Raw genomic sequence first — 543541 nt, forward strand, 5'->3', positions numbered from 1 at the left:
GCCCACTCCTCCCGATGGGGCTGCTCCGGGCACATGGAGGGCTGGTCCCGAGGGACCCCGGCCCCACTGTACACCGGACCCCGCTGTCCTGGGGTCCCCGGCCCGGCAGGCACTGTCCGGCTGCACTTGTTTGTGATGTCCGCCTCCGGGCGCTGCCCCGCCGGTGGCCGGTGCCACCTCCGCTCGCAGCGTCGGGGGCGGTGGCAGCGCCCGGCGTCACTCCCCGGGGACCGAGCTGCTCCGGGGACGGGGGAAGCTCCGCACCGCGTTGGGGGACACGAGCGTGGCGGGTTCGGGGGCAGCGCCCGGTGAGCCCCGGTCTGGGGCGGCAGTGCAGGCGGGCACCTCCCGAGCGGCTCCGTTCGGGACAGCAGCGGCATCTCCAGAGCCGGCGCCTTCCCCGAGCTCCCCTCGATCTCCAGCATTGCCGCGGTCGCTCGGCGCCTCGGCGGGCGCGGGAGCTCCGGTGTCCCGAGCCCCGCGGGGGCGCGCCTCCTTAAGCGGGCGCGGGCGGCCGGGGCGCGCGGGGCCGAGCGGCCGCTCCCCCCCGCACCGGGGCCGCCTCAGCCCCGCCCCGGCCCCGGAACGAGACCCCGGGAGCGCCGCTCGGCCAAACCCCGGCTCCCCGCCGAGCCCCGGCACGCCCGGGGGAGCGGGAGCGGCAGCAGCGCCCCGGGAGCGGCGGGGCCGGGAGCCCTCAGGATGTTCCCTCAGGGACGGCACCCGGTAAGTGCCGCGGGGGCGGCGGGGCCGGGCCGGGCCGCGGGGCCGAGCCGCAGCCTCCACAGCCGAGCTGTCTCTCCTCTACAGCCCGGGCAGCCCTTCAAGTTCTCGGTGCTGGAAATCTGCGAGCGAATCAAGGAGGAGTTTCAGTTCCTGCAGGCGCAGTACCACAGGTGGGACCAGGGCCGGTGGGACCGGGATGGGCTGGGCTGAGTGCGGGGGGATAACGGGGGAAGGAGGAGGAGGAGAGCTCCTTCAGGAGCGCAGTGTGGTCTTTAAGGACGGAGTGAAGCCATCAGAGTTGTCACAGGAGCAGCTTTGGGGCCAGGCGCTCCCCAGAGCTGCTGCTCTGCTGGTGGCATCCAGCCTTGAGTCCTAAATGGATCAGATTTGGGAGCAGGCTCTGGAGGGGTGGATGGTGGGGACAGAGCCTCGTCTGTGCAGAAGGAGCAAGGTGAGAGGGGTTTGGGCTGGGGGACAGCGTGAAAGTGAGAGCTGGGGAGCCCGTCTTGAGTGGGGGTCCCAAGGGGATGATCAGCCAAATTTCCTCTGGCTGAGCTGGGTGTAGGGGCAGGGAGGGCACAGAGCTCTGGGTGGGTGCTACAGGTGTGTGACAGCCCTGCAGGTGCCCCGGGCAGGGTGGGTGTAAGACACCCCTGCAGCACGCAGGGACAGGCAGGAGATGTGCTGGGCTTGCCCCAGGGATGGGGCAGGAGCTGCTGCAGGTCCATGAATGGAAGCCCTGGCTCCTCTTTGCAGCCTGAAGCTGGAGTGTGAGAAGCTGGTGAGCGAGAAGACAGAGATGCAGAGGCATTATGTCATGGTGAGCTGTCCCCTGCCGTGTCCTCTGAAGGGCTGTCCCCACTTCTGCTGCCCTCACACACATCTGGCTGCTGAGGCTCCTCTCAGCACTGCCCAGTGCTCACCTTGAGGCTGGGGAGATGTGGGGCAGGAAGGAGTTAATCACCATTTCTCTTGGTGCTCAGTGCTGCTTGAGCCCGGGAATCCTGCCATAGGTTTTGTTTCTCTTTTTTTTTTTTTTTTTTTTAACCTTTTTCTATCTGGCCTTGTAAGAGAGCTCCCAGCTCTTCCCTCTCTTTCTCCCAAGGGGTGGATATTTAAGAACTGATGTTCCAAAGCTCGTGGTTTGGGTGGAAGGGGAAGGAGCAGTTGCCAATGAAGGGTTAAAAGGCCCCAGGACAGACTGACCATCACTCGGAGCCTGCCAGGAGCTGCTGGGAGGAAGAGGATGGGGGGACAGTACAGCAGCTCCTTTTCCTTCATCACCTGACCTTACTGGCCCCTCTGGGGAAAGGGGGGACCCAAGTTGCACCATCCAAGAGGCAAAAAGATGGGAATTTGGGCAAAGAATATCCCAGGGGTGAGCACAGCCCTGCCTGTGAGGCTGGGTGTTGATATTGCAGGGCATGTTCCTCTCACCCCTCAGCTGGGATCCCTCCCCACATCCCTGAGGCTCACAGGGATTTCCAGAAGTGCTTTCCTGCCTTTGGAACAGGTTTTGCTGGAGGACAGCAGATCCTCTGGTGTCCTTTTCTGCCCAGGTGTGGGGATTGGGGTCAGAGTCATGGTGGCTGCTGAATGGTGAAATCTGGAACAGATTCCAAGAGCCAGGACAGGATCTGGGGGGCAGCAGAACTGGTTTCCCGTGGCTTACACAAATTGCAGGTGTAAATAAACAGCCTGTGCCTGCTCCCTGCCTTATCCCAGGCTCCTGGCACAGTGTCCCAGCCATTCCTCAGGGCTGGAGGCAGCCAAACCCCGGGCTGGTCCTGGGCCAGCTGCTCTGGACAGCTCCTAACCAGGCTGTGCTGTGCTTTTTGCTTTTCCTCTCAGTACTACGAGATGTCCTACGGCCTCAACATTGAAATGCACAAGCAGGTAAGTGCAGGGGGGCTGGGAGGGTGGCTAGAGGCTGAGGTTGGAGACTTTGTTGGAAAATGATCTCCCTTGAGCCCTGTAGCTCTAATGGCTCTAAGTGACACAGGGACTGCCTTGCAGAGGGATGCAGCAGTTGTCAGGATGTGTTATTGAGTTCCCCGTCCCAAAGAGAAGCACTCAGAGCCCTGCTGTGAGCCCTGGTGCCTCCCTGCAGTGCTTCCCTGGGGCCCCACTTGAAGGAGGGATGTGGAGGAAACAGCAGGAGCTAGAGCCCAGAGGCAAATGGATTGTCTTTCTTTTATTTTTTTTTTTCCTTAATCCCCTTTTCCTTTCCCAAAGCCAGAGGAGTGTTTTCACCCTTCCCTGGTTCCCCTTTTGTTCCAGCCTTAATTTGCTTTCCCTCTTCAGATTTATCAATCTAGTCATCATGGGCTCTCTGCCAGGGAAATTAGTTTGGACCAATGCCTGACAAAGTGGCAAGTCAACTGCCATATCCCTCCAGCTGGCTCAGCCCCTCCGAGTTTGCTCCTTTTGTTAGCAGGGAGCCTGCTGGGGCCCACATTCCTGCCACCCTTACACACCCCAAAATCCAGTGGGAATTTGAGCCAGGGGTGGCCAAAGCCAGGTGGGGATGAGGGTTCTGCCCATGAGGTGGTGGCCAAGGGGTCGAGGAGTGGGAGCCTGGGCAGGAGGGGGTCTCAGGATCTGTGGGCACAGTGGGAGAGCAGCTGGGAGCTGCGGGTGAGCACAGGGTGCTGCTGGCTCTGGGGCACGGCAGGGAAATGTTCCCTTTGTTCTCCCTTGGCTCCCAGCCTGCTTTGACCTCTGCAGCACCGGCGGGGATTGTCAGAAACCTGAGCTGATAAAACCCTTCAGAGCAGCCAGCCTCGGGCTGCATTTACAGTTTTCCCCAGGAAATGTGGGGTTTTCTCTTGGAGTCACAGCCCCTTTCCTCAGAAGTGCTGCTTGCCCTGCTGTGGGTTTGTCTGCAACCACAGAGCCTCTCCTCGGAGGATGCACCGGGTTTTCTGCATTCCCCCGTGGGCAGGGGCAGCTCTGGGGGTGTTTTGTGCCTCTGAAGGAGCAGAGGGAGCTGTCCCAGGGTTTGGTGAGGCTGGGAGTGGAGTCCTGCTCCAGATCAGGGCAGGCACAACCAGAGAGCCATGAGGGATTTACTGGTACCGTTCCAAGAGGGCTGAATCTGTGCAGCTCTGCATCCTGCTTGCTCTGCCTGGCTTGGAGCTGGATGTTTGGGAAGGGAAGGCACAGGCAGGGCTCCCTGCCAGCTCCTGTGGCTCGGCTCCCCTCTGTCCCTGCCCGCAAAGCCAGGATGGGTTTGGGCTGAGCAAAGGCAGCTGGGCTGCAGGGACTGACAGCTTGGAGCTTGCCTTGTCCTGGGGCCACGCAGGGCTTGAGGCCTGGGGTCCCTCCCCTGTGCCTGGCAGCAGTTTGGGAAATCCCACAGGGATGCAGAGGCAGCAGGAGAATTTCCCTGGGTGGGGAGAGTTTCATCCTCTGCAGAGCTTGTGTTTGCAGGAGGGGGGACAGGATGGGGATCAGAGCCCTCCATCCATGGTGATACCTGCTGATTCCTGCTGTCCTCCTTCAGGCAGAGATTGTCAAGAGGCTGAGTGCCATTTGTGCCCAGATCATTCCCTTCCTGACACAGGAGGTAAGGAGGATGCAGCAGATTGATTTGCCCATTCCCAAGAAGCCAGAGCCAACTCCTGCCTGAACCACGGGAGGTTTTGGGGAGGAAAACTTCAAGCCTGGGCTGGAGGGGAGGGAGAAGGGGCTGTGCAGGGAAGGGTGGGGCAGTGTGGAGCTCCCTGGGGCAGGAGCAGGGTGTGACCACCCTGTGCTCTTCTGCCCAGCACCAGCAGCAGGTCCTGCAGGCAGTGGAACGGGCCAAGCAGGTGACCATGGGCGAGCTCAACAGCATCGTCGGGGTGAGTTGCACTGCCTGCCTGGGGGCAAAAACTCTTCCCTGCCTGGGGTTTGGGATTTGCAGTGATGGGGGAAATTTTTAATCTTTTAATGCATCCATTTTTTTACTAGTTTGATACACCCATTTTTTACTATTTAAGGGTTTTTACCAGTTTGACACACCCATTTGTTACTATTTAAGGGTTTTTACTAGTTGACACACCCATTATTTACTATTTAAGGGCTTTTACTATTTTGACACACCCATTTTTTACTATTTAAGGGCTTTTACTATTTTGATACACCCATTTTCCATTTTTTACTATTGAAGGGTTTTCACTATTTTGACACACCCATTTTTTACTATTTAAGGGTTTTTACTAGTTGACACACCCATTATTTACTATTTAAGGGGTTTTACTATTTTAATATGCCCATTTTTTACTATTTAAGGGCTTTTACTATTTTGATACACCCATTTTCCATTTTTTACTATTTAAGGGTTTTTACTATTTTAGTACACTTATTTTTTACTATTTAAGGGTTTTTACTATTTGACACACCCATTTTTTATTGTTTAAGGGTTTATACTATTTTAATACGCCCATTTTTTACTATTTAAGGGTTTTTACTATTTTAATACGCCCATTTTCCATTTTTTACTATTTAAGGGGTTTTTACTATTTTGACACACCCATTTTTTACTATTTAAGGGTTTTTACTAGTTGACACACCCATTATTTACTATTTAAGGGGTTTTACTATTTTGACACGCCCATTTTTTACTATTTAAGGACTTTTACTATTTTGATACACCCATTTTCCATTTTTTACTATTTAAGGGTTTTTACTATTTTAGTACACTTATTTTTTACTATTTAAGGGTTTTTACTATTTGACACACCCATTATTTACTATTTAACGGTTTTTACTATTTTGAAACACCCATTTTTTTATTGTTTAAGGGTTTTTACTATTTTAATATGCCCATTTTTTACTATTGAAGGGTTTTTACTATTTTAATACGCCCATTTTCCATTTTTTACTATTTAAGGGTTTTCACTATTTTGACACACCCATTTTTTACTATTTAAGGGCTTTTACTATTTTGATACACCCATTATTTACTATTTAAGGGTTTTTACTATTTGACACACCCATTTTTTATTGTTTAAGGGTTTTTACTATTTTAATACGCCCATTTTCCATTTTTTACTATTTAAGGGGTTTTCACTATTTTGACACACCCATTTTTTACTATTTAAAGGGTTTTACTATTTTAGTACATCCATTTTTACTTTTTAAGGGTTTTTACTATTTTGAAACACCCATTTTTTTACTGTTTTGAGGGTTTTTACTATTTTAATACACCCATTGAGGAGAAGGGATTATCCACAGTGTCCTGAAGGTGTTGGGTGCCCTGTGGCACAGCCATGGCCTGGGGTCGTGTCTGCAGGGAGAGACTCAAGGGTGGAAGGGGAACAGGAGGAAAACAAAGTCCAGAGGGGGAATAAAAGAGGCTGTGCTGAGCCTGCAGAGCCCAGACAGCCCCGGGGGAAGGGGCAGGGGTCTGACCCAGCCTGTGCAGCCCCCAGAGCTCCGCTGCCCCCTCCCCATTGCCATCCCTGTCTCATCCCATGAGCTTTGCACCCTGCAGGGAGGGGAGGGGAGGGCCGGGCCGTGGCTGCCTCCTCCACATCCACATCCAGCACCGTTTGCTCTTTCTCTTTCAGCAGCAGCAGCTCCAGCAGCTCTCCCAGCACGCAGCCCCCCTCCCGCTGGTTCCCCACCCATCCAGCACTCAGCCCCCCAGCCTGAGCACGGGCAGCTCGGGGCTCCTGGCCCTCTCCGGGGCGCTGATGGCTCAGGTTCAGCTGGCCAAGGAGCACAGAGTGGCCCAGCCTGGGGAGAGCAGAGGTAAGGGGAAGAAGCACAGCTGGGTTAACCCTTGAAAGGCTGGGATGCTGTTTTGCCTCTTTGCCGAGGCTCCTGGCTGCTGCATCCCCCGGGGATGGCAAATTCATGGAATGGAATGCCTGCAGCCCCAGGAGGCTGGCTGTGTTTGTGGCTGCTCTGCAGTGATGCTGTGTGTGCAGCCCTGGGCAAGTGTTTGTGCCCACACACAGCTCTCCCTGCTCCCCTGGGTATTTCCAGTGCATGAGATCCCCACCACAAAGAAATCCTCTCTTTTTACACCAAGATCTGATACTTAAAGATGAGACTTTTAAGGAAAATTCTGTTGCAAGCCCTTGGTAGAAACTGTGACAGCCACAAGCCTGGGGCAAGGAATTCAGAGAGCAGAGCCTCATTGGGTGTGTTGTGCCCTGTAAATTACACTAATTCCTAGTCCAGATGGGTGCCTCCTCCTGTCAGGATCAGCGAGTGCCTTCCAAACATCATCAATATTTAATCATCATTAAATCAGTGCTCTGAATGCTACTGGCAGGCCTGGGCCAAATGAGTAACTGTGCCCAGCTCTCCTCCTGGCCTGTTGCACAAAGGAGGAGCTGCTCTGAGCTCAAATCACCTTTTCAGAGCACAGTGGTTGTGCTGAGAGAGGCTGGGACAAGGAGAGAGGCTCTGTGGGCTGGGAACAGGCAGCCAGATTTAGCAGGAGTGATATTTCCCTGCACATTTCCCTGCACACTCCCCTGGGGAAGGTGCTGACTGAAATGCACTTGGGTCAGGACCCCAGAGCAGCAGCAAAGCCAGGCATGGGTGGGGTTTGCTGCAGGTTCTCATGGTCTGGCTTGGCCTGCAGGATTTCAAGGTGGTGAAAAGAGCAGCAGGAAGCTGTTGGTGGCAGCTCTGCCCCCCCTCTCTGCACACAGCTGTCTGCAGCTCAAATCCTGCCCGTGTTTCTTTAAGGATGGCTTCCACAAAGGAGGAAAACAAAGTCCAGAGAGAGAGAGAGAGAATAAAAGCAGGCTGTGCTGTGCTGAGCCTGCTTAACCCTCAGAGCCCAGGCAGCCAGAACTTCTCTCAGCCTGGGTGTCTGGCTGTGGTGAGGGCCATTCCTTATTAAAAAAAAAAAAAAAAAAAAAAAAGGAAAACACTGAAATGCTCCATCTGTCTGGGGTTAATCCTCAGTGCTCTGCCATAGAGCTGGTGTGAGTCAAGCTGAGCCAGGGGTGCACAGGGTTGATGGCAGGCATCTGGTCCCACTCCAGACCATGGCCTTGGAGCAGTGCCTACAGGAATCCCTTAGCTTCCCATCCCTGCCTGCTTCTCCTTGCCAGCAGAGACCTGGACTCATTCTCTCTAAATGCTGGTGGATCTTTAGGAGCAAAAATCAGCCAGGGAAGGTTGCTGAAGGCCAGCCCACAGCCCTGTGCTTGGGTCTGCAGTAAATGTGTTCCCTGGGCTTGGATTTGCAGTAAATGCCTGGCACTCCTTCCCTGGGCTCAGGGAAGTGGACTTGCTTTGCTGTTCATGTCCAAAAAGCCTCAGAGAGTTTCCAAGCAGGGCTTTTAGGCATGGCTTCCTAAGGAAATGGGATGGGTGTGATTCAGGGGATCTCAGCTGGCCAGCTCTCCCCTCCTGGGGCCTTTGGATATGTTTTCATGTCTGGGGAAGGGATTTCAGAGCTCTTGGAAGGAGGTGGGTGGGTAGAGATTCCCCTGCTTCCCTGAGGAGCAACAAAGTGCTGACCTCCCTTTAGACAGCACAAAATCCACATTTCAGGTGGGCAAATTGGGAAATCAGTTGTGATTTTTTTTGTTTGTTTGTTTTCTAAACATCTGTCCTGCTGTTTCCTGATTTGCCCTGCTGTGCCCCTCTGTCCTTCCTGCCTGGGTATGAGTGGCACAGGCTTGGCATTAACAACCTCTCCCTGTCCTCCCCTCTGCCCTGACATGGACCTGGGATGTTCTCCCTGCTGCTGCCTGCATCCAGAGCTCACCCCAAGCAGGGTAAGTTGTGGCAGGCCAGTGGCCTCAGCTGGCCCTGGTGGCATCTCCAGTGTGCTCCAAGCTGGCCACTGGCTCCTGGGAAGGGATGGGGCTGCTGGGTGAGCTTTGCTGGCCTGGGTGGGCTGTGTTTGCATCAGGGTTTTGTAACTGCAGCTTCTGGGCCACCTCAATTCAGTCTTTGCTGATGCAAGGAGCTAAAGATCAAGGGCTGCTCCCAAAATAACCAGCTCTGTCCTTTTCAAGGAGTTTCTAGTTTAGGAATCATTCTGAGCAGGGCTCAGAGCTCTCAGCCCCTCTGCAGTCCTTGGCTGCCCCCTCCCTTTTAGGAGGATCCTTTTAGGATCCCCCCAGTCCCAGAGCTGTGATTCTGTGAGTCCCTTCCCAAGCTCCACAGCAGCTCTGCACAATCCAGGGTCCAGGCAGGGGAAGGAAGGGTTAATGATCTCTGCTGGGGAATTGCAGGCATCGATCTGAAGGAGAGGAGGAAGGAGAGGAGGTGTTTGTGATGCCATCAGTGCCCAGGCACACCCAGGAGCAGTCAGCTGCAGGGAGCCCTGCCATGGGGCATCTCTGTCACCTCTGGCTGCATTGTCACCAGTGTGGGGATGCCAGGGCACGTGTGACACCCCTGCAGCTGCCAGCAGCACCTGGGGAGGGCTCTTCTTCCTGCTCAGCCCCATTCTGCTTCCAAAACCTCCTGGCAGGGTTGAGGTGAAGCCAACACAGCTCCAGTGGGAATTTTCTGCTTGTTGTCTCTGCAGGGCTGGATCTCCCTCACTCAGCTTGGGGTTCTGGGGTCCTTCCCAGCAGCCTGGGGGATGCTTTTACAGGATGGAGGTGGTAGTGGGGCAGGGTCTGGCCCCACTGAGAGCTGAGGGGTGGCTGCCTGCCCTCACAGTGGCTCTCTCACCTTTTTCCCCTCTGCCTCAGAGCGTTTCATCTTCCCCTGCCGAGAGCCTGCCCGACGAGCAGCGCACGGGGCTGAAGAGGAAGAGGGAGGAGAAGGAGCTGCCTGGGCATTCTGTGAGTGCCCCAAGGGCTGAGGCTGGGCTGGGGAGGGGGCTGGGCAGCCCTGTGCCCACCCTGCTGCTCAGGGAGCAAGAACAAAGCAAACGAGGAGCCCCAGGGAGGCCCCTCAGCCCAAGGCTGGGTCACTGCCAGCAGAACTGGCTGGTGTTGGTCCAGGGAGGGATGTACAGGAGAAAATGGGTCCTGGGAGTGATGTACAGGAGAAAATGGATCACTCTGGGGCAGAACAGAGCCTGCTCCAGCATCTCCCTGTGCTGACTGAGCCCTTCTGGGTTTCTCCCTCCTCGCAGGACAGCGGTGGGGACAAGAGTGACGACAACCTGGTGGTGGATGAGGTGAGCCCTCAGAGCCTGGCAAGGCATCCTCCTCTAGCTGCAGGGATTGGGTTTAGGGCTCTGGTTGCCCAGCTTTGGGGTTCTTTAGGCTGCAGCTCGTTGTGGCCAGCCAGGACACGTGCCAGCCCTGCTCCAGTGCGTTGTGCCAGCCAAGACTGATTCCACTCCCACTGCTCTGGGAGGGCTGTGCCAGCCAGGGCTCAGCTTTGCCAGCCACAGGCTTGGCTCTGCTTCACAATCCCCTGTCAGCCCCTTTGCTGCAGCATCCCATATGGGGAGGCTGATAAGCTGGGATGAGAGCTCCATGGAGCTGGGCTCACTGCTGGCAGCTCCTGTGGGTGGAGGTGGCAGGAGCCTCATGGCACACCCTGGCACTGCCAGCCCCAGGCCTTGAGCCCCTTCCTGCCCTGCCTGGCCCTTGAGCAGCCTCAACTTTAACTCACCTCACTGAATTCCAGTCTTCTGCCATGGAACTGCCACATTCTGCTTCTGATACAACCTTTCCTGACTGAGGCACACCTTGATCTTGATCCCAGCCACCACCACTGTTCTTGGTAGAAAAGATGTTTTTGGGGATGTGGTTATTCCCTTTTCAGAAGACAGAGGGGAGAGAAAGATATAAGGTCTTTTTGTGCCACTTCCTAAGGAAATACAAGCCCTGAAAGGAAGATCAGGAGGAATTTCTGCAGCAAATGAGGCTTATGAAATCTGCTCATTGTGCTGATAAAATGTCACAGACCTGGTTGAACGGCAGTGCAAGAGCTGAGGGGTGGCCTTGCCTCTGAAATGGCAGCCCTGTCTCAGCTCCTCGTGTGTGCTGATCCCCATCCCTCCTTGTGAAAGCATCCCTGGCCACCAGTGTCCTCTGAACCTGCTGTCACCTCTCATTTTATCCAAAGAGCAAAACCGAGGCCGTTTCTCATCCAGGGGAGCAGAACGCAGCGCGGATGCTCCTCATCAGACCGAGGGCACTGATGGGGTGGTGCTGGCTCCCCAGGGACCCTGCCCTCCTACCCAGGGCTGTTCCTGCTTCCCACAGCGCTGTTCTCCCCCCAGGACCCGCCCTCGGAGCCCGGCAGCCCCCGGAGCCGCCCCCCGAGCCCCGCGTCCGTCGGGGGTTCCAGCGGGGAGCACCGGGAGCAGAGCCCGGTGAGCAGCCCCGGGGCTGGGGTGGGAATTTCTCATTATGGCCAGTCTGGAATGCCATATACAGCCGGATAGGAATGCTGGGTTTGTGCCCATTGGGAACAGATCCGTGCCCTCGGGGCAGGGGGAGCACTGCTGGGCACAGCACAGCTCTGCAGTGCTCTCCACCCATCTGCCTGCAGGATTCTCCCCAGAGCTGCTCACAGCAATTGATTTTTCCTCCTTTTTTTTTTTTTTTGCTGCTTCTGTGTGGTTTTTTTTTTTTTTTTTTTTTTTTTTTTTTTTTTTTTTTTTTTTTTTTTTTCCCTTTTCCTTGCCAAGCACCAGTCCAGCGCTCAGATTGAAACATCAGCATGTGGGAAGGGGGAGGGAGGGATGTTTCTGCCACTCCTTGGCCTCCCAGCCACCGCAGGGACCGAGTGATCTGTCCCCCCATCTGGGGTCAGGAGCCAGCTGGGGGCTGTGGGCAGCAGCGAGCAGCAGCTCCCCAGCACAATCGGATTAGAGCAGACAAAGCGCCCTGAGCAATCTGCCAGCACAGCACGGAGCTTTTCTCTGTTATTAATTTTTTTTTTTTTTTTTCTCTCCTTTGCTGGTGTCGACAAAATCCCCAGACAGAAAAAAAAGCAGAAGAAATAGGAGAGGCAGGCAGGGAAAAAAAAAAAAAAAAAAAAAGCAAGGAGTGAAATAGCTGTGGGGATTGGAGAGGCCAGTTCATGCCAGGCATCCTCTTGGTGCCAGGGGAAATTTGCTTGAGGGGGCAGCAGATGTGCCCAGTGCAGGGTTGGGGCAGTTTGGGGTGATTCAAAGCTTGGATGGGGCATTTGCAGCTGTGGGGAGAGCAGGGACATGTGAGGGGCAAAGGAGAGGGGACCTGGATGGGCAATCCTTGTCCAGCTCCATCCAGGAGCTCCTTCTACCCTCCAAGGTGTGGAAGATCCTGGCCCAGGCTCTGCTCCCACAGCTGAAGCTGCTCTTCTTCCCTCTGCTGCACAGACCCACTCAGCGGCCAGCGCTGCCACCTCCAAGCCCTCCTCTTCCTCACCAGCCCGTGACTCCCTCACGCCAGGCCCCGGACCCAGCTCGGCCATCGCGCTCCGGCCACCCCCGGGCAAGGCAGCGGGCACCGACAGCGCCAGTGAGTGACAGGGACAGCATGGGGGGGTCACTGAGTGACAGGGACAGCATGGGGGGGTCACTGGGTGTCCAGGGGGGTCACTGAGTGTCCAGGGGGGTCACTGAGTGACAGGGACAGCATGGGGGGGGGGGTCAGTGTGTCCAGGGGTGTCGCTGACTGTCCAGAGGTGTCAGTTAGTGTCCAGGAGAGCACAGGGGTTGTCACTGAATGTCAGGGGTAGCATGGGGGTGTCACTGAGTGTCCAGGAGTGTCACTGAGTGTCCAGGACAGCATTGGGGGTTTCAGTGTGTCCAGGGGGGTCACTGAGTGTCCAGGACAGCACAGGGCCTGCTCTGCTCTGCTCTGGTGGGATGGGATGGGATGGAGGATTCAGGACCTGTCTGCCACCAGCAGAGCTGGCAGGGCCATTTTGCTCCACAAGATCAGAGCTATGAACCATGGCCAAGAGGAGCCCCTCTGCCATTTCCACACACCTGCTGGGCTTGTATGGTGGTTGGGGTACAGCAGGGGTTTAATCTCTTTTTCTCTGCTCAATTGTCATTTCGGTGGGGCTGCTCGAAGCTGGCTGCTTCAGGGCTTGGCTGTGGGGTCGCAGGGGGTGTCTGTGCAGTCACCAGGTGTCCCCCCCTCTCCCCCGGGTGCCGCCAGGGCCAAGCCGTGGCTCTCTCCTCGTGCAGCTCTCTGCAGCCCCCTGAGCTCCTCCAGCCCCTTCACGTCCTCCCTGGCCATGGTGCCCCACGCCAGCCCCAGCCTCTGCACGGGCACCCAGCTGTCAGTGCCCCAGGCCAGCAGCACGCTGCTCCACGGCCGCTCACCCCTGGTGAGTCACTGAGGAGGGGTCTGGGTGTGCTGGCTCTGCTGCCTGTGCCCTGGGCACCAGCTGGGCTTGCAGCCATAGGAAAGGCTCCCTTGCACAGCTTGGTGGGATGTGGGGCTGGTGGAATCTTGAGAGAAGTCTCTACTCCTTCCACTGGTGTTTGTGGGGACACATTTTGGTCTTTGTCACTCTGTGTGAGGAGGGGGCTTGCACAGAGCCAGGCTGGTCCCAGGGTGTGCAGGGAAAGGCCAGAGCACAGCTTTGGTGTCCTGTGCTCTGCTCCTCATGTGTCCTTTGTTTTGTGCAGGTGGCATTTGAGTCTCACCCTCACCTGAGGGCCTCCACCCTCTCCTCTTCACTCCCCACCGTCCCTGGAGGGAAAACGTAAGTGGTTGCAGGGAGGGTGGGGACAAGGGGCTGAGGTGGGAGTTGGGAGCATCTCCCTCGCAAGGGCTCACCTGAGGGAGAGCTGCTCTCCAATCCTGAATCCAGCTCTGCCATTTCATTCCTGGCAGCTGGAGCTGGGTAATTAAACCTTTAATTAGCCAGGGCATAATGGGCACCTTCCACCTTTTGGCTTGGGCACTCTCCACCTTTTGGCTTTGGCACCTTCCACATTGCCTTGGGCACATTCCACCTTGCCTTGAGTGTGGCTAACAGAGAGATCACCTCCTGCCCTTGGCATCACACAGGGCTTGTTCAGGCCTCTCTTCTGCTCCCTTCTAGTGCCTTCTCCTTCCATGGCTCTGACTCCAAACGGGGCTGGATGGGGGCTGTGCTGGGAGAGGAGGGGATGTGGAGGCTTCTGGGGGGGAATTTGGGCTCTGTGGACAAGCTGGGGGCAGCAGGGAGCAGAGCCTGAGGGAAAGCTGGGCTGTGGTTGTTGTGTGCCCAGCTGGCATCTGCTCATGGCTATGCCTCCAAACTGTGCTGCCTGTGTTGGACCTGCATGGCACCTGCCCACTCAGGATTCTGCTGTTTCTCACCATTCTGCTTTCTTCCAGTGCCTTCTCCTTCCATGTCCTCTGCCTCCAGACTGTGCTGCCTGTTTTGGACCTGTGTGGCACCTGTTCATGCAGGATCCTGCTCTGCTCCCTTCTAGTGCCTTCTCCTTCCATGTGCTCTGACTCCAAAACATGCTGCTGTTTGTGCCACGTGCCCATGGTGCCTGTTGGAACCACATGGCACCAGCCCCTGTCTACACAGGATTCTGCTCTGCTTCTCACTGCTCTGCTCCCATCTAGTACCTTCTCCTTCCATGCCCTCTGCGTCCAGACCATCCTGGCTGTGTTAGACCTGTGTGGCACCTGCCCATGCACGATCCTGTTTTATTTCTCACTGCTCTGTTCCTCACTAATCTGTTTCTCACTGCTCTGCTCCCTTCCAGTGCCTTCTCCTTCCATGCCCTCTGCCTCCAGACCATGCTGCCTGTGTTAGACCTGCATGGCACCTGCCCACGCAGGATCCTGCTGCGTTCCTCACTGCTGTGCTCCCTTGCAGTGCCTACTCCTTCCACGTCAGTGCAGACGGGCAGATGCAGCCGGTGCCTTTCCCCCCCGACGCCCTGCTGGGCTCCGGCATCCCCCGGCACGCGCGGCAGCTGCACACGCTGAGCCACGGCGAGGTGGTCTGTGCTGTCACCATCAGCAACTCCACCAGACACGTCTACACCGGGGGCAAGGGCTGCGTCAAGGTCTGGGACGTGGGGCAGCCGGGCACCAAGACGGCCGTGGCTCAGCTGGACTGCCTGGTGAGGAGGAGGAGGAGGAGGAGGATGAGCAGCAATGCCTTTGGGCTGGGGCTGGCAAGGGGAATGTGCCCCTGCTGCAGTGCAGGGGACAGAGGGGCCTTTCCCAGCTGCAGGGGGAGAAGGAGAAGTGTCTCCTGCCAGGCCCCGCGTGCTCACCATGTGCTCCTTGCCTTGCCCTGCTGCCTGTGCCCCCCGTGCAGAACCGTGACAACTACATCCGCTCCTGCAAGCTGCTCCCCGACGGGCGCAGCCTGATCGTGGGGGGGGAGGCCAGCACCCTGTCCATCTGGGACCTGGCAGCCCCCACGCCCCGCATCAAGGCTGAGCTCACCTCCTCTGCCCCCGCCTGCTACGCCCTGGCCATCAGCCCTGACGCCAAAGTCTGCTTCTCCTGCTGCAGCGACGGCAACATTGTGGTGTGGGACCTGCAGAACCAGACCCTGGTCAGGTGAGTTTGGGCCAGGGGCTGCAGGGCAGCACTGCTGGGGACTCCTCGGCCCAGGATCCCCTCATTTTTCCCTGCAGCATGTCCCTGCCTGTCCCTGTGTGTGAGCCTGGCCGTGGCACAGTGCCTGTCCTTGCACTCCTCACTGCTGCCCTGCCCTCGCTCCGTGCTGCAGGTGCTGCCTGCCCTGCCAGCTGTGCCCTCTCCCTCTCCATCCCCCTCTTTCCCAGGCAGTTTCAAGGCCACACAGACGGTGCCAGCTGCATTGACATCTCTAACTATGGCACCAAGCTGTGGACAGGGGGTCTGGACAACACCGTGCGCTGCTGGGACCTGCGGGAGGGCCGGCAGCTGCAGCAGCACGACTTCAGCTCCCAGGTAGGGCTGGAGCCATCTGGAGCACCCTGGGCCAGCTGGCACCTGCTGCTGGGCCACCCTGTGAGCCTGTGTGTCCCCTCAGATCTTTTCCCTGGGCTACTGTCCCATGGGAGAGTGGCTGGCCGTGGGCATGGAGAGCAGCAACGTGGAGATCCTGCACGTCACCAAACCCGACAAGTACCAGCTGCACCTCCACGAGAGCTGTGTCCTCTCTCTCAAATTCGCCTCCTGTGGTAGGCAAGGGCCCTTTTTTCTGCCTGGGCTGTGGATAGCCTCAGATTTATCCCTGTGGTTTAGCCCCTGAATGGTGTCCCAGCTGCTGACACCCACTCTGTCTCCTGTCCCAGGGAGGTGGTTTGTGAGCACGGGGAAGGACAACCTGCTCAACGCCTGGAGGGCGCCCTATGGAGCCAGCATTTTCCAGGTGGGCTCAAGAATCTCTGCAGGGGCATTGTGGTGGCTCCAGGCAGCTGCCCTGCTCTCACCTCCTGCCCTCTCACTCAGTCTAAGGAGTCTTCGTCAGTCCTGAGCTGTGACATCTCTGTCAACGACAAATTCATCGTGACGGGCTCTGGTGACAAGAAGGCCACAGTGTATGAGGTGGTTTACTGACTGCTGTCACCATCAGCAATGGGGACACACCTTGCCCAAAGCCACCATGGCTCAGAGAGGCCTCCAGTGCTGGACCTGCCCTCCTGCAGCTCTACTTTCCCTCCTCCTCAACTGCTTTCTGCACCAAACCAAGGCTCCAGCTCCATCTCCTGCCCTGGTTCCTGCAGGAGCTGAGGGCTGGGTGCAGCCTGGCATCCCCTGAGGCTGGGCAAGGGCTGGACTGGACAGCCTGGGTTCTGTCTGTCCTACAGGGAGCTGGCCAAAGCCTGAGCGCCTGTGTCTCCTGAGTTACTGCTACTGACTTAACAGCACCCATTTTCTGCTGCACTAACAGCTGTAAATTATCAGCAAAGAAATGTATTTAACTATGTTTTCAATCTCTTACTAATAAAAATGAACAAAAGAAGGGCTGGGCTCGTTCTGAGCAGGGACCTTTGCCAGCCAGTGCTGCCAGCTGTGCCAAGGGCTGGGCTCTGACGGGTGTCCTGGGGGGCTGATTTTGGCCAGGAACAGAGGAGAGGACACTCCCAGCATGGCAGAGGTGCGGCTGCTGGCCTGCAGCGCTCTGTGGTGCCTGTGGTGAGCTGTGGCTGGGGCAGGAGCCCAGAGCAGCTGCCACACCGCAGCCCTTGGCAGCCCCGGGCTCCTGGGAGCAGCCCGGCTCGCCCACGGCAGTGCTGGCAGGCGGCCAGACCGATAAGGCAGGCGCTGAGTGCTCACATCTCATTTCCTTCACAAACCACTTCCTCCAGGGCTGGCCTCGCCTCTCCCCCGCACCCACAGAGCCCCAGGCTGTTCTACTGGGGCACGGCAGAGCCAGCACCACGCTGTGCCCACACTGCTGCTCCAGCAGGGCCGGGGATGGGCTCTGCCCGCTGAGGAGCCCCCTCAGCACAGCAAAGGATCAGCAAGTTGTGACCAAAAGGGACAAAGTTCCTGCTGTGGTGTCACCCCTTCCCACCTGGCTCCATCCCACCCACGCAGAGCATCGAGGGTACTGCCCAGGACAAGGCACAGCTGCCTTTTTTTTTTTTTTTTTTTTTCTTTTTTTTTTTTTTTTTTTTGTTTTTATTATTAAATACACCCTGGGAGGCACAGAGGGAAGGAAACCCAGAGCCCATCCACCCTGGCAAGCCCAGAGCCTTAAACAAATAAAAACCCCACAACAAAAAGTTTAAAAACCAAAAATAAAAAAAAAAGCACCCAAACAAAACTCCCTAACAATGCCAGACCTCCCCCCCTCATCTCCAACTCCCACAGTCTAGATTTAGAAAGAAACCCACAAAGAACAAAACAAGGAGAAAGTCCCCAGGAAATCCACCCCGAGCAGCAGCCTGCACCATGCCTGGCCACGGTGCCAGGGCCACCTCCACCCCTCTCTCCTCCAGCTGGGATGCCACAGCCATGGCTGCACGTTCTTTGGGAAGTCAGCAGCAGGGCAGGTAGAGTCCACCTGTCCATCCCCATGGACAGCTGCCTGTCCTGCAGTTGGCACCTCTGGGGCTCAGTAAATGATCTCATAAACTGTGGCTTTCTTGTCCCCTGAGCCCGTCACGATGAACTGGTCGTCCGTGGAGATGTCACAGCTGAGGACTGAGGAGGTTTCCTTGGACTGCAGAGAACAGGGGGAAGCACAAACAGCAGCCTCAGAGCAAGGTCCCAACCCTCCCATTCCTTGGGGAGGCTGCAGGGGTGGGTTTATGGGGCTGGCACATAATTAGAGCTGGGTTGTGCTGGGCAGCCTGAGCCCAGGAGCCCCCAGCCCTCACCTGGAAGATGCTGGCGCCGTAGGGCGTCCTCCAGGCGTTGAGCAGGTTGTCCTTGCCCGTGCTCACAAACCACTTCCCTGTGCAGGGACAAAACAGCCTCGTGTCACCTCACCAGAGCCAGCAGCAGATCCAACAAACAGAGAGGCAGCCAAGGAAACACACAGAGGAGTTTGGCTCTGGCTGCCATCACTGTTCCAAAAGGGATGGATGGACACCCCTTCTCTGACCATCACCACCAGGACAGGGCTGGCTACCACTGGCTTGTCCCCAGTGCAACGAGCCCTGTGAGACACAGACAGAAGTAGAGGTGGCATCTATGAAGCTGCAGAGCAAGGGGGAGCCAGGAGAGGTTTGCCTACCACAGGAGGCGAATTTGAGAGAGAGGACACAGCTCTCGTGGAGGTGCAGCTGGTACTTGTCGGGTTTGGTGACGTGCAGGATCTCCACGTTGCTGCTCTCCATGCCCACGGCCAGCCACTCTCCCATGGGGCAGTAGCCCAGGGAGAAGATCTGAGGGGACACACAGGCTCACAGGGTGGCCCAGCAGCAGGTGCCAGCTGGCCCAGGGTGCTCCAGATGGCTCCAGCCCTACCTGGGAGCTGAAGTCGTGCTGCTGCAGCTGCCGGCCCTCCCGCAGGTCCCAGCAGCGCACGGTGTTGTCCAGACCCCCTGTCCACAGCTTGGTGCCATCGTTGGAGATGTCAATGCAGCTGGCACCGTCTGTGTGGCCTTGAAACTGCCTGGGAAAGAGGGGGATGGAGAGGGAGAGGGCACAGCTGGCAGGGCAGGCAGCACCTGCAGCACGGAGCGAGGGCAGGGCAGCAGTGAGGAGTGCAAGGACAGGCACTGTGCCACGGCCAGGCTCACACACAGGGACAGGCAGGGACATGCTGCAGGGAAAAATGAGGGGATCCTGGGCCGAGGAGTCCCCAGCAGTGCTGCCCTGCAGCCCCTGGCCCAAACTCACCTGACCAGGGTCTGGTTCTGCAGGTCCCACACCACGATGTTGCCGTCGCTGCAGCAGGAGAAGCAGACTTTGGCGTCAGGGCTGATGGCCAGGGCGTAGCAGGCGGGGGCAGAGGAGGTGAGCTCAGCCTTGATGCGGGGCGTGGGGGCTGCCAGGTCCCAGATGGACAGGGTGCTGGCCTCCCCCCCCACGATCAGGCTGCGCCCGTCGGGGAGCAGCTTGCAGGAGCGGATGTAGTTGTCACGGTTCTGCACGGGGGGCACAGGCAGCAGGGCAAGGCAAGGAGCACATGGTGAGCACGCGGGGCCTGGCAGGAGACACTTCTCCTTCTCCCCCTGCAGCTGGGAAAGGCCCCTCTGTCCCCTGCACTGCAGCAGGGGCACATTCCCCTTGCCAGCCCCAGCCCAAAGGCATTGCTGCTCATCCTCCTCCTCCTCCTCCTCCTCACCAGGCAGTCCAGCTGAGCCACGGCCGTCTTGGTGCCCGGCTGCCCCACGTCCCAGACCTTGACGCAGCCCTTGCCCCCGGTGTAGACGTGTCTGGTGGAGTTGCTGATGGTGACAGCACAGACCACCTCGCCGTGGCTCAGCGTGTGCAGCTGCCGCGCGTGCCGGGGGATGCCGGAGCCCAGCAGGGCGTCGGGGGGGAAAGGCACCGGCTGCATCTGCCCGTCTGCACTGACGTGGAAGGAGTAGGCACTGCAAGGGAGCACAGCAGTGAGGAACGCAGCAGGATCCTGCGTGGGCAGGTGCCATGCAGGTCTAACACAGGCAGCATGGTCTGGAGGCAGAGGGCATGGAAGGAGAAGGCACTGGAAGGGAGCAGAGCAGTGAGAAACAGATTAGTGAGGAACAGAGCAGTGAGAAATAAAACAGGATCGTGCATGGGCAGGTGCCACACAGGTCTAACACAGCCAGGATGGTCTGGACGCAGAGGGCATGGAAGGAGAAGGTACTGGACGGGAGCAGAGCAGTGAGAAGGAGTAGGGAAGAAGAGCAAAGGGAAGCAGAGCAGAATCCTGTGTAGACAGGGGCTGGTGCCATGTGGTTCCAACAGGCACCATGGGCACGTGGCACAAACAGCAGCATGTTTTGGAGTTAGAGGTCATGGAAGGAGAAGGCATTGGAAGGGAGCAGAGCAATGAGAAGCAGAGCAGTGAGAAGCAGAGCAACAAGAACCAGAGCAGATTCCTCCATGGGCAGGTGCCATGCAGGTCAACCAGAGGTCTGGAGGCAGAGGGCATGGAAGGAAAAGGCACTGGAAGGGAGCAGAGCACTGAGAAGCAGAGCAGAATCCTGCATGGACAGGGGCTGGTGCCACGCAGGTCCAACAGGCACCACGGGCACATGGCACCAACAAACCGCACGGTTTGGAGTCAGGACATGGAAGGAGAAAGCACTGGAAGGGAGCAGAGCAGTGAGAAGCAGAGCAGTGAGGAGCAGAGCAGGATCCTGCATGGACAGGGCCTGGTGCCACACAGGTCCAACACAGGCAGCACAGTTTGGAGTCAGAGTCATGAGCAGAACACACCCAGCGATGCCAGCTGGGCACACAACAACCACAGCCCAGCTTTCCCCCAGGCTCTGTTCCCTGCTGCCCCTAGCTTGTCCACAGAGCCCAAATTCACCCCCAGAAGCCTCCACATCCCCTCCTCCCCCAGCCCATCCCCTCCATCCCATCCCCACTTACGGCTTGCCCGAGCTCCCCACTTGCATTCCGGCCACCAGCCCCGGGACGCGCATGTGGGGGTGCGGGTCGTAGCCCACCTGCAGGGGACAGTGGGGTGAGGGTGGCTGTCACTCTGTGACCCCACAGCCCCTCGGGGACGGGGTCACTCACCAGGGGTGAGCGCCCGTAGCCCCCGGCGGCCGCGGCGCCGTTGAGCTGCGGGGACATGAGGTGCAGGCTGGCGTAGGCGCCGCTCCCGGCCACGTCCCCGTTGACAGCAGGGTGGGCCAAGCCAAAGGCAGCAGAGTAGGGGCTCTGCACTCCCAGAGGATTCCTCAGGCCCAGGGCTGCTGGGGGAGAGGCAAAGTGAAGGGATGGGGTCCTGCAGACAGAGCTTGGACACCCACCCAGGCCTCAGTGGGGCCAAGCTCACCCAGAGGATCCACGGGGACTTTGGCAGCCGTGGGGCGAAACTGGGCACTGCTGGAGCCTGGCAGGGTGTCACCCTGAGAGGTTGGCGTGCTGGACTTCAGGCTGGGGGTTCCTGCCTTCTCCACCTGCCAGGAACAGAATGGGGAGGTGGCAACTGCACCACGTCCCTGCCAGGGAGTCCCTCTCAATGACAGCCAAGCCCAGGCAATGCTGAAGGGTCTGTGGGATCTTCCTCCCCCTCCAGCACTTTGCCACATGGGTTTGGAGGCAGGGGGACCCATGGGTTTGGTGGTGGGGGGATCCATGGGTTTGGAGGTGGGGGGACCCATGGGTTTGGTGGTGGGGGGGACCCATGGGTTTGGAGGTGGGGGACCCGTGGCCACTCTGTGACTGAGCCCAGCAAGGACACAAGCACAGCCCCAAGTGGGTCACACATACCGTGGGTGCATCCTTGCTCCGAGATGGGGACGTGCTGCTGGAGGAGGCCATGGAGGTGGGGCTGAGGGGCACGGCCTCCTTCCTGCCCAGCGGGGCCTTCTCCACCCCGTTCTCCCGGGACGAGTAGGAGTGGACGCTGTGCGGGGAGGAGGGGTCCTGGGGAGGGAGGGAAATCAGCAGGGAGCAGAGCAGGCTGGAGAGCAGGGATGTACCAGATTATTGTGGCTCAAGCAAGGGCCAGGCTGCCAGCCTGGATCCTGGGGCTCACTGCTGCCATTGGCACCTCCCTGTGATGCCACCTCTGCCTGGAGCAGCTTGTAAGTGCCACCCTCGGGGATGGACAGCCCAAACTGACCCCAGACCCCTCCCAGTGCCCCAGCACACTGACCACAGACCCCTCCCAGTGTCCCAGCACACTCACCTCATCCACCACCAGGTTGTCCTCACTTTTGTCAGCATCGCTGCCCTGAAATGCAGAGAGCACAGCTGGAGCCAGAGTAGCTGCAGCCACCCCACTCCTGCCTGCCAGGCAGCTCCATTCCTCACCCCACAGGGCAGGACGGGGTCACCCCAAGCCCCCCAGCCCTGGGCTCACATAATCTGTAACAAAATCCTTCTCCTCCACTTTCCTCTTCTTGCTGCTGCTGCTCAGGTACTCGGCGATGGCTCGCGCGCGCTCCCCGTTCGACAGCGCCAGGGAGCTCTGGGTGAGGACAGTGCCAGTGGCTGGGATGCTCTGCCCAGCTCCTGGCACTGGCAGGGCTGCCTCCAGGAGCATGGAGTGCCCCAGCCCAGCCCTGTGTCCTGGGCACAGCTGGTGCCACCACAGAATGGTGCAAGAGAAGAGAAATGCACTTACGGGGCCGGGGTCTCGGTCTGACGCTGTGGCAACGCAGAGGAGCAGCAGGAGGAGGAGGAGGAGGGAAAGGAGAACACTGTGTCACCACCAAGAGCCCCCCAGGAATGCCACCCACTTCACCCATGGCTGCTGGGGTGTTCAGAGCAGGGCCAGACCAGCACAACAGCAGCAGGGTGGTCCCAGACCCTTCCCCACCAGCCCACCTCACCCCCTCCCACGAGGGTGCTGCTCACTGGAGGATGTTCCCATCCAAGCCCCCTGCCCCTCCAGCCCAGCTGGCAGCCCTGAGGCATGGCCAGGTACCCCCAGCCCAGGGAAGTGCCCAGGGAAGAAGGGCACAGGGAGCAGAGGGAGCCCCAAGTCAGCACCATCTGTTCCCAGGTTCACTCAGATCCCCTCAGCCACCCCAAACTCTGGCTCCCTGCCATGGTATCCATGTCCACACCAGGTGCCAACATTCAAATCTCAGCATTAATTGGTTTGACCACCAAACTCCCAAAAAACTCACTTTTCAAACCAGGACACTGCCCCACACTCACCCCTGGGCTCTGTGTCATGGACTCCTCTGTCATCCTTGGCGAGGAGCTGGGCCTGGGCCCCCAGTGCCCCCGAGAGTGCCAGCAGCCCCGAGGCACTGCTGATGCCAGCCAGGCCAGCAGGCTGCATCCCAGAGGGGTGTGGGGTCAGCGGGATGGGGGGAGCGTGGTGGGAGAGGTGCTGGGTCTGCAGCTGGTGCTGGGGAGGAGAGGGGAGGGCAGAGTCAAAGGGCTGTGCCAGGACAGCTGCTGGGCAAGTGAGGGGCAGGAGGCAGCCCTGGCACAGTCAGTAATGGGGTCTGCGTTTGGGGGAGCAGGGCATGCACTCAGGGTGTCCCCAATAATGTCCTGGGGGCCACCCCATCCATCCCACCCTGGGCTGGATGTGGGACCTGCTGCAGTCTCCAGGGAATATTGAGTGGGGATGGTGGTGCCCCCCTCCACCCAGGGTGTCAGGACACAGTGACACACCCAAGCCACCACCCCCACCCCAAATTTGCACCCCAAATCCTGCTGGCACCCCCAAACCAGCGTGGTTTGCCTCTCTCCTCCTCTCATTCAGCTGCACCAGGGGCAGGGATGGCAGGAGCCTGGGAGGTGCCAGCATGCCAGGGTGGCCCTGGAAGGCGGGCAGAGGGTTCACGTACCCCGATGGCCGCGTTCAGGTCGGTCATAGTCACCTGCTTCGCTCGCTCCACAGCCTGGACCACCTGCTGCTGGTGCTGTGGGGACAGAACAGGGGCTGGGGCAGCCTGGGACAGCCTGGTCCCTTCCCCTGGGCCCCACAGGAGCTCTGCACACCTGGCTGGGCCCCAGGGCTCACCCACCTCCTGAGACAGGAACGGGATGAGCTGGGCGCAGATCACGTTGAGCCGCTTGGCGATCTCCGTCTGCCAGGGGAGCAGAGAGACACAGAGAGCCCATCAGGGCCACCCTGAGGGACCCCCGTGCTGCCAGCAGAGCCCCCTCATTATGGGGGTGAGGGCAACCTCAGGGTGCTGACACCCAGCCCAAGGGCTGCTCCATTGCCCTAGAGACAGAAGTGAGCCCTGGATGTCCCTGCCAGGACCTTGGGCACACACAGGGACAGAAGTGAGCCCTGGATTTCCCTGTGAGGACCTTGGGCACACACAGGGACAGAAGTGAGCCCTGGATTTCCCTGTGAGGACCTTGGGCACACCTCAGAGACAGAACTGAGTGACAATTCCTGTTCACAACAACACCTCCTTCAAACCCAGCACACTCCATCCCCACCCTGAGAGCTCTGGGGTGGCTCCAGCTCCTCCCTGGCAGGGACACAAAGCCCCCCAGGCCCATGGCACCGAGGCCAGCCCTGAGCAAGCCCTCAGCCCAGCAGCCCCGGCCCCAGCAGGCTCCCCCTGCCCTCCTGTGGCACCACACCCGCCCCTTGCCGCCCTCCCAGCCCGGAGGAAGCCCTGCAGAGCTGCTCTCCTTCCTTCCAGCTGCTGTTTTCCTGCAGCACTCGAGTGCCACTGGCAATCAAGAGCTCAGAGCGTGGGGAGGGAGAGCAGAGTTGTGCTGTGCTGTGCCATGTTCCTGTGGCATCCCTCTGCCAGCTTCTAGGGGCACCATGGCACCCCCCTGCCATCTTCCAGAGCCCCATCTTCCCATGGCATCCCCTGCCAGAGACAGAACTGACCCCTGCATTTCCCTGCCAGGACCTCGGGCACACCTCAGGGACAGAACTGAGCCCTGGATTTCCCTGCCAGGACCTTGGGCACATCTCCTATGCCCCAGGGACAGAACTGACCCTAGATTTCCCTGCCAGGACTTTGGGCACACCTCAGGGACAGAACTGACCCCTGGATTTCCCTGTGAGCACATCTCCCACACCCTAGAGACAGAACTGACCCTGGATTTCCCTGCCAGGACTTTGGGCACACCTCAGGGACAGAACTGACCCCTGGATTTCCCTGTGAGCACATCTCCCACACCCTAGAGACAGAACTGACCCCTGGATTTCCCTGCCAGGACTTTGGGCACATCTGCCATGCCCAGGTGAGTGCCAGGGTGAGGGGGCACGGCCGGGGTGGGCACACCCACCCAGGGTCACTCCCTGCTGCCCTCCAGAGCAGCTGCTCTGCTCCCGCCAGCCCCAAAGCACAGAAACAAATCTGGCACCTGCCCTCACTTCCCCTTCTGAGGAGGGGAGGGAAAAAAGGAGAAAGAAAAGAAAGGAAGAGGAGGAGGAGGAGGGGGGAGCGAGGAGATTTGGCAGCCGGCAGTTCTGGGAAGGATTTAGCTGTCTCCCGGGGCCGGCAGTGATGGATTCTCTTCCCTAATGCACTGATGGGCAGCAGCTCCTTGGGGAGAGCTGCCTCCAATTCACTCGCACTCGTTAATGTGCAATTTACTGGCACTTTAACGCTCTCAGCATGAAAAACGATCGCGCTGTTTGCAGCCCCCCCCCAGCCACCAGCACCGGCGTCGCCTCCCCTCCGGCTCTCGGTGAGCGAGTCCAAGGCCAGGCACATTCGGGGAGGTGCTTTTAGAGAGAGATACAGGCCCCTTTCCACGCCAAAAACAAAGCAACAATAATAAAAAAATATAAATTAACGTCTCCTGCTCCTTCTTGTTTTGATCCTCTCCTGCCAAGGCTGGGGCTGCTTGCAGAGCTGCAGCAGCACTGCCAGACCCCAGCCCCATTTCCCCCAGAGAAAACCCCAAATCCTGGCTTTGGTGATGAGCACCTGGGGACATGGGGCACAGCAAGGACAGCCAGTCCCAAGCCCCATTTCCCCCCCAAAAAATCCAGAGAAAACCCCACATCTTGGTCCTTGGTGATGAGCACCTGGGGACACTGAGCATAGCAAGGTCAGAGGCACAGCACAGCCAGCCCCCAGCCCCATTTCCCCCCAAAAAACCCCACACCTCAGCCCCATTTCCACCCAAACAAAACCAGAGAAAACCCCAAACCTTGGCTCTCGGTGATGAGCCCCTGGGGAGCCCCTGGGGACACAGGGCACAACAAGGACAAAGCCAGCCCCCAGCCCCATTTCTCCCTAAAAGAACCCAGACCAAATCCCCAAACCTCAGCCCCATTTCACCCCCAAAAAACCCATAACAAAACCCCACACCAAAGCCCCATTTCCCAATGGAGCCTCAGCCCCATTTCCCCCCAGACAAACCCAGAACAAAACCCCACATCTTGGCCCTGGGTGATGAGCACCTGTGGACATGGGACACAGCAAGGACAGCCAGTCCCAAGACCCATTTCCCCCCCAAAAAATCCAGAGAAAACCCCACATCTTGGCCCTTGGTGATGAGCACCTGGGGACAGGGTACACAGCAAGGACAGAGGTACAGCAGAGCCAGCCCCCAGCCCCATTTTCCCCCCAAAAAACCCCACACCAAAGCCCCATTTCCCTCCATACAAACCCAGAGCAAACCCCACACCTCAGCCCCATTTCCACCCAAACAAAACCCAGAGCAAACCCCCACATTTGGCCCTTGGTGCTGAGCAGCTGGGGACAGGGGGCACAGCAAGGACAGAGGCACAGCACAGCCAGCCCCCAGCCCCATTTCCCCCCAAAAGAACCCAGACCAAATCCCCAAACCTCAGCCCCATTTCACCCCCAAAAAACCCATAACAAAACCCCACACCAAAGCCCCATTTCCCAATGGAGCCTCAGCCCCATTTCCCCCCAAACAAACCCAGAACAAAACCCCACATCTTGGCCCTGGGTGATGAGCACCTGTGGACATGGGACACAGCAAGGACAGCCAGTCCCAAGACCAATTTCCCCCCCAAAAAATCCAGAGAAAACCCCACATCTTGGCCCTTGGTGATGAGCACCTGGGGACACTGAGCATAGAGGCAGAGCACAGCATGGCCCCCAGACCAAAACCCCACACCTCAGCCCCATTTCCCCCAGAGCAAAACCCCACATCTTGGCCCTGGGTGATGAGCACCTGGGGACAGGGTACACAGCAAGGACAGAGGTACAGCAGAGCCAGTCCCCAGTCCCATTTCCCCCCCAAAAAACCCCACACCAAAGCCCCATTTCCCAATGGAGCCTCAGCCCCATTTCCCCCCAAACAAACCCAGAACAAAACCCCACATCTTGGCCCTGGGTGATGAGCACCTGTGGACATGGGACACAGCAAGGTCAGAGGCACAGCACAGCCAGCCCCCAACCCCATTTCCCCCCAGAAAAACCCCACACCTCAGCCCCATTTCCCAATGAGGTTTCAGCCCCATTTCCCCCAGAACAAAGCAGAGCAAAACCCCACACTTGGCTCTTGCTGATGAGCACCTGGGGACACTGAGCATAGCAAGGACAGAGGCCAAACCACAGCATGGCCTCAGCCCATGGCCATGGGGGCTCTGGGGCAGGCAGGACCCGCCTGTGCCCGTGAGCAGGGCAGGATTTGGGGCATGGGGAGGAGGGACAGAGCCGATCCCCCCCAGGGCAGCGCTGAGCCCGTTCTGCTCTCACACAATGGCCGCTGGCTGTCAGAGCAGACTCAGGGCCCTTGTTAAAAGTGCCGACAGCTCCCTGGCCGGCGGCCAGCGGCACCTGGGGCTGGCAGCAAACACAGCCCGAGAGCGCGGGGAGGGAACAGCAGCCAGAGGAGAGCAGCTCGCAGCTCTGCAGGGCTGGGCAGACCCTGGGCAGGCTGCCCCAAGACCCACGATGGAAACACCACGGAGCCAGCACAGGGCTGAGAGGTGGGGGTTGAACCCAGACCCCCTTATCAGCCTCCATAGGAGACCAAAGCTGAAGGGTCTCAGGGAGAGAAATGACCCCAGAACTGTCCCAGGGACAGAACCGAATACAGAGAGACAGAACCGACCCCAGAACTGTCCCAGAGACAGAAATGACCCCAGAACTGTCCCAGAGACTCCCAGAACTGTCCCAGGGACAGAAATGACCCCAGAACTGTCCCAGGGACCCCCAGAACTGTCCCAGGGACAGAAATTACCCCAGAACTGTCCCAGAGACAGAACCAACCCCAGAACTGTCCCAGAGACCCCCAGAACTGTCCCAGGGACAGAACCGACCCCAGAACTGCCCTCACAAAAGCAGCACCAGCAGGGATGCCAGGGCAAGGAGGGCATCCCAGAGGGGCAGGACACCCTCCCAGCGGGCACAGAGCTGGCAGGGGTGGCTGACATCCCGCCCTGGCATGGGGACAGGGCCAGCTCTGCCCTCCCGTGCAACAGTTGGCGTCGGCGGGCGCGGGGCGGGCAGGAAGGCGGTGGCGCCTCCTCGCCAGGCTCCTCCGCAGCCTCTTTAAAAATAGATGAGGAGAAACCTTCTGTCTCAGAGCAGCTGGTGTGACCCGGAGCTCGGCTCAGGGGAGGAAGGGAGGGAGGGAGGGAGCTGAGGAAGGGAGGGAGGGGAAGCAGCGAGGGAGGATGCACAGCGTTGAGCCCCTGGAGAGCCCACCCTGCACCCAGCCCCAAAACAAACCCTCCTTTCTCCTCAGAATGCTCCTCAGTCCTGGCCCCTGGGCCAGTGGGCAGCAGACACTTGGAAAGGTGTTAATGCAGAGCCCCTCAGCCCCTCAGTTCTGACCCTGCAGTCTCCCTTGTCCTGAGGAATAAACCAATATCTCCTTCACAACACTCACAATCGGTGTGAGCAGCCATGCAAACACAAATCCTCCACCACCCCTCCCTGCCTGACACAACAACAGCACCACACTCCAGGCAGGGCACCCTGAGCCCAAAACCAGAGCACAGAGCTGTGTGGGGACCTAAGGAGGCACCACAGCCCAGGCAAGGCCACTCTGAGCCCAAAACCAGAGCACAGAGCTGTGTGGGGACCTACAGAAGCAGCCAAGGCCACGGCACAGGGATGAGGACACATCCCCCACAAACACTGAGCTCCCTGGGCTGCAGCAGGGAGCAGCTTCACTGTGGGGACAGCCCTGAAGAGCCCAGGTGGCAAAATGGGGCTGGGGAGCTGGGAAAAAGGAGGTGGAGAGAGCTCCAAACCCAGGCACACTCACCTGTTTGTGCATCTCGATGTTCAGGCCATAGGACATCTCGTAGTACTGTGAGGGAGAGAAACCAACACCAGCTCAGCTCTGGAGACCAGGGGAGCTCCCAAAGCAGAAAATCCTCTGTTCTGCTGGCACAGCAGCTCAGCCTGGCCACAAACAGGTGTGGTGTGGCCAGGCCATGGGGACAGCAGGGTCCCTAGATCCTTTCCCAGGAGCAGAGGGGTCTGTGGCACAGCAGAGGTGGCCCTTACACAGCAGAGGGGTCTGTGGCACAGCACAGGTGGCTCTGGCACTCAGCTGCACCCACAGGATGGACACAGCCCCCCAGGACACCTCCAGAAATTGGGACAACCCACCCAGGAGCAGATTTGCCACCACAAGCTGAGGCAGAACTGCTCCAACACCACGGATCTTTTTGGGGGAAAACCAGACAGGAACAGCCACAAAACCAAATCTCAGGGCCTGGCCACACAACCCAAAAGCAAAGGGAAGGCAAAGCATCCCTGCACGCCCTTTGATGGTTCAGAGGAGATCCCACACCACCCTTCTCCTTTCAGGTGGAGCTCACTAACCATGACATAATGACGCTGGATTTCTGTTTTTTCTGTTGCCAGCTTTTCACATTCTAACTTCAAGCTGTGAAAATAAAGAGGAGAGAGAGGGGGAGAAGGAGCAAATCCCCCCTTGGTCCTCCCAAGTGAGAGGATGGACAGAGCGGGAGCCCTCTCAGTGTTTCAGCCTCCTCTCAGCTCCAATCCCAAATCCCAGCACAAGGCAAGATAAAACCATCTGAAAGAGGGCAGGAAGGGGCTGATGAAGAGGAGGTGGACACCAAAGGGATCTGGGCATCAGGGAGCAATTTGCACGGACTGCTCACCCCCTCCCCAGCATCTGCTTCCCAAATGGAGCGAGCTGCAAAGCTCAGCTGCATTTAAACCTGCACAGTGTGGGGAAGGGGAGGTGATCCTGGACAGCCTCAGGGATCAGAGGGAAAAGGGAAAAGGGAATGGGGAGGTGATCCTGGGCAGAGACCTCACAGATCAGAGGGACTCCAGGTCTCAGAGACGGCTCTGGCTCAGCCCAGGAGCTGGCTGCTGGAAGCCAGCACCTCCTTTTGGAGCTTTTGGCAGGCAAAGGTTGAGTTTCCCCCTCTCATTTCAAGCTACCAAGGTGATGCTTGGCACAGCCATGCTCTGGAGAGACCAGTCCACCCTGGATGGTGCTGCCCAGTGCCAGGAGGAGCCTGCTGCTGGCTGAAGTGCCCAGCTCACACAGGTGAGCCCTGGCAGCCTCTCACCTGTGGTATTGGTTCTGCAGGAACTGGAATTCCTCCTTGATGCGATCCAAGGTCTCTGGGTAAGTCAGCTTGAGGGACTGGGGGGTGCTGGGGATGGCACTGGCAGCAACAGCGGCTCCTGAGGCAGCAGAGGGTGCCTGGAGATGGGCCTGGACAGAGATGGCACCTCCAGGGTCACCTCCTGCTGCTGCCCAGCAAGGCTGGCACATCCCCAGGGCATCCCTGCACCCCAGGGCACATCCCACATGCAGGAGGGTGCACAGGGAGTTGCTGGAGAGGAAACTGCTCCCAACCAGGCACCAAGGGCTTCACCAGCACTGGTGTGACACGGAGCCAAAAGGGATTAATGACCACGGGTGGCACCGGGCATGGCACAGAGCTGGCGGCCACCACACACGGAGCTCCGTGCCTGCCCATCCCCGTCCCACCATCCATCACAGCCCGGTGAATCCCGCTACGGGCACCCCACAAACCCAGACCGGCTTGGGGAAGAGCCCCGGCACCGCTCCGAGCATCACCCGCGGTACCGAGCATGACTCCGGCGGTACCGGCACTGGCTCCGAGCATGACCCGCGGTACCGGCACTGGCTCCGAGCATGACCCGCGGTACCGGCACTGGGCTGTGGGTCAGCACCGAGCATCACCGGCGGTACCGGCACCGCTCCGAGCATCACCCGTGCTACCGGGACTGGCACCGAGCATGACCCGCGGTACCGGCACCGCTCTGAGCAGCACCCGCGGTACCGGCACCGGGCTGCGGGTCAGCACCGAGCATCACCGGGCTCGGGGGCGCAGGGCTGTGCTGGCACAGCTGAGAGGGAACGGGGCTCACCGGGGGCCTGTTCTGCGGGAACATCCTCGGCACCGGACAGGCCCGGCACCCTCCGGCCGCGCGGGCCCCGCCGCAGGCGCGGGACAGGCCCGGGACACCGCTCCCAGCTCCGGATCAGGCCCTGCAGAAGAACCGGGGGTCACCGCCCGCCCGCAGCCCCCCCCCCCCCGTTCCCGCGGGCACCGAGGGCCCCGGGGCTCCCCCCGGGCTCGGCGGAGCCGCCCAGCCCCGGCCCCCCGCGCCGCGCAGACAATGGCCCCGCGCCGCCCGCCGCAGGTACGGCCGCGGGGCGGCACCGGCCTGGCCGCACACCCAGCCCCGAGCGCGGCCGGACCGCGGCCGGCGGACACCGAGCCGAGCCGAACTGAGCCGAACCGGGACAGCACGGGACAGGACGGGACTCACCGCGCTGAGGGTCCCAGACCCGGCCCCGGCCCCAGGCGCGCACCCCTGAGGCGGGGCGGGCCGGGCCGGGCCGAGTCCAGCCGAGCAGAGCCGAACCGAGCCGAGGCGGGCCGGACAGAGCCGAGTCCAGCCGAGCTCAGCCGAGCCGGGCCGAGCCCCCGCCCCGCCCCGCCCCGCCCCGCCCGCGCGGCCGCCTCTCTGCGGAGCGCGATCAATGAACGGGCGCGAGCGCCAGCTCCACGTGGGGCCTGGCCCGTGCGGGCAGGCGCCCCCGCCGCCAGCCAATGGGAGCGCGCCCAGCCCGGCCGTCCCCACGTGGGGCGCGCCGAGCTGTCTTCCTATTGGTCAGCACAAACCCGGCCGGCGCGCGAGTGTCAATCAAGGGAGGCCGAGCGGAGAACGAGGGGGCGGAGCCGCGGTTTAACCCTTGCGGGACCGGAGGGGACCGAGAAGGGATCGGAATCGGGGTCGGGCCGCTCCCGCCGCCCCACGCGGGATCCCCGGCACTGCACGGACCCTCCAGCCCCGCACTCCGCGCGGCGGCTTTGCCCGCTAAACGGAACCGGGAGGTTGCACCGGAGCAGCAGTTCCCGCCGTCCCGGGCAGCTTTTCGGTAGTAAACACAAGAAATCTTCATGTCTCGTTCCGTGACCTCCCCCCCCCGCCGCCGCCTCTTTGTTGTTTTTTATTAATTAAGAAAATAAAGGAACCCGACGCCACCCACGCAGCCCTGCCCGGGCCGCAGGTCCCGCCCGCCTCACCGGGAATTCCCTGCACCGGGTGATGGCGGGAGCGAGCGGCAGCGTCCCTGTGCCCGGCAGAGCTCTGGGAAAGGCTCAGAGCCGGGGCAGTTCCTGGGCTCTGACAGCCCCCGGCTCCCTGCCATCACCCCGTGTTCCCTGCGATGGGCAGACACCCGGAATGGGAAAGGGACACTCGTGTCCCCGTCCCAGCGCTGTCACCTCCTCCCAGGGCTCCCCAACCCACTCTGGGTTTCCTCGTGGATTTTCTGCTGCTTTGACTCCTTTCAGGGCGATCGGTGCTTGCTCGGCTCGGTTCGGCTCTGCTCGGCTGGACTCGGCTCTGTCCGGCCCGCCTCGGCTCGGCTCGGCTCTGCTCGGCTCGACTCGGCCCGGCCCGGCCCGCCCCGCCTCAGGGGTGCGAGCCTGGGGCCGGGGCCGGGTCTGGGACCCTCAGCGCGGTGAGTCCCGTCCTGTCCCGTGCTGTCCCGTGCTGTCCCGTCCTGTCCCGTCCTGTCCCGTGCTGTCCCGTCCTGTCCCGTCCTGTCCCGTGCTGTCCCGTCCTGTCCCGTGCTGTCCCGTCCTGTCCCGTCCTGTCCCGTGCTGTCCCGTCCTGTCCCGTCCTGTCCCGTGCTGTCCCGGTTCGGGACATTCTCTGCTGCTGCTGCTGCTGCGGGTCAATCCAGGCTTACACCGAGCAGGAGATAAAACATCGGAGGAGCAGCAGCTGCGAGGAGCCTCTCCCCCTGTTTAACCTCAGTCCAGGAGGAGGCCAGCAGCGCTTTCCAGCTCCCCACAGCTCCGTCCCCTCACAGCACAGACCGTGGCCAGCAGAGCCCCTCCTCAGAGACAGGAACTCGCCTCCAGCCCCTGGAAGAGAAAAACAACAACAATCACAACCTCGGCAAACCCTCTGAGATAGAGCAGGACGGTGCAAGGGCCGCCCTGAGCCTGCCCCAAGCAGTGCTGGGTGTGATGGGCCGTGCTGGATTTTCCAGCTTCCTCCAGGTCCTGCTGCCTTTACTGAGTCAGGGACTGCCCTCAAGGAATCCCAGCTCGTTTAGCCCCATTTTGCCCAATCTGTTCCCTGGCAGCCCCAGGATTTTCTGAGAAAAGGCAGGGAGAGATTGCCCCACTCTGGATCTAATGTTGCCCCTGTTCTCACTGCCCCACACCTGCAGCCAGTGGGGTTTGTGCTCTGGGGAGAGCAGCAGCAGCAGAAGAGCAGTCTCCCAAGCCTTATTATATTTTAAAATGTAATAGCAGCACAAGATGTCTATTTTGGTAGACAGAACAGATCATTTCTGGAAGAGGCCCATAAATCTCAAGCAGAGGGGAAATAATTTGCCCAAGGTCGTGTTAAGGCAAAATATTAAAATAGAAAAAATAAATTTAAAAGAAGAAAAAAAAAAAAAGCAGTTTAGAGCAGGACTGAGGCACCATCTCTGCTCTAAACCTCTCTCCCAGCCTGGGAATCCTGTCCCCCCTGCCCTGCTGTGAAAATAAAGAGGAGAGAGAGCACTACAGCATTACAGCATGGGGCTGAGAGACACGTCAGGGCCTGGCTGAGTGGAGAGACCAAGGCAGAAGAGAGCAGGGACCCCAGCAAGGGCCCTGGCAGGATCCTGCTGATCTCTCTGCCCCAGCTTCAGCCCCCTGCAGCAGCTGGGGAGGCCTCAGGCACTCAGAATACGGGATTAGGGACAGGCTGGGCTGTACCGATGTTGGCAGGGGTGGGGACACACCATTGCAGCACTGATGAGGAAAATCCTGTCACTTCCTCACCAGCAGCTCCTCCATCCCATTGCACCATCAGCAGGGCTGTGCATCCCAGCACGGGCACAGGGGTAGGGAGAGGCTCAGCTTTGGCACAACCTGGCTCCCACCAAGGTGTGTACCCAGCTTTGGCAGGACCTGGCTCCTAGCAGGATGTGTGCCCAGCTTTGGCACTCCTGTGGCACTCAGGACATGGGATTAGGACAGGCTAGGCCATCCCCAGGAGTGGGGAAACACCATTCTAGCACTGATGAGGAAAATCCTGTCACTTCCTCACCAGCAGCTCCTCCATCCCATTGTACCATCAGCAGGGCTGTGCATCCCAGCACGGGCACAGAGGACAGGGAGAGGCTCAGATTTGGCAGGATCTGGCCCTGAGCACAGTGTGTGCCAGCTTTGGCACCACCTGGCTCCCACACAGCATGGTGTGTGCCCAGCTTTGGCACTCCCGTGGCACTCAGGATATGGGATTGGGGACAGGCTGGGCTGTCCCGATGTTGGCAGGAGTGGGGACTCACCATTCTAGCACTGATGAGGAAAATCCTGTCACTGTCCTCACCAGCAGCTCCTGCATCCCATCCCTGGCAGTGCCATCCATCCCCAGAGCTGTGCATCCAGGCATGGGCACAGGGATGGGGAGAGACTCAGATTTGGCACGACGTGGCCCTGAGCAGGGTGTGTGCCCAGCTTTGGCACCACCCGGCTCCCAGCACGGGCAGCAGCTCCCGGTGGCACCGGGGCAATCCCCGCCATCACCGGAGCCACCGGCAGCCCGGTTCGGTAGAAACACCATGATAAAAGCGCATCATTAAAGGACTCGGAGCCTCCCCTCACCCCTCGGAGCTGCCCCAGGGCCGGTGGGACGAGCCAGGCACCCGCAGGGCCGGGGCTCGGCTGCCAAGCGAGGCGTCCCTGGCAGCTCTGAGCGCCCCTGGCAAAGGGAACACAACAAAACTGCTGCTCGTAGCCTCTGGCTGCTTCCCCGGGCTCGCCTGCCAGCTCCCCGCATGCCAGCGGTGCCAACCCAAGCCCTGCCCTGCCCAGGGGCATCCCCACAGGTGACCCGGGCCAGGCACGGGCCGGGCACGGTTCTTTCTTGCTCTGGTGAGAAGGAGGCGGCATTGAGCAGCCTCCCCCGAGAGTGCTTTCCTCTCCCCTTTCCTCCTCCTGCGCAGATTTAATTTCTTCTATCGCTCCCTTCTTCCCTCAGCGAGATCAAAGGAATCCGCGGAACCGGCGCAGTTCGGCGGAAACGGCGATTAAAGGAGAGGGGGGGGAGGGAGAGGATGAGGAGGAGGAGAGGAAGAGAGGCTGGAGGAGCTGCTGGCTCCGGGCAGTGTCCCGGCAGCGCGGGCGGCACCGGGGGCTCCTCCGGTACCGGGGCACCGGGGGCTCCTTCTGCCGGGGAACCGGGGCACCGGGGGCTCCTCCCATCGGGGCACCGGGGCTCCAGGACACCGGCGGCTCCTCCAGCCGGGGCATCGGGGATTCCTTCAGCCGGGGCACCGGGGGTTTCTCCGGCAGAGGCATCGAGGGTTCCTCCACCCGGGGCACCGGGGGCTCCTCCAGCCGGAGCACCGGAGCTCCTATGGCACCGGGGGCTTCTTCTGCCGGGACCGGGGCCTCCTCCGGCACCGGAGCACCGCGGGCTCCTCCGGCCCGGCCACCGGGGGCTCCTCCGGCACCGGGGCACCGGGAGCTCCTCCAGCCGGGGCACCGGGGGCTTCTTCTACCGGGGGTACCGGGGGTTCCTCCGCCCGGGTCACCGGGGCTCCGCTCGCCGCTCCGCCGGGCTCCTGCTGCCCCCTGCCGCCCCGGCGGGACGGGACCGTGCCCGCTCCTGGCCGGTGACCGCTCCGAGACCCCAGCCCGGGTTCTTCCATCCCTGATGTCCCCATCGCTCCGAGCCCCCCAGACGCCACGGGCCAGCGCTGCCACCTCCGCATGTCCTGGTCCGGTACCCCCCACATCCCGGGGGGGAAAAGGGGCTGCCCGATCCCACCCGAGGCCGCGATGGCATCGCTGCCCCCCAGCACATCCCCGAGCCGGGGCCACCTCAGGCTCATGTGGCCGCAGCATCGCCCGTGGCCGCCGGCCAGGGCAGGGGATGTTTGGGGGATGTTTGGGGGATGAGTAACATCCTTCCTGGCAGCGCCGCTGCCCGCTCCTGGAGGCTGCTGCAGGCACAGAGCGGCTCAGCCCCTTCGCCCGCCTCTCTCAGCCGCGGGAAGGAGCCAAAAAAGCGAGGAGGAACTCGTGTGCCAGGGAGAAGGGAGGGAGGGAGGGAGGGAGGGAGGGAGGATGCTGAGGATGCTGCGTGGCACGGTGGGAAGCAGCCAGGAGGCGCAGGTTGGGGGAGGCAGCTCCAGGCCCCCTCCAGAGCAGGGCTGCGAGCCAGATCCCGGCTGTGTGCTGCCAGAAGCGGCTTATTTTGGAAGGGAGGCGCGCTGGCAGAGCGCTGGGTGTGCGTGTGGAGCTGCTGACGCTGCCGGGGAACAGGGACGGCTCTCATCGGGTCCCTGCCGTGCCTTCAGCCCGCGGCAGAATCTGCAGGGATTCCTTCCCGGCTGCATCCCCAGCTCCTGAGTCATGCCCCGAGCAGGGTGGACGCTCAGCACATTGCCCAGGGCTCACCCCGAACACCAGAGGGGCTTCCTGGGACTCGCCAAACAGGATGGACGGAGCTCCCGACAGCTCTGAGCCATCCAGCGAGGGTCAAACTGGACAAACTGGAGCCTTGAAGCAGGAAAGAGGCACACAGGGCCCATCCCAGCCCTGGACTCTGCTTCCCTTCCCCTCAGCTCCTCAGGAGCCCAACCCAGCCTCTCCAGGAGCTCAGACCCTCCAGGGAAGGGAAGGAAGTGGCAGCAGCGCTGAGCAGGTCTAGGATGGATCCCAAATTTCACAGCACACAAGGGACCTGCTCTGCCTTCCCAGGAGCTCTGGGGCTGAGGAGCCAGCACAGGCTCCTTGCCAGCACCCCTGTCCCTGCAGAGACAGGCCAGGGAGCACACCTGGAGCAGGCATCTTCTATGGAAAATCCTTTCCTTAGGATTTTTCCTCCTGAGAAGCTGAGAGACCTCAGGAACAAAATGTAAACATTGATTTTCTGCTGCTGTGGAATCCAACAGGTGGGTCTGTGATTGGTGTGATGTGATTGTTTCTGATTAATGGCCAATCACAGAGAGTCCGAGCCACAAGCCTTTGTTATGATTCTTCTTCTTTCCTTTTCTATTCTTAGCCAGCCTTTCTTCTATTCTTTTAGTATAGTTTTAATATCATATATATAATAAAATAATAAATCAAGCCTTCTGAAACATGGAGTCACATCCTCATCTCTTCCCTCATCCTGGGACCCCTGTGAGCACCACTACAAGTGGTGACCCTGAGTGAGGAACATTCCTTTTCCCTTTTCCCTAGTTCGGCTGTCTCGGACTCTCTGGTCAGTCACAAGATTTTATTATCATTCCATTTCTTTCTATTCCTTGCTAGCCTTCTGATGAAATCCTTTCTTCTATTCTTTTAGTATAGTTTGAATGTAATATATATCATAAAATAATAAATAAGCCTCCTGAAACGTGGAGTCAGATCCTCATCGCTTCTCCCATCCCTGTGAACACCATCACACACACCTGGAGCGGGCAGCCGTGCCTGGACAGGGTTTGGGAGCTCCTGCAGCTCTCGCATGTGGCTTGGCGTGCCACGAGTTTGGTCAGGTCTCAGCCCATCCCCGAGCAGGGCACAGCTGCGAGCTGGGGATGCAGAGCCAGCCCTGCCCTTGGGAGCACCACACGCTGCAGCATTGTGGCCTGGCTGGTTTTTCCAGAGCTGCATCCAAGGGGCGCAATCAGGAGCAGGCACGCTCCTGGCTGGGCACGGGAGCTGTCGAGGCAGTGCCAGGAACTGGGGCAGTTGCTGGGCACCGTAATAAACCAAAGGAAAATCAAGCAGGCAGCTCCCAAACCTGGGTTGTGCCTCCAGGAGCTGCTGAGCCTCTGCAGGGCTTTGTTTGCAAACCCTGGCACTTCCTCCAGCTTTATTTCACACCAACAGACATTAAAGAACCAGCCTGGAGGGCTGGGATGGGGGAAGGACCCTGGGAAGTGGTGGTGGTGGGAAGAAAGCTCTGGAGGAAAATAGAGAAGCAGTGTCAGGGAAAGGGAGTTCCCTGCACGCAGGGAGGTTGTTTTTGATCAGGGCTTGTCTAGACTGGAGTCACCCACACTGCACAAGCACAGCAACAGCACGCAGCCAGCCCGGGGCTCCCTCTGATCCCAGCAGGACAGAGGAGCTGCACTCAGCATGGGCAAGAGCTGACCCTGGCACTGCCCATCCCACCCCAAAGGGACTGGGGGCACCCTCAGGCTTCCAGGTGCTGCCTCTCTGCCCCTCATGCCTTCCCTGTGCCCCCAGGACCCCCCAGCCTGGCCCTGTCACCTGTCCCAGCCCCTGGGCAGCAGAGGGACACAGGGCAGCTGCTCCAAGCTCCCAAATCCCTCCCTGCCTCCCCCAGCCAAGGAGCTGCAGGCACACACAGCGTCACTTTTTCCAGGAGCCTCTCCCTGCTTTCCCTTCCCTCCTCCCTCGCAGGGCTGGGGAGTGCAGGAGGCTCCTGGATCAGGGCAGCACTGTCAGGACTCAGCGCATCCCTCTGGGTGCCCAGAACCCTGCTGGGGGGCTCAGAGACCCTGGCACACAGCCCAGAGCACCCGGGGATTTGATTTTGACCCCTGGAGCAAGCTGCCAACTCTGCATGAGGACCTGAAAGTAACAGAAGTTTGAATAGTATAATAATAAAATTATCACAGGGTGAAAAGGTAGATTTTAGGATTTTTGGTATGGGGGTCATGGGGACAAGATGGAGGAATCTGGGCATGTCTACCCTTTCTCCTTCTTCTTGTTCTCCATTTTCTGCAGTGATGGTGGCACTTTGGGATTGGTTTGGAGTACAAGTGCACTGTCTAACATAGGTGATAGATATTGGGAATTAAGGGCAAATATGTTATACATAGTTTGTGGTATAAAAGGACAACACAGAGAGTGCCTGTGGCTGCCCTGCTGAGCAGACCTCGGCTGGGCAGAAAGAAAATATTATAGGATAAGAATTAATAAACAACCTCAAGACCAAAAAGTGAAGAGTCCAGACTCGTTCTTCAGTTGCACGAGCTGAAGCAGAGACACAGCACCAGGATGGATCTGGCTGGTTCATCCAGGAACCCCTGTGAACACCATCACACCCACCTACATCTGAGGGGCTTCAGACACCTTTCTGTAGGAAATAAAAACCCCAAACACTTAAACCCATCCACTCCAAGGCCAGGAGCATCCATGAAAAGAAAGACAACAAGCCTGACACAGACATTCTTTAAGGATGATCTAATTTAAAAACAACATCATAATGAAAATGCACGTACTTTAAAAAGAGACCCACAGCACTGCAGTGCTGGAGGCAGCCACGTGTCAGTGATGGGACTGCTCTGTACCCATTGCCCCTGCTTTCCCAGGACATTTGGACAGCTCCACATCCCCATTTTTATTTTCCTTTACCACAGAAAATGTCTCCCCTAGCCCCGCCACACACTCTAAAGCATCAGCTGAAGCTGCAGGAGGGACAAAGGCTGGAGCAGCAGCTCCTTGCCCAAGCCAGGCGTGAAGCAGGCAGGGGGCAAACAGCTCTGGCTCCCAGCACTGCAGAATTGGGCACAGCCAGAGAAGAGCCTGCCCAGGCACCCTCTGCTCTCAGCAGCTGCTGGCGGGCAGGGCTGCTCTTAAAGATAATCAATGGAGCAGAGAAGAGCTCTGGATTGCTTTAATCCTCTCCAAAACACTACAGCTAGCCCTCCTGCTCCCTCTGTGCCCGTGAGGATTTGTACTTGTGTACGGCTGGATCATTTGACAGGGACAACACACACTGGGCCCAGGCAAGCTCAGCCTTCCCACCCCAGGAGTTTGCTGTTGTGCTCCGCCAGCCCAATAAACCCAAAATCCACCCCCACGTGCCACCCTCCCCTCCCTCCCTCCCTCCTCACAGAGGGCTGGGACAGCAGCCTTGGGGTGTGACTCAGGTGCACAGATGGGGAGGACATCCCCTCCCCATGGGCAGGGTGCTGGCAGCGCCATGGGCACGTGGGAGCGGGCAGGGCTGTCCCACCCGTGTCAGTGACAGCCAGAGGCACCGGAGCCGTGGGGCCAATGGTGAAGGCAGAGCCAGCTGTGCCCAGAGCCAGCTGTGCCCAGAGCCAGGAGCACGGCAAGGGGCAGGGCTGGCTCACGGGGCTCCCCTGTAGCTGTAGTGATTGTGGTCAGGGTCAGTCAGGGTCAGGGGCAGGCTGGGTTTGCGCTCCGGGTCCTTCTCCTCGCACTGCCGGGGCGGACGCTGCTTGAAGAAGTCAGAGACGTAGTGAACCTGAAAAAAAAATGGTTTGGGGACACTTGGTCAGGCCAGGCAGGAGCTTATGAGCTCGTTGTAGTGTGTTTTTATCCTTTGTAATAGTTTTGTTTTTGTATCCCCATATTTTTCCCAAATGTACCCCCTCCCTCTACCTGTGTGATCCCTTTCCTTTGCCGAGATCACCCCCAAATCCCACCCTGGCTCTCTCCCTGACTCAGCATCCCATCCCCTCCATCTAGAACTTTCCTCCAGGACATCAAATGATTACCCAGAGGCCAGGGGTCAGCCCCCTAAGTGTTACCCCATACACTGACCTAAATGTCCATTTCCCATTATCCATACCTTAATTTTTCTTATTGGTCAGTAAACGTTATCTACTTTAGATTTCCACCTCCTTTTAAATGCAACCTTGGCACCTCTCTGGAGGCTCTCAGCAGGAGCCCCCCGAGGTGTGGGAGCTCCAAATAAAACCTTGGATTAACCCCTGCTAAGAGTCAGCCCTTTTATCCTCTCCTGATGTCTCTGGTGTCTCTTCTGACCAGCCTGGCTGCTCCCAGCACCCTCGGGGCACAGAGTGTCCCCCGCTGTCTGCCGGGGTTCCTGAGGGGCTCCCAGAGGCAGGAGGGACAGGAGGCTGCAGAGGGACACTCACAATGAGGACGGCAATGAGAGCCCCCTGCAGCAGCCCCACCAGCACGTCGCTCCAGTGGTGTTTGTAGTCGGACACCCGCGTGTAGCCCACGTAGATGGCGAAGGCGATGAGGAGGAACTGGATGGTGGGACGAAGCAGCCGGGCCCATTTCCCCACCAGGCGGGCCTGCACGTACAGCTGGGGGGCAGAGAAGGGAGGATTCAGCCAGGGCAGGGTCAGCAGCCCCCCAGGGATGGGGGATTTGGGGTGTGGGAGATGCAGGGGCTCCATGGCACAGCACTCACCGCCAGGAACACCATGCAGTACATCCCAAAGGAGGAGTGTCCTGAGTAGAAGGACAATCTGTGGGGCAAAAAGGGATGGGTCAGGCCATGAGTGAGTGTAGCCATGATATTTGCTGAAAAGTCCTTTCCTTAGGATTTTTTCTCCTGAGAAGCTGGGAGGCCTCAGGAACAAAATGTAAACAATGATTATCTGCTGCTGTGAAATGCAACAGGTGCATCTGTGATTGGTCTCATGTGGCTGTTTCTAATTAATGGCCAATCACAGTCCAGCTGTCCAGACTGTCTCAATCAGTCACAAGCCTTTGTTATTAATTCCTATTCTATTCTTAGCTAGCCTTCTGATGAAATCCTTTCTTCTATTCTTTTAGTATAGTTTTAATATAATATAGTGTATATAATATAGTATATATTATATATAGTATATATCATTATATATGTATATATAATATATAAATATCTATATATTATATATAATATATAAATATATATCTATTACATATATAATATATACATATATAATATTAATATATATATGTATATATTAAATTATATATATAATATAGTTTTAGTATAGTTTTAATATCATATATATAATAAAATAAAATCAAAATAAACAATAAAATAAATAAAATAAAAATCAAGCCTTCTGAAACATGGAGTCAACATTCTCATCTCTTCCCTCATCCTGTGAACAAGCGAGCCCCCAGCTGGTCCCCACAAGACTCCTGCCCTGGGGCTGCCACTGTGAGCAGGTGGCAGAGACCCATCCTGTGTCACCCTGGCTCACCTGGACTCGGTGACATTCCTGCTCTCCCCCTGGCACACATTCTCCAGCTGCACATAGATGGAGCAGTTCACCTTGGACCAGTCAGGGTTGCACACAGCCAGGAAGTTTGGCCTCAGACGGCCGATCATGTACTTGGCCAGGTCAGTCAGGGACTGGCTGATGGCTCCCCCGAAGAGAAAGGTGCCAACCACCTTGTAGAGGGCAGCCAGGTAATTGTTGTACTCTGATTTGGAGTAGAGACGCTCGGTGTAGACCAGGTATGCCTCCCCTGATGAGATCTGCAGAGAGCAGGGGGAGAGGTGAGGGCTGGGGGCTGTGAGCTGTCACAGACATCTTTAATGAAAAATCCTTTCCTTAGGATTTTTCCTCCTGAGAAGCCTCAAGAACAAAATGTAAACATTGATTATCCGCTGCTGTGGAATGCAACAGATGGATCTTTGATTAGCCCATGTTGGATGTTTCTAATTAATGGCCAATCACAGTCAGCTGGCTTGGACAGAGTCTGAGCCACAAACCTTTGTTATGATTCTTCTTTCTTTTTCTATTCTTAGCTAGCCTTCTGATGAAATCCTTTCTTCTATTCTTTTAGTATAGTTTTAATGTAATATATACCATAAAATACTAAATCAAACCTTCTAAACCATAAAGTCAGATCCTCATCTCTTCCCTCAACCTGAGACCCCTGTGAACACAGTCACAACGAGCAGCTCCCAGGGGTGCAGACGTGAGGGCTGGGGGCTATTGAGCAGCTCCCCAGGGGTGCAGGATGCTTTGGGTTTGTGGCAGAGCATCCACCCTGGCATCCACCTGCACAGGAGCCCACAGACCCTCTCTCCATCCCATGGGATGCGTCTCTCCCCACTCCAAAGCAGAGCAGGGCTCAGCTGAGGGTGTTGCTGCCCATTCAGAGCTCTGGAGGTGGCTCTGCTGAGCCCCCAGATACAACCTGACCCTGTCCTGGAGGGAAGGGGTGGCAGTTCCTTACGATGATGACAGTGCAGCTGATGGTGACCCCGGCCATGAGGCCGTGGGTGATGGTGTCAGCCTTGTAGGGGTAACGGATGGAGTCATCGTTGCAGTAGAAGCCTCGCTTGTAGGGGGAGTTCACCAGAGTGAGGATGATGAAGGGCAGAGACGCTGCAAGGCACACAGAGGTGAGGGCTGGGGACAGCAGCCAGCACGCATCTCTCACCCCTAAGTCTCTGCTCCTCGATGCCAGGGAGGGATCCCCCCAAAGAATGAATTCCTGAGCCACCTGTACCCAGGGCAGCAGGACCTGAACCCACCAGCGCACTGCCCTGAGAGCGATAGGGCCCTATCAGAGCTCCCAGATGCCTGCAGCACCCAGATACCACAGGGGACAGCCACAAACGGGCACCCACGGAGCCCCCAGGGCTGCCCCGCTCCTCCCCAGGCACAGCAGGGGCAAGAACCGAGCCTGTGCCCTCTCCTCACACTGCCCAGCCTGGGGGGACAGAGCTGATAAAATTAACGAGCACAGGCATCTTGTAAACGTGTTTTATGGCAGGGAAGGGCCCCCAGATGGTCCCACAGCAGCTCCAGGAGAGGCAGCACTGGGAGATGCTGAACATGACCCAACCCAGGCACAACAGGACTTCACTGCACTTGGCTTGCTCCCCTCATCCTCCTGTCAGCCTCTCCTCTCCCCCAGCTCCTGCGGGCTCTGCAGAGAGGCTGTGCTGGCTGGGTCAGCCTGGACAAGGAGGATTTTCCACACAGCACGCTGGGGCAGCTGTGAGCTCACCCAGGACGGAAGTACCCCCAGATCCAGAGGGGTTTTGGGGTCTCTGTGTGGCATATCAGTCGTGCCAGCCCCTGCTCCATCCCTGCTCAGGGACAGCCAAGGACGAGCCCAGGACGCTCCCCAGGGAAGCGCCCCCCCCCTCCCCGGAGGCCACCTTAGGCCGGGCTCCTCTCCCAGTTCCGCCTTTCCCGGTGGTTTCCGCCTCCCCTTGTTCCTCCGTCTCCCGGGAGCCCGCACCTTTGTCCCCGCCCGTCCCCGCTCCCACCGAGCGAACGGGAGGGACCGCGGGGGATGAAGCACCGGGGGCTGCCCCGCCACCCCCGCCGGGGGCACGGAACCGGCCCCAGTCCCTCCTCCCTCCTCGCACACCTCAGACGTCCATTTTCAGCTCAAATTAGACACCAATTTTCCTCCCGGATAATTTCATACTCCAGAAAAAGCTCCCCTAAAAATATAAAGCACCGGCCGGCCCACGGGAGGGGAAACCGGGACCCGGCCTGTGCCGCCGCCCCGCAGCCGGGGAAGCTCCAGCCGCGATCCCAAGCCGGGCCTTTATTTTTAGTCCGTCTTAATTCGTTACTTCCTTGCACGGCACTTTTAGAAACATTTACCGGCACTGGAAGGAGCAGGGGGGTCCTAAAGGGGCGCTCCGAACCCACCGGCCCCGCGGAGCGCCGCGCTCGGCGGCGGGCAGGCGGCCAGGGCGGCGGCGGAGCCGTCTCGGTGCCGCCCGAGCCGAGGGATCGTCCCGGACAGCGACAGACCGGGCTCCCACCCTCCCTTGGGACCGTTCCCGGAAAAGGGAACAGCCCCGAGAACCGGGAGGGTCCCGGTTGGGGTAGGGCGGGAGGCGCCAGCGCCGCCGGTGGGTCCCGGTGGAGGCCCGGAGCACCGGACCCCGCCGGACAGGTGGCGGACACCGGGCAGAGCGCGGCGGGATCGCGGAGCCCCGGTACCTCCGGCGGACCTGGCCCCAGCCCAGCCCCACCGGAGCCGCTCCGGAGCCGCCCGCGGCGGGCAGAGCACCGGCACGGAGCCCTCACCGACCGCCAGGCACAGCACGTCGAGCGCCACGAAGACCTTCCTGCGCTCCATCCCGCAGCCGCTGCGGCCCCGCGGCCCGGCCCCGCGCCTCACATGGCCCGGAACGGCGCGGGCCCGGCCGGGAGGTAAAGTCCGGGCGGGGCGGGGCCCGGTGCCCCCGCCCAGGGCCGGGGCGGGGCGGCAGCGGCGGGCCCGGGGCAGGTGTGGGGCTCGGTGGGGCCGGGACCCCTCTGGAGCCAAACCCCGCTCGCTCCCCGCCGTTTCCTCCGGCCCCGTTCCGGTGTTCGGCCCTCCGGAGCCCCCCGGTGCCCACCCCGCCTGGCCCGGCTCCCTACCGAGGGGAAGGGGGAGAAGAAAGCGAGCGAGGCCGCTTCGGGAGCCGCTCGAGTCCCACCCGCCTCGGGGCTATGTCCCGAGGAGAAAAAGAGGGAGAAAAAGGAAAATTCTGCCACTGAAATGCGCTGGGTGCGCTGGCGGGGGTTTGTACAGACGGGACAGTCTTGGACAAAGCGGCTTGGCTCGGTCCGAGATGGGTTCCTGAGGGGAAGCAGGGATGTCCAGGAGCCTGTGGATGATCACACACCGGGGTGAGCACACAGGGCGAGCTGATTTAGCCGCTGAGATATTTGGCTGTATTTTCTGAGCCTCCGACGTCCTGGGGGCTCCCGGTGCTTCCCGGTGGGTTTGGGGACGTGCTGAAACCCAGAATGGGGACAGGAGCAAGGGCTGGAGCGCAGCAATTCCCCGCTGGGAGCAGGGACTGTCGCATCCCGGCTGTTTGCTCCAGGCCGGATGTCGGGAAGGAAACAAATAACACAGAAACCACCCATGGCTGATAATGCGGGCGATTGAAGCGCGGCTGAGCGGCCTGCGCGGAATGTCAAGGCTGTTTGTGGGAAGCCGAGAGAGCTGGGAATACTCTCGAGTTCCAGGAGGGGGAACAGAACCACGGAGCGGCTCTGTCACAGCTTTCCCCTGCCCTGATGTGCCCCGGTGCCGCGGGGTTCCTGGCACACGGCTGGGGCAGGATTTGCCCCACACACGCTGCCTGCAGACCCCAAGCAAACTGAGAGCCCCGAGGAAGGAGAGCTGGGTGGATGCCCAGGCTGTGTCGAAGATGTGAAGATTAAACGCCCCGGGCCGGGCCACCGTGGGGACACAGATGTGACAGCGGAGCGGGACCGGGCCGGTCCCGGGGGTGTCGCGGGGCCCGGGCGGCTCCGGTGGCTCCGGGCGGGTCCCGCGGGGAGCGGGCGGGCCCGGGCGTGGCGCGGTGTCGCCCTCTGCTGTCCGAGTGCCGCCGCTGCAGCCGGGCCCGGGGAAACCGGCCCGGATCTGCCCCGGATCCCGGGGGCGGCAGAACCGGCCCGGAGCCTGTCCCGGATCCCGGAGGGCTTCGGAATCCAGCCCGAACCCGGCCCCGGAGCTGCGGAATCCAGCCCGGACCCTGGGGAACTGCGGAATCCGGCCAGGACCCTGTCCCGGGGTCTTTAATGTCCTGGAGATCCGGTCCTGCTGCTCTCACCGCCTCGGGTCACGCAGGGCTGAAACCAGCGTTTGGTGTCCAAGGATGCCAAGGAGGGATCGCGGTCCCAGCCGAACTCCAACCCGAGGTTCCCGCTGCTCATCGGGGCCTTAAAGAAGGGAGGAACCCGCTCCTGTCCCTCCTGCCCTGGGCTGTGCCCACCCTCGTACCCACCTGGTACTCTGCCTCGTGTCTGGGCAGAGCTGGAGCCCTCAGGGCAGCCTCAGGACAGGCAGAAGCAAGAGAAGAGAATTTAAGGAGTCTGTGATGGAACAGAGGGACTGTGGTGGGAAAACACAACGCAGTTGCAGCAGGAACACTCCACTTGCCTCTAGGAGCTTGTTCTGGTTGAAGTTTGGAGGCACCCCTGCATTTCAACACCCCAGCCCTGGCACCGGCATTTGGGGGACCTGTGAGAGGAACAAACAGCTCCCTCCAGCTCCAGCACAGGGAGGGAAAACTTTGGGCCTCCTCCCAGGCTGGGATGGCACCCCTGGCACAGGGAATCCTGCCCTGCCTGGAGGAGAGCGCTTGTGGAGGGCAGGAGAGGATCAGACAGCAGAGGCAGGGACCTCTGTTCTTGCTTTGTCATCATTGTACGCTGGACTGCTGCATCTTGGCCTCTAAAAAGAAGACAGACTTCTGACTCACTTTCAAATTAGGTTTTTAATTAAATAAATAATGGCGAGGGGTCTTCAAGGCAGTGTCACTTCACAGTGTAGGGCTGGGGGGCAAGGGAGAAAAGAGTCCAGCATTGGGAGCGGCTCAAAGTGAATGTGCTTTGTAAGAAGGAAAAAAGAAAACCCCAACCAAAAAAAAAAAAAAAAAAACAACCAACCAGAACCAAACCCCCTCCCTGTCCCAGCCTTTCTCACCCCTCTCCCTCAAAGTTATGTGGAAAAAGCGCTGCACTCATGTTGAAAGACCCCATGCAAATCTGTAAACAACACTGAAGGACATCGAGAGATTTCTGCCTCAGCCAGCTCCCCTCTCCTTTCACTAGGGCTTGAAATAAACCAAAAGAAAAAATGGTTTCAGGAAAAGTAAGAATGTTCTCAGCCTATGGAGGAGATGCCAAGGCCTGGCCCTCCCTGGGAGGGCTGCCTGAGCTCTCACCCTGCCTCCTCTTCTCCCTGCAGCCAAGGAGCCTCCTCTCACCCCCAGGAAAGGGGAATCACAGCCTGGGCAGTTCCACTGTGGAGCAGGCACTCGTGTTTGCTCTCTGTTCCCAGCAGAGGACAGGGGGAGGCCCCTGCTCAGCACCTCTGGCCATGCCTGGGGCTCAGCACAGAGCTGGGCACCAAAGCAAACCCCTGCCAAAGCACACAGACCACATCTGGGCCTTAGGAGGTGAGACAAGCTCCAATCCTGACATCCCATTGATGCTGTCTTCCTGCTCCTGCTGCAGGGCTGGGCACAACTTCCCAGAGCCAGGTAAAGGAAGGTGCAGCCTCCTGGGTTTAGGTACCTGCCAAATGTACCGAAATCACAGCCCCAAATTCACCAAAACCCTCAACCCAAGCCCCTTCCCAGCTGCAGAGGACAGCTGGAGGAAACACAGCTCTTGTGGGAGCTTTGCCCAGCAGGTGAGCACAGAGAATTCCCTGCATGGGAAAAAGGGAATGGGAACAACTGAGCCATGGCCAACCCCACACCTGCAACACACCTGGGAACTGAAGCAGCTTTGGACTCCAGCACAGCCAAGGACAGGCTCCTGGGGCTCTGCACAGCACCTGGCACCTTCCATGGCAAGAGAAGACACACCTTCCTCTCAGCACAGCCTGTTTTGTGGCACAGGGATGCTGTGGGACTGTGCTAACACCCACATCCCAGACACCCTGGGAGCTGAGCAACCTCCTCCCTCTGCTGACAAACTGCTGGAACAAACTGGGAAGTTACAGATGTTTTCACCTGCATTCTACCCTCTGGCACTTCAGCCCAGACAAGATCAGGTCATCCCCTGCCAGCAGCAGCAGCAGCTCTTGGCCAGCAGCACTCTGAGTCCACAACCTCCTGCTCCTCCCCACAGAAATTCTCCCTGGCCCAGCACTGCACAGGGAGGTGAGAAGGACTCGAGTGCACACGATGCTGCTGCACACACAGCATCTCCTTCCAACCCCTGACATTTCTGCCCAAGGGCTGGGCCAGGCCATGTCCCACCAGGTGGAGAGTCAGAACACGTGGCTGCTGCCACCCCCTTCCAAAACCTGACATTTCTGCCCAAGGGCTGGGCCAGGCCATGTCCCACTTGCAGCTGGTGGAGAGTCAGAACACGTGGCTGCTGCCAGAGCTCCTGGCATGACAGCCCAGCTGCTGTCATGGTCCTTAATGCCCAGCTTGTCCCATTCCTCTCTCTAAAGCCTGGGATAGTGTCCCAGGCAGGACTCAAGGTGACACTGCCAGCCAGGCCACCCCTTCCCTGAGCCTGCTGTGGTCCCAGGGGCTGTGCACAGGTGATGGGAGATGTCCTAGATTATTTTCCCCCCTCCAGCATATCCAAAGCACTTGTCAGCAGCATGACCCCCTTACTCACTGCTCACAGCAGTGTTTCCATCCATCAGCAGCTGTGTGTCTGTCCTGTCCATGGCTGCTGGGAGGAGGACAGGGTGAGTGGCTCCTTCTGCAGCACGCTGCCCATGGAGGAGGGATCAGCCTCCCTTGGCATCACCGTGCCCATCTCTGCAGGAAACTGCCCTGCAGCCCTCCCAGGCTCTCAGACCCCCAGCCTGCACCCTCACCATGATGGTGACACATCTCTCTTCTCAAAGCACCTCAGACTGTCCCTCTGGGGCCAAGGGACACGTCCCCATCCCGAGGCAGGGACTGTCTGAGCAAACTGGCATCACCCAGGGTGACACACGGCCAGCACAGGAGGGGGGTGAGGGACCTCCCTACTCAGGAAAGCCAGCCACCACTTTGCACAACTGTGTCAGGATACACTGGAGCAGAAAGGTGTTTGGTTTCACTGTAGCCTTGGATCAAGGAGGATGGAAAGACGGATTCCGACCGACAGCTCCAAACTGTCCCTACAGGACAGTGGAAGTTCCAGAATTTCACTCAGTCAGGTCAAAGTCCTTGCTGGGTCTGTGACAAATTTGTGACTGGAGACTTTCACTGTGACAGAGGCTCTGAGTGAGCCACAGGTGCTGGGCAAGCCTGATGAGCAGTCAGGAAAGTATTTACATCTCCAATGCCAATGAGACCGAAATCTGTGACCGATAAGGACACTTGAGCAGGGGCCACCACTGCCTCAGGGTCTCTGTCCAAATCCACAGCTCCAGCAATTAAAGGCAACTCCTCATTAATGTCTGCAGGGAGAGTGAAGTCCATGGTTATTGTCTCACCAGAGTTCTGCAACGTTTCCTGCTTCTCTGCCAGTCCTGGTGCCGCGGGTGGCAAAGCGAAGAGCTCGGGCTCGGAGGGGGTGACAGAGTGACGTGGGCAGGGCACAGGGACAGCCCCTGAGGGTGTCTCCTCCGAGGGGTCAAAGGAGCAGTTTGTCTCCGAGGGGGTGCTGCATTCATAGCCCTGCCCTGACTCACTGATGCTGCCCAGGCTGCAGGCTGTGCTCTCCACGCTCAGGGGCTCTGCTCAGGTGGGGACAGAGAGAAGAACAAGAAAGTCAAATTCAAAGTGAGTCCACAATGCCCAAGATGGTATTTGTTAGGTGGCACAAGTGTTTCTTTGTTACAGCAACCAAGATTCCCCCATCAGCCCCCACCGAGGGAAGGCAAGATGCCCACAGCAGATGGGAGGCCATCAGTGTTTCTATGGAAATTAAAGGAAACCTCACAGACACACTACAAGATAAGCCAAACCCTAAATCCTATCCCCTCGTGCCAACAACCCCTGGGAGCTGCCAACATAAAGCTTTCATCTGCAGGAGGACAGTGAGGGAATGAACCCATGTGGGGCTCCCTGGAGATCTTCTCACAGCCAGCTCTGTGTGAAAGCAGCTTGCACCTCACTTCTGGGGCCTTAACCCAGCCTCTGGAGGAGCTGTCTGTGTCAGAGCTTTGGCAGCAGCTCATTCAGGTGATCCTTTTGTTTGGGGAATGATTTAGGCCACCCCTCCTAGCCCAGAACTGTTTTACAGTCACCCCTGGTCAGTGCAGAGACAAACAAGACTCCTGCTGACACCAAAACCCCATAGCAGACAGACAAAAAGGAATTACCTGTGCTCTCAATTGCTATCTGATCCTGCCCAAAGTGAGCATCCAGGCAGCCAGCTGCAGAGGGAATTGGTGGGGAGCTCCGAGAACGATTTGTGTTTTCCACTTCAACCCCATCCAGGTCATTGTCAGTGAAATCCCTGTGGGGAAACAGAGAGAGCCTTGCCACCAGGTGCTGAGCAGGCAGGAGAAAGGTGACTGGGACTAAAACCCATCAACAAATAGAGCAATGGCACTGTAGAGACATCACTGGAATGAATGTCCATCCCTCCCTGCTCTCAGAGCCCTGAGGAGGTGATCTCAGGTAACAGCATGGCCAAGACCAGCCCATGATAAACCAAAATGAACTCTCCAGCTTCCTAAAGAGCTTTGCCCCCAATTCTGTGAGCTTCAGCCTGTTCCAAAGGGAAATAAATCCATGAACAAACACCCAGTTTGGGTGAGAACACCCAGTTTCATGCAATGACTGCGGTGGGTCCTCAGTGTGCCAGCAAAGAGCAAGTGATGAGAAATATATTTTTCCACCCTGGGAAGATTTAAGATTTCAGGTATTTTCCTGTGTTGCATCAGAATTAAAAAAAAAAATAATTCTAAGCCTTCATCTGATATTTTTAATTGATTCAGCTTCAATATTTCATTTTGATCTATTAAGAGATTTCCGTTTCAACTTTTTTGAAAAGGTGTATTTTGAAAAGTACTTTCGGTAATTAGCATACATTTCAAAGGGAAGAATTTGCCTCAAAGGGAAATTAATTCAGGTTCCAAACCACCAGAAATAAATACATTTTGGAATTTAAAAAGCTCCCTTCCCAAAACCTCATCAAGCAGAATTCTTTCTAAGTCAGCTCTGAATCCCTGTCCCCAGCCTTTTGTGGATGTGCTTGGAACAAAACTACTTTTGACACACAGAAAAGGATGAGAAAGTTCAGAGTTCTTTTATCTTCCCTCCCCACACCAAGTGAGTGTTTGTGCTCTGAGAACTCCCCGTGCATCCCTCCATCCTCCCACCCCAGAAACCTTCTGGAGAAGAAAGCGCAGTCTGTTAAGCGGAGGTGCTTTGCAGCAGGAATCTTCATGGGGAGGTTAACATTACTAATTTTAGTGTGAGAATATTCCACGCACGTGGCTCCAGGGTGGAGGACGTACTTCTTCCTTCCTAGACGAGTCTGCTGAGTGAAGTAGTCATAACGTTCTGATTTTTTCCACATGTAATAATACTCCACGCACTCACCCACCGACCGCGTGCGGACCTGAGGAGAAACACCCCAGTCAGGACAGCCCACCCTCATCCTTTGCATCTCCTGGAGCAAGGAGCTAAATTCCCATTTAACCAGCACAGAAAGTTAGAAGTGCATTACAGGTGATTTACATTGCTATGGACACATTGCTGCAGAACAGAAGCACGTACTGAGGTTTCCGAGGTGGCCAAGAGAAAGGAACTCCCCACAGCACACAGCTGCTGGCACAGACCCCTGTGGGCCACACACACTCGTGCAGGACTTTCCTGTGCTTCCAGCAGCAGCACACTTAGCAGAGAGAGCAAACCTGCATCCATTGGCACTGGCCAGCGTCAACATGCCTACAATTAACCAGTGGTAGAACTGGACTCTCTGGTTCTGCCAACTCCCAGCACAGCAGCATGTCCCGGGGCCCAGCTCTCCCTACAACAGCATCTGCCATTCTAGAGGACCCCAGGGGACTTTACGAAACATCCACATGCTCAACTCACTCATTCACAGAAGTACTGCAAGGGCTGAGAGTTTGGAAAGAACTTTTGAGACTCCAGAAAGGGCTAATCAGTAATTAACTGACATCACTCATGCAGGTCAGTGGTGTTTGTGACTTCTCCCACCTGGAAAATAAGGCAGAGCAGGGCAGTGAACAGCCCATCACCTGCTGGCATGAGTCAACACAAAGCCTGGGATTGGAACTCGGCCATCCTGAACTCCCTGTGTCAGCCCAGGCCCAAAACACACCTGTGGTGCCCAAGCACCTTCCTCCTTCCCCTGCTCCTCACCTGGGGGGAGCAGCCTTACCTTGTTGGCTTGGATAAGGTGAAAGTTTTTCCCATGGACCCTAAAGCCATGCTCAAAATTTCTACATTCTTCCTCGCTCCAGGCACAAAGCTCATCTGCAACAGAAAGAAAGAGTTGGGGGAGATGGAAAGAAAGAGTTGGGGGAGATGGAAAGAAAGAAGGAGTTGGGGGAGATGGAAAGAAAGAAAGAAAGAGTTGGGGGAGATGGAAAGAAAGAAAGAAAGAGTTGGGGGAGAAGCAAAGAAAGAGAGTTGGGGGAGAAGCAAAGAAAGAGAGTTGGGGGAGAAGCAAAGAAAGAGAGTTGGGGGAGATGGAAACAAAGAGTTGGGGGAGATGTGCAGAATCTAGAAGGAGTTTTAGGTGCCATGATGAACCCAAAAAAGGGGGTCCTTACCTCTGATAACCTTCACGTTGAACCGTAACCTCCTCAGCGCCTCTTCTGCATTGAAGTTGCATTTCACCAGCTCATACAAAGCCTGGGGAACAGAAGGAAATCACTCCCAGCACCTTCCTGAGCAACACACCACAAACCAGCCCGCTCATGACTCACATTTGTCTTGTAAAATTTCCATTTCCCAGGAGCCACCTTGCTGCTAACCCCACCTTGACCATCAGCAGAGATTACCCCACTTTTTAAGGCATTGGGTAACAAACCCTGGCACTCAACAGATGCAATCCCACCAGAATCTAACCTGGCTAGCTTGAAGTAAACACAGCTGCTCTGAAATGGTTGATCTGCTGACTTTCCCAGTCCACCCAATGGGAGAGTAACCAACCTCCCCAGAGCACAGCTGGGCACACACCCTTACAGGAATGTGCCCCTCGTTGATGGAGTGACAAAACTATCCTTTGTCCCCTTAAAAAGGAAAAAAGCTCAGAAGTTTTTCTCCTCAATTAGGTGGAAAGACATCTTATAGGACTTGGGGGACTTCACTTCAACTGGACAGAAGCCAAAACGTACCACCTAACTTACTAGAAAAAGAAGAGAACAAAGAAACTAATGGCTTTTGTGAGGAGTTTTACCAGCAGCAAGAACCTCTTGCCCTGACTTGGTTTTTCTCTGTAAAGAGCTTTGCTATTTTGGCTTTTATTACAACCTTTTTGTTTCCAACATTACCACAGAAGCCATCCTGCTGATTTTATGCCTTCTAAAGTAGCTGAGCTATCTTGGGTGTGAAATAAATCTCAAAAAGGTTATGAGATTTGGGTAGAGGGGACCCGTATTTCACACCCTCACTTAGGATCACTGGAGTTTGACCTTATTCTGCCCTCTGTAGGGAACATGACACTGTTGGGCCAGCACCTGCTGGGTCTGTGTGGGCTGCAGGAAGCCCTGGGCTCACCTGCTCGTTGTCTTTGACCACCTCTCCCTCAGGCAGGCTGCTGCCAGCCAGCTCGTCCCACTGGCGCTTCACAGCTCGGTACAGGAACTCTTCCACCTCCCTCTCAGGGAGGATGTTTGGGTCCCAAAGCAGCTGATCTTCATTCTCATAGGCTAACAGAAAAAGCACTGAAATAAGATAATCAAACAGAGAATTCTGCTGCTTTTTGAGAAGTGGTCTGCACGGGCATGCATGGGGAAGACAGAGGAGGGAGGAAATCTTTGCTTGGTTGCTCCAATTTGGCACCAGAGATGACAAACATCTCTCAAGGCACTGCCTGTTCCCTCCTGATTTTGGAGGCAGATAAGCTCTTTATATCTCTTTTAGGGCCTTTGGCACAGGCTCAGCCTGCTTCCATTGTTTCAGAAAGGTTGGCTGACAAAAGTTTTTGTTATCATATTCTCAAAGATTGCTGTTTTGATTAATTAATCCTGGCAAATAAAAACTGTTTAGCTTTCTTGTCCAGAAGCTCAACAAGCTGGCACTCATACTGCACTCATTATTGGACACAATCTGCAAATCAAGGCACCTCTGTCTGCTCTGCAGACATCCCAAAATCAGAAACAGATCATCTCCAGGGAGCACTGGAGGTGCTCACTACTTAAGGAAGATGTCAGAATAAATCAGAGCATCCCCAGATGAGTGTTCCTTCTCTTTGGCAACAGCTGAGACCCCCTCCTGCAAACCTGTCACACCAACCCAGATCTCAGGGAGGTTCACTAATTCTGTCCCTGTGCTCCCATCCCTATTAACTCAGCCAGTAAATCTGAATGTGAGCATTGAAAGCTGCCCAGCCTGGAGATCCAGAGCCCATCAGAACCCCCTGCCAGCAGCCCTACCCCAGCCCAGGCACAAAGAAGAGGCTGCCTTACCTTTCTGCCTGTGCCTGTTCAAACGGAGGATGGGAACAGTGGCCTGGTACTGAGGTCCAACCATGATCTCCTGAAATCCCACAAGAGAGAGGTGAGAAAATTGAAATGGGAAATGCTCCATGCAGGCTGTACTTCATGATTTAGGGGCTACACCACTACAAGGCTGATTTATTTACTGGGAGCCCCCTCTGTCACTGTTGTTTCTGGTGAACCCTGACTATTTGATAGGGTAACTAAGAAGATTTATTATCAACCAGATAATACTGTGGGGACCTTCAGCATTTACATAGTTTTAATGGAAAGGATCTATGGCAAGCAGCTAAGGGTGGAAATAAAGCAATGCAGAGGTTCTCCTGCAACCTTCACAGCCAAGATGAATTTGGAAACCTGCTCCTCTCTTTAGAAAGGTGGTTCCCCCTCAGTAAATCTTGCTGGGAATACTGCACAGCATTTCACCTTTATAGGGTTGCAGATTTAATTTACCAAGGCACAACAGACTTCCCTTATCAGAAGATAATTTCAAGATTGTATTAAAAACCCCTCTTGTTACCCACATCTGCCACTGCTCCCCACAAAATGCAAGCCAATTGGGGAAATAACACAGTGCTTTGGTGTCATGCATTTTTCCAACTCAAGAGTCCCCCTTCCCAATGCACTCAGGTCATTTACCTTCTTACACTCATTGGATGGGATGGAATCCACCTCTGAGTCCTCAGCCATGGAGGAAGCACATGGTGATGAACATGGCTCTTTGTCTTCATCAGCAAGGAAGTTGTTTGCTTTGTGGGAAAGGAAAAGATCTGTAGTTAGGATTTTTTTATTCTATTCCTTTACATTCCCTCTCCTTCCCTTCATTTTCTGTCCTAAAGTCCCTTTCAGCATGGTCTACAATGACGACTTACCTATATTTTAATTTTCTCACTTTAGGTAAAAGAATTTGGACATTTGCCACATGGATGGCCAACTTGGGGAAGCTCAGACTCCTTATTATTGCAAGACAGCAGAAGAAATAACATCACTTCATGCAGAGTCCCTGCCACGTGCTTTGGCTTCCCACATATTCCAACATTTAGGAACTGCCACAACACATCACTCCATTACTACTACTGAATTTATTCACTTGTAGAGGTGTCAGATGAGGTACTGATCTTTCAGACTGCAATTACAGCAGGCAGCAAAACAATTCCCACTCTCTCTCTGAGTATTCTGAGCAAATTCTCCCCTCATCCCACTGCTCATCAACGCTCTGTCCTGTCCTACCCAAAGCCCAGTAACGCCTCTGCCATGCAGACAGTCCCTAGGAGGAAAAGTGGAAAATCTGATGTCAGGAGACTGACAAAATTAAGAGAAGCATTCTCACCCTCCCCTGCACATCATATGTAAAAGTGAACAGCAGCTACTTAGGAACTAGTGACACATACAGCCAGGCTGGTTTGGGAATAAGTCCGAAGCATCGTGGGACGTGACGGATGGAGTCAGATCATCAGCTGAGGATTGTGTCTCCTCCTCTTCTTCCCCTGAAAGCAAATCCTTCGCTATTTGTTCCTTTTAACAACAACAAGAAAGTGAAAAATATTTTTAAATTAAAAAAAAAAATATAAGAGAGGGAGTGAGGACTAGAGTAAAAGCATTTTTTGGCCAGCATTGGTCACATCCACAGAGCTCTTCACCCTCCCACAGCTTGTCCAAAGACAGATTCTCTCTCACACTCCTACCACACCCAGACTATTTTCCCTAGAAGCACTTTAACAAGTGTCATCAGTGGCTTCCTATGGAAGGCAGACAGTATGAGCAAGCATCCCCTTCTGTAGAGCTGCACTCACAGCAAACAACTCAAAAATCCTGAAGGAGGAAGAAAGAAAAAAAACCCCAACCCTCTCCAAAAAACCCCACTTTCTATAGACTTGAGCTAGAACAAGAGGATACAGACTTTCCCTGGCTCTTGACACACCCCCATCAATGTACAAATACTTGTAACCAAAGCTCCATACAGTTTCTACATTTTGAAACAGATATCCTTTGTCCCTTCTTCTCTAAACACTTCACACTCTTATTTCTGCACCTGGTGCTCCCCAGAACATGGCAGGCCCCTTCCAAGCCCTCTGAAATGGGGGAAACCTCAACCCCATGTGCAGCCACCAGGCAGAGAGCTGCTCTCACCTTATCCAGAGTCATGTCAGGGAGGTTGGGAGCGATGTCATTGCTCTCACTGTCCTGCTCCGAGATGGGATCTGATGCCTCATAGCCATACAGTGCAAGCAGCTCCTCAAATGGCATTTCACTGCTCTGAGCAAGAGGAGGACAAAGCTGCATCAGGAAGAGAACAACCACAAGGGCAGCACAGCAGCTGGGACACAGACAGGGCAGCTCAGCTCCTCTGGGGGCTCTGAGCAAGTCTCAGGTGACACTGCTGGGACCCACTGTAACCTGTGCCTCTCAAAGGCATGGAAAAGCCAGGAACTTTCACTGTAACAGATATATTTTTATGAAAAATCCTTTCCTTAGGATTTTTTCCTCCTGCCTGAGAAGCTGAAAGGCCTCAGGAACAAAATGTAAACATTGATTATCTGCTGCTGTGGAATGCAACAGGTGGATCTGTGATTGGTCTCATGTGGATGTTTGTAATTATTGGCAAATCAGCCCAGCTGGCTCAGACTCTCTGTCCAAGCCACAAACCTTTGTTATCATTCCCTTCTATTCTTAGTTTAGCCAGCCTTCTGATGAGAACCTTTTCTTCCATTCTTTTAGTACAGTTTTAATGTAATATATATCATAAAATAATAAATCAAGCCTTCTGAAACGCGGAGTCAGATCCTCATCTCTTCCTTCAACATAAGACCCCTGTGAACATGGTCACATTTCACTCCAATGCATTTTTAAAAATATCTTTATCTTTTATTCTAGATTTCAAACAAGTGCCAGACAGCACAAGGGTATTTAAGCAGAGGAAGGGGAGCAGCAAATCCCCTGTACCTGGCCTGAAGAGACACTCCCTGTCACCAAGAACAGTTTGTGTTCCACTCAGGTCTCCCTGGGACCACCCACAGCTTCACACAGCAAACAACCAAATCCTCCAGGTAATTTCCCTTCCCCTCCCCTGTTGCCTTTACCTGAGAGGCACTGAAACTCTTCTCCAGCTCTTCTAAAGATTTCTGCTTCTCCTGAGCATCATCTTCCTCCCTTTCTTCCCTCACACCATAGTTCTGGGAAAGGATCTCTGCCAGGTTCAGTCGATGATCAGCTGAGCCCATTGACACAACTGCAGGGATCAGAAGGAGTTGGACACTTGGAACACATCTTGAGATGCAACAACAAAGCCAGGGATGATCCCTTCTTGTGTGTGTGCAGGCATGATAAGCCAGAGGAAGAGATTAGGCAGAACAGAGATCACAACTGGTAGCACTCACTTCATCAGCACAAAGGTTCTGTGCACATTTGAGTCCCACAGCTGACTGGAAGCTGAATTTGAAGCTTTTCTGAGTATTTGTGTGTCAGTCCTCACTGGATTCTCACAATATGTGTGCACACATTGCAGCCTCTCCTTCACCTAGAGGCATTTTTAGGGTAATCACCCCTTAATTTAAAATGGCCAAATGGACACCTGTAGGAGCTTTGGCATCACCCCTTACTCAAGAATGGCCAAATATTCCTTTTTATCCCCTACTTTTATGGATTTCCCTCTCTCCCTTCTCCCTCCTTGCAGCCCCATGAGATGCTTTTCTGGGATTGCTGCCACTGCCATTGCACCTTGGCCAGGGTCTTACGTGCCATGACATTTGAGGATAAATCCTGTGAAATCTGGGAAGGGGTCTTGGGATACATCAATAAAAGGGAGGAAAAATGGGGGGAAAAGGTAATCACCCCTTAGTTAAGAAGAAGAGTGGCCAAATGGACACCTGTAGGAGCTTTGGCATCACTCCTTACTCAAGAATGTCCAAATATTCCTTTTTTTCTCCTACTTTCATGGATTTCCCTTTCTCCCTTCTCTGTCCTTGCAGCCCCATGAGATGCTTTTCTGCCATACCTGCCATGACCACACCTGAGGATAAATCCTGTGAAATCTGGGAAGGGGTCTTGGGATACATGAATAAAAGTGAGGAAAAATTGGGGGGGAAAGGGTAATCACCCCTTACTCAAGGTAATCTCCCCTTACTCAAGGTAATCACCCCTTACTCAAGAAGAAGAATGGCCAAATGGACACCTGTAGGATCTTTGGCATCTTTAACACTTTCCTCCTCTGTCAAACGGCGTGGGAATCAACCAACAGGCTGGGGAGATGTTGCAAGGAGAAGGGAAATTATCACAGAAACTTTGTTTCCTCTGGAAAGCAGAGCAGGAGGCAGAGGGAGGTGGGGCTGGAGGTACCTGCAGCGCTCTGAAGGGAGGGCTCTCCAGGACATAGACCACGGGCTGGGTATGGAACCACCCTGGGGCTCTGCCGGCCAACAGAGGCCTTCAGGAAAAGAGAAAAACATGGTTGAGACAGCTCTCCTTAAAACACACCACCTTTCCACACACCTCACCCCACCAGCAAATTCAATTTAAGTTCAAAACAAAAGTTACCAGAAGCCCCAGAGGGCAGTGTCAGAAACTGCTGCTCAAAAGAGCTCAGCAGGTACTGAACAGTTTTTCCTGGCCTCCTCTCAATCCATGTGTTTCCATTCCATCTATTTTACCTCCAGCACTCTGTTCATTTCTTATCCCCCCACCAGTTTGAGATCTCAGACCTTTGTGGTTTATATCTTCAATTAAATAAAGGACCTGAAGCCTTAGCCGTTATTTTAAACACACACACTGTGTCTGAGCATTTTTAGGGACTGATCCTTCAGGGAGCCACAACATCCTGGCTTCTCCCTGATGTTTCACTGCACCCAGGAGCAAAGAAACAGCAGAGCAGGCAGAGAAGTCTGGAAGGATCAGGAATACTCTGTTCACTTCTTATCCCCCCACCAGTTTGAGATCTCAGACCTTTGTGGTTTACAGCTTCACTTAAAAGGAGGATCCAGACCCTCAGCTGTTATTTTAAACACACACACTGTGTCTGACAGCATTTTTAGGGACTGACCCTTCAGGGAGCAGCCAGCCACATCTCCCTGATGCTTCACTGCACCCAGGAGCAAAGAGACAGCAGAGAAGGAGCCTGGAAGGACCAGAAATACTCTGCTCACTTCTTACCCCCACACCAGTTTGAGATCTCACAGCTTTGTGGTTTACAGCTTCACTTAAACTAAGGACCTGGACCCTCAGCTGTCATTTTAAACACACACACTGTGTCTGAGCACAGCATTTTTAGGGTCTGACCCTTCAGGCAACCACAACACCCTGGCTTCTCCCTGATGCTTCACTGCACCCAGCAGCAAAGAGACAGCAGAGAAGGAGCCTGGTGGGACCAGAAGTGGCACAGGTGAGGTGGGAGAGGCACAACCCCAGCACAGGCACCTGCAGGTGGCATTTGGTGCCAGGTCACAAGTTCAGGCAGCAGCAGGGGCTGAGGAAAACAACCCAGACAGAACATCTGCTGTGCCTGGAAATGCTGCTGATCAAGTTCAGCCTAGCAGGGAGCAAACAGGTAAACAAGCAAAGCTTTGGGGTGAGTGACAGCACCTGAGTGCAGAAGAAAATCCCAGAGTCAGTCCCCAGTGACATCTCTGTGGGATACTCAGCCATCAACAAGCTCAGCTGTGCACCACCACTCCTCACTTATTCAGCTGGAACCAGGGCATTCACAGCCTTCCACAGGAGCCGCTCACAATTTAAAATTAAACTTCACATTAAAATCTATCCTCTAACAACAAAGCAAAGTATTCACCACAAAAAGCCAGCACAGACTGTGAGTTCTCAGTGAGTTCCTTCAGACACCAACACACAGACTGGAAATTCCATAATAACCAAGAAGATGCCTCCAGTCCACCATCCCCCAAGTTAATTCCCCCAAACAGAGCCCTGCAACCATGCCCACAAAAAGAGAAGGGAGAAGTTATGGGATGATGAAAGGAGAAGGGGACAGGCTCCATTTTGAGGATGGTCATACCAGGAAATGTCTCTGTAAGTCAGGAAAGTGTCAATGTGCCTTTGTTGGGCTTTGCTGGAATGTGACCAAGCACAAAACCCTCTTGGATAAATCCTTCCAAGCAAACAAACACGGTTTCTTGGAAGGGGTGTGGTGTGCCCTGACTCCCTCCAGGTCTTGGAGAAGCTGCAGAACTCAGATTTGTTCAGGCAATGATCAATGGCACCTCCTTGCCTGGGGGTCAATAAAGATTCTGAAAACAAAGATTGAAGCTGTTGGTATGGATGGGCTGGCTTGAAAAGGTCTCAGAAATACCTCAGGAACAATGAGACCTCCTGTTAATAACCAGGTGCTGAAAGGAGGAGGTTTGGCCACTACAGCAGAGTGACAATTCCATAAATAATCAAGAATTAATGCTCCAAAGCAGTAACAGAGCACCAGAGCAATGGAATCACCATGGAATAACCAGCACTGCTCTGCTGGGCTGAGGGAACAAGAAACAAGTGACAGACAAAGAAAATAGCCCATTCCATGCCTAAATTTGAACACACATGGAACACAACAATCCCTCAGATTACTCACAAATCCATAAGATCACAGAAACAAGAGCCAAAGGAATAGAAGAGAAAGGCAGGCCTGGCTTATAAATGCAAGTGACGACAGATTATTTTGATTGCCCATTCCATGCCCAAACCTGAACACACATGGAACAGAAAAATCCCTCAGATTACTCAAAACCCAGAAGAAACAAGAACCAGAGGAATAGAAGAGAAAGGAAGGCTTGGGTTAAAAATGCAGCTGATGTCAGAATATTTCTGATTGCCCTGATTAGCAATGCCATGGGATGTGGAGTTACTTGGGCTGAAGATGAGGTAGGTGCAGCCTGACACTTCAAATCAAACATCAGACCAAGCAAATGGCCCATTCCATGCCTAAATTTGAACACACATGGAACACAACAATCCCTCAGATTACTCACAAATCCATAAGATCACAGAAACAAGAGCCAAAGGAATAGAAGAGAAAGGCAGGCCTGGCTTATAAATGCAAGTGACGACAGATTATTTTGATTGCCCATTCCATGCCCAAACCTGAACACACATGGAACAGAAAAATCCCTCAGATTACTCAAAACCCAGAAGAAACAAGAACCAGAGGAATAGAAGAGAAAGGAAGGCTTGGGTTAAAAATGCAGCTGATGTCAGAATATTTCTGATTGCCCTGATTAGCAATGCCATGGGATGTGGAGTTACTTGGGCTGAAGATGAGGTAGGTGCAGCCTGACACTTCAAATCAAACATCAGACCAAGCAAATGGCCCATTCCATGCCTAAATTTGAACACACATGGAACACAACAATCCCTCAGATTACTCACAAATCCATAAGATCACAGAAACAAGAGCCAAAGGAATAGAAGAGAAAGGCAGGCCTGGCTTATAAATGCAAGTGACGACAGATTATTTTGATTGCCCATTCCATGCCCAAACCTGAACACACATGGAACAGAAAAATCCCTCAGATTACTCAAAACCCAGAAGAAACAAGAACCAAAGGAATAGAAGAGAAAGGAAGGCTTGGCTTAAAAATGCAGCTGATATTTCTGATTGCCCTGATTAGCAATGCCATGGGAAGTGGAGTTACTCTTGGTCTGAAGGTGAGGCAGGTGCAGCCCAACACTTCTGCCTCCTGTGTGATGTTTGGGTTTGAAATGCAAGAGCCTGGCATGCACCAGAAACACAGAGAACAGTTCTAGACCACAGTGTCACTGCTCTTGCTGCTGGTGAGAGATTCCATGGGTTATTCTCCAGTTATTCTCCCACTGCACTGTGATCAGGGAAATTTGCTCCTGTGCCCATGGGACATTGAATCTTGGGGGGGGAAAAAAGGAGATTAAATTCCTTTAATTTCACTTTCCCATCCCCAGCACTGCTTTCCTCCTGCCAGCTTCTGCTGCTCGGGCACAGGAGTAACTTTCCTCTCAGAGGTTACACTGAGGTTGTAACTACTCACTCTCATGTTTGTATTTCTGGGTGACTCCTGCACTCCTTCCTGAGGTGTGGACTCAAGGCTTTGAGCACATGGAATGAAGCTCAGCCATCATTTAGGACACACAGAGGCAGAGCCTGAGCTTTAGCCCTGACAAAGCTGTTTCCCAGTGTGAGGCCAATTGTGCCTACCTTGAGAAAACCTTCCAGACTGAAATCACTCTTGCAAAAAAGTGAGGAAAAACCAAAATTCCCCTTTTCAGTGCCACCCTTCAATAACTAACATAGTTTCCTGAGCCAGTCTAAATCTGAATATTTCAGATTCAGTGAGAAACCTTCCTGCTTTGTACACACTCCTTGGCCATGGGGCCATTTCCACAAACCCCAGATGTAGCCAGGGAAGGAAACAGATTTGTCCTGCAAGTTCTGTCTCTGAAAAACCAAAGAACGAACAGATGACACCACACACAACCCACCTTGTGCACTGCCAAGAAGATCAGGGCCCCACCACACCTGTACCAAACCTCACCCAAGAGACAATGACAGCTCCTGGGTGTCCCCTGAGCTCTGTGAGCTGGGCAGGGTGCTGAGGCACCACTTGGACCCAAAAACGTGCCCAAACAACACTCTGGCACAAGTGAATGCAACAAGCTTGGTGTTCCACCAAAGGCCAAAGCATGGTGGGTGGGCAAACAGACCGTCCTCATGTAGAACACTGAAATATCCTGGAAGAGAAGCCCTCCTGCAGAATGCTGAAATATCCTGGAAGAGAAGCCCTGCCCTGGGACAAGATGTAGTCACAGAGTACCTCAAAGTCTTCCCCTTGGAAGCCTTGTTCCATGTTGTGGCCACCACGAGGGTCATGCCACAGAAATGAAGCGTGCATGTGTCACAACAACCATCACAACAGGTCAAGGATGTTTGAGGGACATGGCACAGCTCGATGGGCATCACCAGCTCAAAGAGCAATAGAGCAAAAACATTTCAGCACAAGACACCAAGGCAAACACAACATGGCAACGGTGGAGGCAACGGGGAGTCCCCACCTGGTCCCTCTTTGCCTTCTGGCCCCTGGGCAAGGTGGTGAGAACCATCCCGGCCACCCAAACCAACATTTCCTCACACCATCCCCACCCTCTGCCATTCCCAGCATCCCGACCTCGCTGCTCAGGCCGCCTCTCACCTCAGAGCCCCCTCCATCAGCTCCGCACCCCCGAGCCCGGCTCCAGCCACCCCAAACCGGGTCCTGCCGGGCCGCAGCCCCGGTGCTCCCGCTCCGCTCTGCCCCCGAGGCCTTTCCCGCAGCCCCCGGCCCCTCACGCCCCTCTCCGCCGCCCTCAGGCCGCGGGGTCCCCGCGCCGGCGCCGCCCGTTCCCGCCCAGGAGCCTCTTCCCGTGCCCGGCCCCGCCGCCCCCGCCCCTCGGCCCGCTGCCGCCCAGGGCCTCAGCGTCCCCCGGCCCAAGGGCCCCCGCCCCGGTAGCCCACACCGGCCCATCACCGCGCTGGCTGCCGCAGGACGGCGGCCCCGGGCGGGCGCGGCTCGGCGCTCCCGGTGTTCCCGCCCGCCCGGCCGGGAGCGGCCCCGGGCCCGGCGCGACCCCGGCGGCGGCTCCGCGCTCACCTCCGCCATGGCCGAGCGCGAGCGGCAGGGGGCGCGGGCCCCGGATGCGGCGGCGGCCGCTGATTGGCTGGGACCGCGGGGGGCGGGGCCAGGGCAGGGGCGGGCTGAGGGGCTCCGGTTGGGGGCCCGCAGTCGGCGCCGGGCCGGGCTCGGTGCGGGTTCGGTTGTGTTGTCTCTCCTTGTTTTTTCTTGTCTGTCCCTCTGGAGCGGCACGGAGGGAAGGGAGTGGAGGCTGCACGCTGCCGGTGCCCCCAGTAATGCTCCCTGAGTACCGGCCGGGCCGTGTGGTCGCTGCCGGGACCGCCGCTGTGAGGCCCCGCGGGGCCGGTCCCGCTCCCCTGGGCCGGCTCCCACAGGCGGTTCAAGGGCCCAGGGACGCAGCGGGGACCGCATAGGTCAAAGGAAAACCGAGCTCACAACCCCCGGCCTTCCGATATAACGAAGTTTGTACCTCTAGGAAACACTCTGAGGGATCCTCACCGATCACTCCTGTGAAAAACGCCAGTCACTTGTTTTTAAATTTTTAAAAGTTTAATAGTAATAAAATGGTCATAAAAATAGTAATACAATTAGAGTAATAGTAATTTGGACAGTTTGGATTAGGACAATATGAGACAATAGAGACAAAGAGTTATGGACTGTCCAGGTACCTTTTTCTGGGCAAAATAAGCCTGAAAAAGGACACAGTTAAGAGAGGATTAACCCTTGAAAATAACAGCCTGTTGTATATTCATACACTTCATACACGATGCATAAATTCCATTCAAACACAGGATTCTGTCTGGTCATCGTCAACGTCTTCCTCTGAATCTTAACAGCCTTCAACGTGGGAAGAAGTTCGTTTCCCCTGATAATGGGGCAATAAATTCTCTTTCTCTGAAAGATTCAGGTGTCCTGTGGCTGCTATCTCACTGCGAGTCCTTTCTTAAAAAAAGTATGCTACACAGCATAGTTTCTATTTTAACATTATGTTAGAACCTAAAACTACATTTACCACACTACTTAAGAAAATTAATACAGCACAACTTTCTAACGCAACACATATAATATTAATTGTAATATTTGTGAAAAGTTAATAGTATAAATGTGCATTTTTCACACAGCACAGGGAAGGAACACATCTCCAGGAATTCCTGAAGTGAATGGAGCTCCCCTCCATCCCCACAGCCCCTCAGGGACTCCTGGCTGAGCCCTGTGGTGCTGTTTGAGGGTCTCCAGGACGAGGAAAGAGATGAGAATCTTGACTCCATGTTTCAGAAGGCTGATTTATTATTCTATGGTATATTGAAAGAAAATTATATACTACAACTATACTAAAGAAAGAGAGAAATTAATGATAATAAAATCTTGTGACTGACCAGAGTCCCAACACAGCTGGACCTGTGATTGGACATCAAGTAGAAACAACCACATGAGACCAATCACAGATGCACCTGTTGCATTCCACAGCAGCAGACAATTATTGTTTATATTTTGTTCCTGAGGCCTCTCAGCTTTTCGGGAGGAAAAAATCCCGGCAAAAGGATTTTTCATAAAATATATAAAAAACATATTTTATGAAAAATCCTCGGGGTGTGCAGTGACTTGGTTTACAGGGACATTTGTCACCTTTTGATGGGTCCCGTGGGGCATCACCCAGCTCGTGCCAATGCCTGTGCCCAGATCTGCCTCTGGCTGTGCCCACAGCAGCCTCAGGCTCTGGAGCAGCCTCTCCAGCCCGGATTTTTTCTCTCCAGGCTGGATTTTTCTCTCCACCCTGGCAGCTGGCTCCATGCTGGGTTTTTGCTCACGCTCCTGACCTCGGGAAGCAAAGTGTTATCAAGTGCTTCTCAAGTGGTGGTGGCCCTCGAGCTGAGAACCAAAGCACTTCAGCAGCCCTTTGTTGCCTTGCTTGGAGCTGTCTGGCTCTTCTCAAAGGACTGACAGTTTGCAGATGCTGTTTGTTCAATAAAAAAAAGAGTAACCTCGTCTCCAGCTTCACAAAAACTGCTGATTTCTCCTTGCTCTCAGAATCTGGGTGTTCTGTCACCACAAAAACAGAGAGGTTGAGGGTTTGAAAAACAGAGGGGTTGAGGCTTGGGGTTTGGCTCAAGGCTTGGGGTTTTGGGTTAAGATTTGGGGAGATCCCCACTCGTTGTAATCCCTGTTTCCGCTTCTCCATTTAGTGCTTGCACTGACAGCTCCAGGCTGAGTCTCCTCGAGCAGCTGCAATTCCCTGAGGGAGCAGTGAAGCACCTGGCAGGAGACACCTCCATTGCCCAGGACATCGATTTTTGTCCTCAGAATGACCAGGTAACACATCCTGCAGCCCCCCAGGCTCTGAGGCAGCACATCACCCACCCCTGGTGCTGAAGGCATCATCCTAAATCAGAGATTTTTAGTGCCTGACATTCAGTATTCTGAGATTTTCCAAAAGCCTGAAGGGCGGTGGAATTCCAGGCGGTTCAGGCTCTGCAGGTGTTTGGCAGTGATCTGTCAGGACACTCCCACAGCAGCTCTCGGACAATTGCTGCTCTGTGGACAGAGACAACAAATCCCACATGGGTGAAGTGGCTTTGGCTGAATCTGGGGTTGATTTAGCCCTAAATCCTGCCCTCCTTTTTCTCCTCCACCTGTGTCCTGCCTGGTAAGCAATTCTCCTTCTTGGAAAAGCTTTGCAGCCCTGAGACAAAGGGCAAATTCTTTTTTTTTTTTTTTTTTTTTTTTGGATGCATCTCAGCCACAACAGATTGTAGATTTTAAAAGTTTCCATGGGTTAAAAAGCAGTGTTGCTAGGAGGTGTCAGTACTGCTAAAGGACTGATTCTGCCTGGGAAATGGGAGTGAAAAATGTGTATTTTATGATTTGCTTTTCACAAATATTAAAATGAATATTATATGTGTTGTGTTAGAAAGTGATGCTGTATTAATTCTTTTAAGTAGTGTGGTAAGTCTACTTTTAGGTTATAACAAAATGTTAAAATAGAAACTGTGCTGTGTAGGATACTTTTTTTTCTAAAGAAAGGACTCTCATGGAGATGGCAGCCACAGGACACCTGAATCTTTCAGAGAAAGAGAATTTATTGCCCCATTATCAGAAGAAATGAACTTCTTCCCACCTTGCTTGGGCAGGATGACGCTGTTATGATTAAGAGGAAGAAGTTGACACTGACCAGGCAGAATTCTGTGTTTAAATGAAATTTATGCACCATGTATGAAGTGTATGAATATGCAACAGGCTATTGCTTTTAAAGGTTAATCATCTGTTAATGTGTGTCCTTTTTTGGGCTTATTTTGCCCAGAAAAAGGTACCTGGACAGTCCATAACTCTTTGTCTCTATTGTCTCATATTGTCCTAATCCAAATTGTCCAAATTATTATTACTCTAATTGTATTACTATTTTTACGACCATTTTATTACTATTAAACTTTTAAAATTTTAAAAACAATTGATTGGGCGTTTTTCACAGTGGAGCTGTGTCCTGCAGGGTGGGAGGGCACAGACAAGCTCAGACTCTAAAAAACTCTAAAAACCTCAGTGTTTCTGGTGGTTTGAGGCTGCTGACAGACAGACAGACAGAACAGCTCCAAGGCTCAACAAAGCAGCTGTGAATTAAGGCTTGGGTGAAGCATCAGTTCTCACCAATGCTAGATGGAGCTCTGCTACTCCAAACCCCACACCCGTGCAGGCTTTCAGAGGAGTGTTCACACTTCTGAGCTGGTGTTTCAGGATCCACCGTGCCTGTCACTGCCCAACGCAGCTTCCAGGGCTCTTTTCCAGGTTCTCTGAGCCCGGGATGGCTGGGTCAAGGTGAGCATCATGGCTACAGAGTTCCTTTCTCATCCTGTTCTCCTCCCTCCCTTCCTCTTTCCATTCAAATCATCACAACGCACAAATGTAATTTATTTACAATCAAAATACTTCATGTCACAATCTCTGCAGGGCTCACAAAAATGGGTGTGATAGCCACACTGCAGGATTGGGCTGGCACACTCTGGATGAATCCTGCAGGTCAGACAATGCCCAGGCTGCCACCCCATGTGCTGAAATCCCAGCTGGCACCACAGGGCACAGGTAGGAAAATGTGTTTTGACAGCAGTTCAAGGAGGCCTTGCAGTTTCACAGCTTTTCTGCTGCCAAATAAACCCCCCCTTGGGATGGCCAATCCTTTTCAGGGTGTCACCATTCCAAAAAAGCCAGCACAGAGAGGACAGGAATGTCTTTTCCCTCCATGCTCTGCTGTGTGGTGACAGCCAAAGGGACACCCAGGGGACAGCAAAGCCACACAAAGCCTCTGCTGCTGAGGGACACAACACAAAGGCTGCTGGTGGCAGTGTCCCCCTGTCCTGCTGCTGCCCCACAGCTCCTTGGCTTCCATGGGGTCAATCCTGGAGGTGGTGAAGCTCCTGCATTTGGCAGATGTGCTGTGGTTTTGCTGGTGTCAGTAATTAATAGCAGATGAGAGGAAATAATTAATAGCCCTGATGAGGGGTGTGTGGAGGCCAGCCATGCCCAGGTCCCCATGCCCCTTTGCCAGGGCAGTTTCTCCATGTCCCCATGGCTCAGGGCATCCCAGGAACCCTTCCCCACCTGGATGGGCACCTTAAACCCCTCCAGGCCTTGGCAGGGCACGCAGGTGTGTTTGTTCACCTGTGTCCTGCACTCTCAGCCCTGCAAACAACGCCCTCCCCATTCCCTCTGTGCTTGCTGGGGGTGTAACCCCGAGGAAGGGAGCTAAATGAGGGAGTGCTGATGAGGAACTCGTTAATTCTGGTGCCTGTCAGCCTCACGGGGTGATGATGATAAAATGCTGCATCCTTCTGGAGCAGCAGGAGGTGGCGGCAGGACCAGGAGGGAGCAGCCTGGCCGTGGAGCTGAATCCAGCCCCAAATCCTGCACCTTCTGTCTGACATGGAGCTGCATCCAGCCCCAAATCCTGCACCTTCTGTCTGACATGGAGCTGCATTCAGCCCCAAATCCTGCACCTTCTGTCTGACATGGAGCTGCATCCAGCCCCAAATCCTGCACCTTCTGTCTGACATGGAGCTGCATCCAGTCCCAAATCCTGCACCTTCTGTCTGACATGGAGCTGCATCCAGTCCCAAATCCTGCACCTTCTGTCTGACACAGAACTGAATCCAGCCCCAAATCCTGCACCTTCTGTCTGACATGGAGCTGAATCCAGTCCCAAATCCTGCACCTTCTGTCTGACACGGAGCTGAATCCAGCCCCAAATCCTGCACCCCTGGGTCCTGACATACAGCCCCCCTCTTCCCCTGGATCACCCAGGAGGGGTGGGAGTGTTGTGGTGTGGGTAAAGCTGGGATTGTGCAGGCACTGTGTCCACCACAGCTGCAATCCTGTAGCAGCAGGGTTTGGAAGGGTTGGGTGGCACCTGGAACGGGGATGATGCCCTCCTTTCCAGTCCCTGGAATGGGGGTAATGCCTTTTTCCAACCTCAGGAACAGGGATGATGCTCTCCTTTCCAACCCCTGGAATGGGGATAATTCCCTTCTTTCCATCCCCAGGAACAGGGATGATTTCTTTCTTTCCATCCCCAGGAACAGGGTTGATTCCTTTCTTTCCAGACCCTGGAATGGGGGCAATGCCTTTTTCCAGCCCCAGGAATGGGGATGATGCTCTCCTTTTCAGCTCCAGGAACAGGGATGATTCTCTCCTTTCCAACCCCTGGAATGGGGATGATTCCCTCCTTTCCAGCCCCAGAAACAGGGATGATACCCATATTTCCAACCGCTGGAATGGGAATGATTCCCTCCTTTCCAACCTCTGGAACAGGGATGATTCCTTCCTTTCCAACCCCTGGAATGGGGATGATTCCTTCCTTTCCAACCCCTGGAATGGGAATGATTCCCTCCTTTCCAACCTCTGGAACAGGGATGATTCCTTCCTTTCCAACCCCTGGAATGGGGATGATTCCTTCCTTTCCAACCCCTGGAACGGGGATGATTCCCTCCTTTCCAACCCCTGGAATGGGGATGATTCCCTCCTTTCCACCCCCAGGAACAGGGATGATACCAATATTTCCAGCCCCAGGAACAGGATGATTCCCTCTTTTCCAAACCCTGGAACAGGGATGGTGCTCACCTTTCCAACCCCAGCAACAGGGATGATGCTCTCCTTTCCAGCCCCATGAAAGGGGATTGATGCTCTCCTTTCCAGCACCTGGAATGGGGATGATGCCCATCTTTCCAGCCCCTGGAACAGGGATGATTATCTCCTTTCCAGCACCTGGAATGGGGATGATTCCCTCCTTTCCAACCCCAGGAACAGAAACGATTCCCTCCTTTCCACCCCCAGCACACACAGCTCCTTTGGCATGGCCAGCACATGGTGTGTCACTGCACAGGGTGGCACCTTCAGAGGCCACCAGCCTGTGCTGCTCTGCCTGTCTGGCCTCTGCCAGCCCTCCTAACGAATTCAGTGCTGCCCTTCACATCAAACAGCCACAGGAGAAGGCATTTCTCGTCCCCATCTTTATTCAATGTGCCAAACACGGGCCTCACACAACATATTGTTCACAGCTGCAGCTTCAAAAGAACCAGCGGGGAGCTTGTGTGGGAGGCACTGAGCGTGCTGGGGCTGCTTGTGGTCACCAAGTCCCATCAGGGAGGAGCTGAGAGCCCCTGGACACCACTCCAATCATCCTGCAAGGCTGTGGGAGATGCTTCAAAGCAGGTTTGGGGTGGTGGAGAAGAAGGGCAGGAGGTGGATGGAGGGTGAGGGGGCTCTCGGAGCTGCCTCTGCCCCCTCCTGCTCCTCCCTGCTCCACTCTGAGCCCGTCCCCATCCATCTCTCAGGGCTGAAACCCAATTAGGGTGCCGGGGAGGGGGTGGTGCAGCGGCACAGATGTCCATTAGCCCCGGGGATGGAGATGGAGCGATAGGAGCTCTAATGGCCTCGCCGGGGCTCTGATGACAGCCTGGCTGCCCCAGCTGCGCTGGGGTGACACCAGAGCGGTTTGCAGAGCTTCTCGATGCAGATTTGGAGCTCTGTGCATGCACACGTGTGCCTGGAGTGTGCTTGCACGATTTAAAGGCAATCCAACACCCCCAGGAGCTGCCCAGAGCTGCTCCCTCCTCACCCTCAGTCCCACTGCAAGAAGGATATTTGGCAGCGGAGCCTGCTGTGCTATGAAGTTTAATTAACCCCATCTCCCCCCTGAACAGGCTTCCCTTCCTCTGCTCAAATGCCACAAATGATCCTTTGCAGATGCTAATCTGCAGAAGGAGGAAAAAAAATTTAAAAAAAAGACTCCACATTTAAGATTCCACATTTAAGATTCCACATTTAAGATTCCACATTTAATTGCAGAACATAAAGATATTACAGGGTCATTAAAACGCCATGAATATGGAAATGAAATCCACAGGCATCCATGCAGATAATGGCAGGGAAACGGGAGCTGCAGGTGAAGCTGGAAAGGTGGGAAGGTGGAAAGGTCAGCTCCATGTGGATGCATCATTAACCCTGCTCCAGGCAATCTCCAGCGGCCAGGGGGGGTCTCGGGGGTCTCGGGGAGGGGGTGGGCAGGGGGAGGGCGGTGCTGGCCTGGGCAGAGGCCAAGTGCTGAGGGTTAACCCTTGCTCTGGGGGTTTTGGGGATCAGCCCCTGCCCGCAGCTGCAGGAGCCTCCAAAGATGCCTCAAATCCCCACCAAACCTGGTCTGTGCCTCCGACCATGAGCCCAGGGGTGATGCTGAGATGGTTTTGCTCTTCAGGGACCCCTCCCCAGCCAGGCTCAGCCCCCTGTGTGCCTCATTACTGGGCTGATCCCAGCTCCCTGTCTCTCTCCCCTCCACCCCGGCTCCCTCCCGCTGCCGGCTTGACACTGACGTGAGCTGCTAAGTGGAAAAAATTAATGGGGGCCTCGCTAATTGGAGCTGAGACACCAGGAAAGAGAGAGAGAGACACAGGCCAGGATGGCTCTGCAGGCGGTGATGGGTGCTGTGGTGTGGCAGGGGCCACAGCCACTTGGATTTAGGGGCTTTTTGCTGCTGTGCCTCTGTCCTTGCAGCTTTTGGGATGTCCCCAAGGAGCTGCAGCCCCTGGAATTCCATGGGATGTCCCCAAGGAGCTGCAGCCCCTGGCATTCCATGGGATGTCCCCAAGGAGCTGCAGCCCCTGGCAGGGGACACAGCCACCTGGATTTAGGGGCTTTTTGCCATGCCCAGGGTGCTGCTTTACCTCTGTCCTTGCAGCTTTAGGGATGTCCCCAAGGAGCTGCACCCCTGGCATGGGACACAGCCACCAGGGTTTGGGAGCTTTTTGCTGTGCCCAGGGTGCTGCTGTACCTGTGTCCTTGCACCTTTGGGATGTCCCCAAGGAGCTGCACCCCTGGCATGGGACACAGCCACCAGTGTTTGGGGACTTTTTGTGTGCCCAGAGTGCTGCTTTACCTCTGTCCTTGCACCTTTGGGATGTCCCCAAGGAGCTGCAGACCCTGGCAGGGGCCACAGCCACCTGGATTTGGGGGCTTTTTGCCATGCCCAGGGTGTGCTGTACCTCTGTCCTTGCAGCTTTTGGGATGTCCCCAAGGATCTGCAACCCCTGGAATTCGTGTCCTGATGGGAGGGCATGGCTGAGGAGGCCGTGGTGATGCTGGGACACCTCTGGATCCTCTGGACCATCCAGACCCCTTTGTGCCGAGGTTCCAGAGTCCCCCCCTGCTCTCCCAGCAGTGGTTTTTTTTTGCCTCCAGGGAGAGCGTGAGGAGGAGAAAAGCAGATTAGAGTTATCTGAGCCGAGAGCTAAATGTCAGCTCACATCTGACACCGCTCCGAGGGGGAGGCAAGGAGTCCCGGTGCCCCCCTCATCTCAGGGGGCACCTCTGGGGGCATGGGCGGCTGGGATGCCACCAGAGGGGGGGATGGCTGCCCCGGGGTCCCGCTGCCTCGCCTGGCTGGCACAATCCCACCCGCAGCCCCAGAAACTTTCCTCCTGCTGTTCCCATGGAAACCGGGGATTTGCTTCTCCCCAAAGTTGAGCTGCGCGCCTGAGCTCTGTGCCCGAGTGGAGCCCCTTCCTCGGAGGCCCACGGGACGGTGGTTTGGGGGGAGCTGCTGGTCTGGTTGGCGCCGTGCCTCGGTGTTTGTGGAGCCAGAGCAGCTCAGGCACCGTGCCCGGGCTGTTCCGTGCCAGACCGGGATGTCCTGAGTGGGGCAGAGCTGAGGAGGAGGAGGAGGAGGATTGTCACCTTCTTGGCACTCTGTCATCTCCACAGCCCAGGCAGACAAAATGAGCAGCCTGCTGAAAAAATGGCCCGGCAGAGTGACCAGAGAGCCCTTGGTCCATCGTGAGACCCAGCCAGTGATGGGCACACAGCAGGAACCAGCCCTGCTGCGGGATCCAGCTGGGAAAGACACTCAGGGAGTGATTTGAGATCTTCCCTGGACAATCAGAGGGGGGAAGGACATTTGGGGAATGATTTGAGACCCTCCTGTGCAATCATGGGGGAAAGGACACTTGGGGAGGGATTTGAGACCTTCCCTGGGCAATCAAAGAAGGGAAGGACATTTGGGGAGTGATTTGAGACATTCCCTGGACAATCAGAGGGGAGAAAGACATCTGGGGGTTGATTTGAGACCCTCCTGGGCAATCAAAGAGGGGAAGGACATTTGGGGACCGATTTGAGATCTTGCCTGGGCAATCAAAGAAGGGAAGGACACTGGGGGAGTGATTTGAGGCGGTCCATGGGCAATCATAGGGGGAAGGACATTTGGGGAGTGATTTGAGACCCTCCCATGGCAATCAGAGTGGGGAAGGACATTTGGGGAGTGATTTGAGACCTTCCCTGGACAATCATGGGGGAAGGACATTTGGGGACTGATTTGAGATCTTGCCTGGGCAATCAGAGTGGGGGAAGGACATTTGGGGAGTGATTTGAGACCCTCCTGGGCAATCAGAGTGGGGAAGGACATTTGGGGAGTGATTTGAGACCCTCCCATGGCAATCAGAGGGTTTCAGGGCTCAGCTCACCTCCAGCAGGAAGGGGATGGCCTGATGCTGCTCTGCTGGAAGGAAAATCTTTCCCCATCCATCACTCCCTGCCGTGGGCTGGCAGGAGCTGGCACCGGGCACCAGCCCTGGGGGCACTGAAACCCTGAGGGCTGAGCTGCGGGAGCCTTTCCGTGGGATAAGTGTGGAGGAGTCAGATTTAGACAACAATGACTAAAACTGAGCTTCAGTAAAAATTAACTCTCCAAAGAGGGGAATGTTCCAGGCGCTGCCATTTGCTGTCGGTAAAAATAAACCCGCAGGTTCAACACAGCCTTTTTCCTTCTGGCTGCTCACGTGCCACATCAGGGCAGCTTCCTCCTGCTGAAATGGTTAAAAATTATAAAATCACACAGGATCAGCTCTGCCCTGCCCTGCTGAGCATCATCCCCATGGCTGAAATGGGGACCCCAAGGCTGAAATGGGGTCCCCAAGGCCTCTCAGTACTCAGGGGTGCATCAGGGCTGGGGTGAATATTTTAGCACAGATTTTGGGGGGCAGCCAGCACCTGCTCCACATCCCAGAGCTGGAAGGAGCTGGAAACACCAGGTGGTGTTTGAGGCTCGCTGGACACCTGGCAGGGCCCATCCCTGCAGCACACAGCCCCCCTGCCAGGGCTGCCTCCTTCCCTCCACCCTGCCACCCTCACTGGGGTTTTAATTAGTGCTCCTCTGTATATTCAGCAGGCAGGAGCCCGGAATGGAAATGTACAGGTGTCCCCTTGATCCAGTTTCCATGGTTGCCGCATCGAGGTGGGGGCTACATCCTATTTTTTTTTTTATTATTTTTTTATATTTAATAATTTTATTACAGTGGCTTCAATCCACTGGCGAAGAAGGGAAGGGGGGGAGAACGTGGGGGAATAAAAAATGCTGGATGAAAAGGGCATGTTCCCGTGGCTGGGCTTATTTGCTGTCATTCTTTTTCTCTTATTAGCCAGCGCTGTTTTCCAACATGCTCAAAGTCCAGGAGCTCACTAACGAGATCCCAGCTCTGTCTGCTGTGGGGGAACAGCCCAGGCAGCCGTGCTGGAGCCACACAAATGTCTGTGGGGCCAAGGTGGGCATGGGGAACACCACAGAGCTGTGCTGACATCCTCATCCCCATGTCCCATGCTGTGGGATTGGCCCTGCCATCCCTCACTGTAGGAACATTAATTTTCACTAGTACAAATACAAATCCTATAGCATTTCCACACAGCTTATATGAATCATTACATTACCATGGTGTGTTACATTTTAAACCCTAAAAACTCCTCTTTGGGCCCCTTCTGCCAAGCTGTAGGGTCTGCTCTGACCCTTGGGCCTGTCTGCAAGCAGAGGGTGTTGTTCCATCAAAAAGAGATTACCACACCATTGTTTTCCAGTCGTTCAGTAATTAAAGTATCTCAGACCTTGCTTTCATTTCAGTCTCACTCATAGTTTCCATATTCTCAAAATCTTCTGCCAGGCAATCATATTTATAAGGCTTTCCTGTTTCATCTTCCCCAGCACAGCAAAGCCACAAAGGGACCTCAGCCACCCCCGAGCAGCTCTTGGGGACACTGGGTTGGTGCACAAGGAAAACCCAGGGAGTGCCAGGCAGAGTCCCCAGAGCCCTGCCAGGGAAATGGGCTCGAGCTCAGGGATGCCAGCACCAGGATCTGTCTGTCCTGTGCCATCCTCACACAGAGTGGTGGCACTTTGGGAGGGTGGTGGCACTTGGGGAGGGTGGTGGCACTTGGAGGATGGTGGCACTTGGAGGGTGGTGGCATTTGATGAGGATGGTGGCATTTGGTGAGGGTGGTGGCACTTAGAGGGTGGTGGCACTTGGAGGGTGGTGGCATTTGGTAAGGGTGGTGGCACTTGGGGAGAGTGGTGGCACTTGGAGGGTGGTGGCATTTGGTAAGGGTGGTGGCACTTGGGGAGGGTGGTGGCACTTGGAGGGTGGTGGCACTTGGGGAGGGTGATGGCATTTGATGAGGATGGTGGCACTTGGAGGGTGGTGGCACTTGGGGAGGGTGGTGACATTTGGGGAGGGTGGTGGCATTTGGAGGGTGGTGGCATTGGAGGAGGATGGTGGCATTTGGAGGGTGGTGGCATTTGGTAAGGGTGGTGGCACTCGGTGAGGGTGGTGGCACTCAGGGAGGGAGGTGACACATGGGAAGGGTGGTGGCATTTGGGGAGGGTGGTGGCACTTGGTTATGGCAGTGGCACTCAGTGAGGGTGGTGTCACTCAGGGAGGTTGGTGGCACTTGGAGAGTGGTGGCACTCGGAGAGTGGTGGCATTTGGGGAGGGTGGTGGCACTTTGGGAGGCTGGTGGCCCTTGGAGGGTGGTGGCTGCTCCGGGTGCCAGCACCATGAACTCTCCTCCTTTCCTCTCACCAGCCTCAATCTCCTCTGCTGTGACCAGCGCAGTGTGTGAACGTCCCCATCTGCCACCACAGGATTGTTTAGCCCAAACCCTGCCGTGAAAACAGCCAAAATCTTCTCTGTTTAGCTCAGGATGTGTTTCAGCTTTTGTGCAACGGGCGTTAAAAATATCCCAGAAACGGCATGGGCCGAGAAAAATCCTCTTTGCTCGCCCTGCATTGCTCAGCTGGGCTTGCCAAGAAGGAAGAAATCCCCTCTGCTCCTGGCACCGTCCCGCGCTGTGGCAGGCAAACACACACAACCGAGCCACAGACCTATTAGTCACCAGAAAATGTTCTTTTCCTCTCCTGATTTGTTTCCCTTGAAGCTTGATGTTTTCCTCTCCTGCTGCCCGGGCCTCGCTAGGCTGCAATTAAAGCCAGGAATCAAAGCGGCGTGGTGCAATTAAAGGGATGCGGGATGCCCCGGGGCTCATGCACATCCCTGCCTGTCCCGGGGAGCTGTGACAGTGCCAGGGGGCAGGACAGGCTCAACTGTGAAGATTTTCCATCGTTTACAGCGTCATCAGCAGCTCTGGCACCTGGAGGATGAGCTGAGATGCATTCGCTCCCCAAAGGAGATGAATTTTCCTGGCTGTGAGAGTGGTAAACACACGGAGCAGCTCACGGTGGGGAGGAGACGCTGAGATTGAATCTCCATCGTGCCAGGGGAGGCTGTGCCCATCCCTGCACTGAGTGATGCTCACTGTGCCCTTCCCTGGGGTTTTCCTTGGGGACAGCCCTGAGGATGCAGATCCCACACCCAGAACCCAGACCCATCCTGCTGGTTCTTGTCCCGGTGCCAGCTCAGTGGACAGCCAGGCCATTGCTGTCCTGCCCCTGGCCAGGGAATAACAAACCAGTCCTGCCCCTGGCCAGGGAATAACAAACCATGAGATGTAACATAAACTGTTCAGTGCAATATAAAATCTACCCAGTGCAAATCTCTAATCACCCAGTGCAAAACAATAATTAATAAACAATTTAGTGCAATACAGCACTGCTCCTGGCTGGGATGAGTGGGCTGGATGGAGGCCAGGATGCGAGCTCTGGGCAGTGCCTGGGCAGGAGCATTGTCAGTGCCCAGTGAGCTGTGACAGCACCCAGTGGGCAGTGCCTGGGCACAGCATGGCATGGGTGATGTGGGAGGGTCACACCACCAGAGTGCTGGGCCCAGGGCAGGGCAGGGAGCAGCTCCAGCAGCAACAAATCCACTGGCACAACAGGACAGGACCAGGTGGTTCCACCAGCACCAGCACCAAATCCATCACCATAGCAGCTGGGGCAGGACCAGCTCATTCCACCAGCATCAAATCCACTGCCAGATCAGCTGGGGAAGGATCAAGTGTCTCCACCAGCACCAAATCCACTAGCACAGCAGCTGGGGCAGGGCAGGACCAGCTGATTCCATCAACACCAAATCCACTGAGACAGCAGCTAGGCCAGGACCAGGTGGCTCCGCCAACACCAAATCCACTGCCACAGCTGATTCCACCAGCACCAAATTTACTGCCAGAGCAGCTGGGGCAGGACCAGCTGGTTCCATCAGCACCAAATCCACTGCCACAATAGCTGGGGAAGGACCAGACAGTTCCATCAGCAGCAAATCCACTGCCACAGCAGGACAAGACCAGAGCTGGCTCCACCAGCAACAAATCCACTGGCACAGCAACTGGGCCAGGGCAGGACAAATCAGCTCGACCAGCCCCAAATCCACTGCCACAGCTGATTCCACCAGCCCCAAATCCACTGCCATAGCAGCTGAGGAAGGACCCAGTGGTTCCACCAGCCCCAAATCCACTGCCAGAGCAGCTGGGGTAGGACAGGACCAGAGCTGGTGCCCATGTGGGAAGCGCTGGGGAGCAGGAGTTGCCCCCAGAGCAGGGTTGAGCCCACCAGAGACAAACCCCCTGCCCTCCCCTGTGCCATAAACACCAGCACCCCATCGCAGCTCATCTCCCCACTGCTGGCAGCGCCGCCCCACGCAGAGGCTGCCCCAGCTCTGGAAAAATAGATAGCAACAAGTGAGCGCGGGCAGCAGAAGTGGCAAAGCATATGGTAGGTGCTGGAGTTTATTCCTGTCGGCGAGTGTCAGCAGCGACAGACGGCTGGGGGCGGCGGAGAGAGAGCAGAGGGATCGGGAGGCACCCGTGCCACACCACGCCAGGGACACGGCGAGGGTTGGGACCCTGCCACCACCCCTGCCACCCCCTGACGGTGCCACCCGCGCTGCGATGCTCGCCTGGGCTGTCTGAGCCCCCTGCTGCCCCCCAAACCCGTGATGCATCCATACAAACCTGGGAGCCCCATCTGAATGTCACCTGCCTGGTGTGGGGTGTGGAAAATATTTTATGGTTGGCTTTTTGCAAACATTCAAATGAATATTGTATGTGTTGTGTTACTAAGTGATGCTGTGTTAATTCCCGTAAGTAGTGTGGTAAATGTACTTCTAGGTTATATCTTTTTAAAGAAAGGACTTGCAGCCACAGGACACCTGAATCTTTCGGAGAAAGGGAATTTATTGCTCCATTATCAGAAGAAATGAACTTCTTCCCACCTGGAAGGTGCTGTCAGGATTCAGAGGAAGAAGCTGACGCTGACCAGACAGAATCCTGTGTTTGAATGGAATTTATGCATCATGTATGAGCTGTATGACTATGCAAGAGGTTATTGCTTTTAAGGGCTAATCCTCTGTTAACTGTGTCCTTTTTTGGGTTTATTTTGTCCAGAAAAAGGCAGCCAGACTGTCTGTAACTCTTTGTTTTTATTGTCTCATATTGTCCTAATTCAAATTGTCCAAAAAATATTACTCTAATTGTATTGCTATTTTTCTAACCATTTTATTACTATTAAATTTTTTAAATTTTAAAAACAACTGATTGGCATTTTTAACATGCATCATATATGAGCTGTATGAATATGCAACGGGCTGTTGTTCTTAAGGGTTAATCCTCTGTTAACTGTGTCCTTTTTCGAGCTTATTTTGCCCAGAAAAATGTACCTGGATTGTCTGTAACTCTTTGTTTTTATTGTCTCATATTGTCCTAATGAAAATTGTCGAAATCATTATTACTCTAACTATATTTTATATATTTGATATATTTGATATATAAAATATATTTTATATATTTTATATATTATATCTAACCATTTTATTACTATTAAATTTTTACAGTTTTCAAAACAAGTGGTTGGCGTTGTTCACATGGGGGAACACCTGGGGAACACCTGCCTGCTCTCTGCTCCCGGGCTCTGCCAGCTGTGCCCCTTCAGCCCAACCTGGCCCTGTGACACTTGGGGACATCCATGGAATTGTCCTGGTGGCCAGAGCCACTCTCTCCACGGCCGCCTCTTCCGGGAGTGGGGCGGGCAGGGAGCCAGCAGCAGTGGGAGGGAACAGATTGCCCGCAAAAAAGCGCCTCGGCTCCCAAACGGCGCGGAGCAGGATCTCCCCAGGGTTTGTGCCTTGTTTGTCTGAGCCCCCTCAGAGGCTCTGGGGCTGTTTAGGGATTTTTCATTATGATGTGGGGCTGGGAAAGGTGAGGGCACCTTGAGGATCCCATCCTGCCCAGGATGGGCAGGGAACAGCCCTGGCAAGCACTGCAGGCATTGTGCATCCTGCCCTGGCACAAGTGAGGCAAACGCTAGCCCAGCAGCAGCTCACCTTTGGCTGATTGCAGTGTTCTCACCTTGATAAGATTAGCAATTAGCAATTACAGAAACCTCCTGCCACAATTGGTCTGGGTCAGGAGCCGTGAGAGGGAAATTGGACACGGAAGCGCAAATGGGGATTAATTATAACCTGGCAATGGACAGCTTGGAGAGTTTAAATCTGTGTTTTTATGGATTTCTCAGTGCAACCTCTGGGTGTGAAGGGTGCCAAGGGCTTCACCTCAGCAAAGATGTGCTCAGTGCTGTCCAGGCCATACAGAGGTGGGACAGGGATGTCACAGTGGTCCAGATTGCATTGCAAGATGTTTTCTATTACCATCTGTAGGGCAGATTATCTTTTGTCAGGTGGGCAGTTTGCTTTATCTCTCTCTTTTTGAGTGACCAGAATCACTCCTCCCTCGGGAGGGGACATCTGCTGATAACAGCTATTGAATGTCATTGCATGACTGATAAGAACTACAGCATCCCATTGGGAGATGTGAGCCCAGAGGGAGGAGCCAAGCATTCCTGCCTGGATATAATCTGGAGATTCTGGAACACCAGCCAAGCATTCCTGCCTGGATATAATCTGGAGATTCTGGAACACCAACCAAGCATTCCTGCCTGGATATAATCTGGAGATTCTGGAACACCAGCCAAGCATTACTGCCTGGATATAATCTGGAGATTCTGGAACACCAACCAAGCATTCCTGCCTGGGTATAATCTGGAGATTCTGGAACACCAACCAAGCATTCCTGCCTGGGTATAATCTGGAGATTCTGGAACACCAGCACGGCTTCTCCACTGGATTCCCCAGAGGAAAAGCAGCTGTCTCTTCTTCCACTGGATCTTCAGAGGAAGAATACACCTTTCTCCAGGATCCCTGCTCCAGCAGAACCAGCCCTGACACTGCAGGAGGGCTGCAGCCACAATTCCAGTGGGACTGCTGCCAACACCCTGACCCACAGGGTGTCAGGTTGTGTTCTGACTCTGTCAGTGTTGTTCTAGTTTACTGCATTGTTTATTTTATCCTCTTTTTTTTAATTTTTCCTGTTAAAGAACTGTTATTTCCTGCTCCCATATTTTTGCCTGAGAACCCCTTAATTTAAAATTTACAGCAATTCAGAGGGGCAGGGAGGGTTTACATTCTCCATTTCAGGGGAGGCTCCTGCCTTCCTTAGCAGACTCCTGTCTTTCCAAACCAAGACACAGAGGACAGGCCTGAGCTGGATCCCAGTGCGAGGCATGGGTGAGTGTTGCTGGAGATCCCTGCCCTCTCTGCTCCCGCCTGGCAGCCGCCGTTGTTATCTCATTGCCATGGCAATGCCAGCCCAGTTATCACTGCATGGACACAGTGCTTCTGCCAGGCAGGAGCGGTGCCAGGCCAGGCTGGAGCCCCCTCCCACCACAGCCCCCCCCCACAGCATGGGGAGCAGGGTTAACACACCCCCAAATCTCTGGGGATGCGCAGATGGACATGTCCCCTTACCCCAGAGGTGAGATCGGGGTGGGAAGCACAGAGAGGAGATTCTGCACCTGGAGCATCTCCCAGCCCTGCCCTGCTGTGTCCAGCCAGGTGCCTCCCACCTCATCAGGACCTCTGTCACAGACATCCTTTATGGAAAATCCTTTCCTTAGGATTTGTCCTCCTGAGAAGCTGAAAGGCCTCAGGAACAAAATGTAAACAATGGTTATCTGCTGCTGTGGAATGCAACAGGTGCATCTGTGATTGTCCCATGTTTGTTTCTAATTAATGGCCAATCACAGTCAGCTGGCTTGGGCTCTCCTTTGTTATCATTCCTTTCTATTCTTAGCTAGCATTCTGATGAAATCCTTTCTTCTATTCTTTTAGTATAGTTTTAATGTAATATCTATCATAAAATAATAAATCAAGCCTTCTGAAACACAGAGTCAGATCCTCATATCTTCCTCAATCTGAAAACCCCTGTGAACACCGTCACAGCCCCTCTGTGCCCCACAGCCCCTCTGTGCCCCACAGCCCCCCTGGGCTGGCACCAGCCCCTGGCCCCCAAAGCCACCTAGATCAGCACCCGGCTGCACTGATATTGAAGTGTTTGCCAGCAGCTGCTGGTGTTTAACAAATCCTCCTGTCCAGTTATTTATGCTGTTTTTTCTCCCTCCCACCTGGGCTTTCTTGGTGCTTTGGCAATTTTGCAAATATTTTAAAGGCAGAATTTCAGAGTCCACCAGGCAGCTAGCGAGGAGCAGGTCACCAGAGAGGGTGAGGAGAGGCAGGGAAGATCTGTTGTATTGCACTAAATACACAGATTCTTGCAAAGATCCTCCACTCTGCTGCTCTCACCCTCATCCATCCCTGCACGCTCCCTGCACTCTCCCACTGCAGCTCCTCATGTTCTGTACACCCACCTTACCCCATCCCCAATTCAAAGCTGGATCCAGGGGCTTGAATTAATGATGAGGGGGAGACCAAAGTGCCATTTCCCATCCTCTGGTTGCCTTTTCTTGGTTATGAAGGCACAATCTGGGCCCAGATCCCTGTTGGATTGGCAGCCTCAAAGCAGGAGAGCAAAGTGCAGATGGAAAAGCAGAATAGAGGGAGCATGAGCTGGGGTTTCACCTGGCTGCTCTTTACCTGGGCACCCCTGACCCCAGGGGCTGCGTCGTGCAGTGGGGATGTGTCACCCTCTTCCTCAGAGGGTGCCTTGTCTTTTTCCTCCCAGCTCAGGAGCTTCTCTCTCAAAGCAGGAGAGCAAAGTGCAGATGGAAAAGCAGCACAGAGGGAGCATTGCTGGGGCTGACAGTGCTGGGCAGCTGCTGCCACCGAGCTGCATTTCAGCACAGAGCCAAGTGCCTCGGGGCTCACAAGGAGCTGGGGGACATCTCAGCTCCCGGTGGGCTCTGGGGACCCCAGCCCTGGGGTTTCTGTGTCCCCTGGAGGAGCAGCACAGGCTGCTGGGTGCCGGGGGTAACTCAGAGGTGTCACTCTCCACTGAAGAGACTTCTGCTCTCCCCCTCATCCATCCCTGCACGCTCCCACTGCAGCTCCTCGTGTTCTGTACACCCACCCTGACCCCATCCCCAAACCAAGGCTGGATCCAGGGGCTTGAATTAACAGTGAGGGGGAGACCAAAGTGCCATTTCCGATCCTCTGGTTGCCTCTTCCTCCCCAGATCCCTGTTGGATTGGCAGCCTCAAGGCAGGAGAGCAAAGTGCAGATGGAAAAGCAGCGCAGAGGGAGCATTGCTGGGGCTGACAGTGCTGGGCAGCTGCTGCCACCGAGCTGCATTTCAGCACAGAGCCAAGTGCCTCAGGGCTCACAAGGACCTGGAGGGCATCTCAACCCCCGGTGGGCTCTGGGGAGGTTTGTGTGTCCCCTGGAGGAGCAGCACAGGCTGCTGGGTGCCGGGGGTAATTCAGAAGCGTCACTCTCCACTGAAGAGACTGCGAGATTCGATTAAGTTCTGTTTTCCTCCCAGTAACAGTGGGAGTCTCTGCTCTCCCCTCTCAGGCAGACAAGCTGCCATGGAAGACAAATGCTCTCAATAAAGCGCTGCAGCCGGGGGGAGGCCGGTGCTCCATCCCGGCACCCGCACCGCTCCCGCCGCTTCCCCGCCCCGGTCCCGGTGTCCAGAACCGTGTGGCGGAGTCACCACCGGTACCGAGCTGGCTCCGACCTCAGGACCACCCCCATCCCCGCCTGGAGCCCCCCCCGCCACCGGCCGAGCGTTGCCAAGCAACGGGAAGATGCTTTTCTGACCGAAACGGGAAATCGGCAGCGGAGTCGGGGGTTGGGGGAGGGAAAGGGCTGGGCTGGAGCACGCCAGGCTCCCCCAGCCTCGACAGCACCCAAAAAACCCCCAGAGGAGAAGGCAAAACGGCTCAGCCAAAACTGATCCCCGCACACCTCGGCATTGGGAGCCCCAGAGTGTCCCCAGTGGGACCAGGGTGTCCCCAGCAGGGCCAGGGTGTCCCCAGCAGTGACAATCTCGCTGATCTCCTCGCTGCAGAGCCCTCCTGGCAGCCTCGGCCCTGCAGAACACCCTGGATGAAATTGAACCCCTAATTTGCCCTCCCTCGCTCGCTCGCCAGCCATCACGCCACGGCTAAATGAGCTCCAGGCAATTTTCTCAGAAGTTGAGTCCTCGGCGCTGAGGGAACACAGGGCTAAAAATAGCCGTGGCCTGTGTGTGCCCCTCACCCAGGTGGGGCTCAGTGCCTCTCTCGGGAGATCAGGGCTCCTCCTCGTCCAGCTCTGCCTCAGTTTCCCCGCACAGATTGGGTCACGCATTCCTCAGGACCCCTGTGCAGGGGAAATCTCCCAGGGCTCAGACATCACTTGGTGTGCAGAGCTTCAATTTCACCTGGCTGCTCTTTACCTGGGCACCCCCTGACCCCAGGGGCTGCGTTGTGCAGTGGGGATGTGTCAGACTCTTCCTCACAGGATTCCTCATCCTCTTCCTCCCAGCTCTCAGCATGACCAAGCCCTCCCAGGTCCACCGAGGCACGCACATTTCCTTCCCACGGTGTCTCAATTACAAATTCAGAGTTAAATCTTCCCCCACAAGATGCCCCTCTCTCCACCCCTCTGGCTGCTTCAAGTGTTGGACACTTTCCAGGGATTTTCGTGTGCTCAGGCTGACCCCATCCACTCTGGTTCAGACTAACTTAATCAGCCTCGGTTTTGTTACTGACTGCTGCAGCTTTGGACCTCTAGAAAAAGCATGACTTAAATTATTAGCACCCACCAAGCTGCTTTCAGCAACCCTGTGGGGGCCAGAGGTGAGAAAACAGATCTGTTCCCACCCAGCCTCTGTAGCTACCAAAAAATGACAAATTATCAGAATTGTGGAAATTAGAAAAATGGTATTTAGGTAACAGGCAAACACTCCTCTTTTTCTTCAGCAGCATCTGGCTAGGAACAGATTTGGAAGTGGCAGGTGGGGGAGAAAAGAAAGCAACCTGAATGCTGTCAGCTGGGCAGGGGGAGTGGCAAGAACAAAACCATCACCATTTTCTTCATCTCCAGCGCTGAGGAGGGCTGCAGGGGTCAGGAGGAGGAGGAAGGACACCCACAGAGTGTCACAGCCCTGGCTGTGAGCTGGCAATGCCGTGGTTCAGCACAGCCCTGAGTCCAACCTCAAGCAGGAGCAGCACCTTTCCCCATCTCCCCTCTCACCTCACCCCATGGGGAAGGGTTTCAGAAGCTCCTTGAGCCCCTGGAAAGCTGCTTGGAAAGGGGAGCACACAGGGAGCCATGAAGAATAATGCCAGGAAATATCTTTGGGGAAAGCAGGAGCCAGGACCACACCTGCGTCTGTTTTAGAAACGACTTTATTGCACTAAAAAGAGGAAATCATCTGTAAACAAACATTCCATTCAGGTATTAATATATGGGGGTTTTTTTCACTCCAAAAAAATACATTGTTAAATCCAGCCACAGAAATATCAAAGCAGGGACAACAGAAAACAGCTCCAGCAGCAGAGAGAGACCCATCTGAGCAACAGCCCTGGCTGCCACACCACCAGCCCAGCTCAGAGCAGTGAATGCCAGGGCTCCATGCATGGTCACACACCCAAATCCAGCCCTGGGACAGGCTGGGCTGGGGCAGGACGAGGGTCCCCAACCCCTTGGGTGTCCCTTTGGGGTCAGCCTGGGCTCCTGCTCTCAGCACCCTCCTCCCCAAACCCAAAGGCACACGGTTCTTCTGAGGGGATGTCAGCCCTCACACCTCTCAGAGCACCACAGCCTTCATCCCAGCTCCCACTCCTCCTCTCCCTGCGGCCTTTTCCTCCATCCCAGCAGCTCCAGGGTACCCCCAGCACCCCAGGGAGCACAGGGTGAGGTGTGTGGGGGCTGCCAGCGGGGCAGGGTCCCCTTCCTGCCCCAGAGCTCCTCAGGGGCACAATGGTCACCCCAGAGCCTGCTTGTGACCCCTCTCCCTGTCCCCAGAGCCCTCATCCCAGGGCGTTTTGGGGCTGGGGAACCATCGCTGGTGCTGGGGTGCAGGGAAACCTCAAGTGGGAAACTCCCGGTGAAGGATGGACATGTCAGCTCCTCATGTCCTGCTCCTTTTCAGCCACAAGCTCAGCGAACAGCCACGGTCACCCTGGATCCCCCCACCCCGCCCCGCCATGCAAACAACGGCTCTGCCTCTGTTACCTGGAACGTATTTACAGACAAAATAAAACGCTGCGAAAAAGATCAGCCTCGGGTATAAATAGTCAACACTGAGATCTGCCATCTGCTGCAAAAGGACAAGGAAGGAACACGGACTGTTAACACAGAGGGGACACACACGTGTGTGTGTGTGTGTGTGTGTGTGTGTGTGTGTGTGTGTCCGCGGGAGCGCTGCAAGCCCTGCTCCCCGCACAGAAACATGCAGAGCCCGACACAAAGGGTGACACCACACCGAACAACGACGCAGAGTGTTTGATCCGCCAGCAGGAATGCCCCGGCTGGGCCCTCCCCGCCCTCATTGTCCCCAGGCACTCTGGAGGGTGACACGGTGGCACGGGGAGGGTCGGGAGCACCGAGCTCCAAAGGGAAGCTAAAAGCCAGGCCAGTGCTTTGGGATGGCAGATCCTGCTGGGCACAGGGGCTTGGTGGTCCCACAGGACACATCTCTGCTGCCACTTGGAAGATCCTTTCATAGACAAGGGGGGATGGAGGGTTTTGGAGCCTCACCTGCACTCAGGTGGGGCCGCTCCTGTCACCTCAGCTTTTGTCAGCAGGTACATCTGCTGGGACACTGCCTGTGCCCAGGGCAGGGGTGCCAGCCCCTGGCATCTCCCTCCTGTGGGAAAGGCACAGGCAGCCTCCTGGATTTGGGCAAAACAAACCCCCCAGGCTCCATGAGTAGTTTTCCAGTGGGGTCAGCAGTGGGGACAGTGCTGGGGTGGGCAGGGAGGGCAGCCCAGGAGGCTGCAGGGCTCAGACCAAGCCAACCTTGCAGCCTCACAGGGCTGGGCCGAGCCCAGGAAAGGCTCAAAAGCCACGACCCTGACTCATCCCCCAGGCTGACCGCCCTGGGCCCACTCTCAGGTCACCTCTGCAGTATTTTCTTTGCAGTTTCCAAGAGCAGAAACTTGTCTTTTAAATTAAAGCTGTCACCAAACTACAGGTGCTGGGGCTTTCAGAGGTGGCCCTAAGTGTGCTGCAGAGATTCACCCACCTCCAACCTGCTTGGTGGCAGCTGGAGACCACAGGGAGGGAAGGCTCCAACAGGTGCTTCCATCCTCCCTGGCGGTGGGGAATGGGCTGGAGGCTCCCCATTTTCTGCTGCATCCGGGGCAGGAGCAGGGAGGGAGCAGGGGCAGAGAGGCTGTGGCTGCCGGCTGGAGTTGGCAGAGCCCCATTCCTGGGGACCCCCACACTCTGCACCATTCCTGGGGACCCCCACACTCTGCCACGACCCCGGCCCTCCTCAGGGGGCCCTTCCAAAACCTCCTGCAGCGGGGCTGGGGGACGGTGCCGGCGCCACAGGCGGGAGGGCTCCCTCGGGGCTGGCAGCAGGTACCTACAGGCAGGAGAGCAGGGCGGTGAGCGGCAGCTCCTTCTCCCCCAGCAGCGTGTCCCGCTTAAGGCTGCTGCCCTTGTTGACCACCTTGAGCTTCAGGGACATCTTCCTGGCGTGCCCGGGGCCCAGCCCATCGAAGAAGAAGTCCTCGTTGAAGACGGGGTTGCGGCTGTTCTTGACGATGGTGCTGCGCTGCTTCTGCAGCTTGCCGGGGTTGAGGCACAGCGAGACGCAGCAGTTGATGCTGCGCAGGTCGACCAGGGCATCGTAGAGGTCCTCGGCGGACACGAGGCGCACTCGCAGCCGGGCATTGGAGGGGTCGTACTCAGCGGCCAGGCGGAGGCTCCCGCCCCGGCTCAGCCGCAGGCTGTGCTCCCGGTCCCGGTCCCGGCCCGCGGGCAGCTCCAGGGGCAGCACGGCGGTCGGCGGCTGCTGCGTCCCGGCCGGGGCGCTCCGGGCGCGGCGCTGGGCGCTGGGGCTGGTGTCGGCGGAGCTGTCGTCGGTGCTCAGCGAGCTGTTGCGGGCCACCGAGTGCTTCAGCTTGATCACCTTGGACTGGCTCTCCTGGCTGAAGAGCTTCAGCAGGGACACGGAGCGCGACAGCAGCGGCGAGCCGAAGGGTGAGGACTCGGCCGAGGAGCACGTGTCGCTCTCTCCGCCGCTGAAATACCGGCCCGGATGCATCAGGGCGGCGCCGAGATCCGCCGGTGTCCGGCGGCCGCTGTCGCCGTTGAGCTTGGCTTTGCGCTGGGCGCCGGGCGAGGTGACGGGCGAGGGGCACAGGCTGCTGTGCTCGCTGTGGAACAGGGACTCCTTGCGCCGGGTGTGCGGGCTCTCCATCAGCGTGGCGAAGCCGTACGAGGTCTGAGCCTTGGGCACGTAGGGCAGCGACATGGCCGTCTGTGCCTGCGGGTCCACGTTGGTGCCGCCCTCGGTCCAGTCCTCGGCGGTCTCGATCTGGATGATGTGCCGCCCGCGGGTGCGGGACCGGGAGCGGCCGGACGGGCGCGGGCTGCGCGGGGCTTTGCGCTTGGCCAGGTCCTGCTCCGACACCGAGGCGCCCAGAGCGGCCCCCGCGGGCGCCTCGGAGCCCTCGGCCTCGGCGGGAGCCGCGCTCAGCTTGGGCGGGATGAAGAAGTCGGGGATCTTGTCGGGGGTGAGGACGTTGCTGTAGCGGGATCCCCGCGAGGACTCGTCCGTCCCCGCGCCCCGGGAGCCGCCGTTCTCCGCCACCCCGCGCAGCCGCTCCAGCAGCCACATGTTGCTGCGAGATGTGGGGCTGGAAGAGACCCGAGGGGCACCGCTGTCACCGGGGGCCGGGCACCGGCGGAGGCGGGACGAAGCCGGAAGCACCGGGAGCGACCGGCGGCACCGAGAGACGCGGACCGGGCTGGCGGGTGGGACGGGACAAGCACCGGAGGGACCGGGGGACGCGCCAGCCCGGGGAAGAGCGCGAAGGAAGCGGCCGCGGGGAGCGGGGACCCGGGGGACGGGGATGCGATGGGACGGGGCAGACGCGACGCGACGCCGGGACCGACGGAAGGACCGACCGACCGAGAGGCGCCGCCGCGAGCGGGACGTTGCCGGGAGCCGCCGCACCTGGAGCGGAGCCGCCGCCGCTGCAGCCCGGGCGGGGCGGGAGCGGACGCGCTTTTATACGGCGGCGGTGGCGGCGGCGGCTCCGCTCCCCGTCCGCGCCGTAATCCTCCGAGTGCGGCGCCCCCTCATTTCTGCCCGAGCGGGGCTGGAAACGGGACCGGGACCGGGCAACCGGGACCGGGACTGGGACCCCGACCGAGCGGCACCGGGACCGCAACCAGGGCTGGAAACGGGAACGGGACCGGGACCCGGACCGAGCGGGACCCGGACCGAACGGGACCGGGACTGGGACCCCGACCGAGCGGGACAGAGACCGGGACCCCGACCGAGCCGGACCGGAACCGGGACCGGGACCGAGCGGCACCGGGACTGGCGCCGTGAGCCCCCGGGTGCTGATGCTCGGGAGGTGCAGGAACCCGAGCCCCGGACACCCGGCCGCGTTACCACGGGAGTGTCGGGTTTGGGATGGGGCCAGGAGTGGGATCGGGACGGCAGCAGCCCCGCTCCGCCCCTCCCGGTGCCCCCTCTGGGTGCTGCCTCTCTCCACTCCCTCTTGATCTCCAAGCGCTGAATGAAGCCAGCAGCATCTCGGGGCTGAGTTGTTGCCTCATCGAGTGGTTTAATATTGCCCTGGAGGAGCTGCGGGGGATGGGACAGTGCCACATGTCACACTCCCCCGTGTCGCACAACCCAGCGATGCGGTCGGGGCTGGGGACACCGGGACAAAACATCGGGAGGGTTCACGGAGCATCACAGCGAGCCCCGGTGCTGCGGGGGTCGGGAGATCCAACCGAGGATCGGGCACAGCCCGTTCCCCGGGGATTTACAGCCTTGGGGACAGGGACAGTGCCACTAAAGGGTCCAGCGGCTGTTCCCTCCCTGCTGCTGCCCTGTGAGTGCCGTCAGGAAGCTCCATCATCATCCCTGAGCAGTGCAGGGCTGGCGATGGAAGGAAGAACAGCCTGGTGTGGCCAGCGCCTTCCGCGGGGGCTGTGCGGCCTCGGCTCCCTCTGCATCCGCACTCGGAGCTGGTAAAAAGAGGCGTCCGAGGGCTGGGATGTCCCAGGGACAGCAGTGGCGATGGGACGGCGATGGGGACATCACCCTGGGGTTCCGCAGGGAGCAGAGGGCAGATGGAACCCGGGGGAGGAGGAGGAGGCTCACGGAAGGGGAAGCTGGCGAACAAAAGGCCGATGTTTGCTTTTCCTCCACCCTGCGAAACTGCGGGTAAACAAGGAGCACGAATGGTTGAGTTCCCCTGAGATAACAAAGAGCGCCGGGGCCGGGCCAGCTCTGCCGGTGCCCGCGGGGCACGGAGGGGAACGGGGGGCTCCGAGCTGAGCACCGGCAGGGCTGGGGACGCTGGCAGGGCTGGGGACACCGCTGGTGGAGCTGGCAGTGTGCTACCACCTGCTGGAAGCTGGGAAGGAGGAGGGAGAGCTGCTGTGGGAAAGGGTTTGTGCCCTGAAAAATCGAACTGGGTGTGTCTGTGGTCTGAGACATTTGAGAGAGGCGCAGGGGATGGGTTGGTCAGAGAGATTTCCAAAGAGGCCACGTTCTCTGCAGCTGCTCTTCTGTGCCTTCCAAACCTTCCCAAAACACCTCAGCCTTCCCTTCATAGGGGATGAAGAAGCAGCAGCCCTCCAGCCCAGCTCTGGGTTGAGGCACAGAGCCCCCTGCACCCATTGGCACCACAAATCAACCTCAACCAAAGTGGTTGACCCTTGAAACAAGCTCCCCACCAGCCCTCCATCCCTCCAGGGCAGCATCCCCCTGCTGCAGGGCGAGGCACCGCCAGCAGGTGAACCACGGGAGCTCGGTTGGTTCTCCAGCTGTGAAATAAGAAAGTCGGGGGCCCTCACTGCCTTTCCCTGCCTCTATTGAGGGAACAGTGCAATTATCTCTGCAGACACATCACTCCACGGCAGAAAATAGCAGCTGAGATGGAAGCGCCGCGTCGTCCCCACGGAATCCAGCTATCAATGGAAAATTACACATTCATTACTGGGCTTTATTTAGGGGCTCATTTTATTCATTGGCTCGGCTGGCACTGGCCGGATCTGGCAGGGGCCATCCCCAGCGAGGGGCTGAGGGTGCTGGGGTGACCCTGCTCCCCAGGATGGGTGCTGGGGACGCAGAGCAGAGCCAGGATTGGAGCTGGACCCCCCAATTGTCTGTGACACAAAAGACACAGCCAGACCCACCCACAGCTCTGGCTCTGCTGTCACCCACAGTGGGTCACAGCTGGGTTTGTGCCACTCAGAGCCACCCCAGGGGTGGCTGCTCCAGGTGGAGGCAGGTTGGGAGAGTCAGTGCCAGGTGAGAGGAGGAGAGGCCATGCAGGGCCAGCCCTGGGTGCCAAAGGCCACTCTGGAGCCAGGGGGACACTGGGTGACCCATGGGGGACACTGGGTGACCCATAGGGACAGGGATAAGTGTGACTGGACAGGATGGGTTGGCCAAGGTGAGACCAGGCAGGAGCTGGTGGTGATGGAGACCTGTCCCAGCATGAACCACCTGTGTTCCTTGCTCATCTCCAGGTTTAATTAGAAATGTATTCCAAAGCACAAACCCATGCCCAGCACCAGACACAGGGCGGGTAAAGGGGGTTGTGATGGCACAAAAACCTGGCAAAACCCCTGAGCTGGCCATGGGACACCTCGTGAGCCCTCGTGAGCTCCATCCTGGCCCTGGCCTGGCTGCAGGGGCTTGGGCACACATGGAGCATCATCCTGTGGCAGCCACTCCTGGGAGAATCCAGCTGTAAAGGGACGTCCCCAACAGGAACATCCAACAGCAGCGTCCAAGAGAAGGTTGTGCCTGGCCCCACAGGCAGAGCCAAGCCAGGGGCTGCAGCAACATCCACCAGCCCCATTGCAGTGCTGGGGCAAGTGGGGACAGCCCTGCCTGAGGTGGCTTCAGGCTCTGTCCCTCCTGCTGAGGCCACTGAGCAGTTCCCACCCCAAGAGGGTTTTTCACCTGTAGGTGTGGAATTAAACCTCTGTGTGTCCAGCCGGGCAGGGCACCCCGTGCAGGTGATGGAGGTAGGCAGCACCCAGGGAGAAGCTGCAGGGCCAGGCACCACCCAGCCTCACTGGGGAGGAAAACGGGGAGCCTGACCCCAAACCTCAAAATCCAGGCACAACTGGAGAGGGGGAGCACGAAGAGACCCCAGATTTGCCCTGGGGCGAGTCCAGAGCCGGGGGAGCAGGTCAGGGGCTCACATACCCCCTTGGCATCACTGCTTCCTCTGCACAACCTGGCGCAGGTGCAGCTCGCTCTCGGCTGCCACGATGGGCTGCTCGTTCTGCCGGTGGTGGCTGATGAGGTGGCTGATGCTCTCAAACAGCACGTCCTTGGTCCTCACCTGCAGCAGGGCACAGCGGTCCTCAGCTCAGCACAGCTGCCTCTCACCCTGATTTTTTAAGATTTTCTGATGTTTGCATTCTCGTGGCAAACTTCCTCGCTTTACGCTTTCTGTAAATAACTCATTGTTTTGCATTATTTATAGAGGAAGAGAAATCTGATGGACTGTTGGTTTGTCCAGTGTCATTGCAGAGGTGGCACTGTCACCCTCCAATCCACTGTCACTTTTGGAAAACTATAAATGTTGGAATCATAAAACATGATTCCAACTTTTTCTTCACCTTGAGAGCAGCTGTGTGTTGTTTCATGTCCTATGGTGACATGGGGACACCTCACACCTGTGCCAGTGCCCTGGGGCTGTCACCCTGATTTTTTAAGATTTTCTAAGCCTTCTGATGTTTACATTCTTGTAGCAAACCTCCTCACACACTTTCTGTAAATAACTTGTTTGGCATTTGTCATAGACAACTTTTTATGAAAAATCATCTCCTTAGGATTTTTTTCCTCCTGAGAAGCTGAGAGGCCTCAAGAGCAAAATGTAAACAATGATTATCTGCTGCTGTGGAATGCAACAGGTGCATCTGTGATTGGTCTCATGTTGGATGTTTGTAATTAATGGCCAATCACAGCCCAGCTGGTTCAGACTCTCTGTCCGAGCCACCAACCTTTGTTATCATTCTTTGCTATTCTATTCTTAGCTAAGCCTTCTGAGGAGAACCTTTTCTTCTATTCTTTTAGTATAGTTTTAATGTAATATATATCATAAAATAATAAATCAAGCCTTCTGAAACATGGAGTCAGATCCTCGTTCACATAAGACTCCTGTGAACACCGTCACAGTTGGAGTCAGAAAACAAACTTCAATTTTCTTCGCGTTGAGAAGAAAAGGGAAGTGGTGCGTGTGTTGTTTTGTGCCCTATAGCGACAAGCATCCACTTCCAACACCCCATCCCTGCCCATAGCTGCATCCCCACCACCCACCCCACACCCTGCCCCAATCGCCCACCCCATCCCCTGCCCTCAGCCCTCACCACTCCCTCAGGATCCACCAGCAGGAGGTGCTTGGGCTGCCCGCTGTGCATTCCTGTCAGCACGTACTGCCCGGGGTTGGTGAGGCTGTCCCGCACCAGGAAATCCCCGTCCATCTGCAGCAGCCTCTCAGCATCCCTCCTGCTCATCCTCCCGTGGTACCAGGGCTCCTTCCGCAGCTGCTCCTCCGTGGGGGCGATGGGGGCTTTCCTTGTGGGGGGGCTCGGCCACTGGTCCTCGATGGGGGGGCTGCTGGCACCCCCTGCAATGCACTCGTGGAGCTTCAGGGCATCCTCGAAGGGCCCTGTGGGATGCAGGGGTGTCGCAGACATTTCTCCACAGAAATCCTTTCTTTCAGATTTCTGTGTCTTCGGGAGGCCAGAGGCCCCCGAAGAGAAGGTAAACAATTATTATCAGCTGCTGTGGAATGCAACAGGGACACCTTGATTGGCTCATTTTCTATGTTTATAATTAAGGGCCAATCACCAGTGCAAGCTAGGGGACTGAGTCCTTGAACACAACTTTGTTGGAGATTCTTTTCTATCGATTCTTAGCTTAGCTAGCAGCTCTGCAAACCTCTCTCTATCTTCTATTTAGTATAGTAATAATGTATTATATATAATATCTTAATAAATATGCCTTCTGATTCAAGAAACAAGATTCACCGTCTCTCTCTCACCAGCCGCGCCCACGCAGGTCGCGGTAATACAGGGGTTGTGGGGTGTCACACCCAGGGCACACAGGCCCCAGCCCACAGAGCACTGCTGTGAGCTCAGCACCTCTGGAGCTGTTTTGAGTGACCCAGCACAGCTTGGCTCCTCCACAGCACCGTTCCCCCAGGGAGCAATGGCTTACTCATGTCAAACAGATCCTTTTTGGGGCTCTCCTCTGCTGCCCCATGAGCCGCCAGCTCGGGCTCCCAGGTGTCCAGGCTCTGCGTGTTCACGTACATGTGCTCCTCGTACTCCCGTGGCCCCAGGGTGTGGCTGTCAGCCTGCAGGTACCCATCGCAGGGCTGGCCTGCGAGGACAACCATCACCCCATCACTGCTGGCCAGGGTGCCCAGAGGCACAGGGACCCCCCAGCTCAGGGCTCAGTACCCACCCTGGCTCTCCACGTCCCAGGGTGGCCCCAGGTGGCTGCTCGGGTCTCGTCTGGCTGCTGACCCACCCTAGGGAAGGAGGCAATGAGAGCATTGGGGGGCTCTGCACCCCCAGGGCAAGGCCAGCAGAGGCTCTGAGGGGCTCACCTGGCTGGAGGGAATGGAGCTGGAAGGTTGAGCGCGGATGTGGCGGAGCCGGGAGTCCACCAGGCCCCCTGGAGGCGGCTCCTTCCCCGGGATGCTGTTGTAGTAATCGTGCTCTGCTGCCCCCTCCTCATCCTCGCCCCAGGCTGACTCCTCTGCAGCCAGCGCCCTGCAGCAGGGATGGGTGAGTTGGGGACAGCGTGACCCTGCAGGGACAGGGCGTCCCAGAGCCACCCCCAGGCAGGGGGGACATGCCCGGGACAGGGGGGTGCAGCAGCAGGGCCCCCCGCCCCCCTACCTCTCTGGGGGTACCACCACCTTGGGGGGGCTGTGCAGGTACTGCTTGAAGCGCAGCTCGAAGGCCTGGCCCACCGTGCTGATGACACTCTGCGCCAGCCCCTCGCAGCACTCCAGGATGTGGCAGGCTGGGGACAGACAGACGGACACACAGACACACAGAGAGATGGATGGTTTGAGTGTTTCCCCCACTCTGACATCGCTCCACCCTGAGCCCACGGGGGATCTCTGTCACAGAGACCTTTTAAGGAAAATCCTTTCCTTAGGGCTTTTTCCTCCTGAGAAGCTGAGAGACCTCAGGAACAAAATGTAAACATTGATTATCTGCTGCTGTGGAATGCAACAGGTGCATCTGTGAGTGGTTGTTTCTAATTAATGGTCAATCACAGAGAGTCTGAGCCACAAGCCTTTGTTATGATTCTTCTTCTGTCCTTTTCTATTCTTAGCTAGCATTCTGATGAAATCCTTTCGTCTATTCTTTTAGTATAGTTTTAATAGAATATATACCATAAAATAATAAATCAAGCCTTCTGAAACATGGAGTCAGATCCTCATCTCTTCCCTCATCCTGGGACCCCTGTGAACACCACCACAATTGATGACCCCGAGTGAGGAACATTCCTTTTCCATAGTTCAGCTGTCTCAGACTCTCTGGTCAGTCACAAGATTTTATTATCATTCCATTCCTTTCTATTCCTTGCTAGCCTTCTGATGAAATCCTTTCTTCTATTCTTTTAGTATAGTTTTAATATATATCATATATATATCATAAAATATATATCATAAAATAGTAAATATATATCATAAAATAGTAAATCAAGCCTTCTGAAACATGGAGTCAACATTCCCATCTCTTCCCTCATCCTCAGAGCCCTGAACATGGTCACAGATTTCCTCCTCCAGCCTCCATCCCTCCCCCAGAGCCCCCAGGCCGTGTCACCTCTCTGGTTGATGGGGTCCTTGGCCACGTAGGCGACGTAATCCGTGGTATCCTGCAGACAGAGGGGACATCAGCACTCATGTCCTGCTGCTCTCAGCCCCAGCCCCACGTCCTGAGCCAGGCCAGGCCACTCTGTGCTCAGCTCAGCTGGCAGAACCTGTCCCCACCACCCTGTGTGTGTGTCACTCACCATGTCCCCACCGGAGGCGAAGGAGATGGACTGCATGTGGTGGTTGGCGATGATCTGCATGGAGAACACGGCCCAGGGAGGGATCAGCAAAGGGGCTGCTGGCTCCCAGGCTGGCAGGCAGCAGGAATGTGTGCCCAGGATGCCCAGGAGCGCTCACCTGGCGCGTGGTGGGGATCATGAGGTTCAGCCCATCCACGGAGATGTTGACAGCGATGCTCATGCCGGCGAAGTGCAGGTTGCTCTTGCCCAGGATGGAGAACAGGGCTTTGTTGGGAGCCTGACAGGGGAGAGGGCGCTGGGGGCAATGAAACCACCAGGGCCAGGCCCACAAACTGAGCAGACACCCCTGGTTCCCTGTCCCACAGCCTTGGCTTGTCCCAGGGACGGACAGGATAAATGGAAACTCACCTTCTTCTTCCAGATGCCCTTCACACCCGGCACCGCCTCGTACAGTCTGTTGATGGCTTCCCTGCAATGGACAGAGCCTGGCCTGCTCGCTGCTCCACATCCCAGCTGTTTTCCCACCCCACATTGCCCTGTGGGGTCTGCTGGCCCCACATCCCCGGGCACTGCAGCGTCCCCGCAGCGCTGCCCCACGTCACGGCCCCGGCCCCGGTACGTAATCCCGGCTGGGGCCACCTCCCTTCTCCTCTTTCCACCCATTGATCTGCAGCAGTGCCCTTCCTCTGTGTCCCTGGTGCAGGGCACAGCTCTTCCAGGCCTGTGTTCCCCTTTCTGCACAGGGCCCTGGGATGATGGAGCACCCAGAGCCACCGGGGACCACCCAGAGACACCAGGGAGCATCCAGGGCCACCAGGGGCTTGGGGTGGCACTGGGATGTGGGACAGTGGGACTGCAGGGCCCTACCTGGTGACCTGTGTCCGCGTGTTGAAGTCCAGGGACCTCATGGAGCGCAGCACCTCAATGCACCCCATGTACTGAGGGGGGAGAGCAGCACAGCAGGGCAGGAAAGGGACAGGAGAGGGTGTCAGGGATATCTTCCACAGCAGCTCCAGGCATCACACAGCAGCTTTCAATCCCTACCCCAAAATGCCCCATCACACTCCCAAATCCTGTGCTAACACCCCAAAATCTCATCTGTGTGCTCCAGCTTGTGATGCCTGGTAGGGGATGGACACGCTGGAGTCCCAGCGTGGGCTCCAGGGCCCAGCAAGCCCCCGGGGCCCGGCCCCATCACGGCTGTGATGTACCAGAGGGGCTGCCCCGGTCCAGCCGTGCCGGGGGACCCGAGCGAGGGCTCAGCTGGATGAACCGAACCCCCCGAGCCCCGCACACGCCCGGGCCCGGGGCTCTCCGCGCCCTCCCGCGCCACCGGCGGGACTTACCCGGACAATGTAGGAGACGCCGGGCCCCAGCACCCTCTCGTCGGGGTGCAGCCAGCCCTGCGCCGGTTTGCGGATGAAGCTGCCCTTGCGGCTCCACTCATCCCCGCCGGGCCGGGCCCCCGCCGGTGCCGGTGCCGGTGCCGCCGCCGCGCCCCGCGCCCGCCCCGCCGCTCCCCGCGCCCTCCCGCCGCCGCCCGGTAGCGCGCAGGGCGCGGCGCAGAGCGGCTCGCAGGCGCCCAGCACGGCGGCCAGCCCCGAGGGAGGCTCCGCCGCCGCGGCGGGGGCGTCCCGGGAGGCACCGGCGGGGCCGCGGCCGAGGAAGCCGCTGGAGCCGGGGAACTTCCACTGCGGCATCCGCGGCAGCAGCGCGCAGAAGGTGGTGCCGTGCTCGGGCTCCTCGCCCGCCGCGGGGCACGGAGCGGGGGCCGGCGACGGCATGGGGGCGGTCAGCGGCTCGTCGCGGAAGCGATCATACTTGGGCTCCGGGAGCATGCCCGGGGCCGCGCTCCGCTCCGCTGCCGCCGCCGCCGCCGCCGCCGCCGCGCCGGCTCGCACCCCCCGCCCGCTCCCCCGGGGCCGCGCCGCGCTGATGTCATGGTGAGAGCGCTGCTCCGCCGCCCGCCCGGCCCCGCATCCTCCGCCCCTGACCCCCCCCGAGGCCTCCAGAGCATCCCCGGCCCGCCCCGCATCCCCGCCCAGCGGCGGAGCATCCCCCGCACAGCAGAGCATCCCCGTCCTGCCCCGCATCCCCGCACACAGCGGAGCATCCCCCGCGCACAGCAGCATCCACGCCGGGTCGCCCCCGCGGACACGGCCCGTGGGGCCGGAGCCGCCCACGCTGTGCCCTCCATCCTGCTCCGAACCGTGGGACTGACCCTGAGCGTTTCCAGCTTTGCCACAAGCGCTGGGAGCGAGGGGATGGGGGATCAGGCAGGGGAGGGTGACCGGGAGCGCCTCCCGGAGCCACCGGGCTGCGGCCGCTCTCGGTGTGCGTTAGCTGGAGCCAAAGCGGCCGGTGCTGCCCTCGCCCACAACGGGGCCATTTTCTGCTCTTTCCACCTCTGCATCCCCAGGGCTGGCCGGGCAGGAGGCGGGGGAGGGCTCGGCCAGGCTTCGATGCTCAGGCGGGCTGCCCTACTTGTGTGCGTCTCTCTCGCTGTGATCTCATCCACAGCCAGATCTGACTCTTTTGTTTATATCTGTCTGGAGGGCTCAGGCAGCGAACAGCGCAAACATTTTCTTGTTTTTTTCGGCTTGTAACTGCAGCAAGCGGGGGGGGGGAAAAATCCCATAAAACCCTTAAAGGGATTTTCTGACCTCAATCGAGCGGCTCGCCCTTGCTCCTGCCCCGGGGCTGCGGCGTTTTCCGAGCGGCTCAGAGGACTGGAGTGCTGGAACTCCCTCACTTTTCCCCAGCCTTGCATCCCCTCCATCCCCAAAGTGGTTTTAATGTTGGGGCTGCGCCATGGCAGCATCTCAGGCTCCTTTCAGCGCTTGTTTTCAGCTTTCTCGGGTCGCTTTTCGGTCCAACAACCCCCAGCCCTCGCAGTAACCGGCACAAACAACACCGGAGCCTCTCCGTGGCCCGGACGGCACAGCCGCCTTTGTCTCCTCTCCTCCTCGCTGTCTCCTGCTCCCCGGCAGGTGCCGGGGTGAGAGCCAGTAATTGCTCTAAGTGCGATCAATAAATCAAGGTAATAGAATTACATCTGCCGTTGCCATGTTGGGAAGCGCTTCCCTGCTCTCTGATCGCTCCCCTTGGTTTTGTTTTTGTGAAAAACGCCCAATCACTTGGGGTTTTTTTTAAATTTTAAAAGTTTAATACTAATAAAATGGTTCTAAAAACAGTAATGCAATTATAGTAATAATGATTTGGACAGTTTGGATTAGGACAATATGAGACAATAGAAACAAAGAGTTATGGACAGTCCAGGTAACTTTTTCTGGGCAGCACAAGCCCGAAAAAGGACATAGTTAACAAAGGATTAACCCTTAAAAGCAATAACCTCTTGCATATTCATACACCTCATACATGATACATAAATCCCATTCAATCACAGGATTCTGTCTGGTCAGTGTCAACTTCTTCCTCATAATCCTAACAGCAGCTTCAAGGTGAGAAGAAGTTCGTTTCTCCTGAAAATGGGGCAATAAATTCTTTTTCTCTGAAAGATTTAGGTGTTCTGTGGCTGCTGTCTGGTGCGAGTCCTTTCTTTGGGATGGGATCCATGGGATGGGATGGGATCCATGGGATCCATGGGATGGGATGGGATGGGATGGGACGGGATGGAACGGGATGGAATGGGATCCATGGGATTTTTGGGGATGGAATCGGACGGGATCCATGGGATTTGTTCCATGGGATGGGATGGGATCCATGGGATGGGATCCATGAGACGGGATCGTCCTGGGAAGGTGGTTGGCTGTGACCACGCCAGGATGCCGGTGCTGAGTTCAGAGCCAGCAGCTCGGTACCGGGAGAGACGCGCCGGGACAGACGCGGCCCTGCCGGTGCCGCCAGCCCCGGGGCGGCCGCGTGTCCTTGATGACCCGGCCTGCCCCAGCCGGGTGCGGTGCCCGTGACGGAGCAGCAGCCGCCCCCCAAGGCTCCCCGGGGCCCCGGGTCGCTGCCGGTGCCACCGCCCGTTCCCGGTGCCACCGCCGGACCGTGACGTCACGGCCCCGCCCAAACCACCGAGAAATCCCCGCCCCCTCCACCGGTCTAGCCAATCACAGACCAGAATGGCCGATGACGAAGCTACGGAGCAGCCAATGAGACGCGAGGAGCGGCGCGGCGGAAGTGGCTGTTCCCGGTTGGGGGGCGGGGCCAGCGGGCGGAGCCGCCCCCTCCGCTCCGCACGGCCGCCCTCAGCGCCGGGCCCGGCGCTCCCCGCCCGGTGCCGGTCCCGGTCCGGTGCTGGTGCCGGGCCCGGGCTCGGCCTCTGCGCAGCGCGGCCCGCTCCGGTTCGGCCCGGCCCGCCACGGGGAGGATGGGGCAGCCGCGGCGGCCGGTGAGCGGCAGCGGCCCGGCGGCGCCATGACCGGCGAGAAGAAGAAGAAGAAGCGGCTCAACCGCAGCGTCCTGCTGGCCAAGAAGATCGTGATCCGGGACGGGGCCGGCGTGAGCGCGGGGCTGCGGGGGATGGCGGGGGGATGGCGGGCACCGGAGCGGTGCCGGTACCCGGTACCCGGTGCGGGCTGGCCCCGGTGGGCCGCGCTCCTCAAACCGGCCCCGCTGCTGCGGCGGCCGGGCCGGGACGCGGCGGATGCTGAGGATGCCGTGATGGGCGCTGCACCTGCCGGTCTGCGCCGCTGCCTGGGCGGCAAAACCGGAGCGGCACCGGGCAGGGAACCCCGCACCGACCGCCAGGGTGGATTGAAGCACCCTGGGCTGGCTGTGAACGGAAAAAATCATTTCAGAGCAGCGTCTCTCGCTGCCTCCGCTCGTGTCCGGGATCCCCCTGTCACAGATATATTTTATTAAAAATCATTTTTTAGGGTTTTTCCTTCTGAGAAGCTGAGAGGCTTCAAAAATGAAATGTAAACATTGATTATCTGCTGCTGTGGAATGCAACAGGTGCATCTGGGATTGGTCTCGTGTGGTTGTTTCTAATTAATGGCCAATCACAGTCAGCTGGCTTGGGCTCTCTGAGCAGTCACAAGATTTTATTGTCATTCCATTCCTTTCAAGGATGAAATCCTTTCTTCTATTCTTTTAGTATAGTTTTAATATGATACATATAATAAAATAATAAATAAACCTTCAGAAACATGGAGTCAAGCTTCTCATCTCTTCCCTCATCCTGAGACCCCTGAAATCACCACCACACCCCGAGCTGTGTGAGCCCTCTCTGAGGCTGCTGAAAGGTTTTTATTTTTTATTTTCCTGTGTTTTGCAGCGCCAGGGGATTGGGGAGCCCAGTGTGTACCATGCAGTGGTGGTGATTTTCCTGGAGTTCTTTGCCTGGGGGCTGCTGACCACGCCAATGCTGACGGTGAGTGTGTGCCCATGGCAGCTCTCCTGAGAATTAAGGTTTTAGCACCACCTTTCACCGGGGAACTGTGGAAAAGGAGGGTTTGGTTATGCAAAAAATACATTTAGATACATTAGTCTAGAAATCTATATTTAAATATAAAATATAAATAACATTTATATTAAAATATCTATTGTAATATCTAAATATATAATATAATGTATATTATATTTTATATAATATATAATTTTTATATATATAATACATATGCATATTTATGTTAAATATATATTTATATTGAAATGTCTATATATTATATATAAAAATATAAATATATAGAATATTATTTATATTTATGTTTTATATATTATATATAATTTATAATTCCATGTAAATTTTATTTTAATTTATTTATTTATATATTTATATAATTCATATATAAATTTTAATAAAATTATAATATAAATATAAGTATATAAAATATATTTTAAATTATATTTATTAACATAAATTTTATTTAAAATATCTATTATATATTTATAGAAAATATATTTATAAATAGAATTTAAAAATATGAATATTATATTCAATAATATATTTATGTTAATATTAAATTTATATTAAAATAGAAATATTATTTATATTTTAATATAAAATCAAGCAAACAGCACAAAGGGATACACAGAGAAGGGATGTGGTGACATAAAATAAAACCAGAGGGGGTTCAGGTGATGGGGAAAGGCTTTCTGAGCATGCTGGAGTGATTTATACACCTGCAAAGTGTTAAAGGCATTTAAAGGCAGTGATCTCCCATACTGGGAAAGGCTCCTCACATGGAGGCATTGTTGGCAGGATATTTCCCCTTTTCCCTGGATTTTGCCCTTCCAGTCCTCTGGCTCGCAGAAATTCTGCAGAAGTTGCTCGCTCTGACTTTTTCATTTGGTTTTTGTTTGTTTTCCTTTGCAGGTCTTACACCAGACTTTTCCTCAGCACACATTCCTGATGAATGGTCTGATTCATGGAGTCAAGGTGAGGAATATTCCTTCCAGGATTTCCTTTAAATCTGCAAGAAGAACAAGCCATTATTTATTTATAAAATTTGCTGATGCCAGCCAATATTTGGCCACTTTGGGAGGGTTCTGGCAAACCTGATGCAAAAGGGAGGACACAGATATGGGACAGCTGATTTTACTAAGCAGGAGTGACAATGTGGAGTTACAACAGATGAGTGTTTCAGCTGGAATTAATCTCACCAGCATGAGATCAGCACTATGCCCATCCTCTGGAGCATAACAGAATGAAAATCAGTGATTTCTAAATTTATTGGTGATAGAAATTAAAACCAAGTGGCCTCAGTGACCTCCAGGTTGGGATGTGCTGTGGGACTGGGGAGTTTCTTGCACTAGAGCAGAATTGCAGGCAACAGTTGTGAACAGGCAGTATTCCTGAGTGAATATTCCCTGTAATATTCCTGAGTGAATATTCCCTGTGAACAGGGAATATTCCTGAATTCTGACTGAGGAATTAGGCAGCACAGACAATTCTTGACTGTCTCTCCCAACAGGATCTTGGAAAACAGCCCCAGCACTGAAAGGCTCTGCCCTGCAGGCTTGGGAGACATGGCAAGGCTTTGAATAATTTTATTTGTGCTTAATGGCCCTGTCTTCTCATTGTCCTGTCTCCACATACTCCACATACAAGGGAAAGCTTTCCCCAGAGCTGCAGCAGCTGTTGCCATGCTGGAGCTGTGCCAGCAGCTCTCCAGGTCCTGGCAGGGCTGCCTGGGTGCCCAGAGCAGAGCTCTGAGGGAGCAGGAGTGCTCAGGATTTGGTTTTGGGGATTTTATTAAACTGCTCTGTTGTAACAGCATTGGAGCAATCAGGAATGGGTTGTTTCCTCCTGATCTTGTTGGAAGCTCTCACTGAGGGGTTTCTCTGTCCTCTGGTCTGTGTGTCCATCCCAGGGTCTGCTCTCTTTCCTAAGTGCCCCACTGATTGGTGCTCTCTCTGATGTCTGGGGCAGGAAATCCTTCCTCCTCCTCACCGTCTTCTTCACGTGTGCACCAATTCCCCTGATGAAGATCAGCCCCTGGTGAGTTCCCCCTCAGTGCAGCCCCAGGGGTCTGAGGAGGGGCTGAGGGATGAGGGTTTGCAGCTGCTCCTTTCAGGGTGAGATGGAAGAATCTCATCCATCTCAAGAATGGAGGAGGATGCTCAGCCTAGAGACTGATTTGTCTGCTTCTGGAGGGTTTAATTGGGAATTAAGGGTTGTTCTGTCCTCTGTGCTTGTCCCTCACTCAGTGCATTATTTCTGGGAAATAATACACTGAGCATTATTTAGGGAAAATAAATGATAAAACTTCAGGGGTTTCCAGACAAGACTCCACGTTCTGGTGCACTGGAACAGGATGGACTGGAGGCAAAACAAAGCAGAGGCTCAGCTTCAGCAGCTGTGGGCCATGGTGTGGCTTCTCTCTGACTGTGCCTTGGGCTCTTGCAGGTGGTACTTTGCTGTTATTTCCATGTCTGGAGTGTTTGCTGTCACCTTCTCTGTGATTTTTGCATACGTTGCTGATATCACGCAGGAGCATGAGCGCAGCACGGCGTACGGCCTGGTAAGGAGCTGAGTCACTGGCCTGGCTCTTGACAGAAATATCTGAGGCTTTGAAGGTAGGAGAGATATAAAATGAGGGTGGGAGATTATTGACTGATCATACAGATTCCTTGTCCTTATGTTTGTGGTTTAACTCTGAGGGGGAGACTGATATCTGCCCACTCTGAGTGCTGGCTGTGTCAGAACCAGCCTGGCCCTTCCCTTTTCCACACCAGGGAAGGGCAGCCTGTGATGCTTGCTGTGATCCTGCCCTTAATTTAGCTTTACAGCACCATCCAGGCATTCCTAGGACAGCTTTGATTCCCTTTTTGCTAGAATTTAGCCCAGCTGCACCAAGAGAATCTGTCAGCTGTGAATTCTTATTTATCAAAGATACCAGAAGGAGTTCCTTGGGTTATTGAGGAGGAGGAAATGGGCTCTAGGAAATGGGTTTTCCATCAAAGATGCCAAAAAGAGTTCCCTGGCTCACTGAGGAGGAGGAAATGTGCTGTAGGAAGAAGAAGCTGTAGGGAATTTTTATTTTTCCAGGTGTCAGCCACGTTTGCTGCCAGCCTGGTCACCAGCCCAGCCATCGGCGCGTACCTGTCCCAAGCCTACGGTGACACCTTGGTGGTTGTGCTGGCTTCAGGGGTGGCTCTGCTGGATATTGGCTTCATCCTGCTGGCTGTGCCCGAGTCCCTGCCTGAGGAGATGCGTCCTGTCTCCTGGGGAGCCCCAATCTCCTGGGAACAAGCTGACCCATTTGCTGTGAGTGAGCCTGCTGCCGTGTGGGAAATGCATTTGTCCAAAATTTCTAGAAAATCCAGCACTGCTGTTTTCCTGTGTGCTGGCAATGCTTAATTTTTGCTTTAATCCTGCTGATTTTTAAGGTGTTAAGCCCTTGGTTTGGCTGTCTTTGTACCTGTCAAAAAAGTCAAATTTTAAAACTTTTTCTCATTCCCCGCTTTCCCTGCAGTCCTTGAGGAAGGTGGGTCAGGACTCCACAGTGCTGCTCACAGCCTGCTGCTGTGTGGGAAATGGATTTGTAGAAAATTTGTAGAAAATCTAACACTTCTCTTTTCCTATGTGCTGGTAATGCTTAATCTTTGCTTTAGTCCTGCTGATTTTTAAGGTTTTGCTGGTTTTGTACCTGGAGATTTTTCACTGATATAAAGTCAAATTTTAAAACATTTTTTCTTGTTCCCCACCCCTTTCCCTGCAGTCCTTGAGGAAGGTGGGTCAGGACTCCACAGTGCTGCTCATCTGCATCACAGTTTTTCTCTCCTACCTTCCTGAGGCCGGCCAGTACTCCAGCTTCTTCCTCTACCTGAGACAGGTCAGTCTCTCAAAGCTCTGGGTGCAGGAAATAAATACAATCAGAGCTCTATAAATACAATCAGAGTTGTGCCACCTGTCCCAAGGTGGCTTTTCTTGGCCAATAATTGTAAAAAATATTGAAATTGTAAGAAATAGTGATTTGTTCCAGCTCTCCTGAGGAATGTGTGAATGCTGACTGCTCTGGGCATTGCCTGGGGCAAGCCTGGCTTGGCTCCTTGCTGGTGTCTGCCTGGCCATCCTGGCTCTGCCACCTTCAGGCAGTGATTTAAAACCATTTTTCAGCCAGAGGAAAATCTTCTATTTGATTCCTATGTCAGACCTGTTAATAATGTGCAGGCCCCTGAGAAGGAAGTTCAGTAAACATCAGTGACATTGATGGAGGGGCTCTTGGTACAAATCTGCCTGAAAATCCCTCTTTGATGTTTTCACAGGTCATTGGTTTTTCCTCAGAGACTGTAGCAGCCTTTATTGGTGTCGTTGGAATTCTCTCTATACTGGCTCAGGTGAGAAGCAATTTCTGTGTTAGCTTGAGCAGTCCAAAATTTCTGAGTTGAGAGTTGTCAGAACTCCTCTGGCAACACAGACTTTTGAAACAAAGATGTAAAACTGGGAGGGACCCATAAGGATCCCTCAGGTTCCTGCCCTCTTTCTTTGCCCCTGCCTTGAAAACTCCTGTTTTTCTTTGCAGACAGTGGTGTTGGGAATTCTCATGCGCTCCATAGGGAATAAAAACACCATCCTGCTGGGCCTGGGCTTCCAGATCCTGCAGCTTGCCTGGTATGGCTTTGGATCACAGCCTTGGTGAGGGTTTGCCCACATTTCTGTCCCTCTGTGGCCTCTCCCACCCTGCAGCAGCACAGGGTGAGGGCTCAGGGCTGCTCCTCACAGCTGCCTCTTCCTCCCCAGGATGATGTGGGCAGCAGGAGCTGTGGCTGCCATGTCCAGCATCACCTTCCCAGCCATCAGTGCCATGGTGTCGAGGAGCACAGACCCTGACCAGCAGGGTGAGTGCCTGGGGACACATCTGGGGGATTTTCTGAGACCCTGTCGAAGGGAGGAATGAGGAATCTGACTCCATGTTCTTAGGAGGCTGATTTATTATTTTATGATCTATAAAGAATATAATATGTTAGAATATTTATTATATTCGGATGTATTATGTTCTTTATAGATCATAAAATAATGTATATTATTCTAATAATAATAATAAATAAAATATATTCTAATATAAAATAATATATAATATTATAATATTAATATAATATATCAGAATATAATATATTAGACTATAACAATATATTAGAAAAATATAATAATATAATAATGTAATAATATATTAGAATAGAATATATTCTATTAAAAATATAATAAGAATACTAAACTAAAACTATACTAAAGAATAGAGAAGGATACAGACAGAAGGCTAAATATTTTCTGAGACCCTGTCAAAGGGAGGAATGAGGAATCTGACTCCATGTTCCTAGGAGGCTGATTTATTATTTTATGATCTATAAAGAATATAATATGTTAGAATATTTATTATATTCGGATGTATTATGTTCTTTATAGATCATAAAATAATGTATATTATTCTAATAATAATAATAAATAAAATATATTCTAATATAAAATAATATATAATATTATAATATTAATATAATATATCAGAATATAATATATTAGACTATAACAATATATTAGAAAAATATAATAATATAATAATGTAATAATATATTAGAATAGAATATATTCTATTAAAAATATAATAAGAATACTAAACTAAAACTATACTAAAGAATAGAGAAAGGATACAGACAGAAGGCTAAATATTTTCTGAGACCCTGTCAAAGGGAGGAATGATGAATCTGATTCCATGTTCTTAGAAAGCTAATTTATTATTTTATGATCTATAAAGAATATAATATATTATAATAATATTAATATATATTCTAATATAATACTATATTATAATAATATATTAGAACATAATATATTCTATTAAATATTTTATTATATATAAATATAGTAAATAAATAATATAAATGGAAATATTGAATATATAAATAATATTAAAATAATTTATAAAATATAATATTTTATTATATATTATATTCTTAATATATTATATTAAGAATACTAAATTAAAACTCTACTAAAGAATAGAGAAAGGATACAGACAGAAGGCTAAAAAAGATACTAATGAAAACTTGTGACTCCTTCCAGAGTCCTGACACAGCCTGACCATAACTGGTCATTAAGTCAAAACAATTCACATGAAGCAAATCTAACAATGTCCAAACCACATTCCAAAGCATCAAAAGACAGGAGAAGCAAATCAGATAATCATTATTTTCATTTTTCTCTGAAGCTTCTCAGCTTCCCAGGAGCCAATCCTGGGCAAAGAGTTCTTTTGGGAAAATATGACAGTGACACACATCTGATGGAGCTGGCACAAGGAGGGGAGGGGTTGGCAGGAACATCTGTGCCAGCTGTGCTCACAGCAATATTCACATTCTTATCTTTGACCACGGCTGGTGCTTTACTGGGGAACTCCCAAGTCATGAAAATGCCTCAGAAGGGCAACACCACACACCCAGAGGAGGCTGCTGCATTTTGCCTGCCTCACAGTACGTCTCTGAATCCTCAGTTAAATTCTAGTTCATTGGAAATTATTGCTTGATGTGCCCATGCTTATTTCAGCCTGCAAAGCAGCAAGCCCCGCATTACTGATTTTTCTAGAACCTGGCACTGAGTGAAGCTGCTCATCTGCAAACCCCTCCCCTGCACATCAGCCCAGATCCAAGTGCTTGATCTTGTTTCTAAATATGTATCCTGGAATAAAACAAGGGAAACTCACTTGAATTAAACAAGAAACTCGCTTTCTTTGGAGAGCTGGAGGCATTTCCCCTGTTTTCCCTCTGTCCCCAGGTGTGGTGCAGGGGATGATCACTGGAATTCGGGGTCTGTGCAATGGCCTGGGGCCAGCACTCTATGGCTTTGTCTTCTATCTCTTCCACGTGGAGCTGAACGAAATGGCCGAGGTGGAAACGTTGGGCAAGGCCTCCAAACTCAACATGGCCAACCCTACAGATGAGGTACCTGCTCAGCTTCTCACTCTGTTTTCTGGGCTGGGTTTGCCCTCATGCTTGAATCATTCCTGTCTCTCTGTCTCTCTCCAGAGCAGCATCATCCCTGGGCCACCCTTCCTGTTCGGGGCGTGCTCCGTGCTGCTGTCGCTGCTGGTGGCTCTGTTCATTCCCGAACACAACCTGGCCCTGAGGTCAGGCAGCCACAAGAAGCACAGTGCAGGGGCTCAGGCTCACCCCCACAGCCCACCAGCTGGGGGGTCAGATGGCAAGGAGCCCCTCCTGGAGGACAGCAGTGTGTGAGGTGGGACAGGGGAGCTGCCCCAGGCTCGACTCCACATCGAGGATGGACTGAGCAGGAGTTCAGGGAAGGGGAGAGGGATCCAAGGTCACAGACTGTGCCACTAACAGCTACTGAGGAGGGATGAGGTGTCCCTCTGAGCCAAATACACCCAGCTGGTGCAAAAAATGGAATTGTATCACCTGGTGCTGATGGAGAGGGGAGATAGGGAGCTGCTCCACTGGAGGGATTGTTCTGGAAGGCAAACCTGCCCTTGTGAGTGAGCCCTGTGTGCCCTGCCAAACCCTCTGCCTTGGTGGGAGCTGCCCCTGGAATCAAATCTGGCATTTGCTCCATGCCTCATCCCTGCCAGAGCTGTTGCTGTGGTGTCACCCTGAGGGGACAGGGGGTGTGTGAGGCACAGGGGGTGCAGCTCTGAGCTTCCTCTCTGCCCCAAGTGAGACTTAGACCAAAAGAATCTAAATCTGCTGACTTCATGTTCTGATGAAGAGGAGAAAAATGAAGAAGTTGCAGCTGAGAAGGGCAACTCCACGAATTACAAACACTTGCATGGCCACAATGGCTGTGGTTTGTTTGGTTTTTTTTTTCTTGTCACTCTGAGGTGGCATTTGCCTGTTGCCTCCACTGGCAGTAGGTAGAAGAATTTATTTTCAGAAATCTTTTCCTGGAGCTGTGAGGGTTGTTTAGGAGATACAATTCTCTGGCAGGTTGGAGAAACAGCTTGGCTGTGCTGAGCACTTTGGAGATGAGTGGTTTCCTGGGAGAAAGGTCACAGAAATGTCTGTTTACCTTGAGCATTGTGTAAAGCATGCTGGTTTGCCTCTGGGCTCCTTCCATCTGATGCTAAACCCAAAGAGTGTCCAGAGCTGGTTTGTTCTCAACCTAATTGATCCTGATGGTGAAGGTTGTGTTGGTTTGGATTCCATGTGGCATTTCTGAGCCTGCTGTGGAGGCTTTTGTTGGTGGAACAGTGGAAGTGCAACCTCTGCTGCAGGCTCAGCTGTGCTCAGAAAGAGCAGGAGGTGCTGAAAGGAGCTGAGGCAAACAGGGAACGTGTGGTTGTTTATAGAAATGTGGCAGAGGGCAGGAAACAATTGTTCTGATTTGAGTAAATAAAAGTGGTGGCATTGAGCAGTTCTGGGAAGTAAGGACCAAACCAAGGACACTTCAGGAATCTTTTGTTAAAGGATTTGAGGGTGCAGCAGCCAAACCAGTCTTGCCTTGGCTGTTCTCTGCCTGGGGTCCCCTCTCTGTGGGTTTGGGGAAGGTTCCCCAGGGGAGAGCAGCCAAAAGGGAGGCAGTGACTGACACAGCAGTGACTGCAAATGCCATTTTATCAGAGGTGGGTATTTAAATGAAAGAATTGACAGTTTGTTCTGCATTGATCTGGCCTGGTGGCAGCTGCTGTGCTCAGAACTGGGAGCAGCTGGGACACTGAGGGATGCTGAGATGGATCTGGCTGCAGGTCTGGGGAGGAGCAGAGCCAGCAGAAACTTCCTTGACCTGCCATGACTCCATTTTTCCCTTCCCACAAGCTCCTTGTGGTGACACTCCCAATTCCCAAACATGAGTGGATGGTCAGTACTGTGTGTGCATGGCAAGCTTTTATCCTGAAGGAAATCCTGTCACTTGCACCTCCAGGCAGCAGTTCCCCCACCTCTGTTCCTCACAAAAATGCCTTTTTTAGACGGGACTTTTCTCAAGTCCTGGCAATCTGATGATTTATATGGGTTAAAGTGAGCTGAAGTAGGATTTTCCCTCACACACAGATGAAGTAAAAATGTAGAATTGTTACCTCAGAGCTTCACGGGTACGATACAGCGACACGTTACAAAAAAGATGAGCATAATTTATATGATATAAAGTATATAGAGATATATTTTTAAAAATCCTCTCCCTTATAGTTTATTGAAACCAATGTGTTTCTGATCTCATTCCCTCTCACCACTGCTGCTGCCTGTGGCCTTTTAGCCTCTCCTTCCCCTCAGACCCCAGAACTGTCCAGAATGTTCTTTCCCAGCTCATGTCCCTCACCCCTGAGCTTCTGGTGATGCTGACATGGTGGGCCTGGAGTGTTTTGGTGCCACTGGTCACCAGTGATGACACTGGTGCAGCTGGGATGGGGATACGGCAGTGGGTGGATGGAGGGCGCACAGCACCAGGCAGCAGCAGGACCTCACAGGTGCCATCCCCGTCAGAAAAGTGGCTTGTGCTGGTGTGCAGAGCTGGCAGCAGGGGCTCTGAGGTGCAGGGAGCAAGCAGGGATCCCCTTTTACCCTCTTGGGGTTCCTCTCACCTGGTTTGGTGGGGCCTTGGCCCGGTGCCTCCCCTTCCCTCCTGCTCTGCCTCCATGGGACAGAGCAGGAGCTGGGCCAGGCAGTGCTGGAGCTGAAGTCACCAGAGCCAGATGAAGAACAGCTTGTTCTGAAGGGCTGGTGCTTCTGCAGCATCCCACGTGGAGGCTGGAAAGGCTGTGTGGAGCATTCAGCTGGTTTTTGCCAATTCTCGTTACTTTCTATGAAAAAGCAACTTTTTAAAAAGGAGTCTTTTTTTTCTTAAAATCTGCTTGATCTGCTGTGCAGTGCCTGAGCCTGGCTGTTTAACGTTGGGATTCCCAGGATTTGTCTGCAAGGGACTTCAAAATCTGGGATGGTAACAGCAATGCCCAAACACGAGGCAAAAATCATCTCAATTTGCCTGTCGGCAGCCCTGGCAGGTCGAGTGAGTTTCAGCTGATCTTGTTGCATTAAAAACCTGAGTTACACCATTGCTTTCTCTTCTGCCATTAATTTTGCAAAGTAGGAACTTTTTACTTCCCTGTTTTTATTCTTTTTCTGCACTCCAAAGGCTGTTGACAGCTGTGGTATCTTTAAAATGTGGGCACTTGGCCCCACCTCTGCTCTCTCACTGTTCACCATCACGTGTGTTTGTGTCTCTCTTTATTTTTTTTTTTTTTTAAGCTAATGATGAAAAGTATTTATTTTGGTTCAGGTTGTGTTTGGAACTGGCTAATCTCTCCCTCTGATGGATTATTTATTAAACTGCTGCTTTCCTGTTGTGTCAAAGGTCTCTGTCCTTATTCCTCTCCATCACCTGTGGTACCAGGCAGCTTCTGCCCAGAATTTAAATTCCCCTTGAGAATTAAGATGTGGGATAGATTTGGGAGAGCTGGGTGAGGGTTACCAGTCCTTGCCCTAGCCCAGGATGGGAAGCAGTCCCTGCCCCACTGCAGCCTCCTCCTGGCCTGGTTTTAGTAATCTCAACTCCTATTGTCTTAATTTTTCAGCCAGGCCTAATTTAGATCTTATCTGACTCATTTAAACACTCTTTGTGGCGGCTGAGGATAGTCCTAAGTGACTAATATAATCCAAAAAAAAAAAAAATAAACACTTCCAAGCCAGCTCTGGGATGGGAACTGGTGCTTGATGGATGGTATCCTGGAAAAATGAGCCATTACACAGCCTGGTGCTTCTGTATGCATTTCCTCCAGACTGAATTAGCTTTTGTTTTATTGTTTCCATCTTTAATTGAGAGAAAACCTGTGACTTGTCTCACGTGAGGTGGCTGGAGAATAAAGGGCAGGTGTTGACCACCCTTCAACAACATCCTGCACTGGTGTGCTGGCTCTTGGGGCAAAGCTTCGTCCCTTCTGGTGACAGACCTCAACCCGAGGGGCTCTGGGGGTATCCTGTGCTGCAGCCAGCCCTGCTCCCTTGGTGCTCTGTGTCTCCACACTGAGCTGTTTTGTTTCCTGAGCAGCATCTCTGCACAAAGTTTTGCCTGCCCTGAGGGAGGAAGCACAATCTGCCTCCAGGAAAGGTGTTCAGGCCCCTGAGTCTGGAAAAGCAGCATTGCCTTCGCTCCTTCAAAGGCTTCCTGTGGGCTGCAAAACACTCCCGGTGTGTAATCTTGCTCCTTGTGCCCTGTGCACGCAATCTGGTGCTGTTCCTGTGGGGAAGGTCTGAATTCCACCAAGCAGGAGGTGGAGCAGGGGTTATGGTGGGTTCACCACTCAGAGTGAGCAAGAGCTGCTCTGGGAGCTCTGCCACATCATTCTGAGCTGGACCAGTCCCCTGGTTCTGTGGCTGAGCCCTTGGAACTGGAGGATTTTCAGGTTTTGACTCCATTTTCCACTGTGTTGCCCCCTCTGTGGCACTCCAAGCCCCAAAACAGAGAAAGTGCAGCACAAGGTTCTTGTAACTACTAATTTCTTAAGGTCCAGGAAAGTCTGAAAAAGCTTCTTTTTAAGATGAGGTGCTTCCCTAAATGCTCAGCTCTCATTCAGAATTGATTCAGGTATTTTTCCCATCACATCGCTGCCACAATCAGGGTTGTGGGAGAGGCAAGTGAAACCCTGGCACCACTTTTGTGTGTGTCCCCAAGGTTCCCAAACAAATTTCTGGGAAGATCCTGGCAGTGTGGGAGCAGCCCTGGCCATGGTTTATCCCAGGCTTGGCCAGGGGGGCTCTGGAGGCTGCTGGAAAATCCGGGATGTGGCTCTGTTAACACAGGATGGAAGGAACAAAAAGCCCAGCACCATTAATCACCTGCTTCGGCTGAGTGAGCACATTTGGTGGGAAGTGTTTACAGAGCACTTTCCTTGCCCTGAGGCCCTCGAGAGAATTAATGGCATGACCTTCTAAAATGATGCATGGCACGCCCAGTGCGTGGAGCTGCCTCTCAGAGCAGTTCCCAGCTGGGAAGTGTCCAAAATGTCCAAGTCCTGTGGTGGCACTGGGTGCAGAGATGGGCACATCCCTCCCTCAGGCCTTTGGGACCTTCCCCAGCTTTGGCAGGGTGGGAATGGGGCAGAACAGGGCTCATCCCTGCATGAGGAGCTGGGCAGGAACGAGGGAGTGATGCCAGACCCAGCAGTGACCCATGAGAGATGCTGGATGATGCAGGTGTTCAACACCTTCTCTGTGGTGACACTTTCTCCATCTGTACAAGATCAACCCTCACAAGAACACCTGATTCCATCCCTGAAAATGCCATTTTTGAGGAATAACAGGAATAATCAGCTCCCCAACAGGGCTGGCCATCACTCCTCCATGGGGAGCTGGGCAGGAATGAGGGAGTAGTGCCAGATCCAGCAGGGACAGATCCAGTGATGCCAGATTCAGGACAGACGCTGGATAATGCAGATGCTCAACACCTTCTCTGTGGTGACACTTTCTCCATCTGTACAAGACCAAGCCTCACAGGAACACTGATTCCATCCCTGAAAATGCCATTTTTTAGGAATAACAGGAATAATCAGCTCAGCACAGATCTGACCACAGATCCTGGCTCTGCTTTTGGGACAGGGGCTGGCAGGGCCCTTTCCACAATGCCATAGCAGCTCTTGGGGTCAGGGGAAATTTGGTTTGCCAGAGCCTCTGAGGGAGTGATCCCTGTAAAAAAACAGGGATAGAGCTGGATCTGAGCCACATCCTGGGGTGTTAAAAGTGCCTGGCAGGGCTCCCTGCTGGGGTGATGAGGGCCCTGCAGTTTCACAGGGACCCTTCAGGACAGGGACTTTCCTGGGTTTGGAGGGGCTGCCGGCTTGGCCCTCGGCTGGGTGTTGTGCAAAAGCTGAACTTGGAAGAAAATCAGAAATCTCCCTCTGGAAATACCCCTCGGGCGGGAAGTTGTGGAGATCCTGGGGCCGCTGCTCCTGGGGGCGGTTCCTGCGGGGCTTAAGAAGGGCTGAGGTTGGAGCCGGCGACCAGAAGGAGACAGCACCGGCCAGCAGCTGGAAAGAGGGGAAGGAATGAAAGAAGGGAAAACCAGCGCTGCTGCTGCCCTGTGGGTGATGGAGCCGGCTCCTGTTCTCCTCCTCCTCCTCCTCGGCTCGCTGTGGGGCTGCAGCGGTGAGTGCCATGGGGCCGAGAGCCACCCTAAACCCCCGAGCTGCTCTCCTCGCTTCACCCTACAGCCTCAGGAGCTCCCTGTCCCCAAACCGCTGCTGTCCCAGCGCTGGTGGCTGTCCCCTGACCCTGCACTTTCCTCCTGCCCAGGTGGCCCTGCTGACAGGATGGTGGTGACACCTCGGGAGCCCGTGGTGCCCTTTGGGGGCTCGACAGAGCTGAACTGCTCCCTGGCATGTGCAGGGGGCAAGGTGGAGTGGAGGGGGCTGGACACAGCCCTGGGCACCATCTCCTCCTTCTCCACCCACAGCATCCTGCACATCCAGCACGCCACGGTGGCCACGGAGGGCATGAAGTTCTGCGAGGGCAAATGCCATGGGAAGGACTACAAGGAAAGTGTCACACTGAAGGTTTATGGTAAGCACTGCCTGTCGCAGACATCTTTTATGGAAATTCTTTTCTTTAGAAATTTTCTTCCTCCTGAGGAGCTGAGAGGTCTCAGGAACAAAATGTAAACATTGATTATCTGCTGCTGTGGAATGCAACAGGTGCATCTTTGATTAGCCCATTTTGGATGTTTGTAATTAACGGCCAACCACAGCCCAGCTAGCTCAGAGAGAGCCAAGCCACAAACCTTTGGTATCATTCTTTGCTATTCTATTCTTAGCCAGCCTTCTGATGAAATCTTTTCTCCAATTCTTTTGGTATAGTTTTAATATAATATATATCATAAAATAGTAAATCAAGCCTTCTGAAAGATGGAGTCAGATCTTCATCTCTTCCCTCATCCTCAGACCCCTGTGAACGCTGTCACAACTCCCCAGCCCATCCCTCACTGCCTCCTCCCAGCACAATCCTGCATCCCCAGGGCAGCCCTTTTTCTCCTGAGCTAAAAATCACCCCTGACCCTGCTCTGACTCCTTTTCAGCCCTCCCAGACACGCTGAGCCTGGAGGCATCTCCCCACACCCTGCGCCCAGGGCACCCTGCCACCCTGACCTGCTCAGCCACGCAGGTGTACCCCCCCACCGGGCTGGTCCTCACCTGGTACCGGGGCCACCACGTGCTGGAGAACCTTACAGACCCTGACTGCGAGGATCCTGATGAGGAGGAGCTGTGTAGCATCGTTTCCAGCCTGCCGGTGAAGGGCACAGAGGTGGCAGAAGGGATGGAGTTCAGGTGCGAGGTGACGCTGCGTGTCGGGCAGGAGACCTTCAGCAGGGTGGCATCTCTGGTGGCAAGGGCTGAGGGTGAGTGCCAGGAGGGGCAGGGGACCACAACCTGCATGTCCCCCAGTGCCCTGTGCTCCTCAAAATAGCTCTGCCAAGCAGCTGCACCATTCCTGAATTTCCCATCCCTGTCCCTCCTGGCACTGCCCCTTTGCTCTGGGGCTGGAGGACCTCGGGGCTGCAGCGAGCTGAGCTCCCCTGTGACCAAGGCTTGCTGTGTTTGCAGCTGTGATGACACCAGCCGTGGCCACCTCCACGGGGAGCCCCAGCACAGCCACCGTGGCCACCACAGCCCTCCCTCCAGGGCCAGGTGTCCCCAGAGGTGACCCCACCACAACACGGGACCCCAATGCTGGCACCACTCAGGATCTGACTGCTGTCACCAATGCCCCCTCCACGGAGCCCTCAGTGCCCCAGGACCCCACGGCAAGCACCCACAGGGCAGATGTGGCCACCAGCACCCTCCCTGCGGCGACAGAGCCACCTCTGGGGACAATGCCCGCCTGCAGCCTGCAGATGCGGTCGCTGCCTCCCACCGGGACGCGGGGCAGGGCTCTGCGCATCGAGTGCCACGCTCGGTGCACCGGGAACGCCACGGTGCGCTGGCTGCGGACCCCCGCAGCCCTCGGGCAGTACCGGGAGGAGTCTGCGGGCAGCAGCTCCGCCCTGCGGCTGGACAGCGCCGAGCCCTGGCACCAGGGACGCTACCAGTGCGTCCTGCGGGGCCACCACCGCGCCCAGGTGGCCAGCCTGGAGGTGATGGTGGTGGATGGTGAGTGCTGCTGGTCTGCGGACCCCTGTCCTTATCGCTGGGGTGGGCTGCAGCCCCTCGTGTCCGTGCCACAGTTGGGGGGATGTCCAGGAAGCTTCTCCAGACCTTCCTAGACCTCAAGAAATTAAGTTACCAGAAAACCCCACACCTTGTGCTGCACTTTGTTTTGGGGCTTGGAGTGCCATGGTTTAATTGAGGTGTTGGGGCATGGGTTGGACTGGATCTTGAAGGTGTATTCCAACCCAGTGATTCTGTGAATTATTCTGTGAATTATTCTATGAATTCAGTGAATTATTCAGTGAATTATTCAGTGAATTATTCAGTGAATTATTCTGAGAATTATTCTGAGAATTATTCTATGAATTCTGTGAATTATTCAGTGAATTATTCTGAGAATTATTCAGTGAATTATTCTATGAATTCTGTGAATTATTCAGTGAATTATTCTGAGAATTATTCTGAGAATTATTCTATGAATTCTGTGAATTATTCAGTGAATTATTCTGAGAATTATTCAGTGAATTATTCTATGAATTCTGTGAATTATTCAGTGAATTATTCTGAGAATTATTCAGTGAATTATTCTATGAATTCTGTGAATTATGCTATTAATTCTGTGGATTATTCTGTGAATTTTATTCAGTGAATTATTCTGTGACTCGCTCACCCCTCGGCACTTCCATGCAGTAACAGCCCCGTGTCTTTGCAGATTCCTTCAGCTCCAGCCCTGCCATCGCCATGGGCACAGCGGGATCGCTCTTGGGGCTCATCGCCACCGCTGCCGTGTCCCGACGCCTGTGGAAGTGGTTCAGATCCCGGTAGCCGCCGTCCCGGGACTGGGACAGCCGGGTGGCTCCAAGCCCTCCGGAGTGTCACTGCTGTCCCCGGTTGTCGCTGAAGGAGCAGGAGGGGAGCAGCTGCCGCGGGAGGCAAAGCCTGGAAGGACAATGAGCACAGGTGACACAGGACAGGATCCCCGCGGGCTGGCACGGATCACCGGATGCGTGGAGCTCCCGGTACCGGCACACGGGTGGGAGCACGGAGGTCCCGGGGGAGCGTGGGCCCAGCATGCGGGTGGGACCGGTGCTCCAATAAAGGGCTTGTTTCTGTTCGGGCCCTCAGCAAAGCGTCTGTGAAAAACGCCCAATCACTTGTTTGTAAAATTTTAATAGGAATAAAATGGTTATAAAAATAGTAATACAATTGGAGTGATAATAATTTGGACAGTTTGGATTTAGACCATATGAGACAACAAATACAAAGAGTTATGGGTGGTCCAGGTACCTTTTTCTGGGCAGCACGAGCCCAAAAAAGGACACAGTTAACAAAGGATTAACCCTTAAAAGCAATAGCCTGTTGCATATTCATACACTTCATACATGATGCATAAATTCCATTCAAACACAGGATTCTTTCTGGTCATCGTCAACTTCTTCCTCCGAATCCCAACAGCGCCTTCGAGGCGGGAAGAAGTTCGTTTCTTCTGATAAGAGAGCAATAAATTCTTTTTCTCTGAAAGATTTAGGTGTCCTGTGGCTGCTATCTCGCTGCAAGTCCTTTTCTTAAAAAAAGTATCCTACATAGCATCGTTTCTATTTTAACAATTTTTATAACCTAAAACTATATTTAACACAGTACTTAAGAGAATTAATACAGCATTACTTTCTACAAGAACACATATAATATTCATTGCAATATTTGAGAAAAGCCAATCATAAAATACATGCATTTTTCACAGTGTCCTTTGGGCCCTGTCCCACGGCCCCAGGGCACCCCGGCCTGCCCGCAGTAAACATGGCGGCCGCGGCGCCAGCCGCGTTGACAACGCAGACCCTCTGCCCACACTCAAGATGGCGGCAGCGGCCTCGCCCAATGGCGCCGTTCCCTCACAGCCTTCCTGCCCACCATTGGCTGCCAGCCTGTAAGATGGCGGCACCAAAACTTCCGGCCCGGGCGGAAGCGCGGTCCAAGATGGCGGCGTACGAGAAGCGGCGAGCGGCCGCCGCCCCGGTACCGGCGGGGGGTAGCGGGCTGCCGGAACCGGGGCGGGCAGCGCCGGGGGGCGGCGGGCCGGCGGAGGGCAGCGCGGCGGAGTTCCTGCTGCGAGCAGGCGTCACGGCCATGGTGCGGGAGGCGCTGCTCAAGGTGCTGGAGGCGCGGCCCGCCGAGCCCGTGTCCTTCCTTGCTGAGTACTTCGAGCGGCTGGTGCTGGCGGAGGCGGCGGCGGAACCCCCGGGGCCGCCGCAGCGCCTGGCCCGGGCGCTGTGGTACGTGTGCCTGGCTCATCACTCGCACAGGTGCGGCGAGCGGCGGCGGCGGGGGGCGGCGGGGACGGGGGGCGAGGCCGCCTCTGTGTGTGTGTGTGCCATGTCGCGACAGGACGGCCTTCGACAGCAACACCGGCGCGGCCTACGAGGTGCTGGGCTGCGGCGGGCGGCGGCGGGCGGCGGGCGTGGACGGGCGGCTCTACAGCGAGCTGCTGAGGCGGATCTGCCAGCGCGGGGCGGCCCCGGCCGAGGCGGCGGCCGAGCTGCTGCGCCGCGTCCGGTGCCGCGACCACGAGGCCGTCCCGTTCGACGTGTTCCGCTACGGCGTCCTCACCTGCTGCGTGCTCCTGGAGTTCGCGGCCAAAGCGGACGCGCTGTTCGCCGTGCTGGGCGCCGGGGACTCGGCGGACAGCCGGCTGTGCCAGGCGGTGCTGCGGGCGCTGGAGGACGCGCTGGGAGCCGGGCACGGCCCGCGGCCCGGCCGCTACCTGGAGGCGGGCTCCAGGCTGGGCCCCGACAGGCTGGCACTGGCCATGGACCAGGCGCTGCAGGAGAGGAAGATGGGCTCCTCCATGAGCAGGGAGGAGTTCCTGAGCAAAGCCACGGCGCTGTTCATAGCCAAGGTGAAGCCTGTGGAGTGATGGAGGGTGGGAGCAGCGCTGGCTGGGGCTCCTCTCCGAGCTGGACGGTGAGCACGGGGAGCTGGCTGGAGAGCCCAGCAAGAGATTGCCAGTTTCACACTCCCTGCCTGCTCTGATGGTGCCCAGCAGCTCCGTGTCCCAGCTGGGAGATCCCTCCCAGGGATTATCCAGGACTCACATGGAGGCTGTGACCCGTGGAGCTGCTTTGGGCAGTGAAGTGACCCAGAAGGAACAAAGTGTGGGGCTGGGCTGTGGCTGCACAGGGGCAGCTGGGGAGGGCTGAGGTGGTTTGGGATGTGAGACACATCCCCTTCCTCCAGGACCAGCTGCGTGTCGGGCTGGGGGTTATTTATTTAAACTTGTCTGATCGTTATTTATACTGTTCAATTCCTGGTTTGCTGTAAGACATTAAAGCTTTTTTTATTATTTTTTAGTGGCCACTTAATTACCTCCTGGCAGCACCAAGTGCCAGAATGAGCAGCAGAAGTGCCCAGAGCCCTGGGGGTAGTGTCGGCAGCAGGTGCAGGACTGTGGCAGAGCCGGTGGGGGGATCCCCGCGGGCTCGGGATGTTGTGTTGGGGCGGATGTTCCGCTCCCTGCGGGCAGGACTGGGTGAGGCTGCGGCTGGCGGCTCCTGCCGCGGGCACAGCTGACGGGATGTGACACAAAGCCAGCTGCGAGCCGGGGATTCCTGAAGCTGAGCAGCCTCTGCTGCTGTGAATTGTCGCACAGGAGTGACACCTGCAGGCTGGCCGGGGCTCTGTGTGCTGGGGAGCGCCCGCCCATCGCTGGGTTTGCTCGGTGGGCCGGTGCCACCGGGAGCACCGGGGGAGCCGCCCTGCCCATTGTTGGGTTCGCTCGGTCAGCCGGTGTCACCGGGAACGTCACCGGGGGCACCGGCGGAGCCGCCCTGCCCATCGCTAGATTCTCTCGGTGGGCTGGTGACACCGGGAGAGTCCCAGGGCGTTCGCCCATCCCAGAATACGCTCGGTGGGTCGGTGCTACCGGGAGCCCCGGGAGGCCCCCTCATCGCTGGGTTCGCTCGGTGCCACCGGGAGCGCCATCAGGGGCACCGGCGGAGCCGCCCCGCCCACCTCCTGCCCCGCCCACCTGCCCCACCCCGCGCTCCGATTGGCCAGCTACAGCGTAGGGGGCGTTTCCCTGTGAGGCCACGCCCCTCCCGGCGCTCCAGCCCCCGCCGTGCCCCGCGTGGCCCCGGTGGCGCCGCCGAGAGCCCCGGTAGAGCGGCATGGCGCGGCCCGCCGTGCCCAGCTCGCAGAAGGCGCTGCTGCTGGAGCTCAAGGGGCTGCAGGAGGAGCCCGTGGAGGGGTTCCGCGTCGGGCTGGTGGACGAGGGGGACCTGTACACCTGGGACGTGGCCATCTTCGGACCCCCGGACACGCACTACGAGGGCGGATACTTCAAGGTGAGCGGCGGGGAAGGCAGAGCAGGCGGTGTCGGGGGATGTGCTGCGTGGTATGGGAAGGAGTTTCTCAGTTTTGGGAAGGGGTGAGACCCTGTGAGGGGGATGTGGGTGTCCCGAGTGGGTGTGGGGGTCGTGACAGAGCTGCTCCCAGGCTTAGGGGTGAGTGGGGTCTTTCACTGGGCACCTGGGGGTCGCTGGGGCTTCAGGGTGGTCCTAGCAGGGAGATGGTTCCTTCTACCGAGGGTCCCCTTATGGGGGGCTCAACCACCCCCCTGCCCTCCTGGTCTGAGGGTGGACAGCAGTCACTGGGGTTCCCTCTCCTGGAGGGGATCTGAGGCATTGCCACCAGACCAGGGAAGAGATAAAGGGCCCCCGAGTCCCCCCAGAGACAGCCCAGGGTGGGAGCAGGGGGCTGGCTTAGTGAGAGAGTGTCATGGCTTGGTTTGGGGTGGAAAAAGATGTTTGTTGGTCTGACTGCGCAGTCCCCCCTCGGCAGGATGTGTGTGTGCTCTTCCCAGGTATTGTGCAACCTGGGCTAGCTGTTTTCTTCCTCTTTCTCATGCTCCCTCCTCCGTGGAGCCCTTGTGTTTTCATCCTGTTGCTGTCAGGGTGGGGATGCACAGGGTGACTCACCCAGGGTTAGCTGTGTTTGTTTTCCTGGCGCTCCAGAGCCGGGTTTCATCTCTTCACTGGAGTGCAGGGATTTTTTCCCCCACAGCATTTTAGCATGAAACCCTGTGAACTCTCACCCTTTCAGCCACTCATGCTCCTGTTTGGTGCTTGAGAGCTTCCAAACTCAGCACAGTGCTGGCGAGGCTGTGCCTAAGAGGAGAGCAGAGGGGCAGAGCATTGCCCAGCCTGTTTGTACACACAGGGTGGGGTTGTTGCTGTCCAAGCCCCCTTTGGCATCGCTTTGCCTCGGCTGGTTTTGTTCTGATCCCCTCTGACACAACAAAGGGGATTATTCTGCCATGTTCAGCTGTTTGGCCAGAGCCCAGCACGGGGCCGTGTGTCACTGCCCTGCACTCCACACACACACACACACACAACACAGCCCCCACTGCACTTTCCCCTTTTCCCACCCCCTGTCCTGTGCCGTGGATTTTTCTCAGTTCATGTACAAGAGAATCCACTGTCTGGATTTTCTTTTGGATGAACTGAGGGAGCAAGAAGCGTTCAGGGAGTTGTCGTGTTGAGTCTTGATCTGCAAGTTTGCTCCCAGGGCCTGGAAACAGCTGAAAGCTGAATCAGTCGCTGGGAATTTGTGCCGCCACACAGGGAGAAGCTGCCCACATTTTTTTGGATTCCTGGTGCTGGTGGGTTGGGGCAATCCTCTGAGGACTGTGGGATGTTGCTCTAGGTCCCTGTGCCCCCTCAGGCTTCACTCAGAGATGGACAGGGAGCCCCTCTCTGCCCAAACTCAGCCCTGTGGGTTTGGCAGCTGTGGGAGGAGCTGGTGCTGGCTGAGTGTCCCTGCTGGAGCCCTGGGCTGCAGCCTGAGCTTCATGTGATTTTATTTTTAGCCCCCAAGCTGCGCGTTGCGGCCAGTTTGGACTGGGTCTCTTCTCAGCAGTGACAGGCTATTTTTAGGTTTGGTGCGTTCATCAGAGCACCAAACACCTGATGCTTCCTTCCTGTGGGCTCTGGAGAGTAAACAACCAGTGGCACAGCCATGGTCTGGCCCTGGCAGCAGCTCTGGGGGTGCCCCAGCCTTTCTGCATGGCTCTCTGTGCTGCCGTGGGGTTTGTGCTGGGTGCCAACACCACTGGCTCCCCCTGGTTCCTCTGCATTGGAGAGCACCAGAGGGCCCTGCTGGACAGGGGGTGTGGGCAGGATGGGGGGCAAGGAGCTGCTGTTGGTCACAGCCCCTTTGCTCAACACTCTGTGTGGTGAGAGGCTGCCCCCAGGGCTGTACTTTAGCACTTTAAACACTCTACACTGGTGCAGAGACTCTGTCTCAGCAGGTGCCCAGCTGGGCTTGGCAGAGGTTCCTTTTTCTCAGAGCTATCAGAGGCTCTGTGGTTTCCATCCCTTCCTTCTCACAGGCTGATGTTCACATCTCCTTATTGTTCCCTCTCTGATTTCCATCCCTTCCTTCTCACAGGCTGGTGTTCCCATCTCCTTATTGTTCCCTCTGTGGTTTCCATCCCTTATGTCTCACAAATTTTCACATCTCCTTGTTGTTCCCTCTGTGGTTTCCATCCCTTATTTCTCACAAGTTTTCACATCTCCTTGTTGTTCCCTCTGTGGTTTCCATCCCTTCCTTCTCACAGGCTGGTGTTCCCATCTCCTTATTGTTCCCTCTGTGGTTTCCATCCCTTATGTCTCACAAATTTTCACATCTCCTTGTTGTTCCCTCTGTGGTTTCCATCCCTTATTTCTCACAAGTGTTCACATCTCCTTGTTGTTCCCTCTGCTATTTCCATCCCTTATTTCTCACAAGTTTTCACATCTCCTTGTTGTTCCCTCTGTGGTTTCCATCCCTTCCATCTCACAAGTGTTCACATCTCCTTGTTGTTCCCTCTGTGGTTTCCATCCCTTATTTCTCACAAGTTTTCACATCTCCTTGTTGCTCCCTCGCAGGCTCGTCTCCGCTTCCCCATCGACTACCCCTACTCTCCTCCTGCCTTCAGGTTCCTCACCAAGATGTGGCACCCCAATATCTACGAGGTAGGTCCCCTGGGACAGCCAGGAGGCTCTTGGACAGCCAGTGGACACGTGTGCCTCTGTTGTGATGGCACTGGGTGCAAATGCCAGCCTTTGGCACTGGACGCTCAGTGCCTGGCACAGGGAACATCGCTAATGAGCTCACGACAGCATTTTGCTGTCCCAGAGCAGCGTCCAGGTCAGCCAGGCTTTGCAGGCCTGGTGGCTCCCACGCTTGGGGACATTGTGCCTGTGCCAAGAGTGGCTGCAGGGCCAGCAATGTGCCTGGCCCTGGGGCCCACGCCAGGGGCACAGCCTGCTGGGCATTGGGCAGCCTGGCCTGGACAGAGCTGGCAGTCATGGGGTGCCTGTCCACTTTTGTGTCCCTCCTATGGGGCTGAAGGGACAGCTGGGGTCACTTGTGGTGAGGTTCACAGGGGTCTTAGGATGAGGGAAGAGATGGGAATGTTGGCTTCATGTTTCAGAAGGTTTGATTTATTATTTTATTATATGTATTATATTAAAACTATACTAAAAGAATAGAAGAAAGCTTTCTGATTAAATCCTATCTAAGAATAGAAAAAGAAGGAATGATAACAAAGGCTTGTGACTGACCCAGACAGTCTGGACAGCTGGACTGTGATTGGCCATTAATTAGAAACAACCAACATAGACCAATCACAGATGCACCTGTTGCATTCCACAGCAGCAGATAATAATTGTTTACATTTTGTTCCTGAGGCCTCCCAGCTTCTCAGGAGAAAAAATCCTAAGGAAAGGATTTGCCATAAAACATGTGTGTGACAGTCACCTCACCTGGCTTCAGCCAAGGGGAAGAGCGAGTGAGGAGATACTTGGGGCAGCAGCTCCTGAGGATTCTGTTTCTCTGGTGCTTTCAGACAGGTGATGTCTGCATCTCCATCCTGCACCCCCCTGTGGATGACCCTCAGAGTGGAGAGCTGCCCTCGGAGCGCTGGAACCCCACCCAGAACGTGCGGTGAGGGATGGGGGATGGCAGGGTGGGAGGCTGGGGACAGGAGGTGCCAGGGGGCTAGAGAAGGCTCTCAGGCTGTTGGATTGGCTGAAGAACAGCCAGAGCTTGTGTATTCTCAGGTTGCTGTTGATAATTGCTGCCTCAAGATGTGCAGGATGTCTTTGCTTCGGCCTGTGCCTGAAGAACGAGTCTGGACTCTTCACTTTTCAGTCTTGAAGTTGTTTATTAATTCTTATCTATAAAATTTTCTTTCTGCCCAGCTGAGGTCTGCTCAGCAGGGCAGCCACAGGCACTCTCTGTGTTGTCCTTTTATACTACAAACTACATATATCATATTTACACTTCATTCCCAATACCTATCACCTATGTTAGACAGTGCACTTCTACTCTAAACCAATCCCAAAGTGCCAACATCACTGCTGAAAATGGAGAACAAGAAGAAGAAGAAGGAGAAATGCTGGACACACCCAAGTTCCTCCATCTTGTCCCCATAACCCCCATACCAAAAATCCTAAAATCTACATTTTCACCCTGTGATCATTTTGTTATTACACTATTCAAACCTATGTGACTTTCAGGTCCTCATACAAAGCTGGCAGCTTGCTCCAGGGGTCAAAATCAAATCCCCAGGTGTTCTGGGCTGCATGCCAGGGTCTCTGAGCGCCACAGTGGGGTTCTTGGCAACCCTGGACACCCAGAGGGATGTGCTGAGTTCTGACAGTGTATGACCCCAACAGCCCATGCCCAGCCTGCTCCCCTTTGCTGTGACCTCTCTTGCTGTGCACAGCACAAGGTTTTGGGCTGCTGGCACTGCTGGGGTGCTGCTGAGTCTCCTCAGCCCTGATCTGCTCATGTTTATCCACACCAGAACCATTCTGCTGAGTGTGATCTCGCTGCTGAATGAGCCCAACGCGTTTTCCCCGGCCAACGTGGACGCCTCGGTGATGTACCGCAAGTGGAAGGAGAGCAAAGGGAAGGACCGGGAGTACACAGACATCATCAGGTGTGTGCTGAGCCCAGCCCTGGCAGCCCTGGCTGTGCTGGGATGTGGGAGTGTCAGGGGTAGGATGGTCAGGATGGATGGAGATGAGAGATCTCTGCAGCCAGGTCATGGAATTTGGGGTTTATTGCAAAGGGCCTGGGTGCAGGGCCCTGCTGGGAGCTGCCAGGCACAGCTCAGAGCAGGCCTGAGAGGAGAGAGAGATAAAGAGAGAGGATGAGAGGGTGAGAGAGTAAAAGGGGTAAGAGAGGGAGGTTCCCGTTACAATACAATAAATCTTCTTCTGTGTTGAATATTCTAATCCTCACTAACCAATCTAGTACAATATACAAATCCTACAGCATTTACATACAGCCTATAAGAATCATTACATTACCATACTGTGCTACATTTTAAACCCTAAAAACTCCTCTTTGGGCCCCTTCTGCCAAGCTGTAGGGTCTGCTCTGTCCCTTAGGCCTGCCTGCAAGCCGAGGGTGTTGTTCCATCAAAAGGGGATTACCTTCAGTCAGCCACTCCGTTGTTTTCCAGTTGTTCAGCAACTAATGTATCTCAAAGCTTGCTCTCATTTCAATCTCACTTATAGTTTCCATATTCTCAAAATCTTTTGCCAGGCAATCATATTTACAAGGCTTTCCTGTTTCATCCTCCCCAGAGCTGGGATCCTGTGGGACAGGGGCTCTGGAGGGCTGGGGTGCACAGCTCTGTTCTCACCCCCCATTTCTCACCCTGCAGGAAGCAGGTGCTGGGCACCAAGGTGGATGCTGAGCGGGATGGAGTGAAGGTCCCCACCACGCTGGCTGAGTACTGTGTGAAGACCAAGACTCCAGCCCCAGATGAGGGCTCAGACCTCTTTTATGATGACTATTATGAGGATGATGAGCTGGAGGAGGAAGCAGAGAGTTGTTACGGTGATGAGGATGACTCCGGCAATGAGGAATCTTGATGGCCCTCTGGCATTGCAAAACTTCCTATAAAGTACTGAATTTTACCTCAACTAGGACAAACTGGTTTGAATTTAGGATCTGTCAGCCCTGAAATTAACTCTCTACCTCGCAGGGAGACTGTTCTGCTGTTGCAAAGGAAATCCCATGGCTGTCTTTGTAGGAAAAGATAAAACCCCCTATTTATAAACTTCCAGGGAGGGGGAAGCTGTGTTGGGGTGTTCACAAAGCCACAGAAATTTAGGTGCTGGTGGCTTTGCCTGGCTGAGGAGTGACAACCAGGCCTGGTGTTGGCTGCCCCTCATTTAGGTCTGTTCAGCTTCTCTTCAGCCCCATGGGGTAGGAGCAGTTTGGGGCACTTGTGGGGGTGGTGAGTGGTTGCTTTGGTGGGAGAACAACATGTGAGTGCTGTCTTGGCTTTCAACACCTTTTAGGGTTCACCCTGCAGCCATCTGGGCTGTCCCACAGGACCCTTTTGCCTTCCCTGCCCTGATGCTGGAGCTGTGTTCACAGGGAGAGGGGCACCAGGGAGGATTTGTCCAGCAGCCACCAGCACTGACCATGTGGGGATGATCAGTTTGTGGTTTTTTGGTTTTTAACTCGCTGGGAGGGATGGGGTCATGCTGAGTTTTTCTGCTTCTGGTGTTTTGTTTTGTTTTTTTTTTGGACACTATTTAATAAAGTTCTTCCAGGGAAAGGTTGTGATGCACGAGTGAGGTTCTGTGCAGGCTACAAGGGATTTGTGTCGGGCATGGGCTGGCCTGGAGCAGTGGGCAGGTGTGGGTCTCACAATAACCCTCTTTCCACCTTGCAGAGTGGGCAGGAGGGTCTGGGCAGGGTTGCCTGAACATCTCTGCCCTTCCTGGGCTACATCAGTGCCTCTGCCCTGGGGCTTTGGCCAGCACTCAGTCTGTGCCTGGGCCAACCCTGCAGAAGGTGTTTGCCTTCTGTCTCCTCTGCAGGCAGCAGACCTGCCTGGGCAGTGCCTGGCTGTGCTCTGTGGTACCTGAGGGCGCCCCACGGGTGCCCAGGGCTGCTCTGATCCCATTTGGGTGTGCCCTGAGCCCACAGACTGGAACTGGCTGGGACATGTGAGCTCAGGAGGCTGCAGGGAGCTGCCCAGACTGTGCTGAGCTGGGCTGAGCAGCCTCAGAGCCAGGGCAGGGCCAGGCCCTGGCAAAGAGCCTGCCTGGGGCTCCTGCCCCTGCTGCACAAAGCTCATCAGAGGGGTAATGAGCAAAACTTCCCTGGGCTGGAGTCGTGCAAACGGGATCAGGGCTTGAGTGACACCTGCGAGTGCACGCGGCGAGGGCATGTGCGTTATTGCCTTAGGAAATGAGGCTAAAAGGTGAATAGGATTATTGTCGCTTTATTCAGGCCTGGCAAATGGCTTCCAAGGTCACCCAGCACGGAGCAGCAGCAGCCCTGGCTGCTTGCTCACAGCCAGCCTCTCCTTCCTTTCCTGGGGGGCTGCTGTGTGCACCCCAAATCTGTGTGGCTGTGCCCTGTGCTGGCTCTTTGTGGTGGCCAGTTCCCTCCCAGATCATGGGTACCAAACTCCCCAAATTTCTGCGAATTCCCCCGGTGTTGGATGCTCATGCTGCCCAGATTCATTTGGGGGTACCATACCCCCCAAATTTCTGCAAATCTCCTCGGTGTTGGATGCTCATGCTGCCCAGATCATGGGTGCCATAGGCACGAAACCCCCCCAATTTCTGCAAATCCCCCCAGTGTTTGATGCTCATGCTGCCCAGATTCATTTGGGGGTACCATACCCCCCCAATTTCTGCAAATCCCCCCAGTGCAGGGGGAGCCTGGCCAGTGGATGAGGATGGACAGGACATGAGGAAAAAACGCTCTGGGAGGAAGGAGCTGGCAGATCCCCTGGTGGGGGCTGGCGCCTGTGGCCCCATTGTTTTGGCTTTTCCTGCCCCCCTACCCAGAACCCCACGGCTGACTCAGTCAAGAATTCACCCCTGGGATGGAGAAGAGGTGGAGGCAAATCTGCTGTCCTGCAGAGGTCTCTTTGCCCAGCTGCCCTGTTGGATTTGCCTGCTCAGCCTCTCGGGCTGATTTATCCCAGTGCTCTGCAACAGCTTAAAAACTGAAAAATGCGTATTTTATGCTTGGCTTTTCGCAAATATTAAAATGAATATTATATGTGTTGTGTTAGAAAGTGATGCTGTATTAATGCTCTTAAGTAGTGTGGTAAATATAGTTTTGGGTTATAACAAAATGTTAAAATAGAAACGATGCTATAGAAAGGACTCGCACTGAGATAGCAGCCACAGGACACCCAAATCTTTCAGAGAAAGAGAATTTATTGCCCCATTATCAGGAGAAATTAACTTCTTCCCGCCTCGAAGGTGCTGTTAGATTTCGGAGGAAGAAGTTGATGATGCCCAGACAGAATCCTGTGTTTGAACGGAATTTATGCATCATGTATGATGTGCATGAATATGCAACAGGCTGTTGTTTTTAAGGGTTAATCCTCTGTTAACGGCTGTTCTTGTTCTGTTTTAGGTTACACTTTTTTAAAGAAAGGACTCGCAGCGAGATAGCAGCCACAGGACTAAATGTGAGGAACTCTGGGGGTCCGGCCGAGCTCGGGGGGCAGCGGGGTTGTGCCGAGAACCGGAGGGGGCTGTGGGACAGGGCCAGGTGGATCTGCTCTGTCCCGGTAGCGGTGTCCCCGCAGCAGCCATTGTCCCATTGTCCCATTGTCCCACTGTCCCATTGTCCCATTGTCCGTGCCGGACTCCCCGCGCTGAGGAAGCGCCGCCCGGTTCCCTTCCCACGCGTCCCGCTGTGCCCCCGGGAACCGCCGGGAACCGCCGGGACCTGCCCGGGGTGAAAAACGCCCAATCACTTGTTTTTGAAATTGTAAAAGTTTAATAGTAATAAAATGGGAATAAAAATAGTAATGCAATTGGAGTGATAATAATTTGGACGATTTGGATTAGGACAATATGGGACAATAGAGACAAAGAGTTACAGACGTCCGGGTACCTTTTTCTGGGCAAAATAAGCCTGAAAAAGGACACCCATTAACAAAGGATTAACCCCTTAAAACAATAGCCTGTTGCATAGTCATACACCTCATACATGATGCATAAATTCCATTCAAACGCAGGATTCTGTCTGGTCATCGTCGACTTCTTCATCTGAATCCCAACAGCGCCTTCGAGGTGGGAAGAAGTTCGTTTCTTCTGATAATGGAGCAATAAATTCTTTGAAAGATTGAGGTGTCCTGTGGCTGCCACCTCACTGCGAGTCCTTTCTTTAAAGAAAAGTATCTTACATAGCACCGTTTCTATTTTAACATTTTGTTATAACCTAAAACTATATTTACCGCACTACTTAAGAGAATTAATACAGCATCACTTTCTAACACAACACATATAATATTCTTTTTAAAATTTACGAAAAGCCAATCAAAATACATGCATCTTTCACGCCGGGGACCCGCTGGCTCCCCCGTGACTCTGCCCACGCGGAGCCACATGGCCTGGCGGGCGGGCGCGTCCCGGTGCTGCCCCCGGTGCGTGCGTGCCCCGGCTCGGCAGGCACGGACACGTGCAGACCTGCTCGCCTCCCCCCCCGTCCGTCCCCCCGCGCTCCCGGACCCGCCCGGGGCAGCGCCTGCACCGGGAGCACCCCCGGGACCCACAGCCCCGCCCCCACGCGCGTTCCCATTGGCTGTCCCGGTAAGTGGGCGTGGCCGGGCGGGACCGGCCCGAACCGGCTCTGCCCGCGGGGCCAGGAGAGATGAGAAGGCGCTCGGTTCGATCTCCTCTCTGATTGGCCGCTCCGCGCGGAGTGGGCGGGGTTTAAGCGGCGCAGCGCCGTGCGATTGGCTGAACGGAGGGGGCGAGGGGGCGGTGCTCGGCGTGGCCCCGCCTCCCCCGGTGCCCCCGGTCGCGGTTATAGCGCGCGCGCGGCGCGGCGGGGGCGCGTGCGGAGATGGCGGCGGGCGCGGCGGGAACGCGCGCGCTGCTGGCGCTGCTCGTCTTGTGCTCGATGGCCGCCGGCGCCGCGGGGACAAGTACGGACCGGACCGGGGCGAGCCGGGATGGCTCCGGGCTGGGGGGGATCCGTTCGGGCGGACCGGGGTGGCGGAGGGGGTTGGACCGAGGGGAGTCCCGCGGGGGCTCCGAGGGGCCTTGGCGGGATCGCGGCCCCGCGGGAGGGCTCCGGGCCGGCTCCGGGAGCGGCGGGAATGGGGGGAGGAGCGGCGGCGCGGGCGCCTGCGGCGGGGCACGTCCGCGGCGGGCGGGGCCGCGGGAACGGAGGCGCCCTGGGGTTATCCGGGAATGGCCGGGCCGGGCTGGGCTCGGTGCTGCCATCGGGCAGTCCCGAGCTCGAGCGGAGGATGCTCCGCGTGCCCGGTGATCTCTTAAACCGGAGCGGCTACCGGGACAGCGCTGGGTTGTTTTCTCCTTAGGAAAAGCCAAGAGTTTACTCCCCGCAGCCGCTTCTCCGGTTTCCGCGGCTGAGGAGCAGCAACGACTCCCCCGGGCTTTAAAAAAACCTTAAAGATACTCAGGATAATCCGCGGGGCGGGTCCGGTGCGGGGCGGCGGCTCCGCAGCTCCCGGTGGGCACCGAGAACTCTTCCCGCGGGGCTGAGCGGGTCCGGTGGTTCCGCAGCCCCGGTGGGCACCGAGAGCTCTTCCCCCCGGATTCCCCCTTTCACCCCCCGCAGGTTCGGGAGGAGCTCACGGCGAACCCGGCCGGGCTCTCCCCCTGCCCCGGTTCGGTCGCCGGTCCTGGCTGCTCGGCGTTTTGAATTCTTTAACAATTTGTAGCCTATTCGCACTTAATTCAGCCCAGTAGAACCGAAAGTTGAGACTGAAGGAGTGGGTGGATCGTGGAAAGTGTGTGCTCTAATAGTTTCTTTATACAGAATTGCATTTTAATTCCCCTTCTAAACCTCACATTTATCACCTGGAGCTGCCCAGCTTGGCCACATCCCCGCTCCTTTTGTGCCTCCGAGGGTTTCCTGAGGGTTTCTCCAGCCTGGGACTGGCACCAGTGGGATGGAGAGGAGGCAGTTCCTGCCCTGGGTGGGAAAAACCCGGGAAAAACCGAGCTGGCCCTTGGGTTGTGTAATGCCCATGTCCTGCCTGGCCATGCCTGGGCTTGGTGTGGAGCTGTGCTGGTGCCTCCAGGGAGCACAGTGGGGTTTAGAGAGTGGGGTTTGGCCTCTGAATAGGCTTAGGTTTGACTTTATAGAGCAGATTTGGGGCTGGAGAGTGGGGTTTTGCCTCTGAGCAATATTTAGGTTTGGCTTTATGGAGCAGATTGGGGGCTGGAGAGTGGGGTTTGGCCTCTGAGCAATGTTTAGGCTTGGCTTTATGGAGATTAGGAGCTGGAAAATGGGCTTTGGCCTCTGAGCAATATTTAGATTTGACTTTATGGAGCAGAGTGGGGTTTGGCCTCTGAGCCACGTTTAGGTTTGGTTTTATGGAGATTAGGGGCTGGACAGCGGGGTTTGGCCTCTGAGCAGTGTTTAGGTTTGGTTTTATGGAGCAGACTGGGTAGCAGCTCACCCCACGGACCATGGGTCAGTTTGTGCCTGGACTCTGTGCCTCCCTCAGTGGGAGGAACCCTGACTTTGACCTGGCTGTGCAAAGCTTAAGGGCAGCTTTTATAGCTGTTTAAAATGGCAAAAAAAAAAAAGAGGGTTAGATCCTCAATTACCCCCTTCCCAAAGCGAGAAACAAAGCTCAGGCCAGGCAGGAGCGCGGACCCAGCGGGGCTCTGCCACCCCGAGCACGTCCCACTGCTGTGAACACCCCAGGCACTCCTCCCTCTGCGGGGGGAGAGGTTGTTTTTAGTCTGAAGGTGACTCTGGAGAATGTTATCTGCTCTCTGCCTGCCTCCCCTGCTGTCCTGCTGGCTCGGATACCGCGCTGTGCCCGGGGAGGCATCTGGGCTCAGATCTGTGGGGATCGTGTGGGCTTTGGGAGCTGAGCCCCATTTACAGCCTCCCACCCTCTGGGAAACGTGGCAGCAGCCCCGATCGATCCCAGTGGCTTTGTGCTGGTCATTCCTCCTGTGTTTTGTGTTCCACAGGCGTTTTCCCCAGCCCATAGAGCCCAGGGAGGGCATTAATCCTATGGGAATGTGAGTGGTGCTTGCCTGGAGCCTTTTAACCTGCAACCTCTCAGCCTCTGGGAAATGTGGCAGCAGCCCCGATCGATCCCAGTGGCTTTGTGCTGGTCATTCTCCTGTGTTTTGGGCTCCACAGGCATTTTCCCCAGCCCATGGCTGGGATTTCTTGGGACGGGGAGGGCATTAATCCCATGGCAATGGGAGTGGTGCTGCTTGCTGGAGCTTTCTAACCTGTTTGAACTGCCCCACTTGCAGCCTGTGCCCTCTGGAAAATCTGGCAGCAGCTCTGATCGATCCCAGTGGCTTTGTGCTGCTCATTCTCCTCTCTCTTGTGCTCTACAGACATTTTCCCCAGCCCAGAGAACCCAGGGAGGGCATTAATCCCATGGGAATGCGAGTGCTGCTTGCTGCTGCTTGCTGGAGCCTTTTAACCTGTTTGAACTGCACGAGGCACCCTCTAACTCGCAGCAAATAACCTTGCAGGGCTTATTTTGTCAGCGTGCAGTAATCACCTTGTAGCTGTAAAACCCCTTGATCTTTACCAGCTCCCGCTTTAATTCGGGCTGCGCTCGGAGCAGACAGGGCTCACACAAAGTGCTGGGGGCACTTCCAGGGCTTGTTGGCACCCTTGGGAGTGTTTGATCACAGGGCTGTGGTGTGGAAAAAACCCTTCTGGTGTGGTTATGGGAGTGGAAGCCAGCTGGTGGCCCCATCCCATAACGTTTATGGGTACCCCTGAATCTCCTGTTTGGATAAATTGGTGTCTGCCTTCCCTGTGGTGTGGAACAACCCTTTCTGACATGGTTCTGGGAGTGTAACCCAGCTGATATCCCCATCCCATAACATCTATGGGTACCTCTGAACCTCCTACTCAGTTAAAATTCACATCTGCCTTCTCCTAAGAGTGCCTTAGTCACCCCACAATTAGGGATCCTTTCTCTTTCAGCCTTGCTTGTTCTTCAAAACTTTCATAGCTTTAGTAGGAAAAGCTACTTTTTCCTTAAGAAAATATGGAATTAATTTCTTTAGGAGTCAAGCTTAGCTTATGGGCTAACTTGTGGCTTATTGAGTTTGAGCAAACTTGGGTTTGTGACACTGATTTCTTCCTCTTAGGATTTCCGGTTGAAACATCTTCAGGCTTTCAAAACCCACCAAAAAAACTTCTCCTAAGCCCAGTTCCTCTTTGCCTGTACATCCATGGAGGGTTGTGTGTAATCACAAAGTGCTTTTAACTGAGCAAATTAATTCCTGGAAGGTTCTTGGGGTGCCTGTTAGTACAGGAAGGATGTGTCTCAATCTCAATTCCATCTGAAACCTGGCTGGGGCTGGGTCACGTAGTGAGCTCTGCTTGTGCCTGATGGATTTTCCCCAAGTGGAGCTGCTGAGCCTCCCTTCCTGCCCACCCCTGGAAGGGCTCCTGGGGCTGGGGCTGCTGCCCTGGAGCCCCAGGGTTGTTTGGCAGGTGTTTAATTCCAATAGGGACCGACCTTTGGACTGGCTGATTCCAGCAAGGGCAGAATGAAAAACACCCAAATTCCAGCCTGCAGCTGCTGCCTGTGCCTCTGGTCTGCTGTTTGCCCATTCAGCTCTGCAGGCTAGTCTCACCTGAGATGAAAAATCAGATTTCTCTGTTTGTATGACAACAAATTTACGCATTTCCTCACCTGCCTCGTGGCATCTTGCGGTCTGCGAGAATTTTCGCCTCTCCCAAAAAAAGTTCTGAGCTCGGGGTTGTGCTCAGAGGTTCCTGCTGGGCATTTTGGGGGCTGAGGGATGGAAGGAGGGTGTGGGCTGGTCCGTGTGGCTGTGGCTGGTACGTGTGGCTGTGCCATGGCTCAGCAAGGGGGGGTCTGGACCCCGGCCAGCTCCCAGTTACAGTCAGGCAGCCCGGGGCTGTGCACTGAGGGGGAACAGACACGTTCCTCCTGAGGCCACAGGGAAGCTCTTTTCTCATTGCTGTTGTCTTAATTAAACTGGCTCTGAGCGGGCTCAGGGTCCTGCTGTCCCCAGCCTTCCATGGTGATGTGACCTGTGCAGCACAGGCAGGGGAGTGTGGAGGCTGCATAAGCCATTGAAACACAAATTGAGTGTTTTTATCATGCTTAGGGGCCTTGGGCTGTGTCTCACAGCAGGTGGGGCATCCAATTTGGATGGTGGCACAGGTGGAGTGCTGGTTTTGCTGTTTGGATGGTGGCACTCACTGGGTGCTGGTTTGGATAGGGGCACTCACTGGGTGCTGGTTTTGCTGTTTGGATGGTGGCACACGTGGAGTGCTGGTTTTGCAGTTTGGATAGTGGCACTCACTGAGAGCTGGTTTTGCAGTTTGGATGGTGGCACTCACTGGGTGCTGGTTTTGCAGTGGAGATGCAGAATGCCAGCGAGCCAGGCAGGGCTCAGAGTGTGGAGGGGAGGGAGGGATGAGCACACTGATGTGCAGACACCCTGCAGCCTCTCCTCAGCCACCGAGTGTTGTTTTTGCTGCTGGAAGGTGAGTTCTTGCTTTGCACTAACACTTTGCACTAATACCTCTCCAACTCATAGCTGGCTTTATAAAGTCACCGCTGTCTCAAAAGAGACTGGCTCAGGACAGCGTGGAGCTGTACTGCGAGGCGATTGGCAATCCCATCCCCGAGATCCAGTGGTGGTTTGAGGGCAACGACCCCAATGAGACCCATGCCCAGCTCTGGGATGGCGCACGGCAGGACCGTGTCAAAATCAACGCCACCTACAACCTGCACTCCACCAGCACCATCTCCATCGCCAACCTCACGGCCGACGACTCGGGCATGTACGAGTGCCGGGCCAGCAACGACCCCGACCGCAACCACTTGTCGAAGAGCCCCAAAGTCAAGTGGATCCGTTCCCAGGCGAACGTTTTTGTCATCGAACGTGAGTGGCCACACGCCGAGGCCTTGGCACTTTGCTCGGACACCGGTGTCTCGAGTTCTCCCGCCGTGCTCACCCCCGTGCTCACCCGTGTCCTGAAAGCTCTCCCCACCCTCCCACCCCGGCTGTAGAAGTCAGAGGCTCCCACCCTGTGTTGATGTGTCCCCCCAAAACCACCACCACCACTACCTGTGACTTGACCCTGCTGCTCAAAAAGGGTTGTGGCTTCTCCCCGATCAATAAAATTTCGCCCTCCGGCCATCCCGCGCCTTTTCCGGAGCCAAAGAACCTGGAAGTTGCTGCTTCCCTGAGCGCCTGGCTGCAGAATAAAACCTTCATTCTGTGGTCGACTCTTCCCCAACCACCACCGACCAGCAGCCCTTCCTTGCAGCTCATCCAGCTCCTTCTCCTTGCAGCAGCCCCGCTTTCAGCTCGCTTCCGTGTTATGGTGAACCCAGACTCTTGGTGGGGGAAAAAAAACCCCACAAATCTTGCTTTTGAGGTCTGAGACATGCAACCGTTTTTGAAATGGCCGTGTCTGTGTGACACCTGAGTGTTGGTGGTGTTGCTTGTCCTGTGGATGTGGCTGGGTTCCTGTGCTCACAGGATGAGGGAAGAGATGAGGATGTGAATCTGTGTTTCAGAAGGCTTGATTTATTATTTTATGATATATATTATATTAAAACTACTAAAAGAATAGAAGGAAGGATTTCATCAGAAGGCTAGCTAAGAATAGAATAAGAAACAATGATAACAAAGGCTTGTGGCTCGGACACAAAGTCCGAGACAGCCAAACTATGATTGGCCATTAATTAGAAACAACCACGAGACCAATCACAGATGCACCTGTTGCATTCCACAGCAGCAGATAATAATTGTTTACATTTTGTTCCTGAGGCCTCAGCTTCTCAGGAGGAAAAAATCCTAAGGAAAGGATTTTACATAAAAAGATGTCTGTGACAGGATCCCACTCACAGAGTGTTGCTGCTTCCAGAGCTAGAAACTTGGGAGGTGGATAAAATCCTTCTGAGGTCTCCCTGTGAGTGCTGCAGTTAGGAGAGCTGCATTTTCAGCAGGAATGGAGTGCAGAGCTCCAGCAGAACCCTTCTTCCAGTGGAGTTTGGATAGGAGAAAATGCAAAATGTCCTGGCAGGGGCTGTAGTGGCACTGGGGCTGTGCAGTGGTGCTGCTGATGGCAGCTGCCTTCTCGGACATCCTCCTGCGAGCAGAAATGCCTGAGTCATCTTAGCTTGCATAATTTACTGCTGCCTGGCTCATGGAGGAGGCCCGGGACCTTTGGCAGCCACGGCTCTGTGCTCTCCCTGGGGCCATTCTCACCAAACCCTTTGGGGCTGCCACACCGTCCTGTGTCACCTCAGAGGCTCCTGGCTGCCCTCTGTGCTCCCTGCAGGTGTCTGGAGCTGCTCAGGTGCTGGGAGGTGTTGCCACCCGAGCTCTGTGGTGGCTCCCAGCAGCAGCAGAGCCGTGCTCTGCCCTTCAGAGTGACCTTTTCCATTGCTTATTGAGCACTGGGGCTGCACCCAGCGATGCAGGACACAGCAGCTCCTGGTGTGCAGCAGCTGCAGGGCCATCCCAGGGCTGGGCACTGCCTTTGGGGACACCCTGGTGCTGGCCAGGTCTGGTAGGGAGCTGTGTTGAAGGTAAGTGGGAGCTGGGAATAGAGACAAGGAGCTCTGTGGGGTTTGCGTTGCAGGTTCTTGGGGCACCACGTCAGCTCTGTTGTACCCCGAGTTAACTTAAAAACCCAATTTTTTATCAATGCAGGTCCAGATATCGCTGGTAATTTCCTCGTGGATGCTGGCAAGGTGACCCTGTGGTGTAACATGTCTGAACCACAACACACCATCACTGGCCACAAGTGGATTCACAAGGAGAAGACCCTGAAGGAGGACAACGAGCCTGGTGCTTCCACCAGCTACACGTGAGTGTCAGGGCAAGGTCAGAACCTGGGCACAAAAAAAAAAAAAAAAAATCAGGTTTTTTTTTATGCCAGAAAGCAGCTGGTGTTTGCCTCAGCTGGAACCAGGGCTGAGTTCTTGCAGGGGTGGGGCTGACAGAGTTGTGGTGAGGCCCAGCACTCTCCTTTCTTTGTGGGCAGAAAAAAGGAGGAGAAAGGGGCACTTTAGTGCCACAAATATCCTCTTAGAAGGAGATTTCCTGGTTTTAAGCAGGTGTTCAGCTGGGCTCTGGCTGTTGGGTGTTCCAGAGCTTTGAAGGGGGCAGGCCAGCAGCTGCTCACTCCTTGTGTGTGGGGTGAGAAGCTCCAGTGCATGTTTGTCACTGTAGGACACTAAACAAAACAACACACACTGCTGTTTTCAAGGTGAAAAAAAGGGAAGTTTATTTTCTGACTTTAACATTTATAGATTTCTAAATGTGCCCATGGATTGCAGGGTGACAGTGCCACCTCTCCAATGACACTGGACAAACCAACAGTCCATCAGATTTCTCCTCCATAAAATAATAATAACTTATTTACAGAAAGTGTGTGAGAAAGTTTGTTACAAGAATGTAAACATCAGAAGGCTTAGAAAATCTAAAAAAATCAGGGTGGCACCCCCAGGGCACTGGCACAGGTGTGAGGTGTCCCTATGTCACTGTAGGACATGAAACAACACACTGCTGCTCTCAAGGTGAAGAAAATCGAAGTTTATTTTCCGACTTTAAAATGTATAATTTTTTAAAAGTGACAGTGCCACCTCTCCAATGACACTGGTCAAACCAACAGACCATCAAATTTCTCCTCCTCTATAAATAATGCAAAACAATGAGTTATTTACGGAAAGTTTGTCACAAGAATGTCAACATCAAAAGGCTTAGAAAATCTTAAAAAATCAGGGTGAGATATGTTGTTTCTAAGTGGGCCTTCCCTTCCCAGAGTCCCAGGAGGAGCTGGGTGCAGGAATATCAGCCTTATTGTGGCAGTGCAGTGAGCTTTCCTTTCTGATTACACTCAGGGCTGGCTGGCAGTGACCCAGCAGCTGTGCAGGCCTCACGTCCCTTTGTGTGGCACTGCAGACGTGCCTGTCTCCCCATAGCAACAGGGAGCTGAACAAGGATTAAAGTATTTATAACCCAGCCTCCCTCGTGTGACCTCAATTCCTCAGCTGAGTGGTTTTTTGGAAGTGGGGAGAGCCGTGCAGGGCAGAGTGAACAAACAGCTCGTTGTCCCCGTGCAGCCATGGGACAAAGCGTGGGCCCCTTCCCTCGAGTGGGTATTACTGAGCAGCAGAATGGGATGTTTGTTGCAGGGCTGCATAATCCACTAAATCTCATTGCAGCAGCTTTACAGGAAGGAGAATGTGAGGTTTTTCTCTGAGGGGATCAATCCAAAGCAGCACGGCCTGGGTGATCTTTGCCATGTGTTTCACTGAGCTGGAACAGTGATCAGAACTTGTCAGATGTGGTGAATATGAAACCCTCTTCTGCCACCCTCAGTGTGTGAGGAGGCTTGGCTTGCTGTAGGTGCACAATAAATATTCTGCTGGAATGGGGGATATTTGTTTTTCTGGTTTTTTTTCAAAGATTTTCTAAGCCTTCTGATGTTTACATTCTCGTGGCAAACTTTCTCACACGCTTTCTGTAAATAACTCATCGTTTTGCATTCTTTTATGGAGGAGGAGAAATTTGATGGACTGTTGGTTTGTCCAGGGTCATTGGAGAGGTGGCACTGTCACCCTCCAATGTAATGAAAACTGTAAATGTTGAAGTCAGAAAATAAATTTCAATTTTCTTCACCTTGAGATCAGCTGTGTGTTGTTTCATGTCCTGCAGTGACATGGGGACACCTCACACCTGTGCCAGTGCCCTGGGGGTGTCACCCTGATTTTTTAAGGATTTTCTAAGCCTTCTGATGTTTACATTCTTGTAATAAACTTTCTCACACACTTGCTGTAAATAACTTCTTATTTTGCATTCTTTCATGGAGGAGAAATCTGATGGACTGTTGGTTTGTCCAGTGTCATTGGACAGGTGGCACTGTCACTTTTAAAAAACTATAAATGTTAAAATCAGAAAATAAACTTCCTTTTTCTTCTCTTTAAAAGCAGCAGTGTGTGCTCATGGTTTTTTTGTGTCCTATAGTGATTTAATTTGCTATGGAGGAGGCTGATGCTGTTGGGTGTGTGATTCCCTCAGTGTGGAGCTCAGAATCTCTGGATAAGTTAAATTTTGCTTACCTGAGTCCTGTTTTTTGGCAGATTTGAGGGGACGGTGGAGGAGCACTCTGGCATCTATGAGTGCATCTTTGAAGGCAACCCACAGACCAGAGGACAAGTGAATATTTCTGGTAATTTCATCTCTTTGCTCCTGGGCTCTGAGGGGAAGCTGTGACCTCCTGAGCACTTTGCTGGAGGTTGATGACTAAATAAAAAAGCTTATATTTCAGAACTAATTATTGTACAAGTTATTTGCAACCACGCCTTTACAAAACTCCAATTTAAAAGTGTTTTAAAAAACACTTTAAAAAGCAATAGCTTGTTGCATATTCATGTATTTCATGATGCAAACAATCAAACAAATTCTGACAAATTAGGCTCCCATTATGTGTGCTGTCAGATACATTACTTTTATACTGAAATTCCCATTTCTAACAGACCCAAAGACTCCCTGGGAAGATTTTTACATCATGCTGCTCCGTAATGGTCAAGATCCCCTGTCCTGGTAGAGTTTTCTAGCTTTATAATTAAAATATATCTGACAGCACCATCCATTCACAAGCCTTTGAAAGGTCAACAAGGTGCATTTGGAACAAATATTTGGAACTGAATTTCTGCTTGAAAGGTGATTTTAAAGCAGAAATTGTCTTTTCAGCTTGAAAAAGCTGCTCCCAGCCCTGAGATCTGGCATTAAACCACCTTTCTGTGGTTATGTTCCCATAGGAATAATGGATAGAGGGATAAAACCTGCACACATCTGTTTGAGCCATTCTTGAAGTAATTTGAAGCACTTCCCTCCTTTAAAAAATGCCAAACTAGTCAGAGGATCAACCCGACTGAGGTTTTTGGTGTAGCTGATTCTGTTGAAGTGAGCTGCAGCAAGCACAAATATGTGATTTCTATAATGAGATGTCCAAATTTTAATTTTTTTTTTTTTTTTTTCATTTTTTCCTAGTTCCCCCCCAGGTGACAGCATACAAGAAGTCAGAGCATGGCAATGAGGGGGACACAGGGGTGCTGACCTGCAAGAATCCCTCTTTCCCTGCTGTCACCACCTGGTCTTGGCACAAAAGTGGGCACGGGGTAAGTGCTGTTATTTTCTCCATCTCCCCTCCTGCCCAGCCCTTGAGGCACCAGAATTATTCCAAATTTCAGTGCTCCCCAGAAAAAGGGGATTTTCTCAGCACTGCCCTGATGTTCTCCCTGTTGGTGGAGTGACTAAATTATTATTTGAATGCTTGAAAAGGCAGAAAGCCCAGAAATTTCTCTCCAAATTTGGTACAAAGACACCTCTGGAGGTCATTTTTTACATTGTGCTAGTTACAACATGTATCTTACATAGCATAGTTTTTATTTTAATATTATGCTATGTAAGTATACATAGCATAATATAATAATATACTACAGCCTAAAGTAGTGGTATATTTACCACACTACTTAAAAGAGATTATACAGCATAACTTCCTTTCTTTTTTGTGAAGAGCCAATCATAAAATGCACATTTTTCACACAGCTTAACTTGAGCCAATAATTGTTCACACCATAACTTTCTAACATAGCGTGTATAATATTAATTTGAATATTTGTGAAGAGCCAATCATATAAATACACATTTTTCTCATTGCATAACTTTCTAATATAACACATATAATATTAATATTTGCGAAGAGCTAAATTTCTAACATAGCACATATAATATTCATTTTAATCTTTGTGAAGAGCCAACCATTTTTCACAACACAGCATAACTTTCTAACATAGCGTGTATAATATTAATTTGAATATTTGTGAAGAGCCAATCATATAAATACACATTTTTCTCATTGCATAACTTTCTAATATAACACATATAATATTAATATTTGCGAAGAGCCAAATTTCTAACATAGCACATATAATATTCATTTTAATCTCTGTGAAGAGCCAATCATATAAATACACATTTTTCTCATTGCATAACTTTCTAATATAACACATATAATATTAATATTTGCGAAGAGCCAAATTTCTAACATAGCACATATAATATTCATTTTAATCTTTGTCAAGAGCCAACCATTTTTCACAACACAGCATAACTTTCTAACATAGCGTGTATAATATTAATTTGAATATTTGTGAAGAGCCAATCATATAAATACACATTTTTCTCATTGTATAACTTTCTAATGTAACACACATAACATTAATATTTGCAAAGAGCCGAATTTCTAACATAGCACATGTAATATTCATTTTAATCTCTGTGAAGAGCCAATCATATAAATACACTTTTCTCACATTGTATAACTTTCTAATATAACACACATAACATTAATATTTGCAAAGAGCCGAATTTCTAACATAGCACATGTAATATTCATTTTAATCTCTGTGAAGAGCCAATCATATAAATACACATTTTTCTCATTGTATAACTTTCTAATGTAACACACATAACATTAATATTTGTGAAGAGCCGAATTTCTAACATAGCACATATAATATTCATTTTAATCTTTGTGAAGAGCCAACCATTTTTCACAACACAGCATAACTTTCTAACACAACACACTGAGTATTAATTTCAGTTTTTGTGAGCACCCGACCCTATAAACCCCCGTTTTCCCCCCGTTCCTCCTCCCTGCAGCGCCTGGAGAACGCCTCTGGCAGGTACATCATCAAGTCCAGCGGCAACAAGACGGAGCTGAGGATCCTGAAGCTGGACATCGAGCAGGACACGGGGGATTATTTCTGCAACGCCACCAACCCGCTGGGCACGGGCGATGCCACCGTGAACCTGCGCGTGCGCAGCCGCCTGGCCGCCCTCTGGCCCTTCCTGGGCATCGTGGCCGAGGTGCTGGTCCTGGTCACCATCATCTTCATCTACGAGAAGAGGAGGAAGCCGGATGAGGTTCCTGACGGTAAGAGGGAGATGGGGTTGGTGAGAAATGGCTGGGCACCATTAAAAGTTTTATTTATATATATATATTTTTTTTTAATATTTATTTTTATATTTATTTTTATATTTATTTTTATATTTATTTTTATATTTATTTTTTATATTTATTTACCTATAAAATATATTTTAAAATTATATATTTATATGCCTATAAAATACATTAAAAATTATATGTTGCATATCTATAAAATATATAAAAATTATACGTTGCATATCTATAAAATACATTAAAAATTATACGTTGCGTATCTATAAAATACATTAAAAATTATACGTTGCGTATCTATAAAATACATTAAAAATTATACGTTGCGTATCTATAAAATATATAAAAATTATACGTTACATACCTATAAAATATATTAAATTTGTTACGTGTCTATAAAATATATTAAAATTATATATTTATGTATCTATAAAAATATATTGAAATTATATATTTATCTATAAAATTTAAATTTTTCATATATAAATTTTATTGATATTTTAATATATGTCTATATATAAAATTTATATAAATTATATACTATAAAAATAGTAATAGAGTGATTATAATTTGGACAACTTATATACTATATATAATGTATATATATTTTTTATGATTTATACACTCTAAAAATAGTAATATTTTTAGAGTAATAATAATTTGGACCATTTATATACTATATATAGTGTATATATAATGTAGATATATATTTTATATTTTTTATAATTTATACACTATAAAATAGTAATATAATTAGAGTGATAACAATTTGGACAATTTATATATTATATATAGTGTATGTATATTATAATTTATACACTATAAAAATAGCATTATAATCAGTGATAATTTGGACAATTTATATATTATATATAGTGTATGTATATTATAATTTATACACTATAAAAATAGCATTATAATCAGAGTGATAATAATTTGGACAATTTATATATTATATATAGTGTATGTATATTATTTATACACTATAAAAATAGCATTATAATCAGGGTGATAATAATTTGGACAATTTATATATTATATATAGTGTATGTATATTATTTATACACTATAAAAATAGCATTATAATCAGAGTGATAATAATTTGGACAATTTATATATTATATATAGTGTATGTATATTATTTATACACTATAAAAATAGCATTATAATCAGAGTGATAACAATTTGGACAATTTATATATTATATATAGTGTATGTATATTATAATTTATACACTATAAAAATAGTATTATAATCAGAGTGATAACAATTTGGACAATTTATATATTATATATAGTGTATGTATATTATAATTTATACACTATAAAAATAGTATTATAATTAGAGTGATAATAATTTGGACAATTTATATACTATATACAGTGTATATATATTATAATTTATACACTATAAAAATAGTAATATAATTAGAGTGATAGCAATTTGGACAATTTATATACTATATATAGTGTATATATATTATAATTCATACACTATAAAAATAGTAATATAATCAGAGTGATAATTTGGACAATTTATATACTATATATAGTGTATATATTTTTTTATAATTTATACACTATAAAAGTAGTAATATAGAGTAATAATAATTTGGACAATTTATATGCTGTATATATAGTGTATATACATTTTTTATAATTTATATAAGTTATACACTATAGTAATATTATTAGAGTAATAATAATATTGACAATTTGGATTAGGACAATATGAGACAATAGAAACAACAAGTTACAGGTAGTCCAGGTACGTTTTTCTGGGCAGCATACCCAGGGGTAGAGGGCATCCTTAGAATCTGCCAATCCCTTCTGGAATTCCAGGACTGACAGACAGTGCTGGGAGGGGAACGGAGAGGGGACTGACACATCTGGGAGGGAATTATCAGGGGTGGGACCCAAGGTTCCGAGGTAAACCCTGACATCACAATGCAGTAGTGTGGGAATGTCAGTGGTTTGCGGCTTGTGGGGGGTTCTGAGGTCCCTCTCTCAGAGCAGGGGTGGTTTGAGGGCATTTGAGGAGCCAATCTGTGCTTCAGCCACTGTTTGAATTGCACTGTTTGTGTGCAGTGTGTCTGGAGCAGGAGACGGTTCTGAGCAGGTCAGCCTGACCCTTTGTCTCTCCAGTTCCTCTCCTTGAGTGTCTGCAGGGCTGGGTTTGCTTTGGCAGCTCCCACTCTGCACGAGGTGGTTTGTAATTAAGTTACCAGGGCTTTTGTGGTGCTGAGGGCTGTGTCTGACTGTAAAACTTGTGTTCACTTCAGGATGTTTTGGGTCATCAGATCCAGCACATCCTGGATCTCAAAGACCCGGTGCTATCTTTAATCTGTTCTGGAAGCAGCAGCTCCTCCCTTTCCTTATCGCTGAGGATCTGCATTGTGTCAGCTCCTTTATCTGATGCTGTTAACAATGCGGTGTGAATTCTCTGCATCCTTCCTGCCCAGGACCCTGCAGAGCCCCTGGACCCCTGCAGGAGCAGCACAGGGGATAAATGTCACATCCCTGCCCTGACTGCAGGGCTTGGAATTCCACCAGAGGCGGTTCCACAAGCAGCTGTTTTGCCCTCTGACACCCCTGATGTCCTAAAGATGTTGTGGCTGCATCTCCCAGCAAAAACACTTTGTGATCAGAGCTGTAGGAGATGCTTTGACAGACAGATAAATGTCCTGAAATGTCCTGATGCTCCTTGGCAAGAGCAGCTCAAGTTCCCAAATGCTCATAGATGAGAAGAAAGCATCACACCCCTTTGGTAACCACACCTGGCTTTACACTGCCCTGGTATAAAGTGGTTTTTTCTGCCCCCAAATCTCTCTAGCTTTGCCCCCACTTCCCTGGTATAAAGTGGGTTTTTTTCTGCCCCAAAATCTCTGTAGCTTTGCCCTCCTATGGGGTGACAGTGGGGCCTGTCTGAGCCAGTTCCTATAGGAATGTGATTCCTGTTGATGGAGTCACAAAACTATTTTTTTTTCCCATCAAAAAGGAAAGAAGTCCAGAAGTTTCTCTCCTCATTTAGGTGAAAAACCCCACCTCATAGACCTGGGGAACTTCACCTCAATCTTAAGCGTGGCCAATTGGACAGACATCAAAAAGTCCTGCTTGGGCAATTTACTAGAAATAGAGGTGAACAAATAAACTGATGGTTTTTGTGAGGTGTTTTACCAGGAGCAAGGACCTCCTTTTTTTAGTTTTTCTCCATTTGTTATTTTACCTTTTATTAAACCTTTTTGTTCCCAACACTGCCACAGCAGCCATCCTGCTGATTTTTGTGCCTCCACAGGTAGCTGAGCTATCTCGGCTGTGTTACAGACCTCTGACAACTTACTAGATTTAGCTCAAGAAGGCTCCTATAACACATTCCCCCCAGAACTTTGTGTGAGCTGGACCTTGCTGGGATGGGGTGGGGACAGTCTGGCCTGGGATGGGGACAGTCTGACCTGTCTTAGGGTGATCTCCTTGCTGGTGTTACCTGTCCACTCTTCCTTTCTGTGCTGCTGGGTGCCACCTCTCCTGGTAAGTAAAGGCGGTTCCAGATGTGTCCGTCCCTGTCCCCTCGCCAGCCATGGGCAGCTCCAGTGCCCAGGGCTGGAGAAAAGGTGATGGAGGAGCCAAAGGAGACCTCAGGGAGCTGGTGAAAGGCTGCAGGGCTTGTTAGAGGTGTTTCCTTAGCTGTGCTGCTCAGAACGTGGTGTGCAGTGTTTGTTTTGGTAGCACAGCGTTGTGGGGAGGGAGGGAGGGCTTCCTGCTGCTGCTTAAATCCTCGTCCTGAAACATCCTGTTTGGCTTCCCCTGTACCTGCTGGGAGTGTGCTGGGCTCTGGGAGCCATCACAGGTCCTGGGGGTGAGCACAGGGCAGCTGATCCCAGGTTTAAATGGTGAGAATGGCTGCCTGGAGTTCACTTCCCACTGCTTTAAGGGCAGGCAGAGGTCACTTTGAATGTCCTCTTCCCTGACTATTTATATTTCATTTTTTCTGTGCTGTCCTGAATGTGAAGATGATGATGGAGGCTCTGCACCACTGTGAGTACCTTTGCCTGTTCCTGTTTAGCCAGATTTGTACTGGTACATCTCACCCAGCCAGGGAATCTGCTCTGAAGATAAAAACTTTATGCAATGATAAAAGCTAAATATGTAAAGATAAAAGCTGGTGTGGTGGTGTTCACAGGGGTCTGAGGATGAGGGAAGAGATGAGAATGTTGACTCCATGTTTCAGAAGGCTGATTTATTATTTTATGATATATATTACATTAAAACTATACTAAAAGAATAGAAGAAAAGGTTTCATCTGAAGGTTAGCTAAGAATAGAAAAGGAAAGAATGATAACAAACGTTTGTGGCTCAGGCTTTCTGTCCAAGCCAGTTGGGCTGTGATTGGCCATTAATTACAAACATCCAACATGGGCTAATCAAAGATTTACTTGTTGCATTCCACAGCAGCAGATAATCAATGTTTACATTTTGTTCCTGAAGCCTCTCAGCTTCTCAGGAAGAAAAAAATCTTAACAGATTTTCCATAAAAGATGTCTGTGACAGTGTGGGATGATCCTCAGTGTGGGCAGATGTCCCCCCATGGTTCATTTGATGTCCCCACACATCCCTGGGGTGGCACCAGTGTCTGACCCTGCTCTGGGGTCTGATTTTCCCCCTCTGCTTCGGCATTTATGGGTCAGGGGTGCTGCTGGGGGGACTCTGTGCTCTCCCTTTCCTCACATCCCTTCTCCCTCCCCAGGAAGAGCAATGCCACAAACCACAAGGACAAGAACGTCCGCCAGAGGAACGCCAACTGAGAGAGGCCCAGGTGGGTGCCTGGGGCAGGAGCTGCAGGTCTGACCCTGCTGAGGCTCCTGGGAGGAGCCAGAGCCCCTCCTGGCCCAGCTCTGCCACCCCACTCCACTTTATCTAACTGGCTTTCCTTTCTCTCCTGCCAGGTGATGCGTAGATGAAGAACTCGTCTGGACAATTTTATTTTCTTTTAATATTTTTTTTTTTGGTAAAATAGCACCATGGAATATTCTAGTGCGTCCCTGAGATTCAGTTGCTTCACTTTCTAAGGAAACTTTTAAGTTGTAGAAATATAAAATACACTTCTTTTTTTTTTTTTTTTTAAAGAGTCGTGGGAGGGTTTTTTTCTACCTGTAAAATGTAAAATCCTTTGTTCCTGGTAGTCTAGATCTCTTGACTGTCTCTGTCCTAGGTTATTTCATGTTGGTACAGAGTGGGGAAGGGGGGTGGGAATGCAGCTGTGTCCCACCTGCTTATGGGAATGAGGGAGGAGCTGCTTTGGTGGCTGTGGGGAGATGCCCTGAGAGGGTTCAGGAAGGGGTTTTGTGTCTTTCCCAGTGCATCACCAGGAGCAAGGCTGCACCTTTTCCCTGGCCAGGGATCCCTGTCAGCTCCTGCCAAGCTGCTCTTGGTTACTGTGCAGCCAGGGGCTGGATGCTGGATAAGTGATTGCTGGATAAATGATTGCTGGACAAATGATTGCTGTAACTTATTCCATGGGTTGTTCGTGTCTGTGCAGTGGGGAGGGGCAGGCTGAGCTGGGGCTGGGGGTGATTTTAAGGTTTAACAGCTTTGTGCTTTGTGCTTGAGCCGTTGTGATTTGGGGGCTGTGAGCAGACGGGTGCTCAGGGGAGTCTAACACCTTTACTGCTGGTTAGCATCGAGCTGTTCCATCTGTTAACACTTCACAAATAAAGATGATTCCTCTCTCTTTTTTCCACCTCTGGACTCTGGTCTCTGTCTGACCCTCTGGCTGCAGAGCACGGTGCTGTGTCTGGGTTTGGGGCCAGTTCTGGCTGTTCTTTAATTGCTGAGGACATGAAGCTCCATGGCTGTAAAACCTTCAGGAGGGGAGGAAGAGGAGGGACAATGCTCCCTGCTCTGCAGAGCCTGGGTTTCACAGCAGCAATTATTATAATCAAAGTTGAGGATTTTAGAGCATCAGTTGAGAGATTGAGAACAACATTGCAAATATTAGGATGCATCCATTTCCAAATCCACACCATTGCGTTCACTCAGGACTTTTAAGAGTTCCAGTGATTTACGTTCATGTTACAGCTTTTGGTGAGGAGGACACTGCTGGGCTTAAATGACATTTCCATGGCAGTCTGTTCTGAACTGAACTATTGACAGAGACTGAAATATCATAAATCAACTGCTCTATGTGTAGAGTAAAACAACCACTCTACTGTATGGGACACAGCTCTGTGGGGTCAAGGAGCAGCCCCAGCCTCGAGGAGCCCTCCCAGGCCCTGCTGTTTCTGTCTCACACTTATCTGATAAGTAGGTTTTCTAGGTTTATTTGGTTTTTTCCTGCCCTTTATGGTTGGAGAGAGCAAAGGGTGAAACCTTTGGGTGTGACAGTGCTCACAGGGGTCTTAGGATTAGGGAAGAGATGAGGATCTGACTCCATGTTTCAGAAGGCTTGGTTTATTATTTTATGATATATATTACATTAAAACTATACTAAAAGAATAGAAGAAAGGATTTCATCAGAAGGCCAGCTAAGACTAGACTAGCAAAGAATGATAACAAAAGTTTGTGGCTCGGACAGAGAGTCTGAACCAGCTGGGCTGTGATTGACCCTTAATTACAAACAACCACATGAGACCAATCCCAGATGCACCTGTTGCATTCCACAGCAGCAGATAATCAATGTTTACATTTTGTTCCTGAGGCCTCCCAGCTTCTCAGGAGAAAAATCCTAAGGAGAGGATTTTTCATAAGAAGATGTCTGTGACAAATGTCAATAAGTTATTTACAGAAAGTGCCGTCGGGGCGGGAGGTGGATGTGCCGTGCCGGTGTCCTCTCCCGGTAACCGATCCCACCGGGGCGGGAGGTGGATAACCCATCCCGGTGATCGCTCCCGGTAACCGATCCCACCGGCGGGGGAGGCTGCGGGGCCGTCGGACGGGAGCTGGATGTCCCATCCCGATGTCCGCTCCCGGTAACCGATCCCACCGGCGAGGGCTGTGCCGGCGGAGCCGTCGGGGCGGGAGGTGGGTGTTCTATCCCGGTGATCGGCGCCGGTAACCGATCCCACCTCCCGAAGGCCGGCGGGGGGAGCTGCGGGGCCGTCGGGGCTGGAGGTGGATGTCCCATCCCGGCGTCCGCTCCCGGTAACCGATCCCACCGTTGAGTGCCGTGCCGGCGGGGGGAGCTGCGGAGCCGCCCGGCGCCCAGCCCAGCCCAGCCCGGCCCCGCCGCCCGCCCCCGGCCCGCCCCGGCCCGCCCCCGCCGCGCCGGCGGGCGCCACTCGGCCGCCGGTGGCCTCGGTGGCGGCGGCAGCGGCGGGAGGATGCGGGCGGGCCGCGGCGCGGCGGGCGGGGAGGCGGCGGCGGCCGAGGAGGAGGCGGCGGCCGATGGGGCCAAGCGCGGCGGAGCGGCGGGGCGGGCGCGGGCCCGCGGCGGGAAGGGGTCCCCGAACGGCGAGTGCCGGCGCGGGGAAGCGCCGCGGAGCCCCGGCCCGGAGCCGCCCCGCGAGCCCAAGGTCTCGTTCTCCTGCGGCGGAGGCGGCGGCGGCGGAGCGGCGTCCCCCGGCGGGGCCAAGGCGGCCGAGGAGGGAGCGAGCGAGGATGCGGCCGAGGAGGTGCGCGGGAGCCAGGCCAGCTTCATGCAGCGGCAGTTCGGGGCGATGCTCCAGCCCGGCGTCAACAAGTTCTCGCTGCGGATGTTCGGCTCGCAGAAGGCGGTGGAGAGGGAGCAGGAGCGCGTCAAGTCGGCGGGGGCCTGGATCATCCACCCCTACAGCGATTTCAGGTGCGGGGGGACCCCGGGCTTCGGCCGCATCCTGCGGGGCCGGGGGCACCTTGAGGCGCGGCGGGTGCGGGAGGGGACGAGCCGGGCACCCCCGTCCCCAGCGCGGCAGCGATGCCGGCAGCCCGAGCAAGGGCATCCCCTCGTCCCCTTGTCCTTCCCGGGCGGGTTCGGCCCGGCTCGGCCCTGCCGAGCCCCGGCGGGCCTTGATTGTGTCCCCGGAGCCCGCTGGGGTTCGGGTGTCCCCATCCCTGCGCTTTGCAGAGCGTTGGGAAGGCTCCCCCGACGAGGCCTGGTGCTGTCCCTGGGCTTCAGCCGCTTTGAGGGGGATTCTGGGGCTCCTGGGAGGACCCGAGCCCCCAAATCCAGCCTGTCTGCCGGGCGGGGAATGCCAGACCGGGGAGGAAGGCTCTGCAGCTCCATCTCCTTCCCTGGCGAGCTCCGGAGTGGCAAACGCTTTCCCGAGTCGTGTGAAAGGCACCGGCAGGGATGGCTGCGCTGGCTGGGGCAGGCAGCACGGCATCCTGCAGGGATGGGCACACCGAGCTGGCATCGCTGCTGAGCCAGCACTGGGAGCACCCTGCTCCAGAGACCCCAAAAGGGCTGGAGGAGCCTTTGGCCATGGGCTGGAGAGGCTCAGCCCCACATCGTTGTGCTGCTGTGCTGATGAGAGGTTGGGGGGGCTCAGGGAGGGTTTGCTGGGTGCCTGAGTGGGGAACCCCCACAGATCTCAGGTTCTGTGACACTGATGGGTCCCCCTGGGGTTCCCTGAGGCAGGTGAGGTGGCCACGGGCTCAGGGCAGGGAGCAGCACCTTCACTTCACCTCCTGCTTTCACCCCCTTGTGCTGCTCCTGGGCTGCTCTGGCATCTTCCAGAGGAGCACTTGGAGGCCTTTGGGCACCTCTCAGGGCTGGCTTCCTGCACTGGGGTGGGTTTGAGCCCTTCCACCCTGGAAGGTAACCCAGGGGAGCCCCCTCCTCATGTCACGGGCTGGGCACTGGGCTCTGCTGCAGGTTTGGGGTGAGATTGCTCACACTGCCTGGCCAGTGTGGCAGAGGGATCTCCACTGTCCCTGCCGTGACAGAGCAGAGGTGGCAGTGCCAGGGCGATCCTGGGGGCTGCTGAGCAGGAGAACTTCACCCTTCCTCACTCCCTTCCTCACCCTCAGCAGCTGTGGGATGCTGGGGGAGGCTGGGAGTGGGGTGACCCCCATTCCTGCACTGGGGCAGAGCCTGCCCCGTTTCTCTGAGCTGGCAGAGCCCACAGAGCTGCCAAGAGTGGGGATCTCCCTCTGGTGGGCCTGCAGTGGGCTGGAGGCCTCAGAGGATTCCCCAGAGAGCAGCAGCATCACTGCCTGGGCCGGTGCTTGCAGCAGGCAGGTGGGTGCTGGGGTGACCTTGGCGAGTCACCCTGCCTGTCCTGCCCTGCACGGGCTTCATCCTCCTGGAGCGAGGAAGACTGGAAAGCCATTGGGGCAGAGTGGCTGCCTGTGTTTTGATGCTGGAAGTGGCGTAGGAGAGTTCCCTGCCCAGTGGGGAGGAGCTGCAGGCAGAGCCATGGCATCCTCCAGCTCCACAACCGTGCACAGGAACAGGATCAGCCCACGCCAGGCTGGGCTCAGGAAGCCAGGCTGTGCCCCTTGGGGACACCAGTGCATCCCTGCCATGCTGCCCTGCCTTAAAGTAATCAAAAAAAAAAAGCATTTATCCACTGATGATAATGGAGCGTGACCTGGCCGTGTTTGCCCTGCATTTCCCATCTTTAGAGAAAATCATTCCCCATCTGTGACATCATTTCATAATCAGGGTTGTTCAGCAATCCTGGCTCCTCACGGCCGTGGTGCTGCCGTCGTTCACGCACAATTCAGGGCAGGTTTGCTCCAGGAACCAAAGTTGCTATTTACATAAATATTGAATGATGAGGAAGCAATCAGGGCGGCTGGTGAGATGCTGAGCTGCAGATCTGATCAAAGAGACCTTGTGAGTGTGTGCTGGAGCAGGGCCACCTCCTTTTGGGTGCTGGGCAATGTTTGTCACCCACTTTGCCACTGCTGGAGGAGCAGCCAAGCCATGCCAGCTCCTTCATTGCTTCTTTTGGGCCTTCTGCTTCTTTCTGGGGTGTTTTTGCTTCTTTTTGGGCATTGCTTTGGGAGGTGGTGGAGGTTTGGAGGTGGTGGCAGTGCACATCACCCTGTGACCACCAAGGGACTGCTCAGGGGTTACTCCACAAGGCTGGGCAGGAACTGGGGTTGGAGCTGAGCAGGAGGTTCTCCCTAATGGTGATTTTTGGTTGTGAAATGAGGGTTTTCTGCTGTGAATCAGGGGCAAAGATGCATCCAGAGCACATCCCTGGCATTGCTTGGCTGGAGCCTTCCTCACCCAGGTTTAAAGGCTTCCCTCTGCCTGGATCTGCCACCACAGGGGCTCCTGAGCACAGGGACGTGGCTCAGAGCTGCTCTTGCTCCTGGTGTGCGTGGCAGCTCTGGTGTTCCCATTCCCTGTGGTGGGGCTGTTGGGCCCCTCCCTCTGCAGTGTCAGCCACCTCAAGGGGAGGACAGGCTGTGACCGACCTGGGCATGGTGAAGGTTTGGGTCCTTGAGCAGTTGGCAAAGCTTTTATGCCCCATTCCCCAGGGTAAAAGGCTTTTCCAGCGGAGAGGGCACCACTCATTCATTATAACTGTACTGGGATTTTTGTGTTGGCCACCACTGCTCATCAGCTTGGGCAAAGTTCTGCCACTGGCCCCACAGCCCACTTCTCACAGCAATCTCATTTTTAGAATGTATTTAGTGCCAGTTTGCAAAGTGCTGATCCTGCCTCAATCCCACACAATCCTTCACTGATCCTGCACTGATCCTGTGCTGCTGCTGCCCACCTGGTTGGCATCTGGGCCCCAAAGGGCTCAGGGGCACAGGGGGTCTGAAGGAGCTCTGTCCAACCTCTGTCCCATGGGATCAGCACCAACAGGAGAGTTTGGATCATCCCTGGAGCTCTGAGTGCTGCCAGTGGAGTTAACAGGGACCACCCTGGCATACATTTTCCCCTCTAGTGCTTGGACCTGACTCTTATCTTGCCCAGCACCTCAGAGCAGCACCACTGAGCCAGGCCTTGGGCGGGTGATGGAGCAGGGAGGTGGCAGCTGCCTCTTGCAGGGGCTTTGGGCATCTCCTGTCGTCATCACTGTCATACAACTGGGTCAGAAGCGAGGGAGGGGTGTCGAGGATCCTGATTAATTTGTTTGCAGATATTTTTAGCAGCCTGGATTGGATCTTTTTTTCTGTGCACATGAACCTTGCAAGGAAGCAAGATCTGGCATGGCACGCTGCACCCCGGGGCGATCACACAGGGTCAGCTGTGTGCAAGGGGGGGACCAGGAGCAGTTTATCTTTCTCTGCAGGCCCAGTTCTGCCCTGGCTCAGCCAGATTGCACAGGGATTGGAGCCAGAGGGGAGTTTTGCCCAGCTGGCGTGGTTATTTAATCTCAGTTCTTCGCAGCTTTGCATGGCTAATGCCCCTGTGGGAGCCACGCAGCGCAGCAGGGTCAGCCTGAGAGGGAGCTCTCGGGGGGTTTAGGGACACATCCAGCCCCACAGATGCTGATTTCAGCATCCCTGGCCGGCTGTGGGAGCCCAGGGGTGCAGCTGGCAGCCCGAGCTCGGTGTGGGGGTGCAGGGGGGCACACGGCTCCTCTGCCGAGGGGACCCTGGGGACCGCCCCGGTGTGAAGTCATCGTTTTGCAGCAGTGACATCACTCACGGTTGCCACGGCGATGCCTCACATGAGGAAGGTGTCATTGGAGAAAGGTCAGGAGCTGGGATGCTCGGCTCCTTCTGGTCCTGCGCTAGTCTGCGCAGTGTGGGGGGGTGGGAGGGGGTGAGGATCTGCCCCACCGCCCCCTCCCGTGTGCGTGGGGGTCTCCTCTTTATCCTCCTCATCCTCCTCATCCCGCAGGGCACAGCGCGGCCATGGCACCCCCGCCCATCCTCCCGCACTCGCGGGTGGGCTGAGCAGGGTGCGTGGGTGAGGAGGGTCCCGTGTCCGTGTCCGTGGCACCGAGAGCATCCCCCCAGTCCTGCCCCCCGGCCCGAGGCGGCCTCGCCTCATCCTGCCGCGCCAGAGCCGCTGTGACCTTGCAGATGCTCACAAAGGTCACGGGTGGCAGGGAGAGGAGGAAAAGGAGAAGGATGGGGTGAGGAAAGGGGGGAGAGGGGCAGCGCAGCCTGGGGGTGGGAGCGGCCGCTCATCCCCGCACCGCCCGCGCGTCTGCCCGGGGCTGCCGCCGCTGCAGCCGTACGTGCTCCGCTGCACCGGAGCCGCGGCCGCTCCTGCACCGCCCCCGCGCTGCGGGCAGAGCCCACCCGGCACCCCCGAGCCGTGACCCAGTCCGGTGGCACCGGGGTGAGGTGGCCCCGGCTGTCCCCTGTCCTGTCCCCTGTCCTGTCCCCTGTCCTTGGGTCCCCACTTCGTGAGCGCAGGAAGAGGGAGCTGCTCCCAAGACTCTCGGATTCTGACTCCACCCGCTGGTTTGGGGGTCCCCCAGCCCGTGGGGTGCCCCTGGAGCGTGTCCCCCTCTGGTGCGTGGTGCCATCATTGTCCCCTCCCTCAGGATCTGCTGTCATGGGCCAAATCAGACCAGCAGGAGCCTTCAGTCCCATCCTCTGCCTCAGTCAGGGGCTCTGCTGGCTGCCAGATCACCCTGGGGGCAGTTTGGAGCAGCAGGATGAAGTCTCTGGGGAGAGGAGGGGGTTCCTGTGGCTGAGGTGGCATTAGAGTGACAGTAGCCTGGTGGCACAGGTCCCTTAGGGCAGGGCATGGCCCCCTTGGCATGGAGGGGACTGTGGTGACATTCCCCCAAACATCTTCTCGCTCCCCAGATTTTACTGGGACTTCACGATGCTGCTCTTCATGGTGGGCAACCTGATCATCATCCCCGTGGGCATCACCTTCTTCAAGGAGGAGACCACGGCCCCCTGGATCGTGTTCAACGTGGTCTCTGACACCTTCTTCCTGATGGACCTGGTGCTGAACTTCCGGACCGGGATTGTCATTGAGGACAACACCGAAATCATCCTGGACCCCGAGAAGATCAAGAAGAAGTACCTCAAGACCTGGTTCGTGGTGGATTTTGTCTCCTCCATCCCCGTGGACTACGTTTTCCTCATTGTGGAGAAGGGCATAGACTCGGAGGTCTATAAGACAGCCCGCGCCCTGCGCATCGTCAGATTCACCAAGATCCTGAGCCTGCTGCGGCTGCTGCGCCTCTCGCGCCTCATCCGCTACATCCACCAGTGGGAGGAGGTGAGGGCCTGCTCCAGGAGCCCCTGCGTGGCTGGAGAGAGGGGGAGCTGGGTTCCCTGACGAGCTGGCAGGGTGCAGAGGACCTGTGGGGCTGGTGGGTGGCTGTGACCCACGCTGGAGGGTCTGGGGCATCCCTGAGCTGTGATACAGCACCCACCATGGGTACCAGCATCACTGGCACATGCTGGCACACCATCCCTGTAGGACCCTGTGTCCCTGCCCACCTCAGCAGCTCCCTCCCCTCTGCCTCCCTACCCCACCAGGAGCTCAGGGAGGACAGCAGGACCCCCAGCCCTGTGGGGTTTTCATCTTTGAGGGTCCTCCCTGCTTTGAGGGGAGACTCAGCTTTGCTGCGTGGCTCTGGCCATGCCCTGGGAGCTGCCCTGCTCCCTCCTCAGTGCCCAGGGTATTTGTGTGTCCCTGATCCTCGTCAAGGCTCGCTGCCATTAGCGCTGTCCGGGCGGCAGCGCGGCGGCACTCGCCGGCTATAAATAGGCAGGTGGAGCACAGCCACCCCCTTGAATCCAGAGCCAGGCCAGCCACAGGAGCCTCTGCCAGCTGAGGCCATGCAGGTCGGTGCCCTGAGCAGGGCTGGGCGCTGGGGGACAGTCCCCAGGCTCAGCTCCTGCCGTGCCACCCACCCACAGATCTTCCACATGACGTACGACCTGGCCAGCGCCGTGATGAGGATCATCAACCTCATTGGGATGATGCTGCTGCTGTGCCACTGGGATGGCTGCCTCCAGTTCCTGGTGCCCATGCTGCAGGATTTCCCCCAGAACTGCTGGGTGTCCATCAACGGGATGGTGGTGAGTTCCATGTGCCCCACACTGTGCTCCTGCCTGCTCCCCAGGGCTCCCATCCATCCCCACATCCTCCATCCTCCATCCTCCAGCCCCAGGAGATGCCATCCCCCATGGGCCAGGGCAGAGGAGCACAGAGCACTCGGCCCCAGATGCTGGTGTCACCCTGGTGAGGTCTCACAGGACCTGGAGCAGGGTGGGAGGAATTTGCTGACATGGGGCTCTTGGCCCCATCCCCTGCCACCTTCTCCTGCTCATTAGCCACAAAGCTGCTATTAATAAATAATGGCTCCTGTTTCTAATTGCTGCCTCTCAGCTCTGCAGCCTCCTGCAAATGGCCCTTTTCTCCCGTCTGTCTCATCCTGTTTCATCAAATTTCCATCTCTGCTTTGTTCTGCCTGGCTTCCTCCTCTTCCTCTCCTGCCTGTCTCACCCTTTTCCTTCCCTGCCTACCTCGCCGGGGGAGTTTGGGAAGTTTGAAAACTTTGCTTTTCAACAAATCCCTATTGCTGGCAGACAACTGGGGCTGTTGATGGAGCCAAGGCCTTTCAGCAATGCTCACACACACTCATGCATGGCTGACATTGTCCCTGTCACTGCAGAACGACTCCTGGAGCGAGCTGTACTCCTTCGCCCTCTTCAAGTCCATGAGCCACATGCTGTGCATCGGCTACGGGAAGCAGGCGCCCGAGAGCATGACAGACATCTGGCTGACCATGCTGAGCATGATCGTGGGGGCCACCTGCTACGCCATGTTCATCGGCCACGCCACCGCCCTCATCCAGTCGCTGGACTCCTCCCGGCGCCAGTACCAGGAGAAGGTAGGGCTGGGCTGGATGGGGGCCACAGCTTTGTCCCCTCTTGGACAGGAAGAGGGGACAGGAAGAGACACCCCATGTGGGGTGAGGGTTCCTGTGACCGTGTTCACAGGGGTCTTGGGATGAGGGAAGAGATGGGGATCTGACTCTAATCAGAAGGCTTTATTTATTATTGTATGATATATATTATATTAAAACTATACTAAAAGAAAATATATAGAAGGAAAAAATATAATATAATATAATATAATATAATATAATATAATATAATATAATATAATATAATGTAATATAATGTAATGTAATGTAATGTAATACATTCAAAAGGCTTGATTTATTATTTTATGGTATATATTATATTAAAACTACTAAAAGAAAATTATAGAAGAAAATATATTAAGATATATATAATATATTATATATTATATATAATATATATAATATATGTCATATATATCATATATATCAAGAAAATATATTAAAACTATTCTAAAAGAATAGAAGAAAGGATTTCATCAGAAGGCTAGCTAAGAATAGAAAAAGAAGGAATGATAACAAAGGCTTGTGGCTCAGACTCTCTGTCCAAGCCTGCTGACTGTGATTGGCCATTAATTAGAAGCAACCACATGAGACCAATCACAGATGCACCTGTTGCATTCCACAGCAGCAGATAATCAATGTTTACATTTTGTTCCTGAGGCCTCCCAGCTTCTCAGAAGGAAAAATCCTAAGGAGAGGATTTTTCATAAAAGATGTCTGTGACAGGTTCCCAGTCAGGAACAGGAGCAGGAGTGGGACCAGCCCCGTGGATGGGGTTGTCCCAGCTGACAGCAGCTCTCCCCACAGTACAAGCAGGTGGAGCAGTACATGTCCTTCCACAAGCTGCCCGCTGATTTCCGCCAGAAGATCCACGACTACTACGAGCATCGCTACCAGGGCAAGATGTTTGATGAGGACAGCATCCTGGGGGAGCTCAACGAGCCCCTGCGTGAGGTGAGGGCAGGGGAGCTGGGAGGAGGATGGGGATTACACCCCCTTGCCAAGGGAAGGGATTCCCTGCTCCTTGCTGAGGGTCCCACCAGCCATGCACATGCTTGGGGTCAAACATGTCTTTCTGCAACTCTGTGTGGGAGCGCGTCCATGCACAATCTGCATGCCAGGGTGTCCATGAGACTGGGGTGGGGAGTATATCCCTGGGGAAACACGTCCCAGCTTCCTGGGCTCACCCATTTCCCCACAGGAAATCGTGAACTTCAACTGCCGCAAGCTGGTGGCCTCCATGCCGCTCTTTGCCAACGCCGACCCCAACTTTGTCACGGCCATGCTGACCAAGCTGAAGTTTGAGGTGTTCCAGCCGGGCGACTACATCATCCGAGAGGGCACCATCGGCAAGAAGATGTACTTCATCCAGCACGGCGTGGTCAGCATCCTCACCAAGGGCAACAAGGAGATGAAACTCTCCGACGGCTCCTACTTTGGGGGTGAGCACTGGCAGGACTGAGCCTGGGTGTGTGAGTCACAGGGACGCCTCTGCTGTACACCCAGTGTATGGTAGCTCTCACACCCTGCCCTGTTTTCTCCTCGATGGTGGAGTTCTGACCTTGGCCCTGGTGTTTTTCCCCCAGAGATCTGCTTGCTGACCCGCGGCCGGCGCACGGCCAGCGTCCGTGCCGACACCTACTGCCGCCTCTACTCGCTCTCCGTGGACAACTTCAACGAGGTGCTGGAGGAGTACCCCATGATGAGACGGGCCTTCGAGACTGTGGCCATCGACCGTCTCGACCGCATCGGTAAGACACAGGGGGATCTGGGGGGAAGAGGCGTGACTTGGCATAGAGGAAAGCTGTGGTCCCCATGGGAACCCAGCATAGCCCCACTAGAGGGTCTCACGGTGCTTCCTCTCCCTCTGTAGGGAAGAAGAACTCGATCTTGCTCCACAAAGTGCAGCACGACCTCAACTCAGGTGTCTTCAACAACCAGGAGAACGAGATCATCCAGGAGATCGTCAAGTACGACCGGGAGATGGTGCAGCAGGCGGAGCTGCAGCAGCACACGGCCATGTACAGCCCCGTGCAGCCCCAGGTCACCTCTGCCATCGCCACCCTCCAGCAAGCCGTGGCCATGAGCTTCTGCCCGCAGATGGCCAGCCCGCTGGTGGGCTCCATGGCGCTGGGCTCGCCCCGCATGATGCGCCGCTTGCAGTACGCCCAGGCCGTGCCCAGCCCCTTCGCCGTGTCCCCCGTGCTGCTGCAGCAGAGCCCCCCGCCGCAGCCGCAGCCCCCCGTGCCCCACGCCAACCCCTCGCCCTCGCAGGACCCGGCGCAGCCCACGGCCCTGCCCGCCTCCACCAGCGCCTTCGCCGCGGCCGCGGCCAGCCCTCCGTCCCAAAGCCCGCTGGCCAGCCGGACGTTCGCCTACGGAGGTGCCCCCGGGCCGCTGGGCTCGCAGCTGTCCCTCAGCCAGCAGCCGGCGCCCGGCTCGCCGCAGCGCCTGGCCGCCCACAAGAGCACACAGGCGCTGCACACCAGCAGCCTCAGCCAGGATTCGCGGCCCCTCTCGGCCTCGCAGCCCTCGCTGCCCCACGGGCTGGCGGCCGGCAGCACCCAGAGCCCCCCGGCGTCCGCCCGCGAGTCCAGCACCTCCATCGGAGGCGGCCCGGCCGCCGCCTCGCCGGGCCCGGGCCCTCCGGCCGGGCTGCGGGCCCAGGCGCCCTCACGGGGGGCCCCGGCCCACCCGGCGCCCACGGGCTCGGGGCTGACAGCGCCGCCCGCCCTGCCGCAGGACTCGGCGGCGGCCCGCAAGGATTCGGCGTCCAGCACGCCCGACACGGACCCGGCCAAGTCCAGGCTGTCTTCCAACTTGTGACCTCCGCGCCGGAGGGGCGGCGGCGGGGAGCCCCCCAGCTCAGCTCTCCCTGCGCCGCCGGGTGAGGGCCACGGCCGCACCGCCGGCTGCCGCCCCCCGCCCCGGCGCCAGCCCCGCTCCCCCGGTCCCTCCTGCCCCCCGCTGCAGAGCGGGGCAGCTGCCGAGGGTGGGCCTGGGGCCGCCGGGCCCTCTCCCCACCGCGGGGTCACTGGGCTGAGCCCCCCGGGTGTGTCATCTCCGACCAAAGTCTGACCCTGTTGCCCGAAGTCCCGCTGCCCCCTTGGCCTCCCCGGCTGCCCATAGAAGCCACAGCTGCATTCTCGCCATGACCAACTCTGTGTATGATATCTATGACCTGAACACATCCCTGTGTGTGACCCGCAGGACACCTCCCTGGGGCTGGCGGCGCAGCCCCGGCGCCGCGCGTGTCCCTGCGCCCCTCTCACAGACCCAAGGCGAGGGGCGATGGTCCAGGACTGGAGGTAAGTTGGGAAGGGTCTGAGGGATGGTCGCCCTGAGGCTTTTGAGCACCCACGAACACACTGTCCCCCACTCCGGGGCTGGGGGTGAGCACGGCCCCGTGTCCCCATAGGCAGCGCTAGGACGGAGGCAGGCGCTGGAGCCCGAGCCCTGGGGCTGGGGCAGCACCTGCTGAGCGTTCCAGGTGCCTGTGCGTGTGTTGTGTGCGTGTGTGGGTGTGTGTGCAGGTGTGTGTGTGCACGTGTGCCTCGCTGCCTCGCACTCTGGAGCCTTCCACATTGAATGTACCGCGAGCGCGGGGCCCGTGCCAGCCCCGGCACCCTGCGCCCGAGCAGCCGCAGGGACAGGGCCCCACTCCAAGCGTCCACTTTCCCATCCAGCCCATCCTGTGCAATAAACGTCAGCAGCTGACAGAGCTACGCACGACTCCGGCTCTGCTTCTTCGCCACCGTCACTCCCCGCCGCGCCTCCTGCTCCTCGTGCCCGCCCCGGGAGCCGGAACATTGGGCACAGCCCCAGCTCAGGCTGTGGGATGCAGCTTTGTCCTTTGGAGAGGTGTGACTTTGCCAGGAAAGCCACAAGGTGAAAAGGCTCTGCCAGCTCCAGCAGCAGCCTGGAAGAAGCTGGGTGCAGGCTGAGTGTGAGCCTGTGGTTATGGGGCACAGCTCCAGCTGCAAGGTACAAACATCTCCAGCACCAGCCTGGTGGAGAAGAGGTCTGGGAAGCCACAGTCCAGTGAGAAAGGGAGGGTCCTGCCTGGAAAAGCTGCAGTTGGTCCCTGTGAGAGTCCAGCTCCCACTGTAGCTGCACTGGCACAATTCCATGTTTCTGCTACAAAAGCATTTTCAGAATGTGACACCCTGTGCCCAGCCAGTCAGCAGAACAGGGCCAGACTGGGAGGCAGCAATCCCACCTCCCCGTGCCCCTGGAAAAGATTTCAGAGGACACAGCTCCTATCTTGTATTTCAAAAAAACATTTTATTTACAATATTATACACGTTGACCCCCAAGTTAGTGATTTTCCCTGCCTGAGCCCATGAGCAGCAGCAAAACTCATCCCTGCAAAAGAGAGTGAAGAGCAGAGCTGTGCTATGAGAGTGAGGACCGTGCCCAGAGCTGGAGCAGAGCACAGAGCAGCACCTGCCCTGTGGCCAAGAGTTGCCTGCCCTGCCAAATTTGAAAACCTGCTGATGCAGAGGGAAGAAGAGGGACAGCATCCCAGGACAGGCACCAGGCCATGCTCACAGCACTGGGGTGAAGCTGAGGGGAGCCACCCTGGCTCCTGCCACCCCTTTGCCCCCAGCCCAGAGCTGCAGCCCTCTGCAGGGCTTGGTGCCCTGTCCCTGTGCTGGGACAGCAGTGACAGCAAACAGTGCAGAGCCCCTGTCCCCTTAGAGTTTGCCCCAGCACCTCAGAGTGAGGCAGGGCTGGAGGCTGCAGCTTCTTCCCCGTGAGATGTGGGACACAAGAGCATTGCAGGCCAGTGCCCACCATGGCTGCAGGTCCACAGGGCCCTGTGGGCTGCCAGGCTCAGCTGAAGAAATACGTGGAATCCATCACTTGCTTCAGGTTGAATTCACCTGAGGGGAGCAAAGGAGAGGGCAGAGAGTGATGTGGGGATGGACAAAGGGAGGGAAGTGGCTTCAGTGCACGAAGGATCCCTGCCCCTGCACTGTGCTGCCCATGGAGCCACTCCACAGAGAGGTCAGGCAGAGCCAGATGGCCTGGCAGACACAGGGCTGAGGGATTAGAAGGAGTTAAACTAATTGCCTTAATCCCATTGCATGTATATCATCTAGATCCTGGCAATTACCATGCCCAGGCCCTCGCTCCCATCTCTGAGCAAATGCTCAGGGTTGGAAACAGATGGGAGCAGAACAAGAGCAGGATGGGAAGAGCTGGGTCAGCCTGGGGGAAATCCCAGGGACGCAGGGAGGATGGCAGGGAGCACTGACAGGAATGCTACAGGGGAATGTGGACATGCTGGACTGCTCTGCCCCATGGCACTGCACTCCAGCACAGGAGAGGAACCTTGATCCAAGGAGACAGCTCTGCCTTTTTGCCTTTTAGTGGTTTTGGGGGCCACTCCATCTCATTCCCCTTGTTTCCAAAATGCTCCTGAGCTGTGCATGTTCCTGCCCCATGCTCCTACCTGTGCTGGGGACATTTGACAGCTGCTCCTTCAGTCTCTTCTGCCAGTGGGCTATGGGCTCTGTGCTGGAGTTGGATGAACTAGAAGGAAGCAAATAAACACAGGTTATCTGGAACCAGGCACACCCTCCTCTACTCCCTAATGCAGCCTCTGACAATTGGATTCAGCTCTTCCAAAACAGACCAGGCACCCCAGAGTGAGAGCAGGAGCTCAGCCCTAGCAGCCCAGGCCAGGCTTTAAGGCTGCCAAACCTTCCCCTGGTTCTTCAGCAAAAGAGTGAAGAACCCTTGGGTTTTACACAGCTGTTGAAGGTGATTTGGGTGTCAAGCAAGAAGGAAGGACAGCTTCCCCACCCAAGCAGGTGACACAATCTGTGAGCACCTGGACATGACCTCTGTGAGGTGGAAGGGAAAACCCAACAGGTCAGGAATACCTGCAGTACTTCTCCAGCATGAACTCAGACAGATCCTGCAGAATCTTCTCGCTGTGCAGAGCCACAAACTGCTGCCGACAGACCTGACCCAGGGAGACAACAGGGAGGAGCAGCTTAGCAGGTGTTTTCTCTCCTTCCAGTGACAGGTCAGAGGTGAGGGGCAGGGAGAGCAGCAGGAGTGGGAAGGGGGAACTGCCAGACAAGGGTGAAGGGAACCAGCCTGGGGAGGTGTGAAGCACAGGTCGACCCTCATTAGCACAAAAGGCCTTGGGAAGGACCCAGGGCAGGGCAGGGGCACTGGCTGCCAGAATCTGTGGATTCTGGGCTGTTTACTCCCTGTTTCCACAGATTCTCCCACACACTCCCTGCAGAGCGGGAGGAGAACGGGTATCATGAAATCAGCTGTGACCGCCAGCAAACATCCCAGGCTCACCTCACCTCAGGGTGAATCAATCAGCCTATGGAGCAAAGCCCAGGGGAGGCGAGGCCTGGCGTGGGCACAGAGCACAGATCAGCAAGATTTGCTCCCAGGGGAGCCAGGAGGACACTTTTACCTGGTTCATGACATCCACGGTGAGCGCGTGAGTCCAGTAGCAGTCGTGGACTGAGACGAAGGTCAGGCCCTTCCTGGGAGGGGGCAGAGGAGCCATGAAGCAGAGCTGGGACCCCTCTGTGTGACCCCAATCAAGAGGGGGACCCCCTGCACAGCAGCTTTTCAGAGGGAGTTCCCAATCCCAGGATCTCCCTGTCCTTGTCCTGCGGCCTCCTTTCCTTCTCTGCCAGGAGCCCCAAATTCCCACCCACCAGGGATTCCTCAGTCCCATGTGATGTTTTGCCCCAGAAATTCTCTTCCAGGAGAGTCCATGGCAGAGGAGCCATGAAGCAGAGCTGAGACCCCTCTGTGTGATGGACCCACCCCATGTAGAACCTCTGGCTGGAACAGGAGAATCCCCACACAAGAGGGAGACTCCCTGCACAGCAGCTTTTCAGAGGGAGTTCCCAATCCCAGGATCTCCCTGTCCTGCTGCCTCCTTTCCTTCTCTGCCAGGAGCCCCAAATTCCCACCCACCATGGACTCCTCAGTCCCATGTGATGCTTTGCCCCAGAAATTCTCTGCCAGGAGAGTCCTGAGCCAGGTGAGAGCCCAGCTGCCCACTCCCTACCTGAGGCAGTGCAGTGCTGTGAGCATCATGTGTGTGGAGTCCAGAGAGTGGATGAAGTTGGGGGGAAAGGCATTCTTCTGCTTCACAGTGTCAGGTTTCCTGCAGGACAAAGCAGGGCACAGAGGAGCTGGGGCATTTCAGGGCCAGAGATGACAGCACTGGCACAGAGATGGTGACACCCAGCCTGGGGGTGAGGGGGCTGCCCTGAAGAGCCCCAAGCCCTGCTGCTCTGTCCTTCTGCAGCTCAGGAGCCATAACAGGAGCTCTGGCACTCTTTGAGAGCTTCCCTGATAGGAAAGCTTTATCCCCAGAGCACAGGCTGGTGCAGGCCATGGCTTTGTACTTACTGGCTGCTGTTGGAGGTTTTCACACTCAAGCGCTGCATGCCACAATTCAGCTGTGGGGAGAGAGGGCACCAGTGTCACCCTGCTGGGCTGGGCACTGCCCCTCTCCTGTGCCTCTCCAGAGTGTCCCAGCACCACAGCAGCTCCCACTGTCCAGTGACACTTTGCCCAGCTCCCCTCCTGAGGGTTCTGGCAGGCATCTGAACCCCTTCACCCTCTCAGGGTGTATTGGCCCAGGAAGGAGCTGGGCTGGGGGGCTGTGAGTCAGCACAGCAGCACGTGGGAGGTGCCAGCACTGAGACTGAGTCACAGGAGCCCTGAGGAGGCTCTCAGAGCAGGGAACGGCCCGTGCCCCAGCTGCCTGAGTGGGATGGAGCCACAGAGCTTCCTCAGCAGCTCACCCACACACTCCAGGCTCTGCAGGGAGCCATGAGGCTAGAGGATGTGCCTGCACTCAGGGATCCTACCTGCTCTGCAGGCTCACCCACCAGCGATGCCAACCTGCCAGGCCTTAGCCCAGGCTGTGTTTTCCCTGCTCCCACCATGGCACAGGGAGGATGGGGACCATGAAACCTGCCACTGGAGCCCAGGCTGTCCTCTCCCTGCTCCCACCATAGCACAGGGAGGGTGGGGGCCATGAGTCCTGCCCCTGGACACTCACCACAGTGGACCTGGAGCGATAGTAGGGCTGGATGATGGGCAGCCCCAGAGGTGTGACCCACTCCACTGTCCGGCCTGACTGGGCGATGAGCTTGGCACTCTCTGTCAGCCAGTTCTTCAGAAAAGGAGAGGAAGGAGCTGAGTTAGTGTGGAGCTGGGAGACCCCATCCCCTCCCAGCACAGGCCACCCTCACTCCTGCCACAGAACTCCCCAGGGCTTACTGGGGGGTTTGGCACAATCCCAAACCTCTGGGCTGGGGCAGGAGGATCCTCTCTGGGCCAGGAGCCAGGAGAACCATCTCTCTCCATGGAGCATCCCCTTGTCTATGCATAAATGGACCAGGGAAGGAGAAAAAGTGGAAATAAAGGGCAACAGGCTCCCTACCTGGATATCTCGAGTTGCTGAGAACATCTCCTTGATGCTGTTGAACACCTGCTTCACCAGATAATGAGATGCTTCCCACAAATACTCCTGGCATAGATCAGAGAGCCATGGGTCATACAAAGGGACAGCCAAAAAGAGGAAAGTGACAGGACCCAGGGAGGGGGGACACACAGGAATGGTACCTCGGGGAACTCATCGATCTCCTTGAGGCGTTTCTCGATCTGCAGGCGGCCGCCGTAGCGCGTGACCCCGTACACGACCGTCATCACCGTCTGCTTCACCACCTTGCGGCTGATGAAGCCCTGCAGCACCTGGGCAATCTTCAAACCCCTCTCAGCATCCTTCTTCCGAAACTCCTCCACCTGAGAGAGTGCCTCTAGTCAGGGCTGGCATGAGCCACGCTGGCTGCAGGCCTGTAGGACCCTCCCAGCTGGGCACCGCCTGGCTCAAGCTGCCATCAGGATCCCTGCAGCCCATTTTCCCCACCCTGGAGAACAGAAGGCACCAGCTGAAGGAATCCAGTGCCTGCAGAGCCTTCCCTGCCGCTTTAGAACTTCTTCTGAAACTCCTCCACCTGAGCAGAGTGCCTCTAGTCAGGGCTGGCATGAGCCACGCTGGCTGGAGCCCCCTCTGTGGTTGGGGACCTTCTCAGCTGGGCACTGCCTGGCTCAAGCTCCCATCAGGATCCATCCCTGCTGCCTTGGAACTTCTTCTGAAACTCTTCCACCTGAGCAGAGTGCCTCTAGTCAGGGCTGGCATGAGCCACACTGGCTGCAGGCCTGTAGGACCCTCCCAGCTGGGCACTGCCTGCCCTCAGGATCCCTGCAGCCCATTTTCCCCACTCTGGATAACAGAAAGCAGCTCCTGAAGGGATCCAGCATGGATAACAGTGCCTGCAGAGCCTTCCCTGCTGCTTTAGAACTTCTTCTGAAACTCCTCCACCTGGCTCAGAGTGCCTCTGAGTCAGGGCTGGCATGAGCCATGCTGGCTGGAGCCCCCTCTGTGGTTGGGGACCTTCTCAGCTGGGCACTGCCTGGCTCAAGCTCCCATCAGGATCCCTTCAGCCCATTTTCACCACCCTGGATAAGAGAAGGCACCTGCTGAAGGGATCCAGCATGGATAACAGTGCCTGCAGAGCATTCCCTGCAGCCTCAGCACTGTCCCTTGGTGCCAGCTGGGACAAGGACACAGCTTGACTGTGGCTCAGAGCTTTGGTTCTCCTGTCTCTGCCCCCCAGTGATAACTGAGCAAATTCTGCACCCCCATGAACTCTTCCTGCTCTCTGGAGAAAACCTGCTGAGACCCAATGGGAGATGCAAGGTCCAATGCCACCTGAATGAGCCTCTCAGCACTCTCCCAGTGGCAAATTTCACATCACATCTTGCAAAGAAACCAAAGACTTTGTAGCAGGACCAAGGCTGAATCTCTACCCACTCCTTCCAACTCAGCTCAAGGAAGAAAAATCTCACAACCCATGGGCCAGCCAGCTGTAACCAAGAGATGAGGAGCATTCCTTGCTCTCTTCCACCTCTTCAGCCTAGTTCTCCCAGGCTTCATTCAGGACTAGTGAGGACAGCAGAACACAGAGGGGATTTCTCCACGAGGACAGATTTCCAGTCAGATCCACTCATGCCTCCCCAGTTCTCTGCACACTCATCCCCCACCTTTCTCCTTGGGAGGTGACACCCTGTGCACACCAAGAGGAGGAGGCAGGTCCAAAAGGACCCTGTGTGTCCCCACAGAGCCTCACCTGCTGGGCCACTGCACTGTAGACATCCTGAGGGAGCCCACAGGGCACCAGGTTGACGGAGGCAGCGCCGCTGAGGTCCCGGCCGAGCGCTGCATAGTGCTGCAGCCCATTGCAGGAGCCATCCTGCAGGGAGAGCACCAGGAAACAAGGGGTTAATGCATGGACAGAGCCCTGCTCATCTGCCCCCTCCCCATGCACAGCTACCCTGGCCTCAGGTGGTTTTTATTTCCCCTCCCCACTCTTCAGAGCAGTGACCATCTCGCAGCAGTGACCATTTGCCTTCTGGACAGGTTTCCTGCCTGAGTCCATCCCCAGCTGCTGTGACCTGTGAGGTTTAAAATCAGAAACCTCACATCTCAACCTCTGTGGGTTTCCAAAGACATCAGAGCTCTGTGGAAACACTGAAAACCAGAAAATTGGGAAAACACCGAATGTATCTGGGATGCTAAAAGCAGCCCCAAGAGGCAGCAGTCAAAACAACCTCAGCAGTGGGATCAGAGGCAGGAAAAGGCAGAGATCCCCCAGGAAGCCCCAGCTGGCTCTGAAAACAGAAACCAGCTCCCACCCAGATTTCCCAAAGCTGCACCAGAGGCACAGTGAATGTCTGCCACAGCAGCTGCCCTTGCAGCCCTGCTGGAACCAAGAGCAGCCCAGGTGGGACAGACAGGACCTGAAGGATGGTGCAGGAACATCTTGGTTCTCCCCAGACTGCACTGGCAGTGATGTTTCTCAGAGATGTGCTGCTGTTCCTGTCCCCCTGTGCTCAGGATCTCCCAGACACCCCAGGGCTGTCAGGTTCCTCAAGCAGGGCCCCCTTTCTCTCCCCACTCCCTGCAGTGTGAAAAGGCAGCACCAGGACCTGATGGCTCTGTTAATTGAGCACTGATGACTCAGGCTGAACGAGACTCTGGCACCTTCCAGAAGTCCTTGCTGATGATATTTCATAAACTGCACCCTCCACACACCCCCAGCTGCTCTCTTGACCTTTTGTTGTCATCAAAATATCAGACCTGACTGTCTCATGTATATTCCAGGCAGAAAAATTGCTGCCCTCCTCACTCAGTCATGGCCACCTGATCTCCTCAAAAGAAAAAGGAGCAGCCACCCCTCACCTATGGCCACTATCAGCCTCAAAGCTGTGCAGCCAGGGGGGACAGGTGCCTTCAGGGAGCACCTGAGCAGGCACAGGGCACATTGTGACAGGCCACTGAAGGTGGGGGACAATCACCTCTGTCCCTGTGCCCTTCCTCAGAGTTCCAGACCTAACATATTGGCTCTTGCAGAGCTGCTTGGCTTCAGGCACAGAGCAGGAGTGGAGAAAGGCCTCCAAAGCACAGCTCTGAGCATTCCAGCCAGCCAGGTGTTGCCCTGCTGGGCCAACTTCCAGTCCTGATCCTGTGCCTGCAGAAGGTGACACTGGCCTGGCTCTCACCCTGCAGCAGCTGCCAGCGAGCTCCCAGCTGGGCTCTGCTCGAGCCAAGGGAAGTGAGGCAGCCCTCAGATGTTCCAGCTCAGGGATGGCTGCGGGCAGCAGCAAATCACCAGAGTTCTCATGCCAAAATGCCCCACACTGCATTTCTATTCCTAAGAAACCCAGCCACGTGGAGCAGGGATTGCAGAGCTGGAGACCTGGATGCTCCTTCCCTGCCCTGCTGAGCCTCACACAGGCTGTGAGGACCTGCCAGGCTCCTACCTGGTGAACTGGGAAGGAGGATCTGCCAGGCTCCTACCTGGTGAACTGGGAAGGAGGATCTGCCAGGCTCCTACCTGGTGAACTGGGAAGGAGGATCTGCCAGGCTCCTACCTGGTGAACTGGGAAGGAGGATCTGCCAGGCTCCTACCTGGTGAACTGGGAAGTGAGAGATGTAGGCTGCAGGGTCTGGGGACCTCGAGGCTTTGGCGATTTCCATACAGCATGCCAAGGCTTGCCAGGGCTCATCTGTGTCCATCCACCACTTCCTGCCCTGGGAATGAGAAAGGCCAGGCTGGTGGGAGCAGGCAATGCTCCTGTGCACCTCAAATCACAAGCAGGAGCCCCTGAGCACCTGGGGTACACTGGGCACAGCACCTCCCCACCATGCCTCCACTTCCCATCATGTTTTCAGACAGGAACAGGTTATTTAGGAATTTAGGTTATTTGCCTTCTCCCTTTTTACCTCTCAAAAATCTTTCCTAATGTTTTTGTTACAAAATCCATTCTGATTTCCATTTTATTTTACTTCACGTACTGTGAGCGGGTGGTCAGCCGAGTCCAGGATGTCCTCCATGATTTCATTGGCATACTCCAGCCTCTCCTGCAAGGCATTCTTCTTCTTCAGCCCTGTCAGGTTGATGAGGTGGATCTTCAGCCAGTCAAGTCCCTTGGGGCCCAGTGGCCTCCCCTCTGCAAACAGCAGGATGGCCCTGGTGACATCGTTCCCCAGGTGGTTGAAATAGGGTGGGCATGGGTAAGTCCTGCCACGGAAATCCATGTTGTGAGGGAACCAGAACACCTTGTCCCTGACATAGTTGGCAATGGAGAGCTTGTAGAGAGCATCCATGCGCAGGCTGTGCATCTCTGCAGCCTTCTTCTTGCACAGGAACACCTCGTGCTTGAAGGATTTGCTCCAGGTGGAGGAATTGCCAGGAGGAGTGGGAGGCTTGGGAGCCTCGGAGAGGGGTGGTGGGATGTCCAGCTTCTCATCCCCTTTGTCATTGAAGATGGAGATGATGATATCCAGCACTGGCTGGTTGATCTTCCAGGCACAGTTGCCCAGCTGGTTGAGGGCATCCAGCACGGGGTGCAGGTTCACCAGGGGACACTGCTCCAGCAGCAGCTGGTGGTGGGTGGTGTCATCCATGAAACGCATCAGTTTGGTGTCATTGAGCACAAAGGCACCAAAAGTGGGGGAGGTCCAGGGCACAGGGGGGCACAGCATGGGCATGGCAGAGGAGTTGAAGGTCAGCGTGGTCTCTGCAGCGTTTGACACGAGCTGGGAGAAGATGGGATGGGGCCTTATCAGCCCGACCTGGAGAGGAGGATCAGCAGCAGAGGGTTAGGGCTGGAGTGTGGGAGAGCCTGTGGTCAGTCAGACATCCCACAAGGATCATGCCAAGTAAGGTTAAACCCTTCTCACCTGCTGAGGAGAGGTAAAATCAGCAAGAACTGCTAACTCTGGTATCTGAGTATAAAACCTCAGTCTCCTTACTTTCAAAGGACAATGGACAAGTAATCCAGTGGTCTTAGGAGCCACTCATCTTGGTGCAAGTCCAAGTGAAAGTAATGAACCTCTCACCAGTCCTAAACACATTCATACTCTTAACCCTAGTAACCCTCTCCACCCCCATCCTATTTCCACTTCTATCCAACAACCTCAAGAACACAATTACAAACACAGTCAAAACTTCCTTCATATCAGCCTAATCCCAATAACAATCTAATTCCACTCTGGAACAGAAAGCCTCACCTCCTTCTGAGAATGAAGAATCAAGGGCTCCTAAAGCATCCCTGAGCAGGAATGGCAGCAAGGACACAAAAAGCCTTGCAAGGATCTGATTTTGAGAAAGGGGGACCCTGCACAGGAGCCCCCAGGATGAGGCTCACCTGCCAGTTACTGTAGAAGGAGTAGACGTGGTAGAGGACAGGGATAGGCTTGGACTCCAGGCGACGATTGAGGATGTTCCTGGGCACCTTCACAGCCTTCACCAGGAGCTCCAGCATGTGCATGCCCAGGCGCATGAGGAGCACACAGGGCCACGTGCAGGACTTCAGGTTGAGGGAAGGCCCAAAGCCTGCTTCTGCCACCAGCTTCTCCCAGTATTCCCGTGGCAAGTACTGCTTAGGCTGGGAGAAAATACAGTCAGCTGGAGTGGATCAATCTACCTGAGATATGGCCCTGAGAAGGAATCTCCTATCTTTGTGTCCCCAAAGGTCCTTCCTGATAGAGGTAGGAAGGCTGAGGAGGCTGTGTCACAGACACCTTTTATGAAAAATCCTTTCCTTAGGATTTTTTCTCCTGAGAAGCTGGGAGGCCTCAGGAACAAAATGTAAACATTGATTATCTGCTGCTGTGGAATGCAGCAGGTGGATCTGTGATTGGTCTCATGTGGTTGTTTCTAATTAATGGCCAATTACAGTCAGCTGGCTTGGACTCTGTCCGAGACACAAGCCTTTGTTATTAATTATTTCTTTTTCTATTCTTAGCTAGCCTTCTGATGAAATCCTTTCTTTTAGTATAGTTTTAATATAATATAAATAATAAAATAATAAATCGAGCCTTCTGAAACATGGAGTCAACATTCTCGTCTCTTCCCTCATGCTAAGACCCCTGTGAACACTGTCACAAGGGTGGGCTGAGCCTAACAGTGAGAATGGGAACAGTGGCACTGCACCACAGCCCAGTGCTGACACCCTGTCCCCACATCATCCTGCCCAGACTGCAGCCCTGCCTGCCCCTATGAGCACCCAGCTCTGAGAACAACCTGCTCACCTACCCAGAGCAGCAGGCTTGGCCCCTTCTCCCCTCTTGTCCTCTCCTGCCCTGCAAAGCCCAGAGCTTTCCTGCATGGACTCCTGGCCCCAAGGGCTCCTACCTGGCTGTCCTTTGCCAGCAGCTGGATGTAGCTCTCATAGATCTGCTGCACCTTCTCCAGCTGGCCACTGCGCAGCTTCCTCTGGATGATGTACCTGTCATAGACCTTGGAGCCCAGCTCCCTGGCCAGCACTGCCAGGGACTCACCTTGTGGAGACAGGTCATTGAGGATCTGGGAAAGGGAAAGGCAAAAAGGGTTTAGGAAGGAGGAACAGAGAGATACAGCAGAAAGAGCAGGAGTTAAAGCTGCTGTGCAGGGAGCACAGAAAGATGCTGATTTCCATGATACTGAACAGATGGTGAGGAAGGAAAAAAAAACCAGGACAGAGCATGGATTTCTCTGGCTGCTCTGCAAAAGGAGCAGACAGCCTGAAGTTAATAACCTCATGAACCTCTCAGGAAATCCCAATTCTGCTCAAGTGGGACATTAGTGCTCTGTGACACCCCCATGCTGATAGTCCAGCCCCACTCCTGGGAGGGTAGGGCAGGCTCCTACCTGCAGCATGATGTCCACATACTCCTCATCTGGCAGCAGACACAGGTAGGGGTAGAGGACGTTGTACTTGGACATCCTCTTGGGCCTGGCCATGCTGCGCTTGGAGCTCTGCAGGGCCTGCAGGATGGCATCGCGCCACTGCGAGCGCAGCGTGCCCAGCAGCTCACGCTGCAGGAAAAGGAAGGAAGAGAGCTGGTCAGCATGAGCAGCCTGGTCTCTACCTCATGGAGCCCCAGCTCTCACCCACAGGTCCTGAGGGCTGTCCCAAACCCAAACTTTACCGCTTTGATGGCCTGTGGGGTCAGGGGCTTGGCTGCCTCCACGGACTCGATGGTCACGGTGTTCTTCAGCTCCATGTCCAGCTGCTGCTGGAAGCACTCCTGCAGCTCCTGCACGGAGAAATCCAGCTTGGGGTACGCCCCCATCGTCTCCTGCAATGGGAGAGAGGCAGTCAGTGCCAAAACTGGGAGGAGAAGCCATGCTCATTCTCCAGCTTCCCTGCAAGAGGAACCATTGTGGTACAATTCTGGGTTGAAAGCACCTCGCTGGGATCTCTGGGCCCAGAGGTCTCTCACACACAAATCCCAGAGGCTGCTCTGCTCCTTGTGTTATGCACCTCTGCAAGCACCCCCTCCCACGCATGGAGGCCATCTCCAGCCCCCTGCAAACCCTCTGCTTTGCTGTTCCTCTTAGTTATTAATATTAGTAATGTCATCCATTCAATGTTTTCTGCGGGTTATTGGGCACAGATCAGGTTAAAAGGTTTTTTCTTTCTAGCCCTCCCCTGGGCTGTACCTAAGAACACCTTCAACACCTCCCTGAGCGCTGTGGCTTACTCTGGAATAGAAGTCCTGGAGCAGAGAAGACTTGCTGATCTTGGGGCTGGGTGGAGGAGGCAGCTGGTAGTTGGGCTGGACAGTCCTGATGGCAAACAGCACCTTCTCCTTCTCATCTTCCTCAAACAGGCACTTTTGGAAGAGCTCATCCACATGGAAGCCACTGCTGTTCAGCTGCTGCAGGTATCTGAGGAGGGGCAGACAGGACAGGCTGGATCTTCCCCAGGGGCCTGAGCATGTTGTACAGGAGCTGCCTCAGCACAGCCTGTCCCACAAGGTCACCAGCAGCCTCAGGTTACAGGGATCAGGTGTCCATCCCTCAGCCTGCACTGCTGCAGAGCTTCCTGGGCAGGGAGGCCTCTGCAGCTGCCCACAGGCAGCCCCGCAGCCTGTGCTGCCCTGCCACAGCTCCACACGTCCAGCACAGCCCCCTCAGAGGCAGCTGACTGGAGATATTCCCTGAAGGCATCTAGAATGTGTCAGCAGCCAGAGGACAGAGAGCAGTGATACATCCCTGAGGTTCACACGAGTGCATCAGAAGCTTTCTCCATCCTCTGAGAGGAGCTGGCTGTGCCTCCAGCCTCAGGCACTGCCCCTAGGCCCAGCCTGTGGGATCTTCCAGGGCCCTTTGAGCTGCTCCCTTTAGCACTGACACTTTCCCATCCATGAAATCTACCATCTACAACCTTGCTATCTTTAGCACTGACACTTTCCTGTCCATGAAATCTACCATCTACAACCTTGCTACCTTTAGCACTGACACTTTCCCATCCATGAAATCTACCATCTACAACCTTGCTACATTTAGCACTGACACTTTCCTGTCCATGAAATCTACCATCTACAACCTTGCTATCTTTAGCACTGACACTTTCCTGTCCATTATTCTCTATAAAATCTACCTGAATCTCCTGACCAAGCTCCTCTGGAGAGCTCTGCAGAGCTCTGCAGGAACCAGCTGTGTGACTGAGCCCACCAAAATGGGCAAACCCCACAGAAGGGCCATAAAAACAAACAGAGGAGCCATAAAATAAAGCAAGGAGCCAAGCCATTCCCACCAGGCAGCAACTGAGGGAGCAGAAGTGAGATGCCTGGGATGGCTGTGGAACCAAGGAATCCCTGACTGGAGAGGGCCTCTCCCAGCCCAGCTCTGGGGGAAACAGTGCCTGTTCACACCTTCCACATCTCCTCTCCCTGCACAATCTCACACAAACTCCCCAGCAGTGGGGGTGGCAGGGAATGTGCTCCACCCACCCCAAAATCTGGCCATGGGAAGTGGCTCAGAGCATCCAGGTGGGCACACAGAGGGGACAGCTCTTCCTGACCCCAACCCAGTGCATCTGCCAGCATGTGGAGCTCCTGTCCAGGTGTTACCTCAGGACAGCTTTGGCAGGTGACGGGGTCCGTCCTGCACACTCCAGGGCCGTGGCGTAGGAGTCCAGGTTGGGCTGGAGACCTGCAGCCTCCAGGATGGAAAACAATCGGTCCAGGCGGTTCAAACAGCCCTGCAGGAGAGAGGGGAAGGAAAATGGGGTCACTGAGAAGGAAAAGGGGGCTGGGGTCACTGGGAAGGGAAGGGAAGGGAAGGGAAGGGAAGGGAAGGGAAGGGAAGGGAAGGGAAGGGAAGGGAAGGGAAGGGAAGGGAAGGGAAGGGAAGGGAAGGGAAGGGAAGGGAAGGGAAGGGAAGGGAGTCACTGAGAAGGGAAGGAGTGAGAAGGGGAGAAGGCTGTGCACACCAAGAAGGGAAGGGGACCGTGGACATTGAGAAAAGAAAGGAGGCTGGGGTCACTGAGAAAGGAAGGAGTGAGAAGGGAAAGGGGCTGTGGACACTGAGAAGGGGGTTGTGCACACTGAGAAAGGAAGGAGGCTGTGGACATGGAGAAAGGAAAGGAAGCTGGGGTCACTGAGAAGGGAAGGGGGCTGTGGACACTGAAAAAGGAAGGAGTGAGAAGGGAAAGGGGCTGTAGACATTGAGAAAGGAAGGAGGCTGTGGACATGGAGAAAGGAAAAGAGGCTGTGGACATGGAGAAAGGAAAGGAGGCTGTGGACACTAAGGGAAGGAGGCTGTGGACATTGGGAAGAAGGCTGTGCACACTGAGAAAGGAAAGGAGGCCATGCAGTCACTGAGAAGGGAAAGGGGCTGTGGACACTGTAGCCAGTGGGAAAGGAGGCTGAGCACACTGACACAAACACCCCCAAAATCACAGCTCCACACCCCTCTACTTTTCAGATTTAGTCAGATCTAACCTACCCTTTCCCCACTCCTCTCAAAGCCACCTCACAGGGATCTGTGGCCTCATGCCAGCCCAGTCCCCCTTGCCAGCAGCCCTGCTTGGACACTTGCTGCAGTGCCCAGCACAGATGAAAGCAGCTGGAGGCTGTTCCTCACGAGCCAGCCCCTCTCCCACCCGGAGCAGCAGGCTTTGGTACCTTCCTGGCCCAGATGCGCATGACGATGTTGAAGGCACCCACATCCATCACCTTCTTCTTCACGGGGGAGCTGTGGCACAGCAGGAGGTACCTCTCAGCCTCCTCTGCCTGCTGCAGGAACAGGAAGCACTCCAGGTTGGCCTGGATGGTCTGCTGCAGCACCTGCTGGTTGCTCGTGTCCTTTGGCATCTTCTGAGGCCTCTTCAGCTCTGCAGCTCCCTTCACCTCCACCACCCTGGGCTTGTTGTGGGGGCTGCCAGAGCTCTGGGTCCAGGCAGGGGCTGCTTTTGTCTTTGGGACCTTTGGGCTCTTCATGGTTTTTGTTGTGGGTGTGGCCTCTCCCTTGGCCTCCAGAGCCAGCTGGGAGGCAGCACTGCCCAACTCCTGCTTCACCTTTGGCTGCTGGCTGTACATCTCCTTCTGCAGCTTTTTGGCCCAGGTGCTGGACTGAGCCAGGCCATCACCCTGTGCCCTGGGAATGGGCTGCTTCTCCTTGGGGCCAGGGACCACAGCCTCCTGGAACTTGTCATTGTCCAGTGCAGCCACTTCCACTTTGCTGACTGTCACCTCTGGGACGCTACTGCCCTGCAGCTGCTTGGCTCGAGCCTTCAGCACTAGTGGGAAACAGAGAGGTGATGGGAGACAGGGCACAGCAAAAATCTCTGTCCTGTCCTCACCCTGGAAGTACCAGCATCGTGCTCAAACAAAAGGGTTCACACAAGAACTTCATCTCTTCTTGGCTCCAAAACAGAGACACCAACCTCTGTCTCTCTGAGATCTACCTGCACACCAGGAACCCACCTCAGCACCCCTGGAATGCACCCCAGGATCCTTGGAACCCATTCCAGCATCCCAGGAACCCACCCCATCCCAGAACCCCATCCTAGGAACCCACCCCAGCATCCCAAGAACCCACTCCAGCATCCCTGGAACCCACCCCAGCATCCCTGAACCCACCCCAGCATCCCTGGAGCCCACCCCAGCACTCCAACCCAGCACCCAGGAGCCCACCCCAGCATCCAGAAACCCACCCCAGCACCCCTGGAACCCAGCAGTGTTACTGCCAGGGAAAAAGCAACAGCCCAGGCTGCTCTGCCTGCTGTCTGCTCACTGCATCTCTCCCAGCACTCACCTTCCAGCAGCTCTGTCCTCTCACAGGGGACATTTCTGTTCGCCTTCTCCTTGGTGCTGGCAGAGGAGTAGCTCCTGAAGATTCTCCATGGAATCCCTGCCATGAGGAACGCAGAGGTGTGGGGGGTCAGAGGGAGCTCCACACCCTCAAACACTCAATGTCCCCCACTCTGCCCCATGGCCCCAGCATGGACAGGGTGAGTGAGGGATGTTCCTCAGCTCAGCTGCTCCAGCAGCAGCACAGGAGGGACAGGGACACCCCTCACCCTCACGAACCAGAGGCTCGGAAGGAACACGACCCCAGGGACACCACAAACCCCAGCGCTGTCAATGGGGTGGCAGCACCCCGAGACCCCCAGAGCATGTGGGTGCTATCCCATACCTGGGACACGACCCAGAGCTCCCGAAAGAGCAACAACATCCCAGCACTTCCACAGCCTCCACTCTACCCCTGGGGTGCTCACGACTCAGAAAGCGCCCCCCATGTTCCAGGTGTATCCCACAGAACGCTCGGCACCGTGGGGCGTCCCGGCCCAGCTCCGTCCGCACACTCCGCCCGTGTCCCGCTCTCCTGGTGTCCCCGCCGGTCCCCCCACGCCCCTCGGAGCCCCGGTGTCCCCCCGGTCCCCGTTCTCGCTCACCGGGCCCCCTCAGCCCGCCCGGGCCCCTCAGCACCGCCCGCAGCCTCAGCAGCGACATCCCCGGGCCACGCGCGCCGCGCGCCCCCGCGCATGCGCCGCGCCGCCGCGGGGCACGCCGGGAGCGCGAGTCCCTCCGCGCAGGACTACAACTCCCATGGTGCAGCGCGGCCGCGCTCTGCGCCCCCTGGCGGCCGCGGCGGCCCCGACGGGGTGGGACGGGAGGAGCGCGGAGCCCAGGACGCGGCGGAGGCTCCGGGAGGTGGCGGAGCCGGGGAAAACGGTGGAGCCCGGCTGACCCGCGCCTCTCCGGCCCGAGCTCGGCGTATCTCAGGTGAGGCTACAGATGGACGTCACCCTCCGCAGGTGGCCCGCGCCCTCCGCCTCTCCCCGCGGCTCTCGTCCCGAGCCCGCCCATCGCGGCAGACGGCGGATACCGGACTGTGCTGTCCCCGCGGTGGTGGGCGAGTGACCGCGGGCAGTAAGTGACCCGGGACAGCCGTCGGGGCCCCGATTTATGAATGGGAGGCACCGCCCCGGTCCCCGCCCCGCCCATTCGCCGCCACCGCCCCGCCCCGGCCGCCCATCCCGGCCGCTCGCGCCGTCGGGGCCGGTCGCCGGTCGCCGCCGTGGCCATGGCCCATGGCCCGTCGCCCGCCTGTCGCCCGCCGCCCGCTGCCATGAGGCGCGGGGGCCCCGCCGCCATCGCCGCCTGCCTGGCCGGGGCTCTCGCCGTGCTGGCGGGGCCGGGACCGGGAGCGGGCAGTGCCACCGGGACCGGCCGGCGGCCGCCCCGCAGCTACGGGCACCTGGAGGGCGACGTGCGCTGGCGGCGGCTTTTCTCCGCCACCCGCTTCTTCCTGCGCATCGACGGCGGCGGCGGCGTGGAGGGAACGCGCTGGAGGGAGCGGCCGGGCAGTGAGTGCGGACGGGACCGGGAACGGGAACCGGGGAGAGCCGGGATCGGGGGCCGCCCCCCGCCCACGGCGGGCGAGAGCGCGATCCCGCCGGTGTTGGGGCTGCGGCGGAGGCGCCTCGGGTCGGTGACGGGACCCTCCATGCCCTGCCCGGGGAGAGCCCGCGGCTCTTCCCTCTGGGGAAATCTCAGTGCCCGCTCCTCCGGGAGCGCCAGAGCGGCGGGTCCCCGCTGTCCCCGCTGTCCCCCGGCGCTCCGGGAGCGCCACCGGCACCGGCTGCCCCCGTCACTGCCCTGTAGGAGCCGTCAGAGGGGCACGGGCACCGGCGGGCACTGCCCGGGCACCCGGCGGTGCTTTCCCAGCGGCTGGGGGCTTCCAGGGGGTCTTTCGGGGGCCCTTTGTCCCATCTTGTCCTGCCGGTTCACGATGTCCCCCTGCCCTGCATTCCCCATGGGCTGGAGGATCTGATCGTTCCCCCATTAACACACTGCGGGGGATGAAGGCTGAGGAGGAGGAGGAGGGGGGATGCAGGAAGCTTTGCGGTGATGCTGGTCCCAGAATGGGGCATCTGTCCGATGTGGGACAGCAGAACATCCCTGTCAGAGCAGGTTGGGACTCGAGACAGCAGGGTGGGCAGAGGGACAGAGTCCTCAAGGACGTGGCAGGGCTGCAAATGCCCAGGTATCCCATCGGGGTGCAGGGTCTGAGCTCCTGGGACACGGATGGGGGCAGCAGGCTGGCAGCACAGCAGCTGGACAAGGAGGGGGACCTTGGAAAAGATGTCCTGACAGGGTGTGGGGGTTTGGGGCAGGAGGGCTGCAGCACCCCCAGCCCATGTCCTGCTCCAGCACAGCCCCAGGACACGGCAGCCCAGCCCAGCCCAGCCCAGGGAACCCTCCTGCGGTGTCGGAGGCTGTCGGGAGTCCCGAGCAGGCACAGTGCCAGCACAAAGCACCCCAACACGTTCCCTCCATGGTGTGGCCATGGGAGCTGGCAGGCAGAGCAGCTCCGGGCTGTACACGAGGCTCACTCTGCTTATCTGCGAGCGCCTGGGCTGGGCTCTGCTCCACAGCCCTCGCAGAAGCTGCTGGACCAGCCCCACTGGCAGCTCTGGGGTGGCAGGGGATCTTCAGGGACTCCCCCACCTCAAGCTCTGCATCTGCCCCATCCTCCTTGAGACCCCTTTGGGGCTGAGTGAGACTGGGAGCACTGGGAGCTGGCTCTGGCCAGGTACTGGGCAGGCACCTGCAAACAAAGGGCGGCAGAGCGCTGGCAACAGAAGGGGGTTATTTTTAGAAAAGCACAAGTCCTTATAAATAGCAGCAGCTTCACACAGTGATCAAGTGGGATGGATTCACAGACATTCAGTCAGTGCCCGGTCAGTTCTTCCCGTGGCAGCAGGCCTGCAAATCCCGGGGGAGCCGAACGCTGCCCCGGTGCTGTATCCACCCCGCCCACTCCCAGCCTCCCGCAGGCAGGTGATGCCCAGGGAATGCCAACGATGCCAGGAGATTGATGAGAACCCCTTGCCCAGGGGCTGCAGGGTGCCCTCCCACCCTGTCCAGCCCTGCAGTGGTGCCCAGTGGCCGATCCTGCTGCGGCTCCAGCGCTTTCTGCTGCCCTGCCCACATCGCCGGACATTCCTTCTCCCCTTCCCTCCGTGCCTGGCGGGCAGCGGCGCTCGGGGCCGGCCGGCGTGAGGCAGTGCAGGAATCCAGAGGCCCCGATGATGCTCTGGGTGTTTCCCCGTGCCAGAGCCGCTGGTCTGACCGCATGCCTTTCCCATTAGCGGCCGAGCCGGAGCTCGGCGGTCGAGGCACACACACGCCAGCCCAGCTGTGGCTTCACAGCCGCCCCCTGGGCTCATCCTCAGTGCTCACAGCGCTGGGAATGGGGCTGCTCGTCCTCACTTTCCACCAGGAAATTTGGCATCCATGGACAGCACTGTCCTGGCTTATTCCTGCCCCACGGAGCTCTGCTGTGTGCCTTTGTCCACCATAACAGGATGAGTGCTGTCGCTGCCACCCCCATGCCCACTTGGCCCTGCGGGAGGCGGGTCAGGGCCCCGGGGCACCGCGGGCACCGCGCTGGGGATGGATGAACGGGCAGAGCTGCCAGGGAGGGCAGGACACACACGAGGTTGTGCTTGGCATCGATCCCGCTTCTGGGAAGTGGCTGGACCCTGGGGAGGAGAGGAGTAAAGATCAAACCTTGCTTGGATCAGAGGTTCCTCCTCCCGCTCCCAGCTTGGGCTGCAGCAACTCCCTCCCTCTAGAAGGAGGACACTGTGCCCACAGAGCCAGCAGGGGCAGGGAAGGTCGCCTGTCCCTCCCTGGCTCACGCCGCGCTTCCCTGGCCCGCAGGCATCGTTGAGATCCGGTCGGTTCGTGTCGGCGTCGTGGCCATCCGGGCGGTGCACACCGGCTTCTACCTGGCCATGAACAAGCGCGGGAGGCTCTACGGGTCGGTAGGTCGGACGCTGCCTCCTGGCAGGGACTGCTCCAGAGTCACAGGCTCAGGGCAGGCTCGCAACAGGCTCCTGCTTTCCTTCACCTGCACCCACTGCAGCCCCTCTGTCCCCACGGAGGAGCCAGGGTCCTGCCCTGCCTCACTCTTGGGGTGCGAGGGGCTCCAGCTGAGCAGAGCCACCCCTCCTCACCCCCTTCCCTCTCCTGCCAGAAGGAGTTCAGCCCCAACTGCAAGTTCACGGAGCGCATCGAGGAGAACGGCTACAACACGTACGCGTCGCTGCGCTGGCGGCACCGCGGCCGCCCCATGTTCCTGTCGCTCAACAGCAAGGGCCGGCCACAGAGAGGGGGCAGGACAAGCCGGCAGCACCTCTCCACACACTTCCTCCCCATGCTCGTCAGCTGAACGCCGTGGGCAGCTCCAGACGGTCCTGTAGGAAGAAAGAAAAAAAAAAAAAAAAAACAAACAAAAATGTTATTTTATTTATGTACATATCTATTTTTTTGCTATTTATTGCTTTATTTTTAACGCACGGCAGAGGGATGTGGAAGGTAGGTGCTCCAGGCTCAGCCGTGCCGGGCTGTGGTTCTCCCAGTGTTCCCAAATTTGCCCTAAACCAGGACAGCCTGGCACAGGGCTGGTGTGGGGAACACGACTGGAGCAGGGGCCAGAATCTGCTTATGGTATCTCTGCAGGGCTGGGATGTACCAGCAGGTTGTCTGTGTCCGAGCTTCCGTGGCAATTAAAGCTGTGTTCGTGGTATGGAACAGGAGCAGGTCTTGGAGCTTTGATGGTGAACTTGGCTTGGGATGGGAGGGATTGGCTCCCGTGTGGTTGTGGCTGCAGCCACCAGTGTCACTGCTGCCACCGGCAGGGAGCCCAGCTGGTCCTTTGCCACATCCAGCTTTTCACTGACCCCCGCCCACCCTGCAGGAGAACAGCCACGGTGCTTCAGTGGCACAAAGGAGGGAGCAGGAGGCAGCCCAGATCCTCAGGCAGACACAGCTCCAGGGCTGTCCCTGGCCACAGCCAGTCCTGCAGCCCAGCTCTGCATCCTCATCCCCAACAAGCTGGGACAGTGGACAGTGGTGAGGAGCAGCCCCTCAGCTGGAGGGCAGCATGGCCAGGAATAGCTCCTGCACCTCAGCGTGTGGCCAGGGCACATCCCTGCACCAGGCCAGGCCCAGCATCCCGGTCACTGTCACGTCAGACAGAGCAATGGCCCCAGCAAAAACCACCAAACTCGTTCCATTTCTGACCCAACCAGCTCCAAATGAGTCTGAGAGGGAACAGCTCTGTATTAACCATGTGCTGACTGTGGTGAGCCCCTGCCAGGTGGGCAGCACCCGCCATGCACCCACCCGGGACTTTGCTCAGCCCACTTGAAACCCATCTGAGCGCTGCTCACACATGAGAAATCATCCCCAAACACCTGGGGGAGCCAGGATGCCCCTGCCACAGCTGAAACAGTGGGAGAGGGAAGGATTTTCCAGGTTTCTTGTTTTGGTGACTAAACAGCAAAGCCTTTCCTCGGTGTGGGGTCAGCCGACGGACACGTGCAGGTTCAGCTGGGACCTTCTTTGCTGCCACCCACCTCAGCAGCCCAGGCTTGTGGCTCAACCCCTGGCAGAGGATGAGCCATTAACCCCGACACACCAGTCCTGAGATAAACCCTCCTGGGAGATGAAAGGCGCCGCCACACTGCCCAGCCAAGCTGAGGAAGAAAAACAGTCCGGGCAAGTCGCTCCCTGCCAGCCCCTGGCCCACAGCTGGGGACACTTTCTCCAACAAACCAACTTCTTGTGCTCTGAAAGGCTCAAGAAAGACCAAACCATCCTTCCCTCTCCTCAAGGAGGTTCATCTCTTCTCAGGAAGCTCATGGAAGGGAGTCAGACCAGGGGGTGATGCTGCTTTGGAAGAGACACCCAAGCTCTACAGGAGCAAGCACCTTCCCCAGCAGCCCCAAAAGCTGAGGGAGAGGCAGGGAACCCCCAAACTGCCAAACCCTCCACCCACTTCTCCCATGGGGACAGCTTCTCCCTTAGCTGCTCTGGCCTCTGGCACAGCAGTCCCAAATGTGGCACCATAAGAGACCCCCAGCCCTCCAGGAAACCTCCTGACCACCTCAAGTCCCTGTGAGGGGAAGGGGCTCCCAGTGATGATGGTGAGAGCTTCTCTCATGCCTCAGGGCCCAGGAAGCAGGGACATGGCAGGGAGTCACTGCCCTCTCTGGTGACATTCTTGTCATTCTCCGAGCTCCAGCTCTGTCACAGAAACTGAGTCACAAACATACCTGGATATTTTTTCTCTCTCTCCTTGTTTTAATCAGCTCTATTTTAAGTAGCTTTGCAATACAATTTTTTTTTCTCTCCAAAATGTTGTTTTCCTGGTAATTACTCAGTCACAATGAGATTTGCTGGTCCTCGTTCTGCTGCACACCCAGTCCTGTGTCGGCTCAGCAGAACAGCCTGCCCCAGCTGCGAGGAGGGGGGCAGGACTGTAAGGGGGGAAAAAGGTGTAAAAAATAGAAAACACCAGGCGAGGATGATTCCAGCTGCGATCCTTGGCTACCTGTGCAGTGATCCACAGGCTGGCAGTGGCTCCCACAGCAACTCCCAGCACGCAGGAGGGCTCAGAGAGGCCCAGCCTGCCCCTGGGGAAGGCAGGACAGCTTGGTGGCCTCAGAGCTTACCCTGTAGCTTTCCTCAAATCATGCATAATGGCTCGCAGAGCTGAAATGTCCATTTATTGACAACAGTAATAATTTAAGATTATAAAAACCCCTTTCAGTGTTGAGTATCAGCGGGCGAGGTTATAAAGAGAAATAAAAGGGACTCGAGATGGGACAGGGAAGGATCCCGGGGTCTACTTGAGAGTTCCTGTTTCAGTGACAGCTATTGGTCCTCCCCAGCTGGTGATCCTGGGGGGGGGGAGGCAGCATCCTTATACTTCCATTTTAGACGTCAATCTCCAAAGCAGAAAAAAGATAGTATCCAAGGGGAGGAGGAGCAAAAGAAATAAAAAGAAAGGGATCTCAAATTCAAACCCATACAAACAACATTTCCATTCGGGATTCAACCACTCGCTCAGCACCTCAGGGTTCCCAGCCGGGGAGCGCAGCAGCCTCGCACTGCAATGGGTAAAGTCCACGCAAAGAGGATGTTTTTATTGACAGACAGAGCTCTTTTCCCCCCTTTTTTCATCACAGAACTTGAGGCTTCTCATCTCTGAAGGACCCAGAGGCTCCGTGTCTTCAGAAATCAAAAGGAAATTCTGGGGGCACTGCTCCTGCCTCGTCCCCTCCCCTCGCTCTGCTCTGGAAGCCCCTTTGGCTGCTCGTGGTGCCCAGGGAGGGAAGGGGAACAGTGGAAGGGCCCCGGGGACAGAGGGTGCGTTAAGATTCATGAGTTGTTCGATGAGTTTTCATTACTTGGTGAGCTGGAGGAAGAGGAGGAGGAGGAGGATGACGAGAAGTTCATCCCTGTGAGTCCTGGGGGGTTTGTGGCAGTGTTTTGTCCACTTAAACTTTTCCGGCAGACGGGGCACGTGTCATGCTTTGGGGAGCAGACAAAAAAAACAAAAACAAAACAAGAAATAGGGGAAACGGGATTAGAAACACAACAGGGGAGCAGCACTCGAGGAATGGGCTGGGATGACACTCCATCCTCTGACCACAGGTGCTCAGGCCTCATCGTGGAGGTAGGAAAATATTTACAGAGGGGAGCAGGAGCAGACAAAGCCCCCAGTGCTGCAGGCCCCAGGCACTCACCTGCTCCAGCCACGGGACGATGCAGCCGTCGTGGAACAGGTGATTGCACGGTAACTGCCGCACGTTCTCCCCGACTGTGTAATCTTCCTTACACACAGGGCACTCCAACCCGGAATCTGCATGGCACACAGAAAGCCAAGCCCAGCTGAGCAAAGGAGGAGAGAACGAGGTGCAAAGCCCCTGACTCCGGACTTGGCATCCCTCTCCCCTTCCCTAGCATGGCTCTGTTCCTGTCAGGAGGAAAGCTTGGAGCTCTACAGTCCCCACACCATTCCTGTCAGGATGAATGCTTGGTTCTCTGCAGTCCTCACACCATCACCCCACTTCCCACTGCCCAGGCTATGCCTCATCCTTCCTTTCCCTTCTGCTTTTCCATCTCTGTCCACACTGAACTTCTCAAAACCTCCCCAGAGCAAATCCGTCCAACCTATATTGTTCTTTTTTTGTGTGAGTGTAACAGAGCCCCTTCAGCTTTGAAATGTTTTATGCCTCAAAGGTACAAACAGACAAATTTTAAGTCTCAAGAAAGTATTACAGAGAGCTTCCAGTGCACAACTCCATGGAGCAGACACGTACCTACGTGCTCCTGTGTGATCTGTATGGTGGGGAGGGCCTGGATCTTCTCTTTGTCCGCTGGCGGCGGTCCAGTGTTTTCAAACTGATTCAGTAACTGGAAAAACAACCAGCCAGGCAGGCAGAACAGAGAGGTGAGCTCAGCAGCACACAGAATCCACTCGTTTCCTGAGCCAGGGCACCTGGACTAGATGCACTTACACAAGCACTGTCTGGTGTTCTTTTCTGTTTCCCCTCACAGCAAGTACAACAATTTTACAACACCTGGCAGTGACCACTGCAGATCCTTTCCCATTCCAGTCCCCCAGCCCCTCATTCCCTGCACCCCCAGAGGTGCTGCCCCTCCTGCAGCACTGCACAGGAGGATGGAGCTGCAGGGAACCCCAGTTTTACCTGTGTGATAATCGCATCCAGGCCGTTGGCACCCCAGGCGTAGTCCATCGGATTTGAGTGCAGGACTCCCCTGAGGAGCAAGGACAGCAAGTGAGTTCATCCTGGAGCACCAAGGAGACACTGTCACAGAGAGCAGCACATCCTCCAACTCACCAAGGGCCCAGGCCTAGGTTTGGAATTGTGGTCGGTGCAATAATTCCATTGACCAGCTGCTGGATAATTCTGAAAGGTAAGAAAACCAGGACTGTGTAAGAATTAAAGTTTGCTGGCTATCACATTGTTGGAGGCAATTAAAAATAACCTACAGCAATTGCAATGGCAGCTTAGAGAGTGATCAGCCACTGATAAAGTTTCAATATTTGATTCATAAGGGGACAATTCCTGACATGATGGCGAGTGGCTCCCAAGATGCACTTCCACACTGTCTGGTGTTCTCTTCTGTTTCCCCTTACAGAAGTACAACATTTTTGCAACACCTGGCAATGACCAGGGAATATTCTCCCACTAGAGGACAAACTCCTAAGCTCAGTCCATGTCACCATCCAGCTAAAACACCCCAATAGACCCCAACAGGCTCAGGTGGGACACAGATGGCAATTAAAAATACCCTACAGCAATTGCAACGGCAGCTTAGGGAGTGATCCACTGATAAAGTTTCAATATTTGAAACTTTTAAGAGCTCTCTTTTAAGAGCTTCTTGTTCATAAGGGAACGATTCCTGACACAATGGCAAGTGGCTCCTAAGATGCACTTACACACTGCCTGGTGTTCTCTTCAAGTACAACAATTTTGCAACACCTGGCAATGACCAGGGAATATTCTCCCACACTTGGGAGCGGACAAACTCCTAAGCAGAGTCCATGTCACACCCAGCTAAAAAACCCCAAACAGATCCCAACAGGCTCAGGTGGGACACAGATGGCAAAAATACCTACAGCAATTGCAATGGCAGCTTAGGGAGTGATCAGCCACTGATAAAGTCTCAATATTTGATTCATAAGGGGACAATTCCTGACATGATGGTGAGTGGCTCCCAAGATGCACTTACACAAACAGTGCCTGTTGTTCTCTTCAAATACAACAATTTTGCAACACCTGGCAATGACCAGGGAATACTCTCCCACTAGAGGACAAGCTCCTAAGCACAGTCTATGTCACCACCCAGCTAAAACACCCCAAACAAACCCCAAAAGCAGGAGCTGCCAACACGCTTAGGCGGCACACAGACATCACCCACGGCAGCGCTGGAAATCTTTGGGATGCCGCTCCAACAAACCAGGAGGAAAGGTGAGGAACACCAAGGATCCCCCCTGAGGTTCCAGAATGTTCCTCACCCTTCCAGCGTGGGCACTCCCTCGTGCCTGCCCGAGGCTCGGCGCGTGGCCAGGCGGGCGCGGGGCTGCCGGGCGCCGTAGCGGTGCCGGGACTGGTGCTCGCGCTCCCGCCGGTTCTCCGAGTCCCGGTTGTCCTCTGCCTGCTGCACGTTGGACCCGAAGGGAAACTCAAAGCTGTCGTCAAAGAAGCCGAAAGCAAACTGGCCATAGCCCGGGGGCAAGGTGAACAAGTGCTGATCCACGTTCTGGAGGGAGGGAGGGAATGCAGGGAACAGATTGTAACAACAGGAATGACAGTAAAATTCAGAACAGGACAAAGATGCTGCTGGCCACCTCCACCCCAGCCCCTGCAGTCTGCCACACTTGACCCAACACCCATAAGTTGTTTGATCTCACTCTGACATTGCTCTTCATGGCCACTTCTAATTGGAACATGACATACCTGCAAGCAGCAGTTCCAAAGTCTATGAGTAAATACATGTGTGCCAATATTTTCTCTAATATGAGTGATTGGAGTAAATAGTTTGTAGTGAAATGGGAAGGTCAGTTCCAAATCACAGCCCCTAAAAGTTCTGGGATGCTTGGATCAAAGTGATTCATAAGGGGACAATTCCTGACACAATGGCAATTCCTGACAGGATACACTTCCACACTATCTGATGTCCTCTTCTGTTTCCCCTCACAGCAAGTACATTTCTGCAACACCTGGCAATGACCAGGGAATATTCTCCCACTAGAGGACAAACTGCTAAGCAGAGTCCCTGTCACATCCAGCTAAAACTCCCAAACAGACCCCAAGAGCAGGAGCTGCCAACAGGCTCAGGTGGCACACAGATGTCACAGCCTGGGGTGACACTGGGATCAGCACCCTCAGCAGCAGCTCAGTGAGAAACAGACACTGGAACTGCACACAAAGGCAGAAATAATCACATTTCCCTGGTTTTTCTTTGGTGTGTCACTGCTACTTCCAAGCTGAGGCTACTGCATAGCAACACACCCAAATCCTGCTGAGCCCCCTCACAACTGGAATCAGCTGAGTGATGGTCCCATGGAACACACACAGCAAAAATATGGGATGTGGAGATTGCAGGAGCAGCATGTGGAGGATATGAATTCCCCATTTCCAAGTTCTGTCATGAGCTGGGAAATGTTTAAACAATGCACTATTGGAAAAATATTCAATGCAAGAGCAAAGCAGAAGGTGGTGGAGGAGAGAAAGGACTTGCTCACCTCAAAAGGATGCCTGCTCTGATCAGGGGCTGACGTGGAGGAGCTGGTCTCATTGTCAGCATTCCTGTGGAGAATGAAGAGCACTGGTAATCTTCTCACAGCAGCTTCCAAGGCTTTTCTGCCCCCCCCTCCCCTCCCATCCCAGGGCAGAGGCAGCTGGTCCTCCCTCAGCTGCTGATTTTCTGATTGCCTCAATCAATTTTCCCTCCCAAACCTTTCATTTTCCCACATCCTCACCCATTTCTCCATACTCTATTAGAGCTCACAGGCTTCACAGAAGTGTCTGAACCATGATGTCAAGTGAGGATTTGCCCAACAATCCATCTCAAACACACCAGCTAATCCTCCAGAGCACCAGGAAGACTTAAAGCACAAACGCTGATCTCTGTGACCCCGAGACACAGAAGTCTAATCTTGAATCAAAGAAACTTCTCTACTGCAGAAGCACACAACCAAACAGCTCAGAATGTTGGGAAAACTCTAATTCTTGTCAGACTTCTGCTTTCAGAGCTGCAGGAACATTTCCTGCTCAGAGCCAAGTTCATGGTACTGAAACCACGGAGATTCAGCAAATATGGGACTCTCCCAAGGTCACAGGGAATCACCAAAACAGTCAGGATCAGCCAGCATGGATTTTCTGGCTCCAGGGCTGGTGATCAAACCAACTATCACCTGCTCAGTGCAGAAGCCCCAGGCCATGCACCACAATCATTAGGCAGCAACACCCATTGCCCCTGGCCCCTGCACTGCCAGTCACAGCTGGGGCCTCACAAACAAAACTGAAACATTTTAAAACATTCCTGCTGCTTCTGCCACCAGTGGCAGCAGAGCAGCACAGAAACATGGACTTCACTGCTCCAGGGCAGAGTCCAAAGTCTCAGCCACAACGTTTTGCTGCCCATTCCCAACACAGTCACTGCTTACACTGAGGTGTTCATGCACTCACCGTTCCCAGATCCCTGTCTGGGGTTATCTCTGCCCTGATGAGGTCAGAGCCACCACACAGCGCAGGCAAAACCTCCCTAACACTTCTTTATATTTGTTTGAAATTAAACCATTCCTGTTCCACCCCTCAGCAGAGACATTGGATGCTCAGTATTGCCATGGCAGATTGGGCTGTGGGTGCAAATTGTGCCAACAAAGCACAGTAATCCAAAAGTGAGGAAAAACTGAGCTAAAGCTGGGGCAGAAGCAATAGAAATGGTGCATTTTACATCAAACATTGCCTCTAAACTAGGAAGGGAGCACTCACCATTCCCAGATCCCTCTCTCTGGGGTTATCTCTGCTCTGATCAGGTCAAAACCACCACACAGGACAGAGAAAACCTCCCTAACACTTCTTTATGTTTGTTTGGAATCAAACCATTCCTGTCCCACCCCTCAGCATTGCTTAGATTGGCCTGTGGATGCAAACTCTGCCAACAAAGCACTGTACTCCAAAAGTGAGGAAAAACTGAGCTAAAGCTGGGGCAGAAGCAATAGAAACCTCTGTCTGGGGTTATCTCTGCTCTGATCAGGTCAGAGCCACCACACAGCACAGGCAAAACCTCCCTAGCACTTCTTTATGTTTGTTTGAAATTAAACCTGCTCCACCCCTCAGCAGAGACATTGGATGCTCAGTATTGCCATGGCAGATTGGGCTGTGGGTGCAAATTGTGCCAACAAAGCACAGTAATCCAAAAGTGAGGAAAAACTGAGCTAAAGCTGGGGCAGAAGCAATAGAAATCTCTCTGGGGTTATCTCTGCTCTGATCAGGTCAAAACCACCACACAGGACAGAGAAAACCTCCCTAGCCCTTCTTTATGTTTGTTTGGAATCAAACCATTCCTGTCCCACCCCTCAGCATTGCTTAGATTGGCCTGTGGATGCAAACTCTGCCATCAAAGCACTGTACTCCAAAAGTGAGGAAAAACTGAGCTAAAGCTGGGGCAGAAGCAATAGAAATGGTGCATTTTACATCAAACATTGCCTCTAAACTAGGAAGGGAGCACTCACCATTCCCAGATCCCTCTCTCTGGGGTTATCTCTGCTCTGATCAGGTCAAAACCACCACACAGGACAGAGAAAACCTCCCTAACACTTCTTTATGTTTGTTTGGAATCAAACCATTCCTGTCCCACCCCTCAGCATTACTTAGATTGGCCTGTGGATGCAAACTGTGCCAACAAAGCACTGCATTCCAAAAGTGAGGAAAAACTGAGCTAAAGCTGGGGCAGAAGCAATAGAAATGGTGCATTTTACATCAAACATTGCCTCTAAACTAGGAAGGGAGCACTCACCATTCCCAGATCCCTCTCTCTGGGGTTATCTCTGCTCTGATCAGGTCAAAACCACCACACAGGACAGAGAAAACCTCCCTAACACTTCTTTATGTTTGTTTGGAATCAAACCATTCCTGTCCCACCCCTCAGCATTGCTTAGATTGGCCTGTGGATGCAAACTCTGCCAACAAAGCACTGTACTCCAAAAGTGAGGAAAAACTGAGCTAAAGCTGGGGCAGAAGCAATAGAAACCTCTGTCTGGGGTTATCTCTGCTCTGATCAGGTCAGAGCCACCACACAGCACAGGCAAAACCTCCCTAGCACTTCTTTATGTTTGTTTGAAATTAAACCTGCTCCACCCCTCAGCAGAGACATTGGATGCTCAGTATTGCCATGGCAGATTGGCCTGTGGGTGCAAATTGTGCCAACAAAGCACAGTAATCCAAAAGTGAGGAAAAACTGAGCTAAAGCTGGGGCAGAAGCAATAGAAATCTCTCTGGGGTTATCTCTGCTCTGATCAGGTCAGAGCCACCACACAGGACAGAGAAAACCTCCCTAGCCCTTCTTTATGCTTGTTTGGAATCAAACCATTCCTGTCCCACCCCTCAGCATTGCTTAGATTGGCCTGTGGATGCAAACTCTGCCATCAAAGCACTGTACTCCAAAAGTGAGGAAAAACTGAGCTAAAGCTGGGGCAGAAGCAATAGAAATGGTGCATTTTACATCAAACATTGCCTCTAAACTAGGAAGGGAGCACTCACCATTCCCAGATCCCTCTCTCTGGGGTTATCTCTGCTCTGATCAGGTCAAAACCACCACACAGGACAGAGAAAACCTCCCTAACACTTCTTTATGTTTGTTTGGAATCAAACCATTCCTGTCCCACCCCCCAGCAGAGACATTGTGGACGCTCAGCATTGCTCAGATTGGCCTGTGGATGCAAACTGTGCCAACAAAGCACTGGATTCCAAAAGTGAGGAAAGATGAGCTAAAGCTGGGGCAGAAGCAATAAAACAAAGCATTTTATAGTAAACATTGAACTAGGAAGGGAGCAAAGCAATGTGGGCTCAGTGGAGCACCAGCCCTGGGGCAGCACAGTACCTTGGCTCCTCAGGAAGCTCTTCAATAAAACCAGACTCACACCGTGGGCAGATGTAGTCCTGCAGGAGAAGACACACACTGGGTGAGAGGAGGAGGTGGCACCCCAGAGCTGCAGGCTGTGACAGGGTGGGAGGGTGCACAGGCAACAGTCCCAGAGCCAGAGACACCCCAAAGCCCAACATTTCCCTCCCAGAGCTCAGCTTAAGCCTGTGGGAGCTCAGCTTAAGCATGATGAGGGTGATGCTGATTAATCCCCAGTACAGACAGAGCTGATGCAGCTCCAGTGAAGTGAAAGTGAAACCCCCAAGGCTCCCTGCACAACAAAGCCACAAACTTTGGCCCAGCTGCGTGTTTGAGGAGCAGGACACAACGTGGGAATGGCAGCAGGGATTTGGGGAGGTTGGAGTGCTCAGGGAGGCTGAATGGTCCCTGTCACTGACACAGCCTGAGGGTCACAGCTCATAGGGACACTCTGAGTCGTTGTGTAGCCAGGACCTCACACTCTCACACCCAGAGCTCACTACAGAGACCTGTCACCATCCCTGAGCGTGCCAGGACACACAGGCTGAGTGTGCAGCCCCTGCACAGACACCTCCTCACATTTCTGGGCTTAGTGAGGAGGAATTTATCCTCTACAACCAGCCCAGGACTCTGGACACCCTGAAATGGAACTGTTTCACTTCACTTCAAGAAGCAGCACAGAGCCAATGCCATCCCTTGCCCCACACCACCCCAAATCCCTGTGCTGGCACAGCCAGGCTCAGCACAGAAGGCATTTAAGAGCTCCTAAAAATAATGTTTGCCACCTCCTTTTGCTGCTGTGCTGGAACTGGCACAGCCCTGAGCCAGACTGAGGGATTCCCCCAAGGAGCTGAGGCTGATAAAGGGTCGCTCCTCTGGCCCCTAGAGCCAACCCTGATAAGGCCCAAGGGAATGAGCACAGCTTGGAGCCCCTGAACGTGCTGTGTCTGCTCAGGGAGATAGAGGAGGAGACTGGGAGAGGTGGCTGCTCCTTCTCCCACACAGGACTGAGATGGAACAACCATCTCTGCACCACTGACATCAGATCAGGCTCTGCTGGGTGAGCACAGGGAACTGTAGCCCATGAAATCCCCTGTTCATTAAAACCCCCTGCTCATTAAAACCCCATTGGTGGCACAAACTGGTGAGGGACACACATGGCATGAGGGTGAGTGGCCATGGCCTGAGCACCCTGCCCAGGGAGCTGCTGTGTGTCTGTGTGTCTCTGTGCGCTCCCAGCACAGGGATCAGCACATTCCTCTGCAGCTGGAACAGCACAAATGTCAGAGTTTGTTGTTTCTCGGGCTGTTTGAGTCCCTCCTTTGGCAGAGCTGCTTACTGCGCCTGCAGATGGGGAGTGAAACCCGAGAGAAACCTGAGGAAACCTAAATCCCCAAAACCAGCTCCTAAACTCACACATCTGAGCCCCCAAACCCAGCTGGCACAGCCAGATGTGCACACAACCAGCTGTGAGCACAGCCCAGCACCAGCTGTTTGAACAGAAATAAAAACCAGATTTCCTGTGTCACCTCCTGGCCCCAGAGCTCAGTGAGTTTGCCCTCACTCTCCCACACCAGCATGGCCCACCCTGGCCCAAAGGAGAGGGCAAAAGGACAAAAAACACGTCACGAAGCAGCCACCCCCGGCAGGGACAGCTCTGCTTGTCCCCACAGGCTTTTCAAGCTCAGTGCCAGCACCCAGCAATGGCTTTTGGGACACGGTGCTGTGAAAAGTGGCAGGACAAAGAGACCAGCAGCACTCTCCAAACCACACTGAACACCTCAGGAAGCCAAGCAGGGGAACAATCGAGCCAGCAGATCCTCACACTCCTTTTCCACCCACACCAGCGCAAGCTCCACACTCACACACCGCGTTTTGGTGCGTGATTAAAGCACCTGCCCAGGTGCCTACATAGCATTTCTACCCACGTATTGCCGTGCACCTCCCTGCGCCCCAGCCGCCCCCACGGCCGGGCTGTCATGGTGTTCATTAAACCTCTCGAAAGAGCACGGAGAAACCCCAAACCCCGAAAAACCCCAAAACCCCGAGAAACCCCCACACCCCGCGCTGCTTCACGGGTACCGGCTGGCATCAGGCTGCTCGGGCCGGGGGTGTCACAGCCGGTACCGGGGCTGTTGTCTGACCGGCTCCCGTCCCAGCCCGGTTCCCCCTGAGGCGCCCGGAGCGCTCGAACCGCCTCGGGCCTCCCCCATCGGGCGCACCGGGCCCGAGGGCCGCTCCCGCCGCGCCGCCGCCGCCCCTCGACCCGTTCCCACCGCCGCAGCCCCGTTCCCTCGCTAGCGAGCCCCTCTCAACGCCCCCGAGCCGCGGTGCCACGGGCGGAGCCCCTCAGGGCTGCCCCCGCCTCCCCGGCCGCTCAGGCCCCCTGGGCCCCTCAGGCCTCGCCCCCCACGTGCCCGCCCCCTCGGAGCCGCCACCCGGCCCTGCCCGCTCTCCCGGCCCTCCCCGGCGGCGCTCCCCGGTGCTCCGCTCACGGGCAGGCGCGGGGCGATCTCGGCCGAGCAGCAATGGCAGAAGAACCGGCCCGGCTGCGGCGACGCCTCCGCCATCTTCCCCTACCCGCCGGCCCCGCCCCCCGCGCGCGCCGCGGCGCCGACGGCGGCCGAGGGGGGACAAGGGACAGCGCGCGGCGGAAACGCGGAGGGGGAAAAACCGCGGAGGGGGCGTGGCTAAACGAGGGCGTGGGGTTTAAATGTTAAATAATAGGCGTGGTTTGCCCAAATAAGGAGATGGGCGTGGCCAGGGAAGTGGCGGGATGGATCCCCGATTCCGGGAACCCCTCGGTATTCCCGGAACCCCCCCAATCCTTCCTGCTCCCCCCCCAAATCCTTCCTGCACCCCCTCCTCGCCCGGCCTGATCCCTCTCTCAGCCCCACGGAACCCCGAACTTTAAAATATCAAGTTAATTTTTAAAAGAAGGGAAAAAAAATGAGCTGGGGAGAGGTTGAGTCTCCCAAGAAGAGGAAAAGGGGAGTGAAAAATAAATCCCAGTGAAAATCACGGGAGCTGCTTCAAGATGCAATAGCCCTAAAAGAACTGGAATCGTTGGGGTCCCAAAACTCAGGGGCTGTTCTGTGGCGCAGCCAAGCCAGGGTTTTGGGGTGATTTTGGGGTATCCACGTGATATGGGTGATTTTGGGGGGAGATTTCGGGGTGTCTACGTGATATGGCTTGTTTTGGGGTGATTTGGGAGTATTCACTTGATACGGGGGATTTTTGGGGTGATTTGGGGGTATCCACTTGATATAGGTGATTTTTGGGGTGATTTTGGGAAGATTTTGAGGTATCCATGTGATATCGGTGATTTTGGGGAGATTTTGGGGTATCCCTGTGATCTGGGTGATTTTGGGGGCGATTTTGTGGATATTTGGGGTATCCACATGATATGGGTGATTTTGGGGGTAGTTTTGGTGTATCCACGTTATATGGATGATTTTTGGGGTGATTCTGGGGAGATCTTGGGGTATCCTCGTGATATCGGTGATTTTTGGGGCGATTTTAGAGTATCCACGCGATTCGGGTGATTTTGTGGATATTTGGGGTATCCACGCGATATCAGTGATTTTTGGGGTGATTTTGGGGTATCCATATTATATGGGTGATTTTTGGCGCGATTTCGAGGTATCCACGTAATATGGCTGATTTTGGGGTGATTTTTTGGGAGATTTTTGGGGAGATTTTGGGGTATCCACGCACTGCAGCTACAAGATTTTGGGGAGGGGGAGATAGTGAGGCTGCCGGGCAGGACTGGAATGACAGAACTGTGGGATTTTAAGGATTCTGCACAGCGGGGCTGTGTATTTTTAGGATTTCTCGCCAGCCCCGCTCCCAGCAGGTGGCATCTTCATCCCAGCATTTGCCTCTCCAGCTTTGGAGCTGCCGGGGAGGGATTTACGGAGCAGCTCAGGAGCCCTGGAAATCTCAGCAGAGCAGCGACAAGGGCTGGACATTGGTGACAAACAGCTCTGGAGGGTGGTGCCAGAATTGGGACAGGCCGGCAGAGCTCAGCGCTGATCGATGGTAGCATTTATTAATTTATTTACAGGTGATGAGGTTTATTTATTTACAGGTGATGAGGAAACTGCTGCTCCTGTAATTCAGGAGGTGGGACCAGACAGAGCCAGACAGAGCCCTGCGGCTCCGGATGGGGCATTTCCCACCCCTGGGGAAGCTCCTTCCCTCCCGTTTCACCGTCGGAGGACGAGTCAGCACTCGATCAAATGGTGTGGGATGGTGGAGGGGGGAAGGATGCGGCTGCACTGACTTTGTCCCTGTGGAATTCCCTGACGCAGGAGCTGTGCAGGGTGAGCGTGGCAGCGCTCAGATGGCAGAGGATGAGGATGCACAGGGAGATAAGGGCAGGAAAATGGGCACACAGCAGTAGGGAGGGTCCCCAAAAACCTCTCACTCGCCTGTTGGGGTCTGCATCCATGTCAGGAATAAAAACCGTGCGCCTGCCTCATTGCTGGTGCTGCTCATGGAGAGGGAATTGCCGTTTTTTGGGTGTTGAGGGTCCCCCAAAAGCCCCTCACTCATCTGTTGGGGTCTTCAATCCCTGCCCATCCCTCATTGCTGGTGCTGCTCATGGAGAGGGGATTGCCCTTCTCCAGCAGCTGAGGGTCCCCCAAAAGCCCTTTGGGATCTGCATCCATGTCAGGACTGCAATCCCTGCCCATCCCTCATTGCTGGTGCTGCTCATGGAGAGGGGATTGCCCTTCTCCAGCAGCTGAGGGTCCCCCAAAAGCCCCTCACTCACCATGGGGTCTGCATCCATGTCAGGACTGCAAACTGTGCCCCTGCCTCATTGCTGGTGCTGATCATGGAGAGGGGATCACCCTTTTCTGGCAGCTGAGGGTCCCCCAAAAGCCCCTCACTCACCTGTTGGGGTCTGCATCCATGGCAGGACTAAAATCCGTGCCCAGTCCTCATTGCTGGTGCTGCTCATGGAGAGGGCATTGCCATTTTCTGGAGGCTGAGGGTCCCCCAAAAACCCCTCACTCACCTGTTGGGGTTTGCATCTATGGCAGGACTAAAAACCATGGCTCTGCCTCATTGCTGGTGCTGCTCATGGAGAGGGGATCACCCTTTTCTGGAGGCTGAGGGTCCCCCCAAAGCCCCTTGGGATTTCCCTCCATGTCAGGACTGCAGCCCCTGCCCACCCCTCATTGCTGATCATCGAGAGGGGATCGCCCTTTTCTGGCAGCTGAGGGTCCCCCAAAATCCCCTCACTCATCTGTTGGTGTTTCCTTCCACGTCAGGACTAAAAACTGTGCCCATCCCTCATTGCTGGTGCTGATCATGGAGAGAGGATTGCCATTTTCTGGGGTCTGAGGGTCCCCAAAGCCCCTCACTCATCTCTTGGGGTTTCCCTCTTCGTCAGGACTGCAAACTGTGCCCATCCCTCATTGCTGATGCTGATCATGGAGAGGGGATCACCCTTCTCCAGCAGCTGAGGATCCCCCAAAAACCCCTCCCTCATCTTTGGGGTCTGCATCCATGTCAGGACTGAAAATCATGCCCATCCCTCATTGCTCGTGCTGATCATAGAGAGGAAATTCCCATTTTCTGGCAGCTGAGGCTCCCAGACAGCCCCATACCCTTCTTTTGGCCCCAGCCACGATTCCTCCCCACAGAGAGCACAAAAATCCCATGGAGACCCCATCTCTGATACCTCTCCACAGAGAGCACAAAAATCCCAGGGAGACCCCACCTCTGACACTGCAGGGACACCCCAAGCCTGGGGCGTTCTGTATTTCCCTGTCCCCCTTCCCTCTGCTGCTCTGAGGGAGCTGCGTGTGCTCAGGAGCACATTTGAGTCACCCAGGTGAGGATTTTTCCCACGGTGCTGCAGAAAGACAAAACTGCAGCAAACTCACCTGGGAGGGCTGACGAGGAGGTGACACCTGCCCAGGTGGGATGGAGTCATCCTGAGGCACAGCCCTCTCCCAAATGGGCCACCCCGCTCGGGAAGGGGGTGTGGGGAAAATCTCCCGGGGCAAAATCCCAATGTTTGAGGGGTGGGAGGCTCCTCCAGCAGCTCAGAGCCACCATCCCACCTGGGCTGAGCAGTGGAGGGGACGTGTGTTGTCGCTCTGATTTTTTTTAATTTTTTTCAGCTTTCTGATGTTGACATTCTTGTAACGAACTTTCTCACACACTTTATGTAAATAACTCATTGTTTTGCATTCTTTGATGGAGGAGGAGGAATTTGATGGGCTGTTGGTTTGACCAGTGTCATTGGAGAGGTGGCACTGCCACCTTCCAATCTCCTGTCACTTTTGGAAAATCTATAAATGTTGGAGTCAGAAATTAAAAATTTCCTTTTTGCTTTAGAAAAGCTGCGTGTCCGCATGGAGTTATTTCATATCCTATAGTGACAGGGGTCCAAAGGATTCCTCCTGTGTTTCTAAAGAAATTGGGGACTGGATCTGAAGCCCCCCACATTCTCCAGGTGCTGGAGGCACAGGGGCAGCTCCGAGCTCTTCCCATTGAGCCCTGGGAAGCACAAGCACCTCCTGGAGCCAGAGCAATTCCTGCCAAGTGAGAAGAACTGGTGCAGCTGGTCTCCCTGCTCCCCTCCACCCCACATCATATATATAATTGCCTATTTTAATTAATAAATTGGAGGCCACTCAAAGGAAAGGTGCGAGATTCCTCGCAGACACTGCCAGGGATTGTCTGCCCGCCCCGAGCCAGTCGTGTCACGGCGCATTTGAATCGGTCTCCTTTGAATTTGCTCAGACAGATCGAGAGATTTACATCCCCCACCTCATCTCCTGGAGCCTCACACCTCGGGGCTGTGGGGCTGGATCCCATCTGGCCGGGATCCAGCAGCTCAGGGTGACCCAGGAGCAGCGGCACAGGCTGAGCCCCATCCTCAGCACCCCTGGGGAAGCTGCTGGAGGGTGGTCCCAGCCCTCCATGGTTGATCCCTGCATCAGAAAGGCTGCTGGCATCTTGGTGGTCCATCCCTGGCCCAGCTGTGCTGTCCCAATGGTTCACCTTCCCTTGGGAGCAGCCAAGGCAAAGGGGAAGTTCACGGTCCCATGGGGCTGATTTTAGGCTCCACCAAAAATTTTCCTTTCTCTCTCTTTTTGGTTTTTTTTTTTTGCTTTTTGGATTCTTTCCTTTTTTATGCTTGGTTTAAACCATTGTTCTTCAAGGGAGATTTTAATGTGAAAAACATGCTTTTCTAACAACTGCCAGCCTGGGCCAAGCACTGAGGCTGACAAGGGCTGTGTGGCAGATGTTGGGTTCCAGCGAGGATGTGACCTGTGGTGGCTCTGCCCTTTAGAGGCCCATGGCACGGGGATCCAGCAGGCTGGGATGCTGGGATTGCAGTGCCAATGGGGTCCGTGGTGTGGCCGGTTTGGGAGTATCCACCAGGCTGTCTGTCTGTCTGTCCCACCCCAATAACAGCACCTTGCTCCGGGAGCAAAGATCAGCGGAGCAGGCAGTGCTGCTTCCTGCAGCAGCGCCTCTCCCCAGCCTCACCAAGGAACCAGGAGGGTTTAATGACCCGGGAGGGTTTCCTGGCTCGGCTGGACCCGGTTCAGCCCCTCACGGCTGGCCGACATTCCCGGGGCTGCCAGCCCTTCCCTCCAGGCTCGCCCAGCCTTGGAGCCGGGAGCCCGCACGGCCGCCGGCGCTGAGTCACGGCTTGTTTACACTCACAAACACTCACAAACACACAGAGACACTCACAAACACACACAGACACACACAGACACACAGACACACAGAGACACACAGAGACACACACACAGACACACACAGACACAGATACACACAGACACACACAGACACACACAAAAACACACAGACACACAGACACACACACACATTCACAGACACACAGAGACACACACACACAGACAGACACACACACAGACACTCACAGACACACAGACACACAAACACACACAGACACACAGACACACACACAGACACACAGACACACACTTACAAACACACAGCACACACAGAGACACACACAGACACACAGACACACACACAAACACACACAGACACACAGACACACACACTTACAAACACACAGCACACACAGAGACACACACACACAGACAGACACACACACAAACACACACAGACACACAGACACACAGACACACAGACACACACACTTACAAACACACAGCACACACAGACACACACAGACACACAGACTCAGACACACACAAACACACACACACAGAGACACACACACAGACACACACAGACACACAGACTCAGACACACACAAACACACACACAGACACACACACACACAGACACAGACACAGACACACACAGACACACACAGACACACACAGACAGACACACAGACACACACACACACAGACACACAGACACACACACTCACAGACACACACACAGACACACAGACACACACAGACAGACACACAGACACACATAGACACACACAGACACACACACACACACACAGCCTGTGGCACTGCCAAGCCAACCCCACCGGGCTCAGCCATGTGGGCAGCAGGATCACAGCCCATAAGGAGCTTGCTGAGGTGGTGGGAAATTGGACAGGAGGGGTGGAAGTGGAGCCAGGAGCTGCTCCTGGCTGAGAGGGACATGAGCTGGGGCTTCTGCAGGGTGGGATGGGATGGGATCCATGGGATGGGATCCATGGGATGGGGTGGGATGGGATCACTGGGATAGGATGGGATGAGATCAATGGAATGGGATGGGATCAATGGGATGAGATCCATGGGATGGGATGGGATGGGATGGGATGGGATGGGATGGGATGGGATGGGATGGGATCCATGGGATGGGATGGGATCCATGGGATGGGATGCAATGACCTTGCTGGCTCTGGTTGCTGCTTTCCCACATCCCAGCCTTCCCATGTCACTTGCTCCTCCTGGCTCCAAGCACTGGCATTTCCCAGCATGGACAGAGCTCAGAGCATCTCCCATCAGCTCAGGGCAGAGCTGAGAGTGAGCTGAGACTGGCACTGAGAGCAAATATTTGAGAAGAAGAGGTATTGGGCAGGTGTGGCTCTTGCTGGGGGCACCCACAGCACTGGAGAAGATGGCATTTGTGAGGAGGGCAGAGGGAGTGACTCCCCCCAGGGTGATCTTCCTGGGGAGCCTGCAGCGTGCTGGGGCTGCTGGTGCCAGCAGCAGGGAGGGGGTCTGGCTCTGGCCATCAGCAGGAGGGATCAGAATCTGATCAGCAATCAAACAGAATGGGTGATCAGATCTGGAGGGGCAGGTCTTGGGAATGTATGCCAGGCTCCCATCCCTCCCTGAGCGTTCCTGCCCTGCCTCCCTTCATGCACACACGTGGAAGTGTCCCAGCAACATGAAACGATTACTCGGCGAGGAGAATCCAGCTCAGCACTTCTTGGCATTTGTTCACGGCTTTTCATCTTCAAAGCTCCCTGCAAACATTAGCAAACTAATCCCTGCAACCTTCCTGGGAGATAGTGCAGGATCAAGCGGAGGGAGCATTTATCTCTCCGCAGCAGATGGGGAAACTGAGGCACGGAGCGGTGACGCTGCCGCCCCGGGGCTCGGGGCGCAGCTCGGTGTCAGCGCCGGGGGTGGAGTGAGCCCATCAAGGTGCCGGCCCGACACTCTCTCCCCAAACAAGCCCTGAGTCAATTCGCTGGGCTGGAAGAGCTGTAAGCATACGGGAGAAAATCCCGGCCCCGGGTCAGGGCTCACACCCGGCCCCGGCCACTCGCCACGTGCTCCAGGATGTGACCAGGCCCAGCGCTGTCCCCTCTGCTGAGCCCTGCTGAGCTGAGCTGTCCCCATGGATAACCCTGTGGAGCCCCCCTGTCCCCAGTGTGGTGTTTGGCAGCATCTCTGCTTGCATGAGGGAAACTGAGGCATCCCAGTGCGGTGAGGGGAGGAGGAATGGGGCCAGGATCGCCTCTGTCTGACGGGGAAATGGCAACAGGCAGGGCCCTGGCCAACACCTGCCCGCAGATCCACCTATGAAACCTCTGCCCTGACCCTGGGCTCTTCTCCTCAATAGAACCTCTAGTTGCAAATTGCAGCTCTAATTGGTTTAGCAGAGTTTAATTAGCCTGAACTGATGAGAGAGGAGAGATTCCCTCCTTAAAGGAGCCCAGCAGCAGCAACAGCAGCTGGGGATTGAGGGGGGAGAATGTTTGGGTCTGAACCTTGTGCTGAAATCCTGCTGCGTGGCAGCAGTGCCCAGAGGAAAGGTCAGATGTGAAGCCACCATTCAGTGTGCTCCAAAGGGCTCCTTTGTCCCCTTTCCAGTGGCTCCAGCCACCCCCAGCCCTGGCCCAGGGGTTCCTCTGTCTCCCTTTGGGTGCTGCAGAGCTCCCAGGCCAGATCCCCACCCCACTCACTCCGTGGGTGCTGCTGGGGGTCACTCACACCCTGGGGTGTCCGTGGGGTTCAGGGAGACAGCGTCACCCTGGGTGTGGGACTGGGAGTAGAATTTTGCTCCCAGCTTTGCTTGAGAAGCAGCACTATGGTAGCAGCACAGGCAAGTTGCTTCAGCCACAGGCAGGACAGAGCCCCCAGCATGGTTCTCCTGGCAGCAGGGCAGCCTCAACAGGACCCTGAGCACCCTTTGGCTCTGGGACCCGCTCCCCTCCTGGCCACCAGCCTCCTCCTGCCTTTCCATCAGCATCCTGGCTGCTCCCTTACAGATGCAGCAGCGAGGTCTGACCCCTTCCCTGGCAGAGCCTGCGGTTGTGCAACCCCACTGGCAGCCGAGGAAAATCCCTGGCTGGCCTCTGCGAGCTGCTCTCGCATCCTGGAGCGTGTGAGTGAGCGAGTGCATCACCACCCACTCGCTCACGGCCATCCCGCTCGGAACTTTGGCTCCCCAGCCCTCTGCCCTTACATGGGCAATGCTGCGAGCCAGCCTGGGTCACGGCAGCCAGGACAGGGCCAGGAGCAGCCCAGGGCCAGCAGCACGCTGGGAACAGGGTGGTCGGGAGCTGCTGGCTCTGTGCTTCCCCCCAGCACTGTCCCTTCTCACAGTGTCCGGAGGTGCTGCAGGGCTCCTGTGCCCGCGGATGGCACCAATGCCAGCCAGGGTAAACCCACCTCTCCCATTCCCAACCCCTCCTGGGGGTTCAAAGGCTGTAAGTGGAGAAGCAAATGAAGATCTGCCTTGCTCAGAGCCTGCCTGCTGGCTGGAGGGACGGAGATGTGGCAGGGACAGTGGCACTGCTCTCTGTCGGTGCATTGCCCGCGCTGCCCCTGTCGCCAGGCTGCTCCACGTCCCACAGCACCAAAGCTGTGTCCAGCCCCATCCCACGCCAAAACTGAGCCAAACCCGAGCTGCTCGTGCTGTGCTGGCACCACTCAGAGCCAGGAGGCTGCTGCAGGGCCGGGTGGGTGGTGCAGGCTCCCCTGGGCCCTGCGGCCCCTCTCTGAAGCTCAGCCCTGCCGAAAACATGACCTCAGCTGGGGCCAGTGCACGGGGTGAAACGTTCCTCAGCTGCGTGCCTGCGAGCTGGACGGGGCTTGGGGGCTGGAGAGCCCCCTGTGTCCAGCTGTGTCCCCAAAGCTCTGCCTCGGGAGTGGGGTGACGGTCCCTGGTGCATCCTGACCCCCCTTCCAACAGGTGGGGGGTGTCTTTGTGGTGGCACCAAGCAAGGAGCAAAACCAAAGCTGCTCTGCCTTGCCCTGGGGTCTCTGCTCCATTTCCCTGTCCTGTAGGAGCCCCACAAAGCCTCGGAGCCCCTGAGAGCCAGGGGAAGGGTTCAGGAGCCAGATGGAGCAGTCCTCATGGTGATGGGGACATCTCTGGAGGACAGGGACAGCACACGCCACAGGGGTATGGCCCCACAATTCTCCTTCCTCTGCTAGCCTGGCAAGGCTCAGGGTGGTGCCTCAGTTTCCCTCTGTGTGTTGGGAGTGATTTTGGGTACCAGGCGAGCTGTGGGAGCGTTTGGGGAGCAGAGATGAAAGGAGCCGTGGATGAGACAGCCCACACCGTCCCGCTGCCAGCCGGGGCTGCTCGGGGAGGAGGAGGAGGCAGGTCCGGCTTCATGCGAGGATGGGTGGGGAAGGCGCAGGGTCGGGCAGGGGAGCGCAGGGTCGGGCAGGGGAGCGCAGGGACGGGCAGAGGAGCGCTCTGGGGTCCCCCACACCTCGGGGCGTGCACAGACACCGCTCTGCTCCGCTCCACTGAGAGCACCCCCAAACCACCCCCGAGCCATCCCAGTGCCGGTGGGACACACGGACACGACACACGGACGCGACACACGGACACGACCCCCCCGCCCACCCACTCAGTGACGATCTCTCCTCCCCCCGCTCTCATCCCCCTCGCTGCCCCCCGACTCCCCCGCCGCTGCCCCCGCCCCGGCCCCCCCCGCGCCGCCCCGCCCGGTGATTCACGCCGCCCCGCCGCTTTATAGCTCGCTCGGTCTCGCCGCCGCCTCACACACACAGCAACAGGTCACCGGTCACCGGAGCGCCCCGGCCCGTCCCGGCCCGTCCCCGCCCGGCCCGGCCATGCCGCTGCGGCTGGCGCTCTGCCTGCTGGCGCTCTGCAGCCCCGCCGCCGCGCACGGTAAGACACACGGGGGTCCCGCTGCGCTCCGTCCGTCTGTCCGTCCGTCCGGTAACGCCGCTGCCGCCGGCAGGTGCTCGGGGCGGGGGCGGCCGGGCCCGGGGTCGCGACGCCGTTATGGGGTGGCAGCCCCGGGCTCCGGTGTCCCGTCCCCCCGGGCTCCGATGTCCCGTTCCCCCGGGCTTTTCGTTTTTTACCGGGCGGAGCGGCGGCTGCCGGGTGCCCGCCGGTGCCGCTCCGGTGTCCCCTCTGTCGGGCGGGTCCCCGGGTCCCGCCCGGTCCCGCAGCCGCGTCCCGGATGGCGGCCATCGGGACATCCCGCGGCCGGTGTGTGTGTGTCCCGGGGGATCCCCGTTACCGGGCTGCGTGTCCCCGGTGGGACGGGCCGGGAGTGGCGTGGGGAGTTCGGAGCTTGGACCCTCCCGGTTCCGGGAGAGGCCGCCCCGGTGACACCGGAGCGGGGCTCTGCCAGCCCTCCCATCTCCGGTGTTCCCGCAGCGGAGCGGGAGTTTCCACCTTCCCTTCGCACGGTGCTGAATGTTCCGTGGGGAGCGGGTGCTGTAACGGGAGATTGAGCTCGGAAAATCAAGTGGATAAACCCGTGGAGGATAAACCCGCGTGTTGGAGCTGCCCGAGGTGTGCGGGCGCTGATCCCCGGGGCTTTGCTCCATCCTGGGCTTGTGACCGCACCAGAATCGTGTGAATGGGGGAAAAGAGAGGCACAAGGGGTTTAGGGCAGGGACAGGCTCTGCTTTGGAGCCGGGTGAATCCTGCTGAGGAGGGCAGAGCGACTCCCGCCTGGCAGCGCAGGACCCGTCCCTGCCCCCAGTCCCTCCCTCCCTTCCATCTCTCGCCGTTTAGCAAACCTCAAGCACAGCTAATGAGAGCACGAACCCAAATAAGCGTCACAAGAGGCTGGTTTGCAGAGGCGGAAATTGCAAAGAAATCACTCACAAAAAAAAAAAAAAAAAAAAAAAAAAAAATTCTTTTTTTTTTTTTTCTAACTGATTCGCTGGTGGGTCACGGAACAAACAGGCTTTTGAGTCAGAGGGAGCAGTGCCAGACCCGAGGGCTGGGGCAAGTGCCCTGTGCTCCAGCCACTGGCTCAGATGCTCCTTGCAGAGGCCGTGGGTGTCGGGCTCCTGTGTCAGGGAACAGTTCCATCCCGCTGTGCGGCCACTGGCACATGCCAGGAGATGCCAGGAGATCCCATCCAGCCCTCACAGCAGCCACCCACTGACAGGAGCCAGCACAGAGTATCTCTGGGTTCCCCAGTTTGTCTCAGGCTCTGGAGTGATCCCTGTGCCGCTCTGTCTGGGACCCCCTCGCTGTGGGGCCAGGCAGGAATTGGGCACAGAGGCAAGCCACAAGCCCAGATCCTGGCTGGCAAGCTGGGCATCTCCCAGAGCATCCCTCACGGGGAGTGCTGGGATAACTGGTCCATCCCTGCGGTCCAAGTGCTGGATTTGGATTCTGTTGGCAGGACAGGGCTGGCAGCAGCTTTGGGGTGGCCATGGGGGCACTGAGTAGCCATGGCAGGGACCCTTGGAGATGCCTGCTCTGGGACAGACCTTGTGCCAGCACAGAGCATCTCTACATTCCCCAGTTTGTCTCAGGCATTGGAGTAATCCCTGTGCCTCTGCTCCAACCACAGCCAGGATCTCTCTGCCCTTCTCAGGGGTCCTGGCACAGCAGGAATTCCTCACCCTCTGCAGGGATCCCTCACCCTCTGCCCTTCTCAGGGGTCCTGGCAGCACAGGGATCCCTCACCCTCTGCCCTTCCCAGGGGTCCTGGCACAGCAGGAATTCCTCACCCTCTGCAGGGATCCCTCACCCTCTGCCCTTCTCAGGGGTCCTGGCACAGCAGGAATTCCTCACCCTCTGCAGGGATCCCTCACCCTCTGCCCTTCTCAGGGGTCCTGGCAGCACAGGGATCCCTCACCCTCTGCCCTCTCCACAGGTGGAATCTGCTGGCTGCAGCAGGGCAAGGAGGCCAAGTGCACCATGATCCTCAAGACGGGCGTGACGTGGGAGGAATGCTGTGCCAACGGCAACGTGGACGTGGCCTGGTCCAACTACACCTACCCAGGCAACAAGATCAGCCTGCTGGGCTTCCTGGGGCTGGTCACCTGCCACCCCTGCAAAGGTGACGAGCTCGGGGGCTGCTGTGGGGAATGTGTGGAGCCCTGGGGGCAATAATGCAGCTGAGGGTGATGCAGCAGCACAGAACCCTCACCAGAAGGGCTCTCCTTGGTGGTCTGAGGCAGCACAGGGACCCCAGGGAGTGCTGACCCCATGCTCCTGCTGCTGCAGCTCCTGCTTGGATGCTGCTGTGGAGCAGGGCTGGCGGGACAGCCCGTGTCCCTCAGCTGCTCCCTGGTTTTGAGTGTATTTTAGCTGCTGTCCCAGCGGAGAGAGGGATGCATGACCCAGGTCTTGGCCGGGCAGCCAAGTGCAGGGAGAGGATCTGGAGCTGGCTGTTCCCGAGTTAACCCCTCTGTGCTGGGGCCTCCCTCCCCTGCTCACAAGGAAACTTGGTCAGGTTTTTTTCTGAAGGGGAAAAAAAAAAGAGATCCATTTCTCCTTCCCCTCGGCTGCCCCTCGCTCCTCCCAGCGCGTGTGTGAAATGGCTTTATGTAACGGGCAGTTCCACAAGTGGAAACTCTCCAGCTGTGAGTTCCAGCCCCGCCAGATGTTTTGGCGTGTGCCGGAGCCGCGGCTCCTCCAGCCCTTGCGTGGCTGTGTGAGAACAGCTCCAGGACCTGCTGCCCGCAGGAGGCAGGAGCGGGGCTTGGGAAGGTCATGCTGTTATTTGCTTAAAGGGGAAAAAAAAAAAAAAAAAAAAAAGAAGGTTTTTAACCAAACCACTTCCCCCAGCTCCCCACACCGCTCAGCGCTGCTGCAATGGCAGCTCCTCAAGCTCATCCTGCTGCTCACTGTGCCAGCTAAAAGCTGAGCGAGATCCTGGCCCCATCCCCATCCCAGCTTGGAGGGAGTTGGGAGCACTGGGACCCTCTCCAGGGGCTCCCCTGTGCTGGAGAAAAAGTGTATGAGGACAGGCAGCCCTCAACCATCAGTCTGCACTCACCTCACTTATCTCTGTCAGGGGTTTGGGGGACGCAGAGAGGGCTGAAAGTGACCACAGACCATGGTGGGGGCTGAGGTTCCTGGGGTTTATTGGAATTTGGGGGACCCAGGGAGGGCTGAGAGTGGCCACAGACTATAGTGGGGGCTATGATTCCTGGGTTTGTTGGAGTTTGGGGGATTTGGGGGACCCAGAGGGGGCTGAAAGTGGCTACAGACCATGGTGGGGGCTGTAGTTCCTGGGGTTTGTTAGAATATGAGACCAAGGGAGGTCTGAGAGTGGCCACAGACCATGGTGGGGCTGTGATTCCTGAGGTTTGTTGAAGTTTGGGGTACCCAGTGGCCACAGACCATGGTGGGGGCTGCGGTTCCTGGTGGTTTTTGGGATCTGGGGGAACCCAGTGGCCCCAGACCATGGTTGGGACTGTGGTTCTGGGGTTTATTGGAATTTGGGGGACCCACGGAGGGCTGACCATGCTTTGGGCTGTGGTTCCTGGACTCTGTTGGAGTTTGGGGCACCCAGGGAGGGCTGAGAGTGGCCACAGACCATGCTGGGGGCTGTGGTTCCTGGGGTTTGTTGGGATCTGGGGGAACCCAGTGGCCCCAGACCATGGTGGGGACTGTGATTCCAGGGATTTGTTGGCGTTTGGGGGACCCAGGGAGGGCTGACCATGCTGGAGGCTGTGATTCCTTGTGGTTTTTTGGTGTTTGGCACCAAGATCTTTGAGGAAACCACAGGAGAGCCTGGCCAGCACGTGCACCACACCCCCCCACCCCCAGGCAGCCCCTGCCTGTCCCATCCAGATGGAGCTGGTGCTGCTCCTCACCAGGCTCCAGAGGCCTCGCTTGGAGGAGCTGTGAGGCTGGGAGAGGTTACTCCAGGATAAAACGGGCCAGGGATGGTGCTGGCCTGACCCTGGGGGCTCCTCAAATGGGTCTCTGGGGGGAGGTGAAATTCCTGGCTCCAGCTGCTGGGGACACGGTGTCCCCCCGGAGGACCCAGAGCAGGGCTGGGGTCACGGGTGGATTTTCCAACTGCTCCAAAGTGTCCCTTGCTGGGATAGTCGGGATGATTGGATTCTGCACTGCTGGCAGCATCTCAGAGTGGAGGGTGACAGGGTCCTGTTTGTTCTGGCAGCTTTGGGATGTGGAGATGCTCTGTTCTGCCCTGGTGTCCCCAAATCTCACTGGGACATGGAGATGCCCTGTTCTGTCCTGGGGTCCCCCAGTCTCATCCTTCTCTTCCCTGGGACAGCCCCCAGCTATGAAAATCAGGGAGCAAAATGGGAAAGTGTTTCCCAGCAGGGAATTTCCTCCAGGGACAGCTGGGCCAAGCACACAGGGAATTTCCCCTTCTTCCTTTTTCTTCTCCTCATCCTCCTGTTTGTCTTTCTCCCCCTCCTGCTAAGGTGGCCCATGTCCCACAGGGAAATCCCCCTGTGTGCCTCCCAGAGCTCCCAGCACACGCCCTGGCTGTGGGGATCCCTCCTAATGGGGGTGAATCCTCATTTTGGGAATCCTTTGGGTCCTGCCCTGCAGTCCCAGCAGTGCCTGTGTCCTATGGGGAGCTGTGGGGGCATTTTTGGGGTGAGGGATGTGTGTGAAATCCCCCTCTGTGCCTCCCAGAGCTCCCAGCACACGCCCTGGCTGTGGAGATCCCTCCTAATGGGGGTGAATCCTCATTTTGGGAATCCTTTGGGTCCTGCCCTGCAGTCCCAGCAGTGCCTGTGAACTGGGAGCTATAGGAGCATTTTTGGGGTGAGGGATGTGTGTGAAATCCCCCTGTGTGCCTCCCAGAGCTCCCAGCACACGCCCTGGCTGTGGGGATCCTTCCTGATGGGGGTAAATCCCCATTTTGGGAATCATTTTGGCCCTGCCCTTCAGTCCCAGCAGTGCCTGGGAGTTATGGGAGTGTTTTGGGGTGAGGGATGTGTGAGCTTTAGGTGGCAGTGCCTGTGTCCTATGGGGAGCTATGGGGGGCATTTTGGAGTGAGGGATGTGTGTGCTTTAGGTGGCAGCTCCTGGGAGCTGTGGGGGAGTTTTTGGGGTGAAGGATGTTTTTGTTTTAGGGTGGCAGTGCCCATGTCCTATGGGGAGCTATGGGGGCATTTTGGGGTGAGAGATATGTGTGCTTTAGGTGCCTGTGTCCTGGGAGCTATGGGGGCGTTTTTGGGGGTGTGCTTTGGGTGGCAGTGTCTGGGAGCTATGGGGGCATTTCTGGGGTGAGGGATGTGTGTGTTTAGGTAGCTCCTATGGGGAGCTGTGGGGGCATTTTTGGGGCTGTGCTTTAGGTGGCAGTGCCTGTGTCCTATGGGGACCTATGGGGGCGTTTTTGGGGTGAGGGATGTGTGTGCTTTAGGTGGCAGTGCCCGTGTCCTATGGGGAGCTATGGGGGCATTTTTGGGGCTGTGCTTTCGGTGGCAGTGCCTGTGTCCTATGGGGACCTATGGGGGCGTTTTTGGGGTGAGGGATGTGTGTGCTTTAGGTGGCAGTGCCCGTGTCCTATGGGGAGCTATGGGGGCATTTTTGGGGCTGTGCTTTAGGTGGCAGTGCCTGTGTCCTGGGAGCTATGGGGGCGTTTTTGGGGTGAGGGATGTGAGTGTTTTAGGTGGCAAAGGGGGATCTAAAGGAAAATCCCTGCTGCTGACCCCTTTGCCTGTCCCTGCACAGCAGCCTGGGCCCCTGGCTGGAGCTGCCAGCCCCGCTCCATCCCCGCCAGCGTGGGCACAGCCCTGGGGCACTGGCAGCACCCCCTGGGCCTGGCCCCCACGCTGGCCTGGAGGTGACCTGGGGGGGACAAAGCATCTGCCTGTGTGGGGAGCAGCTCTGGCTGCTGCTGCTGCTCTTGTGCTGCAGTCGGGGAGCGAGACAGGGCCGGGCATTGTGTGCAGGGAGCAGCGGCATTCCCATCGCCCCGGCAGCTCCCGGAGCCCGGCTCCTTCTGCAGGGCCTTCAGAGATGGATTTTTTCCATTGCACAAGAAAAAGAAACGTCTCCTTCCAAAGAATAAATAGATGGGAAGGAGTGAGTGGTGCTGAGCTCCGGGGCTCCGGCTGGGGCGAGCACGGGAGGATTCACAGAGCTGCAGCCAAGGAGCTGCTCCTGCTCCGGGGCTGAGCACATCCAGATGCTGCTGGGACAGCTCGGCCCAGCACGCTGGCCTGACCCGGGGGGGACACCCTGTGGTGTGTCACTGTGGGGCAGGGGTGTTTGGGACCATGAGGGGACACCCTGTGGTGTGTCACTGTGGGGCAGGGGTGTTTGGAACCATGAGGGGACACCCTGTGGTGTGTCACTGTGGGGCATGGGTGTTTGGAACCATGAGGGGACACCCTGTGGTGTGTCACTGTGGGGCAGGGGTGTTTGGGACCATGAGGGGACACCCTGTGGTGTGTCACTGTGGGGCAGGGGCGTTGGGACCATGAGGGGGACACCCGTCCTGCTTGGTGTCACACTGTGCGGCTGGGGCGTTGGGAATGACAAGGGGGACACCATGTCCTGCTTGGTGTCACACTATGGGGCATGGGTGTTGGGGACCATAAAGGGGACACCCTGTCCTGGGGCAGGGGTACTGGGGACTACAAGGGGGACACCCTGTTCCACCCTGTGTCACACTATGGGTCTGGGCAGGGGTGTTTGGGACCACAAGAGGGACACCCTGTCCTGCTTGGTGTCACACTCTGGGGCAAGGCAGGGGTGTTGGGAATGACAAGGGGGATGCCCTGTCCTGCTTAGTGTCACACTCTGGGGCAGGGGTGTTTGGGACCATAAAGGGGACACCCTATCCTGCTTGGTGTCACACTGTGGGGCAGGGGTGTTGGGACCACGAGGGGGACACCCTGTTCCACTCAGTGTCGCACTCTGGGTCTGGGCAGGGGTGTTTGGGACCATAAAGGGGACACCCTGTCCCACTCAGTGTCACACTGTGGAGCGGGAGTGTTGGGACCACGAGGGGGACACCTTGTCCTGCTCGGTGTCACACTCTGGGGCAGGGGTGTTGGGGACCACAAAGGGGACACCCTGTCCTGCTCGGTGTCACACTGTGGGGCAGAGGTGTTGAGAATGACAAAGGGGACACCCTGTCCTGCTTGGTGTCACACTCTGGGGCAGGGCTTTGGGGACACCCTGTCCCACTCGGTGCCACACCGGTGCCTCCCCCGGCGGGTGACAGCCGCTCACGCCGTGCTGCCCTCTGTCCCCAGAGAGCTGCGAGGGCGTGGTGTGCGGCCCCGACAAGGTGTGCAAGATGAAGCACGGGCGGCCCCAGTGCGCCTGTGCCCCCGACTGCTCCAGCCTGCCCCGCAAGCTGCAGGTGTGCGGCTCCGACGGCTACACCTACCGGGATGAGTGTGACCTGCTGACAGCCAAGTGCAGAGACCACCCCGACCTCGAAGTGATGTACCAGGGAAAATGCAAAAGTAGGTGCCTCTATCCCCTCTGCATCCCATCCCCATCCTGTCCCCATTCCCTGTGGGACAAAGAGGGAGGATCTGTCCTGTGACCGTGTTCACAGGGGTCTCAGGTTGAGGGAAGAGATGAGGATCTGACTCCGTGTTTCAGAAGGCTTGATTTATTATTTTATGATATATATTACATTAAAACTATACTAAAAGAATAGAAGAAAAGGTTTCATCAGAAGGCTAGTTAAGAATAGAAAAAGAATTCATTAATAACAAAGGCTTGTGTCTCGGACAGAGAGTCCAAGCTAGCTGACTGTGATTGGCCATTAATTAGAAACAACCACATGAGACCAATCACAGATGCACCTGTTGCATTCCACAGCAGCAGATAATCATTGTTTACATTTTGTTCCTGAGGTATCTCAGCTTCAATCCTTCCTCCTAAGGAAAGGATTTTTCATAAAAGTTGTCTGCAACACTGTCCTGATATAGGTCCCTGCAGGACATGGGTCTCATTGTCCCTTGAGGGGACACTGCAGCTTGTTGGTGCAATGGGGTTTGGCCTTGCCTCAGGCTGAGCAGTAACAGTCCCTAAAATGTCATTTACAAACGTCAAGCCCCTTTTTTTTTTATTCTTTTGTAAAGCGTGCAGCGATCCACCCAGCCCTGCCAAGAGCTGTCAGAAGGATTAGGGTTATTTTTCCAGCCCTCCTTTCTGGAAGGCTTTGCCTGCCGAGCTCTGGGAAACGTGGGGCAAGAAATGGGAGCTGGGAGAGCTGCAGATGCCAAATCTTCCGATCCATCAGGGAAAGAGAGGAGGGTGGAGGGACGATGGGGGTGCATGAACCTCCACCCTCCCCTGTGCAGGGGCTCTGATGCTGCTGCTCGGGCTCCCTCCACCCCTGTGAGCCCTCGTTCCAGCTCTGGCTCTGCTCCAGGGTGACCCTGCCCTTCCCTCTCGCCGGGGCCAGCACGGCAGCTGCCAGCCTGGCCCCAGTGGCTGCTGCTCCCTGCCAAGGCACCTGCGTGGGCTCAGCCCCGCTCTGCTGCAGCTGGGCCTCGGCTCCTCCCGCCTGGCAGAGCTCTGGCCAGGGCTGAGCCTGGGGACTCGAGGTCATCCAGGGGCTCAGGATGCCGGCCCCTGCCAGCCCCTGCCCTTGGGAGCAGCTCTGGTGGGAGATCAGGGCCCTGTGGCTCTGCTCTGTGCCCTGGCAGCAAGAGGAGGGAGGGGACTGGGTTTCCCTGGGGTGATGCCCAAAGCCTGCCAGGGGTAAAATAGCTGTGGGAAGGGCATGAGGTGATGCCCAAACCCTGCCCAGGGTGAAGTAGCTGTGAGAAGGGCATGGGGTGACCCTGGGGTGATGCCCAAAGCCTGCATGGAGTGAAATAGCTATGAGATATAATAGCTGTGAAATATTTCAGGGGTGAAGTAGATGTGAGAAGGGCACGGGGTGACCCTGGGGTGATGCCCAAAGCTCTGAGAAGGGCATGGGGTAACCCCAGGGTGATGCTCAAAGCTGTGGGAAGGGCATGGGGTGACCCTGGGGTGATGCCCAAAGCTCTGAGAAGGGCATGGCCATCCCTGGGGTGATGCCCAAAGCCTGTCTGGGGTGTGTGGGAAGGGCATGGGGTGACCCTAGGGTGATGCCCGAAGCCTGTCTGGGGTGAAGTAGCTGTGGGAAGGGCATGGGGTGAAGCCCAAAGCCTGCCTGGGGTGAAGTAGCTGTGAAAAGGGCATGGGGTGATGCCCAAAGCCTGCCTGGGGTGAAGTAGCTGTGAGATACAATAGCTGTGAAATATTTCAGGGGTGAAATAGCTGTGAGAAGGGCATGGGGTGACCCTGAGGTGATGCCCAAAGCTGTGGGAAGGGCATGGCCATCCCTGGGATCACTCCAACACTGCTTCCCCGCAGAGTCCTGCTCCAGCGTGGTGTGCCCTGGCACACACACCTGCGTGGTTGACCAGACGGGCAGTGCCCACTGCGTGATGTGCCGGACAGCGCCCTGCCCCGAGCCCACCAGCCTGGACCATGCCCTGTGTGGCAACAACAACGTCACCTACCCGTCGGCGTGCCACCTGCGGCGTGCCACCTGCCACCGCGGCCGCTCCATCGGCGTGCGCCACTACGGCAGCTGCTCAGGTGAGCAGGGAGGGCAGGGGGAGGCAAGAACGGACCCCCAGCCCCTGCCCACCCCTCACACCCTGTAGAAGGTCGGGAGGGATGGAGAGGAGAGATCTCTGCAGCCAGGTGGTGGAATTTGGGCTTTATTGCAAAGGGACAAGTGCAGGGAGCTGCTGGGAGCTGCCAGGCACAGCTCAGAGCAGGCCCGAGAGAGAGAAAGAGAGGGAAAGAGAGTGGTAAAGAGGATCAGAGGGTGAGGTTCCTGTTATAATACAATAAATCTTCTTCTGGTCTTGGAATTTGGGGTTTATTGCAGAGGGCCAAGTGCAGGGCCCTGCTGGGAGCTGCCAGGCACAGCTCAGAGCAGGCCCGAGAGGAGAGAGGGGTAAAGAGAGAGAAGGCAAGAGAGTGGTAAAGAGATGAGAGTGTGAGGAAGGGTAAAGAGGGTAAAGAGAGAGTAAAAGAGGACGAGGTTCCTGTTACAATACAATAAATCTTCTTCTGGTTGTGGAACTTGGGATTTATTGCAAAGGGCCTGGGTGCAGGGCCCTGCTGGGAGCTGCCAAACACAGCTCAGAACAGGACTGAGAGGAGAGAGGGGGAGAGAGGATGAGAGGGTGAGAGAGTAAAAGGGGCAAGAGAGTGAAGTTCCTGTTACAATACAATAAATCTTCTTCTGTGTTGAATATTCTGATTCTCATTAACCAATCTAGTACAAGATACAAGTCCTATAGCGTTTACATACAGCCTATAAGAATCATTACATTACCACACTGTGTTACATTTTAAACCCTAAAAACTCCTCTTTGGGCCCCTTCTGCCAAGCTGTAGGGTCTGCTCTGCCCCTTGGAGCTGCCTGCAAGCTGAGGGAATTGTTTCATCAAAAAGATATCACCTTCAGCCAGCCACACCATTGTTTTCCCGTTGTTCAGTAACTGAGGGATCCCAAATCTTGCTTTCATTTCCATCTCGCTTATAGTTTCTATATTCTCAAAATCTTTTGCCAGACAATCATATTTATAAGGCTTTCCTGTTTCATCTTCCCCAACAACACCCCTCTCACCACTTTCCTCTGTTTCCAGCTGCTGCCAAGTTGTCTGCAGAGACGGACAGCGTGGAGGAGAACTACGTGTGAATCGTCCCTCGGCCGAGCTGGGAGACAGGGGCATTATGTGTATATTGTACAAACCATATACCTGATATTTATTAAGATTTAAAATGATCCTTATTTATCCCTGTGTATGTTAAGCAGTCGCAGGGGGCTCCATTCCCATCCTGCCAGCCAGGGAGCAGGGGAAGGGGGCTCGAGGTGCCCAGGGATGCTCTGGTGCCCTCCTTTGCTGCCAGGGCAGTGTGGAGGGGTGTCCGTGGGCTCCCCCCACGTGTCCTTGGCCAGCAGCCCTGGGCCTATTTATTTTTGGATGAATTCTCGGTACTCTGCTGACGTTTCTGGCCAGGAGCTCAAGGTCTAGAGGGAATCTGCACTTTTGCCTTCCCCGAGGGGCTCGGCCCCAGCTGCCAGTGGCAGGAAAGGCAGTGCATGCTGCAGCAGATTGGAGAGAGATAGATATATATTTATATATATATATTTATATATAAATATATCTAGGTTATTGTCTCCTAAAGTTTCAGCACGTGTGTGTTCAAATGGATTTCAGTTTGGGTTTTAAGTGGATTTCAGTTCAGGTTTTTTTTCCTAGGCCCGTTCAGACCAGGCTCCCACCAGCTTTGGAGGTGATGCCAGTGCCTGGAGGGCTGGGACAGTGGCAGCCCTGCCTGGGGGGCACAATTGTCCCCCCACTAGAGCCCATCATCCATGGCAGCTGCCCCCAGCCCCCCTAATCCCTGCCAGAACAGCTTTGGGCACAAAGGGGAGCTGGCCCTGTCCCCCCCCCAGGACCTGCACCCCCTGCTCTGCCCACACCTGTATTTATTTTCACTCCTTCTCTCATTTCTTCCGTTGTCACCTGTGTAAATACCAGCTCAGCTCTGACACCAAAAAAGCTCTTGACTTTATATAAATATCATATATATATTATATATAAAAATACCTTATTTTCTATTTTTGTATGACTGGGTTCTGACCCCCGAGGTAGATGCTTTGGGAACATCCACATTCCCTATTCCATATTGTTGGGGCATTTTACGGCTGTGTTATGATTTGGATTGCAATTAAAAACCAGAATAAACAGTGCTGTGTGTCTGGTTTTGTTGGCGGGCGCTGGGGTTGCAGGAAACTTTGTTCTCCTTGGGGCTGTGCATCCACACGAGGGTTTGGGGATGTGGGGAGCCCCCCACAACCTTGAGGAGCTGCATCCCATCAGCTCCAGCTCCACGCTGGGCTTTTCCAGCTCCAGCAGTGGGAGGGAAAGGGAGAGCGGGGAAGAGCCCGGCAGATAAATCTGTTCCCAATCTCGGGCCGTGCCATGAGGGTTTGGTATTTCACAAAACAATTCCTGCCGGTAATTGGGTCCCGATGTGGGATGTTTCCCGGGCAGCAGCCTGCGGCTTGGCGTGCTGAGCTCCACAGGAACTGCAGCCGGATCCCCTGTGCTGAGGGGCGGTGTGGCACAGCCCTGACCCCCGGCCAATCCCCCCAGAGCCATCACAGAGAACCATTTCGCTTGGAAAAGTCATCTCAGACACCCAGGGTGGGCATGGGGGGTTCTGCTGCATCCCCTCTGTGCTCACCCAGCTCATCAGCATCCCCCTGTGTTTGGGGGTGGGTATTTGGGAGTTCTCAAAACACTGCCCATCCCTTTCCAGGTGCCTTTCCAGGTGCCTTTCTAGGTGCTTTTCTAGGTGCCTTTCCAGGCACCTCAGCCTGGCTCCAGCCATGAGCCCCCTCCCCTTCTCCCTGGCCGGCAGGATGGGAATGGAGCCCCCTGCGACTGCTTAACGTACACAGGGATAAATAAGGACCTTTTTAATGTTAATAATGATCCCACAGGCGCTGGTGTGTGGCCTGGGCTCCTGCACGGCGCTTCCTGCCCCCGGTGCTGCCCCGCCGCAGGGTTCGGTGCCCGGAGCTGGCGCTGGCTCCGTGCCCAGCCCGCGGGCACGGGCTGCGGCGGCAACGGCAGCTCCTGTGATGGTGATGATGATGAGCGGGAGATTTCAGCTTCCAAAACACGGCTGTGAGTCAGGCGCCGCCTTCCCACCGGTTTTTGGGTGGTCTGGGACAAGTCGGGACAAGGCGCCGGCTCAGCAGGCTCGCTGCCAGCGCGGATGCCCTGGGGCTGGCAGCGCTGTGCCGGCATTCCAGGGGGTCCGTGCCCCACGCTGGCACTGCCAGCACCCCACTGCGATGTGGGGATTCTTTGGAATATCCCCAGCAGGGATTTGTCATCTGCTGGATGTCCCCAAAGCCACCGCAACTCCTGTCCCCCTGCGCAAGGCCCTGCGGCAGCCGCGGCAATTTGCGCCAGCAATTTGCAGATTAAAAAATAAAAACCAACAGCCGGGGGCAGGGAACGGCTGGGTCTGTCCCCGGAGACACCGGGCAGAGCCACGCGCGTCTCAGCGCACGGCTCCGGTCACTGCGGGCACCGGCGGGGGAGGCGGGCGAGGCTCCCGCCGGGACCCAGCGCAGCTGCGAGCCCGCCTGCCCTCGGGGGGTGTCTGTGGTTCCCCTCTGCGGTTCCCCCTCTTTGGGGGGTCACGCCGAGCGGCGGGGAGGGACGGGATGGAACAGGATGGGGCGGGATGGGATGAGACGGGACGGGAGAGCCACACCCCGGCGGGAAGGCAGCTGGGGATGATTGTGGGGTGGCAGCACCTGGATGTGGATCCTGGCTCCTCTGGGGGAGGGCCTGCACTCCTGGGTGCAGATCCTGGCTCCTGGATGTGGATCCTGGCTCCCGGGTGCAGATCCTGGTTCCCGGCTGCAGATCCTGGCTCCTCTGGGGTGGCAGCACCTGGATGCAGATCCTGGCTCCTGCACTCCCCTCCCTCCTGCATCCCCCTGATCCATTCACACACATCCAAGACAAGTCAGGAAGATCAAAACACCAGGGGAGACGTGGGATGGGGACTGAGGGTTTATTGAGGCTGGGGCAGGGTCTGCACTCCCAGATGCGGATCCTGACTCCTGGATGCAGATCCTGGCTCCTGGATGTGGATCCTGGCTCCTGGATGTGGATTCTGGCTCCTGGATGCAGATCCTGGCTCCTCTGGGGCAGGGTCTTCACCGCCCTCCCTCCTGCATCCCCCTGCTCCATCCGAACACAGCCAGGACAATCAGAGGGATCAAAACACACAGAGAGGGAGCAGTGGGATGGGGACTGAGGGTTTATTGAGGAAGGTAAATGTTGCCACAGCAGGAGGATGTACGGGGGGGTTCTGGTGTAGCCTAGGGGGTACATAACTCCCCAGAAAGGGGATCCTGCCCTGACATGGAGCCCTGAACATCAGTTCCCAGCCCCTCCAGAGCTGGAGGATGTGGAAATTCCAGCTCTCTTCTCCCCTCCCATGAGAGATCTCAGCCCCAGTTCCCCCAGCCCGGCTGCCCCCAGGGTTCCCAGCCATCCTAGGGCTTCAGCCCCCCCTCCTGAGAGCGGAACCGTCGCACAACGTGATGCACCCAGTCAATGTAATTGGAGATCTTGGTGTAGATGTCAGGGAACCTGCGGTCCCCACACCTCTCCCCGGAGAAGGACACGATGCCATGAACCTTGTCCTTGAGCACCAGGGGTCCCCCGGAGTCTCCCTGCAGAATGAGGGGGGTGAGGGGGATCTGGGGGTCCCCCAGAGGGGTCAGTGAGAGGCAGGGGCAGGGGGGCACTCACAGAGCAGACTCCCTGCAGCCTGGTGCTGCGGCTGGCCGCGCACAGCATGTTGGCCGAGACCTTGCCCCTCCACAGCGTCCGGCACAGGCTCCTCTTGACGATGGTGGTGTTGGTCTCCATCAGCTCCATGGGCTGCTCCCCGAAGTTGGAGGTGTCCCCCCAGCCCATGACGGTGCAGACAGTGCCGGGTTTCAGGTCGATGTGCGGGCAGGGCAGGCGGATCCGCTTCACGAACTCGTTCAGCGTGGCCGACCCGTTGAGCTGGGGGCAGCGAGGCTGCGGTGGCTTTGGTGCTGGGGCAGAGCCTCCATCCAGCTGCTCCTGCCTCATCTCACCGCTCCCGCTGACCCCCCAGCCCTGCCTGTCCTCATACAGAGGATGGGCCCCCTCCCTGTCACCCTCTGCACTGGTCCCAGTCTGCTGGAGAGACCTGACCCGGCCATGGTCGGTGTGTCCTCAGTGCTTCCATCACACCCCACGGCGCGGTCCTGCTTCTCCGGAGAAGCACTGACATCTAGTGTCGGCTCGGCCCTCGTGGGGCACCCCAGCTCCTTCCTGGTGTCCTGAGACCGTGGGGCACCCAACCTCCATTCCAGAGCCCTGAGACCGTGGGGCACCCAACCTCCATTCCAGAGCCCTGGGGCCGTGGGGCACCCAACCTCCATTCCAGAGCCCTGAGACCGTGGGGCACCCAACCTTCTCCCGGTGTCCAGGGGCCATGGGGCACCCCATCTCCCTCCCGGTGTCCTGGGGCTGTGACATCCAACCTCCCTCCTGGGGCCATGGACATCCCAGCTCCCTCCCGGTGCCCTGGGGCTGTGGACATCCAACCTCCCTCCTGGGGCCATGGACATCCCAGCTCCCTCCTGGTGCCCTGGGGCTGTGGACACCCAACCTGCCTCTCAGAGCTCCAGGACTGTGGGGCACCCCAGCTCCCTCCCGGTGCTTTGGGGCTGTGGGGCACCCAACCTCCTCCCAGTGCCCTGGGGCCATGGACATCCAACCTCCCTTCCAGTGCCCCAGGGCCATGGGGCACCCAACCTTCATCTCAGAGCTCCGGGGCCGTGGGGCACCCCATCTTCTCCTGATGCCTCGGGACCGTGGGGCACCCAAACTCCCTCTCGGTGTCCCGGGGCTGTGGGGCATCCAACCTCTTCCCGGTGCTCCAGGGTTGTGCACACCCAACATTCATCCCAATGCTCCTGGCTGGTGGGACACCCAGCTCCCTCCCAGAGCCCCAGGGCCGTGGGGCCCTCAACCTCCCTCCCAGGGCCGTGGACATCCCAGCTCCCTCCCGGTGCTCTGGGGCTGATATCTACACCCAACATCCTGCCTGATCCTCACCTCAGCAATCACAATAAAACCAGGACTAGTGCCATTCCACTTCTGATTCCCACAAGCGCTCCAAGGCTCTCCTCTCACCGTCGGCCTCCTTCTATCCACTATCATAAAACTCCCCCCAATCACACCACTCTACATAACCTCACCCTCACTAAACCCTACACTCCTAACTATCCTGGCTATCCTCTCAGCAGCCCTAGGAGGGTGAATAGGACTCAACCCCAGCTCCCTCCCGGTTTCCCAAGGCCATGGGGCACCCAACTTCCCTCCTGGTGCCCTGGGGCCATGGGACACCCATCTCCCGGCGGTGCAGACTCACCCGGAGCAGGCGGATGTCGTTGTCCGCGGCACCGGGGGTGTACAGCGGGTGGGCGATGGACTCGAGCACGCTGAAAATCTGCTGGGACCCCTCGGGCTCCTGCAGCCTCTGGGCTCCCAGCACCACCCGCACCGAGGGGCTGCGCCTGCGGCCAAGGCGGGGCTCAGAGGGCGCTGGTGGCCACAAGGGACGGGGGAATGGCCAGGGGGGACTCAAAGGGGGCAGATTGAGTGGCTGGAAGGGGGCACAGCATGCCAAGGCTCACCTGGGAATGAAGCAGTGGGCGGCTGTCATCACCCAGCGAGGCCACACCAGGAAGCCCCCGCAGACGTGCTCGCCGTCCAGCTGGATGGAGGCCATGAAGGGCCGGGAATGGGGGGCTGCAGCCTTGCCCCCGATGATCTGGCTGCCCTGGGTGCCTGGTGGGTGCAGGGGGCGGTTGGAGGCCAGGGTTGGTGTCTCCCACCCTTGGGATGTGCCCAGTGGGTGCAGGGGGCGCTTGGAGGCCAGGGTTGGTGTCTCCCACCCTTGGGATGAGCCCTGACACCCCAATTCTCTCATTACCTGCCGGAGCCAGAGCTGGGAGCAGGATGAGGATGAAGAGCCCAGCTGTGACCATGGTGGCACGGAGAGGGGACACTGCCACCACTGCTGGGGGTGCTGGGGCTGGGGGGGCTTAAATCCCCCCAGGGGCTGAGCTTTGGGATGGGGGCGGGTGTTTCCCTCCCGCTTCCTCCTCGGGGTGCTGCTGCTTTGTGCAATTCAGGGCTCCCGTGCAGCTTTCCCCAGAGTGGGAGATGAGGGGCAGAGCAGTTTCTCAGCCCTAATTCCCTTTTTTCCTGCCATGAATCCCCTCTCCGCAGGGAGGTGGCAGCAGCGGGGCCCCAGGACACCTCTCAGACTCCACAGTGTCCCCGGGAGTGCTGTGGGTGACACAGGGGCTGTGCTGTGCCCCCTTCCCACGTCTCTTTCAGCCCCTCAAAAACCCCAATAACTGTGGGATGATGCTGCGGGCAGAGGGGCGGTTTCCTCCCTCTGTTCTGCATCAACCTGGAGCGCAAAAAGGGGTGCAGGGATGGGGGGCATGCGGTGGGGGGGATGTGCTGACCCTCACTGCAGAGCCTGGCTCGCTCTGGGGCCCAGAGCAGAGCCCTGTCCCGGCAGCATTGGGCGGATTTCCCAACGCAGGGCGGCTCAGGGCTTCCTGCGGCAGTTGGGCCGTTGGGTTGGGAAATAGGGGAGGGGAAAGGGGCAGCAAAGAGTTCCTGGAGTGGGGCAGGACGGGGCGGCTGCACTCACAGGAGAGCGGGTTACACCCTGACAGGGGCTGTGCTCATGGACGGGCTCTGAACGCAGCCCCCCCAACCCAGCTCAGGACCCACTACGGGACCCCCAAAAGCTCCGGGTGAGGAATGGGGGGCCGGGACGCATCTGGGACCCCCAGGAGCAGATAACCCGAGCCTGGCGCGGCCGATGGGCGGCGGCAGTGGCGGGGCGCGCCCGGCAGACGGAGCTGTGCGGGAGGGAGGGAGGGAGGGAGGGAGGCGGGAGCACCGGCGCGGTCCCGACATCCCTGCGCATCCCGCAGCCCCGCCGGGGATGCCGCCGCCCGCCGGGCCCTGAGCGCCGGCACGCCGGCGGCCGCCGGCCCCGCTCCGCCGCTCCACGAGCCCACCGGAGCCGCCACGGGACCATGGAGTGAGTAGCGGAGCCGAGCCGGGGTCCCGGTACCGGGCCGCGGCTCCCCCGGGCCCCGCCGGCTCAGACCGCAGTACCGGGAGGGGGGAGCGGGCAGCGGGGGCCGGGGGGGCTCGGGACCCCCGCACGGGGCTGCGGGAAGCTCTGCCCCGTCCTACCGGGGGCTCCGACACCCCCGATGCCGCGGCTGGGGAGTCCCAGCGTGGGGTCTCATATGCCCCCGCTCCCGGGCACTCAGCACCCCAAAACCGGAGGCTCGCACCCCCCTGATTTTGGGGATTCAGCACTCCGGTAATGGAGGTTTGAACCCCCCTATGCTGAGGTTTGGGACCCCCAAAACCGGGGGTGGGGCTCGCATCCCCCCCATTCCTGCGTTGTGACCCCAAAACTGGGGGCTCCCATCCCGGCAGATCCTGGAGCTCAGGCCCCCAATACGGGGGGCTCCCATCCCCTTTGTTTTGGGGTTCGGCACCCCCATCCCGGGCCCTCCTTGCCCCCGGTGCCGCTCAGCAGGTGCGGCCCCTCCCCGGTCCCGCTCCCGGTTTGGGGGGCAGCAGCAGCGGAGGAGGCCCCGGGATTGGGGTGCGGGGGTGCCGAGGGTGCTCGGGGTACCGGGGCTGGCAGCGGCGCAGGAATCGGGGCGAGGGGGTGGACAGGGCGTTTATTTTTGTGTTTCGAACCTGTTGTTGCTGCTGCGTGTGGTGGGGTGAGTGGGTGGGGAGAGCTGCGGACCCCTCCCTGCGCTGCGCCCCCAAACCCTGCCCTGGGGAAGCGGCTGTGGCCGGGGGGATCCAGGTGGAGCGGATGGACAGACGGACACTGTGGGAGCCCGGCCTCATCCTTTGTGTGCTGCGCTGGGGCCCTGACCGGAGCCGGGAGGGTGGGGGAAGGACGGAGCAGGCAGAGGCCACTAGGGGCTGGTGGCCACCGGTTGTCCTGCTGGTTTTACCCCTTTGGGGACACCAGGAGGGTGCTCGAGGTGCTGGAAGCAGCGCTGGCCCTGTCTCAGCCAGGCCTGGTGGCTCTGGTGCCCAGCATGGTGAACACCCCACTGGGGTTGGCACTGGGGGTTCCTCCGGGCGGTTTTGGGGTGCTCCTCGCCCTGGTGGGCACCTCACCCTGGTGGGCACCTCGCCATTGCCGCTGGGTAGTGACACAAGGGGGGCTCAACAGGTCCCTCCCAGCACATGGGAGCCATGGGGGCACTGGGGAGGGGTGTGCTGGGCTCAGGGTGGGCTCTGGGGGTGTTGTGGGAGTTGTGGGGCTGGGGAGGCACAGAGAGATCCCTGTGCTGCTGGGCCAGGCTTGGGGCAGCTCCAGGACGCCACAGTCCTGCAGGAAGGAGCCTCTTTGGGGAGGAAAACCCGTGTGTGATTTGCCAAAAGGCAGCAGCCAGGGGAAGGGCAGAGCCCAGGGCTGTGCCGTGCCCTGGGGAGGGGGTGAGGAGCTGTTGGGGATGGTGCTGGACAGGCTGGGGGCTCCTGGGCTCCACATTCACCCTGCTCTGCACCAACTCTCCCTCCCAAACAACCACAGAGGCGAGCAAAGGGTTTCTCTTTCCACCACCTGCCAACGTCTCTTTATTTTGAGTGAAAATCCATGAGTGACCCCAGGTGGGGGGCACAGCCACGAAGAAAAACAACAGAGCCCCTCCAGGCACTGAGCTGCAGAGCCTGGCTGAGGGGCTGGAGGATGAGGAGGGCCCCAGGGCAGCTGGGGACATGGCAAGGTGCTGGCCTGGCTCTGTGGGCACTGCTGGGGTGGGCACTGCTGGGGTGGGCACCGCGCCCTGGCTCCTGCTCTGCCTTGGCACAGGAGGAGGGTCCTGGCTGCCACCACCCACTGGTGCCCAGGGAGCTTTGGCAGAAAGTTTCCAAGTCTGGAAAAGTCTCTGCTGGTCCCTCTGGAGCTGCTCCTGTGCCCTCTGCTCCCGCCGCTGTCAGGGCTCGGGAGCAGCTGCAGATTCTGCACTCACATCTGGCTGCTCTGCTGGTTTGTTTTGCTGCTCTCCCCTTGGCTTTGAGGGTGAGGGCTCTCCTGGTCCTGCCTGCCCTGACTGGAAAGTGGCAATTGCAGGGGAAAGAGGGAGATTTCTGTTTGGGAAATAACTGAGATTTCTGCCTGGGAAATAACTGAGATTTCTGCCATGAGTCCTTTGGAAAGGCACTCAAGCCCTCGCTCTCTGCTGGCATCCAGGGAGAAATAAAACCCAGGCCAGACCCTGCTGCCTGCAGAAGGGATCAGCTCTGTCCTGTCCGTGTGTCCAGCTGGGGCAGCACTGTCACCCTTCCCAGCTGGAGCAGAGGAGGCCACAAACCCCAAAACAGCACCCCAGAACAGCATCCCACAACAACAGCACCCCACAACAGCAGGGCAGCACCTTGCCATGTCCCCATAACAGCACCCCAAAACAGCTCCCCAAAAAAGCACCCCAAAACAGCTCCCCACAAAAACACCCCACAACAACACCCCACCACAGCACCCAGCCCTGCCTGGGGCTGGCAGATCAGGGGGTTCAGAGCTCACAGAGCCTCTCAGCTGGACCTGCCTTGCTGGGAGGAACTGGGAGGAACTGGAGCAGGTTTCCTGGGAAGCTGCTGCTGTTGGTGTTGCTGCTTCCTGGCTGGAAACAGCCCCTTTCCCCAGGGGGATGGGGGTTCATGGGGGTGCAGCTGGGCTGGCAGCTGGGCTGGCAGCTGAGATGGGCTTCAAGCAGTGGAGGTGCCCCAGGAAAGGAGGACAGGAGGTGCACAGCCCAGATTCCTGCATCTCCTCAGTGCATCCTGAGACAAGCAGCCCCCAGGCCCCAGACAGGAGCCACTGTCAGGCACAAGGATGAGCCTGGAGCAGGGAGAGGAGCCGGGTGGATCCTGCCCCAGACAGGTTTTTCCTTGGTTTGGGCCCAGATCTTGGGCTTGGCACTGAGCACTGAGCTCCCTGTGAGCCCCCAGGGTGTCATCCCCATGTCCCTGCTCCTTGTCTGGGTGTCTGGGCTCTGGATCCACCTTCCTGCTGCCTCCTCGGAGCATCATCTGTGCCTGTGCTCATGGCACTGCTGCTCCTGGCACACGGGAACACAGGGATGGCTGTGACAGGGGACAGGTGCCACATCCTGGCCAGTGCCAGCACTGCCACTGCCCCTGGGGGTGGGGAGCAGCCGGCTCCACTCCCATTCATGAATCCTGGGGGGAGTTTCCTTGCTCCTCTAACTGGAAAGGAGCTGGAAACCCAAGTGTTTGGAGGGCACTTGAACCATTGTTTGAAAGATCTGTAATTTTCCAATCAAACTCCCTTCCCCGAGCCTCCGTTCATCAAATATTCATGGGATCCATTTTCTCCTGGCACTCCCAGCCCACGTCTCAGCCCGGAGAATCAATCAGGCAGCTCGGCTTTGCTTTAATGCATCTGCGTGGCTTTTTTTTCGGGAGCCTGGGGCTGCCATCTCCTCCCCCCTCTGTCCCTGTCCCTGTCCCCTCCCCGGGTGGCTGAGGCTGTGCAGGGAGCTGGGAGGGGCACGATGGGCACTGGGGTGATGCAGACACTGTGGGGCATGGCAGGGAGGATGCCCTGGATGGATGCAGCAGGGCCTGAGCATGGTCCCCACCCTGTCCCTGTCTCTGTCCCTGTCACTGTCCCTGTCCCTGTCACTGTCCCTGTCCCCTCCCCGGGTGGCTGAGGCTGTGCAGGCAGTTGGGAGGAGTGTGATGGGTACTGGGGTGATGCAGACACTGTGGGGCAGGGCAGGGGGGATGCCCTGGATGGATGCAGCAGGGCCTGAGCATGGTCCCCACCCTGTCCCTGTCACTGTCCCTGTCCCTGTCCCTGTCCCCTCCCCGGGTGGCTGAGGCTGTGCAGGCAGTTGGGAGGAGTGTGATGGGCACTGGGGTGATGCAGACACTGTGGGGCAGGGCAGGGGGGATGCCCTGGATGCTGGATGGATGCAGCAGGACCTGAGCACGGTCCCCACCCTGTGCTGGCCACGCTCATTTGTGCCCATCCCTGCCCATTTCTGCCCATCCCTGCCCATTTCTGCCCATCCTTGCCCATCCCGCTGTCGCTGATGCATTTGCCTTCACGGTCGATGCATGGCAGCCCCAGGGCGGCTGCAGCCCCCTCCCCTTCCCCTCCTTTCCCCTCCCTCTCCTGCCATGGGGGCGTTCGATCCCGGCCCCGCTGTTCGTGGCTTTGTGACAGAGCTTTGCATCCTCGTCACTCCGCGCTCCTGGCATGGAAATGGAGCTGGAAATCAGCGCTGAACCCTCGATCGCTGCCTTTGCCACACAGCCCGGGCCTGCTCCATGCAGGGAGCTCTGCTGGGCTCCCCCAGCTCGGGTGGGGAGGGAGGGCAGGGCAGGGGAGCAGCTCCAAGCGGCTCTTCACACATTTGGATGAGCTAATGGGAAAAAACCGGAGGAAGGCAAATAAACATTATTGTTTCATGTCAGGCGGGGAGGAGACAAAAGGTCACGGGCTTCCCTTGTGATGGTGGGAAACGGCAGCATCAGCAGGGCTGGAAAGAGCTGGAGAGCCCGGGGAGAGCCCAGGGAGAGCACGGGGGGTGTGTGTGCTCACACGTGTGTGTAAGTCCAGCTTTGGGCCTGGGGATTGTTCTTGGGTGCTCCCAGGGTGTCATTCCCCATGTCCCTGCTCCTTTGGGCTGGTGGCTCCTGGGATCACTTTCCCACCCTTGCTGGCGCCCAGGATGGATCAGGAGCACCAGAACCCCTAAAGATGCCCCAGTGATGCCACAGCTCTCTGTCGGGGTGCCAGGCCTTGGGAGGGCACCCCAATCCCTGTGATCTCTCTGCCACCATGAGCAGGAGAGCCCAGGGAAAGCAGGGGGGTGTGTGTGTGTGCTCACATGTGTGTGTGGGTCCAGCCTCAAGCCTGGGGATTGCTCCTGTGAGTCCCCAGGCCATCATCCCCCATGTCCCTGCTCCTCCTCCCTGCTCCTTGTCTGGGCTAGTGGCTCCTGGGATCACCTTCCCACCCTTGCTGGCACCCAGGATGGATCAGGAGCACCAGAACCCCTAAAGATGCCCCAGTGATGCCACAGCTCTGACTGGCGCTCCGTGAGGGTGCCAGGCCTTGGGAGGGCACCCCAACCCCTGTGCTCCCTCAGCCACCACGAGCATCCCCCCACATCCCCCTGAGCATCCCCCCACATCCCCCTGGCGCTCTCCCGTTGCCATGGCGCCGTTGCCATGGCACCGTTGCCAGGGAACCGTCGCCAGGGAACCGCCTCCATCAGTCACAAGGGCCCCAGAGACAGGGCAGGGCAGGCAGGATGGGGGTTTTGGGGGGGCTTGGGACCCCCTCACTCCACCTCAGTGCCTTGTCCCAGCAAGCAGGGACTTGGGGGGGCTTGGGGGAGGTCCCTGCTCAGCCGCCCAGGATGGATCAGAGCCCCCAGGGCAGGGTCTGAGCAGGCTCTGAGAGATTGTCCCAGCCTGTTTTGTGTCTCTCCCTGGGCCAGGAAGATTTCCTGGCGTCTGACCTGGCAATGTGGAGTCTGCAGCAAATAATGGAAAATAAAAAAAAAAAGAGGATGGAGGAGGGAGGAAAAAGCAGAACAGAATGTTTCAGGAATGCTGTAAAAGTTTGGATCTGTGGAATAGTGCGAGATCCAGGAGAGAAACAGGGCTGGGAGTGTGGGGGTGCCAAGGGCTGGGCTGAGGGGACCCAGACCAGGAGGAAGACCATGATGATGGGGTGTAGGGTGGTGAGGGGACACAGGGGACACCCCAGGGGACACAGGGATGTGAGAGCAGTGCCGGTGGAGCAATACCAGTGTTGCTGCAAACAGCACAAAAATAACCACCACAAAAGCAACACCTTCCCCAGGGTTTGTTTGCCTGGCCTGGATTTCGTGCATCACAGGGATCCCCAGCGTGTGGGGTGAGGGGAGGACGGCGCCTCTGAGCAGCTCCCAGCTCATTGCTGCCTTCGAGGAGGGAGCAGAGGCTCCTCCGAGCCTGCAGAGCCTGTTTGAGTGGTGGGGCAGCCTGTGGGGAGCCCCTGTGAGGGCACACACATGGTGGCACATGAGGGCACAGCCCAGGGTGTCATTTGTGGGGCTCAGCACCCCCATCTTTGTCAAACTCCCTCCCTGGCAACACTGAGCCCACTTCTCCATCCCTTGCTCTAGGAAGGGAGCAGAGCTGATCCATCGCTGGCAATACCTCAGTGCCTCCCACCCTAATCAGTGCCACAGCTCAGCGCTTCATTAGCACAGCCTGGCGGGCAGCCAGCAGCTCCCGGGGCACATCCCGGTCCCACCGGGCACTGCCCCGCACCTGGGGCCCCGGGGCTGGGCTGGGCTGGGTCAGCACACCCTGGGGACAGGGGGCTGTGGGGATGGGGACAGGGGGCTGTGGGGATGGGGACAGGGGGCTGTGGGGTGGGGGATGATCCCTGATGGTCCCTGGGAGAGACGTGCCAGGCCAGAGAGGAGCTGGCAGTGGAGGGATCCTGGCATGGCCGGGCTGCTGAGGTGCCCACGGGTGGCACGGGGAGCAGAGGCTGCTGGGGTGTGTGTCTGGGTGTGTCTGTGTGTCTGTCTGTACACATGTGTGTGTGTCAGTGTGTCTGGCTGTGCTCATGTGTGTGTCTGTCAGTGCACACGAGTGTGTCAGTCAGTCTGTCTGTTTGCCTGTGCACATGTGCCTGTGTACACAGCCCGGAAAGGTCACAGCCGGGGAAAGGTGTGAGCAGCCAAGAAAGGGGATGGAAATTGGAATGGAAAGCGTGAGCCAGATTGGAACACGGGGCAGCCAGCAGGGCCCGGCTCCAGGCCCTCACAGCTCCAGCATCATCCTGCTCCAACCCCTCACAGATCCAGCACCATCCTGCTCCAACCCCTCACAGCTCCAGCATCATCCTGCTCCAACCCCTCACAGATTCATCATCCTGCCCAGCCCCTCACAGCCCCAGCCCCTCACAGCTCCAGCACCATCCTGCTCCAGCACCATCCTGCTCCAACTCCTCACAGCTCCAGCATCATCCTGCTCCTGCCCCTGACAGATTCATCATCCTGCTCCTGCCCCTCACAGCCCCAGCCCCTTACAGCCCCAGCCCCTCACAGCTCCATCATTCTGCTCCTACACCTCAGAGCTCCAGCATCATCCCGCCCCAGCATCATCCTGCTCCTGCCCCTCACAGCTCCATCAGGGCCCTGCTCCATCCCCTCCGTGCTCACAGTTTCCATCTGCCCCACAGCAAGACAGTGTCTGCATGAGCTGAGTGCTCCAGGGGCTGGGCAAGGCGGGATTTGGGCAGCATTTGGGCAGGATTTGGGCAGGACAGGGGTAAGAGGTGCCTGGAGGAGCCGAGCAGTGAGGGATGCTTGGCTCCAGGGTAGCGAGGAGGAAGCAGATGGTCAAAGGGAAGGGCTCAGCCTTGGTCAGTGTCCCACAGCGCCAGTGTCACAGCTGTCCCAGTGACCTGCCACTGCTGTCCCCGCTCACAGCTGCTCTCTGCTCTCTCCGCAGGGTCGTGGAGGCCAGCACCCTTCAGCAGGAGAGGCTGCAGGCCATCGCGGTGAGTCCCTCCCCGGCCGCAGGGCAGCACCCACAGCGCAGGGCAGGCACGGGCGGGAGGAGGTGCAGGAGGGCTGGGGCAGGCGCTCAGCCGCACATCGGGGTCCCGGCAGCTGAACGAGGGCTCAAAATGGCCCTGGGGGCTCCCCTTGGGGTGTCACAGCTTGAAACGGGGACAGAGCGAGCAACAGGCAGCTGGGAGGTTTAATTAACGAAGCAGAGCCTTAACGAGCCTCAAGTGAGGGAAATGAGTGATGATTCCTTCCCCAGGAAGGGCTGAGGATGCTGCTCTCCAGCCATGCCTGGCATGAGCACTGTATTATATCTATTATATTAATAATATTATCATTAATAACTCTATTATATAAATATACATTATAAATATATATAAAATTTATAAATAACTAATTATAAATAACTCTATTATATATTATATTAATAATATTATTATAAATAATTATATAAATATACATTATAAATATCTATTAAATTTATAAATAACTAATTGTAAAGAACTATATTATATATTACATTAATAATATTATTATAAATATCTCTATTATATAAATATATATTATGAAGAGATACTGTATATAAAATTACAAATAACTAATTATAAATAACTATATTATGTATATTATATTAATATTATTATAAATATCTCTATTCTATAAATATATTATAAATATACGTATATTTATATAATATATAAATATATATAATATATAATATATAATATATAATATATAATATATAATATATAATATATAATATATAATATATAATATAAATGATATATATATTATATATATATATATAAAAATTACAAATAACTAATTATAAACAACTACATTATATATATTATATAAATAATATTATTATACATAGCTCTATTATATAAATATATATTATAAATATATATATTATATATATAAATTACACATAACTAATTATAAATAACTATACTATGTCTTCTATTAATAATATTATTAAAAATAACTCTATTATATAAACATACATATTATAAATATGTATAAAATTATAAATAATTATAAATTACTATATTATATAAATATGTATTATAAACACACATAAAAATTACAAATAACCAATTATAAATAACTATATTATATATATTATATTAATTAGGGAGCAGCTGGGGCCCTGCTGATTGACCCCTCCCAGCTCAGAGCAGGGCAGGGGAGCTGCTCGAACCCACCCAGCGCAGCCCCAGTGCCCGGCCCCGCTGGCAGCCACCCGATCTGTGCCACACAAAGGGCAAATTGTTCTGGAGCAGAGCAGAAAGCGCCGGCTCTGACTCTGCTGAAATGATCTGGAGCAGCCCCAGGACGGGTGGCAGCGAGGGGGGCACGAGGCAGAGCCCGCGGGGCCAGCCCAGGGGACGGTGACATTTGGAGATGACATTTTGAGAAATCCTCCACGCCCTCAATGCCTCGGTTTGCCCCAGAGAGAGCAGGGATTCGGTACCAGCTTTGCCATGAGGTGTTCCTAAGGCTGGTGTGAAAAACCACTTGGTTTTAAAATTTTAAAAGTTTAATAATAATAATAAAATGGTTATAAAAATAGAGGCAATAATAATAATAATAATAATAATAATAATAATAATAATAATAATAATACATTATATATTATTAAATACATAATATATATTATATATTATCATTAAATATATTATATTTTAATATATTTAATATAATAGTAATAATTAGTAATGATTATATATAATATAATAATTAGTAATGATAATATATATAATATAATAATTAGTAATAATAGTTTTGACAGTTTGAATTAGGACAATATGAGACAATAAAGACAAAGAGTTATGGACAGTCTGGGTACCTTTTTCTAGGCAGCATAAGCCCAAAAAGGGACACAGTTAACAAAGGATTGACCCTTAAAAAAATTAGTCCATTGCATATTCATACACTTCATACATGATGTATAAATTCCATTCAAACACAGGATTCTGTCTGGTCAGTGTCAGCTTCTTCCTCTGAATCCTGACTGAGCGAGGTGGGAAGAAGTTTGTTCCTTCTGATAAAAAGGCAATAAATTCTCTTTCTCTGAAAGATTCAGGTGTCCTGTGGCTGTTACCTCGCTGCAATTCCTTTCTTTAAAAAAAAAAAGTATCCTTACCCAGCATCATCTCTATTTTAACATTTTGTTACAACCTAAAACTACATTTACCACACTACTTAAGAGAATTAACACAGCATCACTCTCTAACACAACACACATAATATTCATTTCAATATTTGCCAAAAGCCAGTCACAAAATACACATTTTTCACACCGCGAGCCCCAGTCCCTGGAGTTCCCCCTTGGCCCCGGTGCTCTCCCCTCCCTGCACCGACCCCTCTGTCCCTGCAGGAGAAGCGGAAGCGTCAGACGGAGATCGAGAACAAAAGGCGGCAGCTGGAGGACGACCGGAGGCAGCTGCAGCATCTCAAGGTGAGAATCCCCCCCTGGAGACCCCCGGGATCCTCCCCTGGCTGGGGAGGGCAGGATGGTGACCCCCCTTTTGTGCCCCCCAGTCCAAGGCTCTGCGGGAGAGATGGCTCCTGGAGGGAGCCCCGGCTTCTGCCTCCGAGGAGGAAGAGGCCATGAAGAAACAGATGCAGGAGGACGAGGTGAAGACCAAGGAGCTGGAGGAAACCATCCAGAGGTAATGGGGCCGGTGTGGGGATGGATGTTGGGGTGCAGGTAGAGGGCACAAAAGTCCCTCCAGAGACCCCCTGGCCACCCCTGGGCATCCCTGGGCATTCCTGGGCACCCCTCCAGCATCTGTGGGCAGGTGGGTGCTGAGATTCAGGTGCTGGGGACAAGGCAGGGCACGCTGAGCTTGGAGCTGCTGTGTGACCGTGTTCACAGGGGTCCCAGTTTGAGGGGAGAGACAAGGATCTGACTCCCATGTTTCAGAAGGCTTGATTTATTATTTTATGATATATATTATATTAAAACTATACTAAAAGAATAGAAGAAAGGATTTCATCAGAAGGCTAGCTGAGAATAGAATAAGAAGGAATGATAACAAAGGTTTGTGGCTCAGCTCTGTCTGAGCCAGCTGGGCTGTGATTGACCATTAATTAGAAACAACCAACATAGGCTAATCAAAGATCCACCTGTTGCACTCCACAGCAGCAGATAACCATTGTTCACATTTTGTTCCTGAGGCCTCTCAGCTTCTCAGGAGGAAAAATCGCAAGGAAAGGATTTTTCATAAAAGAATGGGGAATGCAATCAGTCCCGTGGAGCCGCTAATTACCGAGCACGGTGCACACACACACACAGGGGTCGGGCACCAAGGGCCATTGTGTGCTGCTAATGGTGCAATGCATTCCTGCCAGAGCAGGGTGAGGAGCCCGGGGAGCTCTGCTGGGGCTGCAGCCCTTCCATGGGATCCATGGGGACTGCCCCGAGCTCTGCTGCGTCCCAGAGGGGCTGAGAACTGAGATTGTCCTCGTGGAAGCTCAGCCAGGTTTGGAGGGACACGTGCAGGAGCAGAAGGATGATGGAGCAACACCAGGTGTGCAGGGGTCACTGTGCAGAGGTCACTCTCCCTGCCCAGTGCCCATGGTGGGGTCTCTGCCATCCATTTGGGGCTGACCCCATTGGCTTTTGTGTTGGGGTCTCCAGCTGGTCACAGTGACCCCGAGAAAAGTTCAAAAATCTCCTTTCCCAGCCCAGTGCTTGAAGAAGGAGTCAGGTCTCTTAATTTCTCAGTCTCAAGGTTGTTTATTGTATCTTATCTATAAAATTCTTTCTCCTGTCCTGCCGAGATCTGCCCAGCAAGACAGTCTAAGGCACTCTGCCTGCCCCCAGGGCAGTGTTATGTCTTTATACTAAAAACTACTTGTACAATGTTTACAACTCCTTCCCAATACCTCTCACCTGTGTTAGACAGTGAGCTTCTACTCTAAACCAATCTGTAAGTGCCGCCATCACAGCAGAAGATGGACGCCAAGAAGAAGAAGGAGAAAGGCTGGACACACCCAGTTCCCTCCATCTTGCCCCCCTGAACCCCCATTCCAAAAACCCCAAAATCTACTTTTCCACCCTGTGATAACTTCACTATTATTCTGCCTAAACTGTTGTGGCTTGCTGATCTTCATATAAGGTTGGTGATATTCAAACCCACAGGTGTTTTGGGCTCTGTGCCAGGGTCTCTGAGCCCCCTGGCAGGGGTATTGGCCATCCTGGACAGACAGAGGGATGTCCTGGGTTCCCACAGTTTTCCCCTGCAAAGTGACAGCCATGCCACAGTCTGTGTGTCCCTGCACCCTGTGGGGACAATCTGGGTGTCCCCTCTCCCCTGCCCTGTGTGGCTGCACCCCATTTCCCTGTCCCACACTGCCCTCAGCCCTGGCTCTCCCTGCAGGCTGGAGAAGGAGCTGGAGATGCTGGAGAACAGCAGCTCAGTGGCCTCAACCAAGGAGAACCTGGCAGAGGCAGCAGCCAAGGAGGAGAAGAAGGCTGAGGCTGTCCCCAACACGCAGAAGGTGGGCAGGGCTGCTGGCCATGGGGTCGGGGTGCCCATCCCTGGTGGGTTTGGGGGGCTGTGGGTGGTGGGTGTGCACGTAGAGGGTCTATGGCAGTTCCTGCAAGCTCCTTTAACCTCTCCCTTCTGTTTTTTGCAGAGTCCCCTGGGCACAGTTAAGGGTAGGTAAATCCTGATCTCTCGGCTGTGTTTCAGCACCAGCCCTGCCCTCCTGCTGCCCTGAGGGCAGGATGGGTGGGCAGAGCCAGACCAGAGCCCTGTCCCCGTGTGCCCTGGGTGGGGGAGCCCTCCCAGGTGCCAACCACAGGGGCACACATTGGGGCACAGCCGGTCTCAGGCAGTGTCTCCTCTCCATCTCCAGCTGACAAGAGGCTCTCCAGCAGCTCCATGAAGGCAGTGGAAGGCAGTGAGATGATGAAGGCGGGTAGGTGCCCGCTGAGCTCCCTGCAGGCTGCTCCCCCTGCCCTCTGTGCCACCCTCAGCTTGCTCGATGCCTTCCCCAGCCCAGGGCACTGAACATCCCTCCTTGGTTCTGCTTTCACCCCAACCCACGGCTGGTTCGTGGCTCGGGGCCCTGCCCTGAGCCCTGCTCGAGTTTCTGCTGCAGTTCCATCCCCCCTGCTCTGTTTGCAGCTTCTCTGGGCAGGCTGAGGCAGCAGTGCCAGGCACAGGGAGCTGTGGGGCACACGGGGCTGGGGGGGTTTGGCGCAGAGCTCAGACTGGCACCAGCACGGGGCAGAGCCCATTTGGGGTCCTTGGATGGGGCTGAGGGGACCCTGCTGCTGGCCAGGAGTGGAATGGAAGGAGAGATGCCAAGAGTCACCCACCCCATGGGGGCAGAGGGGCTGTGCCAGCACCAGCACCCTCATGGGGGTTGCACCTCCCTGGGCATGAATCTGGCCCCCAGCCAGGCCCAAGGGCAGCACTGCTCACTGCCTGGACAGATGGACACAGCCCCAGAAGCACAGCAGCCGTGCAGGTAAGGGGATGGCAGCAGCACCAGGATGGACACGGGTACCAGGATGTGCCAGGGGTGTCACACCTGCCTCTGCCATTGACTGCTCCTTGCTGCTGCCTTGCTAACACTGCTGGGCCCTGCTGGGCACCTCAGAGCCCTGCTGGGACCTGCTGGGCACTGCTGAGTGCTCCTGAGCCCTGCTGGGCACCACTGAGCCCTGCGGGGATCTGCTAACATCACTGAGCCCTGCTGAGCATTGCTGGGCACTACTGAGCCTTGCTGAGCCCTGCTGGGCACCGCTGGGCACTGCTGAGCATCACTGAGCATCACTGGGCACCACTGAGCCCTGCTGAGCCCTGCTGGGAACCACTGACCCTTGCTGGGCACAGCTGGGCACCACTGAGCCCTGCTGAGCATCACTGGATACTTCTGAGCCCTGCTGAGCCTTGCTGAGCCCTGCTGAGCATCACTAAACCTCGCTGAGCACCACTGAGCCCTGCTGGGCAGCGCTGAACACTTCTGAGCCCTGCTGAGCATCACTGAGCCCTGCCGAGCCTTGCTGGGCACTGCTGAGCTTTTCTGAGCCCTGCTGAGCACCACTGAGCCTTGCTGGGCACCTCTGAACACTGCTGACCCCTGCTGAACATCACTGAGCATCACTGGGCACCTCTGAGTGCTCCTGATCCCTGCTGAGCTCCGCAGCGCTCCTGCCACGCTCTGTCCTGCCGCCACCCTCAGAGCAGGGCACAGGGAGGGCCAGGGCACCGTAACCCGCGCTGTCCCCTCTGTGTCCCAGCCATGTACTCGGTGGAGATCACCGTGGAGAAGGACAGAGTGACTGGGGAGACCAAGGTCCTGTCCAGCACCACCATGCTGCCCCAGAACCACTGCGTGCAGGGCGTCAAGGTGTACGAGGACGAGCTGAAAGGTACGGGCCAGGGGACAGGGAGAGGACACCCAAATGTCCCAGGAGGGTGAGGAGGTGTGGGAGCTGCTCCTGAGGGCAATCCCTCACCAACCCCAGCCCGGTGGATGGCAGGATTGTCATGGCAGCACGGTGTGGATGGTTCTGGTGGTTTGCACATCGTGACCCTGCACTGCTGGAGAGCAGAGAAGAGGATCTGTGCTGTCCAACGCTGTCCCATGGGCAGGGAATGTGCTGGCCTGTCCCACAGGCTGGCTGATGGGGATGGTAAAAATGCAGCACCAGGGACTGGTCCCTGTCTGCAGCTCCTGCTGCTTTTGGGAACATTGGGAACCTCTCCAGAGGACCATCATGGTGGCAAGGACCCAAATGACCATCGTGGTGTCAAGAACCTGCCAAATCCAAATGACCATCATGGTGGCAAGGACCTGACAAACCCAAATGACCATCATGGTGTCAAGGACAAACCCAAATGACCATCACGGTGTCATGAACCTGCCAAACCCAAATGACCATCATGGTGTCATGAACCTGCCAAACCCAAATGACCATCATGGTGGCAAGGACCAGCCCACCCAAGGAACCATTGTGGTGGCAAGGACAAACCAAACCCAAATGACCATCATGGTGTCAAGGACCTGCCAAACCCAAATGACCATCATGGTGTAAAGGACCTGCCAAACCCAAATGACCATCATGGTGTCGTGAACCTGCCAAACCCAAATGACCATTATGGTGTCAAGGACAAACCCAAATGACCATCATGGTGGCAAGGACCAGCCCACCCAAGGAACCATTGTGGTGGCAAGGACAAACCAAACCTAAATGACCATCATGGTAGCAAGGACAAACCCAAATGACCATCATGGTGGAAAGGACCAACCAAATCCAAATGGACCATTGTGGTGACAAGGACAAACCAAACCCAAATGGCCATCGTGGTGGCAAGGACCAGACGTGGAAGTGGAGCATCCTACTGGGAACTGTGGTGGAACAAACCCCTGTTCAAGGAAAACACAGTGCTCCCATTCAGCCCCTCTGTGTGGCCATGGCCGTGCCAGGCTGGTCACTGTCCCTCACCCTCTGGCCATCACATCATGGCCCAGGTCAAGAGGAGAGCACAAGGAACCCTTGGCTGCTCTGGCATCTCTGCCCCAGTGCCACGAGCAGTGGGGTGGGAGAGCCCCATGTGGTGGGGACACTGTGAGGCAGCAGCTGCCCAGCATCCCTGGGGGCTCAGAGGTGTCAGTGGTGACCTGGCAGAGTGTCACACCAGCCCTGGCTGCCAGCAGACACCGTCCTGCCGTGGCAGCTTGGCCTGGCAAACAGCCCTGGCTCCTGCAGGGCTGGCTGGGCCTGAGGCTCTGGGAACAGCTCCTTCCACTGGGCTTTTATTTATTTCAGTCTCCCTGGCTGCTGCCAGGTGATGAGAGAGGGTCTGGCAGCAGCTCTGGGATGTTGTGAGAGTCCCAGCCCCAGTTGCAGCACCTTTGGAGAGGGGAAGGGGTCACTCTGTGACTGCAGAGGGGAAGATTGGGATGCTGTGGGAGTCCCAGCCCCAGTAGCAGCACCTTTGGAGATGGGGAGGTCACTCTGTGACCACACAGGGGAGGGTTGGGATGCTGTGAGAGTCTCATTCTCAGTGGCAGGACCTTTGGAGAGGGGAAAGGGGTCACTCTGTGACTGCAGAGGGCAGGGTTGGGATGCTTTGGGACTCCCAGCCTCAGTGGCAGCACCTTTGGAGATGAGAAGGGGTCGCACAGGATCTGGGTCTGATAGCAGGAACTTTGCCAACTCATTTGGTGCCCCCATCCCGAGCTCCTCTCACCTTTGGAGAGGGGAAAGGGTCACTCAGTGACCACAGAGAGGATGGTTGGGATGCTGTGAGAGCGCCAGCCTTGCTGGCAGCACCTTTGGAGATGAGGAGGTCACTCTGTGACCACAGAGGGCAGGGTTGGGATGCTGTGGGAGCCCCAGCCTCAGTGGCAGCACCTTTGGAGAGGGGAAGGGCTCACAGAGCTCATCTCGTGGCCGCACCCCGAGCCCCTCTGACCGTCCCTCTCCTGTCCCCGCAGTGGTGCACGCGGTGAGCGCCGAGGACGGGGCCCTGCAGAACGGGGCTCACCCCCTGAGCTCCTCCGAGGTGGACGAGCTCCTGCACAAGGCGGACGAGGCCGAAGGGCGCCAGACCCCGGCCAAGGGCGGCGCGGGCAGCCAGAAGGCGACACCACGACGGGAGATCACGGGGCTGCAGGCCAAGGTGGCACCGGGCGAGGGGACAGAGGGCGGCCAGGAGCAGCAGCAGCCCGTCACCATGATCTTCATGGGCTACCAGAACGTGGAGGATGAGAACGAGACCAAGAAGGTGCTGGGGCTGGAGGGCACCATCAAGGCCGAGCTGGTGGTGATCGAGGATGCCGAGGGCAAGGCGGAGCCGGCTCTCAAGGACCACACGCCGCCCAACGGCACCGCCCTGGAGCCGGCGCAGCCCCAGGGCGAGGAGGGCTCGGCGGGGCACGGTGCCAACGCCACAGATGCCAAGGAGGCCGAGCAGGAGACAGACGTGAAGAAGCAGCGCTGCAAGTGCTGCACGGTGATGTGAGCCCCGCGCCGAGCCCCCCGTTCCCCCATCCCACCGGACACCGGCCCCTCTCTCTGCGCAGCCGGGGACATCCAGCGCGGTGCCAACAGCGGGGATGCCCGCCCCGCGCGCCCGGTGCCAGCCCCGTGCCGCCCCCACCAGCGCTGCCTGTGGTGTTTATCAGTGCCCCCCTCGCCCCACGGTGCGCCCGCCCCGTGCCCAGCACAGCCCCGCTGCCACCGACACCGCCCCGGAGCCGCCGGGGGATGGAGCCGCCGGGCAGGGGATCGGAGGACGTCGCTGTGTCCGTGGATGAGTCCCCGGGAGCTGCCAGCCCGCGGTGGGCATGGGAGCCAGCCCCGTGCCAGCCCTGTGCCAGCCCCGTGCCAGCCTCTCCCTCTGTGCCTCCATCATCCAGCTCAGCAGGGCGAGGTTTGGCTCTGCTGGCCGCTGGCTGCCCCTGGGCATCTCTGCTCCATCTCCTCATCCCTGTGCTCTCCAGGCCCTCCAGGGCAGGGTGTGCCCAGGGCAGCGTCCATCCCTGCCTGGCACTGGGCTGTGCTGATGGCCAGAACCACCTGGGGCACCTGCAGGGCCTGCTCTGCTCCTGCTGGGCTCAGCTCCACATCTTGGAGCCCTCACTGTGCCAGCTGAGGGGGCTGAACTGTGCCCACGTCCCACCAAAGGCAATGCCAGTGAGGGAAGGGCATCGAGGGCAGCGTCCATCCCTCCCTGTCACTGGGCTGTGCTGATGGCCAGAGTCACCTGCAGGGCCAGCCCAGGCTGTCCCCAGGCTGTTCCTGAGCTCAGCTCCATGTCCTGGAGCCCTCACTGTGCCAGCTAAGGGGGCTGAACTGTGCCCGTGTCCCCCTGGGGCAATGCCAGGGAGGGAAGGGCACTGAGGGCAGCGTCCATCCCTGCCTGGTATTGGGCTGCACTGATGGCCTGGGGCTCCTGCAGGGTCAGTCCAGGCTGTCCCCAGCTCCTCCTGGGCTCATCTCCACATCTTGGAGCCCTCACTGTGCCAGCTGAGGGGGCTGAACTGTGCCCGTGTCCCACCGAGGGCAATGCCAGTGAGGGAAGGGCATGGAGGGCATCATCCATCCCTGGCTGGCACTGGGCTGTGCTGATGGCCTGGGGCTCCTGCAGGGTCAGTCCAGGCCTGCCCTGCTCCTCCTGGCACGTCCTGGAGCCCTCACTGTGCCAGCTGAGGGGGCTGAACTGTGCCCGTGCCCTGCCAAGGGCAGTGCCAGTGAGGGAGGGGCAGCTTGGGGGGCACAGCCCTGTGGGGCAGGAATGGGCTGGGGGTCCTGTGGCTCCTCGTGGCAGCAGCAGTGTGACCCAGCATCCTGTTCCCTTCTTGTCTCTGCCACGCTCTGGGCTCCTGGGCTGCAGCTTTGGGGTCCCCAGGGTGGGGGGCAGCCCAGTTCACCCCAAATTCGGGCACTGGGAGCTGCCAGGGCTGTGGTGTCCCACAGAGGGGCTGCCCCACCCTGCACCCCAGCCCTTCAGTGGGGATTCCACCACCAGCACCAGCGTTTCCTCCCCACTGAGAGCAGCTGGGGCAGGCAGGGGGAGCCCCCCATGGTCCCCAATGCCCACATCAGCTGCCCCCGAGCTCTCCAGGAGCTTTGGGCAGGGTGAAGGATCCTTCTTTAAATGTGAGAAGGTTCTTTCTGCCCTGGGGGTCCCCGAAAATGTGTGTGGGGCAGAATCCAAGCTGCCCAGCCCACCAGGACACCGCTGGTCAAACAGCCAAGGATGGGGCTCAGCTCCCCCAAGGATGGGCCTTTCCTTCCCCCACACTCCCCCTGTGTGAGCAGTGCCACCCCCTGTCCCCGTGCCACCCCTGGTGCCCCCCAGGTGCCACCCAGGCTGCGGTTTTGTCCCCATTGGAGTCACTGTGCTGAGCCCCAGCCCGGCACCCAGAGCCCATGGGAGAGGCAGGGCTGGGTTAGGGGGGTTTGGGGGGCACTGCCAGGGCAAGGGGGGTTTGGGGGGCACTGCCAGGGCAAGGGGAGCCTCTCCTGCCCCTCCATGCCCTGCTGGGCATCGCTGCAGCCCCATTGCTGCAGAGCAGGGCACGGCCTGGGGGCAATGTCACCTCCTGCCAGCCCACATCAGGGGCCAACACCGCCCACCCACCCCATCCATCCCACCCTGTGGGCCCTGCAAACCCCCCAGCCCCAAACTGGGGCTCCCTCCCCTCCCTGGCACCCCCTGCCCCTCATTTGGCTCCGACCCCCAGCCCAGTCCGGCCCTGGGGGTGCAGGGGGGCAGGATGAGACCCCCGGGGGGGGTGTGGGGTCTGACAGGAGCGGGTGCTGGGCCTGGCATCGTCCCCCCCCCCGCCCCACATCCCCCTGTCCCCTCCCAGCTCTGCTGAAGTGCACTTCCCGTGCCCCTGAGCTTTTCACTTGTGCCGAAGCCCCGTTTGAATTTCCCCTTTCCCATCCCATCCCATCCCATCCTCCCCACAGCCCGTTGTTTGTAAAACACCCAAAAACTGAGCAAATAAAACCGTGTGAACAACCAGCCTGGAGGCACCGTGGGTGGCTGGGCGTGCTGGGAGGGTGAGGGTGGGAGGTTTGGGGTGGGTTCTGCTGTTCCATCGTTGTGTGGGCAGAAAATGGGGGAAGAGAGAGGGGTCTGGGGTACCCAGGGGGAAAGGGATGAGGGGGAATGCTGGCCAGGTAAAGGGGGCATGGATGCCCCCAGGTGCCATCACCATGTGCCCAAGGGTCTCTCTGTCCATCCCCACGTTGTTGAAGGCCAGGGCAGGGATTCCAGAGGGGTCTGGGGCACCCAGGATGATGGGAGGAAAGGGGTGATGCTGCCCAGGTAAAGGGGATGCGGCTGCCCAGGTAAAGGGAACATCGATGCCCAGTTTCCTGGATGCCCCCAGGTGCCATCACCACGTTGCCAAGGGTCTCTGTGTCCATGCCCAGGCTGGTTCAGGTCCTTCTTCTACCCAGGGTTGGGGTTCCAGAGCTCTCTCCTGGGGGCAGAGAGGGTCTGGGGCACCCAGGGTGATGGGAGGAAAGGGGTGATGCTGCCCAGGTAAAGGGGACTGGATACCCCCAGGTAAAGGGGACATAGATGCCCAGTTTCCAGGATGCCCCCAGGTGCCATCACCATGTGCCCAAGGGTCTCTCTCTGTCCATCCCCACGTTGTTGAAGGTCCAGGGCAGGGATTCCAGAGGGGTCTGGGGCATGCAGGATGCTGGGAGGAAAGGGATGAGGAGGGATTCTGCCCAGGTAAAGGGGACATAGATGCCCAATTTCCAGGATGCCCCCAGGTGCCATCACCATGTGCCCAAGGGTCTCTGTCCATCCCCAGGTCCTGTTTCTGCCCAGGGCAGGGATTCCAGGGCTCTCTCCTGGGGCAGTGGGGCCTCACCCCTCGCTGGTGCCAGCCCAGGTGCCAGCACACGCCCTGAGGCGGGCGTGGAGCGCTCCTGGCTCCTTGGCATCACCTGTGGACTTTGGCTCAGCCCCAGGGTAGAACAGGCTCAGCTCACCTGCCCGGAAGCACAGAGCAGCCTGGCAGCCACAGGCACAGCCCCTGTGCCCAGGCCAGGCAGTGCCAGCCCAGCAGGAACGGGCACCGAGGGGTGAGTGGGGCACCAAGGGGGTGAATGGGGCACCAAAGGGGTGAATGGGGCACCAAGGAGTGAGTGTGGCACCAAGGGGGTGAGTGGGGCACTGAGGGGGTGAATGGGGCACCAAGGGGGTAAGAGGGGCACTAAGGGAGTGAGTGGGCACCAAGGGGGTAAGAGGGGCACCAAGGGGGTGGGTGAGACCCCCAGCACTCACAGCTGGGGTGAGCTGGGCTCTGGGTGACACCAGGGCCGTGTTTGGGTGCCAGTGGGGCTGGCAGGAGCGGGACAAGGACAGGGATGTCCCGCGGGGACAGGGCTGATTGCCTGGCACGTGCCAGGAGGGAGGGCAGTCCTGGGCATGGCAATGTCACCCATCCCACTGAGATCCAGCCACATCCAGGCACCAAGGGCACCAGGGACGCCGTGGCACAGCCCTGCCCTTATCCTGGCAGCTGCCAGAGGTGCCCAGAGCAGGTGGCATGTCCCCTGCTGCAGGAGCTGGGGCTGGCAGTGCCAGGGCTGCCGTGGCAGGAGGGCAAACACGGGGTGAGAGGCCCTGTGGTGTGAGAGGAGAGCCTGGCACAGGGCTCTGATGCAATCCCCTCCTCTGGGGCTCACAGGGTGAGGGCAGAGCTGGGCACGGAGGTTCTGCTGAAGCTTCAGGGCTCCTCAGTGCCCTTCATGGAGGGGCAGAAAGTCTGGAGTGAGGTCTGCGTGTGGCTGCACGGCCACACCACCCTGGCACATTGTGGCACTGGCACACGGCTGTTGGCACCTTGGTGCATCAGGGCATCAGAGCCAAGGGCAGCCCCAGGGCATGGGTGACACCAGCACAGGAATGTGGGGACAGGGCACAGAGCCCAAGGTGGTTCCTGGAATCCCTCAGATCTCCCCGTGCTGAGCTTATCAGGGCCCTGCAGGCACCTCCAACCCCCCCAGAGCCCAGGGCTGCCACACCCCGGCGGGCAGAGCTCAGCTGGGAGCCCTGGGGACATGGGGACCCCTGCCCTGCCAGCTCCATGGACTGTAAGTGCAGCGTGCTGGGGGCTGAGGGCAGTGCCAGGCGCTGGGGGGACGCTGTGTGCCCATGGCCATGCAGGGATGGTGGCACTGAAGGGATGGTGGCACCGAGTGTGGGCAGGGATGGTGGCACTGAGGGTGTGCAGGGATGGTGGCAGTGAGGGATGGTGGCACTGGGGGGGTGCAGGGATGGTGGCATTGAAGCGTGCAGGGAGGACTGGCACTGAGGGATGGTGGCACTGAGGGATGGTGGCACTGAGGGTGTGCAGGGATGGTGGCACTGTTTGGGGTGTGCAGGGATGGTGGCACTGAGGGATGGTGGCACCAAGTGTGGGCAGGGATGGTGGCACTGTTTGGAGTGTGCAGGGATGGTGGCACTGAGGGATGGTGGCACCGAGGGTGTGCAGGGATGGTGGCACTAAGGGATTGTGGCACTGAGGGATGGTGGCACCGAGGGTGTGCAGGGATGGTGGCACTGTTTGGGGTGTGCAGGGATGGTGGCACTGTCTGAGGTGGGCACCACAGGGACATGGACACGTGCTGCGCTGTTGGTGTGCACCAGCCCATCCTGGGGCAGCCCTTGGCTCAGGGTGGGCACAGGGTGGGTCTGTAGCCCTGTGCAGAACCCCCAAAGTGGGAGAACACTGGAAACCACCCCAGATGTCTCATTATAGGGGGATCCCATGCCAGACTGTGGCAATGCCATCTGCTGTGCCCAGCAGATCCCGCAGTGCTTGGCTGGGCTGGGGGCAGCCCAGAACAGGGAATTTGGAGCCCCTGCAGCCCCAGAGCTCCAGAGGGAGCTGAGGGAGGTGAAATGTTTTGGGTGCAGCTCTGGGAGGGGCCGTTCTGCTTGCGTGGAGCCCTGATAAGAGCCCAGCTGGTTTCTGTGTCCCTGCTCCCCTCCTGTGCCAGCGCTCCCCGATCCCCTTCCAGCCGGGATTTCATCCCCTCAAACATGGTGAGAGGCGTGGGCAGACGGTTTGCATTATCCTCGTCATTGGGGGCAATAAAAGAGCCGGAGTGAATCACAGCAGGGGAATTAACAGGTAAATTCAGCTGCAGGAAGAGAAGCTGAGGCGCCAGGGCTGGGCACAGGGCTGGGCACAGGGCTGGGCAGCAGCTCCAGCGGTGAAACATCGCCCGGGGCTGGCCAGGATGTCCCAGCTAATGAAACACACGTGCTCCTGCCCCAGGAAAGGTTTAAAATGCTCTTGGCTGGGAGTTTTGTGGGAGGGAGAGGATGGTGGATCATCCTGGCAAGGCTGGAGGGCACCAGAATCGCTGCAGGAATGAAGGAGGCAGGCACAGAGTGCTGGGGGTGAGCCAGGATGCTCGGGGTGATGCAGGGAACACCTGCCTCACCTGGGCTGTGGCCCCAGGGCTGTCCCTGCTGTCACCGTGGCCTTGCTCCAGTTTTGCTGCACATTCCCAGGAGGCTGTGAATGCCCGGGAATGGTGCCCAGGGCTGCCACACCCCGGCCTGCCAGGGCTCACAGGTGAGGGCAAAGCCGTGGCTGAACCTCAGCAAATACGGCACAGGACGTGGTGCTGCCTGTGATGGTGTTCACAGGGCCTCAGCGTGAGGCAGGAGATGAGGATCCAACTCCACGTTTCAGAAGGCTTGATTTATTATTTTATGATATATATTACATTAAAACTATACTAAAAGAATAGAAGAAAGGATTTCATCAGAAGGCTGGCTAAGAATTGAAAAGGAAAGAAGATGAATGATAACAAAGGTTTGTGGCTCAGACTCTCTGTCCGAGCCAGCTGACTGTGATTGGCCATTAATTAGAAACAACCACATGAGACCAATCACAGATGCACCTGTTGCATTCCACAGCCGCAGATAATCAATGTTTACATTTTGTTCCTGATGGCTCTCAGCTTCTCAGGAGGTAAAAATCCTAAGGAAAGGATTTTTCATAAAATGTGTCTGCGACAGTGCTGCCTCCAGGCACAGCTTGTGTGCAGGTGACGTGTGCCACCAGTTCTGGAGCCAGGGATGGCATCTGGGATGAGGTGGCAGTTGCTGGCTCATGGGGACCCACCTGTGCTGCCCCTCCCTGTCTGGGATCTGCTGTTCCAGGCCTGACCCTGAGGCTGGGGCTGTTCCCTCCTGCCCTGTGTGCCAGGAGGGGTTAAAGTCCCCTCGTTTTATGAGCCATGAAACCGTGTTTATGACCCCAGTTTCTAGAGCTGGGCTATTTGGAGGCTCCTTTCTGTAAATGGCACAAGGAGATATTCCATGCAGGAGTGGCCCTGGCCTGGCACAACCTTTCCCTGCCCAGGATTGGAGCTCCCTCCCTGCCCTGTGCATGTGGAGAGGCCGAGGCTGTTGGTGCCCAGCTGGATGTGGTGCCAGCAGGAGCTTGTGGCTTTGTGGCTGAGGTCCTGCTGTGTAGGAGCTTTGGGGTAGGACGGTCAGGATGGATGGACATGAGAGATCTCTGCAGCCAGGGCGTGGAATTTGGGGTTTATTGCAGAGGGCCAAGTGCAGGGCCCTGCTGGGAGCTGCCAGGCACAGCTCAGAGCAGGCCCGAGAGGAGAGAGGGGTAAAGAGAGAGAAGGCAAGAGAGTGGTAAAGAGATGAGAGAGTGAGGAAGGGTAAAGAGGGTAAAGAGAGAGTAAAAGAGGACGAGGTTCCTGTTACAATACAATAAATCTTCTTCTGGTTGTGGAACTTGGGGTTTATTGCAAAGGGCCTGGGTGCAGGGCCCTGCTGGGAGCTGCCAAACACAGCTCAGAGCAGGCCTGAGAGGAGAGAGGGGGAGAGAGGATGAGAGGGTGAGAGAGTAAAAGGGGCAAGAGAGGGAGGTTCCCGTTCCAATACCATAAATCTTCTTCTGTGTTGAATATTCTGATTCTCACTAACCAATCTAGTACAATATACAAATCCCATAGCATTTCCATACAGCCTATAAGAATCATTACATTACCATACTGTGTTACATTTTAAACCCTAAAAACTCCTCTTTGGGCCCATTCTGCCAGGCTAGTAGGGTCTGCTCTGTCCCTTAGGCCTGCCTGCAAGCAGAGGGTGTTGTTCCATCAAAAGGGGATTACCTTCAGCCAGCCACACCATTGTTTTCCAGTTGTTCAGTAGCTAAAGTATCTCAAAGCTTGCTTTCATTTCAATCTCACTTATAGTTTCCATGTTCCCAAAATCTTTTGCCAGGCAATCATATTTATAAGGCTTTCCTGTTTCACCTTCCCCAGCACTGCTGCCTTTGGTGGTTCAGGCAGCACTGAGTGCCAGGGCAGGTTTGGCTGAGCTCCCTCAGAACCCAGCCAGGCTGGGGGACAGAGGTGGGGTGGATTTCTGTGCTCTGTGGCAGCTCCTGTTGGGAATTGGGCTTTGTGTTCTGGCTGTGCTGCCCACACAGGACAGGCTGGTGTGGTGAATGAACCTAATTCAGCTTTGATTAGGCCAGAGTGGAGGGTGGTGGCAGCTTTGGTTGCTGTTAGTTGCAGGTTGGCTGGTCCTTCTGGGCCTGGTATTTTCTATCAGGAAAGGTCAGTTAGGTGAGAGGCAATGTTTTGTCCTCTGTTGAGGAAGTTAGTTATGCTTAGTGGTGGATTAAAGGGTTAAAATGTCCTAGGGATGTGGACAAGTTTGAGAGAGGAGTTTGTTTTGTGAGGATGAGTGTTTGGGCCACTTTTGAAACTTCTAGGGATAAAGCTTAGAAATTCCATGTCCCAAGGGCAGCGGAACCAGGCTGGGAGAGGGGCTGCATCTCAACCTCTGCTCCTTGTGCTGTTCCTCATGGCTGCTCTCCCCTCCTGCTTGCAGGGCCAGCCAGCTCGAGACCCTTGGCCTCTGCTGAACTGGGACTCTGAGGGTGACCTCAAAACCGAGCAGCGGCCCCTGAGTGGGACAAGGTTGGCACAGCAGTGACAGCTCCCAGGAGATGGACAGGGTCACCAGGCACCTTGTGTTCCAGCAGCCACAGGCCTCGCACAGGCACGACTCCCTGGCAGAGCTGAGGGCCAGCAGTGATGATGATGTGTTCAGCTCTGCCCAGCACAGCAGCCAGAGGGTGGAAAATGGCTACAGCTGGAAGAGGAGGTCCCAGTCACCCTCGTATTTCCTGGAGGGTGGAAGAGATGTCTGGACCCCGTCCCCAGAGAGGGAGTCCAAGCTGGAGGTGGTGAGATCGGGAAGCCTGTACGACCTCAGGGCTTACAAGGGTGAGAGGAAACCCTCCAAGCTCTATGATGACGAGGAGCAAGACCTGTACAGGGTCCCTCCACCCAACATCTCCCCTGAGAAAGCCAGGGAGCTGGAAGATGAGAGGAAGGAGGTGATCCGGAGCCAGGCCATGAGGAAAAGCTCCACCATAGCAGAGAGGTGGAGCTCCATGGATGAGCTGGGCTCCATCAGCAGCCCAGCTGAAGGCAGGCACACAGGCAGTGTCCCCACCAGCTTTGCCATCTGGTTTGACAAACCCTCCCCAGGCAGGGCTGCAACGCCCGTTGACCCTGAGAATATTGACACGGAGCAGATCAACTTCTCTGCGGCTCGGCAGCAGTTCCTGATGCTGGAGAAGACCAACCCCGGCTCGTTTTTCAGCCCAGGGCAGCAGGCCATGTCCCCAAGGCCAGAATCAGTGACAAAAGTCTCCAGAGAAGAGTGGTACAGCCCTGAGATGGCCACAAAGGGTACAAGAGGCTACAGCAGTGCTGGTGCATCGAGCCAGAGCGGGACAGACAAGAGCCTTTACCAGGTTTATGGTGTGTCCTCATACAAGACACCTGAGAAGGAGGAGGTTTATACTCCCAGAAAATCTCACACAGAAAGATCACATCCCATTGGGAAGGTGTCCATCCTGACCAAAGCAGGGTCCAGAGAAGACCTGGACTCTGGCTTGGGTGAGATGTACACTGAAACCACTGCAGGCTACGCCAGTGATGGAAGCACCTCCGAGACCCTCAACGTGGATGTGAGGGCCAGCAGCAACGGGACGAGGGTCAGCAACGAGACACCCATCGAGAGGGAGATCCGCATGGCCTTGGAAAGGGAGGAGAACCTCTGGAAGGAAAGGGGCATCCAGCGGCTGACCTCCAGCAGCGAGCTGGTGGAGATCCAGACCAAGCCTGTCCTCAACATTCACGCGTCTCCCGGGCCGGGCAGGAAAGGGAAGGACAGAGGCCGCGCTTCCCTTTACGTGCAGAGGGAAATCGAGCAGGAAACGAAGCGTGAGGAAGATCTGAAGAGGCAGGGGAGGCTGCTGGGGGCCTATGACAGGGGCACGCAGCAGGAGCTGGAGGAGCGCAGGAAGGTGTTCGAGCAGGAGGAAGCCCCCCAAGAGAAGCCCACTCCCCTGAAGCGGGCAGAGGAGAGGAGGAGCTGGCTTAAAGAGTTTGTGGTGGAGCAACCCTCAAGCCCCACAGAGGACAGCAAGGCTGGGAGAAGCATCCCCAGCTACACAGCCAGCATCGCCCACTTCCAGCTGTCCCAGCCGCGCTTCACCGCCAGCGAGAGGAGCCGGGAGCTGCCCTCGGTGTCCCCGCACGCTTCCGCCAGCGCCAGCAAATGGGGGAGCGAGGATTCCCGGGGAGGAAAACTTCCCAGCTCCACCCAGAGCCCCACCAGCGCTGCTGTCCTGCCCAGGGAGTATTTGAACCTCTCCCTCTGGAAGCCCAAGGTGTCCTTCGTGGAGGACATGGGCACGCAGAGGAGGGAGGATGGCCGCGAGGAGCAGTACCGGCTGCGCACCGGGAAGCCACAAACGTCGTCGCTGATCGAGGAGGAGATCAGGAGTGACCTGCAGAGGGAAGAGGAGCTGCAGGAGCAGCGGAGGAGGCTGATGGACACCTACAGCAGTGCTGCTCCTCAGGAGGGCTCCCGCTCTCGGCACAGCTCTGGTAAGGGAGCACAGGGACGGAGAAATTATTTGGTGGGATGGCTGTAAGGATTCCTCTGTGCTGATAGCAGAATTTTATACCAGCTTGAACTGCTGCTGAGGAGGGATAGGTTCTGCAGGATTCCAAATGCTCGGGTCTTGATGAGTTTTTGTCACATTACAGCAGCAAACAGGGCTGGAAGAGCTCCCGATCTCAGCACAGCTCTGGTAAGGGAACACAAGGATGGAGAAATTATTTGGGATGGGATGGCTCTAAGGATTTCTCTGTGCTGGTAGCAGAATTTGATGCCAGCACACTGGAGTCAGCAGAACTGCTGCTGAGGAGGGATAGGTTCTGCAGGATTCCAGATGCTCGGGTCTTGATGAGTTTTTGTCACATTACAGCAGCAAACAGGGCTGGAAGAGCCCAGCTCATGCATTTTACTCCTTGTTCCTTGACTGGGCCCCAGGCATGGGGTCCAGGCTATGACCAAACCTGCTGGACCTGCTCTGGAGGCAGGTTTGGGGCAGGGGCCTGACACTCCTGTGGGTTCCCACCCCCTGGGAGTGGAACTGAGGTCACCCCCCAATGCTCTTTCTCTCACAGCTGCCTCAGGTGCCAGTGGCAACTACTCCGTGTCCGAGTCTCCTGTCTCCTCTCCTGCCTCCCACCAGCCGGGGATCCTGGGGCTGATCTCGTCCTTCACCCCGCTGAGGGTGACCAGTTCCTCCCAGGGCAGTGCAGAGACCCTCACCCCTGACTCAGCACATTCCAGCCCCTTCGAGGAGCGGAGGAGGAGGGTGAAGGAGGATGGAAAGGTGAACATGCCAAGTGCTTGGGGGGCTTGAGCTTGGGGGAGACTGGTGGCTCTGGGGCTGGAGGTGGCTGCTCCTGACTGATCCAGCTGCTCAGCTCTGGTGGTGGTGGCACCATCAGAGCCAGGCAGCGCCTGCTGTTCAGAGCTGCCAGCACTGGGTGGGACTGCAGAGGAGCAGCACCTTTCTCCTGTGGGGAATCCCGGTCTGAGATGTTCCCCCAACCCCAGGGAGGGTTTAGCTGCACGTGCTGCCTTCCCTTGCCTCTCCTGTGCCCCAGATCCAGCAGCCTGTGGATATTCCCCTGCCAGGCTGCCGTTATCTAATCGTGTTTTCCTCTTTTCACAGTACGCAGGCATCGAACCCGTGGACAAGGTCAACACAGAGGTAAAGCCCTGACACCTCCCACCTCCTCCAGCTCCCCACACTCCTGGAGGCTTTGTGGGATGGACAGGGGGGACAGGATGGTCCTGGGATCACTCAGGTGGACACTGGGTCAGCAGAGAGGTTGGACAGGATGGTCCTGGCTCACACAGGGACCATTTGGGTGGGCACTGGGTCAGGCAGAGTGGACTGGGGAGGTCCCCTCACTCCTGGAGGCTTTGTGGGATGGACGGGGGGGACAGGATGGTCCTGGGACCACTCGGGTGGACACTGGGTCAGGTAGAGCGGGTTTGGGAGCTCCCCTCACTCCTGGAGGCTTTGTGGGATGGACAGGGGAGGACAGAATGGTCCTGGGACCACTCAGGTGGACACTGGGTCAGGCACAGCAGATTGGACAGGATGGTCCTGGCTCCCATGGGCACCACCCAGGTGGACACTGGGTCAGGTAGAGCAGGTTTGGGAGCTCCCCTCACTCCTGGAGGCTTTGTGGGATGGACAGGGGTGGGACAGGACGGTCCTGGCTCCCACGGGCACCACCCGGGTGGACAGTGGGTCAGGCTGGGGAGCCGGCAGGGGGAGTGGGAGCAGCTCTGCAAACCAGCTCGTTGTGAAAGTCTCTCCTTTACAAAGATCCTGCCCGTTGTGGTCTCTGCAGGTGGTGGAAAGCACCCGAGTGTTCCGCCACAAGAGCGCCATGGCCCAGCGCTGGGAGGCGGGGCAGTACGTGCGGGATGAGGACTGAGGGAGCGCCATGGGGGCTGGCCCTGCTCACAACCGCCTGGTGCACGACCTAAATACTCCATCAGTTCCACCCACCGCAACAATCAGAGACGTGAACCCTGCTAATCAATCTGGTTTATTGTTAAACTGATAATCTTTCCATGCAATAGATCAGCTCCTTCCTCCTCCTCCTCCTCCTCCTCCTCCCTGCGGGGTGGAGGAACACTTTTATTTTTTTTTTCTTAAGAGGGAAAAAATTGGATCAGTATCTTTTTAATCACTTCCGCCTGGAGCCAGCCAGGTGAAATCACCCGATAATTCACTTTGCCCCTCGGGAGCTGTCTCAGGCTTACAAAAGAGCTGTTTTATTTCTCAGTGGTTTTAGGTTTTTAAGTACCGCAAGGCTGAGCATTGCCTTGGGGGTACCTGAACTGAGGCCTCTGGATCGGTGTTGCCGTGGGACTTGGGAATCAGCATTGGTTTAACTCCTGTGATCCATGGAGATGCAGCAATGGAATATAAAAAAAATAGACATAATGCTGTTTATTTTGCTAATTTATTAAAGAGGTTTACACTCTCTCGGTATTCCAGGCCTGTTCTGTCCGCCTGGTTTTGCTCTGGTGTTTCAGATGAGCACCGGGATCCCACCGGGCGGGCTTGGTAACACCGGGGTCGGTAGGAGGAATCGCTGCGCGGGGCAGGGGCGGCACCGGGAAATGGCACCGGGTGGGCTTGAAAGTCCCGTTCGACCCCAACCGCGCTGCCCCCGTGCCCGTCCGGCCGGCCCCGCTAGGGGGCTCCCGGGCAGCGCCCGCGGCTCCGGTACGGACCCGCCGGGACCCCGGTACCGACGGTACCGACCCCTTCTGCAAGCACTGACCAAGGTCCGGTTCGGACCCGTTGGGACCCCGGTACCGACGGTACCGACCCCTTCTGCAAGCACTGACCAAGGTCCGGTTCGGACCCGTTGGGACCCCGGTACCGACGGTACCGACCCCTTCTGCAAGCACTGACCAAGGTCCGGTAAGGATCCACTGAGACCCCGGTACCGACCCCATCCTCAAGCGCTTACCGGGGTCCGGTACGGATCCAGTGAGACCCCGGTACCGACCCCCTCTGCAAGCACTGACCAAGGTCCGGTTCGGACCCGTTGGGACCCCGGTACCGACCCCCTCCACAAACGCTGATGGGGGTCCGGTAAGGATCCACTGAGAGCCCGGTACCGACCCCCTCTGCAAGCACTGACCGGGGTCCGGTATGGACCTGCAGGGATCCCAGTACCGACCCTCTCAGCAAATGCTGATGGGGGTCCGGGACAGATCCACTGAAACCCTGAAATGGTCCCGCCTGGACCCCGGTACCGACCCCCTATGCAAGCGCTGACTGGGGTCCGGTACGGACCCGCCGGGACCCCGGTACCGACCCCACTCTGCTGACGGGGGGGTCCCGGTGCAGTCACTGACCGGGGGTTTCCCTGGTGGAGGAGCCCCGGGGAGGTGCCCGGGTGCTGTGACAGGTCAGAGCGGGCACACGGCGCAACCCAGAAACGGGGATGAAAGAGCCCAAACTGGGGTGGTCTGGGGTCTGAGGGAAGCAGGGAGCAGAGCTGTGACCGTAGCTGGGTCACCCAGGACCAGCAGGACAGCTCTCAGTCTGGTGTCATGGTGATGCCACCAGTGCTCCAAAGCACAAGAGGAGCCAGCAGACGCTCTCCAGCACCGGAGGAGTTTGTCTGGTTTTATGTCGCTTCAAACATCCTGAAGTTACTTCTTGATGTTCAGTTGGTTGGATGGGACCAAGTGGGGCAAAGAGCTTGACCCACAAGGCTTCCTTTGACACCATGGGAATGGCTCCTAGGGCTTCAAAGGGCCCAAAGCTCTGTGGCACTGGGCTGGGAGCAGGGCACACTGAGCACAACAGGGAACACCCCAGTGTTCCAGGAAAGCATCACCTGCTGTTCAGACACAGACAGACAGGACTGAATTAAAGGCTCTTTTATTTGGCTCTGCCAACAATGCAACCAAAAACCTACCTGAGCTGTAACAGTGCTGGAGCAGTGAGCAGAGCTGAGCACACCTCCCAGTGCCTTTGTGGAGCTGTGTTTTGCACTCCAGGGAAACCACTTACCATAAAACCTTTCAACATTGTCAGACACTTAAAATAACTTCTTAGAACAGCCACAACTTCTTCAATCTATGAATCTTTCCCTAAGGGAAATGACCTGAACCTTGCCAGAAGTGTTCCTGCAAGGTTGGGATTGGCAGCACCATCACTCTCCTGCTGCTCATCCTTCCCCACAGGCTGAGCTTGTGGGGTGTCACCTCAAAATGTGGGTGCAGCTGACACTCCTGGCCAGGCCCTGCCACCCCCAAGCCCTCTCTGTGTCAGCAGTGGTGGTTTCTAACAGCATTGACAGTGTGGTAGAACATTAACTCGTTTGGCAAATGTGAAACTGAAGACTCTCATTAACTCACTGAATTATCAATTCCAGTAACAGAAACAACAATAAAAGAACTTCCCTGAAAGCCAAGGCACTGCAGATGTGTAGGTACCTTCAGTGCCAAGGTGAGGCTCAGCAGAAGGACGTCTGTTCTCAACCTACACCAAATATTGCAGTAGGATTGTGTTTCAGAGCAGCCTTGGAGTGGTTGAAGGGCAAGGCTGAAGGGACATCCCTATTTCTTGGTCTTCTTTACTGCTCCTCTCACTTCCTGCGTAATAACTTTCAAGATATTATTAATTTTGGCTTTTGACAGTGGCTTCCTGATGTACCACACGTTGTCCCAGACAGAGTACAGTGACTTGGGAGACAGGTAAAGAGGGTGGTTGTCATCCAGCATGTCTGCTGGCCTCCTCCTGGCATACTCCTTGTAACTGGAGACCGGGCAGTTCTCTGGATCCTCAGGCTTGGCAAAGAGCAGTGGGTTTGGCTCCCCTTCATTTCCCTCAGGGCTCAGATCATCCTTCCACTCCAAGTACTCCACCTCTCCTTTGGTCTTCCTCAGCACCACCTGTCCCCAGCACAGCTGGTGGGCCTGGTAGTGGGTGTTTGCCCCAAACCCCCTAATGAGGTTGGTGAACATGAGGTGCAACAAGCCCTGAGGGTTTGTCTTGCTTAAAATTCCCTTCTCAAGAAGATTTTCCACATCTTCACTTGTCAGGTTCTCCACAACATTCCACTGTTCCTCCTTCTTTTGAAGCAAGTACCTATGTTTTAATTTATAGGCTTCCTGAGAGGCCTTGAACTCTGGCCCTCTCAATATGCTGTACTGGTAGTGGTGCTCCTGGAGGTACCTGTTGATGCTGCACCTGAAGATGTTTAAGGAACTGGCAGAAAAATCCATGCCATTCTGTTTTTTGGCAGAGCTGAAGAAGGATACCAGGTACTGGTCGAGGTCTGCGGGAGGCAGCCTGTGGATCTTGCGTGTCTCGGAGGGGTGGTGCCCCTTCAGCCACTCTTCAAACACTTTTATGTCTCCAATGGTATTGCTTTTCTTTTTCTCCTGCTTCTTCAGCACATCTAAAAGAAAAGATATAGTTTTGTGGACAGGAAGAATCCACAAAGATCAGGAAAACACAAGGAGATACAGGATAGTGTCTATCTCTGCTTTCTGGAAGCCATTCAGAGAGGACAGGACTCTCCCAAAACCCTTCCCCTAGACCTGTGGGTCATATTTGTGTTCTCCACAAGACAGCACAACCCAACAGTGCCCAGCTCTCCAGGGAAAGTTGGGTCCCTCTCCCTTGGCAGCTGGCCCTGCTCATTGCCACATAGGGAAATTTCCCCTTCATGAACCAAAGGTTGGGGCGGATGGTGAGGGACAACAAACAGGTGAGTAAAAGTCTACTATGACTTTGTTTAAAGGATTGCCAGGATTGCAGTTGGGCTCTCTCTCAAGTTGCCATGGCAATCCCACATCCACCTAGCTCGATGTAGCATGAGAAATGAATTCTTTGGATTGCTGGAAAGCTCCATCTGCTCGCCTGTGACTCGGCCAGGGCTGAGGATGGCGTGATGGAAAAGCCAACACCTAGAACCCTTTTTTCACCAGGTTCTTTTTTACAGGCTTAGTTGTCATCCTGAAAGACTGATGGCTGTCCCAGTTTTTTTGGGGTTTTGGGCTGTTTTGTGCTGGCTGCTCCAGGTGCAGAGAGGAACAGCTCATGAATCAATCATGCTGAGGCCTCCTCTGAGCCATGAGCCAGTTACCTTGGCAGAAACAGCTACTACAGGCCATTCCCAGAAGAATTCCCAGTCCCTTCACATGACACATGATGTCAGTTATGAAAATAGTCAAATACTGCTCCCAAACCCCAACTATGGCAGTTTGTGTGGTTATGGCTCCACAAGAAACAACAACCCCTAAGCCTTTTCAGGGCCAAGCACACCCCAGGCAGACCTCAAATGCCACCTCAGCACCTCTGCCCTTCACAAGGACATGCCCAGGCCCTGTGCTGCAGGACAGCACATACAAAAACCTTAATTCTTGAAAGGAGTAAAGCAATGTGTGGAGTCCTGCATAGGAAATTCTTCTAGCACTGGGAGGTTTTGCCACTGGCCTTGGTGCAGCTTTGGCCACAATTTCTCTGCATTATTTCCTCTCGTTTCTTTCTCTTCAGACCTGAGTTCCCTGCTCTAGCTCCAGTTTCCCACAGGGACTCTCTCAAGTACAGCCAACATACTGTGTGGGGGTACTGGGTAAAATGGAAGACCAAAGTATTCAAACTGGGATGTTGGGACTGGGCCACAGCCAAGAACACCTTTGGGTACCCCAGAGAAGGGCATTCCCTACAAAAGCACCAATTCCTTTAGGCAGGGAGCTTTGTAGTCCCCTCAAGCAGAAAGAGGAGTGCCCCGAATCCAAGAGATTTCCTTGGATGCTGCAGAACAGATCTTGGCAGTGACGTGAACTCACCCTCCTTGGATATTTTGGGAAAGTGATTAATGGAACACCCCCACACCCCTGCAGGCACACAACTCCACGCTGCCTTACCTCCATTTGAGGCTGCAGGTGGATGTCTCTCTGGACTCTGGAAGGCTGAAGAACAAGGTGTCTGCTCTGATCCTGATGTGTCACTGTCCTCACCCACGTTCTCAGCACCATCCCCACTGGAGCCCATCCCCAGTGTGCCACACTCTGAAGGGCTCAGCTGGAGATGTTGCTGAACAGCAGTAGAGGCTTGGAGCTCAAAGAACATCACTGAGGGCTGGGATTCAAGCTGGGCCTTGGCTTCAGTGCTGGGGACAGGAAGGGGTTTGGGACATACCTTTGGTGCTGCTGACCCTGGGAGGCTCCTTGCTCTGGAAGTTTCAGCCATGGGCCCTGCAGCAGTGGAAGGAGCCAGCCTCAGGATGTTCCTGTTCAGATCCTCTGAGCTGCTGACATGAGCCTGCAGAATGTAGGCACGGGCCAGGGGTGGCTTTGCTGTGGGGGTAAAAGCAGTTTTTTGGGAGGCTGTTGGCTGGTGCAATGCCATCTTCTGGCAGTGGTGCATCTGCAACTTCTCAGCAGATGGCTCTGACACATTATCCTGGCTGGTTCTGTCTCCTTTGTTGTCTTCATCTGTCTCACACTGCTCTTCATCAGAGATAATGATCTCTGCGTCTTTGTACGTTTTGGACTTCACATGCTGCTCACCAGTCTGGACTCTACTACCAGACACAGAGAAGTGCTGCTCTGCTGCAGAGAATTTGTGTTTCCCGCTATTTTGACTCCCCTTGGGCTCGATATTCCTTGTGTAGGGGCTGCCAGCCTTCTGCTCAGCAACCCCTTGGGATCTGCCACGTGACCCTGTGCTCCCAGAATCTTCTTGGTCCATCTCAAAAGATGATGGGGTCAGCCTGAGCTTCTTTTCCTCAAAGCTGGATTCCCTTGCCAAAGATTCAGAAGGCAGAAACCTCTTTCTCCCTCCTAGAGCCTCAGGCACTTCTTCACCTGTGTTGTGTGACTTCCCACAGTGCCAGTGGTAGGCATGTCCAGCTCTGCACATCCACAGCACAGCGTTGTCACTGCTCACATGATCTGTGTTCTGCATGAATTCCAGGCCTGGGATCTGGTTGCATATGGTGCCATGAGTGTGTGCCCAGATCACAAGGTTGGAGAGATCTGTGTGAAGGGAACTGGAACTGCTGCACCCTCTGTCATTGCTCTCACTCTGTAAAGGTGTCAGAGAGAACATGAGAGAGAGAGAAGCAGTCCTGGGGCTGTTTCTGTCCCTCCCCAACCATGTAATAATTCTACACCAGCAATCTCATCTCAGAACTCTTTTTAAAAATCAGTTTGTTCATTCTTTCTTGTCTATGCTATCATTTATGCCATAACAGCACACTCACCATGCTGCTGCTCTCTGTCTCACTGAGCCTTCTCTCAGGTGGGGATCAATCAGTGATGCTCTGAGTGGCCTTTCTCTCTCAGAACCTGAAAGGATCATCACATGGGTGTGCTATATACATGGAGAAGTGTTTATGTACATATATAAAACCCTGAGCAGAAGATGCAGCTGAATTTCTCCATGCTCAGCCCACTGCAGGCCTGTGCCCTCCCTGGGCTGAGCTCCCACTGCACTCTCAGGAACTCTACACACAAAACCTGCCTGGGGTAAATATTTGCAGGATCAGCTTCTGCAACACCAACGGAACGGAAACTAAATATAAACACTGAAAATAGAATTTTACAAACTGAACTCTGCAAGCCATTGCTTCAGCACTCTGGGGTTGGCAAGCTCTGTGTCTCCAAGTGCTGAACTGCAGAGAGAGAACAAGGAATGGTGAGGCTGCTTCAGCCTGACATCCTCTAACTTTGCAAACAGTTTCCCAGATGAAGGACTTGCACATGCAACTTGTATTTATATTACAGACTAAATCTGAACCTCTCCCATCTGTCCGGAAGGCTCCATGCCTGGAAGTCATTCCTGTGTCACAGGGGACATGCAGCATGTCCTCAGCACCACAGCAGCCCAGGAGACATCACTGACACCACACACTCACATCTCAGTCTGTGATTAATTAAAATCTCTGCAATCAGTGATGGGAAAAGAGGCAAGGGTTAAAACACTGGAACCTTGTCTAAAGAGGTTCTTTTAGCAGGTGTTTTGAGCAGTTCTGGCTACACAGACCTCAGCTCTTGGAGAGAACAGGCCCTGACTGGTGGCCTGTGAGTGTGTGCTGCTGAGAGCACACCTGAGGACATCTGAGCACACCTGAACAGGCACAGGAGCTCCAGCCCTGGGGCTCCTGCTCTCCCAGAGAGCTGGGCAGCATGGGAGAAGCCATCCCAGCTGTAGGGCTGCTCTGCAATCCATGAACTCAGGGATTTATCTCAGAGGGTGAGGGTGAAGGCTGCCTGAGGTGCAAACTGAGGGTGAAGCCAACAGCAAAAGGGCAGGAAGGGCTGTGAGTGCTGGCACTGTGCCCAGTGCCCTCAGTGCCCAATGCCCTGGGTGCCCTCAGTGCCCACCCAGCACAGCCCAACAGTGTGAGTTGTTCTCTTTCTCCTGCCCAAAGAGAGCAGCTCATACCTCTGACAGGTGCCAGCTGACCAGGAACTGCTCCCTTCATGATGAGCCTGCAGCACAGCACACAGCTCCTTTCTGCACTTCCATCAATCCATATGTTCATTCCTAATGATAGCACAGATAATTTTAGCCCAAATGCTTGGCTGATGCACGTGCCAGCATGTGGAATGTGCAAAGGCGGGATTAAATGAGAATATTTTACTGAAATCTGCTGCTGCTTTAACAAAAAAAAATCAGACAATAAAAGCCTTTTTGGGAGCAGCAAATGCAATCTGAGCTCCTGATGTTAATCAAGGCCTTGTATGGGATCTACCCTTCCTGTGAGCTCACTCCTGATGAACCTCAGCAAACAGGGCAGGGAGTCACATCCAATGGCCATTTCAGCTGCCCTGATCCCTCACAGGCTCTGCCCAAACTTCTCCCCAGAGGTGTTTGACCTGTTCCCACCTCCTCAGGCCAGAGAAGCTCACACTCTGATCCCACTGAGACCCTACAAGCTCAACTTGGGGCAGAATCATTTTCCCTCCTGAAGTAAAAGAGAATTTTATCTTCAAGTTCAGCCTGCTTGTGGAAGAACCATTTTCCCTCCTGAAGTAAAAGACAGTTTTATCTTCAAGTTTTTTTTTTTGTTTTTTTTTTTTTTTTTTTGGGTTTTTTTTTTTTTTTCCCCTGAAAGGGCTGGGCCATTCAGACAGACTCAAAGGAACTTCCATGCCAACAATCTGGTGCCTTCAGCCAGTGTGGGAAAAGGTAACAGGAACGGGAAGCTCCCAATGGTCACAGGGCCACAAAATCACTGACTTGGCAGATGAACATCTTGATCCCTATCACAGCCCTCTGCAAATGGAATGCTTTTATCTTCCCTTATCTCCAGGCACATGTCTTCCTCTTCCTGAGCTCTTTGAAAGAAAAAAGCCTTTTTTTTTCCTTCTCTTGCTGTTTAGTTCCCAGCACAGGCTCTGGTGCTCAGCTACAGACCCAAAGGCTGCTGTGACCCTCAGATTTCCAGCAGCTGAGAATCCCTCAAAGGAATGGTGAGTGGAATCAGTCTGGATTCACAGCTGAGTGAGAAAAATGACCACTGGCTTCCCTTTGAATAATAAAAATCCATCTTGATCTTTGCCACAGTTTTTACCTGGGGAAGGATCTGGGCTTAGAGTTTGGGGTTTTTTGCTTGTTTTGGAGCCTTGTGCCTGATTCTGTGGCTGTGTGGCTGGGGGTGATGTTGTGGGTTAATCCTCTTTCCAGGAGAGGCTCCCATCTGATAATGGACACTGTGTATAGGACCCACACCTTTCTGCAGGAAAACAGGACATTCCAGAGCTGTACAGTAAAGGATTTTTTTTTTAAACCACAGAGAATTCAGTCTACTGCTAAAACCTACAGTTAGGTGAATTCAGGTTCACTTATGGAAAAAATAAACTTGGGTTTTTGTTTTTTTTTGGTTTGGGGTTTTTTTATTTTGGGAGGTATTTTTTTTTTGTTGGTTTTGGGGGTTTTTTGGGGTTAGTGGTTTTTTGGGGTTTTTTTGGATGTGTTTTGTTTTGTGTTGTTCTTTGGTTTTTGGTTGTTTTTTTTTGTTTGCTTGTTTTTGGTTTTTTGGTTCTTTGGGTTTTTTTTGTGGCTATTTTTTTGTTTTTTTTTTTTTAATCTACAAGGTTTGGTTTCTCAGGCCCTGCTCTGCACACCTTTCCAGGCCTCAGTGCTGTGGGTGCTGATTTTACCTCTGTATCCCAGAAAACGTGGCCAGGTAATTTCACAAGAGTCTCCAGCACTTCAGGGGAAACTGAACTTTGGGCTGACTAAAACACGGAAATTTTTTTTTTGTTTGTTTGTTTTAAGGCTTTATGTGTGTCCTTTGAGTCCTTGCTGGGGGGGGGGGGGGAGAGCAAACTCAGCACTTTCTGAGATTTATCCCCCTGTAAGGTCTGTCAGACACAGAGTGACCTGAGATTGTCACCACTGGGATCTTCCCCTGTCCCCCTCCCAGGTGTGCTGAAGGGCTGAACCCATAAAACAGACACAGCCTTGTGCAAACAGGAGCTCTGCATAAAGACACTGATTTGGTGGCACTAAAAGCCCTTTGCCCCCTGTGTCCTTGTCCCATTGCCCTGTGACAGCCCTGCCTGGTGCCTCTCAGGGGCTGCAGTGCCTGTTTTGCAGATTAGAACCTGGGACATGCACACAGAGCCAGAGAATTGGAGAGCTCTGACTTCCCTGCTCCAGATAAGACAGCGCAGGAAACTGCAACAATCCTGCCAGGAAAACAACAGGATACAGAACAGCAGAGCTTAAACTTGACTCCTGCTCCCTTGGGAAAGCCTCCCTGGAGGTGAGGGGAGCTGGGACAGCCCCCAAACACACGTCTGGAGGCACTGCTGGGGCTGTGTCAGGGCAGGAAGGGCTGAAGCTGCACTCAAACACATCTGGCTGCAGCACAGGAGCTGAGTGGAGCAGCTGCAGCTCATGGCTGCCAGAAATCATGGAGCTTGTCCCACCCTCCTCAGCAGGAGCCCGGGGGATGGATCCATCACTTCCTAACACATCATTTTTCCTGTTCATCTGCCCTGTACAAGAACCTTGTGAGCACCCCTTCAGCTATTTTCCTGCTTGCCCACATCCTCCCAGCAGCCCCCTCCTGCCCTGCTTGCAGAAATACAATTCCCAGGATACATCCTGTACTTGCTGCAGGGCACCATGCCTCCATTTTGAGAGAGGATCCCAGAAAATCCCACCCGGAGTTGTCTGAGGAGGGCAGGATCTGACTGCAGGCACCAAGAGGGATTCAAACCCTGCTGGCAAACGCTGCCCTCCAGCACCACATTCCTCAAACAAGACTTTTTTTTGTTCAAACACTCGGACATCACTTTTTCCCCGAGTTCTAATTATCTCTGCTCCTGAGGGGCTGAGTTCCAGAGCCACTGGACTGGGATGCAACTGTGAGCACTAAATCAAGGCCTCTGAAAAATCCAAATAAATCAGAAAATCTAATAAAAGCCACGGGCAGCTGGCATAGCACTGCCTGGGCCACCAAACCAGCCTGAGTGAAAGGGAAAAAATTCATTGGAAACCATGAACTTCTATTAATAGGAGCTCACGTTGTATTTCCCAGGAGGAAGTTGGAAAGCTGCAATCAGCAATGGCCAAATGTGTGACCTGGGCAGGAAATGCTGCAGTGTCACTGTCACAGTGTCACCGTGGAGTCTGGGGGCACCTCACACCTGTGCCAGTGCCCTGGGGGTGTCACCCTGATTTTTTAAGTTTTTCTAAACCTTCTGATTTTGACATTCTTGTAACAAACTTTCTCACACAATTTCTGTAAACCACTCATTGTTCTTTTATGGAGGAAAAATCTGATGAACTGTTGGTTTGTCCAGTGTCATTGCAGAGGTGGCACTGTCACTTTCCAACCCACTGTCACTTTTGGAAAACTGTAAATCTTGGAGCAGAAAATAAACTTCATTTTTCTTCACCTTGAGAGCAGCGCTGTGTTGTTTCTGCTCTCGGGGTTTGTCGCCAAGCACCGGGCACCGGGTGGCTCCGGTACCTCCCTTTGCTCCTCCCGGTTCTGCCGCCGGGCTCGCCAATCATCCGGGAGCGACGTGGAACGGGAATCCTTTTGTTCCGGAGCCGCCCGGTACCGGCAGAGGGAGCTCGGCTCCGGTGCCGGCAGGGGGAGCTCGGTTCCCGTACCGGCGGGGGGCGCTTGGTCTTGGTACCGGCGGAGAGCACTCGGTACGGCAGGGGGAGCTCGGCTCCGGTACCGGCGGAGCGCGCTCGGTACCGGTACCGGCAGAGGAGCTCGGCTCCGGTACCGGAGGGGGAGCTCGGTCCCGGTACCGGCGGAGGGCGCTCGATACCGGCGGAGTGCGCCCGGTTCCGGTACCGGCAGGGGGAGTTCGGCCCCGGTACCGGCAGGGGGAGCTCGGTACCGGTAGCGGCAGGGGGCGCTCGGCCCCGGTACCGGCAGGGAGAGCTCGGTACCGGTACCGGCAGGGTGAGCTCGGCCCCGGTAGCGGCAGGGGGCGCTCAGCCCCCGGTGCTCGCCCCGGTCCCACCGGGAGCGGCAGCCCCGCAGCACCGGCGGGCAGGGCCGGGAGGAGCGAGTTCCCGGGCCGGGCTCGGTCCGTGCTGCTCCACCGGGATCAAACCCCAAAGCCGGGGCTGAGAGGGGAGGGCACAAATCCTGTTTTGTTTCATTCTCAGGAAGTTTATTGCGGTTTTTGACATTTCTGAGCCGCCTTTTAAAGTTTAACTAAAATCATCGTGTGACACGAGGTGTTTCGTCACTAAACTGAACAGAACCAATCCAATCCAACCCAAAGCCACACAGCACTGCTGGGAACAGGACACAGCAGCCAGATTTCACCCCAGTTTTGGGGCTGGCACCAGACCCTGTCCTCTGCTGTCCCACCTGGCCACAGAGCAGAGCTCACGTTCCCCCAGCACACTCTGGCTGGAGCGTGGCAGCAATTTGTTATTAAATAGTATTTGTGGTGAATCTCTGACTTGTAATTACATGTAATTGTTCACAATGGGACATGGTAACCTACTTCTTTTGCAATACAAACCATCTTTAGTGACTGACACCTCAGCTCCCCTGTCTAAAGCCTCTGAAATTGAGGTGACTCAACCTGGGGTGCAGGACTCATCTCACCAGCACCAGGCAAACGCTCACGTTCACTTCTGCACCCCAGGTGTTTCCAGAGGTTGGCTGGGATGGGATGGGAAATGGCTCCTGGAGGCAGGAAAAAACACTGCTGGTAACAGGGCTGGTAACAATGTACCTTGCAGGGAGGGGAAGCTCCCTGGCTGTGGGATGGCTCCTTCCAGTCCCGGCTGGATCTGTGGCATGGGCAGCACAAAAGGAGCCCCAAGTTCAGCATCCCCCAGGGTTTTGGCCACAGGCTCCCTGCTGATGCCATCTGTGACACTTAGAGGCTCCCACCTTTGCTCAATTTTCTACTCTGTCCGTGTCTTGCCATGTCCCTGCCTCCCTTACCTGCTCCAAGGTCAGGCAGGAGCCTCCCACAGAGCAGAGCACTGCCCAAGGACAGGATCTCATCCGGGGCACAGGGCAGCCTAGGAGAGAGGGGAGATGGTGTTTGTTAGGAAAGGGAACTCAGAGCAAGCTGCCAATCCCTGGGGTGGGATGGAAGCCGTGAGCAAAGCTCTGAGAGCCCTCAGCTTTGTTGGGCTCTGAGTGGTCACCAGGACCAGCAGCATCTGGAGATTGCTGCCCCCCACTCCCTGAGAGCCTTAGAGATAAAAACCCCACAGCTGGATGATCCTTTGGACAAGAAACACACACTTGGCCTTGGATCCAGGAGAGCTGCAGCTGTAACACCCTGCCCAGAGCATGAGGAGGAGCAAACCAAGCAACTCCACTCAACAGATTCCAGAGAAACCAGAGCCCATTTCAGAGAATTTGGATCTGGAATTCTCTGAAATCAGCTGAAAGTGTCCCTGAGGGAAGGATTCTGAGAACTGACTTCCACCTGCTGCAGAAGGAACTTGTCATCTTGCACTATGGAACAAAGTATTTTCTCGATCAATCAAGTATTGTCATGTAATTTTTGAGCAAGAAAATGGAGCTGAACTGCCCCTCTGGAGGGAACTTAGCTCCACAGGGAGAGTGAGTGAGCTCATGGAAATGCTCCTCTGGCTCAAGGTGCAGGCAGTACCAGCCAGGAGTGACACATCCCCAACTCCCAGACCTGCTGCCAGGCGCGGGGAGTCTCTTTTGGGCCGTGGTGATGCTGGTTTTACCCAAAACCAGGAGTTCAGTGCTGTGGTGCACACAGAGCTGATGGTTCTGCCCACAAGGAGCCCCTGTGCCTGTGTTTTGGGGGTGCTGGGGCCCCATGAGGCAGCCCTTGCACAGGCTCCTGTCATTGTCACTGCCCTGGTATCAGAGAGCTCACCAATTAAATATTAAAACTTCTAAAGGATATTGAGTTTCTTTTGTTCCTTTGGCATGGCCAGTGTTCCCAGTTCTCCCTGACTTCCCATGCTGCATCTTCCTGCCTTCATGTTCTTTTAATGCTGAATTTCATACTCCAGAGGGCTTCCTTCACCTCCTGTCTGTCACAGGGAGCATCTGCTGTACAATGCAGGCCAGGAGACAGCATTTAGGGAGCAGGCTGCTCACCCAGATCCCAGACCACAATCAAACCCCCAATTCCATGGTTCTGCACACAGGCTGTCATGTCCCTTCATACACTTCCAGCCAGTTTGATCCAGAGCTCTTTGGCTTTGAGTCTGGAATCACAAAGTGAGATTCCTGAACATTTTCACCATCTGAAGCATGAGCAAACCTTCACACCACAAAAGCAAAAACCCCTTAGCCACAGAGCAAGGCTTCCTTGAGCTGTTCCACTGCACAACATCCTTTGGGAACATATGGGCCAGCAACCACGAGATGCCCACAGCATAACTACAGCACTGACAAACCAATTGAGCCTCAGCAGCTGCCTCTGGGAAGGTTTCATTCATGCCCAGCACTGCCTTTTAAACTTGAGTGCCACTGGAACAAACACATCTTTGATCCAAGCAGGGAATAATTTGAAGCTTTGTGTTTAATAGAGCTGCAGCCCTGGGGAAATGATGTCGATCTTGGCTGGGATGACAATGGGGCTCATGGCAGGCACAGAGCATGGCTGTCCCCATCCTCTGCGGGCACAGAGCGTGGCTGTCCCCATCCTCTCTGAGCACAGAGCATGGCTGTCCCCACCCTCTCTGGGCCAGCTGTGTTTGGACATCTTTGTTCTTGACTCAGTGTGGAAATAAGCTGCACAGCTCAGGCTCCTGATTTGCCATGTGTGGCACCAAAACACAGGATTTGGGGAAGAGGGGAGCAGGATTTGGGCAATCCCTCCTGTCCTCTTGTTCCTTCTGCCTCTGGAGTCTCTCATGTCCCACTTAGCTCCAGGGGAACCAGAGCAGAAATTAGGGGCTGCAAACACAAATGTGGAGGAGCACATGGGCAGTACTGGGCTGTACACCCCTGTGTGATCTGTGTGTCCCAGGACACACACACCTCCTTTTATACTGTGAACACATCTTCCAATGTTCAAATGTTGCAATTTCTACCTGTAAAATGCTGTGTTCAGAACAGGCAGGCTCCACACGCCAGGGAGCAGCCCTGGATGCTATGCAGGTGCCTCTGTCAGGGCCACAGCAAAGATTAGGGACTGCAAATGCAAACATGGCCAGCACATGGGCAGTACTGGGCTGTACACACCTGTGTGATCCATGTGCCTGAGGTGGGGACACACACCCCTGTGTGATCTGTGTGTCCCAGGACACACACACCTCCCTTTATACTGTGAACACCTCTTCAAATGTTCAAATATTGCAATTTCTACCTGTAAAATCCTGTGTTCAGAGCAGGCAGGCTCCACACCCCAGGGAGCAGCCCTGGATGCTCTGCAGGTGCCTTTCTCTCTGTCAGGGCCCTTTTTCATTTAAATGACCCGTGCTCAGACTGGGACATTCTCCTGTCTGGAATCATCTGGCATCTGTGCCATATCCATTTGAATGGCAGACGCAACAGGAGACACCTGTGGACAGAGGGGCAGAGCTAAGGTTTCAGGAACAATCACAGGTGAGGGATGGAGAGGCTGCAGCAATAATGCATGAGCTGCACCTGCCTCCCCTGGGCCCTGCAGCACTGCTCCACTTCCCTCTGAGCTGGGAGAACCAGTACAGCACTGGGAAACTGGGAACACCACGTTATGGTGTGATGGGAGAGAAGCAGATCTGAGGGGGTTGAGTACTCTCAAAGTCCTGCAGAGCTCCCCAGGTTCCAGCTCTGGAAATTAATTCTGAGCCCCCTCAGAGGCTGATCGGGAAATTGGCATTATCCTTAAGAGAGTCACAAAATCAAATGATTGTGAAAAAATTAAGGAGCTTCTCAGGGCATTGCTGGGCACAGGGAAGAAACAGGACGGCACTTATCTGTCCCTGCAAACAAACCCTAACTAAAGCAAGAAGGAAATGCAGAGCTGGAGCCATGGACAGACAAGCATTTACTTCCCTGCCCTGGGATAGAGGGAGATGTGCTTGGAAGAAGGGTTGTTTGTATAAATAAATGTTCATTCTTGGCAGTGGAATGCAAACTATGCTGAGGGGCTGGAACCAGGCACTCGGGAAAGCTGAGGCCAGAGCAAGGGAGAGACGGAGTGAGGCTGCAGGGAGGAAATTCACATTCATTTTTAGCAACTTGGAGAGGCTCTCAAGCCTGTTTGACATTTTTAATTATGCTGATGCAGAGCCTATTTCAAGGACAAAAAAAAAAGTCAGGATTGCAGGTTAAACAATTAGGAAATTTCACACCAGACAGTGAGGAGCAGTGCTGCCTGGGGATCTGGAGACTCTCTCAAACACGGGATCATCTTTCAGCCTTTCTAGACAGATGGAATTTGAATGTCTTGCAGAATCCTCGCCCAGGTCAGGAACTCAGAGCATAGCCCTGTAAACCTCCCCTGATGGTATTTTCTGAGAGCACACAGGAGGCAGGAAAGATGAGCCTGAGCTGCTGGTTTCTGAAAGTCCTGCAAGGTTTCTGAAGGGCAGAAAATCATCCTGGCAATGTGGCATCAACTATGTCAGAATCTGTAACTTTACAGTGGGAAACAAATGCAATTTCTGGGGCAGAGTGAGCTCAGCTTGATGGTTTCACATCACCAAGTCAGGGCTTGCTTTCCATGCTCAGAAAATGACCTTTTGTCATGCAACCACCATGACCTCAGGGTCTCACTTTCCCTGTGTATTGTGGAAAAGACTTTACCTGCTTGCTCACCCACTGTCCTCTCTGAAAAATGTAAAAATGTGTAAGGACCTGACCCTGCATTTCAGTTTGGGTGTCAGGAGTTGCCTCTTTCAGTCCTCCTGCTCTGAGTCCTGTACTGGGGGACAGAGGAATGGAATTGGAACCTTCACCTTCTCTTTGAGATAATGGAAAGTCACAGGGAGGTATCCAGCTTTGGGCATGAATAAATCATTGCAGGTATGAATTATTCAGGGCTCAGCCCTCCACATGTGCTCCATTCACACTCCAGGGCAGCATCCCTGCTGTGTTGGGGGGTTATTCCCCAACATTCCAGGTCTAAGGCAAGCTGATGAGTCCACGTTTTCCAATAAGTTTAAAAGAATAATTAAAAATCCAGCAGTAAAAAGCTGTTCAAAAGTGCTGTGACACCTCAGGCTGACATTCCAATGGCCAGGCAATGTCTGAGCTCCAAGAGCTGTGCACAAGTTTGTCACAGGATGGGATGGAAATAAAAAATGGCTCAGGAAATTGGGAGCACAGGTTAGAGGGAAGTGAAATGATGGGCACAGAATCAATACAGGAACCAACCCAGCCTTCTGTGTTTGTGTCTAACACAAAACCAGATTTTATCTGGATTTCTCAAATGACAACAAGCAACTTAGGAGATAAGTCAAAATTTCTGGCTTTGATCTGTGTTGTGAGATCAAGGGCTTTACCTTGTGGTGCTTTTTTAAAAATCTTGTTTATTATGAGCTGAAATGGGTTGAATGAAGAGAAAATCTGGTTTGCAGTAACTGGAAGGATGGCACTGTTAGAATGATGAATTTAATGTCAGAGTCCAAATCATGGACCCTGGGGCCCAGGAGAGGAGGAGCTGCCATGAGCCCCAGGTGCTGCCAGGTGATTTCTGGGGAAGATGAGGGGTTATAATCAGACCATAGATTAATCAAACCACAGATTCATCAAACCATAGCCTAATCTCCAGCACTCCAGCCCCAACTAGGAGGGGAAAAAACTGCTGTGTTGAACAGCCAGGAAATGGCTGCTCTGTCCCGCACAGGAAATGAGTCAGCCCGGGAGGAGCCTTGGGGACAGGGAAGTGCTGAAATAACATGGAGAAATACAGAAAAGCCTCTTGAAGAAATACAGAAAAGCCTCTTGTGTCATGGATTAAAAAGAAGGAAAGATGTAAAATGTGAGCTCTTGTGATTCTGCTTCAAATTTGAAGTTCATGTAGGTGCTTGCAGCATGAAATACCCACAGCTGTGGAAGGGGCACTCAGGGTGTGCAATGGCAACACAAACCATGCCCAGGTGCAGCTCTCCTGCCTTGCAGAGTGTTTCTCACCTGCTCAGCTCTGGCCCTGCACAGGAGGCCTCATGTTGCTGTGGTGGCAGGGCTGTCACAGACACCCTGCTCAGGGAGCCCATACACAGGTCAGGAACCACAGAATCACAGAGTCATTCCCCCTTGTGAAAAAATCACTCTCCAAAAACACTTTTTATTACTGACAGCACATTAAGCTTAACTCCAAACCCATTTATTTACCAGCTGGCAGTCAGGACACTCTTTGATAGTACTCCATGCTGCCAAACTCTCGTGGATCAATGAAGAAACACTCCCCTCATTCAGGTCGTGTCTTGCTCAGAAAGCCACGTGTGTGCAGGTACGAGCTGCACCTCTCCCAGATGCTGGAAATAACACAATTCAGACCAGGAAACAAATTTCCAGCTCTCCCACCCCTCCTCCTCCAAGCACCCCAACTGCAGAGGGACTTTGGGTCCCTCTCCTGGTCCCTTCTCTCAGGCTGTGGTGGTTTCTGCTGGCCTGGCAAACCCTGCAGGGATTGTGCTCCTGCTCAGATTCCTCTCCTGATTCCTCTCCTGCCCCGCCCTGCCCTGCACTAACCATTCCCAGAGCAGTGATGTGGCACCATGAACCATGCACTGAAGAATGTTCTGGCACCAGGAGATGCTGCTGAAGCTGCCAATAGGCTTTGAAATAAAACCGCCGTGTTCGCTGAGAGGGGTTGGAAATAAATAAAAGCCAACAGGGAGAAGCTGAAGGATTGGAGACACCCCTGCTCCCTGGGTTTTTTTTGGGATTTAGTGGTAGCAGAGTTATCTGTGAGTTCTCTGGTTTAGGGCCTTGCTGGGAATAATGAGGCAGGAGTGGAACTTCCAGGAAAACAACTCACTGGCAGCAGCATCCAGTGTGCCACAGGAGTTGGGGTTCATGAACTGGACCCCATTTAGGAGGGTTCTGGTTTTCAAACCCTGGCAGACTTATCCAGTGTGCCCCAGAGTTTGGGTTCACAAACTGGACCCCTCTTTAGGAGGGTTCTGCTTTTCAGACCCTTAAAGACCTATCAAAGTGTGCCCCAAGGTTTGGGTTCATGAACTGCACCCCTGTTTAGGAGAGTTCTGGTATTCAGACCCTGGCAGACTTACCCAGTGTGCCCTGGGGTTTGGGATCATGAACTGCACCCCTTTTAGGAGGATTCTGGTTTTCAAACCTGGCAGCAGCATCCAGTGTGCCCCAGGGTTTGGGATCATGAACTGCACCCCTGTTTAGAAGGGTTCTGGTTTTCAAACCACTGGCAGCAGTATCCAGTGTGCCCTGGGGTTGGGGTTCATGAACTGCACCCCTCTTTAGGAGGATTCTGGTTTTTAGACCCTTAAAGACCTATCCAGTGTGCCCTGGGTTCATGAACTGGACCTTGTTTAGGAGAGTTCTGGTTTTCTGACCCTGGCAGACTTATCCAGTGTGCCCTGGGTTCATGAACTGCACCCCTGTTTAGGAAGGTTCTGGTTTTCAAACCTGGCAGCAGCATCCAGTGTGCCACAGGGTTTGGGTTCATGAAATGGACCCCTTTTTAGGAGGATTCTGGTTTTTGGACCCTATCAGACTTATCCAATGTGCCCTGGGGTTTGAGTTCATGAACTGGACCCCATTTAGGAGGGTTCTGGTTTTCAAGCCACTGGCACAAGTATCCAGTGTGCCCCAGGGTTTGGGGTTCATAAACTGGACCCCATTTAGGAGGATTCTGGCTTTCAAACCTGGCAGCAGTAACCAGTGTGCCCCAGGGTTTGGGTTCATGAACTGGACCCTGTTTAGGAAGATTCTGGTTTTCAAACCCTGGCAGAAGCGTTGGGTGGAAGAGGAAGGAGAAGGGGAAGGGTTTTGCCACTTTGTGAAGGACAGGGCTGCAAAGAGAAGCGTCCGTGACCCCACACGGGCTGGGGAGCTGTGTAACAACACAAAAGGAGCAGGCAGGAAAGGGTCCTGTTTGTTTCAGAGAGTTTTTCTTCCCTGCTGGTGAATTAAATGCCAAGAGATAACACATGCAGGAAGGGCTCAAAGAGGGAATAAGCTGGGTGTGCCCCAGAGCCCTTCCCGGCGAGGGGAACCAGAGCCAGAACCAGGGTGGGACGTGGGACTCTGCTGGAGGATCACACAAAAGAAGCTGATTCATTTTTTTTCCCTTTGCCCTCCTATTTTTTTTTTTTTAATATAGTCATTTTCAACTGGGTTTGTTTTTCAAAACAAACACAAGGACACACAGGGGCTGGTCCTGCTCCCTGCTGTGTTTTCATATCAAGTGTAATCTTGTTCTTAAAAGCATTTTCCCCTTTGGCCCAGAGAAAAGCACAACAGTGGTCACTGGTCACTTGTAGTCCACAATACCTGAGCAGATGCCATCTAAAAAAATTCTCTTCCTATTGCAGGAAAACGGCTGATAAAACGTTGCACAATCATCATTTCTGCAAGGACTGTGGAAAATCAGGGTGAGCTTGCACAAAGAGCCTTTCAAGTCACACCAAACCTGCAGAGGAAAGGCCTTTGGAAAATCAGGAATCGTGTGGTGGAATTTACCTGTTTGCTCTGCCAAAGATACCTGAAAAGCACCTGGAAGACCTGCACATGCCATAAACTCATCTCAGCAGAAAATCAGACCATGGCCTGTGATCAGTGATGAGTGTTAATGAATGTTTTCAGTCTTTGTTGGGTGTTCAGGGTACAGAAATACCCCACATTGGAAACTAAAAAAGGATTCTACCTCCACAGCATCCTCTACCACCAAAATTCCTTACCTATGGAAGAAACACTTCCATGGGAAATACACCTTAAACCAGGCACAGTCCAAGGCAGCTTGTGTTGGCAGCTGAATTCCTGCTCTCTTTGATCACTTTATCTCTCTGGCTCTCAGCTACAGTGGATCTATAATCTCATCATTTTCTCATTCTTTGCCTCATCGAAGTTGTAAATCTCTTATCTGAGGCAGCAGCTGAGCCTTTCATATGCAGGAGCCAGTGGTTTCACATGGGTTTAGCTGCCTCCAGCAACTGGTCAGAACACATTTTTCCTCGGTTTTAAACTCCATAGGGGCCAAACTGGAGGCCCAGTAACCCGAAGATTTGGGAATCAGAGTTCCCAGCTCCTGGAAAGATCCAAGGCCAAGGGAAGCTCCTGCATTTCACAGAGGGTGATGAGAGTGAAGCAGGCAGGAGATGTCTGATCCTGGCCCCTGAAACCCCTGAGCACTGCCCCAGTGAGAAATGAGGACCTGGCACAGCAACACGTGTTTGGGAGAGAACAGACCACTCCACTCCTAAATTCTTCTCTTCCCTCCTCACGTGTCAAGAGTGAGCTTGAGAGAGACGCAAGAAGGCAAAATGCAAGTCTGTACCTGCCTGACACAAAGCAGAAACACTGCCCAGGCATTTCATCTGCACTCTTGTTTTTAAAATCATTTTCTGAGCCCTCACATACACAGCCGTGGCATAGCCCAGGTGTTGGTGTTCTACAGGTTATCACTGGCAGAGGAACTTTGATTAAACTACCAAATATATTCACAGAAAATGCCTGGGTGGGAAGGCTGGCAGGACAGAGGAGCCTGGATGAGGGCAGAACTAGAAATTAGCTATAAACTGACCAATTAATCCCGGTAGGGTATGGCAAATGAGGCTCACAGAATGGGCAACTAGAATTCCCAGGGAGCAAATTCTGCATTTAAACAAGAGTGTTTAATCCATGGAGCAGCGCTGGGGAGGATCCGAGGGTGCCTGGTCACCCTGCGGGAGCCACAGAAGGATCTCACACAAAGCCACAACATTCTTTTGAAATTCATCACAAGTGGCCCAGCACTTGTAAAACAAATTTTCCAGAGGCTTGACAAGCCCCAAATCCCTGGAATACACACGAATCCCTGCACAAGTGAGGCCTACAGGCAACGACCAACATTAAGAGTGAGACAAGCCGATCTAATTCTGCACTGAACTGCCCCTGATGTGCCACAGAGCTGGGCAGGGCACCAAAACCTCACAACGGTACCTGAGCCCCAGACCGGCAGGTACGTTTAACGTCTTACCTCACAAGCTCTCTCTCTCTCTCTCTCTCTCTCTCACCCTCTGGTAATCTTTATCCTTAATGCATTAACTGCGATCTCACACACTCCTGTACTTTAAGCCAGCCCTGCGCGACCCCTGAGGGGCAAGCGGCGGGCGGGCACCCCGCAGCCGGGATGGCGGCGGCGCGTGGCTTCCCTGCCCGCCCCCAACATGGCGGCGGCGCGGCCAGGCCTCGCAACGTGCACGAGGGCGACCTGCTGCCCGTACCCAAGATGGCGCCCAGCGCCGTGACTCCCATGCCCTGCCCCCAATCAAGATGGCGGCTCCGGGCGTCATCCCGGCCTCCTTCCCGCTCTGAACATGGCTCCTCCCCGCCGCGTCCCTCCGCCTACCGAATGGCGCCGCGCACCGGTGCATGGCCCCGCCTCTTGCGCCGAGCGCGGCCAATCGGCTTCGCGCGGGGAGCCAGGGCGCCAACCCCAGGAGGCGGGAGGTCCCGCCCCCTCGTCAGGGCGACAGCTCCGCCGGCCAATGGAGCGGCGGCGCGGGCGAGGCGGGCCGGGCGGCGCCGCCATTTTGTGAGTCTATAACACGGAGCGGTCTCGCTCGTCCCGCTATTGCGGCGCCTCCACTCCGCTCCCGACGGGTCGTCTCCGTGTGCAATGGACGGGTGAGTCCCGCCCGGCGCCGCGCCGGGGCCGTGAGCAGCGCTGCCGGGCCCCTCCCGTGCTGTGGGAGCGCCCGGGTTGAGCACCCGCGCCGGGAGCTGTGGGGCGATACCTGTGGGGGGCCCACGGGCGCGGCCGGGGCGGGAGGGCGGGGGGGTCTCGTGTGAAGGCCGGACCCCTCCCCACGGGCAGCGGCGGGGGAAGCGGGAGCGGGCCCGGTGCGCCGCCTCGTGCGAGCCAGCCCCGCGTGCTCTCCCACCGCCCCGCGGGTCCCGGCCGCGGCGAGCTCGGGGGTCCCGCCCGGAGGGGCTCCGGGGGTCCCGGCTGAGGGGAGCTGTGGGGCCGCCGGTTTGAGCGGCTCAGCGTGATCCGCCGGGGCCGGGCGGGGGGCGGCGGTGCGGGAGCGCCGCGGGGGCGGGTGGGGGGCCCGGGCGCGGCCCCGCGGGGGCGGAGCGGGCGGGGCGGGCGCACCTGGCGGGGCGGCGGGCGGTGATTCACGGCCGCGCTCCCTCCCATTGTCTGGCGCTTCCGCGGGCGGGGGGGCTCTCGCTGGGTTCCTTTTGTGACCGGTTCTCGCTCGCCCAAGTTTCGCATGGGGGGAGGAGGAGGAGGGCGGGCAGGGCTCTCTCGCCGCCTCACCTGAGCGCCGCAGGTACTGCCGCGGGCCCGGCCCCGCTCCCGTTGTCCCGCGCAACTCCCGGAGAGAAAACTTCCCTCCGCACGCTGGCACTCGGGGAGTTTCCAGAGCTCAACTTTTATCTCGGGCAGCGCCGATTCCTCTCTAACCACCGCCCGGCGGGGCCTCTTTGCGGCACAGTTCGCTCTAAAGCGCGTGGTTTATCAGGGGATCTCTCTCGAAAACGAGCTCTCCGCGCTTCTTTTCTCCTGTCTGGCGTGGGGGATTTTTTTTAGTGATGTGGTTTTTTGTTTCTTCTAGCGAGCAGTAGTTAAAATATTTCTAAAGGCCTCCGAGTAAGCAGTTTGTTTTCCCCGAGCCGTAAGTACGGGAAGCCCAAATTAGTGCCTTCTCGCTTTCTGCCTCAGAACACTGGTCTGGGCGTAGTCACATGTCTGGGCTTTTTTACACGCTGAAAAGGTGGCGTCTCAGTCTTGTTTTCATCTTAAAACCCTTAAAAGTACTGTATCTTACAATTTTTGCAGTCCAGGGTCGCTCTGTTGCTTTTAACCAGTTGCTCATCGGGTTGAATGATACTATTTAAAAAAAACCAAACCAACAAACCAAACAGATTCTCAGCACATGAGATCACACATTCTAGTGGTAAAAATCGGTTTGTTATCAGCTGTAGTTTCAGGAAAGGCGGATGTTTTGTGCGTGTTAAAGTAGTTGCTGTTTGAATGTAGAAGTTGTAGTTTAACACATGAGACTCAGTTACCCCTGATCTTTCGGAGATCCCGGTGCAGGATCCGTTTGCTCTGTGAAAGTGTCTCCTACTGAAACTTCAAAAGCTGCTTCGGAAAATAGTTTTAGGTTCTTGCCGAGCTGGCAGCAAGTGGCCTCTGGCTCAAGGCTGCTCCCATCTCCTAGAAATGATCCCGAGCTGTGCCCGAGTGATCCCCTTTGAATAAGTTGCTTTGTTAAAACATACGAGGAGCCCTTATGGGCAATCCTGCTTTGGAAAATGACCTGGAGGTTTTACTGGTGCTGCTTATTTTTTCCTCTTATTGCATAGGAATTATCCCATTTTTCCACGGGAAAAATAATTTTTAGGAAGGGCTTTATTGCCTCTCCTTCTGGAGCTGGGAAGAGTTTTGATTCCCTCCTGTGCAGGACAGGAGAAGGAAGCTTGGGATAATTTACTGAGGGGGTGTGTGAACTGGAAATACTTTGCACGTTTCTGTAATAAAAATTCTGAAACACTGTTGAAGCTTGTTTCCTGTGAAATGTGTTATCAAGTGGGTTACAACAATATCCCAAGAATCGATAGTTCTTTGGCAAATAAAATGACTTTTCCTGTTGCATACTTCTAAATGCCACTTTATGTAAAACATTTCCTGTGTGAGAGGCCCACAGGAGGAGCAGGAAGTGGGAGAAACTGCTCTGGGGTAAGTTGGGGAGTTTGGGAAACGTGGGGCATTGTTGGCAGTAGTTTTTTGGTTTTTTTGAAGGTTCTGGAAATGCCTGGATTAGTGTTTATGTGCTAGCTGAGGAATGTGTGCTGTGTTTAGGGATGCTGGTTCCTTGCAGTGCTCCGTGCAGATGGGTTTCATTAGTTCATTAGGGCTGACCCTCGAGTGCAGCCAGCCCATCCCAGGCTTGCCCTGGAAAATCAGGAACTATTGCCGTGGCTCCAGCTGCAGGGCTGGGTTGTGATGACACTGCACGTTGGGGGAAGAGGAAGTGTGAGGAGCTGAGCTGGCTCCTGCTGGTTCGTTTGTGAAGCTGGGGACACTCAAACAGGACTTTGCTGCAGGAGGAGAGGCAACAAAAACTAGGAAATGCAACTTTTCTCATGTTAATTCACGATATAGAGTTGTTCTTGAGTGCTTCAGGTTTCTTATTGTTGGTTCAAGGATTGCCCTGCCTGCTGTGTGTCACCCTGCTCTGTGGAGCTGCTGCAGGTCAGTCAGCTGGGCACTGCTGCATCCCGTGCTCTGGAATTGCAGGCAGCTCTTTGAGAGGAGTGCAACCAGGCAGGGCTGTGTCAAATGGTTCCTTTCTGCTCTACATTTTGTGTTGCTGCTTATAGGGGGTTGGAATTTATTACAAAAAAAAAAAAAATAAATCACCAGTGCAGAGGGGTAACTAAATTCTTCAGCTGTCTGGAGCACTCCCATGAAACAGTAACATGGAGATGCTCTGAGGCTCTGGAACATCACCCTGGTCCAACGTGCCAGGCTGTAGGCAAACCATTCTGACTGCATTGTGCACATTGCTGTAAGGAGGTGTGTGGTGTGCTACAGAGTGTTCAGTGCTGATGGGGTCGGGTGTGGTGCTCTTTTTCATCTTAATCAGAAAATCTTCATTTTAGGAGGCTTAAGTCTAAAGTAGAGTTTAATAACTGTTTTTTGGTAGAATTGATAGAGGAATCCTGTGTAGGGTGTACCCCAGGCTGGGATTGCCTGGACCTCTGGGCACTCTGCTGGTGCCCTGCTGTGGCATGAGGGCTGCTGTGAGCCCTGGCTCTTTCTCTGCTGGGACACAGCTCTGTCCCTGCGACCAGCACAGCTCTTGTTGGTCTCTCAGCAGCGCTAGAGCCTGCCTGGGGCTCTGTGGCTGTTGGGGACAGGAACCTCAGAAGGGGATGTTGGTGACAGAGCTGACTCGTGATGTTTTCCTCTCGGTGTGGTCAGAGTTGAGGTCACATTGCTGGGCTGGGGGGGTTCACCCCCACCCCTGCCCTTGCTGCCCTAGGGAGTGGGAGAGCTGCAGTTTTCTGCCACTGCTGGGTCTTGGGTCTCCACCATCACCATCTAATAATTTTTCCTTGTATAAACTGTCCTTGGCTCACCTGCAAAGACAACTGTGCACTTTGACTTGCTTTTTTCTTACTACTGTAAACTATGCTGGATTTTTGTGGCAAACCTATCTAACTTTTTTAATCCTTTTCTTTCTTTTTTCTACAGCATTGTCCAAGATATAACAGTTGGTACAAAGGTAGGCACTTCTCACTTTTTCTCTCTTTTTACACTGCTCAGCATCTGACCTAGTTTTAGCCTCGCCAAATGTAGATCTTCAGCTGTAAAGGGTTATTTCTGGTACCACATAAATGGGTTTTAACCAGAAGGTAATTCAGTTTCATGTGCATTTAAAACTTATGCTATGGCTCAGCATTTAGCTCTTGTCATTTAGGCATGGATGATCAACTTTATTGCACTTAGAAACAGCCCTTTCCCATGCTAAAATGTCAAGCCATGCTTGTTACTTGTGTGCTAGACAATGCTTCTCCATGAAGAAACTGGTCCTTTTCCTTTGGAGAACTCCATTTCCTTTGTTTGTGTGAATTCCTGCTCAGTTATATGTCAAAAATCCTTCTGCCACAAAAGGGAGGGTTTAGCAGCTGATTTTTATCTCTTGTGGGTACAGTAAACATGACCTTTGCCCTTGTGTAGTGTGAGGTTTGGAAAGGGCAGCCTTAGCCCTAAACTCAAAGTGCTGACAGGAGGCTCCTTATCAGCCACAGGTGGCAACAGGCATCACCTTCAGGGGATCAGCCCTGGTGCTGTGAAACACCAGGCTGGGGATGTGCAAGGCCAGAATGGGCTGAGGGGTTAGAGTTTGATTTGGTTTAGTTTGTATGTTGTAACTCTGGGGTCGGCACTGCAGTGAACCCTCAGTGTGTGTGTGTTGGGTATTGGCAGTGCAGCTGAGTGGCACATGGGGAGGCAGTGACCAAGAACTGCCAGAGAGGCCACTTGAAAGGGTCAGGGGAGTGATGGGACTGATGTGGAGCAGAGCTGGTGCACTGGGAGCACCTGCACAATGGGGTAGGAGCATCACACCCAAAGTGCTGTTGGCCAGCAGAGCTCTGTGTTGGAAAAGCGGCCAGGGAAGTGATGCCATGGGATGGGACTGATGTGGAGCAGAGCTGGTGCTCTGGGAGCATCAGCAGCCCTGCAGAATGAGGTAGGAGCATCACCCAAAGTGCTGTTGGCCAGCAGAGCTTTGTGTTGGAAGGACAGAATGAGCTGTGCTAAGCACAGACAGCCTGGCAGTGCTTTAGAGGTCTGAAGGGGCTCTAACAGCTGTGGGGGAAAGGTTGCTCCTGCTTTTCCTCCTGCAGGAATCTCAAATTTGAATTAATGATAGTGTTTGGGTCAAGTAAAAATGCTGACTGATGCAGGGAGCTCAGTTTGCCATCGGATGTGAGGAGGAGAGGCTTGAGCCTGGACAATAAGGTTGGTTAATAGTTCATAGCCATTATGAAAGGTGCACCAAGGCATCCCCAGAGCAGTTTGATACCTCTGCTGGGAAACTGGTTAATGTTGGTTAAGGTCCCCTGGTTTTTAACAATGTGTAATTTGTAACTTTTTAAAGTGGCTTGACTAACTAAACTTAACCAGGAAGCTGTAGTTGTAGATCTCAGTGAAGCTTGGAATTTTAGGGTGTGGGATTGCCTGCCTCATTGCACCCATCTGGGGGGGGGATTCCAGACCCTGGAAAATGCAGTCAGATGAGGTCTGGAGCATTCCCCTCTGAGGCCTTCACCTCTGGCATGGGACAGCATTGTACCCACAGCTGTGCTGGTCAGACAGCAGGTAGGGAATGGTGACACTAAATTGTGCATGGAACATGAGGTTTGTTGTCAAGTCAGATGAGGCAGGTTTAAAGAAAGTTGAATCTAAATTTAAAGAGTGGCAGAAGCAAGCAGGAAAGCTGAATCATCTTGTTAAAGGTAAGCTTTCAACTGATTTTTGCTGTAGCCACGTTACCTGATTGTGTTTAACTCATTGAATATGCAGGTGTAGCTCTTGTAATAGGATTCCCTTCCTTAGTGCTTGGGTGTCTGTTGGTAAATTGGAGTCTGTGCATTTCTGAGAGCAAAGTGAAGCTTCTCCTGTGCTCCCATCCTCTGCCTGGGTCAGCCAGCTTCCCCTGCTCTGGGGTCCAGCACAGACTCAGGTGTCCATTCTGTCACCTGTGCTCTTGAGAGCTTCCTGGCTGAACCACCAGATCACCCATGGAGATCTGAGCTGGAAAATGGTTTTTAATCTGAGGTGTAAATTTACTCATTCCTGATATGTGTGTACACAGAAGGTAGGAATTTGTTTGGGTGTTGGGAGGTGACAGTCCCCAAAATCTGTCAGCTCTTGCCATGCTCAGTGACCTTGTCCATGATCTGATACTGTCACTGGAATGTCCCAAAGCTGGCTCAGACAAGTAGGAAAAGTGCCTGTGACTCAAACCATGCTGAGCAACGTGTCACAGCAAACTCCCAGTGGCCTCTTGCTGTCTTGCTGTGAGTGCTGAGCTTAACTTGGAAGTTGAAAACTTCATGAAAGTCAGTTTTTTTCAGTTTGCTCAACATTATTGCTTTAAAAGGCAAGCTGCTAGTGTATTTTATTTTCTCACATCCCTGATTTACATTTTAAGAGTGTTTACACCCACTTACTAATTTTTCCAAGGTCTTAATTAAATTTAGTTTCTTTAACTTAAGAAGCCCCCAGGTGTTCCAGTGGCTTACTCTTCTGAGTACTGTACTGCCCAATAGTGTTGTTTTTAATCAGGTGTAATTGTAGTAGCCATTGCAGGCTCCTCAGTTTAAAGTGTGTGAATTTGTTTAGGAAACTCATTGCCATTCTGGTGTGGGGATTCCTGATGCACAGCCTGCAGATCAGAAACACATGATCTAAGACTTACATGATCCAAAACTTACTTCCCATAATTTCACTGCTGTCTGAAAAGGAAATAAGTATGGCCCTAAGATGGAGGCATGGAGTTTAAACTCTGAGGTGCTCTTTGACCCTGCAGTTGCCTCTTGCAAGTCTGATCAAGGTCTCACTCTGTTGTGTCTCTTTGCTCTTTGTTTAATTTCCCTGCATATCACTGTCCCTTCACACTCTAAGAGGATGAACTGTGACACGTTGCTGTTCTTTAAGTGAAATTGCATTTTGGTGGTTGGAAAAGTCTCAGAATAGTTTAGGTGTTGAATAATCCCATAGTTTCTTGGCTAAGTCAAGCTCTGCTTGAAAGATTTCCCTTCCAGAAACCAAAAGTGCAGTTGTGTGGCGTTTGAGAAGTTAATTTTTAAAACAGGCTTTGCTGGAGTGTGATACAGGCTGACTGCATAGAAGTGATTTGTGGTGAAGCCAGGATCTTTGCCATGGGAACAGTAATTATGGCTTCAGGCAGTGGGCCAAGAATGTTGTGAGGAAATTCCAGTCCCCTCCTATGGTTTTAGAGGCTGCAACAAGCTGGCTCTTGTGGCCTCCCCATCAGGGTGAGCACACATGGGAACCACATGTTGGTGGCAGTGGCTGCTGGGTGCCATCAGGTCACCTGGGTGTGCCAGACAGCTCCATCTCACCTGAGAGTGCTGCTTTGTGCACCTGGGTCTTCAAGTCATGGATAAAATGATGTTAGAAAATACTGGATTTAAACCTCAAGCCTGCATTGACTTCAGTCTGTGATGATGTAAAAAAAAATGAGAATATTTCATACATGTGAACTCACTCAACTGCACATTTTGAAGTTGTAGGGGTGGACTCTGGTCTCTGATATCTGTTTCAGGTACTGTCAGACTGGTAAGCACAGGTATGCTGCTGCTGCATTTCTTGTCCCCTCACACCAGCAAGAAGAGGAAGTATTATTTATTTACACATTTCCCATGGCTCTGGTACAACAATTTCAAGCTTCCTGTGAGAACACACTGAATGCTGTGCCCAGCTGGGCCAGTGTTTGATCCATCCCATTTGTGGTTCTGCCTCTGCACAGCCACAGTTCAGGTGCCTGGAGAATTCCTGCTAAACCCAGGTGTTCCCCTGACAGATGGGGCAGAAATGTCCTTTTATGAGTTCTGTGTTCCTGTACTGACTCACCCAGCACTATTTCTCCCTGATAGGATTTCTGTTGAGCTTTGCCAAGGCCTCTCTGCTCCGTGGCAATGACTTGAAAAACTCAAGGTTGAGTAGTTAAATTTCAGCTTGGGAGAGGTGGATCATAAAGCCTGGGCGTGTGCTGCCCTGCCGAGCCAGCATGACTGCATTGCTGCAGCTCTTGGAGTTGAGGAATTTTGGGCTATTTAAACTGGCCACACCTTTTATTTGCTCAAAGGGCAGGTTTGTTTCACAGGGTGTCTCCATAGTAGCAAAGACTGAGAAGGAAAGTTAGGAGGGGCTGAGGGATGAGTGGGTTGAGGATCTGGCTTTGCTGTGAGGCTCTGATAGAGCTCATTGGGGTGAGCAGGTGCAGCACCAGAGGGTCTGGTGGCTTTTAGGAACTCCTGTCTGCAGCCTCTAAAACAGTGCTGGCACTGTGTGAGGAAGCTGCCATGCTCTGAGTGTCCCACCCAGCTTCAAAGGGGCTGGGAGTGTGTGTGTGCCATTGGGGATCCCAGTGGCTGCTTTGTAGGGATATCAGCCTCAATCTTGTCCAGCAAGGGGGAGGCTGTAACAGTTCTAAAAGCCTGAAGTGGCAGGTGACTGGTGTTTGGCTGAGCAGAGTGTGGGTTGAAAATGTGTCCCCTGTGCCTGCCAGATAGGCTGGTGCCTCTGCCACAGACCCACTGTCCATGGAATATGCTGACTGCTGGGCTGGACTTCATTTGATTAATGGTATATCTGTTCTTATGTTTGAATTGGTACATCAGCCATGAGCAATTTGGTGAACTAAATAGGTCCCAATTGCTTTGGTTCTGATCAAATGATAAATTGTGTGTCCAGTGTGTGAGTGACACCAAAAGGAGCAACATCACACTGTGGAATCTTGGAGTTGTTTTGTGTTGGCTTTAATTTCCCAGCTTCCTGGAGACTGTTGGGGATGCAGGTGTGTGTGTGTGTTCTTCAGAAGTGTTTCACAAAAAAAGTTGACTCATGGTTTGTTTGTGACCCAAATTGGAATGTTTTTCACACTATAAATGACTAAAGAGTGCTGGAGGCAGGAGAGGGGGAATAGAGGGGAAATATAAGTGAGCTGTGCTGGACATGAGTCTTTGGTGGAAGGCAAGGAAAACTGGCATCCTTCCTAGCAGTTTAAATTTAGTTCCATTCTTGAATCTCAAATCTCAGCAAAAAATGCTGGAATGTAACATGAGTGTGATGATGATGATGATGTCATCAGACTGGATTTCTCTTAATAGTTTTTTCACAGAGATTTGAGCTGTGAACTGAAGGATCAGAGCATTCCTGTGTCCCTCTGGGACTGACCTCGCACAGCCCCTGATGAGCCACTTGCTCCTCCTGTGCTCAGAGGCATTTCCTTGCCTCTTTGATCAGGGCTGAGGGTTTTTGTGAGCTCAGTGGTCTGAGTCACTTTAAAAAAATATTACAGTGGTCTTTTATTGGTTGTACAATATTTTTCCAAGTTTAGAGAAAGTAAAGAACAACGATGCCCATGTGCTCTGGCTTCTTATAGGACAGACTTCTTTTGATTTATTTTCAGAGGGGGTTTCCATCTGCTGCTGTTCCTTGCTTTGCTTTCTCTAAGTGCCTGTTAGCTGATGGACTGCTTGCCCCTAAAATCCACCTTTTCCCTCTCAAAGGTGAAATCCACCTTTTCCCTCTAAAGTGCTGCTATCCCAAGTCTGTCAGAGCAGTGTAGGGTGCTCCACACCCAGAGACAGTCCTGCTGAGTTTCTCACTGAAGCATGGAAAAAAACAGCTTTTTGTAGATGCTGAAGCCACAGATCCTGTGGATTCTGGCCTTTTTGGTCATTGTCCCCTTCCTTCCCACATAGTCCTTTTGCCTTTCCTTTAATTTTGCTTTCTGCCTGAAAGTTGATTGATACCATTTATTTGATATGAAATATTTTTATGGTGGTTTAGTTTGTGTTTGTTTCTTGCCTTTTGCACAGGCAGGATGCAGTTGACTTACTGTAATCCATTTAAAATAAGTGCTGGATCTTAAGTAGATAAAGGATTATATAGGGCAGCTGGGAATTTCTGCAGCACTTGTAGGTGTGCTGATAAAAGCTGAGACAATCTCTGGCTTCATTCCAAAGTGTTGTAAGCCAGGTAAAATCCTACTGGCAGTGAGGCAATGTGTAGTGTATGTGAGTGAGCTTTTTAAGTAAGAGACTGGACAGACTAAAAATTCTTAGACTTTATTTAAAACTTTAAGGCAAGGTAAGGCTTAGAGTTTTGGTGTGGTCAAAAATACAACTGGGGGAGATCTGAAATGTTTAACTGTACCTTGCAGGAGCCTCCCTCTCCCTGAGTCTGAAAAGAGAATGAGGGAATTGTTGAGCAGGGCTGGCTGTGTGATTAAATTAGTGTAGCTTGGGCAAGGGGCCTTCTGTAGCCAGGAGCATCAGGCCAGAGGAGGCTGCTGGCATGGAAACCCCTCCCAGCGGGGTTTCCCTGGTGCCACTGTGCTGCTGGCTGGGGATTTGGGTGGTGGAAACAGCCCTGCCCTGCTCTAGGTAGGATCTGGCTGTGTAACTCCAGAAGGGGTGGTTGTTTGCAGTCCACAGGAAGGGGAGATTTGTTAGTTCAAATGAGGAATTTGATGTGCTGTGAGTGCACTGTGGCTTCTGTTAATCTAGTCATAAAAATACCAGCTGTGGAAGAATGGCTGAGCAGAAATGTCAGTGTAATTAATGCCTCTGGGAGCAGGGATGGGAGCTGGGGGTTGGAGATTTGTGTCTTGAAGTGCAGCTGGGCCTCCCTGAGTGACTCAGGGAGAGAAGCAATGCTGTGGGTGGATATAGGTGAGCACCAAGCACCCTCACAGCCCTTGGCTATGTTCCTTCCTTTTTAAACCTAAATTAAATTGTATGAAACTTCAGAATCAGTAACTTCTCTCCTGTCTTTCCCAGTATAATTTAAAATACCCAGTGGGTGAGAAACTCTTCTAAACCTGTTCAACCAACCAGGCTTGCTTTGGTTCCTCTGCCTCTACTGAATTGAGTACTTGGTATGAAACATTTGAATTTATGTCATGGTTTTAAAGAAACTCTTTAGAGTCTGGAAAGAGACTGGTGATCCCTGCAGTATAAGGGCAGGGAGGCTTTGGAGTGCTCATTACTGTGGGTTTCAGTTTGCCTCGAGTTTGGTTGTTCCAAAAAAGCAACTATTTCCTGTGGTTATCCAATATTAGCTCCAACAGGAACAGAGGAAGAACACCCACTGATGAAGAGTCATGGCTCATGCAGCCTCCTTGTGCTGGGGAGAGCATGGGCATGGCAGCACAGGGTGACCACTGAGGCTCCTTGGGCCACTGTGTCTGCTCCTCTCACACTTCAGCAGCCACTCCTGCACTGGGAGATGTGGGGAGCAACTTCAGTGTGACTGCACAGTGCTACATGTACTGTGTGTAAACTTCCCTATGTAGAGAAAAGACTTTGGAATAACTGCCTTTTTCCAACCATGGCAGTCTTCCCTCCTTGTTTGCATGTACTTCCAGCTGGGAAGCTTACAAATTGACTGCTGCTGCTTTTGATGTTGAACAATCATCCCCCCTCTGCCTCCCGGCTCTGGTCACAGTGGGCAGCACAGGCTGTCTCCAAGATAAGAGGGGAGTGGATTGGAAATTGCTCTCCTTAAAGAGACGTGGACATGTGGAGCCTGGCTGCAGTGATATCCTTGCCTTCCCTGCCTGTGAGGAAGTTCTCAAATACTCAAATGTGCATTTTAAACAAGCCATTAGGAAAGCTAAATTCTTTCCATAATGGTATAAATGCTTGTTTTTCCAGTTTATAGTTTCCTAGTGTTGCCTCCATGAGAGCCAAATATGTGGCTCATTCTCCCAGTGTTTCCATGATGGATTGCAGGAGCTGCCCACTGTGTTTGCACAGACACACCAATTTGTGCTGGAAGAGTTCTGGATGTGCAGAATTTTACAAGTTAATATTTAAGAAGATGTTTTAAAACATTCAAGTCCCGTTAAGGCCTGATGCAAAGGCTTTCATGAAGCCAGAAACAGCTGATTATGTGGATAGGGCTGTGTTTTGGTGAGTGGCTCTTGTCAGTAGCTGCCAGGTGTATCCCAGGCTGTGGCACAGAAAACCTTACCTGGAGTGGCAGCAGCAGCGCAGGCACAAGAGTGTTCTAACAGCAAACCAGAGGATTTTCTTCTAGCCTTGGAATTACGCCTTAATTTGAGTCATCAAAGGATGGGATCACAGTCTAATAGCCTCCCAGCCCAGCTTGCCTCTTGCTGTACTCAGGAATCGAAGTGCTAATTAGAACAGCTGTTAAAAGGCCCATTCCTAATGACTGCACCATGTGAGGAGGAGGAGGCCCAGGCCAGAGCCTTGGTGGGAGCTGGTCAGTGCTTGCAGGTGACCAGCAGCAGCTCATGAACAGTGGCTTGGAAGCTGGCCTAATTCTCATCTTCGGGACATCAAAGTCCTTGAAGCCTCTTTGAAGAGCTGGCAGTGAGTAGTCAAACGAGAAATTCAAGATTTGAGGGGGAAAGAAAAAAAAACCCAAACCGTGTGTGTGTAGCTGGGTGTTCTGGGGCTCTCAGTGACCTACTTTCCCAGCCTGTCTGCTGGGGGGGGAGTGCACAGAGCTTTTGTTGTTGCAGGGCTCCTGTTTCTGCTGGTGCCACCAGATACAGGGTGTGTGGAAGATAAGGGTTTCTGGTGCCATGCTGTGGAGCAGGGTAGGTTTCCATTGAGGTGGGTGGGAGCTGCCAAGGCAGGGATGAATTCTGAGCTTTTTTCTATTGATAAAAACTTTTTGGTGTGGCACCTCTGTGGAAGAATAATATAAAAAAACTACAAAAAAAGTGCTCTTGTGTGTTAGATCTCTTGTGTGTAGTATCATGTTTGCTCACAGTTTACAATGGAATTTGAAGTCTTCAGTGTAATTTACTTGAAATTAAACCATGCTGATTGCAAGATGTGTATGCAAGTATAGATTGTGCTGCGAAGTCATTCACAGGCATGTTTGCTTTTGTCTTAGTAATGATTTTTTGTATCTGCTACTTGGGTTGCATCAGTCCTGGTCAGTTGAGGTGATTTAGGTGACTTTACAGAGAATGCTGTATCAGAAAATACCTTCTACCAGGTCAGGGTGCTCCAAGCCCTGTCCAGCCTGGGCACAAACACTTCCAGGAATGAGGCACAAAATGCACAGCTTTGATTCATAACTGCCAAGTCATTCCCAAATAGTTTTGGCAGCTTCAGAGTGAAAATTCTGTGGCATGGGAGTAGTCAGAAACCTGTTTTGCCACGTATGACAGGAGAAGGTGCCTGGTGCACTGTGCTGTGTGTGTAGTGGCTTCACACAACTCAGCAACACTCCAGCCCTGAGAATCCCTAATGCTGAGCTGAAAAGAGATATTGGATAGTGCTGCTCCATTACCAAACTGGATCTGACTGATATTTAATTCATGGAGGTGAGCTTCACTGCCCACTCTCAGTATGTTTTCACTTACACTTGTGTTCAACTCCTCTCCAGCTTTCTCAGTTGTTCTGCTTTAGGAGTGCCTGGATAGAATTGAGTGAAATGCTGTCCATTTATCTGTCATCTGTTCTCTTCCAGCGGGCAGCTGAGGAGCTTTTCTCTCCTTGTGTTACTACTAACGGACCCTTTATCATGAGCAGCAACTCTCCTTCTGCAGGTAATATTGCATGGAAACAAGCACAGCAATTTATAAGTACTGCAGGGAGGCCTGGATTTTCCTTCTTAGTCATAATTTTAAAATATCTTCATTTTTAGTACTTACTAGGCCTTTTGTGGGATGGTGCTGAATAATAATAATAATGTCTGCCAACAACACTAGGCCAGGTGGGAAGGAATAAGGCACCAATCTGGGGTTAGTGGCACAGACTTGCACTAAAAATATGAGTGGGTAGGTGTGAGCTTTACACAAACTAGGAAATGGCCACTGAAGAATTTATTCCATTGCAGTGGCATTTGGCTGTGTCACTCTCATAGTGCAATTTGGGGGGAAAAAAAAGAGTAAAACCACATGTCTTCAGATTCAGGATAACTTAGACTATGGAATTTCTCTGTAATAGTGCAGTAGCTGGCTGGGGAGCAGAGCAGAGTGGGAGAAATGCATGCTTTTTCTTGCAGATCCTTCTCATCAGCAGTAACTCTTGCTTCTTACAGCTAATGGAAACGACAGCAAAAAGTTCAAAGGTGATAACAGAAGTGCCGGGATCCCATCCCGAGTAATCCACGTCCGCAAGCTCCCCAGTGACGTCACGGAGGCAGAGGTCATTTCTCTGGGCTTACCCTTTGGCAAGGTCACCAATCTTCTGATGTTGAAAGGAAAAAACCAGGTATGGCCTCCCTAACATGGATTGTGTCAAAGGCTTGATAAGTTTGTCATCAGGAAACCGACTCCAAGTTGTTCAAACAGCTGCCGTGTGTTACGAGTCAATAACTTCTGCACACTCTTATTTTACTTTTCTGTGCATATCCCATGAGCTGTAGAAAATACCACTTTCAGGCTGCAGAAGGAGCTCAGTCCATAATTACAGGTTGTCACTTATAATTAGCGTTAGGCCTGGTTTGGAAATTGCAGGCCTGGGATTATTTGAACAGCAGTGCCATGAGTTGGCCTTTTTCACTCAGGCTTGCTTGACAGCTGAGTTACCACTGTGTAACGTGGCATATTGAGGACACCTTTACAGATCTAGTAAATGAGCTGGGTATGGCTGAAATACTCTTGGGTAATGGGGGTGGTGTGCAGTAATTTGGTAACTAAAATTGTCTTGCAAATTAAGGAGTAAAAAAGCAAGCCAACTTTCATAATTGCTTAAAATATTGGCTTTAATCTTAATTATGAAAAGGTGCCTCTGATATATTGCATGGTGTGATTATATTCAAGTCCTTGCTGCAGTGATTTGCTACAATCCTTTATGTTCCTCTTCTGAAGGAGAGAAGCCCCTAAGGGTGTGGAGCAATGTGGGGGCTCCCTGCTCTGGAGAGAAGTGAAGAGTCTGGGTTGTTGCTCTATTTTTGTGTTCTTGCAGATACATCTAAGTACACACAGCATGGAGATCTTAGGGTGACACTGAAGCTTTGCCTTAAATCAGTCTGGATAGAAGATCTTTATTTGCTCTACGTGTAGCTGGATTTTAAACAGTTTTATGTGCAAAACCACATGTGTAAATGCAATTGTGAAAACCCAACCCTGTTGGAGGGTCAGAGTGACCTGGTGCTGCCCTGGTGTGACGTGTCCCTGTTGGATTTCACTTCCCAGGCTTTCATAGAGATGAACACAGAGGAGACAGCCAACACCATGGTGAACTACTACACCACAGTCACTCCGGTGCTCCGGAGCCAGCCCATCTACATCCAGTTCTCCAACCACAAGGAGCTGAAGACAGACAACTCTCCAAACCAAGCAGTCAGTTTGTTCTCTGCATTGTCATCCCAGGGAGGGGGGGACACACAGCCAGATCTCTGCTGCTGGCTTGAGATCCATGGGCTTTAGTAACATCTGGTGCTTTAGGATGTTTGTTTCTAGTGCTTAAAATATTTCTGTCGAGTGCAGCCATGATGGGGCAGAACTCAGCTGTGGTAGAGCACAGCCTCAGCCTGGTGCTGGTGGGTGCAGCTTTGAGGTGGCAGCACCTCTACCCAGCTCTGAGCCCTCAAGGGTCGCTGCACCACATGCTCTGCAAAGGGGAAAAAGTTCCTAGTTTCAGTTCAGCCCCTTTTGGCGACTTTTTAGGACAGGAACACAGGAAAGAAGTTCAAATGTTGTGGCTCTTTGCCACTACATCCTCTTTGTCTGCTCTCCCTTTTTGAGCTGATTCCAATCAGGAGCAGAGCACCCAGTGCTGTGCAGATGGAATGCTGCTCTTGGGTGCCTCTCGCAGCTGGAGCTCAAATGTTCTGTGTGTCAGGGGGCTCTGCAGAACCCCAGGCACCTCTCACTTCTGGATCCCTGTGGCAAGTGTGCATCAGTCTTTCAGTCTCATCACCTTGTCTAGGATTCTGGAGATGGATTCAAAAGCCCTTTTTTCCCCTTTTTCTAAAAAATGGTATAATATTGCTGCATCAGTTTATGCAGAGCAAGGTTTTGCCATAGCACAGGTACTGCATGGTTGATGTAGTTGACATTTTTGCCTTGCCCTTACTGCTTGGGGTGGTCTTCATTGCTTCTGTCTCAAATATCCCCCAGCCTTTGGAGCAGCACAGTTGCTGCTCACTGCTGAATCCAGCAGTCTGTTTGCAGAGAGGCAGCTCAGGGAGAGCTGACTGTGTGTTTTTTGGAAGCACAAGTGTGGGTCTAACAGCTTTTTTTGCCCCTGCAGCGTGCCCAAGCAGCTCTGCAAGCCGTGACCCAGGTGCAGGCTGGGGCTGTGGCGCTGGCCGCCACGGCTGCAGCCGTCGATGCAGGCATGGCCATCACTGGCCAGAGCCCTGTCCTGAGGATCATTGTGGAGAATCTCTTCTACCCTGTCACTCTGGATGTTCTGCACCAGGTAAAACATGTCACCACAACTGCTTGAAGATTGTTCTGGAGGAAGGGGCAGCAGCATCCGGTGTGTTGGTGTGGTTGCAGTGTCTGTGGTTTGTGTTTGTACAATGCAAGTTCTGAACAGAGCTTGTCTGGAGACCACGCACCTGCAGGAGATGCTGCTAGTTTTAGTCCCCTACTCTTGCATGATTTCAATTTCCAGAGATTTGAGTCCTAGTCCACTTTTTATTATTAGTCCACCTATTTATTATTATCAATTACAGTTCTTCAAGTTATCTTTAGGTTTTAGCAAAAGTAGCTGATCCTTATCCTTGTGCTGGGTCCAGGGAAACAATTACAGTGTCAAGGAGCTATGTAGGCAGTGGCCATTTTGGAAAGTTGCCTCTATCTGCTGTGATTGCTTAATGCTATCTTCATGTTTAAACTACAAGCTTGACTGCATTTAAGAATTCCTGAAATTCCTGGAAGAGGTCGAGTTCCTGAAGGTTTTTGTGAATATTCCTGTTAATTAACCCAGAATAAACAACTGTACTTAGCGGAGCAGTTCAGCTGCTGTGCTGTGTTCTAGGCTGATGCCATGATGCCAGTCAAGCAATGCCCACAGTGTGGTTTAAAACCTTCAGGGCAGCAGTTGAAAGCTGACAGGCTGAAAAGACTTTTGTTTCTGCTTGTAATAAGAGATCAATACAAAATTATCTTACAAATGTGATAACAAGATACACAAATATTACCTTGCAGATCTTTTCCAAATTTGGTACAGTCTTGAAAATCATCACATTCACGAAGAACCACCAGTTTCAGGCCCTCTTGCAATATGCTGACCCCATGAGTGCTCAGCATGCCAAACTGGTGAGTGCTGGATTATTCTCACTTGTTTGCCTTGTTTAATCCAATCTCAGGGTGGGCTGACACCAAGGACAAAGTGTGAGTGGGAGGAAATTGCGACTTGGAGGCTGCCAGAGGGGCTGAATGAAGCAGAGCTGTCTCCACATGAGATACCTGTTGTTCTCAGGTGGAGCTGTGGGATAGCCTAACACTCTCTCTCCAGAGAGTAATTGCTGTGAGCTTGTTTTGAATGCATTTGGGTGAGGACTGGTTTTGTTTTCTCTCAGTCTCTGGATGGACAGAACATCTACAACGCCTGCTGCACGCTGCGCATCGACTTCTCCAAGCTCACCAGCCTCAATGTAAAGTACAACAATGACAAGAGCAGGGACTACACCCGCCCTGACCTGCCCTCTGGGGACAGCCAGCCCACCCTGGACCAGACCATGGCAGCTGCTTTTGGTGAGTTCAGCAAGTGGGAACAGCACAAAGCCAGCTGGTGTGTGTGTGTGTGTGTGTCATGGTGAATCCCCCTACCTGCACACCGCCTACTTCTTTTCATTCTCACTGTGCTCTGAGAAGTGCCTTGTCCTTGCAAACACCACCTGGGCTCAGCTCTTTCTGAGGAACATTTTTCCAAAGATACCTAATCTTGCACTGACTGTTTCTGTCTGCATGCACACCCTTTGCATATTTGCAAATCTGAAAGCTAGGTCAAGTTAGAGTTATAATTTAGCCTAAATCCTTTTAAGTGTTATTTCTCTTTTAGAGTGTTACAGTTAAGCTCTAAATTTAGGTATAAGTCAAGTTAAAGTACTGGTAAGTTGAAATGTTGAGCTTTAGGCAGCATTCCTTTTCATCACTGTTTACTCTGTTTTTGCACACACACATACCTAGGTAGGCTTCAGTTCCTTTCTGTTTTGATTGCCTGGATTTTGTTTGGTTTTGTTGTTGTGTCTTAGTTGTCCTTTGTAAGTAGAGTAAATCTTGCCAGTTGTTGTGCTTTGTAGTTTAATTAGATATAACTTTTGCTTATACCCTTGTTGGTGATTTTTTTGGGCAAACTCAAGCACAGTTTGGGACAGTGTGTCAGGAGAAGGGGAAGGATATCATCCTGGTGTATTTGGTCAGAAACTTTATTTGAATAGAGTGTAACTGAGGCAGAACATTTGGGGATCACTGAGGATCAGATTAGTGCCAAATCCCGTGGTCGGTGCCTCTGGTGCCACCTGGTGTTTGCCCAGGAATTGTTTTGGTGATCTCATTGTTATGTGAGAAGCATTTAGGGTTTAGCTTTCACCTAAATGCTTCTGTTGACGGACAGATCAAGACATTTTGGCTAAGTTTAGGGAGGTTTAGGTCGGATATAAGGGAAAAGTTCTTCACCCAGAGGATAGCTGAGCACTGAACAGCTTCCCAGGGCAGTGGTCACAACATCAAGCCTGACAGAATTGGAGAAGCATTTGGACAACACTGAGCCACATGGTGGAATTGTTGGGCCTGTCCTGTGTAGGGCCAGGAGCTGGACTTAATAATCCTTGTTGCTCTCTTCCAACTCAGAATTTACATAGTTCTGTGAAGTTTAGAGTTTTCCTGCTGTTGAAGCATTTTTTAATAATGTGTCTGTCTTTCCCAGGTGCCCCAGGAATAATTTCTCCTCCATATGCTGGAGCTGGCTTTCCTCCTACTTTTGCCATTCCTCAGGCTACAGGTACTGTATTTGTAAGTGGAAATTCTGTGTAGGTTTTGTGTAGCTGAAGCATCTTCATGTTTTAAATCAAAGTAGTGATGGTTTTGTTTAGGTTAGCCATGTAAATTGTAAATGCTGGCATTTAGACATGGAAGGAATGGTGATCCAGTACATCACCTCAGCTAGGAATGCTGTGTGCAGCTGCAATGTCCTGGTGATGGGAAGAAGATGCATAAAGCAGGATGGGAGAAACTTTGAAAGGCAAACTTTGAAATAATATGGGGAAAGTGGTGAGGAGATAGAAGTTCTTGTGCTTTGAATTTCCTCTTGTCATTACAGAGGTTAGGTTAAATGTGGTCAGAAGCAAGGAATCTGTCAGTTTTTTCCCTAAATATTTTGAGAAGGCTGATATATAAGGTGAGCTTTAAAGTTCACAGCTCATGCTGTAGGTAACAGATCATTGCTGCTTCCAGAAGTAGCCAAGAGTCTGAAAACTGGAGGTGCTGACCATGCTTGCAGGAGTGCCAGCCTAAACAAGCCTTGCTGGGGTTTTCAGCATTCCAAGCCATGTTGGCTCTCTGGGAACATGATGGAATTTCCTTGCTTATGACAAACAGGCAGAGTGGGCTGTGGAGGCATTGCTGTTTTGGTAACATCCAGCCCTGCTGAGGAAACAAGAAGGGCTGCTTTGGGGATTAATCCATGCAATTGACTACTAGCAGTTGTTTCTTGAGCTCTAAAGCTCTTACCCTTGAAGGGCTGGTACTGGGAGCAGTCTAGGAATGCCTGTGAGTGCAGCTGCAGTGTTTCCCAGTCAGGAGAGCTGGGTGATGGTGGCACAGAGTACCTGGTGGTTGCATGTGTGATGAGAGCACATTGTGCATGCCCTGGTTGGACAGACCCTCCCCATGCCCCGTGTGTGACACCTGCCCTGCACAGCAGAGCTGAGGCTTTGTGCTCATCCGCTGCTTGTGAAACAACGCTCCAGAGTGCTGAGGCACCTGCTCAGCACCAGGCACTGCAAGAGCAAATCCTCTTAGAAACCAAAACATTTCCTGCAGCACCAGAAGCGGAGGCTCCTGTTGCCCTTAGGATTACACGGGCACTTTTGGGAATGATGACTTGCATGGTTCAGAGGGTGTGCTGTTCTCCCTTCTGGTGCAGCAAATACACTAGAGTACATGCTGTTAATTCTTTACTGGTTAATATTCTTTAATTTCCAGGCCTGACAGTTCCAAGTGTTCCTGGAGCACTTGCTCCTTTGGCTATTCCAGCAGCAGCTGCGGCGGCTGCAGCAGGGCGGATTGCCATTCCCGGCCTGTCTGGGACAGGGCACTCCGTGCTGCTGGTTAGCAATCTGATCCCAGAGGTTAGTGCAGTCCTAACTTTACTTGTTTTATTTTTCTCTTTCCTGTTATCTCTGCTTTCACTTTCTGAACACGGATTGGGCTGAAATTCATTGAAAGTGAAATCCTGCTGTATCCAAAGGAAGCGGCACCGCTAGAGCAGCCGCTGCAGTGCTCTGACAGCCCCAGGTGCAGGGCAGAGCAGTACTCTAGTTGCTGAAGGGAAATGGGAAAGTCCATCTCAGATTGAAATTGCTCTTCCTTGGTTCAAAGCCAAGGATGCTGCCTGCCTGCTCTTGTCCCCCAGAGACTACAATGCCTGTCCCTTCCTCCCTCTTCTGTGTGGAGTCTCCCCAACCATTCCCATGGAATAGTGTCATTTGGGTCACAGAGTAGCCATGTCCATTCCTTTTCCTTGGCATGTTGTAGTTTTTAATACATTAATTCAGAACTACAGAGAGGCTTCATGCTGACCTTTGCTCTTTCTGTGTAGTGTCTGAATCCCTGCTAGCTTGACCTTGTACCTGTGCAGTGTTTCCTCTGCCATGTGCTTGCACATTTCCCCCTTCCAGGATTCCTGGAAGTTTTTCCTTAGCTAAACCCCTTAACAGCTCACAGTTTACATTTTCAATTCTGCTTAACCAAGTGAGTTGAAATATTTGGATTTCTCTAAAAATAATGCAAGTAATATTTGAACAAAAACCTTGTTTAATGAAAAAACAGCACTGTAAGGGAATTGGATATGGGGGGCTTGTATTTTCCTTCAGTCAGCCCCTGGATCTGGTTGGATTGAAAGTGTAGAACCTCTGGTGTTCAGCGGAGTGATGGGGCTCTGCTGAGGAGCTGTGACTGGTGGGACTGTGCACAAACGTTAATAGCACTTTGCAAAGCTGTAAAACTTACCAGTGATGGCAGAGTCACCACAAAACCTCTTTGGATCAAAGGGGAAGCCTGGATGTGATGAATGATCAAAATATTTAACTCTTAATGAGGTGAACCAATTGGATCATGTTTCAGACTGCTCTTACCTGTCATTGCAGTTCTCTCCAGGGCATGAAATAACAGCAGGGGCTGTGGAACAGTTTTGGGATTTGCTGCTCGTGCTGCCTGGAAACTGCTCTGCCATTCCAGGGACTCTCATCTCTGCTTTGTTCTACCATAAGCCCTGATAATTAACAGGCATCATTATTCCTGAGCAGTGTGATGCTTCCAAGTGTGTGTTCCCAGGAAGCTGTCGGGTGCCTGGATGGTAGTGGCAGGACAAGGGGTTGTGCTGCACTTCTCAGATTTCTCACAGCTCTGTTTAGGCAGGAGCAAGCAGTTATTTCATGCCCTGTGGTTTTTTTGAGGAGCTCTTCACTCTCCATCCAGCTTGTCTTTGGGCTAGAGAGACTTTGGGACTTGGACTGAAGCTGTGAACTAACAGACATGAAACTTTTTCCACTGCCTGTATAATCAGTGTTGTAGAAACTTACCTGTGCCACAACCAGTTAGTAAAGAGACAGTATTGCCTGGAGTGACTGCTCTGCCATGGGGTTTTCCTGAGTGGGAATCATGGGAGCTGAAATGGTTCCATTTTTTCTTCCACAAGAGTGGGAGCAGTCCACACATCTCAGCTTGTGGTGACCCAGTACTTTGGGTTTCTGCACAGTGAGGTCAGGCCACAGAGCAGGAACAGTCCTCTACAAACAAGGTACCAGCTCCTTATCTGGGAGCTTCCAGCAGACCTTGGAGTGGGATTTGTGGCAGTGCAGCTGCTCATCCACATGATCTGTTTGTTTAAAGCAGTGGTTGGTATCCAAGGTGGACGTTCCTTGTTTACTTCCAGCCAAATATTATGGCATGGATTGCTTCCTGCAGTTCCTGACCCCAAAGCAGCAAATGAAGCTGTTTGTGACTTGGTCCATGAAGTCAATAATTGTAAACAGAGAAAATATTTTAAGTAAAATTTTAGGGAATGCCATTGCAATTGAATTGGTTATTGCACCTGTGAAAGTCACTCTGGGGGATACTATCTCTTACTCCTTTGTATATCTGAAGTAAAAATGCCTTTTCTTTATCATTGTGTTCCACTAGGTAAAACCTATTAACTGTTTCTGTAAGCAAGTTATTGTATGTAGAATTCTATAAATCTGACTGATGGAACACTACATATTCCTTATGTATTTACTGACCTGTGTTTTTTGCTACTTTTTTCTTTTCTCCCCATCCCTGAATTTTTTTTCTTCCCCCGATCCGGAATTTCTTTGCCAACTGACTGCACGGTACTTCTGCTTCCTGTTGTTGCTTGAAACAAAAAAAAAAAAAAAATAAAAAAAATAAAAACATTCCCCTTCCAAAAAAAAAAAAATAAACCCTGCTCTTCGGAAACCAACCTGCCCTTCAATATTAACCATCTTGAAAACTTCATCATCCATCAACCAATTTCGCCATTTCCTGCGGGGACTCTGCCCTTCCTCGTTGTGGACGATTTGTGCAACCTCGCTCTCCCCTTCGATTCCTTACCTCTTCCCTGTCCCTCCGCTGCCTTGCTCTGCTGTTCTCTAAAGAGAGTTACACCCCAATGCCTCTTTATTCTTTTCGGTATGTTATTATTCACACTTTTTATTACCTTGTTTTTTCATTTATTTGAGATTACTTTTTGATACTTCAGAAATGTACAGTTTGCAGTTTGCCTTTTTTTTTTTTTTTTTTTTTTTTTTTTTTTTGAATGCATAATTTTGATTTTACATTGTTTACTTAGTTTGCTGTTTAATTTAGTTTGCCTTTGGTTTTGGTTCAGTTCTGCATGGGTTATTGCTTTGCATGTCTTTGATAAGAGTTTTAAATTGTGAGAGCATGCGAAATTGTCCAGTCTTCTGGCAGTAAGATTTTGGCTTTTTGCTGAAACCCAATGTCTTTTCTTTAATGTATTGTTCCATTATTATTCTGCTATATAAGAATTCCCTTAATTAGAGCAGAATATGTAGCCATGGTTGGAATGAGATCAGTTCTGGTTGGGAATGGATGTTTTTGCTGTTGGATTGATTAGCTGATGTTAAGTTGAAGTAGACTTTTTGTTTCCCTACCTAAGACTGTTCTTGTTTCCTCCCTCTTTGAAGGAGTCTATGGTGATGTGCAGAGGGTGAAGATTTTATTTAATAAGAAAGATAATGCCCTGGTTCAGATGGCCGATGGGAATCAGGCCCAGCTTGGTAAGCTTGGCAGGCTCAGACTCTGGGCAGTTAGGGACAAAATGGGTAGTTAAAACTTTCTTTTTGGCACTTTGTTCTCTTTCAGTAGAAGACTTAAATTTATCCAGGCCTTGTGGGGTGTGGCTGTGGGGTGGCTGATGGGTGCGAGAGGGAAGCGGGCAATGAACCCAGTGAAGCAGAGGGACCCTGCAGGGTGTGGTGTCTGCGAGGGCAGTGAAATTGTGGCCTTGAATTCATGTCTGGAGCAAACTGAGGTAGCCTGCAGTGAGGTGTGTGCTCCCCTTGCAGCCATGAGCCACTTGAATGGGCAGAAGCTCCATGGGAAGCCCATCCGTATCACGCTGTCCAAGCACCAGACAGTGCAGCTGCCCCGTGAGAACCAGGAGGACCACGGCCTCACCAAGGACTATGGCACTTCTCCTCTACATCGTTTCAAGAAACCAGGCTCCAAAAATTTCCAGAACATCTTTCCTCCTTCTGCCACTCTTCATCTGTCCAATATTCCGTAAGTGTCAGCAGGGAGAGTTCCTGTGTGGCTGAATATTGATGTGTTTGCAGCTCTGTGTTGCTGTCAGGAGAGCTCATCCAGCTCCCTGTTCCATTGTCTTGCCAAGAGGCTGCTGTTAGGGAATTTAGAAAACTCATGAAAATTAGTTTATTGTGATTACCTTGGTCTGTCAATGTCTGTTCGACTGGGAAAATTTTTTGTTTCAGACCTTCAGTAACTGAAGAAGATCTTAAGTTGTTATTTTCAAGCAATGGTGGAATGGTCAAAGGATTCAAATTCTTCCAGTAAGTGTTTTCTGTTATGTCCTCTCCTTACTCTGGGCTTTTCATATGGGAAGGGTGGAAGTACTTTATTCCAGTCAAAAGGCTCAAAGGTGAGCAGAATCCTTGCTCACAGTGTTTGACTGTGGAATATAAAGAATTCCTGAGCACTGAGGGAGCAGTAGGGCTGTATGTGCTTGCCACAGAGATACTCCTCTAAAGAGTGAGTGTGCTGCAGGTCCCTGGGGGGTTCATTCTGTGCTGGATTAGAGAACTTGGATCAAGTTGGGGAAGCTCCTGCAATGGATCTAAACATGCTTGAAACTTGTGTCTTGTCAGGAAGGACCGTAAAATGGCTCTGATCCAGATGGGCTCTGTGGAAGAAGCCATTCAGTCCCTCATTGACCTCCACAATCATGACCTGGGGGAGAATCATCACCTGCGTGTGTCCTTTTCCAAGTCCACCATTTAGAGCTTGGGAAGGCCTGAGTAAAAATGGACTTGACTTAAAACCTCTGGGGTTCAGCCTTGACCTTAAAAGGCTGGACACCAGGGTTTCAACTTCCATCATTCCAGAAAAAAAAAAAGCCACTTTAAAAATGCAGCTGAAGTGACCTTAAAAGACCAGAGATTTTATTTTTTTAAAGAGAAATCAGTTTACCGGTTTTTAAAAAAAGAAAAAGAAAATTAATTCCTCTTGCTAACCTTGCGGTGATGGGTAACAATCTTGACTGTTCCAATAAAAATCACAAGTTCAAGTTTACACTGTGGAACCTGCTCTGGGAAATTCCCCTCCCCTCCTGCTCCTCCTCCCCCAAAAAGCAGATCCCAACAAGTTTTATCAGGTTTCACATTGATGCCTTTTTTTAATTTCCTTACCCATCCATGCCTTGAAAGACCTAAAACCACTGTGTGAATTCACTGTAGCGCCTTGGAGTCAGGATTGTGGTGACCAGGAGCTCCCAACCCGCCCAGCGCAACACTCGGTTGCATTGATCCCACCTTAACCTGTGCACCTGCTGTCCTGTGCCTTAAACCTTCTACTTCTTTGGGGAAAACATCCGAGCTGCAGGGAGGGGATGGGCAGAGCTGAGAGGGGGAGCGGCTCTGGCTGACGATCAGCAGGGGGAGCTGGCAAAGTGGATAAAGGAAATTTTTGGGCTGTGACTCAGGGCAGTCGTTCCTGCTGCCCCCTGTTGTGTGTGTCTCGATCTCCACAATGTGCCCTGTGCCACTTCCCAGTCTGCTCGTGGGTCATTGCCACCTGCAGACTCACAGGTGGGAGTTACCTGAGAGCCTTTGGCTGAGCAAAGCTCTGGGTGGGGGAGCATTCCCAAGGCCAAATCACATTCCAGTGTCAGGAGCGAGCCCGCAGGCTCTGCCCTCACAGAGGGACAGCAGAGCCGCTGTGGGACACTTGTGAAAGATAAATCAGAGTTTGTCGAAATTGTGTGTGTATATACCTAAATGCTTGGCTAGGATTTGGAGAATCCTTGGATACCCCACAATTAGAAAGGTGCCTGCAGGAGGTACCTTTGTGCCCTTAATTGGAGATTAACGAGGCTGCTGTAGCTCCGCCGTCGTTCTTAGAGCATGTCTTCAGCATTTGAGCTTTTGTTTGAATCCTTGTATTATACTTTGATGCCGTTGCTGTCCTCTGTGCCTAGCAATATTTCCAGTTGACCAAATATTCTAATCTCTTTATATGCAAAAGAAATAGTTTTAAGTACCTTTTATAGAATGATAAGATGGTATAAACGTAATCTAAATTTACTCCTTTGTGGTATTACCCGTGTATACTGTACTTTATTTTCTTTGTTTTGTAATTAAAGCTGTAGGGCAGGAGTAGTTTCCAGGCTGAGGTCGTGGCTGAGGATGAGCAGAGCCGAGGGTGTGAGAGAATGAGCACAAACAGCTCAGAAATAGAAGGAAAAGGACCCAGGCTAAAGATTTTTTTTTACCTTTTGAACCTATAAGCCCAGATGTTGTTCTAGGAAGGGAATTTATTAAAAGTAGAATGCAGCAGATCAGTTTTTCCCAATGATACAACAATTTTAATTTTTTTTTCTGGCTTACAACTCTTTCCCGGGCCATTCTGCCTTCTATTCCATGTGATCCAATGTTGCCTTACATTTCCCTCTAACCTGCAACCTGTTCGGATGCAAAATAACAAGAATCTTGTACTTTTTTTCAGGGTTTTTCTGCAAATTGTGGACCAAAGTTTGTTTTTTAATTGTCTTAGTGTTGCAAGTTCTGATTTCCTTGCTTGGTGTGGGAGCTCTTGACTTGCCTAGCACTGAGTGTTTGGAAAAGTCTTAACTTTCTGTAGTTCCTCCCTGGACTCTCAAGGATATGAATTATGCTGGAGAAGCATGTGAGATCCAAGTGAGGCTCTGCCTGGTGCTGTGGTGTGCTGGGTACCCCAAAAAAGGGCAAAACCCCTGCTTAGAGCATCACCCCAGCTGCTTTTGGGTACCCCTAAATCTGTGCTGGAGCCAGGGATCTCTCCCTGCAAAGCTCCCCAAGGAGCAGGAGGGCACAGCCAGGGCTCTTGTGGCCATTGGTTTGTCCCCTCCTTAGTGAAACACCTCCCACAGGGGACCCCAGCAGCACTGGGGTGACTCAGTGCCCCCCATCACCCTCCCCAGCTCTGGGGAGGCTCCTGGGGCCGGGCCCCAGCTGGGACACTCGGGGTGTCCCATGGCAATCCCAGATGGATTTGGGGTATCCAGGCCCCCCAGCACGGCGGGCGCTCCCTTTGGATCCTGTGTTTGCATGTAAAGAATGTGAGTAACTAAGGGTGTACATATTTATAATTTTTTTATACCTGTTGTAAGACATGAGGGGCAGCAAAACCCAGTTTTTTATGGTGACCAGATGTATTGTATATTTTGATAACAGCAATTCCAGGTTCAGTATTGTGGAAGGTGGGTGGGGAGGGGAAGTGTACACACCATCAGAATTCCATTGCCTCTTTCAAAGAATGTTTGTAATGCAAAATGAAATGAAATTAAAACTATTTTATAACAACCTTTGTACCTTTCTGTAGCTCCATTATTTCCTGTTGAGATTGTAGAAGCAGTTGGTGCCCAGTCTGTACTTGTGCTTTCAATAAATTCTTCTGTATCCTTCACTCCTGATCTTCCTCCTCTTTATTGTGCCTGTTTTGCTTCTGATTTTTCCTTCTCATGTAATTCCAGCTGCCTCATTTTATTTTAACTTTGACTTTTCCCACCCTCTGGGCTGGCAGTGCACGTCCCTGTCTCCATGGGGCCATGGGATGGGGTCTGACCTGGAGAGAGCCCTGAGGGCTCACTGGTGCCCTGCCTGTGTCACACTCCAGCACTTTGTTACTTCATGTTCCTAAACTTTCCATATGTTCTGGCTAATATCCATGAAAAATAACCCACTTTTGAGTCAAACCCTCCTCTCTGTAGTCCTGTGCTGTAGCTGTGGGGCTGGATGTGGCATTCTCCATCCTGTGGGATGAGTTGCAATGCCCATCTCTCCATGCCCTCCCTCAGGATCTGGTTCTGTACATTCAGCTCAGCTCAAACTCCTGTCCCAAAGTCACCGTGGGGACACAATCCCCACCTGGAGCTGCTGTTGTGGCTCTGCTGGGCCCATCCCTCTGGGCTGAGCTGCCATTAGGCTCCAGAATATTCCACAGGCGTTTGCACAGCCCTGTGCCTCCAGGGTTACCGAGGGGGTCCTGCGGGAGCCGGGGGCTGCTCAAAGGGACTTCTGTTGTTCCTTGAAAGGCTGATGGGATTTGTAACAGCTGCCTGTGAGAGCCGGGCCCAGGGTCATCACTCCAGAGTTGCTTCCCTGAGTTCTCTGGGGCCCAGCCCAGGCTTTGCAACCACCGCGGGCATCCCTGAGCCCTTCCCTGGCCCCTCGGACGCTGCTCGGCTGCTGGGGCGGGTGAAGGATCCCACCGGGGTGGCAGCGATGGTCGGGGTCCCCATGGGAACAGCGGTGACTTTGAGGGGGTTGTGTCCTGTCCCTTCCCACGGCAGAACCCTCAGGACAGCAGAACTGTGTCAGGAGCTGGCTCTGAAAAACTGCCCTGAACGCTTCCTTTAACGGGAAAAAACGTGGACTCTGCACCAAAGGGCTCTTCCAGCCCCTGCCCAGAGCCGGGGGAAGGCATTGCCTGCAGGGTGAGCGCCCCAAAGCTCGGCCCTAAAGCCCAGCCTTGAGGAAGGAGCACCCTAAAGCCCGGCCCTCCCCACGCCCCCAGCCCTGCGGGGTGCGGAAAGGGAATTAGCTGGAACCCCAAACCACTCACCCCAATTCGAGGAGCGAGTCGGGAATCCCAAATCATTAAGGGAGCCCCGGGGCGGGGCCGGGAGTGGGGCTGAGCCCTTTGTGTGTCACAAAGGCGGGCCCTGCCTCGGGGGACACGCGGGGACTCCGGGGAGAGGGTGTCCCCAGGGGAAAAGGGACACGAGTGCTGCCGAGGCAGAGTCCGGGCTGGAGCTGATGAGTGGGGGCTGACAGCCCCTCCTGCTGCAGGCCTGGGCGGGGGAGGAGGATGAGGATGAGGATGGTCCCTGCCGACCCCGCGGGTCCCCAAGGGATGCAGCAGCGGCTCTTTGGGGGGGGGGCTCCCCAAGGCGGGTCGGGGCCGGGGGTGTTGCCCGAGAGTGCGGGAGCGATGCGGGTCTGCCAGTTGCCATGGAAACCGCTGGGTCAGAGGCGGCGGGAAGCGGCGTGTGACGCCATCGGCACCGCAATGAGCCGTGAGCGCGGGGGCGATGCGGGGCCGCGGGGCTGGGAGCCCCCGCACCGCCCCGACCCCCGCCCGGCACCGCCGGAGCGCGGCGTCAATGCCGGCGACCTTCGCCAGCGGCTCCGGGTCACCTCTCCCGGTCACCTCTCCGGGTCACCGCGGCTGGATGGAGCAGCCCCAGGCCCCTCGTGCTGCTTGGATGGAGTGGGACCCCTCATCTCCCACCCCACCCCACGAGCTGCTGCCACAATCCTCCTGCTAATCCCGGGTGGCTTTTCCAGCACCGAGTCAGGGTTATGTGGATAATCCATATGTTTGCAAGGCAAAGGCTTTGGGATATCCACTGTTAATCCAATTGGCAGTGGCAGTTTGGTGCCATCGGCACAGTGTCCCGTTGGAGGGGGGGGACACGGCTGCCCCAGCGCTGCTCCCCGGGGCTGGGAACTCCCACAGAGCCCTGGTCCTGCCCCCCAAACCCAGTCGTGGGATTCAGCTGCCCCCACCTCCCAAAATAACCCAGCCAGGCAACATCCACGTGTTTATTTGCTTTTCAAACCACAGCAGCTCCAGCTGTTGCCCGACATTCGCAGCCTGGAGATCCCCTCCCTGTCCCTGCTCCCCCCAAACCTCAGCTGCAACCCAGGGCTGCTCCTACTGGGACAGAGCTCAGCCCCCACTGCATTCCCCACCCCAAAATCCCCCTCTCCTCCAGTCCCTGCACTATTTACAGCCTCTCACACCCAGAGCCACAGCACTGGGCAGACCCCCCTCCCAGTCTGTCCACCCTCAGGCTCCCTCAAATAAACCGGGATGGGGGGGTGTCACAGGACCCCCAGCACCCACAAACCCCCACATGAGCTAGGGCCTGCTGCCCCACAGCAGCCTCTTCCCCCTGTTAAACCCCTTAATCTATTCCCCCCCAAAACCCTTCAGCACCATTTGTCCCTCCCTGCCCCCCTACAGACATCCACTTCCAGAGCTGGAATAAAATAACCCCTCGGAAATGTCAGCACCAGTGTTAGAGAGAAAAACAAAGTCAAAAGTGCTTGGAGCTGCCCAGCCCCACAGCCTGTGGGGGGACAGAGCCCCACCAGCTGCCCGAGCAGGAGCAGGGTCCCCTGCTGGGGGTCCCACAGATGTCACCAGCGTGGCCGTGCTGGTCCAGAGCAAATCCAGCCCCGTCCTGCCATCCCCTGCAGAGGCACCCCAGCATCACAGAGCCCCCCAAATCAGAACAGGGGCGTGGGGCACCGGGGCTCAGTCCTTAAACCTGCGGCCTGCCTGCATCTTCTTGTAGTACAGGTCCACCTCGCTGTCCCCTGGCCCGTCCCTCTCGGCCGGCTTCCTCCTCAGCGTGGAGTCACGGCTGGCTGTGGCCAGCAGCCCCTCAGGGGGGGCTTCCACCCGCTCCCCACCACCCCCTGCTGCCCCCGGGATGGTGGCCAGGCTGCCGTAGCGCGGCTCGTCCTGCTCCATGTCGCTGACAGAGGAGCCAGGCGAGACGCCGGCGCTCTTGGCCGGGCGGAAGCCGTGGAAATCCTTCCCCACCTCACCCAGCTCGTAGGTGTCTGACCCCTCCGGCCCCTTCGGCCCCGATTTCCACTCCCAGGGCCCGTTGCCAGCGGAGAGGTGGACAACGGGGTGGTGAGGGGCGTGGGCATCAATGGTGATGATGCTGGAGCTGTCGCGCTCCGAGGGCGAGCGGTACTGCGAGGAGTCAGAGCTGGTGGAGGACGAGGACGTCTCCGAGTGCTTGGGTGTGACGGAGACAAGACTCTGCTGCTTGGACATGGCGATGACCTGCATCAGGCGCGGCGGGTTGGCCACCCTCTGCGCTCCCCCTTTCTCTGCCACCATCACCCACTTGGCCCTGACGGCCGCCCCGCTGCCGGCTGCGGCCCCAGCGCCCGCCTGGCTCTCCTCGGGGATGTGCACCAGCTGCGAGGTGCCCGGCCGGGGCTGGATCAGCACACGAGGCCCCATGGCCGCCCGTTCAGCAGAGCGTGCCTGCACCGTGGGGTACAGAGATGGGGGCACCTCCTCTCCGGGCTCCCCCACAACCCGGCCCTGCGCCGCCTCCTCGGCCAGGGTCATGCTGCGACCCTCCAGAGACTTCTGCTTCCACTCGGTGATGAGCTGCTTGGAGCGCGAGGCGTCCACGGGGACGTGGATGGTCATGTGGCGCCGCGCGGGGTCGTCCATGGAGGGCGTGTTGACGCGGGGCAGGGTGTTGCTGAAGGTCACCATGTTCTCCTTGCCCATGGGGCTGCGTGGGGCCAGCAGGTCCACGTCCACGCTGGCCCGTTTCAGGCTGCCCAGGGAGTTCTTCTCGCGCGGCACCGGCCGTGCTGCTTCCTCCAGGCGCGCCTGTGGGTTCAGCTCGTCGGTGCTCACCTGGAGGGGGATGCAGTTGTTCCAGATTGCAAGACAAGGTGTTTTCTGTTAACATCTGTATGGCAGATTATTTTTTGTCAAGTGGGCAGTTTGCCTTACCTCTCTCTTTGAGTGACCACATTCACACCTCCCTCGGGAGGGGACATCTGCTGATAACAGGTATTGAATGTCACTGCATGGCTGATAAGAACTACTGCATCCCATTGGGAGATGAGAGCCCAGATGGAGGAGCCAAGCATTCCTACCTGGATATAATCTGGAGATTCTGGAACACCAGCCAAGCATTCCTGCCTGGATATAATCTGGAGATTCTGCAACACCAGCCAGACATTGCTACCCAGATATAATCCAGAGGTTTTTGAGACGCCAGCATGGCTTTCTCCGCTGGATTCCCCAGAGGAACAGGAGCTGTCTCTTCTCCCACTGAATCTTCAGAGGAAGAATACAGCCTTCCCTACAGATCCCCTTTGCTCCAACAGAACCACCCCTGACACTGCAGGAGGACTGAGCCACAATTCCAGTGGGACTGCCACCAACACCCTGACCCACAGGGTGTCAGGTTGTGTTCTGACTCTGTCAGTGTTGTTCTAGTGTACTGCATTGTTCATTTTATCCTTTTTTTTTCCCTTTCCTATTAAAGAACTGTTATTTCTTGCTCCCATATTTTTGCCTGAGAGCCCCTTAATTTAAAATTTACAGCAATTCAGAGGGGTGGGGAGGGTTTACATTCTCCATTTCAGGGGAGGCTCCTGCCTTCTTTAGCAGAGTCCTGGCTTTCCAAACCAAGACACAGTATGGGTAAATGAAGGTGGTATAGAATGTAATCTTATCCCCTAAAGAGTTGCAGCTGAACCAATTACTAAAGATTAGGAGCGGGCCTCATTTTAACAGGCCACACCTGTAGGCAATAAGAAGAGTGTTATAAAAGAGTAGATTGGTTGGTTGAGGGATCTGGAGTCAGCTGTGTCGCAGACATCTTTTATGAAAAACCCTTTCCTTAGGATTTTTCCTCCTGAGAAGCTGAGAGGCCTCAGGAACAAAATGTAAACAATTATTATCTGCTGTTAATGCAACAGGTGGATCTTTGATTGGCCCGTGTTGGTTGTTTTTAATTAATGGCCAATCACAGTCGGCTGGCTTGGACTCTCTGTCTGAGACAGAAGTTTTTGTTATCATTCCTTCTTATTCTATTCTTAGCTAGCCTTCTGATTAAATCCTTTCTTCTATTATTTTAGTATAGTTTTAATGTAATATATATCACAAAATAATAAATCAAGCCTTTTGAAACATGGAGATCCTCATCTCTTCCCTCACCCTGAGACCCCTGTGAACACTGACACACAGTTGGCTACCGCGAGGACAAGGAAGAGTCAGTGCCTAGAGGAGTTGCCTACAAGAAACATCAAGGAGGCACAAGACTCCAGCAATATGGAGCCTTTGCAATGTAATGACAATTGAACTTTGCATTACAATGACAGCACTCACAGATTTGTTCTGGTGGTAGACAGAATCGTGGCCCCGCTGTGTCAGCGCCCGCAGCGCGTCCTTGGCCGGTGCCTGGGCTTGGACCCGCTCTGTTGGGGCACGGAAATTGCCAACAGCATGGAAAGCCTGTGGGAAGGAGAACCAGAAAATCCTAGAATGGTTTGTGTTGGGAAGGACTTTTAAAGGTCATCTAGTCCCTGCCGCTAGATGAGGTTGCTCCAAGCCCTGTCCAGCCTTGAACACTTCCAGGGATGGCATGGGCACAGCTGCTCTGGAGAGTGAGGAGTCAAACAGCCCCACAGCATCCCCCAGCCCCTCCCTGGGCACGGGCAGGACCAGCACCCACCAGGTAGGCAGCAATGCCAGCGCCAATCAGGAAGCCCACGTAGACATCAGCGGGGTGGCTGCGGTACTGGGTGATCTGGGTCAGGCCACAGATGCCAGCAGCAATGGCAAAGGCAAAGACCAGGATAGGCTTGAGGAGCTTGGTGCTGTCCGAGATGATGGAGTTGAAATACATCTGGGGCAGGAACAGGCTGTTAGTCATGCACAGAGCTCTTGGGTGCGTGTGGAGCTGCAGGTGCCTGCACACACCCAGCATGGGCATAGAATATTGGGCAGAGCTTGTCTGTGCCAACAAGAGAGGGACATGCCCATGGCATGGGACTTGTGCCAAGCAGTGCTGGGAACTCACCGACACATAGACAGCAGCAAAAGCTGAGAGTGTGGCGTGCTGGGATGGGAAGGTCTTCCTGCAGGGAGAAGGGACGTGGTTGGGATAGGGCAGGAGGGCTGGCAGTGCCACACAGGGCTCCCCTGGCACGTACCTGGCAGAGAGGATGGCATGCTTGTCGGTGCCTGAGCAGATGTCCTGGGTGATGTAGGGGTTGGCATCACAGGGGGTGCCCAGCAGGGTGTAGTTGGGCTTGCACACAGTCAGGAAGAAGGGAGCGTGGTAGCCTGTGGCCAGCTGGATGACATCTGTCACCAGGGCTGTGGCACAGAGCCCGAACACGTGGACACCTGGGGGTGGTAGGAACGGGACAGTGGGGCAGCCAGGACTCACCCAGCCCTGGAGCACCCACTGGGATGGGGACAGTGGGGCAGTCAGGACTCACCCAGCCCTGGAGCACCCACTGGGATGGGGACAGTGGGGCAGCCAGGACTCACCCAGCCCTGGAGCACCCACTGGGATGGGGACAGTGGGGCAGTCAGGACTCACCCAGCCCTGGAGCACCCACTGGGATGGGTCCGGTGCAGTGTCCAGGGTCTGGGGCCATTATCACAGCCAGGGTGGCCCCACATCCCTTCCAGCCCCCAGATCCTGCCCAGGCCGTGGCACAACGTACCCACAAACCTGACGGTGCGGCGCAGGAAGGAGTTGAAGTTGCAGCCGCCGGCGTTGATGCTGCCCTCTGCACCAGCACGACCCTTCAGCCGGGACTGCAGGCAGTACACCATGCCCTCCCCGACCATGATCTGGGAAGGAACCCAGGGCTGGGTTGTTGGCAGAGCCCCCCTGATGGATGCTGGGCACTGCCAGGCACCAGGAGCACCCCAATCCCCATTGGGACAAACCCGGACGCACCGAGGCGGCGGGCGCGGCGAAGGCCAGGCTGAGCAGCATCAGCAGCGGGATGAGCTCCTCGTTGGTCTCCACGTAGGGCATGGAGAGAGCTCGGTCGTGGCACTGGAAGCCCACCTTGGCCGGCTTGAAGAGGTCCGTGAGCTCCAGGAAATAGAGCGTCACCACGGAGGAGGCCACGATGGGCAGCTGGGGAGGGGACAGGGTGGGGACCAACGACCCCCAGAGCGATGGCACCACACAGAACGGGGCACAGAACCCAAACCACTGTGCCAGGGACTGGGACAGAGCCCCTGCACAGCCCCCAGGCCGTGCCCACCCTCCCCACACCCACCTCCACGAAGTAGAAGCAGGGCAGGAGTGTCATGCTGTCCTTGGGGGCGCGGGTTTTCTCCTTCGGGGGGATCATGGTCCTGGGCAGGCACAGGAGTCCCACCGGGCTGTGGAGGCACCAGTGTCACCACATGGCAGGCACGGTCACCACTGGTCACCCCTCCAAGTCCCTGGAGGAGGATGAGCCCCCCCGAGCCACCCCCCGACCCTGCAGGGACACCCCCTGTCCCTCCTGGTCACCCCCAGGTCACAGCAGTGCCCCCCTCACCAGGCTGGAACTGGGGGTGCCCCCAGCGCCCCGGGGGTGCCCAGCCGAGCCAGGGGCTGTGACAACAACAGGTGGGGCGGAGGCTCTGTCGCGACAGGCGGTCACCACCGCGACAGGCTGGATGCGGAGGGCGTGCAGAGGGGGGTGTGCCCGCAGAGCCGGGCCGGGGCTCCCCGAACCCTCCCGGCCCAACCCCACGAGATTGCACCGAAACGAGGGGGGAGGATAACGGGGATGGAGCGACGAGGGGCAATGAAAGGGGTGATGGGGGGGGGGGGGAGGAAATACCGGGGGATTTACCGGGGGTATCACCGGGAGGGCGGGGGCGCAGCGGGAACCTCCCCTTGGCACGGACGGTGCCGCAGCCGCGGGCGGGGGTCGGGGATGGGAGGATGGGGAGGGGGTTTCGGGGCAGGAGGAGGAGGAGCGGCGCCTTTGTGTCCCACTCACCTCGGCGGCGGCCCCGGGGCTCGGCGGCGGCCGGGGATGGGGGGGATGTCCCCGTGTCCCCGCGATCCGGGATGCTCCTGCCTCGGCGGAGCGCGGGGAGCGGCGGCTTCCTCCGCCCCCGCCGCCTCCTCCTCCTCCTCCTCCTCCTGCCTCGCCCGCCGCCCCCCGCTCCGCCCCGCAGCCCCCGGCCCCTCCCGGGGCGCCGAGCCCCCTTGGAGCCCCCTTGGAGCCCCCGCCGGTGCAGGGATGGGGTCTGGGGGGGGTCGGGGGGGGTCGGGAGGTCGGGGGGGAGAAGGAGGAGAGACAAAGGGCGGGCGGGGCCGAGCACAGCAGCGGGAGCGACCTCGCTCCGCACCGTGCCAGGAACCGGGGGCTCCCGGGGCTGCCCCTAACCCATCTCCAGCCCCCGGATCAACCTTTATCTCCCTGTGCTGCTGGAGTGGTGCCCCCTGCCCCGAGGCCCCTCCTGGCAGGCAGAGCCCCCTCCCCTGCATTGGCTTGGGGGGATCCGAGGGGTGGTGCCACACCACGGGGGTGAGATGTGACCCCAAAACCACGGAGGGATGAGTTTTGACCCCAAAACCACGGAGGCCTGAGACTTAACCCCAAAAATTCACCACCCCAGAGCTCTGCCAGCCTCCCTGGGCTCTCTCGGCCGAGAGTGCTTGCCCTGCCCGTGGCACCCGAGGGTTTCAGGGAAGGATTCCTGGACCCAAGCTCACAAACAGCCCCAGGGACAATGTCAGGAGCCACTCTCAAGCAGGAGCCTCGTGTCTCCCAGATTTGGGCCTGGGGAGGGAGGTGGGTGCAGCCCCCTTTGCTGTCTGGAGGCTCCCAGCCCCTCCTGGCAGAGGCAGCAGCCCCCAGCCCCATCCTCACCCTGCAGAGGGTCCCATCTGTGCCCTACCCCATATCCCACCCTGTACCCCATTCCCTGCACCCCACACTCACTTTTTCCCCCCAACCACCCTCTACCATCCTGGGGCCTCCTCACGGTGCCCTCGTTCCATTTTTGGCCCTAAGTGTGCAGAAATCTCCCGGCGTATTTAACACAGAAATCCCGAATCCCTGCAAGCTGCGATTAAGCTGCGGAAAATCCCGGATTTGAGCCGGGCTCAGCCCCCTCCCCACAACGCCCCCACCCTGCTCCGACCCCTGCCCAGCGTGGGGACAGTGGGGAGGGGGAGCCACCACTGCAGAGGGGACAGCTGAGGGACAGAGGGACACCTGAGGGACACCTGAGGGACAGAGCGAAACCTGAGCCTCGGGGACCTCCTTGCGGGAGTGTCCGGCCACTTGCTGACCACTGGTCTGGGGGATTGGGGGGTCAGAAATCGAGGGGATGGGGGCTCTGAGCAGCCGGACAAAGGGAATGTGGGGTTGTAAAAGCTGGTGGAGCAGGGAAAGAAGGAGAGGATGGCTGTCCCCTGGAGCCCTGCTCAGCCAGACCCTGCTCTTGGTAGCCACAGTGGCCATCCCAGCAAGGTGGGAAAGCAGTGGGATCTGGAGGAGCTGTGAGAGGCTCCGTGTAGGAGTGTCGGGGGGTAGGATGGTTGGGATGGACAGGGATGAGAGATCTCTGCAGCCAGGTGAGGAATTTGGGGTTTATTGCAAAGGGCCTGGGTGCAGGGCCCTGCTGGGAGCTGCAGCCACAGCTCAGAGCAGGGCTGAGAGAAGAGAGGGGGAGAGAGGATGAGAGGGTGAGAGAGTAAAAGAGGTAAGACAGCAAAGTTCTCTTTGCAATACAATAAATCTTCTGTGTTGAATATTCTACTTCTCACTAACCAATCTAGTACAATACACAAATCCTACAGCATTTCCATACAGCCTATAAGAATCACTACATTACCATACTGTGTTACATTTTAAACCCTAAAAATTCCTCTTTGGGCCCCCTCTGCCAAGCTGTAGGGTCTGCTCTGACCCTTGGGCCTGTCTGCAAGTAGAGGGTGTTGTTCCAGCAAAAGGGGATCACCTTCAGCTGGCCACACCATTGTTTTCTCATTCAGTAACTGAGGGATCTCAAAGCTTGCTTTCATTTCAATCTCGCTTACAGTTTCCATATTCTCAGAATCTTTTGCCAGACAATCATATTTATCAGGCTTTCCTGTTTCATCTTCCCAAGCAGCTCCGGGGACGGAGCCGGGATGTGGCTCCGCTCAGCGGCACCGGGGAGAAAGGCAGCGGGGAGCGGGGCAGCCACGGCCCCCGGCATCCCGGACAGCGCCCCTGCGGCTGCCATCGCCCCCCAGAGCCCCGCATGTGATGGGTGATGTGATGGGTGACCGGACGGGATTGTACCCCTGGGCACGCAGCACCCACCAGGGACCGGCCCCCCATCCGAACGGGGGCCCCTGGGAGGGCTGGGATTGAATTTCCCGGAGCTTTCTTTTGCCAAAAGCCTGAACTTTTCCAGCATTTTTAAACCCGGGCGCAGAAATCCCCGGCGGCGGGTGCCAGGGCCGGCAGCTGGGCCGGGCTGTTTCCTCCTCCCGCGCTGTTTGTGCCGGGAACTCTTGACCCCTTTTATAAGCTGAATATTTCAAAACATTCAGCCCACGCTGCGGAAACCCCCCCGCTCCCTCCTCCCCCCCTTTTCCTGCCCCAAACTGGACATAAAAGCGAGTCCCAGCCCCAGCCCCGGGTGAGCAGCGTCCTCCCTGCACCCCAAAACCCCGGGGTGGGTTTTGGGCATCACCAGCTCTGCAGCCATGGGGCCAAACCCTGCTCCCATCCTCATCCTCGCTCTGCTGCTGCTCCTCTGGGCCCCAGTGGATGGTGAGCGCTCCCCCCACACCCCAGGGCAGTGACACAGCTCGGGGGTCCCTGCTCAGCCCCCCAATTCCTGCAGCCAGGTGCTGGTGCAGCCCACAAGGAGGGGTCTGGGGGTTTGGGAAGGAACCACAGGAGTGACACTGCCCTGTTCCCCCGACCTCTCTCTGCAGGGCAGCCCCGGGGACGGATCCTGAGGGGCTCTGAAGCCAAGCCCCACCTGAAGCCCTACATGGCCTCGCTGCAGCTGGACGGGCAGCACGTCTGCGGGGGCTTCCTCATCGCCCGGCAGTGGGTGCTGAGCGCTGCCCACTGCATGGAGGAGACGTGAGTGTGCCTGGGGGGGTCGGTGCAGGGCTGGGGGGGCTGCTGGGCTCAGGGCAAATCCCACTGTGGGACCCCAGGGTCAGAGTGTGGGACAGCTCTCACCTGCAAAGAGGGCTGTAGGGCCTCCTGGAGCTCCCTGATGGGCTCTGCAACCCCCCCACAGCACCCCATTTCCACGGCTGGTGGCAATGACACCCCCATTTGTTTGTCCCACACTCTGATCTCTTCCAGGGATGGCAAACTCTTCCAGGTGCTGCTGGGTGCCCACTCACTGACGCAGCCCGAGCCCCACAAACGCCTGTACCGAGTGCGTGCCCAGTTCCCCCACCCCGGCAGCAACATCCACAACAACAAGGATGACCTGCTCCTCCTCCAGGTGGGCTGGTGGCACCCTCCTCCCCACCGGGCACAGCCCCATTCCTGCAAATCCCACTGTTCTACAGTGGAGGAAATCCTCAGGGTCAGGCTGGGCCATCCCTCCCTTTCCCATGGGAGCATCCCTGCTTCCCCCAGCTGTGACCAAATGCCTCCATCCTCCTCAGAGCTCCAGCTCTGCTCTCTGGCTGCATCCTGGGGCTCCAACCAGGAGGCAAAGCCCTGAGGGTGGCTGGGGCCAGGGTGGTTTCAGTGTCAGGGCTGGGCTCACTGTGTACTTACACCCAAGTTAGTGTGACCTGCCCTTGTGACCCGGCTCCCCCTGTGGTTTTGCGGCAGCTGGAGGAGGAAGCGGAGCTGAACACGGACGTGCGGGTGCTGCCCTTCCAGCGGGAGGACAGGGACGTGGCGGCCGACACGGTGTGCGAGGTGGCGGGCTGGGGCACCACGGACCACAGCGGCACCCGGCCCGACAAACTGCAGCAGCTGGAGCGGCCGGTGATCAGCAGGGACGTCTGCAACCACCGCACCCGCCACGACGGCACCATCACCCCCAACATGATGTGCACCGACTCCCGCAGGAAGGACACCTGCAAGGTACCACCCATAGATCCACGCAGGGATGAGGGGCACAATGCCCAGAGCCTGGGAGAGGCTGTGGGACAGGAGGGTACAGCATGCTCAGGGTGGTGCCCCCTGTGCTGGGGTGTCTTGGCAAATCCTTGCTCCAAGCAAAGCCTTGGCACCATCACCCCCAACATGATGTGCACCGACTCCCGTAGGAAGGACACCTGCAAGGTACCACACACACAGGGCTGGGAGGGGGCAATGGACACAATGCCCAGAGGCTGGGAGAGGCTGTGGAGCAGGAGGGGACAGCGTGCCCAGGGTGGGTTCTCCTTGTGCTGGGGTGTCCTAGCAAACCCTTGGCACCATCACCCACAAGGTGACGTGCACCGACTCCTGCAGGATGCAGGAAATACACGTGCAAGGTACCACAAACCCACCATGGATCCATGCAGGGCTGGGAGGGGGCAGTGGGCACAATGCCCAGAGCCTGGGAGAGGCTGTGGAGGAGGAGGGGGCAGCGTCCCCGGGGTGGGTTCTCCTTGTGATGGGGCATCCTGGTAAACCCTTGGCACCGTCACCCCCAACATGATGTGCACCGACTCCTGCAGGAAGGACACCTGCAAGGTACCACCCACACAGGGCTGGGAGGGGGCAATGGGCACAATGCCCACAGCCTGGGAGAGGCGAGGGGCTGAGGAGCAGTCAGGGACAAGGTCCCCAGAGTGGGCGCTCCCTGTGCTGGAATGTTCTAGCAAACCCTTGGTCCTGGCAAACCCTTGGCACCATCACCCACAACACAAAACCCTTGGCACCATCACCCCCAACATGATGTGCAGTGACTCCTGCAAGAAGGACACCTGCAAGGTACCACACACGCAGGGCTGGGAGAGGGCAGTGGGCACAATGCCCACAGCCTGGGAGAGGTGAGGAGCTGAGGAGCAAGAGGGCACAGCATCCCCAGGGTGGTGCCCCTTGCTATCCACTGCAGAGCAGCTCACAGGAGCCTGGAGGAAGAAGGAACGAGGGGTGGGAGATGGCTGGGATGTCCCAGCAGACCCTTGGCCGTACTGATGAGGTCTGGTCGTGCAGGGAGACTCCGGCGGGCCGCTGGTGTGCGGCGGGGTGGCCGAGGGAGTGCTCACGGCCGGCTCCCGCGTCTGCGGCAACTACAAGAAGCCGGCCATCTACACCCGCATCGCCCCCTACGCCGACTGGATCGACAGCGTCATGGCCTCTGCCGCCCATGGCGAGGTGGACACCCGCTGAGGGCACCCCGGGGACCTGCTCCTTGCCAGGCTTGCTGCTGCCAGCACGGCCAGAGCGCAGCCGGTGCTGCCCTGCCCTGTGCCGCGGGCTCCCAGCGCTGCCCACCCCGCTGCCAGCGCGTCCCCACCAGCCAGGAGGGAGGGCTGGGCCAGGGGATGGGTGAGGAACCCAGCAAGGGGGTCCCTGGCCCCCCACTCACAAAGCACAGGGCCCGGGTGGGGGAGAATTGGGGCTCACAGCCCTCGAGAGGCTTTGCTGAAGGTGCTCAGAACGCTGCCTGCGACCGCTGCAATAAAGCGATGATGATGATGATGATGATGATGATGATGATGATGATGATTGATGATGATTGATGATGATGATGATGATGATGATGACGACGATGATGATTCCTGCAGAGCTGCTGGGCTGGAGTGGGGACAAGGAGGGAGATGGGGGGGTCTCTGCAGGAGCTTCCCCAGGGAGGAGCTGGACACGAGGTGGGACATGCTGAGGTTGTGCCCTTAGGGACAGTGTGGCCTTGGGTGGGAGCAGGGGACACATCCTGCAGTGTGACCACAATAGGATGGAGATCTGGGGCATTGTGTGAACATTGGAAAGCAGAATTTGCCTGTAGCTGATATGGCAGCGGCAGCTCTGGCTCTCACAGTGGGATCCATGCTGGATTCTCATTGGGACCCTCTTGTCCCAGGAGCTGGGGGCAGCACAGGGCAGAGCCACCTTTCCACCACACCCTGGTCACCCCTAGAGCCCTGCCAGACCCTTCCAGTCCCATCCCAGAAGCTCCATGATCAGCAGGGAGATGAGGAGGACACCAATGTGTCCCCATCCCCCTGCTCTGCTGCTGTTCCCAACCAAACATTAAATAACCCCAAACCTGTTCTATGAGGAGCTCACAGAGGGCCCTGTCTGAGTTTTACTTACAGGGGAAAAGAGCCTTAATAAGGTGCAGTTTCCTAATTAGCCATTTGATTGTTCCTAATTAGCAGCAGAGCAGAGAGAGGGGGTGAGGTCTGTGCAGCTCTTAGAGCTCTGTGCAGTGAAACATTCGCTGGAGTCGAGGGATGAACTCTGTCACCAGCTCCACTTCTCAAGAATAATGAAATCATGGCTCCAGAGGGAAAGGAATGTACTAAGACTGGCTCTTAAATGCTCTGTGGGGACCTGGAATTGCTGGCTGGGATGCAGCAGCAGAAAGCTCCAGGATTTTCCCCCTCAGAGCTGAAGGAGCTGTGGGAGAGGAGCAGCCCCAGATCAGCCCCAGGGTGGCTCCTCAAGGTTGTGATTTCCTGCCCGGGGCAGCAGCAGCAGCTGAGGGCAAGGGAGGGCAAAAATGTGAAAGGATTTTTGGCTGCACCAGGAATGCTCCTCCTCTGGCACACTCAAGTGTCCAGCCTTGCTGGAGCTGGAGGCTTGCACAACCCCAAGGATCTGATGTTTTTTCCTCGAGTGTCCATCAGGCAAACCTTGAAAACATCCATTTATCCAATGACGGTGGTTCCTTTCCTGACAGATGCTCTGGCTGCCCTCCCGTGGCTCCACTGCCCCGGCCCCACACTGGGCAGCCACGTCACAGCACAGAAACAAAGCACAAACACTTGGTTCTGTACAAAATCAGGAGAATTTTTATTTACAACAGCAAGAGGCAAAGGCAGGGTTCACCGCAGGCAGCAGCATTCACATTCCTGCTCCCACCCAACCCTGATGGGCACACAGGAACCAACTCCTGCCTCAGGGACAAGTTTGCTGAGGGATCAGGAGTGCCCAGCCCATGCTTGGCACTCCCCAAGGCACAGGATGGATGTGAGGTACCAGCTGTGCCCCCTCAGCTGGGACTTTGTTCTCACCAGCTGCCCCATCACCACCCTGCCTAGGGCACTGCTCTGCTGGCACAGCCACAAAACACAGCCAGGCTCTCCCCTCCTGGGCCCCAAATGATGGGGGAACCTCTGGCATTCCTTTCCAGCTCTTCCCTGGAAAGAGGCAGAACCCCCTCAGCTCTGCTTTCCAGCACAGCTTTTCCAGCATGAGGAAGAGGAGCTGCCATTCCTTCGTCCCAAAACCTCCATGAAGGGAGCTCTGTGCAGCTCCTGGCCCTCACTGCACCCCAGGAAGGGCTCAGGAGTAGCTCAGGGGCATCTTCCTCCAGAGCCCCCCACACAGGCAGTTCTTGATCCAGCGCTGCTCCCACTGCTTCACTGCTGTCACCTTGTTGGGTGACTTCAGCATGGTGACACAGCCACACCTGTGGGGACACAGAGGGTGCAGCACTGCTGGGGAGCTGCAGGGATCACACAGGGATTTGGGGGAAATCAGCTCCTGTCATCTGCAGTGAGCACCAAAACCAGCTGAAACCAGCAAGCAACAATCCCACTGAGGGCTCTGCTGGAGCTGGAGCCTGGCAAGGAACAGCCCCAGCTGCTGTTTATACATGAAACAACTGACTGTCATCTCACAAAAATGATCTGCTACAGAGGCTTTCTATTAAAATCAGTAATTAAAGCTAATTCAATCACATGACTTAGATGGATGCTTGTTCCCTGAGCCATTATCTTGAAATCCAGGCTCTCCCATGAGGGTGGATGAGTAGGGCAGCATGAAATGCAAGCCTGGTGGAAAGATGACCCCAAAATGGGGGCAAGGGCAGTGGGGAAATTCCTCCCTCCAGCCCTGCCATGACCAGAGGTACTTTAATAAAGGCCAGACCCACAGAACTGGGCTGTAAAGGAGTTGCTGTAGGGTCTCCTCCAGATTACTTTAAGAGTTTTATCTGATCTGTTTGATTTTTAACCCAAGGGCCAGGCTGCAACAATGCCACTCTCCTGACAATGACATGGGCATCTCACCTTAACCACAGCCCCAACCAGTTTCAGAGAGCTCCTGAAGGACACAGGACACTCCAAGCCCTGCCCAAGCTCCACTGCAAGTGCCACTTACCTGGTGCAGGACTTGCATTCCTCTGTTGGGTAAGCACCCAGGTGCAGCCGCCTCAGGTGGTCAATTTTGGGCTGTCCAGGGGCCCTGGGGAGGGAGAACAGGACTTTCCTAGAGTGTCACTTTCCATCAGCTGCTCCCAGGACAGGGAGCTGCATCTCACTGACCAACAGGGCAGAAGTTCTGCCCACTTGTCCACACAGTGCCACGAGATTCATTGTCACAATTAATCACATTAATTAATGGGGTTTTTCCCCCCACCATTTGCTATCACTTTTCAGTACTTAAAATTCCCAGCCCATCATAAGCTGGGAAAGGAATTTGAGCAGAGAAGACAAACTGCTCTTGGGTCACAGCAGCAAGGGGACAAGCCAAACCTCAGAGCTGCCAAGACTCCTTCTCACTGTGCACTGACCCATTCCAGGGGTTTGTACCTGACAAACAACATCTTTGTGTAGTTCCAGGGGTTTGTACCTGACAAAGGCATCAAACTGGGAGGAGACAGTGTGGCCAACGAGCCCAGGAGCCTTCCCAAACTGCAGCCTGACCAGCTGCTTGTTCTGCAGCTTGCTGATGATGCCATCGTTGATGGGCAGCCAGTCAATGTTGGGGATGAGCAGCTGGCTGGGCAGGAGGCAGCACTCATCGATCAGGGCATCATCGGGCTCTGTGATGTGATTTTCCTCACGACCTGCGTGGGAAATGAAGGAAAAAAAAAACCCTGTGACCTTTACATTTCTCCCTGAGAGCTCCAGAGAGCTGCATGCAGCCTCCTCCTCCACTGCCAACTCAGCCTGGAAAACAATAACCTTGGCAGCAGCACTTGCCCTTTCTCAACGTGCCAGACCCCCTCGGAGTCACGTCCCACCCCGCTGCTGCAGGAATTACAGCTCAGGGCCACACTCACAGCACAGCCAGAGCTTGGTCAGGAGCCTGAAGAGCAGGGACATGCTGTCCTGGGTGTCTGAGGTTGCTGTGTACACGGGCAGGCAGCTGGGCTTCAGCAGCCCCCAGATGCGGATCACCACCATCAGCTCGCGGAACATGCCCAGGGACGCGCCGTCGCGCAGGAAGCTGTGCCCAGGCCGCACTGGGGAGCCCTGTGGGGACACAGAGGGGTGGGAGGGGGTCACAGCAGCCTGGGTGAGGCTCACAGCAACCCCAGCTGCATCCAGGCAGCTCCTGCTTCCAGCAGCACACACTTCCAGAACACGCCGAGGGACGCGCAGGAAGCTGTGCCCAGGCTGCACTGGGGAGCCCTGTGGGGGGACAGAGCTGTGGGAAGGGGTCACACCAGCCTGGGTGGGCTCACACCAGCCTGGGTGAGGCTCACACCAGCCTAGGTGAGGCTCACACCAGCCCCAGCCACCACACTGCATCCAGACAGCTCCTGCTTCCAGCAGCACACACTTCCAGAACACGCCGAGGGACGCGCAGGAAGCTGTGCCCAGGCCGCACTGGGGAGCCCTGTGGGGGGACAGAGCTGTGGGAAGGGGTCACACCAGCCTGGGTGGGCTCACACCAACCTGGGTGAGGCTCACACCAGCCTGGGTGAGGCCAGCTCTGATGCCAGATCAAATAGAGACCAGGATCGCCAGAACCAGCTCCCCTTGGGTTTTTGTTTTGTTCTTAGTTCAGATTCCATCAGACAACTTCTACAAAACTCAAACAACATTATAACCACAGGCAGACCTAACCATGATGTCTGGCTCCAGATCTAAACTCCTTACAGCCAGACTGTTAGCTCAGCTCCCTGGAAAAAGCATCACCATCCTCCAAATTTGTGTGTCAGGGAGCTGTTAGTGCTCTCTTCTTCTCTCCGGGAAAAGGTTCCATAGTCTTTTATCTGACTTGCTTGATTAAAAGGTAAATTTTTAAAAATAAGAATGATGGGAAATAACTGATGAAGTTCCTCAGAGGAAGAGGTTATTCTGCCTGCAGACACCCAGATGGGGAATAAGCTTTTCCAGGAGAAGCCCTCTGTATGCAAGCTGAAGGGTTTCACCTGCCCCCATTCCCCATGTCAGCACCTGGCACAACTCAGCAGGGCTCTCAAAAGAAAGTGAGGTGTTGTGCAAATCCTTCAGCTTCTAAAGTGAGGAAAGGTGGAGCTCACAGCAGCCCCAGCCACCACACTGCATCCAGACAGCTCCTGCTTCCAGCAGCACACATCTGATGGGGATGCTGGAGGGTCACCTGAAGGTGACACCTCTGCAGAGCAGTGTGTCTGTGTCTCACTCCTTTACTGTTAGCTAAAGGAGTGAGAAGAAGCTGAGAAGCAAGAAGAAGCTGATAAGGAGCTCTCTCCAAGGCTGTAACCAAGGAGATCAAGAGATTGAAGAAAGATAAGAAGAGAACTTTGCAGCTGGACAAGGTATTTTTAAAAAAGTTAGTTGAAGTCACTGTAACTTTTCACCAATGGTGTAATGTTGATTTATTGTGGCCAATAGTTAAGGTAAAAGAAATAGAAACAATTAGAAAGTGTATAAAAGGTCAGCATGATCAATAATAAAGAGTTGCCATCTGAGACTGCTTGTGGTCTCTGCTTTGTGTTGTGATCACCTTGACAATGACAGAGGAGTGTCCCCAAATCCCCCAGGTGCTGGTCAGCAGACCCAGATGGGCATGGGAAGGGCCATTCTCTAATTCTGCTGCTCCTTACTCCTCCCCAGTGCCTGTGCTGACAGGAACATGTGCCCTGTGTGCCCTGGCAAAGCTCCCCAGCACTGCCCATGGGTGTTTGTATCCATGGATCTCACCTGGTTGGGAAGGCTGGCCAGCAGGTAGAGCACAAAATCCCCCACCCACTGGATGAGCTGCTGCAGGGACTGCAGTGTTGTCATCTCCAGGACAAACTCTTCTGTCTTCAGGTTAATCATCACCTTGTCAATGTCTGGAAGAGAAGCAAGACATTGCCTGGCTCAGGAAAGATGGATCCAAACCTCACACCCTCCCTGTGAAGGTTACCCTTGTCCTCCTCCACAAACCCAGAGAGGCTGTGACACCAAGGGGAACAGCCCAATCCCAAAAGCTGGGAATGCAGAGCAGGATGAGGCTGTGACACCACAAGGGAACAGCCCAATGCCAAAAGCTGGGAATGCAGAGCAGGATGAGGCTGTGGCACCACAAGGGAACAGCCCAATGCCAAAAGCTGGGAATGCAGAGCAGGATGAGGCTGTGGCACCACAAGGGAACAGCCCAATGCCAAAAGCTGGGAATGCAGAGCAGGATGAGGCTGTGACACCACAGGGGAACAGCCTAATCCCAAAAGCTGGGAATGCAGAGCAGGATGAGGCTGTGACACCACAAGGGAACAGCCCAATGCCAAAAGCTGGGAATGCAGAGCAGGGTGAGTTACTGAGAGGCTGTGACACCACAGGGGAACACCCCAATCCCAAAAGCATCCCAGGATGCTGTGAGCAGTCAGTACCTACATCCGTGATCTTGGAGCAGATCTCGGTGAGCCGGTCCCCAGGGCTCTTGTCAGGGGTGTTGAGGAAATGTGGGCGCAGCAGAGACTTCAGGGTGCAGCTGATGGCAATGAGGAAGAGCTTGGCGTGGTAGTCACACACACGGGCGATGGTGCTGGAGGAGAGCTTGCACAGAGATGCCTTCATGGCAACAATGCGTGTGGAGAGCACCTGAGCCGCGGGGAAACGCAGCAAAAAGGCACAAGAAAAGGCAGGAATTAGCATAAGCTCATTAAAGCTGCTGCTGCTGCTTTATTCTCTGCTCTCCCTTTCTGCTGCAGGAGTGACAGGAGCCATGCACGTGAGCGCTGTGCTGGGCACGTGCTGCTGCTCCCAGAAATCTGCCAAAAATAGATTTCAGCATCTCACCCCAAGTTTCCAGCAGCTAAGACCCCGCTGATATCAGGGACTGTGAAGCTGCTGATATGGAAGCTCTTCCCAGCTCCATCACTGCCTGAGCAGGGCACTCAGAGAGCACAGCCAGCAATGTCCTGAGCACTGGCACTGGCTGTACCCCACTCCAAATCCCTGAGCACCCCCATGCCCACCCTGGGGGTGAGCCCAGAGCCCCCACCTGCTGCAGGGCTGCATTCTGACGCATGTACTCCTCGTGCAGCTTCTCCACCAGGTTCTGCACCATGCTGGGCTGGACGTGGAGCAGGATGTCCCACCAGTCGTAGCCAGTGACCATGCAGTACTCCAGCAGGAACAGCAAGTGCCTCAGGGACATGTTCATGTCCAGCACGTGGCCCATGGACGGGGAGATGCGGAGCATGCTCAGCTTGAAGGGAGGAAACAAACAGAAAATGGCTTCAGGAGTGTGGCATTTTCAGGAGTGTGGCATTTTCAGGAGTGTGGCATTTTCAGGAGTGGGGCATTTTCAGGAGTGGGGCATTTTCAGAGTGGGGCATTTTCAGGAGTGGGGCATTTTCAGGGTCTTCCATGGCAGGAAGGAAATGATGAATCTGACTCCATATTCTTAGAAAGCTAATTTATCATTTTATGTACTAATATAATATAATACAATACAATATAATAATATTACAATATAGCAATATTATAATACATTATAAATTATATAATAGTATATAACATTATATATTATAATATATATAATACACTATAATATACTATACTATTTTATATTTATTTTATATATATAACAAAACAGAGAAAAAACAAGCCAGGGCAAGAGGTTCTTGTTCCTGGTAAAACACCTCACAAAAGCCAATGGTTTATTTGTTGTCTTCTTTTTCTAGTAAACTGCTTAGGTGGGACTTTTTGGCTTCTGTCCAATTGGCTATCCTTAGGTTTGAGGTGAAGTCCCAAATCTGTCCAACTAGCTATCCTTGAGGTGAAGTCTCCAAGGTCCTATGAGGTGTCTTGTTACCTAACTGAGGAGAGAAACTTCTGGGCTTTTTTCCCTTTTTATGAGACCAAGGACAATTTTGCCGCTCCATCAACAAGATGGCACATTCCTAAATCCATAATCCACCAACCTTTCCATGACTGTCCACACCAGCCAGGGCCAGGGATGTCCAGGAGAGCTGCATGGCCTTGAAGTGCACCAGGGGCCCTGTGGTGCGCGGGCGTTTGAGGGCTGGCTCGTCCACGGGGCGCTGCGAGGAGGAGCCATAAAACACAGCCATCATCTGCAGGGACAGCCTGTGCACAATGTGCACACTGCCATCATGGAAAGCCAAGGCCAGCCCTGGGGACAGGAGAGGAGTGACACTGAGCAAACAGCTCCTCCCAGCGTGGCAGAGCCCTCACCCAAAGTGGGAGTGTCAGGGTAGGATGGTTGGGATGGACGGAGATGAGAGATCTCTGAAGTCAGGTCATGGAATTTGGGGTTTATTGCAAAGAGGGTCTGCTTGGAGCTGCCAGGCACAGCTCAGAGCAGGCCCCGGAGAAGTAAAGACAGTGGTAAAAAAGATGAGAGAGAGAAGATGAGAGGATAAGAGAGCAAAGTTCCCCTTACAATACAATAAATCTTCTTCTGTGTTGAATATTCTAATTCTCACTAATCAATCTAGTACAATATACAAATCCTACAGCATTTACATACAGCCTATAAAAATCATTACATTACCATACTGTGTTACATTTTAAACCCTAAAAACTCCTCTTTGGGCCCCTTCTGCCAAGCTAGGAGGGTCTGCTCTGACCCTTGGGCCTGTCTGCAAGCAGAGGGTGTTGTTTCATCAAAAGGGGATTACCTTCAGCCAGCCACACCATTGTTTTCCAGTCATCAGTCATTCATTCAGTAACTAAAGTATCTCAAAGCTTGCTTTCACTTCAGTCTCGCTTATAGTTTCCATATTCTCAAAATCTTTTGCCAAGCAATCATATTTATAAGGCTTTCCTGTTTTATCTTTCCCAACAAGTGGCCACCACTGAAGCCCATGGAGAAGCCAAAGGGCTGGGGGCTTCTTGGGTTTCTGTCCCTGAGATACCAAAAAGTCTTTTTTCCCAGCTCTACAAGAAGAAGTCAGATCTGCTTTTCAAGGTTATTTTTCCTTATCTATTCCATTCTTTCTCTGACCTGCTGTGATCTGTCCAGCAGGTCAGGCTGTGGCACAGTCCCTGCCCTTGGGGTGGTGTTAATTTTTATACTAAGAACTACGTGTACTTTATTTACAATAATTTTCCAATACCTATCACCTATGTTAGACAGTCTGTCTCTATTCTAAACCAATCCAAGAGTGTCACCATCCCAGCAGAAGATGGAGGACAAGAAGAAGAAAGAAGGACAGGACACACCCAGATTCCTCCATCTTGCCTCTTGAACCCTCAATCTAAATCTAAATTCAAGCAAAAGTCACATGTTTAGGACAAAGACAACAGGAACTCCTTACCCAGCCCAGGGAAGAACTTGGTGTCATTTGCCACCTTCAGGTCAGTGTTGGTCAGGGAGATTGGGAGCTTTGGCAGTGCCACAGCTGACACCCTGTCCAGGTCATTGGTGGCAGACAGGATCCTCCACTTCAGAATCATGGGCTGCTTGTCTCCCACTAGCAATGAGCAAAATGAGTGAAAATAAGCAAATTAGTGAGAATTTTGTCCCACAGAGATCAGAAAATCTGCCCCTATTTCTGCCCAGGCTCCCCCAGGCAGGATCACAGATCAGGACTGGTGTATTTCCTATATATTTCCAGTATGTTTCCCCTAAGCAGGATCTCAGATCAAGTACTTGGTGTATTTCTCATATATTTCCAGTATGTTTCTCATATATTTCCAGTATGTTTCTCTCATAGTTCCCTATTTTTTCCCTGAATTATACAAACAACATGTTTTGCTAAATCTCTCTTGATGCAAGCTCTGCTTTGGGTGACTAAGATCCTTACATACAATAATCCTTTATATTTCACCAAACAAACTGCCCTGATTATTATTCTGTTTTATCTGAGATCAGGTGAAACCAGAGCAGGGGATTAATCCAGCTCTGCTGCTCAGTCCTGGTCCTTTGGGAGCCTTTGCTCCACTGGTGGCAGGAAGGGCTGTGCAGCAAAACACAAAAAATTATTTTAAAATCTTTTATGAAGTGAAAGCAACAACCAAACCCCTTCCTGAAAACAGCAAGCTGCTGCCTGTGATGCAGAAAGGCAGAATGGACTGAAAAACAACTGAAAATAAACATAAGATTGTGAATAATCACGAATATGGGATAATGGATGTGAGAAACTGTGCTGAGTTTTCCCTCAGACCAAGCTCCTGTTCTTAGAGTGCCCAGGGCAGACACTTACCCACAGGGGAGATTTGCTGGAAGATGTTGTTGACAGGCAGACCCTCCTTCCTAAGGGACCAGCACTCCACAATGCTGTTGTTTTGGTTGGAAGCACAAAGCAGCACCTGTGGAACAGAGCCCCCCACCACAAACATCAAAACAGGGACAACACTGCCCTGGTCATTCCCACCCTCCATTTCCAGGGTCCTGCTTCACCAGCAAAAAGCAGAGGATCAAATCAGTGGGAAGTGAGGTGAATCAGGGTTCCAGCTGCACCAAAATGAACAACTAGGAATGCAGGTAACCTCCAGACCCTCTGAGGAAGGCCAGGAGGAGGTTCAGTTTTAGATGTATAGAATAATGTAGTATAGAATAAAGTAATTAATTAGCTTTCTGATATCAATGGAGTCCTCATCATTCCTCCTTCATCGTGAGCACAAATATCCACTATAGGGGAGGAAAAATATCCACTACAGGGCAGCAAAATATCCACTACAGGGGAGGACAAAAATTCACTATAGAGGAGCAAAAATATCCACTACACAGGGGCAAAAATATCCACTAGAGGGGAGCACAATATCCACTATAGAGGAGCAAAATATCCATTATAGGGGAGCAAAAATCTCCACTATAGGGCAGCAAAATATCCACTACAGGGGAGCAAAGATTTCCACTACAGAGGAGCAAAATATCCACTAGAGGGGAGCACAAACATCCACTAGAGGGGAGGGAAAATCTCCACTATTGGGGGGCAAAAATATCCACTAGAGGGGAGGAAAATATCCGCTATAGGGGAGTAAAAATATCCACTGTAGGGGAGCAAAATATCCACTACAGGGGAGCAAAAATATCCACTACAGGGAAGCAAAAATATCCACTACAGGGGAGCAAAATATCCACTACAGGGGAGGAAAAATATTCACTATAGAGGAGAAAAATACCCACTACAGGGGAGCAAAATATCCATTATAGGGGAGCACAAATGTCCTCTCCAGCCCACCTGCTCTGACATGTCCCGGGCCAGGAATTTCAGGTGGGTGATGGCCGGGTACTTGTCCTTGCGCGCGGGGTCGGTGGTGCAGCGCATGAAGAGCGAGGGCAGGATCTCGGTGTCAATCTTGCACTTCTCGTTCACCACGCTGACACAAACCTTGTAGAACTGCACGGGGGAGGTGCTGCTGCCATCAGACGTGGCCACCACGATGTTGCCCCCGCCCGTGAAGGCGACGTCGGCCAAGGCCACGCGGCAGCGGAGGCGGCAAAGGCTCTCGGTGGCCGTCAGCACCTGCCCGTTGGGCTTGAGCAGGGACACGGTGACCAGGCCACTGATGGTCACAGCAATCCAGCCCTCCATGGGCTTCCCACCAAACAGAGTCAAGGATGGAGAGAATTTCACCCGGGAAAACTTCTCGCCGAAGTTCGAGGCTCCAGACTGGAACAAAGGGCAAAAAAATTTAAGTGTTCGCAGCCAAAATTAGAAAAAAGTAATTAATCAGCGTTCTGGTATCAATGGAGTCCTTCTCATCATTCCTCCTTTGTTGGGAGGAAAAATATCCACTATAGGGGAGGGAAAATATCCACTATAGAGGAGGGAAAATATCCACTATAGAGGAGCACAAATATCCACTATAAGAGGGAAGGGAAGGGAAGGGAAGGGAAGGGAAGGGAAGGGAAGGGAAGGGAAGGGAAGGGAAGGGAAGGGAAGGGAAGGGAAGGGAAGGGAAGGGAAGGGAAGGGAAGGGAAGGGAGGAGAGGAGAGGAGAGGAGAAGAGAAATCAGCCTCCTGAGAACATGGAGTCAGATTCTCATCTCTTCCCTCACAAAGACCACACCAGAGTTCCAGCCCAGATCCCTCAGGAAGCTCAGACAAACCTTCTCCACGTGCAGAGCCAGCTTGACCCCGTTGTGCAGCCAGGACAGGGCCACCACAGGGTCCCCTTCCACCACGCTGCCCACCGTGTTCTCCCAGCTGTTGGCCAGGTGATCTGTCATGCTCCAGCACTTGATGTGGCCATCAGCATCTGCTGAGAGCAGCCTGGAGCCTGTGACAATGACACTGTATGAGAACAGGGGGAAGAGCCAAAATTCCACCAGGAATTGCACCCCATCCCTTTGAGGTGGGACATGGTGACAATGACACTGCCTGAGAACAGGGAGAATGGCCAAACCCCCACCAGGAACTGCACCCCATATCCTTGGAGGTGGGACACGGTGACAATGACACTGAGAACAGGGGGAACAGGTAAAACCCCAAGAGGAATTGCACCCCATCCCTTTGGGACATGCACAGCAGGGCAGGGACACGGTGACAATGACACTGAGAACACGGAGAACAGCCTGGAGCCTGTGACAATGACACTGCATGAGAGCAGGAAACAGGTAAAACCTCCCAAGGAATTGCATCCCATCACTTTGGGACATGAAGAACAGGGGTGGGACATGGTGACAATGACACTGAGAACATGGGGAACAGCCTGGAGCCTGTGACAATGACACTGCATGAGAGCAGGAGAAACGGGTAAAACCTCCCAAGGAATTGCATCCCATCACTTTGGGACATGAAGAACAGGGGTGGGACATGGTGACAATGACACTGAGAACACGGAGAACAGCCTGGAGCCTGTGACAATGACACTGCATGAGAACAAGGGGAACAGGTAAAACCCCAACAGGGAGTTGCACCCCATTGCTTTGGGGTGGGACATGGTGACAATGACACTGAGAACAGGGGGAACACCCAAAACCCCCCACGGAATTGCACCCCATTGCTTTGGGACACACACAGCAGGGAGGGGACACGGTGACAATGACAGAAAGCCCAGCTCACCTGACTGATCCCACTCCAAACACGTGATGACCTCAGTGTGGCCCGAGTTGACAGAGTAGACATCCCAGGGGTGCTCGGTATCGATGATATGAACCATGTGGGTGAGATCTGTGTGAACAGAGAAGTGATTCCTGTCCCTTGGCACTGCTGCTGAGCCTCAGGTGATGCAGGGAAAACTTAAAATATTTTATAGGAAATTTATCATTTATAGAAATGAGTTAGGGTAGTGCTTGGTCCTGGTTTAGGGGAACCAAACCCACTCCAGGGAACAAACGCAGAGGCTGAAGGATGGGAGGAAAAGGAGGAGAGCAGCCTTCAGGGGCAGGGCAGAGCTCCGGGCCAGCGGATCCCGGCCTTTCCCGGGAGCACCGGGAGGGATTTCCCGAGGGGCTCTCGGTACCTTTCTCCTCCTCATTGCGGAGGTCCGTGGTGAAGGCGATGAGGTTGCGGCAGGACCAGGCGCACACCAGCGGGATGGACGGGCAGTGGTTGCTCTTGGGCTTCTTCTCCCACTCGCACACGTAGGCCAAGTCCATCCCGCCGGTCCGGACGGGACACCGGGACACCGGACACGGGATACCGGACACCGGGACAGCCTCGGTCCTGCCTGGGGGCGACACAAGGCCGGTCACACCGGACCCCAGCCCCAGGGATCACAGCGGGAGGCACAGGACACGGGTGGGGACAACCCCGCACCGGGAGAGACCGGGGGGAGCGGCCCGCGGGTACCGACCCTACGGCGAGTGGGAGGGTCCCGGGGACGGACACGGGGAGGTGCCGGAGGGAGCCGGGGCCGGCGGGAAGGTCACAGGAGGGGCCTGGGCGCGCTCACAGCGGTTCCCGGGGGTCCCGGTCCCGGTCCCGGTTCCGATCCCGCCTCACTCACCGGTGCCCGCCGCTCCCAAGGACCCCGCCGCCTCCGTGGGCTGCCCGTGCCGCGCCTGCGCCGCGCGCTCAGGCACTGCCGCGGACACCCTCAGAGAGCTCATTAGCATAACAAGCTACCCAGAACGCATCGCGCTGAACAGCGAACAGAACGGGCGTATTTTTAAAATTTTGGTAAAATCGGAGGACAACGACGAGTGAGAGATTGAGAAATACTTGAGGGAGCTCATTCTGCGTTCAATACCGGACCACAATGTAGCCACTGTATCTTTACGGTGTTGTGTTTCTAGGTCTTTAAATACCGCTGCAGGGAACACGGCATTCGTGCTCGCTTCGGCAGCACATATACTAAAATTGGAACGATACAGAGAAGATTAGCATGGCCCCTGCGCAAGGATGACACGCAAATTCGTGAAGCGTTCCATATTTTTTGCACCCCCGCGCACCCACATTTTCCATCCAGTGCCCAACCAGCTGCCCCCAGACCACCCCCAAGCCTCCTCCTCATCATCATCCCCATGGAGACACAGAGCCGGAGCAGGGGAGCACCGTTTTTATTGTTGCTGAACCAGCGAAGGAGGCGTGAGGGGCTCCCCTGGGTCTGGGGGTGCCCGCGGTTAATGGCAGTCGGTGGCATCGTGGGACAAGAACAACCAGCAAAGATTCCCCTGTGAGCAACCCTTGGCACATAGAGGGACCCCCAAAATGCCCCACGGAAAAGCAGAGCCCACCCCTCCAGCACATACACATGTAAATACGCACACGTGGTAAAACGCACAAGCTATATTACATTTAAAAACAGCCCCGTTCTGCGGGCTGGGCATGGGGTAAAAAGCACCGGGAGCTGCCCACACCCAGCCCTGGTCAGGCCTCCTGGGTCTGGGGGTGCCCACGGTTAATGGCATCGTGGGACAAGAGCAACCAGCAAAGATTTCCCTGTGAGCAACCCTTGGCACATAGAGGGACCCCCAAAATGCCTCATGGAAAAGCAGAGCCCTAAAGGGGGCTGCACTCCTCCAGCACACACACACACACGTAAATACACACACACACATATGATAAAAAACACAAGCTATATTACACTTAAAAACAGCCCCGTTCTGCAGACAGGGCATGGGGTAAAAAGCACCCAGAGCTGCCCACAACCCGCCCTGACCGAGCCTCCTGGGTCTGGGTTAATGGCAGTCGGTGGCATCGTGGGACAAGAGCAACCAGCAAAAATTTCCCTGTGAGCAACCCTTGGCACATCTGCCCCCCCCCATGGAAAAGCAGAGCCCCAAAGGGGGCTGCACCCCTCCAGCACACACATGTAAATACACACACACACATACACACGTGATAAAAAAAACACAAGCTATATTACACTTAAAACCAGCCCCGTTCTGCAGGCTGGGCATGGGGTAAAAAGCACCGGGAGCTGCCCACACCCCGCTCCGGCCGAGCCCCCGGTGGGCTGCGGGAACAACGGGAACGCGGCAGCCCCGGAGGGAACGCGGCAGCCCCGGGGCTCTTCCGCCGCCTCAGCGATTGCTCAGCAGCCGCCCGGGAGCTGCTGTTTCACCGCAGAAAAATCTGGACCCACATCACCCCACCGAGGGAGGCTGGCCCCGCCTGATTCTTTTTTAAAAACACCTGGGTTATAAATAGACACACGAGCAGTTCCAGCAGGGCTGTACTGGCAGCAGGGCGGGTGAGAGGCACCTGCTCTGCACCCACTGCCCTGCTGCCAGCACAGCCACAAAGCCCCGGCCTGGGAGCAGGGAAAGGGCTGAGGAGGGTCCGGGAGAGGCTGCACAGGGCACACGAGGGGCTGTGGGGGCAGCATCAGCTCATCTGGCCCAGGTAGTCTGAGAGCAGCAGCTCCGGGGGCAGGAACACGCGGTGTTTGTTGCTCACTTTCATCTGGCGCTTCCCTTCGATGTCCGAGCCTGAGGGTGGGATGGAGAGGTCAGCACAGCCCTGTTTTCCCTCTCAGGGGTCTCCAACTGCCCTTCCCCTCCATCCTGGGGTTTGTAGTGGGCACAGGCTGCCCTGTTTTCTGTGCCCTCCATCCTGGGGTTTGTGGTGGGCACAGGGCTCCCCTGTTTTCTGTGCCCTCCATCCTGGGGTTTGTGGTGGGCACAGGCTGCCCTGTTTTCTGTGCCCTCCATCCTGGGGCTCATGGTGAGCACAGGCTGCCCTGTTTTCTGTCCCCTCCATCCTGGGGTTTGTGGTGAGCACAGGCTCCCCTGTTTTCTGTGCCCTCCATCCTGGGGTTTGTGGTGGGCACAGGGCTCCCCTGTTTTCTGTGCCCTCCATCCTGGGGTTTGTGGTGGGCACAGGGCTCCCCTGTTTTCTGTGCCCTCCATCCTGGGGTTTGTGGTGGGCACAGGGCTCCCCTGTTTTCTGTCCCCTCCATCCTGGGGTTTGTCCCCTCCATCCTGGGGTTTGTGGTGGTTTCTGTGCCTTCCATCCTGGGGCTCGCTCTCTCCGTCATTAGTGCACAGGTTGATTGCCACAAACAGCTCCTAATGAAACAGCAGAGCCTCCTCTGGAGGGATGGAGCCTGATTCCATCCCTGCCTTGGCAACAAAACCTTTGGGGATGCCCAGAACGGCAGGGTTGATCCTTGGGAGGAGGAAGCAGCTGCAGGAGAGGGAACCCTGTGAGCAGATTCTTGCTCTGGACCACCCAAATTTCCCCTCAGAGCCGGGTCTGGCTGAGCTTGGTGACCACTGGGGCTGCCCAGGGAGCTCAGGGCATTGCTGGGGAGGAAGCAGAAGGGGTGGGATCGTGGGGTTATCTCTGAGCCCCAGGGCAAGGCGGGGCCCAGAGGAGGAAGGGAGGAAAAGATAGTGATGGAGGGAAAGGGAAAAACAACAACAAAGCGAAAAACCAAAACTAAAACCAAGCAGACACGGGGCTCTTACTGGCAGAGACGAGATCCATGTACTGGCAGAGGGCGTGGAGCAGGAGCCTCTCAAAGCTGGGGGAAGAGGGGACAGGGTTAGTTAGAGCCTGACCTGTGTGTCCCTGCCCTGCCCTCCATCCTCCTGGGACACACAGAACAGGCCAGGTGGGTGTCCTGTGCTCCCAAATCCCCTCTGCAGCCTGGGGAACCCCAGAGATGCGGAAATACCTGTTATCCATCAGTGCTGTGTAGACAGATTGAGGGGTGACAGAGAAGAAGGCCAGCAGCTCCTCCTCCAGCCCCTCCAGAGTCCCCTGTGAGGAGAGAGACAGGAACTCAGCGAGGATAGGACAGTGATGGCACAACTCATTCCCCAGGATTTAATGCCAGCAGCTCCTGGGCAAGTTAATTGGATGGCAGACAGCAGGAGGAGGAGGAGGAGGAATCTCCCATCTCCAGCCCCTGGGGCAGGGAAGGATCCAGCTCCTGCCAACTGTGTGTGCCAAGGGCTGGCACCGTCCCTGGTGCTCACAGCCAAAGCTCAGTGCTGTGCAGAGCTCAGTGAGCCCAGGGACACAGAGCAGCACACTGAAGGCAAACAAGGCAGCAGGCAGGAGGAGCCCAGGCTGCATTGAGAGGCTCTAATTAGCACCAGGGAAAAACAAACAGAGCCCCAGAGAGCAGAGGGAGCAGGGTGGCAGCACCCCCAGGGCTGGCAGAGCAAGTGCAGGGCTGCTCTCACCTCCCTCCTTTTACCCCCTTGCAAAATACATCGGAGTTGCCCCAAATTTTACCTCGTCACAGACATCTTTTAATGAAAAAACCTTTCCTTAGGATTTTTTCCTCCTGAGAAGCCCAGAGGCCTCAGGAACAAAATGCAAACATTGATTATCTGCTGCTGTGGAATGCAACAAGTGCATCTGTGATTGGTCTCATGTGGTTGTTTGTAATTAATGGCCAATCACAGTCAGCTGACTTGGACAGAGAGCCCAAGCCACAAACCTTTGTTATCATTCTTTCTGATTCTATTCTTAGCTACCCTTCTGAAAAAACCTTTTCTTCTATTCTTTTAGTATAGTTTTAATGTAATACATATAACAAAATAATAAATCAAGCCTTCTGAAACATGGAGTCAGATCCTCATCTCTTCCCTGTGAACACGGTCACATTACCTCTCTCCTTCCTGCTCAGCACTTTTACCCCCTTTCAAAATACATCAGAGTTGCCCCAAATAACCTTGTGTGGGTCACTGTGAAGACCCCAAAGGCTCCACTGTTGTCCCCATGCCTTGTTTCACCTGTCACCTGCTGTCACTGCACAGAAACTGGGAAACAACCACTAAAAAAAAGCCCTGTAAGCGCCAGAAAAATCTGAACTGAGCCAGGAAAAGCCCATGTGCTGGGAGCTGGATGTGTGTCTGCAACACGAGCACGTTCCCAGGAGCTGCTCTGAAATGTGGCACAAGGTCAGGGCACAGCTCTGGGCTGTGCAGGGACCCCTGGCAGCCCCCACTGTTGTAAAGTCATGGTTTGCCTCAGATATTCTGGGTTTCTCCCTTATAATTCCCTCCCAGGTGTGTCAGTCACCTCTCCTTTCCCCTCAGAACACTGTCTGTCAATCCTGGCATTCCAGAATTGGCAGATCCAAAGGATGCCCTCTACCCCTGGGGGGCATTGGGGCCATCCAAGTGTCCTTTGTCCCTTTGTCCCTCCCCTCCTGTCCCTGGCTGGTGGCTCCCTGCCCCTTCCCTGCCCCTCTCCCTGGGGTTAAAGGAACACCAACCACGGGCTCAGGGAGTTCTGTTGGAGCTGGTGCTGCATTCAGAGGCCTGTGGGCCAGAATAAAGCTCTGGGTCCAAACCCTCCATCAGAACCGACTCCTTTCCTTCACCATCCCCTTAAAGCTTCTCCTCAGAGGGAAACCTGAGGAGCAGCCCCTGCTATGGGGGGAAGCTCCATCCCAGCACCACCAGAGCTCCTGCAGGCCTGGAATTGTCCCCACGGGCCCAGCTGCAGCACCCAGCCAGCCTAAAGGGTCTGTGGGGTGAAACACCACACACCCACAGCCAAAAGGGTCTGTGGGGTGAAACACCACACACCCAGCCAGCCAAAAGGGTCTGTGGGGTGAAACACCACACATCCCATAGCCAAAAGGGTCTGTGGGGTGAAACACCACACACCCACAGCCAAAAGGGTCTGTGGGGTGAAACACCACACATCCCACAGCCAAAAGTGTCTGTGGGGTGAAACACCACACACCCAGCCAGCCCAAAGTGTCTGTGGGGTGAAACACCACACATCCCATAGCCAAAAGGGTCTGTGGGGTGAAACACCACACACCCACAGCCCAAAGTGTCTTTGGGGTGAAACACCACACACCCAGCCAGCCAAAAGTGTCTGTGGGGTGAAATCACCACACACCCAGCCAGCCAAAAGTGTCTCTAGGGTGAAAACACCACAGTGCCACTATTTGGTCAAGCAGCAAGGGCCAGACAAGCTCAGGCACGTGCTGTGCAGCCATACTATATAATATATACTATATGCTATATACTATATATATATATATATATATATTTATATATTTAAATATATCTCTATATATATTTATTTATATATATATTATATTATATATAATATATACTATATATAAATTATTATATATTATATATAACATATATTTTATTTATACATTATATAATATTTATATGTAATATTTATATATTTTTTATTTATATATCTATATTTTATTGGTAATAATTCCAACACCCCAGAGACCCCTGCTGTGCCAGGCTGTCCCCAGCTCACCATGGGGATCCTGCCCCTCTTCAGGGTGGCACGCAGGCGGCGGCTGATGCGCTGGAAGCACTCCTGGGGGGTGTAGGCAGGGAGCTCTGCAGGAAGGAAAAGGGATTTAGGCACAGCTCACACAACTCCAGAGCTCACAATGTCACTTCTTGGGAGGAGCCAGTGTCCCCCTAGCTGCTCCCTTTACAGTCACCCCTAAAGCAGCAATGCCCTCCCCAGCACAGGGGGTTTGGGGGTGGCTGTGCCCATCATCCCAGCCTCTTCTGGCTCCCAAAAACCCTCCCAGGTCCATGCTGGGGGTCTGCAGGCATAACCCCCCCATTGCCACACCCATAGGGCGAGCTCAGGCATCCCCTGGCCGCACCACAGACAGGGAGTGGGCGCAGCCCTCCCAGAATGTACACAAGGAAGGAAAGGGAGAGGCTGTCCCCACCCTGGGTCCCCTCCCAGCACCTTTCCACTTGTCCTCGTTCTTGACAGGCAGCTTCCTCCTGTGCTTCTTCCTGGCCTCCTCCTCCAGGTAGAGCAGGACCCTCTCCTGCTCCTCTCCCGAGCGGTTCATGAAGTCGTTCCAGATCTGACAAGAGAAGCCACCAAGCCCCACTACAGGGGTCTGGGGGGTGCACAGCCACCCAGGGCCCCTCCCCACACCCCATGAGCCCCCTCCTCACCCTCTGATCGCCAGGGATGGCCCTGAGTGTGGCCCTGTCACACCAGGGAGAGGCCACATTTCAAAACACCCAGTGTGAGGCAATGGGGTTTTGGCAAGGGGCTTGTGCCAGAGGAAGTGCTGCAGCTCACCAGGTACTCACTGCCCTGCAGGCACAACTCTCCATGAGAGCATCTGCCTGGAAATTCCCCCATTCCATGGATGCCAGGAGCCCATCACCCCCCAGCACACACAGATCCCATCCTGACACCAAATCAGGCAGAAGCAGCAGTGCAGCAGCTCAGGCACAGGGAGGCACAGGGATGGATGGAGGAGTGAACTACAAGCATGACACGCCACACCAGTGTCCCCAAGGCAGTGGGGTGGCTGCACCCACCTCCACATAGGTCTCATTGTTGCAGGCCTCAGTGAAGATGCTGGGGGTGGCAGAGTGGCTGAGCTCTCCCTCGTCGCTCCCGCAGTCGTCCTGCTCCAGAAGCGTCATCAGGTAACGAGCTGGGGCCAAGAGCAAAGCCTGAGATGGGGGAAAAGCACCTCCAGAGAGGCTCCTTGCCCCCAGAACAGCTCAGGGGTTGCCCTGGGGGAGAAACCCTGCTGGTCCTTACTGTTCTCCAGCCTCTGGAGGCTCTTGCGGCCCTTGGCCCTGGGGATGAGGTCGGAGTTGCGGATGGCTTTGTTGATGTAGTACTGCTTCCTCTTGGACGGAGAGAAACGCTTGGAGGGGGAGTCCTGCAGCAGGGGCAGGCAGTCCTCGATCCTCCTGGGGGGCACAGCAGCAGGGGTGAGCCCAGCTGAGGGGGCTGGGGCAGCCACAGCAGCGGGATGGGGCACCGGAGCATCAGCACCATTGTTACAGCAACACATCCTCCTTTTCCCTCCGGTCACCGTGACCTCCAAACTCTAAGCAGCTGTGTGTCAGCACTGGGAGGGCCAGGTAATTAACCTGGGTGATTAACCTGGGCAATTAAGTGTGCCACACAGGAAGCAAAGCAATGGATCCATCCCTGCTCACCAGGAAGCAAAGCAATGGATCCATCCCCTCACGCTCACCGTGGTCATGAGCGGGTTGGCACCGACCCTGCCACCTGCAGGAACAGCACCCCAGCCTGGCACTGCCAGCTCCTGGGGGCACCCAAAGGTGCTCTGCTCACCACACGGTCAGGGCGTTGCTCGGTCACAGGCACGGCTGAGGAATGGCCATAAAACTGAGGCATTTTACGGGAAAACGAAGCCACGCCACGAGCGCTGTGCTGAACGCAACTGCTCGGGTTTCAAAGTTTACCAAACACCAAAGACAGGAAGTTTCGCTGCCTTCACTTCCCCTCAGGGTCGTTTGGGTTTCCTTTAGCACAGCACAAGGTGGGGGAGAAAATCAACACCCCTGAAAGAACCCCCAGGAGTGTCCATGCAGGACGAGGAGCTGCCCAGAGTGACCACTGCCTCCACTGCCACAGCCTTGTGTCGCAGGCATCTTTTAATGAAAAAACCTTTCCTTAGGATTTTTCCTCCTGAGAAGCTAAGAGGCCTCAGGAACAGAATGTAAACATTGATTATCTGCTGCTGTGGAATGCAACAGGTGCATCTGTGATTGGTCTCATGTGAATGTTTGTAATTAATGGCCAATCAGCCCAGCTGGCTCGGGCTCTCTGTCCGAGCCACAAACCTTTGTTATCATTCCTTTCTATTCTTAGCTTAGCTAGCTTTCTGATGAAACTTTTTCTTCTATTCTTTTAGTATAGTTTTAATGTAACATATATCACAAAATAATAAATCAAGCCTTCTGAAACATGGAGTCAGATCCTCATCTCTTCCCTCACCCAACAACTCCTGTGAACACCGTCACAGCCTTGCTCCATCCACAGGGCCCTGTCCCCATCCTGTCCCCTCCTTTCCAGCATTTATGGGAGCCCCAGTCCTGCAATCAGGTGCTGGCAGAGGTGATCTGGGCACAGGGCAGAGCAGGTTGTGCTGTCCGATTGCAGCCTGGGCTAACAGCCAGCTGCTCACCCTCGCCAAAACCTTGATTTTTTTTCCCCTTTTCCTGCATGGGGGGCAGTGATACAGTTTTGGCTGCTGATGGAGGGGTAAAATAAACAACAAACCGTGGCAAAGGTGGGCTTGGAAAGAATAAAAGAGACTCAGGTATCAAGGCAATGCCCAGAGGACGGGTGGGGAGCAGTAACCCAACCTGCCACAGCCAGCAACCAGGGCTGGCGGATCAAGTTGTGATACAAAGACGGTTACAAAAAACTGAATAAACAGAGGGAGTCACCTTACGCCGGCCCCAGCTCGAGGGTTTGAGTACACAGCTGCAGGCCGGGCACTCCCTGGAGCAGACACAGCCCCAAAAGAGATGTCAAAATCCAGGGGGAGCACCCCGGGAACCCCCCGAGCCCCGTGGCTGGGAGGGGAACAGGCTGAGCCATGCTCAATTCCCTTCCTGAAGCCTTCAGGGCCGTTTGAGGCTGCCCTGGCACCGGGCACCGCCACGTCTGCCCTGGCACTGCCACCTCCGCCCAGTGCCAGCCTGGAGGGAGGGTCACAGGGGACAGTGACCTCGGGACAGTGACCCGTGTCGGATCATAGCATCGGTGCCAGGCTCAGATGGGACCCCAGGAGGGATCATTCAAACCGTGACCCCGGGGACACCGGGCCTGACAGACAGACAGACAGACAGACAGACAGACAGACTCCTGCCTTCTCCTCCTGTCCCATTCCCAAGGAACTCGTACTCTGCCGGGGGATTTCGGAGCTATTCCTGTCACTGACCCCTTGGCAGCAGAACAAAGTCGTTCCGCACGGTCCCGAGCCCCCGGTACTCCGGTGCAGGAGCGGGGGGCTCCAGCCCACCCCCGGTGACCGGGAGGAGCACCGTGACCTCCAGGGGATAAACGCTAATTTTAAGGCTCATTATGCCGGTGCCGGGCTCGGCTCTGACAGCGCCCGCGGGCCCGGGGAGCTGGGGACGGGCTGTCCCGGGAGGCGCCGCCGCCGCCGCCGCTCCCCGCCCGCACCGACAGCCCGGGGGGCTCCAGCCCGGCCCGACCGCCCCACGGCCCGCCCGGCCCCGGGCCCGCACTCACGGGAACGGCTCCTCGGGGCCCGCGCCGCCCCGCAGCACCACCATGGCGCGCCGGGACTGGGATCGGAACCGGGACGGTGACCACAACCGGGACCGGGACCGGGACCTCCCTCCGCCTCCTCCACCCCCGGCCCGCACCGGCGGCACCGGGCCCGGCACCGCCCGCTGGAAGTGACGTCACGGGAGGCGGGGGCACGGGAAGCCCGCCCCGGGCGTCGCGGGAGGTGGGGCACCGGGGGATGCTTCGGGGAGCCCCAGGAACCGGGGCTCGGCGGCTGCCGGACCCCATTAATCCCGCGTGAATCCGTGTTGCCCCCCCATAGCTCCCCCGTTAATCCCCGTGAACCTCCAGTTAACCCCCGTTAAAGCCCCGTTAACCTCCGTTAACCCCCGTTAAACCCCCCGTTGCCCCCCGTTAACCGCCCCCCCCCTCCGCCGCTCTACCGGGCCCCGCGCCCTGCCCGGCGCCGTTCCCCCGCCCGTCCGCCAGGCGGCGCTGCGGCCGCGCCCCCGCCGCGCGCAGCATTTGCATGCCGACCAATGGCGGCGAGGGGCGGGGCTCTCCGGGATAGACGGACCAATGAGAGCGCGGGGCGGGGAGGGGCGGGGCCCTCCGGGCGCGGTGGGCCAATGGCGGCGCGGGGCGGGGCGGCGCGGGGCGGGGCCGGGTCCCGCCGCCCGCCCGCCGCCCGCCCGCCCGCGGGGAGAGCAGCGCCGCGGGCCCCGCGCGCACCGGCCCCGCCGAGCCCGACCCCGGGCGGCCGCGGCTGCTATGCGGCTTCGCGGCGCACGGCCTGCACCGGGTAAGGGGGGACGCGCCGCCGCACCGCTCCCGCCGATGGGATCGGCACCCAGAACGGGAGCTCCGCCGCGGCCGTAGCCGGGACCGGGAGTCGGGGGCTGGGCGGGACCGGGGCCGGGGAACGGAGCTCAAGACCGGCCGCCTCTCCGAGGTGGGCTGGGCCCTCCGCTGCCGGTGCTGGGCGGGAGCGCGGCGCCCCCTCCCCCCGCGGCCGGTTACCGGCCGCCTCCCCCACGCGGGGCTGGGGTTCCTCCCCCGCGGTCGGTCCCGGCCTTGACTCTCCGTTCTCGCCGGGCGCTGCTGTCCGGGCCGGGCAGAGCCCCGTGGCCCCGCCCTGTGCCCCCCCCCCCCCCCCCCAGCCCCGCGGTGTCCCGGGGTCCGGACGGCGGAGGGGCCAGGCCGGGCCGACCCAGGCTCGCCTCTCCGCGTCGGGGGCGGCCGTTTCCCCCCGTTTATTCGCGGGACCAGGGCCCATTGGGGCCCCGCCGCCTCCGTGCCCGGTCCTGCTGAGCGCCGCCGGTGCCACGTGCCGCCGGGAGCGGGGCCGGGCTCCGTTTTGGGGATGGGACTCCTGTTCTCCTGGGCTCCCCGGGGAGGGCACCCACCGGGCACCCACGCTGTCTCTCCTCCTCTTTCTCACTCAGCCTCCGCGACACCCCCGGAGCCCTTCCCGGCAACGCCGTGAGCCCGCCCGGGGGGTGTCCGGCCGCGGCCAGCCCAGCCCCGGTGTCGGTGGCACAAAGGCCCTTCCGTCACACCCCCGCTGCCTATTTTTAGCCGCTGTCGCTGCCGAGCACCTGCCCCGGGGACGCGGGTGACGCCGCCGCCGCCTCGAATCCCTCGCGGGACCCCCCGGTCACCGCCCCACGGCGGGGAACCACGCACCGGCCCCCGTGGCCCCGGAGGGACAAAGGGGCACGGCTCAAGGTCACCGGGGTGCCACGGAGCCCCGGCTGTGGCCGCACCACTCGGGTTTCCCTGTGGAGAAGCGGCAGCGTGGCTCCGCGGTGCTCGGGGAGGCGGCTCCGCGCCCGGTGCTGGCACCGTGTCACCCGGGGGGCCGGGAGCACGTGCCCGGCTCGGTCCGGCTCCGGTTCGCTCGTGGATGGCGCTGGGGACGGGGTTGAGGTGCGGTGCGCGGCCGGTGAGCGGCGGCTCCGGTGCGGGAGCGTCCGTACCGCGATCTGCCCTCCGTGAGGGCCACACAGCGCTGGTTAGAGGGGAAACTGAGGCACGGCTACTGCTGGCCCGCTTGTGCCGCGCCTCTGCCGGCTCCCCATGGAGGCGGTGGCTGCCGAGCTTGTCGTGACGGCCGCGACGTGTCCGTGCATGGCGTGAGCCGGCCCGGGAGCGGATGCAGCCGCGGCGAGGCGTGGGGGAAGCGGCTCCCGCCCGCCCGCCCGCCCGGCCGCGGCCCCGCAGCCCACACTGGCAGCGGGTTCCTCTTTCCAGAATGCGCGGGATCGCGGCGTAGCTGCCGGTTGTTCTGGCCCCGCAGCCCCACGGTCTGGCCCCGTGAGGGTCCTGCCGTGGCAGCTGAAACGGGCAAAGACCGTGCCCGGTACAACCGCGGTGCTCCGGTGAGCTCCTTCCCTGTCGTCAGTGCGGACGAGGTCACGGTTTGGGACTGGCCGTCCACACCGGGGGCTGCCGGTCACACCAGGGCTTGAGAGCTCAGTGGTAGAAGGGATCCAGACCAGGGTGTTGGGGTTCTGCAGGGTCAAGCTGAAATCCCCTCGGTGTTTCCCAGTGGGGCAAAGCACAGATGAGCTGCTTGCAGGCTCGTGTTGCCTTGGAGGCCCCCCAGGGAAGGGGAGCAAGGGGACTGAGCCCGTTTGCCAGGGTTTCAAAGCTCTGCCTGTCCATCCCCTGGGATCAGCCCCGGGGTGCTTTGGGGCCCCTCCAGTGTGCAGGGCAGCCCCCAGTGCTGCCCACGCCCCACCACGATGTGGGATCCCCAGCAGGGGATGTGCCTTGTCCCCTGTGGGGGACCCGGTGGATGTCCCTCCCCAGCAGGGCCTGTTGTTATCAGCGGGCGTGGGTCCGCCGGTATCCGCTGCCTGCAGGGCCGGGCAGGGCTATCGGGTCCGGCAGGCCCCTTCCCCCTCCAGCAGCAGGCCCGGCCGCCCTATCTCATTAGCTCGAGATTAATGAGGCTCCTGCGCTGTCTTTAACTCCTTCCTGCTCACCAGCTCCTGCCCACAGCTCCGCTGACCCTCTGCTCTACTTGTCCCACAGGTTTGCGCCGACGCCTGCCGGACACTGACCCAGCTGAGGATTAGGGACACCGGCTGCGAGCAGGGGACCCTGAAAGTGCGAGCTCTGCGAGGGAAAGGGCGATGTGCCGTGCTCCAGCTGCTGCCTGCTGAGCCCGAGGACGAGTTTTGGAGCCTGCCTGGGACAAGCAGCACCTCAATCTCAACGGGGCAGCGCCAAGCCTGAGACGCACCGTAGCCCTTAAGCCAAGGAGACATCGGACCAAGCCTGAGAGGGATCAAGGGGGCCACATCCTTCCTTCCTAACCCGGTGTCAACCCCGACGGCACTGCCCTCACCCCCCGGCAGCCCCTTCCAGGGCTGCCTGCCCGTGGCGCTGCCCAGCTTTGGCCCCCAGCCCCGCTGGAGCGCGGCAGCCTGCCGGGCGCTGCCCCCCGGGCACTGCCCCCCGGGTGCATCGCCCCCCGGCCCCCCGGGGACCCCCCGCCCGCCGGCAGAGCCATGAAGCTGCAGGCGGTGATGGAGAACCTGCAGCGGCAGCAGCGCGCGCGGCTGCAGCTGGCGCTGCAGGAGCAGCAGCAGCAGCCACCAGCACGCTGCACGTCCCCTCCAGCGCAGCCCTCGCAGCCCCCGGGGCAGCCCCGGGGCCGTGGGCAGGAGGCGGCAGCGCCCTCGGAGGAGGGAGCGGAGCCCGAGAGCGCGCACATGCAGCGGGCACAGATGGCCGCCCTGGCTGCCATGCGGGCGGCCGCCGCCGGCCTCAGCCACTCGCCCAGCCCGGGGCTGTCGGATGAGAGCCAGGCCTCTGAGGACGAGGAAGAGGAGGAGCGCGGAGAGGAGGAGGAAGATGGCGGCGGGTACCAGCAGGAGATGGGCTCTGAAGAGGAGGAGGATCTGTGAGTGTGCTCGGGTGGCTCTCGTGGCTTTGGGGAAGGGGCAGGGAAGTGGCACAGCACTGGTGGGGCTGGGCAGGCTGAGGGGATCCTGTGGCTTGGGTTAGAGCTATTGGGGTATTTCAGAGCAGTGGTTTGGCTCTGTGGTGGTGATTCCTCATGCTGGGTTGGCACAACGTCCCATCCCTGCCTGCCCAGCAGCCACGTGGGGCTGGGACAGAGGACCCCAGGCTGGTGTTAAATTATGCAGCACCCATGCATCCTCTCAGGGCAGGGCCAGGCCAGGAGCCATCTGGCAGAGGAGAGGTCCGTGATGGAGCTGCTCCCAGGATGCTGGGGGCTGGCTGTGCCCCAGAGATCTGCCCCCACCAATGGGCTGTGCTGGGTGGGTGGTCCCAACCCCACAGCTGGAGTGGGCAGGAGAGAGGGATGAACTTTAGGAACCAGCATGGGACCAAACCTCTTCTCTCCTCCCGGCTCCAGAAAGGGCAAATGGGATGAAGATGACTTTGAAGAGGACCTGGGTGAGGAGGAAGAGGAAGAAGAAGAGGAGGAGGAAGAGGAAGACTACGAGGAAGAAGAAGACATGGGAGAGGAAGGGCTCAGCTCGGCAGAGGCGGTGCGGGCGGGCGCGGGGTCCCTGCTGCTCCGCAAGCCCCCAGCGCCCCAGCACTACCGGGGGGAGCCCCCACGGCTGCCAGGGGGGCAGGAGCGGCTGCCCCCCGGCCTGGGCCACGCTCAGCCCCCGCCACCAGCCCCTGACCACGGCGACTGGACCTACGAGGAGCAGTTCAAGCAGGTATGTGCCCGCCGAGACGCGCTGTCCGTGCCCTGCCGTGCCTGTCGCTGCTCCTGCTCAGCGCTGTGTCCTCAGAGCGTGGGGAGGTGCCTCTGGCAGCGCCGCCTCTGGCTGTGTTCTCCTCGGATCCAGCTGCTGTTGTCATTAGGAATGCGTGGGATTTCTCCGGGGTTTTAGTGCTGGGCTCGGTCTCGCCCCTTCCCTGGTTGGGTGGCTCTGAGTGGATCCTGTGTCCAGGTTGTGCAGTTGGGTTTGCTGCAGGGATATGGGAGGATTCTTGCTGGAAGTTATGAAAAAATCACGCCAGATTTATAAATCTGATGGATCTCTTGGTTTTCCACTCTCCCCAAGCCATTTTCCATGGGGACCTGTCTGTCTCCCATCACTGTCACTACAGAGCTGATGCCTGGCAGGCCAACTCAAGCTCTGGTGGGGGGCAGAGCTGCACCCCTGCTGCTGCCAAAATGCCATGAAAAAGTGAAACCAGGGAGAAAGCACCTGGCTGTTCCCTTCCTTGCCTTCCCCAGGCAGTGAGGCCAGCACATTCCCCCTCTCCCAGCACCAGAGCTGGCTGCAGTCCACTCTCACTGACAGAAGAAAACTGCTGCAGCCAGGGCTCCCCGGGGGCTGCCCGGCACCTTTGATGTGTGTTTAAATACATCAGAGTTTGGGGGAAGGGGCAGCACCAGCAGCAGCAGATGGGACCCAGATGGAGCAGCCAGGGCATGGTGGCCTGTCAGGAGGGATGCGACCACCTCTGCCCCTTCACTTTCAGGAGGCTGCCACATCCCTTCCCAAATGGGGGAAGGGTCTGCCGGGGTCTGCTGGCACACATGGATGTGGGCAGGCTCAGAGCAGGGCTGGCAGAGGGAAGCAGTGGCCATCCTCCTGGTGCTGCCTGACTGTGGGGATGGAGAGATGTTCTGTCCAGCTGCAGGGCTGGAGAGATGCTCCTGCTTGGCTGTTGGGATGGAGAGATGCTCCTGTCCAGGTGCAGGGATGCTCCTGTCCAGCTGTAGGGATGCAGGGATGCTCCTGTCCAGCTGCAGAGATGCTCCTGTCCAGTTGTAAGGATGGAGGGGTTCCCCTGCCGAGCTGTAGGGATGCTCCTGTCCAGCTGTGGGGATGTAGGGATGCTCCTGTCCAGCTGTGGGGATGGAGAGATGCTCCCGTCCAGCTGCAGGGATGCAGGGATTCCCCTGTCCAGCTGTGGGGATGCAGGGATGCTCCTGTCCAGCTGTGGCGATGGAGAGATGCTCCTGTCCAGCTGTGGGGATGCAGGGATGCTCCTGCCCTGCGCATCCCTCGCGCCGCTGCACCCAGGCTACTTGCTCTTCTTGTGGTTTCCCTCTCTTGTGCTTCCTGCCGCCGGCGAGCGAGGGGCCAGGGCCGTGAACTCGTAGCTGTGAAAAGGCTTTTCAATACCACAACTCTGATCTTCCTGTTCGTCGGCGTGTCAGTGCCGTGGCCTCTGCCAGGTGCCCTATCACAGCCACAACACTTGGGAACACCGACTGCGTTCCCAGTGCTTTCCTTGGCCCCCAAGCCGTGCTCCCGCTCCCTGGGCACCCATCTCCCTCCGTATCCCTTCCTGGGGTCTCTGGGAAGAGCCAGCTGGGTGTTGAATGTTGGAAGCAGCCGGAGGGGATGTTGGAAATCCTCCGTGGGCGTGGAGGAGGAGCGGAGGCGACGCCGGGCCCGGAGAGGCTTTCCCCGGCACGTCAGCCCCGCGCGAGCGAGCGCGCTTGGATCGCGGCCCCTGGAGCGGGGCCAGGCACAGCCGGCGCTGGCCGGGAGCTCCTCCTGGCCGGGCTCCAGCGCGTGCCGTGCCGCCGGGCTCCGGCCCAGCAGCCCAGCTGGGAAGGAGCAGCAGGAATGTAAACAGCGAGGGAGGGCAGCACGGGGCAGGGGATGCCGAACGCCGTCCATCCTCGATGCTCCTCGCTGTGTTGGAGGCGCCTTAGGGGGAACCCTGGCAGCAGGGTCACCGTGTGGGGCAGGGGAAGCTGTACCCCATCCATCCCCATTTGTGGAGGTGCCTTAGGGGGAACCCCGGCAGCAGGGTCCCCATGTGGGGCAGGGGGTGCCGTACCCCATCCATCCCTGCTGTGGTGGAGGCGCCTTAGGGGGAACCCCGGCAGCAGGGTCACCCTGTGGGGCACGGGATGCCGTACCCCATCCCCGCTGGTGGAGACACTTTAGGGGGAACCCCAGCATCAGGGTCCCCATGTCTCAGGTTGCTGTTTGATAATTGCTGCCCCGAGATGTGCAGGATGTCTTTGCTTCGGCCTGTGCCTGAAGAACGAGTCTGGACTCTTCACTTTTCGGTCTTGAGGTTGTTTATTAATTCTTGTCTATAAAATTTTACTTTCTGCTCAGCAGGGCAGCCACAGGCACTCTCTGTGTTGTCCTTTTATACTACAAACTACATATATCATATTTACACTTCATGCCCAATACCTATCACCTATGTTAGACAGTGCACTTCTACTCTAAACCAATCCCGAAGTGCCAACATCACTGCTGAAAATGGAGAAGAAGAAAAAGAAGAAATGCTGGACACGCCCAAGTTCTTCCATCTTGTCCCTATAACCCCCATACCAGAAATCCTAAAATCTACATTTTCACCCTGTGATCATTTTATTATTATACTATTTAAACCTCTGTGACTTTCAGGTCCTCATACAGAGTTGGCAACTTGCTTCAGGGGTCAAAATCAAATTCCCAGGTGATCTGGGTTGCATGCTAGGGTCTCTGAGCCCCCTGGCGGGGTCCTCAGCACCTCTGGGCACCCAGAGGGATGTGCTGAGTTCTGACACCCATGTGGGTGAGCCAGCAGGGATGTGGTGCTGTGAGTGGCTGTAGCAATGTTCTGCCTGCCTGCTCTATGAGGGATGGGCTCTTTTGGAGTTGCTTTTTATTTTTGCCAAGGAGCTCCTCAGTACCGGCCACCAACTTAACTCCCTGGCTATCCAGCTCTCCCTGCTGGGAGTTCAGATCCAGTTTGGATTCAGCTCTGGTTGTGCTGGTGCCGTCAGCATCCTTGGCCCGTGGGTCTCTGTGCTTGAGAACACCAGACAGTGCCACCATCCCCTGTGCCTGTCCCCACACCCAAACCCTGTCAGCCGGGAGCTGCCCCCATCCTCCCTCCACCGCCCGGTTTTATTGACCCATCTGGGACGGATTCCTGTGAACTGGTGCTCGGCTTGCAGCCGTGGGGGGCCGGAGGCAGGAGGAGGATGGGGCCCAGCTGAAGGGAGGAGGAAGGGGAGGGCGTGAGGAAGAGTTATGGAGGTGAGGGAGGTTAGGGAGCCGGCGCGTGGCACCTCCCCGGTCCCCAGGGACGGCTACTGCACAGGCAGAGGTCAGCCCGGCCTGACCCGGGCGCTGCAGAACAAAGGAGCCCCCAGCCACACGGGGAACTCGGGGGCACCGAGGCTCCTCAGGGTGGGTAGGGGGGAAAAAGGGGCATTTTTGGGTAGGAAGAGGCTCCCCGTGGGAAATGGATAAAAATCCAGCAAGCAAAGGGCTAAAACTGCTCGAAGTTCTGTGCCCCAGCGCTATGGGGGCTCTGCTGCTGCTTCTGTCCCCCAAGATCCCTGCTCTGATCTTTCTGTTTCACTATTGCTATTGCTGCTCCCTGCTAATATGGGGAGCGGGAGGAGTGGGAGCCTCTCTGGTGGAGTTGCAGCCCCTGGAGCTGGAGTTTCCAGCCTCTCTGCCTCTTTTGGAGTTTGCTGTGCTGCTGTTGCTCCCTCAGGCGCGGGCACCCTGCATGCCAGTGCCCCATCCCATATTGCAGGAGCTCAAGGAATCCATCTCCTCCCTGTGCTCATCTGCTCCCTGTGTTCATCTCCTCCCTGTGCTCATCTCCTCCCTGTGCTCATCTCCTCCCTGTGCTCATCTGGCTGCAGCAGCCACCACTCTCCCTCTGGGGTTCTCCATTTTGGGGTGTCCTGCAGTGGCTGCCTCAGGCTGATGTTTAACCACCCCCATTTCTGCTTCAGGAAGGATTTAAGAAGTCGCCACAGTGCCAATGGGAGGCTGTGCCATCTGAGGGGTTTTGGGGGGTGTTGGTGCTTTAGTGAGGTAGGGGTTTCTTGTGTTGGGGACATCTGAGCCGTGCTGGTGGCACCCAGGCGCGAAAACCTCAGCCCTTATCTGGGCTGGTGCAGCTCACCCCGAGATAGAGCGTTTCAAAGTGCACTGCTGGGGGAAAAATAAACCGAAAGCAACTCGGCGACCTTGGCAGGGCTGCGGGGGTGGCTGAAACCGGACCCCCCCCTCCGCCCAGACCAGCACATGGCTGCTGGAACTGGGATTTTCCAGGAGAGTCTGGAGCAGCAGACAGCCCGTATCTCCTCCTCTGAATCCCCAGGAGCTCCTTAAGGCGTGGGGGATCCCCTCTGAACCCCTTTCTCTCGTGGATTATTCTCCTTTTCAAAGCCCAAAGCCAGCTGGGGGCGTGGGGCCTGAGCCAGGGGGCCCCGTGGCCTCTTAACGAGGGCGGGAGGGTCCATTTACTTTCTTTAAAATATTGATTAGAGCTTTATTGCATTAGGCAGCCGAGCGGATGAGCCACCCCCAGGGAGGGCGAGGGGGCCCCAGCGAAGGGAAGGGGGACCCGAGTGTCACCACAGGGCCGGGGAGCCACTTCCCCCTACCCACCCACCCACCCACCCACCCAGAGGCAGTTTAGCTCCCAGATAAGGGGGGGAGTGCCCTGGGGCCCCCGGTTAGGGTGCTGCTGTGCCGGGGAGGTGATTGCAGTGCCTGGCCAGGCCAGCAGCAGATAAGGCAAGCAAAGAGGGGATCTGAGCAGGACAGGAGTTTGGGGAGTCAGCAGTGGACCCCTCCTGTAGGATTGACGGGGGTAGGACGGTCGGGATGGATAGAAACGAGATCTCTGTGGTTTATTGCAAAGGGCCTGGGTGCAGGGCCCTGCTGGGAGCTGCCAGGCACAGCTCAGAGCAGGGCCGATAGGAGAGAGGGGTAAAGAGAGAGAAGGCAAGAGCGTGGTAAAGAGATGAGAGAGTGAGGAAGGGTAAAGAGGGTAAAGAGAGAGTAAAAGAGGACAAGGTTCCTGTTAAAATACAATAAATCTTCTTCTGGTCGTGGAACTTGGGATTTATTGCAAAGGGCCTGGGTGCAGGGCCCTGCTGGGAGCTGCCAAACACAGCTCAGAACAGGACTGAGAGGAGAGAGGGGTAGAGAGTAAAAGAATGAAAGGGGTAAGAGAGTTAAAGGCAAGAAGCAAGAGACAAGAGGTAAAAGTGCGAAGTTCCCGTTCCAATAGAATAAATCATCTTCTGTGTTGAATATTCTGATTCTCGCTAACCAATCTAGTACAATACACAAATCCTATGGCATTTCCATACAGCCTATAAGAATCATTACATTACCATACTGTGCTACATTTTAAACCCTAAAAACTCCTCTTTGGGCCCATTCTGCCAAACTGTAGGGTCTGCTCTGCCCCTTGGACCTTTCTGCAGGCCGAGGGTCTTGTTTCATCAAAAGGGGATTGCCTTCAGCCAGCCACACTGTTGTTTTCCCGTTGTTCAGTAACTAAAGGATCTCAAAACTTGCTTTCATTTCAATCTCCCTTCTAATTTCTATTTTCTCAAAATCTTTTGCCAGACAATCATATTTATCAGGCTTTCCTGCTTCACCTTCCCCAACACCCTCCCAAGACAAGGTCTGCGTCCCCATCCCTGCTCACCCCGCAGCACTGCCCCGAGGGGTGCTCCCAGCCGGGGGATCCGGCGCAGTAATTGGCTCATAGAGCTCAGGGAGCATTCCCGGGGCTGTAATCCCACCAGATCCCTGGCCAGAGGTCAGGGACTTCTCTCGGCGAGAGCGGCTTAGCCGCCGAGTGCCTCCCCCAGCCAGACGCCTGGGTGCTCACAGGTGCTGCTCCCGGCATCCCAGCACTCGTCAGGCCATTTCTGCAGGATGATTAATGAGCTTGAGCGACAAGGGGACACATCCTTTCTGCTCGAGGTTCTCAGCCAGTGCCTTCACCCAGCTAGACCATGCCCCCATCACCCCTTGTCTTGGGAGTCTTGGGAGTTGGGCTGGCTCCTCGCTGCTTGTGTCCCCCCCCAAAGCTGCATTTCCCCCATGCCTTGACCTCCCCAGAGCTGGGGGGGATTAAAGCATGGGGGAAATGCATTTCCCCATCCTGGCCCTCCCAGAGCCCTGTTCCCTCCACGCCCCAGCCCCCCGGGCTGACTCAAGGGTTGCGGAGGTGGCGGCCGCCTCCCCTCTCGGCACAGCTGAACTAACAGGGTTTATTTAAAAGAGAGGAAAAAAAAAAAAAAAAAAAAGAGCAGTGCAGGGAGCAGGGCCTTTGTCAGCAGAGCCCCCCGCCCCCACTGCAGCGTTGGGCAAGGGCAGGGTTGCTCCATCACCCTATTTCTGGCCCAAACCGCAGGAGAAATGGCAGCTGGTCGCAGGGCCCAGCCGGACGTGCTGCAATCAGGGGGGCCAGGGCAGGGGGTGTTTGGGGCTGGGGGGCCCTGCTCAGAGCCCCTGGGGCAGCCAGACTGGGGGGTCAGGCTGCAGCTCCTTGCCCAGCTCCTGACCCGCTCCCTGACCCTTAATCTGCCTGTGCCTGGATTCCACTCTGGGATAATCCACCCTGCACTGGGGCTGCTGCAGGCCAGGGCTCACCCCTGAGGAGAGTCCCCTGCTCCTTGTGTGTCCCACAGGCTGGGCTGTGTCATTTCTGTGGCAACAGTGGCTTCCCTGTCCCCCCACAGCAGCTGGCTTGGGGTCTCACCTTGGTACAGGTGGCACTGGGCGCACCCAGGCAGGTACCAGCCCTAAACCCCTTCAGCAAAGGGTTTCACCTCCTGCCCCTGTTTCCCCTGTGGAGCCTCCAACTTGGGCACCAGTGCCTGATTTTGGAGATTGCAGCACCTGGGACGTGCTGTCTCACACTGCCACCCGCTCAGGTGCCACGGTGGGATGGCGTCTGTCACTGTGGTGCCATCACAGTGCCCACCACCACCTCCTCCTCTCAGCGTGAGGAAACTGTGAGGTTTCAACGCTGCTACAGCAGCTCAGCAGTGATGGTTCCCGGGGCTGACAGCCCACAGCTGGCTCCTGTCAACCCCATCTGTGGCTGCTGGACCCCTTCCAGCTCCTCCAGCGGCTCTGCTGTGGCGTTCCCAAGCATTCTGTGCACCCTGGCCCTGCCCACGGGACCCCAGGGACCCCCTCGGTGGTGCTGACGGAGGGCAGAGGTGCAGGACCTCGCATTTCAGGAACAGATTTGTAATTAGCCAAATCCCAGCGGGCGGTGGAAGCCCCGGTGACTCATCTGCCAGGGCTTACCGCGATCCCCTTCTAAGACGATCATTTACATATGGTGGAATTTAAACCCCTGTCTTGGCTTCCAGGCCTCGATGCTGCTGCTGCTGCTGCTGCCACCTCACCCGGGTCAGGTCCTCAATGAGGGTCTTGGCCCTCCAACCCTGAGGAGCTTCATCTTTGGAGTCACACAGGAGGGACAGCCTGAACTGGGGGCTCACCAGGTGCCCCGAGAGTTTGAGTTGGCTGCTCTGGCCACATTTCCCCAGCTTAGCACTGCATAGCTCATTCTCAGCTGCCTTCCCTGGTGGTAGGAGCCAGCCTGGTGTCTGTCCTTCCTCAGACGAGCTTTCTCAACAGCGCCTGACTCGGCTGGATTAATATTTGTACAAGGTCCAGTGTGATAGCAAGCATGTGTCAAGGGCATGCACCAGCACGCACACAGCAAGGGCCGGGAGAGCTGCTGGGCTGGCTCCCATCCAGCCAGCCAGCCCAGGGAACAGCCCCAGCGCCCCAGTTATCCCTGACCCCTCACCAGGCTGTGCCACACGTCCTCACTCAGACACGGAACCAGTTTTGATTCCAGCCAGAGCCTGGCTCGCTGCCGGCCAGCAGCGAAGTGCCGCTGGAAACGCCGCGGCAGCAGGAATCGCTTCCTCCTCTGCGGCAAGGGAGCAAACAGCAGTGGCACAGGGAGCCAGTGTCAGCCCAGGGGGATCAGGGACACAGGTCCTGGGAGCATGCAGCAGTGGCACAGGCGTTCTGAGAGCTGTTGTCAGCCTGACCTATGGCAGGGACATGGATCCTGGGGTGCTGGGAGCAAACAGCAGCGGCGCAGCCATCCCAGGAGCCGGTGTCAGTCCAAGGGGATCAGGGACACAGATCTTGGGATGCTGGGAGCAAACAGCAGTGGCAGAGTCAGTGTCAGCCCAGGGGGTTCAGGGACATGGATCCTGGGATGCTGGGAGCGAACAGCGGTGGCACAGGCATCCCAAAAGCTGGTGTCAATTCGGGGGGATCAGGGACAGGGATACTGGGATGCTGGTAGCAAGCAGCAGCGGCACAGGAGTGCCAGGAGCCGGTGTCAGCCCAGGGGGATCAGGGACATGGATCCCAGGATGCTGGGAGCAAACAGCGGTGGCACACTGTCCCAAGAGCTGGTGTCAGCCCGGGGGGATCAGGGACAGGGATATTGGGATGCTGGTAGCAAACAGCAGTGGCACAGGCATCCCAGGAGCTGTGTCAGCCCAGGGGGATCAGGGACTCGGATCCTGGGGTGCTGGGAGCGAACAGCAGTGGAAGAGCCATCCCGGGAGCCGGTGTCAGATCTGGTGTCTCAGGGACACGGATCCCAGGAGCTGCCGGCTGGCTGGGCACAGCGGCATGGCCGGGCTGGGGAGGGGGGCGACAGCGCAAGGACAATGGGGGGTCAGCGGGGTTAAACGGTGACTAATTCGCCCATTCAGCGTCCCCTGCGCCGCTCGGGGACACCCGCCGTGCCCTGACACCCGCCGTGCCGTGACACCGCCCGCCGTGTACCCCCAGGGTCACCCGCATGGCTCCTGTGTGGGGAGGAGGTGGGCACCGGGTGGTCTCGGGGACCCCCAGACTGCCGTGCTGATGGATCAGGACTGGCTTTCTCACCAATGGATGCTGTGCCCACCACTGGATCCCCCAGCCCGAGGAGGAGGTACTGGTGCAGAGAGGCACCTGTGCTCGGGCCGTGTCCCCTGAAGAGGGGACAATGCTGGGAACCGGTGTGAACAATGGTGCTGACGGGAAGCTCCCGGGCCCCCTGCCCAGCTGCCCCCTCGGAAGCGGCCCCCCAGCCCAGCCCAGCCCAGCCCGGCCATGCTCCAGCAGCAGGAATCCCGCCGGGCCGGTCAGTGGAGTCACCGCCAGCTCTGGCCATGTGGGCGAGGCTCCAGCCAGCACATCCCCCACCAGCAAAGTGTTGGGACATTTTTGGGGAAGGGGCACGCACACCTCCCTGCCCCCAGCAGCCCCTTCCCACGGCGGGTTGTGCCCCGGGGGGCTCGCAGGGGATTAGGGATGGGGACAGCCAGGGGTGACCTGTACCTAAGCCGAGCGCTTTATCTGCGTAGGAATCTGCTCCGGGGCTGGACTGCTCCCTTTGCCCTTCACCGGGAGGGATTTACCCCGGCAAACCCTGCACCCTGTGCATGGAGAGAGGAGCTGCTGCCTTGGGTACCCCCAGTCCTGACTCAGCCATCGCCTTACAGGAAATCACATCCCCAGCGCCTCCGAAACGCCCCGCGTCAATCCTTGGCTCTGGTTTTTACAAACGACTTTCTTATTCTGAATAAGTGCCCTCTCCGACCCCACTGCGAGTCCCGGCGTGCCAGAGGCCGGGGGCTGTGTAGGGGTTGGGAGTGGGACGGGAAACGCGCCACAAATGTGTTTATTCTTGGTTAAAGAACTCGTTAGTGTGAGCAGGCTCTTCCCCAGGCCAGCGTGGCCCCTCGCTGTCCGCGGGACAAAGGGATGCATCCCCGGGGGCTGCCAGAGGAAGGAAGGAAAGGAAGAAAAGGAGAGGAGTAACCCCTCAATCCTGTCACTGCTGCTCCTGCTACCTGCCGAGCTCTCCCCGCTGCTGCCTGCGTTGTGTTTTTTCCTTAAATACAGGAATTTGGGGGAGTTTAGCCCCTGGAAGGTGGAGGTTGCCACCAGCCCCCATCCCTGCTGCAGTGGCCCTTGGGTCTTGTCCCCAGTCCCGGCTCACGTCACGGTGTGCACGTCTCAAACCGGTTTTGGAGGGAAGGAGGAAAACCGAGAGTGTTGCCACTTCCTGGCAATGGAAAAGAAACTTGAAAATTAATCCCCGAGGCCTGAAAACCCGGAACCGAGCAGCAGGGGGGGAAGGGGAGGTGTTTTTATGTTTTTAACTCGGACGTGGGATGCAGGGACACGGACTCCTCCATGACATCTCATGGGGCAGACAAGGGAGTCCTGCCGAAGGGGGGATTTGCCTGGCACCAGCATGAGCCTTGTGAAATGATGCTTCTCCTCCTACTCGGGGGCTTGGGGAGGGTTCGGACCCCCCATCCCCGGCCCGTGCCGAGGGCTCTCCCGCATTCCTGGCATTGCCATGGGGCCGCCTCCTCCCGCCTGCCCTTTGAAAGCCAGCAGGGTTGGGATTTTCCTGTAATCTGGTTTGAAACATTAATCCGGTCATCCACACCAAACGCCGGGCCGGCATCCTGCCGGGGGTGCTGGGACCGGGGTCAGGGCCACCCGCCCACCGCCTGCCTAATTCCTCCTCCACTTAATTATGGATCTGCTGGCAACGGCCATCTGGCTCCGTGTCCTCAGCCGGCCGGGGGCCGAGGGGCTGTGCTGTGGCCAGGTGGGCTGGGCACTGTGGCCAGAGCCACCCCGTGTTGCTGGCATCGAGCATTCACCCTGGAATGGTCAGCACTGGGAGCATTGGGTCACATCCCCCAGCCCAGGGGACTCTCAGGGATGTGGGGAGCATCTCCTGCTCCCCCCAAGCCAGGCTGGGGTGGCTGTGTACCACAGTGTCCCCTGCCACCACACCCTGCCGTGGGGACCCCACGGTAAGAGGATATTCCCGAGGCAGCTGCGTTCTGGATTAAGTCGTTTCCAGCTCCCTAATTACGAAACATAAATGTATTGACTCAGCGGCAGCGGGCGGCCTTGCCTGCACGCCGGTACCTTTGCACCGAGCACCGCGACGCCGCGTGCTCCTGCGAGGAGCTGGCCTTGAGCTGGGCACAAACCAGGGCTGAGAGCAGGAAGCAGGGCACGGGCACAGGGCAGGGATCAGCACCAAGCAGGCACAAGACTCAGCACCTGCTGATTTCGGTGCAGCAGCGCCGGCCCGTGCCAAGCTCAGCTGCGCGCTGGGTTTCGCATGCTGCCAAAAGCAGAACGTTTCTGTTCCCCAATTTGCATTCCGAGCCCCGCTGTCCCAGCTGTCCTGCGCTGCCGTTGGGGCTCTCGAGGCTGCTGTGCCGTTGGCTGCGGATGGCGTCAATGCAAGGAAATCCTGCGAGGGGCAGCTGGGAGTCACTCGTCTCTGTCTGTCCCCTTCCGTGTCCTGCCTGTGCTGGGGGTCGAGGGGGAACAGGGGTGGTAAGGGAGGACAGGGGCAGTGTGGCAAATGCACTCTGTCACACTCCACAGTGCACACCAGGGCTTGGCAAACGCACTCTGTCACACACCACAGTGCACACCAGGCACATCCCAGCCGTGGCTGGGCATGTCTTCACCCCACAGTGCTACCAGATGAGCACCTTGGGCAGGTGCCTGTCACTGGCAGTTGGTTCTGTTGGCAGTGACAGAGGTAAACCAGGGTTTGGAGGGTCCCAAGGGGAGTTTGTTTCTCTGCTTGGCACCGTAACCATCAGCAGCAGCTTGTGCAACGTCCTCTGCCCGGCAGCCGTGGCGGGTGTGCCGGCAGGGCAAGAATGGGGATCCCTCTGCCCACCATCCCTGGGCACCGCCATGGCTTTATCACAGTTGGGCAGGGGGGAGAGTGGCTGCAATCAGCTGAGTTTGGCGTTGGACCACCGGGGCTCACACTCGGGGCAGCCGCCTGCCGCAGCCACTAATCCCCCTGTCCTGGCCGGCCACGCTCTCCTCAGCTGACAGTTAATTTTCTTTCATCCTCTTAAACGCGTCCATTCCCCTCGGGACTGAGTCCAGGAGGGGGGTGGATCATGACCCCGAGGGTCTTGGATGAACCAGAGTGTTCGGTGCTTCCCCAGGATGGCATCGGGCGCTGGGGAAGCCCTTTCCTATCTCTGTGTGTGGCTCTTGGAGCTGCTCAAGGAAACGGGGGAGGCTGGATTGGCACCAGCCCAGCATCCCTCAGCTGGCACAAGCAGCCCGGTGCAGCACAGCCCCAAAAATCACAGCGCTGCTGCTGTGCCGTGGCTCACTCCCCCTACAGCACTGCCACACCAGACCCTTGATTTGAGGGGGTTTTGAGGGTCTCTGCCGGTGGTGCTGGTGGCTCCTGCCCTTGCCCTGGGGGTGTGCAAGGGTCTGGTCGAGCCTGCCGAGTTTCCCAGGGGAACTGGGGGGGTTTATGGCCCCGCTTATCATGCGGCCCCATTGATCCCTTTGATCGGCGCCGGCGGGCGAGTCCGACCCTGCAGGATCCGGATACTCCCCGCGGGGCTGCAGGAGGAGGGGGCTCAAGGCAGGACCATGCCCACCCATCCACCTGCCCACAGCCCTGGTGCCATGGAGGGAGTGGGCACATGGGTGACCTGCAGTGCGTGCCTGGCTTATTTTGGGGGGGTATTTATTTATTTGTAGCCCCTCCCGGCCCCCCGGCAGTTGTTCAGAGCTGTCGTGGAGAAAAGCGGAGCTGTGGTGGTGTCTGGGCAACGCCTGCCCCCACAGCCCTTGCTCCAGCACCCTGCCCGGCTTTGGGAGGGTTGGGAGGTGGGATTATCCACCAGCCTGCAGGCAGGAACAGCGCTGGGCTTGGGGAGAGGCTGCATGGTGTGGCGTGGTGTGTGCCTGCGGCGTGCCGGGCGCTCCAACCGGCCGGTGCTGAGCCATAAAAGCCATAAATCAGGCAGGAATGTGCCGGGGTGGGGGGTCCCACATGGAGATGCCCCAAGCAGAGCCGGTGATGGAGGTGGTGCAGCAGCGTGTCAGAGCCTGGCCCAGCTCTGCCTTCCCCCAGTGCAGGACGTGTCCCTGCAGGGTGGTGGCACACACAGGTTCATGGTGAGGCACACTGGCTCCTCCTGGCCATGGCTCTCTCTCTCTGTGGCACCCCAAGCATGGAGGGACCACGCTGAAGAGTTGCTGTGCTGTGCAGGCTGTGGAGGCTAAAAATAACAGGGGTCAGCGTTCCTGGGAGGAGCTGGGGCGGTGTTGGCAGCCTGGGAGCCACTCCAGCCATGATCCCGGAGCTGAGCTACAACCAGGGCTGGCAAGGTCAGCCCAAGCTGCAGGAACCCCCTGGACCTCTGCAGGGACCCCCTGGACCTCTGCAGGGACCCTCAAACCATTTGGTGTCCTTTGAGGCTGCTGCAGAGGAAGCCAAGGGGTCTCAGGTTGGGGGACACACATGGGTTAAGGGGGTTTCTGAGCATCTCTCTCTTCTTTATGCAGCTGTACGAGCTGGATGGTGACCCCAGGAGGAAGGAGTTCCTGGATGACCTGTTCAGCTTCATGCAGAAGCGTGGTGAGTACCCAGCTACACACCCACGCTGTGCCCCCCTGCCCACTCTGTGCCCACCCTGCTCCTCCACACCCACCTTGCACCCCCCACATCCCCCCCCAAGGCCAGGGGCTCATTTCCTTGCCCCTCATTAGTGCCCTGAGGTCACGGCTCCAGCTGAGCTGCTGGTTAATCTTTAACCCCTCCAGCACAGCGGGGTCAAACCTGCTGGGCTGGATCCAGAGCCTGCAGCCCCTCCTTGTCCCCCTCCCTTCACACCCAAAACTGCAGCCCCTGGCTGTGTGCCCCCTCTGCCCATTGCCTGGGTTATTGCAGCCCCTCTCTGTGCCCGGGGAGAGGCCCTGGCTGGGGGGCCGGGGGTGGGAAGGGCTGAATCCTGCTCGAGGGTCTGGTTCCTGCGTGGAAAACAGCGCTGGAAGTGCTGACACAGGGCTGGCTCTGGCCCTTTGTCCAACAGCACTGGGAAGGCACGTGTGCCTGTGCAGGGGGGCTGGGGCTGCTGGCTGGGTCCCCCTGGCCATGTCCTGTCCCCTGGCTGTGTCCCCTGCAGTCCCCCCACCTCCATCCCCTGGAGTCACCCCACCTGCATCCATTGGGGTCCCTCACCGCACGGCTGGGAAGGTGGGGACCCCAATAAGGGATGCCAGCCCCCTCCTCAAGCTGGAGGGACAAGCCCCCCAAGCTCATAGGAGACCCTCAGAGCCGGATTGTGCCACCCCCCGACGTTGTAAATAACTTCTGTTGTTTTCGGGTGCCGGCTCAGCCCGAGGAACCGGCTCAGCCACGGCAGCGGGGCTGTGGCTGCAAACTGCGAGTTTCTGTTTCCTTTGTTCGGGGCTGATCTCAGGGGAGGGCCTGGGGGGGAAGAAGGGGACAGTGGAAGGGGAAGGAGCAGCATGAGCCCCCCCAGCCCCTCCACTGCCCCACGGGGGTCTCAGCAGCTGCGCCCCCACTCTGGGTAAGAAAGCAGCACCCCAGAGCAGCTCTCTCCTCCCGCCGCTCCCCAGGGACCCCCGTGAACAGGATCCCCATCATGGCCAAGCAGGTGCTGGACCTGTACATGCTGTACACGCTGGTGACCGAGAAGGGGGGGCTGGTGGAGGTCATCAACAAGAAGCTGTGGAGGGAGATCACCAAGGGGCTGAGCCTGCCCACCTCCATCACCAGCGCGGCCTTCACCCTGCGCACCCAGTGAGAGGGGGCTCGGAGGGATGGGGAGGGAGCGAGGCCTTGGGGGTCCCCCTACCCTGTGCAGGGCATGGATGCTCAGCACATCTTGTGTGTGAGCAGTGGGGAGGGAACAATGAGGGTGGCACACAGGGAGTCCTTGGGGGTCTCTCTGCCCTGTGCAGGGGTTGGATGCTCTCAGCACAGCCCTGTATGTGAGCAGTGGGGATGGAGCAAATGGGGATGGGACACGGGGAGTCCTTGGGGGTCCCTCTTGCTCAGCACAGCCCTGTGTGTGAGCAGTGGGGAGGGAACAATGGGGTTGGCACACAGGGAGGGGTGCCCAGCCACTGTGTCACCCTCACCATCCCTCCCGTGTCCCGTCTGGCCGCAGGTACATGAAGTACCTGTACCCCTACGAGTGTGAGAAGCGTGGGCTGAGCAACCCCAACGAGCTGCAGGCGGCCATCGACAGCAACCGGCGGGAGGGCCGGCGGCAGGGCTTCGGGGGCTCCCTCTTTGCCTACTCACCCGGTGGCACCCACGGCCTCCTCTCCTCGCCCAAGCTGCCAGTGCCAGCGCTGGGGCTGGCATCTGCCACCAACGGCGGTGCCATCACGCCCGGCCAGAAGATCAAGAAAGGTAATGGTTGTTCTGGGGTCTGCCTGCTCCAGGGTGTGGTTGCAAGCTGAGCTCCATGCTAAGCCCTGGAGATGTAATGATAATGGGGAGAGCTGGGGGAAGCAGGCAGAGGGGTCATGCTGCTCTCCCCTCCTTGGGCTCCAGGGCTCAGCCTGGGGGCTCTGATTCCAACCACCCATCTCTGACCTTTGGGCACCAAACTGTTGACACCCTGGGGGACCCTGATTCCAACCACCCATCTCTGACCTTTTGGAGGGACAGCAGGGCACCAAACTGTTGACACCCTGGGGCCTGGGGACCCTCATTCCAACCACCCATCTCTGACCTTTGGGCACCAAACTGTTGACACCCTGGGCTACCCTGATTCCAACCACCCATCTCTGACCTTTTGGAGGGACAGCAGGGCACCAAACTGTTGACACCCCGGGGTGGCGGCACCACCTGTGTCCCCACCCCTGACACCCGCTCCCCCGGCAGAGGAGGACTCTCCCATCCCCATCTCCATGCCCACCCGGCTCCCGGTGTCCCTGGCCGGGCACCCGGTGGTGGCGGCGCAGGCGGCCGCGGTGCAGGTGGCAGCGGCCGCCCAGGCCGCGGCGCTGGAGCAGCTGCGGGAGAAGCTGGAGTCAGGGGAGCCGCCGGAGAAGAAGCTGGCGCTGGTGACGGACGAGCAGCAGCGGCTGATGCAGCGGGCGCTGCAGCAGAACCTCCTGGCCATGACGGCCCAGCTGCCCATGAGCATCCGCATCAACAGCCAGGGCACCCGTTCGCCAGGTCAGTGCCGGCCCCGGCCCCGCGGCCCCGCGCGGCTCCCGGCCCCGGCGGGCTCGGTAACGCGGCTCTCCCCGGCAGAGAACCGCCCGGACGCCGCCGCCGCCAGCAGCAACGGCACCAACAGCATCAGCATGTCCGTGGAGATCAACGGCATCGTGTACACAGGTGAGGGGCTGCCCTGTGCCACGCTCCTGCTGCCCTGCATCCATCTCACAGCACCTATGCCTCAGCTCTGCTCTCTGCTCTCTCCCCCAGGTGTGCTGTTCGCCCAGACGCCCGGCCCTTCCTCCTCCTCTTCCTCCTCCTCCTCCTCTGCCTACAGCAAAGGCAACGGCGGCAGCAGCCGGAGCAGCGGCGGCAGCGGGGTGGGGAGCGGCGGTGGGAGCGTGCCCCCCGCCCCGGCCGGCCTGGCCGTGCCCCCCAGCTCTACCTCCAACAGCGCTTCTTCGCCTTAACGCCCCCAGCCTCGGGCACCGGCGCCCGCGGGGGGACGGGGCCGCACCGGGGCTCGCCGGGGTCTTCTGGGGTCTCATTGGGGTCTCACACGAGGTCTTGCCAGGGTCTCTCTGGGGTCTCGCTTGAGGTCTTGCCAGGATCTCACCAGGGTCTTGCTCGAGGTCCTGCCAGGGTCTCACTGGGATCTCACCAGGATCTCACCAGGGTTTCATTGAGATCTCGCCTGAGTCTCACTGGGATCTCACCAAGGGTCTCACCCAAGACCTGGATGAGACTGGGGCCTCACTGGGGTCTCACCAAGGGTCTTACTCGAGGTCTTGCCAGGGTTCTCTGGGGTCTTGCTCGAGGTCCTGTCAGGGTCTCACTGGGATCTCACCAAGGGTCTGGCCCAAGGTCTTGCCAGGGTCTCAACAGGATTTCACCGGGATCTCACCAGGGTTTCACTGAAATCTCGCCTGGGTCTCACTGGGGTTTCATTGAGATCTCGCCTGGGTCTCACTGGGGTTTCATTGAGATCTTGCCTGGGTCTCACTGGGATCTCACCAAGGGTCTCACCGTAGATCTTGCCAGGGTCTCTCTGGGATCTTGCTCAAGGTCCTGCCAGGGTCTCTCTGGGGTCTCAACAGGATTTCACCAGGATCTCACCAGGTTTTCATTGAGATCTCTCCTGGGTCCCACCAGGATCTCACCAGGGTTTCATTGAGATCCCACCTGGGGTCTCACCAAGGGTCTCCCCTGAGGTCTTGCCAGGGTTTCTCCTGGATTTTCTCAGTCTCTCGATGGGCCCTGCCCTTGTTCTCCTGTTGTTGGATTTTCCTTTTCCAGGCAGAAAAGCTTTAGCCCGGGGGGTTTTGCTGGAGCCACCGCCGGCCGTCCGGCTGCGCCGCTCCGGGACCGTTTACCTCACTCACATCACACTTTGCACTGTACATTTATTATTATTATTATTATAATTATTGTTATTTTTTAACTCGTGTTACCTCCAGACAGACGCACGGACGCCTGCCGACGCGAGCTCTAGCGAAACCCCCCCGGAATTCTAAAGGAAAAAACAAAACAAAACCAAAAATCCTAAAAAAAAAAATTTGGAAATAGGGAGATATTTTATTCATTTCCATCCTTTTCCCTCCTTTGTTTTGGGAACTCCACTCTCTGCAGGATTTTAAGAGGTTGTTTTCGATTGTTTTGTTGTAAATAGCTTCTATTTTATTCTCTAAAAAAAAAAAAGAAAAAAAAAAGAATCAATCTTTTAACATGCAAATGATATATATTAGTCTTCATCAGGGAAAATGGGAGCTTGGAAAAAAGTTGGAATCTCCTTTCTCCTCTCCTTATCGGTGGTTGGGTCCAGCTCTGCTCCTTCCCCCACCGCCAAATCCTAATTTTTATTCCTCCCCTTGCATAAAACTACTGTTTAAGGCCACTTTGGGCTTATTTCCTCCAAAACCAAGCAGCATCCAGAGGATGGGGATGCTCAGAGCTGCAGGACGCTCTGGAGCACACAACCCAAAGCATTTATCTTAAACCTCACAATCTCAGTTTCTTTTAAATATTTCCCTCCTCCTCCCCCTCACAAAAAAAAAAAAAAAGAAAAATTATTCACCCACATCTGCGTGAGACACAATCCAAGCCGATACCGAAACCCCCTCGCCCCCCTCGGTATCTCCGTTCTCAGGTTCCCACCTGGAGCACAGGGTTTTTCCCCCCTTCCCCAGGTGCCCCCCAACCCCAACCTTTTATTTTTAATTTCACTCGGGGAAGTGGCGATCTCAGGGGATTTGGGTTGTTTTTTTGGGGTTTTTTTTCCAGCTGGTTTATTGTTGGTTTTGGGGTTTTTTTTTTTTTTTTTTTCCGCGCTGGAATCCCCTTGGTGGCTCTTTTTTGGGGTGGGGGTCTTGGTGGCTTCGTGGACCCTTTTTTGGGGGGGCCTGGGAGGGTCCGTCCAGCTCCTGCTGCTGTTGGGGTCCAGCCCAGCTCCCCATAACGAGAAATTCCAAGGGGGAATTTTCATGCCCAGGGCAGGCTTAGATTTTCTTTGTGATTTTTTTTTTTTTTTTTTTTTTTGCATTGTACAGTCACTATTTTGGGTTGTTTTGGGTTTTTTATTTTTATTTTCCCTCCCCCCTCCTTTCCTTGCCCCTCCTTTTATTTTTGTTTTTGAGAGCGGGTGACTTTCCACTGTATTTTTCTTTTTTTGCATATCGATTTAAAAATAATAAAAAAGAGCCTAAATCAGTTTTTTTGGGGGGGGGGGGTTTTGGAAAGAAAATTAAACTAAAGGAGCAGCCCCAGCTGCAGCTGCCCCCTTCCCCCCCCAGCGTTGCATATCTTAACTCAGGTAAAAAAGGAAAATGAGAAAAGAAAAAAAAACCACAAAAGACAAAAAAAAAAAAAAAAGGAATAAAAAAATAAACCACATTCTACCTCTGAGTGCGGCGGCCTCGGGCGCACCCGGGGCCCCGGTGAAAGATTTCAGTTTTTGCAAAACATTCAGGTATTGAGACTTTTTTGATTATTATTAAAAAAAAAAAAATTAAAAAATTAAAAAAAAAAGAGAAAATAAACTTAAAAAAACACTGAAAGTTTACATTTTATAATAACATTATTATACAGATTGTATTTAAACGTCAGAATATTTAAGACAATTGTAACCCTGTAAAGTGAAGAAATATTAAAAAAAAAAATGTTGTGTTGTTTGAGGTTTCTTGCCTTAGGGATGCCTATAGGATTTCCTTATGGATTTGGGGTATCCCTGTGGGTTGTGGGGTATCAATGGATTTATGGGGTGATGATAGGATTATGAGATGTGCATGGGTTCCCCATAGGCCTGTGGGGCGTCCATAGGGTTGGGAGGTATCCGGGGCATCCTTAGTTTTGTGGGGTGCTCATGGGGTTCTCATGAAGCTATGGGGTGACTATAGGATTGTGGGGTGTCCATGGGGTCCCTATGGGGCTGTGAGAGTCCATATGGTTATGGGGTCTCCATAGGGTGCCCAAAAGTCTGTGGGGTGTCCATAGAGTCCCGGGATGTCCATAGGGTCCATTTAAGGCTGGGGAGGGTCCATAGGGTTATGGGGTCTCCATAGGGTCCCCATAAGCTGTGGGGTGTCCGTGGGGCTCCTATGGGGCTGTGGAGGTCCATAGGGTCCCCCCATAAGGCTGTGGGGAGTCCATGGGGTCCCCATAGGACTGTGGGGTGTCCATGAGGTCGCTGTGGGGGTGTGGAGGGTCCATAGGGCCCTATAGGGCTGTGGGAGGTCCATAGGGTTGTGGGGTCTCCACCGGGTCCCCATAAGCTGTGGGGTGCCCATGGGGTCCCCATGTGCACACGCGCTGCCCCGTGTCACCCATCCAGCACCGACCGGGGCGGGCCCTGCTGAGCTTCCTGCCGCGTGCGCAGTCCCCGCCCCCCGCGGCCGCGGCGGCGCCGCCGCTGATTGGTCAGCGCCGGGCGGCGGAGGCGGCGCTCTGGGCCGCGGCCGCGCTCTCTGTGGCCCTGGCGGACCGCGAAGATGGCGGCGCCCATGGAGGTGGCGCTGGTGTCGGACGCGGCGGGGCCGCTCTGCAACTGCTCGGTCTGGGAGCTGCACTCGGGCTCGGCCCTGCCCGGCTACCGCGGCGGCAACAGCGGCCCACGCGGGCTGGCGCTGCTGGGCGGCGAGCACCTGCTGGGGGCCCAGCTCGGCAAGAGCTACATCAACGTCTGGGAGCTCCAGAAGAAGGTACCGGCGCGGCGGGCGGGCCCGGGCGGCCTCGGCTCGGGGGACGGCTTCGGGCTTCGCGGGGGGACTCCGGGCCCCGTGGGGGATGTGACGGGGGCATCCCTCCTGCGAAACCCCCGGCCCTGTGATGAGGAGCTCCTCCGTCCACAGAGCCCCCCACTAAATCCATGCTCAGACCCCCTCATGGCTCCTCTCTCCACAGAGACCCCCTCATGGCTCCTCTTTTCGTGGAGACTCCCCTCTGTCCTCAGACACCCCTTCATGGCCCAATTCTCTGCAAAGACCCCCCTCTGTCCCCTATTGGACCCTCAGGCTCCCCCTCCCTCCATTCTGACCTCCATCACCCCGTGCAAGTGCCCCCCATCCCTCTGTTTGCAGAGATCCCCCTGAGCCCCCATGTTGGGGGGCTCTTCTTGCAGCCCTTCTGAGCCCTCGCTGTGCTCTCTCTCTGTCCCAGGACCAGCTGCAGCAGAAAATCATCTGTCCCGGGCCTGTGACCTGCCTGACAGCCTCTCCCAACGGGCTCTACGTCCTGGCGGGCGTCGCCGAGAGCATCTACCTGTGGGAGGTACTACGGGGTGCTGGGGCACTCACACTCACACCCTGCACGGTCTGTGGGAGTTATGGGGTGCTGGGGCACTCACACTCACACCCTGCATAGTCAGGGAGGGTCCCCAGTCCCTCCAATGTCTGTAAATCCTGATCCTGGGATCAGGGTCCACCATCCCTCCAATATCTGTAACTCCTGGCCCTGGCATCAGGGTCCCCATCCCCTAAATGTCTGTAAATCCTGATCCTGGGATAAAGGCTGTGCTGCTCTCAGCCCACAGAGCAGCTCATTGAAGTAGGAGTGGGAGGAATTCGGGGAGAGGCTTCACTCTGCCTCCATCTTATCTTTCCAGGCATCTCTGGATGCCCTGACTCTGCCTCAGGGGTCAGGCACTGCTCTCACAAGGCAGCAGCACAGGATCTGGTTTTGCTTCAGTGCTTCTCCCACATTTCAGCTGTGTATTTGTGTGTGCCCAGGGTGCCAGCAGCCCCTGCTGTGCTCTGGTCATTGTCCTGCTGGTTAATTACTGCTGGATTAATTTGGGATTACTGCTGCGTTCCCAGCACACCACTGAGCAAATGAAAGCAGTGTCTTGTCCTGAGCCCAGGATTAAACCCCAGGATGCTTCACCTGGAGGTTTGAGACTCATGGTGTGAGTGGCTCTACCTGAACCCATCAGGGTTTGTTTGTACCCAAGTGCTTTTAGCTGGGAAAAAAATCCCTGAGGCTGAGCCTGCAGTGGGAGCTGCTGCCTGTGATGCTCCCAGCTGGGCCCTGCTCCAGCTCCTGTCACCCTCAGATGTGTTCCAGGGTATGGCACTGTCACCCTCAGATGTGTTCCAGGGTATGGCACTGTCACCCTCAGATGTGTTCCAGAGTATGGCACTGTCACCCTCAGATGTGTTCCAGGGTATGGCACTGTCACCCTCAGATGTGTTCCAGGGTATGGCACTGTCCCTCTGGCACATTGGAGAGGAAACCATCGTGGAGCTGGAACCAGCCCCTAGAGCTGGCTTTTGTGCTGTCTGTGAAACCCCTTGCATTGAAGTTTGGTTTGATTTTTTGGTGTAATTCAGACCATGAGAAGAAGCAGACTCTTATTTTATTTGAGGCTTTTTCTCTCTTGGTTCCCTCCCCATCTGCAGTGTTGCCTTTTAATAAGAAATACTTGGGGGATTCCTTGTCCACCCTAAACCCCTTGAGCCACCTCTGGGGTGTCCTGCAGCTCCCATAACCCCAGTGCCACCTCCTGAGGACCTGTGGGAGGGGAGAAGAAGTAATATGAATATTAAGAGTGAACAAGAAATCTTTACTGCACATTTGTGACTTGGCCAGAGGAGCAGCTCTGGCATCACTGGGTTCCAGAGTTAAAGTGTCAGGACCTCTTCCACTGCCATGTGCTGAATTTCCACTGAGTTCAGGCTGTTCCAGCTGTGCCTCAGTGGTGTCAGTCACTGTCCTGAGGTGGAACAGAACCCACCCTTCTCACCACATGATCCCAAGGCATCCTTGACTCCCTCTGCTCTTCTCCTCACTGCAGGTGTCCAATGGGAACCTCCTGGCCATCCTGAACCGACACTACCAGGACCTCACGTGCCTCTGCTTCACTGATGACAGCAGCCACTTCCTCTCAGGGGCCAAGGACTGCCTGGCCCTGGTGTGGAACCTCTACAAGTAAGGGGGGATGGGGGGCACAGGGATTTTGGAGCAGGAGATCCCTCTAAGCCCACAGCTGGGTCTGTGCCCTCCTTCAGGGCAGGGAACCTTTCCTTGAGGGTCTCACCTGTTCTTGGAAACAGATGGTTCTGATTTCTTTCCCTGGGTGACACAGAGGGGATTGTGCCCTTTGTCCCTGTGGCATAGGAATCTCAGCCTCAGTATCTGTGTGCCACAGGGATTTTGGAACAGGAGATCTCTTTAAGCCCACTGCTGTGTCTGTGTCCTCCTTCTGGGCAGGGAGCCTTTCCTTGAGGGTCTCACCTGTTCTTGGGAACAGTTGGTTCTGATTTCTTTCCCTGGGTGACACAGAGGGGATTGTGCCCTTTCCCAGGGTGTTTGTCCCTGTGGGATAGGAATCTCAGTATCTGTGTGCCACAGGGATTTTGGAGCAGGAGATCCCTCTAGCCCACAGCTGTGTCTGTGCCCTCCTTCTGGGCAGGGAGCCTTTCCTTGGGGGCTTCTTGGGAACAGGCAGATGGTTCTGACTTCTTTCCCTGGGTGACACAGAAGGGACTGTGCCCTTTCCCCAGGCTCTTTGTCTGTGGGATAGGGATCTCAGCATCCATGAGCCATGGCTGCCAGCAGCTCCCGTGTCCCCCTTGGTCCCTGCAGCCAGCAGAGGCGTTCCCAGTGGGATCAGAGCCTGGCCCAGCTCCCCGTGGGGCTCTGTCCTGGCTGACCTGCCTGTCTCTGCTCTCCCCACAGCGTGTTGCAGGCAGAGCCCTCCCAGATCCCCGACCCCCGGCACGTCTGGTCCCGGCACAGCCTCCCCATCACCGACCTGTGCTGCGGCTTTGGAGGGCCCCTGGCACGGGCTGCCACCGCCTCCCTCGACCAGACAGCCAAGGTGAGGCTCATCTCACAGCTGCCAGACCCTGGGGGGTCACAGCCAGGCTCCTGCCAGCTAGCAGGAAGCTGTCCCCAAGCTGTCCCCAAGCTTTGCCGGGTTGCAGTGGCTTCGTTTCTTGGCTGTCTCTGCAGTGACTCAGAGCTGCCAGAGCTGGGCTCTGCCTCTCCAACAACAGCAGTTTCTCTGCACCTGCCCCCAGGCTGGACTGCTGCAGTCCCTGTTGTCCTGGGAATGTCGGGGTCAGCTCCTCAGTTTTCCATTGCTGATGTGCACAGGGAGCAGAGCAGGCTGGAGCCTGTGGGGAGGGGATGCCCTGGGGGCAGGGTGGCCACAGAGAGGGTTCAGAGCTGTTTTGAAGCTGCCTGGGAAACTTCTGTCCTGCTCAGAGAGGCTGATCCTGAGTTCTGCCTTGGACTCAGTTTCCCAGTCACATCCAGGAGGGAATTTCAGGATATCAGTGTTCCTCCAATCCTGCCATGAACATTCTCACCCCTGATTCTCCTGTCCCCTCTCACTCCAGCTCTGGGAAATCTCATCTGGGGAGCTCCTGCTTTCCGTGCTCTTCGACGTGGGGATCATGGCTGTGACTCTGGACCTCTCTGAGTACCACATGTTCTGTGGGGGCATGGATGGCTCCATCTTCCAGGTCGACCTCTGTGCCTGGGTGAGTGTGTGGGGCTGTCACCCCGAGCCACTGTCACCTCCCTGCTGGGACTGGTGTGACCTGCCAGGACATGGGAGGCTTCCTCTGTGTCTCCTCTGCCCCCTCCAGACATGGTGATGAACCTGCTGGGTTCAGCTTTCCTGAATTTTAACTCCTTTCCTTTCCTTCCTGAATTTCTTCAGCCAGTTCAGAGAGACCGGACCTTCCAGACAGAGCGGGAGAACGGGAAGGTCTTCAAAGGGCACAGGTGAGGAACCAGACGTACCTGCCAGCCTCCATCTGCCCACCTCACCAGCTCCTGGCACTCCTGGGGTCATCCTGAGTTTAAACATCCTCTTCCCCATTCCAGGAACCAGGTGACGTGTCTGTCAGTCTCCACAGATGGCAGCCTGCTGCTCTCCGGCTCTCACGACGAAACCGTCCGGCTGTGGGACATCCAGAGCAAGCAGTGCCTCAAGACGATGAATCACAAAGGTAGGAATGTCCTTATCTCCAGGATCCTCACTGCCAGAGGCCCAGTGTCTCACCTGAGCTGCCCTGGGCACTCCAGGTGTGTTTTTGCCCCTTGCTTCACGCCCTGGGATGGGCAGAGGCGTTGGAGGGAGCCTGGGCTGTCTGGAGCTCTGCCCTGACCTTGCCCCGTGTGTTAACAACCCCCTGTGCTCTGTCAGGAGTGAGTCATGGATTTCACCCTGTCACTGAGGCCACACGGGATCCTCCTCCTTGTTTTCCCCAGGGAGCAGTCACCCCACATGCACCCCAGCTGTGTCTGCAGGGGAGACAGCTCTGTGACCCCAGCAGTGAGCTCATGGGGCCTGAAGTGAATCCCATATGAGCAGCTGTCTGGGATTTCAGTCTGATGGCTCCAGTAAATTGCAGGAGCAGCAGTTGGGTGCCTCAGCCACCTCAGAGCAGTGGGGGATTTACCCCTCCTGTTGTTAACTGTGGTTTCTGGCCCCTGGTGCTGCAGTGACCAGTGGGGCTGCCGTGGGCATGGCCCAGACCCCTCCCAGAGGTGATGGTGACACAGCCAGTCCCTGTGTTCCTCCGTGGTGATTGAGCTGCTGCCTCAGGGCAGTCTCTGCAAGCCAGGCTGCCTGCAGACCCTTTTCCTCTTCCCTCTGGCTGCCAAGGACCGTCCCTAATTGGGACCCACTGCAGTGCCCATCCAGCCTGGCTGGCACTAGAGGGTGAAAACAAACCAAATGGAGCTGTGAGTCATCCCAGGAGGGGAGGGGGGGCCAGGCCTTGGCTGTGAGCCGGACACTGGAGTCCTCCTGAGGCTGCAGGCAGGAATGGACAGACCAGGCTCTTCCCAGGAGGAGCAGGACCAGGCTGACCCCACGCTGTGGGTGCTCTGCTGGCTCTCTGCTGCCTGTGGGCAGGGATTTGGTTTCCCTGGCAGCCTTGGCACTGGCATGGCTGTGTGTGCTCAGGAATAGGCTGGGATTCCAGCACCCCTGAGCTGTGTGCTGGCTCTGGAATCTCCACAGGGCCCTGCAGCCTCCCAGTGTGGGGGAATCTGCTGTCCCAACCCAGCCCCCTCTCATGGATCCCTGTCCCCTGCTTGGCCTCTTCTGAGCCCCGCAGCAAGGTCTGTCCCTGCTCCCTCCCCAAGGCAGAGGTGACAGGGCTGTGACATGGTGATGTGACAGCAGCCTCTGGCCCAGTGTCCTTGGGACAGCACTGTCCCTCTGCTTGCTGGGCATGGGGGTGGCTGGGGGCACACAGGAGCCTCTGCCCCCCCATAGCACTGCTGCAAATTAAATCCAAGGAGCTGGAGAGTGGCTCAGGGCCAGGCTGGTGCAGGGGGCTGTGTCACCAAGGGTGGCTTGTCCTTGGCAGGGGCAGAGTGGGTGGGATTTGAGAATTTAAGCTGCTGCACCTGGGTGATAAGGTGTGGCAGTGCTGGCGAGGCAGGGCTACTCCCAATCACCCTGCATGGCTGCCACCACTCTGGGGGGTAGCAGGAGACCTGTGGGATGAGCCTGGGAGCCAGTGCTGCCCCCAAATCCCTCCAGGCCTCAATTCCCATCCTGTCACATGAGCTCCATCCTTGTCACTGCAATCACAGCGTGGCACAGACCATCCCGAGGGCTCCCCCTGCAAGGCCATCCCAGGATGCTCTGGCTGATGTGTTCTGCTGGCAGCTCTGCCTTGGAAGCTGGGTTATTTGGTTATTTCCCTCCAGCTGAGCCTAGTCCCCATGCCCAGACTGGCCCAGGGTCACCCTCTGCCTGCTGCCCCAGGCCTTGAGGCAAGGTGATCTGGTACAGGACCTCTGCACTGGAGCCCCAGAGTGGCTGTGGGGCTGTGTCCAGGTGCTGACCAGGTTTGGGGAGCTCTGGGTTCACTCCTGAGATTTTCTCCTCTCCACCTTTCCTCTCTAACTGCTCCATGAGCTGCCAGTGCAGTGGGAATGTCACTGATGGAGCACAATGATCTGGTCTTTAAGGAGGGAGTGAAGCCATCAGAGCTGGCCAGGAACAGCTTTGGGGCCAGAGGTGCTGCTCTGTTGGTGGGACCCAACCTTGAATCCTGGGAGGATCAGATTTAGGAGCAGGCTCTGGAGGGGTGGATGGTGATGACAGAGCCCTCATCCATATCAGAGCTGATTTTGTCTGTCTGCTCTGCAGAGACCAAAATCCTCCAGCAGCTCTGAGCCTCCCTAGGCCCCGCCATGTCCCCTCCCTCACCCTGCACCCCTCTCCACAGCCCTGGCAGCCCCCTCCAGGTGCACATGGACCATCTGCACCTTGGAAAGGGGAAATGGATGGTGGGGCTGTGGTAGTAGTGCCCTGCCTGCTGGAGGGGGGCTGGGGGCTGCTGTGCCTGACAGGGCGTGGGGGACAGCACTGGGAGCTCACAGCAGCTGGGAGGGGGTGGGTAAGTAATTAATGCAGTAATTAACACACTCATCAGCTCTGCCATGGATTGTGGCAGCACAGAGCTGCTGATGAATGGCAGCTCAGGGTGGTGGGAGGCCAGGCTCTGCTCTTTTGGGGTCCCAACCAGCCCTGGGCAGGCAGAGCAGAGTCCTGTGCCAGGGCTGCCCGAGGCCTCCCAAACCCAGCAGGGTCCAGCCTGAGCTGTCCCCCGTGTCCCCACAGGTCCGGTGACAAACGCCTTCATCGTGCTGGCCCCTGCCAACATGCTGAACCCCGAGGGGAAGCCCAGCGTGCCCCTGCCCAAGTTCAGCCGGCACCTGCACGGCACCGAGAGCAGCGACGAGCCGGGCGCCGAGGGGGTGACGCTGCGCCTGGGGCTGCACCAGCAGGTACTGGGGGTGCTGGGCAGGGGGGCAGCCAGCCAGGAGGGGTTGTGGCAGAGAAAAGCTTCTCCTCCAGCTGGTGGAACCCGTTGGTGTTCCCTCCTGCGTCCTCCCCATCCTGGCTGCTGCAGTCATTTGTCCTCCCCAGCCCCGTGCTGCAGCGTGGGCTGGCTCTGCTGTCCCACCGTTTCCTCGGCTGTCCCCAGGCAGGGAGGGTCACAGCCCAGCCATCCCAGCCTCTCTGCTCCCCACTGTCAGTGTCTGCCTCTGTCTGCCTCTGCCCAGAGCTGATGGATAAGCTCCCTGTTGGTCGGTGGCAGCAGGCCAAGGGGCTGTTTGCCTGACAGCAGGATGGATCACCCAGGCTTCCTCCCATGGGGAGCCCAGTCCAGGGGCATGGGGAGAGGGTCTGTGTCTGCTCTGCCAACCCCTCCATTCTGGTCCCTGCAGGAGCCTGGGCAGAGCTACCTGGAGAAGGCAGAGAGGATGTACTCACAGATGTACTCGACGAGGGAAAAGGTGAGAGCTGCTCCCAGGCTGGGAGTTGAGTACTGACCCTTTGAGGGGGATCCTTGTCAACTGATTTGAGCAAGTTGGGACGTGGGAATAGGGGAAAAGAGCCCTAAAATCTACTGGTGCGATGGGGCTGCACTTTAATGAGGAGGAGGAGGAGGGAGGGGACTGAAGGGTTTGGTGTTTACTACTGGGGAAGGAGCAGCATCCTGTGCCTGTCAGAGGTGAGGCCCTGACTCTTGTCTGTTGTGTTTTCATGTCACAGAACCTGGTGGGAGACCAGGAGCACCTGACGATCCAGGTGAGCGAGCTGGAGGAGGAGGTGAGCAACCTCCGCAAAATCAACAAGGACCTCTTTGACTTCTCCACTCGCATCATCACCAAACCAGCCAAGTGAAGAGGCTCCCCCCGCCCTCGCACCCCTCCGCCTCTCCCTGCCCGGCTCCTGGGGAAGCACCGCCCGCCCTCGGGCACCGCCCAGCCGGCTGCGAGCCCCGGCCCAGCCTCCCCCGAGCCGGCACAGCCTGCTCCGAGCCGCGGGACTGACACCGGCGCGGGGACAGCACAGGGACCGCGTTCACTCCGATTCGGGGCCGGGGGACTCTCGGGCGGCCGCTGCAGGAGGAGCCTCGCCGGCTGCTGGGAGGGCTCAGGATGCAGCTCCTGCTCATTCCCCGTTTCTTCCCCCCGCCCCTTTTTTTTGTTTCTTTTCGTTACTTGACCCTGCAGTGCAGACAGAAAAGTGTTTTTTTTTTTTTCTCTCAATACCGGTTCGAGATTGGATTTTGGAGACCCCCTTGTGCCCACCCTCTCCTGGGGATTGCTGCTCAGTGCCACCAGACCCCACACTCTGCACGGACAGCAGGGGCTGAGGGGCTCCTTCTCTGGGGGGGCTGCTGCAACAAGTGAGGGGTCCCTGGCTCCCAGGGCTGAGGAGGGGGCTCCTGATGTGTGTGGCAGGCAGAGCCTGGGGTGTCCCTGGGCTTTGGAGCACAGGTGGTGGTTTTGGGGCACAGGGTCACTCTGGGGAGGGCGGGGGGACCAGCAAGGTGCTATTTCCAATCTCCTCAGTCAACAGTTTATATATATTTGGATCCAACGACTCTGTTTTCACGGTGTTTGGGGACTCGGCCTTTTGTATTGTCACAGCATGGCAGCGGGGGTTGTGGGTTTTGTTTAGGTTTATTTTTTACATAAAAGATTTGGTTTTTATAGTGAAAGATGCCCGTGTTGGTTTCTTTAACATGGCCACCTCTCACTGCATCCTTGGGCTGCCCACTGGGAATGGCAAAGTGGTTCCTTATCCCCAAACCGCCCTGTTGCCTTCACCCCAAGGGTCCTTCCCTGTCCCTACAGGGTGTTGAGGTGTCCCTTGGCCATCCCTCTGTGCCATCCCCCCTCCCATTCAATACACCAAGTGCAGCTGATTTAAAGTGCATTTTAAAACCAGAGCACCCGAGCATCCCCAGTTCCAGAAAAGAAGCTTTTAGCTTAATCACTGGAGCTGTTCCTTTCCCTTCCTCTCCTGCTCCTCCTCTTCCTCCCAACGTTTTGGATCAACATTCATCAGCTGCAGCAGGCACTGTCAGCACCCAGAGCCAGGGGCTGCAGTGGGGCAAGAGGTGGGAGCACATCCCTGCTGCAGTGAGCCCAAAAACAAAAACCCCAGAGCTCCCTCCCAGTCATCCCACAGTGGGGTTCCTGTTGGGGTGCTGCACTTAGAGCAGAAGGGAGGATGGGGCTTCCCAGAGAGCCCCTCATGCTGTGTTTGGTGTTTGGGGAGGGGTTTTCATTCCAAGCCCCTCCTGCATGGACAGTGAGGGCTGCCCCGTGTTTATCCCTGCAAGGGGGGCCCATGGTCAGGGGGATTCCAGCCCCCCGTGACCCTCCGTGCTCTGGCAGGATTTGAGCTGCCCTCCCTGCAGGTCCAGCTCCGCAGGAGAATTCATTAGCTGTGACTCATTACATTTATTGATATTACATGAATCGATGCTTTTTGCCAGATGGATTCTGGCTCCATCCTTCATTTTTCCTTATTAATTTAGCGTGCCTCCTGCCCCTGTTGCTGGTGTTTGTGTGCTGGTGGCAGGGACCCTTTGGGCTGGGTTGAGCCTCAGTTTCCCTGCTGAGGATGAGGAGGGTGACCCCACATCCCCTCCCTCAGCAGAGGAAAGCTGTGCTGCTGCTGCTGCCCTTCTCTCCTTCCCCATACAGCAGAAGGAATCACTCAGCCCTGGAAAACTCTGGGCCTCGGGACCCCCGGACATTGAAGCTGCCCCTCAGATTGAGGAGGGATGGAGGGGTCGGGCTGGGGGTCTTTATCGGGATGAAGGCGGCAGTTCACGGCTCGGGACCCACCCCAGGGGCTTTCTGGAGGAGGAGGATGAGGATGAGGAAGAGGAGGAACATCCCAGTGCTCCAGAGGTATCGGGGACCACCCTGTGCTCAGCGGGCACCTCCGTGCCAGGGGCCCCGCGGGTGGCAGCGCTCGGAGGGCAGCGCGGGTGGGTGCGGGGAGGGGGGGACCCGCGCCGCGCGTGGGCGTGGACGGGGCGGCTGCGGGCGGGTCCGGCGCTGCTGCGTGGGCCGGGTCCGGCGGGACCCACGGCGCTCCGGGGGCTGCGGGGCCTCGGCGCTGCCCGGGGCCGGGGGGGCCCGGCCGGAGGTCCCTGCCCGCGGCCGGAGCCGGTGCGGGGCCGGTGCGGGGCGCATGGCGGGGCTGCGGGCGCTCTGGCTGCTGGCGGCGGCTCTGGGGGCGGCGGGGGGACACCCCCAACCCTGCCGCGTCCCGGCGCCCCCCGGGCCCAGCCCCGGCCCCGCCGTGCGCCTCGGGGCGCTGCTACCGCCCGCGCCCGCCCGCGCCCGGCTCCGCGCCGCGCTGGCCCGAGCTACCGGCACCGGTACCGGCCCTGGGGAGGTGACGCTGCCCCACAACCTCAGCCTGGAGGTGGTGGGGGGCGGCCCGGCGGCGCGGGACCCCGGCTCGCTGGCGCGGTGGGTGTGCGGGGCGCTGGCGGGGCGCGGCGTGGCCGCCGTCCTGGCGCTGCCCCGCTCCCGCCGGGAGCTGCTCCAGCTCGACTTCCTCGCCGCCGCCCTCCAGGTCCCCTTCGTCAGCATCCTGGACACCCGCTGGCCGCTGCCCTTCCGAGCGCAGGTGAGACCCGCAGCGCCGGCACTGCCCGCAGATCCCGTCCCCGCTCCCGTCCCGGATCCATACCGGCTCTATCCCGATCCCCGTCCGGGATCCATACCGGCTCTATCCCGATCTCCCTCTCGATTCCATCCCGGCTCTGTTCCGCGGGTTCTCCTCCCGGCTCGGACCTGCCTCCAATCCCGGCTTCAATTCCAGCTCCAATTCGGAATCCCAACCACTCATCCTTGCTGCATCCCGACTATCTCCGAGATCCAACCCGGCTCTGTTCTCTGTCTTCTCTTCCATCCCAGCCCCTTCCCATCCTCATTCCCACCTCCATGCTGCCTCTACCCCAGCCTCATCCTGTGCCCCATCCTGGCTCTCTGTCTCCCATCTCAGCTCTATTCCAGCCCCCTCTTGGCCCTCATTCCAGCCCTATCCTGGCTCTATCCCAGCTCCCATCTCAGCTCTCTCCTGGCTCCTTGCCCAGCTCTATCCCAGACCCAATTCCAGCTTTCACTCCAAGGTAAATTCCCTGGTTCCTCAGGAGCTCTGCAGCCCCCAGCCCCAATCCCCACTCCAAAGGGCTTTGGGATGTGTCCTGGCAGCGCATCCCAGACAGGAATTGGGCAGGGGATGAGCAGGGAGTGTGGGATGACCTCGGGGCAGGTGGGTCCATGTCTGGCGCTGCCTCTGGGCTCTTCCCGTGGGCAGGGGCACAGCCAGGACCCTCGTGTGTTGGCAGAGCCCCTTCCACTTCCACATGGACCGACAGAGCTCCCCGGAGACGCTGGTGGATGTGCTGGTGAGCATCCTGCACGCCAACGACTGGCAGGAGACCAGCCTGGTGCTCTGCCACCCCTGGGACATCGACAGCTTCCTCCACCTCTGGGCTCAGCGCTCCCAGCTCTTCCTCCGCACCGTCCTGGACCTGGGCTACCTGGATGAGCCCAGGGCCAGCCGCTACCTGCAGCAGCACGGGGACCGTGTCAGGAGCCTGTCCAGCCCCGTGCTGCTGCTGGGCTGTGACCTGCACCGTGCTCGACTCATCTTCCAGGCTGCTGAGGAGCTGGGGCTGCCGCTGCAGGAATTCCACTGGATGCTGGGCTTCCCGCTCAGCCCCACTGAGCTGCAGACCGAGGGGCTGCCCCCGGGGCTGCTGGCCTTTGGGGAGGTGAGCCGGCCACCGCTGGAGCTCTTTGTACAGGACATGGTGGGACTGGTGTCCCAGGCCATTGCCCAGGCTGCCCAGAGCCTCCCTGACCCCGCACAGCTGCAGACCACGGGGAGCTGCAATGAGAGGCACCGGGCAGGCAGCGATGCCCTGGGGCTCTTCCTTGCACGGTAAGGGGGGGCTGGGGGCTCCTTTTTTTCCCTATCCTGGCTCTGTGGTATTGGGGTGCATTGGAGGGTTCTGCCCAGACCTGGGATGGGGTAAGGGCAGAGCAGGGGACCCCTGAGCTCAGTGCAGTGTGTGCAGCCACTACCATGGGGCTCAGCCCCCTGGATGTGGTTAGCACTGCACAGGGGGAATGTGTCACTTCAGATCTCCTTAACACTGCCTGAGCATGGTCACTCTATAAATATTAATAACTCTTAGCCCTGGCAGCACAGCAAGCTGCAGGGCCAGATCCTGCTGCTCCTCCTTGACCTTGTCCCTGCCCACGTCGGGCACGTCCCGCTCCCAGCTCCATCCCTTGAGCACCGGAGCAGTGAAACCCTTTCCTTGGCAGGTTCCTGGCCAACACCTCCTTCCACGGCCAGACAGGGCTGGTGAGTGTGAAGAACACGGTGTTGGTGAGGCCAGAGCAGCAATTCCGCATCTGGAGCCTGCGCAGGGACTCGCAGGGGGTCCCCACCTGGATGACGGCGGGCACCTGGAGCCACGGCAAGCTGGAGCTGGAGGAGGTCGTGTGGCAGAGCCAGAGGCAGCACAAGAGCCCCGGGGAGGCGGCCGAGGGGGCCAGGACACGGCTGAGGGTGGTGACGTTGGTGGAGCACCCCTTCGTCTTCACCAGGGAGGTGGATGAGGAAGGGAACTGCCCGGCCGGGCAGCTCTGCCTGGACCCCGGCACAAACGACTCGGCCGTGCTGGACGCCCTCTTTGAGAAGATTGGCAGCGGCAACGGGTCAGTGCCACAGGAGTACAAGAAATGCTGCTATGGGTACTGCATCGACCTGCTGGAGAAGCTGGCCGAGGACATGGCCTTTGATTTCGAGCTCTACATCGTGGGAGATGGGAAATACGGAGCCTGGAAGAACGGGCGCTGGACAGGGCTGGTGGGGGACCTGCTCAGTGGCACGGCCCACATGGCCGTCACCTCCTTCAGCATCAACTCGGCGAGGAGCAAAGTCATCGACTTCACCAGCCCCTTCTTCTCCACCAGCCTGGGCATCCTGGTGAGGACCAAGGACACGGCGTCGCCCATCGGGGCCTTCATGTGGCCCCTGCACTGGACCATGTGGGTGGGCATCTTCGTGGCGCTGCACATGACCGCGCTCTTCCTCACCCTCTACGAGTGGAAGAGCCCCTATGGAATGACCCCCCACGGGCGCAACCGCATGAAGATCTTCTCCTACTCCTCAGCCCTCAACCTGTGCTATGCCATCCTCTTTGGGCGCACTGTGTCCAGCAAGACGCCCAAGTGCTGCACCGGCCGCTTCCTCATGAACCTCTGGGCCATCTTCTGCCTCCTGGTGCTCTCCAGCTACACGGCCAACCTGGCAGCTGTCATGGTGGGGGACAAGACCTTCGAGGAGCTCTCAGGCATCCATGACCCAAAGGTGAGCGTGTTCTGCTGCTTCAGATGGGCTGGGAGAGGGATGAAGGCCAGGGAAGGGGCTGAGGGGGGTCCTGTCCTTCTTTTTGCACCTTCCTTCTTCTCTCCAGCCCCAGTTCTGTGTCTTGGCCCCTTCTAAGAGTGAGGGGGTCTTTGAGACTTGCAGAAAGCTTTGTGTGTGTATCCCACTGGTGTTAAACCCCAGCCTCAGCTCCAGGGCAGGGGGAAATGGGCTGAGTTCAGGCTGAGGCTCTTTCCCAGATATCCCCAAGAGTTCCTGCATCTCTGGGGCTGCCCAGACACCTTGCCTGGGACTCAGGGCTGGGGACACATCCCCAGGGATTTGGGACACATTCCTGGGGCCAGGGGTGCTGATGCTTTGGTGCCTCCTTCCAGCTCCATCACCCCTCACAGGGCTTCCGCTTCGGCACGGTGTGGGAGAGCAGTGCTGAGGAGTACATCAAGAAGAGCTTCCCCGAGATGCACGAGTACATGCGGCGCTACAACGTCCCCACCACCCCTGACGGTGTCACCATGCTCAAGTGAGGGGCAGGGAGAGCATGAGGGGCTCCCTCCCACCTTTTACCCCTCCCAGGGCATTTTTTGCCCCAGCCCTGGAGCCTGTGCACCTCTGGGGGGGGTGTCAGGCTGGGGGGATGCTGTTCAAGGGGGATGCAGCCCCTCTCTGAGCATCCCCCCCGTGTGCCCACAGGACAGAGCCTGCCAAGCTCAACGCCTTCATCATGGACAAGTCACTGCTGGATTATGAGGTCTCCATCGACTCTGACTGCAAACTGCTCACTGTGGGCAAACCCTTCGCCATCGAAGGTTTGGGGGGCTGTGCTGGGAAGGGGATTCTGTTCTCTGTGTGTGTGTGATGGGGCTGGGGTTGTGCAATAACCACGCAGGGTGGGGAGGTGCCCCCTCCATGGTGGGCACTGGGGGCTGCACCCTCTGTCCCAACACTGCCCCTTTCTCTCCCCCTCCTCACCGGGGCCAGGCTACGGCATCGGCCTCCCCCAGAACTCCCCGCTGACCTCCAACGTCTCCGAGTTCATCAGCCGCTACAAATCCTCGGGCTTCATCGACCTCCTGCACGACAAGTGGTACAAGATGGTGCCCTGCGGCAAACGCGTCTTCGCCGTCACTGAGGTGCGGTGGCAGCGCCTCGGCCGGGGAGGGGGCTCGGGGGTCTGACCCCCCCCGCAGCCCAGCCCACACCCCCTGCCACCCGCAGACCCTGCAGATGGGCATCTACCACTTCTCGGGGCTGTTTGTGCTGCTGTGCATCGGGCTGAGCGGCTCCCTCCTCACCTCGCTGGGCGAGCACGTCTTCTACCGCCTCGTCCTGCCCCGCATTCGCCGCAAGAAGAAATTCAACTACTGGCTGCACACCAGCCAGGTGGGGCCAGGGGAAGGGGCTTAGTGTCCCAAAGACCCCTAACCCCATGTGGCTGCTCACTCCTAAACGGCACCACCTTCTCCAGCCATGGATCACCAACCCCTGTTTGAGACCTGAACCAGATCATCACCCTCCAGACCATCACCTAGAGACTATCACCCTCCAAGCCATCACCCTCCAGACCATCTCCTCCACACCATCACCCTTCAGACCATCATCTCCAGACTGTCACCCTCCAGACCATCACCCTCCAAATAATCCCTGACCTGTTAACCTCCAATCCATCCCCCCCAACTCACTCTTGCCATGTTCCCCACAGAAAATCCATCGGGCTCTCAACATGGGCACGGAGGAGAGGAAAAGCCAGCAGCTGAAGTTGGAGCAGAGGTAAGGCTGGGACTGAGAGCCTCCTCCTCCTCCTCCTCCTGTGGGGCTGCGGAGGGACCCCAGAGCAGCCAGATCCCGACTCAGCCGTCCCCACACAGGTGCGAGCCGCAGCCGAGGCCGGCCCCGGGGGCAGCACCGCAGCCCTGGAGCGCCCTGCGGAGGGAGGCGCGGCGGGTGCGCTTCCAGCTGGACAAAGCGCCCCCCGAGGAGGAGGGGTCCCCTCCGTGGCACCCCGGGAACGGGCGGCCGCCGCAGGCCCTGGACAGAGCGGCCGGCGAGAACGAGCTGCGGGAGCTGGAGGAGAAGATCCAGGAGATGCGGGAGCAGCTGCGGGCGGCGCTGCTGAGGAAGAGCGAGCTGGTGTCCGTGCTGGGCACAGCCAAGGGGGGCCGGGCACTGCCCGCCCCGCTGGCCACCGAGGAACACCGGGAGGAGAGGTGAGATGGGGTACAGGGACCCCTCAAAACATCCCAGGGGCCGGGCAGGGCAGGGCTCCTCTGGCTTGGAGAAGTGGAAGGAAAAAAGGGAGGGGGGATGTCCTGGGGCTGCCCCAGCTCTGCAGCCTTTGTCTCTTTCCCCCATCCCTTCTGCTGGCAGTGGGGTTTGAAGGCTTGAAGGACCAGGAGATGCTTTTTGGGGGTTGAGTTGGGGTGAGAAGTCCCTGCAATGCCTGGACAAAGCTCAGCCCCGCGCCCCCGGCTCTGTTTTTACACCATGTCAATAAAGATGATGAAGGAAGACCAAGTCTGCTTTTCCTCTTCCCCACACAACCCTTCCCCCTCCTTCCTCCGCAGGCCCAGCTCAGCCCCGCCGCAGGACGGCCGTGATTAGGAGGAGGAGGAGGAGGCAGAGGAAGCTCCCACACGCACGGGGCAGGAGGACAGGCCGAGCCCGGAACCTCCCTCTGGAGAGGCAGCTCCAGCTCCAAAACCGGGCTGATCCCACAAAGCAGAACCGGAGCCTTCCTCGGGAGGAGGGTGAGGGATGGAGAGGCTGCACGGGGAGCGGGACAGGCTCGGCTCGGGGCTCTGAGGATGAGGAACAGCTCCCATGGCCCTACAGGCGGCTGCGGAAGGAGCCAGCCCTGCAGCCCTGGCACCACCGAGCATGGCTGGGACAGGGCTGGTGCTCAGCCCTCTGCCCCTGCACACTGCAAGGGGACAGATGGTGACACCCCAGGACAGCAGGAGGCACCCCCAGGACTGAGCATTGCACCCTCCTGCCCCCAGGACTCCCACACATCAGCCCAGCACAGCCGTGGGCAGCACATGGGGCAGCGCTGCAGGAGCTGTTAAGAGATAATATTTATTATTATATACAAACACATTTTGTACATTAAATAGAATGAACTCTACTTTTCATTCATCAAATCATTTGGTTTGGTGTCCCCCCTTCCCCTCCCACCCACTCCTCTGAAAAGCCCATCATGGTCATTCCTGGCACTCCAGTTGGCCACAAGGTTCCTTCTCAGGAGTGAGGGCAGCAGCAAGATTTGACCTGCTGGTCACAGCAGGGTCCCCCCTGCCCTGGAACAGCACCAAGGCTGCTCCAGGTAAAAAAGGAAAAAACAAAAAGGGGGCACCCAGGTGGGAAAGGCCAAGGGGTGAGGAGGGGGCTCTGAGCCCCCTGTGTTGATAAGGTAACACTGAAACGCACGGAGCCCCCCAAGGGGAGGGACTCCAGACACTGCTCAGCCATAGGGGAAAAACACTGAACTCAGGGACATCTGTGCAGGGACCCAGCTGTCCCCAAGAGAGCTGAGTGCCCACATGTCACCTCCTGTCCCTGCCCTGTCCCACCACGGTTCTCCCAGAGCTTCATCCTGCCTCACTCTGCTCCACCTCCCTGCACAAAGCCTGGCCATGGATCTGGCCCCTCTGCAGGGGAACACAGGCAGCACCCCCAGCTCAGCCTCCTGGGACAGGTCAGGCTCTGCCAGCCTCACCTCCACTGCCAGGGAAACGTGGGAAAACCAGCTGAAATGCCTTGGCTTTTTAGTGTTTTGGTTCTCTGCTATATCAGCTCATGCAACAATCCAGGCATGAGGAGCTGCTGTCTCCTCTGGGATGGGGCTGATCCTAAACACAGGCGTGTCCCCCAGGAGGGACAAGGCACTGGAAAGCAGCTGCTTCAGCCAGAGCAGAGCTGTGCAGGATGGACAGAGCTGCTGCCCTCACTGACCCCACTGCAGCACTCATGGCTCCTGGGATGGCAGCTCCCACCTGCACACAGCACCTTCCACCTCCCAACCCACCCACCAAGGGAAGTTTAAGGACAGAAAAAAAGGGATCTGAACTGCAGCTTTCTGCTTTGGTTGTGCCCTAGCCTGGGCAGACTTTGTGCCTGGGGAAGGTAAGAGCTCCTCCTCCCCTCAGGAGCAGGAAAGGTGATCAGGAATCACCTCTGTGGTTCTCCCACAGGGACTGGACACTCTGTTCTATCCACTCCTACTCTAACCACAAAGCTGCCATGCCTGTGGCCTGTTCCAGGCCAGCTCCCACCCGGGATCAGCACCTGGACTGCAAACACAGCTGCAGGGGCAAAGCCAGGGACTGGGGGACAAGGAAAAGCCAGGGCACAAGCTGGGCAGGGTGGGAACAGGTAGCTGGCTCACCTGTGGCCTCAGAGGAGCCAGGGGACCAAAACCCCCCATCCTTCCCACAGCCCCCCAGTGCCTTTCCTAGGGGAGGGAGGTCACAGCAGCCCTGCTCTGTCCCAGCTGCTTCGGCTCTGCTCAGAGGGATCCATGGGTTAAGGATGATGGTGAAGTGAGAAATAGTAACAAACAAAATCCAAATGTCTTCCTGGCAGTCCAGAGTGACAGCAATGGGGCTCAGGACAGGTTCCTGGAGCTTGACTCTGAGCTGGGCGTTCTCTCTGCTGGTGCTGGGCAGGGGCTGCTCTCCCCCCGGTCCTCCAAACCTCTGTCCTGGTCACTGTCCCCCCCCGAGGCTGGCAGGGGCTCTGCCACGCCGCTGCTGCCCGTGCAGTTTTTACCACTGGGTTTTGCTCGGCTGTTCGAGCCCTCCAGAGCCTCAGTCTGCTTGGGAAGGGAGGGACTGGAGACCACCCCCTCCTGCAGCGGGGCAGCCCCAGCAGCGGGGGAAGCATCTGCTGCAGCCACCACGGACGTTGAGGTGACCTCGATGGTGATGGAGCCCACGGCCGTCTCGGGGTGCTCGCTGCTGACCCTGATGCGAGCGACCAAGCCCGAGCCCGCGGCCGCCTCCGGAGGGGTCCCGTTGGCCACGGCTTCGTGCACCACGGCGGGCTCCAGCAGGCTGCTGCTCAGGTCAGACAGGAACGAGGCCTCCGTGACGATGGCAGCCGTCTCTGCCACCCAGTTGAGGTCGCTGCCCACGGCGGCGGCGGCGATGACGCTGGAGGCCTCGCCGGGGCTCAGGGCGGCCGGAGCGCCGCCCTCGCCGAGGGAACCGGGGGCCAGCGGGGCCCGGCGGGGCCCGGCCTCCACCGGGGCAGCCGTGGTGTTGTTGTTGAGGTTGTCCTGCAGCGTGGTCTGGGTGCCCTGCCCGACCTGCTGGTTCTGCAGCAGCATCTCCTGGATGCGGATCTGCTGCAGGATGGCCGGCAGCTCGTAGTGGTGGAAGAAGTAAATCATCGAGTGCTGGCGGAGGAAAGGGAAAGGTGTCACAGGCCACCACATCTCAAGCAAACCAAACTTCTCCTGAAGAATCCTGCTGCTCTGACACCAGCAAGTCTGAAAAGATTTATTCCTTCCACTATGACTACTGCAAGCTGCTTTATAATTTCTCTCCGAAGACAGGCACAGTCTGTCTCTTTCCTTTCAACCCCTCTTTGCTTTCAAAGGCTGGGAAAAGAAGGGTGACAGCATTCCTCTGGCCCATCCTCTACTCCCTGTCCCCACCCTGCAGCAGGTCAACAACCAAATTCACCCAACAAATATGCTTGATACAGGATATCAGTCACAAGCTTGGAGCTGATCCCACCAGCATTCCTCACTGCACAGACCCAAAGAGCTCCTCTGCAAGGCAGACCCTCCCCAGGATTTATTCCAGAAGGACAGAAATCCTTCCCAACAGCCCTGTGGCATCAGCTTATTGTCAGACCCATGGCAGCAATCCAAACATCCACAGCCTCATTCTGCTGCTCCATTTCCAAACCAGAAATTCCATCTCTTACAGAAATAAGGATCCCTCCCTCCAACCCAGCTTGAGAGGAAGTTTGACAAAGGTGCAGCAGCCCTGCAGGGACTCACCTGGATGAAGAGCCAGGAGGTGACAAGTGCCAGGCTGCTGTACTGCCCATTGAAGCGGTAGTGGTAGGCATAGAAGGCAAAGTGGTACAAGTAGAAGAATCTGGACAAGAAAGCAAGAAAAATCAGGAAAAATGAGAGTTCCCTTCTACTCCCAACAGCAGCCTGAGCTGAGGCACCTCACAGGGAGTGACACAAACTCATTAACAGATAATTAGAGTACGAATAGGACAAAACAAGAGGCTGGGGAAGACCAAGGTGATTGCAAGACCCAAATCCAAACTGGAAAAATTTCACTTTGGACCCTGTGATGTGTGGAGCAGCTCTCAAGCAGCCACACAAATAAAACCCTTAGGAGTGGAGGCTGCTGTGCCTGGGATGCTGGGAAGGATCAGAGCAGCTGGAGAAGGACAGGCAGAGGGAATGTGGCCACAGGCAGCCCTCACCTGAGCCAGTGCCTCTTGCTGGTGTTGGTGTGGCAGCAGATGGCATCGTACTGGTCTGCCAGCCACACGATGAGGATGATGTAGAAAGCAGTTGTGGTGTCATTGAAGAACTCAGACATTATGGCCTCCATACCTGGGGACAGAGGGGACATCAGCTACAGCCAAGAATGCTCTGCCTGCCATGTCCCACAGATCAGCTGCTTTCTGCAGTGCAGATTTTGGGAAGTTTTGCTGCTTTTTAAATTAAAATTGTACAAATGCAACGTGGCCACACAGTGCAAGTCTGCAACGAGCTCCAGCGACAGACAAAGCTTTGGATTCTGGGATTTCCCAACAAACTGCTGCTTTTCCAGGGGACCCAGAAGGACAATGGAGCTCACTGTGCCATCAAATTCCAGAGCCTTCTGCCTTGTGATGAGCAGCCACAGTATCCACCTGCTGTGGCCAGCTGGGAACAGGGAATTAGACTTCCCACAGATCCCAGAGGGACGTGCTGCAGACACAAGCAGTGAAGCAAGTCCTTACCGACCAGAGCCAGGATGACAGTGAGGAGTGGAGCAGCAGGGAATGCAATGGTCATGTTCATCTCCAGCATCTGCAACAGGTCAACTGCAAGAGGAAAAACAGGCTGAGGCATGGAGAGGGCCACAGAACCCTCCACCCCACAGTGCAGCCACATCCTCTCTCCCCACCCAATGCTTCTCAGGACAGAGAATAAGCTCTGGCAAGTGCAGTGAATGGGAGCAGAAGGATGTACTCCCTGTGCACCTACAGGTAGGACCCTTCTAAACTGGAACTAATGATCCTCAAGGTCCTTCCCACCCAAACCTGCTGTGACTCTACAACACCCCGTGCTGCAGCAGGCACAGTGCCCAGCACAACCCAAACCCTTCAGCCAGTCCTTACCAATGAAGACAAAGATCTGATGGTGTGAGTAGCGCAGCAGCATGGAGACAGAGAGAGTCTGGAAGAGGAGAGAGGAGGGGAAGCAGATTAGAGCCCCACAGGTGCAGGGAGTCGCTCGGAATCGCAGTGCGGCACAGACCCAGGCGAGCCTGGGCTTGCACATCCCACGTTCATTAGCTGGAGCTGTGCAGAGCCATTTCCCAAAGAGTAATTAGGGCTTCACAAACAGCAATTAATCTCTGTGCTGCTGCAGGGGAACAGACAGTAAGGGATTTGTTTGTAAAGGGACCAAGCCTGAATGTTTGCGCTGGGGCCACACCAACCCGCAGAGCTGGGAGCGGGGATTTTCCCGTGCTCCATCCCGCTCCTCCCTGCACTCAGTTCCTCCTCAGTGCCCACAGTGGGATTGTGCACAGACCTGCCCCATGGGTGGGACAGCCACACACAAAGAGAGTCACCCACAGCCACCCAAGACAACAAACACCAGGTTATTTATGGCTTGGGATCTTGTCTGATGTGTATCTGAAAACATCTTGTCTCACACATCATCATTTGGTTTATCTTGATCACTCCTGGCAAATCAGTCTGGGCTGCTCTTAAAAGTTTGAAGACAAATGTCTGCACCCTGTACTGACAGCTGGAGTGTTTTAAGGACACTTAGAAATTAACAGCAGCTCCCTTTTCACAACAAAAACAACACTGCATTTTAGGTCAGCTCTATTGCTCATTCCACTGGTGGACTTCAGGAACTTTAACAAAAAACCCCAAACAAACAAAAACATGCCCCAGAGCAGGGCCTCATCCTCCACCAACTACACTTTGGTGATACAGCAGAGCTCTTGTCTGCTTTTAATCACTCAGTGCCCAGCACCAGGCTGAGGCCAGGCACTGCCCAGCTCCCAGGGACTTACGAAGATGACCATGATGACGAAGGCTGCCAGGTAGGACGTCCTGGCCATCCACATGCTGACAAAACGATAATGCTCCCCAGACACCACGTTGCGAAGGAAACCTGGAGAAAAAGCACAAACACAAGCTCAGTGTGATTAAACCACAGACTAAGAACCAAGTTCCAGTGTTTGCTGAAGAAACAGGATTTGGAGCAAATCCTCAGGGCAGCACTCATTGTCATGCAGGGCAGTGAGGTGGGAGGAAATCACGTTTCCAGACACCTCTCCCCTCCTGCCTCTCTCGTTTTGTCCTTGACAATAACACAGGGAGCTGCTCCCTGCATTACAGATTAATCAATAGTCAGAAGATGATAGTCAGGCATACACAGAACACACACCCACTGCTCCAAGCAGCCTCTGCTGAGACTCCTCCAGGCCTTACCTTTGTTTTCCTCGTTTTCAGCTAAAGCTTTGACACTGGACATCAGGATATCATCATAGCCCAGGAACTCGTCCAGCAGCAGGCGGCTGAACCTGTCCCCAAAGCACTGATCCCTCGTAGGATCTAGAGAGAAAACAAAAAACCTTCCACACTGTGCACACCTGGAGCCACAAAGGGACAAGGTGAGGGATACTTGTGCCTCCAGAGCTGTGTCTGTATGTGGATCTGGGGCAGTAAAACCAAACTTGGGAGGACTGGGAGGGAAAATCTCACTCTCCTGACAGATTCAGCCACACTGAAGTGCAAATGGCAGTCAGGCCTTAAGGACTGTCAAGGATGTCACATTCTGTGCTGGCACAGACACAAAGGGAATTTGCCCTCTAGGTTTGGCCTATCTCTGGGGCTCATCCTGACTGCTCATTACTGCACAGGAAAGCTGCTTAACCCCCATCCAGCTCTGCTTCAGCTTGAGTGGGAGGCAGTGATGAGCTCCTCTCTGCTGCACTAACAGCTACAGAGGCTCAGGATGAGGATGTGATCCTGACGTGGACAGGTTTTAACAGAGCAAATGCCAGGAGAGGAGAACACTGGTTGGGGAAATGGCACAGCAGCACACACAGAGTGACAGATCTGTGAGCATGTCCCCAGCTCCTGCACAGCTGCTCTGGCCACCAGGCTCTAATTCTGCTGCTCAGAACTTCAGTGCCTTCTGCCAGGGAGAGAGCTCTTCCCTGCTCCATGTGGGAAAACTCTGCTGGGCATGACATCAGGGTTCACTGAACCAGGCTCCACCATTTCAGAAAGCTCCTCTGAAAAGCTGTGACCTACTAAAGGCAGACAGGCTGCACAATGGAGCTCTCCTGCGTGGGAAGCGAGCACCATCAGCTTCAGGAAGAGTTCCCTGAGATGGTGTAGAGGTCTCTGCACTGCAGGTACCCAGCCCTGAAGATGCCTCCCACTCACCCAGGGTCACCACCATGACAGGGATGCTGAGGCGCTGCCGGGTGCTCTGGGACAGGCGCAGGAATCCGTATTCCAGAGAGTATTCCACAATGTACTCCTCCTGTGGCCACACTGGGGGAGAGACACAGGGAGACAGATTCAATACCCACATCTGCAAACAGCCAGCACAAAAAAAAAAAAAACCCTCCCTCCCATCATGTTCTTGAAAAGGGAATTAGGGTTGCAAGGTGCAGGAAGCCGTATTCCAGAGAGTATTCCACAATGTACTCATCTCCTGTGACCACACTGGGAGACACAGGGAGACTCAACACCATCTACAAGCAGCCAGCACGAAAAACAGCCCCTCTGGGTTCCCTCCCCTCCCTCCCATCACATTCTTGAAAAGGGAACTGGTTGCAAGGTGCAGGAAGACGCATTCCAGGAGTATTCCACAATGTTCTCTTCCTGTGGCCACACTGGGAGAGAGACACAGGGATACTCAACACCCACATCTACAAACAGACATGAAGAAACAGCCCCTCTGGGTTCCTTCCCTCCCTCCCATCATGTTCTTGAAAAGGCAATTGGTATTCCATAGAGTGTTCCACAATGTATTCCTCCTGTGGCCACACTGGGGGAGAGATACAGGAGACTCAACACCCACACCTGCAAACAGCCAGCATGAAAATCAGCCCCTCTGGGTTCCCTCTCTCCCTCCCATCATGTTCTTGAAAAGGGAACTGGTTGTGAATGTGGGCTCCAGGCTTCCCTCAACCAACTAAACATCAATCAATACAAATTCTCTGGAATTACAGCCCTTGACATTAGTCCTTAATGTGGGACTTCTGGGAAAGCTTCAGGGCAGCAGCTCCAACACTTGCCCACATCTTTGCCTGGCAAGCCCAGAGCCACTGGTTCTTGCTTTGCTCAATTTCTGCTTTCCATGTTGTTTGGGAAGCAGCAGGAAAATCCACTTTACACCTGCTGAACACCAAGTAAATGCTCCAGAGGCAAGAGCCCAGCACTTCCCAGGGGACTGAGGTCACTGCTGCAATTACATGTCAGAAATGAAGGCAGCAGCAATTACAGCTTTCCCAAAAACTGGTGGGGCCTGAAGTTCTCTGCTTTGGTCTTTGTTTTTATTTCAAGAAAGCTTCCAAAGAGATGCTTTTTTGCTACATCATCTCTGAAAGGACAAAACCTCCTGCTAAGCCAGAGCCAAGCAATTTAATCCCTGCTCTTTCAGCCTGCCAGGGTGGATCTCCAGGAGGGGGAGGCAGCTGTCAGGCAGATCCCAGCACCACCCACAGTGACAGTTAAAGGGAACTGAACAGACACACACCTGACCCAGCACTGACAGAGATCTCCTGATCCCCTTATTGGGCAGCAAACACAAGCTGGGCTGTTTGGTTTGTCTTTTGTTTCCATTATAAACAGTTAAAAGCTCAAAAGGAAATCAAGGGTTTAAATATCAATAAACAGTTACTTCCTTTGTATAATAAAATATTTTTTTCATGGTAAAATATTCTGACTAAAAATAAAATTTGGTGCGCTGAGAAAACCGAAAGCTTGGAAAAAAAAATATTAAAATCAGGTATTTGGGACTGAATTAAAGATGTGAATTTTGTAACTAATCTGGGAAACAGCCTGTTCTCTTCCTCTCCTTTTCTGGATGGTTTCCAACCAGGCATTCAGCAAAACAAGGGACTTCCCACCAGTGCCCCAGCCCTGCACAACGTGACTCTCCTCAGAACCCAGGCACCAGCAATAAAGGTCCTGCACCAAAAACATTTACTGCTCTCTGGTCTTAATGTCCTTTAATTCAGGACTAATGAGCTCTGGATGAGCATCAAGCAAATCCACTGCAAGGCCAAGGAAGAAGACTCCAGTCTCATCCTCCTCCACAGCCACAACCCCAGTGTGTCTGCAGAGCAAAGAATTCCAGCATTCATAGGGACAACATTGTGGAGAAAGAGGCCAACTTCTTGCAAATTTTGTGAAAAAAACCCCCAAAGAATCCAAATCCACATCTCTATTTTAAGATAAATATTCCTTAGTAGATTTCCTACCTTAACCACTAGAAAAAGAAGTTTTTCCACACTGGAATTCCATTTTAAATAATACAAAGCTACTAAATCTGCCTCTGGAATTTACAAGTGCTGAGCAGCTTAGGTCAGGCAGGAAAAGGGAGGGATAAGGCCAGGGAACATCCGAGTGGAACAGCAGTGCTGTATTGCAATCCACCAAAACCCGCTGGGTGGCTTTTGGGATTAATTAATTGTAGCAAATTGGCTGCTCCAAGTGCTGGTGTTGGCTCAGCACCCAGAACACAGCCCAAACCCTGCTCATGTCACTGTCAGGAGATCCCTGTGGATTGCAGGGGACAGTGAATGGATCAGAGCAGGAGGTTCAGGCTCATCTGAGATAGCACAGGAACCTGCCAGGCCAAGAGCTTGGTTCACCTGTGGTTGATCTGAAACCTCTTGGCCTGGCAAATTTTCTAACCCAGCCTCAGAGCACAGGTTGATGTGGGTCTGCTGTTAGTACTGACAGGATTATCCCCAAGAAAACATTTAAGGTCACTGTGCAGGTGCCCCAAGGAGCCAGGAGGGGACGTGTGGGGAGGAGGATGATGATGGGAGGAAGGAGGAGCACAGGTAGCAGTGAAGGTGTGATTACCTGCTCGGGCTAGCATCTCAAACTCGGACACAGTCTCCCGCAGAGGCTGCATACCTTTAGTGGCCGTGTCACTAAACGAGAACTCCTGGCTGTCGTTGTGGGGCAGCTCAGTGCTGCTCACCCGGGATGGCTTGAGGAACACCTTGGGCTCGATATCCAGCTCAAACTGTTGGAAAACCAGAGCAGGGAAAGCCTCATCAGCAGCTATTTACTGTACCTCTCACCTGCATGCTCTGTCTACGCACACAAAGGCTTATCCCCCTCAAAAAGGACATTTTCTGTGGTTTCCTTTCTGTGTTAAACCATCAGAGGCCAATCAGAGGCCACTCAGGAACAGCCTTTGTTCCCAGGAGAACAAGAGATCACACACAGACTTCACTTCCAACCAAGACTTCTCCCCAGCCCATCACCCAGACTCCCCTCTCCACCACACCCTTACCTTGATGGAGCTGTTTTCAAACATATCCACAGACATTTCTTCCTCCTCCTCCTCCTCTTCCTCAGTGGTGGACTCCACCACCATTCCTGGGAACTTCTCCACGCCACAGAACTGCAGGAAGATGGGGGCCCGGCTGGAGTTGCGCTGGATCTCCACCCTCAGGATGCCATCGCGGGGCCACTTATCCCGCACGTGCTCCAGGCAGTTGATGGGAGAGCGGGAGAAGGCGATGTGGATGTAGGCCAGGATGAAGAGCACAAAGAGAGCCTAAAGGGCAGGAGACAAGACAGATCCCCCAGTTATCATCAGCACTTCTCTGCCTGTGAAACACCAGAATAACCTGGGTGAGTGGACGAGAGCTTTGATGCTTCTCTGAATCAACAAAGCAGCAGCCAGACCTTGGCAATCCAGCAAGGAACACACCAAAAGCATCAGAAACCAACTGCTCCTACTCATGAGAGCTGACAGTGTCAGCCTTCTGAAAGCACCAAAGGCATCAGGAATCAACTGTTCCTGCTCATGAGAGCTGACAGTGACAGCCTTCTGAAAGCTCAGGTCCCGCATCCAACAGTTGTTGTCGCAGACATCTTTTCATGAAAAATCTCTTCTTTAAGATTTTTCTTCCTGAGAAGCTGAGAAACTTCAGGAACAAAATGTAAACATTGATTATCTGCTGCTGTGGAATGCAACAGGTGGATCTGTAATTAGTATCATGTGCTTGTTTGTAATTAATGGCCAATCACAGCACAGCTGGCTTGGACGGAGAGAGTCCGAGACAGAGCCTTTGTTATCATTCTTTGCTATTCTATTCTTAGCTAAGCCTTCTGATGAAACCTTTTCTTCTATTCTTTTAGTTTTAATGTAATATATATAATAAAACAATAAATCAAGCCTTCTGAAATATGGAGTCAGATCCTCATCCCATCCCTGTGAACACCGTCACAAACAGTGTCCCCAAAACCCACCACACACAGCACCAGGGTGGGATGAGGACACTGAAGGAAATGGAAACACGTCCCTGCCTTCCAACCCTTCCCTCCTCAGCACAAAGAATTTCCTGCTGAAACCTAGAGAGGCCTGCCCAGCTTTGTAAAGGCAGAATAAAGAAAATTCCAAGCAAACCAACCCAACCCTGGGCAGGATGACCCAAACCCAGATCTGCTGTCCCAAAGAACAGGAGGCTGAGCTGGGCCCCAAGGCCGTGCACAGAGCACCACAGCTCCCTGTCCTGCCTCCATGCCAGGAACAGCCATAAACCACAGCAAAGCAGGGTGGAATAAAAAATATTGTTCCCTGGAGCGAGCAGAGACGTCCAAAGTTCAGAGCTGTGAGCACAGCTGGCACTGCTGAGCTCAGAGCCCTTCCCAACCACCCCGCTCTGCTCTGTCCTCATCAGCCCCGCTGTCCTGACCTATTTGTGATGAACAAACAGCCTGGTAAACATCACTCTGCAGAGGAGCTGCACACGTGAGGGAAGGCAAAACACAGCCACCTCCCTGGCTGCAGGAGTCACAGAAGGGCCTGGGGTAATTCCAGGGCTAGGGATGGGAATGTGGGTTCCTGCTGCCCCATGACCCTGCAGGCTGCTCTCCACAGAGCCCTGAGGAAGTTTTTCCTTCTCTGGGAGGAGCTGGGATCAGAGGCACAAGCACAACAAACTGCTCCCAGCCACTCTGCCTGACCACTGCACCGTTAGCACCAGCCCTGTCCCAGCCGGTTTGCCGGGATGCAGATGGACAAATGGGAGAGATAACAGGGATGTGAAAAACCCAAACATCTCCTCAAAGGGTAGGAAACCCATCTGTACAGCATGAGACAAGCTGTGCTCAATGTTTTCCTGCTGAAACCTAGAGGAGTGCGCTGCTGTGGCCTGGCAAGCTGCTCTCCCCTTCTCCTTTCTCTAATTTCCCACCCTGAAAGCTGTGGAGCAGGAAGACAAGACTCCAGCAAAACAATCCAGTAGGGCATGTGGGAAATGTATCCAAAAAGTGCCATTGCTAGGAAACAGAAAATGAAAGCAGCCTGGCTGCCCTGCAAGCTGGCTCAGCAATTTCTTTTTGATTTACAGATCTGGAAGAACTCCAGAGTGCAGGGAACACCGGGACCACCACGGAGACCGAGGTCTCCCTCACAGGAGGAGCCCACGGGAGCTCCGGGGACAGCTCGGTGTGCATGGGTCAAACACAGCTGGCTCGACTTTTGGTGTTTTTGATGAAACTCCTGCCCTCAGCAGGAGCCGCCCCTCACCTTGAGAAGAACGAAGAACTCGAAGACGCGGCGGAAGGAGGGAGGGAAGAGGCGCGCGTAGGTCACTGCCATCTTGAAGAACAGCGCGTGGAAGAGGCGATCCCGCACGTTGATCAGGGGGTTCTGGTTGAGGTTGGGGTTGCGGACGCCGCGGTTGTTGCCGCCGGCGGCCCCGGCGTTGTTGGCCGGGTGGTGGTTGTTGGCGTTCGGCTGGTTCTCGGACATCCTGACGGCGGGGCCGCCGAGGGCTGGGCCCGAAAACGCTGCTGCACCTCCGCGGGCCGGGCTGGGGCCGGGCGGGCGCGGCACCGGCGCTGCCTCCGTCCCCCTCCCCGGCCCCTGCCCGGCGCAGACGCCTCGGGGAGGCGGCGGGTCAGGCCCGACGGGTCAGGCCTGGGTGCTCAGTGGTGCCCGGTAGCTACGCGGATAGGGCAGACACATGAGGGACGTGGCTGCCGGAATGTCCCCGCGGCCATGGGAGTCTCTCCACAGGGCGGGGAGGCGCGGCGGGGCCCGGGAGCTGCGAGCGGCTCAGCTGTCCCGGCGCGGTCCCGTCCCGTCCCTCAGCGCTCCGCCGCCATTTTCCTCCGCCGGCCACGGCGGCTCGTGCGCGTGCGCGCGCACGCGCGCCCAGGGCACGACGGGACGGTGGAGGACACGCTCCGGTCAGGCCCCGCCCCCATGCAAATGAGGAGACCTCCCACCGTGCACCGCGCGGGGCGGCACCTGCGGGCGGCCGTTTGACCTCAAAAAAGGCAAAAATTTCACCAAAGCGGAAGATCTAGAATAAAAATATTAGGATGCATCGCTTGGGAGAGTGATCATGTGAAGAAAAGTGCAAGGAATAGAAACAGGACAAACTCGCACTGAGGTGAAAATTACTGACTGTAGAGAGTTTAAATACTGCTGTGGGTAGGGGGCAGTGCGTGCTCGCTTCGGCAGCACATATACTAAAATTGGAACGATACAGAGAAGATTAGCATGGCCCCTGCGCAAGGATGACACGCAAATTCGTGAAGCGTTCCATATTTTTTCCCGGGTACCGTCTCGAAGACCCCACCCCGGGATGACCCTTTTGTCCCCCGGAGAGCGTTCCAGCCCCCTCCGAGGTCGGGGGAGCCCCCCAGGTGCAGCCCTGGCACAGGCGAACATCAACCCTCTGTCCAACTGACAGGAGAGGATGTGGTCTTAAGCTGTGCCAAGGGAAATTTAGGTTGGGTGTTAGGAAAAGTTTTTTATGGACGCCATGCTGCCCGTGTCCCGCTGTGCCCCCACCCTGTCCCCCAGCGAGGGCAGTGGAGCCCCCCGGCAGTACCGCAGGTTTTTATTGAATTGCTCGGTTACAGCAAGCGGGGTCCCAAGGCCAGCCCCAGACCCCCCATCCAGCTCAGCCCCATGCAGGACATCAACCCCACCTCGGGGAGCCGGCGCCAGCTCTGTCCTGGCACTCTGACCCAGCACCCACTGTCCCGTCAGATGGTGGCAGGATGTGCCCAGGCCTCTTCTGTGCAGTTCTGGGGGGCTGCAGTACCCCAAAGCCCTGTGATCCTGGCTTGTGCTGCTGTCACAACCAAGGAGGGTCCATGGGACACCATGGCCCACTCAGACAGCGCTCTCCTGGTAGCTGTCATCCTCCAGGAACCTGCTCAGCCTCCTCCCAGGGTTGGGGGCTGCATCCTGTCCTGAGGCTGTCACCTCCCCGGCATCCCCATCGCTCTGCTCCTGGGCAAAGTGCATGAAGACCTGCAGGAAGGGCAGGATGAGAGATGGCACCACGGGTCAGGGCCACCGCACCCTCACACCGCCTCCCCTGTACCTGGTCCAGCGTGGTCTGGGACACTGAGTAGTCCTCTATGTGGCAGGAGCCTCGGTGGGCGGCCAGAAGGCTGAAGACGGCGGCCAGGGAGGTGACACGGGCAGGGAGGTGGTACTGCAGCAGCCCCCCGTGCTGCTCCCGCAGCACAATGCCAGGGAAATGCTGCTGCAGCAGGGCCTGCACCGCTGCCGGGCCAGGGCCCCCCGCCCGCACCACCACCGTGTACCCATCCCCAAACCTGCGGGGAGAGGGGACACTCTGTGAGCGCTGCCATGGCCACCACCCTCCGGAGACCCCCTAGCCCCCCACTCAGTACCTGTTCTTGAGGTGCTGGACGCTGCCCAGGCAGCGGAAGCGGCCGTTGACCATGATGGCCATCCTGGTGCAGAGCGCCTCGCACTCCTCCATGCTGGGGGGACACGTGTGAGCCCCCCCAGGGCAGAGGGACACTCTGCTAGCCCATAGGGGGGTTATGGGGTGTAGCAGACTCCATGGAGGGCTGAGACTTAACAGTAGGAACTGCTGAGACAGCAAAATAAGCTCCTGTCTTCTGACTAGCTTGTCTCTGTAACCCCATAGGTCACTTTTTCCCTAACCTTTACTATTGGACAAGTTTGGATCTTCCTATACTCTATAAAAAGGGGCTGGTTTAGCCCATTCGGCTGTTGCTGGAACCATTCACAGACCCCTCAATAAACCAACACTGTGGAACTGCCAGGACCTCTCCTTCTCCTCTCTTGCTGTCTGGCTCTGCCCCTAGCCTATGAGGTTATCAGCTCTCTGAGGATTTCAGCTCATGCTTGCTGAAATCCTAAGAGAGCTGATAATCACTAATGAGCTGAAAATCACTTAGCTTGCCAAAGGTAGTAGCAGCATAGGTATTCGCACTCTGTCTCCTGCAGGGACTGAGTTATCTGGATAAGAGCTGCTTTGCTTGGGGTTAAGCCAAATCTGAGGGCTGTGGGGGCTTGGGGGAGACCAACACCCCCCCCCCCCCCACTTTAACAACGGGGTGCTCCCCTTTGTGGGGACTCACTCACCTGTGGGATGTGAGCACCACGGACCGTCCATCCCGGATCACACCAAGGATTCGCTCCCACAGGAACCTCCGGGCCTGCGGGTCCATCCCCGTCGTGGGCTCATCCTGCAACGGGCCCAGGGTCAGTTGGTGCCCCCTAAGCCAAGCCGCTGCTTCTGCCCTTGTCTTATTCTCCAGGGTAACCAACACATGGCATACCAGGCAGTGAGACATCACCCAACTTACCCACCCAGCGTCCTGCCTGATCCTCACCTCAGCAATCACAATAAAAGCAGGACTAGTGCCATTCTACTTCTGATTCCCAGAATTACTGCAAGGCTCTCCTCTCACCATCGGCCTCTTCCTATCCACCATCATAAAACTCCCCCCAATCACACCTCTCTACATAACCTCACCCTCACTAAATCCTACTCTCTTAACTATGTTAGCTATCCTCTCAGCAGCCCTAGGACGGTGAATGTGTCTCAACCAAACACAAATCTGAAACTTCCTGACCTTTTCTTCCATCTCTCACCTAGGCTGAATAGCAATCATCATCATCTACAACCTTAACTCACCCTCCTCAACTCCTACCTGTACGCTGTAATAACTGCAACCGTCTTCCTCACCCTAAACACAAAGTCTTAAAACTACCTACCCTAATGACTGCACAAACCAAAATTCCATCCTTAAACGCAACGCTGCTCCTAACCCTGCTCTCCCTTGCAGGGCTCCCTCCCCTGACAGGATTCCTGCCCAAATGACTTATTATCCAGGAACTAACTAAGCAAGACATGCTGTGGGGCCTCCCAGTGCCCCCCTCACCAGGAAAACAACGGGGGGACAGCCGAGGAGGGCGATGGCCGTGGAGAGCTTGCGTTTGTTGCCCCCGCTGTATTTGCCCGCCGGCCGGTCGGCGTGTGGGGCCAGCCCCAGAGCGGTGATGCCCCACTGAGCCACCTGTGAGAGACAGAGGGGTGAGGCTGGGGGGTTCCCCATAGCGTGGGGAGGACACGTGTTGGAAATTGCAATGCAAGATGTTTTCTGTTAACGTCTGTATGGCAGATTGTCTTTTGTCAAGTGGGCAGTTTGCTTTACCTCTCTCTTTGAGTGACCACATTCACACCTCCCTGGAAGGGGACATCTGCTGATAACAGGTATTGAATGTCACTGCATGGCTGATAAGAACTACAGCATCCCATTGGGAGATGTGAGCCCAGAGGGAGGAGCCAAGCATTCCTGCCTGGATATAATCTGGAGATTCTGGAACACCAGCCAAGCATTCCTGCCTGGATATAATCTGGAGATTCTGGAACACCAGCCAAGCATTCCTGCCTGGATATAATCTGGAGATTCTGGAACACCAGCCAAGCATTGCTACCTGGATATAATCTGGAGATTCTGGAACACCAGCCAAGCATTCCTACCCAGATATAATCCAGAGGTTTTTGAGACACCAGCACGGCTTTCTTGACTGGATTCCCCAGAGGAACAGCATCTGTGTCTTCTTCCACTGGGTCTTCAGAGGAAGAAAACATCCTTCCCTACAGATCCCCTTTGCTCCAACAGAACCACCCCTGATACTGCAGGAGGGCTGCAGCCACAATTCCAATGGGACTGCTGCCAACACCCTGACCCACAGGGTGTCAGGTTGTGTTCTGACTCTGTCAGTGTTGTTCTAGTTTACTGCATTGTTTATTTTATCCTTTTTTTTTTTAATTTTTCCTATTAAAGAACTGTTATTTCCTGCTCCCATATTTTTGCCTGAGAGCCCCTTAATTTAAAATTTACAGCAATTCAGAGGGGTGGGGAGGGTTTACATTCTCCATTTCAGGGGAGGCTCCTGCCTTCCTTAGCAGACTCCTGTCTTTCCAAACCAAGACAACAGGGAACAGGCCTTACCCTGGGGGTCTCCTCCTCTGGGATGCCACGCAGGCGGCTGTAGAACTCCAGGTGCTCCCGCCCCGTCAGCAGGTCTGTGATGGCGTCAAACTGGGGACAGTAACCCATGTGCTGGTGGACAGACTGGAGGTCGGTGAGCACGCTGTGGGATGGGGACAGGTCAGCGCAGGATGGGGACAGCTTAGCATGGGGCAGGGAGAGGTGAGCATGGTGCAGGGACAGGTGAGAACGCTGTGGGATGAGGACAGGTGAGTATGGGACAGGGACAGGTGAGCATATTGTGGGATGGGCACATGTGCCAGGGATACTTTGGGAATAGGGACAAGCAGCTTCAGGGATGAGGATGAGGATGAAGCAGGCTGCAGGACAAAGGGCCAGGAAGAGCACAGAGTGGACAGAGATGATGGCTGTGGGGACATGGAACGGGATCCAAGCCATGGAGTCCCTGCATTCACCCACCTGTGCCCCTTCAACCAGGCCTCCCCCAGCGTCACCTCCGTGTCCCCTGTCAGCATCTTGAAGGTGGATGTTTTCCCAGCACCGTTCACCCCCAGGAGGCCAAAGCACTGTGGGGGCAGAGCAGGCTCACTGGCAGCCCTGGCCCTGCCCACAGAGCTGTCTGTCTGTCCGTCTGTCCCTCACCTCCCCAGGGGGAATGGCCACGCAGAGCCGGTCCACGGCCGGAGCCTTCCTGCGCCGGTACACCTGCATGGAGCAGAGGTGACACTGGTGCTCCCTCCTGCCTCTGCCAGGGGTCCTGGGGGGGCTGGAGCTCACAGCAGGGTCCAGCCCCACCCACCCACCTTGGTCAGGTCCTTCAGAAGCAGGAGGTGGCCGTGTGGGGGGATGCTGCCCACCCTCGCCCGCTCCCTGGCCACGTCCTGGTCCTCATCTCCCAGCGAGGGCAGCTCCAGAGCCCGTGGGCTGTGGGAACAGTGGCAAGGGCACATCCAGGGCTGTCCACGCCCTTGAGCACCCCCAGGGTACTGTGTCCTGTTCTGTATCCAGTTTAGGAAGAATGTTGAGACACTTGAACACATCCGAAGGAAGGCAACAAGGCTGGTGAGGGGCTTGGAACATAAACCCCATGAGGAATGACTGGAGGAGCTGGGGGTGTTTAGCCTGGAGAAAAGGAGCTGGGGGTGCTCAGCCTGGAGAAAAGGAGACTCAGGGGTTCCCTCATCACTCTCTGCAACTCCTGAAAGAGCCCAGCCCCACCTGAACTCAGCCACCTTTCTCCAGGCAGCGCTGACACAACCAGAGCTCACAGTCTCAAGCTGCGCCAAGGGAAACTTAGGTTGGATATTAGGAAAAAGTTTTTTTATGGAAAGAGTGATAAAGTACTGGAATCATCTGCCTGGGGAGATGGTGGAGTCACCATCCCTGGATGTGTTTAAAAAAATCCTGGATGTAACATTCAGTGCCATGGTTTAGTTGAAGTGTTGAGGCTGGGCTGGATTTGATGAGTTTAAAGGTCTCTTCCAACCTGGTGATTCTGATTCTCAGGGATTCTGGGATTATGTGATTATGTGATTCTGATTCTCAGGGATTCTGGGATCCTGTGATTATGTGATTCTGGGATTCTGTGATTCTGATTCCCAGTGATTCTGAGATTCTGTGATTCTGATTCTCAGGGATTCTGGGATCCTGTGATTATGTGATTCTGGGATTCTGTGATTCTGATTCCCAGTGATTCTGGGATTCTGATTCTCAGTGATTCTGGGATTCTGGGATTCTGATTCTCAGTGATTCTGGGATTCTGATTCTCAGTGATTCTGGGATTCTGATTCCCAGTGATTCTGGGATTCTGGGATTCTGATTCCCAGTGATTCTGGGATTCTGATTCCCAGTGATTCTGGGATTCTGGGGTTCTGCTCACCCCAGGCGCAGGAAGAAGCGGTGGTACTGCAGCAGGAGGGTGAAGAGGAAGAAGACAATGCCCTCGATGGCCATGGCAAACATGTTCTTCCCTGCCAGCTCCCAGGAGAGGGGGGACACGAAGCGCTTGTCCCCTGCAGGCAGCAAGAGGGGCTGTAGGAACAGGGGACCCCTGTGCTGGGCTTTGGGGAGGGGGAGCAGCCTTGACACCCCCAGACTCACCGAACCTCTCAAAGGCATCAGCCATTGCCTGGTTCTTCACCATGTCAATGAGGCCTCGGCCCAAGCAGAAGTGGGGGAAGATGAGGAAAACCTTCTTCAGGACACGGTTGATGTCGTTGAGGTTCTGATGGGGCAGCAAGGAGAGGGGTGGGGAGCTGGCACTGGCATAGCATGGAAGGACTGAGGGGTGCAGAGCTCACCTGGTCCACAAAGAGCTCCAGCACAAAGGTGGCCACGCTGCCGTTGATGCCAATGAAGAGGTTGATGCAGGTCAGGGCCACGTAGGCAGTGCTGGGGATGCTGAAGAGGAAGGAGGCTGGATACATCAGGGGGGTGATGGACCATCTGCAGGGGGCACAGCAGGGCCTGGCTGAGGTGCACATCCCAACTTGGGGGGCTTGAGAGTGCACCAAACCCTCCCAAGCACCACAACCCCTCACCCTGGCTGCCCCCAGCCCCACAACCCCCTCCATCCCAACCTGGGGGGCTGAGAGTGCACCCACCTACCCAAGCACCACAACCCCTCACCCTGGCTGCCCCCAGCCCCAAAACCCCTTCATCCCAGCTTGGGGGGCTTGAGAGTGCACCCACCTACCCAAGCACCACAACCCCTCACCCTGGCTGCCCCCAGCCCCACAACCCCCTCGCCCCTGCTGGGCTCTGCTGCCCCATCACCCGTAGAGCAGCAGCAGCAGCACCAGGGAGGGCAGGTTGGCCGAGGACACGTAGGATTCCTGCTGGAAGCAGAGGAAGATGAGGATGACCAGCAGCGCGGGTACCAGGTAGTTGCACTGAGGGGGTGGAAAAGCAAGGAAAGGGGTCAGGGCTGGGACCAGACCCTTTGGGACTGATCCCTGTCCCCATCCCCATCCCCACCATGTCCCAGGCGAAGTTGCCCAGCCAGTAGGTGATGGGCTTCATCCCGCTGACAAACTGGAGGTGCTTGGCCTTGCTGACCCTCTCCTCAATGAGGAAGACGACGAAGCTGGCCGGGACGAAGGACATGGCGAAGATCACGCAGATGGAGACCAGCACATCCACAGAGGTGGCCATCCTGCCGAGGAGGGCACGGAGCTCAGCGGGAGCCAGAGGGGGCTGCGGGACCCCCGTGCCCACACTCACAGGGCGGCCTCGCTGAGCTGCTCCTTGGTGAGGTTCAGGGGGTGGTTGGTGGCCGTGATGCCGAAGCGCGCGGGGTCGGTGCCGGGGGGCAGCCGGGCTCGCAGCAGCCCATTGCTGGCCACGTTGAGGAAGGAGACCATGGCGTGCCAGCCCTTGTTGTTGAACCAGACCTGCAGGATGGGGAGGGTCGGGCAGCTCGGAGCCCCCCAGCCAAGCTGGCACTGCCCCTGGTTGTGGCTGCAGCTCCCACTCCCACCAGGAGCATCCCCACTCCCCACCGAGCTCCAGCCATCCTCAGTCACCCTTGAGGGGACACCACTGCTGTCACAGACATCCTTTATGAAAAATCCTTTCCTTAGGATTTTTCCTCCTGAGAAGCTGAGAGACCTCAGGACCAAAATGTAAACAATGATTATCTGCTGCTGTGGAATGCAACAGGTGGATCTTTAATTAGTCCATGTTAGATGTTTAGAATTAATGGCCAATCGCAGCCCAGCTGGCTTGGACACAGAGCCTGAGCCACAAACCTTTGTTATCGTTCTTTGCTATTCTATTCTTAGCCAGCCTTCAGATGAAACCTTTTCTTCTATTCTTTTAGTATAGTTTTAATGTAACATATATCATAAAATAATAAATCAAGCCTTCTGAAACATGGAGTCAGTTCCTTGTCTCTTCCCTCATCCTTAACGTAATATATCCTTTCTTAATGTAATATATATCATAAAAAAATAAATCAAGCCTTTTGAAACACGGAGTCAGATCCTCATCTCTTCCCTCATCCAAGAACCCCTGTGAACACTGTCACCTCTGCCACATCCCTGCTGCCCCCTGCTCCCACCCCTCAGGCCCACCTTGACGTTCCTGCGGGCATCCAAGCCCTCGATGAAGCGGCTGAGGTTGGCCAGGAGCCGATCCGAGGGGCTGCCCTGGGTGCAGGAACACACACGGGGGGTGAGGAGGGGTCTCCCAGCACTGGGACCCCCAGAGCTGAGCCAGGGGCTGAGTCCTGCTGTACCAGGGTGATGTTGAGCAGCACACGGAGCTCCAGCACCGCCTGATCCACCTCTGCTGCTGATGGCAGGGCCTGGGAGCTGCCAGCACCCAGGGAGAAGCCGCCGTACCTGCAGGAGAAATGGAGCTCCCAAACCTGCCAGAGAGACTCCCAGGAGCTGGGCTTGAGGATCCACGTGGGTCCTTCCCACCCCAGGAAATTCTACAGTTCTAGGAAACCTGGCACCCTTGTGGAAACTCAACCCTCCACTCACCCAGGTGCCAGGTAAGGGACACACAGCAAGGGGCTGAAGGCACCTGGATGAAGCCTCTGCCCAGGTGATAGGAAAAGGTTTTAAAATCATGAAATTCGGGGAATTAGAAAGAAGCTAGACTTAGTGGGGGTCTGGAAAAATGTTAAAAATAGACTCTGAAAATGTTAGGCTTAGTGTTTGCCAGATCATGTGAAATTGCACCCGTGTAAGCAGTGTATGATAAATTATATAATTGTTAGATGTGATGATTGTTTAGTAATTAAATATAATTATTGTTTAATCCTAGGAAGAATCATGAGAAACTATGTTAGAAGTTTGAGGGGGGCCACGAGGAGCCCGTGCTTGGATGAAATCTATGTATACAATAGAACAATACAAGTTTAATAATGAACATGAAAGTTATATAATGATAGAATATAAAAACACGTTCATCCCAAAATTTGGGAGGAACATGTCAGATTTGGGTTTGTACCCCTGACACCCAGAGCTCTTCAATAAAAGCACCTGCATGTAATCATTCTCGTGATTATGTGTTTCTGAATGCTGACACAGGGACCACTCAGGCTCTCCCCAAACCCACCAGGGATCTCCTGTCTCCCTCCACCCCTGGCTATGCCAGGCCCAGCTCACCTCTGCTCATTCACCCACTTCTTGTTCCTCAGCCTGAAAGAAATGAGGAGGGGGCAGTCAGAAAGAGAAAATCCCCATGGGGACATTAGGGCAGCACCTGCCCAGCCAGCCACGTCCCCAGCAGTGTCCCCTCCCTCCAGGTGTTCCCTTGGTGTCCCCACATGTCCCCAGCAGTGTCCCCTCCCTCCAGGTGTTCCCTTGGTGTCCCCACATGTCCCCAGCAGTGTCCCCTCCCTCCAGGTGTCCCTGGGGTGTTCCCAGCCCCAGCACTCACTCCTGACGGATGATTTGGGGATAGGTCTTCACCAGGTAGTCAGAGATGTTCCTGCCTGTCAGGTTCTGAAGGATGTCCCCCGTGCCCCTCTGCACCTGTGGGATGGACAGAGGGGCTGGATGGACACCCAGCCCTGTGGCATCCTCCAGAGCATCACCATGTCGCAGACATCTCTTATGAAAAATCCTTTCTTTAGGATTTCTTCCTCCTGAGAAGCTGAGAAGCCTCAGGAACAAAATGCAAACATTGATTATCTGCTGCTGTGGAATGCAACAGGTGCATCTGTGATTGGTCTCATGTGGTTGTTTCTAATTAATGGCCAATCACAGTCAGCTGGCTCGGACTCTCTGTCCGAGACACAAGTTTTTGTTATTCATTCTTTCTTTTTCTGTTCTTAGCCAGCCTTCTGATGAAACCTTTTCTTCTATTCTTTTAGTATAGTTTTAATATAATATATATAATAAAATAATAAATCAAGACTTCTGACACATGGAGTCACGTCCTCATCTCTTCCCTCATCCTCAGACCCCTGTGAACACCCTCACACACCAGAGCCAGCACTGACAGAGCCCTGGGGCTGCCCCTGCCTGGCTGGGGTTACCTGGGGAGGTGGGAGCCCCCCGGCCCCCTCGGGACACTCGGGCAGCATCCTGTGTGCCCCTGGCCCGCTGCACTGGCACGGTGGGGATGGCTTTGCCCGTGTCCAGTTCCCACGCTGCAGCACCTCCAGCAGGGATGGGGGGACTGAAGGGGTTGAGAATCCATCAGGATGGGAAGCTGGGGGGCACAGGCCTGCCCTGGGCACCAGGAGAGAGAAAGAGAGAGAGAGAAACTCCCATTACCAGCCTGGTGTGAGCCAGGGGCACCGGGACCCAGCCAGCATCACACCGGGTGGCAGCGCTGCTCCATGGGTGTGGGAATCCACAAAATTGCAGGGTTTGGGGAAAGCTGCAAAAGGCAGGCCCCAAAGACAGCAGAACTGTGATTGGAGGTAAGCAGCAGCCATGAGATAGGTTCAGCAGAGAAATTATTTAAACTGTAGAAAAGCAAGGATAAATAGAACAATGGTCTGTGTATTAACGCTTGTCTAGAATAACTCTCTAAGCTACAGAAAAGTTTATCTAGCGAGAAATTAGGAAGGTTGAAGCTTAATAATGGAGCTCTGGGCATTGAGGCTTACAAGTGGGTATTGTATTTGAAATAAGCAAGCATTGTTTAACCAAAGATAGGTGTGCTTGTAGTGGTTGGATAGAACTACTGTCAATATAGAATATATACTATACAGATATAAATACTGTCAATGTGCTTTTGCTTTGTGTGATCGGTCAAGAAGCTTATAAAGTGAGCTGTAACATTAAGTTTTCTATCCTGCTGCCTAGATTGTGAGCTGCTAGCATCTTTCCATTGTCATAACCATGTAATGAGACTGATGCTGGGAAATAAAACAGCTCCACATTCCACAGCAGTTCATGATCTGTCAGTAGCCCCCTGCGGGGATCAAAGGGCACTGAGGAGGGGGCCAAGCCAGCCCCGGACACTCACCCCTTCCCCTCTTCCTTCATGCATTTGGTGCCGAAGCCGGGCTCGGCCAGGAGCGCCTCCAGCAGCCGCGCTGTGTCGGGATCTCCTGGAGCATCGTTGCTAAAGGGGGACACGGCAGTGAGCTGGTGGCACTTGGGGAGCGGGGACACGGCGGGCACAGCGCTGGGGACACACCTGAAGAAGGTGAACTGCTGCCCGTACATCCAGGGCTGCAGCTGCAGCGGTGGGTACCTCCCGAAGGGCGGCACGATGAGGCTGAAGAGCAGCGCGATGCACACGAACACGGCGGGGAGGACGATCTGGGGAGCCCGGGGTGGGGATCAGGGTTGATTATAACCTGACCCTGCCCCATCCCCTCCCTCCCCTCGACCTCACCTGCGCCAGGAAGCCGCGGGTGCTGCGGCGGGCGTGGAGCATCCTCTTGGTGAAGAGGGCGCGGAGCTGGCGGCAGGTGAGCGCCCAGCCCCGCACCCTCCCGCACGCCGGGCCCCGCAGCAGGTCGGTCTCCCGGGGCTCCTCTGCTGCGGGGAAGGGAGGGATTTGGCAAGGGAGTCGTGCCAGGGGGGACAGGGGAATGGCAGGGGTATCCTCATACACCCGCAGGGACGGGATGCTGCAGGCAGGAGCCCCAAACTGCCCCCAGCCCAGCAGGGATGGGATGCTGCGTGCAGGAGCTCCAAGCCCCCCAAACTGCCCCCAGCCCCCCCAAACTGCCCCCAGCCCAGCAGGGATGGGATGCTGCGTGCAGGAGCTCCAAGCCCCCCCAAACTCCCCCCAGCCCCCCCAAAATGCCCCCACCCCAGCAGGGATGGGATGCTGCATGCAGGAACCCCCAAACAGCCCCCAGCCCAGCAGGGATGGGATGCTGCATGCAGGAGCCCCCAACCCCCCAAACTGCCCCCAGCCCCCCCAAACTGCCCCCACCCCAGCAGGGATGGGATACCGGGAGCCCCCAGCCCCCCCAAACTCCCCCCAGCTCCTACCTCGCCGGGCTCCTTTGGCTCAATGTAAAGGAGAGGAGAGAGGGGTTAAAACCAGTGCCCACCCCCCAGTGCAGAGCTGGTGCCCCAAACCATCACAGCCCCCCCAGAATGGCTGTCCCAGTTGTCCCTCAAGAGTTCCTCCCCCTGGGATTTCACATCCCATCCCAAATACTGGGCAGAGCTGGGCTTCCCCAAACCCATCCTCACCCCAGACCTTTGCTCTGGGGACACCCCAAAACCGGGGGTGCACGAGGGTCCCCGAGTGTCCCCCAGCTTGAAGGGATGGACAGCTGCCCAGATGGACATGTGCCATCACCCCAGCCCAGGAGATGGAGGTGGGTGGGGGTCTCTCAGCACAGCTCAGGGGTCCCACTGCCCCTTCCTTACCCAGCTCTCCATCAGCCACATCCCCATCTCCCATATCGCCAGGGACTGCTCCTTTCATGGTGCCTGGAAAAAGGAGGACAAGATGCCAGGGCAGGACTGTCACCCTGTTTTTTTTAAGATTTTCTAAGCCTTCTGATGTTGACATTCTTGTAGTGAACTTTCTCTCACACACTTCCTGTAAATAACTCATTGTTTTGAATTCTTTGATGGAGGAGGAGAAAGCTGATGGACTGTTGGTTTGTCCAGTGTCGTTGGAGAGGTGGCACTGCCACCCTCCAATCCACTGCCACTTTTACAAAACTGTAAGTGCTAGAGTAAGAAAATAAACTTCATTTTTTTCTTCACCTTAAGAACAGTGGTGGCACTTGCGTTTTTTCGTGTCCTATAGTGACACAGGACCAAGGACACATGGATCTGCATCCATGGTGCCCCCAGCTTTTGCAGGGTGCTGAGGACACCCCACCCCTCTTCTCTGAGCTGCTGAGCACCTCCCCAAAACCCCCTGCACCCCAGAGCTCAGCTCCAGCCAGCACTGAGAGGTTTTACCTGCGGTGCCAGCGTCCAGTGCTGTGTCCTCAGCCACCTTCAGGAATATCTGGGGGTGTGGGAGGCTTGGTGTTAAAAACACACCACCAGAGAGGGAAACCCTCTGCTCACAGGTACCCCAGGAGCCCCTTGAGCACAGGCCCCCCTGGTACCTCCTCCAGGGTGGTGTCAGAGATGCCGTAGCTGGAGACCCCCAGCTCGCCCAGGCGCGCGTCCAGCTCGCGGAACAGCTCCCCAAAGGCCCCATCCCTGGCCCCGCTGTAGGGCAGGACAAACAGCACCTCGTGCCCGATGTCCTCCACCAGCCTGGAGCCAGGGACCAGCTTCTGGATCAGCGCCGACAGCTGGGCCACATCTGGAGGGACGGGGAGGGCTGGAAACCTCAGGGGAAGGAGCCACTGGCACAGCTGGCACAGCTCCGTGTGCCCAGCCTGAGGGTCCCCAGGGGAGATGGAGGGGATGGAGACCCCCTTGTGCACCTCCAGGGAAAGGGGGAGAGGGGGCACATGCACCCCCAGCCCCCCTGGCTGATGGGGGATGTTTGGGGAGCAGCTGGGGGTGACACTTAGGGGACAAAACGCTCACCCACGGTGCTGGCATCACTGCCCCGCTCGCTGCCCAGGCCAGTGTCACTGCTGTGCTCTGAGTCACTGCCATCCTGCAGGAAAGGGGGGCTGGAGGCTGGCACCCCACAGCAGCACCTGGCTCCCAGTGCCTCCCAGTACCCAGGACAGAGATACTGGTGTCACCCTGATTTTTTAAGATTTTCTAAGCCTCCCGATGTTTACGTCCTTGTGGCAAACTTTCTCGCACACTTCCTGTAAATAACTTATTCAGAATTATTATTTAACTTATTAGAATTATTATTAACTTATTTAACATTTAAGAATGCTTTGCATTCTTTTGTGAGGAGGAGGAGAAATCTGATGGACTGTTGGTTTGTCCAGTGCCACTGGAGAGGTGGCACTGTCACCTTCCAATCCACTGGCACTTTTGAAAAATCTATAAACGTTGGAGTCAGAAAATAAAGTTCCCTTTTTTTCACCTTGAGAGCAGCTGTGTGTTGTTTCATGTCCTATAGCGACATGGGGGCACCTCACATCTGTGCCAGTGCCCTGGGGGTGTCGCCCTGATTTTTTACAGATTTTCTAAGCCTTCTGATGTTTATATTCTTGCAGCAAACCTTCTCACACACTTTCTGTAAATAACTCATTATTTTGCATTCTTTCATGGAGCAGAAATCTGATGGGCTGTTGGTTCATCCAGTGTCACTGGAGAGGTGGCACTGTCACCTTCCAATCCACTGGCACTTTTGAAAAATCGATAAATGTTGGAGTCAGAAAATAAACTTCCTTTTTTCTTCACCTTGAGAGCAGCAATGTGTTGGGCTGCCCTTTGGGGGGACGATCATCAGGCTCCCACCTTTTTGGTGACACCGGGGACGGTGCCGGTGCTGCCGCCTGTCCCGCTCCTGTCCCGCTTCACCAGGGTGAGGTGGTATCCCGTGCCAAGCCTGGCCTTGAGGAAGAGGGGGGATCCACAGCAGCAGAGCCGGCCCTGGGAGATGATGGCAGTGCGGTCCCCCAGCAGCTCCGCCTCGTCCATGTAGTGGGTGGACAGGATGATGGTGCGACCTGGGGATCAGAAACAGGCTTGAGCCCCTTGCTGGACCCCCCCATTGCAGGTTGTCCCAGGCTGAGGGGGCTCAGAGGGTGAATTTGTGTGGGAATCTGTAAAATTAGAGGGTTTTAGGAAAGCTGCAAAAGGCAGGCGTCAGATACAGCAGAACTGTGAGTAGAGCTAAAGCAACAGGCATGAGATAGGTCAGAAGAAAAATTATTGAAACTGTAGAAAAGGCAAGGGCAAATAGAACAATGGCCTGTGTTTTAATGCTTGTCTGAATAGCTCTCTAAGCTGCAGAAAAGTTTATCTAGCAAGATATTAGGAGGGTTAAAGCTTAATAATAGAGCTCTGTGCATTGAGGCTTACAAGTGGGTGTTGTATTCGAAATAAGTAAGCATTGTTTAACCAAAGGTACCTGTGCTTATGGTGATTGGATAGAACTACTATCAATATAGAATATATACTATACAGATATAAATACTGTCAATGTGCTTTTGCTTTGTGTGATCGGTCAAGAAGCTTATAAAGCAAGTTGTAACATTAAGTTTTTTAGCCTACTGCCTAAATTGCGAGCTGCTAGCATCTTCCCATTGTCATAACCATGTAATGAGACTGATGCTGAAAATTAAACAGCTCGAAGCACTTTCCCAGCAGCCCCGTTCTGTCCGTGTCTGTAAATATCCCCCCTTGCCAAGTCAGATTTGAGGCTCCCGGCCCCACCTTTGCGGTACTTGAGCAGCAGCTCCCAGATGCTGCGGCGGGAGAAGGGATCCACGCCGGCCGTGGGCTCGTCCAGGATCACCACGCGGGAGCCGCCCACGAAGGCGATGGCCACCGAGAGCTTCCTCTGCATCCCGCCTGCAGAGGGACGGCGTTGTGGGGGCTCCGGGCCGTGGAGCCCCTGCCAGGCACCCAGCCCGAGCTCTGCACGCACCAGAGAGGTTCCTGGTCTGCTCCCGGCGCTTGTGGGGCAGCCCCGTGTCCTGGAGCAGCTGCTCCATCTCCTCCTGCACCTGCTGCTCCGAGAGCCCCTTCAGCCGCCCGTAGAACCAGACGTGCTCCTCCACCGTCAGGCTGTGGGGACAGGGGGGAAAGGCAAGGTGAGGGGTGTTGGGGGAGATGAAACAGGAAAGCCTGATAAATATGATTGTCTGGCAAAAGATTTTGAGAATATAGAAGCTATAAGGGAGATTGAAATGAAAGCAAGATTTGAGATCTCTTAGTTACTGAACAACGGGAAAACAATGGTGTGGCTGGCTGAAGGCAATCCCCTTTTGATGGAACAACAGCCTCTGCTTGCAGACAGGCCCAAGGGTCAGAGCAGACCCTGCCAGCTTGGCAGAATGGGCCCAAAGAGGAGTTTTTAGGGTTTAAAATGTAGCACAGTATGGTAATGTAATGATTCTTAGAGGCTGTATGGAAATGCTGTAGGATTTGTGTCTTGTACTAGATTGGTTAGTGAGAATCAGAATATTCAACACAGAAGAAGATTTATGGTATTGTAACGGGAACCTCACTCTCTTAGCTCTTGTCTCTTAGCCCTCTTACTCCTTTTACTCTCTTACCCTCTCATCCTCTCTACCTCTCTCTTCTCCGAGCTGTGCCTGGCAGCTCCCAGCAGGGCCCTGCACCTTTGCAATAAACCCCAAATTGCACGACCTGGCACAGGGATTGAGTGGACAGCCCAGCATCACTCCCCACACCGCCCCAGCCGTGCCTACATGTCGAAGAGCACGTTGTGCTGGGGACACATCCCCATGGATTTGCGGATGCTGTCGATGTCGGAGCGGATGTCCCAGCCCAGGACGTAGGCAGTGCCCGAGGTGGGGGGCAGGAGGCCAGTGAGGATGGACCTGGAAGGGGTGAGAAAAGCGGGTAATGGAGCACAGGGGCAGCAAGGCTTGGGCCAGGGCACCCTGTCCTGTGTGGGGACAGAGTCAGGCTCAGCTCCTGTCCCCAGCCATGGCCACGCAGCCCCTCTGGGGTGGCTCACATGGTGGTGGTCTTTCCAGCGCCGTTGTGGCCCAGGAAGGATGTGATCTGCCCCTCGTAGAAGTCCAGGCTCAGCCCGTTGACGGCTGCACGGCCGCTGCTGCCATAGACCTTCACCAGGTTGCGGATGGAGACGCCGGGCTGGAGATCAGCAGGTGGCTCCTCCACCAGCACTGGAAGCCACCAAGGGGTCACATCCCTGGCCAGGACCCCTTTGGCAGTGACCCCAAACCTCCCCGACAGCAACCCTAGAACCCTCTTGTCAGTGACCCCAAAGCCTCCTTGTCAGTGACCCCAAAACCCCCTTGTCACTGACCCCAAAGCATCCCCAGCAGTGACCCCAAAGCCTCCCCAGCAGTGACCCCAAAACACCCCAGCAACTCTGTTCCCAAAGCACCAGCCCTGTCCCCAAAGATTTCCCCAAAGTTGTCCCCAGCCCTGTCCCCAAAGGTGTCCCCAGAGATGTCCCCTTGCCATGGGGTGCAGGACCCTCCTCTGGGTTGACAGCCTGGGCTGGAGGGCTCCATGGCCACTGCCCTCAGCCACGCAGCTCCAGGGTGGGCAGGGACTCACCTTGGGGTGCAGTGTGGGAGCTGCTGTGGTACAGGGAGTGCCCAGATGAGGATGACTCCCCAAACCAGTAGCTCTTCAGGAAGGGGAAATTCCAGGGTTTTGGGATCCCGTACTGACCTGCAGCAGAAGGGGTTAACTGGGCCAGGGCTGAGCGGCAGCTGGGGCTCAGGGGGGCTGCACTCACCTGGGAAAACACCCTCGATGTACCAGGTGGCCAGGCCATAGAGGACAGCATCCAGCAGCAGCAGCCCCATGGCTGCAGCAAAGCTGTACGGGTCTCCTGGCACGGGGCTGGCAGCCAGGTTGTGCCACTGGATGCCCACCCCTTGCTCCTCGTAGAGGGAGAAGTAATCACAGCCAAAACCAAAGGCCACGGGGGACAGCAGGCTCTGAGGACAGCCAGAAAGGCAGTGAGGGCAAAGCCTGGCATGGGGGCAAACCCAGAGCAGCAGGGGCAGGGCAGAGGGGCAGCCCCCAGCTCACCACAAGGACACGGAGGGGGAAGGTGATGTAGTCACGCCAGGCCACGCACAGCACGTAGGGCAGGTACAGAGAGAAGTAAATGATGCCACCGCACGCCGAGGCCAGGTTGGCACGGGGGAAGAAGGTGCTGATGAGGAAGCACTGGCTGATGGTGGCCACTGAGAAGGTGCCGAGGAAGAGGAAGATGACTGCTGGGTCGCTGTAGGGCAGGATGTTTCCCAGCTGTGGATGGAGGCAGGTTGGAGCCTGTGGATCTCCCAGCCCTGATGTTCCCTGTGTCACCCATGCTGTCCCCTGAGACCTGCAACCTGCCTTGAGGATGAGGACGAGGAGGGCAGAGCTGAGGAGGAAGGGGATGAAGCTGCTGAGGAACCAGCTGAGCCAGAGGATCCCGCTGCTCAGCCCCATGGTCTTCATGGTCTCCTTGAGACGCGTCTCCTTCTCGTGCACCACCCCCTTGATGATCATGGCCACGGAGTAGATCCAGGCCAGAGTCATGAAGAGAGGCAGCGAGCGGTTCAGGACCCTCAAGAACCTGGGGAGATACCACCAGACATTCCACCCTTAGCTCCACACTCCTCTCTTGGACCAGGGACATCAGGCTATGACCAGCCCTGTGCCACCTCCCTGGTGCAGTGATGCTGCAGCAGGGGGATCACCCAACTGTCCCCAAAGGGTCTGGGGCTGCCCCTCTACTCACACATCATCCACGTAGCAGGGGTAGGGCATCTGCTGGACGTAGATCCCAGTCTGTGGGGCAGCCCCAGTGTGCACCCTCACCACCGCCTGCTCCACCAGGTCCTGGATGTACACGAAGCCCCCCCAGACGTAGCGCAGGTCACTGAAGGGGTCAGCAGCAGGGCCTGGGTCCCAAAACCTGGGGGCAGAGCACGGTGCTGGCACCGGGGATCTCCTGGCAACCAGCACAGGGTGGCCATGGAGACAAACAGCATCCCCCAACCTGTCCTTGATCTTGTTGGTCCTCGTGACGTCGTCGATGTCCATGCGGATCTTGTAGCGGACGTGGGGTGGCAGCCCGGGGGCTGTGGCATTGATGGGGGGCTGGAAGACCACTGCTGCCCAAAATTGCTGCTCCTCCAGCAGCTCCAGGGCTCGGGCTACCAGCTGCTCCTCGGTGGCCACTGCCTCGATCTTGTCCAGGCAGACGCACTGTGGGAGGGAGGGCAGGTGGGCTCAGCGGGCACGGGTGGTGCAAGGGGCCAGCCCTCCACAGCAGGGTGACACAAACCTCCATGAACTGTGACAGCGTGCTCAGAACTGCGTCCACATCAGCGTACACCTGGTGCCAGGTGAGGCCTGGTCCCCCTGCTGGCCCCGTCAGGAATGTGACCAGCTCTGGCAGCTTCCAGGAGGTGCCATTGAGGAACCCATCCAGGATCTGGGCTGTGCTGGGGGCCAGCAGCAGGTCCTGCAAAGCAGCAGGGTATGGGAGGCCATGCAGCCCACCCTGCTGCAACTGCATCCCACCCTACTCATTGCACCCCAGCACAGCCCATCCTGCACCCCACAGCAATGGCAGGAGTCCGGGCTCACACACCTGGAGCACCTGCATCTCCAGGCTGCTGTTGAGGAGGGTGTAGATTCGGGGTCCCAGCTCCTGCCAGGCACCCCCCAGCTCCCCCAGCACGGCCAGCTCCCGGAAGGTTCGGTTCACCTGTGTGAGGAAGATGAGGCAGGTTTAGGATGAGACCCCCCCCAAACCTCTGCAGCCCCCCACAGCCCCCACTCACCTCAGCCATGACGCTGTCGGGGCCAGGCCCAGGTGGGGTGTACAGGATCTTCCCCACAAAGAGGGGCTTGATCCCCCTCCAGAAGATCTGTGACAGGGGGCTGGACTCCAGGCTGCGCAGCAGCTCCCTGCAGAAGGGACCTGGGGGTGCAGAGCTGAGCCCTCACCACCAGCCCCCCACCACCAGCAGCCCCCCACAGCCCCTGGCTGAGCCCCCCACACTCACTGGTGCTGCCCGAGGCCGCGGGTCTGTGCTCTGAGCTGTTCCGGTCCAGGAAGGCTTTGACATCGTTGTCCTCGTACCAGTTGAGGGAGGGGATCCTGAGCCCCCCGCCCTCGGGGTGGCCACAGGCGATGCGGGACAGGGCCCTGAATGCACCCGTGCTGCTGTTGGGGGCCCTCAGCCCCACAATCTCCTGACGCAGCTCAGCCAGGCTGGGCATGGAGGAGACCTGTGGAGAGTGGGGTGAGAGTGGAGAGCGGCAGTGGGGGACAGGGACACGGTGGGATGGGCAGGGGAATGAGGGCTGTACCTCCTCCATCAAGGATGCTGCATCCCGCAGGAAGCTGCCCAAAGCTTCCACAGTGCCAGCGATTCCGCCCAGCTCTGAGCTCAGCTGCTCCTACAAGGGGCATGAGAAGGGTCAGGGGAGGCCAGGGGTCTCTGCCTCCTCCCAGCACCCGGCCGCGCTGGGGGCTCACCGCCAGGAGCCGTGGCAAGTCCATCTGGGCGAGGAAGGAGCCCTCCATGGCACGGAGCTGGGAGCTGGGCAGCGCGCAGAGCTCTTGCTGCAGGCTCCGGGTGGAGTTGGCATCGCTGCCCACCAGGAATCCCCCCAGCACCGAGGCGTTGCAGACCAGGACCTTCAGCGGGAGGCGAAGGCTCGCCAAGGAGAACTGGAAGGAGAGGGGCAGTCAGGATGGGGGCACGGGGAGCGGGCACCGGGAGTGAACATCGGGAGTTGGCACCGGGAGGGGGCACCGGGAGTGAATACTGGGAGTGGGCACCGGGAGTGGGCACTGGGAGTGGCACCGGGAGTGAACACCGGGAGCGGGCATCAGGAGTGAACACCGGGGGTGGGCACCGGGAGCGGGCACGGGGAATGAACACCGGGAATGGGCACCAGGAGTGAACACCGGGAATGGGCACCGGGAGCGAACACCGGGAGCGGGCACCGCGGGACACTCACGATGCGGGGGCTGAGCCGAGCCCCCATCAGCTCATCCACCAGCGCCGGGGGCAGGGATGTGTTGGCCCGCAGGAACCGGGAGAAAGTCTCGTCCTCTCTCAAGTATTCCCTCACCGGCAGAGCTGGGGGAGCAGCGGTCAGACAAGGGCTCTGGCACCCCCGGCACCTCCCGCTCCCGGTGCTCACCCCTCCGCTGGTTCCCGCTGTCCCGGAGCCGGCGCAGGGCGGGCAGGAGCCGGGCGAAGCTGCTCAGGAGGCGCTGGCCGTGCCCGCGGTGCAGGACCTGCCGGGCTTCGCTCAGGAGCCGGGACACGCTGTGACACGGGACAGGGGACAGTGAGACCCCCGCCCAGCCCCGCTGTGCCCCGCAACTCCCCAGCCCCGCCGCTCACATGGAGCCATCGAAGTTGCCCACCACGCCCGGGGCCTCTCCCGCCGTGGGGTGTCGGAAGCACGGGTTGTTCATGTTGCAGATAATGCCCTGCAGCCAGGGCAGGGTCCCCGCAGAGGGCAGCGCCTTGTTGGGAAAGTGGCCTGAGGGAGAGGGAGGCAGGTTCAGGGGGGCACTGCGGGACCCCACACACACACCCGAGCACGCTGTGACCGCCTCCCGTGTTTGTCACCCCGGTGTCACCCCGAAGGGCACACAGAGGGGGCTCAGCTGGTTCAGGGACACTCACACTCATGCTGCTTGAAGGGCGGGTGGGATCGCCGCACTGAGATCAAGATAAGGAAGAGGAAGAGGGGCCACAGGATCTCGATCGCCAGCTGGATCTGGGGGAGACGCGAGGCTGGTGGGCTCCCGGTGCCCATCAGCGTCCAGGGCTCTGCCTGCCCCTGTGCCAGGCACCAGCGGCTCGGGGTTGCCCCACCCCGATCGCCCACTCACCCGCTGCCGCCGGCGGTAGGTGAAGTTCTTCCAGAGCAGCAGCCCCAGCTGGGTGCCCACGGCCATGGCTCGGTCCGGCTGAGAGCAGGGGGGCAGCCCCGAGCTGGGGGTGACGATCGGGCTCTCACTTCCTTCTGCTTCGGGGCTTATCACAGCCCGGGCACGGTGCCGGGCACAGCGCTGAGCTCCGGGGCCGGCAGCAGCCGGACGGCATTCCGGCCGCAAAGCTCCTTTGCGGAGCTAAAGGCTCAAATCACATTCTTTCCTAAACCAAAAGCAGCAGAATAGGGCATGAGCTCTGTCCGGGAGCCAGGAGCACGATTCACTGCCCATGCCGGCACCCCAGCAACGAGCTGGGCAGCCCGGGAGAGGCTGAGACCTGCCCGTGCCTCAGTTTCCCCGTGAGAGGGATGTGGGTAGGGCTCTCATCAGCCCAGGAGCGGAATTGCTCCGGTGCAGCGGGCTCGAGGGCGAGCTCGGACACCCGCATCCCTCTCTGCCAAGTTCCCGGGAATTCACCCACCCCTGGAGCGGGGCCAGCAGCTCCGGGGCCCGGCAGCAAAGCTCTGCCAAGGCGGCTCCGTGACGAGCCCGGTGGCGGCGGCGGCGGCACGACCCAACCCGCCGCGTTCCGCCCGCTGCACCCGCCCTCGCCCCGGGGAGAACCGAGCTCCGGGGCGGCTCCCCGGCCACCGGGAGCCCCGGATTTGCCCCTCGCTTTGCCCCGGGGCCGCGCACTCACCGGCGCCCCGCGCTACCGCCGCCCGCCCGCGCCCGGGGCTAAGCCGGGTCCCGGGAGCAGGCGGGATAAACGGGCACGGGGCAGCGGGATTAGGATCCCGGCTGGGAAATCCGCCTAATCCGCCTGCGGGGCCCGACACGAGTGGGTCCGGGGGTAGATTCCTCTAGGGATGCACCGGGGTCAGCTGGGGTGACACGGAGAGGAAGAAGCTGCGGGGTGGGGGTAACACGGGGCGACAGAGGTGTCTGAGTGTCCCCATCCGCTGGAACCGGAGCGGAACTGCCGGTCCGGGGGAGCCCCAGCCCCGCGGGGAGGGCGGCTCGTTTCGGGACAAAACAACCAGAGAATCCCTGGATCCTCCCGGGGGACCCGCGTGGGAATCTGCTCACTCATCACACGAGGACGAACACGCCGCATCGCTGCACCGGGGAGCTCGGTGGAACTCGGCAACCGCCGGAGCAACCGCAGCTCCCAGTGCCCTCCAAGCCCGCGTCCCCCAGCCCGGTTCGGCCGCACGGAGCCCCGCTCTGGGCGGGGTGCGGAGTCACCGGGAGGATGTGGGGACAGCCCAGGGGAGACACGGATAACCCGGGGGAGCGTGGGGACAGCACGAAGGAACGATGGGGACAGGCTATAGGGGACATGGGGACAGTTCGGGGCTGCGATGGGGACGCGGGGATAGCCTGGGGGGGGGGGCGGGGTGGCACTAAGAGCTCGGGGGACGCGGGGGGGACGCATCCGGCCGGGACCAGCAGCCGGGACACGGCCCCGCCTCTCGCGTCGCCCCTCGCAGCCCCCGGCCCGGGACCCCCGTTACCTGAAGCTGCTGCGCGGCCTCTTTAAGAGACCCCGCGAATCCGCCGGGCGCGCGCGGGCCCCGCCCCTCCCCGCGCTACAAAGTAGCCGTGGGCGTGACGTCACGGGCTCTTAAAGGGGCAGGCACGGCAAAGGGGGGCGGGGAGTGGGAATCCCGCCCCCATCCCGCCCCATGCCATGCCATGCCATGGATCCCATCTCATCCTATCCCATCCCACTGATCCCATCCCATCGCATGAATCCTGTCCTATCTCATCCCATGGATCCCATCCCACTGATCCCATCCCATCCTACCCCGTCCCACCCATCCCATCCCATCTCACAGATCACATCCCATCCCATGGATCCCATCCCATCCTACCCCATCCCACCCCATTCCCTCCCATGGATCCCACCCATCCCACCCCATCCCATCCTGCCCCATCCCATCCAACCCCACCCCACCCTTGGGAGCCCCACGGGGCAGCACGGCTCTTCAAAACACAACATTTCACCCAAAAAAAGTGGATGCCTTCCCAGACAGGCACATCCAGTCCCATCCCATTAGCATTGTTAATCACTCATTAATTAGCTGCACATCTCTTAACCCCGCAGCCCCTTCCCAGTTCCCTCTCCCCCCACCCAGCACACGCAGCATCGGGGATTTCAGCCAGGTCTGCAGCCCCCCAGGCACAGAGAGACCCGCCTGGGGCTGGAGGAGGCGCCTGCAGCACAGACCAGCTCCCGTTTGTGTTGAAAGGTTTGTCTTTTCTTTTTTTTTTTTTTTTTCAAATAAATGGTTTCAGTCTGAGAGCATCCACTTTAAAACCACATGGGAGGGGAGATGTGGATGGGCAGGGCACCGCCCCGGTGCGGGATGCAGGCGTTGGAGTCAGCCTGGCTCCAGCCTGGGATATCAGGTTGCTGCAGTGCTGGGTGTGCCAGCTGTGCCAGCTGTGCCAGCTCCCGGCCCAGCCCTGCAGCCATCACCGTGGCCTGGAAAACTTGGTCTCTACGAGTTCTGCAAAAAGGGCATTTCCAGCATTTAGAGAGCACACCGGAGCACAAAACTGTGCACACACACGTCCACCCACAAACACTCACAATCCCGAGGTCTCTCCCAGATGTGCTTCCCCCGTGCCCCCAGTCCCTCTCCTCCACAGGGCTGAGGAGGCTCCTGCAGCACAGGACGAGCAGCAGCACCAGGGACAGCCTCTCCTGCTCCTTGCTGAGGGATCCGGGGGCATCCCAGGGGTGTGTGAGAGGTGACACTGTCCTCCCCCAGCTGCTGGAACATCTGCCACCATCCTGCTTGCAGCTCCTGGGGGGAATCGCCTGGGCACCTCTCTACAAACAGGGTCCTTTATTTCCTCGCTCAGAAAAATAGATCCATTTCCAAAGTTTAAAAAAAAAAAAAAAAAAGAGTTTGAAAAGAGGGAATGATGAAAGTGGAGGCTGGAATGTGGCTGTTGATGAGATGGTGCGGCTGGGGCGGAGCCATCCCGCTCAGTATCTCTCCTCCTCCTCCTGGTAGTAGCGGTACCCGGGCGGGTCCCCGCTCTGCTCCCCGGCCGCGTTGGCCACCTCGCCCTGGCTGCCCTGGGGGCAGTACTTGGGGTCGTAGATCTGGCGGCCGAGCCCAAAGACCTGCCCGCTCTGGTTGGCACCCTGGTTGGAGCCCATCTGCAGCGACATGGAGGAGTTGTCACACTTCTCTGTGCCCAGCTTGGAATCGTAGATGTGTCTCCTGGTGCCCGGAGCCGTCATGCCCACCTGGAAGGAAGGACAGGATGGAGCAGGGCTCAGCTGTGGCCACCCATCCCTCCCCAGCCCGGTGTGGGGGGCTCACCTGGCTGGCACACTTGTTGGTGCCCATCTGGAGGCTGATGGTGGAGTGGTCCATGGGTGGCAGGATCTGATTTTTGGGGTCGTAGAGGTGCCTCCGGGTGCCATAGGCAGTCATGCCAGACTGGCTGGCACACTTGTTTGTGCCCATCTGACAAAGGGGGCTGGTGAGGAACGTGTGCTGCCCCACACATGTCCCCTCTCCCCCTGTCCCTATCCCTCTCCAGCTGGGGACCACAACCAGTGCTCCCTAACTCATCTCATGTTCCCCTATCCATGGTGCCCCACATGTGCCCCTTCTCCCCCTGTCCCCATCCACAGCCTGGGGAGCACAGCCAGTGCTCCCTAACCCATCTCATGCTCCCTAACCCATCTCATGCTGGACACAGAGCCAAGATGGTCCCAGATCCCAGGAACACTTGAGGCCTCTCATGCCTTAGGTCCCTCCAGCAATGCCTGGAGCTGTGACAATGCTGAGAATCTGACAGAATTCAGAATTCTGGCCACCCTTTGCCCAGATCCCAGCCATGGCAGCTCACCTGCAGCCCGATCACACACTGCCCAGCCTTCATCTTGGCCTCATCAAAATTCCTCTGCTGCTTCTCCGAGTACTTCACGCCGATGTCCACCCCGCTCTGCAGCCCCTTCGTCTTGGCCTGCCAGGAGTGGCTGTGAGGAAGGGTCCCAAACCCCCCCACCCACTCTCCAGGCAGGGGGAGCTGTGGGATCCCACAGGCATCACCCCAAACCCGGGGTCCCAAACTGCTCATCCTCCTTCTGTGCTCACCATTCCCGCCAGCGCCAGCAGCGACACCTGCACCTGCGTCAGGTTCCCGCTCTCAAAAAGGTCGTTGGCTTCAAAGAGGTCCACGGGGTTCATGCCATAGCTGGCCATGGCCTTGATGAAGTTGGAGAGGTTCTCGAGCTGGGGAGAGGCAGAGGGGTGAGCCCTGGAGGGTGATGGCAGAGGAACAGCAGAGAGGTGGCAGCAGAGCTGCACCTACCTGGTGCCAGTTCTGAGCCGAGCGGTTGATCTTCCTCACCGAGTTGGGCTGCAGCTTGTTCATGAGCCTGGAGGGAGGCAGGGGGACATGAGGCTGTGGCAGGAAAAACCTCAAGGAGCTGCAGGGCAAAGGCTCCTTTTGGGAAGGTCCTGCCCATGCCTCCTTCATGTGGGGCAAATTTCCCCCTCCAGAACCCTGTTTGTCCTCAGGGCTCTCCCCAGACACAGAAGCCCTGGGGGTGGCTCTGGCACACATCCAGCCCACCCTTCCCACCACAAGGGCTGGTGAGGCTCCTTAGTACCCCCATCCCCTCCCAGTTGGAGCAGCAGGGGCTGGGGGCCGTGCTCAGGGACCCCCCAGGACTCACTCGCAGAGGATCACCCCGTCCTTGAGCCCCTTCTGGAAGTCAGGTCCAATCTGTTTTCCTGTCACGCTCTCGATCCACGTCCGCAGCTCAGCCTCCTTCTGTGGATCATACTTCTGGGCAAGCTGGGGGACAGTGAGTGGACAGCTCAGGCAGGGCCCCATGTGCACCCCAAACCCCTCATGGGGACATTCCCCCCCTCCCTGGTATGGCAGCAGGGACAGGAGCATGAGGGTGATGCTGCCAGCACACACAGCGGCTTGTGAACCATTCCAAAAGCATGAGAAGGGGCTGCCCATGGGGTTAGGGGGGAGTGACCCCCTGGATTTGTCTCTGCTGTTTGCTGGAGCCCGTGGGAGCTCAGCTGTGAGCCCCAGGGGTCTGGTGGGAGCTCAGCTGTGAGCCCCAGGGGTCCTGGTGGGAGCTCAGCTGTGAGCCCCAGGGGTTCTGGCCACGAGATGCTCTCCCTTTCCCTTCTGGCGAGGCCCAGCCTCCAGCACAGATTCCTCCCTCACCGCGGCTATGCCAGGAATGTGGACGTCTCCTCCCAAATGCAGACCAGCTGCCAGGGCCAGCAGCATCTCTGTCGTCTCAGCCTCTGACCCACAAGGGAAGGGAAAGTTCTCCTGGCATAGGGAGGGAAGGGCCTGGAAACCCAGAGTGCTGTCCTGCCCCAGCACAGCCCCTCTGGTGCTCAGCTGGCACCTGGGGGTGGCCCCAGAGTATTCACCAACCTCCCACCCATCGTGGTCCTGTTATGTGCCATGAGTTCCTGGGGATCCTGGACACAGGGGGACACTGGGATGGGCACAGCTGGGACACTCCAGCTCCAAGTGGAAGCTTGACCCATGCAGATCACCCTCGTGACACCACATGTGTCCTGCCTGTGGGGCTCTACAGTCCCACCCGCAGATTGTCTGGAGTGTGAGCAGCTGAAGCCAGTTCCCCTTCCCTCCCCACGGCCAGCCTGAGGATTTCCCAGGGCATGGGGAGTCCACAGTGGACCAGGGCTCCCACAGACTGGGAGCATGTCACTGGTCCGACTGGTTCCCAGTGGCTGATGTCACCTGCATCACACACACCGGGGCAGTCGGACTGGCTCACGTCTTGCTGAATCAACACGAAGCACCAAGGGCCCGGTGCGTGTCACCCTCTCAGCTGGGGCAGCCCAGCCCCGGGCAGGCCGGGGCTCATCCCATCCCTGCTCCCGTTACGAAATGCAAATCCCAAATTCCCGTAAGGAGCCACCACATCTCGCCACCACTTGTCCCTTCTCCTGCCTGCCCTGGAGCAGAACACACTCAAACCACCGGCCACCAGCCCTGGGGTGACCGCGGCTCGATTTCTGCCCGCCGAGGGGTGCAAACAGCGCACCCGGAGGCTCCCATCCCTCCTTCCCCTCCCGGGGAAGCCACCGGGACCAAAACCGCATCCCCAGAGAAAACCGCGGGGATGCTGAGGGTCGGAGCATCCCGTACAGCGATGTGGAGCTGCGGGGAAGTGAAGCAGAAAGTGGAGGAGCTTTGTGGAGCTGGTCCGGAGCCGCGGAGGACCGAGGAGATGCCCCCAGCCCGGGAGTGACGGGAAGGGATCCCCGCGGTTTGCCCGGGACAGCGGAGCCACCGCACGGGAGGGACCCAACCGCGGTCCCCAAACACGTCCTGGGACCCTCTAGGCAGGTTCAGGGCACCCCGAGACTGAGAGCCCAGCTTCGGTGTCCCCAACCCTCAGAGACCTCTGAGTCCTTCAGTTCCGCATCCTCCCGGGCAGCCCCGGATTTCCATCTTCCCGAAATCCCCCAACTTCTCCGCTCCTGGCCGGCTCTGCAGTCCTGGGGCATACCGGATAAACCGCCGCCTCTCCAGAGCCCGGGATGCAACCGGGACGCCCCAGCAGCACCGGGATGCTCGGCTCTCCCGGGCCCCAGGAGCGCCGGTGGCCCCGGTATCCCCCGGCCCCCGCTTCACCCGCGCCCGGTGGTCCCGGCACCGCCCGGCCCCCACCGCGGCTCACCCGGTTCCTGACTTCGGCGGAGAGCCCGTAGGACGGGCCCTTGTTGAACTGGGAGCTGCTCATGGCGGGGAACGGAGCCGGTACCGGAGAGGGGAGCGGGCAACGGGGCCGGTACCGGAGCGGGCTCGGGCGGGGCGGGGCGGGGGCGGGCCCGGCCCCCCCCCGGCGTTGATTGGAGGGAGAAATGTCCAAATAAGGGCAGGATCCAAAACGGATCGAGGGGAGGGTCACGAACCCCGATAGTGTCACTCGGGGAGCACCGGGAGGCACCGGGAGCCGGGGGAACCCGGGGCTGGAACTGGAGGTGTCCCTGGGACACGGGCACAGGGTACAAACACACAGAGACAGACGGACACACACACAGACACAGACGGACACACGCGTGTGCATCCCTATGCACGGGAGTGGGCACCCTGGCCCACGGGCACGCGTTGTGCGCGCACACACAACACACACACCCCAAACACCCCCCAAACACCCACACACACACCAACACACACCCCACACGCACCCCCCGACCCACGCACACCCACTCACACATTCACTCGCTCACTCACACATTGACACGCACCTTCCTGCGCGCACCCATGGTCACGCACACACTCAGGCCACGCGTGACCTTTCCATCATCCCCGCACCTCCACCCATCCCCGACCGCGTCCCGCTCCCCTTGGCCCACCCTCCGCCGTGCCCGTGTCCCCACGCGGGACAGCCCGGTACGGTCCGGCCCGGTTCGGCCCGGTGGGGAGGTCCCGGGATGAAGGAGAGCGGGGAAGAGGACAGCAAAACCCCCGACTGCCCGCAGGCGCTGGCAGCCGTCCCGAGTGGGAAAGTCACGGGTGGGATGTGGGTGCACAGAGGACAGGAGGACAGGAGCAGGGCTGTGACCCCATAGGGCCGGTCCCGGCACCCACACCGAGCTCACGGAAGGGCAGAGCCGGGAGCATCCCACAAATGGGAGCCCAGAGCCCCCCATCCCACTCAACCCCGCACCTGGGGCTTTAAGAGGAATGGAGTTTGTCATCCCCGGACGGATGGACATCCCCAAACAGGGTGAGGGTGGGAGTTCCTCACTGGTTCCACAGAATGGGGCTCACCCCCCCCCCCCTCCAACTCTGTAATCCCCGAACTGCAGCACCCAAACCCCCTCAAACCCCCACGAGTGCGGGGGTCCCGCTGTCCCCCGTGACCCCGCAGGGCAGCCAGGGTGCCCCCGGCCCCGGCCTCGCTCCTGGGTGCGCGTTCGGCTTTTTCCTGTTTCAGGTCGGGCTGCGAAGCCGATGAGGAAACGAGGCGGCGTCACACGCGCCCTCCTGCCCCTGCTCCCCGCGAATGTGACCGTGAGGAACCGGCACGAACGGGCCGAGCGAGGGGCTCCGGGCAGCGCCTCGGCCCCTCGGGAACGATGTTCTCCAGGAAAAAGCGAGAGCTGATAAAAACCCCTTCCATCTCCAAGAAGAGCCGGGCTGGAAGCCCCATCCCACAGACCCTGCCGGTGAGTGTCACCCCTGGCAGGGTGGGGGCTTTGGGGCACCCAGGGTAGAGCCAGAGCTTGGAAGTGGAGCCCTGGATGCTTCCAGGAGGTTTATGAAGAGGAGGAAATGAGAAAAACCCCGGTGGGGGAGAATTTTGCCCCTGAGGAAGGGGACGGAGCAGCCGCCGAGGGAGGCGGGAGGGCAGGAAGGGACAGGGAGGAAATGGGGGGGCTCCCTCCGAGCCTTTGGGAAGGACAGACAGACTCACAGACCTGCCTGGTGACCGGCATGGGAGCGGGGCCACCGCAGGCTCGGCCATCCCCGGTGCTTTGGCTCTGCCAGATATTTATTTATCGCTTTGTGCAAGAACCCCCCCGGTACCGGCGGGGCCAGGAGGAAACGCTGCCCGCCGGGGGCTCCCCGGTGCTCCCCGCGCCTGCGCCCCGCTCCCGGTGCGTGCGGCCACACCGGGCTGGCACCATGCGGACCGCGGCCCGGAGCCCCTGGGCGGCTCCCTAGCACGGGACACCCATCCCCGTCCCCGTCCCCATCCCCGGAGCCCCTGGGCGGCTCCTTAGCACGGGACACCCATCCCCGTCCCCGTCCCCATCCCATGGGTGGCAGCCAGCGGGATGCTCGGTCGGGCTGCGGGCAGGAAAAGCTACAGCCCCTCGGCAGCGGCGGGCAGAGCCCACCACCCCCAGCGATCCCTGGACTCGCTGCCCCGCACGCCCACCGTGAGGCTGACGGTACACCAGGGCACCGGAGGGAGGGACGGGAGGCACCGGCGCTGCTCTAACCCGGGACAGGGCTGGGGTGGCCCCCAAAGGAGTTTTGGGGCGGGGGTCTCTGTGCCTCATTGCAGCCCTGTGGTGGGGATGGGCTCCCCCGTTCGCCCTCGTGTTCTCGGTGCTCCGTGTGGGCTCCCCGGTGCAAAACCGCTTCCGGCAGCGCCCGGCCGGGGATGCTCAGGCTCGGCACGTTCGTGTCTAACCGGGTGCTGGGGGTCACCGGTGGGAGATGCTGAGGGGCTGCAGGGTCCCCTCCCCGTGCCCAGGGATTCTCAGTGGATGTGGGGCTCTCAAGCCATGACAGCTCTGAACGCTGAGCGAGGGGTACCAGACCTTCCTCAGTGCGATTTTACCCCTAGAAATGCAATTTTACCCCTAGAAATTTGGGGCTTTTTCCATCTGTAAAACACCTGCAAAGCCTAAACAATAGTTTAGGAGGTGTCTCTGTCTCTGTCTCCTTACCCAGTATGGGAACAGCTGAAAAAGAGGAAGAGCTGTGTGGGCCGGATCCTGCTGCCATTTTACCCCTAGAAATGCAATTTTACCCCTAGAAATTTGGGGCTTCCTCCATCTATAAAACACCTGTAAAGCGCAAACAGTAGTTTGGGAGGTGTCTCTGTCTCTGCCTCCTCGCCCAGCTGAAAAAGAGGAAGAGATATGTGGGCCGGATCCTGCTGCCATTTTGCTTTTTTGGGGTCCCCAACCCCCTGGGATGGGCAGCCCCATCACGGTGGGTGCTGGGGTGGACAAGCAGTGTCACCAACGCTGTCACTGTGTGCATTTCATGACAAACACGGCCCCGGAGGAGCTGGCAGGGACTGATGGGGCAGCCAGGGGAGTGCCCAGACCCTGCTCCCTGTCCCATGACAGTCCCCAAGGGGATCCCTGTGTCCGTTCACAGGGGTCTGAGGATGAGGAAGAGACGAGGATGTGACTCCATGTTTCAGAAGGCTGATTTATTATTTTATTATATATATTATATTAAAACTATACTAAAAGAATAGAAGAAAGGATTTCATCAGAAGGCTGGCTAAGAATAGAAAAAAAATGAATGAATAACAAAGGTTTGTGGCTCGGACAGAGAGTCCAAGCCAGCTGGGCTCTGTGATTGGCCATTAATTAGAAACAACCACATGAGACCAATCAAAGATCCACCTGTTGCATTCCACAGCAGCAGATAATCAATGTTTACATTTTGCTCCTGAGGTCTCTCAGCTTCTCAGGAGAAAAAAAATCCTAAGGAAAGGATTTTTCAGAAAATATCACGGCTACAGATCCCTACCTGGGGAAACTGAGGCACAACACCAGTCCCCCAAGGAAACAGCTTGTTCTCCAGGATGGAGGCATGGGTTGCTTCCCTCTCTGTGCTCCCACCCTGCTGCATCCTCACGCTCTCCCTGCTCCCCAGGAGCTCTCCCGCAAGGATTGCCTGGACGCCCCGGGCTGCAGCGTGGCGGAGCTGCCCGCGGGCAGTGCCAAGCTCAGCAGCAGCCCTGGCGCCGTGGGCACCCTGAAGCGCCCCACCAGCCTGAGCCGCCATGCCAGCGCCGCCGGCTTCCCCCTGCCCAAGGGCCACAAGACCCTGCTGTGCTACAGCCCCATGGAGGGCGGCGACGGTCCCTTCATCGACCCCGAGGACATCTCGCAGCTGCTGGCAGACGTGGCGCGCTTCGCCGAGGCCCTGGAGAAGCTGCGGGACGTGGTGCTGCGAGATGGTGAGTGCCCTCAGGGAGTGCCCATCCTCGGTGAATGGGTGCCCGTCCCTTGCTGAGTGCACGCCCTCAGTGAGTGCCCATCCCTTGGTGAGTGCCCACCCTCGATGAGTGCCCATCCCTTGGTGAGTGCCCACCCTTGGGGTGAGTGCCCATCCATCAATGAGTGCCCACCCTTGGGGTGAGTGCCCATCCATCAATGAGTGCCCACCCTTGGGGTGAGTGCCCACCCTTGGGGTGAGTGCCCATCCATTATGAGTGCCCACCCTTGGGGTGAGTGCCCACCCTCGATGAGTGCCCATCCCTTGGTGAGTGCCCACCCTTGGGGTGAGTGCCCATCCATCAATGAGTGCCCATCCCTTGGTGTGAGTGCCCACCCTCGGTGAGTGCCCACCCTTGGCACACCCTGGCACACACCCACCCGTGGGTAGGGGGTCTCTGCTGTGCCAGAAGGCCCCGGGAAGCCCAGGGGAGCGAGCAGAGGTGGTGGGCGAGTGGTGGGTGAGCAGCTCGGAGCCGGGATAACGCCGCTTCCTGCCCGGGCTATTTTCACCCGCCCATTTTCCTGTTTACAGCGCAGCGGTGCCAGCCGCCTGCCAGGGCCCCACGGGGTGCTGGGCACGGCCCCCCAGCCCACCAGGGCGGCCAGCAGGAGGGGCTGGGTGGGCTGCAGGCTCTCCTTGCCCGAGGGGACACAGGGAATGTATTAATCCCGTGGTCTGGGGGTGTTTGACACCGCATTGTCAGTGCTGGTTTTGCAGAAATCCCTTTCCAACCCTGAGCTGGGGAGGGGTCTTTGCCTGGATGGGCAGTGGGTGCTGATCCCCCATCCCTAAACTTCCCAACCAGCCCTAGACCTGCACTGGGGGGTCCTGGCCAGACCCCTGGAGCCCACAGAATGGGGGGAACCTGTGGGGTGCAACAAGCCTGGCTGGACCAGGCCGATCCCGTCCCTGGGAGCGTCCATCCGGCAGGAGGGAGGGAAGGAAATGGAGGAAATTCCCAAGCTGCTTTCGAGGGGAAAAGTTACTATGGAGGGGAAAAAAAATGCTTCAAAGGTCAGACTGCCCCCTGGCCAGTGCCAGGCTGGGCAGGAGACGCAGGGCCAGGATGTGGGGAGGTGCTGGACCAGCAGGATGTGGCTGTGCCAGTCCTGGGAAGCCCTGAGGCCTGAATAGTCTGGGAGATGGCAGATCCCTGCCTGGGACAGCTCTGAGGCCAAGGGGAATTTGCTGAATAATCTGGGAGATGGCAGGTCCCTGCTGGGAGGTAAACAGGGGAGGGACACAGGGATGCAGAGCAGTGCCAAGGGTGTGACGGTGTTCACAGGGGTCTTAGGATGAGGGAAGAGATGTAGATCTGACTCCACGTTTCAGAAGGCTTGATTTATTATTTTATGATATATATTACATTAAAACTGTACTAAAAGAATAGAAGAAAAGGTTTCATCAGGAGGCCAGCTAAGAATAGAAAAAGAAAGAATGATAACAAAGGTTTGTGGCTTGGACAGAGAGTCTGAGCCAGATGACTGTGATTGGCCATTAATTAGAAACAACCACATGAGACCAATCACAGATGCACCTGTTGCATTCCACAGCCGCAGATAATCAATGTTTACATTTTGCTCCTGAGGCCTCTCAGCTTCTCAAGAGGAAAAATCCTAAGGAAAGGATTTTTCATGGAAAGATGTCTGCGACACCAGGGGGCAGGGACACGGGGCAGGGACGTGGCACCAGGACGCAGCCCCTCAGCCCCCCTCTCTTGCAGACCCCAAGGAGCCCCAGAGGCCGCTGGCCCACGAGTGCCTGGGTGAAACCCTCCGCATCCTGCGCCAGGTCATCAATAAATACCCTCTGCTCAACACCCTGGAGACCCTGACGGCCGCTGGGACCCTCATCTCCAAAGTCAAGGGTGAGACAGCAGTGCTGGGAGCTCTGAGCCACCCCCCTCCTGCCCCACAGAGGGAATTGGGGAGCCCATGAAGGGGTTATGGGGTGTGGAGGTGCCCCATGGGCTGGTGGAGAGGGAAGAAGCATCGTCTGCCTCTTGGTGTGGTTCAGCTTTAAGGATGATGTAGTGTCAGAAATGCCAGATCCTGCCTGGGGCTTTCCAGGCAGCACAGCCGCAGGAAAAACACTGAAATAATCAGATCCTGCTCCTGGCAGCCTCTCGTGTTTGTGGAGCGGGGTCTGGGAGGTCACATCCCAGCTGGGCACCTCCTCCTGCTGCTGTCACCCACCACAGGCACAGCACAACCTTCTGAGTCACCCAACGGCAGCCACAGGGGACCTAAGGAAAGGATTTTTCAGGAAATATCATGGCTACAGATCCCCACCTGGGGAAACTGAGGCACAACCTTCTGAGTCCCCCAACAACAACCACAGGGGATGGGATGGCAGCAGGGCTGGTTCCACATAGGGATGGGAGGGAATGGCCTTGGAGCAGACCCCTCCCCACCCCAAGGAGCTGTGCCAGGTCTGCCCAGCAGCTCTGGTTGCTGCTGTCCCGTGGTATGGGAGCCTGCCAAGTGCTGTCAGCCCCAGTTCCTGCTGCTGCTGGTGGTGGTTCCTCATTTGTCTGCGGGCAAGAGCCCTCCTGGAGGAGCTCATCCTGCTTGGAGAGGGGTCTGGAGGGGCCGTGAGGCAGGGCAGGCAGTGGAACAGGTCCAGCAGCACTTTTCCAGCAGCCCTGAGTAACGGGAATAAACAGGAACACGAGCCAAAGGATGCTGTCAGGGATATCAGTCCTGAGAAGAAGGAGGGGGAAACTGCTGTGCTGGAAAAAGGAAAAATCCATTGTCCATGGGGACGATCCTTTCCCCTGCTCCCTTGATTCATTCACCCCAGCCCCAAAACCCTCCCTGATACCAGCATGAGCTGGCAGTTTGTCTTTCTGCTGAGACAGGGACGGGCGCTTGTGGCAACAGGGCTGTCCCATTTCCTCACCTCCAGGTTTCCACTATGAATCCAACAATGAGGCAGACAAGAGGGAGTTTGAAAAGGCTGTGGAGACCATCGCTGTGTCCTTCAGCAGCACGTAAGGGAGTTGGGCAGGGAGCAGCCAGGGGGAGAGCAGCCAGGGGGTGTTTGGGAGTTTGGGAAAGGGAGTTTGGGCAGCCATGCCCTGGAGCAGCCAGGGGGTGTTTGGGAGTTTGGGAAAGGGAGTTTGGGCAGCGCCAGAGGATGTTTGGGAGTTTGGAAGTTTGGGCAGCCATGCCCTGGAGCAGCCAGGGGGTGCTTGGGAGTTTGGGAAAGGGAGTTTGGGCAGCGCCAGAGGATGTTTGGGAGTTTGGAAGTTTGGGCAGCCATGCCCTGGAGCAGCCAGGGGATGTTTGAGAGTTTGTAAAGGAGTTTGGGAAAGGGAGTTTGGGTAACCATCCCCTGGAGCAGTCAAGGGATGTTTGGGAAAGGGAGTTTGGGAGTTTGGGAATTTGGGCAGCCATTCCATGGAGCAGCCAAGGGATATTTGGGAGTTTGGGAAAGGGAGTTTGGGCAGCTCCAGGGGATGTTTGGGAGTTTGGAAGTTTGGGCAGCCATGCCCTGGAGCAGCCAGGGGGTGTTTGGCAGTGTGGGAAAGGGAGTTTGGGCAGCTCCAGGGGATGTTTGGGAGTTTGGAAGTTTGGGCAGCCATGCCCTGGAGCAGTCAAGGGATATTTGGGAGTTTGGAAGTTTGGGAAAGGGAGTTTGGGCAGCCGTGCCCTGGAGCAGCCAGGGGGTATTTGGAAGTTTGGGAGTTTGGGAAAGGGAGTTTGGGCAGTTCCAGGGGGTGTTTGGCAGTTTGTAAAGGAGTTTGGGCAGCCAGCCCATGTCACTGTGCTGAGTGCAGCCATGCTCCTCTCCCCACAGGGTGTCTGAGTTCCTCATGGGGGAGGTGGACAGCAGCACCATCCTCTCCATTCCACCCAGCGACCAGAACCAGGTGAGGGATGCCCGGAGTCCTGGATGCCATGTGGGGCTCACACAGGGCTCTGGCTGCTCCCCTCAGCTCTGCTGTGAGCCCAGAGCAGGGTGACAGTCCCATTACAGCCTGGGCACAGCTGACTCCCAGCAGTGGCAAAAAGGCTCCAGCAGCTCAGGCTCCCACCCACCTGGGCAGCCCCTCCAGCTGCTCCTCATCCTCTTGGCTGACCAATCCCTCTTCTCTCCCACTTCCCAAAGACCATGGAGAGCCTCTATGGGGGCATTCCTGGGCCCAGAGGAGATGGAGTGCCCTCAGGCACGGACAGCTGTGCCACAGGTAAGCAGCCTGGGGCTGGGTGCAGGGTTTGGGGTCTGGGCAGGAAGCAGCACCTTCCTCATCATCGCTGCTGTCCTGGTTCACTGCTCAGCTGGGGAAAGGCAGCAGAGCTGGTGGCACCGGGGCTGGCACAGGGCTGGGGGTGTTTGCAATGGGAGCTCATGGGGTGTTTGTCTGTTTGTCCCTCCACAGCCCGCCCTGCTGCTGAGGAGGTGGATGTGATGCTGCAGCGCTGCGAGGGGGGCGTGGACGCTGCCCTCCAGTACGCCAAAACCATCTCCAAGTACATGAAGGACCTGATGGGATACATGGAGAAAAGGAGCGCACTGGGTGAGTGTGGGGACAGCAGGTGGGTCCCTTCTGGAGCATGTCTGAGCCATGGGACAGGCTGAGGTTGAGGTTGAGGTCCCTCCTGGAGGAAGGTGATGCTGCCAGGGCAGTGGGAACCTCACTCCTCAAGTTCCTGATTGATTTTTCAAAAGGAGATCGGGTTCCACCAGGGAAATCCCAGTGTCTCGTGTGTCTTTTCACTTTCAACCTTTTCCTTCCAGAGGTAGATTTTGCCAGAGGGCTCCAGAAGATGGCAAACAGCTGCAAGCAAACCATCAGTCAGGAGGTAAATCCCCAAGTCCCTGAAGCCCCCAGTGCCAGGCAGGATTGGGAGCCAGCAGCCCTGGAGAGCCCATGTGCCCCAGCTCAGGAGGACATGGGGGCAGCTCTTTGGAGCTGGAGAAATTCAGGATGGGGCTTTTGCCAGCAGTCACCAGCCTTACCTTGCCTCTAGCTTTTCCTCCCTGAAGGATGCATCTCCTTGTGCTCAGTCTGGGTTCTGGGCCTCAGGGAAATGTGTTTTCCTTCTCCCCAGACCAGCATGCCTTTCCTGTCCATCTATCTGCTGGCCCTGGAGCAGGACATGGAGCACGGGGCCTCCATGGTGCAGGCAGCCACCACCCTGCAGCAGCAAACCTTCCTTCAGGTGAGGGGACAGGAGGTCCTTCCTGGGCCTGGAGGTCCTGGTGTTGCTTCCTTAGCTCAGTCCAGAGGGATCCTGCATCCAGAACTGTAGATTTTCACCCCTGGCACAAAGCAGTGCCTGTGAGCTGTCCTGGGAGTGACAGTGACACTTCTCCACCCAAAATCTTGGTGAGGGCAGAGCAGGAGTGCTCAGCTCAGGCCATCATGGGGCTGTTCCTCCCTCTCTCCCCACGCAGCCACTGATGGTGAGACGCCTGGAACATGAGAAACGCAGGAAGGAGATCAAGGAGCAGTGGCACCGGGCTCAGAGGAAACTGGTGAGTGACTGGGTTTGTGTTCCCAATGCCAGCCTGGAGCAACTCATGGCTCTGAGCAGCTGTTGGGGTCTCCAGCTGGTCAGAGTGACCCCGAGAAAAGTTTCAAAGTCTCTTTTCGCAGCCCGGCGTTTGAAGAAGGAGTCAGGGTTCTTCATTTCTTGGTCTCAAGGTTGTTTATTCTGTCTTATCTATAAAATTCTTTCTCCTACCCTGCCGAGATCTGTCTAGCAGGACAATTCCAGGCACTCTGCCTGCCCCCAGGGCAGTGTTATGTCTTCATACTAAAAACTACTTATACAATATTTACAATTACTTTCCAATACCCTATCGCCTATGTTAGACAGTGAGCTTCTACTCTAAACCAATCTAAAAGTGCCAACATCACAGCAGAAGATGGAGGCCAAGAAGAAGAAGAAGGAGAAACACTTGACACACCCAGTTCCCTCCATATTGCCTCCTGAACCCCCATACCAAAAACCCCAAAATCTCCTTCTCCACCCTGTGATAACTTCACTATTATTCTTCTTAAACTGTTGTGGCTTGCTGATCTTCATGTAAGGTTGGTGATAATCAAACCCACAGGTGTTTTTGGCTCTGTGCCAGGGTCTCTGAGCCCCCTGGCAGGGTCTTGGCTGCTCAGGACAGACAGAGGGATGTCCTGGGTCCTGACAAGGAACAACCTCCTCTGAGGGCACTGAGCACCCTGACCTTCTCCAGCAGTGTTGGGTGGCCTCTGCTGTGCTGGGGGAGCCTGGTAGGAGGTGGTGACTCCCTCACTGTGCTGGGGGAGCCTGGTAGGAGCAGGTGACCCCCTCACTGTGCTCCATCCTCTCCCTGGCAGCAAGAGGCAGAGGGGAACCTGCGCAAGGCCAAGCAGACGTACATGCAGCGCAGCGAGGAGCACGACAAGGCCAAGTACATGGCGGTGAAAGCAGAGGAGGAGCAGCAAAACACGACCAGCAGCACCACCACCAAAACCCTGGACAAGAAGAGGCGGCTGGAGGAGGAAGCCAAGAACAAGGTAGGAGGAGGGTGGCTGTGACGGTGGTCACAGGGGGCTTAGGATGAGGGAAGAGATGAGGATCTGACTCTGTTTCAGAAGGCTTGATTTATTATTTTATTATATATATTATATTAAAACTATACTAAAAGAATAGAAGAAAAGACTTCATCAGAAGGCTGGCTAAGAATAGAATAATAAAGAATGATAACAAAGGCTTGTGTCTTGGACTCTGTCTGAGCCAGCTCTCTGTGATTGGCCATTAATTAAAAACAACCAACACAGGCCAATCACAGATGCACCTGTTGCATTCCACAGCAGCAGATAATCATTGTTTACATTTTGTTCCTGAGGCTCCTCAGCTTCTCAGGAGAAAAAATCCTAAGGAAAGGATTTTTCATAAAGGATGTGTGTGACAGGTGACAGCCCTGGAGGGGGCTCCTTGCTCCTGCTGTCCCCTGAGCCACGTGGGGTGAAGTGATCCTCAGGAATGCCTGGATGGACAGGGTCCAAGGGGCTCTTCTTATTCTCCTCACCTGTGAGCTGTTCCCATGCCTTGCTCTCCCAACTCCCAGGCAGAAGAGGCCATGGCCACGTACCGCACCTGCGTGGCCGATGCAAACACGCAGAAGCAGGAGCTGGAGGACACCAAGGTGAACTCGCTGCGCCAGATCCATGAAGTGATCAAACAGACTGACCAGGTCATCAAATCGGTGAGTGGGGTGTCCCCAGGGTGGGATGTGACCATGTTCACAGGGGTCCGAGGATGAGGGAAGAGATGAGGATCTGACTCTTTGTTTCAGAAGGCTTGATTGATTATTTTATGATATATATTATATTAAAACTGTACTAAAAGAATAGAAGAAAGGATTTCATCAGAAGGCTGGCTAAGAATAGAAAAAATGGAATGAATAACAAAGGCTTGTGTCTCGGACAGAGAGTCTGAGACAGCTGACTGTGATTGGCCATTAATTAGAAACAACCACAATCACAGATGCACCTGTTGCATTCCACAGCAGCAGATAATCATTGTTTGCATTTTGTTCCTGAGGCTTCTCAGCTTCTCAGGAGGAAAAATCTCAAGGAAAGGATTTTCCAGAAAACATGTCTGTGAGAGGTGGGAGGTGCTCTGGAGAGCTCAGAGCTGCCTTCCAGCAGAGCTGCCCCTATTCCAGAGGGCATTTGGATGGACGCAGATCTCCCCTCTCCCTCATAACTCAGAGCAGCGCCGCTTTGTGCTCCCAATTCCCCACCTGCCAGCCCACCAAGCCCACATCTATCCCTCTCCACGTCGCTTTTAGGCCACCATCTCCTTCTACCAGCTGATGCACATGCAGACGGCGGCGCTGCCGGTGAATTTCCAGACGCTGTGTGAGAGCAGCAAGCTCTACGACCCGGGCCAGCAGTACGCGTCCCACGTGCGGCAGCTGCAGCGCGGCGACGAGCCCGACGTGCAGTACGACTTCGAGCCCTACGTGTCCCACAACGCCTGGTGAGGGAGGACAGGGCTCGTTCCTGCCTCGTTCAGTTCTGCCCTGCGTTCCCCTCATTATTCCCTGCCACCCACGCTGTCCTGCAGGAGGCAGGATGCTTTCGGCATTCCTGAAGGCGGCTCCTGCCAGGGCTGGACCAGTTTGAATTGCTCTCTTATCCTTCAGTTCAGTCCAGATGAGGCTGTGATTTAAGAGACTGTGGATGGCAGCCATGGATAAAGTCTCCAAGTGTCCTTTCCTCCCATTCACATTCCCTTTTCCCCTCCAGGTCTCTCTTTAACTCAGCTGTGCTGACCAGTTCAAATTGCTCTCTTATCCGTCAATTCAGCCTGTTGAGTATTTAAGAGACTGTGATTCTACAGACTGGTGGATGGTACCTATGGATAAAGTCTCCAAGTGTCCTTCCTTGCCATCTACATTCCCTTTTCCCCTCCAGGTCTCTCTTTACTCAGCTAGGCTCATGGCAAGAATTGCCTTCTTGTCCTTCAATTCAGCCTAGATGAGGCTGTGATTTAAGAGACTGTGATTCCCTACACTGGTGGATGGCAGACACGGATGAAGTCTCCAAGTGTCCTTCCTTCCCATCCACATTCCCTTTTCCCCTCCAGGTCTCCCTTTAACTCAGCTGGGAATTACCTTCTTATCCTTCAATTTAGCCCAGATGAGACAGGCTGTTGAGTATTTAAGAGACTCTGATTCCCTAGACTGGTGGATGGCAGCCACGGATGAAGTCTCCAAGTGTCCTTCCTTCCCATCCACGCTCCCTTTTCCCCTCCAGGTCTCCCTTTACTCAGCCACAGAAGGGCAGCTTCAGTGCCAGTGAGTTCTCCACGAGTGCAGAGGGGGCTGGGGCAGGCTCAGAGGGAGCAGCAGCAGCCAAGGAGTCGCCAAGTGGGGCTGGAGCAGTTGAGAGAAGAGGTGAGTCCGGAATCCCAGAGCTCTCCCATGTCCCCCCAGGCAGGAGCAGAGTGGAAACCCCAGGGTTTGATGTGAGGCTTTGCTGGCAGCAGCAGGACGGGCTGGGGAGCCTCCTCTTGAAGGACACTAAATCAGATCTGTGGCATTTTGCTCCCTAAGAAACCACTGCCCATCTTCCCATCATCTTCCCATCTCCCCTTTCCTTGCTGGGTGTCACTGGAAGCACCAAACCCCACCAGCAGCTTCCCCCAGTTTCTCCCAGCATCCAGGCTTTTCTCCAGCCATTCCCTCACAGCAATCCCAAGGCACTGTGTGTTCTCTCTGCAGGTGGGAGGGGACACCAGGTGCATAAATCCTGGCCAACCTCTGTGGCTGAGGCTGACAGCAGCCTGGATTCCAATGCAGGTAGATATGGGAACAGCCCAGGAGCCCCTCCCAGCAGAACCAGTCCGAACCCAGAGCTTCCCAGTTAGGCAGGAGCATCCCCTGTTTTACCTGCCCTGTGAGAACACTGCTGACCCCAGTCTCCAGTGGGATAGGGTGGGATTTGCTGGGATGGGGTGAGCTCTCAGGAGAAAAGCAGCTTTGCAGGGGGTTCACTGCTCTGTGGGTTCTCCTTGGGCAGGTGAATTCAGCCACAAGCTCCAGAGGCTGTCCTCCAACGGCACCGCGTCCTCCAGCGAGGAGCTGGAGGAGAAGGACGGGACCAGCACCCCCTTTGAGCAGAGTAGGTGACACCTGGGACACCTTTTCTGAGAGGTGACAGTGCTGCCCACCACAACAGGGCTCCCCGTGGGCTGCTTTTCCCAAATTCAGAAGTTCTGCAGGCAAACCCAGCAATTTCTGGGGATTCCTGTGATGGTGGTCACAGGGGTCTCAGGTTGAGGGAAGAGATGAGAATTTGACTTTATATTTCAGAAGGCTTGATTTATTATTTTATGATATATATTACATTAAAACTACACTAAAAGAATAGAAGAAAGGGTTTCATCTCAGAAGGCTGGCTAAGCTAAGAATAGAATAGAAAAGAATGATAACAAAGGCAGCTGCCTCAGACTCTCTGTCTGAGCCAGCTCTGCTGATTGGCCATTAATTCCAAACAACAATCACAGATGCACCTGTTGCCTTACACAGCAGCAGATAACCATTGTTTACATGTTGTTCCTGAAGCCTCTCAGCTTCTCAGGAGGAAAAATCCTAAGAAAGGATTTTTAATGAAAAGATGTCTGTGACAGTGTCCCCAGCAGCCCTGAGGGATGAGCCCTGCTCAGAGCGGTGACAGTGACAGTCCTGCTCAAGCTGTGCCTCTCCTATATTTCCTTTTCCCTAGGCATCAATGGGATCACCCCAGAGCTGGCAGCTCCCACAGGACCCTTCAGGAACGTTGGTTTGTCCAAGGCTGCCCAGACCCATCGGCTGAGGAAGCTCCGAGCCCCCTCCAAGTGTCGGGAGTGCAACAGCTACGTGTACTTCCAGGGAGCCGAGTGTGAGGAGGTGGGTTGGGACAGCTGGGGTTGGAACCCAGCTCTGACCATGGTCAGGAGGACATTTCTCCTTTGGGGACGGTTCCAGGTGGAAAATGGTGCTTTCCTTTAGTGCTGCAGCATCCCCAGGGTATTTTTTATTTTTTCTGTCCCTCACCATGCTCTGAGCAGTGCTTGGTGTCTCTGTGGCTGCCCCCAACCTCCACGTGTTCCCTTTTCTCTTCCAGTGCTACCTGGCCTGCCACAAGAAGTGCCTGGAGACCTTGGCCATCCAGTGTGGGCACAAGAAGCTCCAAGGGAAGCTGCAGCTCTTCGGGCAGGACTTCACAAAGGCGTCTCAGGGCAGCTCGGATGGGATCCCCTTCATCATCAAGAAATGCATCTCAGAGATTGAGAAGAGAGCCCTGAAAACAAAGGTGAAAAACTCCCCTCTCCTCCTCCTCCTCCTCCTCAGCTGGCTGAGCCACAGGCCCTTGGAAGGATCCTCTGGAAAACCAACAGGCTGAAAATTTCAGATTTCCACAGGGCAGGGAGCCAGGGATGAGCTTGGCCCAGATCCCCCAAGCTCTGCTTTTGGAAAATCACCTCTCCTGCTTTCCTCTGAGGCAGGAATGAGTGGGCTGGATGGAGATATCCCAAAATGACTTCCCAAAGGGATTTCCCACTCCAAAAGGAGAGGGTGGGAGCACACACAGCTCACTGTCCCATGCAAACATGTAGAGGAACTTCTCCCCTCACTTCAGCTCCACTTTACTCTCTTTCACAGGGCATCTACCGAGTTAACGGTGTCAAGACACGTGTGGAGAAGCTTTGCCAGGCCTTTGAGAATGGGAAGGAGCTGGTGGAGCTGTCCCAGGCCTCCCCTCACGACATCAGCAACGTCCTGAAGCTCTACCTGAGACAGGTGAGGTGCTGAGGGAGGGGAGCTGGCCAGAGGAACCAACCTGGCAGGAGGAATTCTGCACAAACTGGGCTCGGGGTGGGTTGGGAGGGATGGGGAGTGGGTTGGCCTTAGAGATGGGGCCCCAGTGATCCTCCCCCAGCTCGTCCCACACGGCGTCACTGCGGTCACAGCCACAGAAGAGCGACGTGCCCGAGCGCCGAGCAAGGAACCTCCACCCCCTCCAACTGGGGAAGTGGCCACCCAAAAAGGGAAGGGGCCAGCAAAGGTCACCCTGCAGGGGCTGAGTCATGTCCCCATGGGGTGGGCTCTGACCCCAAGGTGGGCTCAGTGGGGTCTCTGCCCCTTGAGTGACCCTAGGGTGGGTTTAGCAGGGTCTCTGCCCCTGGGATCACCCCAAGGTGGGCTCAGTGGGGTCTCTGCCCCTTGGATCACCTTGGAGTGAGCTCAGTGGCGTCTCCACCCTGGGATGGGCTTAGTGGGGTCTCTGAGCTCACCTTGAATAGGCTCAGCAGGGTCTCTGTCCCTGGGGTCACTCCTGGGTGGGATTAGTGGGGTTTCTGCCCTTTGGGTCACCTTGGAGTGAGCTCAGTGGGGTCTCTGACTTGAGTGACCCTAGGGTGGGTTTAGCAGGGTCTCTGCCCCTGGGATCACCCCAAGGTGGGCTCAATGGGGTCTCTGCCTCTGAGGTCACCTTGGAGTGAGCTCAGTGGGGTCTGTGCCCCTTGGATCACGCTGGGGTGGACTTAGTGGGGTCTCTGCCCCTGGGATCACCCTGGGGTGGGTTTAGCAGGGTTTCTGCCTCTGGGATCACCCCAAGGTGGGCTCAGCGGGGTCTCTGCCCCTCGGGCCACCCCAGTGCGTGTGCTCAGCCCCAGCACCCCCCACTCTGTACCCAAACTGCCGTTGCACACAGCGTCTGTCACCCACATCCTCCAGCAGCCACCACCACAAGGCAGGAAGCTGCTTCTCTCTTGCAAGCAGCCCTGGGTTAACCCTTGTGCTGCCTTTTCCTGTAACCTCCCCTCCCAAGGGCAGCTCTGTGTTACCTCACTTGCCCTTGGGCTCCTGCACATCAGGACTCTGAGTGGCTTCCATGGAAGCAGAGTGGAAAGAGAGGGGGAAATCAGTGCTGAGCCCCAACCTGAGTCCTTGCTGCAGAGAAATGGGTTAAAGTCCTTCTATAAAGGGGTGGATGGAGGCAGCCTGTCCCCAAAACATCCGTTAAGGCTGCTCTGAAAACATCCCAGCCGTGTGGAACACCCAGCAGTCAACACCAGCTCCTTCTGCTTTTCTGCTTCACACCAACTTCAAAGCAGAGCTTCCCCTGCTGCTGCAGCTCCACCTCTGCTGCAGGCTGTGCCCTGCACATCCTGTGCCCTTCACGTTTTGCTTCCCCCACCCTGAACAACCATCCCTGTCCTCTTCCTGCCAGCTGGGAACTTCCAGCTGGCCCATCCCAGCCAGGGGTTTTCCAGGGAAAAAAGGGAATTCCTGCGCCTCAACCCAGCAGGGGTGGATCCAACACCGCTTTTGGCTTGAGCTTCACAAGTGCTCCGTGGCCAGGGCTCTCGAGGCTCCACTGACACCCTCCAGGAGATGGATAAATAAATAAATATCACCTCTGGGTAGAGGTTTGCAGCACTGCAGGTCACAGACTCATGGAATTCTGAGATGGATGTTAAAAGTGCTCTGAACTCTCTTCAAGCCGGCCTGAGTACTTCCAGGGATGTTTCCTCACTGTAGAAATGCCCCAGGTTGTGCCAGCTCAGAGCCTGGCACAGGTCCAGATGTTATGGAGGTGGGAACTGCTCCCAGGACCAGGATCATCTCATTTTTCCTTTCCTTTCCTTTCCTTTCCTTTCCTTTCCTTTCCTTTCCTTTCCTTTCCTTTCCTTTCCTTTCCTTTCCTTTCCTTTCCTTTCCTTTCCCTTTCCTTTCCTTCCTTTCCTTTCCTTTCCTTTCCTTTCCTTTCCTTTTCCTTTCCATTTCCTTTCCGTTTCATTTAATTTTCATTTCTCTTCTCTCTCCTCGTTCTTCTCCTTCTTCTCTTCTTCTTCTTCTCATTCTCCTTCTTCTCCTTCCTCCGAGTCCTACTTCTCCTTCTCCTTCTCCTCCTCCTCCTCCTCCTCCTCCTCTCCTCCTCCTCCTCCTCCTCCTCCTCCTCCTCCTCCTCCTCCTCCTCCTCCTCCTCCTCCTCCTTCTTCTCTTGTCCTTCTCCTCCTTCTTCTCCTCCTCTTGTCCTTCTCCTTCTTCTCCTCCTTCTCCTTTTCTCTCCTCTTTTTCTCTCCTCTCCTCTTTTTCTGTCCCCTCCCCTGCAGCTGCGGAGCCCCTGATGCCCTTCAGGCTGTACAACGAGCTGATGGGGCTGGCCAAGGAGAGCCTGCAGGGCACTGAGGCCAAGGGCCGTGCTGGGAAGGGCGGCCCCGAGCTGGTGGACAGAGGAGCCGACACCGACCCGGTGGTGCTGGGCCTGGTGCTGAAGCTCAGGGAGCTGCTTCAGGAGCTGCCCCGTGAGAACATGGCCACGCTCCAGTTCCTCCTGCAGCACCTGAGGAGGTGAGAGGGGCATGGCCAGAGCCTGGGTGGCTGCTGGGCACCTTCCCTTTGTCCCCTGGGGTGGGGAGGGGTGGGCAGCCTCTGGAGCCAGGAGGAAGGTGCATGGCTGCAGCTCCCTGGCATCTCCCCCAGCCCTGCCCATCCTCACCTCTCCCTCCTTGCTCTCACAAGCTGTTCCTCCCACCCAGGATCATGGAAGTGGAACAGGACAACAAGATGACCTCAGGCAACCTGGGCATCGTCTTTGGGCCGACGCTGATGCGCCCCAGGCCCACGGATGCCACTATTTCCCTGTCCTCACTGGTGGATTATCCCCACCAAGCTCGGATCATTGAGGCACTCATCATCTTCTACCCCACCATCTTCGAGCACAAGGACTTGGCACCCAGCAGACGTGGCTCAGGTGCCACAGAGGAGGTGACCAGTGGTGCTGAGCAGGTAGGAACCCCCAGGAGGGGGAATGCTCAGGGGATGCTCCATGAACCTTCACTGAGTCAGCTCCCAGGGAGTGAGAAATCTCCTCCATGCCCTCATCATCTTCTCTTCTCTTCTCTTCTCTTCTCTTCTCTTCTCTTCTCTTCTCTTCTCTTCTCTTCTCTTCTCTTCTCTTCTCTTCTCTTCTCTTCTCTTCTCTTCTCTTCTCTTCTCTTCTCTTCTCTTCTCTTCTCTCTTCTCTTCTCTTCTCCTCTCCTCTCCTCTCCTCTCCTCTCCTCTCCTCTCCTCCTCCTTTCTCCTCTCTCTTCTCTTCTTCTACACCTTCTTCTCCTTCTCCCCTTTTCTTCTTCTTCTCCTCCTTCTCTCTCTTCTCTCCTTCTTCTTCTTCTTCCTTCTTCGTCTTCTTCCCTGGACGTTCCAAGATGAACCTTCACTGACTCAGCTCCCAGGGAGTGAGAAATCTGCTCCCTGCCCTCACCACCGTCCCTGTTCCCCCCCAGGCCCCTGCAGGCTCCCAGCCCGTGGCTCCTCTTGCCACCAGCCCCTACCTGGAGCGGCCTTCGGACAAAGGGAATTTGGCTTTCAGCGCTGACTCCCTTGCAGGTCAGTGAGAGCCCCTGGGGGCACACAGGTCCCTTGGGAGGCACGGGGGGCACACAGACCCACCCCCTGCCACCCCAGGGACCCCTGCTGATGCCACCGTGCTGGGCTGGAGGGTGGCACAGAGCTCCTCTGTCCCACAGAGTCCGGTGACCGCTCCGTGGACTCTGATTCAGAGCTGGAGGACGGCGGGGAGCCACGGACACACCTGACCAAGCAGGGCAGTGAGACCAGCACAGAAGAGGTTAATTTCTGTGACGAGGAGGGGCTGCGGAGCAGGAGCTGCAGCGTGGGCCAGTCCGATGATGCAGAGGGCTCTGCTCCCGAGGAGCAAAGCAATCTGGAGGAACAGGCTGAGAGCAGGGATGGCACCACCCAGCCTGGCACCTCTGCCACCCCCAGGGATGGCACCAACTAGCCCGGCCCCTCTCGGGGCCACAGCAACCACGAGCTGCAGCCCCGGCTCATCTAAGGTACCCCAGACACTGGGATGGACAAAGGAGCAAATCCCCATGGCTGCCCAGATGCTGGAAACTGGAATGTGGAGGGGTGGGAAGGACATGGGGCAGCCCAGGGGGGTTTGGTGTGTCAGCTGCAGGTGAGTCCTGGCTGATTCCTGGCTGGAGCTTGCACACAAAACCCCTGAGCCCCTCAGTGCCCAGCTGGAGAACAGGGTCACAGCCAGGGCCATGAAGGATTTTTGCCTGGGAGGGAGCTGAGTTTGGGCAAACCCTTGTTGAGGATTGGGAAGGAACCCAGGGCTGTGCCTGTGGCAGGTGTTTTATTGTTGTGCTCCCAAATCCCTGAATGCCACACCTGTGCTGTGAGATCGAGGTTGAAGGAGTCAAAGGACCTGCTCATCCCTGCTGGCTGAGGCTGGAAGGGAGCCAAGGCTTCCTTGGAGTGACATGGGAACAACAATCACTCGGGATGGGCAGGATGACACAAAATGGGCAGGATGAAACCACAGGAGCAGATGGAACTGAAGGCACCTCACAGGACAGGGACACAGCTGGAGCAGCGCTGGGATTGGGGTGAAGCCCCTGCACCATCTCACCCTGAGCCAGGCTTGGCTTTGGGGCTGTGCCAGGATCTCAGGGATGTCCCTGACACCTGATTTAAGCAGGGTTCAGGATGGATTTCCTGCCCCAAACCCTCAGCACTGTGGCCCAGCTGATTGCACCTTCATCGCTGTTTGGATTGCCAGGCATTTGGATTGGTGGGCATTTGGATTGGTGGGCATTTCCCTCCTTGGCAGGAGACATGCAAGGAGCAGCCTGAGGGCAGATTTGCCAGGCTGCAATGTCCTGAGCCCTGCTGAGCTCTCATGGTTTGGTTGTACAATCATTTCATCTCCACAAAGCTGCACTGCAAGTCCAGGACAATCTCCCTCTGCTCTTGCAACTCTTCCCATGAGGAAGTGCCTCTTCCTCCTCCTCCTCAGGGCCACCACGGCCTGGATCCAGCACAGCCCCAGCCAGTATAATCTTGAGCTTCCTTTCTTTTTCTGTAAAGACATTAATCAACCCTTCAACGTGACTCCACTACCTCTGCTGGCTAAGGCACTAAACCAAAGTGGTTTCAGTGTTTTTTTAAAGCTATGAGAATTTTCCTGCACTGAGGCACAGAGAAATAAGTCGAGTTTTAGCTTGGAATGAGCTGAGAGCCTTTTCCTTCGTTCTCCTGCTTGGGGAGACAGAGCAGGTGGTGTTGGGAGGGTCTCAGATACCTTGGTACTGCAGAATCAGGCAATGGACAGGAGTTTTGAGCCCTCTGAAGTCAATGGAGAGCCCATCTCAGCAAAGGTACAGAAACCCAGGTTAACTCACAGGATTGGAACTGAGCCAGGGAAGAGCTGGACACGTGCAGGATTCGTTGTGCCCTCCAGCTCTTCCACAGATTAGGATTTTTCAGGGGAACAGTTGGATTTTTCCAGGGCAGCAGGAGGATGTGGGAATGCTGCTGCCACGGCGGTACCGCGTGCGTGTGAGGGTGGGTGAGGATGATGAGGGTGAGTGTGAGTGAGAGAAGGAGCTAAAGCTGCACTTGAGCTTCCCACAACAGCAGCTCTCTCCAGGTTGTGTGGATTCTGTGTTTGTCCTGATGCTGCCTTGCTGTGTTCATATTGACAAGCTTCCCAAAAAAACCAATAAAACCAGTGTGTTCTGACCCGTGTTTGTCCTGGGCAGCAGGGTTTTCTAGGCCAAATCCAAGTGTTTGTGGCACAAAAAATGAAGTTTAAAGCCCCCCAGAGTGCTGGGATGGATTGAAATGAGTGCAGCTGGGGGTGATGAGCAATTCTCCATTGCAGTGTCTGAACAGCAGAGTTCCAAACCAGATCAGGGAAGGAAGGAGTTAAATCTGAACTTCCAAACTGCCCAGAGCAGCCAGTGAAGGCTCTGCAGGGCTCAGCAGGAAGAGATTCCAAACAGAATGAAAATTATGGGAACTTGCAGAGTATTGAAGCTTTGCCACAGGGAGAGGCTCAGCAACACTGCAGCACTGAGGGTGTACAAAGCTTTATTTCAAACAAGAGCCCAGAAAACAGGGAAGCAAAAGGCTTTCCCCACTTGTTTTCCCCCATGGCTGAGTCCTGGGTGGGACTGAGGGGTCACCACAAAGTCCAAGCTGGAAGACAAGGGATGAGGCCCAGGGATGGGGCTGCAGAGAGGCAATGTGGGAATTTCCTTGGATTTCCTTGGCCATCTCTGAAGTGCAGGAATCTCCAAGAGCCCGTGAAATGCTGGTGGGAGCCACACAGCTCCTCACACCTGGAAGAGAAGGAGGGATGGGGATCATCTCCTGCTCCAGGTCCCTCTGAACACCCCAAATCTGCACAGCCTGAGCAGAGGCACAGGTGCCAGGGGAGCCTCACCCTGCTCTCCCCATCAGCTCCCTCCATGAGCCATTTAAAGCTCTGAGATGTTTCCCTGGAGGCAGCTGCTTCACACTGAGCTTGGAACATCTCCTGGCACTGCCCAGAGCCCCCCCCAAACAGGGGGTCCCCTCATCCTTACCCACTGTGTCACTGCACCAGTCTGTAGGTGATGTACCTGCCCGCTGTCTCGCTGGGCCTGATGATCTTCACCACCTGCAAGGCAGACACAGAGCTCAGGAACAGGAGGAGGAGGAGACACTTTTTCTGCTCCAAAATGCCCTCAAGGATCATCCCCTCCCTGCCCTAGCCTGCTCCCCTCACCTGGCCACGCTTTATCCCGAAGTAGCGGGCCACAGGGTCCCCAGCCTGGATCCTGGGGAGCTGGTTCTCCCTCAGCTTGCTGTGCTGGGAGTCAAGGAGAAGCTCTGACACACCAGGGGCTGCTGGCAGCTCACCAAACAGAAATAAATCATGGCAGGAGGAGGGGTTTTCAGCCCAATTCCATCTCACCTGAGCAGGATGGAGGGACACACAAAGGGACACTCAAAGGATACTATCGGGCCAGCAGCTCTGTCACCTCCTCCTTTGTCATAACCACGTGCTCTGGCACCAGCTGCAAACACAAGACAGGCTGAGATGAGGCAGCAGCTGGAGACAACGTGTTTGGGAGGGGAAAAGGAAAACTGTGTCCCTCAGCCCAGCCAGAGAGCAGGAGGAGGACTCTGGGAGCAGCAGGAATGCAGCCAGCATGAGGGAGGGACCGTCCTAGGTTGTGGTGTTGTGAGGGTCCTCAGGCTGATTTATTATTATACTATATTAATTATATATATAATATTAAATTAATTATATATTAAATTATATTAATTATATATATTATATTTACTGCATATTACATTATATATTTTAATATTAATTATACATTATGCATTATATTAATTATATGTTACATAATATATCACACTGTATTAACTATGTTATATTATATATATTATAAATATAATATAATATATTACATTAAAGATATTATATTATTATATATTACATTATATATTATATTATGATATAATATATTACATTACGTTACATTACATTACGTTACATTACATTACGTTACATTACATTACGTTACATTACATTACATTATATTACATTATATTATATTACATTATATCATATTATATCATATTATATTATATTATAAAACTATACCAAAGAAAGAGAAAGGAGACATCAGAAGGCTGGACAAGAATGATCATAAAAACCCATGACAGACTCAGAGTGTCCAACACAGCTGGCTTTGATTGGTAATTGATTAGAAACAATTCACGTGGAACCAATCAAAGGTGCACCTGTTGGTAAGCAACCTCCAAATAATCAGATAATTATTGTTTACATTTATTTTCTGAGGCATCTCAGCTTCTCAGGAGAAAAATCCTGGCAAAGGGATTTTTCCTAAAATATCATGATGACAATCCCACCCCCTGCTCACCTCATGCTCCGTGATGTTGATGAGAAGCTCCTGCTGCAGGAACTGCTCCAGGATGTATTTGGGAGCCATGTCAACCAGGGACTGGAAGGGAAAAGTCCATCAGAGGTGGCTGGGGCAGCCCTGGCAGGGCTCAGAGCTGCACCTGGGCTCACACAGACACAGGCAGGCTGGGAATGAGCCCATGGATCTCCTGGAATAGGGAAATATCTCTTTTTCCCTCCCTCTTCCTGACTGTTTGTAGGTCCTCAGCTGTGCCACTGCCACCAGGAGCTGCTGCTCTGCTTGAACACATTTGGGTGCTAAATAAGAGCCTGTGCTAAGGCACAACAGGCTCTAGCAAAATCTTTTCTCTGGAGAGAAACTCATGGCTTTTATTTACCCAGAAACAGACCAGGAAAACTTCCACAGCCCCCGAGGGGGACACAGACCTGCTTGGCCGAGGGGGTCATTCCCTGCTGCACCACGATCAGCGCCCGGGTGATGTTCTCCTCCTGCATGCGCTGGCAGTACATCTTGATGGTCTTGATGCCCACCTTGGGCTCCTCTGAGGGAAGAGCCACACCTGGGGTCACCGAGAGCCCTCAGAACTCCCCTCCCCGGGGGCTCAGCTCCGAACCTGCCCTGAGGGCACAGGGGGACCCCGGCTCACCGAGAGCCTCCCCACGCTCCGAGCCCCAGACCCCGCGGACCGGCGCTGCTCACCGGGGAAGAACACAAACATCTGGTCCGTGGGATCGTCGTTGTGAGCCACCAGCACGGTCAGGTCGGTGCGACGGGGGCGGCCCTCGCTGGGTTTGTCCCCGAATTGCGCCTTGAACTCCTCCAGCGTCTGATCCAGCTCGTCCTGGGTCACCAGGTACCCGCGGTCGTGGCATAGCTACGGGGACAGCACCAGGCTCAGGAATCGGCACGCCGACTGGCCTCCACGTCCCCTCACCTCCACCCTGCGGCACTCCCCACACGGCAGGCTCAGCCCTCCCGGTGCCCCGGACCTGCATGATGGTCTTGCGGATCTTCCATAGCCGGTACGTCTCCTCCTCGTCGTCCATCTTGGCCGCTCAGGGCTGCCCACGCTGCCGCCTGCCCTGCACACGTGCACGGGGGGCCTCAGCCGCGGCGCCTCCTGGGAGGTGTAGTCCGCCGCTAGCTGCTCCCTGCCGCTGGCTCCAGAGGGAACGGGCATCTCTCTGCTGCTGTCGGGGTGAGGCTCTGGGTGGCTGTGGCGCTGTTCGGACCCCGCGGCCGGTCAGGAGGGAATCGCCGCCCAGGAGCCGCGGCTCGCAGCACCTGTCTCCAACCCCGCCCTTTGCTCTGCCCTTGCCCTCCGCCCTCGTGGTCTCTCCCGATAAACACCCCTGCGGCCACCCCGCCTATCCTGCCCTTCTATTGGTCAAGTTTCCATCCATCATCCCGCCGGGGCCGCCTCTCTGCGCGCTGATTGGCTGATCGGCCAGAAAGGGCGGGGTTTGTGCGGGATGGGCTGGGGCGGCGCGGTGCGGGGCGCGCTGTGGTGCGCGCGGGCGGTGGCGCGGGCAGCGCTCCTGGGACCAGGGCTGATCGCGGCGCGGAGCATGGTGAGCGCGGGGCTGCCCCGGGAGCTCGGCTCGGCCCGGCCCGCTCTGCTCTGGGACCGCTCTGGGCCTGGGGATGGGCCCGGGTCTTTCTGCGGGGTGCCCTGGGTGGGCGGCGGCGGCTCAGGCCTGGCCTGGCGGGGGCTCGGGCCTGGACGGGCCGCGGGGAGGCTCCGCAGGGTCCCTGAGGGGAGCGGAGCGGAGGTGGCGGGGCCGGCGCCGCAGTGATGCTCTCGCCCCGCAGTGTGCCCACGCGGACGACTGGCGCTCGGCCAAGGCCATCTACGACTTCGTCGCCCTCGACATCGATGGCAACGACGTGTCCCTGGAAAAGTACCGGTAGGACGGAGGGGTCGGGAATGCAGCGCTGGGGCGAGGTTGAGCCACAGCGGCTCTTGCGTAACCCTCACGCCTCGGCCTGGCGGGTGAGGGACCTCTGGCCGTGCCCTGCGGGGAAGGGCAGCTCATCCACCCCCTCTGCAGGGGCGACGTCTGTATCATCACCAACGTGGCCTCCAAGTGAGGGAAAACGGCGGTAAACTACACTCAGCTTGTCGATTTGCACGCCCGATACGCTGAGAGGGGTTTACGGATCCTGGGATTTCCCTGCAACCAGTTTGGGAAGCAGGTACGTGGAGTTGAGGGTCTCGGGTTCCCCAGGAGTGTTGGGATGGACCGAGGAACCCTCACGGTGCTGGTGTGGCCCCTCAGGAGCCCGGGACCAACGCTCAGATCAAGGCATTTGCTGAGGGCTACGGGGTGAAGTTTGACATGTTCAGCAAGATCGATGTCAACGGGGACGATGCTCACCCGCTCTGGAAGTGGCTGAAGGAGCAGCCCAAAGGGAGAGGCACTCTGGGCAAGTGAGTGTGGAAGGGAGAGCCCTGGGGAGCCACAGCCCTGCAGCCAGCAGGGAGGGCTTGGCTCAGGGAGGGTGAGGAAGGGCTTTTCTGCCCAAAACTCACTCCTGTTTTTTCTCTCCTAGTGCAATAAAATGGAACTTCACCAAGGTAGGACACTGCAGTGGTTATGGTTGCCTCCTCTGGGGATCTGAGGGGGGTTGCTGGTGTAGGAGGGAGCCTCACACTGGGCTCTCCTCAGGTGTCAGGGCAGGAGCATTCCAGGGGGTTTCTGTGTCCAGAGACCCTTGGGAACCCCTGCCCTGCCCAGAGCACAGCTGAGGGGGAAGTGAGCCTGTGGGGGCTCTCACTCTGCACTCTGCACTCACTCACCAGGGGTTGCTTCATTCCCACAGTTCCTCATTAACCGGGAAGGTCAAGTGGTGAAGAGATACAGCCCGATGGAAGATCCCATTGTAAGTGCTGCTGCTGGGCAGGAGGGGAAAGCCAGGGATGTTCTCAGGGTACAACACTCCCTTCTTCCCCACAGGTGATCGAGAAGGACCTGCCTGCCTACCTGTAGCTCTGCTCTGCTGTCCCCCTGCCCGTGCCAGCCCTGCTGCCCACGGAGCCTCCTCCAGCCCCATGAAGGGCTGCCTCCAACCCAGCTGCTGGTGGGGCAGCCCTGACCCACGGCGTGCACCTGCTGGACAGAGGCTCCAGGGGCCGTGGCTGCTGCGGGCAGGAGCAGCCAGAGCCCCCTCACACTAACGAGTCCCCCTGCAATAAAGGCGTTAGGAATGAGCTGCTGTGTTGGCTGTGGGATGGAGCAGGGATGGGGCTGGGGCTGCTGCGCCACTCTGCTGACAGCTTGGAGTTTGCTGGCAAGCCAAGACCTTACACAACTCCTAAGCCAAGCTGGGATAATCCTCAGCGTTGAGGAGGAAGTGCAAATCCGGCATGATGTGTGCTCCTGAGGGGCTCCCTGGGCAAAGGCAGAGCTGGGGAAGGTTTGTGTCCTCTGGGATCCCTCCTGTCCCCTCTGAGATCCTTCCTGTCCCATTTGGGATCCCTCCTGTCCCCAGGAATCCTGGCAGGGCAGGGCAGCAGAGGGGATGGGTCCAGCAATGGTACAAGCCCTGGCCAGCAGAAATTCCTGCAAAACAAAAGCCAGGCATGTTGGGACACGGCAAAACATCCCCTGCAGCCAGGGATGTGTCTGACCACAGCGAGCAGGATCATCCTCCTCCTCCTCCTCCTCGGGGCAGCGTCTTGGTGCTTGTGAAGCCACAGCCGTGCCCAGCCAAGCCCATGGGGCTGGTGTCCCATCCTGGGCAGGGACAGCTCAGGTTCTGCCGTGCAGGAATGCTGCTGCACCTCCTGCCAGGGCCTGGGGAGTGCTGGCTCTCCCTGTCACATCCACAGCCCCCTTAGGGAGGTTGTCCCCAGGAAAAATCCCCAGGTCTCCCAAAGTCTGACAACCCCGCAGAGCCTCCAGCACATTAAGGATGCTGGGAGGATCCTGCTCACATTTAGGGATCACTCACTGGGGTCACCCCATCCCTTCTTCCATCCAGCAGTGCCTGGCTGTGACATCCCACAGCTGGGGGAACACTGGAACAGAGGCTCCTTTATCTGTGTTTTTCCAGCCAAGCCAGGAGGGAGCTGCCTCATCCAAGGCTGGATCCAGCCAGGATCCTCCTCTCCTTCTCCCAAGGACAGACTTGGGACAACAGCCCTCAATGTCACTGATTTGGTGACACAGGACATACAAAGTCCAGCTGCCAGCCTTGGATTCCTGATCCAAGTCCCTGCTGGGCTCTTGGGGAAGCTGGATAGACCAAGAGATAGAGACAGAGCTGGGAGTTACAGAAATCTCACATGTGGCTTCTGTTCCGTTTTTACTGAGCAGAATGAAAAATTATCCGAGGCAAGTAGAAAATTCAGGAATTATTAGTCCAAGGCACATAGTCTAAAAAATCTCTTTACATATATACAACTTAATTATAAATATACATAGAAACAAGGGCAAACAACAAGCAGATTAAAAAGTGCCAACACAAGGATGTCAGGGAAGAAAACAGGGACTCATTAAAAATACAATCAGTAGGACAACTGCAGAATAATTTAGTTAAAAGGTAACATTACATATTATTAACCCTGACAAAACATGGGATTGGGGCAGGAAAGGGATTCCTTGAAGGTGGCCTCTGTCTTTCCAGAGACCAGGGAGGGAAGATTGCATATATTTTAAAGTTAAGGTCAAAGCCACCAGGTAAGGCTCCGGTGACAGCAGAGGGTGCCCAGCAGGGAATTCCCCCTCGCTATTCCTGAGTTTAAACCTCTTTGAGCTGGGTTTTCCCGGCGTCCTTTTCCCTCATTGTTGGGAATTCAGCCCCAAGCGAGCAGTGCTTTAAATAGGGGAGGGTGTGGAGAGGGGCAGCCTGGCTCTGCCCGGCCTGGGGAAGGCTGCAGGGGTGGAGAGAAGCAGAGCTGGGGAGAGCAGCAGGGCTTTGCGGGGCACAGGGGGCTCCCCCATCTTTGGTGATCACGTTGAGGTAAGGAAGGAGGTGAAACGTGGCCCCGACTGCAGGGATTGAGCCTGGGCTGGTGCTAAGCTGGGGAGGGGGGTAAGGACAGCCCCCCCAAAACGAAATTCAGGGACCAGAGTAACCTCAAACTGAGCCCACTTGTGTGGCAGCAGGGCAGGTCGGTGTCAGGAGTCAGCTCACAACACCTGGACACAGACCCAGAGCAATTCCCAGCACCAAACGGGCACTGGGCCAGTCCCTGAGGCTGGGGGGACATGGGGGTGACACCACCAGGCACTGTGAAGCTCCAGCCCCCTCAAAACTGCCCTGTTAGGGCACAGAGTACCCCCTTCCCCAAGGGCTCTCTGAGGAAGGGCCCAGGTTCTTGCCTGAAATCATCCCGGTGCCACTTTTGGGAAAGGCTTTGATGCCCTCGGTGCTGGGGTGGAGGCAGCAGGGGGTGGGGCAGTGCTTTGCAAAGCAGCCTTTGTTCTTTGGTATCTGAGAGGGAGATTGCAGCAGGAGCAGCCAAACTGCAAATCCCGGGTGGTGACAGCGACACTGCACACCCTCAACAGTGACAGTGACACTGCACACCCTCAGCAGTGACTCTGCATGTCCTGGGCAGTGACAGTGACTCTGCACACCCTGAACAGTGACAGTGACACTGCACATCCTGGGCAATGACATTAACACTGCATTTTTTAGGAAGTGACAGTGACACTGCACACCCTGAACAGTGACAGTGACACTGCACATCCTGGGCAATGACATTAACACTGCATATTTCATGCAGTGACAATGACACTGCACATCCTGGCCAGTGCAAAGACACTACACACCCCAGCAGTGACAATGACACTGCCCTGACCCAGACCCCTGGCCCAGGGCAATGGCAGGACCAGCGAGATGTCCAGGTGAAGGGACAACATGTGACAGCAGGAAACTGGCCAAAGCACATCTGGTCACGGCGACCTGGTGAGGTTAAAGTGCAGGACAAAGGGACATGTGTCCCTTCTGCTCTGGAGAATCCTGCTGATCCTGGCGTGGCTGAGCTCTGCCAGACTCAAGCTCTGTCTGTGGGGTGCAGCCAGCTCTGGCAGCTCAAGGTCCCTTCCTGGCAAGGGCAGCACAAACAGTTTTGGATCTCTCACTGCACCTGCACAGCCCTGCCAGAGAACACCTGAGCTCAGCATCTCCCAGCTCCTCTGGGACAACATTCCCTTCCCCTTCATCCCAGCCTGCCAGCACAGCCCCAGGGTGTGCAGCAGTGCTGGGGCAGCCCAAGCTGGGGGCTGAACTCTCATTCTTCCCTAAGTGACCAGCATGTGGTCATTCCAGAGCCTGGCCATGCCCCTCCTGGCCTGGAGGGCTGGGGAAGGCTCGGACGCTCAGTAGTCTGCAGGGGGTGGGCACAGGAGGGGTCTCCCTTCAATCCCACCTGAGCACTGACCTGTAAGCAGGACTCAACCCAGCAGAGCCCTTAGCCCAGCAGGACCTGCTCAGCTCTCCCTGGGCACGTTCCATACAAACCTGCACATGCCTGACTAGATATTAGATATAAATAAAATTCTCTTTAAGAAACTCCAGGCTCTTTCTTCCCTCAAAACCAGAGCAGAGTCAGTCCAAACCAGTAGAAAAGTCAGGGCTCTTCAGCTCTCACCTTTGCACCAGAGAACACAGATCCACAGCAGCATTCCCAGCTGGCACTCAGGAGTTTGAGAAAGGCCCAGAACTGAACTGGATCACGCTCTGGCGCTCCGGGGGGAGCAAGTTCTCCTGGGAGGGCCCGCTAAACGTCCTCAGCATGTCCTCCAGGATCTCTCTAAAATTGATATTCCCGTCTTGCTGGAGAAAATCCTCCTGTGGCTGCTGCAGGGGGGCTGGGGGAGGCAGGGCAGGGGGCTCGTGCAGTGAGGGGCCGGGGGCTGTGCTGCCCTCCAGGCCAGGAGCGTGGCCAAAGCCAAAGGACAACCTGTGCTGCCGCTGGGGGGGCTGCTGGGGCTGCAGGGGGGGCTCCGAGGAGAAGCAGAGCGCTCTGGTCTCTGGGTTCAACACCAAGTCAGGAATGCTGTTGCTGGGAGGGCTGTAGGTCAAGTCCAGGATCTCATCATGGCACAGGGAGGGCAGGGGCAGCCCTGGCCCCGGCAGGATGTGCAGGGGCAGGGAGAAGGGGGAGCTCTGCTCCTGGGCCTGGAGCAGCCGGCTCTGCTTCCTCTTCACGTCCTCGTCCATCTGCTTCAGCTCCTCCCGCACCCTGTGCACGCAGCTCTCAGGGATCTTTATCCCTGGGGGAGGAACAGATATCAGTCCCCTGTGGCAGGACCTTTCACCCCCAACTTATCTCCCTGTGACATGTGGCTAAGTCACACTGGAATTGTCATGTGATTAATTATCTTAGCTGCAAACCTCCTTAGCCAGCAATGAGCATTCTGTCTTGGTGTGAGAAAGGAAACAGAACACAAGCATTTTTACAACTATAAGAGACCACTATGATTTTCATGAAAGCAGAAATCTCTAATACACTCTCTGCGTGTGTGGAGAGTTCTCAACAACCAAGACATGGGCATCAAGTTACTTCCTCTGGGGACTGAGAGAAATTAAGGACATTCTCTGCACACTGCTATAATTTGTTGCTCAGTGACACTGATTCCTAGTTTATCCTATTTCTTTGCCAGCTGTAACATAGGTACCTTTATCTACTAGTGGTGTTTCTTTTGTTTAGAAAGAATTTCTAAACAAAAGAAATTTCTATTTTCTGTGTAGCAAGTGAATCTGCTTATGTCTGTTTTCCTTGGCCTATTCAAATAAATAATTCATGGCCTGATCAGTCATTGCAAGTGAGAGTGGATTTTGGGGTGCTGCCTACTGCCAGACACCTGTCAAAGGCAGGGATTTGTCTAAGCTTTCCCCTCTCCATCCATAACATCCTCACAGCCCTCTGGAAAGGGATGGGGCACTGTGGGGACAGTGGGGAGGAGGATGATGAGCCTGGCTCACCCCCTCTGCCCCAACACATCCAACTCCCCTCCTGGAAGGGAGGAATCGGTGCTACCACCCCATGTGCTGGACCACACCCCTTTTAAGAAGGAAATCACTTCACACACCGACTTGCTTCTTCTTCTCCTTGGTCTTGAGGCGCACGATCTGCAGGTAGCTGCTGCTGGTGATGTCTGCCATGACGCCGGCGATCCTGCTCCACACATGCAGCAGGGCCCCACACAGCATGTAATAGTGCCTCAGGCGCATGCCCTGGAAGCATTCCTTCCCCTCCTGGATCAGCTTGCAGCTCTTGTTCCTTCAGGGACCATGGGAGAAAACCACTGGGATTAGCAGAGGTTGCTGGAGCTGAGCGGGATTTGCGTCCCCACAGCCTCCCCCAGTGCCACGGTCAGGGAGCCCCAGGGTGCAGGAGGGAGGAATGGGTTTAAGCTCAAAGTGAGGAGATGTAAATTGGGTACTGGAAAGGAATTCCTCCCTGAAAAGTTGGTGAGGGCCTGGCAGAGAAGGTGTGGCTGCCCCATTCCTCGAGGAGCTCAAGGCATCCATCCAGGTTGGATGAAGCAACCTGGTGGAAGGTCTCACTATCCATCCCTGCCATGGAACTGGATGGGCTTCATTTAAGGTCCCTTGAACCCAAACCATCCTGAGATTCTGTGGCAGGCTGGGGCTGCAGCTGCCTTACCACACAGCGTGGTTACAGTTCTTCAAGGAGAAGTGGTAGCTGCTCTCCCAGTGCTCCTTGGCCTCCTCGGGCAGCACCTGCAGCAGAACACCCAGCATTAGGAATTTTCCACTGTCCAGGATGAAGAGATGTGAAATCCAGGGCTGGGAGTCAGGACATCATCCCTGCCCATCCACAGCAGAACCACGAGGAGCTGTGACAGGGTTACAAAGAATGCCCTTCCAACACTGGGGGCTGCAGGTTCCACCTACCCGTCGGTATCTCTTCTGCAGACTGTCCATGCTCTCAAGCTGGCTTTGCTTCCCAATGTTTGGCTTGTAGAGGATGAAGTTCTTCCCACGGCACTGCTCTGCCAGCAGACAGGTGTATTTGTTGCCTCGCACCTGTGGGGTACAGCTGATGGTCACAGCCTGGTCCCTCTTCCCCACATTTCTCTAAACCAACCCCTTCCTGCCAGGATGGAGGTCCTTGGAGGCATTTCCCAGCCCTCAGGAAGAGTGATCTCGTACCACCATGGCAGATTTCCTGCTGGAATCACCCCTGAGCTGAGGTGCCACCCTGGCAGAGCCCAGGACATACCTTGTAGGAGAGGTAGAACCCATCATAGGTTCCTGTCAGTTTGAGCGACTTCTCATAGGCTTCCTCCCACTTTAAGCCTCTGTCAACGCTGATCTGAACAGGGACACACAGAGGGATTTGTGACTCCAGGGGCAGGACAAGTGCCTCGGTGTCTGCCTCACAGATCTCCCCTCAGCACAGCCTAGAACCAGGCACAGACCTGGTTCTACCTTGTAGAACACAACCTGGTGCCCACCTTGTAGAACACAACCTGCCCATCCTGTGGGTGCCCCGGGGTCAGGAAAACCTCCTTGCTCTCCTCGTAGATCTCATCCACTCCTGGAGCTAAATCTGTGCAAGGAGAAAAGGCTGTTGTAAAGAATATCCTCCCAAAAGCACCTCCTTGGGTCTCAGATCTGTGCTGGCCAAGGACACTGCACAGGGAGGAACTGGAACCCCAGAGCTGTGACCACCCCTCCTTCTCCATACCAAGGATGCCCATGTCATATTTGCCCTCCTTCTTGTCCTTCTCAATCAGGTAGTCAAAGGTGTCAGAAAAATACTGGAAGAGCATGTTCTGCTTGTCCACCTCCAGGCCCAGGATGCGGTTCAGGAATTTGGTGATGGAGCAGTCTGCAAGAGCACAGTGGGTCAGGTGAGATGTGGTGCAGCTGGACATGGAACCCACCAGCCCCTTCCCCAAGAGCCCCCCATGTTCCTTCTGACAGGAGCCCAGTCCAAGGACTGTGAGGAAGCTGGGGGGCCATGGGATCTGCAGGGCCATCAGCACAGAACCTTCCCCACAAAGCAAACATTTTGGTGCCCAGCAAACCCCACGAGGTCAGACAAGCCATGACACTCCCATCTCTTCCATGTGCCCCCTGCCCTGGGCAGGAGCAGCTCCACACCTACCCTTCTCCACAGAGACAGTGCCATACTTCATCTGGCTGCAGCAGACGCCCACGGAGATGAGCCCTTGCTTCATTTCTGCAATGGCAGAAGACATCTTTTGTATTTTGGGGTTAAGCCTCCCACCAGCATTCCTGCAGGACTGTTTCCTCTTCAGGAACTCAGCCACTCCCCATGTCTTGCAGGTGACATAAGCCAGAGCACTTTCCCCTCTGTTTTTTCCCTCTGACCTCCTGCTCGGTTCTTCCAGCATCCTAAAGCCCATCCAGCAGAAACCCTGGAGCTGGAAATGTTCTTACCACGGAAAAAGGCATCCTCCCCTCTCTCGTAGCTCCTGGGCACAGGAACTCTGCTCTCAGAGTGGTTGAGGATCGTGGACAGGACCTTGTCCAGGGCTTTGGCCCCGTACTGCAGGAGGAGAGCAGAGTCACACACGGGAGGAACGGACATGGCAGCTGGGCTGGGGCTGAGGGGACACTGCTCTGAGTGTCACTGCTGAGGGGACACACACTGCTGAGGGGACACACACACACTGCTGAGGGTGACATTGCTGATAGGACACACACCGCTGAGGGTGCCAAACATTGCTGAGGGTGACACTGCTGAGGGTGACACTGGTCTGAGTGTCACTGCTGAGGGTCACACACTGCTGAAGGGACACACTGCTGAGGGTGTCACACTGCTGAGGGTGTCACACTGATGAGGGTGACACTGGTCTGAGTGTCACTGCTGAGGGTCACACACTGCTGAGGGGACACACTGCTGAGGGTGTCACACTGCTGAGGGTGTCACACTGCTGAGGGTGACACTGCTGAGGGTGTCACACATCACAGAGAACACTGTGGCCCCAGGAATGCCACAGACAAGGCAAGGGGGAAGCTGTGTGTGTGCCTCCCATGTCCCCAGGCCCTTCCTGGGGACAGAGGACTGGGTGCCCTTCCCAGCTCCTGGTGGAAGAATCCTCAGTGTGACCATGACTCTGAGCTCACAGGAGCTCGGTGTTAGGCTGGGCCCTGCCTGCAGACATTAGCAATGATCCTCCTGCCTCTGGCTCCCTCTCCCAGCACTTCCAACCCCCTCCCAGCCACGCTGCCCCAGCCCAGCCCTGTCACCTTGTTCTCGAAGTTGTACTTGCTGAGGTCTCGGGACTCGGTGGCCCGTCGGTCCCCGTGAGTTAAGGCACCCTGGGAAGGCAGATGGAGCAAAAGGTTTTTATTCTGAGCTGTTAGAAAACACCAGGGAAGGATGGCTAAAGGCATGTCTGCAAATGTGCCATGGGGAGGCAGTGTTCCTCCAGAATACTGAGACTTTACCAAAGGATTTGGGGATTTATCAGACGTGAAGAAAATGAAACAGAGGCAAACTAATTATTCCATTAATTATTTCATAAGCTTTTTGGGAATAATATGGGTGTATACTCCAGTAATAGTGGGGAAATTGCAGCATCTGGAAGCAGGTGCTTGCTGCCCTGAAATTCCTCCCAAAGCCTCAGTTACACATTCTCCTCACTTCCTTTTCCAAATCCCAGGATGCCAAAAGCCATTCTATGACTGCAATGCCTCAGCCAGGGGTGACACAATCCCCCCCGGCCATGTTGGTGGGAGCTCTGACCCAGAATCTCCTCAGAGGGAATCAGAAGCGTGTTGGGATCACAGCTGTGGGCACTCACCAGGCTCTCCAGGCGTTTTGCCACGATGGATGCAAACCTCCTCTCCCCTGCCAGCTCTGAGATGAGGAACACGTACTCGGGAGCAGAGACCTGGTTGGATCGGTGAGTTCGGCCTGCATGGGAACAGGGATGGAACAGGAGCTTGGGATGGCCTGTCTGCAATGGGAATGTAACCAGAAAAGCCACATAATGCCCACATTTCTCACCCTGGGGAGTCCATCCTCTGCCCCAGAGCTCAGGGCTATAATCCCACAGCACCAGTGACTGTGCCTCTGTTCTCCACCTGACAGAGACATCCCCTAAATCCACCTTGGGTTGCCACCACACCTGACCCTCCCAGGGCCCACACCCAGGGCAGGTGACAGTGCCCAGGGACACCCAGCCCTCACCAAACTGCTGGATGGCCCTGTCTGCACTCCAGGGCAGCTCCAGGGTCATGTGCACCCGGCGCTTTTGGTTCTTCACCCGTCTGTCTGCTTGGAGGGAGATCCCTGAGCTGGAGGCCTCTGAGATTATCGCCACGAGCTACAGAGAGATGAGTGAGAACAGAGTCAGGCTCCTGAAAACACGTTAAACAGCTTCAAGAAACAGCCCCAGGTACTACAGCAACCGCAGCCCTCAAAGGGACCTGGGAGGGTTTGTAAAACCCACAGAGAGCTGCTGGCAGGGCACAGGGAGGCACAGACACCCTCCCTGCCCTCCCCCTATCAGTCCTGTGCAGGTTTTGAGAGCCCAGCTCACCTTTTCCCCCTGCATGAAGCGTTCCTTCTCCTTCAGGTTGACGTGGTCTATGGAGAGCCCCTGCTCGGCGCGCGACTCGAACACGACGGAGCCGTCGGGCCTGCGAACCACCCGTCCCTTCCTGCCCGTCATCTGCACACAGGACAGGGGCTGCTGCAGCCTGGGGAGCCACACAGCCCTGCAAGGCCAGCCAGGCAATTCCCAACAGGGAGAGGAAACCCTCTGCCAGCAAGAAATTTCTGTTTTTTTAATGGAAGAAATTTTTCTCGATGCCCAGAGAAGCTGTGGCTGCCCTATCCGTGGAAGTGTCCAAGGCTAGGCTGGATGGAGCTTGGAGCAATCTGGGATAGTGAAAAGTGTCCTGCCCAGGGCAGAGGGGTGGAATGAGATGATCTTTAAGGTCCCGTCCCACCCAAACCATTCCATGATTCTCTGAGTCTTTGCTGGCCCCTCTCCCTGTCACCCAGTGCCACCAAAACACACTGACAGTGGGAAGTACCTCAGCCACATTCTCTGGGCCCCCAAAATAATCAATCAGTTGATCCAAGGTGTTGAGAGGTAGCTCTTGGCCCAGTGCTTTCACTTTTGCTAGGAGGTCCTGTTTCATCTTTTCAACCTTCAGCTCTCTCAGGCTGTGCAGCTCTTTCTGAGAAGGCAGCATGTGGAAACCACCTACAATGGGAAAGGCAGAATTTTAGAGTTCCCTGGTAACTCACATCAGAGAGGAGGGAAAAAGTTGTCCCAGAGGGTTTCTGGGGCCAATGTTGCTGGACAAAGGCACTATGACCTGCAATAAATGCTGAGCACAAAGTGAATTCCCTCTGGGCTTCTCCTTTCTGCTGGGGGAAGGAGCACACAGGGCAGCACTTGTCACAGACACATTTTATGAAAAATCCTTTCCTTAGGATTTTTTTCTCCTGAGAAGCTTAGAAGCCTCAGGAACAAAATGTAAACATTATTATCTGCTGCTGTGGAATGCAACAGGTGGATCTGTGATTGGTCTCATGTGGTTGTTTCTAATTAATGGCCAATCACAGTCCAGCTGTCTGGACTGTCTCGGTCAGTCACAAGCCTTTGTTATTCATTCCTTTTCTATTCTTAGCTAGCCTTCTGATGAAATCCTTTCTTTTAGTATAGTTTTAATATAATATATATCATAAAATAATAAATCAAACCTTCTGAAACATGGAGTCAGATCCTCTTCTCTTCCCTCATCCTAAGACCCCTGTGAACACCGCCACACTCGCTGATCCAGTGGGGAATGGGGATCCACCCCACAAGAGTGACCCCAGGATACAATCCAGCTAGGATCACAAAATTGTCCCAAACCTGAAGGGATCTTTGCAGGACACAGTGCTCCCCTCTGTGGTGTTACATTTGTCTCATCCTTCTAAAATGTAGGGTTTATTCCAAGCCTGCGTTCCTACCCTGAAGTATCATGGGTCTGTAATCCCATTGGCCCAAGGATTATTCTGTGCCCACTTTGAGCTCTCTGTTAAGAATCTCCCTGTTTGAATCTCCCTGTTAAGCTGTGGGAGAAGACTCTCTCTTGGCCCCTTTTTCCCCTAGGCTTCCCCTCCCTCCCTTTTCCCTCAAAAACCATGCTGCTCCCAGGGGTGGGACCCCCAATAAACCCTCATCTGAGCTGTGTGGAGTCTCCTTGCCTGCCTGCTGCTCCCAGTGAACCCACAGCTTAGGGAGACCCTGGGGACCCCAAATGAACTGCTCCACCCCTCCCTGTCACTGCCCTGCTCACCCCTGTCCTCACTGAAGGTGTGATCCACAAAGATGACATCGTCTGTCTCCAGCAGGGACTCTGGGGACGAGGTGAGGTCGCTGTCCAGCCCCATGTCCGAGTCGGTGCTGCTGTCATCGCTGATCTTGATGACAACCCCTTGGTCACAGGGACCCCGCAGAGCCTTGGGGCAGCGGCCCCTGGGACGCCCTGCAGCAGAGAGGGAGCAGTGTCACAGCCCCAGCCCCAATGCAGGACACAGGGACAGATCACAGACAGCAGCAGGAGGAGGAGTCCCCAAAGAGCTGAGCCTGCCCCAAATGACAGTGTGAGCTCAGAAGGACACAGCCTCTGGGGTGGAGGTGGCAGTCAGGGAGGGAGGGAGAGCAGGAGAGACAAAGGAAGAGAGAGAAAGGAAGAACAAGGCACTCCTGAGCAGGGCTGGAGTTGGCTGCACATGTGGCTGGCTCTAAGCAGTGCCAGCTCCTCAGGGAAGGAATCCCAGGGCATTGCCTCCAGAGGAGTGTGCAGAACACAGAAAGTACTGGTGTTTTGGGACATAAAGCACAGCACAATGTGCCCCCTCTGCACAAAAAGGTTCATGGATCATCTTGCTAAGGCTGCTCCACAACCTGCCAGTGCTGCTGCCCCCTCTTCCCCCTGTTCCACATCCCAAACTCTTCTTACCTGCAGCCACAACAAATAATTACCAGGGAAATTATTTTTTTTTCCCCTCAGGACACCTTCCATGCTCTAAGTAAGGGGTTGTGGAGGACTCCCCTTGCTGCAGGAGGGGCTCAGACACCAGCCAGGCCTTGTGCCATCTGTCCCCAGCATGGATCAAAAGGAAGGATCAGGACAAGGACAGTGAAGCAGAGGGAGAAAAAGGGGGGAAAACCCAGAGCTGCTCCTCTGGATGAGGGAGCACTGGGAGATGTGCAAATCAAAACCAGGGAGAGCAGCCAAAAGCATGGAGTGGGGAGAAGGGCAAAAGGCAGAGAAGCTGAGTGGCTGGGGGGCAGCAGCAGGGCAGGAGGCAGGGGCTGGGCTGGGAGTGAGGGAGATCTTACGTTTTCTTTTAATGCCAGTTCCTTTTTCTCTCTTTCTTTTGTTTGAAGGAAAGTGCTTCTGAATTAGTGATAGAAAGACGCCTCTGAAAGTAAGATGCACAATTTATTCCAGCTGCCAGCAACACTGTGCTGGTTATCACCTAGCAGTGTGTGTTTGGGATGGCCCCACATTCCATGGGAGAGAGGTCAATCCACCCCATCCATGGCCACCAGCTTGGCCTCAGCCAGCCCTTGGTGGCTCTTGCACCTGCAGGTCCTTTATATAACAACCAAGAAGGAGTTTTAAATGGGAAACACTACATTGGGAAACTGTTACACCAAAAATACAGTAACCCCAGTGTCCCAGTCCCTCTCCATGCCCTGAGAGCACAGACCACTGTCAGGCCATCCAATAAATAAATGTGTTCCACCAAAGTCCTCCAACTGCCTGTGGGCCTGCTTCTCACAAAACCAAGGGACAGAACATGGATCTGTAGTGGTTCCAAGTGAATGGAAGGAAAAAAAAAGTCAAAAAAGATGAAAATCAAAGGTTTCTGTGGGCTGTTCTGAAAATCACAGACCAAATGTTTAAAGGCTGACTGTGTGGATGAATCCCCAGGGCAATGGGGTGGTGCCGAAAAAAAACAACAAAAAAAAACCCAGACCAAACATAACAAGCACCAGGTGAGAGGATGAACATGCCAACTCCCCTGGGTGAGAAAAGGCAGACTTAGCAACTGGGGAGGGAGCTCCAGGAGCCTTGGCACGAGGGGGTGAAGGGGACAGTGACCACACAGCTGCCCAGAGGGACAGAGCTCTGTGTCTGCAGTTATGTGACATCAGGAATGACCACTTGTCCTGTGTCCTGGGTGACCCAATGACCACTGACTCTGGAGCAGTTATGTGACACCAGGAATGACCCCTTGTCCTGTGTGCTGGGGTGACCCAATGACCACTGGCTCTGGAGCCTCCCAGCTGTGAAATTCCACTCATTTCCCACACTCACCCTCCCCATCTCCCTGAAAACAGCCCTGGGCTGGAATCCACCCACCACAGCACCATGTTTATTTTTAACCCCATTTCTCAGCATCTTTAAACTGCTCCTTCCCAGCACACTCCCCTCCAGAAATCCCCTGAAGTGCTGGAACACCAGGACACACATTTGGAGGCTGAGCAGATGCCAGGAGACACTTGGTGATCTGGCCAAGAACACAGAGCTGCTGCTGGGAGTGGGCAGCAATTCACACAGAGTGGGACAGACAGACAGACCCCTGACAGACCCCTCCTCCAGCAGCAATCAGGGACCACGCTGTCACCTAGATTGGAGTTTTGTGACATGGAAACCAATCCAAGGGGCCAAATCACCCAAGGAGCTGCCAGACCTGCCCTGTGCACTGTCAGCAAAGTGTAATTGGTTTTCAGAAATGGGCTGGAGGCAGAGGAGTGACACAGAACAACCCAAACCCAGCTCAACAAGGGAGGAAAGCTCAGCCTGACCCAGCCTCAGGCTGCCTTGGGGATGTCCCACTCTCCAACCTGCAGCAGAAGTCAATTAGAAGAAAAGAGCTCTGCAGAACAGCAGAAACCCAACCCAATGCCAGATTTTTGTCCCCTGCCATGCAGGAACAGCTGCATTCAGGGATGGGCTGGGGTTTTGGAAGCTGCAGGAAGGAGGGGGAGCAGGAGCTTTGTTCTCTGCTCAGAGGGTAGCACAAGTGCTGCTGCTGGCTCACTCCTGGCACAGACAGCTCTCCTGTGCTGGGAGCAATGGACACACAGCCAGGACACTGGTCCTGCTTTACACATGAGCTAAAAGCCAACACTGGTGGATTTAAACTCCTCAGACCACTCCACTGACACCACCTCACGTCATCATCCCAACCATCACAGTAAATTCTCCTGCTCATTTCTTCTGTGTCAACAGCCTCATTTTTCAGAGCCAGATCCACACAACCTACCTCTGAGCTACAATTCTGCCTCTCTTTCTGACAATTCTTTTATTGTGTGTAGAGAGTAGGATCAGGCTCTTCCTCTAAGTCCATGGGAGACTTCAAAATCCAGGATACAGCTCATATAATCCCACTGAGGATACAGTGCCTCAAGGAGCCACCTGAGTGTCCCCTCTGTGCTACAGGGGGAGGTGACATCAAACTGCATTTGAAGCCCTGCCAGGGCTCTGTGCCCCAGGGCAGAGCTTTCCCCACACACCCCAGGAAGGAAAGCAGGGATTTTAACTCACTCTGCAGCAGAAACAAAGCAGTTGAGGTGCCCATCGTTCTCATCCAGCACCTCCCTGGTGCGAGCCTCCCCTGTGGACTGCAGGCCGATGACAATGCACTGTGGGGACACGAGTGATGGGGACATGAGGGATGGCACATGGGACATGAGGTATAAATATAATGTAATGTAATGTAATGTAATGTAATACAATACAATACAATACAATACAATATAATATAATATAATATAATATAATATAATATAATATAATATAATATAATATAATATAATTAATATATTCTATATTATATATAGATATTGTATATATTATATATTATATATTATATATTATATATTATATATTATATATTATATATTATATATTATATATTATATATTGGATATTGGATATTATATTATATTATATTAAATATAATATAATATATAATATAATACTATATTATATTACATTGTATTACATTACATTACATTATATACAATGTGATATACCATGTGATATACAATGTGATATACAATGTGATATACAATGCCTTGTCATGTCATAATAAAATAAAATAAAATAAAATAAAATAAAATAAAATAAAATAAAATAAAATAAAATAAAATATTAGCTTTCTAAGAACATGAGTCAAATTCATTCATCTCTCACCTCCTCCTGGGGACCCTCACAGACACAACCCCCAGGTGAAGGGTATATTATATACAATGTGATATACAATGTGATCAGTCATGTCATGTCATAAATAAAGTAAAGTAAAGTAAAGTAAAGTAAAGTAAAGTAAAATAAAATAAAATAAATTAAAATAAAATAAATTAAAATAAAATAAAATAAAATTAAATTAAATTAAAATAAAATAAAATAAAATAAAATAAAATAAAATAAAATAAAATATTAGCCTCCTAAGAACATGGGTCAGACTCACTCATCTCTCACCTCATCCCTCACAAACACAACCCCCAGGTGAGGCCCCCATACCTTGTCCCTGGCCAGCTCCTCCCGGGCCAGCTCCACGAGGCGCCGCACCTTGGCGGCGATGCACAGGTACTTGAAGAAGCGCTGGTGAGCCGACCAGAACTGCCCCCACAGGGACTTGCGGGACTCCAGCCCGATGCAGTCAGCTGCCTGCTGGAACACCATCAGGGCCTCTGCCCACTGCAGAGAACACAAGGAGAAGGAGTTAATGGAATTGCCATTGTCGTTCCTGTTGTGCAGGAGGTGATCAGAACAGGCTGAAGGTTTGATAATCTGATTTACAATCAACACTGGGCATCCTCTCCGTCAGCACGATGCAGCTCTGGTTTGCAAACTTCCAAAGTTCCATGTGGAACTTCCAAATAGAAGCAAAAATGTCTAAGTTCTTTCAATACACCAGCTAAGCATTGTATACCTCTTTTCCTTCCTATGTTTGTGTCACTGACATATTTTATTAAAATCATTTTGCTAGGATTTTTCTCCTGAGAAGCTGAGAATCCTCAGAAGAGAAATGTAAACATTGATTATCTGATGGCTGTGGAATGTGGTCTAGAAATGGTTTACCAACAAGTGCATCTTTGATTAGTTCCATGTAGATTGTTTTTACTTGATGACAACCATGGTCCAGCTGTGTTGGACTCTCTGATCAGTCACAAGATTTTATTATCATTCTTTTCAAGCCTTCTGATGTCTCCTTTCTCTTTCTTTAGTATAGTTTTAGTATAGCGTAGCCATGATATTTTCTGAAAAATCCCTTTGCTAGGATTTTTCTCCTGAGGAGCTGAGAAGCCTCAGAAACAAAATGTAAACATTGATTATCTGCTGCTGTGGAATGCAACGGTGCATCTTTGATTGGTCTCATGTGGTTGTCTCTAATTAATGGCCAATCACAGTCAGCAGGCTCAGACTCTCTGAGAGCCACAAACTTTTGTTATCATTCCATTTCTTTCCTTTCAAGCCTTCCGATGAAATCCTTTCTTCTATTGTTTTAGTATAAATATAGCATTTTCTTTTAATATAATATATATATAATAAAATAATAAATCGGCCTTCTGAAACATGGAGTCAAGATTCTCATCTCTTCCCTCGTCCTGGGACCCCTGTGAACACCACCACAACTGGTGACCCTGAGTGAGGAAAAATTCCACAGTATAGCATTTTAAATATAATAAAATATCATAAAATAATAAATCAACCTTCTGAAACATAGTCAGGATTCTCATCTCTTCCCTCATCCTGAAGACCCTCAAACAGCACCACACATTTGAGGTCATGGCCACATTTAGGGGCCTCACACCCTCCCACATATTTGTGGCTGTGCCCAAAGCACGGTCAGACCCCAGCCTCCCACTCCAAGGGGCCCAAGCTCACCAGCTTGGCTGCCTTGTCGTACACAGCCTTGTACTTCTCGTCCAGAGGGATCTCCTCAATCCTGAAGGTGACCCCAGTGAAGCTGAGCTGCCGAGCAATGTACATCCCACTGACCTTCATGTCCATGGCCACGATCTCCATCGCACCGACGCCCCTGCGAGAGGACAACACTTGTGGGACCCGCCTTGGAGCCCCAGCTCCAACCCCAGCTGTGGGTCCAGCTTTGGAACCCTGTGGATATTCTCAGTTCAGTCAAAGAAAGAACAGAGATAATTTCTCCCAGGCTGAGCCAGGAAAACTGAGAGAAAAGAATTTAAAACAATTATTATCTCTCTTTCTGTAACTGTTGTTTATTGATATGGTTCTCCAGAGTGTGCTATTCATAGCTCACCAATAGTGTGAGAGGTTTTTACTTTGAGATCAATCAAGTCTCACCTTAACGAGTCACATTATAAAAGACCCCCTACCTTTATTAAACGACCTTCTGATTCACCTTCTGAAGACTGGAGGCTTTCATTCCATCCCTGACTCAACAGCATCAGAACCCCAGTTTTGAATCCCAGCTGTGGAACCCCAGTTTTGAATCCCAGTTGTGAACCCCAGCTGTGGAATCCCAGTTTTGAACCCCAGCTGTGGAACCCCAGTTTTGAACCTCAGTTCTGAACTCCAGTTGTGAAGCCCAGCTATGGAACCCCAGTTTTGAGTCCCAGCTGTGAAACCCAGCTATGGAACCCCAGCTGTGGGTCCAGCTTTGGAACCCCAGTTGTGAACGCCAAGTGTGGAACCCCAGTTTTGAATCCCAGCTGTGAATCCCAGCTCTGAACCCCAGCTGTGGGACCTTCCCTCTGCTCTGGGGCAGCACAGGGCAGGTTCCTCTCCAGAAGCAGCCCCAGCCCAGCTCTGTGGGATGCTGCCCACCCCATCCTTGGGCACTGCACACAAGGCCCCTGGGCAGGACTCACCTCTTCTCAATGGCGTGCAGGAACTCATCGAAGGCTCGGAATGGGGTTCCCTCCCCCCAGATCCCCAGGCGGCTCATGTAAATCATGTTTTTTGGCTCTGAGGCACCTGTTGGGACAGAAATCAACGTCAGCACTTGGGAATAGTTGTGACACAAGTGAAGAGACCTCTGAAGAGGTTGTCATTTGCCACTGTGCCTTTGGAGACCTTTCTGAACATTGCCCTCCCTACATTCCATGGGTAAACATCACCAAGCAGCTGGAACAGCTAGGCAGGAACAAGTTAAACTGGAGAGAAATTAATCTGACCCACCAAAAAGTCACAGTAACATCAGTGATGGGGCTTGGGGCACATCTCAGCATGCTGAGCTCCTCTCTAGCCCTGCAGCACCACTGGCTTCTCCTTACAGGATCTCACACACAGTCACACCTCAGGGTGTCCTTCAGCTCAGAGGGGACCTCTGCCACTGTCACACCCACCCTGTGGGCAGAGCAGCTCACCTGTGGCACTGGCATAGACAACCCTTGCTCGAGGCAGCTTGTTCTGCAGGTCCAGCACTGCTTTGCCCATTTTGGTAGAGCTGGCGTTTTTGGCTTTGTGGCATTCATCAAACACAATCTGCAGGGGAGTGGCAGTTAAGGAAAAAGGATCTATTTTCATCCAGAGGATGGGAGCAGACAGAAAATAGAACCTAGTCTCCTCCAGGCAACTGAACAACCTGTCCCAGTATCAGCAGGACTGACTCACGGCCCACACGTGGAATCTGCTGGGTTTGCCCAGCCCTGTGCTCTTCAGATCCAAAGTCATCCACCCCTCCCTCTCCCTTCACCTCCAAGGTGTGTCTTGTAATACCGAGGGAGAGGAATGCTGAAAAGGTTAATCCCAGCTGCTTCTTCCCCTCCTCCCCTTAAATACATCCTGGAGGAGGAGGAGGAGATGTGAGTGTGGGGGATTCCTGTCTCCTGAAGGCACTGGGCTGCTCCCCATGACTTCACACAGCCCCAGGCTCTTTGTTCCCTGTTGAAGCACAATTAAAAGCAGCAGTTCCTCTCTCTCTCTCTCTCTCTCTCTCTCCAGTTTTTGTCTCTTGGTTTTTTTTTAAGGATACAACTCCCTCAAAGTTTTCCCTGCACCACTCCAAGATCTGTTTTAAGCGCGTCCTGTGCTGTCCCCCGGCCTGGCTTTCGCCGATCAGCGCCGAGTAGGTGGCAAAGAGGACTCCTTCTGAGGTAGCTGTGTCACCGTATTTAATCTGCAGGAAGAGGAGCAGGAGCACACACACACACACTGTGGTTGCTGTCCCCAGAATGTCACACCCATCCCTGCCCACATTCCATGCCGCGCACATTCCACGCTCTGAGAGCAAATCCCAGCCTGAGCTCAGAACAGGCAAAAAGCTGTTGGTAGCTGATGTCTTCAGCATTTGTGTTTGGCACTGAACTATCGTGATGACAGGGACTGTAAATGCCTGGAGAAGTGCCCCAGCCAATGTGACAGCACATCTGGAAGCCTGCAGTGAACCGTGGGGACCGTGTGAGGACAGAGATTTTCTGGCAAAAAAAGTGCTTCCTTTTTTTAATCAACAGTTTAGAGTCTTTGACTGCTTTGACCCTTCCTGTCTGTTTTAATTCCTTGTAGAAAATCATTTTCTCTTTGACCAGGTGAGATTGTTGCCTGTATCGCTGCCATGGGTCCCACATGTAATGAAGTTCAAGGGGGGGAGGCTTGGTCCCAAGCTGAAGAAAGTTCCATTTGAAGCCTTTTGGGGCTGAACACAAAATCCCCTTCAATCTCTTAGTGGAGCACATTCAGAGGTGTCAAACACCTGTGGTTTCTTTGTAAGAGCTGGTTGTTCAATACCATTAAAACAGACGAGAGGATTTAAGTGAACTGGAAGACACTGGACAGAAATTCAACCACAGGCCACAACAGACACCAGTCCAGGCATCTCTGTTCTTCCTACAGCTTTGAGAAGTGATCAACACTGGGAAAGGCTGGCCGAGGAGAGCAGAGCACATCTCATAGAGCTGTTCTCTCCACAGGATTTCTTAGGAATGGTAAAGAAGGTTCCAGTTCTGCTGTTGCACCTGCCTGCAGTCACTTCCCACTCCCTGCAGGGAACAGCTCTGTGCTCCCTGTGCAGCTCCACAATAAAATAACTGGGAAGAGCTGGCTGGGAGGAGGGAACAGAAGCTCTGCTGCTGCCTGAGCCTCGTCCTGCCCCACGTGCTCAGTCAGAGCCTCCAGCTGCTCCTGATTCCCAGAGCAGCAGGGCAGCTCCTCTCCTACCTTGTTCAGAGCATGCACAGGAATGTGGGAGGCCTCGATGTCCTTCAGGTCCCTCTCAGCATCGTACTTGAGATCATTGGAGACGCTGAACCTGTGAAGGAGATGTGGGGTGGTTATCTCCTCCTGGAGCTGCTTATCTCCCCGCCAGCAGCTGGGCCTGGGGATGTCCCCAGGGAGTGAGGGCACAGGGTGATTAACAGCTCTGATTAAAGCAGGAGGAGTGTGCAGAGTTTTCACATCTGCCACTGCCCACAGCCCCCAGGGTGAGATCTGACAGCCCATCTGCCCCTCAGCACAGGCTGTGATCTGCAGCAAAGCCCCTTATTCCTGGCTCTGCACCCAGGAATAACGCTCCACAACTCCAGGGAGAGCGGGGCCAGGCCTGACACCTCACCCCAAGGAGCACAGAACCTGTTATTTCACAGTGACTCACTCCCCATCCCGGCTGCAGGGGGAATATTCCCATTTCACAGGCAGCACTCAGGCACTAAGAGGTGGAAACGACTTACCCAAGGCCACAGCATGACTCAACTCTAAAGCCAACATCAGCACTAAAGAATTCCTTACTTCCAGATCCAAACTTACTCCAAGGTCTTACGGGAAAAGAGGAAAAAAAAAAACCCAACAACTCACCACAGAGCTTTTTTCCTCCCTTTAAGATAATTTTCAAAGATGATGCCTGCAACAGTCCTGCCCTTCCCAACTCCAGCACCATCCCCGATCAGGAACCCAGCTCGCTGCCCATTGGGCAATAAAACTTCATGTTGCTGCAAAAATCAAGAACAGAACTGAAAATTAAACTTAAAATTAAAGATTTGCCTTTGCTGAGAGCACTACTTAACCCTTTCACACATCCCACAGATGCACGTGCACTGCTCAGCCAAACAACAGCAGGGAAGGTCAGGAGTTGTGATCAAGCTCATAGTTCATAGAAAAGACCCCCCAAATATAAAATCCTCTGCAGGAAAAGTCCAGGGTTCTTGTCTCTTTGGGAAGCAGACCACAAAGAAGCCCCTAGCTTCAAATAACCCTTCAAAAGGCATTTAAAATGCCAAAGGAGTTTCATCACCCAAATCACAGTCATTTTAAAACACCTGGCCCTGCAAGAGGCATTTTCCTTCAGGTGTGAGACAGCTGAGGTGCAGGAGGTACCTGGCAGGCGTAGATGATGGCTTCCAGCTGTAGTGCAGACAGGGAGCCTTTGTCAGCCACGGAGCTGGGCAGGGAAAGGCTGTAGGTAATGTCAGGTGGGGGGACACTGGACAGGGTGCTCGTCTCAACCACCAGGTCAGGATGGTGCTTCCCAATCTTGGCTGAATGACAACAGAACACAGGTCAGTCCAGGTTTTTACTCCTCAGAGCTCATCACACAGAGCCCAGGGCATTGTAGAGTTTTCCCTAGAAAACCACAAGCCTGGGAGGTGCCACAGCAAACACACACTTAAATTAGGTTGGTGCACAATGGAGTGAACAGAACTTCCCAAGGCAACACTCACACTTTGAAGGGATATATTCTGCATACGTCTCTGTGTGCCCCAACTCTTCTGTTTCCTCCTCCTCACCTTCATCTTCCTCCTCTGCAGGAGCCTGAGACTGAAGAAAACAGCATTGACCCAATGTTAATGTTCCTGCTGAGCTACAGACATGAGTTGTGCTGTGCCCAGCCTCAAACTGCCACTGAAACCATCCCCAAAGCTAAAACCCTCCTAAAAATCACAATCTATCTCATTCCCAGACTAAGGACAGCCTGTGCCCAGCCCCAAACTGCCACTGAAACCATCCCCAAGCTACAACCCCCCCTAAAAATCACAAATATATCTCATTCCCAGACTAAGGACAGCCATCAGTGGGAGCTGCTGGTTCTTGCTGAGCTACAGACATGAGTTGAGTTGTGCTGTGCCCAGCCTCAAACTGCCACTGAAACCATCCCCAAAGCAACAATCCCCCTAAAGATCACAATCCATCTCATTCCCAGACTAAGATCAGTGGGAGCTGATGGCTCTTGCTGAGCTACAGACATGAGTTGTGCTGTGCCCAGCCTCAAACTGCCACTGAAACCATCCCCAAAGTACAATCCCCCTAAAAATCACAATCCATCTCATTCCCAGACTAAGATCAGTTGGGAGCCCACCCCAGGGGCTGTAAAAGCTGCCTGGTTCCCATCAAACTGGGGAAAGATGTTGGCACCACTCCTGGCATAGGCTGTGGGGTCATTGAACCCTGCCCAACCTGCCCTGAGCGGGCACCTGGCCCAGCTTTACACCCAGAGCTGTGCCCACAGCACAGAGCAAAGTCCTCAGAGCCCAAAGTATCCCCAGGCTCCCCTCTGGGAAATACAACACACTTCTGGGAAAGGGCAGGCACTTGTGTCTGAGCTTCCTGTCTCACTCCCTCTGAAGGGATAAAGGTCAGAATTGCTGCCCCCAGCACTGGGGTGTCACCTGGAGCATCCACTGAGGCTCTCACCTGGTAGCTGATGAGGAGTGGGGTGTTGGGGACAGCAGGAACGTGGTCACTGGAGCTGTTCAGGCCAAGGAATGGTGTGCTGGGTGAGAACAGCTGCAACACAGAGCGTGCAGGTGAGGGAGGGCAAACATGGACATGCACCAACAGAAATCCTTGGACACTGATGCCTGGACCATGTAGCTTGGCAGGACAGAGCTCCTGAGACACTCCACAAGGAGAGAGAGCTCCTGAGATATTCCAGGCTGAGGAGATCCTTTTCTGCTCCCACAACAAACAAATTCACCCTGGAATTTCCCGACAGAGAGCAAGGTCAGGCCAGCAGCTGGTGGCATCCAAAGCAATCAGCAACTCCAGGAGCAGCTCTACTCCAAGTTTACAGCCTGTGCAGAGCACCAGGCTCAATGACAGACCCAGCAGCAGAGAAACATGGGAAGCTCTTAGGCATAAACACTCCTATTTTAAATAAAATTTAAGAAAAATAAAAAGAAGAAGAAAAAGAAAAAAAACCCACCCTCCATTCCTGGAAGTCTGAGTCAGAATTACCAGAAGGAAGCTGGACAGAACAAGTGTTTTCAGTGCCAGCAAATCTGGAGAGCAGGTGAAACATCCCCACCTACAAATCCAAGCTCAGTTTGGTCTCAGACAGGAGAAAGGCCAGGAGCTGCTGGAAGGGCAGGATGTGTTCTCGAAGCTCCAGCAGCAAGAAGCAAATGCAAGGCTGAGTTTGCATCACAAAAATCCCTAAAGTACAAACCTTTGCTATCCTGACCCAGCATTCCACCTCAGGAATTGCAAAGGAAGCAAAGGAACCTTGGCTGTTTTGGGGGCATTTGAAAACCACCCACACAGGTGAGAATGTGCTGTGAGGGTCAAAGCAGGTGGGAGCAGGAGCTGCAGTGGGAGATGGATCACCCACATCACAATCCCTGCCTTTCCCTACCCTCCCTCACCTCCTGGTTTGATTTTCTCCTCCCTCTGTGCTAAGAGAAGAGAAACACAGATCCATGAGAGCACAGGGCTGGAAGTAGGAGAGAGACCAATAATTGCACAGCCACATCCTTGCTCTTACTCCACTCGTTTCTCCTCTGCTTTATTCTCCATTTTGTCCCACCTTGCAGTGATTTCCCTGGGCTGGAATCAGCCCCACGTGGCTGCCAAGCCAACCCCTCTCTGTGTAAATCCCTTCCCTGGGTTCTGAGCTGGGAGAAAGCTGCTCACATCTTGAACATAACTGTGAATGAGCAACCAAAAACTGCACCAGCAGCTCTCAAATTCCAGGCACAGCCTTCCAAGGCTGGGCTGTGCTTCCCAGCCTTAAAAACACTGGGAATGTGTGAGCTGGATGACAGAAAACACAATGTATGACAGGGACTATTTTTAAAAGGTTATTTCACAGCTCCATTACAATCAAAGCTGTTTTGTCTGCTGCTCCTGCAAATATTTCACAGGGTAGCAGCTCTTCCCTCTCTGCCCATTCCTGAGTGATAAACAGGGCCAACACTTTGGAGGCAGCTCCTTTCCTTGGGATAACAGCTCTCCCCACTGGCACACAGAGGCACTTCTGTGTGCAGCCCTTTCCACTTTGATCCCAAACCACCTCAATCCAGGGATTCTCAGCGAGCTGGGAATGTTTATTTTTAAAGAGAATAAAGCACAAAACTGTTCCTGTACCTGGGATCCACAGATGGGTCTCTCCCAAGATGCATCCAGCTTGGTATGTCCCATGTATCAGAACTGTGGGAGATTGATGTTCCTGCTCTGTCTGGGTCTCTGAGACAAAAGTTCTACAAAAACTACACTCTTGATAACCCAGCGGTGGACTGTGGGTCAGATCTGGCTGCACAGCCACAGATGAGTGATGGATCACAGGAATCAGGATTTAATGTAATGGATTTTCCATCACTGCAGCTTAGTGACTGCTCAAAAGCCAAAATTCCTGCAATTCCATGGAAAACTAGGATGGTGTGGTGATGTGGGGAGGGACAAGATTATCAAAGCTGCTGATATCCCACACTAATATGCAAAAGCCAGTGGTGAATCAAACTGGCAGCACTTTTACCCAGTACACTTCCACACAATAATGAAACCAAAATCTCCTGTCCATGAGGCACCTCACTGACACCACCTCAGGAAATGTTACTCAGTTGAAAAACAGCCCAAAAAAAGCAGCAACCCTGCCCCAACTGCCTCAGCAAACACAGATAAGACAACATTCAGAATTAGCTGGAGATTCCTTCCCAAAGGAAGTCGTTTATAAATGGAATTCCAAGGAGTTAATTGGCCTTATCTGAGCCCAAGAGCTCAGCAGGACACAAGGGTAGAGGGCAGGGCACGAGGAACAGCATGGGACAGGGACAAGGAACAGCACAGGGACAAGGACTCTGCTGGAGATCCTGCTGTGGTCACACAAGTCATTCTCACACTTACACAACCTTTATTTCTCCCTTGTTTTCTTCATGCTGCATTTAGAACAGCATTTTCCAGTAAGTTTTTGTTGTCCACCCCACAGACACAGAACTCCAGGATTTTTTAGGCATTCAATGTCTCAAGCAGAGTTCACATGACTGCAAAGAACCCACCACAGAACCATTTCTGCAGAATTTTAGGCTTTTACATAAAAAAAACAACAATAATATGAGAACAGGAGCAATGTGGCACATGGCTCCTCTGTCCTGGGGGATGCATCTGCTCTCCAGCATTTTTAACCATCCAATTTGCAAGCCTGGGATGTGTGCAGCCACTTCTTGCATTCCAATAGCTCAGCTCTCTTCCTGCTGCCTCAAACTGCAAGTTCCAACTGGTCTGAGGCTTGCAGACAGCTCAGGGAAGCATAGCCAGAGAAACTGAGCACAGCAGAGCCTCAAAATGTAGCAGTGATTACCCCAGTTCCCTCCTGGGGCAGCACTTTGGGTGTTTTTCCCCTCATTCTTCCTAAGAGAGTGGAAATGTGAGGCACAGATGGATAGGAACTGCAAGAACGGAGACTCAAATCCAGTGGATGTGGATGATGTAGCTCCAACCCCTCCCTGCAGAGCAGAGAGCAGAAGGCTGGTGAAAATGCCCCAAAAATGCCCACAATGAGGTGATGCTGAAGGACTGCAAGGAGCTCCTGCACCCCAGAAAACTCTGGGATGTAAAATCCTGCAGGGACTTGCACTCACAAAGTAAACACAAATGGTGAGTCTCAAGTTGAGACAGTTATTCACTCATTGTTGCTGAATTGTTTGCCCTGGTGAACAAACAAAAGGTGCTGCTGTGAGGGGAAGTTAATGATCCATGTCAGGGTGGTTTTACTGTAGTCCATCCCTTCAGCAATCCTGAGCACCCTGGACCTGCTGGACTTAACCCCACTTCACCCCTTCCCTCCACCAGTGAAATAACATCACCACACCTCAAACTTCACCCAAAAGAACTGGGTTGGTTTCTTAATTCCTTGGTAAAACCCCCATGGGATGAAGGCTGAGGTACCTCCTGTCTGTTGGGAGGATGGGAAAGGAGCAGCCCTGTCCTGGATTGCCAAGCAAATTGTATTCTATTTGCCATCTGTATGGCAGTTTCTTCTGTTCAGTGGGCATTTTCCTTATCTCTTCCACAACAGGAGAGACATCTGCTGATAAGAGGCTATTGAATGTCATTGCATGGCTGATAAGAGCTACAGCATCCCATTGGGAGATGTGAGCCCAGAGGGAGGAGCCAAGCATTCCTGCCTGGATATAATCTGGAGAGTCTGGAACACCAGCCAAGCATTCCTGCCTGGGTATGATCTGGAGATTCTGGAACACCAACCAAGCATTCCTGCCTGGGTATAATCTGGAGATTCTGGAACACCAACCAAGCATTCCTGCCTGGATATAATCTGGAGATTCTGGAACACCAGCCAAGCATTCCTGCCTGGATATAATCTGGAGATTCTGGAACACCAGCACAGCTTCTCCACTGGATTCCCCAGAGGAACAGCAGCTGCCTCTTCCACTGGGTCTTCAGAGGAAGAATACATCCTTCTCTACAGATCCCCCTTTGCTCCAACAGAACCACCCCTGACACTGCAGGAGGGCTGAGCCACAATTCCAATGGGACTGCTGCCAACACCCTGACCCACAGGGTGTCAGGTTGGGTTCTGAGTCTGTCAGTGTTGTTTTAGTGTACTGCATTGTTTATTTTATCCTTTATTTTCTTCCCTAATAAAGAACTGTTATTTCCTGCTTCCATATTTTTGCCTGAGACCCCTTAATTTAAAATTTACAGCAATTCGGAGGGAGAAGGTTTACATTTTCCATTTTAGGGGAAGCTCCTGCCTTCCTTAGCAGACTCCTGTCATTTCAAACTGTGAAAAATGCATACTTTATGACTGGCTTTTCACAAACATTAAAAGGAATATTATATGTGTTATGTTGGAAAGTGATGCTGTATTAATTTTCTTAAGTAGTGTGGTAAATATAGTTTTAGGTTATAACATAAGGTTAAAATAGAAACTATGCTATGTAGATACTATTTTTCTAAAGAAAGGACTTGCAGTAAGATAGCAGCCACAAGACACCTAAATCTTTCAGAGAAAGTGAATTTATTGCCTCATTATCAGGAGAAATGAACTTTTTCCTGCCTCGTTCAGTTAGGATTAAGAGGAAGAAGTTGACACTGACCATACAGAATCCTATATTTGAATGGAATTTATGCATCATGTATGAGATGTATGAATATGCAACAGGTTATTGTTTTTAAGTGTTAATCCTCTGTTAATGTGTATCCTTTTTTGGGCTTATGCTGTCCAGAAAAAGGTACCTGGACATCTGTAACTCTTTGTTATTATTGTCTCATATTGTCCTAATCCACATTGTCCAAGTTATTATTACTCAAATTGTATTACTATTTTTAAAACCATTTCATTACTATTAAACTTTTAAAATTTTAAAAACAAGTGATTGGCATTTTTCACCAAACCAAGACAAGCCCCTACCTCGATCTGGTTCTGCTGAGGTGTGCTCACATCACACAGTGTTGGTGTTTTTTATCAAACTAAGACAAGCCCCTACCTCGATCTGGTTCTGCTGAGGTGTGCTCACATCACACAGTGTTGGTGTTTTTTATCAAACTAAGACAAGCCCCTACCTCGATCTGGTTCTGCTGAGGTGTGCTCACATCCCACAGGGTTGGCACGTGGCTCAGGCTGTCGGCGGGCAGGAAGTCCTTGGCATCCACGATGTCCGAGAGGGAATCCGCGGGGGACGAGAACAGGGAGTTGTTATTGGAGAGCTCATCGAGGTATGAAGAATCCTGGAACACAAAGCATGGCCATGGTTGGAGGAGGAAGGATGAGACCAAAGATCCTTCCTTACTCAGCCAGCAAGTTGTAATTTCTTTCTGCTCAATGAGCGTCTCCGTCGTTTTGCGCTCCACGGATCCCAGGAATTAACCTGGAACTGAGGACATGCTCTGTGGTGCTGTTTGAAAATCTATTTCTTCAAAAAGCAGGAAAAGCCCTGGTCTGGAGTGTAGGTACATGGTCAAGGCTGACCTGGGCTGTGCACATCCCTGTACCATGGACTGGGAGAGAGAGGAGCATCCAAGGAGGCATCGCCCAACTCCACTTTGTGCTTGATTAGAAAAGGCTGCTGAGGGCTGCAAAGGCTTCACCTCGACCCCAAAGGACTCAGGGATTCCATTCATGTGCAGGAGCCCCCAGAGACCCAGCTACACCAGATTACAGCATGGCTATTTCACTGCAATTTGCCATGCAGCACTACCTGTAGGAAACATCTCTTTCCTCCAGGCAGGTTCTACACACACAAGGCTGCCAGGAAGGAGTGCTGGTGTCACCTGGATTTGAATTTAGGTAAATCCAGGCAGATCCACCAATCCTCTTCCCAAGGGCCAGCCCCAGCCTGGACAAGGAACATGCTCCAGCAACAGGGACCAAGCTCTGCCCTTGCTCTTTTTCTGGTGACTGGGCTGGATGGTTTGCAACTGTTTTATTTGGTGCCAGCCCAGTGATGCTGTTGGTTTGAGTCACACAGACTTTGGCTCAGAAAGAGTCATCAATCCCCTCCCTAACATGAAGCCCATGCCCTATTTCAGGTGACAAGAACCAAGAGCCAATATACACTTCTTGCTCTGCAGAAAGAGCCATCAATCCCCTCCCTAACATCAAGCTCACATTTGGTTTCCCTATTTCAGGTAGCAAGAACCAATAAGCACTCCTTGCTCTGCATTCTTCACTGTGGCACAGACCCTTCCCCTTCCCAACACCTCAGCCCTCCTCCCACACCAAACAGCACCTCCAAATTTTGTCAAAGCAGAAAAACTTTGCTGTTAATTAAGAGCAATGTACTTCCAGCACTCAGGTCTGGCAGGAGATGAGTCTCTGCCCATGAAGGAAGGGCAAATGGACCAACAGGTCTGTCTTGGTGGCCCTAGAGATGCTGCACAGCCAGAGCACCAGGGTAACCCAACAGGCTGCTGCCAGCAGACCCAGGGGCTGCTACAGGAGGAATCACTTCCAGTAAAGGCCAATTTCCCACTACAGGCAGAAAGGCAGCCAAAGACTCTTTAAAAGTCACTTAGCCCTGCCTGACATAAACCCACGAGCAGCTGAGCCTGGCTGTGCTGCTCCCAAGGGCTTCAGGCCAAGAGCTGGGTCAGAATCCCCTTGATTGCTATCAAAAGTTATGGGCTTGTAGGGTTTAAAGCACTGGGACATGTTCTTTTCCCCTTCTTCCCAGGGATGTCTCATTTGGCCAGGGATGTGCCCTGAAGCCATCAGTGCAGGTGCTGGAAGCACTCCAGCAATGGCAGGTGTGATGTGGGGAGTTTGGATTCCACAATCACCAACTGCTGGACCTAAAGACTCAGGGAGTGAGGGCAGCAGCTCCTGCTCCTGATATTCCTGTGGCTATTTTAGGATTGCCCAGAAATCAAGGCATGAACAGGCACCCAGATTTATCACCTTGGAATTAAGGGAGCCCTGGACTCCCTTTCACACTCCAGAAAGCAGGAGAACACTTGGGTGCGTCTGGCCATGGCCAGAGTGAGTAGCAGGATCCAGATGGTCCCAGATCCCACCCAGTCCCACTTCCATGCAGGGTTTGTTCACCTGCAAAGGGCACTGGCAGAGGCTGGGCAAGGAGGAAACATCTGCACACCCACGTCAGGGCAGGGGAGGCAGCACAGAGTGAGCACGAGGCTCCCAACAATAGGGAAGGGATGGGCTGGAATAGCAACAGGATATGGGAAAACCTCATGACCCAACCCAAGACATTGCAGCAAATGTCACCCAGACCCTTCCAGCCCCACGACTGGGCTGAAGTGGGGAGAGGAAAGCAGCCCCCAAGGCAGAGGGAGGACAATGCTCCTCCTGGAAGTGATGCAGAGATCCCATCCCCTGCCAGCATTACCAGGCATTAGTCACAAACTTCCAGAATCCCTCATTTGTCTTAACTTAATTGCGTTATCTAAAGAGCACTAAAATTAATCACCTGCCGGCTTCCCCACCCCAAGAACTTCCACCACCCTCTGTAAATTTACCAAACCCGGGGTAATTGTTCAACACAAGGCCATGGATAACCACAACCAGTGCAAACCATGCCTGGTTTATCTGCTGCAAATGGAAGCAGCTGCCTTGGTGACCTCAGGGAAAAGGAAAGATCATCACCTCAACCAAAAGGCCATGGTCAGAGCTAGTTCAGGCACTGAAACATGTAATTTTGTCTCTGTTTCAGATGGATTAATCTGAATTTTAAGTTTTTCTCATGAGGTTCTACAGTAACAGCAGTTCTGTTTCGGTGGAAGTCAAATTTTTGCACCACATGGAAGTTGTTCTGACAGGCAGGATCTTTATTTCAGATACTTTTCTGCAACTGATTTTTACATAAATCTTATTCTTGGAATTCAGCATCTTCGTGGCATCCTCTGGACTGTCCAGGCCTCTCCTGGGCCAAAGACCCAGAGCTGCAGGTGGGTCTCAGAGCAGAGGACAACCTGATGCTCCTGTGGCACATGGTACTCCTGTCATTACCCCAAAACTGAGATTATGACACATTATCTCCCTAAAAAAGATCAGGAAAAAATCAAGGTACCCCATCCCAGACATTTGATCTTTCTCCAAGCCCCTGGGAACAGCTCAGCTCCCTCAGTCAAAACAAAGTGTTAAAAATAATGAAAGAACAGGTGAAGTCTAAATACAGACAGAACAAGCATCCTAAAACTATTTTTTTTTTCCATCAAGCCATCAATAGAAATGGTTTATTTTCTCACAATCCAGACACTGAGGAAACAGTGTCTGCAGAGCAGCTCTGGATGACTGCACTGCACAGCACACAAGTGAAGAGGGGGTTTTATTAAAAACCCAAAAAACCTATCTGTACACCCAAATACACACCCACAATTACAGCCACACTGTCACCCAAGAGACATTTAGCACCTCAAAAGTGACAGATTAAGCAAATTACTATTCAGGAGTAACCAAATCAGAGCTGCAGATGATCACTATAAAATCTTTCAGCTGCCAAACCCCAAAATCTGTCTAAATTTGGGACAACAAACTGACAGTGTGGAAGGTTTAGCTACCCTTGCTTCCTGCAGCCCACATTAATTAACTTTGGAAATAAAAGCCCTCAAAGCCATCACACGGATCAATCCTCAGAGAGCTCCTTCCCTCCAAATTCTACACTCAATAGCACCCAGCAATGCAAGTTCCAGCAAAACAGAAATCACATCTTTGGGACAAAAAAAAAAAAAAAAAATTAAAAAAATCTATTCCCAGTACCCAACATGGAGAGGTGTCACTCCCAAAACTCTGCAGCCACTGCAAAACTGCCCTGGCGACCAAACACATGAGGAATTCCATGGAGGAAGAGGAAAAACCCAGGAAAAAATGAGGTTTTACCTTGTAGAGAGATGGGAACTTCAGCCAGAACTGCATTTGGGACATTTTAGAGCAGCATTCGTGGGGCTGTCGGTGCAGGAGGCAGCAGCAGGGGGAGGGTGCTCAGAGGAAAGTGCAGAAAGGTCCATTCACAGCCAGCGCTCATCAGGGGGCTTTAAAAGCCAACATGAAGCAGCCAGAGCGAGGAAAACGGAGAAAAATAGAGAAAAATGGAGACTCAGGGCCCGGCAGAGCCGTCCTGAGCCGGGAGATTTGCATAGACTGTTTAGTCACGACGACGAGAGGGCTCTTACTTCCTCTAAGTCCAGGGCTGACTTTCAGGAAATGATGCCTGCTTGGTAAGTCAGTGAAATTACTGGCAGTGCGAGGAGAATTACTGTACGTGGTGTAATCCAACCACAGAGCACAGTAAACAGCTCTGCAGAGCCAGAGCCTTCCAGGCTCCCTCTGCTCCCCTCCACGGCCACCCAAAGGCAGATTTTGTCCCCCTGGCAGCCCCTGCTCTGGGATGGGGGTCCTGCTTTCCTGCCCCTAACCCTTCATCCCCTATTTTAGGGCTCAGGTGCAGTGACAAAGCTCATAAGGAGTATTCACACATTGCTGTCCCCCCTCAAGAGCCATGTGCTCTCTTTGTGCCAGATTTTGTCCCCCTGGCTCTGGGCTGGGGGTCCTGCCCTCCTGTCTCTACCCCTTCACCCCCGATTTCAGGGCTCAGATGAATGGTTGAAGCGACAAAGCACATGAGGAGTATTCCCACATTGGTGTCCATGTGCTCTCTTTGTGCCAAATTTTGTCCCCCTGGCAGCCCCTGCTCTGGGATGGGGGTCCTGCCCACCCCCCAGTTTTAGAGTTCAAGCAAATGGCTGAAGTGACAAAGCTCATGAGGAGCATTCCCATGTTGGTGTCCCCCCCCAGAGCCACGTGCTCTTTTTGTGCCAGATTTTGTACCCCTGGCAGCCCCTGCTCTGGGTTGGGGGTCCTGCCCTCCTGCCCCTACCCCTTCACCCCCAATTTCAGGGCTTAGGTGAAGTGACAAACCTCATGAGGAGTATTCCCACGTTGCTGTCCCCCCCAGAGCCATGTGCTTTATTTGTGACAGATTTTGTCCCCCCTGGCTCTGGGCTGGGGGTCCTGCCCTCCTGCCCCTAACCCCCATGATTTTAGGGTTCAGGTGAACGGCTGAAGTGACCAACCTATATAAGGAGTATTCCCACGTTGCTGTCCCCCCCAGAGCCATGTGCTCTCTTTGTGCCAGATTTTGTCCCCCTGGCTCTGAGCTGGGGGTCCTGCCCTCCTGCCCCTAACCCCGATTTCAGTGCTTATGTGAAGCGGTTGAAGTGACAAAGCTCATGAGGAGAATCCCCACGTGTCTGTCCCCCCCAGAGCCATGTGCTGCTCTCTTTGTCTTTGGTGTCTGCCCCACCCCAAGTGGTGCCTTTAGGAATCCAGAGGAGTGGCCCATTCTCTTCCCTTTCCTCCCTGGGTCACTGTTATTTCCCAGAGGCCGTTGCCTCCTCTTTCCAAAGCTGTCCCTTTTAACTTTTAACAGTTTTGGTAACAGAAATAAATTTCCGGTGGGGAAGAGAAAAAGGCACAAAAAGGGGGATGTAAACTTAATGAAGGTCTCCTCCAACACTGGAGATTAAAGGAATTATCCAATTAATAACCCTCTGGAAAATCCCTGGGAACTGTCATGTTTGCTTTGGGTGCAAGAGGCTCCTGTTTGCTCTTCCCTGGCAGGGCTGGTGGCTCTGCCCGTGGGGTCAATCCCAGTTTGCCCAGCAAACCCAGCAGTGCACGTGCTGGAAATGGGGAGGGAGAGGAGCCCTGACTGCCCTGAGTCTCCCCATCCCTGCTCCCAGAACTTCCAGGCACCCACAGAGTTTCAAGGGAGCACAGCTCATCTCTGCTCCACATTTGAGGCAGAATTCAGTGCCTGCTGCTGTGGCTGTCACTGCTGAGCTCTTCTCAGTTGTGCTGGGAACAGCTGGAAAATCCCATTTTATCAGGGACTTCTCAAAAGACAGAGCTTTGGCGTGAAAGAAGGAACAGAGGTGAGCAGACAAAGCTCTCCAGGAGAGAGCTGAGTGAGAGAATTCTGCTTTGTGCCATCAGATGAGGAAGGAAGATGGGCCCCTCCAAGGAAAACTCACAGTTACTGAGGCTGGAAAACCACCCAGAGGGTAAAAATCTGCAGCAGGACTCATTCCACAGGGACTGAGACATCAGCAGTGAGGATCCACATTCCACACCCAGTCCAGGAGGTTTGTTCAATAATCAAATTGAAAGAAAAGCACCTTTTCCTTGGCACAATGCAGCTCTGGCAGGGTCTGCAGTGAGGAATGGGGCTCCCAGGAGGAGCTGGAGCCTGGGCTGGGCTCTCCCTGTTCCCAGGACCCACTCACCTCCCAGTGGAGGCTGTGAGCAGCACTTCCCTGAGAACCAGCAGAACGTCCTGCAGGGACTACAGCGACAGCAGAATTTGGTTTCTGTGGGCAGCACAAGGGCTGAGGGTTCTCAAGGCTGCTGCTCTCTGAATTTGCTGTATTTAAGGGCAGGCTCTGCTGGGGCAGGTGCTTTAATGACATGTGTGGAGTGAAGAGGCCAAATTAATTTCTGTAATGTCTTAATTAGCAGCTTGCTGCGTGACCTTGACTGAACCACTGTGTCCTGGCTGAGTCAATCAAGGGCTGGCAATCTGTGCAACCTTTGGAAGAGCAGGTGGATTATTTCCTCTTCCTTTTCTGTCAGAGGGGCAAAATGCAGCCATGAGAGAACCTGTGCTGCTGGAGGAAGTGGGAACACAGCTCAGACACCCCAGGCTGCTGCATTGATTTTGCAAGACCACAGCAGTTTAATCACCAAGGGGAAGATAAACCACTGTGGAACCACCACCTGGAATGTTCCCAACCTGCCCCCCTGCAATTCACCCAAGAACACGTGTGCTGACAGGCAGGGACAAGGAAAGCAGGATTATTCCAGCTCTCACATCTGATTTATCCCCTTCCAGCCAAGCCCAGGGAGTTGCTGTGCTGGGGAACTTTCTGCACCCCCTGACTCAGACCAGCTCTGCTTTGAATTAAACATCTATTTTCAACCACGTCCCCGTGGTGTGCTATTGGATTCTATTAGCAGCACTTTTAAGAGCTCTGAGCCTTTCAGACTGGCTTTTCCCACTTTTGTTGGCTTTGGCAAGGGAGGAGGCAGGGAATTGTGCATGCCAAGACCCTCAGAAGGCAGATCCCCATCCCTCCTGCCAGGAGTGGGCATTGCTGCTTGGAGGCAGCAACACAGATGAAAATTATCAAGAGTAGAATGTGGTGGGGATATCTGGGCCCTCCAGGCTCTTTTACCCCTTTCCCAAGGGCCACAGGCACCTAAGGGGGCTCCTGCAATCCACTGACAACAAAAAATACCTCAAAAACCAAATTACACCTCCCTTCCTCCAAGGGTGCCTCAACCGGAGCACCCCAAGCCTCTGGTCAGTGCACAGTGAATTATTATAACCACAACCTTTTCATTTTCCTTACCCCAGGGCTGCAGGATGTGTCAAGTACCTCAGGCAGAGGGGTTATAAAGTGTTATTGCATCAGCCCAAACCCCAAAGCTGCAGTGCAGAAACAAAGACATGAGCATGCAAAGCCACTTGTTCTTCCCAAGGCCAAGAGCCAGGTAACTGCCTGCAAATGGATTTTAATGTCTGTGTTCCCTGTAGACATAACTCCAGGACAGCAACAGAAGTTCCAGGATGTTTCTTATTCCAGGAAACTCTTTGTTTCAGCCACAACCAAGTGTTCCATATAATTTAATAACTGTTGCATTGATTTCTCCTAAATCACCACAGCTCTGTGCTCTCTGCAGCACTTCTAAAAATTAATACTTTTTTTAAGAGCAGGTTAATTTCTCCTCCTGCTTTAACAAGGAAGATTAGGAGGAGGTTGCAAGGGGCTGGTGGTGGTGAGGAGAGGGCTGGTTTACGATTAACACACGTGCTCAGGAGCCCCCATCCAGCACAGCAGAGCAAACAAGGCTGTGACTGCATCTTTACAGAATTACTGAAGAATTACAGAATTGCCTGCCTGGGAGCAGGCAATTCATCCTGACCCACAGGATAAATCCATCTGGATTGAGCTCCTCCCTCCAACCCACATTTTAAAAAGGGGACCAGAATTCCTCCCAAAGCACCCAGAGCTGCTTCACTGAGGAGAGAAGGAGGATCTGCACACCCACCATGTCCCCAGCTCCCAAGAGCTGCTCCCCTTCCCATGTTTATTTCTCTCAAGTCAGCACAGGAGGTTTCTGTGTGTTCAGCAAAGTCCTCTTCTAGAGCCACAGGTAGCAACAAAATTAGGCAAAGGGAACACAGACTGCCAGCAAAGGCCATAGCAAAGAGCTCAGAGGAATTAGGCAGAGTCTGTGTTTCAATTAATTCTAAACTGACCAGGGCAGTGAAGTAAGGAAAAATCTGTGGTGGCCAAGAGCAGCAGGGATGCTCTCCTAGAGCAGGATGCTTTGACTCTGAAGGATCTGGGGACAGACACAGCTCACAGAGACAACACAGGCCAGAGGATAAGTTAAACCCTCCTAATTCAATGATTTATTATGGCAATTAACAGCTCTCACCATCGGTGTCACAAGACAGCACCACCACAGCCACGGTGCCTTTGCAGAGCTGCTGCCCATGAGTGCCAGATCCCAGCTCAGCAGCACCTGGGACTGCAGGAATAACCAGCAGGAAGGCAGGGAAGCAACAGAAACCAACCCCTGCTTCTCCCAGGACTGTGATTTACTGTGATTTGTACACGTGGGCAGTCCGTAGACTTTTCCACAAGGAGATGGCACCGTGTGGTTGGGATGAGACTTTGCCTGCACACAACAGTTCCCAAGACCAGAAATGCTGTCAGAGCCAACGTGGCCTCCCAGAACTATTTTCTGAACCTCCACTCAAGCCACTTGTTTATATAAAAAATGCCAACAGATCAGCAAGGATGAATCACCCCAGGAGCAAGCCAGAACCCTATTGTGCAGGAAACAAATTCAAGTTCTCATCAGGCTGTTCTGGCCATGCAGCGAGCACCTTCCCTGCTCAGCAAGGTGAATGGTTCAACCACAGAGAAACTCCCAGAGCCTTTAAAAAATGTGGCAATTCCCACTCTCAGTATCCCCAGGTCAGCAAAGACTTTGCACTCTGCAGGACTCCCAAAACAAGGAAGGATGATGAGAGGAAATGCCAATGCCAGAGGAAAAAGCACCAGAACTCCCACTCTGAACTCTACAGCATATGGACAATCACTGCCACCTGTAGCCATGATATTTTATGAAAAATCCTTTCCTTAGGATTTTTCCTCCTGAGAAGCTGAGAAGCCTCAGGAACAAAATGTAAACATTGATTATCTGCTGCTGTGGAATGCAACAGGTGCATCTGTGATTGGTCTCATGTGGTTGTTTCTAATTAATGGCCAATCACAGTCAGCTGGCTCGGATTCTCTGTCCAAGCCACAAACCTTTGCTATCGTTCTTCTTCTATTCTTAGCCAGCCTTCTGATGAAACCTTTTCTTCTATTCTTTTAGTACAGTTTTAATATACTATATATCATAAAATAATAAACCAAGCCTTCTGACACATGGAGTCAGATCCTCATCTCTTCCCTCATCCTCAGACCCCTGTGAACACCCTCACAGCCACCAACAGAAAAGGTTTGCCGCACAAATGCCTCAATCATTTGCTCTTTAGACCTTTCAAATCCTTCTTCATTATTCCTCAAAATTCTGGATTCTGCTACGGGAGCAAAGCCAAGAGATCAGGCTGTATCCACGTGTGGAGGCAGCACAAGCCCTCACACAAGCACCTGATCCATTCTGCCTGCCCAAGAACCACAGATTGGATCAGGAATCTCTTACCAGCACCTGCAGCACTCTCCTCATGCTGCCCCTTGGGCTCCACTGCTCTGTCTGGCATGGTTGGACCAAGCTTTGCCACTCCTACCATGGCAGCAGGGAAGTTTGGAAGAGACAGGTGCTTTCCTGTACAGCCACCTGGAAATATGGAACCACCCAGCTGCTCCCACCCCTCCCGGATGGGATGTTTCAGCTTCCCTGGCCAAATGTTAATATTTAACAATTTGGTGTCTGGGACAATGAGAAAGCACTCAAGTGGGAAACATTGCTGAAGAAAGAGCTGGAAAAGCTTCAGGAAACTCCCAGGTGGCTCCAGACTGATACCACTGTCTCCAGTTTGAGACCTGGTGCTCTACCAGAGCCAGGTCTGGCTCCTGTGAGCAGATCTGCAGCTTTTCTCTGCATGGGCAATGCCTGATGGCTCAGAGAGCCCTGGGGTTTCTCCATGTCAGTGCTTAGTGCATCCTGCTCAGAGTGAGCACAGGAGAGACCATGCAGGGTGCTCAGAAATGCAAAGCTGAGTGTTCAAGAAGGCTGACCTGGCTCCATACTGCAGAATGAGCTGCTAGAAGACGACTGGAGCCTGAAATTTCTCTTCCAGAGACAGCCCCAGAGGTGAAATAACTGAGCACTGTCCCTTGGCTCCAGAGAGCTTCAGCTTGGAAAACAGAGCTCCAACAAAGCCTGATCCCCTGTTCCTCAGTGTCAAGGTGACACATCACTACCCTGTTACCTGTGCAATCTCCAGGGGGGCTCACAAAGCATGGAACAGGACAGGAGAGCACCATGAAGCTGCTCTGCTCCTCCTGGGAGCACATGGTGGTACAACAGCCCAGCAAAGGAACTGGTTTGGATGTGTTAGGTTCAGTCCAAACAAAAGCCCATTTGCCCAAAATCAACTCACTCCCATCCATGGCTTCCTCTCCCAAAGGATAAAAGCAGCACAAGAATTATTTCTTGCTCTGGGAATCATTTGAGGTTTGCTTTGTCTCAGAGCTCCCTGCTCTTTTCTCACCCAGCCAACACAAAGCATCTCCTTCCACAGAGAACCTCCAAAAATCTGCTCCTCCAAGTTGGCTGAGATCAATTTCTGTGATGCAGCAGGGAAGGAAGCTGACTGACCACTGAGATACTACAAAATACATAAGTTAAAGAAATAATTAAGCTCTTTTCCCGTTGAACCCATCAGCCAAACCCCACCAGACCTGGAGGTGAGACCTGTGGCAGGGACCCCTCTCCCCTTCCCATCACAGCCCCATAAATGGTCTCACAAGTTGATGAGATCACCTTTCTGCCTTGTTCCTCCCACAATTAATTCTGCAGAAGGCAGAGATCAATGCTCCTGTGATTTAATTATTTATCTGGTTTAATCCAGCCAGAAAACCTTGCCCAGTGACTGCCCAGGTGGGTCCCTGATGTGAATGGGATGGGGGGACCAGTGGCCACCCCAAAAAGCACAAATCCCCAGCACTTGCACATCCAAACCTGCAGAAATCAGAGCCCCAAGGAGGGGCAAAACCACTATTTAGCCATGGCAAGAAACAAAAAACACAACAAGGAGGGAATTAACACATGAAAGGATATAGCCTGTCCCTTCTTCATTCCAAAGTCAGCCCTATCATATCAACCACCTGCAGTTTTTACTGACTAACCTTACCATAAAATGTTGCCAAAAGTAGTGCAATGTTCCAAAACCTCCATGGAAAATGCTCCTTCCCACCCAGAGAGACCCCCAAGGTGAGGGAGGTTTGGGTCCCCAGAGATGCTGAGTGACTCTGGGTCACTGCTCATTGCTCCCACATTTCAGCTCTGCAAAAACTGACCTGGCTCCACTCCTGGAATGCTAGGCACTGAGTTGATGTAATCCCTAAATATTCACTGTTCAGGAATCCACCACTTGTAACCAGTGAGGAAGAACACGCAGCACAAGAGAATTTTGGGAGGGAAATAACCAGAGAGTCTGAAGCGGGTTCAGTTCACACTCTGGGACCTTCCTGCAGCCCCCAGCACCACCAGTGTTTATGTCAAACAATCCTTTAAAAAACAGAAGCTGTTTTACCACAGAGAAGCTCCTACCAAACCTTTCAAATTCCTGGTTTCAGAGGACTGATTCCAACTGCACACAATTCCTCTCTGGGGCTGGACAAATTTATCACCCATCTCTTCATTTTCCCTAACACTGTAAAGCAATCCCCAGCACTCCAAAGCCTCATTTTCCCCCCAAAGACATCAGGAACTCTGCACTTACCTGAGGAAAATCCCCATTTTTTGGTAAGAAGTCAGTGGGGTCCACAGCTGCATAGTTTGTATCCAAGAAATGTGGTCTGCTGATGGAATCCATATAAAAATCCTGAGGGGGGCTAAAATATTGCCTGGAAGGAAATGGGAAAAGGAGTTACTCCCTGTGAATCCCCAGAATTTCTCAGGTCCCTTTAGCTTCTGAAGCAAAGGTGAAACTTCAGTGAAGCTGAAACTTCAGGATGTCACATACAGGAGAGAGATATTATTGGGTATTATTCAGAAGAGAGAGGGCAAAATAATACCTGTACCAGTTGTATACCAGTTGTATATTCAGCAGTGTAAGAATGCTGAATAAAGACCGTAATTCTTAATTTGTGTACACCAGGAAGGACTTAATAGATATCAATGGTCTGCAGTACCCAGTATTTCAGCCCTGATGACAAAGCAGAATGGAGCCCTGGGATGGGTGTGATGGACCTGCCAGTCACACCATGTGAGGACAGGGAAACATCACAGCTGAATGCCAGTTTAGGCCACAAAACCCCCAAAACAGCCTCACAAATCAGCTCTGACAGGGAAAACATCTCTGTTAACCCAGCTGGACAGGCAGCTCAGAACGGAGGGGCTGGTGACTGGGAAACACAGACAGAACTGTTACCCAGACAGAGGAACTAGGGATGTGAGTGGTGTGAGTTCAAAAGCAAGATCAGTGCTCGGCTAACCAGGGAACAAAGCACAGATCCTGCCTGCTGCACCTGGGCAGGGCCATGCCAGCTTCCTCCTGCTCCCTGCATCCATTTCCTCCAGGCAGCCAGGGGCAAAATCTGCCAGGAGAGCAGCCAATTTCCTTCCTCCTGCCCAGGAGCAGCTCCTGGCCTCTGCTCCACGCCACCTCCTGGCTTGCACAAGGCTTTTCCCTCTCCTGCAGGAGCAAGGAATGTGCTTTGTAATCCTTCCCGTAAGGGGCCGTGCTCCTGCCTGGGCGAGTGCCATGGGATATCCACCCCAGCTGGGTGGTTTCCTCTTTCTTCACCCTGGTGCCCAGAGAATCCAAGGCCAGAAACTTGAACAGGGCTCTGGGAGAGGGAGAAACAGAGTCTGAACAGAATTCCTGCCCAGGAGCTGGGAATGCCAAGCTGCCAAAGGATTATTAAGCAATTAAGGTGCCGTGCATGGCCAGCAGCTCGTTAACACAGCTGGTGAACATTTACATGTGGATTTATGAGCAAACACAGTTATCTCCTCTGATAAATACATTTTTCCTGCTCATTTCCCATCACTGAAGGCAAAACCCTCAAAAATTAACAGCTCTTTCCTCCTTTTCTGTGCTGTCACAGTTTTACCTGCGACCCTCTGTGACCACAACCCTGCTCCCAAAGTCCAGCCCTGATTGTTGGCTCTTTGTAATCCATCCAAGGAAATTCAAATCTGGGCATAAATTCTGGGAATTAATTATTTCCACACAGGAAAAGGCTGGTTTAAAAGGCTTTCAAAGCAAGGCTGCTGTGGTCGTCTCTCACACGAGGACACAGCTTGGCCAGCATCAAGGAACTAACCAAGGAATAGGAAAACTATTTTTACTGGAAAAGTGAACACCCTCTCCTCTTCCCCTGGACAAGGGTCAGTCAAGGTAACAAGAAACAGAGCAAGAGAGCTCCAACCTCCCTGGCCTGCTGTGGAATGACCAGCTCTGCTTGGCATTTTGTTACCCTTAATCTTGGTATTCCAATCTGCCCACGTGAGATGCCCTTGGTTGCTGCAGTTTGCAGGGAGAGCCCACAGCAGCTCCAGGCACTGCTTTAAGATCCTCCTGGAAAAGCCCCAAAATCCCTTCAGTACCTTTAGAGCTGGGTTTTACCTTCCCTGGAGTCAGAACTCAAAGCTGTCTCCTCTCATTTGCAGGGCTGGCACAGAGCCATTGACAAGTTAGCTTGAAATAAACTGAGATAAAAAGGCTTTAATTGGAAGAATCAGGTCAGTGACCCTGTCCCCACCTGCTCAGCCTCTCCAGGGCTCAATGCCTGGTAAACTGCTCTGCTGTGGGTCAGCAGCTTCCCCCAGATGCTGAGGGGCTTCACTGGACAACCAAAAACAGCTCCAGAAAGGAAATTGAAGCTGGTTTAACCACACCAGCTGCCCAAAGAGGGAACGCTCCGTTGCAATTCCGCTGCATTCCAGCTGCTCACCCAGCTGCTCATCCCAACGAGCATGACCAATGCACCCAAAGCCCTTCTGGCCCCACGGTGCCACTTCTCTGAGACCTCCATGTGTGTTTTGGCCAGGCTCCATCCTCTGTCCTCCACTCAGAGACACAAACTTCTCATCCCAAGCCAGTGGAAGATCAGGGAGAGCTGAGAGGCTGCAGGCTGCCTTGGCACTAGCCTGGTACTTTCCTTCCTCATCAGACACCAATCCATGTTTTTCAGAGCCTGCTTTACTATTTCAGCTCCATGCAGAGGTGGAAAAGGGCATAAAAACAACAAGAAAAGTGTAAAAATGGGGACAAAGTTTTGCTGCAGCTGTGATCTGCCCCAGCCCCAGATCCCCCTGGCCAGGAATGTGCTGAGCCTCTTATCAAGAGAAGCTGAGCTCTGCAGGGATAATTTCCTCAGAAAAGAGCTGAGCTGCTGCTCTTCAGAGCTCTGACCCTCCCTGGTTCTTTCAGGGAGGTTTAATACACTGTTGACATTTGTCAGGTTAAGAAAATCTGAGCCCAAGAGGCCACATTTGGGGTCTTCTAAAGAAATTCCCTAGCATGAAAGTGAACTCTTGAAAAGAAACAGGAAAAACCTGCTTCAGGATAAAGGTGTTGCTATGAGAATAAGCCCTGTCCAAACAAAGCCACTTGCAAATGAGATTTCTCTGCAAGGATTCTGAAGAAAAACGTGCACCACCTCTAATGCCAGCTGCATTTTTTCATGTTACAGCATGGGCTACAATTACAACTGCCTTTAAAATCCCACTTTTCAATGTTTCCATTCCTTCCAGGATTCCTACCACTCACCCTAAATCCACCTAAAACAGAGTCAGTGCCATTTTCAAATACAAAAAGCACAGAGTTGTTTTGTTTGGTTTTTTTTTTTTTTTAATGTGAAATGCAGATATGGAACATCTCACCTGAAAGGTGATTTTTACATTATTTTTACACCTCCTGGGGTATGAAGACCAGGAAGCTAAAAGTGTAACTTTGGCTAAATCATTCCCTATTAAATCATTACTACAATGGGGCTCATTTCCAGAAGTAACTTCAGGAAAGGCAGCAAGTCCAGGTTTGTGTGAGACACAGGCATGTCCTTGCAGGATTGGGCTGTTCCCGGCAGCGCTGGTACAGGAAGAGAATGAGGGGCAAAACCAGAACAAATGGTCAAGAGGAGAAAAAAAAAATTGCAATAGATAAACACAATCTAATCTTGTGGTTCAATGCAGCAAAACAGAAATTCTGTTATAGCTCTCCGGAGGATTCACAACGTGTAATTTACAGGAATCCTGCTCAAAAAGCACAGCCCCTTCCAATCAGCCAGGCTGGCCAAGAGCAAAGGGCCTGAATGGATCTGAGAAGGCTCCTGTGGGGAGGAGCTGGCACAGCTCAGCTCCCTGAGCACCTGTGGGGCAGCTTCTGGTACCCTCTGATGGGGAACTGCCCTGTGCATCCACCCCACAGCTCCTGCTGTGCCCAGAGGGGACCAGGGCAGCAGCACCACAGGGACACGAGTGCCACCAACCCCCTGACAGAGGGGCTGACCCTCACTGCTCCTCTCTGCCTGCAACTCACACCCTCCCAGACAGGGATCCTGTCACAGATGTGTTTCATGAAAAATCCTTTCCTTAGGATTTTTTCCTCCTGAGAAGCTGGAGGCCTCAGGAACAAAATGCAAACATTGATTATCTGCTGCTGTGGAATCCAACAGGTGGGTCTGTGATTGGTCTCATGTGGTTGTTTCTAATTAATGGCCAATCACAGTCAGCTAGCTTGGACTCTGTCTGAGCCATAAGCCTTTGTTATCATTCCTTCTTTTTCTATTCTTAGCTAGCCTTCTGATGAAATCCGTTCTTCTATCCTTTTAGTATAGATTTAATATAATATATATCATAAAATAATAAATCAAACCTTCTGAAACATGGAGTCAACATTCTCGTCTCTTCCCTCACCCTAAGACCCCTGTGAACACCACCACAGGATCCCACCATGAAGATGCCAAAATCCCTTCAGGAGGGAGGTCACATTAAACCCCCAGTGTAATGCCAGGCACCTGGAACACAGTTGTTAACTCAGGATGTCAAATTCTGCTTTTTTCAGTTCTCCTTCCTCCCACCTCTGACCTAGATAAAGAACACATCCCGTGTATCCCTGCCACTCCCTGCATTCACAGAGACCAAAGGAGCCATGGATCAGCCTCCAAACCCCCAGCCCCACCAGAGTCCCCATCCAAGTCACCCAGTGATGGCACAAGGCCACTTTATGTTGCCCAAACATTTGTCATATCCCACCTTGTGATGAAAGTTCATTTTAAAGGGAAAATGGAAAACAAAATTTTTCAGTACAGACATGACATGGCTGTTAGTGTCTGTCACTTCCAGTGACATGGCAAAGGATTTTAACATCACCCAAAACACAACACCCAGTACAGGTAACATCTTCCTGCACATCTGTGCAAAGCCAGGGACTGCCCAGTGTTTGCTCAGTTGGATCTGTTAAAAATTCCATTAGTGTTACAAACCCAGGCTAAACCAAAGCTGTTTCTCCCTTCCTGCAGCCTCCAGGTTTAACAGAAAACAAAACTTTTTTCTCATTTTTAAAAACAAAAAGCTGTTTGCTGCTGCTCCCAAGCTGCAGCAGTGTCTGAAATGCCACAAGATCAGTGAGTGATGCAATTATTTCCCCATCACATCGTAAAGTAAACATGGAAAGCAGCAAAGAAACAGTTGAATCACGGGGTGTGCAAGAGCAGAGGGGATTGGACAAAGGAGAACAGCACTCACTGGTTTTCACTTGGGAAAGATGAGGTTGGGAAAGAGCCTGGGTAGCAGCTACTCCACGAGTCGGCGGCCAGCACGGAATTCTGCAAGCAGAAGGCACAACAGTTAAAGCACAGCAGAGACCTGGAACCATTACCTGGGGCTGCAGGCCCATGGCTTCCCTCCCTCAGTGCTTCCCAGAGGCACAGGTGGCTCCTTGTCTCCCCAGCAGGACTCCAGTTTCAGTTTTGGAACCCACTCCCCTACCACTGTCCCCTTCCCCAGCCCTTGCACAGGACACTGAAGGGACAAAGGAAATGGCATCAAGCTGTGCCACAAGATGTTCAGGCTGGAATTTATTTGTGAAAAGGGTAGTCAGGCATTGGCAGGGGCTGCCCAGGGAGGTGCTGGAGTCCCCATCCCTGGAGGTGTCCAAGGAAGGGCTGGATGTGGCACTCGATGCTCTGGTGTGGTGACAAGGTGGGAATCAGTCACAGATTGAACTTGATGACCTTGAAGGTCTTTTCCAGCCTCAGTGATTCTGTGATTCCATGATTCTGTGATTCAGTCTCTGTGGGATGTCAACACAAACCCAATAACCTGAAATTGGCCGGCAGAGGTCACATCCAAAAATGTCCTTTTGTGCCTTTTGTCTTCTCACTTCCCTGAAGAGTCTCCAATTAATGGCAAGGTCTTAGCTCAGCTCATACCAATAAAATCAAGGAGAGAACACAGTATCCCCTTACTCAGCTCCACAGCAGCCTTTAATCTGCTCTTTTTATGCCCAAAACAATGAAACCTCGTACTTGAAGCAAAAGGAACTTGGGCCTCGCTTGAACTTCTGTGTCCCTGCATGTGACACATTCCAGAGTTTGAAAGAGAAAGAGAAAACTCCAGGAACACATCAGCTATTTTGGGACAGGGTTTGCTTTTTGCCCTGTTGGACAAATGCATCAGGGACCTGGTCTGGTTTTAGCAACTATATCAGGACAAATACAACTTATTTATCTCTGCTGCTCTGGAAACAAGGACGGCTGGACCCGGGCACAGATTCACACGTCTGGTAGAGATGTGCTGGGGTAGGAACAAGGTCTGATAGAGATGTGCTGGGGCAAGAACAAGGTCTGCAATCCTGAGCACATTCTCTGAGTCTCTTCAGTCCTTCCTCAAGGAGCTGGCAGCCAGAACCTTTCAGAGAGGCTTTGTTTTAATCACAGCTTTTCCCTCCTCACCTCAATCCCTCGACTCCCTGCGCAGCTGCCTGGAAAGCCTGGAAATTGCTGCTGCAAACACAAACCAAGACTGCCAGGATGTACCAGGCCAGATTGCTGTGCCCAGACCCCTCCTGGGCACAGCCTCCCCCTCCCCAGGATGTGCAGGGCCTCACCTCCACGTCGGGCACGGCGAGCTGGGAGCGGAGGCCGGGGATGCCGCGGACGGCGTCGCCCGGCTGCTGGTGCTGTGGGAAGCTGTTCCCCCCATCCATGGTGGGGTGAGAGCATCAGCCCGTGTCCTGCCTCATGGAGTCCTCAGGAGGGTGTGGAGTGAGTGGTGGCAGCGTCTTTAATTGTGCTCTTCACCCTGCACCATGTCCTGGGCTGGGAAAGAAAGGAGCTGTTTAGGTTTTGTCAGAGGGGAGGTGAGGGAAAAAAAAAATACTTGTGAGTTTAAACATAGCTCAGAGATGAGCAAACAGCCTGTGAAATGCTGCTGCCTCTTCAGAAAAGAGAGGGTTTTATGGGAAACAGAGCTCTGCATTAGCACCACACCTGGAATTCACCCAGGTTGGAACTGAAACACGCCTCTCACACCAGGAGCCCTGCAGGTCCCTAAGGTCACCCACAGCTGGGCTCAGCCTGAGGAATTTCCTTATCTAATGTTCAAGAAAACTCTGCACTCCTGTGCAAACTCATGGTAATCAATTCCCCCAAAGTGCCTGTTTTCCTGAAAATATGCTCTGGAGATGGGACACTGCTGAGCCAGCAGTGAACCCTCCTCTCCCACCCCGTGGCACTCTGGGGTCTCGAAGCTCCAAGGCAGATGTTTGAACCCTCATCTCCCACCCTGATGCACTCTGGGGTCTCCCAGCTCCAAGGCAGATGTTTGAACCCTTTTCTCCCATCCTGTGGCACTCAGGGGTCTCCAAGCTCCAAGGCAGATGTTTGAACCCTTTTCTCCCATCCTGTGGCACTCTGGGGTCTCCCCAGCTCCAAGGCAGATGTTTCTGCACCAAGACCTTTCCCACAGCAGTCAAACCCAACAATACCTCATTACTCATTTGAAATTAATAGTATTAATGCCACAATTTCCTGAATTTATCAGCTTCTGGCACTTTCCTGGCAAAAGGAGATCAGGAGCATTGTCCTGGCAGGATTGATCTCACAGTAACACCCTGCCTCCAGTGCACTTCTCAGTCAAAACCACCAAATTGATTAATTTTCTTCTAAATTCTCCACAATCCCACAGGTAACCAATTTCCAACTGGATTTAATGGATTAAAACAAAAAGGAGATGGTGAAAGCAACCTATACAACCAGAGGAGCAGAGAAAAGCATTCACAATATCTTCATTTCTACTGAATCTTTCTTTGTCACTTCCTGAGTAAAGGAAGCTGAGTAAATCAAAGTGGCCAAAACCTCTGGATGGAGCAATCCAGCCACACACAACACCTACAGAGCGCAGAGCAAAGCTGTAATTTAAAAGAGCCACCTCTGATCATTCAGGACACACTGTTTGCTACAAGGAATATTTTTGAAAAGCCATTTCTGACTCCTTTAAAAATAAGCGGCCCTGCGGCAGACAGAATGACTGCGGCGTTTGCGATGGAAAGTGAAATTAAAGTGACTCTTTCTGCCTCCCCGTGGTGCCACAGCCGTGCCAGCAGTGCCCTCTGGGCAGGGCTCATGTGGGGGCTGCAGGGACCACCCAGGACCCCTAAGCCTGATCCTACAGTGAAGTCACAGGCAAAGCCCCCGAGTGCCCAGGGTGTTCTGTGTGAAAAGCAGAGTTCAGCAGTCATGTCCCACCTATGGAATGCTGCGTGGAGCTCCCAGAGGGATTATTTGGGTTTTGGTTTTCTTGCAGGGAGAAGGTCACCCTTTTCTATTTTGCAAAAAGATTCTCTCCAACTCCTGCTCAGCTTTACCCAAGCCAAGGCTGAGGTTTGCTGATCTCAGGGTCAATATCACCAGCTGCTGTGTGTCTATAAAACCCTGTGACTCTTCCTTACAGACTTCAGGGGTTTTGCTGCTTTTCTTTTTTTTTTTTTTTTTTCTTTCCCCTATTTGCAACAGCTTTTGAGAGGAAATCAGCAGCAGTGATTCCCGTAAGAGCCATAGCAAATAAAAATATACAGCTTTACTTACATATCCAAAGGAACTCAGGAAGGGTAAAATCAATATCAGCATCCCTCTGTGCCTGCTCTGCATTAGCTTGTGTCTCACACCACCAGATCTCACTGGTGAACCCTGCAGAGCAGAGGCTGCCTCTAAAGCAGCAGCAGCTCCCCAGGAAAACTGCACAACAGATCACACCCCACTGGCAAAACGAAGGAAAACTGCTTTGCAAGAAAGCTAGAATGCTCTGAGCCTTGGTTTGTGGGGGGCTGTATTGCAAATGCAAAATATAGCCAAGCATTGAAAACAGGGGGGAAAAAGAGGCACCAAGAGACCACTCTACAGCTGATACCATTCCAGCCACATTTCAATCCTGGAAGATGCTGAGGGAATTCCTTACCAGCACTTACTGGACACCCCAAAATCCAACCTGCACCTGCCAAATCTTTGTGCTGCAAAAGGAGTTCCTGGTGATGAACGTGGAGCCTGACCCAGCTCTCACTCTGAGCTCATGTCCCAGTGCCAGGGGCTGCTGTCCGGTTTACACTCCCAAATTCCAAGGAAAAACTAAATAAAACACTAAATCCAGAGTCAGAGACTTGCATGAGCCTGAGAGGACAGCAGGACAACACCCAGCACAAGAACAGAGAAGTGGGAACAGCCCTCTCAGTTTGTGCCCATCCCACCATGCTCCAGGCAGCCACATCACGGAAAACCATCAAAATCAGCAAGTTCCAAAGCGCTTCCACTTCCACATCCCATCCTGCTGCTGTGACAGTAAACACTGGTTACACAGAGGCCCACACATGTGAGAGCACCACTATAACAAACTTTTAAAGTGATTTTCCACCGCTTCTCTTACCAAGCAAGCAGCAGCTTCCGCTGTTATGGCAAATCCCCGGAGAGGAGGCTCCAGGAGCCAGCAGTGGTGTTGGGAGAGGCTGGGAGAGGAAAGCCCAGCCCTCAGCGGCAGCATGCAGAGACTGTTCCCAACTTCAGCCACTTCAGTCACAGCTCCTTGCAGCAGCGATCCCCCAGATCCAGAGGGAAGAGGACACGACCCTAAAAATCCCACAGGACATTTTCCTTGCTGGCCGTGCAGCCCAGGTTTGAAAGTGAAAGCAGCTCCCTGCACAGGATGACGAAGGCCCGGAGTGATTTCATCCTATCACTGAGCTCCAGAACAGTTTCAATATCCCAAACAGTTTGCTGTCAGCACAGGGACTAAGGAGCAGCTCCAGCCTGGAATTTCTCTGGAATTCATCGTGTCTAGAGGTTACAGAGCACAGCTTTCAGCTTTTAACAGCTTGAGCTTTTTAGGCATTTCTCAGACCAGCGCTGCAGCAGGAAAATTCCAATTGGGAATACACAAAGAACTGCTGTGCTGTAACCAGGATGGACAGAGATGGGAGTAAGGGCTTGGATCACTGATAACTGCGATCAGCAGAGGTGAAAACAACCCAGCAAAGTGCAGCCAGCACTTCCTCCCGTTGTGTTCCACCCTTTGTTGGTGTATTTTAAATTGCCTCCATTAAAGGAACACAGCCAGAAACCCACAGACATGCCTGGAGCAGCGGGAGCTAAACCTGCCGATCACGAATTACCACGCTGGGGAACAACAAAAACACCTTGGGAATGTGATCCTGCTCTTCCTCCTGCTCAGGGATCGGCTCCCCTCACCCTGCCCACCCCTACAGAGCAGAGGTGGGGCTCCAAAGTGTCCCCACCTTGCTGCACCCACCCATGAGCCCCCAGCATGGGCGCCCACGGGAATTCTGCGGGATGTGACGGCCCCAAAGAAATGGGAAGTCAACCCCACAGAACTCTGAACAGCCAGTTTTACTTCTCAAGCACCCAGGCACCTTCAAGTTCCTCTTTCATGCTTCTCCTTGACGTATATTTGGGAAGTTTAGACCAAACAAGCAGATGGGAATAGGACTCAGTCCCGTCACCAACACAAAGGAGAAACATAAGAGCGGAAAACGCGTCTTATGGGTGATGAAAATGGAATTGCTTCAGGGCATCCTAAGCCAGCACTTTGAGCCACCCTGATCTCCTGAAGGCTCCTGGTACACAGGTATTGCAGCCCTGGAGCTGGGCATAGCACTGCCAGGCTCCAGGGCAAACCCTGGCATCACCTGGGCACCACAAGTCAATGCTGCAGCATGGAACAATCCATGCAACAATTAACTGTGGGAATTAGTCTGCAAGGAAAGGGAAGGAAAATCTGGATCATTCCAGAGATTCTTGCAAGAGCTGTGGCAGTGCAGGCAAAAGAACAAACCTGCCCTCCAAGGCCAGCAGAGTTTCTACAGGAAAGAGCTGGATGCTTCAAGCAGTACTTGCTGCTCCTCATCTGACAATCAGACCATACAGGTGAAAACCAATCAAATGCAGCTTTTTGGAGGGAAAAGTTTCTTTCAGGAGAAAACATTAACTGCCACACACAGGTAAATTCCACCTATCCCTGCTCTTCCACCTGGAAACACATAGGATTATTTCTGGACAGGGCAAAAACGCCTCCCAGACACCACCCACGCTCTGCCAAGGAACTCAGCACGTTCCTCTGTAAATCCACCCAGCATCACCATTCCCAAGTCACAAACACATCCCTGTAAGGCAGAGGCAGTGGCTCAGACACCAGGTCCACAGAACATTCCCAAAAGCAGAGTTTTGGGCACCTCCCAGCACGAGGCACAGCCTGAGCAGGGCACTCGGAGCACTGGGGCTGCTCCCCTTCCACCTGGCTAAGCAAGGTCAGAAGCCAAGAAAATGCAGGTCCCAAATTCTTTACACTTTCTCCTCAGTTTCTCTCACAAAAAGAGAGAAACCCTCTCGACCTGAGCAGGTCCCAGTGTTCTGTTTCACACAGAGCCACTCATGGTAGGAAAACTACTTCAGGACATCAAAGCCAGCTTCCCTAAGGATTGGGGCAGCCTTAAGGCAGACTCAACGTGCACCTGCTCTGTGAGAGGCGTGTGTTCACTTTGATCACACCCACACTTGTGCAGATCTCGATTGTGTAACCAAAAAAGACTGAAGAGTTTTAAGTTTTAAACAGAAAAATGTCTCAGGAGAGTATAAACCTTTCGTGAAGAATCCAGAGTCTCATGGTGACAAGTCACAGCACGGTTTGTTCCTGTGCAGAGACCTCCCAGCAACATTTGAACGAGACAGGTACAGGCTTATTTTAGGAAAATTAGGGTGTAAACATCCAAAAACCAGACCCCCATGAAGTAAAGAGCTTTTGGCAGAGATAGCAGAGCTCAGGCTTCCAAAAGCTCCAGCTGGCAGCTTATGGAGCTCTGCAAAACCTGGCAGTGCTGCACGGGACACAGAGCACTCCCAACCCCACAGCAGCAGTGTTAGCACATCATTTTCCACTTAAACATTCCCAGCACCAGCTGCTCTTGGTTCAGCCATTCCTGCACGGCTCAGGACGAGCTCAATGCTCAGGTGACACCAGGATGATGAGCAGCAGGAACAGCCCCAAAGAGGCACACAGCCAACACCCTCCTGCCCTCCAGACTCACCCCAGGGCCAGCGCACAGAGCAGAAAACCCTCTGGGGTTTGGATCTCAGCTTTGAGATGCCAGTGCTGAACCTGCAGGACCTGCCCTGCCCAGCCTATCTCATTTTCACTGTAAATTGAGCCTCTAAGGGGGAGCCACAGTCCTTACACTGGAATTTATGGTTACTCTGAGGAGTTTTAGAGCTGGCACTAGTATTTATATATCTGGTATCAGCACAGTTAATGGTGTGACAGCACTGGTTCTGTATTGCAGAGGCTCTGAATTGGGCCAGCAGAAGCTCAGTGCATGATGAATTCATGGCTCCACACTGACAGAGAGAAGTTTGGATCAGATGTTAGAAAATCCTTCCCTGTGAGGATGCTGAGGCTCTGGCACAGGCTGTCCAGAGAAGCTGTGGCTGCCACATCCCTGTAAATTGTAATCTTGGAACCCAAGGCCAGGTTGGACAGGGCTTGGAGCACCCTGGGACAGTGAAAAGTGTCCTTGACCATGGCAGGGGTGGAACTGAATGAGCTTTGAGATCCTTCCAACCCAAACCATTCCGTGATTCTGAAGAGGGAGTGAGAAACACGAGGGGGAGTCAGAAACACGAGGGGGAGTGAGAAACACGAGGGGGAGTCAGAAACACGAGGGGGAGTCAGAAACACGAGGGTTCGCTGCCTGTGGCCACCCCGGCTGTACCGGGACCCGGCTCGGACAGGGTTGGAGGGGTCCGGGCTTTGCCGGGATCGCGGTTCCAGAGGCTCCGCAGCATCTCGGGCTCTCTCCCATGCAGACACGCGCTGCCGGTACCGGCACAGCCCCGGGCGGTCCCGCCGAGCCCCCCCGGCCCCGCTCCACACGCGGGACGGACACGCGTGGGGGACACGGGTGCCTACAGCGGCAGCGGGGCCGTCTCCACAGGCTGCTCCGGGCCCGGCCCGAGCCCCGCAGCCCCCGGACTCCCCGCGGCACCGACCGACGGCTCCTGGGACAGGCCCCGCCGGGGGCCACGTCCCCACCGAACCCCCCAGCCCGGCCCGAGCGGGCCCGCGGCCCCCGCCCACGGAGAGATCGGCCCGGAGGGGAGGAAGCGGCGGGTCCCGGGGGCAGCGAGCGGGCGGCCCTCACCTGTGCTCGGGGGTCGCGGGGCTGCCGGGGGTCCCGGGCGCTCCGGGGCTCAGGCTCCCGCCCGGCCGCCGCCGCCTGGCGCCGCTTCCGGGTCCGCCATGTTGGAAGGGCTACAGAGCTTCCGGGGAATGGAGAGGCGGCGACCGGGCGAGGACTGGGAGCGGGGAACGGGGGAACCGGGAGCGGGGAACGGGAGAACCGGGCCCGGGGAAACGGCAGAACCTGGAGTGGGGAACGGGAGAACCGGCAGTGGGCAGCGGGGAAAGGGAGATCCGGGCCCGGGGGAACGACAGAACCGGGACTGGGGAACGAGAGAACAGGGAGTGGGGAACGGGAGAACCGGGCCCGGGAGGAGTGGGCAGCGGGGAACGGGAGAACTGGGAGTGGGCAGCGGACCGGGTCCGGGAGAACGGCAGAACCGGGAGTGGGCAGTGGGGAAAGGGAGAGCCGGGAGTGAGCAGCGGGGAACGGGAGAACCAGGAGTGGGCAGCGGAACGGGACAACCGGGCCAGGCCGCGGAGCGGGAAGCAGGAGAGGCAGGGCTCGGAACTCGGTCTCGGTGGGAGCCGCCAGGGTGGCCCCGAGTGATGAACGGGCAGCGGGCCTGGGGCCGAAGGAGCCCCCGAGGCAGAGGGAGCCTCCGGGGCCACCTCCCGCTGCCCCCGGAACGGCGGGTCCAGATCCACACCCGGCCCGGGGGCTCCCGGGGGGCTCCCGTGGGTCTCAGCATGGCCCGTTCCCACGGGCTTTGCATCGGTGTGGATCCAGAGTGCTCGCCTTTCATCCCACATTGATCCACCCATCCATCCATCCATCCATCCATCCATCCATCCATCCATCCATCCATCCATCCATCCCAGGATGGGATGGAAATAGGAAGCAAACCAAAATCCCGGAGCAGCCTTGGCTGTGCACACCATCAGCACCATCAGACTCCTGAGCAGAGTCTGTCCAGTTCTTTTCCTCTCAAAAGAAAAGGAAATTCCTCACTTTTCCTCCCTGCAGGACCAGGGCAGCAGCTCAACCCACAGAGAACACAGGAGAGCTGGAAACACTCAAACCCTGAGCAGCTTCCAAGGATTCTGCCCACTCCCATGCCACAAAGTCCTGCTGCAGGAATTAAAAAAAAATCACAGGGCTGGAGAATGACCTGCTCTCACCATCCCAGGCTCCTCACTCGTTTTCCCTACAGTGGGCCTTTTAATATTGTTAATTTCCCATTGCTTGCATTGGATTCATGCCACCTTTGCAGTCCCACAGTAGGAACAAAATCCCAAGGGGTCACACAGAAGCCTCCTGGATTTTTACACCAGCACAGCAGCAGCCAGAGGGAACTGATTTATCCCCAAGAAGGGAAGTACTGGCAGATGAGAACCACATTAACACCAGGTCCTTGGGAATTTTGGGTGTGTGCCAGAGGCAAAGGGGGAACCAGGAAGGTCTGTGACAGTCCCCTTCTTCCCCTGCTAATCCCACTGCTCCCATCCTTCATTCATTTGCATATAGTAATTAATCAAGCCAATCCTGTCACGTTTTCCAACATACACTTCTTACAGAGATCCTTTTAAATCTTTATTTGGTGTTACACAAATATAAATAAATAAGCACAGTGGGAGAACACACAGAGATCCATCCAGCACTGAGTCTCCCTCCTCCCAGAACCACCAAACCCAGTTTTCCCTTACCAGGATCTCCTCCTCCTCCCACCCTGAGTGAATTGTGGATCCCAATTCACACAGGAAACCCTAATGAAGCAGAAGTGATGCTGGGCTCAGAGACTGTGCCTGCACTGGTGGGAGATGTGGGGACATCTGAGTTGTCTCCTGATCTGTTTGCCCCTTTACAGGAGCAATGTCCCTGGAAAACAGCCTGGCTTCTCCAGGAACAGCCCTTCCTGGGCAGCTGGTCCCTGTAAGACACCCAGTCTCAGAAAATGGGGACAAAGATGGGAGTTTTGGGGAGCTGGTCCCTGTAAGACACCCCGTCTCAGGAAATGAGGACAAAGATGGGAGTTTTGGGGAGCTGGTCCCTGTAAGACACCCAGTCTCAGGAAATGGGGACAAAGATGGGAGTTTTGGGGAGCTGGTCCCTGTAAGACACCCAGTCTCAGGAAATGGGGACAAAGATGGGAGTTTTGGGGAGCTGGTCCCTGTAAGACACCCCGTCTCAGAAAATGGGGACAAAGATGGGAGTTTTGGGGAGCTGGTCCCTGTAAGACACCCAGTCTCAGGAAATGGGGACAAAGATGGGAGTTTTGGGGAGCTGGTCCCTGTAAGACACCCCGTCTCAGAAAATGGGGACAAAGATGGGAGTTTTGGGGAGCTGGTCCCTGTAAGACAACCAGTCTCAGGAAATGAGGACAAAGATGGGAGTTTTGGGGAGCTGGTCCCTGTAAGACAACCAGTCTCAGGAAATGAGGACAAAGATGGGAGTTTTGGGGAGCTGGTCCCTGTAAGACACCCAGTCTCAGGAAATGGGGACAAAGATGGGAGTTTTGGGGCCCTGATCCCATGGGCTCAGCTGCACAGCAGCTCCACATTGGGGTGTGCCTGGCTGCTGTCACCCACTGCCACTTCCTGTTTTTTCCCAGAGCCTGGAAATCCCCTGACTTTCCGTGGGGTGAGGGCTGTGGAGCCGCGCCGCCAGCTGGCCCTGTGCCCCCAGAGCTGCGGGAAGAGGCAACCAGGGGACAGACCCTGCCCCGTGCAGGACCATCTGTGATGCCAGGGTTCCACAAAACCATGCCATGTGTGAATAAATCCTTCTGTGCCCCCTTGGACGGGTTGTGGGGCTGCAGAGAGTGAGAGCTCAGCTCCTGCCTGCCCCATGTGCCACAATTTTGGCAGGTGTCAGCTATTTCTTCCAGTCTGTAACCTCCCCTCTGGAGGGGACAATTCTGGTGCAAATATTTGGGAAAGCCCAAGAGCCTCTGGCTTTGCCTGATGCACCTGCAGCCCCAGTGGGGGTACCTGGGGACACCCCATGTGAGTCCTTGGCTTGCCCTGCTCATTCCTGGACAGTCAAGCAGGATTTTGCCTTTTGGGGAGGATTCTTCTGCCACCCTGGTGGAACAGGGAGTAGGACAGCCAGGGAGCAGAGTGTGGAATGTCAGGAGCTCCTCCAGCCCTCCCACTGCTGGGAACACCTCGGGAAGGGGATGCACAGCACTTACCAGAATTTCGGGGATGGGTTCCAGCACTTTGGACTCGGTGCCAAGACTGGAATAAATCACCCGGGGCTGGGTGCTGTCGTGACAGAAGCCGTTGAGGGAGGAGGGAAAGGCGGTGCTGGCGGGATTGGAGGGCTCGGCAGAGCAGCCCCCTCCTCTGCATCCCCTCTTTGGAACCTCCTCCCAAACCTTCACAGGCTCAAATTCCTTGAACAAACCAAATCCCTCCAACAAACTGGAGCATCACAGTGATCTGACCTTTTGGGGACTCATGGGGCCCTGACCATGCTCAGGCCCCCCAAAACAGCCTCAGGACTCTCCCACCTGTGCTTTGGAATCCATGCAGTGTCAGCAGCTCTCGTGGAAAGGGAGAATTCGTATATTTGTCCTGCCCTGCCTCAAATGAACGGCTCAGCTCTCGAAGCTGCTGCTACATGTTCCAATCCCAGCTCAGTCTGGCTCCATCCCTTTGGCCAAAGGGTTTGAGCCTCTGGCACAGCGGGGCTGGAGGCGGCCGCAGGGGCACCGTGGTTCCCCTGAGCTGACACTGCACAAACCCCATGTACCGGCACCGGTTCCCGGTGTTCTCGGCCGGAGCTGTCATACCGCAACTCCCCGGGCTGGACATCTCCGGTATCCGGTGAAACCGAGCTTTGAACGGGGAGAGCAGCGTGTGCAGCCCAACCCTTAGGAGCCACCGGAGGGTGCCCGCAGGAGAGGCGGCTCTGCCGTGGCCGGGGCCGTGAGGGGGAGGCGGCGCAGGGAGAAGGAGCCCGTTCGTTCCCCCGGGCTGTGCCGGAGTCTGGCGGGGCGCTGGAACCGGTGCCGTTATTTTGGGGATGCCCTCACAGTTGCTTGGCTGGGCGGGATGGGACGAGGTGCACCCGGAACCGAGCGGAACAGGGGGAGCGGGTTCACCCCAAACCCGAAGCGGCTGCAGAGCGGCCCAAGCGCGGCGGGCGGACCGTGAGGGCGGCGGAGCAGGGCCGCTCCCCGGCGGGGCAGGGCCGCTCCCCGGCGGAGCAGGGCCGCTCCCTGACGGGGCAGAGCCGGTCCCTGGTGGGGGACAGGGCCGCTCCCCGGCGGGGCAGGGCCGCACCCCGGCGGGGCAGGGCCGCACCCCGGTAGGGCAGGGCCGATTCCGTGCCGGTCCCGTCTCCATGACTCCCGCGTGCCCTTTGCCCTCCGCCCTTCACCGCCCGCCGCCCCGCCTCCGAGCGGTGATTGACAGCGCTCACAGCCAATAGTAGCGCGTCGCCGCCGCCAGCCCCGCCCTCAATCGCGACGGACATCGCCTATGAACTATCACATCTGAATTGCACCTCAATCCCCGCCCATATAGCTGACGGACAGCTCAGTTAGTCTATCATATAGCCCCGCCGCCGGCCGGGGTGGGTGGGAGGGACGTTCGTAACGAACCAACCGGAACCCGACGTGATGTAGACGCGGCCAATCAGCGTTCGAGCGCTCGGGGACGGGGCCGACGGCGTGGCCAATGGGGGCGCGCGCCGGGGCGGCGCGAGGCGCGGAGCGGGGCGGGGGGGGGCGGACGGAACGGCGGGGGCGGGCGGGGACAAGATGGCGGCAGCGGCGTCGGCGGCGCGCGCGCGGCGGGGCGGGCGGTAACGGGGCGGCGCGACCGGGACGAGGAACGGGACCGGGGCCGGGAGAGCGCCAGTGGGCAGCGGCCGAGGGGCGGCCCCTGAACTTGGGGGGACGCGGGAGGCGGCGGCTCGGCGGGGCGGAGCGCGGCGCCGGGGCCCGGCCCGGCTCCCCCGCCTGGCGACGGGGAGGGGGGACTCGGCCGCTCGCCCCCCCCTCCCCCAGTTCACCGTTCGGGCCGGCGGCAGCGGCCGGAGCTGCGTGCGGGGAAGGAGCCGGCCCGGGCCGGGAAGGGCCTGGAGGTCACCGAACCCTCCCCGGGAGTCCGTCCCGTCCCGTCCCGGCTCCGGCGCTGATTTTGTCGCACTGAAAGTGTCCTGTCCCCTGTCACCCCGCTCTGCTCTCCCGCCGTGCCCTGCCGCCAGCCCCGCTGACACCTGTGCGAGGTGCGGGAGGCACCGTCCGGGCCGGGTGGGCATCCCTGACCCTCCCCTCTCTCCGTGAAGAACCGGACACCGGGCAGGAGATCCCCCGGGAGCAGCCGGGTGTTGGGGCACGGGGGGTCTCCCTGACCCCTCCCGGGATCAACGGGGGTTGTGTTGTCCTGCACCGCTGACACCCGGAGCAGAGGCGGTGGTGACACATCATGTGCCGGGCGCAATCCCGGTGGATGAAGGATGCCCCCGGGAGCTCTCGGTAGGCACCGAAGGCCTCAAACTTTTATAGGCGAAAGCGAAGACGCAAGAATTGTTTGGGAAAACTCCTTCAAGGAAACTTGCTTCCAGCTCCCCAACGGCTGAACCCCCGCTGCGGCCCGCGCTCCGGGGGGAGCACACACCTTCCCACCCCGGCTGGAACCGTGAGCTCCTAGGCATGGAAAGTCACGAGAGGGACTGGGAGCTGCTCTGGTTCCACGGGGTGGCCTGACGGGCCCGGAGATGACCTAACTCTGTAGGATCAAACTGGGCCCAGCCAAGGCCAGCTGACTGGGAAGAGCCCCCGGTAGCGGGACCGGGTCGGAAGCAACGCGAGTCCCGAACTGAGTGTGTCCCGGCACAGATTTATGTTCTTTTTCAAAGACTTTCTGGAGCCAGGCCGGGATCTTTTGGCATCCAATTGACCTGGAAGCAGCTCTTAGGTTTGGTTTTTCTTTCCTTTTTTTCCTTCTTTTTTTTTTTTTTTTTTTTTTTTTTGTTTTTTTTTTTTTTTTTTTTTTTTGTTGGTTGTTTTTTTATTATCATTATTATTCATGTTTGTACAATCTTCTGGATATTTTTTTCCCGAGAAGGAGTAAAAAGGGAGTGTTGGAAACTTAACAAAACAAGGATTAAAGCCTTGAGCGCTTAAGGAAAAAAAAAAAAAAATAAACAGGTTAAGGAACTTAATCCAGGATGGATCTGCAGGAGCCCCAGCAGCTGGGAATGTTTGCAGAGAGCGAGCTGATGTCGGTGGGCATGGACACGTTCATCCACCGCATCGACTCCACCGAGGTCATTTACCAGCCCCGGCGCAAACGGGCCAAGCTCATCGGCAAGTACCTCATGGGAGACCTGCTGGGAGAGGGCTCCTACGGCAAAGTCAAGGAGATGCTGGACTCAGAGACCCTGTGCAGGAGAGCCGTCAAGATCCTGAAGAAGAAGAAGCTGCGCCGGATCCCCAACGGGGAGGCCAACGTGAAAAAGTGAGTAAGGAGCTCTGGGAGCTGGATGGGTGAACTTGCTTCTTGTTCAGCAGCTGAGCTGCTGTGTTGTTTTAGCTGACAGCGTGGATCTGCTGTGGAAGTGCTTCCTAATCCGCAGGTATTTAGGAATCTCTTCCCTCTGAACAGCAGCCAGTGCTCTGGGTGAGGCTGGGCACAGGTTCCCAAGGGCTGGGAGAGTCTGGGATACACCACTTTGGTGTCATTTAATGGATAAAATATTGTTTTCCTGTGTATCTTCTCAGCACCTGGGCGAGGTGAGACCTTACAAACACACCTGGTGTCCTCACAGGGTTATTCCTGTATCTGCCCAGGTGTCCCCAGGTGTTCCCTGGAGCTCTCTGTGGTGGCAATTCCTCCTCCCACCCATGGGGAAGGTGGCTGGAACAGAATCCAATATATGGAGCACCCCATGGGCACAGGAAGTTTTGGGTTTTTTGCTCAGCTTCATTTCTAAGGTCCTTGGGAGTTAACTCAAGGCTCTCCCCAGCTGATTTCTGTGGCTGTAAATTGGGGCCAAGGGTTGTCAGCTCTCTGTGCCTCTGCCACACCTGGTTACTCAGGGTACAAAGCCCTCATGGAAGTGAACCCCAGGAGGGGCTGGATCAGTGGGGCTGCTGTGGGAACTCTCCCTGCCCTGGACCTCGCAGCAGCCCTGCCAGGAGCTGCTTATCAGCCCTGCAGGAGCCTCTGCAGCCCAAACAACCCAGGAGGGTTTATCTAGGCTGGGAGGGAGAGCTCTGAGAGGTCGAGGATACTCTTGTGCTGTTCTGCTGCGGGTGAGCCCTGACCTGCAGAGCCCTGTGTCTGTCCCTCCGTTTGATTTCCCAGTTTAGCTGTGGGATATTTCACATCCTGTCCCAGCACTGCTGTCAGGGAGCTCTCTCACTTTGCCTTCCAACCTTTCTTGGCTGTGGAACAGTCACATCCCAAGGCTGGGACCTCCCTGTCTCTCTCCCTTCCTGGCTCAGGTTCAGGATCATGCAAACCTGGTTAATGTGTAATAAAATGTTTCTTGTTTTCTGGTGGAGGCTGAGTGCCCCGTCCCTGGGTCCCTCCACGGGCACATCCAGAGCTGCCACTGGGGAACCTAGAGATGGTTTCCTCCTTAGGGAAGCTTTCCATGTAAATTAGGTAAAAAGAGCTTGCCCACATCAGGAGAGTTCCCTGCTCTCAGAGCCATGGGAATGCTCCTGTGTCCTGAGGTGAACTCCGTGGAAGTTTTATTCACACCCAGAACGGGGCTGTGAGTATCAAATGGGTCATTAAGGGAGTTATTAAAAGGGACTTTCTGTGGACATTGCCTGGCTCAGCCCCACCTGCTCCAAAACACCAAGGCAGATTTTAGCTCTTGCCTTGTACCCAGGGGTTTAACTTTAGTTCAAGTTCCTATTTCTGTTCCGTCATCCTTTTCCCTCTGCCCACCTATCCATGTGCTTTATCTGCTGCTTCAGTGGGGAATTTTAAGGCAAACTGTTGTATTTTATGGTTCCCTGGTCCCTTGGCACTCTGAGCTTATCAGAACCCTTCAGCGCTGCTGTGAGAGGGAGTGAAAGCTGTGTCTACTCTGAGTGTGAGATATGTGACCAAACAGGGTGGGAGGAACAAAGTGCTGTGGGGTCTCCAGGTAGTGCTGGACAGGACACTGACACAGTATTTTAATGTCAACATGGCCAGATTGCACTGGAATCTCACTTTGGGCAGCTTTGAGGAGTTTATGCCCAAAAACTGCTCCTGTGCACAGGACAGCAGGAAATGGGCTGGATCACACTGTTGGGCTCTGCTTTCTCTCTTGGAATCTGATCACTGAAGTGTTTTCCAGTGTTTCCCACCACACAGGGAAAAGCTGCACGTGAGGTTTGGGCTGTTGGGCAGAGGTGATTGAGTTACTGTGGTGGGTTCCTTCCTCAGAGCTGTGCTGATAGCACAGGAATGGAATTGTCCTCCAAGGAAATCCCTGGAAAACGGTTCCTAGACAGTGGCCCTTGGGTAATTCCACAAGCAGTAGCACACAGGGAGTAATGAGAGTGCACTAATGAGCTGTGGAGGATCACACAGGTCTGAGCTGGGCCTTGGGCACCTGCAGATGTTGGGCTGGAAATGGGATGTTAATGCCAACCTTGGGTCACTCTTTGCTGATATCCCAGGCCACAGGCTCATCTCTGCCCCAGCCCTGTTGTTCTGGAGACCCAGAAATAACAGCTAAAATGTGTTTGGGACTTGTATCAGATCAAATTATTTTTCTCTACTCCAAAATACTCCACTTCTGCCCCAGGAAAATGAGCCCTGAAGAGCTCTCTGAGTCCTGGAGAGGATGTTGAGGGCTTAAACTTGTAAGGCACAATTTCCTTAAATCTATTGGGGCAATAATTTCTCTATAGAGCAGGTGGAGGTGGTTCAGTCAGGCAGACACTGCAGAATCTCATCCCTGAAAAAAAAAAAGGAGTTTAGTGGAATTGCCAAAAAAAAAAAAAGGCAGGAAAACCTGGCAGCCTGTGGCTGCAGCAGAGGTTTAATAACGCTGTGTGCTAATAGCCTGACACGTTAATTAAGTGTTTGGGGCTCTGTGGGATCCCAAGTGCCCTGTGCTGTACTTACCACCTCAGCAATTGCTCTGCTTGGAATTTGTGCTCCTTGGAATTCCTCTGAGGGTTTTCCTGGGTTATGGGGCTGTGCTGTGACAGTTCCTGGGGTCTGCAAGTCCCAAGAGCTGGAACCTCCAAACAGGGACGGATTTGCTGGAGGCTCTGGAGGTGTGAGCTCAGGTGGGAATGAGCTGATCCCTCCTCCTCAGGGATATGTTCCCCTTGGCTCAAGGATTTCCTCTGCTGAGCTGGATGTTTGCTCGGGTTGGGAGGTGAAATGCTGGGACCTGGAAGAGCCCAGAATTCCATACTCTGATGGATATAGAATTTGGAATGCCAGACATCCCTGCAGGAGCAGGATGTGGATGAACTCTTGGGACTAAGAAAAAGTGGCACTGAAATCTTCCTGGCACTTCCAGCCAGTCCTGGATCAGGTGCTGCACTCCCTAAGCTTTCAGGATGTTGTGGGAAGAACCTTGTGAACCAAAGGAAGGGAATGAATCTTTTGGCTGTGTTTTCTTAGGCTGGGAACAAGGAAGAACACTGCATCTCACAGTGGAGATGTCCAGGAAGGAGAATCTGCCTTTCCAGGCTGCCTTTGGCACGTTCCAAAATGCTGTGGCCCATGGAACAAGGGGGCAGCTTTGCTATTTACAGTTCTGAGCAGCAACACCCCCTGTTATTTACCAGAGCAGGTACCTTGCAGGGAATAAATCTTAATCCACCAGGATGAGCTTAATGGATCTGACAGAACTCGAGTTAGGTCTTTTTTCCCCCTTGTCTCCTTCCAAGGAGGTTGCACTTGGAAGCAGGCCTTGGTTTCTGACAATCTGTCTGCTCACACACTTGCAGTGGGGTTTTGTTGGTAGTTTTGGAAGAAAAAAAAAATCAAATTTAGGCCTGTTCTGAGGTGGTGAGACCTCTGTTCCCCTACTTGAGGGGTTTGCAAAGTGAGATGGGACTGGAGGTGACTGAGCTGGCTGTCCCTGCTCCTCAGGCATTCCAGAGCCAAAGAGGGGCTAAAAATAGAAGTAATCTTTCCTCTGGGAAAAGGGTGGCTTGGCTTCTGCCCCAGGGGTGGGGGCACTGCCCTGGCATTTTGGATTGGTTCACAGAGTCCTCCTGAGGGGGGGGAAATCATTACAGAAATATGAGATATTTATTTGTAGGAATTAGTGTTTGTGCATCTGAGTTGTATTACAGGGAATGAGCTGTTGGGATCAGGATTTTAAATGTGTCCCCAACATTTTGGGCCTGAAGTTGTGTTTGAGTGTGTTTGCTCTCCTCTGGCAGCCGTGGTTGGAGCCCTCAGCCCTCTCCCTTCGTGCTGCAGGATCTCCTCAGCTCCACACTGACACTGGCTGCTGTTCCTTGTGCTAATTTAATCCACTTCAGCCCTTTGGTCATTCCTATAATTAGACTTGTCTGCCATGTCCACACAATACTTGGGAGTCTTGCTGTGGTATCCTGGGTCTCTGCTCAGTTCTTGGTGGTTTCTTCTAAATCCAGAGCTGAGAAAGGAGTCTCTGGCCTTAATTTTGGTAGTGAAATAATTCACACTGCTCAGACATCCTTAAAAGATCAGTAAGGATTCTCCTTGCACTCCTGGATCAGAGAACCCCTTTCCAAGGAGCAGCTCCTGGTTGTTGCTCAGCATTTGTGCTGGCCCCAGCTCATTACTGGAGCTGCTAATTGTGCCCATGAGGGGCTCTGAGCTGGCTTTGGGCAGGGGCTCTCACTTCCAAAGCTGTGCTCAGAATTCCTTGTAATGCTGCTTCCCAGAGGCTGAGCTGATGAAGTGTGACCACACTGCTTAAAGCACTCACCAGATCATTGTGGGAAGGAGAATTTGGGGGCTCAGCACAGCCCAGGATGGAGCAGCAGCAGAACAAAGTGAAAAGCAGGACCTGCACTGCCAGGCACCAACAGAACCACCCTGACCTGACTGTCCTGCTCTGCCTGTTCCTCCACAGCTGGCATCCAGTGGGATTTTGCAGGATGAGTTAAATGCAAAAGAGACTAAACTGTGGTTTGGGGCAGGTATAAAATCCCTGGAGCCAAAGATCAGAGCAGGTGACAGAAGGTGACATTCAAGGGGCTGTTCCCCAAGCCAAGGGAAGGTGGCTCCTCACTGTTTTACCTTATTTATTTCCCTGATTCACTTCAGGTCTCTGAGCCATTCAGTCAAGTTAATTTTGGGTGAAATTTTGGAAGAAATAGAGTTGGGGATAAGCTTTTTAAATGTAACTTTTTCCTTGTCTCTTCCTGCAGGGAGATCCAGCTCCTGCGGAGATTACGGCACAAAAACGTCATCCAGCTGGTGGATGTGTTGTACAACGAGGAGAAACAGAAAATATATCCTTTCACACAGGGCTGCTGGTCAGGTTTGAGCTGCCACTGTTCTCTGCTCTAGTTCTGCTTTTGGAAAAACCCTTTTGGATGTTTCTTAAGTTTAATTTTTTGCAGCTAAATTGCTTTCGCTGCTAATAACCATCCTGCCCACCTGGCAGACTTTGCACACAAACACAAATTCACACAGACTCTGATCAATGCAATTTTGTCCTCACTTTGCTGGATTTTGAGAGCACTTTGTCTGGAACCAGTGTGGAAGTTCCTGGAGCTGATCCCTTGTAGCATATGTTATAAATGGATCCTTTTATTTTTGACAGTGTTTTCTAACTACTGTCTTCTTATTACAGTACTCCAGAAAAGGAGTAATTTAATTGTGTGCATTAATTAGATCAAACACTCTGCCACCAGATCATTAGGATAAAGGAGTGTGACAGCTTCTGCTCGTTCTGTGGCCTCTACAGAGTGAGGGGACTGCAAGTCAATTATTGATAGAGAGATCCTGGTTAATTAGGTAGAAGGGAGGAGGCAGCAGGGGGAAAAGGAGCCCGAGAGAGACATCGTGTGTTGGTACCAGGTGATGACAACACAAAACCATCACTGGGAAATGGGATCTCTACAAGGATGCTCCTTGCTGGACTTTGAGCAGTGCTGGTCCAACCTTTCTCTCACAAGGACAGATTGACTTTGTCATTTTTATCTTTATCTGCATCTACACTCTCACAAAGTTTGTTCCTCCCTGTGCCGATTCTGGCAATAACTGGGGGAATTTGTTTTCACTGGAATCAGTGAAATCATCCATGATTTTGTTCAAGCCCTTCCCCAGCTCCTGACAGGCACTGCCTGGGCTGTGATAGAGCAGACCTTGAGCAGCCACATGAGGAACAATTTTGGGAACAGATCCAGCAGAAAAGGGACTGTATCCCTGAGGCTGCCCTGGGGGCAGGGCCCTGAGTCATGCTCAGGGCTGTGTTGGTTCCTGGCAGGAGGCAGAGTTGGGATTTAGGGGGAGATGTCAACTTTCTTATTGGTGATTAAAGAGAAAAATGCTCATTTCCAGAACAAGCACTCTGGGATTGGAAATTGGGGCTGTGAAAGGAAGGATTCTGTCCCCACCTGAGTGTATAGAAAAATCCTCATTTCCAGAATAAGCACTGTGGGATTGGAAATTTGGGTTGTGGAAGGAAGGATTCTGTCTCCACCTGAGTGTTCTGTTGCTGGTGGAAGTGCACTGCAGGCTTGAGCTGTTTGTCATAGAGTCACAGAATGGCTTGGGTTAAAAAGGACATTAAAGCTCATCCCATCCCACCCCTGCCATGAGCAGTGACACCTTCCACTACCCCAGGTTGCTCCAAGCCCCTTCCAGCCTGGCCTTGGACACTTGCAGGGATCCAGGGGCAGCCACAGCTTCTCAGGGAAACCTCTGCCAGGGCTCACCATCCTCACAGGGAAGATTTTTTCCTAATCTCCCATCTAACCCACCTCTCTGTCAGTGTGAAGCAATTTCCCCATGTCCTGTCACTGTGTCCTCTTCTAAAAAATCCCTCTCCATCTTTTTTGTAGGCTCACTTCAAGTTAAAACAGCATTTGAGCAACTCACCTAATAAAAACCTTCAGTGATTTTTTTTTTTTTTTTTTGTGAGAAAGGGAAAGCTGTGGCAACTGGATTAAAAATATCAATGAATTTCAGTATTTAAGGGCAGTTTGCTGGCCTGCTGTGGCTGGGAGTGCAGAGCCAGTGGTGAATGGAGAGCTCATCCAGGCAGAAAATGAACCCAGTTCCATGAGCAGCATCCCAGGGATCCCATTACCAGTGTGTGGAGCTGAGTGTGGGAGCAGAAACCCTTGAGGAGGAGAACTGAGAGCTTGGGGCACCTGTAACAGATCTGCTCCAGCCTGGAAGTCTGTTCTCTAATCTGATTGATCAACCTGAAGGGGATCAGTGACCAGGGAGGGGTGAGGAGCAGCCTGGCTGTTAGTGACACCCAGCCAGGGCTGTCCTTGAGCCTCTTTGCTCCCCAGGAGCTGCTCTGGATTATCCACCACCACTGCTATTCTCCTGACAGTGGGAGAGTTGATATATTCCAAATCACTCTGATAGGAGCAGCTCACAGATTTCTTCCAGGGTAGGAATGAATTTTGGGAGTTCTCTCTTCTGTTCTTGCTTTTATTGATTTACTGAGAATCTTCACACACATCATAAATTCTGGTTTAGGGTAAATTTAGAGTATTTAGGGTCTCTCATGGGGAATGGAGCAGGAATTTAATGAGTTTTCAGTGTTTGGAGCTGCTAGATGGAACAGAGGGCAGCAGAGTCTTCAGCCCAGGGCAGGAGTGTCCCTTCTGCCTCTTCTACCTCAGGTGGCTTCTTGGGGCAAAATTAACTTATTTTGGGTTTAGGTTAAGAAAGCAACTGCCTGGAGGAATAACTGACCATGCTCAGGATTGCAGGGGAGCCCTGGCAGCTCTGCTCTGTCAGGACACTCCCCAGTGTCCCAAGGTCTGTTCTTCCAGGCCCCTCCAAACCAAACTTTGCCTTCAAAAGCCCAGGGAGAGGAGGAAACAGACAACTACAACATCAGGCAGTCTGGTTCCCATTTTTTTGGCCCCAACATTAAAGCTTACAGAGATAAAAACTGGAATATGCTGCAAGGGAACAAATGCTGCAAAGTGCCAGCAGCTCTTGGCATTCTGTTGTAACTGTTTTTATCCATGTGGTTTCACAAAGCTTCTCAGCTCTCCAAGGATCCTTTTTCCTGCTGCTGGAATACTCCTGTGGAGCTGGGGGTAAGCAGCAGCTGTTCCACAGAGCACACAACTGGATTGTTTGGGACGGGGAGTGAGGAATAACCAACTTTGGGGAAGGTGGTGGGAGCTCACTTTGAGCTGCAGAACACCCAGGGCACTGGGGGAATGGGCTGCAGCTCTTCTGCCAGGGATTTCCCAACTTTCTGTGCCCACTTCAAGGTATTTCCCTGTTCTTTGTCATGCCTGTGAGATCTCCAGCTTATTTTCTGTGGAGTTCCCATCCTGTTCCAGGTCTGGTTATGGAGTTCCCATCCTGTTCCAGGTCTGGTCACAGAGCTGCAAATGCTCATTTGGCAGAAGGATTTTCCTGTAGGTGCTTTCCTGTCCTGTGGGAGCTGGAGGAACATTCCCTCAGCACTTGGGAAGTGCAGCCATTCCCTCTGAGGGATGTTTAACACTGAGTGTTAACCCTGGAGCTTCCTTAACTCTGCCCTCACGTATATGGTGATGGAGTACTGTGTGTGTGGGATGCAGGAAATGCTGGACAGTGTCCCAGAAAAGAGGTTTCCAGTGTTTCAGGCTCACGGGTAAGTTCTGTTCCTCTCCCCACTGTGTTCTCTCGAGTTCACTCTGCTCAGACTGTGTTTGAAAGCAAACCTGGCTTTGTGCAGTAATTTCATATTTTACACCCATGCAAAAGAAGTGAAAAGATCTTGAAGTGGCCAGCAGGGATTGCCCTTAGATTCTGGGAAGAAAACCATCCTTCTATTGATTTTGCTGTTATTTTTATTTTACTTCCTGAGCTGCCCAACAGCCCCCCCTGTTCCCTGTGCTCTTGCCTTGCCAAGGGGTGTGAGGGGGGAATCTCCTGCCTAAATGGAGGTCAAGCCACAGTTCAGCATCAGAAAAGACTTTAAAGGCCTTGGGATGGATTAGGGATTGGCAATATCCAGCATGATCTGGTAGCTGGAGTAGTTAGCTGGCTTAAGCTGGAGCCCTTTTTACTCCTAAAGGAAAGAAACATGAGAATTCTGGGAATAGATAACAAAAACATTGTCAGGATCAAATCGGGGCAGAGCAGCAAATCTGTGGCAACTACATCATTTTATAGTCATATTGTCATTTTAGTTTAAGAGATCTCTGAGATTACAGACAGCCTAAGTGAAATTCAGGCACATTAATGTTATTTCTGGGTATTATGAGATGAAACACTTGCCTCTACAACTGCCAGGCTTCGTGTGGGTTATGATGATGCCCCAGAGTCTCTGACCACAGCAAAAAGCTCCTTTCTACTGGCTAAAAGTGTTTGATTTATTTTTCCCTTCTCCCTCTCTCTGCAGGTACTTTTGTCAGCTTATAGATGGCTTAGAATACTTGCACAGCCAAGGGATTGTCCACAAGGATATAAAACCTGGGAACCTCCTGCTAACAACCAATGGGACACTAAAAATATCTGATTTAGGAGTAGCAGAGGTATGTGAGAAGCACAGCAAAATCAGAATGGGACATTCTAGATTGAGGTCACCTCTATGGTGTCATTGATTTATTGTGCATTTAGGCTTTTGTTCTGTTGCACTTGCAGAGTGCTCTGAGTGACTCTGAATATTTATTGCAATTGCCAAAGCACTTATTTTGGTAACAGCATGAAACCTCTGCTCAGGAAACACAGAGAGAAGGAAGATGTCAATCGTGGATGAGCCCAAAAGTGGGGGGAAATGGGGATAAGCTGCATAACCTTATCCTTCTTTTTATATGGAATCTCTCTTAGGTAGGAGAGGTGCAAGACTTGTCACTGTGGCATGTGGCTGCTGTGGTGGCATGATCTTATCATCTGTAGATGTTCAGTAGAGGAGTTTTCCCCTTTTGTTTCCCAGGTGGAACTTTTCCAAGAGTTACAGTTTGTTTTCCTTGGAAGGCTGACACTGTTTGGTCTCTCCTGCCTCAGGCATTGCATCCGTTTGCGGAGGACGACACGTGCAGGACGAGCCAAGGGTCGCCAGCATTCCAGCCCCCAGAAATTGCCAATGGCCTTGACACCTTTTCAGGCTTTAAAGTCGACATCTGGTCTGCAGGGGTGACACTGTGAGTGCCCAGGAACTTCACAATTAATGACACACTCAGATAGCTCAGTCCTGGCCCAACTCTGTCATCACTGCTCTTGTGAGGGGGGTGCTGCTCACTCCTGTGGGTGGGTTGATGCTCCCCAAAGTATCTGTAATTCTGCACAAGGGGATCTTTGCTCTCCATGAGTGACTCTGCAGCTGTTGCTCAGCTCCCAGAGGCACAGCCAGGGCAGTAACAGAAGCCACAAGTATCTCCAGTATTTGTTTTTAAGTTTTTGCTGTCCCAGACTGTGATGGAGGCAGGCTAAACCTTAAAGAGGTTTTGCACATACTGCCAAATATTCCTCTTTTGGTTTCCCCTTGGCTGCTTTTGGCTTATGTAGTCAGGTAAAAACTGAGTACCTGTGGGCTGCTTCTCATCCTACTTCTCCTTCTGCCTTCACAGATACAACATCACAACGGGTCTGTACCCTTTTGAAGGGGATAATATCTATAAATTATTTGAAAACATCGGGAAAGGCGACTACACAATTCCAGAGGATTGTGGTCCTCCACTCTCAGACTTATTGAGAGGTGAGTCTTCCCAGCTGGTTCCAAAAGGGGTAACATTTATAGAGGCAACAACTCCTCAGATTGCACAGTGCCAGAGCTTCCTTCCAAGTGTCTTGTGGGGATATGGGATCCTTTTAGTCATGGAGGTTATATTATAGCCTTACAAGACTCTGGCAGATCTCCAGCACTGGTGTTTTCCTGTTTTCACCAATGCCCTGCACAGCTCACAGCCACTGCTGAATAGAGTTGGTTCTTGCATTGCTGCCTGTGCTCTGAGAAGCTTTTACATCTAAAGGCAAAGCCCACAAGGGGTTAAATTTAAAATGGCATAATAGCATTGATGCAGGACAGTGAGAGCAGTGATGCTGTGTCCAGGCTTGCCCTAATGTCACACACTGAGTACTCAGGGCTGCTGTCCCTCCTCATCAGCCTCACCTCTGGACTTGTCTCAAGTCCCATTTGTTTCCATCTCCCCAAATTCAGAGCTGCAGGATATTGGAGCAGTTTCACAGCAGGGCTGGGATAGGACCACGAGGACCAGGAGAGTGACACTTTCTGGGGAGAAAGTCACGGGGGTTTTTTTATTTTTTTATTCCCATCACTTATTTCAGCAGCTTGATGTTTAGTGCTGAAGAGTCTCTACCTGTGGAAGCTGAGTCAGGCAGGGCAGCAGTTGTGCTGTGCAGCCTGGTGAGCCTCTTTGGCAGGAGCTGGGGTGCAATTCCAACCTGTGGGAGAGCCTGGCCAGCATTCCCAGTGCCTCCTCTCCAGCAGAACAGCCAGGTGCTGCTGTGCTCCTCAGCCCTCTGCACAGGCTCATCCTCTCCTTTCTCCTCAGCTCTTTGTGAGCAATCAGCCCTCAGATTCAGGATGTTTGTCTTGTTTCATATTGGTTTTCCTGCTCCTTGTGCTCTGTGGGGTTAGTGAGGGGCTGGGGGGCACTGAGTGCCTCTCTGCTGGCAGTGTGTCAGCTCTGCAGGTGCCCTGGGGCTGGATGCAGGTGCCCCGGCTGCACACAGGTCCCCCAGGGCTTGGTTCAGGTCCCTGGGGCTCGGTGCAGGGCCCCAGCTCCTGGCTCAGTGCAGAGCCCCAGGCTCAGTGCAGGTCCCCCAGGGCTGGGTGCAGGTCCCCTGGCTCGGTTCAGGTCCCCAGGTTTGGTGCAGGTCCCCAGCTCCTGGTTCAGTTCAGGTCCCCTGGCCTCAGTGCAGGCCCCCAGGGCTGGGTGCAGGTCCCCTGGCTCGGTTCAGGTCCCCAGGTTTGGTGCAGGTCCCCAGCTCCTGGTTCAGTTCAGGTCCCCTGGCCTCAGTGCAGGCCCCCAGGGCTGGGTGTAGGTCCCCCAGGCTCAGTGCAGAGCTCCAGACCCTGGCTCAGCCCAGGACCTGGGGCTCAGCGCAGGTCCCCGAGCTTGGTGCAGGTCCCTGGGCTCTGTTCAGGGCCCCAGGCTTGGTGAAGAGCCCTGGGCTCATTGCATGGCCCCAGCTCCTGGCTCGGTTCAGGCCCCAGGCTTGGTGCAGAGCCCCGGGCTCGTTGCACGGCCCCAGCTCCTGCCTCAGTGCAGGTCCCCAGGCTCGGTTCAGGCCCCAGGCTCGGTGCAGAGCCCTGGGCTCGTTGCATGGCCCCAGCTCCTGGCTGGGTGCAGGTCCCTGGGCTCGGGGCAGGTCCCCAGGCTCGGTGCAGGTCTCCAGGCTTGGTGCACGGCCCCAGCTCCTGGCTGGGTGCAGGTTCCTGGCCTTGGCACAGGTCCCCAGGCTCAGTGCAGGTCCCCAGGCTCAGTGCAGGTCCCCAGGCTCGGTGCAGGTCCCCAGGCTCGGTGCACGGCCCCAGCTCCTGGCTCGGTGCAGGTCCCCAGGCTTGGTGTAGGTCTCCGGGCTCGGTGCACGGCCCCGGCTCCTGGCTGGGTGCAGGTCCCCGGGCTCGGTGCAGGTCCCCGGGCTCGGTGCAGGTCCCCGGGCTCGGTGCAGGTCCCCGGGCTCGGTGCAGAGCCCCAGGCTCGGTGCACGGCCCCAGCTCCTGGCTCGGTGCAGGTCCCCAGGCTCGGTGCACGGCCCCAGCTCCTGGCTGGGTGCAGGTTCCTGGCCTTGGCACAGGTCCCCAGGCTCAGTGCAGGTCCCCAGGCTCGGTGCAGGTCCCCAGGCTCGGTGCACGGCCCCAGCTCCTGGCTCGGTGCAGGTCCCCAGGCTTGGTGTAGGTCCCCGGGCTCGGTGCAGAGCCCCAGGCTCGGTGCACGGCCCCGGCTCCTGGCTCGGTGCAGGTCCCCGGGCTCGGTGCAGGTCCCCGGGCTCGGTGCAGGTCCCCGGGCTCGGTGCAGAGCCCCAGGCTCGGTGCACGGCCCCGGCTCCTGGCTCGGTGCCGGCCGTGCTGGCGGCAGGTGGTGCTGTCAGTCCGAGCTCTTCCGCTGCCGCCACCGGGGCTCCCCCGGCCCCTCAGCACCGCGGAGCTGCCAGACCCCCGCAGCCCCCCTCAGAGGTTATTTTAGCTTGCCTGGCTCCATGCCAATGATGAAATCAGTTATTTCCATGTGTTTCCAAAAGCATTAGCCAGCTTTAGCAGCTCTCCGAAGGCGTTACATAAGGCAGCGCTTCCAATGGCGCTCGGCACAGCCGGGATCTGCCTGAGCCTGACACAGAGGCTGCTCACGGCCTGATGTGCCTCACATTGTGCCTGCCAGCCGGGGGGAACAGTGGCCTGAGCTCTCTGTGGCATTTGGCTTGTCACTGCTGACTCCAAATGTGGCGTTTTAATCAGCTGGGAATTGCCCAAATGCAGCAAACCCTGCAGCCCCGTCGGTCCGGCAGCAGCTCTGCTAAAGCATCCAGCAGAACTCCTTGGAGGTTTGTGATCAGCCTCTCAGCTGCACTTAGTGCTTCCCCCAGGGAAAAGGAGCGTGGCAGTTTTCTCTTTTCCTCTGCTGAGGATATTGACAGCTTAAAATCTTGTGCTTCATTAGCGCAATAACTCCCCTCCTAGTTCTCATCCCACCCCTGCGTGAGAGCTGGAGCCAGAATTACCTACTCTTCCCTCTGCCTGATTTTACATGGCAGAGCCTTGAATCTGGTGCCCTTTGCCCATCTCTTACAGCCTGAGTCTCCTCCTGCATCCTCTCTGCTGTCTGTTTGTCTGCATCCTTTCTGTGCTTGTGCTCCACAGAGGTGGGAGCTGAGTGGGTTTGGCAAGGAGAGGAGCTTGCCTAGGAGGAGGTGACCAGACCCCTTTCTTTCAGGGCAGTGGGAAGCCCTAGGGATCCCTTTTCCTGTCCTCTCTCCCACCTGAGAACAGTCTTCCACCCCTCATTTTGCTGTGTACATTGCAAAAGCTGGCATAACCTTCTGATATTCCCCTTGCTTGGTGTGAGACACATTTTCTAGCAGTCAACATGCCAGGTGGCCTCGAGAGGGATGAATTTTGGGGGGGATTGCCCCAGCTCTGCCTGCTCTGGAGGCCTGAGCAGCTCCCCAGCATCTGCTGAAGCCCAGGGCTGAGCTGTGCAGCCGTGGCACCACGTAGCTATGGTGACAAACCTGGATGCTTTATTTAGTTCCTGCTTTTCCTCCAGAACATCTGCATTTCCTGGTGGGTGCCTGCTCCTCCTGCAGCAGGCTGGAGCTGAATCCATTGCCTGTGGATCAGATACTGTGGGTGGCTGTGTTTGTGTGAGCAGCACAGACACCCCCCAGCTCAGCTCTGTCGCTCTGGTGCTTTTGTCTCATCTTTGTGTTGATTTGAAAGGCTCTAAAAGCCCTCACAGTGCCTGGTCTGGGTTTGAGTGAGGCAGAATTCAGTGCAGCAAAATGCTCATTTCCTCTGTCTGCCAGGGCTGTGCTGACCACAGGCACCACAGCCAGGCTATGAAGCAAACACAAACACACTTTGTAAGGTTTTTTTGTTCTTCTGTTGACTACTTTTGTAGTGTGTCTTTACTTTTTCTTCCCCTTGAGCTTGTTCTTATCTTTGCTCCCTTTTTGCAGAACAGCAGAGTTTAGAGGACTTAAAGCTTCAGTGGTATTTAGCTTGTAAAGAGACTCGCATGACAGTATATCCTCCAGATTAGTTGGGATGCTGCTCCTCATTTTGTCTCCCTAATCAGGGATGAAGCTTTATTTGTACTCTTCAGGGATGGAAAGAAGGTCTGGTGCTGTTTTGTGTGTGCAGTCAGGAGAGATGTGTCAGGGCAGAAGGGTTTATAAATAGTCTTAAGGTTCTTCTGGCAGCATCTGCCCGTGGCTTATCAACTCCTGTGCACTTTGCTTTTGGACCAGAAAAATGCACAAGGTCAGCTTTCCTCCTCCTGGGCTAATAGACTTTTACTGGAAGAGGAAGCTCTGAGGCTGCAGCTCTGCATTAATCAGCATCTGGATTGATTTCCAGGCCCTGAGACCTGGGACATGGTGGCTGGATCCTCAGCAGTTTGTTTTGTCACTTCCACGACCTTTCCTTGCTGGGACAGTGAGAGGATGCATCCTGGTGACAGTGGGATGCTTTAATTCTGCTGTGGCAGGGGTCCCCAGGGCTGTGTGTGCCCTTCCAGAGGCCTGGCCTAGATCACAGGCTCAAGATTTGCCTGCAGAGGGAGTTTGTGACCAGAGCAGCCAGCTGAGTGCAGGGAGAGGGAGAAGGTCCTGCCTCATTTACAGATTGGCCTCACGCTGCTTTTACAGTGCTTGTTAAATATTGATCCAAGTTGGAGACTGAAATGGAATCCAGGTTGAGCCTGTTAATTTTGCTGTTGGGTTTCTTCCTGCCTCTCCAGTCCCACACCTGAGACTGCCCTGTGTTCTGAGCTCCAGGAATTCTGCCCTGGAGCTGTGCCTGTCCAGGATCACTGAGTGTGGTGAGGGGGTTGTGAGGAGCTCAGGGCAGATCCATGATCTCCAATTTCTGGGTTGGGCTGCAGCTTGTGAGGAGCTCAGGGCAGATCCATGATCTCCAATTTCTGGTTTGTCACTTGTGATTTGCAAGGATTTTGAAACTGTTGATGTGCTGCAGAGGACGTGATACCCCTATCTGGGCATAGCTGTGTGCTGTCTGTTCTTATCAGTTTAATACCTGATAATTCTCAATGAGGGGATTTCATATTTTAGGAATAATTTCCTCATGGAAGGAGTTGTCAGGCACCCAGTGAGGTTTGGATCCCCCATCCCTGGAGGTCTCCAAAGAACACCTGGGCACGACCCTCAGGGTGACAAATTCGGGATCAGCCCCAAGTTGAACTCAGTGATTCTGTGCCACCCTGTGTGCACACAGCAAATCCTCTGGGAATCTGGGGAGCAGAGCTCAGAGTTGGGCCTCCTGAAGCATTCCCTGGCACAGGCTGTCCCATCCCTGCTCGCAGATAAACTCCAGGGAAGTCTTTACCCTAAATGGCCGCGAGCGGCGGCGGCTGCGGGCGGGCGCTCCAGGATGACTTGCCTGGTGAATAGAACATGATGTTTTGTCTTGCTGAAGCCTCTCCTCAGTGCAGGACTTGAGCCACAGAGCTGCCACCAGTGACTCAGAGCTGAATGTATGAATGTACATTTTCAGTGAGGACACTTTTGTTTCAGATGTTGCCCCAAATGTGGTCATTTTTCATTGAAGTAAAAATTCTTTTCACTCTGATTATTTTCTTTCTGCCTTTTTAATGGCTTCAGAGTAACAGCTCCCTGTGCTGTGGTTGTTTGTGACTTCTGCTCTTTTAATCATTTACCTTCAGCTTCTTCTCCTGCTTGTACCAGTTTCATCTGGTAAATGCCTTCAATTTCAAAAACACCTTGAAGTGTGGTTTTTAAATAAATCAGTGGGGGGAGTGGGTGGTGTCCTGACTTCCTGTTTCTTATAACATGAATAAGAGAACCTAACCAATATTTGTCCCCTAATCTTCATGTGAGAGCTCTTTGCAGCCCTATTTCTTAAAAAGAAAAAAAAAAGCCAACTCATTTGGGAAGCTCAGCTGTGAAACTGTCTGATCATCTTATTAATAGGTTCTTTAATTAGGTGTGGGATGGGTTTTTTTTCCTCTGAACTTCTTTCTTTTTCTGTAATGTGAGGAGAAATTCCATCTGAACGTGAGAAAACTCCTTTGCTGCCAGGGTTGAGCTCTGGAACAGGTTGCACTTGTGGGGTGGGTGGGGGTGGCTGTTGTAGAGTTTCCACCCTCAAAACCCAGTCCAAATAATCCAAAACTGTGAGGAATTGGGCTCTGCCCTGTGACCTGGAGAGCTCTTCCTGGATTGCTTTAACTTCCTTCATGTGATGTCATGTGGATCAGCAGTGATCCCATCTGCCTTAAAGCTCTTAATGCTGTCACTACCATGGATAAACCTTCCCAAATTGCCAGGGCAAAGTGTATTTTGGGTTCTGGAGGTGAAGTAACTTCAGTCTTCCCCCGCTGTACTGTCCTATCCCCCCTCTTTGCCCAAGACCTGATCTGATGTGATGTGAGCAGACTGACAGGGAAGATGTTCTGGAGCAGTTTATGGTGTCACATGTGCTGTGGTGATTTATCTCTTCCATGACCTTTGAATTGTAGGTTCTCACCTCCAGGGCCCTTGCAGCTTCCTGCTTGTACTAGGATATGTCTTTCCAGCCCTCACTTCCCAAATGTCCACCCAGTTATCCCCCACCTTTGTGTTCTCAGTGTGTTCTTGTCCTGGCTCTCCCCAGCTCTCTGCACTCTTTGCTCCTGTCCTGACTTTCTGAATTCCTGTTTGACAGTGAGTGCTGCTTCCCAAACTTTTCTGGTTGCTGGTGATGGGTTCCTCCTGTTCCAACCCATCTCCAAACCCTCATTCTTCATGCAACCTATTCAGGACTTCACAGTGCTTGAGGAGCAACAGGAGATCATCCAGTAAAAGCAAAACTCCTTGTACTGTTCAGTCATGAGGCTTGGGTAATGTTCAGGAGGTGAATATATTCCTGGAACCTTCACTGGAGAATATCTTGGATGCTGCTGGATGAAACTCTCAGGGTTCCATGGGCTCATTTCTGAAGAATATGGCAACATTTTCTCCTTCCCTTCTGCTGAGTTGTGAAGCTTCTGAAATGCAGTGGAGCAGAGTGGGCATCCCAGGAGGCTGTTTAAGGAATCCACCTCCCTTTCTCCCAGAGAGAATAGGCATGAGCTGCTTTTCCTGTCTCTGCTCTGCTCACCACCCACCCCAGCTACCTCAGCAGATGATCTCAGAAATCCAATTCCTGGCCAGAGCACAGGGATGGGCATCAGGATGATTTTTTTGTTGTTGTTGGTTCTCCCCTGGTGCACCTCAGAATAGAATTGCACTAGACCAGAGGATCTGGGACACTGTGGACATATGCTGTGCCTGGGGGTTTGGCTCTTCCATGGAGGAGGTTCAATGAAATTATCTCTGAAATGCAAAAATCTTGATTGGAGCTGTGACTGAGGGCTGGACAAGCCTCAGTCCCTGCACTGGGAGGGAGGGATGGGCTGTACCTGCAGGTGGGACAGACTGGAACAGGTTCAGCAATGGGTTGGGATTTTATGCTGAGTTTCCTGTGGCTGGTGGAGCAAATCCTGCCAGGACTGGGCACAGCATGGCTGTCAGGGAGGGGAGAGCAGAGCTTTGTGCTGGCTTTGACTCAACTGAATGTCTGTGATCACACCTGGACTTTTTTTTCTTCTTTTCAGGAATGCTTGAATACGACCCAGCCAAGAGGTTCTCAATACAGCAGATAAGGCAACACAAGTGAGTGTTCTCTTCCTGCTCCTCCTCTACCTGTGCTCCTGCTCTCACTTTCTGTTTTCCTTTTGACAGCAGACACATGCAAGTCACTAGATCTCCTTCCTCCAGCTCTGCTGGGGCTCTGGCAAGCTCCACTTGGCTTTTTTCCTCCTATTAGAGCATCCGGTGGAGCACTGGAATTGCTAAGCAGTAAATAAGGAATATGTTGGAAGTCTGTTTGTGGCATGCCTGCTTCTGGATAATTAAGGGTTCTGGATAATTTTTTCCAGAGGGCCAGCAAGTCCTAATGGAGCAGAACAGGAGGTCCTGAAGGCTGTGTTATTATAGTAGGACTGTTCAGTAATGTGTGTTAGTTCTGGCCAGTCTGGGGACAGAAATATCCCCTGGTATTTGCTCCATATGGAGTCAGCATGTGGAAAACCGTTCCAGGACAATAGGAAATATTTTTTTTTTTTCTTTCTCTTTAATATCACAGTCCTCCCTCCCCCATATCCTCCCCCATTTTCCATGCCATAGTCAGGGGGGGAAATGCCCCGTTATCACTGAGGGTTTTTTTTAAGGATCTGTTTGAACATGCAGGCTCTGAGCAGAGATTTCCTGGGCGGATAAAAGTACAAGAACAAAAAGCATCATGAGGCTGCCTCACTGCGGAGGCTGCATTAGCTTATCTGCTCTTGGAATGGGAAGTGCTTCTGAGGACAGGCAGAGCTGCCTCTGGACTGCAGCTGCTTGGCCCCTGAGCCTTCCCTGATCTTTCTGGGAGCTGTAAAAGCAAGGATGTGATCCAGGGTGGTGCTGAGCCCACTCCATGCTGCAAGAACAGCACTGCTTTCCTCTTGTGTTTTTGGAAAAGCAATGTGCTGTCAGGTGATGGTGCCCAAGGAGCCACAGCCAGGCCTGAAATGCACTGGGGTTCCACAGGGAGCAAATGGAACCAGCTCCAACAGGGATTTTAGGGACCAGGGTGCAAGCAGAGCTGGGGAGGCAAGGCTTATGGAGCTTCCCAGGTGATTAATTAATTGTAAGGACTCTGTTGTAGTAGCCAAGCCCCATGCCTGGGTTGTTTCAGGAGCTCTGGGCACAGGAATCTCCCATTCAATGCTGCATTTCCTTCCCAGCACCAGTGGCCATGACCAGAGGGCACCAGCTTGCCTTGCTTTGTCAGGAAGCACTGCAAAGAAGCAGGAATTAATCTGTGGAGTCATCAGTAGGTGTTGAGAAAAGCACTAAAAGCACTTCCCTTCCTGTGGCTGCAGTGGCCACCCCTGAGCTCAGGAGCTGCCCTGGTCCCTCATGGGTCACTGCCAGGTGCTTGAGCTGCTTCCCCAATTCCAGATTCTCCATTTTGCCCTCCTCCCACGTGGCAGTGATTTTTTGGTGTCAGTGTTGCCCAGCTGGAAGCACAGAGGGGTCTCCAGAGATGCTGCCTGTAGTTAGAAAGCTGAAGAAACTGGAGCACAGGGCAGCCACCGAGCTCCTCAGCTGCTGTGCTGAGGTTTTTCATCCCACAGCACCAAGAGGGGCTGAGGAAAGGCTCTACCTGCAAACCAGGAGCATTTCTAAGGCTTAGGCTCTTAGTAGTTTTGTGTGAGCTTAGCCAGTGCTTTTTAACAGGCTTTTCTCCCCTATTGGTAATTGCCTCCTTCCTCCTGCTGTGGCATCTAGTAATTACATCAAGCACAGCAGAGCTTGTGGCCTGGGCCCTGGATGTGTCTGTCTAGCTTCTTTTTGTGCTAAAGAATCCAGAGCTTGGTTCTCCTGCCTTTTCTTTAAATAGAAGCTTAGCCCTGATGCTTAACCTGACCCTGTTTTTTTTTTTTTTTGTAAATGGAACACAGCAGTCAGGACAGCAGGCAGCCATTCAGGGATTGGGAAAGCACTTTAGTAAGAAGACATTTGATTTCTAGAGCCCTTAGATTTCATCTATTGGGGTGAGTAAATCATTAATGATTGTGGGTTTCTCTGCACTCCACCCTGCAAAAACATGTGCTAAGGACAGGAATTAAACCAGAAAAACATCAAGCAACTTCCCCAGGCTGCCCTGCTGGGCTGGATCCCATCTCAAACCAGAATCACCCTGTGCCTTTCTATGCTGCTGGAAGTCTCCTTTTATGTCTTTGAGCTGCTGTTCCTGGGGATTCACTCATATGGACAGTGAGGATCATCAAAGTGCTCTGAAAGCAGCAGGAGCAGCCCCTGGGCCCCAGGCAGGGGTTTTGCACTCAGGCTGGTGTCAGGATGGTGGGAAGGGACAGTGATCCCAAGGGAAGCATCACAGAGCTTGTGTGAGTGTCCCAGGATCCATCCTTCCCCACTTCCATCAAGCGTGAAGGCCCTTGCAGTGGGATCAGGGATAAAATCAGAGGCACTGAGAAAGCCCCAAGGGAGCACAGAGTGCTGTTCCATAGGGAGCAGGAGGCAGGGAAGGCATCCAGGCAGCCCAGCAATGGTAATCCAGCCATTCCTCCCACCATTCCTGTCAGCTATTCCAAATGCTTTTGCCCCTGCAGCAGCAGAGGAATGCTGGAGGAAGAGTCTGCTGAGTTTCATCCCTGCCAGCTGCTTTCCTCCCTCCTCACTCCTGCAGCTGAACTGCATCAAACTCCTGTCTCTGCACTTTTACTGGAGTGGGACAAAGCAAAATGCTGCTCTGTTCATCCCAGTCCATGCAGAGCAGACCTGGAGCTGGAAATGGAAATGAGTTCAACTTCTCCCAGCCTGTCATCTCAGAATTTAGGAACTGCCAGAAACCAGCCCCTGAGGCAGCAGTGGAAGAGCCTGAAAGCCTGCTTTCCCTGGAAGGATCAGAGTGGAATGATGTTCAGTGGAAAACCAGTGCTCATAGCTCAGCTCTGTGAATATTTGGTGCTCCTGGGATGGGGATTGTAGGGCAGGGAGGAAAAGCTGCCAAGATCTCAGGAGTTCCAACCTCCTCCCTGTGGATCATCCACCACCTCCCCTCTGCCCTGTGCTTTTGCTGAAGGACTTCCTGCTCACACACTGCATTTTGTTACTAACTCACTGACCTGCTGCAGCACTTCAAGTGATGAAGTGGATGCAGAATTCTACCTCTGTCCCTTGTTTCCAAGGCAACCATCTTCCCTTCCCTCTCTACAAGTGTCACACTTAATTTGTTCAGGCGCAGATCCCGTCGCAGGAGTTCAGAGCACGAGAGGGGAGGCACTTCCACTTTTTTGTTAGTGGAGGTGCAAATTAACCTCACTGCAGGCTGGGCTCCCCTCCTGGAGCTCCTGTAGGCTCTGAGATGCTGTGCTGTTCAAACCTGGGTACCAAACCCCTTGGAAATCCCTGTGGTGCTGCTGAAGGCTCCTTTACAGAGGCTGACTGCTGCTGGGCTGTGTTGGAGGGAGGGAGAGAGGCTTCTCTGAGCCTCTGCTGCTGCCTGTGCCCTTGTGGGCTTTCCCCATCCCTTCTCTGTAGTGCCAGGACACAAAGAAGCATTCCTCTTCCTTCCTGAGGCACCTGGCTCAATTTTCATGGAAGGGATGTTTCCTTCTTTTACCCACCTTCTGCAAATCAGCTTTGTAACGTGGTCTGTTAAAGGACTGAATCTCCAGAACTTCTTGCAGGAGTCTGAGCCGTTCTCTGCTACATTTGGTGCTGCTCTCAGCTGGGAGGAGCTGCTGTTTTCATACTTTTGTTTGCTCTGAATGTGACTGAAGAGCTTGGACATCTCTTGATCCAGATCTCTGTTACCTTTGGTGCTACCACCAGCCTGGAGGAGCTGCTGTTTTCATACTTTTGTATGAAAACACTGAACTGAAGAGCTTGGACATCTCTTGATCCAGCAAGATATATATATATATATATATATATATATATATATATATATCTATCTCAAAAATTTTGGTGCTCCTGGGATGGGGATTGTAGGGCAGGGAATTTGTGTGAGGAAATGTGATTGCAGGAACACTGCTGTGTGTGTGTGTTGCCTCTCCCTGGGACATTGTGTGCCTTCCACAATTGCCTGTGAGGGAGCTGAGCTCAACTGGAGCCCTGTTCATTGCTGCTTGTGGTGACAGTGACCTTCCAGGGAGCTCGAGGCCCTTACATGGCATCACAGGAGGTGGAGAATTGCTCATCCTGACCCTGGCTGGCAGGGCAGGGATCTGCAGCTTGGCATCTGCTCTCAGAGAAAGCCATCCCTGTGCAGACCAAGCCAAGTGCAATGTTTGTGACCCAAATGGGAAGTGAATAGCTGGGAGTGTTGGAAAGCTGCAGCTGTGCTTACAAGATTCTTATTTTAACCTTGCTTATACCAGGACTTGAAAAGAGCAGAGGGAGGACTTGTGATGGGAGATCTGAGCTTGGGAGCTGCAAACCAAACAGGCTCATTAAGCACTGGGCAACCCAGATTCCTTTTTTTCCTTCAGTCCTTGACCCTTGGTGTCTTATCTCCCTGTGGCTGATAGCAGCTGTCTGGCCACTTCTGCCTAGCAGGATCACAATTAACACTTGTGCTGCTGCTGCCTGGGGCTTCTGAGCTTTGCAGGCTCCTCAATGAGCTTGTGGAATAGGAGGAAATAATCCCTTACTACTGCTGCCTTCACTCTGAAGCACTTCTAAGCCACTCCCAGCCCTTTGAAGCATAGAGCAGAGAGGAATCTGCTTCTTGCAGAGGGATGTTCTGCTCAAGGGGCAATTCTGAGATGCAAAATCTTTTCTTTGCCCTCAAGGTTAAAGCAGCTGCCACAAGCACCAGGTAACTGTGAGTGTGCCAGTGCAGTTGGCTCAGAAAACATCCCTGAAACTGGGAATAACTGGTGGAACTCTCATCAGCAGGGCTCTGACCCAGCCATATTTGGGGTTGTGGTGAGGGCAGGGTTGAGGAGAGGCTTTATCTCATGGCCATCACTGACCAGGAGCTGCTGCTTTCTGGCTCAGGCCAGTTCTGGAACTGGTTTCCAGTTCCAAAAGCCAGTGGTCCTCAGCTGAGGTGCAAATCTTCAGTGACAACCTCCAGCACCAGCACAGAAAGCAAAATGTCTGTCCCTGCTGGAAAATCCTTGCCAGCAAATACTCCACTACTCCATACAGAATTGCTCAAGGCTCCTTCCAAGAGGTCTTTGATTTTTCTTAGAACTTCAATGGATTTCTCTTTTCACTCTCTATCCTCATTACCATATATGCATATGCAAGTGTTTGAAATCACCTCCCAGAGGATGGAAGCATAATGACTGGAGTACAGTGATTCAGGTTTCTGCTGCTAATAAAAACCTATTTTTACTCTCCTGGTAAGTAGGACAGGAGGGAAGAGTGAGGCAGAGCTGAAATACAGCAAAATAAAAACACCAGTTGCCATAGACTTCCAGGCTTTTTTTCCCTTTAAAATTCTCCTTTCAGCAGCCATCACTCTGATCTCATTTGTCCTGGATATTCCCTTCTCCTGAGGTCTCTGGTGTGGAGTTTGGATCTCTCAAGCCCCAGTGCCTCTGGCTAAACCAGCTGGTTGCTGGTGGTTCCTCTGGCTCTGTGCTGCTGATCCTGCCAGGCTGGATCAGCCCAGGCTGGATTTGCTGTTCTGGCAATCTCTTCCTCAATGAACAGAGTCTCCAGAGAAGAGAAATGGATTGATCCCATTAGGAGAGCAGTGTGCCATGCATGTCACCAAGGAAGCCATCCATGGATCTGGGAAGGGCCCTGGGTCAGAATTATGTTGTCCAGCAGCTGGGATGGGCTTTAACTCCTTTAGTGCCCCTTCAGGGACTGGAGGTGACAATTGCCAGATGAAATCTGAAGCAGCTTCTATCCCTCTTCCCAAACAACACCTTCCTTCCTGCAAACAAGGAGCTGCCGAACTCCATTTCTGCAGAGAAAACAGTTTAAAGATGATAATGGTGAAGCAGTCTCTGGATGAGAATTCACCCCTCCCTTGAATCCTGCCTGATTTGTCCCAGTAGCTGCATTTCCTTTTGTTTATCTCCTCACTCCTCTCCTTTCCCTGATAGTTTTGTTAGAATCCCACTTTTTTTTTAGGCCGGCTGTCAAAGCAGTGTAAGACTTAGAACAAAATGATAATTACAGCTCTGCGCAGGAGGTGCCTTCAGCCTTCCTTCCTGAAAGGAATTTGGAACTGGGGTGATAAAAACCAGATGGCTCAGGTTGGTGAGAGTTCTTGGGCTGGCTCAGGCCCTCCTCCGTGCTTGGAGGCCAGGAGTTTACAGGATGCCAACTGCAGGGTGGGAAGCATTTGTGTCCCATCAGGCTCATGTGGGCTGCAAAGTTGTGTTAGAGGTACCTGAGTCTGGAGGAACTTCTGCTCCCACCCACATTTAGGGGGTCATTGGGAGTGTGGAGGCTCCAGGAAACTTTGGGTGCCCACATGCAGCACTGGGAGATGTCCCAGACAGTCTGGAGTCAGAGCTCTGCTATGGGAGCACGATGAAAACCTAAGAGGTTTATCCCATCTGGCTCTGGGATGCTGCTGGAAGCAGCCTGCTGGATTCCTGATCTGATTAGGAACAGCTTTCAGATATCCTTTCCTGGCCAGATGGCAGCACAGGGTTTGGTGGTGATAGGAGTCCCTTGAGACACGGGGGGATAAAAAGATAAAGTATTCACATTTCTGCTGTGGCCTTAGTGCAAACTGGCTTTTAGAGGAAACTGCTGCAGTAAGTGCCCCTCTCAGGCTGAGATCTTTAAATTTGTGTGTGTTGGGCTGGATCAGCCTCAGCTTCAGGATAGAGGAAGTTCCTTCTGTCCTGCTTGCTTGGATTACAGAACTCAGGAGCTCTGGCAACTCTGCTGGTTTGTTTTAACTTACAGGTAGTTTGGGCTGGAGTTAGTGATGGAGAGAATGGTCCTGAGCTTCTCTCTGTGCCTGTCCCTCTGTTCTGTCCCATCCCAGTGTGTCCCAATCCTGACACCTGCCCAGACCTTTTGTTTTCTCCTTACCTGGCATGGGTGGAACTCCCAGCTCTGAGTATCCAGGTGGGCTGGGGCCACCCTCATTGGAGAACTCCTGCATGCCTTGTGCACTGACCCAGCTCTGCCCTTGGGCTCTCTGCAGCTGGTTTAGGAAGAAACATGCTCAGGCAGAGGCGCTGGTGCCCATCCCTCCCAGCCCTGAGACAAAGGACAGGTGGAGGAGCATGACGGCGGTGCCTTACCTGGAGGATCTGCATGGCTACAATGAGGAAGAGGATGATGACTTGTATGACATTGAAGATGATATCATCTACACTCAGGACTTCACAGTACCAGGTAGGGGAGAAATGGTTGTGGGGGATTTTTGGGGGGGTTTAAAGCTTTTTTAAGGAAAGGCCTTGAGGTCTGAATGATCCTTTCAGCAGAGGAGATTCTCGGTTGTGGAATGGTGTGAGTGAGCCATGATGCTCCAGATTCCTCAGTCCTTTATTTGATCAACCAGGATACCCATCCCAGTTTTACCCCTGTGCCAGCTTCCTCCCATCTCCCACCAACAGCTGCTGCTGGGCTCTGCTGTTCAGCACAGTTAATTCTTTGGACCAATTTTGCTAGAATGAGTTATTTGTGAGCAGAGCCCTGAAATGACTCTGCCTTCAGGGTATGTGGCACACCTGGGGGATCCCCTGGTCCCAGCCTGGTCCTTGCCTTCCCCAGCTCCATGTCCATCCCAGCTGAGCAGGGTGAGCGCCATGCAGGCAGGTATCTGAGGTTAGGGATCACACTGACACCAGGAATTTCACCCTCCTCATACAAACAGCAGCGTTTAAACCCAAATCAGAGCTGTCATGGCAGATGACAGGCAGATCTTCCATGTTCTCTATGTAACTTGTGCTGTTTCAGAGGAATTAGAGATCTAAAGGGTGAGAGGGGCTGCTGAGGTGGGATGTGCAGAGTTTGTGGTGGGCAGGAATCCCCTCAACACTCATGGGAGGAGCAGGGTGAGGAGGTCCCAGCACAGACCCTCGGTGGGTTTGTGAGCCATTGCAGAGGTGGGGGCAGCTGCAGAGGGAATAAATGTGAATTTTTCCACCGAAATCTTCCTGCAGCATCTCTTTGAACCTGCCCAGTGATCCCATATTGAAATATAAATGAAAAGCCCCCGTGTGCATGGGGGATGAGTTCAGCTGTGGCTCTGCTGGGCAGCCAGAGCAGGAGTGTGAGTGACTCATGGCTGGGGGTGGCTGTTGGGTTTGAGAGGGAGGGGGGAAAGAGGAAACCTCATTAAATCCTGTGTTCTTCAGAGGAAGAAGGGGCTTTGAGGAAGTGCTTTCATTTTTAAAGGGTTATTTAAAGATTCATGCAGCTCTGTGGGGAGATGTAAATGTTCCAAGCCCTTGGTTCAATCGGTGTTAAACATCCCATCCAGAGAGGGTGGAGGAGAGGATGGCTGTGGCCTGGAGGCACAATCCTCTCCCCATCTTGTGCAGTGAAGGGATGTGGTCATCCTGGTCTTGCTTGGTGCTTTTGTGCTGCCTCAGGTCTAGAAGCTGAGCTCTGCTCTTTCCTGTCCTACATTAACCCCTCCTCTGCTGCAGCCCCATCCTGCAGCACCTGCTCCTCCTGGGTTTTTCAGTCTGAGGCTGGAAAACACAGCCAGGACTGGAGCTTCTGAGCCAAGCCTGGTGCTCAGGAAACTGCATTCCTGGCTGCTCACCGTGCCTGTGTGCTCAGTCTGACAAACAGCAATTCAAAGCCTCTTTGCTGTGTTATTTTGAAACCTTTTTTGGTGCCTGAATGAGCTGGATGCGGAGCCATTAAGAATGTGAGGGGTGGCAGGGATGAGCAGGCCACGTTGCTGGTTCCTCTCTCAGCTCTGCCTTTATTTATATTATTTTTAGCCCTGCTGGTGGTGAGGGTGAGGTGGGCAGGAGCTGCTCGGGCAGACACAGCGCTGGGTCAGCGGTTCCGCGGGGGCAGCAGTTGCCAAGACTTCAGCCCGTGCTGAATTTTTATTTTCATTAATTTGAACGTCAGCAACTGTCATTGGTGAAGGAGGTAAAATTAGCTCACGATTCACCTCCCTCCTTGATATCCATAATAGACTCCCGGGACTGTGCTTTTGAAGCAGGGGAAGGAGGGGAGGAGGGAAGAGTCACACAAAAGACAAGTGAGCTGTTTGGATAGATTCTTTTTCCCTCCCCAGTCAGAAATGTTAATTGACTTGGCCCGAGTTCAGCTGAGGGAGGGGAAGGAGAAGTGCTCAGCTTTGCTCTGAATGGGGTTGTTTGAGGCTCTGCAGTTGTGCTGGTGGGATGGAGGGATGGCATGAAAAGCCTGGAGCTCTGGGCTGCTGTAGCCTGACCCATGGAGCCCCATGCCTGGAAGCTCTGGTCCCATGTTTCCCTTCTAAAACTTGGACTCCTGAGCCCTTTCCAGCCATCAGCTGGTTGCTGGTGGTTCCTCTGGGCTCCAGAGGGGTCAGGCACTGGAGGAATCCATGAGCTTTGTGCTCCTGATCCTCCTGCTGTGCCAGTCACTGCCTGAGTGCCAGAGGCATTGGGGGCCAGAGCACCTCCATCACTGCGATCCCTTGTGGTGAGCTGGGCTGGACCAGGAGCTGTGGTGCCACTGCAGGTGCCACCAGCTCCAGCAGTGCCAGGGTTGGCTGCCAGCACCCAGGAGCTGTCCCTGGTCAGTCAGTCCCTGTCTGTTCTCATGGCAGGAGTGCTCAGGTAAGCAGCCCCAAGCCAGTGACTGGGAGCTGTGGTAACGCTGGGAGGGTACAGGGGGAGATCCAGGAGGAAATAATTGTATGTGTAACTCAGGATACACCCCTCCCTCCCCATCTCTGGCAGTGGCAAGGCTCAGGGGTCCGAGGTGGGACCCCCAATGTGTTCCCCAGAGGAGCAGCAGCTCTCCCAGCAGCCCTGTGCCCCCCCAGGTGCCAGCAGTGGGGTGATGGTTGGCGCAAGCGGAGCTGACGTCCTGCCCAGCCTTGGCAGAGAAAGGATTGAGCATCCTTTAAAGAAAATTATACATAATCGTCTTACAGCCTTTGCTTCCACTCAAACCTCTGAGTCATAACTGAAGGGCCCTGGAGCGTGACGTTCCTGCTGGAAGGAAATTGCCTCGGCTGGATCCGGTGGGGGGGAGCCAGGGGCCTGACAAAGCCTCTCCTCAGCCTGTGCTGGGCTGGGGGCTGCTCCCTGCTCCTGTTCATCCCACCCTGGGATGCAGCCACATCCCTGTGTCACTCCCTGAGTGAGGGGATGTGACCCAAACCCCGGCTGTGGCAGCAGGAGATGCCTCTGGAAATGGCTCTTCACCTGCTCTGCTGAGTCACATGGAGCTGAGGATGGAGAAGGGCTGATGACACCCATGGGGTGTTCCCTCAGGGGACAGTGACACAGCTGAACCCCTGCCAGGAGAGGCTGCAAACACTCCCAGCCCCTGGGCACCCCCAGGTTGGTACCTGGGGCTGGGACCTGCACAGAAGGCAGGAGGAAAGAGGGGTGACCTCGTCCATTGCTGCCCCTCTGCTCCCAGAGGAGCTGAGCTGCTGCCTGAGCTCTGGGGCAGGGCACAGGTGCAGTCTCAGGCTCCCAGCTGTAGGAGTGTTGGGGGTAGGACGGTCAGGATGGATGGAGATGAGAGATCTCTGCAGCCAGGTAATGGAATTTGAGGTTTATTGCAAAGGGCCTGGGTGCAGGGCCCTGCTGGGAGCTGCCAGGCACAGCTCAGAGCAGGGCTGAGAGAAGAGAGGGGGAGAGAGTAAAAAGGGTAAGAGAGCAAAAGGGGTAAGAGAGTGAGGTTCCCATTACAATACAATAAATCTTCTTCTGTATTGAATATTCTAATTCTCACTAACCAATCTAGTACAATATACAAATCCTATAGCATTTGCATACTGCCTATAAGAATCGTTACATTACCATACTGTGCTACATTTTAAACCCTAAAAACTCCTCTTTGGGCTCCTTCTGCCAAACCAGTAGGGTCTGCTCTGACCCTTGGAGCTGTCAGCAAGCAGAGGGTGTTCCATCAAAAGGGGGTTGCCTTCAGCCACGCCATTATTTTCCTGTTGTTCAGTAACTAAGGGATCTCAGAGCTTGCTTTCATTTCAATCTCACTTACAGTTTCCATATTCTCAAAATCTTTTTGCCAGGCAATCATATTTATAAGGCTTTCCTGTTTCATCTTCCCCAACACCTGGCTTTGCACATCCGGGGTTGGGGATCCCTCACAGGAGCAGGAACAGGAGCAGGAACAGGAGCAGGATCCATGGCGGCTCTGCTGCCCCCTCTGACTGTGGCCGTTCCCTTGCAGGACAGGTGCCTGAGGAGGAGGAGGCCGGGCAGAACGGGCAGAGCCGCGGCAGGGGGCTGCCCAAGGCCTTGTGCATGAACGGGACGGAGCCGGGGCAGCTGAGCAGCGCCAGGGCCAAGGGCGAGCGCCGCGCCAGCGCCTCCTCCAACCCCTCCCGCAAGGCCTGCTCTGCCAGCAGCAAGATCCGCAAGCTCTCCACCTGCAAGCAGCAGTGAGCTCTGCCCAGGTACTGCTGGGGCACTCTGGGCCCTGCCCGAGGGAGCTGGGGGGTTTCTGAGCTGTGGGCAGGGCGAGGGAGTTGAGGGTGTTTTGTAGTCTGGATCCTGAGCGTCCCTCTGCAGAGTTCCTGGTAGCCGGGGCTTGGATTTCCTGTGGTGCTGGGGGTGCAGAGCCCCTCTCAATGCCCTGCTGTGCCCACCTGGCTCTGCTCTAGTCTGCCCTGTCATGTGAGAGGTGCTGTAGTGATCTCTGTCCCCTCCTGGGCTGTGCTATGCCACCCCCTTTCCCTGGCACCTCTGCCATGCTCCCAGCCTCACCACCTACCTGGAGTTGGGGAGCATAAAGGGATGCTGAGCCCTTTTCCTTGGCACCAGGGCCCCTCTGCTCTGCTCCCAGCCTCACCACCTACCTGGAGTTGGGGAGCATGAAGGGATGCTGAGCCCTTTTCCTTGGCACCAGGGCCCCTCTGCTCTGCTCCCAGCCTCACCACATACCTGGAGTTGGGGAGCATGAAGGGATGCTGAGCCCTTTTCCTTGGCACTAAGGCTCCTCTGCCCTGCTCCCAGCCTCACCACCTACCTGGAGTTGGGGAGCACAGAGGGATGCTGAGCCCCAGGATGGGGCATGGGACATACCCCTGGCCCTGTCACCCATGCCCAAGCCACTTCCAGGGGAAGCTGAGCCCTCTCCCTGCTTTCCCCCCCTCCTTGCAGCTCCTTCCTCCCCAGCTCCCAGCCCTGTCCCCTCCTTCCCACCCCTCATTCATAACGGAGCCAGCAGTGAGTCATGTTCAGCCTCATCCGCCCCCGGCCTCATGCTCGTCACGGCGCTGCTGGGGCTGAGCTCTGTTATCTCCTGGATCACGACCAGCTTTGTGGTGTGAAAAAAGCCCGAAATAAAAGCCGGATCCTCCCCCTGCAGCTGTCAGAGGCCCGTGGCAGCTCCATCTTTAATTCATGGGGGCAGTGAGTCACCTGCGGGGAGTCAGTGCAGCCTGAGCCTGGGATGGGGCTCCCCTGGACCTGCTGCTGCTCCTGCCCCTTCCTGCCCCAAGCCTGGCTGGGTCACTCCCCTCCTTAGCCTAGAAACCTTTTGAAGGAAGGGATTGCTCCTCTCCTTGGCATAAATTACATTCCTTGGCACCAATTCCTAGTCAGGGGTTTTGCTTTGCTGGGCTCACCTGGCTGAGGGACTCCCTAAAACCTTCCAGGGACAGCACAGGGATCCCAAACCCCTCGCTCCCATCCCAAGGTGCCAGAGGGAGCCCCAGAGCAGGGTGCAGGGCAGAAGCACAGCCAGCACCCCAAACTGGGCATCCCCTTCCATCCCTAACCCCCTTTTCTCTGTTCTCCCCACAGCATCCCTGGGCCCGGGCCAGCCTGTGTCCCCCCTCCTTGCCCCAGCTCTGCCTCTCTCCTGGGACTGGACTGTGCTTGCAATCCAAAAGGAAACCAGAAGAAACCAACCAAGGAGCCCCCCCGTTCCTTCCCTGCCCGCACCCCCTGCTCCGGCCAGCGCCAGGACACGAAGCTGCAGTGGCCACACCCTCCTCCCTGCCCATCCCATCGGACACCTGGGAGTTGAACTCTGCAGCTGCCGGGACGCTGCCCCCTACCCCCCGATCACTCTTTGCCAATCAAGACACTGATTCTGTTTTTAATTTTGCGATGGGAAGGGTGGGATGAGGGGTCAAGGGGCCCCCTGGCCATGTAGAGTCGTGCAAAGCCATTGCCGTGCACTTTATGTTTTAGACTACTGTTATATATTATATATTTTCCTCTCTCTTTTTTTTTTTTTTTGTTTTAATTTTTTTGTTTGTTTGTTTTTTGTTTATATTTGCGGTATATTTAGAGATTCCTACACATCGTGATGTGTTAAAATAAACCAGATGAGGAAAAAACAAACCAAAAAAAAACAGGTATTAAAACAAAGCAGAACTCTATTACACCTGCATGCTGCACGGGGGCTCGGAGGGGCTCAGAAGGGAACAGGGCCCAGGAAGGGCTCAGAGCTTAGGAGGAATCTGAGCTCCAAAGGGATCAGGGTGGTGGCAGCCACTTGGCTTTTTTTTCTGCCTTTTTTTTTTTTTCTTTTCTTCCCCCTTTTTTTTTCTTTTTTTTTTTTTTTTTTTTTCTTTTTTTAAAGAAAAATAAAGTGAAAACAGCAGGTGGGTTTCATGTCCTTCCTCCTGCAGCAGGCGGGGTCAGGGGTATGACCAGCCCCTCCTTTTCCTTTTCCTTTTGGAAGGGCACAGCCCCCCAGGCAAACCCTACATTTATGGGGCAATGCCAGGCCTGGAGCCCCCCTACCCTCACCACCCCACCCCCAAAAGGTAAGAAAAGAGCTCAGAGATGTCACGGTTGGTTTTGGTTTTTCTCCTTTGTTTATAGACTTAAAAACGCAGAGGTGATGGAGGGAGAGCTTTGGGCAGAGCCTGCACAGAGGGAAGGGGCAACCCGGCCTCTACTCGCATGCAATGGGGGTTTGGGGGGGCCCTGCCTGTCCCCCCCCCTGCTGCCGAGTCCCAGGTGCCACAGCCAGGGCTGGGCTGGGGCAGTTTCTTTGTTTTCCTCTTTTTTTTCACCCGTCCTTTGAAACACAAATAAAAACCCAATAAAAAATGAACACCCCGCCCCGCCTCCCCCACCACGGAGCAGCAGCAGCCGCCTCTGTAAAAATCAATAAATATCCTTGAGCTCCTGGGGGGCACGGGGGGTCACCCACAGCCCATGCTGGGGATGCCCCTCTCTGCTCTCACCGGGCACCCTCACCCCTCCTGGGGGTATTTTTGGGGTCCCCAGGGCCGATCCTTCCCCCCAAACCCTTGGGCTGCCATTCTGGGGTCCCCCAGGAGGAGTTTGAGCCCCTGTAGAATCCCCCTGCTTCCAGTTTAGATCCCAGGCTCCCTGCAGACCTTGTGGGGAGGGGGTTTGGGATTGAGGAGGTGACTGCCCCATCCCCAAACCGCCCCCTGGCCAGGGTGGCACCACTGGGGACACCCAGCTCCGGCCCCTTTTCCTGGCTGCGGGGACGTTCCCGGCCGGACGAGAGGCTTATTGCTTGTAAAACCTCGGAGAGAGGCGAGAGCCAAGGTCTGAGCTACGGGGGCTTCAGCAAAGTTCCCTCAGCGCTGACCCCTCGGCTTCTCCACCGTGCCCCGACCCCCGGGGCTCCCCCAGCCCAGGCTCTCGCTATGGGAGCCGGGGGGCTCGGCCACCCCACGCTACCGGACCCTCGTGCTGGGGTCACAGCCAGGGGTCCCCATGTGCTCTCCTGGCCTCGGCACCCGGCAGCAGGAGGGGATGAAGCCCTGAACCTGTGCCGGGGTCTCTCCCCCTCATGCTGGGCCTAGACCGTGCTGTGGTCGGGGGAGGCATCGCTGGCAGCCACGGCCACGGCGCACTCGGGGGTCTCTCTCTCGGCCGCTCTCCTCAGGTGTCCATAGAGCCGCTCCTCCAGGCCGCCCGCGATCTTGTCCATGAGCTCCGAGCCGGAGCCCAGCCCCAAGCACCTCCCGGAGCCGGGGCAGTCATCGTCCTCAGGGGGCTCAGAGCCAGCCTTGGGCTCGGGGGCCGCCTCTCCGGGCTCCTCCACGATCACCTGGATCTCGGGGTCCGGCAGCGCCGGGGCAGGGGGGACCCCATCGGCCGCCTCCGCCGCCTCCTCATCGCCGGCGCTGACGATGCGGGGCAGGGGGCTGTGGAACCGCGAGTCCAGCGGGTAATTGGCGCTGTCGCCGCGGCGCAGGGGCGTCCGGTGCCGCTCCAGCGCCGGGTACCGCACGCCGGGGTCGCTGAACTGCTTCGTGTGCTGCCACTGCTTGCGCAGGTGGGTGCGGGAGCGGTGCTTGCCCCGCAGCGGGGACTCGTCGAACTGGGGGTCGTGGCGCACGAAGGCGTTGAACAGCGCGTCCGTCTTCTCGTCGATGCTGTAATCCCGCCGGGGCAGCCCCTCCCGGCCCGGGAACATCTGCCCGTACGGGGACCAGGCTAGGGGGCTGTGGGGACGGAGGTGTCCCCCCCCACCCGCTGCGCCCAGGGTGCTGCTCCCGCCCTCCTCCTCTTCCTCATCTTCCTCTTCCTCCTCCGGCTCCCGGCCCTCGAAGCTCTCGAAGATGGTTCCTTTCCGCCCGGCGCTGGTGAAGCAAATGCGCTTCTCGGAGGCTGTCTGGTCCTTCGGGGGACCCTCCTCGCCCCCCCGGCTGGGCGCCTCGATGGAGGCGTAGCCGCTGTCCATCTGCAGCAGCTTGCGTGTGCCGGGCTCCGACTCCTCCGCCTTGGGCCGAGCCCAGAACTTCTCCTCGGGGCCTTCGGGCTCATCCAGGGTAGGGGAAGGGCAGGGGGGCACTCCGCTGGCGGAGGACACGCTGTCCCCGCCGTCGCTGCGCACCGAGTCCTGGTCGTTGCTGCGCTCCGAGGCCGCGTACAGCTCCAGCGAGGCGCGCAGGCTCCAGATGTCGTGGTAGGCGCTGGGCTGCTCGGGCACGCTGGGCTCGCCGGGGCTGCCCGCGCCCCCCTCTCCTGGCTCTAGCCTGCGGGCAGCACCCCGGTGTCACGTCAGGGACAGACCCCGCAGGTGACGGGCAGGGATGTGCCAGCCCAGCCCCGGCAGGCTCTATCCACAGCAGCGCCATGGTGCCACCCGCTCCTGCATCCTGTTTCCATGCTGCTGCCACCACCGTGCCCATGCCCCAACCCAACCTCCCCATCACCAGCGCCCCCCGGACCCCTCACCCCAGACCCCTCACCCCACCAGAGCCGCAGAGGTGGGAGCACCCCATGCCCAGGGCAGCGCGGGGTCCCTCGGTGCCTTCCCGGTGCTCACCCATCCCCGTCCCCTCTTATCTACTGAAAAATACCTGCCGAGAGAGGGTGGGGGGCTGGCGGGGGAGGGCAGGAAGGGGCCCCCCGCGGGGTGGAAGGACACGTCGTCCGTGTGGGCAATGTACTGGATGATGTCGGTCTGGTGCGGGTCCCGGTCCTCCTGGTCCATGCTCTCGCTGGCCGCCCGCTGCCTCTGGAACTGCCGACGCTTGGGGGATCCTGGGGGGCGCAGGGCAGGGCTGGGGGGCACAACCCAAGCGGCAGCAGCATCCCCCCACCCACACGTGTCCCCCCACCCTGCACAGCCCCCTCGCTGACCCCCACCTCTGGTGTCCAGGCTGGACGCCCGCTGGGTGCTCTCCAGCTTCCACTTCTTGATCCTGAAGTAGGGGCTGGCCCCGTCCAGGCTGGCGTGGCGGCGCAGGCGGGTGAAGAACTGCAGGACGGTGCCCTGTGGGGGGGTCTGGGGGGGCTCCCCGGGGCCGGCACTGCCTCCCCCCGCCGCCTTCCCGCTCCTGGGTGCTGCTGTGAACTGGGGGGCCGGGGGGGCCGTGAGTGCCCGCTCGGACCCAATCGTGCCTCCCCAGCCCCCCCGCATCCCGCTCGGCTCCTTTGTCAGAGCTGGGCTGCAGCAGATGCACAAATGTCCCCCGGGGCAGGGAGCAGAGCCTGTTTCTAGCTGGATGCCCACGACTCTTCCTGAGCCCTGGCACGGAGCGAGGGGGCAGGGATGGGATCCATGGAGCAGGGAGGGAGCAGGACAGAACCCTTGGGAGCCCCTTCCCCTGCCCAGTCCTGCCCCAGCACTCACCGAAGGCCCCTCCCCGGAGTCGGAGGAGGCGGACGGGCTGGCCTCTGTGAAGCTGGTGTCCACGGTGGAGTTGTAGGTGTCCCCGGGCAGGGCAGAGCTGGGGCCCACGGCATGGCTGGGCAGCACTGGCCGGGGCAGGGCTCCTGCAGGGGGCTGTAAAGCAGAGCACGCTCAGGGGGGTTGGGGACAATGGGGGCCCCCTGCACCCCAGCATCTCCTGGGTCTACTTCCAGCAATGCCCTGAGGCCCAGCGGTGCCTCCCTGGGGTGCCGCAGGATGTCCCATCTGTCCCTCGGGCACTGAAAGCTCACCTGGAAGATGGCAAGGCCAGGCTTGGGCGGGGGCAGGCGGGGGGTCATGGCCAGGCTGTTCTCGCTGGACTCACACTCGTGGATGGTGACAATCTTGAGGGCAGGCGGCGGCAGGTGCAGGTGAGTCAGGCGCGCGTTCTTCAGGTGGTGGAAATCCCCCTCTGTCAGCGTGTACCTGTGGGACAGCTGGGTCAGGAGGGGCAGCCACAACCCCCTGTCCCCCCGTCAGCCCAGAGCTTCACCTCCTGCCCTTCTCCTGGGTCTTCTTGCCCTGGTCAAAGAGCGCGGCCTCGTTGAAGGAGACGCGCCGGGCAGTGGAGGAGCTGGAGGACAGGAACCTCTCACTCTCTGCATCCCGGTAGCTGGAGGACGACAGGCACTCGGGGTCCTCTGCTTTGCCAGTGATATCTGCAGAGAAGGGGGTCAGCAACCAGCTCCCCCCACCGCGGTGTGCCCCAGCTGAGGCTTGGCAAACTTGTTGCACTCATGGCCTCAATGCCAGCCTGGAATTTCCTGCTCACAGCCAGGGATGGCACAAGGGGTGTGTGGTGGTCGCTGCTCCCCTTGGGAGGGCCCAGGAGCTGCCTCACCCCCCTCCCCAAAACTCAGGATGCAGTTTGGGGGGATCAGCACTGGGGTCACTCACCCTGCGCCTGCTGCGAGTCATCCAGGTAAGTGGTGTTGGTTTTCTCAGGATCATCGCTGGCTCTGCGGGGGGAGGAGGATCAGAGGTGCCCGTGCCAGTCCCCCCGACCCTCCCTGCAGTGCCACACACCCCGGGGACAGCGGCGTGCTCACCCCTGGCCCACCTGGAGTGCCGACGATCGGCCTCGCAGCAGCGGCGGCAGATGATCAGGATGCCCGAGAGCAGCACCAGCGTGCCCCCGATGAAGATGGAGAGCAGGGCGAGGAGCAGCACGTACCCATCCTGCGGGGACACCTCGCCGGGCACCGCCTGCCCGGGGCCGAGGGGCTGAGCCGCGGGGATGCTCCGGGGGACCCCGGCGCACCCCGAACCTGCCCCCGCCGCGCTGACGCCAGCGCTGCCCCCGGAGCCGCCGCCCCCCGCCGCCCCCGGGCCCTGCGTGCACCACGGCAACGGCAACCGGGGAGGCTGAGCCGCCCCAGCCCCCGCTCCGAGTGCGAGAGGGATGGGGATAGGGACGGGGACGGGGATGGGGACGGGGACGGGGACGGCGACAGGACCCCCAAGCCTGCCCCACCCGGGGGAGAGGGGCTGATCCGGCAGCAGCGCCCAGGGCCCCGGACCCCCAGTACCCCCAGAGCATCCCAGCAGGACACAGAGCACTGGGAACTGTCACCCACTCAGCGCTGGCAGAGCAGGGGGTGACAGCGGGGCCCCCACCCGAGCGAAGGCTCCAGCCCTACGGCAGCCGCGAGAACCCCACAGCTCCGGACATGAATCCCCCCTTCCCATGAGAACCCCACAGCTCCGGACATGAATCCCCCCTTCCCATGAGAACCCCACAGCTCCGGACATGAATCCCCCCTTCCCATGAGAACCCCACAGCTCCGAACATGAATCCCCCCTTCCCATGAGAACCCCACAGCTCCAAACATTAATCCCCCTCCCATGAGAATCCCAAAGCTCCGAACATGAATCCCCCTCTTATGAGAACCCCACAGCTCCAAACATTAATCCCCCTCCCATGAGAATCCCAAAGCTCCGAACATGAATCCCCCTCTTATGAGAACCCCACAGCTCCGGACATGAATCCCCCCCGTCCCGCGGGACCCCCGGGCTGGCGGCTCGGGGAGGGGCGCCCGAGGCAGGCAGGGCAGGCAGGGACAGCAGCACTCACCGTGGCGCTCTCGGTCGCGTTGTCCCAGGGTGTTGGGTCATCGCTCATGGTCCGTCCCGGCCCGAGCGTGTCCTGGGGCGGGGGGAGACGGAGGGAGGCACCGGCCGGGACGGTGGGGCCGGGCCGGGGGGCGGCGGCGGCGGCTCCTGCCCGGCCCCTGCCCGGCACCGCGGTGCGGAGCTGCCGGGAGGGACCGGGAGGGAGGGACCGGGATGGAGAGATGGAGGGAGGGACCGGGATGGAGGGATGAAGGGAGGGTGTGCTCAGGGGAAGGATGAAGGGATGGAGGGTGTGGTCAGGAGCGAGGCAGGGATGGACGGATGGAGGGATGGGGAGGCGAGGGCAGAACCGCTGCCCCTCCCCAGGGACCCCCTGAGCCCCCGGACTCGCGTGGGCGCCAACCCCGGCCCCGCGAGGAGCGCCCACGGTCCCCACGCCCGGCTGGGACCGGAGCCCCCAAACCGTGGCCGGTGCCGGTGGCCAGAGCTGGCCCGGGGGGTGAATCCCTGCCCCAGCTCCGGGGTGACACCGCGCTGCCGCCCCCAAGGGACAAACGCAGCCCCCTTGGGGGGGACCCCGGCCGGGGGAGCTCGGGGGGAGCCGCGCTGGGGCTCCCGGCAGGGACGGGGGGCAGCGGCCGCCCCACAGCTCGTGGCGTGGGTGTCGCCGGAGCGCGACGGGTGACGCTCGTGAGTCATCCCGAGAGCGGCTCCGTCACCGGGCAGTCCGCGGGGGGGGGGGACACCGAGGGGCCGGGGGGGCCCTGAGCTCCTGAGCGCCGAGAGCCGCCGCGATGGGGTCCCATTCCCCCACTGCGCGGCCTTTGGGGACCTGGTGGGGACCTCATCACCCTCCCGCGTGTCTGTCCCCCCATTCCCGGGGACTTCCGAGCTCCAGCTCCCGCTGCCAGGCCGTGTGTCTCCTCTGTATGTCCCCCTCGTGTGTCCCCTCCGTGTGTCCCTCCATGTGTCCCTGTCCATGTGTCCCTGTCTGTGTGTCCCTCCATGTGTCCCTCCATGTGTCCCCTCCTTGTGTCCCTCTGTCTGTCCCCTCCATGTGTCTCCCCGTGTGTCCCTGTCCATGTGTCTCTCCGTGTGTCCCTCTGTGTGTCCCTGTCTGTGTGTCCCTGTCCGTGTGTCCCTCTGGGGCTGGGTGGGCGATGCTGTGTCGGGGACCCCCGGATTTGTCAGGGGTGGGCGCTTGGAAGCCGCTCAGAATTAGGTCAGTGAAAAATGTGAATGGAGCCCGTGAAGGGGTGGGGACTGTCACTCGTGGCAGTGTCGCAGCTGGCAGCGAGGGACAGTGATGGCTGAGGGCAGCCCTGTCACAGGTCGGGGTATCAACCCCTTGGAGGGACATCGGGGTGTTGGGGGGCTCCTGAGGCAGAGACGCCCCTGCCCACACCAGCCGTCACGCC

General features: G+C 55.3%; 37 protein-coding genes and 2 non-coding genes across 59 annotated transcripts; 21 read left to right on the top strand and 18 right to left on the bottom strand.

Annotated features, from left to right (window-relative positions):
* The first annotated feature begins 832 nt into the window (after positions 1-832).
* Positions 833-16427, top strand: TLE2 (TLE family member 2, transcriptional corepressor). The gene is made up of 19 exons (XM_058821141.1): positions 833-896; positions 1483-1546; positions 2578-2622; positions 4232-4294; positions 4497-4571; positions 6282-6465; positions 8443-8459; positions 9390-9482; positions 9779-9823; positions 10880-10972; positions 11966-12107; positions 12785-12927; positions 13232-13308; positions 14425-14674; positions 14875-15122; positions 15350-15497; positions 15580-15730; positions 15845-15921; positions 16002-16427. The coding sequence occupies exons 2-19, from the start codon at positions 1526-1528 to the stop codon at positions 16107-16109; spliced, it is 1980 nt and encodes a 659-aa protein (XP_058677124.1). The 5' UTR covers positions 833-896; positions 1483-1525; the 3' UTR covers positions 16110-16427.
* Positions 16428-17256: 829 nt separating this feature from the next.
* Positions 17257-31432, bottom strand: LOC131569035 (transducin-like enhancer protein 1). 4 transcript variants are annotated; one of them, XM_058821232.1, is made up of 21 exons: positions 31286-31432; positions 30881-31001; positions 30049-30197; positions 29324-29387; positions 28758-28802; positions 23606-23668; positions 23426-23500; positions 22782-22977; positions 22243-22265; positions 21979-22086; positions 21805-21849; positions 21384-21539; positions 20947-21070; positions 20685-20860; positions 20535-20611; positions 19294-19543; positions 18846-19093; positions 18471-18618; positions 18238-18388; positions 17879-17955; positions 17257-17721 (listed from the first exon to the last, which is right to left on the bottom strand). In XM_058821232.1, exons 2-21 carry the CDS (start codon positions 30902-30904, stop codon positions 17614-17616), a joined length of 2307 nt encoding a protein of 768 aa, XP_058677215.1. In that variant the 5' UTR covers positions 30905-31001; positions 31286-31432; the 3' UTR covers positions 17257-17613. The 4 variants fall into 4 exon arrangements, 3 of the variants coding, with proteins under 3 accessions (XP_058677215.1, XP_058677214.1, XP_058677216.1); XM_058821231.1 differs by having other exon boundaries at positions 20685-20863; XM_058821233.1 differs by lacking the exon at positions 20685-20860 and having other exon boundaries at positions 20921-21070.
* An 8398-nt stretch (positions 31433-39830) lies between these two features.
* PLPP2 (phospholipid phosphatase 2) lies at positions 39831-44873 on the bottom strand. Of its 3 annotated transcripts, none has more exons than XM_058821027.1 (6): positions 44724-44873; positions 42901-43052; positions 41916-42193; positions 41129-41186; positions 40845-41021; positions 39831-40207 (listed from the first exon to the last, which is right to left on the bottom strand). In XM_058821027.1, exons 1-6 carry the CDS (start codon positions 44773-44775, stop codon positions 40070-40072), a joined length of 855 nt encoding a protein of 284 aa, XP_058677010.1. In that variant the 5' UTR covers positions 44776-44873; the 3' UTR covers positions 39831-40069. The 3 variants fall into 3 exon arrangements, with proteins under 3 accessions (XP_058677010.1, XP_058677012.1, XP_058677011.1); XM_058821029.1 differs by having other exon boundaries at positions 44728-44787; XM_058821028.1 differs by lacking the exon at positions 44724-44873 and adding an exon at positions 44292-44654.
* A 2264-nt stretch (positions 44874-47137) lies between these two features.
* On the bottom strand, positions 47138-59297 carry MIER2 (MIER family member 2). 2 transcript variants are annotated; one of them, XM_058821074.1, is made up of 13 exons: positions 59077-59297; positions 57822-57970; positions 56872-56997; positions 56133-56256; positions 55381-55490; positions 54712-54781; positions 53801-53952; positions 52852-52933; positions 52458-52552; positions 51544-51671; positions 50425-50561; positions 48457-49836; positions 47138-48368 (listed from the first exon to the last, which is right to left on the bottom strand). In XM_058821074.1, the coding sequence occupies exons 2-12, from the start codon at positions 57960-57962 to the stop codon at positions 49361-49363; spliced, it is 1641 nt and encodes a 546-aa protein (XP_058677057.1). In that variant the 5' UTR covers positions 57963-57970; positions 59077-59297; the 3' UTR covers positions 47138-48368; positions 48457-49360. The 2 variants fall into 2 exon arrangements, with proteins under 2 accessions (XP_058677057.1, XP_058677058.1); XM_058821075.1 differs by lacking the exons at positions 47138-48368; positions 48457-49836; positions 50425-50561 and having other exon boundaries at positions 51033-51671; positions 53801-53967.
* Positions 59298-87360: 28063 nt separating this feature from the next.
* On the bottom strand, positions 87361-89126 carry C2CD4C (C2 calcium dependent domain containing 4C). Its single transcript, XM_058821215.1, has one exon. The coding sequence runs from the start codon at positions 89121-89123 to the stop codon at positions 87864-87866; it is 1260 nt and encodes a 419-aa protein (XP_058677198.1). The 5' UTR covers positions 89124-89126; the 3' UTR covers positions 87361-87863.
* Positions 89127-91622: 2496 nt separating this feature from the next.
* On the bottom strand, positions 91623-98368 carry SHC2 (SHC adaptor protein 2). Its single transcript, XM_058821069.1, has 12 exons — positions 97877-98368; positions 97398-97468; positions 96939-96999; positions 96688-96807; positions 96531-96584; positions 96341-96392; positions 95402-95528; positions 95107-95272; positions 94962-95028; positions 94713-94877; positions 93860-94161; positions 91623-92829 (listed from the first exon to the last, which is right to left on the bottom strand). Exons 1-12 carry the CDS (start codon positions 98366-98368, stop codon positions 92701-92703), a joined length of 1806 nt encoding a protein of 601 aa, XP_058677052.1. The 3' UTR covers positions 91623-92700.
* Positions 98369-100731: 2363 nt separating this feature from the next.
* Positions 100732-112219, top strand: LOC131568821 (hippocampus abundant transcript 1 protein-like). Its single transcript, XM_058820927.1, has 12 exons — positions 100732-100997; positions 101776-101871; positions 102817-102879; positions 103814-103941; positions 104350-104464; positions 104992-105210; positions 105665-105778; positions 106212-106283; positions 106469-106581; positions 106687-106784; positions 108709-108875; positions 108960-112219. The coding sequence occupies exons 1-12, from the start codon at positions 100914-100916 to the stop codon at positions 109167-109169; spliced, it is 1479 nt and encodes a 492-aa protein (XP_058676910.1). The 5' UTR covers positions 100732-100913; the 3' UTR covers positions 109170-112219.
* A 2600-nt stretch (positions 112220-114819) lies between these two features.
* On the top strand, positions 114820-118582 carry MADCAM1 (mucosal vascular addressin cell adhesion molecule 1). Of its 2 annotated transcripts, XM_058821204.1 has the most exons (5): positions 114820-115019; positions 115167-115433; positions 115945-116265; positions 116471-117016; positions 117726-118582. In XM_058821204.1, the coding sequence occupies exons 1-5, from the start codon at positions 114920-114922 to the stop codon at positions 117836-117838; spliced, it is 1347 nt and encodes a 448-aa protein (XP_058677187.1). In that variant the 5' UTR covers positions 114820-114919; the 3' UTR covers positions 117839-118582. The 2 variants fall into 2 exon arrangements, with proteins under 2 accessions (XP_058677187.1, XP_058677186.1); XM_058821203.1 differs by having other exon boundaries at positions 114920-115433.
* Positions 118583-118987: 405 nt separating this feature from the next.
* On the top strand, positions 118988-120525 carry TPGS1 (tubulin polyglutamylase complex subunit 1). Of its 2 annotated transcripts, XM_058821210.1 has the most exons (3): positions 118988-119313; positions 119396-119971; positions 120359-120525. In XM_058821210.1, exons 1-2 carry the CDS (start codon positions 118988-118990, stop codon positions 119922-119924), a joined length of 855 nt encoding a protein of 284 aa, XP_058677193.1. In that variant the 3' UTR covers positions 119925-119971; positions 120359-120525. The 2 variants fall into 2 exon arrangements, with proteins under 2 accessions (XP_058677193.1, XP_058677192.1); XM_058821209.1 differs by lacking the exon at positions 120359-120525 and having other exon boundaries at positions 119396-120287.
* Positions 120526-121126: 601 nt separating this feature from the next.
* On the top strand, positions 121127-127606 carry CDC34 (cell division cycle 34, ubiqiutin conjugating enzyme). The gene is made up of 5 exons (XM_058821313.1): positions 121127-121350; positions 123934-124020; positions 124896-124993; positions 125859-125993; positions 126726-127606. The coding sequence occupies exons 1-5, from the start codon at positions 121174-121176 to the stop codon at positions 126934-126936; spliced, it is 708 nt and encodes a 235-aa protein (XP_058677296.1). The 5' UTR covers positions 121127-121173; the 3' UTR covers positions 126937-127606.
* Positions 127607-130828: 3222 nt separating this feature from the next.
* BSG (basigin (Ok blood group)) lies at positions 130829-148712 on the top strand. The gene is made up of 8 exons (XM_058821312.1): positions 130829-130979; positions 137722-137878; positions 140157-140245; positions 141070-141197; positions 142744-143017; positions 147051-147075; positions 147785-147853; positions 147984-148712. Exons 1-7 carry the CDS (start codon positions 130898-130900, stop codon positions 147840-147842), a joined length of 813 nt encoding a protein of 270 aa, XP_058677295.1. The 5' UTR covers positions 130829-130897; the 3' UTR covers positions 147843-147853; positions 147984-148712.
* Positions 148713-150356: 1644 nt separating this feature from the next.
* HCN2 (hyperpolarization activated cyclic nucleotide gated potassium and sodium channel 2) lies at positions 150357-161438 on the top strand. Its single transcript, XM_058821086.1, has 8 exons — positions 150357-150817; positions 155689-156112; positions 156760-156921; positions 157518-157736; positions 158580-158726; positions 158974-159214; positions 159359-159523; positions 159646-161438. The coding sequence occupies exons 1-8, from the start codon at positions 150357-150359 to the stop codon at positions 160596-160598; spliced, it is 2772 nt and encodes a 923-aa protein (XP_058677069.1). The 3' UTR covers positions 160599-161438.
* Positions 161439-161971: 533 nt separating this feature from the next.
* Positions 161972-177996, bottom strand: POLRMT (RNA polymerase mitochondrial). The gene is made up of 21 exons (XM_058820954.1): positions 177812-177996; positions 177431-177526; positions 176299-176912; positions 175243-175373; positions 173869-174055; positions 173314-173463; positions 173033-173200; positions 172538-172708; positions 171549-171788; positions 170194-170973; positions 169807-169929; positions 167966-168088; positions 166398-166577; positions 166216-166302; positions 165832-165945; positions 165174-165223; positions 164827-164925; positions 164218-164290; positions 163664-163746; positions 163231-163310; positions 161972-162658 (listed from the first exon to the last, which is right to left on the bottom strand). Exons 3-21 carry the CDS (start codon positions 176710-176712, stop codon positions 162609-162611), a joined length of 3303 nt encoding a protein of 1100 aa, XP_058676937.1. The 5' UTR covers positions 176713-176912; positions 177431-177526; positions 177812-177996; the 3' UTR covers positions 161972-162608.
* A 706-nt stretch (positions 177997-178702) lies between these two features.
* Positions 178703-182034, top strand: FGF22 (fibroblast growth factor 22). The gene is made up of 3 exons (XM_058820852.1): positions 178703-178985; positions 181348-181451; positions 181664-182034. The coding sequence occupies exons 1-3, from the start codon at positions 178703-178705 to the stop codon at positions 181856-181858; spliced, it is 582 nt and encodes a 193-aa protein (XP_058676835.1). The 3' UTR covers positions 181859-182034.
* A 1740-nt stretch (positions 182035-183774) lies between these two features.
* On the bottom strand, positions 183775-194787 carry RNF126 (ring finger protein 126). The gene is made up of 9 exons (XM_058820995.1): positions 194631-194787; positions 192115-192173; positions 188753-188816; positions 187523-187767; positions 186342-186410; positions 186189-186258; positions 185799-185892; positions 185223-185338; positions 183775-185007 (listed from the first exon to the last, which is right to left on the bottom strand). Exons 1-9 carry the CDS (start codon positions 194703-194705, stop codon positions 184855-184857), a joined length of 945 nt encoding a protein of 314 aa, XP_058676978.1. The 5' UTR covers positions 194706-194787; the 3' UTR covers positions 183775-184854.
* A 9789-nt stretch (positions 194788-204576) lies between these two features.
* FSTL3 (follistatin like 3) lies at positions 204577-216510 on the top strand. The gene is made up of 5 exons (XM_058821132.1): positions 204577-204711; positions 206672-206857; positions 211998-212213; positions 214108-214335; positions 215400-216510. The coding sequence occupies exons 1-5, from the start codon at positions 204654-204656 to the stop codon at positions 215450-215452; spliced, it is 741 nt and encodes a 246-aa protein (XP_058677115.1). The 5' UTR covers positions 204577-204653; the 3' UTR covers positions 215453-216510.
* A 2335-nt stretch (positions 216511-218845) lies between these two features.
* PRSS57 (serine protease 57) lies at positions 218846-221383 on the bottom strand. Its single transcript, XM_058820854.1, has 5 exons — positions 221329-221383; positions 221030-221231; positions 220765-220909; positions 219105-219365; positions 218846-219025 (listed from the first exon to the last, which is right to left on the bottom strand). The coding sequence occupies exons 1-5, from the start codon at positions 221381-221383 to the stop codon at positions 218846-218848; spliced, it is 843 nt and encodes a 280-aa protein (XP_058676837.1).
* Positions 221384-222348: 965 nt separating this feature from the next.
* On the top strand, positions 222349-240929 carry PALM (paralemmin). 3 transcript variants are annotated; one of them, XM_058821045.1, is made up of 9 exons: positions 222349-222462; positions 229953-230001; positions 232395-232475; positions 232559-232689; positions 234403-234523; positions 234662-234683; positions 234884-234946; positions 236277-236408; positions 238481-240929. In XM_058821045.1, the coding sequence occupies exons 1-9, from the start codon at positions 222458-222460 to the stop codon at positions 239005-239007; spliced, it is 1131 nt and encodes a 376-aa protein (XP_058677028.1). In that variant the 5' UTR covers positions 222349-222457; the 3' UTR covers positions 239008-240929. The 3 variants fall into 3 exon arrangements, with proteins under 3 accessions (XP_058677028.1, XP_058677029.1, XP_058677030.1); XM_058821046.1 differs by lacking the exon at positions 236277-236408; XM_058821047.1 differs by lacking the exons at positions 234884-234946; positions 236277-236408.
* Positions 240930-243512: 2583 nt separating this feature from the next.
* On the top strand, positions 243513-251937 carry MISP (mitotic spindle positioning). Of its 3 annotated transcripts, none has more exons than XM_058821042.1 (5): positions 243513-243614; positions 247405-249479; positions 250065-250276; positions 250622-250660; positions 251313-251937. In XM_058821042.1, exons 2-5 carry the CDS (start codon positions 247523-247525, stop codon positions 251397-251399), a joined length of 2295 nt encoding a protein of 764 aa, XP_058677025.1. In that variant the 5' UTR covers positions 243513-243614; positions 247405-247522; the 3' UTR covers positions 251400-251937. The 3 variants fall into 3 exon arrangements, with proteins under 3 accessions (XP_058677025.1, XP_058677026.1, XP_058677027.1); XM_058821043.1 differs by lacking the exon at positions 243513-243614 and adding an exon at positions 244516-244657; XM_058821044.1 differs by lacking the exon at positions 243513-243614 and adding an exon at positions 244545-244569.
* A 1519-nt stretch (positions 251938-253456) lies between these two features.
* LOC131569009 (uncharacterized protein KIAA1958-like) lies at positions 253457-273196 on the bottom strand. The gene is made up of 5 exons (XM_058821200.1): positions 273037-273196; positions 263895-263974; positions 257712-257796; positions 256372-257533; positions 253457-254897 (listed from the first exon to the last, which is right to left on the bottom strand). The coding sequence occupies exons 3-5, from the start codon at positions 257712-257714 to the stop codon at positions 254053-254055; spliced, it is 2010 nt and encodes a 669-aa protein (XP_058677183.1). The 5' UTR covers positions 257715-257796; positions 263895-263974; positions 273037-273196; the 3' UTR covers positions 253457-254052.
* A 379-nt stretch (positions 273197-273575) lies between these two features.
* On the top strand, positions 273576-298140 carry PTBP1 (polypyrimidine tract binding protein 1). 2 transcript variants are annotated; one of them, XM_058821279.1, is made up of 15 exons: positions 273585-273686; positions 277270-277300; positions 286792-286870; positions 287365-287537; positions 288464-288610; positions 289524-289694; positions 290429-290539; positions 290803-290977; positions 292152-292226; positions 293429-293574; positions 296101-296134; positions 296653-296745; positions 297034-297250; positions 297460-297537; positions 297853-298140. In XM_058821279.1, exons 1-15 carry the CDS (start codon positions 273679-273681, stop codon positions 297983-297985), a joined length of 1671 nt encoding a protein of 556 aa, XP_058677262.1. In that variant the 5' UTR covers positions 273585-273678; the 3' UTR covers positions 297986-298140. The 2 variants fall into 2 exon arrangements, with proteins under 2 accessions (XP_058677263.1, XP_058677262.1); XM_058821280.1 differs by lacking the exon at positions 277270-277300 and having other exon boundaries at positions 273576-273686.
* Positions 298141-303505: 5365 nt separating this feature from the next.
* Positions 303506-308148, bottom strand: PLPPR3 (phospholipid phosphatase related 3). 2 transcript variants are annotated; one of them, XM_058821156.1, is made up of 8 exons: positions 308047-308148; positions 307716-307901; positions 307477-307606; positions 306955-307150; positions 306822-306879; positions 306474-306647; positions 306128-306253; positions 303506-304642 (listed from the first exon to the last, which is right to left on the bottom strand). In XM_058821156.1, the coding sequence occupies exons 1-8, from the start codon at positions 308119-308121 to the stop codon at positions 303506-303508; spliced, it is 2082 nt and encodes a 693-aa protein (XP_058677139.1). In that variant the 5' UTR covers positions 308122-308148. The 2 variants fall into 2 exon arrangements, with proteins under 2 accessions (XP_058677139.1, XP_058677137.1); XM_058821154.1 differs by having other exon boundaries at positions 306474-306663; positions 306718-306879.
* A 3197-nt stretch (positions 308149-311345) lies between these two features.
* Positions 311346-314385, top strand: LOC131568921 (complement factor D-like). Its single transcript, XM_058821093.1, has 5 exons — positions 311346-311541; positions 311709-311862; positions 312094-312238; positions 312577-312834; positions 313897-314385. The coding sequence occupies exons 1-5, from the start codon at positions 311475-311477 to the stop codon at positions 314071-314073; spliced, it is 801 nt and encodes a 266-aa protein (XP_058677076.1). The 5' UTR covers positions 311346-311474; the 3' UTR covers positions 314074-314385.
* A 1311-nt stretch (positions 314386-315696) lies between these two features.
* MED16 (mediator complex subunit 16) lies at positions 315697-327957 on the bottom strand. 3 transcript variants are annotated; one of them, XM_058821040.1, is made up of 15 exons: positions 327918-327957; positions 327432-327638; positions 327032-327139; positions 326077-326246; positions 325205-325636; positions 324224-324329; positions 323336-323491; positions 321977-322188; positions 321052-321258; positions 320438-320648; positions 319767-319900; positions 317915-318107; positions 317482-317698; positions 317011-317094; positions 315697-316318 (listed from the first exon to the last, which is right to left on the bottom strand). In XM_058821040.1, the coding sequence occupies exons 2-15, from the start codon at positions 327565-327567 to the stop codon at positions 316192-316194; spliced, it is 2493 nt and encodes an 830-aa protein (XP_058677023.1). In that variant the 5' UTR covers positions 327568-327638; positions 327918-327957; the 3' UTR covers positions 315697-316191. The 3 variants fall into 3 exon arrangements, with proteins under 3 accessions (XP_058677023.1, XP_058677022.1, XP_058677021.1); XM_058821039.1 differs by having other exon boundaries at positions 327765-327927; XM_058821038.1 differs by having other exon boundaries at positions 315697-316354; positions 327765-327927.
* A 283-nt stretch (positions 327958-328240) lies between these two features.
* On the top strand, positions 328241-328347 carry LOC131569099 (U6 spliceosomal RNA). Its single transcript, XR_009275764.1, has one exon. It is a non-coding gene; the product is annotated as a U6 spliceosomal RNA (small nuclear RNA).
* Positions 328348-328468: 121 nt separating this feature from the next.
* On the bottom strand, positions 328469-337519 carry R3HDM4 (R3H domain containing 4). Of its 2 annotated transcripts, XM_058821037.1 has the most exons (8): positions 337364-337519; positions 334886-335040; positions 334657-334775; positions 334064-334187; positions 333611-333696; positions 331035-331120; positions 330826-330881; positions 328469-329844 (listed from the first exon to the last, which is right to left on the bottom strand). In XM_058821037.1, the coding sequence occupies exons 1-8, from the start codon at positions 337405-337407 to the stop codon at positions 329741-329743; spliced, it is 774 nt and encodes a 257-aa protein (XP_058677020.1). In that variant the 5' UTR covers positions 337408-337519; the 3' UTR covers positions 328469-329740. The 2 variants fall into 2 exon arrangements, with proteins under 2 accessions (XP_058677020.1, XP_058677019.1); XM_058821036.1 differs by lacking the exon at positions 337364-337519 and having other exon boundaries at positions 334886-335144.
* A 3362-nt stretch (positions 337520-340881) lies between these two features.
* ARID3A (AT-rich interaction domain 3A) lies at positions 340882-359895 on the top strand. 2 transcript variants are annotated; one of them, XM_058821085.1, is made up of 8 exons: positions 340882-341276; positions 341757-342072; positions 355507-355579; positions 356584-356767; positions 357138-357385; positions 357863-358159; positions 358238-358324; positions 358415-359895. In XM_058821085.1, exons 1-8 carry the CDS (start codon positions 340882-340884, stop codon positions 358612-358614), a joined length of 1800 nt encoding a protein of 599 aa, XP_058677068.1. In that variant the 3' UTR covers positions 358615-359895. The 2 variants fall into 2 exon arrangements, with proteins under 2 accessions (XP_058677068.1, XP_058677067.1); XM_058821084.1 differs by having other exon boundaries at positions 357863-358324.
* A 2232-nt stretch (positions 359896-362127) lies between these two features.
* WDR18 (WD repeat domain 18) lies at positions 362128-370707 on the top strand. Its single transcript, XM_058821174.1, has 10 exons — positions 362128-362337; positions 362795-362905; positions 364428-364561; positions 365312-365453; positions 365977-366120; positions 366303-366367; positions 366470-366594; positions 369231-369397; positions 369842-369910; positions 370170-370707. Exons 1-10 carry the CDS (start codon positions 362128-362130, stop codon positions 370299-370301), a joined length of 1299 nt encoding a protein of 432 aa, XP_058677157.1. The 3' UTR covers positions 370302-370707.
* A 1907-nt stretch (positions 370708-372614) lies between these two features.
* GRIN3B (glutamate ionotropic receptor NMDA type subunit 3B) lies at positions 372615-378437 on the top strand. The gene is made up of 10 exons (XM_058820936.1): positions 372615-373058; positions 373783-374381; positions 374771-375821; positions 376214-376359; positions 376530-376645; positions 376818-376969; positions 377055-377219; positions 377539-377606; positions 377705-378043; positions 378401-378437. Exons 1-10 carry the CDS (start codon positions 372615-372617, stop codon positions 378435-378437), a joined length of 3117 nt encoding a protein of 1038 aa, XP_058676919.1.
* A 554-nt stretch (positions 378438-378991) lies between these two features.
* On the bottom strand, positions 378992-391431 carry TMEM259 (transmembrane protein 259). 2 transcript variants are annotated; one of them, XM_058820939.1, is made up of 11 exons: positions 390832-391431; positions 388585-388851; positions 388200-388311; positions 385488-385598; positions 384525-384647; positions 384104-384204; positions 383193-383250; positions 382812-382895; positions 382287-382419; positions 381844-381943; positions 378992-381231 (listed from the first exon to the last, which is right to left on the bottom strand). In XM_058820939.1, exons 1-11 carry the CDS (start codon positions 391054-391056, stop codon positions 380440-380442), a joined length of 2106 nt encoding a protein of 701 aa, XP_058676922.1. In that variant the 5' UTR covers positions 391057-391431; the 3' UTR covers positions 378992-380439. The 2 variants fall into 2 exon arrangements, with proteins under 2 accessions (XP_058676922.1, XP_058676920.1); XM_058820937.1 differs by having other exon boundaries at positions 388146-388311.
* Positions 391432-391757: 326 nt separating this feature from the next.
* LOC131569100 (U6 spliceosomal RNA) lies at positions 391758-391864 on the top strand. Its single transcript, XR_009275765.1, has one exon. It is a non-coding gene; the product is annotated as a U6 spliceosomal RNA (small nuclear RNA).
* A 350-nt stretch (positions 391865-392214) lies between these two features.
* Positions 392215-414540, bottom strand: ABCA7 (ATP binding cassette subfamily A member 7). The gene is made up of 51 exons (XM_058821261.1): positions 414476-414540; positions 412917-413181; positions 412708-412801; positions 412420-412561; positions 412214-412341; positions 412028-412149; positions 411540-411734; positions 411371-411460; positions 411064-411289; positions 410839-410978; positions 410646-410762; positions 410337-410516; positions 410049-410257; positions 409788-409964; positions 409400-409622; positions 409088-409309; positions 408789-408993; positions 408605-408721; positions 408033-408204; positions 407761-407892; positions 406974-407113; positions 406760-406897; positions 405839-406050; positions 405002-405074; positions 404569-404771; positions 404417-404465; positions 403871-403933; positions 403484-403501; positions 402876-403021; positions 402675-402799; positions 402501-402599; positions 401560-401755; positions 400959-401053; positions 400685-400717; positions 399805-399910; positions 399641-399715; positions 398790-398959; positions 398544-398721; positions 398343-398458; positions 397868-398012; positions 397668-397791; positions 397447-397579; positions 396371-396491; positions 396210-396272; positions 396027-396133; positions 395568-395709; positions 394491-394625; positions 393688-393791; positions 392964-393056; positions 392648-392885; positions 392215-392574 (listed from the first exon to the last, which is right to left on the bottom strand). Exons 2-51 carry the CDS (start codon positions 412980-412982, stop codon positions 392434-392436), a joined length of 6738 nt encoding a protein of 2245 aa, XP_058677244.1. The 5' UTR covers positions 412983-413181; positions 414476-414540; the 3' UTR covers positions 392215-392433.
* Positions 414541-415243: 703 nt separating this feature from the next.
* CNN2 (calponin 2) lies at positions 415244-419799 on the bottom strand. Its single transcript, XM_058821070.1, has 7 exons — positions 419680-419799; positions 417670-417791; positions 417303-417369; positions 417086-417223; positions 416838-416954; positions 416303-416449; positions 415244-416226 (listed from the first exon to the last, which is right to left on the bottom strand). Exons 1-7 carry the CDS (start codon positions 419740-419742, stop codon positions 415960-415962), a joined length of 921 nt encoding a protein of 306 aa, XP_058677053.1. The 5' UTR covers positions 419743-419799; the 3' UTR covers positions 415244-415959.
* A 1220-nt stretch (positions 419800-421019) lies between these two features.
* On the top strand, positions 421020-440651 carry ARHGAP45 (Rho GTPase activating protein 45). The gene is given in 23 exon segments (XM_058821020.1): positions 421020-421174; positions 423354-423660; positions 425425-425568; positions 426609-426693; positions 427503-427575; positions 427815-427893; positions 428086-428223; positions 428445-428509; positions 428759-428869; positions 429105-429185; positions 430027-430206; positions 430761-430898; positions 431487-431677; positions 432457-432596; positions 432924-433001; positions 433222-433323; positions 433927-434090; positions 434308-434496; positions 434847-434991; positions 437303-437540; positions 437729-437978; positions 438476-438578; positions 438719-440651. Coding segments are annotated over 23 exon segments (3420 nt in total). The 5' UTR covers positions 421020-421084; the 3' UTR covers positions 439048-440651.
* A 436-nt stretch (positions 440652-441087) lies between these two features.
* Positions 441088-444036, bottom strand: POLR2E (RNA polymerase II, I and III subunit E). The gene is made up of 8 exons (XM_058821097.1): positions 443935-444036; positions 443645-443819; positions 443371-443486; positions 442943-443023; positions 442008-442066; positions 441775-441853; positions 441593-441666; positions 441088-441346 (listed from the first exon to the last, which is right to left on the bottom strand). The coding sequence occupies exons 1-7, from the start codon at positions 443989-443991 to the stop codon at positions 441601-441603; spliced, it is 633 nt and encodes a 210-aa protein (XP_058677080.1). The 5' UTR covers positions 443992-444036; the 3' UTR covers positions 441088-441346; positions 441593-441600.
* A 380-nt stretch (positions 444037-444416) lies between these two features.
* Positions 444417-446156, top strand: GPX4 (glutathione peroxidase 4). The gene is made up of 7 exons (XM_058821098.1): positions 444417-444516; positions 444758-444852; positions 444997-445141; positions 445225-445376; positions 445499-445523; positions 445769-445828; positions 445903-446156. The coding sequence occupies exons 1-7, from the start codon at positions 444418-444420 to the stop codon at positions 445933-445935; spliced, it is 609 nt and encodes a 202-aa protein (XP_058677081.1). The 5' UTR covers position 444417; the 3' UTR covers positions 445936-446156.
* Positions 446157-447285: 1129 nt separating this feature from the next.
* On the bottom strand, positions 447286-477535 carry SBNO2 (strawberry notch homolog 2). The gene is made up of 29 exons (XM_058820926.1): positions 477408-477535; positions 473636-473800; positions 468530-468622; positions 467560-467656; positions 467216-467376; positions 466697-466830; positions 466064-466154; positions 464883-465026; positions 464275-464392; positions 463777-463882; positions 462815-462968; positions 461447-461623; positions 460469-460566; positions 458251-458333; positions 457202-457390; positions 455945-456117; positions 455446-455577; positions 455094-455229; positions 454705-454817; positions 454148-454219; positions 453335-453443; positions 453039-453113; positions 452616-452759; positions 452383-452477; positions 452148-452240; positions 451820-451951; positions 451569-451645; positions 450991-451181; positions 447286-450171 (listed from the first exon to the last, which is right to left on the bottom strand). Exons 1-29 carry the CDS (start codon positions 477450-477452, stop codon positions 449594-449596), a joined length of 3975 nt encoding a protein of 1324 aa, XP_058676909.1. The 5' UTR covers positions 477453-477535; the 3' UTR covers positions 447286-449593.
* A 26984-nt stretch (positions 477536-504519) lies between these two features.
* STK11 (serine/threonine kinase 11) lies at positions 504520-536389 on the top strand. 2 transcript variants are annotated; one of them, XM_058821112.1, is made up of 11 exons: positions 504520-504932; positions 509807-509890; positions 513130-513219; positions 513973-514105; positions 514578-514714; positions 515141-515268; positions 522869-522926; positions 524765-524854; positions 529954-530147; positions 534138-534363; positions 535715-536389. In XM_058821112.1, exons 1-10 carry the CDS (start codon positions 504643-504645, stop codon positions 534350-534352), a joined length of 1419 nt encoding a protein of 472 aa, XP_058677095.1. In that variant the 5' UTR covers positions 504520-504642; the 3' UTR covers positions 534353-534363; positions 535715-536389. The 2 variants fall into 2 exon arrangements, with proteins under 2 accessions (XP_058677095.1, XP_058677096.1); XM_058821113.1 differs by lacking the exon at positions 524765-524854.
* Positions 536390-536934: 545 nt separating this feature from the next.
* Positions 536935-542192, bottom strand: CBARP (CACN subunit beta associated regulatory protein). Its single transcript, XM_058821191.1, has 9 exons — positions 542125-542192; positions 541111-541256; positions 540948-541009; positions 540544-540709; positions 540302-540476; positions 539991-540143; positions 539504-539711; positions 539215-539398; positions 536935-538887 (listed from the first exon to the last, which is right to left on the bottom strand). The coding sequence occupies exons 1-9, from the start codon at positions 542170-542172 to the stop codon at positions 537705-537707; spliced, it is 2325 nt and encodes a 774-aa protein (XP_058677174.1). The 5' UTR covers positions 542173-542192; the 3' UTR covers positions 536935-537704.
* Between the last annotated feature and the right edge of the window lie 1349 nt (positions 542193-543541).

Source organism: Ammospiza caudacuta, chromosome 28 (assembly GCF_027887145.1).
Source record: "Ammospiza caudacuta isolate bAmmCau1 chromosome 28, bAmmCau1.pri, whole genome shotgun sequence".
In the NCBI taxonomy this organism is placed as follows: Eukaryota; Metazoa; Chordata; class Aves; order Passeriformes; family Passerellidae; genus Ammospiza; species Ammospiza caudacuta.

Bases quoted from the DNA above. Each gene is read 5' to 3' on its own strand.
- TLE2 (XM_058821141.1), top strand. From the start codon at position 1,526: ATGCAGAGGCATTATGTCATG. The intron at 2,623-4,231 runs GTAAGTGCAGGG...GTCCTCCTTCAG, and splicing joins ACATTGAAATGCACAAGCAG to GCAGAGATTGTCAAGAGGCT. The intron at 13,309-14,424 runs GTAAGTGGTTGC...GCTCCCTTGCAG, and splicing joins ACCGTCCCTGGAGGGAAAAC to TGCCTACTCCTTCCACGTCA.
- LOC131569035 (XM_058821231.1), bottom strand. From the start codon at position 30,904: ATGTTCCCGCAGAACAGGCCCCCG. The intron at 18,389-18,470 runs GTAGGGCTGGAG...GTGTCCCCTCAG, and splicing joins AGCACGACTTCAGCTCCCAG to ATCTTCTCCCTGGGCTACTG. The intron at 17,722-17,878 runs GTGAGGGCTGGG...TGTTCTCTGCAG, and splicing joins ACGGCGCCAGCATCTTCCAG to TCCAAGGAAACCTCCTCAGT.
- PLPP2 (XM_058821027.1), bottom strand. From the start codon at position 44,775: ATGGAGCGCAGGAAGGTCTTCGTGGCGCTCGACGTGCTGTGCCTGGCG. The intron at 43,053-44,723 runs GTGAGGGCTCCG...TGTGCCTTGCAG, and splicing joins CGTGCTGTGCCTGGCGGTCG to CGTCTCTGCCCTTCATCATC. The intron at 42,194-42,900 runs GTAAGGAACTGC...TGCTCTCTGCAG, and splicing joins TCAGCTGCACTGTCATCATC to ATCTCATCAGGGGAGGCATA.
- MIER2 (XM_058821074.1), bottom strand. From the start codon at position 57,962: ATGGGCTCAGCTGATCATCGACTGAACCTGGCAGAGATCCTTTCCCAG. The intron at 51,672-52,457 runs GTAAGGCTGCTC...GTTTCTCCTCAG, and splicing joins ACCTTATCCAAGCCAACAAG to GTCCGCACGCGGTCGGTGGG. The intron at 49,837-50,424 runs GTAATTCCTTTT...CCACCTGAGCAG, and splicing joins GATAGCAATTGAGAGCACAG to AGCCCCTGAGCGTGGAGAGC.
- C2CD4C (XM_058821215.1), bottom strand. From the start codon at position 89,123: ATGTGGCTGCTGGAGCGGCTGCGCGGGGTGGCGGAGAACGGCGGCTCC.
- SHC2 (XM_058821069.1), bottom strand. From the start codon at position 98,368: ATGCTCCCGGAGCCCAAGTATGATCGCTTCCGCGACGAGCCGCTGACC. The intron at 95,529-96,340 runs GTGACACGGCCT...GTCTGTCCCCAG, and splicing joins GGACCCCATCAACCAGAGAG to CCTGCCACATCCTGGAGTGC. The intron at 94,878-94,961 runs GTGGGTACTGAG...TTGTCCTCGCAG, and splicing joins CTGGGACGTGGAGAGCCAGG to GCCAGCCCTGCGATGGGTAC.
- LOC131568821 (XM_058820927.1), top strand. From the start codon at position 100,914: ATGACCGGCGAGAAGAAGAAGAAGAAGCGGCTCAACCGCAGCGTCCTG. The intron at 105,211-105,664 runs GTGAGTGAGCCT...CTTTCCCTGCAG, and splicing joins AACAAGCTGACCCATTTGCT to TCCTTGAGGAAGGTGGGTCA. The intron at 106,284-106,468 runs GTGAGAAGCAAT...TTTTCTTTGCAG, and splicing joins TTCTCTCTATACTGGCTCAG to ACAGTGGTGTTGGGAATTCT.
- MADCAM1 (XM_058821203.1), top strand. From the start codon at position 114,920: ATGAAAGAAGGGAAAACCAGCGCTGCTGCTGCCCTGTGGGTGATGGAG. The intron at 116,266-116,470 runs GTGAGTGCCAGG...CTGTGTTTGCAG, and splicing joins TCTGGTGGCAAGGGCTGAGG to CTGTGATGACACCAGCCGTG. The intron at 117,017-117,725 runs GTGAGTGCTGCT...GTGTCTTTGCAG, and splicing joins GGAGGTGATGGTGGTGGATG to ATTCCTTCAGCTCCAGCCCT.
- TPGS1 (XM_058821210.1), top strand. From the start codon at position 118,988: ATGGCGGCGTACGAGAAGCGGCGAGCGGCCGCCGCCCCGGTACCGGCG. The intron at 119,314-119,395 runs GTGCGGCGAGCG...ATGTCGCGACAG, and splicing joins CTGGCTCATCACTCGCACAG to GACGGCCTTCGACAGCAACA.
- CDC34 (XM_058821313.1), top strand. From the start codon at position 121,174: ATGGCGCGGCCCGCCGTGCCCAGCTCGCAGAAGGCGCTGCTGCTGGAG. The intron at 121,351-123,933 runs GTGAGCGGCGGG...GCTCCCTCGCAG, and splicing joins ACGAGGGCGGATACTTCAAG to GCTCGTCTCCGCTTCCCCAT. The intron at 125,994-126,725 runs GTGTGTGCTGAG...CTCACCCTGCAG, and splicing joins GAGTACACAGACATCATCAG to GAAGCAGGTGCTGGGCACCA.
- BSG (XM_058821312.1), top strand. From the start codon at position 130,898: ATGGCGGCGGGCGCGGCGGGAACGCGCGCGCTGCTGGCGCTGCTCGTC. The intron at 141,198-142,743 runs GTAAGTGCTGTT...TCCTCCCTGCAG, and splicing joins GGCACAAAAGTGGGCACGGG to CGCCTGGAGAACGCCTCTGG. The intron at 147,076-147,784 runs GTGAGTACCTTT...CTCCCTCCCCAG, and splicing joins GATGGAGGCTCTGCACCACT to GAAGAGCAATGCCACAAACC.
- HCN2 (XM_058821086.1), top strand. From the start codon at position 150,357: ATGCGGGCGGGCCGCGGCGCGGCGGGCGGGGAGGCGGCGGCGGCCGAG. The intron at 156,922-157,517 runs GTGAGTTCCATG...CTGTCACTGCAG, and splicing joins TGTCCATCAACGGGATGGTG to AACGACTCCTGGAGCGAGCT. The intron at 159,524-159,645 runs GTAAGACACAGG...CTCCCTCTGTAG, and splicing joins CGACCGTCTCGACCGCATCG to GGAAGAAGAACTCGATCTTG.
- POLRMT (XM_058820954.1), bottom strand. From the start codon at position 176,712: ATGTACAGCCAGCAGCCAAAGGTGAAGCAGGAGTTGGGCAGTGCTGCC. The intron at 170,974-171,548 runs GTGAGCCTCATC...CCTCCTCTCCAG, and splicing joins CCTTCTACAGTAACTGGCAG to GTCGGGCTGATAAGGCCCCA. The intron at 163,311-163,663 runs GTATTCCTGACC...GCTTCCTTCTAG, and splicing joins ATGCTGGAGAAGTACTGCAG to TTCATCCAACTCCAGCACAG.
- FGF22 (XM_058820852.1), top strand. From the start codon at position 178,703: ATGGCCCATGGCCCGTCGCCCGCCTGTCGCCCGCCGCCCGCTGCCATG. The intron at 178,986-181,347 runs GTGAGTGCGGAC...CCTGGCCCGCAG, and splicing joins CTGGAGGGAGCGGCCGGGCA to GCATCGTTGAGATCCGGTCG. The intron at 181,452-181,663 runs GTAGGTCGGACG...CTCTCCTGCCAG, and splicing joins GCGGGAGGCTCTACGGGTCG to AAGGAGTTCAGCCCCAACTG.
- RNF126 (XM_058820995.1), bottom strand. From the start codon at position 194,705: ATGGCGGAGGCGTCGCCGCAGCCGGGCCGGTTCTTCTGCCATTGCTGC. The intron at 192,174-194,630 runs GTGAGCGGAGCA...CTTCTCCTGCAG, and splicing joins AGATCGCCCCGCGCCTGCCC to GACTACATCTGCCCACGGTG. The intron at 186,259-186,341 runs GTGAGTTGGAGG...CTTGCTCCTCAG, and splicing joins AACCTAGGCCTGGGCCCTTG to GGGAGTCCTGCACTCAAATC.
- FSTL3 (XM_058821132.1), top strand. From the start codon at position 204,654: ATGCCGCTGCGGCTGGCGCTCTGCCTGCTGGCGCTCTGCAGCCCCGCC. The intron at 204,712-206,671 runs GTAAGACACACG...CCCTCTCCACAG, and splicing joins CAGCCCCGCCGCCGCGCACG to GTGGAATCTGCTGGCTGCAG. The intron at 212,214-214,107 runs GTAGGTGCCTCT...GCTTCCCCGCAG, and splicing joins GTACCAGGGAAAATGCAAAA to AGTCCTGCTCCAGCGTGGTG.
- PRSS57 (XM_058820854.1), bottom strand. From the start codon at position 221,383: ATGGTCACAGCTGGGCTCTTCATCCTCATCCTGCTCCCAGCTCTGGCT. The intron at 221,232-221,328 runs GTAATGAGAGAA...GCACATCCCAAG, and splicing joins CCCAGCTCTGGCTCCGGCAG to GGTGGGAGACACCAACCCTG. The intron at 219,026-219,104 runs GTGAGTGCCCCC...CTCATTCTGCAG, and splicing joins GGCTGCAGGGAGTCTGCTCT to GGAGACTCCGGGGGACCCCT.
- PALM (XM_058821045.1), top strand. The intron at 232,476-232,558 runs GTGAGAATCCCC...TGTGCCCCCCAG, and splicing joins GGCAGCTGCAGCATCTCAAG to TCCAAGGCTCTGCGGGAGAG. The intron at 236,409-238,480 runs GTACGGGCCAGG...CTGTCCCCGCAG, and splicing joins GTACGAGGACGAGCTGAAAG to TGGTGCACGCGGTGAGCGCC.
- MISP (XM_058821042.1), top strand. From the start codon at position 247,523: ATGGACAGGGTCACCAGGCACCTTGTGTTCCAGCAGCCACAGGCCTCG. The intron at 249,480-250,064 runs GTAAGGGAGCAC...TTTCTCTCACAG, and splicing joins CCGCTCTCGGCACAGCTCTG to CTGCCTCAGGTGCCAGTGGC. The intron at 250,661-251,312 runs GTAAAGCCCTGA...TGGTCTCTGCAG, and splicing joins TGGACAAGGTCAACACAGAG to GTGGTGGAAAGCACCCGAGT.
- LOC131569009 (XM_058821200.1), bottom strand. The intron at 254,898-256,371 runs GTAAGGCAGCGT...CTTTTCTTTTAG, and splicing joins ACCTGCAGCCTCAAATGGAG to ATGTGCTGAAGAAGCAGGAG.
- PTBP1 (XM_058821279.1), top strand. The intron at 290,978-292,151 runs GTGAGTTCAGCA...TGTCTTTCCCAG, and splicing joins GACCATGGCAGCTGCTTTTG to GTGCCCCAGGAATAATTTCT. The intron at 292,227-293,428 runs GTACTGTATTTG...TTTAATTTCCAG, and splicing joins TGCCATTCCTCAGGCTACAG to GCCTGACAGTTCCAAGTGTT.
- PLPPR3 (XM_058821154.1), bottom strand. From the start codon at position 308,121: ATGATCCCCCCGAAGGAGAAAACCCGCGCCCCCAAGGACAGCATGACA. The intron at 307,607-307,715 runs GTGCGTCCGGGT...GTTCCTTCCCAG, and splicing joins TCGCCGCGCCCGCCGCCTCG to ATCATGGTCGGGGAGGGCAT. The intron at 306,664-306,717 runs GTGCAGGCACCT...CATGACTAACAG, and splicing joins TCTATGCCCATGCTGGGTGT to CCTGTTCCTGCCCCAGATGT.
- LOC131568921 (XM_058821093.1), top strand. From the start codon at position 311,475: ATGGGGCCAAACCCTGCTCCCATCCTCATCCTCGCTCTGCTGCTGCTC. The intron at 311,863-312,093 runs GTGAGTGTGCCT...GATCTCTTCCAG, and splicing joins GCCCACTGCATGGAGGAGAC to GGATGGCAAACTCTTCCAGG. The intron at 312,239-312,576 runs GTGGGCTGGTGG...GTTTTGCGGCAG, and splicing joins ATGACCTGCTCCTCCTCCAG to CTGGAGGAGGAAGCGGAGCT.
- MED16 (XM_058821038.1), bottom strand. From the start codon at position 327,567: ATGGACTTGGCCTACGTGTGCGAGTGGGAGAAGAAGCCCAAGAGCAAC. The intron at 320,649-321,051 runs GTGGGGGCTCTG...CCCGCGGCTCAG, and splicing joins AGAATGCAGCCCTGCAGCAG to GTGCTCTCCACACGCATTGT. The intron at 317,699-317,914 runs GTGAGTGTGGCC...TTTCCCACGCAG, and splicing joins GACCAAGCTCTGGCTGTGCT to GTCGTGAGGAAAATCACATC.
- R3HDM4 (XM_058821036.1), bottom strand. From the start codon at position 335,144: ATGTGTTGCTGTAACAATGGTGCTGATGCTCCGGTGCCCCATCCCGCT. The intron at 331,121-333,610 runs GTGAGCTGGGGA...CTCTCCTCACAG, and splicing joins AGAGGGGCAGGATCCCCATG to GGGACTCTGGAGGGGCTGGA. The intron at 330,882-331,034 runs GTATTTCCGCAT...CTCTTCCCCCAG, and splicing joins ACAGCACTGATGGATAACAG to CTTTGAGAGGCTCCTGCTCC.
- ARID3A (XM_058821084.1), top strand. From the start codon at position 340,882: ATGAAGCTGCAGGCGGTGATGGAGAACCTGCAGCGGCAGCAGCGCGCG. The intron at 341,277-341,756 runs GTGAGTGTGCTC...TCCCGGCTCCAG, and splicing joins TCTGAAGAGGAGGAGGATCT to AAAGGGCAAATGGGATGAAG. The intron at 356,768-357,137 runs GTGAGAGGGGGC...GTCTGGCCGCAG, and splicing joins GCCTTCACCCTGCGCACCCA to GTACATGAAGTACCTGTACC.
- WDR18 (XM_058821174.1), top strand. From the start codon at position 362,128: ATGGCGGCGCCCATGGAGGTGGCGCTGGTGTCGGACGCGGCGGGGCCG. The intron at 365,454-365,976 runs GTGAGGCTCATC...CTCTCACTCCAG, and splicing joins CCCTCGACCAGACAGCCAAG to CTCTGGGAAATCTCATCTGG. The intron at 366,121-366,302 runs GTGAGTGTGTGG...GAATTTCTTCAG, and splicing joins AGGTCGACCTCTGTGCCTGG to CCAGTTCAGAGAGACCGGAC.
- GRIN3B (XM_058820936.1), top strand. From the start codon at position 372,615: ATGGCGGGGCTGCGGGCGCTCTGGCTGCTGGCGGCGGCTCTGGGGGCG. The intron at 376,646-376,817 runs GTTTGGGGGGCT...CACCGGGGCCAG, and splicing joins CAAACCCTTCGCCATCGAAG to GCTACGGCATCGGCCTCCCC. The intron at 377,220-377,538 runs GTGGGGCCAGGG...TGTTCCCCACAG, and splicing joins ACTGGCTGCACACCAGCCAG to AAAATCCATCGGGCTCTCAA.
- TMEM259 (XM_058820937.1), bottom strand. From the start codon at position 391,056: ATGTCCGAGAACCAGCCGAACGCCAACAACCACCACCCGGCCAACAAC. The intron at 388,852-390,831 runs GTGAGGGGCGGC...CCTGCCCTTTAG, and splicing joins AGTTCTTCGTTCTTCTCAAG to GCTCTCTTTGTGCTCTTCAT. The intron at 382,420-382,811 runs GTAAGGACTTGC...CTCTGTCCCCAG, and splicing joins TGTCATCCTGGCTCTGGTCG to GTATGGAGGCCATAATGTCT.
- ABCA7 (XM_058821261.1), bottom strand. From the start codon at position 412,982: ATGGCCGTGGGCACCCAGCTGGGGCTGCTGCTCTGGAAGAACTTCACC. The intron at 398,459-398,543 runs GTGGGGATGGGG...CCACCCCCTCAG, and splicing joins GCAACTTCGCCTGGGACATG to TGCAACTACCTGGTACCCGC. The intron at 392,575-392,647 runs GTACAGGGGAGG...CCCTTCCTGCAG, and splicing joins CCCAGACCACGCTGGACCAG to GTCTTCATGCACTTTGCCCA.
- CNN2 (XM_058821070.1), bottom strand. From the start codon at position 419,742: ATGAGCAGCTCCCAGTTCAACAAGGGCCCGTCCTACGGGCTCTCCGCC. The intron at 416,955-417,085 runs GTGAGCACAGAA...CACTCCTGGCAG, and splicing joins TGCTGGCGCTGGCGGGAATG to GCCAAGACGAAGGGGCTGCA. The intron at 416,450-416,837 runs GTGAGCTGCCAT...CCCCTTTGTCAG, and splicing joins AGTGTGTGATCGGGCTGCAG to ATGGGCACAAACAAGTGTGC.
- POLR2E (XM_058821097.1), bottom strand. From the start codon at position 443,991: ATGGACGACGAGGAGGAGACGTACCGGCTATGGAAGATCCGCAAGACC. The intron at 443,820-443,934 runs GTCCGGGGCACC...CTGTCCCCGTAG, and splicing joins TCCGCAAGACCATCATGCAG to CTATGCCACGACCGCGGGTA. The intron at 441,667-441,774 runs GTGAGGGGAGCA...TCTGCCTTGCAG, and splicing joins TCGGGATAAAGCGTGGCCAG to GTGGTGAAGATCATCAGGCC.
- SBNO2 (XM_058820926.1), bottom strand. From the start codon at position 477,452: ATGTCCCAAATGCAGTTCTGGCTGAAGTTCCCATCTCTCTACAAG. The intron at 454,220-454,704 runs GTGAGTGCCCAC...CTGCCTTCCCAG, and splicing joins CAAAACGCCTGGAGAGCCTG to GGTGCCTTAACTCACGGGGA. The intron at 452,241-452,382 runs GTGGGCACCAGG...GTCCCTGTTCAG, and splicing joins GGCAGGTTGTGTTCTACAAG to ATCAGCGTTGACAGAGGCTT.
- STK11 (XM_058821112.1), top strand. From the start codon at position 504,643: ATGGATCTGCAGGAGCCCCAGCAGCTGGGAATGTTTGCAGAGAGCGAG. The intron at 515,269-522,868 runs GTGAGTCTTCCC...TCTTCTTTTCAG, and splicing joins ACTCTCAGACTTATTGAGAG to GAATGCTTGAATACGACCCA. The intron at 522,927-524,764 runs GTGAGTGTTCTC...GGAACACAGCAG, and splicing joins CAGCAGATAAGGCAACACAA to TCAGGACAGCAGGCAGCCAT.
- CBARP (XM_058821191.1), bottom strand. From the start codon at position 542,172: ATGAGCGATGACCCAACACCCTGGGACAACGCGACCGAGAGCGCCACG. The intron at 539,712-539,990 runs GTGAGTGCTGGG...CCGGCCCCCCAG, and splicing joins ACTCCGGGGAGGGGCCTTCG to TTCACAGCAGCACCCAGGAG. The intron at 539,399-539,503 runs GTGGGGGTCAGC...TGCGCCCCCCAG, and splicing joins GTCCAGCCTGGACACCAGAG to GATCCCCCAAGCGTCGGCAG.